The sequence below is a fragment of the Acomys russatus genome, chromosome 10 (assembly GCF_903995435.1).
Source record: "Acomys russatus chromosome 10, mAcoRus1.1, whole genome shotgun sequence".
NCBI lineage: Eukaryota > Metazoa > Chordata > Mammalia > Rodentia > Muridae > Acomys > Acomys russatus.
The window spans coordinates 43,403,019-43,979,734 of NC_067146.1; the positions used below are offsets into that span (position 1 = coordinate 43,403,019).

At 36.1% G+C, this 576,716-nt stretch overlaps 1 protein-coding gene and 2 pseudogenes across 3 annotated transcripts; all 3 read left to right on the forward strand.

Annotated features, from left to right (window-relative positions):
• Positions 1 to 5,079: 5,079 nt before the first annotated feature.
• Sema3a (semaphorin 3A) lies at positions 5,080 to 459,667 on the forward strand. 3 transcript variants are annotated; one of them, XM_051152073.1, is made up of 20 exons: positions 5,080 to 5,323; positions 99,456 to 99,537; positions 158,258 to 158,333; positions 253,995 to 254,188; positions 312,573 to 312,730; positions 318,229 to 318,291; positions 335,049 to 335,168; positions 380,854 to 380,947; positions 389,504 to 389,623; positions 419,907 to 420,049; positions 422,415 to 422,529; positions 422,623 to 422,692; positions 423,417 to 423,561; positions 426,829 to 427,048; positions 430,865 to 430,956; positions 437,083 to 437,124; positions 440,439 to 440,596; positions 444,496 to 444,563; positions 457,893 to 458,035; positions 458,978 to 459,667. In XM_051152073.1, the coding sequence occupies exons 4-20, from the start codon at positions 254,077 to 254,079 to the stop codon at positions 459,431 to 459,433; spliced, it is 2,319 nt and encodes a 772-aa protein (XP_051008030.1). In that variant the 5' UTR covers positions 5,080 to 5,323; positions 99,456 to 99,537; positions 158,258 to 158,333; positions 253,995 to 254,076; the 3' UTR covers positions 459,434 to 459,667. The 3 variants fall into 3 exon arrangements, with proteins under 3 accessions (XP_051008030.1, XP_051008032.1, XP_051008031.1); XM_051152075.1 differs by lacking the exons at positions 5,080 to 5,323; positions 99,456 to 99,537; positions 158,258 to 158,333 and adding an exon at positions 253,280 to 253,294; XM_051152074.1 differs by lacking the exons at positions 5,080 to 5,323; positions 99,456 to 99,537; positions 158,258 to 158,333 and adding an exon at positions 253,403 to 253,522.
• A 21,068-nt stretch (positions 459,668 to 480,735) lies between these two features.
• LOC127194137 (60S ribosomal protein L22-like 1) lies at positions 480,736 to 486,346 on the forward strand (annotated as a pseudogene).
• A 57,191-nt stretch (positions 486,347 to 543,537) lies between these two features.
• Positions 543,538 to 544,598, forward strand: LOC127194138 (glyceraldehyde-3-phosphate dehydrogenase-like; annotated as a pseudogene).
• Positions 544,599 to 576,716: the final 32,118 nt, after the last annotated feature.

Sequence of the window (576,716 nt, forward strand, 5' to 3'; positions counted from 1 at the left end):
GGATCTCCTAAATAGGTTGTACCACCTCATACTTCCCCATCACATAAATAAAATAGCACATGTAAAATGCCACTGTGAAATGCTGAAGCACTGAAGAATGATTATTTAAACAATGAAAACCAGCTTTCACTCCTTTGATACTTCCTTCCATAATGATGTGGAGCACTTGCTTCAGATGCCTTCAGACCTCTTTACAAAGCAATGTATAAATATGTGCAATCCAAGTGCACTGCAGTGCTTCCACTACATCATTGTGACAAGTCTTAAATCTTCTTGGTAGAAAAAAAAAAGTTTCTGTTTCATCGATGCCTATGGAAACACTCTTGAAGCATGGGAACATGGTCAGTTATCCTTTCCCAACAGATATAAAGAGAGCAGTAAAAATAAGTAGTCATCCTGAATGCCAAGGCTTGCAGGAAGATTCAGATACATGCATTTGACTGACTCTAATTATAAAAAAGTATGTCAAATCAGGAGGACAAGTGGTATACTTGTAATAACTTGCAGAATAAAAAACCCATGTGACATTTGTGATCACATAACCTCAGTTTCCTATGGAAATAGGGATCGATTGTTATAATTTTATGATCAAAACTTAATGTTTAAAAAGGTATATTTATTGTTTCTTCATGAACCTAACATAAATTAAGACAAAACACAATCATCCAAAGCAACAAGAAGTACAAACTTAAAGAATCAGTAAGTTTGGCTTCTTTTTAATCTTTAAGGTAGAATCTGTGTCACACATCCATTTTTCCTCCTTGCTAGATTTCCTAGGCAACCCTGAGGAGGCAGATGTACCAAGCAAATTATGTCTAGTCTAATAAAAGAAACTATAATTGTTGAATTCTTCATCAATTTTTCACCCACCTGGCAACTCTTCCAATATTTTTCAGATGGACATGTGTACATATTTGACACGTCTGTCTTCATTAGTAATTTCACCCAACCCTCTCCACGCAGAGAAGAAAACATACAAGTATAGTAAGATAGTAAATCCTGTGCCTTACTCAGATGGTTGAACACTGAAAAGGAAATTGTGAGTTTTAAAAGCAGATATTGAGAATATTTGAAGAAATTAATATGAAGTCAGTTTATAGATTTTTGTCAGAAATATCAACTTGTTATGTGGAATCAGCCTAAGATTCTATGATCAAACTGAACTAAGCAGTAAACAGTTGGTCACTCAATTTGTCTTAGCATTTGACCCAAGTAAAATATATATTTTACAAAGAATCAAATGTTAAACTATACAGGTAAACAATATTTTGAATTTTGTTTTCAACAACATAGTATCTTAAGTATTCACATTTAATAAAATGTTTCTATTGAATTAGGATAAATCACTTGAAATTACTTTATTAATAAAAATTTTATATCCATTACTAATATGAGTATATTTATAATAAAAAAAGAAAAATACATTCAGATAAAGTGGGAATGTAGATAATAAAAGGGCTTTAGAGATGAGGGAGTCTCATAGGTAATTTTTTGGTAGGAACATTCCGTTTTTTATTTTCCTCAAACACAAGGCAAAACCAGTCAACATTGGATCATTGGGTTCATAAATTAGAGAACATTTGTTAAGAAATATCCTCCTGAGTACAGGCTTGCATGAAGGATTATGGGTAAAATTAAAGATAAATCATATGAAATCTGTATGCTTCTCCAAATCTTATCCAAATGTAGGAATTAACGTTAGACTAACAGCTCTCTGGGATATTGTTTCTTGGGATATTTCCAGCATGTCCTATGTTCAGCCAAGATATAAAAAATATTCAATGAAAGTCTATTATGATATTTAATGTTGTGTTTGAATATGTGGAAGTCTCACCTGCTTTCCTAGTGATTTGTTTTTAAACATGAAATTCTGACTTTTGCTGAAGCTGACAAAATACTTCAGTCATAACCATTGATCTAATTTATTCAAGTCAAATTAAGACAATAGAGATTAACTGCTTTCCTATATAATATTTTTACTGGAGCCTTATTCTCTATACTCAACAATTGTGGCTTTTTTTTTTTTTTTAATTTTAACAACAACTTCCATTAGTAATGTCCTGATACATAAAAATCCACACATGCACACATGCTTAGGCATTCACAAAAAAAAAAAAAAACTCTAAGTATAACCAGCCCCTTTGACTCACATCAGAGCCATACACAAACTGTTTACGATCCATTTATGTATCTAAATTGCATTACCTCTCTGGATTTGATTGACGTCACAACCAACTTTCCTCTTGAGCTCACTCATCTCTCATCTGTCACTTTTTCTATATTTTGTTATTGTTGCTTTGTTCACATTTCACTATACTTTGCCTTTTTACTCCATCTTCTTTAATCCTTATTTTAATGGGTTTTCCCAAACGTATTCATTCTTATCTTGTTTCAGATGGAATGACAAGGGGCATCATTTCCTAGTTGTTATTAAAATGTTTATTAATACTTAAAATCAAGCACTAAATAATGTCTGCTACTATAATGCACTAAAAACAGAAGTCTGAAATTGGTAGGATCAACACATTTTTATCTGTCACATTTTTATTAAATATCAGTTCCATCACTAGAATATTTCTCATTGAAGTATTTGTGATTCTGCTAATAAGTAAAATAACATGTTATAAAAAAAATTAACACATCTCTTCACAGGTAAATTATGAGAAAGATTTGAGATCCACTGGCACTGAATCAATACTCTCGTTATTGTTGTGGTGATGGTAGTGGTGTTGGTATTTTTTATTTAATTAATTTATTCAGATTACAACTCAATTATTATTCCATCACTTGTATCCTCTCATTTCTCCCTCCATCCTGCTTTCACCCTATTCCCCTCCCCTAGGTCTATGACCGAGGGGGACCTCCTCCCCCTACTATATGGTCATAGGCTATCAAGTCTCATCTTGGTAGCTTGCTTATTCTTTCTTTGAGTGCCACCAGGCCTCCCCACCAAGGGGAAGTGGTCAAATATGGGGCACCAGAGTTCATGTCAGAGTCAGTCCCTGCTCTCCACATAACTGTCCTATCTTTTGGGTACATCAGAGTAGGGGTTTACTACTTACATTGTCCTTGGATAGTGCAATAGTTTGAGCAGATCCCCCCCCCTGGGCCCCGATTCACCCATCACGATGTTCTTCTTGTAGGTTTCTAAGACCCTATGAGTCCTTCTATTTCCCCATCTCCTATATTTCTCTTACCTAGAGCCCCAGTAGGATGTCCTCACATCTATCCCAATCTCCTGGTAAGTGAACACTTTTGTGGTACATGCCTTTTGTGCTAGCACCCAATTATAAGTGAGTATATACCATGTGAGTCTTTCTGCTTCTGGTGGTGGTGAGTTTTAAAGACATGATGTGATATTTGTAATTGTGGGTGACCTAAAAATTATATGTATACCAAGTTAGTAAAACTGTGTAATAATTCTCCTGTTTAAGTTTTATAGTGCTAGGAATATAAGCAGAAGGCACTACACCTGCTTGCATCAAACAGTCTTAATTTTTCAATCCCATTTTTGTTTTTACTAGGTTGATGAAAATCAATCAGGGCCAATAAAGAGTTATTTGTTTAAATAATGTTAAGTATAAGAAAGTATTTTAATAAGTAATTCATTGGGTATTTTCTGATAATTAAAATAATGTATTATATAATGAGAAAATTCTTAACATTTGGTGGAGTTCTATCACTAAACTGGATTGCATTTCAAAGACATGTTCAGACATTTAAAATTAAAAACCTGACTGTCCAATGATATAAAAGTTTTATTTTCAAATTTCCTCGTGAAACAATAATAATCATCTAGTTTGTACAAGATAAAAAAAAATGAGTCTACATAGACATTGTCCTGTGGATTCTAGAGACAGATTGAGTGAAATCATGCTTTCAGCCACAGAAACGTGTGACCTGGAGTAGGAGCTCTCTGACCTGCTTTCCCTGTGTGCCTTTTAAAATGAGGTTATAGTACAACTGACAGCAGGATTCTCGCAGGACTCAAAGGAGATGATGCGGAATGTCTTGCCTATCAATTATCATCAGCGTCATTACATTTAGTACTAGTTGTTACAAACCATTTGAAGAAGAAAGTGGTTCTCAACAACACAGAGCAAGAGATGAAATGGTTCTGACTTTGAAATGTAAATTGTATTCATTCTTGTTATTTAATGGACTTTATTGTCAAAAGGAATGACACAGAAAGCTCTGAAGTTTCCATAGGTTAAGTTACCTGACATAATGAGAAGGATGCAGAAACACTTACAGTGACTACATTTCCCCCAAACAGTTGGCTTCAGCCACATTAAGAAAAAAAATGCCCAATTGCACAGTGTCAATCTGCCTGACAGTGTAAATCTCCTTAAGGCAATTTAATTCAGATTAAAAAGATAACCTTGGCTTGTGTAGCCAGAATAGGGGATCTGTTTCAAATCTGTCACGTTAGCACCATCAATAACCCACTATGACCCATGATTGAGCAGTTTTAATTAAGTTTTCTTTGGATGTTTGGGAAGGGTATTAATCCTTCATTAATACTTACAATGAATATTACACATATCTCTGAAACTTCTCGAGTTTGGACATCCTTCTTTCTTTCTTTCTTTTTTTCTTTCTTTTTTTTTTTAATCAAATTTATTGTTTGCGTTGCTAAAGAGCAATTCCAGTTGGGGAACTGTGGCTCCCAGGGGCTTTAATGCTACCCCACTTCCAGCACTATAAAACAGAGGCCTGCTGTTTTAATCACGCCTCTCTCTCTCTCAATGTTGTTTGCGCCCTGGTACAGCCCATCTGCCTTGAATCTAGTGCTCCGCTGGGGCTGCACACATCTGCCAGCCAGACTACCTTCGTACACAATTACTCAATCCTCCGTAAGGCTCTTTAATAAGAAACAAGTGTGACAACGGCAAGCCTCTTTTTCCCCCTTTCTCTCTCTCTCTCTCTCTCTCTCTCTCTCTCTCTCTCTCTCTCTCTCTCTCTCTCTCTCTCTCTCTCTCTCTCTCTCTCTCTCTCTCTCTCTCTCTCTCTCCTCCTCCTCCCTCTTAAACCACAGAGTCAAATAGCTCTAATAGAGATGAAGCTTGATAGATCCGCCCAGGTGTAGGTGAAGTGGTAGAGCCTCAGGGGTAATAGACGCTGTGCTCGCATGCTGAAGTTTGTGCTCTGTCCTGACCGGCTCTCCTGCTGCACTGAGACCGGCTGCTCCTTGCACAGTTACAAAATCAACACGCTTCTTGCTGTTCACGTTTGTGCCTAGTCCAGAGGGCAACCTGGAGCTAGGTATGAGCCGCACATCAGCCCTCTGACTCCTGCTCAAGGACAAAGGACCGCAGATGCAGTAAGTGGAAATTTTACCTTTTCTTCTTTTACTTGGGAATTAATTAAGGGTGTTTACTCTCAGGGAATCCTCTAAAGACGAGAAAAAGTGAATCAGCAAGAGAATCCTGTGTTCCTAGCCCTGTGGGTTTCCCCAGGCGTTGTTTCACAGTGCCCCAGCTCATTTTGCAGTGTCCCGGAACTGTCACTGAAGCTTAAATACTGCACAAGTGGCTCCTGATTCAGAAGGTCTGTGGACTGAAATGTGGTGCTAATAACAAGGCTAATTCGATCCTGTAGCCTGGCATATTAAGTGCTATTTCTGGGTGAAATATCTTTTATTACTGTCAAAGATACTGGTGACAAGTGCACTGTCACAGTTCTCAGAAGACAGAAGAAACTACCCTACTTGAAAACGGATTTTAACTTTCATGCCTGACTATAGTATTACAGCCTTCTTGATATGTCAATATAAGGGCTTTACCTGTAAGTTTTGCTTAACAAATTCTTCCTTGATGTCTGACTCTTACTAAAGAAGTTTTCTTGAAAAAAAAAATTTTTACGTGTCATTAGGCTGTAGCTTCAATGACAATGATAACGCAATTTTAAAAGAAGCAAGCTAAAACCAAAGGTCATTTGTCTAATAGCCTAAGAGAAGATATTAAAAACAGATGTAGGAAATCTCAACTGTGACTTCTTGCTCTTTTATGCTTGGTTTAAAGCAGCCTCCACGTTGAGTTTACTTTGCATTTACAACTTTGGATTCACCACTAAACTATGTTTGAACTTCAAGTTCAGATGTGACTTGAACTTCAAGTCATGTTCCTTGAGTCCTGCTCTGAATTTTACTTGGCTACGGGGAATCTTTTTACTACTACACCGTATATCTCGGTTGTGTTAACAAGCTCACTGTGGCGGACTTTCAGGTGGGACCTCAGCCAATGTAGAAGAATGTATTTGCTGTTCAGATGTGTGACACTCTGTGAAGAAAATAAACATAGAACATATGCCCTGATAAAGATTCTAGTTATAAAATTAATCCTTCAAATATTGCCAAACATGATCAAATTATGAAAGAATGCAATAAGGACTGTCAGAACATCGTTTCTATTTGTAGGTTCTTCAATGTTTTTTAAATACAGTTTTTATGTATTTGAAGATATGGTCTGGAAACCATTGTCATCACATAATACAACACGCATATATATAGTATATAAGGAAACACAAACAAAATACGATTGCATTTTCTTACATAATTCCCATTGGCCATTATTTTGCTTTTGTTTTTGACTATTATGGATGGACCTCATTGTACATAATGATTTAAAAACCATGACGGTAGGGCCTTGATAGCTCCTTTGTGTATTTTCAGAAATGATTTAGCCTGGATAAAGTTGCTGCTATGAAAGGTTTAATTAATTACTTTTAGTTAAATATATTTCTTTAAGGATTGCATTTGACATTACTGATGGTGGAGTACATGCAGTTAAAAAGTCATTCTTCATAGAATACTTTAACCAACAATTGTTGGCATTGAAGAGCGGTCGATGGCTACCCCCTACAGGGGGAGACTCTAATTTCACTACGCCTGCCTCGGTATATGAATGCAACACAGTACAGTTCACACATATGAATGCAGTAACTGTGTCAGTGAATCCAACAAGTGCCCCTTAATGAAAAGGTCGGCTCCATGATTAATTGGAAGCCACTTTCAAAAGCTGGACCTCACTTCAGCACTGCATTTAGGTTTGTGTCTTCTTGATTTATTCATTTGCCTTTCAAAGTATAAAAAAAACTGAGTGGCCCAGATTGCATGTTTTTAACACATTGTGATTGTTATTTTAATATGATAACAAAATAGCAGTTATTGTATTTGGCTTGGGAAAGGAAAAAAAAAATGAAGCAAGAGAACTATTAAGGCAATAATAGAGAGCATGTGGGTGATAAATGAAAATTTCACTCTTTATCCAGATAGTTAGACTACACATCTTTTACTTGATTTTCAGTTAATTTAATCAACTTTTAACAGGCTGTCTAGAGTAAGGTGGTATGAGGGAGGAAAGGTTTGATGTTTAAGCTCATTATGATTAAATGCTAGAGGGTATGTGTTAGCAATACAGAGGCAACTGTGTTGCTCTGCATTGTGAGAAAAACATATTTTTTCACACAGAATTAAATTTCATTGAAGTATACTGTTGAGTGGAGTAAGCAGAATAATTCTAACTCTAATGATCCTCAAAGAAGCAGTTTAGTCAGTAAAATATACAACAGTGACTTTGTTGTAATTGTAATATGACCTTTGCTAAAAGCATCAACACTGTCTGTCTTAATATTTTTCATTATTCTTTTTGACTGACATTACATTTTGATAATACATGTTCAAATTTAATCTATATATAAACCATATGGTACTTAATATGATCTCTTAAATTTTTATTAACATATATATATATTTCAACCTTATACTTTTATCCCTACATGTTTTCAAATATAATTAGATTGCATTATAATGAATTAAATACTACAAACAATATGATAATTTATCTATAGTTCTGGAGAGAAAGGATTTTATTTTTCTTTATTTTTGAGAATCATAAATTATATCATGTTGTTTGTCTCTTCAACTTTTTGTCTTTATTCTTAAATCAACATATAACTTCATAATAACACCATGTTTACTTATGATCAAGGTATTCAGGCGATGAGTTTGTAACACCTGTGGAGCAATAAGCAATTTTAAGTACGATAGCCACCAAAGAAACTCATAATGGTCACTCCAAGGAAGGCAGTAAAATAAACACTGGGCAGTGTCCACAGAGAGTCCTAGATGTCCTGTATATTCCCAATGTGCACAGCTTGCTGACCTGAATTAGCAACTCACCACTACAGAACGTCATTGTACATCAACAACATATCGAGCACGAGGTTGACACTTTGTGTTCAGTCCTTATAGCCCGGTAACGTATGCTATGCTCCTATTCCCGTTCATAAATGTGAATGGAATAAGAAAGAAACTGTCCAGTTGTCCATAGCCTGTAAACTCTGAAATGTTGCATTCAGATTAGCCTTGTCTTATGTCAGACCCCTAACCTACTTCCACTGAGTGTTCCTCTGTCACAAGCAGCTTCCTTCTCAGAGCAAAGTTGACTTTACTTCTGCCTATCATAATGAAACTACTCAAAATTTGAAAGAGACTAATAGCGAAAGTTGCTATTCAATCATGTTTGGATGCTAGGCAGTGAGTATGTACTTAGACTTTTATATCATCACTGGACACTCAAGCTCCATGTTGCCTTTCAAGCTTTTATTGTATTCAAAGACAAAGTTAAAATTGTGTCTAAAAAATCAGAGGACGAGATAATCTTCCTATATAATCTTGTGGTTGCTAAAAACACATTCCTGTTAATCTGGGCTTTGGGAAATGTGTCTCCTCACGAGCCAGGCTAGAGGATCTGTCAGCAGAGAAAACAGTCACAATGGCAGCTTACTTATGGTCATCAAGGCACACATCCCTTTTCAAGACGGAAGCACGTGAGTTGTAGGTCACCATCAATGATTTTCGGGCCTTGGCTCTTCGTCAGGTATACCTGAATATTTATAATTTAATCCTAGACGCACAGGTAGATTTCTCATTTATCTTCTGAAACACTTTCTTCCAATGTAGAATTAAATACAATATAGATTTTTAAGAGAAGGGAAATAAAATATTTATGATGGAAATCTTTTGTGTTTCATGATATAATTTTAAAACTGTGAGCCTTTATATTCCTTTCTGAGCTCAAAACCAAATAATCATTCTCATGGGGTTCTGTTTTGTTTTAATTAGTCATATGATAAAACTTTTTAAATCAGAACCTAGTCTACTTTTCTATACATATCATATGTGAAATCTGTAAGAAATAAGCATAAGGAACAATTCAAAATTGAAGCAAATCTTACCCATTTTCTATTCAATACTTTATCACCATAAATGCTCCTTTGGCTTTCTTTCACTTATTCTTTGGTTTGATAGGGGTTATTTGGTGAATATTTTTAAATATGATTGACATATATGGAGCTATATTCTATTATCAGATCTTTAACACAGTGAAGAAAAAGTGATTTTTAAACATTAATCTCAAGGTCCTGAAAGAATGAATGCATGTCGAAGACATCTGAAAGCTCTAGATTCTTTAAGGATTGGTGAATGCCTTAACCCATTGGCCAAGATGCTCTTTATCACAATTCTTAGTCAAAGACAAAAAGCCAATGAGCTTGCTCCCTGATGTCAATGGTACCCCCATGAATCTCTTTGGATTTCCCAGTAAGTACTTCATGTCTATTTGTAGAAGGCTTTCATTCTTATTTCTTCCCTCCCCTTTTCTCTTCTGTTCCCATCACCTTGTCTTCCTCTCCCCTTTTCTTCTATTTCTTTTACCTTTCTTTCTTTTCCTCTCCCCTCCCCTTCTCTCTTACCCCTCTTCTCTCTTTGTTCTATTTCTTCCTTTATCTCTATCTTCTTCCTCCTCTCCTTCCTTCCTTCTTTCCTTCCTTCCCTCTTCCCACCCTATCTGCTCTTCTTTCTTTCCCTGTTCTTTCCTGTGCCAAGCTCTTTTCCACTCCTCTTATTCCTTCCTATCTCCTCACACCCCTTAAGTTCTCTGGTCTTTCTCCCACATTCCATCTTCTCCATTTGTCTCCTTTATTTTTCTTCCTCTCCCTTCTGCCTTCTTTCTCTCTTCTCCACCTGCTGTGTCATACCTATCTGTCTTCACTTCCTTTCTACTAATGTTTCCTCTAACATTCCAATCTTCCCACCACACTGTATATATTTTTTCTGTTGGTTACGTCTTTCTCATATTTCAGAGAAACATTGGAAACTCTGATCTGGAGAGTTTTCTTGTCTCTACTTTTTTCTACAATTTCATGCATCTCAGAGCCCCAAACAGTGAACATAGAAATCAATCCAACTTATCATTCATCCTTTGCATGGCAGATGGAAGTCCCTATTCCCTGACACAAGCCAGACTTCTGCCCATATCTATAACCAACATCTAAACGGTTTGCTTTCAACCCTGTTTCATATTAAATATTTTTTTTTCTGGGTTCATTGAAATATGCTTTCCCTCTTTACAAGCTTGTCTTTGAACTTTTAAATTGTATTTAGGAACACATTGCCATGGCTATGTGTTCATAATAGATGTTTCAGATGCATGTAAGTCAGAATTCAGAGAGACATCTAATTAGCATCCAGTATCTGTTTCATTTTTAATCTTACAAACTTTATCTTTGGAATTAAAAAATGGAGGAAGGATTAGATTCTATTATATTTCTGTCACAAGTGTGAGAAGGTAACCTTCTTTATAGTGGCATGTACTGATACACCTGAATGTCACACTAATGACTTTTCTGCAAAGTAGTCTTTCCAGTCATGCTGGGATCCTTTTTTCTTAGATAAATGAATGCTATTAATCATTATCTTACTTTTGCATCTGTAATTACACTTTGCTGAATTACTAAACTAAGATTCTGTGGAGTAGTAAGCATGAAATCAAACATTTTCCACTGTTGAGAAAATACAACCTTGCTTTCAGGATGAAAAGAATATCCACTTGGCATATGATTGTATCAAAATCATTTTTTAGAGCATTTTGGAATTTGAACTTTAAGAGAAGGGATAGATATACAAGGCTCTTGCAAGACTTATAATGGGTTTTATATGTAGTATATGATTAAATATTTTGCATAACTTACTTATATTACATAAAAAGTAACAATATTTTTCCTTTGGTTCTTTAGTCCTTTGGTTCTCTTTAGTCTTTGACTAAAGAAACACTTTTCAAAATTTCCCCAATTTAGAAGCTTGTGCATAATTCATCTATGGTAGATAGTATTTATTGATGAGTTTCTTTTTTACTCCAGTATTGACAGAATTGTCCAAACAAAACAAATTTAATACAACACACAATTTTTCACATCCTACAAGTGAGTCCCCAGAAGGAAAGAGTCAAACTGGTCCCAGTGTAACATTCACTCACTCCAGCACTGGCACGAGGTAAAGAAGAAGACATTTGTTAGTACTGCAAAATATCTCTTACATTTATGAAATACTGGCTTATATGGCTTTTCTCTCCACAGCTCCATAAAACATTTCAATAAGTTTCATTTAACTGCTTAAACTATGCTGAAAGTATATCTCACCATGACTATTAATAGTTTCTTTAAATAATATGAAAATTTTAGGGATATGACCTTATGTGCAAGCAGTCACTTTTTTAGGATGAAAGAATGTACATGGATGAATGCTGAAGACAAATGTCTAATTTTTCTCATTAAGAAGACTAATTTTTTCACTGGCAAGATTAGTTTTTTATTTTTGTTCTACACATTAAACCTCTTTTATTTCCATGACTTTTTTTTGAATAATATTAAACCTGTAAAGGCATTTCCAAACAATTAATCTAATATTAAAAGCATTAAACCTGTACAGACATATTAAGGTGTTTCCATATTAGACCCACTGTAATAATAACTTTTCACTATAGATTAAGTTCCCTATGATTAGAGAGAACAGAGGCTGAACTATTTTTTCTGTTACATCATGAAGTTCAAGGAGGAGCTGTGTTAGTTTTACATTATCATGACATAATGGCTGAGAAACTCAAAGGAGGAAGGATTCATTCCTACTTGTGATTTAGAGGCTTCCCTCCAGGGTTAGTTGTTCCATGTTGAACAGATTGTACTGTGGTTTATCCCCGTGCCAGGGAGCACATGGTGAAGCAAAGGTTCCCACCACAGGCTGAGAAATAGAGGAAGAGTGTACTGGACACACAAAAAATGTCTTTGATTGGCATATACCAGCGATTTACTTCCATCAATTAGACCCCTTTTCTACAGTACATTCAGGCCAGAAACTCCTCAGTAGATTCATCTAATGAGGAAGGCACAGCCCTCCCAATTCTGTCAACACCCGACCTCAAGACTATGTTGAGGACCAGGCAGTCAGCACATGGACCTCTGAGGTACATTTTCTGTTTGAACCATAATATGAACACATGAAATTTATGCATGTGTAGACTTGACTTGAAAGCATTAGCATTGTTGTTGTTTTGTATTTATATAATACAATCATGTCCCATTGGTAGAAGTACTCTACATTGGCATGTTTATGCAAGCTCAAAATGGCTTCATTTACCAAAATTGATATATTTCACATTAAACTTTATTGTTAAGCATGTTTTAAGATATAATTTCATTATTATGATAGTATAATGAAAAGTTTGCTTTTGGTGTACGAAAATGTGAAACAGACAATGAGGATGTATTTTTAACACATTTTTATTGAAAAATAAAATAATTCATATTACATTTTATTTTCTATCCCATCCCATGCATCCTCTCATTCCTCCCTCCCTCCCACTTTCACCCCAATCCCCCTTCCCTATGACTGTGACTGAGGGGGACTTCCTCCCCCTGAATATGGTGCTAGAGTATTAAGTCTCTTCTTGGTAGTCCGCTATCCTTTCTCCGAGTGCCATTGGGCCTCCACAATAAAGGGACATGGCCAAATATCGGGCACCAGTGATCCTGTGAAAGTCAGTTCCCAGTCTCCACTTAAATGTGGAGAATGTTATGTCCCTTGGCTAGATCTGGGTAGGGGTTTGATGATGACTGCACATTTTGTCTTTGGTTGGTGCCTTAGATCAAGCAGAACCCCTGGGCTCAGATCCACCCATCATAATGTTCCTCTTGTAGGTTTCTAGGACCCTCTGGATCCACCTACTTCCCTATCCCCTATATTTTTCTCACCTAGAGTCTCAATAGGATGTCCTCCCCTCTGTCCCACTTTCCTGGTAGGTGCAGACTTTCATGGGACCTGCCCCTTGGGCTAGTGTCCAGTTATAAGTGAGTATATACCATTTGAGTCTCTCTGCTTCTGGGTTAGCTCACTCATTATGATCATTTCTATTTCAATCCATTTGCCCACAAATTTCAGGAATTCCTTGTTTTTAATAGCTGAGTAGTATTCCATAGTGTAAATGTACCACAGTTTCTTTAGATGATGTATTTTTAAACTTCTCTGTTTGGCAATATTTCTGCCACCTATTCCAGAATAATGAATTTGCATACTAATTTTTTTTTTTACTTAGCATACTGTGGCAGATCCCTATATTGTTTGATTTTACTTCATTTCACTTCTGTGTTTTCATCTTCTGATACAAGTTCTTTTATGTAGTTTGTTTATGCCAATTTCATGATCTTTTACCTAACCTACAGAGTGATGGTGTTTTAGAGTTTCCATTGCTATGATAAGACATCATGACCACAGCAACCCTTACAAAAGAGAAATATTTAGCTGGGGCTGGCTTACATTTCAGGGCTTTAGTTCATTGTTGTGGCGGGAAGCCCAGTAGCATGAAGGCAGGCATGGTGCTGGAGAGGAAGCCAGAAGTTGTACATCAGACTGTCAGCCAGCCCAAGGAGAAAATGACACAGAGGGTGGCTTGAGCATTTGAAACCTCAAAACCCACCCCCAGTGACACACTTCCTCCAAAAAGGCCACACCTTCTAAAAGTGCCGGTCCTTATGGGCCCATGGTGACCATTTTCATTCAAATCACCACAGATATGTTTATAGTCCAGAGGACCTAACATACAACACAGGTCCTTAAATAAAATATGTCATGACACAAACTCCGGAAAGAAGAATTTATGCATCACAACATTTGTATCTTGTATTTCTTTTGTCTTTCAGCAGTTTTGAACACTTATGTTAATCACTTGAAATTCTCTGCTGCTGCTGTAGGAACACTGGGTTGTTGTGTTATTAACTGTGTGAATTAAAGGAATAGTACAGCTGTAAGGAGAGTTGCATGAAGGTCATAATTCTAGGTCAAAGAGAGGATGTTGATAATAATATTAACACTTTAAAAATATTATTTTGTAAATTTTATACATTCTTTTAGACTATTACAACAAGTCCATGATTGCATTAGTGTGCTTTGGTGGGGCCCTGAGAAGCCAAACTGACAAAACCCTAGATTAAAGGCCCCTATTGTGGAAATATGAAAATGTTTTGTAACAGTGGAGACACAATTTCTAAGTTTCCTAAAATTTGCCCGCTAATGAAATTTACCATTTCTCATTTCGACTCGATAGAGTGATAGTGCAAGGATAAAATGGAGACCGGCAGCAGGGATATGTCGAGGCTCTGCGTTTTAATTTTACCAGCTCAGGCACAAGCAAACAAAATTGTACTAAGGTAGAAATACGTACATGTTTTATAATAAAGAATCATATTCAAGAAAACCCCTTCTTAGGGATCCTACCAAACATTTACTCTTTCTTCCTAGCTTGATTCATTTGTAGCAGGCCAACAGTTTCTTCTTCTTCTTCTTTTTTTTTTTTTCTTTTACACATTTTTTATTTAAAAATAAAATAATTCATATTATATCTCATTTGCTATCCCATCCCATGCATCCTCCCATTCCTCCCTCCCTCCTGCTTTCACCCCATTCCCCTCCCCTATGACTGTGACTGAGGGGGACCCCCTCCCCTTGAATATGATGCTAGGGTATCAAGTCTCTTCTTGGTAGTCTACTATCCTTCCTCTGAGTGTCATCAGGCCTCCCCATCAAGGAGACATGGCCAAATATGGGGCACCAGAGTTCGTGTGAAAGTCAGTTCCCAGTCTCTTCTTATCATTGGTAAATTTTCCTAGAATATATGTAACCATATTGTTTGTGTAAAATTTCAAAAGGACTAAATCAAGATATTTTTAAAAATTAACAGATTATCACTATGGAAGACTTGATTAAGCAGCAACTTTTCTTGTACTTATACAGTCATGCAATAGTTAGCTTGAATTGTCAGCTTGACACACCCAGAGAGAAGGAAGCCTCAGCTGAGGGACAGTTTCCATTGAATAGCCTGTGGGATGTCTGTGAGGCATTTTATTGTTTATTGATACTGTGAGTTGTGATATCTCTAGGCAGGTGGGCCTGGGTCCTGAGCTAGACACAGGCATGGAGGGAGTAAGAAGCATTCCTCTATTTCCAGTTCAAACTCCTGTCTTGAGTTCCTGTTCTGAGTCCCTCAGAGATTAACTGTAACCTGGAAGCACAAAGTGAGTTGTTTGTGGCCATTGTGGTTTTCACAGCAAAAGAGTTGCAATACAGCAGAAGCACTACTTTTGTATTTTCACTTTTAAAATAGAAAATTTTAAGTAAGTGGTGAAATATAGCTTGTCTTTTAGTTTTAAAAATGGGTCCAAATATGATTTCAGTTATAGTGATGCCAAAGAGGAAATATAGCAATTTAGAAACAAACTTTGATATGTTACTTTCCCAGTCATGTGTGCTCATTATTCATATTTTATAGTGAATTTTAATGACAAAGTTAGGGTCATGAAAGAATTCGCAAATTATTCTTGAGGATAATTAAATATACCCCAAGTTATTTGAATGTTGAGAAATGAAGACATTTATTCTTTTAGTTACTAGTACTCACTTCTGTTAAATGTTTATTGCAAGTTAAGGAATTAAAATGCATTTCTTGTACTTTAACTGGATAATAATTTTATTTAATCTATTAAAGAAAAAATTATTCTATCAGTGTACAGTTCCTATAATAAAATGGAGACAGTGTAGCGTAATTTAAATAAAAAGAGTAAACTTATAGATCTTGATTTTTTTGTAATAAAAAATGAAACCATCTCAAACATTGTTTAACAAAGTAGGAGAATTAATTACAATTGCTTTGTATTGCTATTCTACTACTGAAGCTATAAATCTTTGGAAAATTTGTCAGAGATGTGTGAAATTTTGACTCAATCTTTTGCCTGTGGGACTCTGTTTTATTTAACGGATATTGGATTTCAACCTCAATAGTAGCTAGCTGTCTTAACTCAATGAGTATCACCCTTAAAGCATTGCGGTTTATTTCTTTCAGAAAAGCTCTTCATCCTACCCTGTTAGAGCTCTGAGGTAATGTTTATCTTTAATTGAGTTTGATCCCAATTTGAGAGGCAGAGGCCATTAATAATGGAGACACATACAAAGGAGGTGAAGATAATGAGTATTTGAAAGGCTGCTAGCACCAAGACAATATAGGTGGTTATAAGCATGTCCTCAGAGGCTGGTCCATGCTTCTGTAGGCAGTGTGGAGAGCAACGTCACATAAGAAACAGAATTTTCCTTAGAAAATATTAAGTGTCATGAAATTTGCTTAGATATTCTCTCATCTCCCTTCACTCCTGTCTCAATCCAGGAGCAATTTCTCTCACTTTTGTCATCACTCATAAGTCATTTTTCTGGCTTTTGATTTTTTTCCAACATTAAGCTTCTGCCAACAGCAGAGCCACCTCTCAAAAATGTTCCGTGCTCCTAGATGGATTTATTATTTGTCTTGTTTTGCTCTTTCCCAAAATTCCATTTTCCAAAGCCCATCCTGTTGGCATAATTGTCACCAATACCTCCTGAAAGCAAAGCCAGTTGAACAGGGCCCAGGATGTGGAAAAACACTCTTTGATGGGACATAATTTAATAAATGGATTTCTGACACTTTTGGAAATTTTACATTTAAGTAAGAAGATCCTTTTAATTCAGAACATTTTAATTTTCAATAACCATTTAACTTAGTTGCATAAAAATTTCTTAGAGATGAGATTCAAGCCCAGAATCGGATGCCGCTGGATTCACTCCATCTGTGATCTCCATCCCAGGCAGGCCCGTGTCCAGGTGAGGAACTGCTTCTCTGCCTCCCAAGAGAGCTTCACCTCCTAAAAGTCCCTGCTAGGTTTTGCTGCCATTCCAAAATAGCTTTGTTTCTTTTGTGCTCTAAATATTTGGAAGCTAAGAATGTTGGTAAGGTGATTTGTTTTTCAACTGGACACAAACTAGGATCATCTAGAAAGAGGGACCATCAAGTGAGAAAATGCTTCCAATAAGGAAGCTCTTCCCTGTGAGTGGCTATTTCTCCTGTTCCCAGCAGTTATTAGTTGCTTGTGGTCCATTATCTAGGGGAGGGACTTCTGGAAGAAGGAGAGTTGGCTTCTCCCAGAGATGAGGCCACCTTATTGGTTGTCCAGAACAGAATGGTCATCCCAGTAGTCATAATACACACACACACACACACACACACACACACACACACACACACACAGCAAAGATGAACTCAGCAAGTTGTCTGTATATATTTATGCACATATGACACACACATACACATACACACAGCTATAATAATCAAATCAACTGGAAAAGAGGCTATTAGCTAGAGAGGAGTGTGACATTTGAATGCTGGAGAGAGAGCATATCTGGGAAGAGTATAGGGAGGAAGGAGAGAAAAGACAGTGTTGTGATTTTATTTCTCTTAAACATATGTTTAAAAACAACAAAAACAAAAGGAAATACTTCTATCAGCTTGGCCTGTACCACATCTTTTTGATTGATGATTGATTAATTTCGGAGGTCACAGAACACAATGGGATGTGTTGCCATTGCACAGTTGGTCCAGGAAGGTGTAAGAAACGTAGTTAACCTTGAACCTGGAGAGAAAACTGGTAAGCACTGGTCCTCCATAGTCTGGACTTCAGTTACTCCCTTCAGGTTCCTGCCTTGAATTCCTACCTTGAGTTCCTGCCCTAACTTCTCTTCTGTGTGAACTCTAACTTAAAGGATTAAGTAAAACCTATCCTCCCTGAGATGCTTTTAGTCATTATGTTTCTCAGAGCAATAGAATGCTAACCAGGTCACTAAGCAACAAAATAACCTTAGTGAATGAAGAATTCACCCAGCACAGTTCTAACATTCACTTAGGACAGGTGTGCATCACTTGCCATTACTTCTTCATTGTAGGAACTCCTCAACAGCCCACTATCCTCAGATCCTCTAACCCATTACACTTTCCCTCTGATATTGTTCAAGAAGTTGGGGAGAGAAAAAAAATCAAGAGTGGCCAACAAAGCTCCCTAGTTAGAAATGCAACTGTTTCATGTGTGAAGCTCTTGTTCCCAATGGCTTCTGCTGAGATGAACATTTGTCTTGCTTTAGGAAATGCCATCCATATAATTAATCGTGTGGTCAAATGGGAGCTAGGGAGAGGTTTGCCTTGGATTACTGCTGGGTACCCAAATCTTCTCACTAGTGGAAACCCTGAAGCCTTGTCTAGGCTCAGAACCTTTACATTGACTTCAAAGTTACCACACTAACTGAGCTTTTCTTTGGCTGTTTGAACTGTTGTCATGACTTTCAATTCATTATGATTTTCTTCTTTGAAAAGGGACATTATGCATTCCTGCTGAGTGTCTTGTTTATTAGTTTTATTGTTCAATTACAATACAAGCATCACAGAACAATATATATATTTAAATGTACTCAATGATTCATGTTCATTTTGTTTAGGACTGTATATATTTTTAAAAGAATGAAACAGCTATTTGGAAGCATCTATTCAAAGGTTTATTTAAATATCATTTCTCACTCCATGAAACCTAGCGTGAGATTATCTTCCCATGCTCTGAATTTTATAACATGTCATACTTATGTGATTTATTTCAGAGATTCCTGTTCCTGCTGTATTTCATACCCACTTCCAATTCCAAACAGATGCTAATCTTTCTGAATACAAAAGTCACTTCTACCCCTTTGTGTGCCTTGCAGCCATGACCAAGTAGATGTTCAATAAATGTTGTTTGATTGAAAATTGGCATTTGTACCCTATAAAATCAGGTTGAAGAGTCTTTAATTTAAGCCCCTGTCTTCCATTTGCTGTTTAATTGACTATTTAGCTGCAACTGATTGATAGACATAGGCCTTTTTTTTTTTTTTTTTCTTTTTGGTGAATTGGCAGCTATGTAAATAGAGCACTTAACCTTAAGCACTCAGCCATTAACCTTAATCACTGTCCATTAACCTTAAAGCACCCCAGGTTTCTCCCCTTACAATCCCCCAAAACAGACCCCACTCAAAGTGGTTTTTTTTAGCATGAAAAAGAATCTTAGTGGAATGATTTTTATTGTTCTGAGAGTGGCTGTAAAGGGGGCATTTTAAACAGAATATTTGAGTCTATTTCTTTTTGTAGGTACTAATGAATTTTCCATGTGTCCAAAGAGAGATAAGACATAGAAAATTTATTTGAGGAGAATTTTAGAATTGTTTGATGAGAGAACAAAATAGAGAATTCTCTGCACTCCCTATTTTATACATGAGGTTTTTCATCACAGAATGTCTTACGACTCTGCATAACAGCACAGCTTCATGAAACAAAAAACATTTTCCTATAGCTAGGGCTAACAATAAGATTTAACATTAATTCTAGGCATAATAGTGCTAGTTATTTTAGGAGTAGACGATTTGAAATAATTTCTGTGGAATGTTAATTTATAAAAGAAAAAGAATAAATGAAATTTTCTTTAAGCATAGCACTTTAGATTTGTTCTTATAAGTATTCTTGACTTGTAACCAGCATTATTGAACTAATAATAGATCATTTTCATAATTCGTTTGAATCTACATTATCTAATTTTCTATATCTGTGTTATTAAAACCATAAAATAATTGTTATCAAAATAAAAAGGTGTTCTTAATTAACATGTCCAAATGTATTATACATTTATTCCATATCATAGATCCTTTTTGCTAAAGTCTATGTTTACTACCTATGATCTAGTAAAGTGGCATTGCTAACTTAGTTACAGAAAGTTTTATATGTAAGTTTGTACATAATTATATTTCATGACCTCAAGGTTTGGGGTGAAAACAGTAAGTCAATGAAGTTCCCATTGTATTCTGAATATAATAGATCTTAGGATGAGGTGGGAGGGTGGCTGCAATTGAAGAGGGAGAAAGAACACCTTGCTGTATTCAGGAAAGAAACTCAATACTAATGGATTGATTATTTTTAGATTTGCCAAAGTGCTCAGTTTGCTCCAGGCCCCATAGGGAGCTGACACTTGAAGGTGTGAGCAACTGCAGGCAGAGAAGGGTCTCTCTTGCAACTGATGTCAAGGTACATTTTAACAAATGTGAAATCTCCCTGACTAACAAACCAATGTAATATGAATACCTCAACCGGAAACATGTAACTTCAACATTGGGCTACTTAACTGTTCACTTGGAATTTTGTAGTTACTTTACTAAAAAGAAAGATAATAATTGGGGGTAGAGGTGTGGGGGAATTGACATTAGAGTTCCCAAGTTCAGTAAGTTCCTCTGGGGCAAATAGCCTTGCAGGATTGACAATGTGATTTGAGAATTGATCTGAATACTTGCAAAAATTGCTGTCCCTTTTTTTTTTTTTTTAACTCTTTGGAATTATCTCTATTTAGTCTTGTGATGTCTTTGCATATGCACAGAGGCCAAAATCATAGTAATATCCCATTTTTCTTTTTAGTTATAAATTCAATATTGGTATACCTGTGTGCATGTAGAACAATACCTTAGGCATATCAGTATATATTTGATATTTTTCCACAAAGTGATAAGAAATATGTACAAATTCAGAATGTGAGCAACTGGTGGAAGTTAATCTCTACTATGATTTTGTGCAATGATTTCTCAACTATATTTTCTTATTTATTGAAACTTCAGTGAAGAACTGGCTATGTCATTTTCATCTTTGAGTCATTCGTGTAAATACACTAAAGAGGATTCTTGGTCATATTTGCAGCTCTGTGATATACACTGTTCCATATTGATTTTTTTACTTGCATTGAGAATCAGACACATTTTTTAAAAATACAAATGTTAGCAAACATATTAATAGAGTTTAAATTCTTAAAAACTTATCATACTTTACTTATCCATTTGCTTACCATTCAGAACCCATAATAGCTGTAATTATTACCCTGTCGAGAAGTCATAAAACTATATATACTAATAGCATACTAAAAGCTAAGTAAGCTGTAAATATTCTACCAGCTAGGGTCTCGCCTTAGGCGCTCATCTGCAGTTCTTAGTCTGGATAAATACAAGTTGTATTTTTTTCTAACCCTGTATGTCTTCCTCTTTTATTTGGGCCAACTTTGTGTACTTATTAATATTTAATATTTATTAGGTCAATTGTTAAATAGCCAAACTGTATACCCAGTATTGATCATGGAATGTTTTTTATCTTTAATTTAGTTATCTGAATGTCTAGAAACTGTTAAGCATTCAAGTTATTAGTTAAATTCAAAGAAAATCTTCCAAATAAGTTTAATTTAATATGACCAATATCTTCCTCTGGAAGATTTTAGGGCCTCCCAACAGGATCATTTGCTCTAACTTTGAACAACTAAAGTGTATTAAGCATATACAGTAATTTTTTATTTATTCCCAAGTCCTAAATAAATATAAAACTTAAAAAATTCCCTTTATCTTATTATACATGGTATATAAGTATCTTTGTGATATGCTGACTTAGAGTCCTTGCAAAAATACCCAGGAGCATTGTGGGTTGGAGAAAGGAATATGGTCAACACACAATATGAATGAAAACATTAAAAAAAATTAAAAAGAAAGAAAAGCTATAGAATTTGAATAACCTATGTTTCAAGCAAATCTTGCTCTATTTGTATATCTTACCACATGTATTTTACTTAATTCATGTGGAAACTAAATATGAAGCTGACAAAAACACACGCCTCATAAAACTAACATTTAAATAATGAGGAGAACCATAGGGTTTAAGAGTATTCTGTAAGTAGAAGTGAGAAAGGTGGGACATCTCCCTTTGATCCTAAAAAGGTCAGCTACCATGCCACACAGAATCATGAATTTCTAAAGTAAACCCATATCCTGGTGCATGCCATAAATCAGTTAACAAAATATTCCTTGGAACAAGTCGCTTACAAAACAATTGTGAAAATAAACAAATATAGATACCCTTCACATTACAAAATAAACTGTGGGTGGCACATGACATGAATCTTCTTTCCCACAAATTGTCTTTGAAATTCATTCTGATCTTCCTGAGTTGTATGAGGTAGGTCACAGTATCAAGTGTCAGGTGCGAATCAATAAAGTCTATTCTGGCATCTGTATGAGTGCTTTTCTCACTTGAATTTTTCCTCAAATGCTAAGTAAGTAAAAAAAAAAAAAGAAAAAGAAAATGATATGTTTTCATATGAGTGTTTAAGCCGTTCAACAGCAAGCCCACAAGCTGCCACCACCTCAAACCCAATGACAGGAAACAGTGTGACCACTCATCAGATTCACACACACCCTCACACCAAATGAACAAACACGTATACAAGCAGACATAGAATAAAATAAAACACTGGCTACAGAACAGATTTTTAGCAAGTTATTAATGTAGATAATTTAGGTTGAGCGTATGTAGTGATGGAAAGAAAATAAGGGAGGGAGCAAATGAAAGAAGCAAAGGAAAGCTGGGAAGGAAAGAATGAGAAGAAAGGAAAGAAAGGATATGTACCCTCATAGGGTGTGAGAGAAACTGCAGCCCCACCCACCTCAGCACCTCTGAGACCCAGCACCCCTGGGGGACAGGGACAGAACTCTGGCGCCTCTAGTCCATCAGAGACCTTCAGCAAGAAAAATGATATCGCAGATGTTTCAATGTTTTTCTCCTCATCCTCGCAATTTGCTTCTCTAGTCTCATAACTGTAAAAGTTTCTTTGTATTTTAAGTTTTCAATCATTAAAAAAAAACCTAACACTTTCTAAATCTTCCTGAGTCCCTAAAAGAGAGTGACTATCCTAATTCAACATAAACATCATTTCCCATGGTTCTTTGTGTATATTCTCAATCCTTGCTATGGATGGGGTGATTTTTTTTTTTTTTTCCCCAGGGTAGAAGCGTGGTGTTGGCATCATCACCTGCACTGCAATCTCTGGGGACATACTGGTGAATAGTGGCTATTAATTAACATTTTACGATGTGCCGCTCACTCTTCAGAGGAAACACACTATATAAATGCCAAACAGTAATAACTCACTTCTGTTCTCTCCTTTGGGTTCTGAGTTTTTTCCATCTCACCCTCCTGAGGGGGGATAAAGAGGCAGAATTCTTATTACCCCTACCTAGAGGATAAAGTGTCAAGTGTAAATGCAGCTTCTAGGAAGAATGGTTGCAAATGTTTATGTGAACAAGAGAAAAGAGCAGTCTTTGGCAGAGCTGGCTGAGGAAGGAACACACCCATCAGTCTTCTTGCAGCTGGGGAATGAAGGAAAGGTTGCCCCATGACACTTTCTAGGACTGTACTGCACACTGAGAAGAGCAATTATTTCTGAGTTCCTTGTTCTCCATGGTTCTTGTCAGGAAGAGGGTCTAGTCTTCGGTTTAATTTCTTATTAATACCATTTGTAATGTACGTCTCATTTCTGTTTCCCCCTAAAGAATGTTTGTTCTTCTAAGAGAAATGGGGAATGTTATTTTATATTTTCTAATCATTTTGGTTTGTAGAAATACATTCAACCCAGAGACATCAGGAAAAATCTGTCCTGTTTCAAGACCAAGAGATAAGTAGTAAGTCGGTAAAGATTCTCCAAATACAGAGCAACACACAGAGTAGTGAAGGACCCTGACATAACTTTGGTCTCAAGCAAAATACTGACCTGAGTGTATTTTAGAAACCTGGTCATTATTTCAGTAAAGGTATGAAAGACTGTGACCATACAAATATCTACCTCTAGGCGACATTAAGGCATGCTTTTTCTACTATTATTTCCACTAAAATTTTTATTCTTAAGGCCAATCTTTTATATCATTTTTGTAATAGAAATGTCTATAATTATCCTTTGAAATATGTTTCATACTTTCTTCACATGCTGACATTTAATGTTCAACCATTCCAGATAGCAACTAATCCATTTATTATACTTGGTTCAGAATATGATATGTGGCTATTTCTCAACTCTCTTGTTCCTCTATATGATTTTGGCCATTTTGAGTTATAATTATATAAGACAGTAAATTTGTTAAAGACAAAGAATTGTGGTGAAAACTTCAGACAGAGTAGAGGGCAAGATAATTGACACTTCAAGTTTCACCTTTATTTGTAGATGTGTGTGTGTGTGTGTGTGTGTGTGTGTGTGTGTGTGTGTAAAAAGAAGCTTTACATTTTTCTTTAATATCTCTGTACATAAAACATATGTGATGGACCAAAGCAATCCAAAGCTACTTGCAATGGTACAAATGTGTTGGCAACTTGGCCAAGTCCCAAGTCCAGTGTAGCAGCACCAGTACACAATCCAATTTCTATACTGTGACTCCTAGCCCTGCCTCTCCTACTCTACACTGATAGCAGTATGGGCACTGGCTGATACTGCTCCCATCTGCTACTGTGGGCAGACAGCTGTCTTTCTTTAATACCAATATTTTATTACACTTAAGATTTAACTTCGTGAATCATGACATTCAGAACCGTTTTCCTGCTGTGCCTTTGCTTGGCTTAGACTGGTCATTCCACTGATAGAAGGTGCTGCAGTTGTTATAATAATCTCTAAGTGTGGTACCTTATGATTAAGTGTAGTGATTATATGACAATTTGCAGCATAAAAATGTTCATTTATCAGAAAACTTTTCTGTAGTTCTAAAGGTAATTTGAACTTAGGAAACCATAGATAATTGTTTCTAAGTGGAAGATCATATCTTATCTACAATGCCTAGCAAGTGTGCTGAAAAAGACAGCAAAGGAGAAAAAAATAAAACAAACAGGCTCAGGACAAAGAAAAATAGAAACAACCAGTAAGTTTTAGCTTAGTTCTTAAAGTTATTTTTTAAACGTCTACGTCTGTATCTCAACTTCTTGCCCCAAATCTACATCCTGTGAAAGTTTTTCCTTAAAGATTGTCTGTGAGAGCATGGCAAAGTGGAGCAGCAAGGTGAAGCATAATTCGGACTCCTGCTACAATCTCACCTTCCTTCAATTTACAATAGATTTTACTATTTTGCCTACTAAAATAGACATATAATCGCATGCGTACACCAACGTATGCCTTTTTTCTAATGTGGTCATCTGTGAATATTTTAATATAGATTGGGCACTCAATTTGAGGTTAGTAATCCTTCGAGGTACTTGCTACTGTCCATTGAGTTAGTCTTTTAAATTAAATTTTTTCAAAAATGATTAAATTAAATTTAGTCTTGTTATCAGTTGCAGGGCAGTTCAATTAATAGTGATCCTGAGCATTAACCTAATATATTAAGGGAGCAATTTGAGAATCAGGTGATGCAGAAGTTGGCAGATTTTAAATGTAATCTTTACAATTATAAGTGGCATTTTTTTTTTTTTTTTTTGGAGCAAGAGATCTAAAAAAAGATTTCCCAAGTCAGCCTCATGTATAAAAACATGTTTCCCTAGAAACGAGGAAGGAATACAGACACACACACATACACATGAGAGAGAGAGAGAGAGAGAGAGAGAGAGAGAGAGAGAGAGAGAGAGAAGAGAGAGAGAGAGAGAGAGAGAGAGAGAGAGAGAGAGAGAGAGGAGAGAGAGAGAGAGGAGAGAGAGAGAGAGAGAGAGAGAGAGAGAGAGAGAGAGAGATTAGACTATCTCCTTTTGGCAGGGGAATTGGGGATTTTGTTTGCACTCTAGCAATTTCAGGTCTAGATTTCATAACGCTTTTGTTTCCTTTTCTCCCTTGTGGATATAAAGCCATTGGGATGAGTTGCTAACACAATTTCTATTTATATCCTTCAAAGACAGGAATTATTGTCCTATAAATGCAAGCTTTGCTTTTTAACATTACCATAAATTTTGAGATCTTTTGACTTTTCCTGCATACTGTGTTCATTTTTGCCATGGAAAAAAATCAGATGCATGATGTTAAGCAATATTTCAAACATTTTGTTTAAAACCTTTCAATGCACCAAAAAGATATCTAAATGTCCTTCTTCAGGGAATTCTCTGTACCCTTTTAAACCTTTATGCACCTCTGTAACAAAGACGAGTAAATGTGATGAGTCAGGAAAACTTTCTGTCTTTTAAAGTGATATTGTGTCAAGCAGTCACTGATGACTAAGAGGAAATACCATTGAGGGGAAACAACAGTGAGATTTAATATCTGTTTGCCTTCAAGGCAACTCATAAATATTAATACTTTATGACCCTGGACAGAAAAGAAAATTCACAAGAGAGAGTGGGAAATGATTTAAACTTCATGGCTTTCAGGCGAGAGAAAGCTGATTTTTATTTTCTTCCCCTTTATTTTATTAATTTGTTGTGTGTATTGCTGATTATGAATTTTGAAGGATTGTGTCACATAGTTAAATCACCACAGTTTGCTCCTCTGATCTTTTTGTAGGCTTACTGAGATGTTGATTAAGTAGGTCCATGTCTTTTCTCCTCCTTCTTCTACTCAACATGACTGGTTGCAAGCCAGTTGAGAATCATAATCTATTTTTCTCTCTGACCCAAATAATTTCATATATGAAATCCAATTATAAAAAAGATGTCAAGGGTAGTCTATAAGGAGAAAGAATTAAAATCTTAGGCAACCTAATGAGTGGATAGGGACAAAGTTAGGAAGGGCCTATTTTTATTCCTGGACTGCTCGTTCTGGTGTTTATGCTAAGACATATGGCTAAAGAGGAAGTCTGGAAGTAAAGGCAATTGCAGAGGAATTGTAGTTTTTATTACATTGAATTGAGCCTCATCACGAAATATTAGTTCTTTTCTATAGATGAGTTAAGTTTTCCACACAAACTGGTATAGTTGCTTTGAAATTCAGCATCTTCAATCCTTAAATGAAGGTCCTGGGTCATAGGGAGGTAAGGCTCACTCACCCAACACAGTTCCATCTGTTTCTTCTCTCCTTCTGAGTTTTATATTTACTGTTTGGTTGGTTGGTTGGTTAAGAAAGTTTCACAGCTATTAGAATTATTCATAGGATTATATTTGTGGCCATAAAAAATTTTCACAGATAGCCTTCTGAACTAGACTAAAAATGTGTTTTGCATTATTAATGTTAACCTGGGTTAATTGCTGGTAAATTTGTTGAAAAGTACATTAAAATAAAGAAAAATGTGTGTTTTTCAGCCCTACATAAATGCATATTTTCAGTCACATTTATATGTGTATATGTGTTGAGCAGGTACTTGAGTGTGTATAAAGACAGAAGACAACTCCAGAAATTGACTCCTTCCTTCTACCATGTGGGTCCCCAGGTTATAAATCATATTCTCAGATATGTAAGCCAGGACTTCAGTGGCCTACCAAGCTGTCTTTTCAGTCCTGATGACTTCGTAAACAATTTACTATAATTTACTCAGATTACATCCCAATTGTTATCTCCTCACTGTGTCTTCCCATTCCCACCCTCCCTCTTTCACCCTATTCCCTACCTCTAGACCTCTGATAGAAGGAGACATCCTCCCCCACCATATGGCCACAGCCTATCAGGCTTCATCCAGATAGATGTGCATCTCCTTCCTCTGTGTGCCACTGGGTGTCCCCACCAAGGCGAAGTGATCAAATCGAGGGCTAGATCTGTACAGGGGGTCTAGGCTTATTGTGTGCATTGTCCTTGGTTGATGCAACAGTTTGTGCAGGCTGATAACTTGGAAAAAACGATAAATGCTATAAATTATAAATACATTAGAATATCAAATACTTGAGCAAAAACCTAGTTTTTCATTCAGTATTTATTTTTTGTCGGAATACCTAACAGCATATTTAACAACTGGTGAATATATGTTCACTATTCCAATTACATAAATAATGAGAGACTTTCTGGCTTTCATTGAGAATATTCAACATACTTTGTTTTGATCTTATTACTTGCTTCACTAGCAATTATGAAAGACAACTAGTAACACAGGGAATCATGATTTCAGTTCATTTTTACAATTACTTTTCTAAAACTTACATTCTTAAAAATATATACACATAGCTTCATTATGTTACATACATACCATGGTTGTAAAATGAAAACATTAAGGGTCTGTGTGAGAATTTATCTTCTGCAAATATCAGCAAGTTTATCACAAAGACATTTCATTTGCCATAAGTAATTGATCCTTTTAATGGATGGAATTGATTCCAAGTGAAAAAAAAATCATAGAAATTGATTCAAGCTACATTCACAGATACCAAAAGAATGCTTTTACTTTTTTCAAATGATTTTCCATATTTACCTACTTTAGCAGATGTGGACAATGATTTAGATTAGCAACACCAGCAAAAATATTCTTAACGATTGCTGGTTTCCAGGTAAGAGCACAAAAACTTTCCTTATGTTTGAGACACAGAAGAAGGAAGTAACACAACCTGTACTTTATTATTTTGTGTCAGATGCAAAGCTTTTCCTAAGCATTAAATGCAACGGAAAGCAGCTGCTGCGAAAAATATCATTACACATACCTTAAGCTACAACAACTAATTTAATGGTGACATTTTATTTTATTCAGATGGCCAGGCCTTTTCTTCTGTTCAAACCAGCAAAACTCACAGAAACTGTATCCGGATGAAGTCACTGGAAGGTGAAGTCCCATGACAAAAACATTCCTTACAGATTATACAGGCTTACACTCAAATGGCACAGCAGGGCAAGGAGAAGTTCTCCAAGAGGTGGCATTCCTTGAGGCAAATTTAGCCATACTTAACCAGACTCCTTGGAAAGTGATAGAATACTTCAAAGTGTCAGCAGAACAAAGACAGAGATTCCTTCTTAAAATGCACTGGGTTTCTCTCTTCAGCCTATTTCTATTTTTAAATTAATCTTTCATTTCTTCAGCTTTATCAAGCCAAAAAGTGTCTTAGAATATGAGCATTTTGTTTATTCTCTCGATCTGAGAAAATGACACAAGATGAGAGAAAGGAAGAGATAGATATTGAGATAGAGAGGTGATAGAAAAAGATTGATTAGATAGATGAAGATAGAAGATAGATAAATAGATGCTAGAAGAGAAAATCTCCTATGGTCTTATTATGTCAGTATGATCATGAGCTAAATTTGAAATCTAAGTAAAATTTGACACTTCTTTGAATCTGTTTCAAAAATAATATTTTATGATTTAGAAGTAAATATGAAAATATATTTGTAAACAAAGAAAATCCTTACTAATGCTATCTCTATATGAAATTCACAAACACCACCAAGAACCAGCTTTTTAAACTTGTAATCTTTACTAAACATGAAGGTAAGAAATCTGCCTGTACTTTAGCAACAATTTTATTTTGAAATCATTCTACTGAACTTAGATTTTGTTTGGTATTTCTTCTCTCATTTATTATTTACAGTTTATCTTTTGAGAGAACCTGCAGTACATATATAGATAAGAGAATGGGATCAATTTAAAGGGTTGGTAAAAATCAAAGACAGAGAGCATTACAAGTTAACATTGCCACTGTGACCAAAGTATTAGAGAAAGACCTAGGCTGCACTGCATCCAGGAACCTTGCAAAGTGCCTTTGTAATGACCTTAAATACAGCAAACTAAACACCTGCTGTGGATTGTAGCTGTGACCTTACATAAATAAGACAGTCTTCCCACTCAGGAATGACTCCCAGGTGGTCCTGGCACAGCCTGGTCACATCTGTGAGATCTTAAGGAGCTGGGATGAGGGCTCTGCATATTGGCACTGTGCCACATGACCTTGCTCAAAGCTTTGCACAAATAAGGAATTTTAAAAATCTCTCCAGATATGACAAAAGAGAGGTTGAGCTTTAAAACATGATGCTGGTTGCTTGGACAGAGTGACATTATCTCTATAGCCCTACACATGCCTGATTCCTAAAAAAGTGTATGTTGGATAAGATAATTTTCAACTTACTGTTCTTTCATCATTCTTAGTGAAAATTTGATCTCATCAGCAGTAATCTAAATACAATATGTTATTTATTAGTTCTCAATGATTTCTAGTGTAGAATATTGACTACCTGCCTTCATCTCAAAATCCTATGAGAAAAGACAAATTTAGACAGACCCTTAAAATCCTACTATTATATATGAACTATTATAAGAAATATTTCATATGGGAAGTTGACATTCAGAAAGAAGTTGTATTGAATACACATTCACTATGTCTCCTCCATAAGAAGAGAAAATGAAGACTCTATTTTGTAGAAAAACCATGTGAGGTAAGGAAAAGGGAAGGAAGGAACTGAGAAAAGTGTCAAGAAGACCAATGTTACTAGAACACAATGAAAGTGGAAGGGAGCTTCCAAAGTAATAGAGGCTGGATCATAAAAGGCCCTGCATAGAAGTCTGTGCAGTCCAGTCATGGCCATGAGGTGTGGTGCCTACAGTCTGTATCTCACACAATTTATTTAACTCTTCTCAACATTTTTCACAGCATGTGAAGACAAGTCAATATTCCTTTGATCAGGTTTCAGAAAGAGGGAAACTATGTAATATATACTAATATTGAAAATTAAGTAGATACAAAAATGCACACAAATGTGAATTTTTATTTATATGATAGCTTTACCTTATTACCTGTTCATTGCCAATTCATTTTTTCACATGATGATGACATACATTGATATTAACCTATGAATAATATTTATTAAAAAGGAAGCTACAAAGTCTGTGTTAAATTTATAGAATATATCAGAAAGGGGACCAAATCATTTAGAAGTGGGTTTCAGTATCTTGCAGCTTCCCTTCAGTGAGATAATATGACTTAATACACAAATATGAAACAATGAAAGGTAGTTGACTTAGGACAGTTTATTTCTTTACCTACAAAGACAACATTCTTTTTTACTTGGATAAACTACAAGCCCCGTAGAGCACTCTGGACTCCAAAGAACAATTTGAAAGTCATAGAATGCTTTTTATCTTTCCGTGTAATAAACAGAGAAACGATAAAAAGAAATTGTATACCATGTATATAAGTGTATATATGACTACTGAAGACAATATTGGAACGGTTGAAACAAGGGGGCTTCTTACCACTGAGCCTCCATATAGCTTAGAGGCACAAGGCAGTTGGCTTTCATTGGAAAGGCCCTCTTAGATTGAAAGGAAAGAGAGTTTTGGATGTCTATTCAGGTAGCAAATTGTCTCTGTCATTTTCTCATTTGGAAAGCTCCTAACCTGCACTCCTGGCCTACTCAGGTAATCAAGTTTAATAACTGTTCTTTCTATAGTTTAGTTCTATTCAGTGGTTTTTAGAAACCACATAAGCATGAAGGTCTTATAACTTCTCCGCTACACACCTCTCAGGGACTATTCTGGAAGTTAGGATAACGCCAAGTATTAGTGAATGTTGGGCTTTGATGGTATCCACAGGTCTCCATCTTTGGCATTATCTTACTCTGTGAGTGATGTCATTTCCTTCTCTCTTCTTGACACTGTACTGTTTAGACTCAGGCCTTTGTAGCTTCCATGTCCTACCTGTAGGCTTCCTTCTACATCTTTCCATGGCAGACTCCTCGTTAGTCAGATTCAGGACAAAGATAACTCCTTCCATCAACCTTCTATCCTTTACCTTTCAAAGTTTTAGAAGAGCACTTTCAGGAAAAGCTTGAATATGATTTTGGTTTCTGTCCCTCATGACTTCTGCCTCAGTGCATTTTTAATCTCAAAGTTCTTATAAAATTAATATTTTGATTTTTTAAAAGCCACTGTTTATGTTAATTTATAGCTTTCCTTAACTCAGAAAGATTTTTATATTACATATTTGATTTATATTTTCTCTATTAAGAAGTTTGGTTCTTCCTCCTCCTCCTTCTCCTTCTTTTTCTTCTTGTAACTAAAGTCTCAGTACGTACCTCTGGATATCCAACGGATATTCCTGTGTCTCTGCCTTAAAAGTGGTGCAATTAAGTGTGTGAGAAAATGTAGAAATATAAACATCTAAATAGAAAATTATATTTTAAAATATTAAAGTTTCTAAATCATCAAAGATGCCACTAATTAGTTAATTAACAAATACATCTTTCTTCATGTATCGATACTGAGTGCTTTCTATATATCATGGACTAACTAGCATTTGGATCAATAAAGAATAGTGGTGCCAATATTAGCTATATAAGAAAAGCATGTAATCATGCTACGATGCCTATATTATTTCATGATAAAACATGTATCATGATATGATATTTTATGAACATATGAAAAAATAATGAATGGAAAGAGAAGAAGGAATGAAAACAAGGAAGGAGAGAGGAGGAAAAAAAATAGAGGGAAACCATGTATGGATTCATTTTGGGTTGGTTTTCAGGATACTCATCCCAAACAGAAATCCATGGAAAAAAGCTCAGCAGACTCTAAGACTGAGGTGTTGCAAAGAAAATTAAAGACACTAAACTTTTAAGGAACAAGGTCAAAGACATTTAGAAACTCGAAGTTACATCATCTAAAATGTTTTAAATGGTTATAAGAAGGTCACTGGTAGTTTTCAAGAATTATTGCCAGTAGCTCATACAGATCATTTTGAGGAATATCTGCCATTAAAAAATAGGAACTAATATCCTGCAAAGAGTTTTCAAATTATAAGTAGGAGAGCTATTGAATAAGACTAAGACTATTGCAGGCAAAACTATTTTGATGAAAGAAATATCTGTTTATAAAGTATAAGAGATGGGAAGATGACTCAGTAAGTAAACTTGTTATACAGGTGTAAAGAACAGAGTTAAAAACTCGAGTCCAGAAAAATTTAAATACAACAGCATGTAATCCTAGGGCTCCTATAATAATGCAAGAGGTAGGCAAAATAGGGGCCTTTGAAACTTATAAACTAGCTCATCTATGCTGGAGGGGAAACACACACACGCACACACACACACACACACACACACACACACACACACTGTCTTGTTAGTTTCACATCATTTGGGAAGAGGGACTCTAAACTTGGCAATATGCTTCCATAAGATTTATTGTGGTCACGTCTGTCTGTTGAGTGTATTTTAATTAGTTATTGATGTGGGAAGACCCAGCCTATTGATGGTGATGCCATCCCTGGGCAGATGCTCTTAGGAAGTATCAGAAATCTGCCTGAACAAGCCATGTGGAGCAAGCCATTTAGTAGCACACCTCTGCGGCTTCCACTTGAGTTCCTTATATTACTTCTATGATGATTGGCTGCAAGCTGTAAGAAGAAATTAAACCTTTTCTTCCCCAAGTTACTTTTGGCCATGATGTTTTATCAAAATAATTTTTAAAACCTAATTAAGACAAACCCCTGCCTCAAAGATGAAACCAGAGGTTTTATAACTTTGGTACCTGTGCCACTATGGGGCAGCCGTTCATTCAAGAATGAGTGATCTACCTCTCTGTCTCTGTCTCTGTCTCCGTCTCTGTCTCTGTCTCTGTCTCATTCTCTGTCTCTGTCTCTGTCTCCGTCTCTGTCTTCTTGTCTGTCTGTCTGTCTCTCTGTCTATCTGTCTCTCTCTCTCCTGTCTCCATCTCTGTCTTTGTGTCTGTCTGTCTATCTGTCTCTGTCTCTGTCTCTCTCTCATACACATACACACACACACACACACACACACACACATACATACACACACACCACATGAGGTGGGGAGTAAAACAAACAAACAAACAAACAAACAAACAAACAAACAAAATGAAAGCTAAAACAGAGAACATCTAAGACAACCAGGCAGTTGCCAAGGTAGAGAGATCACAGATGCTCTTGTGGTCCAACCAGATCATTGTTATAAAATGAACTTTCTCATAGCAGATTTCTCATGAGCACATTTTACCTTGCTCCTTTTTAAGAATGGCTTCCAGTGTACAGACCCACCCAAAATTGAAATCCGAGGAGCATTTCTAATAAAGAATGCTAGACTGTGAGGAAGCATACATATGATTTAAAGGAAATCAGCCAGACAAAAATACAGACTGTAGACATTTTAATCCTGAAGCCTGACTCTGATGATGTTCTGGAACCAGCATCAGTATCGGTGGTCGTGGCACATTATTCTTCACATTCCTTCAGGCATAGCTATATTGGGTTCTTTACCTAAAATTACTTGGGAATATTCCAGAAATCACAGTTGCTGAATGTAAAATTTGTCATTTCGTGTTGCTTGATTAATAGGTACTACTGAAGTATAGGCTACACTCTAAAATCTTGTAGCAGTGGTATTCTAAAAATGTAATATAAGCTGAAAAGCTGGCCATATATCTTCTGTTAACTCCTCTGAAAGCTTCAGTATTAACATTCCCTTTTGTGAATAAAACATCATTCAGTATGTAATTGTCAAAACATAATGCCACATAGCAAATGCTTCATAAAGTATAAGGTGTGAGATGTATATATTTATGATCATAGAAGAGTAGAGTGGGTAAGATACACTGGCTATTACCAACAATATTTTAAAAATTGAAGGACTCAGCTTTCTTTAAGGTGCTGCCCTTGGTGTTTGACCATGTTTCAGTGAGTATATTGGCAACACAAATTGATCTTTGTAATTTTTTCATCTTTTGGGGTACAGAGGTCACAGGGATTGGGGTGAAACAAGGATGAGTGGGAAGAGAATGTGATCAGGGTGTATTATGTTAAATCCCAAAATAATAAAAAAATATTGTGTTGGGCAAAATATAAACACCACTTAAGACATAGATAAGCTTTGGAAAGTATTGCTAAAAAATAGAATCTCCTTAAAATGTTCAAACCCAAATTGCAAAATGCTGGTCTTTGCAGACAAGTTGGAAAATACGAATTGAAGAACGATTGAATGATATGGCATTCAATGAATGAATATATATATATATATATAATGTATGCACATATATATTCAATAAGGAGTGAATTCAGTATTGAGGTGTGATTTAGTTTCTTTTGTTTGAAAGAACTCCATCCTAATGTTATTTTGGTTAGTTGAATAAAGCAGATTGAGTATTTCAAGTTGGATTTATCACTTCTCAAGGGGTCATGGTTTATTTTGGTCCCAAAATGTGTATACAAATTTAAAGAAAAGACATCAAATTGTCTTATGCTTCATCTCTATGCAAGAAATAGCAACCATTTACGCATATGTGCCTTCAATTCTGCATTCAGATTTAGTCATAACTAAAGGGAATAAAGATAGCTTTAAAAAAAAGAACTTTCTAAGCATTTGTACATCAAAAAATACATATTCATCCTGAAACATTACCTACCAAGAATATGCTTTGTGCAGGGAGCAACGGTGCAATGCTGAGAAAGATAGAGCCTATATTCCTCATCCTCTGCTGTCTGCCACTCCCGGTGGAACACAGCAGGACAGTCAATGGAGGTTCTTAAATTTTTTTCTCTGTTTGAATGTTTAAACATATTGAATGTAAGAATGCAATTTGGAGATATAAATGTCTCAGACATAAGGCAGATGCAGACTGCTCACAGAGAACATTTATCAACATATTTAATCTACAATTCATTTCACATCTTGTGTATAGAGATCGTGTCTAATACATAGCATTTAGAAAAAGCTCTGCTTGAAGCACATCACACTTTCCTAAATAAGCCAAATGGCCTATATTCCTTGAATTTTAAGTTTCTATTTGAGATGCTAAAACAATTTTAAAGAAATAAAAGTGTTTTAAGAGCATTGAACTAAATAAGCCTACTTTTCAACTGAATGTCTTGGGGATTCTCCTGATTTGAAATGTAATTACAGCAATCTGTGCATGCATGGAGAAGCATTTCAATGAAGCTGTGTAACTCAATTCTGTACTTGGTGTACTTGGGTGCAAGTTACAAGAAGTCAGAAAATAACACCTGAAACCACACTGAAAAAACCCCAGCTTCCTTGCTTCCTAAAAGTATTTCCTTTCTTAGCCTTGTCTTCCTTATTCCTGAATGGGGAAATATGATCCCTGCCCATCCCCAAGGCTTTGGATGTCTTACATTATGTAGCATGCAGTTAACCATTGAGCCCATAACATGAAGGCAGTTTATAGGTCAAGTTGCTGGTTTCCAGGTTACAGCCACCATCCCTTTGCCTGGGAGTGTGACACTGCTTCCACACATTTGTGCGGCAAATTATCACTTTCCTGAGTCTGACTGAATACATCTATTATGAAAAAAGCAAAACACAATAATGCATAATAGCCTCAAAATTGCATAGAAGTCTTGAAAATCATTATTATTATTGTTCTTTCTCCTGTTTGTCCCATACTCCCAGGACTAAGAAATTATAATGCTGACATTTTAGGAAAGGCATATAAAATGCAACTTCTAACACAAAGCTGAACCCCATGTTATGAAGTCCTAAGTATGACAAAAAAAGCAAAGCATCTTTTCTAATGCTTTATTTGTCTTTCTGCTTGTTGGTTTAGGAAATTCAGTAGAAAAGATGGATTTGATATAACAACTTCTATAAATATGCTATAAAATACTGACTGGGTGATGTGTTAGTTCTTAATATTTTGAAAGTTAGAATACCATTGTTGAATGGACTTGGTAAATTGATGCTTCTGAAAAGTTGCAAGTAATGAAGGTTAAGCATTCATTAATTATCTCAAAAATAAATTTAGAAAAAAGTGTACTTTGGGATTGTAATATTGTTTTAAAAATTACAAAATGTGCAGTCTTGAGTTCAGAGTTTTTTGAATGGCATATGAACCTTCAAGCAATCAGTAACTTAATATAGATGTTACAATAGGTTCTCAGTTTATATTTTCGGCAGGTCTGGAACTCAAGCCCTCATCCTTCCGCCTCTCCAATTGAGATTATAATACCGTGTCACTATACCCAGTGAAATCCTGTATTTTTTCCTGTTACTTTATTTTATGGATTGTCCTCATACTCTTATCTTGAATTTTATCTATTTTTCTCAGTCTCTACTAAGGTTTGTACTGACAACTTGTAATCTTTTTACAATAGCTGCTGATGTGTTGTCTGAAAACAGATCTAGTGCATTATAATTTTAACTTTTTCAATCAGTCATCGCCATTTTAAAGAAACAACATACAAAAGCAGTAGTGACATTCTCGTGGACTTCCCTTTCTGTCCATAGATTTCAGTAGATTGTTTTTACACTTAGCATTTTAGTATTTACTCTTTACTGCCTTCTGTTTTAACTGGATGGTTAGAAAGATGAGGTTGTGCTTGTAACTGCCACCCATTTATCATTTTCCACAAGACTCTTTTCTTAAATACCATAACTTCCTGCATTGTGAGAATGAGTCGCACTCTAGAAAGATAACAGATACCCCAAGGATTTACGTACAGACTGAACTTCTGGAACAGTGATGGTACTAGTGCCATCAGCTCAAAATACATTTAGGGATATCTGAGATCTGCGGAGTCTAATTGTGAAGTTCTATGAGTCCAGGAAAATTCTACCACAAACCTGGAAGCCTAGAAGGGGAGGGGAAAATGCAAGAATTCTAAACTTCCAAGTAGACACAAGATAATCACTGATAATCAAATCATTTTGTTAGGCTATATTAGAACATTCATGGAAATATAAAATAAATTCCTCATTTATTTATTTCTACGGTTTTCTTAACAATGTTAGTAATTTCGAATGTAAGAGCTGTTTACAAAAGAGTTGAAACGTCCCCTTATTTAAGTAGCAAATCTTTCAGTATTGAGTATCTCACCTCACTTCAGCAAGTTCTTGGGATCTGCTCCTGTTTATCCTTGTTTGAATAGAAGAGGTGCAGAACTGATAATTGTCATTGATAGTGCTGACAAAATGTCTCAGTGGATAAAGGGCATTGATGCCAGGCAACCTGAGCTTAATTCCCAGAATTTCCATGGTGGATGAGCAAACCAGCTCTTGTAAATCACCCTTTGACCTCTAAAGGCACAGCATGCCATGTAGGATTTCACATGTGCATGCACAGACAGACAAACAGACAGACAGACAGACACCCCCACACCACTGTGAAATTAAGGAGTAAGATATATTTATCTTTGAGCCTAATATATATATAATATCTATAGATAGATAGATAGATAGATAGATAGATAGATAGATAGATAGATAAGGACAAAGTAGCACTTGATCATGGAACTTGGAGACTTGGCTGTCTGTGGGTTATGACTTTGTAAATTAAAGTGACATTAACAAGTCACAAAGAATTCAATAGCCTGATTTTAGTCTTCTTTTCCTTAAATCTCATTGTGGATTTTAAATTATTTACTTTAGAGAATGTCCCAAAGATTAAATTTGTCTTATAAATATGTTCTACAAATAGAGACTTAACTTTCTTTGCTTCTGTACCTATATAAAACACTAATGAAATTGCAGGTGCTACACAGAATACATCCAACAATCCCTTGTTGCAAATGTGGGTTGAATGGCAAAAATTAGGTCTGTAACCTTTAATGGAACAGTCTGTTGAAGGAAGCTGCTTTCTGAATGTCTGAATACATAGCTATGTAATACAAAGTTTTCCTGTTCCGGAAGTCAACATACTGATCGGACACCAGACAACTGAAAATTCTAAAGATTTTTGTTGTCATTGTTGCTGTTGCTATGCTTAGTTTTAGATGACAGAAGTGTCATCAATTGATATTTTGTACAGTCAAAGTTAAATGCAAAAAATGTACTTCTTCCCATCCAATTACTCAGAGAATGTGACATGAAAATCCTCAAAAACTTGATAATTTATATGCTAATTTAGGAACACAAAAGTACAATGAGCTAACTCCCTCCAGTCTTCAAAATATAATAAACAACTATCATATTGAAACTTCATTTATCTCAAGACTACCAAACCATTTTCATTTAAGATTACTAGATATCTAAATCTGTTACTCATTCTGTAGACATATATTTTTAAGCATGAGGGTTAGATAAAACAAGGAGAATATATTCTATATTTTTAATTGTTTCCATGAAAGAATTTAACAACCTATGTAGTGCATGAAATAATCTTACAGTATAACTTCTAACATCCAAACATTTAGGCAACTCATCTCAGTGGTCCATCTACTTTAAGGCCTGACTTTCAAGGATTATGTGCACTGGGCAGCAGCCAAGTCTCCATTTCTGTTTATATTGTATGGATAGAATCTCTCCATATGCCCTGCATAGATCAGCTGTCCAGCTGTCAAGAACTATTCTACCACTGGTCTAGTACCAACCACTTATAAGGGTCTTCACTGGCAGAGACGTTGGGAGTATTGATGGTCCTTGGCCTGGCTAAGTCTTTTCCTAACTCTTCCCTTGACATTATACAAAAAGAAACATACTCTTTCTTGGTGAAGTTCTGACTAGTACAACTCACCACTTTTCAAAATTGCACACAGAATAAATATAAGGGAATTTTGAAAATTGGTTACCAACTTCAATGAAAGCATATGATTGTTCTCCCTTTGCACAGATGCATTTAAGAGGAGCTTCAAATCGTAAGAATGACTAACAAAGAAACTTGAGAGCTTACCCTCTCTGAAGAAAACAACCTCCAGTGAAAATCTGTTTGCTTTAGGATGCTGTTACTCACCCAGGGATCAGGGAAACTAACACATTTTCAAGTTATAACATGAAAGTCATAATATTTCTTGTTAATAAATATTATATGGAACATTCATGTATACCAAATTACCATAGTCTTTTAACTTTGTTAGTTTAATAGGATAGAAAATAGAAGGTAAAGTAATTCTATAAAATGATGTCCACTCTTATTTGTGAAGGAAGAAATGGGGCAATTAAGCTTAAAATGTTTAAGGAAAGTTTTATTTAATTTCAACTCAAACTACCAATAAGAATTAAATATTTTAGAAGGATGTATCCATCAAGATCTTCACATTTATAATAATAAAGATTTTTATATTTCTGTAATCTCACTTCTAAGGTATATTTCCTATTTCAATCATTCTCAAGTATAATAGGAGTTAGAATAATAATGTTATGCATGAATATTTAATATTATGGTTAGATAAGACGACTGGGTATCAGAATTTAGCTTCTGTTGTCTAGTAGTCTAAGTGTAGATATGTTAGGCTTTGACCTCACAGAGACCCACTTATCTCTCCTCCTGCACAATAAGGTTAAAGACATGGCCACTATAGCCAGCTGAGAAGTGAAATATTCCAAATTATGCCCATGTACCTTTCAGGTTTTATATATCTTATTTCATTCTGTTTTACTGTTTGATATAGTTTAAAGTTGTATTAAACCTTGAATTGTGTAACTTATTAATATAATAAAAGAAATATTTAGGTTGTACTATGAAATGACTACACTTCCAACATCATTTATTGAGAACTCATAAAATTAACTTACTTGTTTTTTTCACAGTATAGTATATCTTAAAAAGAAAGCATTTTATAGGACTGAATTTCTGCTCGATGAATTTTAATCTTGCCAGCAGATGGCAGAAATTTTCAAAATTAAGGTAGTTTTTTGTTAAGAAGTATGAACAAGGCATTCTTTTTTATTTGGTTTGTGTATAGGTGTGTTTGTGTAGTGTGCATGTTTGTATGTTGGTCATTTTGAGTATTTTCTGTTTGTTGTTTTTGAAAAGCAAAAATCATGAGCAGCATAATTTTAGTACAGAATAAGGCCTCTATTTTCTCTTTCACCATTATAATTATATTATTAATGTTTACTATATTCATGCTAACTTTGGTCCTGTAGAGTTAAATATTATTATTGAAGCTATTTTTATTGACATTCGACTTCCTTCATGATGGAGATTATATTACTCCAACTTTACATAATTAAATAAATGGTTGCCTATTTACTTTTGATCTATGGCTTAGCTGAAAAGAGCGATGATCGACTGTATTGTGTTAGCAATAAAAACTCAATAAAGAGGTAATAGAAAATGAATGAAGAAGGAAACTGCACTGCCCCTTTCACGATCAAGAACAAGTTAAGAGTCACTTTTGGCTGGCAGGCATCCTTAGAAAAATAATCCTCTGGTTTTAGTTCAATTCTACTTGCCATCATCTGAGTATAAAATTAATTGTATTGCAAACATAATAAAAACAAAAGTATCTAATTGGGTTTCATTAATATTTTCATGTATGTTTTTGTTGTTGGCTTTTATTTTTGATTATTTGTTGTTGTTGTTGTGTTTTTTCTACACTGGTATTAAAAATCAGTTCCTCATCAAAATATAAAACTGGGAAACTATAATTGAAAATATAAGAGTCCATGTGTGGGTTTTTTGTACTTCCTTTTAAAATTTTTATTTATTAATTTAATCTTGTTTCGGCCTAATCCCAAGCCCCTTCCTCCTCTCCTCAGGTCCTACCCTCAAGCCCTCTCTACCCATTCTCCCCTTCCATTTTCTCAGAGAAGGGGAGGCCTCAACTAATTGTAATCATTGCACTTTAGGTGCACTTTTCTGCTCTGAGTTCTTCAGCCAACTTACTTCACTGTGTTGCTTTTCCATAATCTTGCTTTAAATTTTCTTGTCATATCAAGAAGTGTGAGAGGCAGCAGAGTCCCCCAGAGCCAGAGGAATACCCCAGCTATCTGCCTCCTGCCCCAGCCTGGGATCTCTACTCAAGTATACTTTGACCATGACTGTATGGTGGTCTAAATATGAAAAAAATATAGGATTGAAGTAAAGTTACAAGGCTTATTACCTGGAAATAAAGGATGATACATGCTCCATGTGTAGGTAGAAAGGTGGTAGTCCATAAACAGAATGTACTCAAGACATCAACCACCTGTAAGAAAACAAAACTGTTGGTCATTTATTATAATAATGACTATGAGTGACTCTGATCTCCATTTTTAACAGCAAAGACAACTAATGCCATTCCTGTTTTTGTAGTTGTCTTCATAATTTTCATCCTTCTCTTCTTCCTCTCCTTCATCCTTTACCCTCTTCTCCTCCTTTTTAATGTACTTGGGCTATGTGTTGGGGGCAAGGAAGGGACATGCCATGTATTTGGAACTCTGAAGTCAACTTTTGGGAGGAATTTCTTTTTCTTTTCCTTTTTTCTTTTTTTTCTTTTCTTTTCTTTTCTTTTTTCTTTTTTTTTTTCTTTTTTTTTTTTTTTTTTTGTTTGTTTGTTTGTTTTAATCTATTGTGGGCTCCAGAGATTGACCATTGTTTGTATCTGTGTATTGAATTCAGACATTCAGATTTTTACAGCAAGAGTTTCTACCTACTAACCCTTCTTGGTTACCCAATCCTTTCACAATTTAAGTTACAATATTCAAAGATACTATTTTTACAGCAAAGTTTAAGTACTAAGCAAAGATTAAGATTAGGTAAAAATAACTTGAGCTAATTTACTTATTTTCTTTTCTTGAATACTTTTATTTTGTAAATGAAATTGTATTGTGGTTTTAGGAGGTACAATATTAGGATTGAGGGATGAGAGGAGCAATAAGATGACAAAAAAAAAAAATCAACTCAATGTCAGACACATTCTTGTTCCTGAGAAGCACAGCTTATTGTATCATGTTTGAGGGTATTGTTGCTGTGCACAATTTGGGTTTATCATATCAGATGCATTGAACTTGATCTAGGCCAGCAGAAAGTACAAATGATAAGGACTTCTTTGCCATCTCATCCCCTAAAATCTTTTAACTTCTAAAATATCCTTTTTTTTCTGACTGCCTGAGCAGTCAGCTTTGATCATAGGTCAGATGTGATGCTCACATTCATACATTCTTGACATATCAACAAATAAGTTGCTTTTTATTTTTGCAAAAAGAATATGAACTTACCTTAATGAAATAATATGAACACTATAAAGTTATTCATTAGTGCATTGTGGACTTTGGATAGAAAAAGACAATATCTTTTAGGTAATATTCTCATAAGTCATTCTCTGAAGCTAAAAGGAAGATTTTAACAGTGTGAAATGGAAAGATGTCTGCCATTCACCTGAAACAAGGCACCATCGCCCATGATCCTTTGCATTAATAGTATCTGTCCTTTTTTTTCTTGCTATTTATTTTAATGTGTATAAAGATCCATTTTTCCTGTATATTATATTTGTATTTATTTAAAAGAAACACATAAAACTGGAGTGGTTTAGATAGGGCTAACAGAAAAATTGAAAATTTGGAAAAAAACTTGATGAAAACATTCATAGGATGTTACCATGCAGTGTTAACACACACAGGAAAGAACCTGACACTTTACAAAGATTTATTTCCATGGGGGAAAATATCTTGTTTGCTCACACAAATGGTCACACAGAGTGACAAGTGACCCATTGCCCCAAGTTCAGACAAGTTGCACAAGAAAAAGAAAAACGACACTCTTGGTCAGTGATGGATGAACTTCACATCCATCATGTTTCTATGTGGAAAACAACTAGGTGAATAGCTACTGCTGTCTGCGAGTCTTTCATCAGTAGCACCCCACAGAGTAAGGGTGGAGGCGAAACATAGTTTTCAATGAGTTTCCTACTACATGACTTTACTTTTCAAGCTTTTCAAATGTCAGTACAAAGGAAATATCAATATTTGGAAAGAAACAAGAGGTTGAAATGAAATTCGTCATATAAATATACCAGGACTAGGAGGAAAGTAGATACATATGATGAATTATATTACTAAGCATCATCTTGAAAAGCACTCCCAATAATAACATGAAAGCTTTTTGAATAATCTATACCTACTCAAAAGGTATAGGTTGACTATCTATTTGTTGACATGTTAAACCTACAACATAGGGATTGACTTCTTCACCTTGATGCCCATGACCTTGGCTCCCAAACAAGACTATGGCACATCACTCACCCAAAATAATCGTAACGCTTATTTGTGTCTTAACTGCTGGCTATTTTTATAAAACTTGCCTTAAGTAATTACATTGAATTTGTTTTCTATGTTATTGACTACTCTGTTTTGCCAAATTTTGAGCTTTTAAGAAGAAAGAACGAGAGAAAGAAAGAAAAACAGAGTAACCCTGAATTAAATCTTTTAAAGTTGGATTCATCTAAAGTTACCAAAATTAAGTAAAAAGATATTTGCTTTTTTATCTTGAGACAAGGTCCCACTAAATAACCCTTGTGTCTTGGAAATATCTAGTAGAGCAATCTGGCCTCAGACTCCTACTGCAGCCTGCCAAGTGCTTGGATTAAGAGAATTTGTCATCATGTTTAGCTTGTTTTGTTTTTGACAGCATTTCATTAAGTAATGTAGGTTGTCTTTGAATTCAGGATCTTTCTATTTAGTCTTCCAATTCCTATGATTAAGTGAATATACTGCCACACGTGACCTATAAAGTTACTCCACATATAGAGAAAGGTGAAAGCTATAATGTTTAGAAATAAATTTAAACTGGCATATTAAATTAATGCTACAGAGTTTACCCTTAAGAATCTTTTTGTTTCTTTACAGAAGATATTATTAGATTAAATTATGTTGTGTAGGACTCTGTTGGAAAAGGTTTCAGTATGACATCTTCAGATAGTTGTTTGTACTTAGTCTATGATAGTGGACTCCTTTCTCAGTGGGATTCTCGCTCTACCTGGGCTGGGAACCTGAGATCTTACATAGAGAGTCACATAGCCCTCAGGGAAGATCCGAGACCTGACCCTTTCCAGATAAGAAAACTGGTATAGCTATGCTAAGGAGATCCTAGACTCCAGATAATGACCTTTAATCATACTTAGCTGTTATTTCCTCACCCATAGGATAATTAAGTATTGTGTTTTCCTTCTTGTGATAGGATCCCACCCTACTGCAAGTAAATGAGGTACTGTACCACTGGACATAGATTAAGTATCCTGGCACCCCTACCCATGTGAATCACATACATTCACCCTCAAACCTCTCCCCACTACACAAGGTTTATAAATAAAGGCTGCCTGGTGTGCTCTCCTGAGGAGTGCTCACCATTCCTTCACCATGTCCATCTGAGATTCCATTTACTCTGGAGAAGAATCTGTACTTACTGCTTGTATTCTGAGAACTGGTCAATGCAATCAAGACAACAATGACAGAACAAAGGCTGTAACCCTTTTGGTATCATCATGGGCTTGTGGGGCTCTTAAGTCTCCATTGAGTTTGATACCAGCTATCTCATTCTAAAAGAGCTAAACTGTAACACTCCTCCCCTCAAGACTAGGAACCTGGCCTCATCGCAGGCCTCAGGCCTCACGATGAGTACTCTAAGCAGCTCCTGAGTGAGAAACAGAACCTTGGTACCTTTGAATTTGAACTCCATCCATGCTGAACCTGGTCCTACACACAGGACAAGGAACCTGGACCAGCCCACAGGATGCTCAGCTTCAATGTAGGCTATATGTTAAAAGTTCTCCTTCATCAACTTAACTAAGATGAAAGTCAGAGGAGAGTGAGCAGAGGAAAAATGAATCTATGTTCTTATTTTTAACAAAGTGTCAAAAGAAACATTAACTTAGCAGAGGGAATGAGGTCATTGATAGCTTTTGATAGCAATATTGTCAAGGCAATTTTAATGCAATAAATTCATTGCAATGTTTCAAACCATGTTACTTTGTAGTGGAGTGCCAGAAATGATGGCGTTTAGAAGCCTATGAGCAGGGATCTCCCCTCCTCCTGTGCCAGATATTTGACCACGTATAGGGCAACGGGTGATTTGTTGTCATGCTTTGTAAAAATGATTGCTATTATCAGAAGAATAATCTATACATCAGCTTAACCACTAAGTTCTGTTTCTTCAGTAGTATTTGAGGGCTATAAACATCTGTAATTAGTTTAGAAGTTATTTGTGATAGTTGGGCAAGAATTTGTTGAAGAATGATTCAAAATTGACAGCAGGAGCCTTTCCCCATAACCTTGATTATTTGCATAAATGACCTCAGATTTAAGAATATCACTTGCTTTGTAGACCAAGGAGAGATAGTATACAAACAGTTATTCACCCACAGATTTTATCTTTGAGATGTGTATTAAAGAAAGGTCTTTGTAACTAAGAAAAAGATGTGTGTTCCATATAGAACAATGAAATGTCATTCTTGAAGATGATAACCTACAAAGCAAAGATTACTAGCACTTCTCTGCAAAAATTATTGGAAGTCCTAGCTAGAGTAACTCCTGAAGGCTCTATATTAACTACATTTCCCATACCAAGATAATTCTCTGCCTCACAAATTTGGTAAATGTATGGCAGGGCAATTCAGGGTTAGATCATGCACGCAGCTTCAGTAGGGTGGGCAACTGAGTTGGTGTGCAAGAATGCTGGAGTTAGCTGCATTAGTTAGCTCAGAGCTCATCAGAATATAGGCATCACCATATCAGCTGTTCTTCCATGGTAGCAGTGAATTCCCAGAGCAAGTGTGCCAAGTATACTAAGAGGGAGCCACGTCAGTCACTCATAGTGTCTAACGCCATATGATGTAGCTTAAATTGTAGTCTCAACATATTTGGAATAAAGAACCTGCTACAGTGTCTTTGATCCAGGATTTTGTGCTGCTTCCTTATTCACTCTATTTATACAGTCCATGCTGAGGAGATGATAAGGTGTTATCAAGCACATTCGTACTGCAGTAATACTACAAACATTCATCTCCAGCACTCTTCAACTGCAAACTAGAACCAATTGCATTCCTTCTCTTTCCAGTTCCAACTCTCACCATGGTCTTCCCATCACATTAAGTTTTCAGGTGTATGCTTTCTTTCTCAGGATATAAGTTTATATTTTACTCCAAAAACCTTTATCTTGATGTTTTTCTTCTTCAATCTTTAAAAATTAAAACATAATCACATAATTTTCATTTTCCCTCCAACTTTTCCTATTGTCCTGCCTCATGTCTCTTAAATATATAAAGCATATTATATATAATCATGTATAAGTGTTACTTCTGTAGATATTCAAAAGCAATTGATATGTTTTCCCAAATATCATCAGAAAAATCACTAGCAAGTTAGGAGTGAAAAAGAATATATAGGCTATGTCAGTTGAATTGTACAATATTTTCATGTTTTGCTATTATCTGCTTATATGCAAGTAACTGTCCTCAAAATTCACACTTGCCTAAGGTATGTTTTTTTCTTTTATAACAGCTTAAAATATAATGAAGTCCACAGGTAATCTTATTTGATGAAAGACCAAGAGCTTTTTCTCTAAACCCAGAGCAATGAAAGGAATTATCTCCATCATTTGTTTACTGTATTCTTTGACGATCTAGTCAGAGAGATTGAGAAAAGAAAGAGTAAAAGATATTCAAAGAGAAAAGTAGAAGAAAAGACATTTCTTTATAAAGATACATTGTCTTTATGCAGAAAAGTCTAGAGTTCCATAAAAACTATTAGGCCAAACCAATTACTTCAACAAATAAGATGGGTATAAAGTTTGTTTACAAGTTACTTGAATTTTACATGCCAATGGTAAAGAATATAAAAATAAATTAAAATATTTGCAATGGCATCAATAAAATATTAAATGTTTTTAAACTCATTTACAGAAATCAGAAGTGAAATATTTTGACGTGTTTGTGTGTGCGTGTGTGTGTCTGTGTGTGTGTATGTGAGTGTGCACATTCTTCATTAATATGCTTGTATGTAGGTACCTTGACAGCATCCATGCTGTTACTGCCAAGAATACAGCTGCTACTATGTGCAGTAATTTTTTAGCTCCTTACTTCATTCATTCATTTTGATAAAGAAAGAAAGGAGTTAAAACTGATATAGACGCTCCTAAGCCGATTGACTGCATCATGTTCGTGAGTGTGCGTCAGTGTGTGTGTGTGTGTGTGTGTGTGTGTGTTTATCTAAATGTATTCACATATGTGAAGATCAGAGGAAGATTTGGTTATCAGTTTTCAGAGCCCATTTATTTTTGATAGAGGAGGCCATATTTCTCACTGACCTATTGAACCAGTGTACCACAGTCCCTCCCTCTGCTTCTCCACTTCTAGGATTACAAGAACAAGCATGGACCATCATGCAGTTTTTCAAGTGTCAATTTGGGGCTCAAACTTAGGCTTGCCTGTCTTCAAAAGAAGCAATTTGCAAACTATCTGTCTTGCTTTTTCTCGTTTATATATATATTTTTGTAGTATCATCATGCATACTGTTTTCTACTAAGACTTGCCTCTCGGTGCTGAGAGGATCCATTTCTCTGCATCCTTTCTGTATTTTCTGTTTCTTTTTGACAATTGCTATTGTTATAGGTATGACCAGTATCTTTTTATACCTATAGATTGAATTTCCCTAACTGATTAATTATATTGATAGTAGTGATAATCATATCATTGCTTATTGGACATTTATTTGTCATCATTGGAGAAGGGTCCTCTTTGATTATTTATGAATTATCTTGTTTGTTTATTCTTGTTGAGCTTTATTTCTCTTCAAACATCTCAGATCTGAATTCCCTATAGGTAATTTGGTTTGTGATTATTTACTGTCATGACAGTTTTGCGGGTGCACAATTTTACATTTTTTTCCAGTTCAAGTTACTCTATCTTTTTTTTCACTACCTGTATGTTTGATATCAGTCCAATAAATCACTGCCAAATCTAATATCACCGAAGTTTGTGCCTCATGATTTGCAGGAGTTTAACATCTCAGAGTTTTATGTTCCGTCTATGGATCCATTTCCTTTTATTTCTGTCTGAGGTTTTGACAATGATCCAACTTTAACTTTTTGCAGGTGGATGTTCAGTTTGCCCAGTACTGTTTGTTGAAAGTATTATCTTTCCTCCTATGAATGGTCTTGGCACCTTTTTGGAAAATCATTTCACCAAATAGGTGAGAGGTCACCTCTGAATGCTATTGTTTTAGTTTATATGTTTTTCATTCATATTGTTTTCATTATAGCTTTGCCATAAACTTTAAACCCAGAAAGGAAAGTCATCCATATTTTTTTTCATGATTGCTTTGGTTATTTTGTCCCTTTAAACATCATGTGGACTACAGGACAATTTTTTTCTATATTTTAAAGAAAGAAGAATGAAAATTTTTTAAAAAATGAAAAAGGACTTTGATGGGAGTATATTGAATATGCAGATAATTTGGTGTTACCCTGACATAGAAAAAATAATTTCTTTACTTCATGAATACAATTATATATTCATATTCATTTTTCTCTTTTATAATTTTTAGAAATGCATGCAGTAAAATGTATGCACTAAATCTAGACCCCCCCTTTTCTGATCTAGCCAATGGACAGCTCATTCTCCACAGATGTGGGGAGATCTAGGACTAACTCTGACATGAACTTTACTGCCCCCTATTTGACCACTTCCCCTTGGTGGGGAGGCCTGGCAACACTCAGAGGAAGGGGAAGCAGGCTAACCAGATGAGACCTGATAGGTTGTGGCCATAAAGTGTGGGAGGAGTTCCCCTTCTGATAGAGGTTTAGGAGAGGGGAATATGTTAAAGGGGGGGATGGGAAGATACAAATGAGGGTTTAACGATTGAGACGTAATTTGACAAATTATTTTTAAAAAATAGAGGAACAAAAAACCACCCTTTTATTGCATATGATTTTTGCTTCCCTGATTCTAGATAAAATATTAACCTGTTCTGTTCTTTATAATTCTATTGCCAATGAATTTTTTAAAAATTTCTTTTTATATTCTTCATTGTTAGTGTTTGTAACTACTTTTGTGTGTCTAAACAACATAATCTTTCCAAACTTGATGGCATATAAATATAAATATTTTAAAAGTTTAATGAATAAAAACTATGATTATCTCAAATAATACTATATCTTGACATATGTAAAAATATTTCATGCGAGTTATTTGTGTTTTATAATCCTGAGAGCATTTTACATCAACAAAACTTTAATGTAAAGCACCTTCTTTCTCCTGATTCCTTTGTATTTGCAAACTTAATTCCTTCTCTACTTTCTCCCAGGGAGTTCTGTAAGTACACTTTTTATAGCCTTAATCTAAATTTTCTTGATGAGTGGCTAACATTTGACAATTTACGTTTGCAAAGTCTCATCAGAAATATCTATTTTGATAACTCTGTCTTAATATCAGATACAATGAAAAAAATTGTCATAGTGTACATATTTATTTTGTCAAAATATAATATCTATTACAGCCTTGCTTATGTACAATAGAAACACTGCAAATGAAATCAATATTGCAACCCATAATCTAAAATAGCAACACAATCTCGCTTCCTGAAATACAACCAAGATTAAGGTTGGATGGAGAATGGAGTAGGAGTCTATCCCTGTAGCTGCATGTAATTTCAAGTGTCTGGATGAGCCTTCCATGCTCTCTATTATTGCTATGCTCTAACTTTGAAAATTGCTCCACGGCTTAGAGGAGAGGAGAGAGTAGGTTGAGGGTTCCAAGCTGGGCCTTGAGGAATACGTGCAGGAAGAGGAAAATCTGTTTGTCATTGGCTCACTTTCAGAGCATAAAGATAACAGCAGCATAAATGTACATGTGCATCGTGTTCATTACTACAATTCCATACTTTTCCCAGCAGAAAAGTCATCGTATATAGAAGATAAGGACTCTAGTTCTAAAGAATTACTTTCTTTCACTCTTTTTTTTTTTTTTTCTTAAGATTTTTTTCCCTTCCTTTTAGTGAAGAATTTTTTCATGGGGAAATAAATGAAGAGATGTCCCAATGAGGAGGAGGGAACTTCACAAATGGGCTCCTGCAGCCTTCCTGTTGATTGGCGTCTCAATTAGGTTCTAGGAGCCTTGTTGCATCTGCAGGGCCCTGCTCTAGTTAGTCTGCAGTAAGCATCCCTGGAAGGAAACCACCTTTCTCTCACTTCTTTTGTTATGGCCCATGGATATATTCTCAAAGGCATTTTCTTCTGTATTTAATGGAAAAGTATTTAAAAGAAAATTAGGGATGGAAGTATAGATCAATGATAGAGCACTTGCCGTCTAGTGCAAGGGCTTGGGCTCGATGGTTAGCACCAGAAAAGACTTTTTAATGCAAACTCTCATAAGCTGAATTGTCAAAAGAAAATTTAACAAAATATTATACTTCAGTATATGTATATTAGTATACCTGCATTATATTTTATTATAATTGGCTTATAAATACTCACGTAGGTTAGAAATATTAAAAAGTTGCTTAGATGGCATTCTTTGACCTCAAATTTTGAACTATATATCTTTGGTAGATATGGAATAATTAATCTTGCTCCTTTCTCAGACATTATGACAAATTGTCATGCACCTAAATTGTGCTTTGAAAAACGCAGACCTGTCCCTCTATTTCAATTCATATCTCACACTTTAAAGGATTCCTGACATCATGCTTGGAAAAAGCGACTCAGTTTATGTAGCTCAGTGGCACTTTGACTACATGCAGGTATAATTACTGCTGCAGGCAGGCTGCAATTATAGAACTGGTCATCAGTTTATTCTATCTTATCTTCACATGTCACATGTCTAAATGTCCTTGGATGTTAATTGGACTGCAGTATCACCAAACTTCTTTGTCTTTATTTTTTTGCATGCATACTCCTACACACACACACAGGCAATATCCTCTCCGGCACACTCCATATTTTTTAATTTCACTATATCTGTATACATCTCATTTTAATTCATCTTTCCAAAGTATATAAAATACAGATAGTCAATACATATTTGGTGGATTTTCAGAGAATACTCCACCCCCTTTGCCATTATCAGAATATGTTTGTTTGAGATTTTGAAAATTGTTGAACATATTTATTGTTTACCTATTTTCTCCAGCTTTTTTTCAGTGCAGTTTTATTTTTTTTATTTATAAAGGTTTCATTTTTCATCAGCCAAGCTAACAACTTCCACTTTTCTCTGAAAGTGTATGCTTGTTTTCAAGAACTCAAGTTAGTCGGCAGGGCCACACCGTTAAAGAGGTAGTGAAATGACCCCCTGGCCAGAAAACGCTCAAGCAGAGATGCTTTCTAGACACTATGGATTATGGAAAGCAGTTTGATGGGCTCACACATTACTCTTTCCTAATGTTACTTCTTCTCATCTTGTCAATCTGATTGCTGCATACTTCAAGATATTCTTATTGGTATTTCTAGACTAAAATTTTCATCTCTCTGGAATACTCTGCTCTCATGTTATATAATATATTTCAAGCTAAATAAAACATTTCATCAAGTGCTTTGTAAAATCACCCTTCTTATTAAAAACAAAGCTGAGTTAGAGATGAACATTAATGCTGTCAAAGCATTGTATTATTTTTAACATTAAATGTATAGTGCTTTAAAAATGATTTATGCTCTGCTAAATTCAAAAGGTAAATTAAACCCAATCTTTGAGTTTATTTTAGAAGACTGACTGAATAAAGGACAGTTTGCCTTCAGTGTTATCCGTAAAAAAAAAAAACCCTTTGCTAGCTCAGATCTCCCCCTTTGTGTACTTTAAGCCAGGCCGTTATTACTTTTGAACTTCCAAAAGAAATTAGCCACAATTAATTTCATTCGCTGTTATTCTTAGGTACCTCATTTGGCACCTTCCGGAATTACCCCCATCATTCATATACCCTAATGTAAAAACAAAACAAAACAACAAACAGCTTCTGATATTTTATTCTTTTACAATTATTTTGCTACATTATTATTATTATCATTAGTGTTATTTGTGTGTGTGTGTGTGTGTGTGTGTGTGTGTATGTGTGTGTGTGTTTGTATTCATGCATGCATGCAGATGCCATGTGCATGATGTGAAGTCACATACCACCTGTGACTGTTGGTTATCTTCTACTTTACCAGGGATTGAACTTAGTTCATAGGTTTGGCTGAAAGTGCCTAAACAATCTTGGTATTCCATAATCTTTAATTCTAAAGCATGATATTTAACCAGTGCACAGAGCTAAAAAGCTACTAAATAAGTTACTGAGGTGTTGTTTTTTTTTGTTTTTGTTTTTTTAATTGTTGTTCTGTTTTTTGTTTTGTTCTTTGTTTCTTTTTGCTTATTTCGTAGTGGAAGGAGGATTTCTTGAGATGAAATTGAATCACTTACTTAGTGTAGAGTAGGGTATGTGTGGAAGTCCCAGGACCATTTTTGGAGACAGCTCTCTGTTTCTATGCTAGTCCAATGGATCAAACCCAAGTCATCAGGCATGGATGCTAGCACCCTATCTGCTGAGCCCTTTTTGGCTGTCAAATGATTGTTGTAAGTTCTAAGGGAAATTATATAAAAGTAACTTTGCATAAACAAACAACTTATAGTGCAGGCTAATTAATATTTTAGATTTATTTCATATTCATTGACATTTAAAGAACATAGACTAGGTCATTTATGATTTGTAAATATGATTGTTTTGGCATAGTATCTTGAAAAATATTTTTATACTCAGATCACATACATTATGTTTTTATAGGCTAATTTCTTATGCTAAATAAAGTTCAACCAATAGTAGCAAAAATCTATATATAATTATTAACTGCTATGTAGAAAATTCAAACATATATTTGTGCAATGTGAAAAAAATTTAGATCTCAATTTTGTGAAACTTTAGAATTTTACAAAGCCTAAATTGAAGCATCTCTATACTAAAATGTTATCTTCAATATAGATAACATTTTAGTATAGCTACCAAGAAGAGACTTGATACCCTATGAGTATATAAAAGGGGAGGAAGTCCCCCTCAGGTACAGTCATAGGAGAGGGGAGTAAGGGGAAATGGGAGGGAGGGAAGAATGGGAGGATACAAGGGATGGGATGACCATTGAGATGTAACAAGAATAAATTAATAAATAAAAAAAAGAAAATACTTTTAATGATAGAAACATTAAAGGAAAGAAGAATAATATTAATTAGCAAAGCGAAAAAAGATAGAATTGACTTTTGTCCTCTCAGTGGACCTACTGGAGATGGAATGGTGACCTAACATATGTAGCTATGAGTCACACTTTCTTTTTGCAACACCTTGTGAGTCAGCTCAAAAAATATCCATGTTTCTCCTTAAAAATCAGGCTTTTTCTAAGGGCCTTCATCAAGCCATGCTCACCATCACTGTATGCTATGATAACTATGACAATTCTTTGAGTTTATCACTAATACAATATGTTGATGAAAATTTCTTTTGGTTCTGTTTTTTATTTTGTTTTTAAGATAGGGTCTTTCTATGTAGCCTTTCTTGGCCTCGAGTTTTCTGTGTAGATCACGCAGGCCTTATACTTGAACAGTTGCATTTGCCTCTGCCTCCAAAGTGCTGGAATTAAGGGCAAGTACTACCACAGTTAGCTATTGCTGACAGTTTTTGTGTCAGTAATTGATAGCCTTCTTTGTCCATGTAGAAAACTGTCATACATTACTGCAACTGTGCATAATCATCTTAATTGCACCAATCCTTCCAGAAGGGTTTGTTTCTTCTGTTCACTCTACATGTGGCTTTACCAATTATCTTATCAAAATGCATTGTGATTAATTTTCTTCACTTATTCCTCTACCACTTCTCCGTTATCCCTTTCAAGCAATCGTACTCTTGCACTTTGGAATCTTTCTAATGGGAATGCCAATGCACTCTTGTTAAATCAGTGGAATCTTACCATATTCTCTTTGGTTATTAATGACTGTAGTTGGTTTCATCTGTAATGCATCATGCTTAAATTGGATTCTTGTGATTCTTTATAGGCACTAATATATTATAAATACTGAATTTTAGTCTTTTCTAGTTTATTATATTTTTAATATTTGTCTAGGCAAATAATAATAAAATTATTACCTCATTGGATGACATTCAAAGTTAATTAATTTTTTCTTCCAAAACTTTATGGGAAAGTAAATAGATCCTAAAAGTAAACCTTGGAAAATGCTTACTCCTTAGTTCAAAGAAAAAAGGATTTTAAATGCTTGTAGATATTGAAGGCCTCTTCAACATCTAATAAAACCATAAATACCACTGGATTAATTAGATGCCAATGAATCATATTTGTGGGAAGTAAGTTTCCCTTCAAGTGCTGGTATGATGAAAAGGCTTGTATAAATTAATTTTCTTCCTGAAATACAAGTGGCACATATTTTTGAAAACAAAAATTTTTTCAGTTGGGAATACAACATTCTACATTTAGATATCTGGAATATCAGAGTTAATTACTTTTCTAAATAATTATATGCTGTCATTATTAATGCTCAGTTCCATTATACTGCCTGACACTGAGGATAATGATGTTGAAGAGACATATTTTAATGGCCCAGACTTGTGTTCATATCAGCAGCATGTACACTAATACTACAATGAGTATTTAAGGCTTTTAGCAGCTAATATTCTATAAACTTTTCGAAAATACAAATGGTCTGTATTAAGTAGTAGGGTATGTAGTAAATTTCTATACCCTCCTAATTTATCTCCTAAAACTGTGCTGAAAAGTGGTCTAAGATCCTAGTACACAAGTAAGCTGTATTTTTCCTTATATAATAACTCTGGATTTATAAGTGAATATGGAACAATATAAAGGAAAATACACTTTGTCAGTCACATTCCTGGGAATGAATCTTCTTAAGCTTAATTATTTAATAAATCATCAAATACAGTGCTACTGTGTTGCATAAGAAGTTCAAGTTATCATTCTTTGCCAGAGCAAACTGATATAATTAAAATTATTAATTTAATTTGAAAGGCACATCCCTAATTGCTCATCATTTTATTCATATATATTCCCTATTTTATGATTTAACAATCTGATCCACCTTCTTCATACATTGTAGAAATTTTTAGAATTCTCACAGAAATGTCTCCCTGTTTAGAAAGTGTGCTAGTTAGCTATTTTTTTTGATAATATGCCTGTTAAAAAATTCTTTTTAATTACTTTCACTTGTCTAAAAATCAAGTACATTTCATTCTAATTGCTCTCATAGCTAAATGATGTTAAAATATGCATATTTCCTTTTGATCATGTACTGTCATAATTAGAGCATTCTGCAAAAATATAAAATAAAATAAGCAAATGAAAGATTACAGATACAGCTTCCCTAAGTGAATTTTCATTCCCTTAGATAGAGGTAGTAATACCCTCAGGATCCTCAACATTTTCAATGAGGCTCTTTCACTTTTTGTCTGTATTCCTTATAAAAGATCATGACAGTGTATCATGGAGGTATTTTTAAGCAACTTGTCATAGCTTGATGATGAAATATTACCTACTGGCTCATGCATTATAGTTCTGGTCACCAGCTGGTGGCTCTATTTTAAGAAGTGGTGAAAACTCTAGGGGGTGTGGCCTTGATGGAAGAAGTAGGTCATGGGAGAAATTGGAGGTTAGATGTTTTCTTGGTCTCTGTCTCTGTCTCTGTGTTTCTGTCTCTGTCTGTCTCTGTCTCTGTCTCTCTTGCTCTCTGTCTCTGTCTCTCTCTCTCTCCTCTCTCTCTCTGCCTTTTCCCCTCCATTCTTCCCTCCCTCCCTCAGTCTCTTTTTCTCTCCATCCTTTTCTCCCTCCCCCGCTGCCTCTCTTTCCCCTTCCCTATGCACTTCTCTCTCCTTAGGTTCTTATGTTCAGCTCTTAGTGCTATGAAATGAACAACTCTCTTTTCATCCCATGCCCAATATTGGACAGAAAGCAATGGGATCAGTTAATAGTGTACAGAAAACCTATGAGACCCTGAAATATATATGTATATATTCATATTTACCTTAACTAGGTAGTAATAAGACTGTCATAAGAATCTTATTTTTCTGAATGGAAGCTATATCTAGCAAGCTTTTCATTCAGAGAATAGTTGAAGGGTTTGGGCAGACAAATAAACCAATCCCATTGATTGAATTAAGGTTCTAGATAGCTGCCTGTAGCAAATATGTAGAAATGACATGATATTCATTTAGTCAGCAGAATATTTTAATATATCAGAACACCACTTAGATGATTATTTTTTAAATATGGCATACATTTTATACCAGTGACATCATCCTTGATTAAGCATGTCTTCAGATTTTTCTATGGTAAGCATCATTATTTTTTACAGGGGAAAAGGTATATAAAATGTAATTATTTGTTGATTGGTAAAAATTTTACCTCATGTTTTTGAAAATATTTTGAAATGGAGGATAACATAAGCACTAGCAACGAAATCATCACAACCCAAAGAAACAAAAATTGTTAAAACGTCAATCCTAGAGTATTTTTTTGAAAAAGTAAAGATTAGTTCTAAAAATTATGAATGTTATTAGTGTCAAAATTTACTACAAGCAGAATATTACGTTTTTGATAGTAATGAAAGGAAAGTCAAGGTTCGTGAGAATTTCCCAAGATGCTTGTTTACAACTGGGTAAGATTATGCACACAGCAAGAAGAACCATGAAACAATTAGAAATTATAATGTATTACATTCATAGTGTTTTGGCTATTTGTAGTTGGCAACCTTGAAGAAAACATCTTTCCTATCTTGGTACATCTAAAATTCTGAATGTAAATGTACACGTAAAAAATTAAGTTAAATTAAAAATTTTAAAAATTCATGGTAGCTTCTGTTAGGCAAAAATGGACAACTTCTACAACACATCCAAGAAAATCTTGTTCAGCAAAAATGTCTCGACCAAGTAAGAATGCATGACATCAACACAGCCATAGCCACACAGTGAGAGAGTCCTGTGTTCAAACTCTGAATTGTCTGCTTGCTCTGGAAATCAGTAGCCTTCAATATGTTCACTGTGCAAGTGGAAGATGGGAGCAACAACACAGCTTCTATTCCAGTTATTCTGACAGTTAAGAGAAAACATCTATTTCAAGCACGTAGGAAGATCATAATGTAATCAATTTAGTAATCAGGTATTTTAACTCTTAGAGTGCTCTCCTCTCTCTCTCTCTCTCTCTCTCTCTCTCTCTCTCTCTCTCTCTCTCTCTCTCTCTCTCTCATATGTATGTGTGTGTGTTTAAGAACAAAGCCAGTTCACTATTATTAAATTAATTAATATTAATTAAAATATAAACTTGACATATTTGTTAACAAATATACTCTATTATTAAAGTATAATTAACTCAAACATCTTATTATCTATTTGTATGACTCAACTACTTTCAATTTTCTTTTACTCATTCATATTAAGGTGTTTTGGCAAAGTGTAAGCAAAAAAAAAAATCAGCTTTTCTCTTATAATATGACTTATCATTTGACTTTCAGGTGAATATTTATTATTATACTCAAGAATAAATATTTTTCAGTATGTAATATGGAAACTTAATATTAAATATTTTTAGTATATTTTATTAATTTATTCATATACATCTCAATTGTTATCCTATCCCTTGTATTCTCCCATTCTTCCCTCCCATTTTCCCCCTACTCCCCTCCCCTATGACTGTGACTGAAGGGGACCTCTTCCCCCTGTATATGCTCATAGGGTATCAAGTGTCTTCTCGGTAGCCTGCTATCCTCCCTCTGAGTGCCACCAGGCCTCTCCATCCAGGGACATGGTTAAATATGGGGCACCAGAGTTCGTGTAAAAGTCAGACCCCACTCTCCACTCAACTGTGAAGAATGTCCTGTCTATTGGGTAGATCTGGGTAGGGGTTCAAAATTTAAAGGACAGCATAAAATCATATGCAAAAAAATTTAACAAAACCATATGGTGTCTCTAGATCCCAGCGATCCCATAGATATTAATATATTTTTAAGTTTGTGAAAAAAAAAAAGATTATGTCCACAGTTACAAAAGTAGCATGGATACTAGCAAAGTAACCAACCACTTTCCTTCCTGGATTTAAGGCCCACTCCAAAAGATAGAGCCCATAGCAGACACCATTACGGGGAAAAACAATTGTGCCTAGATAGGCCAGAAGCCCTAAAAGAACCTAATACTATTTTGCTATACAGTCACAGTTTAAAACTGATTCTTGAGTTCTTTATATATTTTGGATATTATCCTTTTGTCAGATGTAGGGTTGATGAAGATCTTTTCCCAGTTTGTAGTCTGTTGTTTTGTTCTGTTGAAAGTGTTGTTTGAGTTACAGAAGCTGTTTAGTTTCATGAGCTCCTATTTATTAATTTTTGATCTTGGAGCCTGGGCTATTGATGTTCTGTTCAGGAAGTAGTCTCCCATGCCAATGAGTTCAAGGCTCTTCCTCACTTTTTCTTCTAACAGATTTGTTGTCTTTGGCTTTATGTTGAGTTCTTTTATCCACTTGGACTTTAGTTTTGTGCAGGATGATAAATATGATCCTATGTGCATTTTTCTACATGTAGAAGCTCAGTTTGGCCAGTACCATTTGTCAAATAATCCAATCAAAAAATGGTGTACAGAGTTAAACAGAGAATTCTCAAAAGAGGAGTACTGAATGGCTGAGAAATACTTAAAAGAAATATTCAGCATTCTTAGTCATCAGGGAAATGTAAACCAAAATGACTCTGAGATTAAATCACACACCTATCAAAATGACTAAGATGAAAAACTCAAGTGACAGCACATGCTGGCAAGGATGTGGAGAAAGGGGAACACCCCTCCATTGCTGGCAGGAGAACAAACTTATACAACCACTTTGGAAATCAATATGGCGCTTTCTCAGAAAATTGGAAACAGTACTACCTCAAGCCCCACCTACTCCTTAGCATGTAATTGAAAGATGCTTCATCACACAATAAGGGCATTTCTTCAACTATCTTCATAGCAGCTTCATTGTAATAGCCAGAATCTGGGAACAACCTAGATGTCCCCCAACTGAAGAATGGATAAAGAAATTGGTAAATTTATACAATGGAATACTACTTAGCTATTAAAAACAAGGAAATATTGAAATTTACAGACAAGTGGATGGAACTAGAAAAGATCATCATGAGTGAGGTAACCCAGACCAAGAAAAATAGGCATGGTATAGACTCAATTTGAAGTGGATATTAGCACAACATAGATTTCCTCTGAGAGACTCTAACCAGCAGGTGAACAGGACAGATACTGGGACTCACAGAGGGACTCTGGGTGGAGTGCTGAGAGTTGTATGGAAGAGTAGGGGTGGGAGGATGGAAGGACCCTGAGGTATCAGGAGCTTCAGAGAGAGATCATCAAGACCTGTGGATATGGACCCAGGGGTGTCTACACAAACTGAGGCACCAAGAAAGGACAGTGCATGCAGTAAAATTAGATCCCCCTTTTCAGATCTAGCTAATAGACAGCTCATTTTCCAATGTTGGGGTGAGGGAAGCAAGGACTGCCTCTGGCATGTACTCTATTGCCAGAGATTTGGTTATTTCTCATTGGTGGGGAGGCCTTATGGGCACCAAGAGGAAGGGGATGCAGGTTATCCAGATGAGATCTGAGAGGCAGTGGGGAAAGAGGAACCCTGTCAGAGGTCTAGAGGAGAGGAATAGAGTGGAAGAGGGAGAGAGGGTAGCAATGGAAAGACATTGAGATGTAATGTGAATAAATTATAATAAAAAGAAATTTTTAAAAATTTGACCCTATGCAAATAAATCCTTTAATTTCTTATAAGCTCAAAATTTGGCAAAACAGAGTAGTCAATAACATAGAAAACAAATTCAATGTAATTACTTAAGGCAAGTTTTATAAAAATAGCCTGTTTTAAGACACAAATAAGCATTATATTTATTTTAGATGAGTGATGTGCCTTAGTCTCGTTTGGGAGTCAAGGTGATGGGCATCAAGGTGAAGAAGTCAATCCCTACATTGTAGGTTTAACATGTCCACAAATAGTCAGCCTATACCTTCTAAGTAGGTATAGATTATTCAAAAACTTTCATGTTATTATTGGGAATAATTTTCAAGACGAAGCTTAGTAATATAACTCATCATACGTATCTACTTTCCTCCTGGTCCTGGTATATTTACATGATGAATTTCCTTTCAACCTCTTGTTTCTTTCCAAATATTGATATTTCCTTTGTACTGACATTTGAAAAGCTTGAAAAGTAAAGTCATGGAGTAGGAAACTCATTGAAGACTATGTGTTTCACCTCTACCCTTGCTCTGTGGGGTGCTACTGATGAAAGACTTGCAGACAGCAGTAGCCATTCACCTAGTTGTTTTCCACATAGAAACATGATGGATGGGTTCATCCATAACTGACCAAGTTGTTCATTAGTGCATTATGGTCTTTGGATAGAAAGGGACAATATCTTTCAGGTGGTATTCTCATAAGTCATTCTCTGAAATTAAAAGGAAGATTTTAAATGTGAAATGGAAAGATGTCTGCCATTCACCTGAAACTAGGCATCATCACCCGTGATCCTTTGGATTAATAATATCGGTCCTTTTTCCTTTCTTGCTATTCATTTTAATGTGTATAAAGGTCCAATTTTTCTGTATATTATATTTGTATTTGTTAAAAGAAACACATAAAACTGAAGTGGTTTAGATAGAGCTAACATAGAAAAATTGAAATTTGGGAAAAGAACTTAATGAAAACATTCATAGGATGTTCCATGCAATGTTAACACACACAGGAAAGAGCCTGACACTTTACGAAGATTTACTTCGAGGGAGGAAAATATCTTGTTTGCTCACACAAATGGTCACACAGAGTGACAAGTGACCCATTTCACCAAGTTCAGACAAGTTGCACAAGATGCCCTGTTGTTGCCCCATGGTATGGAGATGCTGCAACTTTGGATCTGTAGGACTGGTGATTTATTATGCTTGAGCAGTTCACAGATGAGCTAGGTCTTGGGGTGGGCCAACTTAAAGCCCTGTGCCTGGGCCTCGGTGGTAGCTGAGTTGGTCCATCTGCCAGCTCTTCCACATCCACACCACTAGTGTCAGCTCTCCAGCCCTGCCCCAGGTGGCTCACCCTAGTGCCACTGCCAGCAAAAAGCAAGTTCAGCTCTCCTGCCCTCATGCTCTCAGGGAGGTTCACCTATGCGCATACCACCAAGGCCAGCTCTGCTGTGCTTCCCCAGTGAGGTGCAGACCCTATTCTCCCAAGTGTAGCCTACCAGGGGCTGGTGGAGTATGTATTTCTAAACATTCTGACTACATCACAAAATCACATTTAAAGCACATCTTCTGTGACATAAACAAAAAATATATATAGATAGATCAGTGAGGATCCTATGAACAGTCACTTAAAGGAACACATTTTTATACATTGTAAAACAAAATTTCTCCTGAATGTAGAAAAACAGGGTGAATGGATGCTGAAAGTTGACTTTCATTCACAACTTTCTAATTAGTCAGGGTGAGTATCAAGTCCATTTGACTAAATTCTTAGATGAAGTATTGGTTCTGATTCATTGAAGAGATTGATTTGTTTTGGAGCAACCATGAACTTCACATTCTTGTAGATTCTAGAGATATACCAATTAGCTAACGAGATAAAATATTTGCCTTTCTAGAGCCTATATTTACTTTGCCATAAATAGCAATGTAATAAGGATGTATAAATTTGCTATCGCTAACAATGAAGAGAGCTTCCATTTAAGTATTGAAATTTAAAGTGCCAGAAGACAATTGCAAATTATTTTGGAGAGGTTGGTAGCCTTTCCAGAAATTAATATTTATGTTGTGAAATGACAAACAAATGGCACAAAGTAAAAGATTATGCATATGTTCTGTCTATCCCGAAGGAACAGAATACAAAATGCCTCAAGTGATACAAGAACAGGAGGTTTTCAAGATGCAATAAGGATATCAATAGAGCAGTTGAGCAAAGAGGGTAGAAACTGTGATCATAGAGAAACTTACCAATATAGCAACAACATCATATTCATTACTATTTCATGAAAGCTCATCCATAGATATTTTATAGGCCATTTCAATACCACCAAGACTAGTTATGTATCTGTCTCCTATGTTTGGTCAGTCAAAATAGTTCACTTAATCATTTTCTCTTTTAAGTAATGAACTAAAAATTAAAATATTAAATTAAGAAAACTAGATGGTAAATTGGATAGTATTCAGTATCCAAATGCTAGTTTCTATCAAGAGGCAATTTGCTGGATAGACAAATACATTATTGCTCAATCAATGAATGAATACTTTCACATCCTTCTATAATAAAAAGTAAAGCAATATTGCTAATTTTTTGGCTGAGATATATATCTGGAGACTAGATGATGTTCTTAATAACATTGTAAACATGTAATAATATATCTTTAACTTCTGCCAAGGAATGTTATGAAGCATACATTTTGTTTCTAGATTTCACTCTCCTTCCTTTGTCCTGCTCTAGTTAATGTTTTTTTTCTTCAAGCCAAACAACTCACAAGGTCTTATCATTTTTATGTATTTGACTTTCATTTGTATAAGAAATAAAAAGCAGAGGTAAGAATATATAAACACAACAGTGGGGTAATGACATTTATGTTCACAGTTACCTTTGCTGGAGGTCTTCTTTTCCTCACAAGTCTTCAAGTCACTGTTGACTATTGTTTTGTTCCACCCTTACAGACACCTTGAACATTTATTCTGGGCTTTAGAATGTTGCCTTGTATATGACCATTGCTTTGTATAATCTATTAACTGCTTATATTTAATGTTAATCCATCACTACAAATCCTTTGGAGAGACCACAGCCACCCATCTACTCATTCACTTTTTAAAAATTACTATTGGATTATTCTTAAAATATAAAAGAATTCCAACTAAGCTCATCCTGCCTTCACTTCTCAGTGATGCTTACATACAATTGAGTATTAAAAGTCACAACTAAAATAATAAAAAAGAAAATGATGTTATTAAAATGGCAATTAGTGATTCTAATTGAAATTCACATAAAAGTGATAAGAAATATTCACATGATATTAAGCTAAATTAAGAATTGGAACTAGCTGGGCGTGGTGAGTTCAGGGCCAGCCTGGTCTACAAAGCCACTCCAGGACAGCCAAGGCTACACAGAGAAACCCTGTCTCGAAAAACCAAAAAAAAAAAAAAAAAAAAAACAAGAATTGGAACTAAACAAGACTTTTTATGAAATAAACTTATGGTGAAGTAAAACAAAGTTTTGTAATATAAACAGACTAATTATTGATATTTGACTTTTTTTAATACATATATACATATATGAATCATTAAAACAAAACTACTGTTATGTAAAATTCCTTGTCACACAATGCTATGAATTAATTCAGAAATATGAAAGAGAGTTTTCATTATTTTGTCTATTCAGAAGGACAAATAAAAATAGTACATACATTTCTCTTTAGTAAGTTAGTGAGTACAGAATATCAGAAATAATTTTAAATGTTTATTTTAATAAGGCAGAATATTTTTATCCTATTATATGTAAAATCTCGTTGCTCATGATTGGACTACAATTTCTCTGAGGTGGAGTTAAATATGCATTTATAATACAGCCAAATTAAACATGAGTCTAGCATAGGGCTTCAGTTTTAATGGGCAATTAAAGTAATCAAGCAAATTAAAGGATTTGGGAGGATTGTATCTTTACAATTGCAAGTATCATGGGATCCTAAATAAACAAGCCATGATTTCATATTTATTTCTTCTTGCAACAATTTTCTAATATGAATAGTATATTGAGCTTTAGACTCCCTATAGAGTAAAAGAAATGAATAGAATGTCATATCCCCACTGCCTGCACAAGGATCACTATTGTCATTGCTCTTAGTTACAGTTCAGGACATGATAGTAGGACCCTTTGCTGAAGATGCCACATACTGGAATCATAGAATACGGATACATCGAACTTGTTCTGACCTAACAGCTTCATCAACATTGCCTAGCAGTCATAGTGCTGAATGGTGTTATAGCATTCAGAGGATAAAAGTGATCATCCGTTTTACCTGAAGACTTCAATAATGATGGGCCTACCAAGGTGTATTAACTAATTCAATAGTTTCACAAATGTCTTGGGCGTAACCCTTCATTCTCAGGTCACACTTACAGGCTACTCCACAAAGCAGAAACTACGGTTGTCACTGCTATGGGGGCCCATAACATCTGGGTCAGGAGGTCCCAGGTTCTAGGGGGGACTCTACTCCTATTTTGCTAAATGGATATGATTTTAAACTGACTCCTAATATATATATCACTATACCCACAGATTAGTGCATTTCTTACACCTCATTAGTAAAGGCTTTTTTTCAATAAATGGTTATTAACACAGAAACCATCAACCAATCAATGTGCAGAGAATAAGAGACTGAAGAGTGGCCAGCTCTATCTGGGACATCTATAATACATCCTCTCCTCCCAAGTCCCAGAGATCATAGTAGAAAGGAAACTAGAAGGTTTTAAAAGCCAGAGGCAGTGGATGATTTCCAAGAAAACAGTATTCTAGGCAAATAAAGAACCCATAGTAGTTACGACAGCACACACAAACCCAGTATAAGATAAAATCAATTAAAATTTCAATATGGAAGGACTGTGATTACAAAGTCCCAGCAAACAAAAACTTTAGGAATAGTCTCACTCTAATTTGAAATTTTCATATATGGATTCATCTCAATTCATTCATGACCAAATTTTCCTCTCCAACTCTCACCACAGTGTTCCCATCACATTTCAAATTTTATGTTGTTTTTTTCTTTCTCAGTATATAAGTTTATCTTTTACTCCAAAGACCTTTACTTAATATTGTTCTTCCTCAATCTTTAAAAATTAAAACATAATCACATAATTTCCATTTTACCTCCAAATTTTCCCATGCCCTGCTTCACTTCTCTCAAGTTCATAGTATATATATATATATATATCACCTCTGTAGATGTTCAAAAACCAATGGATATGCTCCCCAAACATCAGGAGAAAAACCATTAGCAAGTTAGGAGTGAAAAATAATTAATTACCTTGGAAAATGGCCAAAACATTCTCACAACCAGCTTTTTATTGACGTATAATTACCCATAGTAAAGAGCAAGATAAAGTATTTGTTTTTCCTTATATAATAGAAGTCTAGTCTAGACTCTGGAGAAGGATATGTAGAACCTTACTGGGTAAAGAAATTGGATCACATGTAGGTTTTTGAGAGTGTAAGTACTATATTACTTAGTGTTCTATCACTGTGAAGAAATCCATAAGATAAACATGTTCTGGGGAGTAAAAGATCATTTAAATAATGATTAATGGGGTGTTAATCCATGACGGATGAGATTTATGCTTTTGGACTTGGTAATTCATTTTGCTAATTAATATACATTAGCATACAAACTAATTGCTACATTATGATATTTTCATGTGTATGTGTACTTATGAAAGTCATACATAAGTCACAACTTCTGTATGAATTTCACATGACAACATTTGGGTAGTTGGATTTCCTCTTTTATTTATATGTTTTTGGATTTTGGTTTTTAAAAAAAATATTTAATACATACAAACACACACACACTATATATATGGCCTTAGAAAATATTGGATAATGTTACTAATTACATAATTAAAACATAAAACCAAACTCAAACAATACAACAAATATGTTTGCTACTCATTTATAAAATTATTCTTAATTGTTTATATAAATAAAATAATAATATTTTAATTAAATGTGTTTTTAAAAAATTGACAACTTGTTATTTTTTTCATTTCAGTACATTTATTATGGGCACTGCTATAAATCACACACACACTACTCAGTCATGTAAACAATGAACACGTTTAATCAGAACTTTCAGTTATTGGTCAATAGCAGAACGCTTAGAGAGAGCACATTAACAAAACAAAACAAAACATTATCATATACTCACAAATCACCAAGTAACATTACAACAGAAAGGCCAAGAAAAGGCAATAGACAGTGTAAATTAAAGGACACTACTGTATGCGTGATATGAGACTGGAAATTGACAACTTGTAGTTTTTTAGTTCTTTCATGTGTTCATACTTCTTTTTTCATTTTTTTCTTTTTATTGAAAATTGATTACTTTCTCATATAATATATGCTGATTATACTTTCCTCTCCCTTTACTCTTCTGAATTCCCCTCCCCTCTGTATCAACTCCCTTTCTGTGTCTAATTTTAAAATATAGACTTTTAAGAGATAACAAGCAAACATGAAAAAAATATTAAGATAAATCACAAGCTACCACATCAAAGTTAGACACAGCAACCCAACAATGGGAAAAGCATCCCAAGATCAGGCACAGCAGTCATTTATTGTCAGTCAGGAATCCCATAAAAGTACTAAGCTAAAATGTATTCAGAGAACCTTGAGCAAATCCATGTATACTCTGTGCTTGCTGCTTTAGTCTCTATGACCCTATGTCTGATTTGGCAGGCCTTAGTAATTAGGAAAATGACATCTCACCTGGCCAATTCTGGTGCCCCAGACAGGCTTCCATTGGTAGGTCAGGTTTACCTTCCTTCAGTTGAGTTGTTGGCCAAGAGTGTCACATAGAAATCCTCAAACAACCTAGGCAGTTGTTAAGACAAAGTGTTTCTCTCTGCAAACTGACAGTGGGGCCCAGTTACTAAGGACAACATAGCCACAGAACTCATTAAACATGGAGAACTCAAGCTGGTGCCTATATGGAGCCTTTACCCCTACATTCTCTCTCTGCTGAAAGAAGGTACTCTGCAGGCTACTGAAAGAGAAATAAGAACATCCACCTGGACACAAAACTTTTGATCTGTGTTCAAAATATGCTAGAGCAATGGTGGCACAGAACATGTGTATTTATGTTTTTAAGAATATACATTGGGCTGGAGAGATAGCTCAGAGGTTAAGAGCACTGGTGCTCTTCCAGAGGTCCTCAGTTCAATTCCTAACAACCACATGGTGGCTCAGAAGCATCCATAATGAGATCTACTGTCCTCTTCTGGCAGAAAGGCACACATGTTGTATACATAATAAATAAATCTTTTAAAAAGAAGAATATATATTAATTTCCTAAAATTCTGAATGTAAATCAAATTCCATCACATTTTGTCATTATCAACTTAAAGCATCTATCTAGACCTAGAAACAGCTTAACCCCTAAACTACTAAACTTCATTGTAAAACTAAGCTACCTGGTCTTAAACTCCATCAGAGACTTGAGAAGGAAAAACTTGATTAGCTGAGTATGCTGGGAGTACAGGTTAGTAGCTTCCCAAATGAGAAGATGACAGAGACAGTTTGCTACATGAGTAGTCACCCAAAGCTCTCTGTAGTGTTGGAGCATCTTCTTCAGCCTTCTGGCCCAATATATCTGGCAGACATATTTGTGAGGCAAGAACTATTGAAGACTTGCTTACCCTGTCTTTGAAGAGTTTGGCTGTCGACTCTGCAACAAAATAGAAAAGATGTTTTCTTCAAGGATGTCAAATACAAATAGTCAAAACACTAAGAATATAACATTTATATAATTCCTGACTGTGTCATGGTTCTTCTTATTACAGGCAGTTTATTGTATATATGTTTAATAATATAAATGTATATGTAAAAAATAAAAAACATTTAATTGAAAAAACTTTAAAAAGAATATATGTTAATTAAACAACAATCAATAAAAAAGAGCATGAATTTAAAAAAGAACAAGCAGCGATATGGTGGAGGGTTTGGAGGGGGAAATAGAAGGGGAAATGAGGAAATAATATTAAAGATTTTTTTTTAATTTAAGGAACTAAAACCTTGTAAAACTTGCAAATTCACTTACTGCCTCAGCCTCATTGCTATTTATAAATCTGTGACTTGTCCCTCTGTTTTTCTTTCTTTTCTTTTTAAAAATAATTTTGAAATTTTGAATTTTCCTTCTAGTATTTCTATGTCTGTTAAATATAGATGTTCAGAGAATTTCCTAGTTATCATTTAGAGTTTATTTGAATTTGTTAAAGCACCACCTTTTTTTAACTGTAATTTTATTATTTTGGTCTTTTCTTTCTCTTGGCTAGTTTGGCTAGTAGTTAGTCAATCCTGTTATCTCTTCAAAGAATCACCTTTTTGTTTTGAAACAAAGTATTGTTATATTAAATTTTATTTGTTTAGTGCTGACCAGATGTTAGTCTTTCTTATTGCATGTCTCCTTGTCTTTGCCTTGATGGTTTTTAATATCTTGAAATGCATCATTAGACTAATCATTTGAGATTTTTCTGAAAGCTTAGAACAATCAGAACTGTAATCACACCTTGTATCCTGAAGGGTCTGGACTATAATTGTATGAAATTGACTTTTTAATATATCATAATAGTTTGCAAGCTTAATCTCTTCTATTTGAGTGATAGATTCATCTATTTGAATCTCAGCCTATGGTTATCTTTGTGGGTGATTTATTCTTTGGTGAGAAGAAATCTGTTTTTATCCCTGATAACTTTTTAATTGACTCAATTATTGTTTCTTCTTTTTCTTTCTTTCTTTCAGTCCTCCCTGGGGTTATTAGAGATTTGGTGGTTTGCTGTGTTAGGCACGATGGTTGCTTTCCTATATTTTTGTTCTTCTACATTTTAGTCAACTTTATTCCTCTCAGTGCTCTGTGGCTAACACTGCTTTTTCTTCTTTCCTGTGCATATAGTTTCCTTTTTTTTATTTGAGTAATTTATTCAGATTACATTTCAATTGTTATCCCCTCACTTGTGTCTTCTACGCTCCCTCCCTCTTTCATCGTATTCTCCTCCCCTAGGTCTGTGACAGAAGAGAACCTTCTGCCTCACCATATGATCACAGCCTAACAAGTCTCATCCTGGTAGCCTGATTACCCTTCCTCTGAGTGCCACCAGGCCTCTTCACCAAGGGGAAGTAGTCAAATATGGGGCACCAGAGATCATGTCAGTTAGTCACCACTCTCCACACAGCTGTGGAAAATATGCTGTCCATTGGCTAGATATGAATAGCAGTTCTAGATTTACAGCATGTATTGTCATTGGATGGTACAGTAGTCTGAGAAGACCCCCTTGGATCCAGATATTCCAGCCTTGATAGTCTTCTTTTAGGTTTCTCGAACCCTCTGGATCCTTCTATTTCCCCATTCTTCCATATGTCTCTCACCTGGAGTCCCAATAGGAAGTCCCAGCATCAATACCAGTCTTCTGCTAAGTGAAAACTTTCATGGGATATCCCTGTTGGGCTAGTATCAAATTATAAGTGAGTATATACCATGTGTATATTTCAGGGTTTGGGTTAACTATTCGAGATGATCATAGTTTTCTTTTGAACATTTCGAGTAGTTTTTCTGGCCATAATGTACTAAAACTGTAACCTGTTCTAAAATGTTCATATTTTTCCATCTGCTTAAAGATATCTTTGCTGGATACAGCAACTTTTGTTGGCATTTGTTTTACTTTGTGAGCCTGAAATATATTATTCAATGTTTTCCTGGCTTTTAGAGTTGCTGACAAGAGATCTAATGTTATTCGAACGTGTGGCTTTTGAACATGAGTTAGGATTTTTCCATCCTAGCTTTTAACATTGTTTCTCTCCCTTATCTTTTTGCTATTGTGACTATATTTATGTCTTGAGAAAGTCCTAGATCCTGTCTTTTTGAAGTTCTAAATAAAATTTTTGCTTTGGATATCTATTCTTCTCTTTAGATTAGGGATGTTTCTTGCTTTCACTCCATTCCCCTTCCCTATGACTACAACTAATTTTTTAAAGGAAAGGCAATAGTATAAACAAAAATAACATAAAACAAAGAAGAGGAAATGGAAAATTACGTGCAATAACAAAGGAAAGACAAAAAAAGCAATAAAAAGGAAAAAGATTGCAGAGCAGTAGTAGAAATGTAAAAGCAAAGGAAGTAAATACATGAAGAGTAATAAAAATAGAATTTCTTGAAATATAATAAAATACACACACTACAAAAAGTACAGAAAGCAGGTGCAGGGTCTGCGGGGTCAGAAGATGAGGTCCTCAAAGCTTTCTGAGGAGGATGATTGTGTTCCAGAGCTACACAGAAATGTTCACCCCCAAAAGCAGCCTGATTGGGAGGAAACACTTATCTCAATTTATTAGAAATACCCAAGGTGAGATAATCCAAGATGGCATCGATCACACACTGTGTCTGATCTGCAGAACAGCAGTGACTACACAGCCACCAGAGGACCATACTGAGAGCTCCAAAACACAGTGTTGGTGTTTCCCAGAAAGAAGGAAATCCTGTCATGTGGATTCTCCATGCCCTTCCGCCACAGGACCATGGAACCACACTCTAATGAACTCCCAGGGACCACTGCCGCCCCCCCCCCGCCCCACACACACACACTCGCTGCACTGCCGCTTTTTCGGCTTGCAGCCCTGAACAGTGTGGGCCAAGAAGATGGAGTTCGAGGAGGGTTTGCTGTTCTAGTCCAGCCTGAGCGAAGACTGCACCGCCCACACCACAGGCCTTACAGACCTCTCCTCACAGAATGTGGGGCCATGCTTAGGGCCGAAAGCTAGATCGTGAAGAGGTGTATACTAGGACTAGTACCAGGGGAGGGGCCCATGGTGGATGGAGGACGCCATGGAATCAGGAGGCACGAATCAACAGACCCACAAGTTCCCCAGGGGCAAGAAGCTGAGCTGGGACAACATCAATGGTTTCTGCAAGCTACTCAAGGAAGACTTTGAGAGGCCTCCACTTGCCACCTGCTTGATGGCCCACAAGATCCAGTCCCCACAGGAGTAGGAGGCCATCCGGGCCTTGACGGCCAGCAAAAATCTGGCGAATTGAACAGGAGCAAGAGAGTTGGCTCTGAGGACACGGAAGCAGGAGAGCTGATCCTGAGGATACAAAAACAGGACAGCAGGCCCTGAGGGCGAGGGAGCAGGTGAGCCATCCTTGCCCTGATGTTATGGAAGCAGGAGAGTGGGCTCTGCCCCAAGGACACAGGAGCGGGAGAGCAGGCCCTGACATGATGACATGGGAGTAGGCCCTCATCCAGATCTCGGCGTGGACCTCACCCCAACATCTACCCCTTGTATGAACTGCTGGAACACATGAAGGGGCCGGACCTGCAGATTCATCAAAGATTAAGCATCTCCTTGACACACGGCAACAACGGGATATTCAACAGCTGTCCCAGTGAGGATCTGGTAATGATAGTGTAGGCCTCCAACCTGACCCATGACTCGTAGAAGTGAACACTTGAAAGTAAACATATGTGGACAAAAGGCTATACTGTGTCATACACTACTGCTTCTGTGACAAGATTTTTTTGTTTGTCTGTTATTTTATTTTACCAAGGGGGAGGAGAGGCATTTTGGTGCATGACATGTAAATCATAGACATTCAATAAAAGTAAAATAAAATAAAGATAAAAGAGTATAGAGGAAGGGAAAAGGAGGAAGCAGGAGACAAAAAAAAAAAAAAAAAAATGAAAGGAAGTAAATAAGAAAAAAGAAAAAGGGTAAGAGTTACAAGGACTTTGTTTTGGTCCTCCAAACTTAGGTGTTATCAGTTAAACCTATGCAACCACCCACAAGGTTAACTGGGCCTGTCAACTGTTGTCCTTGATACAGCTTCTGTGGATGTTTATCTTGTCCTGGATACATGTTCGCTGATTTGTCTGCATGAGAGGTCTTCATTTCAGTTGCTTCCTTCCTAGGGTCCTCTGCTAGCCACATTTGGCTTTTCATTACGTACCCTGAGATGGTTTTCATACTTTCTTGTGATGTTGTAGATCATATTTCCCTGGGATGATTAAAGTTCTAGCAGGGAGCATTTGCTAAAAGTGTTGGGAGCATGGGAGGCAACCCCAACACAGATCTGTACAAGCCAAAAACCTACCTTCAGCTCCTCTAATACTTAGATCAAGATATATTTTTTACAACTTTTTTTTTTTCTGAGACTGGGTTTCTCTGTGTGACAAGCCCTATCTGTCCTGAACTTGCTTTGGAGACCAGGCTGGCCTGTAATTTACAGAAATCCACCTGCGTCTCCTTTCTCAGTGCTGGGATTAAAGGTGTGCGCCACCTTGCCTGGCCTTAGACAGAGATGTAAGTATTAATTGTCCTGTCAGGAGTATACACTACAGAGTTCTGAGACAACAAACAAGGAACAGCAGGTATATGGCTCCCAAGATAAGTTATATACTTCCCGATTTGATGTTTAAAGCGATAAATTTTCATGGATGTTCACAGTTGAAATCTTTCTAGGCCACCAGAAGTGGAGTTATGCACTTTCTCTGTATAAGCTGTGTCCAGTAATCTACTTTCTTCATTTCTTAGCCTTCTGCCCTTCTATTCTCTACAGCTGTGTATCTCAGGACTCTCTCTTGCTTGATGCTGTGGCCAGGTAGATTTGAGTTATTTTCACTTGTTACCTGGTCTCAAGCTCCCAAGGTAGCTACGCTTTCAGTAGTAGGATTATTCTCAGGAGAGTACAAAACAGTTGCTTCTAAGCCACATAGTGTGACAAATGACATTCTCTCTACTACTAACCCTTTCATCAGAGGACTTAGTGTCTCACCTAGGCCTGTGACTGGGCTCAACATTTGGAAGAGCTTTGGGATACTGTGTTTTCATTGAGGATTCTTGGCTTACCCTATAAATGAGCTCTCTTCTGTCCTCCCAACTGGGGAGAATGCTGCAGCTCTACTGGGTCAAGCTTCTTTTTACTGTATTCTTCTCGTTTTCTTCTATATATTGTAGCTGCTCTTTCAGGGTCTCTGTGGATTTCCAGAGCTTTTCTTCTTTCTCCTTTTGGAACAGAGTCTATCCTTTCTTATACTGACTCTTCTCTTAAGCAGATTACACATAGACATCTTCTAGTCTACCATGTTACTAGGGAGTCCCAGTTTTGGAATCACAATGAGTAAGAAATCAATGGGAGAGGCAAGCAGTGGAATTCCTGCTCAGGTCATGACAACTGAGAAGGAAAGATACAGGGAGGATCAGGGCCCTAATACCTTCTTGAAGGGCATAATTAATGACACAACATTTCCTTTTTATAAGCTTTATAAACTCCCAGTGGCATCACTGCATGGCAACCTAGCCTTCAGCTTGGGGGAAGGGACATTTCACATCCAACGATAACAGACACAAATTATTTCTGTTTAAACAATAGTCCCAAGAGTTAGAGTTAATCACCCCAGTTTGATATCTAATCAAGCAGTACTATCATAATAGTTTTTTATTAATTAGTTCTACAAACATAACTCTTTATATAATATTCAGGCTGCCTTTAGTCACTTACTGCTTCCCTTATTAATTAAGGAGGTACATCAAAATTTTGGTAAGTTTATTCTGTATCATGATTTCAAATCAGGCAAATTAAACTTTGGCAACAGTTGTAACTAATAGAGTCTTTATTCATAAATCTCCAAGTGTTACAAGCATATCTTATCAGTTATTTGCATAATTATATATCTTTCATTATTTTAATCTCGAATCTAATTGAACACCATAAATACATCATAGCTGTTATGCTTGTTTCGTTTGTGTTCATAACATGCTTTCATTTCACCCCTTTTCTCTTCCATTGGCATCATTTTATCCCGGAACAGGGGCTAATTGTCTCATAGATTGTTATACCATCTGGATCTGCTTGAGTGTCTAGTGGTTATTAAATTAATGTTAGAAAACTTCGAAAACATTGTACATTTGTATTGTAATGCATTTACACAATTTTCATATATTTTGAAGATACAAAGTTTAATCAGTTGGTTAAGGTGATTTCAGCAACATTTCTGTATTATCACGTTTTATTGTATCTATGTTCAATATATATACCAACTACCATTTGAGTTTCTATGATGATGTGGCTTCTTCTTGTATATTATTCATTAATTTAGTATCTTATATATACCCCAATTTCGGTTATCAAACTAGACTCCTAGTTTGGTTACTTATTATGCTGCTGCTTATAAGTATGGATCAATCAGCTTAAAACATATGCATGAGCAATGTTAAGGGGCCTTGAACTTACAACCAAAAGGTGTGGCAACTAGTATATGACTTTTTAACAAAACAATAAAGGTGAATATTAGAAAATTATTGTTTTAAATATGAAATAAACAAATACCACTGCATACTAATGTTGTTTGAAGTAGATCCAAAACAGTTACCCTGCGGCTTACAAGATAATTTTAATATATTTTATGAATTACCATTGAGAAAACTATCAGAAATTTACAGAGGTGCTATGTGTTACATTGAGTTTAACTCTTTATCTGCTGAGATAGGAACCAAAATACCAAAAATTGTAGGACTTTAGGGAAGCAAATGATTCATAAATCATTTATATATTAATTGGGATACTACATGTAAATTATAAATATGTTCATTCATGCTAAAAGAAGGTTTAAATATACTTTATTTTTACAAATTTACATTTTTGAGTGATCAAGTGAGTTACTTTTTCATTATTTTTTTTAATGATCACCATAAAACAAAGGGATAGGTGAAATGAAATCTAGGATACATTTAAATCTTATCTTTCTGTATATGCAAACTGAATAAATAGATTTGTGCTACTGAATGTTCTGTTCTTTCTTTACCTTAAATATTTTATTCATTGTTCAAAGATGCCCCACAAGAAATCCCTATAAAATATTAGTTTTAATGTTAAAAGACTTCATTTAGAGTTTTGAAACTGTATCTTATTCACCACATGGTAATGGACTCTATGCTTTTATAAATACAGCAGATAGAAATGTGAGGTTCGTGTAGGAAAATTAGAGAGAAATGTTTATAGAGTAATCCTTCTGGGAAAATATGTGGAAAATACAGAATATGTAACTATTAAAATGTGTCTTGTCCTTAGAAAAGGTGGTATTTTCTTCTAAGACTAGAACAGTAATTTTTATTGAATTTGGAATATTTGTTTTAAGAAAATATTATTTGATGAAGAAGTATATGTATTCTTTATGCTCCATAAGTGTGGACTTGTTTATACATACGTGCATTCTTGTGTATATAAGACTGTGTGCATGTAATGGAGTTTGTTTGGGAAGAAATATGAAACAGTTAGTGGAAGACTCTGATTTTGAATTTAAGCAATTTGGGAAATCTGAACTATTGCTAACTATAGTACTGTAGTCTTGTAGCTAAGGGCTGTATCAATGCATTATATCTCCCGACCAAATAAATATGCAACATTTGCTTCTTTGTCAATGTTGAGATAAAATAAAATAATCAGGAAAATAGCTTAGAAACGTCAACAATTCCCCCATTGATAAATGCAAAGCCTTGCTTTTAAACCACCCCATCTAGTAAGATCTTTACAGCACTTAGACCAAGCACTACTTCAAAGCTCTCCGCTCAGGAAGGGATCATGGGGATGCAATGATGTTCCTTTGTAAAGGATCTAGCTCTTGTTTTACTTGCCTTTTGCTTTGAGCCATTCCTATATCAAAGTCATTTCTGGTAACGAAAGAGCTTTGGGGGGATTTCTGAGTGACAGGCACCATTACTAATAAATTGCCTCAGAATGTAAAAATGTGACCCTTCAGGTGGTTCAAACACATTGTTTGCAAACTGTGACCAAGTATCAAATTCCAGCTTTTCTGCTAAGCACTAGCCATGAAACAATGCAGGTCCACTCTTTAGTGCTTTAACACTGATTGTGTGGATCATAATTAGAGACTGGGTTGCAGATGAATGGGAAAGAATGTGCTATGCAATTGGCTGTAACCAATCTGACCCTGCTTGACCCTGACTCCTTCAAAAGTATGGCCTCCTGTAGCCTGATGCCTGATCTCTCTATAGTTAACACTGCCTCCCCACTGGCCTTTTCAACACCCACCTTTTCCAGCCATTACTGCTTTGTGGCCTCATCAGGACATTCGCTTTCAGCTGTCATAAATTGCATCTGGGAGTTCAAAGTTTGCATAGCACACTAAGAAAAATTACAAGAGGAATCTTAGAAAATATAAGACATTTTGTAGAACTTTGTAGAAATTACCTGGCTATTTTAAAATTAATGCACATTTGAATTAGGCATGACCAGGAAAGAATAGAACAATAAAGAAAGGAATGGAAGGCATCCACTTATAATATATTAAGCTATAAGCATTTAGTTTCACAAGCAGCATTTAATTTGTCAAAGCCTTATTCACAGGTGGTCTGTGACATTTTATTAGAAGAAATAAGAGAACAACCTGAATCTAAAATATTATCTCTCTCAACTCAACTGCTTAATGTTGACATGAGGGAAAAAATGGTCTAAAATAATATAAGGATAGACAGTATTTTCAGTGAAATCTCCAGACATGTTATTAAAATTTGGGATGTTTTCTAAATCTGTACTTACTCATCTTTGCCCCAGTTGATCTGTTTTAGTAGCAGTGTAATATCGAAACACCCAGATACCAATAACTTTAAGAAACAGATGCAGTTACATTATCAAACTAATTCTTTTTCAAGTATATTTAATATAAGAGATCAGTCTGAGAGCTGGAGAGATGTCTCAGAGGTTAAGGACACTGTCTGCTCCTCCAAAGGTCCTGAGTTCAATTCCCAGCAACCACATGGTGGTTCATAACCATCTATAATGATATCTGATACCCTTTTCTGGCCTGTTGGCTCACATGCAGGCAGAATACTGTAAAAATAATAAATAAAAATTAAAAAAAATAGATCAGCTTGTCTGACATTTGGTAAACACAGTCATGGCAACAATTTATGCAATCAAGAATGCATTGTGATTATTAACAAAAATCATTTCACATTCCAGCATCCATAAAAAAGAAATGATTTCTGACAATAAAATGCCCTGTGATATGCCATTCTTGTTTGTATCCAGTGACCAGGTTTATGTTTCTGCATCCTTCAAATACAGCTCGGTTGAAATTCACAATCACAGTCTTCATTCATAATGTCAAAAAATCTGTAGCCAGGTTTTCTCCTACTCTAGATATGAAGAATCACAATGAACGTAAAAGACTATCCCCACTCTTGGTCTCTGTCTCTGTCTCTGACTCTGCTGACTCTGTCTTCATTGTCTTCCCTCCACCTGTGGGTTCCAAAGATAGAACTCAGACTGTCAGCCTTGGCAACAACTATATTTACCCAGTGAGCCAGCATCCAATACACTACTGATGTTTTTGATATGCTGAGACTTTTCAGGTCTCATAAGCAGACAGCCGTACAGAAATACGCAAATATACACCATAGGAACACATGTGCCTTCACCTTTGCAGCCAACGAAAAACTGCCCACGCTGAAGTAAAACTGGAAGTTCTATATAGTGACTGCTACCATGTCTGTGCCCAGCAAATCTTGCAGGTGCAGGTGTCCTGAGAAATCCCTCAAACGTCTTTCAAGATTCTGAGTGTGTGGAGAAACATAAATACTCTTGAATGCTGTAAAAGCTCTTGGTTAAATGTTCCCCCAAGCAATTTGCCATTTCCGTGTTAATTCAGTTTGTAGAAACATATAATTAGAATCTCTAATACCTGCATTTTTTTCTTTATGGGAAAAACATGTGGTAGGGCACAGAGCAATGAGTATGCTGGGAAGGGAACACTTGTGGGGTGGCTTTACAGTGCCTGCTGAAAGGCCACACCACTGCACTTCCAGTGCTAAACAAAGAAAACTCACACTCTATGCCTTTATTGGAAACTAGCACCTCTCCTCAAAACTGGAAAGTGCTTTTATGTAACATAAGTAATTTTTGTCTTTCCAGGTGTTGAACAAAGTGACTCGGGGAGTGTACAATCGGGCTGGGAATTAAATCCAGGTTGCTGGCTTAATCGTATAATATAAAACCACATAGTCACAGCGCTGACAATAAAGGAATGCCTTTTATCTTGAAAATTAGAGAACAGGACTCTCTGATGAACAGCCACGAGTACTTAAATTAATATACAAAACTCTGAAGTTTCATGAGAATCTGTGTTCTCTCTTCATAGCAAACATTTGTTACGTAACACAAGAAGCTAAAATCATGGGCTTTTGTAACTCTTTATAGGAATAAGAGTTGATAGTTTTGCATTAAACACAACTGATCTGCCTCCATGAAAACAAGTCTGCTCATGAGTATGTTACACTTGTTACTCTCTTGCATTAATTTATATTCTACCAGCACCTTATCTATTCAATAAACAAGTTTCCATGAAAAAAGTTGACAGTTTTGTATTTTTACTTAGCTTTGCCTTTCTCAGTGACAAATTACTTGAAGTTAGTTATGATATAATGGTCACTAACCCAAGGATTTAGATCAACCATATTTCTAAACAGAAAAATTAGAAAAATTATAGTTAAATAATAAGTAAAATATGCATTTCCATTAGTAAAATTAAAATTGTTGCACTTTGTACCATACAAAATGAAAATCTTGAAGCTTTGTCATCCTCTGAGGAATGGCATGCACACATCATTTCAATAGTTCCTATAAAAATTATTTTTTGTCACGGGTACCTGTTTCTACACATTATTTGCCAAAACTGTTCTTTTCTCACCCAATTCATTTGGTCCAGGAATTATAATTGAGAAAACACATTTACTCTATTCTCATTTGGGAACTATTAAATCGAACAGAATTAAATTGGTCTCTTACTTTTAAAAGCAACTTAAACAGTAAGTATTTCTATCCATAGATTCTTAAATGAGTTCCAGGAAGAGATCCCATAAGTTCTGAGTTAGCATTCTGCACACAGTAATAATGTAAGTGATTTTTTTCACCCTCAAAATTTGATCTGAAAATCTCTGTGCAGTTGTAATAAGAAATGATATAATGTGAGACACATCATTGTGATTTCCAGGGGAAGGCCTGAAGTTACAAGTTCTAGAAAGACCCAGGAGCAAACTAAATGGTTTGCTACTTTATATTAATATATACATATATTAATTAAAATAAAATAAAGTCATACCATGTACTCCAGTCTGTTTCATTCCTCCTCCCTCTCCTGGTATCCTCACTCCTACTATACCCTGCTCTAACCCCCATTATTCCTTTGCCCTCCCCTACCTTCAAATTGCGATTTTTTGACTGATTTAAGGTCTTCAGAAAGTGCTGAAAAGAGGGGGAACAGGCTTGTAATTTATGATGTCTTAAAGTCAAGACCAGAAACGTCTCTAAAAGCTTAAAGGAATGTTATGTGCATAGTGGCATCATCAGGACAGAAAAGGTCAGAACAAGCTCAGATTCTTTTGTGTGAAACATAAATGTCTTGGGATATTTTTAAATGGCTGTTGCTACTTTAAATAACAGGAATTTGATTGACCTTTATTAGGATATCAAGTAATCGGTGGCATAGTTACACATGTTTAAAATCCATAGGACAAAAATATATTTTAAAAAGGAATATCAATCAAAGTATATTTTGGTTGATTATCTCTTAAAAATCTGATTTTCCTAGTCCTTAAAAACAACACCAAAAATCCAACAATCTGTGATTTAATTAAGACACTGCCTGGCACTCAGGTGCAAAAAAGAGCAGTATTTCTGTTTACCGTGCATGAGATCATGCTTTATAAGGCCTGTATTATTTATCATAAGATAGCGTGGCCTGTGTCTCTCTCTCCCAGGATGCTATGACAATGTAATAAATCAAATTTTCATGTAAGGCATCTGAAGTACATTGGGGTGAACTTGTTTAAATTACTTACCTAGTTTCCTCTCACTGCACTACCATGTTAGAAGCTACCCATAATAACAGAGACAGATAAAATGGAATTAGTTGTTTTTCCTCTTGTAAAGTAACACAAGGAAATTTGAATCGGAGCTTATAAATACTACTCCAAATATTAAGCATGCTTGATTTTCATCTGATGATTTATTCACATCAAATAGCCAATAAAAAGAAAAATCATAATTTACTCAGTTTAGGGAATAAAGTGAAGATAAAACTGGTTGCCAACCTAGGATTCTACTTACGCTGGGTTTTCTTCTCACGTTCTTTTATATAGACATCGCTCTCTAATTTACATGACTTGTACTTTTTCTGAAAAAAAAAAAAAAAAAAGCATTTGTTTCATTCACTGGGCTTCAGTAGAAGTGATGTAAAGAGTAGTGAAGGTTTAGTCATAAATATAAAACCAGCCTCCAGTATTGTATAGAGACATGGCCTCCTGTGAATTTTACCTAGGAATAACATCCAAGTTTTCTCTTAACTTTCGGAAACAAGCACCTAATGAACAGAACGCGATGACCTTTTGATTTACATGAAAATCTTCCCTAACATGACTATGCACAAACATCTGATTTTCTAAATATTTTGTTGCACTTCTCACATGGAAATGGGTTAATGACTGTTAATAGATTCAGTTGCCAATCTGATGCGCCTGAGAATAGGGAACTTGAATTGTGGAGATTTGGGTTTTGTTTTGTTTCTGTTGGCTTGGCCTGTGAGTACTCCTGTGGAGCATTTTCTTTCTTTTTTTTGTTTTTGTTTTTTTTTTTTTTCATTTCTTGATTTCTAGCTGATGTAGGTGGACTCAGCCCATTGTGGCAGTGCCATGCTAAGTCACATGGCCTTGGTCTGTATAAGAAAGATAGTTAAGCAAGCCAGGTGGAGCAAGGCTGTAAGCAGGTTCTTCATGATCTCTCCTTCAGTTCCTGCCTCTATTTCCCACTTTAATGCCGCCTTGGCTTCACTTGATGACGGAAAATGCTGTGCAAGAATAATCCAAATAAACCTTTTTCATCCTCAAGTTGATTTTTGACAGTATTATATCACAACGACAGAAAACAAATTAGGACAATGACCTACCAGTACTTAGCAGTTTAGCAAAATAAAACAAAAATTCAAAAGGAAGAGGGATTTCACTCAACTGTAGTGGTTGTAGCAGTAGTTGTAGTCTGTTCATATTCCAAAGTAATTCAATTAATGGTTATGACAAAATGTTTCACTAAATCTTCACAGAGGTCTCCCAAAGGCTTTTTTTTGGCAGAATATAGTTTTAAGTATCAATAAAAGTATACTTTGCATGCTAGATATGCATAGTGCCCTACTATAATAGCTAAGGTATTAGAAGGGATTTTTTGTATTTGTTCATTTATTTTTAATTGCTTTTTTACTTTTTACATATACATTTATATTATTACACAGATATACAATGAACTACCTATAGCAAGAAGAACCATGACACAATCAGGAATTATATAAATGTTACATTCTTGGTATTTTTGCTATTTCTATTTGGCATCCTTAAAGAAAACATCTTTCCTATTTCGGTGCATCTAAAATTCTGAGTGTAAATCAATATCTATCATATCTAGTCATTACCAATTTAAAGCATCTATCTATACCTAAAAACATCTTAACCCCTAAACAACTAAGCTTCATTGTAAAACTAAACTATCTGGTCTTCAACCCATCATAGACTTGAGAAGGAATAACTTTGATTGCCTGTGTAAACCAGGAGTTCAGGTTAGTAGCTTCTCAAGTGAGAAAATGACAGAGGCAGTTTGCTACCAAAATAGTCACCCAAAAATCTCTGTAACATTGAATCATCATCTTCAGCCTTCTGGCCACAAGTTACTATTGGTCTTAGAGAGAAAACAAGGTTGGACTCAGAGACATCTCACTTTTCCTTTAACTTGCATTCCTAAGTTTGGAAATAGGGGCTGAAAAGAAAAAAGGGAGAATGTAGAAACATATGGGGAAGATGAAACAAAAAGTAGATAAGTGAATCTATTCCTGAACTTAATGCCTCAATTGTCACTCACAAGGTTTTTTTTTGTTTTTGTTTTTTTGGTTTTGTTTTGTTTTGTTTTGTTTTGTTTTTTGGTTTTGTTTTGTTTTGTTTTGTTTTTTTTGGTTTTTCGAGACAGGGTTTCTCTGTGTAGCCTTGGCTGTCCTGGACTCACTTTGTAGACCAGGCTGGCCTCGAACTCACAGCGATCCGCCTGCCTCTGCCTCCCGAGTGCTGGGATTAAAGGCGTGTGCCACCACGCCCGGCTGATACAAGGTTATTTTTAATCCACTGGTATAGAAGGAAATTTATAAGAAGTCCCAATAGGACATCCAGTACAAGAAGACATTGCATTACTTGTGAATATAGTCTCAGAACAAAATATTCCACATAATTAGATACTTGTTTAATTTTTCCTTTATTCAGAGGCTATTCATGGGTTTTGTTTATGTTTAAAAATCATATTAAACTGAGTTTAACATGTCTAAATTTAAAAAGTTTGGAAAAGTGCTATGAAATAACCTAGATTTTCTTTTAAATCTCAGCTTACATAGTCTAACTAGAGAAAATTTTAATGCCCTTAAATGTAATAGATTTTAAATTAAAAAAATTTTAGATGGCATAATCTCTCTCTCTCTCTCTCTCTCTCTCTCTCTCTCTCTCTCTCTCTCTCACACACACACACACACACACACACACACACACACACACACACACACACTTGGATTTAAAAATAGATACCTAGATGCTTGTGTTACCATGCACTTCGTTTAATAAACATCCCTTCATCTTGATCATGTATAAATTCATTAAGATTCTCTTAAAGAAAATTGTTGCTGGTGTATGGCAGCATAAACATTTTCAACTCCATACACTTAATGTCTTTTCCTGCAATCATGATGGCTTTTAAAGTTTTGGAATATAATTGCTTACCTAAACAATGAATTATGTAGAAAAGAATGCATAACCTATGTTATACCTGGAAAAGCTTCTCCAATCAACATTCAGCATGTATGCTTAGGGTCTCTGTACAGTTTTATTGAACTTGACATATTAATGTTGCCAGGACTTTGGAAGTTTGTGAATAGTTTCCTGCCAGCCCAGGCTAAGACTACTCAGGAGGCAGGTGTGCACCATTGAGTTATACAATTACATACTTGAAAATCAAAAGGGGGAAACGAAGTCATAAAAGATACATAGACGAGAATTCCAAATGCACTCTCAGGATGCATCATTACATACTTCAGACACACAAAATAGGCTTCCTTCCTGCCAAGTGCAAAGGTGGAAGTCAGACTGTATCTCCTTGACACTTGGGAGAAGTACCACAAATTTTCACAAGAGTAGAGCAACTGCAGTGTACCCAGAAGGTCAAAACAAAGCCAACTTTGACTCTACTTACCTTCTAAGGAAAACTTTCATGGTTTCATGGTGGGTTTTTTTCCACTGAATTTATATATAGTAGACAGAGAGAGTAGTGTTCTTCATATAAAAAACCTGTTATCAATATTTTGCAACCTATAATCCAAGACATAGGAATGGGTTATTCTGTCTCTCTCTTCATGATGCCTTCTTTTTGTAATTTGTCCCCTGTGTGTTTGTCTCGTTGTAATTACAAAACATCATTATCATGAAATCCTGTTGTTTTCATGAAGGAAATGCTCAAAAGTACACATATTATGTGAGGTGTGGTAGCACATGCCTACATTCTAAGCATGCAGAAGGCTGAAGCAGAAGGATCAAATAGAAGGCCAGCCTGGACTGTGTGTAAATAAGCCATCTCATAAAATCAAAAATATTCAGACTGGGAAGGCTAAATGACATGACAGAATTTCTAAGTTTTCAGACCGAGTCTATATTTGGATAACATGTTGGGACAAGTGCTTGCTTTCTCATTGTCTCTCTGTATGATAATAATACAAAATCAAATACAAGTATCCTATCCCTTGAAATGGTTGTATGCCAGACTTCATGTCCGATTTGCATTGCGGCATGACAGGACCATGAGAGTCACTCTTGTTATACAGATATCAGCTGTGCAAAGTGTTTATACTCTCTGTTTACACAATGTCTGTGCTTCATATCGTTCATGTTTTGTTTTGAATTGCATGTTTATACTTGACTTTTTAAAATAAAGAGGAAAATATGGTAATGAGAAAGGAACAAATTTTTAAAAATGTTAACTTGTATTTATTCCTTCTGTATTTATTGTTAGATAATTATCTAAGGAATACATTTCAATATATGTTAATAAGAACACCCATTAGCAATAAAAAGCAAAGATTTCCATGACTGCATAAAGTTCACACTTTCTACTCTCTGTTGTATTTGTCTTTTTAAAAATGATGTTTGTTGAAAATTTTTAAAGATGAGTACTATCTTTATACAATTATCACCCCTCCTTCTCTTTCATCCACCTCTTCCTGTGTCACCACTTAGTTTTTTGCAAAATTATACCTTTTGTTTAATTAATATTGTTAAATACATATTTGTATTTATATAATGATATATAGTTATATATGTTAATATTTTTGTGTAATTGTATATCCTGATGAATACATTTGGTGTTGGTCACATATACATGTGTTTGGCATTAACAGTTGGGATTTGATAACACATCAAGTGGCTTGTCCCTAGACAAGGTTGTCCTTCTCGCCCCAGCTATTACTAGTCTACAGCACTTCAGCTCCTGGTGGGGACTGATGCATCCACATCGGCAAGTCCACTGGTGTTGGCATTATAACAAGCTGCTTTAGACAGCCATGTTGCTGAGACTTCATGGGAGCACTTTCCTTATCATATGTAGAAGACACTCTCACAGCATAGGTCTTGTTCTATTATCTCTTTCAATCTTATGTCTGTGTGTATGTTTTTGTGGGAATTTGCAGGTTAGTCCAGCTGTATGTAAAATTCAGAAGAAGCTATAAAATCTCTTGCAGCTAGAGGTACAAAAGATTATAAGCCACCAGACATGAGTGCTGATAACTGAACCCTGATATTTTGCAAGCAGTAAACATGCTTAGATTCTAAGTTGTCTCTCTAAACCCAAGGACAGATTTTCACTTTGATCTTTCCAGATTGATTTAGATGATATTAACTGTGGGGAAGAATTTCTATTGACTTCGATTTTTCTCATCATATTAATGAAGCTTTGCTTGAGCCTAGCCATCAAGAGCAGCTGAGGAATGCGGAAGTTTCCTGGTTTGACACACCTTCAGGAGAAACATGGTAGACCTATTATTCAAAGCAGAAACCTCCTGGAATAACACAACTCTTGTTATAACTGGGAAGTTCTTTATTTGTGTCCCAGCCATGCCTAAAGTTGCATAAGGGATTCTGCTGAAGCTAATTATATATTGGGTATTTATAAATACAGAAATTATATAACATTAACATATTGGACACCTAAAAATTCTGGAGTCATTCAATAATCACTTAGTAAGAATATTTATGAAACTTCTGACTAAAGAAAGAATTATTTTAAAAAGTATGGGTCAAAAGAAATCATTCTGTAATTATTTTCATTTTCTAAAGTGTGTAACTATTTCCACTCCCCTTTAAAGAGAAGTAAGAAAGCATTGTGGTTATGGTTGCTTAGTTACCAACCTTCCTGAAAAAAAAAAACAAAACAAAAAACTAAATCCAGGACAGCTTAAGAACCAGGTAGTTATTTTCAAAAAGCTCTCCAGATCAGATTTCTTCTGTGATTTTAGGTAGCACCAGACTACTACCAGACTTTATTCTTGAGTTATGCAGAGACTGAATTCAAAAGCATGAAGGTCTAGATAACTCTACTTGTTGTAGTTAGGAGTTTTACTGTTATTTATAATGTAGAGTGCAGTTATTGATATTTCAAAAATATTTTACTCTTAAGGCAATGCAAAATTTATACTTAACGTAGTACACTAACTAAGCTCCATTTCGTATTTACTTAGCACATAGTATATAAATATTCCCTTAAATACGATTGCTATTCTGCAGTGAGCATGGGCTCCATTTTGTGGAGTGAGCCTAAATTAAATCAAGTACAGGTGCCACAGTGTATCATGGGGCAGATCATCATTGTGAATTTGAAGGTTTGTATCTAGGTTGGTCATTACTTCCCTCTTTTGATAGTGTGCAGAGTACCTTCCAGCAGCATGAACACTAGCATAGGGGTAAAGGCTTTAGGTACAGGTTGACTTCTCTGTGCTCAGGGAGCTATATAAGTGTTGCCTTAAGAAATGATGCTTTACCATTATTGGTTGTGGAGAGCAACCAATAGCCTTGGCATTAGCCTGAGTTGTTTGAGGTGATTCCAGGAAGGCTAACAAATTAATTACATGTAACTCATTCCTGGCACCTGAAGTTTCTTTTGGTGGTAAAAGATGTCTAGTTGGCAGCATAGTCCCCCACTATTTGGTGACTTCATTTTTTATTTCATATATGTATATATTTTAGAATTTCTACAGGAATAAATTTTATATCACCCATAAATGACCTTTAGTGCCCACTGTCTCTCCCATATTTCTTTAATTATCCCATCTTCCCTTCGCCCTCCCCAGTTAATCTTTCTGTTTCAGTCTTTTCCTATCTCTCAATAACTGTGTAGTATATTTCCACTACTTTGGAAGATTCTCCACACCCCAAGGCTCTTAATCAATACCTAACCTCCATGATAATGTAGATGGTAACATGGCTATTGGATATTTATAGTTAGTTTCAGCAAATAAGATAGCGTATAATATGTGTCTTTTGGTATGTCTATGGTATCGCATTCAAGATGATTGTTTCTTTTAGCTCTATCCATTTACCTATGTAGATCATGTTCTTTTTTTAAACATCTGATTCATACAAATTTGTTGTTATATAAGGAGAAAAATGGTAAATACATTTTAAAATTGAATCTGAAGTGGGATAGATGGCTTATTGGGTGAAAGCATTTGCGGCACTTATAAAGAACTAGAGTTCAATTTCCAGCAACTGCATCAGGTGGCTCACAATTGCCTGTGAGTTCCGTTTCAGGGGATCCAACATTCTCTTCTGTCTTTTACAGTCATACACACATAAATAGTGCACATAACTTCATGTAGAAACATACATGTACTTATAAAGTAAATGTCATTTACAGCGAAGCTAATGCTAATCTAAATCTTATAGATATTTGATGCTTTCTTCTCATTATTCCTTCTAACCTTTCTGAGACAGAGGAAACCAAGGATGATGATTATTATCATAACTATTGTACTATACTACTCAGCTAATTCTTTATTTGTGATACAGTTAGTCACATTTTCTCTTTTAAACTACATCAATATACTCAATACATTACTACAAAATTTTGAGGGGGGCAGCCTATTTGCTAAATAGTAACTGTTGCCCCTATATTCCTGGTTACCTTTGCAATTATTTGAAATGACTGTGTTAGGAGATAAGATATGAGAAGTGTCATATATTTTCTCTGTGGGATAAAACAGAAAATCTCAGGCTCCTTTATGTAATCTCCCTCTTCCCCTCTTTAGTGACCTATGGAGGTTAGGGTGTGGCCCTGGAGCATCATGGATCTAGAGGAGAACAATGTCTCAAGTGGCTCAGACACATAAAGGAACTCACTCAATAGCCCCTGTTTGCATTGAATATAGAGTTGTGGATATTTTCGTTTCACTCCAGCAAATCTTGATTATTCTAAGAAATGCTATGAAAATCATCTTTTACTTTTATGAAGCTAATATGTTAACTATTGTAATTAAATACATGTAAAATATATGTAAAATAAAATGTAATTTTGTGTAAACATAAAGAGACTGGGTTTGGGCCCTTTACATATATGAGACTCATGCTATAGAAGTCCTCAGAAAAACTTGAGTAACAGATCACATACATACCAAATCTGTGGCACTGGATTAAAAGCATGATGCAATAATATGTGTAATTTGCCATATAATCTATGGCATAATATATAAGAAGTGGGATCAGAATACAACTGGCTAACTGGCTAGTTTTCAAGCAGAAATAAAATGGAAAGAATGCTTTCAACAGTGAGCCTTTCAATAGTGGGAAAACAGCTATTTTGTTTAATAAATGCTAAAAGTGAAATAACTCTTAAGAAAAATGTCTAATTATATATTCAATTGGACAAATTGCCCCAAAGTAAAACAAAACAAAACAAGAAAACAAACAAACAAAAACAAAAACAAAAAACCAAAAACCAGAATAAGGAGGTGGCTTTCAATTATTGGGTAATGAAAGTACAGACTAAAAAACATGTTATAAATATGGGTTTCCTTGGAAGTTCAAATAGATTTTATGGAAAGCTGTTATACTGAAAGAATGAGATAACAGAATAGGAACTTCAATATATAAAATCTAGAATGTGTTGGATATCTGTGTATGATCCAGACATAGGGGGATTCTGAAATTAACACAATGTTAAAAGTTATACCAGCAATAAAATTGAGTTTGTATCCCTCAAAAAGAAAGTGCTATAGTAAACATAACAATGCTCTACATCCTCAAAAATTTCTGTGATAGATGAGTAGCTATGGAAGGTTCTTAGATTTCAGAAAAAGGATTTCCCATTCCTGGGTCATTTTATGTCAATTTGATACAAGCTAGAGTCAGAAGGAAGCCTCAGTTGAGAGGACATCCTACTGAGACTCTAGGTAAGAGAAATATAGGAGATGGGGAAATAGAAGGATCCAGAGAGTCCTAAAAACCTACAAGAACATCGTGATGGGTGGATCTGGGCACAAAGGGGTCTGTTCAAACTATTGCACTAACCAAGGACAATACAAATAGTAAACATCAAACCCCTAATATGATCTACTCAATGGACAGGACATTCTCCACAGTTATGTGGAGAGTGGGAACTGACTCTGACAGGAATCTGGTGCTCCATATTTAATCACCTCCCCTTGGTGGAGAGGCCTGGTGGCAGTCAAAGAAAGGGTAAGCAGACTACCAAAATGAAACTTGATAGCTTATGACCATATAGTGGGGGAGGAGGTCCCTCTTCATCTTAGACCTAGCGGAGGGGAATAGGGTGAAAGCAGGAGGGAGGGAGGATACAAGTGATGGAATCACAATTGAGTTGGAATCTGAATAAATTAATAAAATTAAAATTAAAAAGAAAAAGAAAATGGCTCCATAAGACTAGACTGTAGGTAAACTTTCTTTTTGCATTATAATTTTTTTATTAATTCATTCATATTACATTTAAATTGTTAGCCCATCTGGTGTATCCTCCCATTCCTCCCTCTCTCTTGCTTTTACCCTATTCCCTTCTCCTATGACTGTGACTGAGGGGGACCTCCTCCCCCTGAATATGATCCTAGGGTATCAAGTCTCTCCTTGGTAGCCTGCTATCCTTCCTCTGAGTGCCACTGGGCCTTCCCATCAAGGAGACATGGTCAAATATGGGGCATCAGAGTTCGTGCGAAAGTCAGTCCCCATTCTCCACTTAACTCTGGAGAATGTCCTGTCCATTGGCTAGATCTGGGTAGAGGTTTGATGCTTACTGCATGTGTTGTCCTTGGTTGGTGCCATAGTTTGAGCACAACCTCTGGGCCCAGATCAGCCCGTCATAGTGTTCTTCTTGTAGGTTTCTAAGATCCTCTGGGTCCTTCTATTTCCCTATTCTCCCATTTTTCTCTCATCTAGAGTCCCAATAGGATGTCCTCACCTCTATTCCACTTTCCTGGTAAGTGAAAACTTTCATGGGACATGCCCCTTGGGGCTAGTGTCCAGTTATAAGTGAGTATATACTGTTTGACTCTTTCTGCTTCTGGGTGAACTCACTCATTATGATCATTTCTAGTTCAATCCATTTGTCCACAAATTTCGGAAATTCCTTGTTTTTAATAGCTGAATAGTATTCCATAGTATAAATTTACCACAGTTTCTTTATCCATTCTTCTACTGAGGGACACTTAGGCTATTTCCATGTTCTGACTATTATGAATAAGGCAGCTATGAGCATGGTAGAGCAAATGTTTTTGTTGTGTGTTGGAGCATCTTCTAGTTATAGTCCAAGGAATGGAATAGCTGGGTCTTGAGGAAGCCCTATTCCCAGTTTTCTGAGATAGCGCCAGATAGATTTCTTAAGTGGCTGTACTACTTTGCATGCCCACCGCAATAAAGGAGTATTCCTCTTTCCCCACATCCTCACCAGCATGTAGTTTCACTTGATTCTTTATTTTAGCCATTCTGATGAAGCATGCAAGTAATACAGGCCTAAGCTTCTCTAACAGAATTCAAGAGATGTAGGTAAGCCTTTAAGACATTTTCTTATGTTGGTAGGGCCACTCCAGTGCTAGTAGTCCTGATATCTATAAGAAAGCAGGTTGACGAAGTCATTAGGGGCACATCAGTAAGCAGCACCCCCCATGGCTTCTGCATCAGCTCCTGCATCCAGGTCCTGTTATTTTTGAGTTTCTGTCTTAACTTCTTTCAGTGATGGACTATTATATGAAAGTATAGGCCAAATAAACTCTTTCCCACCAAATTGCTTTTTGTCATGGTGTTTGATTCTAGCAATATTAACCTTCTCCACGCCACAAGAAAGAAAAAGAAACGGGAACAGCGTTCTTTGAATAACACTGGAAACAAAGGGAGAATTATATGGAGATAACCAGAAAGAACCCACAGTGAGGAAAGCAAAAGCTTGCATCTTATGTTAGCACCCCGAGATCACCTGCTCCCTTGGTTCTAACATGTCTAGAGACCACTGGCACTTTATGCCTCTCATTCTTTGAATGCCCTATTAAGGTTCTGTTAATATTTATAGTTTTGTGTATATGTATGCTTCTGTAGTGAAGATGAGGTTTTTATTTCACTTGCATTTATGATGTATATGGCCCAGTATAGTGGCATCTTATCCTGTTATAGAAATGCTTACTTCCTAGTTAAAGTACTGGGAGAGCCATAAGCATCTTTTGGATCAATCTTTGCTTTATTAGAGAGTAGTATTGTATTTTTGTTGTATATTAATCTGAATAAAGGCTATTTGGTGACCCAGGTCCTTCCCAAAGAAATAGCATCTAAATATATTAAGCCTCTGTATTTTCATGCTTCAAGGGTTAGGAAGGGCCTGAGATTTTTCCACGTCAAAAAAGCAGAAATGACACATATAACACAGAGCAAGAGAGCATGGCTCTTACTGGATTTTTCAAAATATCTAAGTTAGCAACAGTGTTTGCTTGTACTAGAGAGCATGGTGAGTGCCTGCAGTGCATGCCTAGCATGAAAAAGGACGTGGGTTCCCTTGCTAGCACAACTAGAATTCTGCTTGGTAGTGAAAACCTGTAATTCCAGTATCTGGGAGGTAGGGATGCAGGGAGTTCAGAACTAAGGTTATTCTCAGATGTGTAGAGAGTTCCATGTGAGCACCTGAAAGGAAGGATGCCATAGTTGAAGAAAAAGACAGCGAGGGAGAGAGAAAGTAGTCATAAGGTGAATGGAGACTGGGTCAATGACTTACTGCAGAGAAGAAACAAATGATTTTGGTGAACCCTTTGTCTCTGCAGTTCACTTTTGATGATAAGAAATAAACCTGTGTAAGATGCTAAGATTCTATTGTTGTTTTAGTAAACTTACCTTTCTTGACTCAAACACTTCTGTAAACATGCTTCTATAAATGATCTTTAAAGAGTACAACACTATTTGTGGTTAGGAAAATAATGTTTGACTATTATTTTAACAGATGATAATTTGTTCAATTTTATTTTAATAATAATAATAATATTTTTATTAATTATTATTAATGTGTTACATTGTTGGAATTGCTTTCTATCCCTGAGTGTCTGCAATATAGAGGCCTAAAATAAATTTTAACACATTTGACAAAGTCATAAGGATGTGAAAACTGAAGGTGATTATTTTTAAATTTTCCAGTGTCATAGAAAAGTGATCCCTGCTCTAACATCTTCACAAAAATAAATGGAACAAGGAACCAATGAGTTATTTAAAGGACTCATTAACTTTCATATGACCCTATTTGTAATTGAGACAGTTGTGTCCTAGATGCACCCTCCAAGAATGATTTATGAGGCTTCCCTGTACTCTGAATTGACTGACATGAAGGGAGGAAAAGTGTGCCTTAGCCAAACCTGTGAGGCCCAGGCAAAAGAGGAGTCAGCTCTTAAATAATTCATGATACAGTCTAATAATTAGCATTTCAAAACATAATTAATTTTCTTACAGGGTTTAACATTCTAGGCCAATAAAGGGATAAATTTATAAAAACATTCTAAGTTGCTACAAGTTGTAGCAAGGTTAGATGTAAAATCTTTTCACTTTATTCATGGTTGAAATGTACTTTCTACAAATGCACTGTATACTACAAAATGGTATAAGAGAGCATATTGTTTTATTCTATGCTGCATTCCTATCTACATCATGCAAGGTCAAATTATAATCTCTGCTATTTGATCACAATATGTAGCTCATTTGCATAAATTATAATTATATCACTTCTCATTTGCTGAAGGACATTATTTGCATTCGTAAGTTATCACTTTGATTAATCAGACTTCGTTTCTGTTATATCTTTGAAATAAAAATGTAAAGCTATTTTAATGCATCAGTAGGATCACAATACCTTTTATGCTTGTAGGTAATGAATAACTTAACAATTTACTCAGGTGGTCTGAACAGACTGAATGTTCCAGGCAAATCCAAACTAATGCCAAAAGGTCTTAAAAGTGCACTACCTTTATTGACAGTTGCCAGTGGGTAGTTATATCCCCTATGTCTCCTGAAATGGAAAGACTTCATGCAGATAACACAGATAACCCAGGCTGCAGGAACTAAAAAATGCCATCAGTGAGCCTCTAGCCAGGAAGTCCACCTTTCTACTGCCTTGGTTTAAACTCAGGAAATCAGATTTCTACCTCCATAGAATTGTAATTTAGTAAGTTGAAGTTTCTTCCAGTCAGTAACTTTTAGTTAATTTTTCACAGCTGTAAAAGATATCCTCACACCCGTGCTGAGGCAATGAATCTGTGGAGGATCTTTTTTAAGATGTCCTCTTTCTCCCTCTGTCTGCTTCAAAATCATCTCTGAAGTAAGAGATTGAGGGCACCTTGGGAATCTTTGAATAAGGTTCTTTCACAGTACTTAGCTCATATCATAAAACAGGACGTTCAGTGGTCACTCTTGGATATTTGTCCAATCATGCTTTCAAAAGATTTTGTGCATTGTCATAGGAGAGATCAACGGGGCTCTATGTGTTTCAGCGTACCTGGACAATGGTGTTTTTAATTACTCTCAGATCATAATCAGATCACTAATCAGTTAAATAAATACATGTGTATAAGCTTATGTGTGTGTGCACGTGTATATGTGTAATTCTGTGCACACATGTGTAATAAAAGTACATGGAACTCAGCGGTTGATCCTTACCTCCAACCTTGAATGAGACAGAATCTCTCCTGTGCAATTTCACAACACCAGGGACTTGCATGTCTCCATTTCCCACCTCTCCCTAAGAACACTGATGTTACAATACCACATGCAACTTTAAGTGGGCTCTGGGAATTAGAACTGAGGTTCTCACACAAACATAGCACCCTAGTTCGTTTCTCTGTTGGCTGAAATAAAACACTGGCCAAGGAAACTGTGGGAGCAAAGGTTTTCTTTTTTTCATCTTATACTTGCAAATCACAGTCCACCACTGAGAGAAATCAAGGCAGTAACCTGAAAAAGACACTGCAGCTGAGGCCAGGCAGTAAGGCTTATCACTGGCTTCTTCTGTTTGGCTTGCCCTTTATACTTAACTCATTGAAGTATGCTGGGTCCATGTCAAATATTAATCAAGAAGATGCTTCATAGTCAGGTCCACATGCCAGTCCAACAGAGGCCATCCTGCCATTGAAGCTGTGGCATATAGTAAATGCCTTACACACTGATCCACCTCCCAAAGTCACACTTAAAAATGTTTAAGGTATCTCCTCATTTTCCTTTAGGGTGTCAACTTGATAGTCACTAAAATGAAAACAGTTATAACATACATCAAACATTCTCATATCCTTGAGCTAAATATTTTTATTTAAAAAAAATAAATTAAAAAAAAAATTTATCTCATACATTGAGCTAAATATTTTTATTTAAAAAAAAAAAAACATGCCATGGAACTCCCTCATGTTACCATGAACTTCACTGAAATAACATTTCTACAGACTAGAGAGATAGCTGAGCAATTCAGAGGCTTGCCATTCTTACAGAGGACCGAAGTTCTAGCCTTAGCAATCACACTTGGCATCTCCAGCTCCTGGGTAACTCAATGACTCTGCCCTCTTTGTGTACCAGGAACTCGCATGCGAGGGCTCATGTGAGCACGCACACAAACACACAGACACACACACACATACACACACATACATACACACATACCACATTCATGCACACACACACAAACACCACACTCACACAAACACACTCATAAGTGCAAAATTATTAAATATTAAAAGAAAATATTAGCTATCAATTATGGTGAACTTAGTCCCAACTACCAACTAATAGCATAACTTATATGATATATATATATAGGTTTGCCTGCATGTTTGTATGTGCAAATGTGCATGCATAGAAGCCATGGAAGTCAGAAGAGGCCTTCAGATCCCATGGACCTTAAGCTCCTGTGTGGGTGTTGGAAATCAAACTAGCTCCACTGCAAGAGCAGAGAGTGATCTTAAGCACTGAGCCATCTCTACTGAGTCAAAATGTTTCAAATTTGTTGCCATACAAATATAATTTATGTTTTTAGTAACTGTGTATGAGTCATACTGCCAATGTTTTTGCTTTGCTTCTCACAAATTATCCATTTCTGGAAAATATTTTGAGCATTAACATAGGAAGAGAAAAGCCACCAATACTTTGAAGTTTAATTGTCTACAAAATTTGATGAATTTTCCCATATTCATTTTGATGAATATAGAGTTGAATTTTTCTCCACCTTATTCGTGTTACGGAATAAGATGGTGATTTGAAAATACTTTTCAAGACAAGACCACTTCCTAAAATTAACTTTGTTCTTATAAATAGGCTCTATTGTATTCATATGTTTGGGAGATGAATCCAATAGCGTGCTTGTTGAAGTGAATGAGCAGTGTACTCAATCCTTTGGAACTACATTCCAGAATTCAATGAATAGAGACAATTCATTCTGAGTATGATTTTCTTCTTAACAATACTTTTTCCTCCTAAGTATATACTTTATCTTGCATGAATGTACCGGCATGTCTTAGTCAAGTTTTGAAGATACTAACTATGGAATTGTAAATGATCTCCAAGATTTATAAATTAACTTTTTCACCATTAAAAAAAATGGCTTGAGATTCCCAAACATTACTGAGACTTTGGATAAAATTTTTAAAACATAGAAGTAATTACATGTTATCAAAACATCAGTTAAAGGAAATTAGATAAATATGCCTTCCATATAATTTTTTTCAATTTTTTTTACTTTATTTTAATTTTTTCTACATTTTATTACATGTTTTTACATATACATTTATATGATTACATATAAGTACAATAAACTATCTACAGCAAAAAGAACCACAAAGCAATCAGGAATTATACGTTTATTATATAACCTCTTACAAATTGAATTTATTTTTATTTCAACAATGTATTTTGATCATACTCATCCCCAACTCCTTTTGCCTAGTTCCTCCATGTTCCACTTTCCATTTCATCAGCCCTCCTAAATTCATATCCTCTTTTACATATATTCATTTTTATCTTTATGGTTTTGACAGCTGTATATATGAGTACAAAATTAAATAAACATATTGTAAGTAAACCTTTTGTCAGCTAAATAATTAATCTTCCTAATGGGGCAGAAATTAACACCCCTGGACATTCCCCCAAGAACCCAAAAGAACTCTGTAAATGATGGTGTTTAAGGGAATACTTCTTCTCACTGGTAGCAAAGCTCACCTCACATGAATATCTTCTCATCCATTGTAGCCAGATCTGCCACAAAGAATAAGAGGGGCCTTCAGATCAACTTAACCATATGGGGAGTCACAGCTGGAATCTGGTTAGTTCTCTATATTTGAATCAAAGGTGGAACTTCCCCTTTCTATCTTCATATCACAGAAAGTTCTGGTTTGGGAGACAAGTAACAGAGACCAGTGAATAAAAGTATGGACAATCATACATCAGCTACAAAGTTCCCATCCTGGCAATGCCATGAGCACACCCAGGCAAGGCTCTGTATTCCTTAGAGGGTATTCTCCATCACAGAACAAGAATAAGAATTCAAGATGTCTGATGGATGGGGTGAGATTAGGGAAGTCATGGCTCGGCACCCTCTAATAGCCAATACTAAGAAAATCTGGAGTGGCAGATGCTACTGCATAGGGATATCAAAAGAGTAAGAAGAAATGGCATGGGAGACTAAGGTACCAATCGAGTTTGGACTCATAATGTCCTCAATGTTGATGCTTTGTCCTTAGAAATGTTCACTTAACCAGAGCACTTCATACTTTATGCGTCCACATAGCGGCCCAGAGCTCTAGCCATACAGTGGTGTCATATATGAGTAAATATATATCCCAGTTATGTCTGTCTGAGAAGCACATCAATCTTATGGTTCCCTATATACTAAATAACCATCTATTTTTAAAACACTTAAATTCCTGACTAGAAATACTGAACACTATCAATACAGTTATTGATTCATTCGACTAATTATATTATTAGAAGCTCCCTTTTAAAAATTTTTTTTACTTAAGACTATTCTAAATATAAGGTATGTAGAGAAATATTAAATATTGTGTTTTTTCTGATTAAGTCAATTCTAGGAGATTGTTTTATTCTTATAATAAATACAACAAAATATTAAATTATAAACAGTGAAACTCGAGTAAATAAGTGAAAAAGTAAGTAGGCCACAGGTTTTTTAAACATCCTACCATGCACGTATTTATATCTGTATACACCCAGACAGGTATTCTGTCCTGTATTTAGGAAAAGTTTATAATTTTTTTCACAAAATATCATTAGGAAATGTTTATACATTGTCACTGAATAACTTCACAATAAAGAAACATGCGCATGTGCATGGCTAAAAACCATATGCATGAAACATGTGTCTAATAAATACACTCTTAAGTGTGGTATCCATATTGTATAAAATTTTTTATACATATTGTATGTTCCTTTTAAAGGGATGTGAATGTGTTCTATTTCCACATCTACACATATTTTTGAAAGTCTCTTTCTCTCAGGATTTATTGCTACTGTTTGAATTCATTTCCCTAAACAGAATTGTTGGCTAATAATGTGTGCACTAGCACATACTGTCTTTCATGAATATGTTGTGGAATTTTGTCTCCAGTAATGCAGCAGTATCTGGAAGGTATACCCTTCAGGGCCCATTTGTCTGGATTTTCTTCCCAGCTGTTTCTCTAGAAAAGTTGTGAGACACTTATACTCTTCCAATCTCACACCCAGACCTTCTTCACCATGCTTTCATAGTGGCACTTTTGTTTGGCTTTTTCTTTATAATTAAGGACTTTTACACTCCTGTAAAATCATATCATGTTAAGCGTTAATAACTACCTTTAAAAGATGCAATAGAATATATGAATATACATTAGTAGTTAACAAACTGTAGGTTAAACTTTCAAATAATACTGTTCTTTTCTATTTGCCATATACTTGGTGAATAACTAATACACATTATATAAATAGTGATAAAGCCCCAAGGCTCAGGAAAAAAAAAACAAAAAACAAAAACCTTATTTATTTTCCAAGGGCAAATAACTTTTGCAAAACGCTTCTGCAACTTGTCTGTGTTTATACCATCCCTTTTCTCCTCTTAAAAACTGTTACTTGAGGCTCACATTAGGAGACACAGAAACAAACACAGAACTTTGCTAGAAAATCAAAGCATGATTCTGGAGATTGGTTTTACTGATGAATTGCTATGGAGCAAGAAATAGAAATTTAGATCTGAGATCCAAATTTAGATCTCCATAAATAAAATCATGTTAAATTCTGTTATGCATCATGTTGAATTGAATGTGCAGTAAAAACACAGTAGAAAGAAACCAGGATAAATTTGTTGGTCTTCAAGCAATCCTGAGAACAGACAACGGGGGTCTCCTGATGTAAGCTCATTGTAGCTTCTGAAGGTTGGCCAATGTTACTGACTTAGTGGACTGGCCTGGGCCACCTTGGCCATGGCTTTTCTGATGTATGGGTTTCTCCTCATTTTCTTTCAACCACATGTTAGTCAGAGGTCTCTCTCTCTCTTCTGGCAAACATGACTGCAAGAAAACAAATAGCAACGTATTTCTTGGGTCCCTGCTTGCAACTGATCCATTGTCACTTTCACCTCATTCTGTTTCTAAAAAACAAAACCTCTTTACCAAATGAGTATACTGCCTTGTGGCAAAAAGCACCAGGAAAGCAACTGACTTTTGTCTGAAAATAAATTGCTTCCACGACTAAGATATAAACCTGTAGTCAAATCTAAATAGGGACCAAAGGGAGACATTTTAGTTTTCCAAGGGAAGGAAGGATGCCATGGAATTTCTGGTCAGGTAGTTTCGTGCAGTGAAATTATTTTGTTAATGTTTTCTAGGGGCCTCATTCTCTTGTGTGTTTCTCTGGATTCAGTCTCCAGGGCGAAAACTTCTCTGTGAGTGACTCATTAAACCAGTCACCACTCTATCCACCCCCTCACCCTCATACACAAAGACCAAAGCTGTGGCTGCTGTGTCACACGAGCATGACAGCACAAACCCAGAATTCTTATTCAACTTGTTCCAAAGAAGCATGCCATAGCATTTTCAAAAGACCATTTGTAAATAATTGTGTTCAAGAAAAATAGCATGCTTGCAAGGAAGCAGATCCTGATGGTGCCCACAGCGAGTTCAGCAGAACCCGGATGATAGATTCAGTCCCGAAGCTCTGTGAAGAAGGAAGGCCAGAAATGACTCTAGTGGCGGAAGGGTGAATGGATATTGTCTAAAAAGATAAGTCAGCTAAATGGAGAGTGAGACGACATGAGCCAAATTTAAAACAGAAATAGTAGGAAATGATCTCTAGGATCCAATTTGGGAAGGAGTGAGAGAGATAAGGCTGCACTGAGTGGCCAGTGATGAGAGAACAAAGAGGTTAGTATTACTGGGGCCAGTTCAGAAATAGTTTCTAGGTGTGAAGAGATGAGCTTTAATTTTTAAAAAGTTTACAAAGAAAGCTAGGGGTTTTTATACAGGTTCAAATTAAAGTTTTGTTCATTTGTCTTGTCTTCCAGGCTATTTTAAAGCACAACCCATGGGACAGCCTGTAAGGTGACAAAGGGAAGAACTCATCCAAGACAGCCTTCTCTTCTGCAGGTAAGGGAGAGAAACTCTTTCTACCAGGCACTGGGATCCCAGGTAGCGTTTGATTTCAAGTGAGACCCACATCTCTTTAAGAAGATTTTTAGCTTGTTTATGTCCTTATAGTTAAAGTGCTTAACATAATAATTTGAGAAGAAGAGAGAAAACCCAACCAAGTAACTCACTATTTTTATAACCCTATTACATGGAATATTGTTTCTTGACTGTGTCACATGCTTTGGACTAATAAGTGAAATGACCATTACAATTCTATGTTTTTATATTTTCTTTTCTCATTTAACTAAGTTTTGATATTTCTTTATCTTTAAAAAGAATTTCATGCTGTACATGCAATGAAATACAACCACATCTGCCCATATTCCCTCCCTCTGACTGTCTGCATATTTGCACTGACATGTACCTTCCAGGATCATATATATATCATGAAGTCCCATTACAATGATACCTATATCTGTACAGGTATGGGGCCATCCACTGGAGCATGAAAAAAATATAAGTGGTCACATCTTTAAAAAGAAAGAGTTCTTCCTTCCCGGCACCTGTCAAATGCAACAGCTCTTCACTGAGGGGCAAGGCCTGGAGATCACCCCTCCCCCATATATGCTGGGGTTTTGGCTGGCTTGATATTGCACAAGTCTTCTGCCAGTAAACACAGCTGCTGTTAGTTCATTGGCATAAGAGCATTGTCCCCATAGCATGCCTTTCCATAGTCTAGCTCTTACATTCTTTTCCTCTCCTTGCTGAACCTCAAGGACCTTGGGATATCTATAGATATCTCAGAAAAGGCTGAGCCCTCAATCTCCTCTTCGTAGCATTTAACCAGTTCTACTTCTTTCCTTTGACTGATGCTCACTGCAAAAGAAGCTTCTTTTCCCAAGGTGTCTCATAGTCTTGGTCTACGAGTATAAACGTAAATATTTAGAAAGCATGATCTTTTGGTAAAATAGCAATAGCATATTCCACCTATGATCTTCCCAGCCACAGGCTTTTGATGAAGATTACAGTATCAGGCATGAAATTCTGTCCCCTGTGGATCAGTCCCAGAATGCAATTTGAAAGGGGTGAATTACCCAATGCATTTATGCTACTACTGCCTCAGTAAGCACAGCTTGCCAGGCAGGTTGGTAGTTCAGCATTCAGAGCACAGTGCTGATTAAAAAACACTGATGGCTTTTCTCCCACTTCATCCTGTCTATCACCTTTCAGCACTGTGTAATCTAGACATTGTGGCGGAAGCTTCACACACAGTTTGAAATTGGCTTCTCCATGTCCTCCAAGCTAAGTGTGTGGTATCTTGCCATGTAGCTATGGGCAACCCAGGCCAGTGGCAATAACTTGCTTTACTTTGATTGCTTCTGAGCCTCCTGAACAATAATTCATAAGGAGGTAATCCATGCTTAGTAATGTGAGTTTTACTTACCATGTCATATGAGACGAAGTATGTATACACACAGAGTGAAACCAATAAAGTTATTTTTTTAAGTTGCTTATTTCAATTAACCTAAAACCTGTTGAATTTCCATAATACGTTTTATAGATTTTTAGTTTGGGGTAAGATACCTATTATCCCAATCTCTTGCTCAATCTTCCTCTCTCATCTCCACTTAATCCCCCATGTTTTCCCATTTCACTTGTGGTCCACTCTCTTCCCCTGACTTAGAGTTTTAAGTTGGTTGTGATAGGAGGCTACCAAATGAATTTTCATACTCATTTCTTTTTTGTTTTAATTTGTATTTCCTTGATAGTTAAGATTTTTAGCACTCTTAAAGCATTCATTACCCATCCATAGCCCATACTTAACTGTGCTGCTTTTTTTCTTGGTGTCTAATTTTCGGGGATTTTTTTTCTAGATTCTAATCCTCTTTTGCCCAAGATTTTTCCCATTCTCTACTCTATAGGCTTGCCATTAATTCACTTTGTAGTATCTGTTGTTGTACAGACTTGATTATAGTGAGATCCTATTTGTTGATTATTGGTCTTATTTCCTGTGCACTTGGAGTCTTATTCAGAAAATCCTTTCTTGCACCTATAAATTGAGCATGCTCTGTTTTTTTCTGTAGCAGTTTCTATCCGGTATGTAGAGGTCTCTGATCTACTTAGAGTTGAAAGGTAAGAATCTAGTCTTTGTTTTTAATCATTGTGAAATACAACTTTTCTCACACATTTGTTGAAGATGCTGTCTTTTCTCAGGTGTATTTTTTCCACTTTTCTAAAACTCAAATGATCATAGTAGTGCAGACTTAAACCTAGGTCCTCAATTCTATGCTATTGACCTATGTCTCTTGTGTGTCCTTGTTCCATTCTGTTTTTAATTACCATGGCCCTATATTACAAAATGAACTCAGATATGGTGATGCCTCCTGCAGTATTCTATTTGTTCAGGATGGCTTTGGGTATGTAAATTTTTAGATTGGTCTCTATATCTGTGAAGAATGACACTAGAATTGAGATTACTTTGATTTTTGATGTGTTGTTATTTTCACTATAGTAATTCTAGAAATCTATGAGAATTGGAAGACTTTGTATTTTCTTCTGTCTCACTTGATTTTTTTCCTAAATGTACTCACTTTTTCATTGTAGAGGTCTTTTATTTACTTAGACTTGTGTGTATGTGTGTGTGTGTGTGTAATGTGGCTTTTGTGAATGGATTATTTCTCTGATTTCTTTTCCAGTGCATTTCAACTGGTACATAGAAAGGCTACTGATATTTTGTATTAATTTTGTATCCTGCAACTTTCCTGAAGTTACTGATTAATACTAAGAGTATTTTTGGTGGAGTTATTATTGTCTTTTATATAACGAATCATATCATCTGCAAACAGCAATAGCTTTACCTTTTTTTTAGTGTTTATATTCCTTTTATTTCTTTCTCTTGTCTTACTGTTGGACACAATACCTCACATAGTATATTGAGTAGGAGAGGAGCGACTGGACAAACTAGATTTGTTCTTGATGTTAGTGGGAACACTTGAGCTTTTCTCCAATGCCTATTATTTGCTATAGGTTTGTCCTCTGTAGCCTTATCTTGTTCTTTCATTACTAGCCTCTCCACAACTCTTATCAGGAAGGGGTATTGGATCTTTGTCAAAGGCTTTTCTTTTTTTTTATTATTAATGTATTCTTATTACATCTCAATGGTTATCCCATCCCTTGTATCCTCCCATTCCTCCCTCCCTCCCTCCCATTTTTCTCTTACTCCCCTCCCCTTACTGTGACAGGGGGGGACTTCCTCCCCCTTTAAATGCTCATAGGGTATCAAGTATCTTCTTGGTAGCCTGCTATCCTTCCTCTGAGTGCTACCAGGTCTCCCATCCAGGGGACTTGGTCAAATGTGAGGCACCAGAGTACATGTGAAAGTTATACCCCACTCTCCACTCAACTGTGGAGAATGTGCTGTCATAATGTTCTTGTGTAGTTTTCTAGGACCCTCTGGATCCTTCTACTTTGCTATTCTCCCATGCTTCTCTCATCTAGAGTCCCAATAGAATGACCTCCCCTCTGTCCCACTTTGCTGGTAAGTGAAGACTTTCATGGAACATGCCCCTTGGGCTAGTATGCAGATATAAGTGAGTATATACCATTTGACTCTTTCTGCTTCTGGGTTAACTCACTCATTATGATCATCTCTAGTGCCATCCATTCGTCCATAAATTTTTGGAATTCCTTGTTTTTAATAGTTGAGTAGTATTCCATAGTGTATATGTACCACAGTTTCTTTATCCATTCTACTGATGGACACTTAGCCTGTTTCCATGTTCTGGCTATTATGAGTAAGGCTGCTATGAATATGGTTGAACAAATGTTCTTGTTGTGTGCTGGAGCATCTTCTGGGTATATTCCAAGGAGTGGAATAGCTGGGTCTTGAGGAAGCACTATTCCCAGTGTTCTGAGATAGCACCAGATAGATTTCCAAAGTGGTTGTACTAGTTTGCATTCCCACCAGCAATGAAGGAGTGTTCCTCTCTCTCCACATCCTCACCAGCATATGGTGTTGCTTGAATTTTTGATTTTAGCCATTCTGATGGATGTAGGATGGAATCTCAGAGTTGTGTCAAAGACTTTTCTATATCTAATGAAATGATCATGTTGTTTCTACCATAAAGTCTATTTTTGTGATAAATGATATCCATTACTTTACATGTGTTTAAAAAATATATGAAATTCAAATGACATGGTGTAAAAATGATCTTTCTGAGGTGATCTAAAAACAGTCTGTGAGTATTTTTTGTTGCTGCTGTTAAAACTCTGTAATGTTTTCATTTTTCATTTTTTTTTACAATTTTCATATGCAAGTGCAGTGTATTAATATTATTTCTACCTATCCCTATCTCAACAAAACTCCTATCATTTTGTATCCTATCATTCTCGGATTCCTGATCTCTTCTTGTACTTTTAATGCATGCGAACACACATAAACACACACACACACACACACACACACACACACACACACACACACACACACCCCTACTGAGTGGACTTACTGTTGATCATGTATTTGAGGCTTTTGTTTTGTTTATGTGTTCATCAGGGAGATCACACTATACTTTTGTTTATTTTGTTTTTATTGCTTTTTGTATTTGGGTAACACCTGCTTCATATGCAGAGTATGAACACTTTTCTTGGAATAATTTGATAACTATTGGTGACAGATTTTGAGGTTCTCATAGAATTCAGTAATACATCCGTGCAGGGAATATTTGGCTAGATTTTTTGTAACTAATTAAATTTTTTTGCTGACTATTAATCTGAGTAAGTTACTTATATTATCTTAGCTTAATTTTGTTGTGTTGTATGCATCTAGAAATTCGTCCTTTTTTGTGTGTTTTCCAACTTGGTAGAATATGGGTTTTTAAAGTATGTTCTTATGATTTCCAGAATTTCAGTAGTATGTGTAGTAAAGGTCCCCCTTTTATTTATAAATTTATTGATTGAGGTCTACCAAGTTTAGGTAAGAGTTATCAATTTATTTTTTCAATAAACCAACTTTCATTTATACTTTGCTTTATTGTTGTTTATTTCTTTATATTGAAATAATTTTAGGTGTAATTTTGGAACTCGCTTCCTTTCTACTACTTTTTCTTGTTTTTTTCATGCATAACAATACATCATTATATTAAGTTTAGGTCTCTCAAATTTTTTGATGTAAACACTGAGTGTTATAGCTCTTATGACTATCTCCAGATTTTGTAGGTTATATTTTCATTTTGACTTAGTACTCAGAAATTTTATATTATTGACCTCTCTACTCACCTACTTAAGCACTCAATATTGGGTTGCTTAATCACCAGGAGTTTATATGCATACATGCACACATACAGACACATGCATACATGTACATAGACATATACATATACACATGCACACACATACATGCATACACACATACATACATATACACAGATACATACATTATATATACCTACACACACAAAAATACATACATATATACATGCACACACTCTAGTGAGAGTGAATGAGGGAAATTATATTCTGATTTTTGAAGGAGTCTTGATTTTGGATATTCCCTAAAATGATCTTTAGCATGTCCAGGTACACTAGGTTAGATCATACCCTAAAAAATATTGTCCCAGAACATTCAAGGTCATGCCAGTATCTGGGATTACAGACAGTATCCCACCAGACAACATTGCTGCCCATAAGCAAGGAATAGAATGGTCTGGTAGGGACAATCACGATCTTCTATGAACCATTCAGTTTATAATTTTGTTTCCATTCAACTTCTGTTATTCACATTAGATAAATCATGTTTATTTTTAAAAATGGACACAAGGATATAAAATATATTTTCATGGAATTAATTAAAATACTTGTACCCATGTATTTACATGACTAGAATTTAAACTGATTAAAACTTAATTTCTTTTCCAGTGGAAGAAAGCATGCCAATATTTCATCAGTGATTGCCTCGGGATGTAGATGTCCTTTCTCAAATACCAAATAGTGAAAACACAGTCCAGTCTCACGGAGTGTGGAGGGACTTTAGTTCACTGAACTGTTTTCTTCTAAGATTCTTATTTCTCACACTTAATGAATCAATTGTGTGTGGTTTAAAATTTGGTCCAGAATAGCTGCTTCTCAAATCATTCACTTCCTTATCTTTGATGAATGGAATTTTCAATAACATGTATTTTGGGAATTTGTGTTGAGATGATGTGGCTTTGCTGAAAGAGGATTTCAACAGATGTGTTTGGACATGAGATCTTGCTACATTGTTTGGCTTCTGAGGCTGCCTTCTCATCTGTGTCAGAGCACACTATCTATTTCCTCCCGCCAGCTGGTTAGACTACCCACACTGAGGTCTACTGGGTACCATCTTCACTCTTCCAACCCACACCATCTTTACTATGGTTCCTAAAGAGTGAGCACTTCTCTGGCGACGACACATCACAAGAGTAACACTGAGCCTTTGTAGGCCTAACTTCAAGGAGACCTGGGTAGAGTTCACATGTGAGAAGAGTCATTTTACATCTGTCTACATTTCACCCTAATGTGGTATGTGTTTCCCTAACGTCAAACAGTAGACAGGGATATCCATGTGAGCTACTGGAAATAAAAGAATGGAAAATGCCTTATACCTTATGTAAATATGTACATACCAATAGCTAATTGAAGTCTACATATACAGAAGAGGATTCTCTATGCCAGGAAGGCAGCGTAACTGCAGGGGGGCATGAGAAAGTGAATGAAGGCTCATCTATAGATAGTTATCTGCCACAGGCCACCCTCAGAAACTGTAACAGAACTTTGACAAATAGGGGGCTTGTTCTTCCTGAAAGATTCAGAAGAAGGTTTTAACCTATCTTCCAATATTCATAAACTTCTCAGTCTTGAACAATAATGTGAAATCAACATTTGTTGAGTATTTATTGTGTATATGGAACTTAAAGGGTTTTTACACACACACACACACACACACACACACACACACACACACACACACACACACACTTTTCCATTCCTTCAATACTACAGAGGAGGAAAGAGTTGATATTATTTTGCTCTGGTCAGTCAGTCTTGAAAATATAAACTTCTGTTATCACAAGCATAGAACAAAAGAGCTGCTATCTCAGAAAGACGCTTTTCAGACTTGACCACCTTAACCAATAAATTCCATATCCGGAACTACATGTGAAGCATTGCAATGTGTGCTCAATCCAACTAAAAGGCAAAAAGAAACAAGTGAAGTAATTACAAGCAAGTATAAAACAGAAAGTAGGGTAAAACCAGTGGTCACAGTATTCTTCAGTTCCCTCTTGTAGCACTGTCATGAGGAAGCAGTGATGGGCGTGTAAGGGATAAGAGGAAGTGCGTCACTTCCGTTTCCTTGTGTTGATCGCACAGGCCCACACTATGAGCTTCTTTGACATGAATGTGTCATTTCAATTCACATGGGTTAATAATAGTGAGTGGTCTTGAGTGCTCTCCTTGTTATCCATGTCTTTTTCCTGAAGATTGACCTTTGCCATCCTCTTTGTTACATGGATATGATTAGAATACAGTGTTCCTGAGAAGGAATAAAATTAATTACCTGAGTATGGCAGGAGTGCATGTTAGTAGCTTTCCAAATGAGAAGAGACAGAGACAGTTTTCTACCTGAATAGTCACCCACAACTCTCTACAGTGTTGGAGCACCTTCTTCAGCCTTCTGGCCCTACATATCTGACAGACATATTTGTGAGGCAGGAACTATTGAGGACTTTCTTACCCCATCTTGACAGTTTGGCTGTCGACTTTGTCTGCATCCAAGCTTGCTCTTTTTTAGACAGAATTCTGTCTGGGGTAGATACAAGGACATTATGCCCAGTGCTTTGCTTTCCACATTTGAAGCCATCTCCATAAGGAGGTTTTTGATGCTCATCATCCTGTTTGAGGTAGGCTGGGTGTTATCAGGAGCTAACTTGTCTCACTGTCAGTAAATATTTAAAATAATAAAAACATTTTAAAATGCCATATTCTGCATGTCTCTGAGGTTTTTGAAGACTGTTTCTAACTATCCTACCTTAACTTTCTATAGAATTATATCTATCTGTTGCACCTAAGATACATATTCTTGTATAAAAGTAGACTAGTAATTGACTGACCATGATCTGGTCAACTAACAATTAACTTGTATAACTTATTTATCCTAAACAGCCTACAATAGCACTTTCAAAGTATTGAAAGTAAACCTTATATTATGATTGAGTTACATGGGTAAAATACCTCATATTAGAGTAGAAGTATATACTCAAGTCTCTGATGGAGTTGAAGACCAGGTAGCTTAGTTTTACAATGAAGCTTAGTTGTTAAGGGTTTAAGTTGTTTGTAAGTTTAGACAGATGTTTTAAGTTGGTAATGACAATATGTGATGGAGACTCATTTACGTTCAGAATTTTAGATGCACCAAGAGAGGAGAGATGTTTTCTTCAAGGCTGTCAAATACAAATAGCCAGAACACTAAGAATGTAACATTTATATAAGTCCTGATTGTGTCATGGTTCTTCTTGCTGTAGGTAATCTACTGTATATATGAGTAATAACAAAAATGTATATATAAAAATAAAATATGTTTAATTAAATAAAAAAGAGTTATTTAAATGAGTTTATTTCAATCCACAATTTTTCACTTTCATTCACTTGAACACATTACTACTTTATATTTAAAGTAATTAAATCTTGTGCTCTGTAAGAAAAAAGGTCAGGGAAAATGCCTACATACATGTGCTTGAGAATGTGATTGCTCCATCTGTATCACCTGACCAGGATAACTGCAATGAAACAATTTAATAGTATGTTTCCCTGGTTTTTAAGTATTGTAAATGGAAGCAAAAGAAGCAATCTATATGAAAATCAAGTACGTTGAAAAAAATCTTCGGAAACTGTGTTAAGAGGAAACATCATCACAATAATATTTTGCTTAGTTTCTGCTTAATTCATTGAGTCTTACAGATCCCATATTCTCTTTGTGCATGATAAATGTTGTAGATATGTGGGTATTAAGTGTTTTTCAATTTGCTCATGAAAATTTGTTTAGTGATTCAAAAAATATATAGTTTTCTGTACACATGCACAGTATTTTAACTGTTGTAGAATTTCCTAGTAAGAGATTTTGTGTTTTTTTCCCTTTTGATATGTAGTAATATTCTAGTAGTTTTTTTATGTTGTAGAATTATATCCATTGAATTTAGGTCCCACACTGTGTGGATGCCTGAGGTCCCCTGGCTGGACTCCCAGGAAGGTTACCAGAGCACGCTTCTTCTTAACTTATCTCTTTTTTCAGAACACAATCTTCAGCAAGACTCACGTACCCTGTCTTCTTTTGTGATTATTTAATAAACATAAAAATAGCTTATTTTTCCTAAAAGCAAATCATGCCAAACTTTAAAAGTTCTGCTTGGACTCTTATTTGTTGCTTTTCAACCATTCGTGAGATCTACGGGGAACCAATTAATACTAATTAGAACCAGATTTGAAAGTTAGTTAATTGAAAAATACACCCAAACAGAAAGATCTTCCAGGATTATGCAAAGTTAATTAAATTTACCTTCTGTGGAACCAAAACATCTTTGGCCTAGGCAATCCTGTGATATCCATAAGGAGAGAGCGCTCTCATGGCCTTCCTCTCTCTGTGACTTGAATGCTGGACCCAGGTCATCATTCACACTGTTTGACAGGCAGTAGCTGTGGGAGCATTATCACCCCAAGTGGTGTGACTCCACTTGAACTGTTTACATTATCACACATAGATATGTATATACTTACACATACATTGTGAATACAAAATAGTTTTACTGTGCCTTTTCAAATTATCCCTGCTGTGCTTCTTCCTCTTCCTTGCTCTAACTTAGCATCCTCCCTTCCTCCTTCTCCCCATCTTACCACTTTCCCCTCAACAGCACCATAGTAGCCTACTGTGTCCCTCGTGAGGGTTTCCTCTCTCCCACATCCATGGTCCCTCCTTAATTTCCTGATTGCTGCCATGACTCCAGGTTACACAGCCACATCTTAAATCTGCAGATAAGAGAGAACATGAAGCTTGTGTCTTTCTATGTCTCATACTTACCTCACTTAATATATTTTTTTAAGTTTCATTCCCTTACCGGAATATTAACATTTTGCTACAGCTGAATGCAAGCCACTGTGTATATAACCCACATTTTTAGTATCCATCTATCAGTTGAAGAACATTTAGAGTATTTCCATTTCCTAATTATTGTGAATAGTGTGCCAGTAAACATGGCTAAGCAATGCTGAGTGGAATATAAGTATGTGGAGTGGAGGGAACAAAAACTTTGTTGGCTATCTCTTCGAAAAGTTGGCATTTTCTTCGTGGATGATTAACATATCAATTTCCTGACTAAATTTTCATGTTTGTTGCCAAAAAGTTTTCTGTTTTACAGTCATCTCCATTTTATTTTTACCATGTCTAGTAAAAGCATTGTTAACTGATATAGTATTAGCATAAAACAACCTGATTTTTCTCTTCTTGATATTTTTATGTCCTTAGTTTTAAAGTGGGCTGTTTGTTTACTTTATATTTGAAAAGTTGTTGGTTACACTTCACAAGGAAACAGCGACAATAACCAAGTTAAATCTTTGTCTGTAGTACTTTAATGTTTTCTTATTACTGTTGAGTAATAACAACCTGTGTTTTCATATTCCTTTTTTCTTTTTCTTCTAGCTTACCATCTATTTTTTTCTTGCTTAATTTGACATTATTCACACAGGTTAATGAGCATTCTTAACAAAATTCTTATCATAATATATAATTAATAATATAGTGTTATAATACCTTACAAATACTTAAGAAAAAAGAAAAATACAGAAATAAAATATTATGTGATTATGTAATTTCTTCTATTTTTAAAAGCAATTATTTGTCATATGATTTTACAATTATAATTTGGAAAAATTACTATTGATTTGAGTAGCTGGCTAAAGTGTTTCCTTTTGTCTATCTTGGAAGTTGAGCACCTTAGCGCTATGTTTGCTAATTGAGTGGAGACAATATGCTCCATGTTATCTTGGAAATGTGAGATATACAGTGATACTTTTGTACAAATAACCTCTTTCATTATAACACCTTTGAAATCTAACTACTAAGAATTTACTATTTTTTAGCCATTTGAAAATTTATTTTCAATGTGAAATAGGAATTTACAGCAACTTCTCTATTCATTAAGGGCATAGGACAATTCCTTTGTTTTGTTTTGGTTTGTTTGGTGGGGGAGTCCTCTTTTTGATGTATAGAGAATTACCAATACCTGGAATTTCAGAACTTCACATATTGACAAAGTAATAAAGAAACGTAAAACCTAGATGTCATTGTAAAGATTTGGAAATAGATTTTTGAACATTTTTTCTTTTAATGTAGATTTTTTTTTCTATTTCTTCCATTTATAACATTCCTAAGACCAGGGAAACATGCTATTAAATTGTTTTTCATTTAAATTATAGTAGTCAGGTAATAAAGATAGAGAAATCCCATTCTGAAGCACAGCTAAATAGGCATTTTCCCTGTTCTTCTGGCATAAACCTTCTACCTTAGGCACATATACTCTCAGCATCTTTAATTTCAACACTAACTTGATTATCTGTATGCAATACACAGACATCTTTCTCAATAGGAACATCAGATGTTCACTCTAAAACAGATTCCAAATTATAATTTACTGAGAAATTACTGATAAAACAATGTAAATACTGCTCTTTAACTTGATTAATTATGAGTTTTTAATAATATTTCCAAGGGTCACTAAATGAGCACTGTGATTCAATTTATTGATTTTACATTTAGTGAATGCTATTTTTATTTAGAGATTAAATAATACATTGTTTTTTTTTTATTCAGTTGGTTTTTACAATTTACTATAACTATGTGTTGTCTCCATGAGCAATAATTTTTCTTATTAAAAGCACATTATATAGCTAAAGACTTTTGTGTATCTACAATATATTACAGGTGTGTAATGGATAACTGCATGCAGTGTTGTAGTAAAAGGACATAATCTAGTAACAACCACCTTTTCTCAGTTAGAGTCCAAGGCAAAGATAAAAAGATCATAAATTTTCTAAAAATAAAATCCACATATGTACATGAATATAAATTGTAATTTTATGTCACTTTATGAATGAAAATCTACTACTTAAACTTCAAAGCAGCATTGTTTTTCTTATTTAAAAAAACTTGTGAAACATGAATGTCTGGTTTCTGGTCAAAGCAGTTCCCGCTCTGATATTGGGAATCTACTGACAGAATTCCATTCTGTCTACTTAATTTCCCTGAGAAATTTTACTGGAAATCATCTGTATTGTTCTGGTCCATCCATGAAGGTCTGCTATGCAGATGCTGTACACTCATTCTGAAGAAGTTACAGTAGGCAAAAATGTTACTTTGCAACCATTTTGAGAGTAAAAAATATATACATTAAATAGAATAGTAACAGTATATTTGTATAGATCCTGGAGGAATTACCTGATCTGAATTTGTTTACTTGGGGTGTTTTTTTCTCTCAAATTTCATAATAAATACAAGCTATCTATCAATTTGTCCCTCTGAGGGATATTTACATATTATAAACTCAGAATACCAAACATTTGAAAGGATTTCATATAAAACGTCAAGTTTGAAATACTTCCTTCCTAGCCCACCAGGAAGAACAAAGAGAGTTGGTAGAATTTCTGCTCTCTACCTTCCTAAGCACAAGCATTCTGGCACTGTTATTTTCTCCCTGGAAATGTATGCCAAGGTAAGAACCTACTGTGCACACAATTGCATGTGACATAGGACCTTAATATATATATATTTTTTTATTTAAAATATTTCCTCCAAAAAATTCTTAATTTCTGGCAATTTAAGGGAAGGCTATAAGAAATGAATTGGAAGAATGGAAGGTTAAAAGGGAAACCAAATAGCCCAGATAATACATGTGATAATCAATAGTAAAATGTATACTAAAGCACTTATCTCTATACTACAAAAAAGAAGGAATATGAGGTGAAAAGAACACAAACACTTCTCTAAGGTATGTGAGCTGTGTAGCTAATTCAGAGAAGAAGCTGACAGTTCACACTGAGGGAGCTATGACCAGTGCTTTTTAGTATGTCCCTTGATATCCAGGAGACCTGTGCCTTTATGTAATTATTAATGTTGACATAGCTTTAAAATACTCACAATATCTTTATGATATGATTTTATTTTGTACTATAACATGGTGACATTTTTACTTCTCTTATTTTTAGTACATTAATCTCATAGTATAAAACAAGTGCAAGCATTAGTATATACAAATAACATATATTCTCAATAGATTACTAACACATAAAAGAAGAAAATAAGATTTAATGATGCAGTTTCAGTACTCACATTTCAACATATGGTTTGACAATAAGATAAAATACACAATCAAAATGGACATAAATGCTTATGTACAATACTAATTCCAGTTAGACCCCAGGTTTTATTGCATTTTTAATGCTTCAATTATCAATGATTTCTTAGCCTTTCCCCAAAATTCACTTTGGGAAAAAAAAGTGGCATTCCAAATTTTGACTTTGGATTCTGTAAATACCATGTCAGTTTCTGTTTTAATGTGACAAGGACTTGTCTCCATATTCCATTAGAGTAGGTTTAACCAACTGTTTTTATTTTGGGTCCCTTAAATCTCTTTCACCCCAATCTCACCAGGTAGGAGAGAAAGAAGATTAGTGGGGAGTGGGAGCCTACTTTTCCTTAGCTGCTTCCTGCTGTTTAAGGTTGTTGAGTACTTTGGGGCAAGTGCAATCCTTGTTTCAGGATAATTCCTTCTTCTAATCCTCAAACTGCATCCGCACTAACCAGGAGCAGCAGGGAGAAGCATCAGCAGCCCTTTCGTCACTCTCTCTTTGGGGCTAGCTTTTATCCCCACTGACAAAGACCACACCCTTGGATGAAGTAGTTCACAACTGACAAACATCATATGCCCTCTCAGGAGGCAATTATCAGCTGTGGACACACTGGAGCAGTACCCTGTATCCCACACCTGACATCAAAACAAAAACATGTTTATGTATAAACCAAAATTTACACAACAATATTCCTTGGTAATTTTACTCATCTATATTGAACTATGATTTGCCTGTGTGAAGCTTTGTATCCTCTGTGTGTACCTATAGAGTAAGAAAAGTTACAGAAATACACTGGGGATCTGGAAAAGGTACAAATGAATAATTGGCCTCACAGAGAAGTTTTCCTTAGGTTAAAATTTCTGTCAGGTTTACATTTACTTTATTTCAGTGGATTCTGAGATCTGGTACAACTGTTGACACAAAGAAAGGAGGAAGTGTCCATGTATCCAAGTATATTACACAAATTATAAATTTTTGTTCAGATTAATTTGATGTTTTCTTTACAAAACCAAACATTTTCGCTATGGCTTTGTTCAAGTGACATATCTACCCTTTTTATTTGACTTTGAGAACAATTTTTACATATAATAAATATGAGTGAACGACATGGGAGTCTACTTCAAACCAGGTTATTTTCTGATCATCTGAAGGGAGATTTTAGGCTATAACTTCATTTTACTAATGAAATATAACTACTGCCAGATAGATTGGCACACATCTTTAATCCCAGCACTCTGGAGACAGAAGCAGAAAGATCTGTGAATTTGAGGCAAACCTGTTGTACATCATGAGTTGCAGGACAGCCAGGGATATATATATATCCCCTTTACTTTTCGCAGAAGCACATCCATAGACATTCCGTGTCTCATGCTCTCTTTGGCCTTTAATATGTGAAAGAAAGTTATATTGCATTATGTTCAAAATAAAAAATTAGCTTCTAATATAGTTTTTGGGAAAATGCACCAATTTTTAGAGTTGTCTTTTATAGGTCTACCTAAGAAATGATGTGCTAGGAGGTGACCGTGCAAACCTATAAATTCATCTGTAAACAGAAAACAAAGACGGATAACGAGAAAGGTGAGGAAGTGTGTTGGCAATTGCCTAAATCATACATATTTAGCACTGTCTTTCTATAATCATCCGTTTGTGATAGAAAAGGAAAAGACCTATATACATCCTTAAAAAATAACAATAGGTTCTAAGACTGACAAGATATCAGGCTGAGAGCATTCTTTTAAGCCACAGTTGGCACATTACTAATAAAAGACAGGCAAGGCAGGCAAAGAGGATGGTATTGTATGCTGGATGACTATGTTTTTTCCTCAAGAGTATACCATGTGTATTGCACTCTACATCCAAAGACCCTTCCTTTTTAACAGGCTTTTGTTCACAAATTCAGGCAAACCCTTTCTGGTTTTATTGCCTACTTCAGTTACCATAGTAAGAGATTTAGAGAATAAATTGCCCTTCCTTGGTCTATTTTTAATTTAATTTTCCTTAATATTTGTTTCTTTCCTAGAATATAATAGCTTCAGAAGCAGGAGACCTATTTTTAGAGGACCTTTCTGTTCTTAGCACCTAATAAAATTTGTGATATTGTAAAGCTTCAAAATCAGTTTTAGAACAAAAGGGGAATAAAGAAAACATCAAGGAGGTGTGGATGGAAAATATGAAATAAGAGGACATGCATTATTAAAACGAAGCCAAAAACATAAAGAAAAACCCTTAGAGATAAGGGATCAAAAAGCTATGAAAATAAATTGTTTGGAAAAAAATGAAATAAATCCTCTGACTTTATTAAAAATAATACATTGCAACATGCATGGACTTAAATAACTCATATGACACAGACATTCACATTCTCTTAAGCTAGTGAGAAGACAGGACAGAGTATGAAAAGAAACCTCAAGGACGCCTTCTGGCCACAAGGTACCCTTCTCACTCTTCCACCGTAGATGTGTTGAAATCCCTAGAAAAGAACACACAATTCTTTGAAACAACTACATTTAATTTTTTCATAATAGTTCACTTGATTAAAGTGTTCTATAATTTAATTATCTACTTATTTTATAATATTAACTCTTGGAAACAACAAAGATACGTTTCTTGTGTATTTCTATCTTTTATTCATTCTATTCGGTTCTTATTAATTCCCTAATGTTGATATTAACCTTCAATCTATATACTTTATTTTCTAATAGATTCTGTTTTTAGAATAATTTACATTTGGCATAATAATTGGGTTTAAATTTTCCAATTTTCATTGTTTTCTGCTCTTCCATATGGATCCAGGTGCCCATGATGTCAGCACCATCATGGATCTTTCTTTAATCAGCTTTATTTATTAAGAAAGATATGAGTTCAAGGCCAGCCTAGTCTACAAAGAGAGTCCAGGACAGCCAGGGCTCCATGTAACAGAGAAACATTGTCTCGGAAAAAGAAAGAAAGAAAGAAAAAGAAAGAAAGAAAGAAAGAAAGAAAGGGAGAAAGAAAGAAAGATAATATGTATCATGATGTTTATTATTTTTCACAATTATGTAATCTGTATATGTGCACATGCAATAAAATGTGTGTGGAGAGGAGAGGACAACCTCTGGGGTTCAGTTCTGTCATTTTACCATGTTGGGTCTGATGTCTAAATTGAGCTCATCAAGCATGGAAGCAAGCGCTTTCACCTGCTGAGACATCCTGCTGGGCGTGCACAATTTGATGAACCTAGACAGGTTTATGTAATCATCTAGCCACTGGGAAAGCCCTGAGCGAAAACACCCGCACATCTCCCTCAAAATCTTCTCTACTTACTTGCTTTTCATCCTGCTTCTGGCAACTACATATCTACTTTTTGAAAAGAACGATTTATGTTTTCTAGAACTTCTTGAAATCCCAGGGGGAAAATAAAAAGGTGTGCATACTTGATGATTTTTCCACTTAGAAAAGTTTCAGAATCCATCTTGTCCCAGGCAAGCTCTTCATTTATTTATTTATTTATTTATTTTAGCAAAGGAATGTTCTATTATGTGGGAAACATGGCTGTGGTACAATTTGTTCAGGTAGTCATCAAAGCAGGTTCTGTTCTCCATTTTACTTTTTCAATTTAGATATAAGGTTGTTATACACTTTTCAATGTAAATGTTTAGTGAAAGGCTGCCTTTCTTTTGAGTAAATAGTGCTTAGATTGATAAATTGCTGTGCTAAAAATGTGTGAAATACATATGAATTATACATACTCACTGATACTTGGGATTATCAAAACTTTTAGTGTCAGTCATAAAAATAAAATTTTCTATTGGTGGCTTATTGTACTGATATTTTGTGATTTTTTTTTTTAAATGTCAAAACATGCTGGTCCTCATCTATGTGTGAACTTGACAATTGTATGTTTTGGCAAATGTCTGTGTAAATGTTTTCCACATTGTACAAACAGGGTTGCTTTCTTTATATTCTTAAATGGTAGCAACAATTTATATACTGTGAGTGCAAATTCTTCTGAAACATGTTTTGAAAACACTTTCTTCCACTCTGTCCTTTTCCTTTATTTTTTCTTTGTTTAACATTGTTTTTCCAGGTCAAAATTTGCCAGTTTTGAGTCTAAAAATTCTAGCTATCATATAATCTCCGAGGGTTTCCATCCAAAAGTGGACTTCGTTGTCCAGATTTCTAAATTATTTCTTCCTCCTCCTCTTCCTTCTTCTCCACTTCTTCCTCCTCCACCTCTTCCTCCTCCTCCTTGTCCTCTTCTCCCTCCTCCTCTTCCTCTGCCTTGCCTTCCTCCTCCTCCTGTTATTTAAGGTAGTCTACATGCATATAAGAGTGAGAGAGATATCAGCAAAGATTTTGGAGACTTCTCTGCAAGTATTGGACTTAACCTCACCTCTCTTTCTGTCTTTTCTGATAATATATGCAGAATCTAGCAGTTTTGGGGCTTTTTAAAGCTTGATATTCAGCATTATCAACTCAGTGACAATGTTACTCGAGTCTGTGGTTTGTGCATACTGTCCAGCTTGGCATCTCAGCACCAAGTTAGTGTCAGTGTGGAACTCAATGTGCATTCCCTCTCTGAGAAAACATGCCCTCCATATTATTTGCAGTGTCTTTAAGAAGTTGTGTTTTTGTTCCTTGGTACCCAATGGAGAATGCTTACAATTACACCAAATTGACCAGAAACACTAGATTTTTTTCTGTAATATTCAAATTATCATCAGAGATGAATCCTCAGTGTCTTGTCAGTCATTCATATCAGCAGTAACTTCAGTGAGTTCCATAGTTCAATACATTTTTATGAAACATTTGCATTGTTCATAATGACAGACTATTTCTTTTATGCGGAATTACTATGGGAATACTCATAATTTTCTATTCCTTTCTTGTTTACAACTCCTTTATTTATATTGCTGACTTGTCTGCAGTGTGTGTGTGTGTGTGTGTGTGTGTGTGTGTGTGTGTGTGTGTGAACAAGTGTGCTGTGTCTGATTGGGGGCATGTATGTAGGTCGGAGAGCAATCTTGAATAAGGTCTTTATTTTCTCCCTTGTTTGAGACAGGATCTCTTATTTTTTGCTACCTATGCCACACTACTTGCTTTGCCAATTTCCTGCCTTTCTCATTGCCCGACTCCATATAAGACTGTATATGCATATTACTAGTGCTCTGAATTCAGATTCTCAAGTTTCAGTGACAAGCATTTTACCCACCTTTATATCACCCATATCTCTTATATTGCTAATTCTTCCTCATGGTTCCGAATCAGCTGTCGGCTAGGTGTATCATCCACTAGTCAGTGACAGATTATCCTCATCTTACTCGTTGTATTTCTTTTTTTAGAAAACTCCAATATGAATAAGGTTGAGTCAAGGATGGATTGACAACATATTTTCTTTTTCTTGTAGTTCTAGGCATAGAACATGGGGCCTTACACATAGTAGGCTGATCATTAGATGAGCTGACGAAATTAAATTATTTTTTAATTTGCTGCCTGACTAACTCAGCTAAGGCCAATTTGTAGTGAGAGGCAGTTTAATCAATCCACCTTCAATTAACCCAGCATCTGGCCCATGGGAATCTTTCTAACAGTTACATTGTATTGTAATTATAGCTACAGACGTTCCCATATTTTTATCCTTTATAGTAAACTCTTAATTGTGGTATTCAGTTAACAATTGTGACAGTTTGTGGTTCTGTTTTAAAACCCCTCAACCTCTTAGGTTTGTAAATGTTAAAGCTAGATATTTTGATACCTTATAGGTACATTAATAGAAAATTTACCATTTTTTTAATATTTGGAACTTTTAGGAAAATAAATTTAGGTGATAATATTAGTGCCAATGTTATATGCTTATGAGGTTTAAATGGCTATATATCTCAAAGCATACTACAATTATTGCTTAAGTAATCAATCATTAAGTACTTATTACTTTTATTTTCCTTAACAATTACCTGGATTGCAAAAGCATATTAAGCACAGATAAAAGAACATTATTTGATCACTTATTTCTACTGTTGTGATGTTTGCTTAAATTCTTGTTTTTATTATAATACTTATGGATATCAAATTGCTGTCCAAAGCATACACACTGTAATGCCTTACTTGCTTCTATATGTAGGATTATTTCCTTTTGTTGCGTATTAGTAACTAAAAAAAAAACAGCATTGTTAAGTATAAAATGTACATTTATGAAATGCACATTACAATAGAAATAATTCCATTGACAATATTAAATGTAGATAAACATATATACATGCATGTATAAGGTTTACTTTATTCCTATATTTGAGCTCAGTTTTCCCCCACAAAAGTTTATTTAGCTGAAAAAAATAGAATATGAAGCGTGGTGCTCTTTCTGACTTATTTGTACTTATTTCAATTCCTTGTATTCAAATAGACAGGATTCTATTTGTAGCATTCCCTGAATAAATGTTAAATAAGGAATGCCAAATATTTCAATAACAAGCTTTGATAGTAAATAAAGCTTTGGGTGGCAATGAAGAATAATATTTCTTATCTGAGAATTTAGAAAAAGTTTCCTTTCTGTGGTGAGTTATAAGATCTCATGTGAGGAATGAGTAAAAATCAAATTCTCTGATTTACAGAAAGCAAGGGAGGTAGGGTGGACACAGATTCTAAAGTGGGTCGAGCATCAACTCCTACAAGAAGCACCAGAATCCTCGAGACCAAGGATACTACCTAGAGCTACACTGCCAGTTGCAAATTCCTAAACAAGGGACAGACTCCAAATTGTATCTGTTGTGACTAGATTTCCCCTTCTGACAGCACTTCGGCAGCAAGCAGTGTGGAGGACCCACACAAGAGCAATAGAAACTACTTCAGTTAACCTGTTGAAGATGATAGGGCCTAGAATATATGCTTTCACTGTGTGTACAGAGCAGCTAGGGTAGTAGCCCTCTTCAGAAAGTGTTATCTGCAGGAGCTGCTGATGGGATGACAACACACTGAGGAAGAGGGTAAAGAATGGCTCATTGGTCTCAGATTAGATTTTTGAACTAGTCTAACAATCATCAAAATGTTGGCAAATGTCTCATGATTTATGTGCTTAAGTTGAAAATAAATAAGCTCCAATGACTGGATTTAGTACCTTTCTTAAAACGATGGGTTAAATCTTGCCTCTCTTTGAAAACAGATAAAACAAACATATAAACTGTGTTTAACATCAATGCTGAAATCATGATATTTCATGATTAGGAAGAATTTGAGTGGGAAGGTACTGGGTTCATTTGTCAAAGCCAGATAGTGCTCATGTTAATCAGTCAGGAAGTCGGAGCACATGATTTCCATATCACAGTTACTGTGGAAAGTCCTACAGACAAGAAGTGAAATGGAAACTTGGCCACACTATCCCAATACTGCAAAGGATCTTTTTTAAAAGTGATTTTTCTCTTTATTTTATTATTTTCTTGTGTTGGGACCCAGGCAAGAGGAACAGCAAAGCATCTCTAGAACTCATGGTATATAGCCCATCGGTTAGCATACCCATGATGGGTGTGTCTCAGTGAGGCATATCCCTAAGAACTACGTTTCCTGAGAGCTTCATGCTGTTCTGGAGCATAGCTCTGCCTGTTACCTTTGTGGTCCTTATAATCCCCATAATTTAGGAATTGTGTGAGTACTATGAACGGGGCCCCCAGCCCCTCACTGGGCAGTATCTTTGGCATACTCAGCAACAATGATCGTCACCCTTAGAAAGAATTTGGAAAAATAGATTGTTCAACAAGGTTAAGTAAAGATGCTTTTGCTATTGGTCCTGATGCAGGAAATCTTAGGGGACAATTGAGTTAAGAGAAAGTACACTCTTATTAGTAAAGCTAGGGACTTTTTGATGTTGGAAAGTAAAAACAATGGCCCATAGCAGCATTGGCTGACGTGACTCTTTCAAGCTGGGCTGGTGACTGAGATGACGATTCATCTCCTTATTCTATTTTTCTGTCCTCAGCTTTCTTATAGGGTTTAATAAAACATATTAATGAGTAGATGAGCACCTTTAGGACTTAAAGTAGAAATGGTTGATTATTTTTATATAGAAGTTTAGGTTTGTAATTCTTTTAAGATTTTTATAAGATTACTTCTTAAGATATTGATTTCATCAGGCAGTGGTGGCACATGCCTTTAATTTCAGCCCTTGAGAGGCAGAGGCAGGCAGATTGCTGTGGGTTCAAGGCCAGCCTCTTTTACAAAGCTAGTCCAGGATAGTCAAGGCTACATAAAGATACCCTGTCTCGAAAAACGAAAAAAAAAATAATTTCTTCTTCATAACAGCTAATTGCAGTCTGCCAGGAAAGAAAAGCTGGCTGGGAAATTAACTTGCTTGCTTATACTCTGCTAATATGTAACAAGTTGCTTATGTACAAATGTATGTGGGTTCTCAGAAATAACTTGTTATTAATGTTTGTTCCTCACCCATAATATGTAAAACATTTGTGTGAAAGTATTGGGGAGCATGATTTTCTTATGTATATCCATTGTAAACCTTTATTTATAGAGAGATAGAATATAAACACATTGTCATTTTTGTACTGCTTGAAAGATTGTGTTGGGGTATATAAACTGTGAGAATAAGGAGAAGGATAAGAAAACGGATAAGTATAAGGATCAGGATGAAAATGAGAAGATAATAATAATAAAGAAGAAGAGGTTTGTTAAAATCTACCTGCTGGAGTCTGTCTTACTTTATCATCTAGTGTAAGTGTGTGTGTGTGTGTGTGTGTGTGTGTGTGTGTTTGTGCACATGCACGTGCACGCAAGCACATGGTTCTTTTCTCTCCTTTCCCTTTCTTTTTTAGATACTTGCCACCATCAGTGGAAACCCCCACTAGGAGCCATCAGCTCTAGCCCCCCCCCCCTTGCCACCATCAATGGAAACTATTACCGGTAACTATCAGTTCTGGCCTGGAAGTTCCCCTCAGAGAAAGTCTACATGGTCACCAGCCAGCCAGCCACAGGGTTCACACCCCACCTCAATTTTTCCCAGTTGATGTTGAAGCTGGACTTCAATATTCTTCTTTGCTATGTTAATAGGATATAAAAGATTAATAAAGATTGCTAATAGATTGTCAGAATCCAAGCTTCTCACTTATATTTCAAATTTTGTAAATTAAAAATCATAATTTCTTTTATATTTTACTCAACTGCCAGTATAAAACTCAAGCACTTACTCTCTCTCTCTCTCTCTCTCTCTCTCTCTCTCTCTCTCTCTATATATATATATATATATATATATATATATATATATACATACATATGTATATATATATATATATACACATACATACATATGTATATATGGTTCTATGGTATGGTGGCCAGGATTTCTAAGGCTATTATAAATTTATTAATAATATTTGGCTAAATAGTCTCAAAGTATTTATATCTTTGTTAATTCAACTTGGAAAACTGTTCTTCAATTTAAAATAAATTTATGCCTAACAAAATGAACTGCTCATGGAGAGTTTCTGTTGACAGAGTTGAAAAATATCCTTTAAGAACAAACGCTATTATTAAACTCCACCAATTATTAAATTGTCTTATTGTTTAAAATCTGTGTAAGCGAGTAGTACTTTCTTAAAATCCTCTTAAGACAACTAAAAATCCATAGCTTATAATTACATTTAAGTAAATATGCAATTAGTCATTTTAATGATTCATTTCATGCTCTTCCCATGTTCAACAATTATAAAGTTATAATTCTTCATAATTACATATTTAAAATTATTTAATATATTAACTAAATATTTCTTTTTAAATAGGTAAATGATATGGCCAAAGTTAGTAAAATTACAGCAACGAAAAAATTTAAATATATTTTAGGGGCCAAGGTGAAATTCCTTGAGTTATTCTCCAAAATAATTTAATCTCACATGACTTATTCCTCTTCAAAATGACCTCACAACTCCTATTTAGTTATTTGAAGGTTAGATATTTCAAAAATTATTTTTATATTCAAATGTTTATGTTTAAGTTTTCAGGGACACTAACATTATTATTTAAAGATATTGTAAGAATAAATATTTATTTTAAATGTTGGACCAGTGCTGCTGATGTAGAAAAAAATAGAACACTCTAATCACTGTCCGAAAATTATTCTCTTTACTCCACTTATTAGAGAAAAACCAGAGTAAAAAGTAATCTCAGAATATCTACCCTCATGATAATTGTATGAATGGGACCCAAATCCCAAATGAAAATAATGACCCTTATATTCTCAAACTCCATACCGCATGTGCTCAGAACCACAACTATGGAGAAGCATTTTATAAGCATTATTTAAGTCACCATACCCTTTCCACTGCTCCTGCCAAACTTCTACACAGTAGGAACTATGAAAACTAGCGCCAAACCCTCACGGTCCTGATATAGCTTCCAACAGCTGCAAACCCTTATGCTTCAAGTGCAGCTGCCTAGAGTAGAACTATTGAAAGAGCCCACAAAGGCAGATACACAGATTACATATGTTTAATAACTTTAGAGCCATAATAAGAATATGTTGTTATATTAAGGCCATTAGGCAGGATGGAAATTGTGCCAGTAGTCTCTAATTGACCTTACATGGAGAGTGTGATCTCCCCATTGTGCTTTCATTACTCTCCAAATCATTTACTTTTGTTAGAATTACATATTCTTTCAACACACAAACCCACACCAAATAGAGGCAATTACACTGGTTAGTGAGTGCCTAGTCTCTGAATGCTAATTTTTCCAAAGAAAGGCTACTGAAATACTTAATTCCTGGAAAGTCTCATGCATCAAATTATACATAGAAATCTAATATATAAATGTATATTTATAAATATGTTAAAAAGTACATTATAAACAAAGAACAAATTGGAGTGAAACTCTTCATCTAATGAAAATAACCTAAAACATTATTCTTGAAACTTTTCCAAACTAGATTTGTCTAAGTCAAAGATTAAAGCAAATTTAGTTTATACTTTAGAACTCTTCTTTCTTCTTTCTAAGAATGTGAGAAGCTTGAAATTGGCAAATTGTTGGTCTGTTATTTAAGCCTCCAACCTTTCACAGTTGAATGAATGTTATTGGGCAGCACCATGTAAGTATTCAACTGGCATTTGAACAGCTTTGTTGTCATGGAGATGACTCAACTTGAATCCACGACTTTGCCTGTTAGGACCATTACACTAGATTCCGTCCATCCAGGCTCTGTGCCCAATTCCTCATTTCATTTCCTCAAATGGTCACATTCAGTGGAAAAGAAATAATCATGGAGTTAAAAGCAAGTAATTTATGGGATCAATTGAAATGCCAAATCATAGTCTAGTGTTTGAATATTGTGAGTACTAATTTTTATAATGCAAAGTGTATCAACATTTGTATAGTATAAATGCTCACTGCTACTGCTAAGCAAGGGAGACATGATGTGAAATCAGGAGGGCAGCTAAAATTAAATGATTATTTAATTTAAGGTTTAACTCCCTCTTCTATCCAACCTTTATTGTCCTAGTGAATAGAGGATCACACAGTGTAACATCAAATATCTGTTTCTTTTCTATCTTATGTGAGCCCAGAACTCTTGCTTATATAACTTTTACCTTACCACCATTGACACATATAGGACATTTCTAATCATATATGGGCACATTTTACTGTATGTTACTTATGTGTGTGTCCAGTGCTATGATGAATGGTTGTGAATAAAGCTTCTATTAGTCTTTTGATGGGAGTCACAGTCCCTCCCCATGGAAGCCTATCATTTCATCTCTGTTTCTGATATTACGCTCCAAGGCAGGTAGATCACTGCTCACTGAAATCGACTGCCAATGAGCAACGCTTCCTAAATGACTGTGCACAATGTGTTTGTTCTTTCCTTGAGAATACATAGCACTTCATTTAGATCAAGAGCATCTGCCATCCCTTCTTTCCATACTGAATGCAGAAGAAGAATGACCTCACACCCCAGCTGCACAGTGTACTTAAGCATCTAGGGAGATTCTTTATCAAGGAGTTTCCAGTGATCAAGAATGCAGACTTGCTTTACTGTGATCTCAGAGCAATGACCCTCCCACCAAAACCCTCTCATGTTAAATTGACTTTGACATTAATCTTGTCTTAGTAATGATTCAATAATCCTTGAGTTCAGGCCTTCTATGGGATTTGAACTACACTTGGAAATACGGCCAGTGAAATACAAGAGAATCACATCCAGAGGATTCACTGCCCAATAACGTGTCAGAAGAAAGGACGAGAGCTGCATGCCATCTCCGTGTATGACTTAGGTTGTTCTTTTAGGGTGTCTGTCTCAACAAAGCGGACATATAACTATGTGGATATGTGCCTGCAGTATGTTGTGTCTGTGTATATAATGCACTTGTATCAACAAAATGTTCTGGGCCAAATAAAACCTGTTATCTTTTTAGTATTATTTACAGCTATTTTGGATTTATTGGCATATATTGTAGAATAATTTATTGGATTGAATAACAGTAGAAAAGCATAATAATGCTAAAAACTCACCCCATATTTCTATATTACATTGATCAGCATATTAGTGAGATAGGGTTTCACAGTGTAATCCCTTTCTCTCTGTGAATGAATTGAGACTTAATAAAGTGAAATTACTTGTCCAAAGTCACTGGAGGAGCCAACTTAAACCCAGGTTGTCTCCCTGGTACCCTTGCTCCTAACCATGGTGATTTCACCACCGCAGGGAAGACAGTGTGAGATCGAGGGAAGGTGTTTGTACAACACATATAACTACTCTTAGCACAAATATACTTAGATTTGAATTCCTGAAGCCTATTGTAGCAGTACATATTTTTCAAAATAACGTGGAGGGGATATTTTATACTACTGTAATCCCATATCCTTTCTAATGAAGTCCGTGTGGAAATATGTTATGGAAATAGTTATCATCTCTTCAGGAACCTGCATGGGGACTAGGTGCCAGTGTCTCTGAAGTGTACCTCTAGCATTCTGGCTCCTCCTCTTCCTTAGAGACATTCTGAGAGCCTGTCTCTCAGAACACTGTCTTACTGTATGGAGGAAAATGGAGGCTGTGAATTGCAGTTCATGCTTTCACTCTTGCTTTGACTGAACATCTGCTCACCCAAGGCCAGCTTTTTTAGTTCCTTCTACTCATTACTATGGTTACCATGGTATATGCTCTATTTTAGGTCTGTATCTATTGGCCTGTAGCCATTCTCTCTTGGGGGAAGAAAAGAAAGTTTTCCAGAGCCAAACTGGCCTTCTATTCAGTAAATATGGTAATTTTGCCTATGCTGAGTTTCCACCCATCCCCTTTCCTTTCATATTTGGTGTTCTTCTGTGTGCAAAGGGATCCTTCCATCCAACATTTTTTGTGTGGATTTAACCACACATTTTCTACTTAATTACCCTCTCTGTTTTGAAAAGTTTCCCCTTAATTGCACTCATATAGGATTTGTTTCTATAGTCATTGTGGTATTTAAATGTGACAGTTGCTTGCTTATGTTCCTCTAAATATGGTGTCTAGGGAGAAGATGCCTCAGATAGCAAAATGAAGATCATACAACTCCTCAACCTAAACTGCCCTATTGACCTGTGCTGTCCACTATGATACCTAACCAGAGACTATGTGCAGAAATTGAGTTCCAAAATTTGCTAAACTGAGACAAGGTATATAAATGTTAACTATTTAATGATAAATGTGATATAATATTTTTCTATTGCTACAAATTAAAATATTAATTTCATAAAATATCATTTAAATTATTCCTTTAAAATATAATTCTGAAGGAGAGAAAAGATATGCCATAGTCCACATTATATTTCATTATATTGGTATGTTTTAAGGTCATTTATGATATTTGACATATCAGTAAATAAATAATAGAAAATAATATATTCATTAATTCAGCTTATATATGAATTCTTATTGTCAACTATTATGATTTGATTACATGAATTACAGTTCAAACTGCTAATCATCCAAATGTATCACAGCTGTATTCCCCCCAAAATCTGTGTTTTCAAAAAGATTCATAGTACACTGTGCATATGATTAGATAATAAATACATATGATTGCGGCATATCCTTCTTTTTGTCTCCATTCTTCAAAATACACAGATGTCAATAAAATGATTTTTGCCAGAGCTAATAAATTGATATTTTAAATAACTATGATCTACATTTGCCATTCTAAAAATAGCATTTTGAGCATTCTATAAATGTTTAGAGGCAAAAGACATGCAGAATCTCAAGGATGAAGACATAAAATTCATGTTCCTTATAAAAACAGAGTGCCCAACTTAATGTCCATGCATAAATGTGAGGATGTATTTTTTATAGGCTTATTGCCTCAAGTTTCACATGCATCCATCATTCATTAAAGTTAATAGGGGCGTGAATGAATTGCAAAGAAATTCTAGTAACTGAGACTTTTAATTCATCATCTCCCTCTAGCCATAGAATTGGACTGAATTATCAATAATTTAAATTCTTTAGAACAAGTCTTTGCCAGTAAATATAAAAATATTAGTAATAGGAAATATTTATTCTAGTAAATATATAATACTGTTTAGTACTCCCTACCATTACTGTCTTCCAAGTATTAGCGATTATTAGCCTACTTTATACATTCTTTTATTTAAAAATTACTACTTTGTATTAATTTATGATTAGCTTTTCATTACATAATGATTGTTTTTATTTGATTCATTTTATATTTGTGTAGTTCGGTTATTTGTAACGTATTTTAAACAAAGGTTTCTGGAAGGGCTATCTTACCCAAAAACCATCACATCAAGTGATAATTGTATTGAGTTTCTCTATAGTCAGTTGTGATAGTGCTTGAAAACATTACATTGAACTGCATATCATATGCAGTATATTAATACCATATTAATAAAAATATAGAGAAAGTAAATGATAATTTTCATTCTGAAAACTTGCTCTCATAAAATACCAATAAATTTGGATCCTGCATAAATAAAGTGGCAGTGGTCCCAGAGCAGCCTTTGAAATAGTTGCATTTAGAATTCGGTTAATCTAATGGGAAAATGGGGGGGGGGGAGGAATGGGAGGATACAAGGGATGGGATAAACGAGATGTAACAAGAATAAATTAATAAAAAGAAAAAAAAGAAAAAGAAAGAAAAAAAAAAAGAATCTGGTTAATCATCAGAAAAGTGTTATACAAAAGTGCCATTCACACAGTAATGATGCACTGCAGTTATGTCACAACACCTGTTAAATAGAGAGAGCAGGACCCAGGGTCAGAAAATTAGTCATCTTGGTTTTTTTTTTTTTTTTTTTTTCTCCATACTCTATGTTTAAAATTCAGGCAGTAAAACACAATGTATTCTGGGAAATTTGACTTTGTTTTTTAGTAGCTTTGTGGATGCCTTAAGGCCCAGAACTCAGGTAAATTATGCTAGATATTTAGTCACTCTGTCCTTATGGTGTATGTCTTGAATGAAAGTCTCCAAACGAAAACCAAGGAGAAGAAACGTCACCGCTCATAGGCATTCTGCCTTGAGATTTTCCTATCCTGAAAATATTTAAAAGCAGCACACTTACCAGATTATCTTCGGAATCTGTGGTCTCCAGGCTGTATTTTATTCATTTTAGTTCTTCTATGGAGCTTGTATATATTGGGACATGCAGGAAGTGTTTGAATTTAGAGACTATAGTAAGGAAAACAGAACGAGGCAAGAACTTCTATCATCTCAGTGTCTGTCCCGTCTGCTTTAACTTCTCTGTGGATCTGAGATTTATGACAAATGGAAAGTAAAGACCAGGAGGATTGGAGCAGACATTGTGAGAAATTATAAACATAGTTTTCTTTTGAATTTATGCAGCTTTATTTTACATCACAGTTTGTGTTATATTTTAGAAAGGCTGTCATGTCCTACCAAGTGGGATGGGTATTCTTTGGCATTTGGATAGAATGTTCTGCAGATAGCTTCCCAGTCCATTTGATGTATAAATTCAATATTTCTAATGTTTCTTATCTTTTTGTTTTTTTACATTTTTGTTACTAATTAACCATTTTTATATTTTACATAACATTTATTTTATCACACATACATACAATAAACTACCTATAGCAAAAAGAACCATGACATAATCATGAATTATATAAATGTTACATTCTTAGTGTTTTGGCTATTTGTATTTGCAGCCTTGAAGAAAACATCATTCCTATCTTGGTGCATCTAAAATTCTGAATGTAAATCAATCTCCATCGCATCTTGTCATTATTATAGATAGATGTTTTAAGTTGAACATAGTTTTTTTTTTTAAGTTCAGACAATGTTGGAAGTGATTACTTTCTAATAGTGGCACCCACCAGGCTCACAGGTGCCATAGTTGGGGGAGTGTAAATATCAGATTGAAGAGTGTAGGGAGAGAATTCTTTTAAATCATTTATGGCTTTATGAAAAATTCAACTGAAAACTTTGAGGATCTTTTTTTTTATTATTAATTTATTCTTGTTACATCTCAATGTTTATCCCATCCCTTGTATCTTCCCATTCCTCCCCCCCCCCAATTTTCCCATTATTCCCCTCCCCTATGACTGTTCCTGAGGGGGATTACGTCCCCCTGTATATTCTCATAGGGTATCAAGTCTCTTCTTGGTTACTTGCTGTCCTTCCTCTGAGTGCCACCTGGTCTCCCCCTCCAGGGGACATGGTCAAATGTGAGGCACCAGAGTACGTGAGAAAGTCGTATCACACTCTCCACTCAACTGTGGAGAATATTCTGACCATTGGCTAGATCTGGGAAGGGGTTTAAAGTTTACCTCCTGTATTGTCCTTGGCTGGTGACACAGTTTGAGCGGGACCCCTGGGCCCAAATCTGCCTATCATATTGTTCTACTTGTAGATTTCTAGGACCATCTGTATCCTTTTATTTTGCTATTCTCCCATGCGTCTCTCATTTAGAGTCCCAATAGGATGCCTTCCCCTCTGTCCCAGTTTCCTGGTAAGTGAAGGCTTTCGTGGGACATGGCCCTTGGGCTAGTATGCAGATATAAGTGAGTATATACCATTTGATTCTTTCTGCTTCTGGTTGTATATTGAAAAAGTATATTAGAATTTACTCAGTAATAAAAAATAGTAAATATTTTCTTCTTTCTCTGGAGCACAAATGTATATACATACATGGAATATACCCTATGCTAGTATGATTCTCTTTAAGCCACTATATTGGCTTGTGACTGGAGAACAGAAATTAGGTTCTTGACACTTTTCTCATAAATGTTAGCTTTTATTTTCAGTGAAGAGTTGGAATTTGGTCTGTATGTCCAGATTTTTATGGACCACTAGAATGAGAGTGTTTTGGGATAGTATTAAGACAATTTCTTTCTAAATGGTAGTGAGTTCTATAAACAATACATGATAGGTTTATTGTCAAGAATAATAAGCCAGAGGAATTTGCATTCATATGGCTCACACTTTTGTGTGCAGCATATGTAATGTCATTCTTTCTGGAAATGAATCATTGGGGATGGACTTTTGGGTGTACTTGTAATATCCTAATAAGAACCTATGTTATGAGCTATTTGATTTTTAACATACTGTGTACTTCAATGACCTCTGCAGTCTCTAAGTCCTTTGTGTATTCTTTCAAGAAGGAAAAAGTATCTAAACAATGATGAAAATAAGGTAATGACACAAAGAACCATCTTAATTGTGACTATTTTGCGAATAATCAGAAAGGAAATAACCAAAAAGTACAAACATTCATCCTTTGAGTTTCTTATATTTACCTATATAAAATGTATTTCCCAATGTGCCAGGACATTTTTCTAATAATAGGAGAAAGCCTCATTTACAATCGAGTGTAGCAGGCTGTCAAGCACAGTTCTATTTTATTCAAGCAGGGTGAACTTCTTTCTGGCTTCAGCTCCCCCTTTTCCTACCACTCACAGGGCATGCACATGCTACAGACTTCACCTTCTATTGTTACTTGCCAGCTGTGATACTGAAATGCCAAGGTCTGAGATTTTACAAACAGCAGCAGCATCTGGACCTGTGAAACTTTAATTTTCGCTGCTTTCCTTCATTTCTTTCTTGCTTCCAAGCACCTGTGGGCAGCCCTTCCATACACAGTGACATGAACCCATCCATGGAAATCTGATTCTTCTGGTATATGAACAATGCTTATTTAGAAAAGCATAAAACCACAAACTTCTTGTAATAAAGAACATGTTCAATGAGCTGAACAGATGAAATCATGAAAACGTAACTTGAAGTTTAAGCAAATTTTAAACAAGCAGCGCAACAACAGTCACCTGAGTCTCGTTTTCAAATTTTATTACGAAATTGTTGGTTCTGGTAGGAAGCAGAAACTGAGTGTACTTTATCTAAGGGAGAGGGCTCCTGTCAGAAAATATTAAGCCTTCTTTCAAGCTAAAGGACTTTTGGAGGAAAGCCAAATTTTTTCCCAAATATCCCTTTTAAATTTCTTCACCATTTTATATATTTTGTTTTTCAATACCCTAAAGTTCTTGATACCTTACTGAGGAACATATTGAGTGAACTAAAAAAATGGAATTTGCAGATTATTCATAAAACCAAATCATAGTTTACAAAGGAAAATGATATCTAGTAGAAGTATTGACTAGTTGAAATTCTATTCCATACATTTCTGCAAAGGCCATGACATTCAAAAACGAGGGAAAAGGAAGCAAAGAATAGCCAAGGTATAGCCTTTTATCCATACACATAAGAGTGTACTCATCGGCCCTCTCTTTTCATGCTGTGTGGTCACTGGCTTACTTCGTGGATGCCGTGACTAACCACGTTCAGATGTCAATACAGGGGATATATAGCTATGGTAGGACATAACCTCCTGCAATACAATTTCATCACCAGTGACTCCACAAAAATAAAAAGTTTCTTATCTCAAATTCTAACAGAAGAATTACTACAACTTTTAACATAAGATTCCTGCAAAAAAAAAAAAAATAGATAGGAAAAAACATTGCCTCAAGAACAGTGAGATCATCTAGCCATTTAAGTATGTAAAAATATTGTCCAAATTACCACCACCATAGAGTGTAAACCACTGGAGAGAGAACAGGAGACAGATTTTCAAGCAATATTGGAAAAACAGAATATATAATAAATATCTTCTTAACACCCAAACAGAAAAAAATCATCCAGGTCTCTTCTCAATTTATTTCTCAAAACACTGTTACTGATATTTCAAATATTCAGTTATGATATTTATCTAATCCTTAATCTTCATTTGAAATTGTATGTGTTTTCATACTTAAGTGTGTATGATTTTTTATTTTAAAAACATGCCATTATAATACATTTTGAGCTGGGACTGCACCAAAAGCTCAGCTAGAGTCTCTGTGCTCAACCATGTTCATAGCAGCCTTATTCATAATAGCCAGAACATGGAAACAGCCTAAGTGTCCCTCAGTGGATAAAGAAACTGTGGTACATATATACTATGGAATACTACTCAGCTATTAAAAACAAGGAATTCCCAAAATTTGTGGACAAATGGATTGAGCTAGAAATGATCATAATGAATGAGTTAACCCAGAAGCAGAAAGACTCAAATGGTATATATTCACTTATATCTGCATACTAGCCCAAGGGGCATGTCCCATGAAAGCCTTCACTTACCAGGAAAATGGGACAGAGGGGAGGACATCCTACTGGGACTCTAGATGAGAGAAGCATGGGAGAATAGCAAAGTAGAAGGATCCAGAGGGTCCTAGAAACCTACAAGAAGAACATTATGATAGGCAGATTTGGGCCCAGCGGTCCCACTCAAACTAAGGCACCAGCCAAGGACAATACAGGTGGTAAACTTTAAACCCCTACCCATATCTAGCCAATGGACAGGACATTCTCCGCAGTTGAGTGGAGAGTGGGGTATGACTTTCACACATACTCTGGTGCCTCGTATTTGATCATGTCCCCTGGAGGGGGAGACCTGGTGGCACTCAGAGGAAGGATAGCAGGATACCAAGAAGAGACTTGATACCCTATGAGCATATAAAGGGGGAGGAAGTCCCCCTTAGGCACAGTCATAGGGGAGGGGAGTAAGGGGAAAATGGGAGGGAGGAAGGAATGGGAGGATACAAGGGATGGGATGACCATTGAGATGTAACAAGAATAAATTTTTAAAAAAGAAAAAATAATACATTTTGAAATATTTTCAATTTTTAATATTAGATTTATTACCTCTTCCATGATACACTTAAAGTATTGCAATATTCCCTCTTTCAGATAAGGGAATATTGTCATCCTTTTAAACTCTAGTATAAAATATGAAAACTATTCAAATCCTGTTAATACTATTCAGGATTCAGTTAGATTTATTTTAGGATATTTTAAAAAACTAGTACAAAATGAGCAATGAAATGCATATCCATGACATTAAATATGTCTTATATCGTCCCAGGCTCTTATGAAACAGTGATGTATTAATACATTGACCATAACTCCTGTATCTCTTATGTCACTTGAGTTCTCTCTGTGAATGTTTCTGTTCTATGGCATTAGGTAAAAGTATCAGACGTTTTCTAATGACAATTAGGATTGGCCCCAAGCTGATTCATTGAAACAATCCTATGTTAAGATCCTTAAATTTTCCTGAAATTTTAACCTTAAATTTTCCTGAAAAATAAAATCAATGCAGTATAGTGTAAATTTTTCTTCAAAACCATAAATGTTCCACTCTTCCAGACGATTAAAGAGCAAGGAAACAGTATAGCTCACTTTGAGGAATAAATTAGACTATTTTTTTACTAAAATATGTTGTGTATCAGGGATATTTAATGTGTCTTACTCATAACTTTTTTCAATAGTTTGATGAAATTTAACCTTATGTTAGATTTGCCTTGTTTGTTCCACACACTATTACCAAACTATAGATGTCTTCTAGGTTCCTAGAAGTTTCCATTTGTGCTACACCAAATCCTCAGATTACTGTTCACTTAAAATGTTTTAAAGTGCAAATCTTTCATAAAATGTAATATCTTAAAATTTTATTGATATGCTGTTTTGATATTTTAAAAATTACATGCAATTCAAGGTTCACTTTCCTTTATGTCATTATACGAAAGTAACCTGTGCCTAAATGCTCCTTAGAGCTCTTTGAGCCCCCGTTAATTCATGTCTATTTGCCAGGTAATCAGATTTAACCTGGACTGAGGAGACTGGATGATTCACAGAATTATTGACTTGGAATGATTTTTTCCACTTTTTATGCCGTCTCTGCCTGTTCCATTCAGTCTTTTGAAATATGTCCCCTGTATGGCTTCTTAACTCCAAATTACTTAGTTCTTTTTCTGTTGCTGTGATATAATACCGTGCCAAAAAGAAACATAGGGAAGAAAGAATTTGGGAGGCTTACAGTTCCTGGTGGAATAGTCTGTAATGGTAGCGAAGGCATAGCATCAGCAGTGTATGTCAGCCAGCCATTCTGGAAGCTGGATGATCATATTTCACCCTTACAGAAAACCAGAGAAAGATAAGAGGAATCTGGGACGGGCTGTAAGCCCAGATGCCACCCTCTAGTGATGCAATCCTCCAGGAAGGCTCCATGACCTAAAGATTACATAATACTCCAAAACAGCGCCACCAACTGGGAACCAAGTGTTCAAACACAGGAGCCTACTGGGAATGTTGCTCTTTGTTACAATTACTGAGTGTTTATTTTGTGTCTGAAACTTCTGGAGGATATGTTAAATGGACCATTAGTACTTATTTATGGTTAACAAACTCCCTCATTGTGGTACAAATCAAATTTTGAAAAAGTAAAAATGAGGGCAACTAGGTATTTATTCCACATATGCTGCCAATAAAAATTAACTGGCCCTTTTATTTCCATCCTATCCACTCATGTCTGATTCTATGATTAATATAGATGATTATACCTGCTCTTTTATTTTTATAGTTCAAAATACGTGTATAAGCACAAAGGTAGTTATATGCCAGCTAATAAAAACAGACTATTTAAAGATAAATGAAGCTGCTACAAAGATTTAATTCATAAACTCAAAACTGTAATAAATCAACTATCATCTGAATACATTAGAAAATGGTATAATTGTCTTTGTGCTTTATTTATTTTCTGGTAAATGCATGCATAGTGTCATTAACTCGAGTTTGCATTTTATCTCATGATAGAGTCCCAAATAAAAAGGAAGTCGGAAGGTTTGTCCATTTATCAAACAGACCATTTTCCCTAGCTGCTTTCCTATGCTAAAGATCCACCCGTCTGCATGCTTTTAGCCTTGAAATATGTGATTAAATGCCACCGTTTTGTGTATGAGCCAGCAATGGAGGAAGTTATAAAACTAAAGCTCATACACATTAATGATGCTTTGAGAAATTAAATGTGTATATCTTTATGACTATAGTAATATCATAGGTATTTTACTTAAAGGCTGTCAGATTTATCTAATATATAAGGAATGAGAATACATTCCCTTTTGCTATCTGTTATGAATTGCACATCTCACTGATGCTAATATGACTCTGTATATAGGTTGCACTTATAATTCTTGATATACATCTGAGTTTAAAATTTTCTTTCCATTACTGCTTTTTCTTCTCCATATTTATTTTCCTCTCTTTTTAAGTTTTTTTTTTTTTTCTCTTCCTAGGCCCTTCTGAATGAAGTATTTCCAGATTATTCCAATTAATTAATGCCTTCTTTACTGTTAGAAAATATGCAAAGAAGTCTGGGAAAAACTACTTTTAGATATTTTAATTTGAAATATCTTTTGGAATTTTCTCATATATAAGTTTTAGGTTGCTGAAAATATGGCAAACCTTCTTTAAGGAGATATGTGGAGTATTATATACTCCAGAATTTGGTTCCTAAAACTATTTTCACTATATGAGCAAATGTTTATGTTGCACAAAAACTTAAATACAGTGGGTCAGCTCATACCACTCCAATATACAAATATTTCTGGTTATTTTAACTGAACAAAAATTTTAGCAAAAAATATTTAAATCAAATAAATAAATGAGTAAAAGTTTTGACATTATACTATAATTTTCCCCTTTTTTAATTTTTAAATTTATTATAATTTATTAACATTTCATCCCTATTATAACCCTCTCATTCTTCCTGTTCCCACCCTCCCTCCCTCTTCACCCCTATTCCCCTCCCCTAGTCCTCTGACAAGGCACAGGTGGAACCTCCTCCCCAATATCTGACCACGGTCTATCCGGTCTCATCTGGATAACCGGCTTCCCCTTCCTCTGTGTGCCAGGAAGGCTGCCCTACCAAGGGACTGCAGTCAAATGTGGGGTGCCAGAGTTCATGTCAGAGGCGGTCCCCACTCTCCTCCCCCTCCAACATGGAGAATGAGCTGTCCATTGGCTACATCTGAACAGGGTGTCTAGGCTTTCTGCTTGCAAGGTCCATGGTAGGTGCATCAGTTTGAGCAAGCCTCCCTGATTCCAGATCTGCCAGCCTTGATGGCTTCTCCTTGTGAAGCTCCTGACCCCCTTGGGTCCTTCTGTCCCTCAACTCTTCCACACTACTCTCAGTGCTTTGTTCTGAGTCTGGCTGCAAGTCCCAGTATCTGTCCCCATCCTATGCTTGGTGGAGTCGCTCAGAGGACATCTATGTTGGGCTAATAGCAAATAAATCACTGGGGCTGGAGAGATGGCTTGATGGTTAAGACTGCAATGTTGCACTAACAAGGAGACCAGATTTTTGTATCCCAGCACCTATGTTGGGTTGCTCACAGATATGAAACTTCAGCTTCAAGAAATCTGACATACTGTTCTGGCCTTCACGTGTACAGGCAGAAATGGACACACACACACACACACACACACACACACACACACACACCACTTAGACACATGATATAGAGGAAAATTATTTTCTATATTTTTAGTAGTTATTTAAAAAAAGAAAAGTATGGTTTGCCCATGTGACTTAGGTATATCTTACAAATCTGAAGTAGTTAAAAGCAAATAGTTTCAGAAAATATCTTGTGTTTTTTGAATTATAAAATACTTAATTTTGGTTTAGGGTATATATGCTGGAATTACAGAATTTGTATTTTTATATTCTGTATAAAATTTTAAAACTAGCAAGAAGATGGTGTCTAAGCAATATGACTATGGATATCCTTGCATAGGCAAACAATGTGTTTCCTTAGATTACAGTGAAAGCTGTGTGGCTGTATCATGGTAGTTCTGCTTGACCGAAGGAAAAGTCCAACAGGATACCTTCCATCTTTGATCAACATGGCCTTTTAAAAAAGTTTTATATAATCTCAAACAACAATTAAAGAAAAAGAATCTACAAAATCAAAAGATAACAAAGGAGGTATGCATGTAAGGTCTTAGTGGATGGGAAAGGAAGAGGGAAAACTGATCACATTATAATCTCACAAAGTTTAAACAAAATTAAAATAACGTAACATAATACAATGTTATTCATCCACTTAAAATGGAGCAGCAATGAGTGTGCAAGGTATCACAATAAATAATATTAACTATGTACATCAAAGATAAGAGTGGCAAGTCTCATTGTGTCTTAAGTGTAAATAATGCCCATATATACACAGTGGGCAGAGTGTTGGTTATGAGGGATGTGGTCAGAAGGTCATATGCAGGTCTCTTCACTGCTCAGTAAAATAGGAGCAGTGTTCAGCAAAATATCATTTAGTCCTGGGGATTCACTATAAAGTATGAATAGTGATGTGTGTGTTAATATATGTGTATATTAAATCAATGTATGAGGCATTCAATATAATTAATCTGAAAATTATGTAAATATTTTAAAAATACAAGTGGAATGATTTGATCATTCGCTACTCTGGGCAAAACCCTTCCAATATTTAGCACTACAATGCATGACCTGCTTATTTTTCAATGTCTAAGTGGCTTTCATTTGACAGGTTTCCTTCTTTCTGATCTGATCACTAAATGTTGCCATGTGGTTTAGGGATTTCCAGGCATACGGAGTGCCTTGTCGTTCTTGATTTCTTCCCCAGGTTACTTAGCCTGTGGCCAGCTTCCTCCATATACTATTTACAAACAAAACCTGTAGAAAATCTCTTGCAACTCATTTATATTAAAACAGTGACAAACCACTCACTTCCTTCCTGTGATAGACTTTAGTGTGGTTTCTAAACTCACATTTTATTGTTATCTATCTCCTTATCATAATGATAATTTCCAAAAAGGCAAGTATTTTTTTGTTTGTTCAATACCTTAAATTAATATTAGAATTATTGCACTCCCACTAATCATTGATCAGATATGGTGAACATAGAGTGGTAGATGGGTAATAGTTATATATGTGTATATAGTTTACTATTGTAAATTCTTTAACATATTCTATAAATAAAAGCAAATATACATTATTGTGCACATAGCATTTGTTATAATATTTGATTCTATACTGTCTTGGTAGCATGAATCTCTTTATTCAGTTTAGATACAGTTTTTGATAGAATAAATTTCTTATGGCTCCTCAACTTTAGTCTTTCTATTTCATCACACAAGACATATACATTTTATGAATCAATAAATGTTACTTATTAAAAGAATGACAGTTTTTGATTGACAATTATTATACATCATGTAAATGGTTTATTTTCCTATACATCTTTATCTACATTTTAAAATATCTCTACTTAAGCATATTTTGATATGTATATTTTTATAAAACTGAAAAGTAATATTAATACAACGTTTAAAAGAGCTGGTGAGTTCAAGTCTCTTCCCCACTTTTTCTTCTAACATATTTAGCATGTTTGATTTTGTGTGTGGTCTTTAATCTACCTGGACTTGGGTTTTGTGCAGGGTGATAAATATGGATCTACTTTCATTTATCTACATGTAGACATCAGGTTAGATAAGCACCATTTGTTGAAGATGCTATCTTTTCTCCATTGTATGGATTTGGCTTCTTTGTCAAAAATCAAGTGTCCATAGGTGTATGGATTTATTTCCAGGTCTTCAGATTGATTCCATTGATCATGCAGCCTATTTCCATGCCAGAACCATGCCATTTTAATTGCTGTTGCCTTACAGAGCAGCTTGAGATCAGGGATGGATATTCCTCTAAAGATCTGCACAAACTGTTGAACCGACAAAGAACAATGCATGTAGTAAACCTAGACGCTCTGTTCAGATCTAGCCAAAGGGACAGCTCTTTCTCCATGGTTGGGGGAGAGCAGAGACTTATCTGACATGAACTTGGGTACCCCCAATTTGATCACTTTCTCTTGGTGGGGAGATCCCATGTCACAGAGCGGAAGAGGAAACAGGCTATCCAGATGAGCCCTGAAAGTCTCTGGTCATATAGGAGAGGAGAAGGTACCCTTCTGTCAGAGGGCCAGGAGAGGGGAGTAGGGTGATAGAGGGAGGGTGGGTGGGAAGATACAAATGAGGTGATAACAACTGGGATGTAATCTGAATAAGTTATAATTAAAAAATAAAGCGCTGGCAAGATGGCTTGGTGGGTAAAGGCCTAATGACCTGAGTTTGATCTCTGAGACCCACATAGGAGAAGACAATGAACTCCCACAATTTGTTCTCTGACCTCCACATATGTGCCACGGCAGATGGACACTGACAGACACCCAAATACATAAATAGGTCAATATCACTAATTACTTTAGTGTAACTTATTTTTAATGAAACTTTATAATAAAATTTAATTTGGAAATATAAACTGAAATTACTCTGAATTTTCTTAACAATCAAAAGAATTTTAACATTTTGATACATAGAATTTTCTTCTGATAAAAGATGATTTCTAAAACAAGGATAAATGTGTGTGTGTGTGTGTGTGTGTGTGTGTGTGTGTGTGTGTTTCAGTCATAAGTTACCTTTTTGTTCTGTAACAAGACATTTTCGTTCTCTCATTAGAGCTGGCAGATTAGTATACGTGTTTGAATTCCACAGCCAATTTGTCATTAACTTTGTACCCAGGACCAATGTTAAATGTGAGCTCAAAAAATATTGAATAATCTTATGGTAATCTTCCATCTTTACCATATTCCGTACTAATAAAAATTATTTTTTTGGAAACCCAAGTTGATATCTGTCTTCCTTGCTTTTCTGAGAAACCATAGTGTATATATACCCACCCAGCAAAGTGAGACTGCTACAATTCAACCATATTTCAAATGTCTTCATTGTCCTGCAATTAAAATAATCTTTGGCTCCTGGTACTATGAACATTAGTCAGGTTATCAGAATGGTAAACTATGTTTCTTCAGATAATTTTATTTACAATTTGTAAATGGTGTTGATTCTGCCACTTACAAAAATACTTCATGGAACAATGCATAGTAAAAAACCTTAAAGCACTATCCCTTAAACCACATTTTTAAATAAAAATGCATTACTTTCTGAAAGAGAATAAACAGATACACATGATTTTAAAATCATTTTGTGAATTTTTTGACATAACATTTGACATAAATATTTTTGATTGTGCAGATGTTCTATAACAAAGAAAAATCATGGGATATTGCTTTCTGTCTACTGTAATACCAAATAAATTAAATGTTAAATTAAAAAATAAAATCCTTAGTCTGGGATGCATAAACTGAAATAATGATAATAAACCATGATGCATGACTATAGCTCACATCTGTCTGTAAGGGTCATGAAGGAATATCACCAGTGGATAATCTCTCTATTGGTTTAGAGACTACAGTTAATTGTGTTACGGGGTAAGTGCTCAGGAATGGGTTTGGAAACAAGAAAGGGCCATTTACCTATCTTTCTATCTATCTATCTATCTATCTATCTATCTATCTATCATTTATATATTTACTTATTTATATAATTTCTGCAAGAGTCTATTCTTCCACAAAAGTAATAATTACTGATATGCTTTAATACCTTCCTGTGACTGTCTATTCAGGAAAAGGTATGTTTTTTCTCATCATCACACAAACGTTTACAGTAAAAGAATAGTACTTTTAGGCTGATTTAGCTGAAAGAGGTCTCTCTGGTTTGGTGAGATGTTTTATTGTGTAGTGGTTAGTACCATACCCTAAGAGCTTTGCTAATGTGAACATAAGCTCACTTTAGCAAACAAACTCCAGCTAATTGCACCTTTTGCAAAAGGAATTGAATACTCTTGATGATTAAATAAATGCAAGCCAGAGGGAGCAAGCCAGTAAGCAGTGTACTTCTGTGGTTCTGCATCAATTATTGTCTCCAGTATCCTTCTGGACTGTGAACAGGAAGTGCAAGCCAAATAAACACTTTACTCCCCATGCTGCATTTGGTAAAGGTGTTTTATCAGAATATATGTCTATGTAAGAGAGAGTAGGTTTTGAGATCATAAAATAAATAATCTTAGTTTGTTGCTATTATTAATGAGCATTAATAACCATTTATAATATTCAATATTTTGAAAATATTCATTATATTATGCCATAATCTTTATTAAAACTTGGCAAAAAATGTACTATGTTCTCACTTAAAATGTTAAAACCTAGAGAAATGGTCTCCATCACATTGCAGTGGTTCTATGGTGAGAGGAATGCTGGAGTAAAGCATCCCATCCAGGTAGTGAGAGCTTTGACTATACTTTCAGCTACAGGGTTAGTGTGTCCTGATGCTGCTCGTGAAAGGGCCTCTTAACAAATGCAAACTCCTTTTAAAAATTACCTGACCAGAGGACTTATTTTTCAAGAGAGACTACCATCTGTGACTTGGTGGGCAGAGGGCCACCCTTTGCTTCAGTGCATAGTTGTGCATATCTTTTGCTTTCGATTAAAGGGTGTTTACACCAGGATTCAAGAAGACAGACTCTGGTTGTTTCTGGACCTCTCTGTTTCTCTTCTCAATATGTCCACATTGAATAAATCTTTTTCCGCGTTTCACGTCTTAAAAATGCAAAAGCTCATAATGAGTGTAAATGTGACTAAATTGACATCCTCTCTTTTTAAAAGTAAAAAAAAAATCATTTTTTGTCACTTTTCAAATAGGAAATTCCCTTGAATATATTTAAAATGGGTGAAGATTGTGGTGAGGAGAAGATAACACTGAAGTAATGATCTGCTATTCACAGCAGTTTTCACAGTCATTTGTGATGCAAGTATTAAACCATTTCTTTCTAATAGGCAGGCAGTACTGTGCGGTTTATATTTCAGGTGACTAAACTAGTGTCACACAACTAGTGAGTTCAGAGTATGCCCGTAGAAGTGAAATAAGTGTCATCATCAACTGTTATCTCCTTGTAGGTTTGATATAACTCATCACTGTATGTCTTTTAACTGGATATCTTAATCCACTGTAATCTTTAAAGGATAATTTTGGATACATAAATTCTTACTGTAGTATTTTATAATTTAATTTCTAGCTTTATTATAACTCACTTCTTTTTTTCTCCTAGCCTAACTATCTTCCCTGTGATTAATAATTTATCCTTGCCATATGTTTGCATTCCTGTCTGATTACTTGGGTTTGTTGTTTCTAAATTTTTGTTTTATACTTACTATAAAGCTTAGAAACAATGTATTTGATCATAACTGGCTACCTTGAATGATTGTAAATTAGCATGACCAGAAAGAAAGTAAATCCAAATATAACACATTATTCTAAAATATGCTAATAAATGCAAAAATCTCTCACCATTCCTGCCCATGCTGTATTTTTTTTCTGTCGGGTCTTTCTACAGTGTTTATCTCTTGATATATTATAATGATTATTTTAATTGATTTTGTTTAAGTTTTCACACTAACGTAAGAAATTCTTTGCATCCTGTATTTATAACACTGCATTGCGAGTGTGTTTGCTGGACACAGCAGCGACTTCCAAAGAGGCGTCTGGGCCTCCCATAGTCTCCAAAGACAGAACTGCAGAGGATGTATTCACCTTTCATATGCTTTACCTCTGCGTTATGATGAAGGCAGAAATGTGGATTGGGGACAAAAATGGATTTGGGTCACTCTCTGGTGTTAGAGCTCTGACAGCTCATAAAAAGCGGACATAGGGTGAACCTTCAGTGGTAAACCATCCAGTGCAAAGACAGAAGTGACCATAGGTTCAAATCTAGAGTTCCTAGAATGCCAAGCACAAACACTGTTCACAAGCACTGGACTACAGCTGCTTTAATGTTTTACTCACACACATCATGAATCTTTAGACAACTTTTGGGCAAGATACGTGGTACTTACCAGCCAGGTAATAAGCAAAGCACATAATTGTCAGGTGGAGTATTTGAAGCTGTTTGTTTGCTTTTAAATAAGCATAATGAATGGACTTCTAGAAGATGGAGAAAGAGCAAAGATGCAGTACTCTCGCAGAAACACCAGGATGGAAGCAATTTAAAAATAGCAAAAGCTAATCATTAAGGTGAATAACCCACTAAATAAAATTAACACTGATGTGGAGGTGGGTGTCAATAGCCGCCTATATCACAGAGAATAGTTGATTTGTGGTCTTGTAAACCGAGTATTTAAAAAGACAGCTGGAGGAGAAGAAACATAAATAAATGAAGAGTAATAAGGAAATTCACTGATAGATTTGGGGCCGCATTGTAGATGAATATTGTGGTCAAAGGAACCTGATTATGCTAATATACTACACATCCCATCCACAGAAATAGTAAAGGAAAACTTCCCAGTGATGAGAAAGGTGCAAACACCTAGGAACAGGAAAGTCAAAGATCACCAGTCAGACTTAAGCCAAACACGTCTGGCCTAAAGTATCCTATAATCAGCCCTCAAAGATGGGAGTTAAAGAGAAGATTGGAACCACAGGAAGAAAATGACACAAAACAGAGACAGAAAAAGCAAGTCTCCTTATAGAAGACTTTGCAGAAGGGACCATGAAAGAGCAAGAGTGTTTGATGAAAACTCTTTGTGATACACAAAGAAAAATCCTCTACCAGTACTACTATAGACACCGTTGAATACAGAGACACCATTGAAATGATCATCACAGCAGCAGACACTGAACTAAGAAAAACCAAGCAAATGTGTGTCTGCATTAAACTAAAAGAAAGAGCAAGAGTCACTCTTTACACTGATAACGCACATGAGAATAACAAGCAAAGGTTGGAAGGTACAAAATCACTGACAAGAGTAACTGAATTTAGATGAAGAATGCTCTAATGTTGTAAACATCCAACACAGTTATATCTTTATTATGGAAACTTAAAGCCAAAAGAAATAAAAGTAAGTATGTGAGTGACAATAATGGACATTATGGAAAGATGAGAAGTGGAAGAACAATCCTCATGTGGTGGTAACAGTGGGGAGAATATTTTCAGAGTACTGGTTTGTTTGTTTGTTTTTTTATTTGTTTGTTTGTTTGTCTATGATGAGGTTGTGATGACATATTTTCAAAATGGCTTCTTATGATCAAGGATTTACTTCTTATGAGCCTCATGGTTGCTAACAGCAAAACTAAGCTAGCATTAATACATTAAAAGAGAAATTGCAAGAGTCTTTGTTTTGTTTTGTTTTGTTTTATATATATATTTTTTAAATTTATTCTTGTTACATCTCAATGTTTATCCCATCCCTTGTATTCTCCCATTCCTCCCCCCCCCCATTTTCCCATTATTCCCCTCCCCTATGACTGTTCCTGAGGGGGATTACCTCCCCCTGTATATTCTCATAGGGTATCAAGTCTCTTCTTGGCTACCTGCTGTCCTTCCTCTGAGTGCCACCAGGTCTCCCCCTCCAGGGGACATGGTCAAATGTGAGGCACCAGAGTATGTAAGAAAGTCATATCCCATTCTCCACTCAACTGTGGAGAATGTTCTGACCATTGGCTAGATCTGGGTAGGGGTTTAAAGTTTACCGCCTGTATTGTCCTTGGCTGGTGCCTTAGTTTGAGCGGGACCCCTGGGTCGAAATCTGCCTATCATATTGTTCTACTTGTAGATTTCTAGGACCCTCTGTATCCTTTTATTGTGCTATTCTCCCATGCGTCTCTCATTTAGAGTCCCAATAGGATGCCCTCCCCTCTGTCCCAGTTTCCTGGTAAGTGAAGGCTTTCGTGGGACATGCCCCTTGGGCTAGTATGCAGATATAAGTGAGTATATATCATTTGATTCTTTCTGCTTCTGGGTTAACTCACTCAGTATGATCATTTCTACTTCAATCAATTTATCCACAAATTTCAGGAAATCCTTGTTTTTAATAGCTGAGTAGTATTCCATAGTGTTTTGTTTTTTTCGAGACAAGTTCTCTCTGTGTAGCCTTGGCTGTCCTGGACTCGCTTTGTAGGCCAGGCTGGCCTCGAACTCACAGTGATCCGCCTGCCTCTGCCTCCTGATACATTCCCTGGATGGGGAGACCTGGGAGCCCTCAGAGGAAGGATAACAGGCTACCAAGAAGAGACTTTATACCCTATGAGCATATACAGGGGGAGGAGGTCCCCCTCAGTCACAGTCATAGGGGAGGGGAGTAAGGGGAAAATGGGAGGGAGGAAGGAATGGGAGGATACAAGGGGTGGGATAACAATTGAGATGTAATATGAATAAATTAATAAAATATATTAAAAAACAAAAAAGTAAAAGAGAAATTGCTTGTCTCTACACCTCAGCTTTGTTTTAGGCCCGTTTCATATCATTGTCTGTGCTGTAATTCATACTTTTGATACCATTTCTGATGTGTAAAGTCAGTTGTCTTGTAAATAGCTTATAAAAAGTTCAATTGTAAATAAACTATTGTGGCCATTTAAAATTTTTTTCTTTACAAAGTAAGATTACAAGTAAATACAGCATGAACACACTTAATTCTCCTTACTTGTGCTTGTGTGTTGTGACCAAAGTCCACATAAAGCATTTGACTCCTCAAAAATGGGAATTACAAGGTGATTCAATTGTTTTAATTGGATGATATTTTAGTCTTAAGTGATCTAAATATGAAAAAAAAAAATTAAAGACTTTCCATCAAGTCTCAAAAAAAATTTCTAACAGGCAAGTGAAGCCTAAACACCGTTATAAATACAGCTCGTTTTCAATGATTTCCCACTTTTAAACTGAGTTTCAAAGTTATTATCTGCTAATGTGTGGTTATCAATTTGATGTTAACAGCTGGAATCTAAGAGAATTACTGACCTAAATAAAATATATGTATTTTATCTTCAAATGCATATATTTTCATTTCATATGTTCAAAAGCCACAATTTCATGCTAAGTACTTAAGAAATGATTATTGCTTATTCATCTCAATGTACAAGAAAAAAACAGGTCTGATGCGACCTACAATGTAATTTTTAACAAGTTATTTTGAAAAATGTCACATTTATCTAATCATTTATACAGTTTCTGTTCTGGTCATTAACTTATTAATAGTTCTTGATAGTTGGAATTTAAAAAATATTTTCTTAAGTCACATTTATTTGAAAGCTTATTTAGAAATATGATGTGTTCAATACACTTTTTCTTTCCTGGGGTAGTTGCATTGTGATGAGTTCATCCTGAGAACGCTGTCCACCAGAGAACAGTTATTTCAGCTAAATAATTTATTGGCAACTCAGCAACCATAGTAACTGATGAAATCTGTTGAGACAAGGCGTAGTGAAGTGAATGCGAAATATCCTGCACATGTTAGAATAGAAAGTGCACACACCGGGACAATGAGAGTACCAATTAAACCATTACATTGGGTTTAGTTTTCAGATTTCAAACTGAACAAAAGAAATAATATTGTGAATATTTCACAAGAGGTAAAACTAAAAGGTTTTTAAAAATAAAAAGGAAGAAAGGGAACACTAGGCTTTCAGTCTCAGCATGAGGGCTAGGGGCTGTGAATAATGCAGCTAAGGTGATAAAGATCCTGCCCACTGATCTACAACTTGATGGGTAACTATATCTAATTCAGGCTTCCTTTCCTAGACGCAGTGCTTCTGTCTATAAAATGAGAAGGTAAAAGTAAGGGAATAAAAGCAGAGAAGTGAAATAACTTTCATAAGTTTAGGGGATAAGCAATCATCCCAGTGACCCAGTTTTATTTTGTCTCTTCTTTTTCTCTTCCAAGTAAACTATGTGTTACTCCAGTAAGTTTTGTATAAAAGTCCCTTAAGGCTTAATATGGCTAATGCTTCTTGGGGACAAGCGTAGCCTGAGGGATGCAGGATTTTCAGGGTCCCTACACTGAATTTCACATTAATATTGAGAAATGTCCTATTAGGATGGAGGGACCAACTAGCTGAAGAATTTCCTTATGCGTGAAAAAAATATTTCTGCTAGTATCACGAGCTGTGTGCTGGGCGCACTGTTTATTTGGAGCCCTCTAAGTGTGAAAGCTTCACCTTTTCCATTTTTAGAAAATGTGAGGCAGCAAAAAGGGTTTTGACAGAGTGCAGATCCTGCATTAATCACCTCGATTGAGGGCACCCTACTGCCACTCCCTGCACTTTTTATATTTGGACACTAGTCATTTAGGAGAACATATCTGATTCTGATTTTAAAACAAAAATATGATCCTGGAAGATTTAAAAAATCATCTTTATTAAGTCATCAGCAAGTATACGAACGAAGATTATTCACAGGAAAAACTAACGGTAACTCTCTCTCTCTCTCTCTCTCTCTCTCTCTCTCTCTCTCTCTCTCTCTCTCTCTCTCTCTCTGCCCTTCTCTTCTCTGATAATGTCTTAATATATGGACTTAGACTATCTCTATCATCTTGCTAATTACTTGGTAGGAGAGTAATGTCCTTGTAAGATTCAAAAACAAAAGGACGTTTTGTATCGCAGTGAGTTACAGGTTTCTTTTGCATGAAATCATCCTATGCATTCTGAAGTAAGTCCTCTGTTCATTTCAAAGTTTTACATGGTTTAGTTTTGCATTATTATAATTTAAAAATGTTAACTGGTTTTTCAAATATGTCCTTATATAAGTTAGAAATAAATATAAATTACAATAGTTACATTCAATTTGAACATTTTCATCTTAGTAAAAAAAAAAAGAAAAAATAAGAGCTATAAAACAGCACATAATTTTATGAATGCCAGACAAATCTTCAAAGGAGGAACAGAACTTTTAAAACTGATTAGTTTACTTAACTCAGGTATTTGCATTAAATGAATAAATTGGTGAGTAAATAACTAAAAATCTGTAGTTTCAATAGATCTTAATGTAAGATGCAAAACACAAATTTAAATGTATTCAAGTAAGTGATTATCAAAAAAATTAATGATAAAAGTCTTAATATGGCTATAAAGATAGTGCTAAATTTAGCTACTTAGAAGAAGAATTAGTAAGACTATATGATTGTTACGCTTATCCCTTTAAAACATATCAGTTGTAACAATAATTGTTATTGGAAGGATTAAATTTCATACATTGCCCTAAAAATTACTATGTACTATGGCTTTTACAAGAAATGTGAGATTTAGTCACTGAAATTTTATGTGTACCATTTAAGAATTGGTGTCTTATCTGTAAAGAAATGATCTAGGTAGTTTTCTATTCTTTTTATTATGATTTTATAACTTAATGATTCTTTCTGTTTTTATATATTTTGATATTTTAATAAAATAACAGCATATTCTCATCATTTTCCTCTCTCTAAACTCTTCCATATATATCTCCTTGTTCTCTTTCAACTTTATGGCATATTTTTATTAACTGTTGTTACATGCATATTTTTATATATGCATATGTATATACATATATATTCATGTTCCTAAATACATAGATACAATCTGTTCAGTCTATATAACTTGTGTTTTCAGGGTGAATCATTTGGTATTGAATAACCAATTGGTGTGTCCTTCTTTGGGGAAGACTATCTTTGTCGCTCTCAGCATTCCTTGGCCTCCTGTTGTTCTTTATGTAGGGTTGAGACCCCATGGGTGTTCATTGTCACACCTAACATCTATTTTTAAAAATTAGCTTAAAATCATAATGTCGTTGAATAAATCATAGATGGAGACAAAGAAAGTCTGTAAATCTGAAAGGTTGTAGTCTCTATTTCATGGGGATTGTGCCTACATTTAGATTTCATTCATAAAAACAAAGATGGCACTCTAGGTAGGGCAGTGGAGCCCATGTGGCCTCCTTGGTGTATTAGCTAGCTGAGGCAGAGGTCTGCTTCACTGTGTGCTCTGGTCTCTTTCTGCTCAATTTTTTCTTCTGTAGAAGCTGAGGCATCCAGCACAGACTTTCAAGGAGGAGTAGCTGAGCTGCCACACAAACCTGGCTGCCACTTCTAACTCACTCCTTCATCCAGGCCCAGGGATGCTTGTTGTGTCCTCATCTTTCAGTATGGCATCCTAGCCGGAAGCCTGGGCAGCTACACCCTCTTCTTACTCTAAAGCCTTTTGGGCTTCTTATTGTTTTTTATCTGTCATCGTTCTGAATGGCCAATAAAGCAGTTACTTTGTACCAAGTTTAAAAAAAAAAAAAAAAGACGTCAAAAGATAAAGGCAGCAGAGATGACTTCCTGCTCTTTCTTTTAAGTCACACACATGCTCACAAAGTCACTAGTCTAGTGACTGACAAATCCATCTTTAACATTTATACTTTTTTTCTTTCAGTGTGTTCAGCTCTTTTTTTAAATGCTGTGAAACTTGATTTGGTTAGATTACTGACTCTAAGATAATTGGCTTCCTACTCTAATACATTAGATAGAATACACAGAAGACTTTTTTAGAAGAGCTAGCAATCAATTATCATAGTGACATTCAGTTATCTTCATCTTCATTTACTCTTCATATTCTAATAAACAGTGCTATAATTACTATATTACAGGAAATGTAGCCACATTCTCCATTATTATATTTATTTTATTTCTTCCTTGTATATTAAAAACATTTTATTTTGCTTTCTAATTATGGGGATTAAAACTCAAGTCTCATGACTGCTACAAGCACTACTTAGCTGAATCTCCACCCAATTTTGCTTAGGAAAATAACTATAGGACCAATTCTTAGCTGCCAGTTCCCTGGAATTCATGGTAATGTAGACAGCACAAAATGAATCCTTTCTAAAGCAGACTTTTTTTGATTAGGCAAAATTAGCTATCATTTCTGCAATGGTGTGTGTGTGTGTGTGTGTGTGTGTGTGTGTGTGTGTGTGTGTGTTAACATCTTGCATCTTTGTGTGCTTTCTATTTCATTGAATCATATGGGAGGCTAAACTAAGTTGTACTATGATATTATAAAAAAAGAAAAAAAGCAAAGGAACAAAGAAAGGAAGGAAGAAAAAGATGACCTCAACATCTGTGTTCCTAGAAACAATAAAGTTTATATAGATTCCACATGTTTTATATACATCACAGGCAGCATAGGCTATGTGTCATAACTCTAAAATTAAAACAAAATAACCGCAGTCTGAGACACACTGGTCTCATGGGGAAGAACAGGCACAAGTGGCACACCATGAGCCAACTACTGAAGCTTCTGTTATGCTCTATCACATGCCATTGTCACATGAATGTCAAAGCACCGTATACAAAGATGTGTGGAAGAAGTTAATCCTTGTATAGTGGTATTTTCCTGTAGTTTGCATGCTCATAATGTTTCCAGGAATGGAAATCATATATTTCCTTAATCAATAGGTTATCATTTTTATATCAATCATACAACTATAAATTCACTCAATTCTGAAACATTTTGTAGGCACCAAAATATTAGTTATGAGTTTGGGGCTTGTTTTCGGGGAGGGGAGTGCTATAGAGAGACCTAAGCCTCAAGAATGTTATACAAATAAATGAGCTATTACTCAGCCTTTACAATATTTGAACTAAAACTATTTTTAATTGATACAGAAAAAAATGAAATCCTAAACATCATTGATATAGACAATAACTTAATGTTTAATTTATAGATGTATTATGTGATGCATAGATCAAGTTAAAATTTCCTATCTCCTTTAATATTTATTAGAACTATGTGGTCGAAACTTTCAAACTCTTGTCTTGTGAGGGTTCTTAGATGGACAATACAATACTGTTTCCGGTAATCACCATTTGCACAAAAGCAAACTAGACCTCTTGTTCCATCATGAATGTGAGCTATGAAGCATTGGTGAAACTTTTCCAACCCTGTTTGCCCCAGCCTTTCTTGTTCACAATTCCTCCCTTAACTTCCTTAGAGTAGCAGTTTGTTATTCAGTATATGGATGGGAATGTACATAAAATAATGGCCAATTTTCGAATGTGCTTAAGAAGCTATTGTAGAAAATGTGGGAGGAATATCTTTTTTAAAGAAAATGATTTTTTTCTGGGCCTGGTGGCACATGCCATTAATCCCAGCACTTAGGGAAGCATAGGCAGGCATGTCACTGTGCATTTGAGGCCAGCCTGGTCAACAAAGCAAGTCCAGGATAGTCATGGCTACACAGAGAAACATTGTCAAAAAAACAAAACAAACAAACAAACAAAAACAAACACAAAACAAAGCAAAACAAAAACACCCAAAAGAAATGAAAGCCTTAAGATCAAATGTGAAAAACCACAGAAGAAATCATTTGCTTAGATTATCTATAAAGACTTATAGATAAATTAATAGTTGTCTATTTTAAGAATTACTATCTGGTGCCAAAGAGTCATAGCTTACTCTTAGGATTTTGGTTGTTTTATCCTCAGAATTTATTTTCATATAGATGGTAACACAATTTTAGAGGAAATTAAGTATTTAGAAGTGTAACTGCTGGTATTTTAAAACATTGACTAATTATAAAGCATAATGGACTTAAAACCAAATTTCCTAATAAAAAAGAGATTCAATAATTTATAGATAAAGTTCCAGATCTAAAAATAGTGAATTATGTTGGAAAGCCTCCTTCAGAACAGGAAGTGTCATGAACATGAAGGATAACCAATGTTTCAATCATGTATTTGGCTTTGACTAGATAAAGCATTCACTGTGTTAAAGAGTTAAGTATTTTCAGGAGTAGAGCAGACATATTCTGGAAGATTAGGGGTTCCAGTAATGTTAGCAATGCTGAACACTCAGAAGATACAAGCTGACATTTTATTTAATTAAAATCATAAGGAAGTCTGTACAATAAATCTAAGGATTCAAAAGGGAGCATGGGTGACTTGTGCATTTCACTCAGTTATATATAATAGGGTCTATCTCTCTTTTTTGCTTTTATGGGAAATAGGTTGTTTTCTCACATCGTATAGACCAATTACAGTTCCCTCTCCTACCACTCCTTCCAATGCCTCCCACCTCCTCTCCCAGCTGCATTCATCCCCCTCCTGTCACTCATTCCAGAACAAGAAGACTTCTCTGGGCTAATAATAAAATAAATAAATATACAGTAAAACAAAACTAAGACATTGAGTGGGACAAAATGGACGGAAACAAGCCCAAGAGAAGACACAAAAAACAGAGGCCCATTCATTCCCACTCTCAGGGACACCATAAAAACACTAAACTGGAAGCCATAGCATATACACAAAGGACCTGAAGGACTGGTTAAGAGAAGAAAATTTAAAATTGAATAAATTTCAAAATAATAGGATAACTTTTCAAAGGAAGAGTGCTGATATGACATTAAGGTACAAGGTACCTCCAAAGATACCATTAGGATCTTAATCTGTAGACCATCTACAATACTCTCCTAAAGAATAGTTTGTTTTCTCAGTGATACTTCATTGGAGGAAATTTGAATTTCATTTGCAAGGAATTGTCAGCTGGAGACAGCTTCTAAGTTGTACGATGGGAACAGGTATCCACTTCTCCTTCCAGCTCTAGAACCCCAACTGGTACAGACCCATGCAGATCCTGTACATGCTGCCTCAGTCTCTCTGAGTTCATCAGAACTTTGGTCATGTTGACTTAGAGGGCCTTGTTTGTTGATACCCTCCATCCCTTCTAGTTGTTACAATGTTTCTGCAGCCTCTTCTACGAGGTTCCCTGATCCCTAAAGGGAGAGAGAATAGGATGACCGCATCCTGTTTAGTACTGGGTTTTCCAAGGTCTTTCACTGTGTAATGTTAGTCTGTTGTTTCCATCTGAGGCAGGAGGAAGCTTCTCTGGTGATGGCTGAGCAAGGCACGAATCCATAAGTATAACCTACTGTCATTAGAAGTCATAGGATAGTGTATATTTCATAAGGTTCAGTTGCATGGAAGTGATTTATAGCTATCATTATATATATATATATATAATCTGTATATATATACACACATACACATTTGGAAGATAGTATTAACAAATATATTAATTTAAAAGCCAGAGGTAGTTACTTTTATCAGTTTATATAATTTTTGTTTATTTTCTGAAAGAAAAACTGTTTCCCTCTAATTTTAAAAGAACTTTTAAAATCAATCCTTATGACCAGTAGGCTTTCTTTATTATTTGTCAGGACCCTCAATTAATTTATCCCCAATATTTGTTCAGGCCTATTTTAACATCTGCTGAAAAACAAAATAATGGAAACTCCAATTACTATTTCTTTTCCTTCCTTTCTTTTTCTTTTTTCTTTTTTTTTTGGTTTGGTTTGGTTTTTTTGGTGTTGTTGTTTTTGTTTTTTGTTTTTCGAGACGGGGTTTCTCTGTGTAACCATGGCTGTCTGGACTCCCTTGGTAGACCAGGCTGGCCTCAAACTCAAAGCAATTGGCCTGCCTCTGCCTCCTGATCACTGGGATTAAAGACCTGTGCCACCATGCCCAGCTCAGGTGCTATTTCTTTTTTTTTTTTTTTTTTTTTTTCTATTTTCTTTTTTTTTTTTAACACATTTTTATTGAAAGATAAAATAATTCATATTACTTCTCATTTTCTATCCCATTCCATACATCCTTCCATTCCTCCCTCCCTCCCACTTTCACCCCAATCCCCCTTCCCTATGACTGTGACCAAGGGGGACCTCCTCCCCCTGAATATGGTGCTAGGGTATCAAGTCTCTTCTTGGTAGTCCGCTATCCCTCCTCCGAGTGCCATTGGGCCTCCCCACCAAAGGGACATGGCCAAATATGGGGCATCAGAGATCCTGTGACAGTCAGTCCCCAGTCTCCACTTAACTGTGGAGAATGTTCTGTCCCTTGGTTAGATCTGGGTAGGGGTTTGGTGATGGTTGCATGTTTTGTCCTTGGTTGGTGCCTTTGATCAAGCAGAACCCCTGGGCTCAGATCCACCCATCATAATGTTCCTCTTGTAGGTTTCTAGGACCCTCTGGATCCACTTACTTCCCTATCCCCTATATTTTTCTCACCTAGAGTCTCAATAGGATGTTCTCACCTCTATCCCACTTTCCTGGTAGGTGCAGACTTTGATGGGACCTGCCCCTTGGGCTAGTGTCCAGTTATAAGTGAGTATATACCAGGTGCTATTTCTTATAAAGGCTTTATATTATTTTTCCTCATGTTGTCAGTATAATCTTAATGTAAAATAAAATAATGTAATATTTTTTCTGAGCTATTCTAAACTAAAGGATGATTTAACAAAGTGAAATTAAATTTTTTAAAAGACAGATTGCATAGAAATATACTAAGCAAAGTTAACCTTTTTATTTCCTCTGTTAGTATGAACATTAAGCTGGATAATGGAAGCTATCTTAAGTTCTCCAAGGACCAATGTGTCTGTGATATGCTTTCATGAGCCCCATTCCTAACATTTCAAATGCATTAGAATCTACAATTGATGCAAACACCATATTTCTAAGCTAATTTTTCTATTAAAACATTAAAACATCCTGGCTGGGCATTGTGGGACACACCTTTAATCCCAGCATGTGAGAGGCAGAGGCAGGTGGATTGCTATGAGTTTGAGGACAGCCTGTTCTACAAAGCAAGTCCAGGACAGCCAAGGCTAATACAGAGAAATACTATCTCAATCTCAAAAAAAAAAAAAAATTTCCTGAAGAGGACTGGCTGTGGTGCAGGCCTAAAACACCAGTTACTCCAAAGACATGAGAGTTGAAGGCCTGTATAATTACTATATATTTCAATAAGACCCTGACTCCAAATGCAAACTAAAACAAAGAACAAAAAGATAAGAATGCATAAAACTGCAAGCAGTCCTAAGTAACTTGATTTGTTTAATAAGTATTCTAAAAGTTATGATAAGTAATATGATTTAAAATTCTTAAAGTTGAATAGCAACACATTTGAATGTAATATAAGAATTACAATATTTGTGTTATTATAAATAGGAACAATCTACCGTCTCTAACTTAAACTTATGGAATCCTACATGCTAAGTAAAATTAAATCTCAATTGATTATTTTTTATCTATTTCAAAGTATTGCCCAAATTGTCTTATCTTCAGTTTCCTTTAATGATTGGCAGTTAGGAAAAGAAGTAAAAAGAAAGAAAAAAGAGAAAGGAAAAAAGAAAGAGGAATGAGGAGAAACTGAAGAATGTTTTAAATTTAAAATGAACTTTTCTACCAATATTAATGCCAGTTTTCAGTATTTCTAACAAATGTACTGTGGTTTTTAAATTAAACGACCAGTATCAGTTTTGGCTTTCAAAACTCTCAGTAAATCATTGCTTAATAAAAACAGGTTCAGCAGAGAGTAGAGTGCTTTATTTTTTCATAGTACATCACAGCAAGAACTAGCAGACATTCTATTTGTCAGAGTCACAATCCCTTTAGAGTTTCCAGAAGAATACCAAGATCAAAGAGAAAAAAACCAGATAAGATAAAGAATTTTAATTTACTTGCATCAGCCATTTCCCTTTTAGGTTTCACTTGTTGCTATCATTTTACGGCAATTTTTAAAGTTTGCTTTTTAAGAATCTTTACCTGACACTAATGGATCTTCTCTTGACAGATTTTTTTTTTCTTTTGTAGAAAAATTATATGGTGTGGATTGCAAAGGAAAAAAAAAAAAAAAAAAATAACTGTCATCTTTGGACAGTTACTTTGTATCTGCAGGTGTCTCATTGGTTCATCTTATCTTTCCCAAAGAGGTGGGGAATTTCATCTGTGCCAGAATATTCTCTAGGCTATCAGAGACTCTGGACAGCTTATGTTGCCAAATAAATACATTTCAATCATAGTTGTGATGAGTTGTTTGATCAATGTTCTGTTTAGTGGAGTGCTATTTTATCAAAATTGTGGTTGTAACTGTGATGCCTTTATCATGGTAGTATACCATTTACAGTGTGTGTGTGCGTGCATGCACATACATGCTTGTATGTGTGTGCCCGTGCTTTCTGTAATAATTCCATTTAACTAGTACATATTATAGGGTAGAAAGTGATGTTTATGGAATAAGTGTCAAGAGTGTTTATGGTTTATCTTGTTTTATATTTCGTTCACAGTAGTAATTGTATTATTTTACACTTCTGTCTTGATCCCATCACCCTGTTCTCTCAGTATTTATGACTTTATCTGTTTCTGTATACTCTGCAAATGGTCTAACCACAGGTCTTTTTATTCATTGCTCCTTTTGCTTCCACGTTCTTTGTCAAGATATTTTAAAAGTTCTTTAGAAAGCGAGTCTAGGACAGCCAAGGCTACACAGAGAAACCCTGTCTCAAAAAAAAAAAAAAAAGTTCTTTCTTCAGATAAAATGTCACACCTGAAGAGAGGACAACCCTATGCATGTTAGTCATCTTTGGTCCTCTTACTACCATTCAGTATGTATGCTAGAAGGAAGCCCACATATGGCAGACATCCCTCTCCTACAAACAAGCAATGAAAGAGTCATGAAAGACTGCCTTTACTAACATGGAAAGATCTCTCTTACAAGGCATCCATTTTCAGGTCAAGAGTGCAATGGAAGCTGCTAATTCCTGAACATTCCTTAGGAAGAAATCATAAGCATCCTTCGGATCCTACCGACACTCAAACTAATCACTTTTGTCTGTTTGGGGAAACTTAGGACTTACCTTATCATTCCAGCCTTCTTGCTTTATGTCAGCCACTAAAGAAAACCCAGAACTTTCATGTCATCTCCGATCACTAAAACTAATCCTGATCCTTTAGTTCTGTCTCCTGATTGTCTGCCTACGCTCTCAGGACCTCCCCAACAAAGCCTTTCTATCTTCAAACACTTTTGTGTATTCTCCCTTATCTCCTTTGCACCTGAAACCTCATGACTGCTTCTTACACCATCTTTCAAGAGGTGGCTATTTCCACCTAACACCACTTAAATCATTAAGATTGGAGATGAGATAGTGTTCTATTAGCTCCTCAGTGTCACTTCCTGTGGAGTCTCTTTTCTTCTACCAAATCCTGTAGGTAAGTTTTCCTGGCTTTGAGAGATAGCCTTGGTCTCCTGCTATCCTTCCATACCCCCTGTTTTGATTTGTTTTTTCTTGATAGGTGCTAGATAAACAAAGTGTGCTCAGCCTAATTCTTCCACCCAATTATGTCACTTTCCCTCTTCTGTTAATTTTAAGCTTTTCCGATCCTCTCTCGTTGTGTATTGCAGAAGATTCCATATCTATTCACATAAAGTTTGTTTATGTGGCTTGGTGATAATAGCCTATCATTTGTAAGATTTTGATTTTGACAGCAGCAAATAAAAGGATCCAAAGAAATGAGTATTTAGGCCATAGGGATATTTTCCTAATCCCTTCCTTGAAATGATCTCACCATCTTATCATACACGTATCCTAGAGAAATGTAATGCAACACTGACATTTGTCCTCATAATTGGGATAAAGAAATATCCTTTTGCTTAAGTCAATTCATACGTTTTTCTAATCATGTCACATAACAAGAGTAATAATAAATATCTGTTCACTCCAGTGATATAGAATAGCTTATAGTTCTGGAAAACTAGAGCAATATAGAGTACTCTTTATTTCTCAAAGATACACAGTTAAAGAAGACACAGTTGGTCGTAACTACTAAGTAGCTATTAATTCAGAAGTCATAACCAACTACTACATCTTTGAACTTTAATATCATTGAATATGTCTAATAAGATTAATCCTTAAATACTGAGTTTCCACTTTTTTTTCCCTCTCTTTTTATTTTGATTGAGTTATTTTTTTCTAAAAAAAAAATTGAATCTTAGGACATAATTGAATTACTTTTATTTGGTTCTCTAAGTTTTTTTTTTTATCATTTATTTATCTTGCCTTTTGGGTCTAATAAGGATAACAGTATAAATAATGAATCAGAACCTTTTGTTAAGGGGACATCCAGTTACTTGCTGCCAGTACCATGACATGCGGTTGGAGCCTTTTGCTGTTAGAAATGCTGAGGGCATCATAGCCTTAAGACAAAAAGAACATCTTAGGATTGCAGGCCCTTCTATAGAGTTACAGCCTCAAACCAAAATTATCTCAAAGGACTCCAATCCTACTTAGTGACTATAAATTAACTTGTTTTGTGAAACCAGAGTGAATTGTTGCTAAAGTTAGTGTCTGCCTAATATGGTTCCTTTTCTGTTTTGCCGTTTTACTTTTCTATTAAAGATATGGGGATAGTTAAGGGCATTTTAGGGGTAATATTCTGATTGGAGAAATCTATACCTAAATGTTTAATTTAGACTGAATTCTAACAATGATTATGTTTGTTTTTGTAGGAACTTAAAATGTCTGGGTCCTTAAAATAACAAGTGAACTGAAGAATGTGTCTTGGACAGTAAAAACTGGAAGGAGGTAAGATTTTTAAAAATATATGATTGTGTATATTAAAATTTTTCATAAAAATTTAGATATTCTGATACATATCTTTGCAGGTAATTTAGAACATTAATTTAAAATGTATGTTTTATATTTAAAAATATTATGAGCATTTTATTTAGTCACAATATGTCTTTCTATGGAGTATTTGGAGTTTTGAGAGAGCTGCAACACTTAAAGAAAATACTTTGCAGGAAGACTACATTTTGGTTTTAGAATAAGCATCAAAAAGTAGATTGCAATTATTTTTTTATTCCCCATGCTTAGGAATTTCTCTAGGTTGGCCACTTTTCCTAGGGGCTTCAGAACTGAGGGAGTTGGTATGTAGGCAGACTGCCATTCAGAAGAATGCTTTGGCTAACCTGCCCTTTCTGCATTTCCTGGGGCACATATGGTTACTATCAGGGAGAAGACTACAAGGCCAAACACAAGGGAGCTAGTCAGTTTCAAACCGTTATCTTAATTTTCACCACAGACATGAAACTGAACTATAACCCTTAACACAAACCACAGGTAGGAGTCCTGAATGTGGACACACTGTTTATTTTAGCCCATTTCAGTGTCTCTTCAAAATAATTTTTTATTGCATAAAGTAGGGACACAATTTAGCAGTGTTAAAGTTGTAATTCTGCCTTGCTAAATATGTTGCTAGTAAAAGAATGGAGGCAAAGGAACAAAGGGGTTAGGACATGAGTGGTTGTGTGTGAGTGATTGTGCACGGAACTGGAAGTTAGAAAACAAACCACTCACTTTCTATGTAGTTCTTTCTTACCTTAAGATTCATTGAGCGGGATAAAATTGAGTCATAATTTTTACCTTGATTTACATAAATTTCAAATTCTAATGGATTTGTGTGAATTTTATTATTGTCAATGTGACATATTAGTATGAGGAAAGCGTCTGTTTTGGAAAGCCTTCATTAAAATGACTATTTGGGAAAGCTTCTTATATCAGCAACATTTACCATATAAAGCACAGATTCACTGATCTAATATGTATGTTAAAATTGGTAAGCTTTATATTACATTGAATGGGGTTTTAATTCTTTTATTAAGAATATGATATCTAGTATTGGTAGAAAAATAAAGACTGTACACATGTATATGAGCATATATAATAATCTCATTATCAGCCTCCCACCCCACTAATTTCATGGGTGCTGTTTTTGTAGATGAGCTATATACACCAAGATTAAACATATAATTTATTTTTACCACATTGCCACCTTCTGATTCTTTGATTATATCTTCAAAGGACAGTAAATTAGGAAGGATTTTTTAATATTGTATTAATTTATTCATATTACATTTCAATTGTTATCCCATACCTTGTATCCTCCCATTCCTCCCTCCCTCATGCTTTCCCCCTACTCCCCTCCTCTATGACTGTGAATGAGGTGGACCTCTTCCTCCTGTATATGCTCATAGGGTATCAAGTCTCTTCTTGGTAGCCTACTATTCTTCCTCTGAGTGCCACCAGGTCTCCCCCTCCAGGGGATATGGTCAAACATGGGGCACCAGAGTTCATGTGAAAGTCAGTCCTCACTCTCTACTCAACTGTGGAGAATGTCCTGTCCATTGGCTAGATCTGGGTAGGGGTTCAAAGTTTATTGCCTATATTGTCCTTGGCCGGTGCCATAGTTTGAGCAGGACCCCTGGGCCCAGATCTGCCCGTCATAATGTTCTACTTGTAGGTTTCTAGGACCCTCTGGATCCTTCTATTTCCCCATTCTCCCATGCTTCTCTCACCTGAAGTCCCAATAGAATGTCCTCCCCTCTGTCCCACTTTCCTGGTAAGTGAAGACTTTCATGGGCCATGACCCTTGGACGAGTGTCCAGATATAAGTGAGTATATACCATTTGACTCTTTCTGCTTCTGGGTTAACTCACTCATTATGATCATTCTAAGGATTATCCATGGGATGCATTTTTCATATACTAGCTAAACTGCATTGTACACAAGAAAAACTTACAATTTGGTGTGTCTTCAGTACTTATCACTATTGTCTTTGAATGCTGATTCAATGATAGAGCAAGTATCTAACAATCAATGTGTAAAAATTTTAATAGCACATACTGAAAAGTTTATTACCGTATATAATTAGTAATATACATTATTGGGTTGGGATTATCCTGCCTCCCTCCTTTTAACTCAATAATGTACATAAAATTTATTAAATCAGCTCCCAAATATTATGTGTAATAAGTATTATGCAAGCATGAATTTATATATTCATATTTTGACTACTGTAAGTAAGTAAAAAAGCATTATACATTATATTATTTGTATGGACAGTACAGTGTCCTCATCTCAGGGTGGAGGTTATGAGGCTTTCATTTTATATATTTTTCTCTCAACTCCCTTTGAAAAATTTACAGAAAAAACATATGCATTTATCATGTATAAAACAGTATTTTTCTATGCATATGTGATTAATATTTTATATACATTACCATTTATGATTATTTTTATTATAGTAGCACTCATTTAATACCTATTGTTCTAGTTTTTCTGAGAAAAACAATAAATTTATAGATGTAGCTGCCATCTTTTCTCTTTTTTTCTTTTAACTTTTTATTCATTCTTTATGAGCTTCACATCATGAACCTCAATCCCCTTGCCATCCCTTTGTGTCCTCTCTATACCCTTGCAACATCTCATAACGAAAGAAAATAAAATATAAACAAATAAAAACATTAAAAAATAAATCTCATCTGGAAGCTGTCTGTGCTGCTGCAGTGGGTCCCACAGTAAACCCTTTGTTCACAGTTCTTTACTTCCAAATGTTCATTGCAATGAGTCATTGGTCTGGTTCCAGCCCTCTGATTTATGCTACACTGTAAATACTGGATCATCATTGGGATTCCTCTTGGGTATGCTGTTGTTGTCCTGTGTCATGGAGATCCTAGACCTTTGGATCTGAAGGTCTGACCTTTTAGCATGCTCCAACAGCTGATTGCTGAGGAAGATTTTGGGGTGAACCAACACAAAGCCCTGGATCTGGGTATGAGTAGTAGATGGCCCATTCTCTCACAGACACAGGATGAGGTCTCCAGTAGTGAGTTCCCCCAGCTAACTCAAACATTGCTGAAGCTAGCAAGGTGAAGGGCCAACTTCTTGCTCCCATGCGCTCAGGTGGCTCTCCTGTGCCTTCAAAATCAGGACCAGTTCTATACGTGAGAGGCACAGAGCACATGCTGCAGCAGATGGGGGCAGGTCCAGCTCTCCTGACCCCATGAACTCAGGGCCAACACTCATGCCTGCAGCAGATTACCAGGGGAAAGTGCAGAGAGGGACATCTCCCTATCCCCCACGTCACCACAGTCACCATACTTCTTAATAAAATCTTTACTATTTCTCCTATATATACAGAGCAGAATTCTGTAATAAAACATAGAAGAATTAAAAGTATGGGAGCTCTGAATTTTTAATACAAGTGAGACTAGAGGTCCTGTGTTAAGCCAAGAACTACAGCACACAAAGAAAAATGCTTCATGGTTTCATCTATATGTAAAATATAAAACTATGTGTCTCATAGAAGCAGTGTATACAATAATCATTACCAGAGGTGGTGGGGATCAGGAGATAGATTTAAGAAATTGTGCTCTGAGATTTTGAACAGAAGTAATTTGAAGGGGATTATTGCTGTGACCAATAAGTTATGAACTTTTTATTTAAAAATTTAAAGTTAGATGGATGACATACTTCTCTAGCTTAAATATTCTGTTGTTAAGAAACACATGTTTCAATAGTGTGAATATGGCAAGGTCTATAATGTGTTTTATATTACTTCCTGAATACAAGAATAGTTCCACCATTATGGAGCAGTGGATATATATTTTCTCATATGTGTTTGCTGTTAGATAATTCTACAGTTATTATATTCCAATGTCATATTTTTAAGACTTTGAGTACTTATTCAAGAAGGGTAAAGTCATCAAGAAGTCTGTATGTGAGAGAAAAGTAAAATTCTACATCGCTTCATAAGACAAATTTAAAATGTGTGAATGTGATGAGAGAAAGTGAAACTGAAATGCTGAGGTCAGCAGTATTGTATAACTGTCATTGGGTTCGAGGTTTAAGGCTTTCATTTCTACATGGCCATCAAGAAATGTTGCCTTGGATTATTAGGAGGACATTGATATCTATTATCTTTTTAAAAGATTTACTTTATTTTTTTATGATTGAGTCTTATTTTTATGTCCTAAATTGTGTTTTGAAGAATGAGGTTTTCTTTTTTTATAGATGGCTCAATTCCACTTGTAAAAGAGAGATGACATTGAATGTTTTAGAGAAGAAATTATTATGCAGAAACATTCCTAGTCAACTAAGTCAAATGGTATAAATGTGTAAGGAATTCCCCTTCTCTATCACTGTTCCTGAGGGGGACTTCCTCCCCCTTTATATGCTCATAGGGTATCAAGTCTCTTCTTGGTAGCCTGCTATCCTTCCTCTGAGTGCCAACAGGTCTCCCCCTCCAGGGGGCGTGGTCAAATATGAGGCACCAGAGTACATGTGAAAGTCATACCCCACTCTCCACTCAACTGTGGAGAATGTCCTGTCCATTGGCTAGATCTGGGTAGGAGTTTAAAATTTACTGCCCCCAAATCTGCCTATCACAATTTTCTTCTTGAAGGTTTCTAGGACCTTCTGGATCCTTCTACTTTACTATTCTCCCATGTCTCTCTCATCTAGAGTCCCAATAGGATGTCCTCCCCTCTGTCCTAGTTTCCTGGTAAGTGAAGACTTTCATGGGACATGCCCCTTGGGCTAGTTTGCAGATGTAAGTGAGTACATACCATTTGAGTCTTTCTGCTTCTGAGTTAACTCACTCATTATGATCATTTCTAGCTTACTCCATTTGTCCACAATTTCATACAATATATTCCAACCACAGTCTCTCCTCCTCCATTCCTCCCAGTTCCCTCTACATTCCCTCTCTCCCAGTTACACTCCCCTTCTATTTCCTATCAGAAAAGAGCAGGCCTCCAAGTGACTATAGCCAAACAGGACAGAACAGGATACAACAAGACAAAGCAATAAACCTTATATAGAGGCTAGACAAGGCAACCCAATAGGAGGAGGACACAGCTGTAATTTATGAGAATAGAAGATTACATTATAAATAATTTTATTAATTTTTCATTGTACTGTTGTACTTGATATTGCTAGTCATGTTTGTTTCTACCCTAGGTCTCCGGGCTATTCAGTCTCTGGTTCCTAACTATCCAGGAAGCATAGTGCATGGGTTCTCTCTCATGGCATGGGCCTCAAGTTAATCCAAACATTGGTTGGCTGCTCTCACAAGTCTAAAGCACAACTGTCCCAGTAAATCTTGCAGGCAGGACAGATTTTAGGGGGGGGTACAGTTGTGGTCAAGTTAGTGTCCTGGCATGTAGAGGACCTTCATTGCCCCAAAAAGACTAGAATGGAGAGTCGAAGTCTCCATGAAGGCACCAGGTCGGTCTATCTAGGTTAAATGAGCTGTGTGGGTATCATCCTTGGCAATTGAAACCCACTGTACATTTCTAGAGGACTATATTTTGTCCTTATATCAGCCTGGCATGTGTAGGGATCTCCATGGGAACCTCTTGGTCAACAATTCAACTGAATGTAACCCAGCCTAACACCGGAAGTCTTGCCTGGCTACAAAAGATGGCCAGGTTGGATTAAGTATCCACCATTACTAGAAGTCCTCAATGGGGTTACCCTCATAGATTTCAGGGATTTTTCACTGCTTTAGATTTCTACCCTCTCCCAAATGCTCCCCAATTCTGTCTTTCTACACAGTTTCCCCCTCAATCCCTCTTTCCTCAAACCTGATCCTTCCTGCTTCTGTTCCCACTTACCCACAATCCATCCATAAAACTTATTTCATTTCTCCTTTTCAGGGGAAATACGCATCCTCCCCCAGACTCATCCTTTTTTGTATTTTTAATATTATATACTTAGCATCAAAATTTAGAAGTGCATATATAATATATATGATTATCTAATTTTACTGCTAAATTTTATTCTTTCAAATAGTTATACTGGAATTATTTTCTCAGTATACTGTTAGTTGATAATCAGTTTTTATTTTGAATATTTGTAATTGATTTTCTTTTTTTTAAGGTTTTACTTTTATATATTTATTCTAATGAATATTTATTTATATTTACATTGTTTAGAGGGGTATTCTTTAAACTGTTGATGATATTATAAAATTGAAACAACTTAATTTCCACATATTACATATTAAATTAATTACTACATTTCAATAAATCACTAATATGCATGGTGATAAAAATGTTAAAACCTTTCAGGAGACCTCCATGGTAGGCTCCCATCCTGTTCTTTCTCTTCAGCCACCCCTGGTTTCTATTCTATTTGCCCTTCTGAATGATATTTAACCATTCACCCTGGGGTCCTCCTCTTTAGATCTATGTATTGTAGTGTCAGTATTATGTAGCTAATGTCAGCTTATAAATGTGTATATATCATGGGAGTCTTTCTGGGTCTGTGTTAACTCACTCAAGATGATCGTTTCTAGTTCCATCCATTTGCCTAAAAATTCAAGATTTCCTTGTTTTTAATAGCTGAATAGTATTCCATTGTGTAAATATACCACAGTTTCTTTATCCATTCTTCAGTTCAGGGTCTTCTAGGTTGTTTCTAGATTCTGGCTATTATGAATAATGCTACTGTGAACATAGTTGAGCAAGTGTCCTTATTGTATGGTGGAGCATCTTTTTCGTATATTTCCAGGAGTGGTATACCTGGGTCTTGATGTAGAACTATTCCCAATTTTCTGAGAAAGTGCCAGATTGATTTCCAGAGTGGTTGTACAAGTTTTCACTCCTACCAGCGATGGAGGAGTCTTCCTCTTTCTCTACATCCTCACCAGCATGTACTGTCACTTGAGTTTTTGAACTTAGACATTCTGTTAGATGTAAAATGGCATCTCGGAGTCCTTTTGATTTGCATTTTCCTGATAACCATGGACATAGAGTGTTTCTTTAAGCGTTTCTCAGCCATTTGATGTTCCTCTGTTGATAATTTTGTTTAGTTCTGTGCCCTATTTGAAAATAGGATTATTTGGTTTTGTGGTGTTTAATTTCCTGAGTTCTGTATATATTTTGGATATTAGCCCCTGTCAGATGTAGGGTTGGTGAAGATCTTTTCCCAGTCTGTACACTGTGGTTTTGTTCTGTTGACAGTGTCCTTTGCCTTACAGAAGTTTTTCAGTTTCAGAAGGTCCCATTTCTTTCTTTCTTTCTTTCTTTCTTTCTTTTTTTTTTTTTCTTTCTTTTGGTTTTTCGGGACAGGGTCTCTCTGTGTAGCCTTGGCTGTCCTGGACTCACTTTGTAGACCAGGCTGGCCTCGAACTCACAGCGATCTGCCTGCCTCTGCCTCCCTGAGTGATGGGATTAAAGGCGTGTGCCACCACACCCGGCTCAAAGGTCCCATTTCTTAATTGTTGATCTTAAAGCCTGAACTGTTGGCATTCTGTTGAGGAAGTTGTCTCCTGCATTAATGTGTTCAAGGCTCTTCCTCACTTTTTTGTCTAGCAGATATAATGTGTCTGAATTCATTTTGAGGTCTGTAAATTGATTTTCTGTGATTTATAACAGATAAATCTTTGGCAATTTGTTTCTCTTGGAGAAATAGATAAGTTTGGAATATAAGGGTTGTGTCACTGAACAAGGATTTGCGTGCATGAGAATTACTTAAAATGTTTGTTTTAGTGATTTCTCATGTTGATTTAATAAACACAATGTTGTCTCACTTAAGAAAGGAAAGGTTTATTTTGCCTCAATACACAGTCCATCATGGTGGGAAGACATGGCTGCAAGAGCTGGTGGCAATTGTTGGCTCACCAACTCTACATGATCAGCCAGCAGAGTACAGTGAATGGTCATGTCAACTAGCTTTCCTGAAGGCTGAAGAATGAGTGTTGCTGCCCACATTTAGTGTGAGTCTTCCCACATTTATTTTCTGACCAAGATGATCCCTCATAGACATGCCTAATAGTCGCCTCCTTGGTGTGTATAGATTCTGTCATGTTGATGGCCCAGTTCAGTTCAGTTCTTCTTCAGAAAAGGATAATTAGTGCTTTATAAAACAATTTGATTCACTTTATAAAACAATTCTTCGCATTCTTATTTAGAACCACTATATTTTTATTTATTTATTTGTGTGTGTGTATGTGTGTTGTCTATGACATCTGACAAACTCTCTTCCTATTATAAAATTTTAACTTTCTTTAGTAATACAAATTAGTGTTTGTTGTATTTTGTGGTTGTTTTGTAGATTCCTATACATTTGTGCTCCAGGAATCTTCTTGCTAATTTGCGTGGTATGTTAATTTGTCTTCTATTGCTGTGATAACCACAATGACCAAATCTATTAGAGTATCAGGAGTTTAATAAAGCCTACAGTTGTACTCAATCATGAGGTGAGTCAGGGCAACACCTCAAGCAGGGATGTAGAAGCAGAAACTGAGCAAATTCATGCAGGAACACTGATTACAGGCTAACTTAGCCTGGTGTTTGTTTGCTTGTTTGCTTGTACAACCCAGGAGTCCTTCAAATCTTGGTATTTAACTTCCTTAATATACCCAACAATTATAGTTTACTTCTATGGCTTCATTTTGTATTCTGTTTGTTTTTCATTGTGACATTTTCTTCACTTTGTCTTCCAACATTTCTGTTTATGGATCATCATTTCACTTTTCCTACTCTTAAGTCCCAATACTTCATCTGGTTGTTTTACTTGATTGTTTGGTTTTAATACAACAAAAATATTTTATTTCTAGAGTATGTCAATTACACTTTATCATAATTGGGATTGTCCTCATTGCCTTTGTCTCCTTCAAGTTTTTTAGTGATTTATTTCATGTGTTGTTGTTGTTTGTCATTATTACTTGTGTTGATATGTAATATTTTGTTAATTTGTAATATAATTTTGTTAATTAAAAATGCTTTTATCTATTCCATGAGTCAAGTAATAGGCTGATAGCCATTCCTCTTTATGAGTGAGATATCAAAGTGCTTTAGTAACTGCTGTTAATGCTTCAGCTAAAATTGAGGCTAGAATGGATTAGAGGATGTGTTGTAATTATTATATGTAAAATTTTCATTGTAGACCCCAAATGGTGCACATAAAATGCTTTATCTACTGACATCTATTTTCTCAGGGATCTAACATGGAAGAAGCATTTGATAACTGTTGATATTTACAGAGCAATCTAGCAATGTTGATAGTTTCATACTCTGACATCCCTTCCTCAGGGATTAAAGGAAACAGATAAGGCTTGCCTGATTTAACTGAAATTTTCATGACATTCTTAACAAATAATCAAGTACATTTTACTTAGGCCTACTTCTTTCCTGTATTATTATAAATTAGGGCAATGTATATCCATAGATCTGATGGGGATAGAAACTCCAACTATTTTTCAGAAACAGATATCTAGAGTGATGATGAGTAATATGTCTTTTCTCCTTTGTGACCAAATTTTAAATATCATTTTATATGACTATTGGCACCTATACTGCAGAAAGTGGGGGGAAAAGTCAAATCTGTCTATTTTAATATATACTCAGTTGTTTTAGTAAGAACTTGATGGAGGATGGTTTGGATGTTATTGGCTGAAATGATGCTTTGGGATGATCTGCAGATTTCATTACTCATATTGTTTCTGTTCTACTATTACCGCAGGTAATTGGCTATAGTTTAAATGGGAGTATAGACTAAAATACAGTTACAGTTCATCTGGGTTTCATCAAAACTATATCCCTGTGGGCCACAACTGGCCTTTGAAACAATTTATGTCTACAAGTCCTACCCGTATTCACTGGGGAATTGCCTGAGGTCTGAGGTAGTTGCTATGGAAACAGCCCCAGTCCTTTCTTCTTCAGTAATTACTTTACAGAATTTAACTAGAAATGAATATAACAATGAAGAAATAAGTGGAAGGAAGCAGTGGATCAATAATAGCTGTGTTTATAAGATGTTGTGTATTAATCCATGTTTTGAACATAACAATAAAATCTACACTTCAAAAGTTGGGCCTCAAGCAGTCACCTTTTAAGGACTTAGTCCACTTTATACTAAATATGTTGATTCCAGTTTCCTTGAGCTTTTTCTGTTTCTAAAACTGCAAGCTAAAAATTTCAGATGAAAGCATAAAATATTTTTTCACCAAGAAACAGGATTCAGATGAATTCTCTAAATATTCTGCATTTTAATTCTGATTTTCCAAACATGTTAGAAGTTTTTAATAAAAAATCCATGAGATGGAGTTCAGAAAACAGCCTAACTGAATAGGACAGACTTTACTATCAAACCCGAGGACGCATACCTAATAATATTAACCTAACAAGTTAGTTGATTTTTATCACACTCACAAGAAAAAGCCTTAATTATATCTTAAAGAATAATATAGAATACTTAATATACAAGAAAAAGAGAGAAATAAAAGTTGAAGTATCCAAGTATGTAATTGCTATGTTTTTATATATTAGTTATTTTTTTATCAAATCCATGAAAACCAGGGCGAGTACATTACTTAGAGAAAGTTATTCACAATCCATTTAAGTATAAAGAAGAAAAAAATATAAAAAGCAAAATGATTTGTCTCAATCACATACTCAAGAAAGCCTATATATGGAAATAAAAAATTTGAGCCTTAGTAAGTAAGATTATTTTTCCTTACGCGAAGCATGTGGTATTCATTCCCAATATTTTCCAAATTTAAAAAATGTATTCTTTTGAAAAATCTTGCCCTGGGCAAAAGATAAATTATAACATTTACATTCTATGAATGAAGTAAGTCTTTACCTTTACTTCATGGTTAACAACACAGTTAGCCAACAAAAGTAATGAACCTGATGCCATTCATCCAACAAAAAATGATTCTGTCAGCATTTTCATTAATGTGTATTTTGAATTAAAAGACCACCGAGTTACAGTAATATTCTAGATCAATTACTAGTCTAGACTTTGATGCTATTCGGAGGTGCCTTCTGAATTAAGTCCTACCATATCCCGCAGGCCAAGACTGCACACATCTGAGATGTGTTAGTTGAAATTCCATTCAACTGTTGATTGCCAAGTTTGGATGGAGTGATCACAGCAGAAATGTAAAGAAGCTAAGAAAAACGTCACATTAAAACACACAGGCTACAGACAGGGCCTACAGAGAACAGAGGAAAGAGAAATATCCCACACATGCTCCACTCACACTTAAACTTGAAGTTCAGCTATTTTTATCAAGGATATCAGGGAAGTTGGAAAAAAAGAGTTTAAGACTAAGCAACTGATACACACACACACACACACACACACACACACACACACACACATATCATGCAGAAATATTCTGCACATCTTCCTATAGAAAACACAATCTATAGCATATATTATTTATTTTTTGGAAGTTTGAACAGAGAAGAGGCAGCTTCTCTGTTGAATATATATGTGTATATGTATAGTCATCTGACATTTACTTCCTGAATATTTACAATTTTCTGCATATTATGATGAAGTATTGAAATAAAAATAGGAATAAACACAATTACTTTAACACCAAATTAACGTCGTCATAGGAACTGTGCTGTAAAATTTTCAGAACAATATATTAAGGCCAAAGACTGCGGAGTGTCCACTTCTCAGTCTTTACTTTGCTTTCATAATCAGCCTCAGAACTCTGTTATTTAAATCTATTTAATTATAAATATAAAAAATAAAACAATGTAAAACTGGCTAACACATATAAATAAGGAATAACTGTAGGCCAAGCTACCCATGAAAAGTACTAACTGTCTTTATTTGGTACGAATGCTTTCCCTGCATTTTCGTATATGTACTTCTTACATGCCTGGTACCTCAGGAAGTCAGAAATAGGGCAACAAGTTCCGGGCTATTGGAGTTACATCTCACTGTGAACTACCATGTGTGTGTTGATGTCTTAATTCATGTCCTCTGAGAGGGAAACAAAAAAACCTTGACCACAGAGGCATCTCTCCAACCCCATTCTCTAATATTCTTTAAAAAAAAAAAAAAAGATGATATTCTGTGATCAAGTTGGTGAATATTATAATGAAGGAAATTGATATCTTCTGTGGTTGCAGGAAATACGTACACTCTGGATGGAAGGAATTCACATGGCTACTAGTTCTTAAGAAATGCATAGGAGAGCAGAAAGGTGTAATTTTAATAAAATAAGTAAAACATGTCAATGAAGACAAGACTAAGGTCTCTTGCAGAACTATTACAAATCTCCATCACTGGTGAAGAGTTAGCCTATGTGACTTGCATCTATATTGTTGAACATTATATTGAATATGATGAATACTTATTTAAAGTACTTGTCAAAAAGCTATGCATTTCCTTGGAGGTTATTTTTTTATGATCTATATTTTACAACACAGGACACTTCGCAAAAAAGTGTTGTGATGTTGCTGCCTGTGAGGCTGTTCTTTTTTTTTTTTTTAAAAACTTTTTTATTAATTTATTCTTGTTACATCTCAATGGTTATCCCATCCCTTGTAGCCTCCCATTCTTCCCTCCCTCCCTTTTTCCCCTTATTCCCTTCCCCTATGACTGTTCCTGAGGGGGATTACCTCCCCCTGTATATGGTCATAGGGTATCAAGTGTCTTCTTGGCAACTTGCTAGCCTTCCTCTGAGTGCTACCAGGTCTCCCCCTCCAGGGGACATGGTCAAATACGAGGCACCAGAGGACATGAGAAAGTCATACCCCACTCTCCACTCAACTGTGGAGAATGTTCTGACCATTGGCTAGATCTGGGTAGGGGTTTAAAGTTTACCACCTGTATTGTCCTTGGCTGGTGCCTTAGTTTGAGCGGGACCTCTGGGCCCAAATCTGCCTATCATAATGTTCTACTTGTAGGTTTCTAGGACCCTCTGGATCCTTCTACTTTGCTATTCTCCCATGCTTCTCTCATCTAGAGTCCCAATAGGATGTCCTATACAGCGTCATCCATTTCATGGTCTTGTGTGTGAATATTTCAAATGATGTGTGGCTTGATCTGTTGCAAAATATGAACGCTATGACTGACTTTGGAAATCTGGGGCAGATATAATAGAATTAGTCAAAGAGTGGTGTTAAATCTTACCTATAGATGACCGGAGGCTGATTTTGTTTGAAAGCATAAATTGTTGAGCCCGGCATGGTGATGCATAGCTTTAATCCCAGCGCTTAGGAGGCAGAGGCAGGCGGATCACTCTGAGTTCGAGGCCAGCCTGGTCTACAAAGCGATTCCAGGACAGCCAAGGCTACACAGAGAAACCCTGTCTTGAAAACAAACAAACAAACAAACAAAAACCAAAAAAAGGAAAATATAAATTATTGAAAAGAAACAAAGTAATGTTTAAAAGTAAAAAAAAAAAAAAAAAAAAAAAAAAAGTAGCACTGGAAATAGTTTTCATTACTCTACAGTGTATACACTTGTAGCATTTCCTCCATCTACTCACACAGGCAATCGCTTGTGATAATGTTTTAAAGTATGAGATTTTTAACAGAAATGGAAGCATTAATTCTCTTTTGCATTTGTCATGTTCATCCTGCTTACTATCAGGTAGGAGCAGGTAGTATTTCCTTGCTTTACCCTAGACTATAAGCAGCTCAAATACCATTGATTAGCATTCAGAAGGAACCCTGGGCATGCGTGCATCATTCGAAAGCAACTGTGAGAAAGCAGCCCTGGGGCCTTTGAGAAGATGGGCTTTCAGAACGCTGAAGTGCTGCTACTGGCTATGAATAGGCAATTATACCAGTCCATTGCACAGGGCAGCGTGGATTAAATGGCCATGGTGGTGCTTCACAGCAGTGATTGGTCCAGATGTTTAAACTCTGAGTATGCTCAACTTAGAAACATTCGAAAATATGTACTTTAATTATAGACATGGAAATAATTTTTCTTCTTCCTAATTTATCACCCTGCCACGGCTGACATTTTTCTAACTAGTGTTTTGTCTGGTGCGTTTGTAAACATATATTCTATCATTTTGCTGCAACTGTGTTCCAATTACTGCTTGAGTATAATTTGCTACATGAAATATGTAAATGATATTTCGATATATTTATTAATATATTCACCAATTATAGTTCATCTCACTGACCAACATGAAACAATTTCATCAAACAGGGCAAGATATTTTCCACATTGTAAATAATTATAAGATATGTAATAAATTATTGAGCCTAACAATATATTCAAAGGGCTTTGGCACTTACATTATGTCTTTTAAAGAATGAAGTGTCAGTATCACCATAATACAGTCTTTTTGTATTCACTTTTTGTATTCTTGGAGTCACTGGCTTTGCTGAACTATACTGCCATTAGGGTCAACCTCTTTGGCAATATTTGCTAAGGGGAATTAGAAATCCACTGCGATAAGTTCTAATTTTGTGTCCTCTGTCTATGCACATTTTTGTTTAATTTGTTTTGGTTAAATAGCATACTGAGTGTTCCTTCCAGTGGTTCATAAAAAAGGTTCATATTCTAATTCTCATTTTTAGTTTGATCCACTGGAATAATTAGATGGCACCCAGACTATTGATCAAGAAATTATGACATCTTGTGATGATGGATTGTTTTACTGAATCGAAGGCTCAGCATAATTCAATTCTGATTTAATTATTTTAAATGAAATAGCAATAATGTATAGCAGCCTATTTAGGTCCAAGTGTTATTTTCCAATTGTATATTCTCCTTTCCCATTTTTCAACCTTCCAAATTATCACTTACAATTAGGCACCATTTAACATTTGTCATGCTTATCTTCACAGAGGCAGTGAGCACCTAAAGTGACTAAGAATGGCAAAAAGAATTTGTATTTGGTAAAGAACTAAAAATAATAGAAAAAGAAGGACGGATTCTGCCTTGTTGGCTGAGTGGTTAGAGTTAGATAAGCGGATTTGTTGTGAGGTCATCAGTCACAATTGGATGGTAATTTGAAAATGGATTAGCTTAGAAGTAGCAATTTCTGCTCCATGGGTTTCTGTGAAAGAGTCTGCCTAATTCTGTAAGAGACCTCATAAACTGGCAGAGATCAATGCCTACCTAATGTGCCATTATGCACTGGGCACACTTCAATGATTACAGCACAGCTGTGGCAGGGTTTTGCTTGAGACTTCTTTAGCACTTGCGCGGCAGGTGCCCCACATGACTATTTGGCCCAAAGGAATAAACTTGTTAGGGAATTAAATGGACTGGGGCAGCTTTGCCTCCTCAGAAGCTATTCACTTCTGACCTGAAATGGACAGTGAAGGATGCCAGAGCCTGAGCCCAGCAACAAACAGAGACTAAGTGATGTCCACGAAGGAAACGGCTTCTTGCTAAGAACTTTCTTAACTTGAATTGCTACGATGTTAGCTATGTTGTAGCTTTGAATGACTCGGTAAACATAAATTTCAACTTTGAAATATGTAATGTCTTAAATGTTAGAATTTCATATGAAGATTTATAAGACGGCACTACATTTTTAAGGTTATTTTTTTATTGTTTGGTACAGGCCCTGGATATTAGATGACAAAAGATGAGAAGGAATTCCATCAAAGTTCAAACAAAATTAGAGTATAAGCTATTCCTAATAGCCTTTATATTGTTTAAAAAACTCACACTGTGTGTGTGTGTGTGTGTGTGTGTTTATACATATAGGGATCAGAGGACATTTTATCTGAGTGAGTTCTCTTCTTTTACTACATGGGACCTGGAAATTGAACCTAGTTAAGCCGCAGTCACCTTTGCTCTATGAGCCATTGTGCCAGCACCACCTTCGCAGTCTTGCATTCAGAAAGTTATGTAGAGTTCTCTAACAATTACTTGAATAACTTAAGAATAAAAAGTTAACCAATAACCGTATCTTTATAATGTGAAACACAAATATTTATGGTAAAAAAATATTACCTATATCTTTAGACAAACTATAATATGCATGGTAAAATATTCATCTCACACTTCATTAAATATGATATCACATTATATATAATGGAATACTACAAAAATTTTCTGGATTAATACAGTAAAAAGAAAAGAGTATTGAGAATGGTTTATGATTAATTAATTGGAATTGGTCTGAATAATATTAAGTATACAGTATACGCATTTTGAATTCCCTTTTTGATCTATAAAGTATGATCTGTTATGTATTTAATAATAAAACTTATCAGGTTTCATTCAGCTTCATGAACAATTTTAGGTAAAAATGACATAAATATGTAATTAGACAAATAATGCTGTTGAAAGTTGGCTGCAAAAACATTTTTCTTTTTTTTTTTTTTCTTTTTTTCTTTTTTTTTAATGGGAAAAACTAACAGTTTATTTTTGTAGCATTTTCTCCAGATTTTTATATCAATATATTTGTCCTCAATTTACCTCTGATGCTGAAAACTTCTTAACATTTGGTTTTTTATGCATGGGCTGCTTTCGTTTTTGTAAAAATAAGGTTTTGGAGTTTTTTTCATAACCTTGTTTTGGCTACTTACTCCTATGTGGTATATTTTATAAATTTTAATTCAATTCAAATAAGTATTTTGAGAAAGGATAATAACTGCTGTATGTTTATTGTTCTCTTTGGTCCACACATTCCTCAAAGTGCCATCATGATTGTCTCAGTCGTTCTCCTCAACACTCCCACTTAGCGGTTGTCGAATTTGAAGCATGAGATGTGAACATTGTTCAATTTCTTTTTTTTTCTTTATTTTTTATTAATTTATTCATATTACATCTCGATTGTTAGCCCTTCCCCTGTTTCCTTCCATTCTTCCCTCCCTCCCACTTTCCCCCTTCTCCCCTCCCCTATGTCTGTGATTGAGGGAGACCTCTTCCCCCTATATATGCTCTTAGAATATCAAGTCTCTTCTTGGTAACTTGCTATCTTTCCTCTGAGTGCCACCAGGTCTCCCCATCCAGGGGACATGGTCAGAAAAGGGGCACCAGAGTTCGTGTGAGAGTCAGATCTCACTCTCCACTCAACGGTGGAGAATATCCTGTTCGTCGGCTACGTCTTGGTAGGGGTTCAAAGCTTACTGCCTATATTCTCCTTGGCTGGTGCCTTAGTTTGAGGAGGACCTCAGGATCCAGCAAAAACATTTTTGTTGTCCAAAATTAGTTTTAAATCTGTTTTTGCAAAGATATTTCAATAGGTTCGATAACTTTCTTGTTTAAAACAGTAAAAGTAGAATAAGATACTTTGAAAATATTGCTAAGAATCAGACTTCTTCATGGGAAAATGGAAGAAACCATTGGAATGCAGGCAGAAAGAGAAAAAAAGAGTTTTCAGTTTTCTGTGATTTCACTGTGTTCATTTATAAAATGATAGAGTGTTTGCTTAGCAGTCATGAATACCTGTATTTGAATACCATCACTACATGAAGTCAGGCATAGTAGTGCATGTCTGCAATTTAAACACTCAGGAGGTAGCAGTAGGAAAACAAGAAGTTCAAGGTCAACCTTGGCTGCAGAGAAGGCTTAAGGTCATCCGTACTACATGAGACGGTATATCCAAAACCATTAAAACAGTACATAAACAAATTGATTAGTCTAAATCTCTGTCTTGACTAATTTTTTTTAGTGATTGAAATTAATTCATAAACAACTGGTATTTGAGCAAAGTGGGCAGTAAAATTTTAAATGATTAAAAATTAAATTTGATTAGTAACATAACCTTGTGTTTACTTGAGAGAGAGGGAGAGAGAGAGAGAGAGGGAGGGAAGAAGAGAGAGAAACATAGAAAAATGAATCTCAATCTTCTATTTGCATGCAGAGCAGTAGTGATTATAACACAGCTACATGCTGGGCTGAAGGTGAAAACGATTTACATCTCATGTTTGTAACCCAACACTTAACTGTATTACTATTATTTTTATGTCCCATAAAAAGTTTAGTAACTATTTCTGCAGGCCACTAGAACTTGCTGGTGACGACAAACCAGAGGCACAGATGAGTTGCAGGTTGGAAGACAAATCTTTTGTGAACAAGCAGCACTTGTGGTGTGTACTTTGGTTGTTTACTTGGTTCCCTCCTATCCCCCAGCCCCCATACAGAACACTAGAGGTTCTCATTTCCCTTAATATATGCAACCATGAATCTGGAAGAGTAAAAAATGGTTTGGGTTCACTTTCTCTTTTTTCTTTCCTCTTCATTTGTTTATTTAGTTTTTAAATTTTATTTTAAGAGTCCTATGTAGCTATTGATAATCTTCAATTCACTCTATAGCTAACTGAGGATCGCCTTGAATTCCTGATCCTCCTGCCTCCATCTCATAAGTGCTGAAATTACAGTTGTATATAGCACATTGGCCAGCTTTGTGTGCTTACTTACTTTTCCAGGTAAAGACATATATAGACATGTCCTTGACAGATTTGTAAATAAAATACATTTTGTATTGTTTGAGGACTAAGAACTTCGGTTAGAAGGGTAACAGGCAATCAATAATAAGCTTGTTAACTATTACAAAATGTTTCCAATAACCTAGATCATTTTAACATTACCCACTTTATATAAGTATCAAATATCATATTGTGTCCCATTGGTATGTACAATTTACAAGCACCAACTGAAAAACACAGGAATTATGGATGAAATCTTTAGTTAGCAGGTCTTAGCATTATACTTCAATTTTTTTTAAAAAGTTGTCATAGATATTATTGTTCTCAAATGATAGAAAACTAGAAGCTAGTATTTTATATATAAAGCATGTAAAATCTACCTTAAAAGAAAAGGATCCACCTTAAGCGCAAACAAACAAAAATATCAGTAGATATGTCAAGTGATGAACTTTCAATATCAAAAAGCGTGAGGAAATGCTATGACAACAGAATTCTGCCTAAAAATGGGCAAGCTCAGATGCAGGCAAAGTCAACAGCTATACTCTGCCAAGACAGGGTAAGCAAGTCATCAGTAGTTCCTGCCTCACAGATATGTCTGTCAGATAAATTGGGCCATAGGACTGAAGATGATGTTCCAAGACTATAGAGAGTCTTGGGTGACTGTTGAGGCAGCGAACCATCTCTCTCTCTCTCTCTCTCTCTCTCTCTCTCTCTCTCCTCTCTCTCTCTCTCTCTCCTCTCTCTCTCTCTCTCGCATCTCTCTCTCTCTCTCTCTCTCTCTCTCTCTCTCTCTCTCTCTCTCTCTCTCTCTCTCTCTCTTTCATTTTTGAAGCTGCTAACCAGTACTTCCAATTCACTCAGGTAATTAAGTTTTACTCCTTCTCAAGTCTCTGATGAGGTTGAAGACCAGATAGTTTAGTCTTACAATTAAGCTTAGTTGTTTAGGGGTTAAGATATTTCTAGGTCTATATAGATGTTTTAAGTTGATAAAGATGAGATATGATAGATATTGATTTTCATTCAGAATTTTAGACTTATTAAGATAGGAAAGATGTTTTCTTCAAGGCTGACAAATACAAGTAGCCAAATCAATATGAATGTAACACTTATATATATTCCTGATTGTTTTGTGGTTCTTCTTGCTGTATGCAGTTTATTTTATTTATGTGTAATGATATAAATGAATACGTAAAAAGTAATATTACAAAAAAAGGAAAAAATAACGACAATCCATTGAAAGAGGAAACTTCAGACTGATGTATTTGATAGGGCAAACTGGAGAACACATCTTGTGGGTAGAGTTTGATAACAGGATAAGTAAAAATTGGATAGAAGTATATTGAATATGCAAACGATGTGTCAGTTGTGTTTGTGACTATGAGGATTAAACCCAGGATGATGTGTTATGACATAGCTTATTCTTCAGTCCTGTACTGATGCTTACATGGTAAGAACAATTCTTTACAAGGCAAAATCAGAGTATGAACAGCACAACCAGAAAGTAGACCAGGAGAGTATAATAATCGTCCATTAAGTCTGAGGAAGGGAAAGGTAAGAGTCCTGAGTGTGTCTTCTACCTTTGAATGCTAGATTCACTGACCTTTCTTACCCTACACGTGGTTCAGTTGCTCTAGGCCCTGTGTTTGCAAGACAGGAAGAAACAATACATGCTATTTGACAGAGCTATTCTGTGGGCAAATGAGATAAAGTGCAGGAACTGTTGGGCTATCCTCATTAAATGATTTCAGACTCCTAAGAAGCTACCTAAGGCTGTGATTTGGACAGTTATAAATACGGCTTTCTCTTTCTCTCCGAGACATTTGTATTTGCTCTGTGCTGCTTAACAGAGTCTATTCTGTTAGATAAACTGTTCTCAACAGTTCTCAGAATTGTTTTTTCTAAAGAGAGGTATTATATACCAAATTCCGATTCTAATCCCATTCCTTCCTTTATCTGTGCGCCTTGCTCTCTGCTCTGCCTCTGTTCATGCTCTGGCACTGAGGTCAGTGAAAACTAGAGGCATGAATGAAAGGGTTTGATTTGGATGGAAGTCAAACCAAAGGCACCGCTGGTGCCTGGAGCTGCATTGAGTCCTTCTCTTCTTCCTTCGCTTGGAATAAAAAATTGACTAGTAGGCATATTTTTGTCTGAAGTGGAGAGAAGAGATGAATTTATAATATTAAACAAAACTTATATGTGGAAATTGAGGGCTTATACATTTACTCTGTAAAGAGCTATTTTTATTCCTTTCCCAATGAATACTCTGCTAACATTTTTTCTATGCAACTTCTTTAATATGAGACATTAAAGACAAAATGAAACACTTAGAAATCCCAAAAGTCATACAGAAATACTGGCTAGCTTTTACATTATTTTCTTAAAGCTCTTGACATTACCTGTCTTTCTGTCTTAGTAATTAGAGGAAAAAGAAATTCTATAAATATTCTATTAAATAAATAGGAATTTGTGAACTCCTGTTGCTACTACTGAATTCTTGAAGAATCTAATTGTGGTACAAATTGCGTGAGTGTGTATGTGCATGTGTGTTTGTGTTTATACACACCCAAACACTTTTCTTTCACATATTTTTATTACACACATATTACTTTCATTTCCTAGACCGGCCTTTGGCAGGGCGTAGAATCTGACTTTGCATTTGGTTTTGTTTTTGTTGTTGTTGTTTTGTTTAACATCTTCCTACTGATTTTAGGCACCTGCTCAAATGCTTTCTGTCTTTCAACAGTAAAGAAATTATATTCATTGCTGAGAAGCATGATTTTTCTTCTTGCAAACCACTGGACACTGAAGGGAAACTATATAAGTGAGGGAAACAAATGCACTGCCACCACAACACAAATAATAAGATAAAACAAGGTGTCTACACATGGTGCAGACAAATGGACAGGAGTAGAGCACAGCAGAATGTGTCCTGTGAGCACACTTCCGACCCGCTGGTTTCCCTGTCGGGAGCCACATGGCTTTAGTTTTCATCTAATTGTAAGAAAACACAAACACTGGCAAGGGCTTTCTGAATGCTGAGTGTCCCCGCTGTGGTAAGCAGGACTAGAATTTGTGTATCTAAGGGGAACCTTTGCATGGAGGTTGTCTGGTTTTTATCCTGAGAAGCATAATAGACCTATCAGACCAAAAGCAACAGTATGTAGAAACTTGAGAAAGGGTTTTGATTATGAGATGAGAAAACTAAGAGCCTTTTCTTCCTGACCTTTACTAGCAACACATTTGGAAAACCACTGAGTTTTCAGGAAACAGTGTCCAACACGGGCCCAACATGCTATTTAAATCACTTGACACTCTTTAGAATGGGGATCTTTTAGCTCAAGGGCAAGTTTTGTTTTAGATGGTGATGAGTAAGAGGAAGTGGAACATTTACATTCCACAAATTGACAGTAGAATCTCGTGTTCTTACCTCAAAATATTGTAAGAAGAGTACAACCACATTAAATTGAGACTTCCTGTGTTTTCTTTTTGTTTGCTGGCTTGCTTGCTTGGTTTGTGTGTATGGCTCTCCTGTCATCACTCATGAATATTAACACAATGTAAATGAAAAGGTAATATAAGTCTTAAGATGTCCTAAGAGAGACAAGCCTTTGACAGTAATGAGTATTTCTTTCAGAGAGCGTTCCTTAGCTGTTCTCTCACCCTGTGACAACCTGAAGATTAACACAAACACCTGCTCACAGACATGCACACGGTGTTTACTTTAAAGGAGAAATGTAAATGTGCAAGCATCACCTGCGTGTGAAGCTGTGGAGATGGCTTAATGGGTGACGTGCTTTGCTGTTCAAGCACAACTTAGGTTGTCTGCACAGCAGCCTAAGTACAGATCCCAGAACAAAGGTAGAGGCTGAGCACCTTGGTGCACCACCTACAACCTCGGTGCTTCCCAGAGGCACTAAGTAATTTCTGGCATCTCTCTAGCCAGCCAGATTAGTAGAAAGCCTAGCTCAGGATCAGAGAGATCTGCAAAGAGCAAAGTGGACAAATGATGGTGACAAACACTCTGATATCATCCTCTGGCCTCCACATGCCCTCTCTCACACTGAGTGCACCTCCAGGAACACCTACACATGTGCACTGACACACACTAGCACAAATGTAAATTAACCACATTAGTCATCTGCTCCGCTTGAATCACAGAACCATCTAGTTTTAGAAAAAGAACTGATGTTCACTTTCTGAATTAGAGCTAGCATTTACATTTTCATTTAAATATTTTGTTTACATTTTAGCATTCCTTCCTTCCACCATCCATCATAGTTAGTGACTCTAAAGACAGTCCATTATCCAGTAAAATTTTAGGAATTTGTCATGGTTGCCTTTATTGTCAACTTAGAATCTACCACCCAGTGAGAGATTGTCTACATTGACTTGAACTGTTTGCATGTCTATGGGGGTCTGTCTTAATTGAGTTAATTAATTGGAGAACCCAAGCCACTGTAGGTGGCACTCTTTCTTAGGCAGGGGGTCTTGACTCTGTAAGACTCAAGAAATCAAGCTGAGCACAAATAAGCAAGCATGCAAGCGTCACTCTTCTATGTAGTTCACTGTGGACGCAATGTGACCAACTGTCTCAATCCCCCACTGCTATGACTTCCTGCAGTGATGGACTATTAGCGAGATTATAAAATTCTAAAAAAATTTTAATTTTAAGATAAACACTTTTCTCCCAAAGTTGATTGTTGATGAGATATTTCATCACAACAGAAATGGAGCTGTGACTGAAGAAAACCTATTTTTTAATAATAAAGAAATGCAACCAACAAAACTACATAAGATAACATTTAGAAAATGTCTCACCTTATAATTTCCTGAAACTCAAAGCTGTGCTACCACTTTCAAAATTAAATCGTCACAAAGACTAAAGAATTGCTGGGCAGTGGTGGCACACACCTTTAATACCATCCTTGGGAGGCAGAGGATCACTGTGAGTTAGAGGCCAACCTGGTCTACAGAGCAAGTTTCTCGGAAAGTCAAGTCTGTATAGTAAGAATTTTGTCCCAAAAAACAAGAACAAAACAAACAAGACAAAACAAAAACCCACAAAGACTAGAGGATCAAGAATACATAGTAATTTATTTCTAAATTAGTAAATACTTTTATTGTCATTAATTTATTTATTCATTTAAATTTCAGTACTATTCCCCTCCCTTCTCTCGCCCTTGATCCCAACCTCCCTCCCTCTTCTCCTGTTCCCCTCCTCTATTCCTCAGAAAAGGGGAGCCACCCTCCACCCACCCACCCACCCATCCCAGCTCATCAAGTCACATCAGGACTGAGCACATTTTCTTCCCCTGTGGCCTGGTGAGGCAGTTCCACCAGCGAGGGAGGGTGGGGTGACCAAAAAGCAGGCAATGCAGTCCATGTCAGAGACAGCACCCCCTCTCCACTCCCCTGCTCCCCTTACTAGGCGACCCATATGAAACCTGAGCTGCCCATCTGCTACATCTATGTAGAGGGCGGAGGTCAGGCCTATTTCTGGTCCTTGGTTGGTGCTTCAGTTTCGACAACCTCCTGTGAGCCCTGGTTAGTTGGCGCTGTTGTTTTTCTTGTGGAACTCCTGTCACCTCCAGGTCCTTCTATGAATTTCTCTACTTTTCCTCAAAACTCCCTACACTTTCCCAATGTTTAGCTATAAGTCTCCACATCTGTTTGGATCCACCGCTGGGTGTGGCCCCTCAGAGAATAGCTATGCGGAACTCCTGTTTGTAAGCATAGCAGAGTATATTTAATAGTGTCAGTGGTTGGATCTCTCCGATGGGTTGAGTCTTAGATTGGGGATGGCATTGGTTGGACATTCCCACAATCTCCGCACTATCATTATCCCTGCGCATCTTGTGGGCAGGGTTAACTTTGGGTCAGTGTTTTTGTGGGTGCGTGGGTGAGTGTTCCTCTCTTTCCACCAAGAACTGTGTCTAGTTAGAGGGTGGCCTCTTAAGTTTCCATGACCTCTGCTACTGGAAGTCTCAAGTAGAGTCACCCTTGTATCCTCCCCAGAGCCTACCTGTTGGTAAGTCTTCAGCTGTCACAGAGAAGCACCCATCCAGTGTTACTCTTCTCTCCACAAGCTCCCTGTCCTCCCTCCCCAGCTCTTGCCAGATCTGACATCAGGGCTGATTTCAACCTGAATTTCTTTCTGTGTTCCATTTCTTACCTTGTTCCCTCTCTTTACCCCCTTCCATTGACTGTTCTATTTAATTATCCTCAACTTGGGTCCTCCTTGATTTATCTCCTTTGGGTCTGTGAACTGTAGTATGTTTATTCCATACTATACAACTAAAATTCCTTTATAAGTGAGTATATACCATGTGTGTCTTTCTAGATCTGGGTTACCTCACTCAGGATGATCTTTTCTAGTTCCATCCATTTGCCTGCAAATTGTATAATTCCCTTGTTTTTCATGGCTGAGTAGTATTTTATTGTCTGAATGAACCACATTTTCTTTCTTTCTTTCTTTCCTTCTTTCTTTTTTCTTCTGTTTCTTCATGACAAGGTTTCTCTGTGCAATAACCCTGGCTGTCCTAGAACTCTCTTTCTTGACCAGGCTGGCCTCAAACTCACAGCCTCTGCCTCCCAGGTGCTACGATTAAAGGTGCATGCTGCCGCTGCCACTGCTGCCACCACCACTGCCACCCAGCTTCTTTATCCATTCTTTGGTTTAGTGGCATCTAAGTTGTTTAGTTGAGGGATATCTAGGTTATTTCCAGAGTCTGGCTATTAAATACGAAGCATCTATGACCATAGTTGAACAAGTGTCCTTGTTGTACAGTGGAACATCTTTTGGGTATATATCCAGGAGTGATATAGCTGGGGCTTGAGGTAAAGCTATTCTCAATCTTCCGAGAAAGCACCAGATTGATTTCCAAAGTGATTGTACAAGTTTGCACTCTCATCAGCAGTGGAGGAGTGTTCCCCTTTCTCCACATTCTCTCCAGTATGAGGTATCACTTGAGTTTTTGTCTTAGCCATTCTGATAGGTGTAAAATGGAATTTCAGAGTCTTTTTGATTTGCATTTCCTTATGACTAAGAAAGTAATATAGCTTGAAGTCAGGGATGGAGCCTCACTGGGTATATGAACTACACTTAAATGTAGACGTCACACACAACAGAAAATGGCCAACGCAAAATGAACTCAATAGTATATTTTTTAGCCTTTTTGTCTCATATAGCTTTGCTTGAGCTTTTTTTTTTTTTTTTTTTTTTTTTTGCTTATATTATGGTTTGTGATTTTGTGTTATAATAATAATAATAATTTTATTATTTTTTTGTATGTGTAGTTCTCTCTCTCTCTCTCTCTCTCTCTCTCTCTCTCTCTCTCTCTCTGTGTGTGTGTGTGTGTGTGTGTGTGCATGTGTGTGCGTGTGTGTGTGTGTTTAGTTTTTATCCGTTTTTTCAAATTATGAGTTGTTTGCTTTTATTTTCCTGTTTTCTAAAAAGGTAGAAAGAAGACATGGAGCTGGGTAGGCATAAAGGTGGGGAAGGATCTGTGAGGAATTGAGAGCAAGGAACCAATGATCATACTATATTGTGTGGAAAAATTTTTTTCAATTAAAAATAAAAGAAAGAGCTAGAGTAGTACATAAATAGAAAATTAAGAGAAAAATTGATCTTAGTTTCACTCAGACATGATTTGACACATTCCTTTGCAAGTACCCATGTAAGCATTAAAAGATGTATCCCACCTATAAATCTGTATTCTTGAGCAGCCTGGAAATAGCCAGTTTATATTCGGTGGTATAATGATTCTGCAGTACTTTAATTGTTATAAAAAATGTGAATGGTACAAGTACGAACTTTGTAAGCCAGTCTTTCACAATCCATGCCTGCCATATGCAAACACACACACACACACACACACACACACACACACACTCACATATTAACACACTCATGCTTTGAAGATTAAGAGCCTATAATGATATATTAAAATGTTAAGATATATTCTGTAAAATATATATGTATATTTACATAGTTTTATTAAAACTTCCAAAACATATTTATTTGAATTTTTTTTCTTGGAAGTTCAGGCAGGTGCTCCTGTTACTGTTAAGCCCATGCTTTTTTCTCAGAAGGAATACTGTTTGATGATTTTTCTAATGAGTCAGAGAAGGATGTAGCAAACAATGGGAAGATGATGTGGGGTTTGGGGAGGGAGAGGCACTTATGTTTGTTACTAATATGGGAAATCACTACGAACGTTGTGAAATTCCAAGACAATCAGAGGATGCTCCTTATAGGGACAAGCCTGACCCTCCTAAAATGAACCTATTTATAAATGCCCAGATGTTAGCTGCTCTGGAAATAATGTGATAAGTTCAAGGTGTAACTAGCTTATAGGAGTCACAGAAGAAAAAAGAAAATTACTCCTTCCAATAGGAAATTAATAAGATTTAAAAAATATATATCTATTCTGAGACTCAAACAGCAGTTAAAAATATACTGTCAGGCTGGAAATTTTGTCAGTGAGTAAAATGCTTGCCTGTCACACACAGAACCCTGGGTTCGGTCCCAGTAATATATGAGCTGAATGTGGTGCCACAGACTGTAGTCCTAGCACACACTCAGGAGTGATATGTGATGGCCTAGGGTTCAGAAGTCTAAGGTCATCTTTCTGATATATATGTAGTTTAACAGCAGCTTGGACTATATAGGGGACACACACACACACACACACACACACACACACACACACACCAAATAAATAAATAAATAAATATTTTGAAACTGATAGGGTATTGCTGAAATTATTAGGCTTATTACATGAAAAGATGGGGTGCTGACATAGAAGCAAATAAATTTCCTTGGGTGTCACTTTGTCAAAGAAAGGTGGCCAAGGGCTCAGATAAATTTATATATTATCAAGAAGATTATGATAGATGAATATCCAAGAAATTCCACTTTTATGGCTTCTGAGTAGCAAGAGGGCGATACTTTCTATCATTTTCTATATTCTAAATAGATAGAAGGAAATTATTTCAATATTATAAAATATTTTAATAATTATCAATATTTGTCATGTAGCATGCCAAATAGGCATTATAAATACATTGACTCAGCCTGTTTTTTCAAACATTTCATTACTTATTATACCGCTATTTTTTTAACCCCTTTATAGCTGATGAAATTAGGAAGAAAATGTTAAGTAAATCACTCAATATTATGTAGCCCATGAACAGTAGGACTTGGGTTTGACTCTTTCAAATTGCAGCTACAAAGTCTGTTTTTAATCATCCAGATAGAATATAATATGAAAACTTAGGATACCATGATAATGAGTTTAATATAGTATATTTAAAGATGCTTATGAGAAGCCCAGCATTTCATGAATGAGATTGGCATCACCTCCCCCTTTTGTCTTGAGAAGAAAGTGTGTCATTCTGTGAATCATCCCTGTGCACTTCCATCAACCTTTAGGTACCAAGGTTATGGCCATCGTATAGCAGTGTGACTGACTTCCTCAGCTGTGGTGGACTTGAAATTTCCCAAGACACTGTTCATAATAGCATCAGGTTCTTCCTTTTGCTCCAGTGGTCATCAGCAGCTTTCTTCTTTGGATCTCAACATTTCCTTCTCTGCTTACTGCAGCTAATATGCCAAATATGTTAAGAGAACACTCTTAACAGAAATTGGGGGACAAGAAAATAATTTTGATATCATCATTTAGTTTTCTAGGAGATAACGCTTTCCCCTCCACTTTTAGAGGAAATACATAATATTCCTCTGGCAAGCTACCTCAGCCAATAACTGAGCCTACATTCTGAGTTTGATCCTCAGAATCAACAGGGTTGAAGGAGAGGACTGACTCTTACAAGTTGTCCTTTGGCTTTCACATGTGCATTGTGGCGTGCGCGCACGCACACACACACACAGAGGGAGAGAGAGAGACAGACAGACAGAGGGAGACAGAAAGACAGACAGACACACACACACACACACACACACACAGAGAGAGAGAGAGAGAGAGAGAGAGAGAGAGAGAGAGAGAGAGAGAGAGAGAGAGAGAGAGAGAGAGAGAGAGAGAGAGAGAGATATGCCTGGGATTTTAAGCAACATTACTGTCATTTTCAAAAAATTATTTTCTAGCTTTTTTTTTTATCTGTACTGAGTAGTTGATAGCTACAGTAAAAAGAGGTTGTTATAATCTTGTTATACCATGTGTAATGATTAATCCCTATTTTATTCAATGTGTGAGAAATGTTATCATAAATGTCCCAGAGTCCTTTAGTAGGAGCTCTTTAAGCTAGGTCCTTTATTATTTTGACACATCCAAACCAACCTTTGAGGGCATTGCTGCTATCCTGCTTCAGATAATGTTTCAGGGTCATCTTGTATTTTCACACACAGCCCAAATATAACTCATCCCTTGGGGAAGTGTTGCTTTCCTTTAGTGAAAAATAGATGTAGAACCCAAACTTGAGAGGGATATTTATTTATTGGCCATATTTTTGGTCTGGAATGGAAACTGTACTCAGACAGACATAAAGGCCTACATAGTTTTAAGTGTAAGTCTGTATCTGTAACTCTACCTGTATCTTTATACTAAGCTGTGTCTTTTAGCAACAAATCTGTCATCACTCATATGCTACACAGTATAACCAGAACTGAAATTAAACAGAAAAATTAAATAGAGGGATTTGTTATTACTGATATTATTAAAGGATTTTTTCAACACCTACAATAGGTCACTGAATCAAAGAGTGATGTAAAGTATGAACTCATCTCGTTTTGTTATTTTACACATAAAGTAAGTGAGATAGAGAAGGAAAGGTGTTTACTAAACTAGCAAATTGGTAAGCTAGCAAATACTCACCAAATATAATTTTACAACTAGTTACTAAAATGGAAATAACATGTTTTATTATTTTGAAATAATATTTTCTTGGGACTGTCATGTTCTTTACATTATATCATGAGGTTATTCCCTTAATATTTTCAACAGAAACATGAAACAGAAATTTAAAATCCATTTGAGATCAATGTTCAAGAATGCTGAGTTCCTTAAAGTTCAATAAGGAACTATGATTAGGCAAATTTTGTTGAATTTGTTTTATCTCTGATGAAACTGATAATACTTTAGAACATAAAATATTTGTAATAACAGTAGGAGGCCTGGAATAGATCTTGCCAAATGTTAATCAAATTAAAATAATCTTTGGTTGAATAATTAAATTAGGCTTGAGATGCAGCCTGTTAGAGACAACTTGCCTAAAATAGACAAGGCTCTAGGTTTTATGGCCAGAGCACATAAATAAGAACACACACTGTATTCATTAATAAGTTAGATTGTGGAAGTAGCTAATAGCTTAAATATTTACTGTGTGATTTCTTAAATAATTTCATCCCAAGCAGGTTTGTGCTACATATTGTACTTTAAGGTATAGATATCAAATTAAGTCACTAAAGACTTGATTGACTAGATATTCATAACATTAAATAAAAAACAACAAACACACAAGCAAAAATGTGAATAATACAGTAGGCACAATAGAATGTGAGAAATTATATTCAAACTATTTTTCAAATTTTCATATGTTAATACAGTATTTACATCATTTCCACACCTCGATTTCTTGCCACCAATTTTTCCCATGCTCTTCATTCTCTCTCAACTTCTCTTTTATTACTTAGTGTTGTATAGACACACACATATGCACACACACATACACACACATTCACACAATTATGCGCATATACATTTCATGCCTATAGCTCTTCAATTAGGTATAGCCTGGTGAAATTTATTTCTTACAGGAATATGTACAGGACCAGAAGAGATGGCTTAGGGATAAAGGCCCTTGCTTTTGCACTGCTCATGCTCTTGCTTATATTGCTCTCGCACTGATTCAAATCTGTGTCCTAAAACTCACATTGGTGGGTGAACTGCATGAAATCTCTGCGCTAGGGGATCTCTTGCCTTCTCCTTACCTCTTTGGGCACCAATAGCATGTGCACACATAATTATATGCACATACAAAGTTAATATCAATAAGAATACACTTAAATGTAAATGTATAAACATTATAAAGCTATAAATTAAGTATCTAGTAAATGATTTCATATAGAAAGATGTGTACTAGGGATAAAAGAGGTTTTATCTTTTATGAATTATACAACATATTTATTGAAGCTAGGACGGTATGTATCTCTTCTCTGCTATATCCCAGTATGAATTAATATTATATAATTCAGTTGGGAACTTAATAAATATATGTAAATAAGCTTCCCTTTAAAAGAGAAGTTCAGTGAGTATCAAAATATATCTTATTTCAGGAAATTTTGGGCAAGATGGGGGAAAGACAACCTGGGAATATTAAATAAAGTATGCAGTAAACATCAGCATGCAATGGAAATATAATTTGAGCAGTACAAATTATTTTAAATTTTCAATGGTCACATTAAAGTTAGTAATGCATGCAGCTCCATAAATTGCTAAACTTGTGTCAGTAAGAATTCATTTCAACATATAGTCATCATTTCAATCATAACTGAAATATTTTACACTCACTTTTGTAGCAAGTCTTTGAAATCTGCCAGATTTTTTGCATTTATGTGATATGTTGCAGAATATTTTATTTCACTGTGAATCCCAAGACTATGAACTGTAAATACCAGTTTCTTGTTTGGTGTGGTTCAGCCTGAATACACACCTTTAATCCAAGAGCTTTCTGTACACAGATTTAATAAAGTTAACCCTAGGTTATGAGGCAGAGCAAGAAAGAAGCTGACAGGGATTAAGTAGATAGGAGGGGCTTTGGGAGAAGGGCATTTAAGCCAGGGTGGAAGAGAAAGAGCTCCTTAGCTTTTAGCTCTTGGTTTTTTCCTCCAGAGCAGTCAGTTGAGCTGGCCAGCTCTTTGGCTTTTGGCTTTGGCTTTTCTTTCTGGGACATAAGCTGACCAGAAAGGTCAGTTGGGTGCTTTCTCCGTCTCTCTGAGCTAGCAAGTTTCCACCCCAGCATCTGGCTCCTGAGTCTTCACTGGCAAAATTGAATGACTTGGGATTTTCTTTCAATTGTAACAACAGTAATATCCAAGTTCACTCATTAACTAATTTATGAATTAACAAACAAATCAAATAGTTATATACTCCATGCATAATGCTCCTTTTCTTTTGTCCAGCTGTCAGTTTATTTCAAAGCTGGTGTAAGAATTAAAGTTATAAGGGGAGAACAAGTACATATTACTGATAAATATATTCACTGAATTTAATATTATTATGTTAATAATAATTATATATCAATTTTAATCAGTGAGTTTATAGGGCATTAAATGAATACTAAAATTTTATATATCACTTTTCAATAATAATATAAAGTGATTTAACTAATTAGACATAAATATTTTTAATTTCATCCTCCTTTCATATATCCACATTTGATTAGGAGTTCTGATTTACATGCATTGCTTAAATGATTTTATTTACAGCCTCATGTTTTACTCTGAAAATGAGGTCTTGAGTGAGAGATAAATCACTGGATCATTTAGTTAGGACATAGTCTTCAAATTTATAATTTGTGTGCTTTGTAAGCAATATAAAAAGAAGCAGTGTATACAAACCGTTTTAAAGTGAGTGGACATCTATTCTGGTGCATGGTTGGTCTTTTTTACTGTACTATTTGCAAGGTTCCGCAGTGAGGACTTGCTTTGCTGGAAACGGGAATGTTTCCCAGGTTCACCCATAGCCCCTGCTTGATTGTTCCAAGCAACCCCTTTGAGGCTGTGAGCACATGTTCCCCCTCAAACTGATGCAAAATGACAATCTAAGCAGAGCTGTGTACTTTTCTTTCTTTTCTCTCTCTACTTCCTGAATTGTGGGAAGAGGGGGAAAATAATTGTTGAGAATTTCAGAGGCCTTTCCTGTCAATCAGATTGTTTCCTGGCCTCATGAAATGGCATAGTCATTACAGGCAGCTCCCCGCATGTCAGGAAGAGTAGCCTGGAAGATCATACAGAAGAGTCTACACAGAATGATTGTCTACTTAAGGTTGTCTCCACTATGGATATGTCAATGTGTGCTGTAAACGAAAATTCTATATTTAAGGAGAATGAATGAATAAAAGACAAAGCTGAAACGGTTGAAGATGGCCTTTATTATATATATAACAATGTTTATATTACCACTGAAAATGTTTTAGACCTCTAAACATCTATATATTAAGAAAATAGTATTTACTTAGGTATACTTTTCCTTTTTTCAAATACAGTATTATTTATTATATTGAAGAGAATTGGGTCAAGAAACCTTGAAAATGTCATTCTGAAATGTGAGTTTCCCATAAAACAAGCCAGGTTAGACCCTGAGTATTGGGCAAACTGAGTGAATGAGTATGTGCTCTGATATGGAGAAAGAACTGATCAAAGATTATCTGAAATATCGGATAAACCTTAGTGGATAAAACTTAGATCAGGGTAAATGCCTCCAGAAACTCATCAAAGGCCAAAAGAAACCATAACAAGCAAACAAACAAAAACCAGGTTATGGTATGGGCTCTTTCTAACATGGACTCTCTTGGCAGCCTTTCAATTACTTCCCCATGACAGATTTGCCTTTCCAGGCCACAGGGGAAGAGGACACACTAATCCTGATATGACTTGATGAGCTGGGATGGATGGGAAGGGGGCCTTCCCGCTTCTGAGGAATAGGAGAGGGGGATGTGGAAGAGGGAGGGAGGATGGGACTGGGAGATGAGAAGAGATTGGTCTGTATAAAGTTAATAAATAAATAAAAATTTAAAACCTAATGTGTGTAAATTAATAACTATCAATGTAATGGTAATTATTAGTAGAAGGTTTTCAAGAGGGCAAAAAATTTTAAACTGCATGCATTTGTATTCTACTGTAGATTGCTCATTCCCAGAAAACTGCTTTGTCAGCATCCCCTGATATGTCTTATGTAAATAATATTTTATTTTAGTATTATGTAAATAATAATGGCTGAGATAACATTTTAAAAATGTGTTCCTTTGGAGATCAGGTATTGCAGTACATTTTTGGAGAAACTCTGCCCCGTTGAATTAACTGTAGACAAAAGCACTCAAATACTACTCTAAAAGTGATTTTGCATATCCACCTACTTAATGGTCTTTCTTGAAGTAGTTTTACAAGTTTTTTACTTTATCTTCTCCATGATGAAATTATGTATTTTTTAAGTTATAGAACTATTAGTTTGGGTGACAACTCTCAGTACTATTGCTTCTGATCACTGAACACATTTCAGAAGCAATTATTATTGTGCTTCAGTTCCTAGCGTGTTGTGGATGTTCACATACAGGTTCACTCTAAAGGAATTCAAACGTTTATTTGGGACAAATATTTCAAAGTTCTTTACAGATGTTTAGGTTTCCAACTTGGGGATTTTGACGTGCATCTGTGTGAAGAGGCAACATTGTTTGTGTGTCAATACTAGCTTATCAACCAAAGAAGTGGAAGACAATCTTCCAATTATACTGAAACACTCTTGGGTATAAAACCCATGGTGTTATAAAAGGCTGCTACATACCAAGCTCTCTTCTTTTTCAATAAACTGCACAGCTCTGAAAGAAGACTGACAACCTCACAGAAGAGTAATGTAGGAAAGGATCACTGCTACTTAAATAATACAATATACCATTGGAAAAGAGCTGCATTTATTTTCAAGACAGGATTATTATTTATTTCAAAGGTGGAAAAAGAATTGAGCTGGAAAAATAGAATAGTCCCCAGAGGTTTGATTGTTGTTGTCCAGGGACCAAATAGTATAGTTTTCCAGATGCTCAGAGATAATGGTGTAATCTGACCTGCATGGATGAAGGGTAACTGGGTAGATGTGTGGGAAAATATCTTCAAGTACAAGGCTGTATATCTGATCTCACTTACTACCAATATAATTGATACAGTATTTTAAAAGTAAAAACATTAAAATATTTTCATGGAAAAGAACTGATATTTGAGTTGTGTCAATTGTATCATTATTTGTCACTTAGTTTTCAAGTTCTATGTTATTTTGGCTTAAGCACTTAAGATGTTAGGATAAGATATATTTAAATATGTCATCATTGTTACTATTTGGTAGATCTTGTGTTAATTACTAACAATAGTAGATGTGAGTTGTCCATTTTCAGTATCAAATGAGTAGATAATTGGGCTCATAAATTAGGAGAGCCAAGCATCTGGAAAATATATAGATGATTGTCACCGAAGCCAACACAGATTCTCAATCATATTGAATCTACAACAGGGACATGAGAAATTCCACTAGTTGTCAATATGATTTTCTTTCTTTTATAGATTCAAGGAAGTGTTTGTTTTTCGGTATTTGCCTGTAATTAATTGCAAGCTCTTATCAATGTTTTCAGTGCCATTGCTTTTAACAAGTATTGGCTTTGGCTGCATCACTTCAGTCATTCTCTGCATCACTCAGGATCTACCAGCTGAAGTGCTGGATGCTCTGAGCACATCTCTCAAGAGAGCAGAGATCCACTCAAGGAAATTGTAAAGACAGCAGACAATGAGAGGTAATAGAAGAAATAACTGCACTTAGGAACTGAGAGCAATTTACATTATTATCTCACAGGGACAGCCAAGGTTAAATTAGTCCAAATACGCTACTGCAACAATAATTTGGGGATGTTTGATGGTGTGCTTTCCTGAACTTCTTAGAATAACTTCTGGGTAGGTTTGAGCAGGCTGACAACACCCTCCTAATGGCTCCTGCATCTTCATAATCGAAGCTAAACAGAGGAACTATGATGGGAGAACTAAGAACACACATGGTTTTCATCACTTTCCTGGGGCTTGTGTGTGTTACTGTCAGCCTTAAGTGTCAGATCTACCTAGATACCTGTCTCAGAGAACTAAGGAGATAAGGTAGGAATAAAAAAATATCTCTCAGGTTATATTCTGTTTTCGTACTTATTTATTTTTATGCTTTTGGTAATAATTTAAGTCAATATGTTTCTACAAAAAAAGTAATAATGGTTTCTGAAAGGCCATTCTTACTGAAATTGAAAAGTGTTGAGCCAGTTTTGTTTGTTTGTGTGTTTCCTTTTATATTCACATTTTTGCATTCTACAATTTTAGTAGTTTTGAATTTGTATGTATGTATCTATGAAACTCATAGAGAGTAAATAGTTAAAATTTTAATGGATAAAGACATCATGAAAAAAGGAAGCTAGAATAATAATGAGAAAAGTAATACTGAGTACAATATACTGTTCCTGAATATTTCCTAGGAAATAATAATGCTTTTTAAATATGCCCCCATATTAGCAAGATGCCTGAGAAATATGGATTGACAGTGGAATGGCTTTGGGAATTTATGGGCCAACCTGTTGATAGAGCTTACAAAATATATTGTATTTCTTCATTCATCATCTTCTGAAAAATAGTTGTTCTGTTAGTGTGTTTTAAACTTTCATATTTGACACTTAATCCTATTGTATCACTGAGGTTTACTAAAACAAAACAAAACAAAAATCCAAATAAAGAAAAGATATAGAAGATAAGCGCAGAGGTATAGAAAGAGAATATTTGTGGCCAATGGCCAATAAACAGCAAACTTATAAAACAACCCCTTAAATTTTCTGAGAAAGGTGGGGAAGTCACCGTCAGTTTCCCCTGTGCATCCTGAACACTCACATCTTCATGAAGAGCAGGTCAGATCGAGGTCTGAGATATGGAATATGGCACAGATACTCTTCAAGGATTACAGATGGTTGTACTTGGCTCACAGGTGTTTCAGATTTTATTTTCCACCATGCCCAAGAGCAAATTTTGGGGGGAGGAAAGTCATACAAATTCCTCTACCTGAGGCACAGAGTTTAGCCCACCCAAGCTGAAAAAATAAAACAAGATTTGTGCCACTCCACATCTCATGGCCCAGCAGACAAGCAGGTAAATCATTTGAGAAGATTTCCAAGCTTAATCCTTTGAAAACTGATCTTCCCTCAGGGGGATACCAAATCACATTCCGCACTGAAATATCCTTGCTTCCAACCACACTGGCTCAGCAAGTTTTGCAAGGCACAAAAAATATTTTTTTGCTGTTGTTGTTTTCAGATAATATGATTTCAAGCCAAATGTATAGCTTTAGTTTTACTATTCAAAAGTTATATAATTGTCTTCAGAAATATAGTTTTTGTAAATATATTTTTATAATAAGATAATTACAATAATGTACTTATATGGCATATAATTTGATAAGGAAAACATACTGATTCTTGCATTCAACCAGTAACATATCTGAGATAAATATCAATTTAATTGGGGGAGGGGAGAATCAACCTTTTTTAAAGGAAATAACATGTTGTATAGATGAATAGTTGGTTATACAAACCTAAAAATAATAATGTTTATTTCTTTAGTATTAGTATTACAGAAGCAAGATTTGTGAAGCAGATGACATGTAGTCAAGTCTGTGCTCTGGTATCAGCTGTGTTAGGGGAATCCCTAACTTTTAAAATACAAATTCAAGTATTCTTAAAATTGCAGAGTTACTGCATTAACCTTAGCTACCTCTAAGCTCTAAGCATATGATATTATGAAACTAACCTCATATAATTCTATCTCCATAAAGTCACATGGCTCAGTTTTTATTAGGGTTCATTCAAATTAATAGCATTCGTATTGAGGACTTTAAAACTAAATAAAATTTATTATGCTGTATTGAAATATATTTTTAAATGGCCTGGTATTGTGGTACATACATTTAATCCCAATACTCCTGAGACAGAGACAGGTTGATCTATGATTTCTGGGCTGACCTGTTCTACAGAGAGTTCTAGGATAGCTAAGACTACATTGAGAAACCCTGTGTCAAACATACACACACATTTATTTATACAATCATATAAATGTTTTTATATTATTATTAATATGTCAAGTTATTTATATAATTTATATACAAATAAATATATATTTAAAGATGTATCAGTCAATTAATATTTAACTCTAATAATTAATCCAAATCAGCAAACTAGAATGTTAACTGTAGTGTTTGTTTTATGTCTGCTATCACATAACATAAAATATTTTTAGTTACCACAATCTCTCTATTTAGTAATCCAGGATGACAAATGACCAACAACAACAAAAAAAAAAAGATAAAGAGTTCCTGAATGAGGTGAGAGAAAAATCAAAGAAAGAGTAGTAGGAAAAAGGTGGAAACAAGAAAGGAAGGAAGAATGAAAGGAAGGAGCAAAGAGAGAAAGGAAGCAAGGAGAGGAAGGGAGGCAGTAGGAAGGTAACAGTCAGCAAGCATTCCTTCTAATTATATGTTAAAGTCAATTTTTCTAGCAAGAGGTTTTACTGAGGTGCTTCATTGATCAGCCACAGCTATGAACAAATTAGAACCATTTGGTTTCCTTGAGCTGTACTCGGAATTCTCAGAAGCAGTTTCAACGTACTGCTGGATAACCATTAACAGGGGGTGAATTTCAAGTAATTTGATATTTGTTAAAGGAGCAAACTTGGCAAATGATTTTCTTTAAAGTAAATCAGAACACATTTGGGTTAAGCCTATAATAATAACCCTCTTGCTTAAAAATGGGTGGAGTAATAGATGGCTGTAAATTGCATACAACCTTGAAAGCCAGTGTTTCTGTAGCTGAGAAAATCAAATTATGCAAACTCAGCTCATCTTTTCCTACAGAAAAGTAAAACACCAGTCTTGGCTTCTTACTTAAAGGAAACCTGTGAATGTATCTTTGAGCCTTCCTTCATGTCTCTGACGTGGGCCGATAAGGGCTTTCCCCTTTCCTACACAAAGGGCTGGTCTGTTGAAGAAGTCACAATTTACTATGGCCTCCCTTGGGACTTCAAGGAGAATAGAAAGAAAACACACATACATACCAATTAAAAAAAAAAACCACACACACAGTTTCTCGCCTGTCAAAAAGAGATTCTTTGTCCCATGGTTGGTGACTCACCTTGCAGACAAGTCACCTTAAGCATTGAGAAAAGACACTATATAGACTGTAAATTGTAGGTATACAACCACACTGCCAACAAACATCATGCTAAAGGGTCTGTTTTAAAAACAGTGCTTCTCTGTAGGGAAAACATAGAAATACTTCATTTACTTAATTAATTTATTACCTTCCATAAGATAACATTTAAAGACTAAAGCTTCATCAGTTTTTATTTAAATAAAGAAAATACATTATTAAAATACATATTTACATAAATAAAATAAAATACATTATTTTAATAATATACTTAGGAATGAATAAATATTTGTATGATGGCATCATCTGTGTACTTTACTAAAACTTATGGAATTGATGTAATAGGTATATTTAGCCAATATATTAAAAGTAAGATTACAAAATATAATGACTTTTACAAATTGACTGTATTTCAGTATAAGCTTTAATATTATCTTTTATAATTATAAGCTCTATTCTGTTGCTATGTTTAAAACTGCAAGGATTAAGTAATGTTTATATTTAAGTTGTAAATATTCTCAATAAGTTCTGTGTGTAAGATTCACAGTATTTTAAAACATTCTACAAGTCCTGGGCTGTTCAAGCCTCAGCTAATTCATCATTCCTATTTTCTCACTTACCAGTTAAAGCAATTTCCTTCAATGTGTGTGCCAGTTGGCACCTCAAGTTTTTCTTTAGTTATGCTTAAAATTTTTGGAGCTGCCTTTGGCTTTCCATTCTACTGAAACTTCAGGTACCCCTTTCTCAGCAGTTGACGAATAGACTCCTACCCTACCCCCATCTTTTTACATCTTTTTTAGTTCAAAATTGTAAACACCTCAAATTTGTTACATGAGAATTCAGTTACTAATTCTTTAAAAGCCTCATAATATTGAGAATCATTTTGTTGTGAATCTAGATTCTACATTGCTAAAATGGTATAATGGTTTTCTCTAATGTCACAATACCATAAGAAATAAATGTTCTGGTCCATCTTCTAGGGACTCTGCAAAAATCTGGTGCAGATCCAGCTTTCCCCCACTTCCTTCGGAGTGTCTCAGTCCTCCCTCCTAGAAACACTTTCAAACTGGGATCCCCAGTAGCCATACTGGACCCAAATTCAGATCAGTGCTTCACTCAGGCATCATCAGAAAAAAAAAAATGATGATGATCACTACTCCCTATTGTAGTAGATGGGAAACAACACAGAAACCCACAATCAAACCATTCACAGAGAGCGAAAGATTTTGAAACACTTAGTTGTACCTAAATGGGAGGTCCTTATCAAATGCCTTGCCTTGGAGCTAGGAAACAATGTGAAAGTGGAGCCAGTGGAGATGGAAGACTTCAAGGAAACAGCGTCTTCCAGAACCAACAGACTGACACACAAATGAACCCCAAGAGATTGGGGCAACATGCTCAGGGCCTACAAAGGTTCTAGTCAGATGGGGGTCCTAGTGCTCAGGGAGAAGAGGACACAGGCTCCCATCTCTAACAAAGAAGCTATCTCCAAATGACCTCCATTTCCCTAAGAAAAATTTCTCCAATGAAGTCTTCCTGGATACAAAAATCATAGTTAAGGGCAGCTCCTACACCCAGCAGTAGATGGCAACATAAAAGAACTTGATGGTATTTTTGTAGACTTTTGCCTCATTTGCTTTTTGTTGTTGTTGTTGTTGTTGTTGCTGTTTTAACTGGTCTTTGGCTTTTCTGTAGTTTCTGGGTGTGTTTTGTGGTATTTGTGGGAGAGGGCTGTGTAGTGGTGTGGGGGTATGTGGGAGTGTTGGGGGTGTGTGTGTGCCTGTGTATCTGTGTGTGTCTTTATTGTGCTTTATCCTTTGTTCTTTTTTTTTAAATTCTGTTGTGTTTGTTTTCTAAAGAGAGATAAAAAGAAGAGGAAAGAAATCAAGCTGTTGGGGACATAGGGAAGCTCTCTAAGGAGAAAAATCATGATCAGAATATATATTATGAAAAAATATAGCCAAACAAACTAAAGAATTTCTCATTTTAGTCTAATGGCAAAGATAAATCTGCTTTAAAAATGGATGAAAAAGCTGGATTGCCCATATTATGAACACATAATCAACATGGTTGGAAAGTAAATAATGCAGAGTCCCTGGAAAGGCCAATCATTCTAGCATTGGAGTAGAGGACAGGGGCACCAGCCAGGAGCAATGATACATTTGCAGCTCACTATCAGTTCTGAGTGATGAATACAATGGTTTTAAATAAAAACATTCAAAAACTGCAGTTTAACCAAGAGAAAGACTGTTTCAAGATATGAAATTGTTAGTAAAATAAAACTCTTAAATACCAAATTACATTCAATTACTTTGGCATACATACTAGGAAAATAAGTAATTCCAATAATTTGAAAATACCTCCAACAATTAATTCCAAAGGTAAGACCTTCCCCCCATACTTTAGGCATGACTTTCATTTATATTCCTTTGGTGGCAGCTACTGTGAGTTCATCTTCGCTGGCCCGTTAGCTCATAGAATGAGAAGAGGTCAGGTGTTGGGGTTGCATGAAATGAAGACTATGAGGAGATTATCCCATGATGCTTGGCCAGAACAGTAGGAAAAATTTTATTTTCAAAGAGTCTGGCATGGATGGTGACATGGTAGAGCATGAACTGTCTAGTTCCTTCATAATATCTGTTAGCAGAGTATCATAGCTCTTAAAATATTCAAAGAACAGAACCCAGTTTCAGGTTGTTGGGTTGAGAATCACGGCAAGTCTAAAGAGCTCTATCGGGCAGTTTCATGAGTTGTTGGACTACATGCTAGAATTCAATTTAGACACTTGTCTCTTTTCCACAGAGACAAAGACACCAACTAAAGACAGAGTATTAACTTAGGAAAATGCGCATGAGTTCAGGATTAAATGGATTTGATGATGCTGTGTATTAGTTCTCACTCCTGGCGATACAGAGGAGAGAGATGACTTACTTTCTCTGATCCATTAAAGTTCTCAAAACACAAAATAAACCTCAATAGAGGTTTTGATCTTCAAAGTGTTATTCTCCAGTAGAAAATAATGCATTTAGCAGTACCCCATATTCCCAGGGAACAGACTGGTTGGCTGATGATCTGATAGAAACTCAAAACAGACTATAGAAGAAAATGTGATGGAGTACATGTAGAAAAGTGTGGACAGCTTTATCTCTTCTCTCGGCCTAAGCATCATCTAAACAAAATAAAGCAAAACAAACAAACAAAACTGGATAACCAGGAAATCCTGCGACCCAGAAAAGGATGGCGAGATATCTGAACTTCCTATCTGCATTTCCACATTGGAACAGAGGAAAGATAGAAGCACAGTGGCTGTGTTCAACCTCAGTTCCTCCCTAAAGAGTCCAGATTTGTCCACCTCTACCAACCAAATTGAAAAGCTAGACTAATTTTTCTATATATGAAAATAGCTTGCGTTCTGCACGGATAATTCCTGGACACTGGAGAACAACCTGGTAGTGATGAGACTTGGGTCTCTTTATCCGAATTCATTTTTACCTCCACAATTAGCTTAGAAATTTCATAAAAATGTGTTATCTCAATATACTTAGGATCCCAGGTTACTGACAATTCAAAAGACAGTTTAAAAGAGAAAACCCTTAGAGAATTTTACCTAGTAGAACTTCAGCGCTTCTCCACTAATCCTTAGCCAGAAGCACAATGTATTAATTTAAGAACAGGGGAAATCTTATGATCTTTGTCATTTACCCTCCAAGTAGTTTGCTTCAGGTCAGTGCTTATTATTGTCAAATATTTACATTCTTTTGTAACATATTCTGGAATCATGATGTTAAATTGTGTTAGCTATTCCATCTATGTGAAGAGCAAAGAAGAATTTGTAAGCTTGGAACAGTAAGAAGGCAGACTTATGCACACTTAAAATAGTTTTTTATCTGATTTTAAAAAAAGACTAAAGATGAACCACGAAGACATAAATATCATAAACGTGAGAGAAAGGTTGGTCATCCATCTCCATGACAATAGCCGTAAAGGTGACTGAGGCAGAACTTTTTACAATTTAGAATTTAAGAGAAATTAGTAATGACAGAATAGATGCTAGTTTCTATAATTTAACTTCAGTTTTTATAGTATAAAGTTTTATAGTATAAAGAAAACATTTTCTAATTTTAGTACTGTATAGATTGGATTGCATTACCTTCCTTTTATGACCAAGAAGTATGACTATAATCATAATTTTGTTATAATACAGTTCTAACTTATATTACATTTCTAATAAGCAGCAGAGGAATACCATACAGAACTTAACTGTTAAATATGCAGCCAAAACCAACTCGGGATATAATAAACAAGAAGCAGCATTTTCCAGCATAACATTTTTAGGCTGTCTTATTTGTGTGTGTGAAGGAGGGATTTCTGGAAGGAAGGTTAACTTTCACCAGCTACATGCCATTTACTATATCACATAATTTTTATTAATGTTTTATATAAAAGTTTATTTGTTTATGCACATATAAATAAATTCAATTTCTAGAACAATACTATGTATAAGAAACTTTATTACTTCAATGAGACAGAAGGACACAAAAGATGGAACATATAGCTGGGACAGTATAAAAGCAATGCAAATACAATGCTTGATCTTGTGGTCTGCACTATCTCTAAGATTTTCCAAAAGTAGGTATTCAGACCCCAGATCACAAGTATCCCTGCTTGTCAAACATGACTTTGGTCTGTGGTCCATAGGATTAAATATAATCACAGATTTTATTATATATACATATACCTGAGAATCGGGATTTCTAAAACTAATTGCAGCAGTGGGAAAATGCCTACTGTAAGGGTTCATATAAGTGAAAGACACCCTAAGTAAATGAAATCTCTACTTGATAAGTTATATACATTCCATATTCTATTTCATAAATAATGTACATATAAGGATATTTTAAATTTTATAAGTTACAAATTTAAAAAATGATATAGAGTTAATGTTGAGTTCTTTTATCTCTTTCTGAAATAAAACATTATATTTTGCTGTTTTTATACATCATCCAGGAAACACCTACTTTCTGTAAATTTGTTCCTACCACACCAAAAGCTTGTGATAAACTCCACAAATGCTTGCCAACCAGACTATAGGGCTGATACCATAAAACCAGAAAAATGTTTAGGCATCTACTAAATCCTAAATACTATACCTCACTATTTGAGAATGGAAATTGGTTTACATTTAACCTTGAGCCATCTCTGCAGCCCCTAAATGATTCAATTGGTTACATTTATAAGATTAGTTTCTTTGTCATACTTATAGGTAAATTAATGAGATATAATTGTGGGAGTTGATTTCCTTAAGTCTCCCTCGAATGGGAAGACATTTAATGTAAAAGAGATGCTATTTTTTAAACATTGGTATGAAACTATGTCACAATAAATAAGTACATAAATACATAAATAAATAAATGTGTGTGATTATATTTTGAAATATTGAAAAGTATGATGGCCACAATGTAAAAAATATGTTTCTATGGTTTCTCCATATATCCAATACAGTAATGATTAAAATATCAATAAACTTAGAGATGATCTTCTATAGAAGTATACATCCTCCTGAAACACTAATTACTATTATATATGTTCTTATTTCAATGAGTTCTGCATATATGTTCAAATATTGTATATTAAAAGATAATGTAAATATTTGGCTTAATAAGTGCCCTAATACAGTGCCTAGTGTAGATTGTGAATAATATTGTGATATTATTGTGAAACAGTTATATTTTACTCCTTTTCCTATGAATGTATTAAAGATATTCCATGATTAAGTATTTCTGTTATTATTATTTCCATTTATTATTTCATCCATTTATTCATTTACCTGTTTCCTCAGTATTTCTTGCACACCTTCTTTGCTAAGCATGTAAGCTCTATTCTATTTGTAAATAAAATTCTACCTAAGAGAAAGCTTAAGAGAGTTCTGGCCTGCGATAAGATCATGAAGTTGAGTAGTAAGAAGCAACGCTGGGATTACGTTGCGACTGCCTCCATGCTACTTCGCTTCCCGGGTCCCGGGTCCTCTCCCGGCTTGTGCTGTTGCTGGGTGCTGATGGTGGCGTTCCTTCTCACTCGGCAGCGCTTTCATTTCTATCATCTCCTACCTTATTTCTGTCATTTACATCTTCTCTAATGAAACGGTATATTCATAGCACTAAAAATTATCTCCCACACAACAAGCATTTGTTTTTGTTTCTAAAGTAATTATCTGAGATGTGCTTTGAGACCTTTTTATTTTATGAAAAATAGAATCTTTTCCCATAAAATACATCCTTATTATAGTTTCCCCTTCCTGTGGCGCCGCAGTTCCTCCCAAACCACCTCGTCCCAACCTCCTCTCCTCCCCATATCTACTTCCTTTCTGTTTCTAGGAGTATGAATGGATCTCTGACTCTTGTTCCTGCTCTCTAAAATCAATACATGAAAATAAATACTTTCAATATTTTTATGTTCTCTTTTTGTCTTTTTAGGGGTATATTAGATTTTATTTTACCCTCAAACTTGCCCAGTTCAGCAACTACACCCCGCCCCATATCTCACATTCCTATCACAAGAGGAGCCTATTCTGCATAGGTTTAAAAAAAAAAAAAAAACGTTTCTGTTATTTTTAGAATAGATGAGATGGAAATTTGAGGGAGTAGGAAAATGTACTTTTTTCCTTGGAGGTCATTTATTTTAGGTGGGGTGTATCCCCTAGATAAGGACATAAAAAGAAATTATTTTTTAAAACGTGACTGCTAAAATGATAGTATTCTTTTTTTATGTAACCTGTATAACCAAGCCTCTAATTATAACCTAAGGAAAACATTGACAATTCTCATTAATACTCTCATTTTAAAAGTATACTGCAGATTTTGTAGATGAAAATGCCTCAGTCTTTGAATATATATGATATGAAATAATAACATGAAGGCATCTCAGTGTGGAGGTGGTTCAAATACATTGTTCTCAAATATAAAAGATAATTACAAGAATTAATTTTTCAAAAACCTGATTTTCTTGGTCATAGAAACCAGTTTTGTGAAACAAGGGAAATGCGACAGATGGCAAAGCCACAGATCAGAAGAAAAAAAAAAACCTTCTGGTTTGGAAACCCCCTAGAGCTTTGACTTTGGAATAATTCTGGTTTCTTACCCAGGAAAAAGAGTGAGATCCTGTGGCTGGAGTTTCTGGCTGGAAGTGGGATATCCTGCACTCTAATTATGGTCACGCTGTTACTGCCTGTCTTTTAGAGCAAAGAAAGGGCACTGGTTGATAAATAAATATTGACACACTGATTTCAGAGCAGTGTTAAAAGCACACTGAACAAATAACCGTTGTTGCCAGAAATATTTAAAATATTGTTATTCAAATATCAGATAGACAAAAATATTAAGCCTGAGAAATTTTTCTTTACCAGACAATAGATGTATATATAACTACCAGAATCCAAAATGGCATTTCTGATCTCCACCCCGCCCCCACACACACACCAAAGTTTAGAGAATTTAGGGAAGTTAGACTCATCTTCTCAAAGTACAGCTTATGAATCTTGCTTTGGATTACAGTGTCACTGTTCTTCTTACCTTTGAACTTTCACATAGTGGAAGGGAATTCCTTGAGAGTGCTGTAGAAACATCATGTCACTAAACATCCACCTCATATTCCTTGTACACAGGAAGTGAGGTGGATTTAATAACGGTGACATTATGCAAGTACAGCATCTGACCTTTGCATAGAGGAGCCTCAAATCAGAAGAGTAGTTCAGGGCCAAAGTTTTCTTGTAAGCACTGGCCCCATAGAGAGTCAACCTAAATAAATGAACTGTTGGATGTGGGCCCACGTGATAAAGGAGGTGAGCAAGCCATGTGCTGACCCTGTGCGTGAGAGGGTTGTCAGAAGAAAAGTAGCAATCAATTCTTTGAACACACAGATGATTGCTTCCATCTCAAAGTTTTAAATGGCTGTTTTGTCCCATGCCAAGCAAATCACAAGACTATTCACCATTGCATGTCAGTTATTGCAGAAAAGCAAGACATGAAATACCACCCCATTTAATAAGTATAAAAGATCAATTTTACTCATTTTGCATATGTTTTCCTCTAATGCATTTATTAAGTTGTATGTCACAAACAACTCATCTGAACCATTTTCTTTTGGTTTTATAAAAGACCTATATCAGCTTTGCTCAAATATATCCAACGGAAGGGGAATGAGGACTTTCATAAAAATTTGTTGTGAATTTCTTCTGCCTCCTAGATTCATTAAATGAAAATTGGTATACAAACAGATGAAAATAGATGAAAAAGCATAAGCAAGTACTATTGAATTTCTGCTGAAAGGCCCTGACCTGCCCTTGGGAGGACTGTTGCAGAAGAGCCTGTATTCTTATCCTAAAGCAAATGGCTTAAGCATCATGGATAGCATCCACATATTTATGAATCTTAGGATCTTAAAGCTATCCATGCTCTCCTATGGAAATATCTAAGTCTTAAAACTGGTAACACAGTGAAACAGCTTTATAAAATCCTTGAACTATAGGTAGACCACTTGTTGTAAGTTCAAAGAGTTCCAGTAGAGACTAAAATAATGAATAAATAAATAAAGTGCCCAGCCTGTTTTTGATGAGTGTTTGACATTTATTACTTCCTTTGTCCCCCTCCCCTGCTTAATATAGATCTTATATGATTTAAGAGGACCAGGTCTCTGGCCACTATAGACTGAGAAATTGTTAGGCAGAAAATGAAATTCCCCTGCTACCTTTTGATTTGTGGGAAATTGTGGAGACACTTGCTTTCTCTAAATGCTTTTTGACAGTTCCTTAAATCCTCTTTCAACTGTCTTAGCTAGCTAACTTTCGAATACCTAAGCCAAGGGGAAAGAGAAATAACTACAAAGGAGCAACGTAATATATGACTTTTAGAAGTTGGTTTGTTCAGTCTCCATTCCTGCTTTAACAGAGAAATGTCTTAAATAGTCTGAGTGCATGAGATGCTGCTTGGCCCAACACCACTGAGTTTCCACTCAGGGAAAAAAGTCATTATGGGATTTAGAAGACTTTTCATTTATGTGTCATAAACAAGTTTAAAAATAACACCAAAAAAGGATGCTAACCATATGCCGTCTCACAGCTTGCGACTAAAGGGGATAAAGTTACCAACGTTCCCTCAAGCCCTTTGAACTTGAGAGCCAGCATGCATTTTTCCATCCTCTTATACACTATGATACACAGTAACCCCTTCATTGCTCCATTTACATGTGTTGTGGGGCCCCTTTGTTCAGCACACAGGCTACATCATATCATTTTTATTACTGTAGCTAATGAGAATACTCTCAAACAGATGCGCAAATTCACCAGGATTTTGTCTTTGTTAGCTGCCTTTTAAAAGCAATATATTTAAGATAAAATTATGATACAAAATGATAGCTTTGAAAATACCAATGTATGTGAATCTCAAGGCAATTGTCATTTGAATGAATCGTTACCATGTTTTAAGAATGTATTCATTTCATTGTGGAAAAAAAGTCACCCTTTTTGGATAACAACTTTTAAGTGCTATAAGATACAATACCCCTGTTGGGTCCTGCTCTGTTTTACAAATTCACATACCATTTACATTGGGTTAAGTATGGTCATGCCACATACTCCTACCTACCACAGCATCATTTCATGCAAAGGAAAATCATGATCATGTTTTCTCTATGGTTTATATATACTTAAGCAAATGTGGGAGTTGCAAATGTGCATGGGTAAGCTATTCAATTCACCACATCATCTCTGCAACCCCCATCAACCACGTCACCTTAAAAAAATTCTAATTGCTAATTGCATATTACCTTTTATGCACATGCTTTGAGAAAGGATTATAAATCTCGGGATGCTCAATGAATCTTATTAAAAAGCGATACAAGCAAGATTGTTACATTTGTCATCACAATAAGGAGGACATTAAATTTTTCAAAGTCTTGCCTATTTTACCCGTTGGCATTTGTTTAAAGGGCCAGAAAATATCAATGTGGTGTTATTGAGCAATTCTGGTTTCCGTTTGAGAGGTTACTTTGGTATGGCTAATAAGCTGTGTACCATCTGTCTTTTTCTTATTAGCAGCACCAACTCTAATAACAAGATTGGTGATGAATGCAAAATTGAAGATAAAAACCATAAGAGTTTTGCAAGCAACAGATATAAACAAGGCCAAGAGAAGACAAACCTCGGATGCTTTCCAGAAAAGACCAAAGAGAAGAGAAATATAGAAAATCCACACAAAACAATGAATCTGAATGCTTTTCCAGGTTTCAGATTTACTCTGAGGGATGTCAGAGGAATCTAGAAAGATTCCTACAATCTTAACATGTAGGCCAAGCTTAGTGTACACAAAGTCTTGCTCTGAGGATGTGTTACCTTTGGGACAGACAGTCTGCACTGAGATTCTGCTTGGAGACAGTTGTCCATTTTCTACAATCCCAATACACATGTTTTAGATTAGTCAGTTATAAAACTATGGTCAAAGAGCAAATTTACAGAAACCTTTTTTGAACAGAGGAAAGATAATTTATGTAATGATCAAGATAATACCCACAATGTGATAAACATGTACAAATTAATTATTACCTTTGTGGTAATAATAAATTATATTGGGCCAAAGACTATGCATGGACCAAAGTTTATAGACATTTCCAGGTAGCTAATTTTCCAAGTGTTTTTCTTCATGTTTCATGAATGGGATCGACTTCTGCAGTTAGGCACTGGTTCCACACATTATATCTGACTACATTTTGCTTGAACTGACTTCAGAAACTGGAACTTGACAATGTGGACTTGCTTTTTTGAACAGAGAGCCTTTAATCATTTGCCTTAAAATCTGAAGGTGATAATTGCAGATAATTCTGGAATAAACCTTTATAAATTACTCTTATTACACACACACACACACACACACACACACACACACACACATATATATATATATGACAAGATATGTGCTCAAATTATATATATATATATATATATATATATATATATATATATATATGACAAGATATGTGCTCAAACTCTTCATTGAAACATAAACATTGTTTAAGTAAATCCAGTAATTAAAACTATAATCAGAGGCATCACATGTTTTGATGAGTATCTAGTGATTACAAGAAAACACAGAGCAGTAAATAAATAAATAAATAAATAGTGTCATAACAAATAAATAAATAATTGAAATACATGGCATGCCCCTTTTGTGAGGATTTGCCAATTACATATAAACTTCTTCAACTTTGTAATTAATCTTCCATAACAGAAAATTTTCAAACTGATTCAGAGAAAGCTATCTAAAGTTACGGGTTTCCATGAAAAGTGTGTTAGAAGAATCAGATTGCTGTCTTATGAGTTCTGATTTCGAAGAAGCCTCTAGGCTGCTGCACTGCCAACTCTCGATTATAAACGTCGTGCTTCTAGACTTCATCCCTTAGTGTTCCCTTTGTTACTCTTCGTTCCACACTCAAATAATTTCCTGTAATTTCTGGCAACTTTCTCAACCATGTCTATTTTCTTTTTCTTTTTTTCCTTCATAAAAATTCTGCTGCTATCTTAAGGAGATTCGTTGTCTTTGTTCCTGCACAGATGGTAGCTTGTGTCCTCAATTCTCTGGTCTCATCTCCAGTTGACTCAACCTCAAATCCCATAGTCACATCTGGGCCTTGTCATCACTAAGAGGCATTTGGAAGGAAGATGGAAATGACTAAATGTAGAGCTCCCTTCCTCCCCCAGAACCCACATTCATATTTGAAGAGAGACATCCCATTGCTTTTTCTAACAGGGAGCTTGATCTCTTTATTTTCTAGATTGTGATCATTTTTCATTTATTTACTCTGTGCCTTGGCTGGCTTCTCAATCACTCCTATGTTATTATGTTATTTCTCCCACACAGCTGAGCTTCCTTTTTATCTCTCTGCCAAACCCCAGTCTTGGATCAGGTAAAACACTCTGTCATCTCTATGCTCCCACAAGAACTACTGGAGAGAAATCAAAGATCAATGAAAGGTGGTAACTGTGCACCTTTAAGATGCCTAGCACTACCCAGTCACAGGCTGCACAGGGATTCAGGGAGTGTTCCTCCGTCCTCTGAGAAGTTGTCTACAGCACTTGTGAGAAATGTCTTTGTCATTCTTATAATGCTCTCAAGCCCTCATTCTCATAGATACTTTAGTTTCCTGCTGCAGTGGAGGAAATAATAATGACTAAAATACTTACCCAAAACACTCACAACTTATAGATGAATATAACTGAGTTTCCCCAAGATTATCTCTGTGAGTCAATAGAGCTTGTTGGGCTACTCAACATGAGCAAATTAGAAGTCAATAACTCTCTTTCCCCTAGACTATCAGTAGCCAATAGTTCCACAGGAAGGAGTGGGGTCCTGTGAGCATCTCTCATCCCAGATTTAGAGTTTGTATGCTGTTTGAAATTTTTAAATTTTTAATTTTTGGATACAAAGTAAAATATTTTTGTTGTTTTCTCCAACCTAATATTAAGAGTATCACAGGATCTAGAGCACATTCTGGATTATTTTTACCATTCTCAAGGTAATCGGAAGAGAATACCTAATACTTGAGACATGTGTATAGATTAACAAATGCAGGAAGAGAAGTTGCTCTGAGGATAAAGCAAAGCGTTGATATTGTTCAAGGGAATATCCATATATAGTAGAGAAGCTTGTGCGAGAATCAAATGGTCAGTGTAGGTTTTCTGTTCCATAGAGAGCCTTTAGCACCGTAAGGAACGGAAGCTCTCTTAAGTCAGCCTCTGGCTCAGTGACCATTTCCCTGTCCTCACTAAGCATTAATGTCTTCACTTAGGATAAATGAGAACACTGCTGATGCCAGAGCCCTTTCTTAGGCCATGTGTACTGGCTTCAAGTCCTCATCTCCACTTGGAAACAGACGTTTGGCTTCAGTTAAGCCAAGCAGCCCCCTCCCCTTGCTTCTAACCTGCTGCTTCTCAGCCAGAAGGTCCAACCCCAGCTGCTTCCCCGATCACTTCCAATGCACAGCATCTTGCATCATAATTTTTATTATCACCAAATGCTCCTGAAAAATCCAGAGAACCATGGCACTGGTAGAAATTAAGAAAGCCAGTGGCATTAGAATACAGGTATCAGTAGTGATGCTGAAGCATGTTGAAATCTAACCCACATGCCTCTTGTTGCATGAATGGCTGTGAGGCAGAGTTTATCTTTGTACTTATTTATGCTGTGAAATTCCTAAGAAAAATAAAACGCTATACCTTATAAATATTATTATTACCAGCTCATCTCTATTTATTAAGAAGTAATTACTCCCTCCAAGAAATTATATGTGTCTTGGACATGGGTCTTTATTTTCAAACTAAATTGAAAACAAGGTAGGAATTAAGATAGTTCACACTTAACAACTAAGAGTTTACTCCTAGTATAAATGATGAAATAGAAAAATGGCTCTGGAAATCTGCATTCATTGTGTATTTTTAGAAATAACTTGTTGGTAGATATTGAATGTTTCTCTGACTTTGAAAGAGTGAGCTGTCGACTTATATTGAATTGCGAAAACAGATTAAAATGATAATGGAAAGTGCCAGGCTTGTTTTAGCATTTAAAAAATCTTATTGGCCTGTGGCCAAAATACTTGCCTCCCAAATGTCATCTTTAGAACAATTTTTTAAACCCACTGTGATTGCCTCTCCCTCCTCTCAACTCCCAGCAGGCTAAAGCAGACCTCACATAGTCCCACACAGATGTAGACAGAGAAACTGCTCATTATCAATCAACGAACACAAACACACTGAAGACTGTTTGGTTCCTTCTGCTGGACATGGACAGCCTTATGGCCAAACGAGTTTATTATTCTGGGACTCAGATTGTCAAAGCCATTTGATTTTGACTTGCACAGTAGCCACCAAGGTTAAATTGAGGTTAAGTTTCTCAAACAAAATGGAAGCAATTGAACAGTTAAATAATATTGCCTTTTTGTTGGGGTAGGGGGCTTTAAATCCAGAGGATACAACAACAAAATATTAGTGGAACCAAAATGTAAATTCTTTAATATCTCTAAGTTAAGAAATATATAGGAAATTCTTTGAGGGATATTTCTATATTACTGTAGCTTATTTAAAAATAAAACCACACAAGGATATTTCATATATATCAGAGTACTAACAGCTTAGAGGAATTCTTTTCTATAAGAAGATGCTAGAGGCCTTCTGCAATCGATAATTTTTGATTAAATGGGAAATAAGCATAATTTGAATATAGTCAATGATAAACATTGGCAGTAATGGATTAAAGGAAACCAGATGTAAATCAATGTATAAGCATAAACTAATTTTTGTCTACTTATTTTTATAGTGCCTACATGTTTGTGCATATGTATATGTGGGGGGGACTGTGCGTGTACATGTGTGCACGTGCTTGTGCATGTTAAAGGCTGATGTTATGTGGGTTTCTCTGCTCTTCCCCACCTTCTTGTTCTTGAATATCCAGACTTTACTGACTAAATGCCGTCCTTCATGTCCTGCAGAGTAAGTTCTATAGGTAATTGTTACATTCGTTGTTTCATTTAGATGCTAAGAGCATTATGTAAAGGAGAAGGACCTTGGACAAATTTTAAGTCCAGAACATGAAGCTAAAGACATTATGCAATTTACCCAAGGCCAAGTATTTGATAAAAGCTGGAGCGGGATTAAAATTCCTTGGTAATTTTATATGCTGCCAATTATAAGACATGAGATTGTCTCCTTTTAGGTGTCATTAAGTTTTAGTTTTATGTGTAGTAAAATACTGTTTATATATAAACATATATATGTTAATTAGGTGGTATTCTTAAAGAATAGTGTTTTATTCCTATGGCAACAGTTTAATTCTTTAAAGCAGCAATGTGAAAGTGGGGTGTGTTCGCTTCAACTTCATATGTTGGCAAAAGATTACTTAGATGGTTTGGATGACATTCAACACAAAAAAATTCTTCCTTAGTAAATTCCTTCTCTATCTTGTTCCTCTACGCAACTCAAACAAATACTCCCTGCCCGAAGGTAATCTAAAAGAGGTTCAGTGCTGAGGGTGGGTGGGTTTGAAGAATGGCCTCCTCAGAGATGCCGTGCATTCTGTGCAGTCCACAGCTGCAAGGTCTGGGAGGAACACAGGCCTTTGAGAGGCCAGAGGATTGACATAAGACAAGGGGAGAAAATCCCTGCCTCCTCGGATGCAGGGGAGCAAACACTGAGCTGTACAGACTAGAGCCCATGAAGTTTCAAATCGGGACACATAGTTTTCCCATCTCGAATGTGTTTAGAGCTTGGGCGCCAAATGCAAGACACATATGGGCTTCTCTGACCCAGATCACCACAAGGGAACAACTGGTCACTTTGAGGAATAGCTTGTGATTTTGTCCCATGAAGCCTTAATGCCTATTACTGAACAGCTAAATATCTTAGGTAACTTTATTTGTAGTCTTCTCACATGGAGCCCATCCCAACAATTAAGGTAGATGATAGATAGATAGATAGATAGATAGATAGATAGATAGATAGATAGACAGACAGATAGGGAGAAAGAGAAAAATGGAGGGAGGAAAGAAAGAGAAGAGAGAGGAGGAGAATTTGGAGTTTTCTTTTACTAGGATGCTTAGGGAAAAACTTTTCCTTCAATAAACAGTCTTCTGACACTCACACAAAGACAAGTGAATGGTCCATCTTTGGTGAACACTCAGTTTCCTTACCACATTCCACCATATCTAAACTAAACATTTACTTCACTGTTGCATTTGGCCCGCAGCATCTGCTTTCTGAGGCCTCTAACACCTACACCTGAGGAGAAAAGCACTCTTATGCTTTCTTATTTGTGATGTAATCAAGAATCTGGGATATTTTTAATGACATTTATCTTTTAATCATGTATTTAGGTGTGTGGGTGGCAGGGGAAATGTATACATGTAAGTGCAGTTGTCCAAAGCCATTGGTCTTTGGATCCACTGGAGTCATAGTTTCAGGCTGTTGGGAACTGAGTTTAGGTACATGGAAGAAGACTGTAGCTTGTAACTGCTCAGCTATGTTCTGGACCCCCAAATTTTGGGGGACGACACACACACACACATGCACACACACACACACACACACACACACACACACACATACACACACATGAACAGAAACAGAGAGACAGAAAGACAAAGAGAGACAGAGAGATTGTTTATTTGTTGATGACATAGAAAATGCTACTTTCCATTACAGTGAAATATGGAACATAGGATATCCAGAACATCCCTTGACAGCTAGGATGAAGCTTAGGCGGCCAGTTCATATGGATATGGGCCTAAGACTAAAGTATGCGTCGAGCATTTTGAAGATGTATTTATTTTCTCAGCATTAAATCGTCACCATGTGTAGCTCTGACTTGCTTCTGATACTAGAATGCTGTGCAGCATCACTGCCTGGGCAGCTGCCCAGTGGTAAGGTGATGAGAGTGTGGCAGAAGCTGTGGTCTCCTTGCACTTGGTAGATCAAGGAATTCGTTCATGATATTTGGAAAGAGGGGCAGATATTCTCTTATTTTATCATTCATGACCGTTGTGAAGCAAGGCTTTTCCTAGGTGATAGAACTCATACTTGGAAGCCCACAACAGATCAAAGTATGATATCATCAAATTCTATCTTGATGAACCAGAGTTTTATTGGGGTTACTTATAGAATATAGGTGTGAGGTTACTTGCAGGAAACAAAATGACTCAAGGACAGCTGCATCCTAAAAACCCACCCAAACGTAGGTGACAACTCACAAAGGAAAGGGTGGTCTAGTTCACTGCAGAACTTGCAGGTAGCTCAATAGTTTGACCTCTGTCCTTTCCAGGCTAGTTGGTCTAACTTTCTTCTAGGCAGTGGGACTGGTTTCAACATCTTTTTTGCATCTTGGCTGTACTGAGAGTGATTCTCAGCACTTTTTAACTGTTTATTCCTGAGAGGGAGAGGTATAGTAAATTTAGTCAAGTTCAGGGAATTCCTGAAGCTATTTTGAGTTGTTTACTTTCGTCGTAAGAAGCTTCCCTGCAGGATGGAATGTTTTGACCTCAAAGGAAGCTGTTACACAACAGTGACTGGTCTGTTAAAATGGGTGACAAATATTATATACTTTTCATTATAACTTTCATATTAACTTTTTCATTATAACCTTGCTATTGTTCATTTTGTATAAAATCATGTCACTTTTCGAATTGCAATTGTTATTGATGCCAACTGTGTGATATATGTTAACCCTAGAGACACAGAAAGGAATAGATTGAAGAGGGTAAAGAGTGTATAGAGGGGAGGGGGCCTTTTTTATTGTTACTTTTTCTAAAACAGAAAACCTGATACCTCAGTGGCAAGTCTGACAGTAAATTATCATGGAGCTAAATTCCCAGGTCCCACTTTACGCTTACTCTGTTCTCTGTGTAGACATGATAGTCTGAATGAGAAATATCCACCATCATCACCAGCATTTCACAGTTAGTCCCCGGTTGGTAGTGCTGTTTAAGAGATTTATGAGGTATGGCCTCACGAGAGGAAGAATCTTATTAGTTAGCACCATTGAAATTTTAGGTTCTTGCTATTACCAATTTGTCTTTCTTTCTTTCTTTCTTTCTTTCCTTCTTTCTTTCTTTCTCCCTTCCTTTCTTTTCTTTCTGTCACTTAACAGGTTGCCTCTCAGCTTGCTCTTCTAGTCATTACTCTTGTCTGCTGCCAAGCTGCTCATCATGATATTGATCATCTCTAATCCCTCTGGAGCCATAAGCACAATAAATATTTCCTCTTATAAGTTGCCTTGAGCATTGCATTCAACCACAGGAGTGAAAAAGCAACAGACACAATACGGGTGCCCCATTGTGAGCAGGCCGACTCTAGTGTTTGTCCCCATGCCCTTCCCTTTCTGCTGCCTTATTCCTTCGGCCTTGATACCATGATCCTCTCCAGTTATAATAAGCAAGATGAAATGCTGCTTCTATTAAATTGTTTCTCTTTAAGTTACTTGATCACCACAACAAGAGAAGTAGCTAGGTGCAGAGTCTTTTACCAAGTGGGCTGCCCTTGCTATGATGAGCCTGACTATGAAGTTCATAGGCCTTTGGGACTTCTTCTTGGGTGGTGTGGGCAAAAGTTCAGAAGTTTGGCCTTGAAAACTCCTGAAGATTTAAGCAAACATCATGGATTCCTACCAGAGGAGCTCCACAGTCTGAGAAAATGAAGATAGCAGAGGCTTTGTTCATGGGGCCTTTAAGGCGAGGAAGTCCTAGGCTATAAATATTTTACTTATGCTATGGCAAAAAAAAAAAAAAATGCTCCACTTTTGTTAAGATCTTGCATAAGGTTGAATTTAAAAGTACTGGGCTAATTTATTTGGTAGCAGAAATTTCAAAGCAGAAAATCTTTAAATGCATATTTATTAGTGACTACTCTTATGCAGGTTCATAGGAGAAAATCCAACAGTACTGGCAGAAGAAAAAAAAATCTATGTAATTTGTCAAGCAACAAAATTTCAACAAGTTTAAGGTTGAGGAAGCATATTCTACAGAGATGCTATAATTAACAAAGAGAAAGCTAGAGATCTATATCCTGGAGTATTGGGAGAGTCACCTTGATAACATAACTGCAGCATTCCAAAGCTCCACTTTTTAAGATGCAAATCATTTAGTAGGAAAGAGCCTAAACATCTAAGGATTCCCTACTCCTGTAAAGCAACTACATTTTTTCTCATGGCCAGCATACGAAGGGTTCTACACCAGTCATCTCTGGGGTCAAAGGCAATCTGTATATAACATCAGAACTTGACAATATTATCCAAAAGTTATTGATCATACAAGCTACAAGACTGAAGGCATCATGGACTCTTCAACATCATCAGAACTCTGCAACAAAATTGCAGGGAGCCTCTGATGAAGCTGCTGCTGGGAAGGAGACACCTAAATTATAGTGGGGAATGAAGTAAGATGGAGATGCCAGAAATGTGGACACCCACCAAAGAAAGCGGCAGGCACAAAAGAGAGAAAGTTCAAATGAATACTGTGTGTGCTTTGCACAGCATTGCTGGAAGAGAGACTACCTAACCTTTTGCAGTCCAAACGATTCTATCAGAACTCCCAGATGCTTGATAAGGAAGTCAGGATTTGTGTTTGCCTACTGGGATTCAGCCTTGCATTGGTTATATTTTCTTTGTTATATCTTCATTTCTCCACTGTATTGTGGAAGTATGTGAACTGTTGCACTTATTTAATTTTATTTTACAAGTGAGTACAGTTATGAGATGGCTTTGAGTTCCAGAATAGACTTGGAACTTAGAACTTCTAAATATTGTCAGAAAGAGTAAAGCCTACAGGGACTTGTGAAATTATACTGAATGTATTTCATATAGTGAAATGTCACTGTGTTTTCTGGGCTAGAAGCTGAATACTATAGTTTGAATGTAAAATATCCCACATAGGTTTGTGTGTTTGTACACTGGGTTCCTAGCAGGTGGGGTTTTTTGGAAAAGTTTGTATGGAAGCCACTCTTCAGGAATTTGTTTACTTTCTGCTTCCTGAGTGAAGATGCAATGTGACTAGCCAACATCTCTCTTTGCAAATTTGCCTTCTTTGCCTCCTACTACACCTTCCTGGATAGCATGGATGGTTTCCTCAAATGGTAAGTCAAAATAAACTGCTCTTCTCATGTATCAGGAGCCCTTCTCCCTAATATTGTTTTTTGTTGGGTAGCACCAAGAAATGGATCTTTGTTTAAAAAAAAAAAAAAAAAAAAAAAAAAGGAGGAAAGAAAAGAGTATCTATGGAGGTACAGCAAGATTGCAGATTTGAATTGGTTTTGATGGGCAGAAGGAAAAATCAGGAGAATGAATCAACCTCAGTGATTGGCTGTATATATTCCAAGTTAATTCTAAATTCATTCTAGGTCAAAGTAATGTCATAGATGGACAACCTCTTGTATTAGGGAATGAGGTTAGTTATATCAGCCTAATAGTTGAATTCGAAGATGAAGACAATTTATATATAATAAAGGAATTCAAGAGAAGATTGAAATTAAATTTTTAAAATTTCTTTTGCAAAAAGAAGCTACAATGATTGGAATCCTAGAAACACAACACTGAGAAAGAAAACTGAAGAAAAAGAGTTTGAAAGCTCTGGTAGGATGTTATTCCAGAACTCTCCGATAGAAGTGATTGATAGCCACCTTAGGTCAGTACAACTGGGAGCAGAGAGGAAGTCGCACCTCATTCAAAACTTCACTTCGTTTGCCCACTGACAAATACGGGATAGACACATCATTAATACAGATATGGTGAACAGTAATGAGGCATAAGGGAGGGAGGAAGTTCAAGAAGTCTGACATTTTAAATCCTAGCAGATGACAGGATGGCAGTATTCTTAAAAACTTGGGACAAGGAATGTTTGGAAGAGAAACTAACAAATGCTAGATGGTACCAATAGAGTTTGAGATGGCTTCAGGCATATGTGAGCAGTAAACAACAGGCAGTCAGTCGGGTGCCTTTGATGTCCAGGTAGCATTTAGAAATCATTCAAGAAGGATAATGTCTGAAATGTGGGAGGGAAGTAGATCAGTGACGACTGCTTAGAGTGGTGAGGGATGCACTCTGAATGCAAAAGCCTTAGGACAGCCCCTGTGTAGAGGAAGGAAGAAGCAGATGAAAGGGCTCAGAGTCGATGATGCCAACTTTAGCCAAAAGTGCCCGTGTTTTTTAACAGCATATCCAGCCACATCAGACTCCTGAGAGTTTCCTAAGATAGAATAGAAACGAACAGGATAGTTGCAGTCGAGAACTGAGATTTCAGTCTGTTTAGAAACAAAATATAGATGATGAATTAAAGCACTTATATGTAAATTGCTAGTTTACTGAAAATCTATTTTGGTTTAATCATGTTATTTCCTTTTCCTTGGTCTGTTTTTCCCCTTCCTGTGCCTCCTTCTAAACTCTCCCCTATAACTTTCTTTTAAATTCATGGCATTGTTTTTCATTAATTATTATTACATGCATGAAGATATATGAATATACATATATATTCCTAAATGTAACCTAATCAGTCTGTGTACTATTACTTGTATATGTGTTTTCAGAGCTGACCACATTGTACTGGATAAGCAATTGATGTGTGAATATCTAGGGAAGACGATTTCTTCTACTTTCAGCATTCCTTAGAAGCTTGTAGTTCTTTGTGTAGGGATATTATTTCTTATTGCAATAATGTATATGTATGCAGAGGCTTTAATATTAACACAATGGAGAGACATAAATAAAAAAATAATAAAAAATGCACAATGTAATGGTAAAAATCAATAATTAGTAATAATTTAATAAAATATTTCCAGAATCTAAATACATATCATTATTTACAGAAAACACCTGCCATATTAATGCATATACTATCTGATACCTTCATATGTAGAAATTCAGTTGCATATAATGTGCAAGTCTATTACATTTCATTTTATTCAGTAATAAAGTAAAAATGGCAGGTCAATGTATAAATGTAGAAAGTGTCTATATTCCAGTACTCTTTGATAATATTTTACTTAAATTACTTATATACAACTACAAACATATATACTTGTGAACTTCTTTGATAATTGCTTTGGATAAACAGATCAAAGAATGATTTTTAAAGAATATACATTTTTATTATTTTATACAATTAAGATACTCGGGAAAACTTTATAATTACCTACATTCAAAACGTATTTTCTTAAGTCAAATTATTGCTACTCATGGAAAATCCTTCATGTTATAGAATAGAAGGATTCACAGAAATCTAGAGACAGAAGGATAAAATGGGTATGGGCAAAGGTTGTTTTAAAGGAAGATTGACCTGCTTGTCAGAATGCCTTCCATCTTATACTCTAGATAAGTTGAGTTAAATTATCCCCCTCTATACAAGTACAAGTAAAGGACAGTACAACATTAGAATGCTATCTGATACTAGTGAATATTTATCTGCCAAGTCCAAAACTGCATAGTTCCTTAACCTTTAGAATACTTTTCAATGTTATTTTTAAGGTTGAAATGACACATACACACAATTTAGAGGGTAAGAATGAGTAAGAAATAATAACAAATATAGAGCACTTGTGATGACTCTGTTGCCTACTAAGAATGATGGATTAAGGATACAATAAGGCATGAAAGCTGACTAGAAAACATAAAAATTACAATGATTGGGGATATAAGGGTGAATAAAAGCTATTAGATAATTCAACTGGAGGTCTTCGGGTATGTGAGATTCACTATGTCCTAGAAGCGACGGTTTAAAAGTTCATTAACCTGAACATTAAAGACCAGAAGAGAGAATGGTGATCAAAGAATTCTGGGATTAAAGTAGTCGTAAATCAGAGATGTAAAAGGCAAGGTCAATGAAGTGAAAAAGATAAAGGCAAACAGAAGAGTCCTTACTGAATACTGTGGCATCTGAAGGGGGGCAGTTGTTGGTAAGTGAAAACAGGCCCTGTGTAATGAGGAACTCTGCTGCTTCCTATGCACTCATGAATGTGGGCCTTGGGTAGCCTCCAGCGTCAAAGATGTCACTACAATTAGAGTTTGGTTCACACAAGGAACTAAAGTCATTATTTTAGAAAAAGTATAGATTCTGAAATTTAAAAACATCTAAAGTTCTAAACTACTGCCGGTAGCAATTTCACATTATAATTGTTCAGAGAATGAGGACAAGTGGAATTACCAACTCCTATAACAATGGGAATAATTTTCTGTCGATACTTTATCTTGCATTATGATTATGATATTATACATTGCATTATAGCTATCACAATAAGCAAATTAAACTCAACTGATCACCGTGATTCTAAAATTCTTCATTAAATGGGAATCTGCTTTGTACACAGCATCTGCTAAATTAATATAAAAGCAATAATATTTTAAAGTAATTATTAATTCACTGCAATTGAATTAATTATGAATTAATATGCAATTAATATGCATTAATATACAATTGAATAAACACTAAATATTTGTTGTCCACAAAGGTCAGGAATATCACTAATTATATTTTGCTTTTGCATAACAAGAATTTTCCAGATTTATTCTTTGTATGCATACTAAATATAACAAAGTTATTATTTCAAAGGATCCTATCTTGATAAATTGAAAGTATCATTGATAAATATTGCAAATGTGATAAAATACGAGGGAAACTTTTGTACTTTCCAAGAATCACTCAGGAAATATGATAATACTATAATACTTTTTCATAAATCAGTGAAGATTCAAAATTGTTTTCAGGGTCTTATTTTATTTTAGATGTTTTGAGTCCCCTTTATTATTATTATTATATGAAAATTTCTTAGTTATTTAAATGGTATTCATTTCCAAACCCAACTTTTAAATTTTATTTATTTATTTACTTAATAACTTATTGGTTTATGAGGTGTATCTCATGTTACCCAGACTGAACTTAAATTTTCTATGTACCTGAACTTGACTTTGAACCCTTTACCATCCAGCCTCTATCCCCAAATAGCTGGAACTACAGGCATAGAATACATTGATCTTGCCTAGCTTCACTTTTCAATGATTTATAAAATGCAAACTTGCCTATTGATAATTATGTATGAAATTTTCCTATACAGAATACCTTAGAGTGAATAATCTACATGCATTCAATCGTCATAACTCTAAAGATCTCTATAAGTAGTGTTTTCTTTTTCATTTGTTCCTATGAAATTCGAAGAAAAGAAAGTCATAAAAAGCAGTTAGATCACATATTTGATAAGGATGTATACTATTTTTAAGTCACGTCTTAAATTGTTTCTAGTTTTGGTTAGAAAGGTAACTGGGTAGGTAATATCTTGTGTGTTCCACAATGTTTAAATGTGTGTTTATATCCCCAGAACCTATGTAAATCCAGATGCAGTAAAATATATCTGTAATCCCAGCATTACTATGGTAAGGTAGAAGGCGCGGGACAGGAAAGTCCCCAGAAACTCTCAGGCTAGCTAACCTGTAGGCTCAGTGCTGAACAACAAAGAGATCCTGTCAAACAAGGTAGAACATGAACACTAACACCCTAAGTGTTCTATGGCCTTGGCTGACATTTGTGCCCACATATATGTAGATGCATATCACACACACACACACACACACACACACACAAATGTACACATATCAGACACATACACATCATACACACAACACACACTTATATCACACACAGAGACAGGAATCAGACACACTAGCATCATACACACAGGCACACACCTCAGCTTTGCTAGTAATCACAATGCAATTGTTACCAAAACAGTAAAAATATTAAAGAACGTATTTGATCTAGGATAGTTGATGTGTTCATCTTTATTAAAGAAAGACAAGCAGAGAATTTAGATTAAATGGGAGCATCACATGAGACTTTATGTCTTGGCTATTTCTTACAGTCAGCAAGTCAACTTTGGAAAAAACAAGTAAAGTTCGGGAAGTTGTGTGTGTTGGGGGGGGGGGGTGGGGAGTAAAAAAGAACTCCAAAGGCAAATGCATCTTAATCAATGCCATTTTTTGCAGGATTAAAGTGATATTATTTATTTGTTGCCTTTCTTTCCTATGAAGAAGAGACTGGTCTTGATAACATCACATATTAGTAGTTTGTACAGTAAGGAGAGCTGAGAAGTACCTTCAAAAGAGTGCAGGTGACCAACTGTTTGTAAGACAGGAGTCAGTATTTGTACAAAGCATTCTTTTACATTTGAAGAGACTTGGAAACGATTCAAAGAAACCATTAGAAGCAGAAACACAAAACAAACTGAGTTTTGTAAGAGAAAAGAAAGATCAAGCCAAACTTTACTCAGAAAACTTAGTGGGAACTGACCTATGTTTTCTTAGGTGCTATGGTCAGAGTAAAGAACTTATGAAAAGGGATGAACTCCAACATGAAAGGCTGGGACTGTTGTCTTCAGGAAAAGGAGGTGTGGCTATTAGTTAACTGTCAAGTGTGGCTTCTCCATTTTGCTGTGCAACTCTTCTGTGTCCTAACAGTTCTGTGTGTGTGTGTGTGTGTGTGTGTGTGTGTGTGTCTGTCTCTCTGTCTCTGTCTCTCTCTAATTTATGTGTGTATGTGTGTGTGTGTGTGTGTGTGTGTGTGTGTGTGTGTGTGTGTGAGAGAGAGAGAGAGAGAGAGAGAGAGGGAGAGAGACTAAATAATCTATCAGTCAGAGATGTGTTAAATTGTATTTTTAGCATGGATTTTTAGATTTCTACTAAGGAAGAGTGTTTTTTCCTTCTTATAAATCTTTAGTATATGTAAGTTTAAAATTAAATGTAGTAACTAAACATTTTGTTTAAGGAAATTTTTCTGAAGTGGCACGTTTAAGCTCAAAGAAAATGTGTCAGCTATATATGAAGTTATAATAATTATTAATCTCATTAACTGTGTGTACATATGTGTGTATCTGTGTGTGTGTATGTGTATATATACACTTATAACATTGTTTTCAAAATAGTTTTATTTCTATTATGCACCTCTGAGTTTTGTTGTCCCACTAAGAATAAGGTTTAAGAACTAAGGAACCAACAGTAATTTTTTTTTACACTTTTAGGGGAAGATACACCATTTCCTTAACCAAAAGAATCTCTTTTCAGGCTGTGGGAGTTTTCTACATCAGTGACCCAGACCTTGGCTTTGTCTCCAGTCCCCTTTCATTAATCTCATAAGAGCATGCTCTTGGTGTACAAGGATTCCTTAAGGTGATACCTTAGCACGGGATTCAGACTTTCAAGCCCTTGCTACATTAGAAGAATTCTCTTGTTCTTAGCAAGATTCTAAAATCAAGATATTTGTACTTCTGTCAATATCTGAGCACCATCTTAGTGTATTTAATGTAGTGCAATGAGGAATACAAAAGTATCATTTAATTTAAAACTTTGGGATGACATTGCATTTGGCTTATGCTTTCTACTCCCAGAAAACTATCTCCAAAGATCTTTTATTCCTTCTGATCATCTTCCACTCAATGATGATTCATACTCTCTGCTTGTCTTTTTAACCTCATGTATTTTTCTTCTGACCATATACAGTATACTGTTAAGAGACTATCATCTGGATTTTTTCTCTCCCACATTTATACACTGTGGGTGGACACATATTTATTCAACAGTTGCAATGACTCAGACACTGTTTGGTACTGAGACAACTGAGAAATTAAAAACAACTAGGGCACATTTCCTATGGTCAGGGCAGACACATATGACCTAGACCATTTATTTGCAGTGAAACAATTTGCTACAATGATAGATAGATGATAGATATGATAGATAGATAGATAGATAGATAGATAGATAGATAAGTAGATGGATGGATGGTGTGGTGGTGTGTGTGTGTGTGTGTGTGTACATGTGTATGTTCCAAGATTATTGGAATTCACTGTGAGACCTGAGAATAGTTTTGGAGAAGTACCAATATGATTATAATGTCTCAGATATAGTAGCACAGAATTCCAGACAGCACAACTCAGTTAAGCATTCTAAAAGTAACGGACGCATGAACCTAGAATACTGTAAGGATAGGAAAAAACTGAGCTTTCAAAGTTACTATGGAGAAAGGTATAAAGAATGAAAATAATGGATTTAATATGTTGTTGTTAAAGATGAACTCCATGTATCATATTTAAGTGGGAATGTTTGGAAAAGAGAGAAACATGTGGTGTTGGTAGTTAAAGGAGAGGTACTGGCCATGACTACTAAGTTGTATATATGCATAGTTCACATATGTAATAGATAAAACTGAAAATGAAATGAAATATTATTCTTAAAAGGCAGTTTGATGGAGCTAGGAATGGATGTAAATGAGTAGAAAACTTGCCTTATATGTGCATGTCCCTACCTGATCCTTACTACTGAAAAAAAAAAAGAGAGAAAAGGAAAAAGAATGAGAGAACAAGAGAAAATAACAAAGAGATTTTGAAGAAGAAGAAGAAGAGGAGGAGGAGGAAGAGGAAGAAGAAGAGGAGGAGGAAGGGCAATGTGCTCAAGAATGATGCCATGTAAAAATAATCCTGACACTTGGGAGGCTAAGTCAAGAAAACCTCAACAAACTAAAGGCCAACCTAAGCTATGTGGTTATTATCAAGCTTTCCAAGTCTACATGGTGAGACTATCCAAAAATGAATTTGTGTATGGTTGTGTGTGTGTGTGTGTGTGTGTGTGTGTGTGTGTGTGTGTAAGGGAAGAGTGTAAGGGAAGAGACAGAGACAGAGAGACAATTCATTAGAGACAGGGTATATCAATCCATAAAGTAGAAGATGGATTAGTTTTTTATGATGCCAAACATAAGAGGGGTGGTTTGTAATTCATAGAGAATTTTAATAAGTCAAACTATAAATGCTAAAATTGTATATAAGATTTAAAAAATTGGGATACTATTAGTCGTCTTCTTAAGGCATTTCATTGCTTTCAGAGAATAGAATAAGGCGCTGAGCAAGGATAACATGGTGCAACGACAACTCCTCTTCTGAGAAGATTGACTGTGAAGGGAATTAATATATATTAAGAGGTAGCTCTGTGAAGGGACTAGATATGCATACACTGTTAAAGGGAGGAGGCTTCTCTTTACTGCACTCTGTTTTCAAAACATCAAGATATTATCTTGCAAGAAAAGAACTATAAAAGATAAAAGAGAAGAGCCATCTCCCCGAACACAAAGGACTTGTGTTATTTCATTCTGCAGTCACATTTTATGAGATGGAAATGAATACTTTTACACTATAAAATTTAGGAGAAACATTATTTCTTTGTTAATATTTTATAGAAAACCTTCAGATGAAGACTAGCATTAATATACTCATGTAGGAATTGAAGGCATTGAAAATTATAGAAAACACGAGACTCCATTGTGGATGTCACAAAAAATGTTTTAAGAGAATCTATCTGGAAACTAATTTCTGTCATGATGACATTATATATAAGTAGTCCCTGAAGAATACTGTTTGAAAACCAACCAAAAGGAAAACAAAGTGCTTTATGAGCATATAACTAATTTTTTGTTAGAGAAGAAAAGTAATAGAGATAAAGTCCATACTGTGGATTTCTTCTTTTGAAATTTTAATAATTTTAAACTTTAAATAACCTTTACAACTTGTTTTTATTAATTTATTCTTGTTACATCTCAATGTTTATCCCATCCCTTGTATCCTCCCATCCCCCCCCCCATTTTCTCATTATTCCCCTCCCCTATGACTGTTCCTGAGGGGGATTACGTCCCCGTATATATTCTCATAGGGTATCAAGTCTCTTCTTGGCTACTTGCTGAGGAAGGACAGCAAGTAGCCTTTACAACTTCTTATGGCCAATCAGCATTTGAATTCTTTCCTTTTATTTTCACATGAAAATGATACTACTCAAAAAGACGGTTGAGAAAAATATATTCTTTTGGCCAAACTTAATTCAGAATTTGAACGCCGTTTTGTAACTATATCCACATTTTTGTCCACCATTTTAAAATTTGTTGACAGTTACAAAGGACACTCAAAATATTGGGGTGACATTTTCAAAGACAAGCTGAAGAACAAAAGAAACTCAGATGAAGCCCATGCAGTGTGCCTAGAAGTCAAGGTCTGGAGGGAAGCAGCTGGCTCTGCATGCTAGGTAACATGAGAAGTTTCAGACTGAGACACTCGACAAAGGTGTGGGAGATAGTAGGAAATCCCCTCAGAGCAGTGCTAGTTTCCAGGGCCATTCCCAGTCACAGCAGTGAAATGCGTCTGGGAGAAGTGTTTACAGAGCGTGGAAACGTGTTTACAGAACATGGAAGGAAAAAAAGCAGCCAGCCTATAAAAAACCTCCAGGGATAAGGTTAGGGAAGTAAACACGGACCCTTACCCTCCAACTCTTTTCATACCCAGGCATTCTCCGGTGCTAATGCCTGTCCTTAGCACACGGCTAATAGAATCCAGAGCATCTGGGTGCAGTTTGCACTATGCTGTTAGGCGTTCTGGCACAAGGAAAGAGAGAGGACATGATGGTGCAGATAGAAACTATCAATTGTTTTCGTGTGTGTGTGTGTGTGTGTGTGTGTGTGTGTGTGTGTGTGTGTGCATTAAGCTAACACCAGCCAAAGCCTGCCATTATCATAGCGCTAAAGGCAAGTGTTTAAGTTTATATTGAGATTCTTCTTACTTCTCCTGTCATCTGGGCTTCTTTCTTACTAATTCTACACAAGCTTTCAGCTACTTCCTGTACACATAGAGTTATTAGACAAATAATCATGGCTATAGAAATTTAGTTTGTAGTAGTAAACTTAAATTAAAAAATAGACTTGATTTATCATAGTTCAACTGAGTGAATTACTAGGCAAAGGTTCCATTTTGTGTTTCAGATGTTATGTAAAGCACAGTTAAAGCTAAATAGCATTTTCAGTTTTTCTGTTGTTCAAGAAATCAGAGGGCAAATGAAGTTTTGTGCCCAAGTAAGAACCAAAACTCTTGCTTGTTTTTCCATTGAAAACATATCTGATGGCTTCTTTAGTTCATGAAACTGGCTGTTCAGTGTCACCATTGCAATTTTCTGCTCTGCTGCAAAACTGTCTCTTCGTGTCCAACCACCTGCTCTTCCATGTGTATAAACCCAACTGACCAGGGATGAATGATTTATCATTTAGTAATTAGCCTGGTAGAGATAGGTGCCCTTGATTTCATTTTCCCTCTTGCTGAAAAGCATAAGCTTCAAGCACTAAACAAATAATGAGGACTGAATCAGTGAGGCATACTTAATGCGTAGGGATTTTAATGGCATCTCTGTAATTACTGACAATGATAACCACCTATAAATCTTCATTTACCAAATGCTGCAGCCATTAGGAATTAAATCATAGATAATTTGTAGTAGATGTTTTAAAGAACCTTTAGCCAAAATCATCTTGCCTTTAAATATTAGCTACTATAGATCTGATCCCTGATTTAATAAAATCATACCTACACTGATATAGCATCTACCATGATGTGGGTTGTAAATCTTTGCCCAACTACTTCAGACTGTTTTTTTTTTTTTTTTCACAAGTCACATTTATCTTGACCAACAGTATTAAAAATACTTTGCTGTTCTAGTGGGCAATGAGGCACATTGAATACATAGTTATAGATATAGGTTTTACTACCCCAACACTGTTCTTTACAACTTCGTTATTATAATTTATTGTTACAATTTGATTGTATACAATTTTGAATCCTTAAAATTTTCTGTGGAAGTTTTGGAACTCTGTGTTCTCTATACCTCTGTGTTTTTGTAAAGCTTTATGGGCACTGCTTAGGCATTTACAACCATTTTTTTCAAAGACTTTCTCATAAGGGAATCTAGCAAACGTGTGATTTTTGACACCTTTGCTTTTCCTAACAGCAACATTCTGAATTTATGTTCCCTCCTCTCAATCTTGTTCTCTAGGGACAATGACAACAGAATTTCTCATTTCAGGTTAATTTCTGATCCTTCCTTCCTTGAGTACTGAGGAAGCTCCAATATTTAGGCTTTTCTTTTGGTCTCATTTTAAGATGATTTACCACTGGTCTAAATGTTCCCATACACTTAGAATCTACCTCATAGACCATATGCATATTGCAATTGAATTAGATAGATTTCTGTGTGCTGCCCATGGTGCTCTCAGGGAAAAATTGCCACATAGCCAACTAATAAATAAGAATGTTTAAACTTGGCATCCATGACTGTTTAAGTGCTTCTCAGAAATTAGCCCATTAATCTTGGTGCAACGGCTTGTAAAGTAGACAGCATATTATCTTGTTTGTGCCACTTTCTTCTATCTATTATCCCTTTCTGGCAACTTAGGTTCCTTCTACATTGCTATGTCCACATCCTTCTGGAAATTTCTACAACTGCCACATATTCCAGAAGCTTTTGTAATTCCCAGGAGAGCCCACTATTCCTGTGTGATTCTGTGTCTCACTCCATGTGAGCTCTGAGCTAGTGAAATAGTCACTATATTTTATAAGTAGTACCTCTGTGACTGGTTAAGAGAATTCTGTTCCCTCTACTGTACTCACTCTCTCTCTCTCTCTCTCTGTCTTATGAAAAAGATAATCCACTAACAGCAATCATAAAACAACACCAAAACCTTTTGAGAACTCTTTCATAGGAACAACCTTGCTATATCCAAAAAAAAAAAAAAAAAAAAAAAAAAAAAAAAAAAAAAAAAACAAACAAAACAAAACAAAACAAAAAAAAAAAAAACAGTTGTTTGAGGTTGTTCAAATTCTTTCCAGAACTCTGGAAATATTCCCTTTGTTCCAGCAGAAAAGTACAAGTGTGTGGTAATCAAATGCTTAATGACTAAATACCATATTGTGTCACTGATTCCAGGATATGGTCACCACTGAGAGCCCCTCATCACAGCCCATCTCTTTTCAGAGTATTTACAAGGTTTTATGAAATTGTATTAATTTAGTAAATATTGCCTTAGCTGTTACTGCTCATAAATCAATGACAATCAGAAAAAAATGCAAACTTGTCTATGAAGTACAATATATTCTGCTTTAAAGTATCTCCCATAAGTCTACCATAAACTTGGTCTCATTCTGGGTTTCATGATTCATTTCTTCCAAAACTTATCCTTTTACAGATTTACAGTTCTATTACATGTACTTGAGCAGAATATAAAACAGGTTCAACTTGTGTTCATAATAGGTTTGGACTGCCGCCTTATTAGATGTGGTGTTGATGGTTCACAATCCCAAACATTAGTAGGTTCAAGGGGAAATGAATGACTCAATTAACTTCTTTGTGGGTAGCTGCCAGCTGTGGGGAAATGATGTGTGTCCTAAAGGAGACATTGTTCAACCGGAGAGTGACAAATGCATAAGCGTGAGGGTACACCCACCGCCCAGTGGCTGATGTGACAACAGATATTATTTATTTCATTAGTGGTAGTTGAAAATGTGCTCAGGGTGTCCGAGGTATACCTTAATATGCATGCTGACTGAAAGGGGCCTCGCATGGATGGACTTCGTCTTACTTAATGGATTGTATATTGTTCATAATATATATTTCCATGGGAATGTTTTAGCTCTATGGCAATGCGCATTCATCATGATGTTGGGTTTGTTTTTTTTAACCTAAATAAAACAAAAGATTATGAGATCTTTTGCCCCTTTGGTATATTTACCAGACAATTTCTTATAAATATCTAAATCTAAATAATTTGACTGGTTATGAAAAATCACCTAAAATTCCTAATACATGACCTAATACATAGATCATTTTATGATCCCCTTTATTCTTTGTTAGTCACATTTAAATAAATGTTACTAGACCATGAAGAATTAAAAGTAAATCTTAAAATGAACGATCAAGTTACAGATAAAGATATGAGAAAATGTTAATGTTTTATTTTCAATATTTGAACAATGTTTATATTTGGTAAAATATTCTTTCATATTATTTTAATATGACTATACACACTTTCAAAAGATTTTTATCCATGTATTTTTTTAAAAACACATATTAGTCATGTCTTTTGGCAAGATTTAATTCTTAATATTACCTTTGTGTATACTTGAGTATTCATTTAAATAGCTGTATGTAATACAAGTCACACTGGTTTCTCCTGGTGAGCACTGCAACTGGGTTCAGTTAAGATAAGATTTCTAATTTATTTTTAAACCATGATATCATCTGATCCTTCCTACAGTTCACAATACCTGAAATTCTCTAGATATCATGTTGTTTTTATCATATTTATTTTATATTGGAATTCAGATGTTGAAGACTATTTTTTTAAACGTACTGTCCTGTGAATCCTGGGCTGTATGATTTTTAAAAACCTCTGTAACTGTATCACTTACACATAGAAACACACTACATCTTTTAATTAATTTTATAAAATATATGCAACAAAAGTTTTAGTATAATCTTCAACCTTGTTTTTTTGTTAGTATTTTCTTTTTTATATATACATTTATATTATTACACATGTATGCAATAAACTACCTACAGTAAGAAGAACCGCAAAATGATCAGGAATTATATAAATGTTACATTCATAGTGTTTTGGCTATTTGTGTTTGGCAACTTTGGAGAAAACATCTTTCCTATCTTGGTGAGTCTGAAATTCTGAATGTAAATCAATATCTATCATATCTCACCATTATCAATTTAAAATATCTATTTAGACCTAAAAACATCTTAACCCCTAAACATCTAAGCTTAATTGTAAAACTTGAGAAGGAATAAAACTTAATTACCTGAGTAAACTGAAAGTGGAGATTAGCAGCTTCCAAAATGACAGACACAGTTTGTTGCCTGAGATGTAAGTCCTCACATCAGCCTTCACATGTTTTCTAGGTCACTAGGATAATGATGTCTGCTATATATTTGTCTTAAAATGTGTCAGGAAAGAATTCTGTAATGATAAGCCTATTCAGAAGCATTTTAATTGATTTAAATGAAAAACCTCTGAGGACCTCAATGAAAACATAAGTATTTATGCCCAATACTCTTGCACCCTCAGAAAGTTTGCACCAATTTCTTTTTACTTGTGTTTTGACCCTGCTTCCCTAGTCACACCAAAACAGGTGTTTTGGGAAGGACTGACACACCCCAGGTTTTGTACATTTGCAATAATTCATGTAATAGTCAAATAAATAGGGCTGGGTATTTTCCCTAATGACCAAGAACCATTTCTATTTGTAGTGGAATAAAATATAACATACAAAAATTGACTATTGCTTGTGTCAAATTTAGTTCAATCTGTGTTTCCTCTTATGATTTTTTCAACAATGTTAAATTCCCTACAGATGGCTTTGTAAGCAGCTGTCATTACCACACAACCCAGTGTGCCAAATTTCTAAGGTAATATATGATGGAAAATGTTGCTATTTATTTATTTTTTATTGTATTGTATTGTATTGTATTGTATTCATCTTATTGGCTCATTATTTTATAACTGACAAGTTAGGCTTCTAATCCTTCATTTTTTTTTTTTAATTTTGATGTGTACAAGCAAAGTCTTGAAAGCCTGGCATCACTTTTTGTATGATCGTTGGGGAAGCATACCATTTTGCTGTCTCTATACGAGAAGGGAGATATGGAAAGAGAATGTGATATTTATAGCTTAGAAATGACAGGGTTACAGGAATAAAATCCGAAAACATATTTCAGTGTAATTACTGCTTGGTTACATTAAAGAATATGATGGGATGGGATATAAGATCAAAATTTGTGATAACCTAAAGCTCTTTGTCTCTTGACATAAATCTTGCTATTTTAAGAAGTTTCTCAGAGGTAAAAAAGTGAATTTTGACAGAATGACTCGGTTGTGTTAGTAATGCAGTGGGAAATCATGTCTTGATGGCAGAGCGAGGTGGTCCTGAGATGTTCAATGTGTCTGTGCTCCTCAGCAAGCCCTAAACAGACTCACAAGTACTTTTGTTAGGACTGTGGCTACACTTAGAGCTTTAGCAGATCTGTGGATCCCCCAGGTTTGCAATGCACTTACCACCCTCGTGATAATATAATTCCATTAAATATAAATAATATTCCAGTGGGCCCACTTGTAGATAGATGTAGTCACTTTCCATGATGGTACCAAAAGGTACACAGGTCTGAGCTAATCACAATTGAACTTAGGTGGGCACAGGGATCATAAGATAGAGAGGATATATATAAAATATAATGCATCCTTACTACTGAGATAGATCTGGTTCCACTAAATCATGAAAAATTAGAGGGACAAAACATAGGAAGGTAAACCCAAGTTAAATGTCATAGTTATATTTCCTCGGGTTGTTGAAATCATCATACATATCAACATTGCATTATTTTTCTTGAAGAAAAAAACATGCCAAAAGGCATCTTTATTTATTGAAGGCCAACTGAACAAAATAAATCCAAAATCAATAATTAGCAACTTCACAGTTTTCAATATTCAGTCTGATGCTTCTGAAATCTTTAGAAAAATATATAGAAAGAAAAATTTTGAGCATCTTTTATTTTAAGCTACGCAATACTACATCTAGAGCAGAAATAGTTTAAAGTTTTTTTCTATAAAAAGTGACTATCAATTAGGAGTTATTCAAATTAGAGAGCTTTATTTTTATATTATAAAATAGATGCTATTTTACCCATAGCCTCGTTCTTACTGAAAAGGTTAAGAGGTAGATATTATCTTCCAGAGGAAGATATTTTACACTTGACCTTAGCAAAATGCCAAGAAACTTAAGGGGATGTTGCAAAAAAAAAAAAAAAAAAAAAAGATTTAAAAAACCTGAGGTTTCTTCTTTATTGCCTCTTTCCTTCTTGCTCTGTGATTCCCTCTGCCTCCACCCTTCCCTGCTCACTCTTTTAAAGCTTAGCCTATTGGTGCATGGTGGGACACAGCACGTTTAGCAAGCCACATGATAAACACAATATTTAAAATGGTAAATGGAAATTTTAAAAGGAGCCAAATGTATTCATTATCACACGATAAAGCTATTACCTAAGAAGAGCAACATTGTGCATTTTTTAATCACGGAGCAGACAGGACCTCTCAGTGTCTCATCAACAGATATTTGAGGGCTCCGCTTTTCTGCTAATTTCTCTTAATCTGGGACTTGTTTGATATTTCTAATTTTAGGAGAGGAAAAAAATTATATTACAAATTGAGTTAATTAGTTTCCTCTCCAAATTTTTATGAATGAACTCTGAGTTCCCATCTGAGTCTATCAAGGGGCGACTTTCCTGTTTGCATTGAACACTGGTGTTCAGAAGGATATGGAACACACACTGGCTCTACACTACAGCTGTACCAATCTCTCTGCAATTATTTTGAATGGTTGGTTATTTGCCCTATCTGACAGTTTGTGAACATGATGAATAATTTAGTATTCATGCTGCTGCTGTTTTGGCCCAATCAACATGAATTGCACATCCTCTGTTACTCCAACTGATCGTGATATGGCGGATCAATGACTTGGTTTTTTCTTTGTACTTTTTTCTTTTCTTTTTTTTTCTTCTGATATGGCTGGTAGTACAAAGTTAACTAAAAGACAATGTACATTGCTTCGTATAATGACCCTGAAGCCTCTGAGAAATCGCCTTTTCATTAAATTCCTGTCAGTAGTTTGGATGTGGTATCTAATTTGAGAATTTTCTTGGAGTGTTTGTCCACTAGACATCCATCTATTTCAAGCATGTACAAAATATTTATGAGCATCTGTGCAAATGCCAGCCTGCCATGTCATTACATATACCAGTGTGTGTTTCTTAGTCTGCCTAGCATGACTCATAGGCATGGCTGCTGCACATTTTTTTTATTTAGTTAATTTTCTGTTGTGCTGTTTTAATGTAAACCAACAATTATCATTACAACTCCAAGCTGAGAAAAGATCAGGCCTTAAAAATTACTTTTAAAATAGACTTATTATATACTTCAGTACTGTATCCAAAGTATACTATCCTCACTGATGTAATATCTATTAACCTGAAGTGTAAATTGTGTTCTTTGCATTAGATGAGTTCCTTTGAATAAAAATATTATGTAAATAATAAATATATATGCATAGATATGACTCTACAGTATTCTCTTGGCCAGTTTTTCCAGTTATATATCTAGATGTATTGCATATTTATTCATTTAATAAATATGTCCTGGTAACTCCTAAGTACCAGATACACAATTCTATTTACTGGGGATGATAAATATAAAAATCAAAATACAGAGAATATTTGACTGATGGAGACAAGTGGATTCCACCTAATAATGTCAGGTGATGCAGAGATAGTTTTAAAATGCTTGAATAATGAAAATGTAACCCCTTGCATAATTGAATAGAGACAGGAAAAGGTTAAGGCAACACGTCCTGTAGACCTCTGATGGGCAGAGCTTCTAAAATCGGGTTGCAGAAATTCCCCCCATTTTATTATTAAAGTCCAGGAACTCAGCTTAGCATTTCATGTTCTAAGACCTCTTCCAAGGTGAGAGGAGAAGATGTATTCAGCATAATTCAGTTGTATTTTGTGTGCTGAAAGTAATTGTCTAGCCATTCCAATTTTCCAAGCATAGGAAACTGTAATTTAAGAAATGCATTTGGAAGGACAGCTCTGGCAGCCTCTCAGTACTGGTTTCATTATATGATTGAATACTTACAAATATAAAATCTAGATCTTTCTAATATTGGCATCATGTTGTTTTACCATGCAGGCCAATATAAAGTCAGTTGAGTTGTGATAGTATATAAAACATACTTTAAAATATTATTAAATCATTTAATATAATCTTCATTGTTGGATTAAAAATTAATTTTAATTTTGCAACTTTACACTTGCAGAAGTGGGGATATAGAACTCTTGCATTATAGAGTACTTCGCTATAGAGTGCCTTAAATTTTCTGTAGAAAAAAGTGTCAAGTCTATCACCTGGTTTATCATGGGCTTAGACTGTTTGCTTGTAAACTACAATTCAAATTCAAAATCACAGAACCCACAATGCCTATGTCTTCATGTTAATAATATTTTGTGCTTATAAGCAGATGATTTGGAAAGTAAAACCAAACAAGTCAATAGCATTCTTGGCTAGGGCGGGCATTATCTAGGAAGCCTAGAACGTCACTTTTCAGAACTACAAGCTGAGAAGTGAATTGGTTTTGCACACTTAAGAACTGATGGTGCTTCTTTTTCCCCATTTGCCCATGCTTCTCTCACCAAGAGTCCCAACAGGGTCCTAGAAACCAAAAGAAGAACATTATGAAAGGCGGATCTGGGCCCGGGGGTCCTGCTCAAACTATGGCACCAGCCAAGTTCAATAAGTGTAGTAAACTTTGAACCCCTATTCGGATCTAGCCAATGGACAGGACATTCTCCACAGCTGAGTGGAGAGTGGGGACTGACTTTCACACAAACTCTGATGCCCCATATTTGACTATGTCCCCTGGGTGGGGAGGCCTGGTGGTACTCAGAGGAAGGATAGCAGGCTACCGAGAAGAGCCTTGATACTCTATGAGCATATACAGGGTGAGGAGGTCCCCCTTAGTCACAGTCATAGGGGAGGGGAGCAGGGGGAAATGGGAGGATACAAGGGATGGGATAACAATTGAGATGTAATATGAATAAATTAATAAAATAAAAAAAAAAAAGAACTGATGGTCAGTTCTTTCTCTTGGTGTCCCCTGGATGAACTACCTTTTTTATGCTTTGCGTATGTGTGTTTACTATGATACACATTTAGGAAATCTTTTCTTCTGGAATATATTCAAGCTTTAGAGGCAATTAACCCATCACTTCAGAGAAGTCTGCTGATTAACATTGAGTTCCCAAGAGTCACTTTTATTTAGCAATTTTTGTGTTCCTGATATTACTCTTTCTCTTACCTTTTCATGTCAACAGTAAAATGCCATTACCAATTTCGTGATTATTTTAATAACATAGCAAGGAAAATATCTGAAACTGAGGTTGAAGCTCCATTATCTCTATTGTCTTCAACTTTTACACAGGTAACTTTTTAGCTCTTTCACCGATCCATTCATACAGTTCAGAGTTTAAGAACACACATTAAATATATAGTTCTTATATTCAAAATGCAAAGAATATTACACTTGAGATTCATGATAGTCCTTAAGGACAAAGTATCAGGAGTCCATATATAGGCTTGATTTGGAGGCAAAGGCTCTAAAGGAGGTAATTTGAGATAACTCATAGAAGATGAAAAGGAGTTTATCCAAGATGGACAATTTGGGATTTCCAACATAAAGAAGCAGGTTTGTTAGTTCTCATATTGAAACTGTAAACTCTCCATTACCTTGAATATAGTGTGCAATCTTTTATTCACATCAGCCACTCTTGGCCCTGCCCTTCATAAATTCTGTTTAAGGACTATGAGGCATCAGCAGCTTCACAGACAAAAATTAAAAGGTGTTATTAAGAATGAATGTCAATAGGACCCACAGGGTCCTGGAAACCTACAAGAAGAACTTTATGACAGGCATATCTGGATCCTGGGGTCCTCCTCCAACTAAGGCACAAGCCAAGGAGAATATAGGCAGTAAGCTTCGAACCCCTACCAGGACCTAGCCGACGAACAGGATATTCTCCATCGTTGAGTGGAGAGTGAGATCTGACTCTCACACGAACTCTGGTGCCCCTTTTCTGACCATGTCCCCTGGATGGGGAGACCTGGTGGCACTCAGAGGAAGGATAGCTAGTTACCAAGAAGAGACTTGATATTCTGAGAGCATATATAGGGGGAGGAGGTCTCCCTCAGTCACAGACATAGGGGAGGGGAGAAGGGGAAAAGTGGGAGGGAGGGAAGAATGGGAGGGAACAGGGGAAGGGCTAACAATTGAGATGTAATATGAATAAATTAATAAAAAAAAGAATGAATGTCAAGTTGGGTAAGGGGGTGCATGCCTTTAATCCTAGCACTTGGGTGGCAGAGGCAGGTGGATCACTGTGAGTTTGAGGCCAACCTGGTCTACAAAGTGAGTCTAGTATGGCCAAGGCTACACAGAAAGATCCTGTCTCAAAAATACAAAACAAAACAAAACAAAAACAAAAAATAAAAAACTCAAGTGCTTCTAAACATTCTGGAAAAAATCACCACTGATATTTGTATTAATTTTTTCCAGGATTAGAATTATATATTTAAGAATTAGAATGAACATAATAGGTGAATAGACAGTATTTCAGGTGAGGGTTTTTGGCATTTTAAAGAATTCAATGTAGGGGGAAAGAAGAATATAACTAATAAAAACATTCAAATATAGAGACGTTTATATTTAATATAATTCCACAGAAATAAATATTTATTTCTCAAACTATCTTCTGAGATATACAAAGGGAACAGACGGTTTCAAAAGTGATAATGAGAAAGTGAAATCAGACTCTGATCAAATGTGTCATTGTTTCTATTTTTGTTGCTGTTAATTTTCCTGGCATTTCTAATAGAATTAATGACTACTCAGGTAAACATGTATGCACTTGGGAACACACCCAGTGAAGTATCAGAATGAAAGAACTCATAAAAGAAAGGAAAACAGAATGGACAGCTGCCAGCTAGAAAAGAGAAGGCAGTTTCTACACACAAGCATTAGATTTCATTTTAAATTTCCCTCACTGCCAAGGTTAAAAAGGAAATACGTTTCCATTAACTGATAAAATGAAGTGTATCAGCTCTTCATTAGGGAAAGCCTTTCCTGGCACTAAATTCTGGAAGAGAATTTATCATGTATACCAATATTTGAGATGCTGACTCCCATAATGAATAGTGTGGCTTTCCAGACGTTGTAAGGCTGTTCCTTACCAGATCGTTTGTTATATCAACCTACAAGGAAAGCTAATGGCATAATATTACTCTGTGATCAGAGAATCAATTTGTGTTTGGAGCCTTGGAGACACTTGGGAGGGTGGCACGGAGAAACAGATTCAATCATGTGGAAACACAAAGAATTAATTGGTTCAATGCTGCCACAATAGATGTAAACCCTTGTGTGCTGTGGTATCACTTAGGGTACGTGTTCCAAATTTCATCATGAAATTCTAGGATTAAAAAATAATTTTTTAAACTCCCACCTGCCTTTGATATTTGAGAAGACAGAAAGCCGAATACCCCAAATCAGCTAATGACAAAGTAATTGCTTATGGTGTGCTGTGTATCTCCAACCAAGTGCTCTTCGGGGCCCATTGCCAGCAGTGAGTTCATTCTTCAAACATAGATGCTTTGCAGTCTTCTGCTTCAAACCTCACATGCACCCTCAGAACCAGTACTTGCTCCCACCTTCACTGACCCCCTCAAATGCTTCTCCCTGGATTCTTCTGGTAATTCCAACTCCATTCCTTACCTGCTTGGTCTCCTTTTCTTGTTTGGGCTTCACTTCTCTGCCTGTGTTTTACTGTATTCCAGAGTTCTCTTTTTAGCCTACTTTCTCTCTCTATCTTAGCCTTAACTCCCACATATACTCCTTTTTTTTGCCTCTGGCATTTGAGCTTTAAACTAATTTGTTCAACTGCCTATGTGTACTTAAAATACTCCTTGGTATTTTGTCCTAAACCAACAAGTTCAAAATTGTACTCCCTCTGCTGTCCCAGCCACATCTGCTCCTGTTCTCCTGGAGTTAATGGCTAATGGCTCTGCCTATCTTGCCATAATTATGGGTAAAATTGTTTTTTTTTTAAAATATCACTTTTTCATCTATCCATCCTTATCTTTATCTTCATTTTCCCAAGACCAGTACATTTTGTCTCCTTAGGCTTCCACAATTTGTCTTGTCTCTTCTCTTAGTACGCCAATTCCTTGATTTGAGGCCCAGTTTCCTCTTTGCATGGATCATTAAAGCCTCCATGACTTCTTAGCTTCACGGCTGTTCCCAGTGAATGCGTGCTCCTCTGAAGGAGGACTCATTCCTCCACCAGGCAGATCTTTGATGATGGTCGCCTCCTTTGCATCCTCTGTGGCATTTCATCACCCACATCAGGATTACAAGCGTGACTGTAGAGAGGCCTTTTGATTTGGACCCTGCTGATTTCTCCTTTCTCTCTTTGCAATTTACATCCTTTTACTGACGAAATTGCTCCCATTTCCTGTACTCACACATGCTCTCTTATTTTGTGGCTTTGTGCATTGGCTGAAGTCCTGGTGTGACCCCTCATCTGTCTTCACCTGCTCTTACTCATCATTTAAGGACAACTCAAGCAACAGTTCTGTCTCCCACAGGACGCCCCTTGTAAAACCCCTTTTGAGTTAAGTGCCTGTAGGGTCTGTTACCTGAACAAAGAATGCAAAAGCTCTATTTGCATTTTTTTAATGCAGGAATACCGTCTCATTCAATTCTTTTTCTCCACAATAACTAGTTCAGTTAGTAGAAACGATTTCCATGTTTAAGTGCAATAAACAGTTAGTGAAGTAAGTTACTTTTCCCAATAATATTATCTTCTACCAATGTATATCTTTAAAAAGTCAAATGAGAGTAATGCTAACTGAATGTGCTCATAATCTGTTAACTGTCACAGGAGGAAACATTTTGTTTTTTTTTCTAAAGTATGAATGTTAAATATTATCCAAACACCTCTGAACCTTTTAAACCATACTAGTTAATGTTAGCATCTGAATCATGGAATTTATGTTTATTCTAAGTTCTTACTGCAGATTCTAGTTTAGAAGATATAATAGAAATGTTTTGTTTAATAAATTAATGTTTGACATTAAAGGTAATGAACATGCCAGGTAGTGGTGGCATGTGCTTTTTATCCTTACATTCCTAAGACAGAGGTGATCTCTGATCTAGTCTGGTCTACAAAGTGAGTTTCAGGACAACCAGGGATACACAGAGAAACCCTGTCTTGAAAAACAAACAAACAAAATGGTAATAAACATTTTATGTTTTTGAGTGAGAGTATAATATAAACCAATTTGTATATCTTATTCCCCAACTTAAACTACTTCTTTACATAGATGAGTTTGTACATTAGATTTTAGTCATAACCAAAATATTTAAAATATTACAAAAAGATAAAATTTTATATTACTGAGAGTAAGCATATGTTAGACTATAGTATTTATCAGTATTAGAAAGAAGTAAGGGCTGGGCTTATTTGCTCTAACTAATTTATCTGTAGAGCATATTGAGACCACCAGAAATTCGCTGTGTTACACCATAGCTGATCGATGTCAAAGATGGAGCAGGTGTTCTGATACATGTTCAATAATGTAGTCTGTTATGTATATTGAACATGAGCCTGGGCATACACAAATGCATAACAAGGCACACATTCCACAGCGTGGAATACTTTGTTTTTCCTGCTGTTATTTCTCATTGACAACAGGAAAAGTACATGGCTCACTTTCCAAACCAGTAAAACCACTAAGAAGTTACCATAGTGTGTTTTTTCCTATTTTTTCTATTTTAATTCAAATTACATCAAGGAATTTGTACCGAAATAAAATGATTACATCTTAATATATATGAAGTTGAATATTCAGAAAGAAAAGACAATATTAAAATGTAAGTATTATTCATTATTTATAAAGAAACAATTCTCTTGCTAGTTAAACTCGAATCAAGATATAAATAGACTACCAGCCCCTTAGATAGAAAAAATCACGTACTTGTTAGATGTTTAATGTTATATATATTCCTATGTATTATTAAAATAGATGGTATTCATTTTTGTAATAAAACTTAGTGACTGTGTTTACCTTTACCAGCATATACAATAAAGTAATCAGAAATCTATCTGAAATTTTCTCTGTTCTCATAACTTTATTTCTGAAAATGACCTTATCTCTCTTTTTTTTTTTTAAGTCTGAAATCAAAATAGTCCTTCAAATAAGGAGATGGGCCAGGGTACACTTCAGATGCCACAATTCAGACAGGGATTTATATCATTCTCAACAGGAGAGACATCTTTTATAACATACAACTAGAAAGGTATAAGTAAACACCTTTACAAGGCAAGAGATATATAATGTAAAGTTTTTGCTAGGGTGGCAGTGCTTCCGTGTGCTGCTAACAGGTACAGTTACGTGGTCTCGCCATTGGACTGAAACCCTTGATGGTAGGCAGTGTGCTCACTTAACTCAGACTTCCTACAACTTTAGCATGAGACCTCCTGTAAGAGCTAATCACCTGCTTTCAATTACACTCAGTGAACACTTGTATGTGCTCACGTAACATTTGCGTGGGTGACTCTCTAAGTATATGCATATACTTGGAAATTGTGGAGCTCTGGTGATGAATATCCCACAAAGGCTCAGACATTTGAAGATTTGGTTCCCAGTTGGTTTCTGTTAGGGGAAGCTTAGGAGAAGCACCCTTGCTGGAGGAAATATATCCCTGAATCCTGGCTCTGACACTTTAAGGCCCCGTGTCACTGTCAGCTTGCTCTCTCTTCTTCCCATTTGAGTTTAAAAATTAAATCTCCCTGCCTTCTGCTTTATCCACAGTGTCTGTCTAGTGCTATGTTTGCTTGGCAGGATGGACTTCTACTTCTATCCCTCTGGAACCGTAGCCCAAATGAACTCTCTTTTCTATCACCTGTCTCGGTCATCATATCTTATCAAAGCAACAGAAAAGCCAACTATCTCAGACATATATGTTGTAAATATCCAGGAATGTGTGTATACATTTGGTTACACACACACATTCTCTCTCTCTCTCTCTCTCTCTCTCTCTCTCTCTCTCTCTCTCTCTCTCTCTCTCTCGCACGCACGTATACATGTGTGCTTACTTACAAATACCTGCATATATAAAATACATAATACTAAATTTGAGAAGAAAAACACATAACCTCATTCTCCTCACTGTGTCATTGTTTTAATGTCCTCAACTTGTATACATGCTCACTCTTTCCTACCAACCATCCTTTATTGCACAGTCGTTGTGAGGAAATCTATCACTTACATCAACATCCCACTGACCTCTTGGGAAAAGGGAGACACATTTTTCCCACACCTACTTAAGCAGGAAGAGGACTTACCTCTTACATTGTGCAACACCTGATTTTTAGCTTGTGGTTGAGAGAACTGTGCAAAATGAAACTCATTTATGTCAGACCTTTGCCCACTGAACTTCTATTACGTAAAGACATTTCATCACCCTACTATACACTTTTCTGTACATCACAAAATAAAACACTGGAACTTCTTTATTTTAACCAATTTTTTATTTTTAGAAATTTTTTATAATTTATTTTTTGTATTTTATTTATATTTTATTTATTAGTTATTTTACTTTTGTATATATAATAGATTACCTATGACAAGAAGAACCATGACAAGAATGTAACATTTATATAATTTCTTTTTTAATATATATACTCACTTTAGATTCTGATTGTAGCCCCAACCCTCCTCTCCTCCAGGTCCCTCCCTTCCACCCTCTACCTCCTGTCCGCATTCCCCTGTTCCTCAGAAAAGAGAAGCTACCCAACATACCCCAGCACATCAAGTCACATTAGGATTGAGCTTCTCCTCATCCACTGAGGTCAGGGAAGGCAGCTGGGCTAGGGTGAAGTAAAGAAAGCAGGCAACAGAGTCCCTGTCATAGACAGCATCTGCTCAATGTACTGCTCTTTAAAAGTAAATAATCACCTGTTTTCTGAATTTTGTACCTTGTAATCCAGATCATAATTAGTTAGTTCTGTAGTTATTGAATACTTTGAACAAAGTTTTGCCAGAAAGATAGGCTTCTTAAAAACACTCAGAAGGTTGTTTTGGTTTTGGTTTGGTATTTTGGGTTTTATTTTATTTTATTTTTTTTCATTCCTGTTTGCCTGTTCATCTGAATACAAGTTTAACAGTTAGCTTTGTCTCTTGCTGCCAATCCCATACCTCCCAGGAGATAAGACAAGAAGGAGTTGGAAAGTCATTCACATATATATATATATATATATATATATATATATATATATATATATATATATGTATGTATATACACATACATACATACCCATGGTGTACAAGGAAATCAGGGAGCAGTTCATATGAGCATCACCAATGAAGCCTTGGGATCAAACTGTGGTGTTATGTAAAAACAACTCCTGAAATTTGACTTTACTGGCACGATGAGTACCTCCCTGCATGCCCCAAACACAATGTGTTTGTGTAAAAGTTTCACTTACAGTGCAGAATCAGGGTTTGGCTGCCCACAGTTAAGGCACACTGTTCTGTAAGAAAAGTAATCGCATAAAAGAGAGGGATAGCTAAATTAGTACTGGGTAACTCTAGGGGGCGACTGTCTTACTCAGTGAAGTGTATCTTACGTCTTCATTTGATTGTACCCAGTCACTTATTTTCATGTGGACAAGAAAGATATGCAGAATGTATTTCAAACTCATTTAATGAAAATAGAAAATAAAGACCCTACAGCAAGCAGAGAAAAAAACTTAGTGTAAATAAAAGGGCGTTTTAGCTTCTGTAGTATAAACTGAGCATTTTAAAACTCACCAAAGTGAAAGTTGGATTATTTTCCTTTCTTTTCTAATACTTTGACAGTGTACATTTATCATGGCAATATTAACCTTCAAATGAATGAGAGTGGGAAGAGTGCCCTAGTGCCAATCATGAAATTTTTGTGAAAGTTTTCTGAAATTGCATGGGGCAAGGGAAACATGATCTTGCTTCTGGGGTGGCAAACGGCCCACCCCTGTCAGATAGCTCCTGCGCCGTGCCCTGCATCCTGTTAAATGTAACTCAATCAGCTCCACTTCAGCAGAAGGGTTTTTATTTCCATCCTGACATGCCAGGCCTAAAGTATACTAAAGCCTTCGCTTGTTTAAAGCTTCAACCTGATTATTCCTATAAAATAATTAGTGACATTTGAGCCTCTATCCAATAGACTCAGTTTAGAGAGAGGTGAAGCCACCTTTCCCATTCACTGAATTCATGTTCCAAACACTGTATTTTTAAAAATGTACAATGGGGTGAACTTGCAAACTTCATGATCTGTTTAAACTATATTTGATCCTGTTACTAACCACCAGTATTTTTAGAAAGCCTTGCCATAGAGTGTTATTAAGAGTAAAAATAACAATTTTATTCAGAAGGCAACAAACACAACTATACTTTGTGCTATTTTGAGGGATTATGACAATTAGTAAGAAAAATTTTAAAAATCAGCACGTATTACGGAATGAATCACAATATCTCTAACACTGATCTTGTGACTTAAAGTGACACTTTGGGATGAACTGATAACATGATATTAAGCATTGTCTTATCATTCTGCCTGTGCATTAAAACAGAATGCTGAAGGGAATGTTGAAGGGCTCCTGTTGAAGCTATTATGGTACAAGTTCCACCAGGTTGGAAAATTAACTTATTCACCAGCCAATCAGGATTCCCTAGAGTTCCCAAAACAGCATGAAACAAAACATGTTGAACGGTTAAAACACTAAAGAGAGCTATTGACCTGTGAGATGTAATGGCAAAAATATAAATAGTAGCAGGAGATGCCCCCTTAATAATTGAACAGGTGTTTCACCCATTGACCCGAACTTCTCTGCTTCCTAGAGTTAAGTATGGCACTTATCTGGGAAAATAATTTCCCCTGAAGCATAAATAATACTAGCTCATGAGGCTTATAACTAAGGTTATTAAGACGCAGTCACACATTGAGGATTTAGCCAGTACTAGTAATGAGTCTTCTAGTAGTTTGAGGCTTGACTTAGCAAAAGAGATGCCATTCTCTTCTCTTCTGCACAAGCTGTGAAAGGTGGAGGATCTTATACCCACATCTGGCCAAGTGAGTCACCAGCAATTTGTTAAGTGGTGAAATATCATTCCCCTTCCAACTGCAGCTGCTTGCTCTTGCAAGGCTGATTAACAAAGGCAGCCTCATGCTTGCTTGTCCAGATCATGGTTTCTGTGTTCTCTGTACTCCCCTCTACTCTTCACATTTTAATGTATATCATCCTATCCTTTATGGTCAAATACATTGTGTATGATATGAATATTCCTTTGCATTGAAAACTTTAAAATGCAACAATCAAAGGACATGTTTTTCAGACCATAAAGTTAATAGCAGCCAAGATCTTTGCTCATTTCAATAAACTCTGTGGTATCCACTACATTAATTCTAAAGAAAAGTCCTGTAAAAGGCCATTTCAGAACCATGTTCTGTCTTCCCAGTTTCTACATGAACCCCCTGGCCCATTTTTAGTTCTGACACACAGTGTCTGGCCACGGGCTCTGACTACATTCAGACAGCACCTTGTTTGCAAGAGAAAACTACGTAGGGATGCTGGCTTCATGGTTGTCTTTATAATAGGTGATGACAAACATGTTATCTTATTTGACAACTGTGATGGAAAGGAGAGATAAATACATTCCTAACAAAACTTAAATTTATTTTATTTTGTTAGAAATGGTGATCTTGTGGTTTAAACACAAGTATATCAATTAATGTATTTTTTACAATTTGTAGTGCCTCCATTTTAAAGAGTTTTATGTGCTCAATTCCCTCTGGCTCTTATACTCTTTCTACCTCCTCTTCTATGGGGTTCCCTGAGCTCTGAGGGGAAGGATTTAATGGAGACTTCTCTTTCAGAGCTCTGTGTTTCAGTTCTCTTTGTGTAACATCTGGCTGTGGGTCACTGCATTTGTTCCTGTGTTCTGAAGAAGGAAGCTTCTCTGTTGATGCTGAATAAAGCACTGATCTATGAGTACAGCATAATATCACTAGGAATCATTTTATTGTCCTTTTTTTTTATAGATTAGTAGTGTTTTGTTTTACTCTAGGCTTTCTAGTCTCTGGTTCTTGGTCACCCAAACAATGCTGGTATGGGTTCCATCTCATGGATTGGGCCTCAAAGACACCAGGAGGACAAGGCCCTCTAAATCAACTGAGCAAAGCTCAAAGGAACTCACAGAGACTGAAGAAGCAAGCATAGGGCTTACTTGGGTCTGCACTAGGTCTTCTGAATATATATTATAGATTCCAGTTTAGTAATTTTATGGGACTCCTAGGTATGGGAACAAGTGGGTCTCTGATTCTTGGGCCTACTCTTGGGGCTCTTTTCCTTCTGTTTGTTTGCCTTGTCCAAATTCAATGTTATATTTTTTGTTTTATATTATTATATTTTATATTGTCAAAAAATAAAGTTTTGATTCCTATGTGGAAACAATATACATTAAGAAAATTTATAAAAGACTCACTTTAAGTATCATCTCTACTAGCAACATATTGTGATATTTTACAAGGCACAGTTATTCTGAAGAGAGGTCTTTCATTTAACAGATGCATAATTGAAGAAAAGTAATAAGAAAAATGATACAATGTATGCTGGGTGGTGGTGATGCACACCTTCAATCCCATCACTTGGGATGCAGAGGCAGGCCAATCTCTGTGAGTTCGAGGCCAGCCTGGTCTACAGAGTGACTCCAGGACAGCCAAGGCAACCCAGAGAAACCCTGTCTGGAAAGAAGAAAAAAAAAAAAAAAGACACAATGAAGTTTTCTATGCTTGGAAGGAGATACCATCTATATCTGAATGGACTATTAAACAATTACTTTAGTGGCATTTAAATTAATGGATTGAGCTCTAGCTAATGCTGTAGTCTACATTCCAATGAGTAAAAACATAAAAGCTAATATAATTAAACCTACAAAAGAACAATTTGTACCAAACTATTTATTAAAGTTGCGAAATGTCCGGAGCACGATATTTTCAGTGTCTAACATATATTTCCTTATCTCATTAATTAACTAGTTAATTCATTCATTATACACTCAGTATACTTTATTCAGTGTCAAATATTCTGTAGAACACATAAAAGAAAATGGTCTGTGTTATTCTTGAAATCACAGTTGGCCAAAAAAATTTATAGTCACATGAATTTATATGAATTAGAATAAATTTATGCAATCAGCATCATAGAAACCTTGGATGAAGGGGTTCTCAAAGCACCTGAAATTTTTGGTAAAAACTATGCAAGGTTTTTATCTCGGTGTGTATAAGGTCTTCTATCCCAAATAACAATACAAACTTGGACATAGGCAGTTCACTCTGGGTAACAAGATGGCCAAGAATCATGAGTAATTGACATATATGTAAAAGATCTCTTTCTAGCTACCACTGTCCATTATGATAGGGAAGATGTATCCAGGGGTAATGAGAAAGATACAGGAATAGATAAAATAATATAGTAGTAGAAAATATTAAAAATAAAATATACTGGACAAATTAGGTTTAAAATGTTTCTAAATGGCCTATCTGACTTAAAGGAGGGAAGAGAAGCTTAGCTGACCTAGGTACATTTATTACTGGGTTACATGTTACTATCCTTAAAAACCTTGCAGTTGGTTCTAGCCATCATGATTAGCACATGTTATTGAATGGGTGGGTAATTACCAAAAAGGCAATGCAAGAAAAGGGACAAATAAATTGTTCTAATAGTTTTTGGGTTTGAGGGTAAAGAAGTATAGATAAAATGGTCTTTCTTCCATCAAATTTTACATTCAGAACCATACACTGTTGCAAGAACTTACAAACTCATACTGTAAGACATGGGCTACCATATTTAGCTTGGTCCATTCACTTTTACAGGTGTCTATCTAGGTTTTTTCACTTGAGATTGAAGTAGGTTTCATGGCATCATTGAATTTATAGTGGTTCACGTAGAAGTCAATGTGACGTTATAAAAAGCAGGTTCTTTTAACTACCTCATTTTAATTATTGACAAAGTTTACTGTATGCAGTTTTAGAATTCTGCTTCAATCTGCCTACCTGTGATGTCATTGCCTACCTGCCATGGGGGCGTGGCCTTGTCCAGGGCTCTATAAAAGGACACACCTTCCTTGTGTCCTTTTATAGACTCTCTCTTCTCCTCTCTCTTAGCCCCTTACCCCCTTTCTCTCTTCCTCTGTCTCTGTCCCTGCCTCTCATCTTGGGGTATCCCTCCTCTCTTTTCTTATCCCTACATGCTCATTTAATAAATTCCTCTATAACATAATATCTGTTGCCTGGTACCTTTTTATTATCATATTACCTTATTATTATCTGTTATCATTCTCTTTATATTAAACATAAAATTCAGTATGGGCTTTGTAATATTCTGAAGTATGATACACTATGGAATGACAAGAAATATATCTAATTACTATGTACCTTACCTCAGAATTATTATTCTTATGGTGAGAACATTATATACGTATATGTATATGTATGTGTATATATTCTGAACAGTTTTCAAAGTGCATTTGTGTTATTAACTGTAGTCACTATTTTGATTGACTAGACTACAAATGTCAAATGTCTCACCTACACATATTTAAGCAATCAGAATTATGCCTACCACACCAATGTGCAGAGAGTAAGAGAAGTAGGAAAAACAGTCCTAAATAAGATGCCTTCATCAGACCACTTTCTTCATGACTCAGGGAGCTGTGTAGAAGAAGAGGAGGTGGAAATATTATAAGAGCCAGAGAGAGTGGATGACACCAAGGAAACAGTGTCTTCCATGCACGACAGGACTGACTCATATGAACTCACATACATCCTGGCAGCATGCACAGGGCTGCACAGGTTCAAGTTATACAGAGTCCCAGTGTGGAGAGGGGAGAGGCCCTACCCCTAACCCAGAAGCTAACTGCTTGCAAAGCAAAAACAGTTTTCTGTAGGAGAGTTTCACTGGGTCTATACACAACACTTTAAGGTAGGCTGATTGCCCAGCAGTATATGGTCAACACAAAATAGTATTTTGTAGATTTTTTTCTTTCTCATACTGCTTCATTTGGACATTTTTTCTTATAAGTCCTTTGCTTGTTTGTATATGATGATTTTTGATCTTGTGGGTTTCCTTTGGGTGCTTGCATTTGTATGTGTGTGTGTGTGTGTGTGTGTGTGTGTGTGTCTGTGTGTGTATTTCTCGTGCTTTTACTTTGTTGTTTGTTTGGGGTTTGTTTGTTTTCTAAAAGATAGAGAGGAAGGATGCCAAAGGTGGATGGGTGAGCCAGTAGGAAGGATCTAAGAGCATCTGGGGAAGGCTCAAACTGATCAGAATAGATTATGTGAAAAAGATGTTTAATAAAAGGAAAAAACAAATATTCATCATTTAAAGTCATAAGTACATAAATAAACTATGGCTTTCCTCATGCCAATTGCCATATATTGTTAGTTCATTCACAAAAGTTTAGTTGAAATAATACAATTAAAAACTGTTGAAGAACCAATTTTGTATTGTAGACATTATTTTTGTCTAAAAGGATAATTATAAAATTCAGTTAGAAATTGTTGTTTTTTAAGTTCCCTAAGTCTCTTAATTCATGTATAAATTGTAAGAAAAACAACCACGTGTGTATCACTGTTTTATCAAGGTCCTCAATTCAACATGTCCAACTAGGATCTGTCACTTAAGAAGATAAACAGCTATAGGTGGAATGCTGTTCCTCTGACACAGCAGGGAAAGGAAAGGAATTCAAGCCAGTTGAGTTTTTCTTCAGGTTTTAATTTTATGGATATGCACTAAAGAAAAATGGGAAATTAAATTTTCTTCACAAACCCTTGTGAATAATAAAAGCCACTGTTAACTAATAATCTAGGCATGTTCTAATCTCTCCCATAAGCGGGCAGCTGCTGCTGTAGCCTGCGTTATAGCTCTGCCCCTAGCAGGAGAAAAAAACGAGAGAGAGAGAGAGAGAGAGAGAGAGAGAGAGAGAGAGAGAGAGAGAGAGAGAGAGAGAGAGAGAGAGAGAGTCCAGCCAGGTCAGATACTGTTTTACATTGGTGGTAATATGCAACAGGAAAAGATAGGCATAGCCTTTTCCTTTTACCTATTACAATTTGGGGAACTCTGTGATCCAGGAAGTACATTTCATGATAGTTTTGGAATCACTGTCACTAATTTGGTTTCACCATCATAACAAACTCTCCCTCCTGGGCACATTTGAATCTGGGTAGGTCTTTCTGTTCCCTGTCATTATCAGTCTCAAACTACTGAAAAATGTTTTAGTTTACTTGCTCCCCTAACATAGAAGGTAGCCAACTCAATGTCTGAGGTGAGACATTCTGTTCAGGGGTTAACAGAGAAAGTCTTTGCATCTCCTTTGCATGAGTCAAATGTAAAGTAACCCTTTTTGCAATGATGCCAGCTTCTACACGTTGCATATTTAGTGTAGATTTAGTTATTTATTTATTTATTCAGTGAGCATGAGCATGTGTGTGATGTGCCTCTTGGAAGCAAATAGCGAATAACTCCATATCCTGAAACTCTCAGGGGCCAACCTGCTCTTGTCATTTAGATGCTGCAGATGTCTCCTCTTTCCACCTCACTGCTGAGCCGCTGCTAATCATTGCTAACAATGGTATTTTTGTCTTCACTTGAAAACTTTCCTGTCCTCTTTCAGTTGAGGTGGGTGCACACACTAGAAAGCACGGCCAACAGGTATTCGCAGCGTCTGGTGGCCTTTCAAATGCTCATAGTCTGGAACACAGCATTTGTTTAGATGATCTAGCAAGAGATTGGGAAAGGAAGACTAGCTCCAGGCTCAGAAAGAAATGGTTAAAAGAAATGCCATTTGTAAACATTTGTGAAATGTTAATATATGATGGATTGCTATGATAAAATAAAAGAGACTATGGAAATGAAAAAGTGTTCTAATATCATTTTCAAAAGAGACAAAAAAATCAATTTTTTTAAGACTAGGTTTAGACATTTTGGGCAGTTTGGACACAAACCATTAACTTCAGCCTTTTTTCTTGCCACCTCTTCCTTTCCGTACTCAGACATACTAACTAAACCAACTAGCCCAACCTGCTAGTTCCACTAAACAAACTCTCAAGGAGAGAGATGGTCACCAATACACATTTTCCCTGTTATTTTTGACAGCTTTAATCATCTGAGTTTGTCTTATGATCTACAGTCATAGTGTAACCCTTTAGTCAGTTTCTCATCTCCTTCTGCATTGATTTAATATTTATTACTTCAGTTCATTTGCAAAGTGAACACTTTTTCAATGTGCCGCAAGTTCAATACAGAGCAAAGACAAGCTATTTTTTACTGCATCTGTATTCCCAGGGCATTACAGGCAGGGAGGAGTTAATGCTTCTGTAGAGATTGAATTCCCGTTGCCTTTTTACCAATTCCTTCTCTCAAGTCATACTTCCGCCTATTGCTTATGCTAAAAGCATTCATAAGGGTCAGATTATGCAAAGTGTAACTTAATTTCTGAGACATTGCTTTTAACCTGCCACCCTGGGTTCCCATCCATGACTATAGTAATTCTTAAGTAATGAGCATGTTCGAGCACAACATATAAAATGTCAAATATTTAGTTTTAAAGACATCCCAATTTATAGGGTGTTTTTTGATCTTCTAAAGTATTTTTTTTTTCATCCCTACAATTGTCTTTGGAAAATAAAGTTCAAATTCCCAGTTTCAGAAAAAAAAATCATTAAAAATGAATTTCAATCTGAGAATGAATAAATAGGAATGTAGTGCTTAACTATGGAATTTGCTACAACTTTGATGATCACAAAATTCTCAATGACTAATGAAGCAGTCTCTTGAAGAGACAAATAACAGATGCTAATTAAAAATTCAGCAACTGAGCCATCTCCCAGCCTTCCATTTGGTATTATATAACAATAGGGTGTTTTTGTCATATCAAATTATTTTCTAATAACAAAATATAAGCGGGCCCTTCCAAATAGGCACATTAATTTTACCTAAGGGAAACACCTCTCCACAAAAGAAACATTTTAACAAGTAACTTCTGGAACTACCTGAGTCTTTATTGAAAAAATAAAAGTTACCAAACTTGTTGTGAGGTCGGAAGTACTGTTTCTCTGGAAAATCAAGTACAACACCCAGAAAATTGTCATCCTTCATAATCTATCTTACTATGGAATGGGGTGAGGCTAAAAGCTAGCGAGTTAGCTGTCAAAAAAAAACAAAAGCAAACAAACAAACAAACAAAAAAAAAAAAACCATGGGAACAGTGTCATAGGAAACAGCCTGTGATCAAATTTACAAGTGGCAGGACTTACAGTTTAGAACTTGAAATGTTAGAGGTGTTAGGAACTCAGTTGCAAACTGACTTAATTGTGGTACAAGACATAGGCTGTGGAGTAGAATGCAATTGAAAATAGAATGCTTTCCTGTGAAATAAAGAATATTTTGCTGTACTTTAAAATTCAGTATTAAAAAAGAGCAATATGGTACATCTGACTTTTAGCTGCAGTAGTAAATATAGAAAAAAATCAAGACTTCTGATGGCATGTTCAGCAGGTTCAATAATGTCATGCCTTAGTCATACCACAGGTGAGTGAGAGGCAACAGTTGGAGGAGGGACTCAAAATCCACATGGCTACACCTGCACCCAAGTCCTTGGGTTCTGACAGACTCTCACAAAGATCCACCCCTGCATTGCTTCTACTGCAGCTAAAAAAAAAAAAAAGAATGGGGGTGGGGGAGGACTAAAATTTTATATATATATATATATATGTTTTAGTTAATCTTGCCAAAGTCAAGTAAGATAACATCAAAAGTCTAAGATCCAAAGGCTTTTATATTGTTTCAAGTTAATTGCATCAAAGTTGTAATAATATGGGTGTTTGTAAATATAGACTTATTTGTGTTTCAAATTACAGATATTTATACTAAATATCCACTTTAGTATAAATTATTTGTTCTGCACAATTAAGTAATGTTCTATTTTGTTGTTCATATACTAGATGAAATGTTCATCCTTTAGAATGAATCTGACCTTTTTCACTGCAATTTACTTACTATTATTTTTCATGGAACGTGCAAAGACTTCCAAGGTTGTACTTTTAACAGGCAAAATGGATACACTTTAGTTTACCCTACTCTGCATTGACAAAAATAAACATACTCTCCTGCTTCGCATGAGAAACATATTAGAGATATCTTAATACATTAAAAATAAATTAAATAAAAAAGGCAAAATGCTTTAAGTAATAGCAGTGGTGTTTAGATGGATAATTCACTATTGGAGTCCTCTAGATAATCCCAAAGTGGCCTGAATTCCTCTGCAGAGTGAGTGTCTATAGAGGGAGACAGAGAAGCCTCTTGTCTTTTGCCGCCTTAATCCTTTGCCTAAAGCGTGAAAAGTGCTCAGGATAACAAGGGTGGGATCAGTAAAATCAACATGATTTTGGAGTTTATGTTCTTAACAATACTAACTGATCAATAGGCTTTCAGGAACTGACAAAAACAATAAGATCTGTTTGACAAATCAATCTAGTGTAGTGGAGTCTCTCTTCCCCTCCCCCTCCCCCGGTAAAGCCCCCTCTCCCCCTCCCCCCCCCTTAACCTACATTCACACAGAGGTCAGGGGAGGAATCTGTAGACAGGAGGAAAGTTATCATGGCCGTGCTTAGATAACTTTTATGAGCACTTTCAAAAAGTGTTTGTGTTTTTGATTTTGAAAGTAGCACTCTCTTGCCTGCCAACAAATACTCATACCATCAGTCAGGAGTTCTGGATTTCAAGTGTTTAGAGGCAGTGGAAGAAAGGGGAGGTCAGAGAAGGAAGGGTACAGGGAATATAGAGGGCGTTTTCTCCTAGCCTTTAGACAAGTCTCCCCCAACTCCCATAACACCATTAGATTCCAGGAATTTTGAAAGAAAAGTAAAAAGGAACATTTAGACGCCACAGAGAGCATGCCTATATGGCAGAGAAGTAATGAGGTTCAAGGCGGCTCTGAATACACGATTGTGCCCCTCACCAATTCCCGAAGACACAGGAACACACTTTTCTTTTCATTTTGGTCCTTGACACTCAGCGGGGACTTTTGTGAACTTTGTCATCTTCCGCTGCCCTTGAAGCCAGCAGTGGGGAAGTGGATCTAATTAATGAGAGGTGTTGCATTGCAAGAGTTGGTCACTGCTTCCCAGAAGCTGCAAAAGTTTGGGCACTTTTAAATTTGGAGTATCCTTCTGCGAATCCCCTGTTGTAATTTATAATTCTCAGTGGACCTATATTTGTCTTGAACTGATCGTTTATATGGGCTTTCCAAGGAATTTCTTCACTGCACTTGTTGTACAGCACGGGAGGGGGTGGCTGAACCCAAGGGGAGGCTGTGAGGAGGCGGGAATAATCTCTAAGGGGGCTTTAAAACCTTCCCTGGTTAAAGTTACACTGACTAGAGGGACACACACACGGACACACACACACACACACACACACACACACACACACGCTGCACAAGTTCAGCGAGGCTGTATAATCAGCATGGACTGTAAATTCTGTAGGTAGCCAAATTCATTTTTTTTTTTAAATCACAATTGGTCCCCAAAATGGCTATAAAACAACGCTTGCCTCAGGAGGTAAATTTATAGCCCCATGCCTCTTGCAGGCACGCCGGAGGGTTCTGCTCCCGGCTCTAATCTCTGCGAGATGTTTTTTGCATGTGTTGTGTGACAAGAGGGAAGGGGAGTGGGTTGAGCTCGCTCTTCTCCCATTGTCAGCGCGTCTAGTGAGTGTTGGGAAAACCTGCGGGATCCTGTGTCATCTTTCCCTGCCTGTGCACAGGAAAAGTCCGCGCTGCTCAAGGCTGCTGGCTCCCCCTCTCCTCTCTCTCTCCCCTCTCTCTCTCTCTTTCTCTGTTTCCCTTTCATTCTGCTTCCTCGGAGCCGAATGAGGCAGGGAGAGGAGGGAACAGGATTAGAGTCTGCCACCGGCTATCAGCGGAGTGGAGATAAAAGGAACTGCTTCTTAAGCGCCACTGCCGCAGCCCTTGTTAATTTTTTTTCTTCTTCTTCTTTCCACACAACAGTTGTGCCTCATTATCCGGTGCCTGCCTCAATTTTTTTTTTTTTTTTTTTTTGAGGGTTTGAAGTTTCTGTGATTCCGTGACTGTTACAGAAGAAGAGACGTTAGTGTTGCCATGAGGTCTTGATTGTCTGCCTTTATGAATGAAACTGACCTAAATCACCTGTTACCTCCAGTTTCCAGATTGTTTGAACTTCTCTGGCCGCACAATACAGGAAGGAAGGCTGCAGCAGCTCAGGGACCTCCAGCGTCTGCAGCATGGGCTGGTTCACTGGGATTGCCTGTCTTTTCTGGGGTGTATTACTTACAGCGAGAGAAAACTATGCAAACGGAAAGAACAATGTGCCAAGACTGAAATTATCGTACAAAGGTAAAGCTCCCTTTTTCTTTTCTTTGGCTAGCTTTGTAATGCCTCCTCCTTTCTTTTCTTGAACTCCCTACCCTAACCATCAAAGCTTCAGTTTAACCTGGGAGACCTGTGTCGTTTGATGAAATTTTCTGTGAAAATTTAAACACTCTCCCTTAAACAACAACAACAACAACAAAAGCATGTCTTCTGTCTGATATGTGACAACTTAAATGCAAACAAAGAACATTTAATCACAGTGAGCTGTGTGCTTGCTCCGTGCATGCTGATCTGGGTGCTTTCCGGTCATTCTTATGTGCCGTTCATTCGTCTCACTTTACTCCTATTAAAAGAAAATATTTTTAAACGAGTACTAATGCAAAAGAGTTCTTTCTTTATAGACGTTCATGCCTCACCTATAATAACCATTACAACTAGCAGTATCTTCTTAGTTGTAGGCACGAAATGGTTAATCGTCATCATGAATATTCAGTTTGCTCAAATCTGACACTCAGATGCTTAGCATAAGCAGTAGATCATGGTTTGCCAAGAGAATATAAACTGGAGAGAACCGGCTAGTTTTTCCACGCTGTGTTGTGATGGTGAAGGGACTGTATTTCCCTAATTGGTGTAAAACTAGCCTTTGAAGTATGATGTTATTTAATTCCATGTGTAGTTAAGTGAGAATTCAAGAATGTTTTATTCTTTACTGACACAGCTAGTTATATGAACTTCTTTTTAAGAAGTATAAATTTATAAAAGCAACCCCTGCGTGGTCACATGATACTTTCTGTTACAGATTCCAGTGTGTGTGTGTTTGTTTTCAGATGACAATTTTAAAGAAAATATTTGTTCTATATTTGTTTGGCTAGATTTCAAAGACTGATGTGTTAAGTCATGGTAAAACAGTTCCTAAAGTGTGTGTGTGTGTGTGTGTGTGTGTGTGTGTGTGTGTGTGTGTGTGTGTGTATAAAAGTTTTAGTGGCAGAGAGTATTTCTCTAACTCAGGTGTTATTAAATGGAGTTTAAGATTAAACCGTTTTAACTCTTGTAGTTTAGCTCCCCAAGGTGCTGATTTCCTATGATTCTCAGATTTCTTGACTTGGGGGTGGGGCACTGAGTAGCTTCCTCTGCTGTAATATATTCAGCTTACAAGGTACAAGAAGAGTATTGGCTATTTCTAGAGATGGTTTCCTGTTTACACATGACTGTTACAGAGAAAATGTATTTCTAATTTTCACATGAAAGAGGACAACCAACTTTTTTTCCTGAATGCTTTGGTGTGAGTAGAGATATCAATTAAGAAAGAGTCATAATTTTCACACTTTGCATGGGAAAATTAAACACCTACTAAGGTGTGTATTCAGATTCAACATAGGATAAAATATGGTGACTTGGAAAGTTATTTTTACTATAATATTTCATCGAGCATCTAATTGCATATAGATTTAATGTAAGATAAGCACTTACATTAGTACATAAATATTGAAAAATCATATAGCATCCATTAACTACTTCATTGAGTCTCTACATAATAACTATGTTAAAATTACCTACATAGTGTATACAATAAGCCACATTTTCATTGGGCTTTGATTTGTATCAATGAGAAGATACTATCAAACTATTTTTAGACAGAGAGCTTATTTGATTCAAGTTTATACTCCTTGTAAGTTTCACATTCAATTTTAGTTTCCAAATGTGATTCTCAGGTTTGAAGACCTAAGATATTGAACGGCTACATACTATAATTTGATATTAGCAAATTTGAGATGATGAAATATATTTTAAGAATCTAATGTCTTAGAGATAGTTTCCAATTGTTCAGTAACCTGTAAAATAAAATTAAAATTTACTATATGTTCTTATTTTGTGAAAATTTTATTTTCTTGCCAATAGTTATTCTTAATCAGAGGGGAGGCACCTGTCATGTCTATGCTTTCAAATCATGTAGATAGTGTTGAATTGAAACTGTTTTTTAATGTGTGTGTGTGTATGTGTGTGTGTGTGTGTGTTTAAGCTTGTTTGATGATTTTGAGGGTTGTATACATTAACCAGAGATATGTGATACTGTCTCCACAAATCTTACAGATTTTACCTGTGGCATCCATCAGAGTTTTTATGCTTTTCTTTAAACGTATATCTTATCTAGATTAAGAGCTTGACACTTTGGTAAAACAAATTGTGAAGTGGACAACACTAAGTAATAAGAGGCAGGGGTTCCAGCAGATTTTCTTCTGTCGTTTTATTGGTGTGTCATTACCTTTTTGTCTCTACACACACACACACACACACACACACACACACACACACACACACACTTGTTTTGCCAAAGCATATGCCTGATAATCAATTGTTAAGACTTTGCCTCTAACTGTAAGAGAGACTTTTTTTTTTAATCTGCTTCTTTTTTTCTGACTTAATTAGATGTCAAACACAGTTAAAATATCTACTGCATTGCTCTTAAAAATATTGCGGCATGACTCATGAAGAGTTAAATCCCTGCCAACCTTAATTTCCCATGGTCACTTGTCTTCAAAGATCCACCATTAACTCTCTCATTGCTCAGGTTGCCAAGATGAATTCTCAGGCAATCACTGTGCTTGCTCTCTACTTGTCATCCTGCCTGCAGGAGATGAAAGAGACTTGATATGTTAAATGGGAAAGAAAAGAAGTAAAGGCACTCAGGCTGCTTCTGAAGTGGATGTGCTTACATATCTAATAAGGTGCCTCCACTTTCTAGGAAAAGGGAGCTGAATAGATGTTTCAGAACCATCTGGAGAAGTGATAATATTAGAAAAATGGGGTATGCTGGCTTCTCCTCTGAACCAGTCTGATTTAGAATCCTTGTGGGGGAAGAAAACGTGAGAACTCTGTAAATCTCAGAGTCACATAGACATTATCCTCAAGAAACGTTCACTGAGAGATGCTTCAGCCCTCCTTGAGAGTGTGAGCTGTAACTGACTATCTGTTCAAATCCTCCTCTTTTAGTTTTGTACACAATTGTTTATTCCCTCAACAAAATTAGTCACATTTTACTCCTCTTATGAAATACTAAGAAATCGTATGACCTCTCATCTGGGTTGCGTGGCACGATGAAATCTTCAGAAAAACCTGTATGAATCAAAAGAAAGGGGGGAAGAGGGCTTGGGGGTTTTAAACAAGTAACAAATGTTCCATCACTCAATGTAACGGGTTTTTTTCCAGTACATGATGGGCCTCAGACTTAGAAGAAATCAAAGACACATGCAAGTCTCAGTATGATGGTGTCCGGTGAATCCAAAGGTTAAACCAATGATTTTAACCTTTCTTTCATAGAGAGGACTTGGTAAACAGCACTTATGTAAAGGGCAGGCATTTCAAAGGGTGTTTCCTCATTTGCTCACTTTTTTTCTTTTTCTCAGAGTCAAATTGTTTAATTATTTTGAAAAGAGATTACCAGTTAAATCAAATTTGTATATATCTTTATATTAGAAGACAAGTTTTTACTAATTAAAAACTTAAATAAAAATTTCAAAATTTACCTTATCTTTTGCTCCCTATTTTGTGATTACCTTATAATAAATTGATATGATTTCTGGCTTATACAACTTTATTTAATTTTGTGACACAATTTAAAACATTTAACAAAGAAGTGTTAATATATGTATGTGGCACTTCCAAAATATGCCATTACTACAAATAAACCTTCATATCTGATATATTTATTGTTGAATGAAGACATTTCTGCAAACAACAGTGTGAAAATTTTTAAATTTTAGTGATAAGATTTATTTTAAATGACATATTACAAATTCTACATATAAAATACATAAATATATTAGAACTATGGGTCACTGCCCCTTTGGAGTCATAGTTCAGATATTCTGCATATAACATAGTTACATTATGATTAACAACAGTAGCAAAATTACATTTATGAAGTAGTAACAAAGTAATTTTAAGGCTAGGGGTCATCACAACATAAGAAACTGTATTAAAGTATCACAGCATTAGTAAGGTTGAGAACCACTGTTTTAGAATATACATATTAATATATATACATAAATATACATACATAAATATACATACATATATATTTATTAGATCATAATAGGATGTTTCAAGAAGCTCCTAAATACTCACAAAATAACATGGCATAAATTTGACCTTACATTAACAGCCCCTCACAGGTAAAATGTGCATTCACAATGCACAAAGGCACACACACATGCACAGAATCACAAAATTAACAATTCTTCTTACAACTTTCTCAAATTGTCACTACATGTTACTGGGTCTTTGACTTGATGAGTTCCCTCTAAATAATCTTTCCTTACAGAATTTTACTTGCCTTCAAATCATATATTGATAATCTGAGACAATGGAAACTAGATTATCTATTCAAGACTATATCCTAACATAATCCTGAAAGGTGAACATACAATGAAACACAAATATATCCTGCAGTTCAACTCTGGTGACCTCAAATGGAGGTTCGAGAAGGTTGTAAATTTGTGGCCTTTCTACTAAATCGGCCAAGCAGGTTGACCTTTGAAGTGGCAGTATATGCAATGTAGAATTTTAGGAAAAGGAAAACACTGAGACTGTGAAGCCATCCTGGAAATGATCGTGAAGATACAAGTATAAATAATAAGAATATTCTAGTTATTTAATGAACTAAATAGACAAAGGTCTGTAGTGTGAATTAATCTTTGTTTTCTGATGTTCGATTATTACAATATAATAACACAATGTGATTGACAGGCACAGTTTATTTAGAGTCAGTTGTATTTAAAACCAATACTTAAGAAGTATGCAATTGAAGCATCATTTAGAGATAAATTTAAATAGAAATATGTGAAATGATTACATGTGTCCTTATTGACAAAACCAAATTTAAACTGTTGGCTGTAGACATCATTAGTGTGACTATATAGTTGTTTATACACTAAATTTTGAGTCATATTTCTGGATGCCTAATTGAAAATCTTATTATTTAACATTTTCCTGAAATTAAGGTATCTGTGAGAAAAATTGAGGTTTCATTTTTTAATCCAGATTTTCTCATTTAAACATCCATGCATCAGAGTTCCAAAGGTCTTTTAAGTTATCGTAAACAAAATTCTCCTTGTATTTGCCTAAACCTTCTAAAGTTATCATTATGAAATAAATTTTGGATTGAATACTATCTAATAATTTTTATTTACTGAGTCCTTATACCATGTCCTGGCAAGTTATATAGTAACATAATTACACTTACCAAACTTTATGAATGAACTCTATAATCACATGATCCATACTCAGCAAGTCTTACACAAACCTCTGAAACTATGTCCACTCTATACTGAGTTTATTACTTGGGTTATAGATTATTTTGAAAAGATCAATTAGCAGTTGTAAACACAAACAAAGAAAGAGTAAGTGTGAATCTAGATTGCCTTGACCTCTTCCTTACTTCTATGGTGCTACTTAAAGGAATTTCCATGATTTGCAGTTCTATGCTCCCACTAATAGGTGGCAGTAGCAATTTGTGACAGCTCTCTCATGAGTTTGAAATAGGCAAGCTGCTAGGATAAATACATAGAGTAATGGTGTACAGGCCAAGCCAGAAAAAATCAACACAAGTGTCATAGTATGTAACATGAACTGAACAAGAGCATTGGTGAAGATGGAATTTTACTAAGGATTCAGGGTAAAATTATTAGCACAATTCCCCACATAAAAGTTAGTGGCTATAAGTATGAAATAAATGAGTACATTTTAATTTAAATGAGAATAATATAAAAAATGTAACCATAAAATATGAAAGTATCCATGATAAGTAAACAAGAGTGAAATATTGATAACAGAAAATTAGATTAATTTAAAGCAGCTTTGTATGTAAAATTTACATTTGTACATATTGCATGACTTATAAAATATGTGATTATAAGGAAGAATTATTCAACTTATGGCACACTTTAGCCCATCATCTATAATTAAGGAATTGCTATCTGATACTATAAAATAATGATTTAAAACCTGTCTTTTAGTTTTAAAGTAATGACTTCCTTAAATTTTACTGTATTTTCAGCTCTTATTATAATCAAGCATATGGACAAATCAGTGAATTCTATCTAACACAAATAACTTTGAATGTCTCAAGCTACTATCTCTTTCTACTGCCAAGACATAAACATCTGTATAAGTAGGGAATTCACACACTATTTCCAAACAGTAACAAAGCTGGACTCTGTCAAGCCCAGGATAAGAAAATACACAATTTATACTTGAACTAGTAACGGAAGATAAGCAAAAATAAAATTCTGTTGATAAATATGAAGAATGATTTGCTCTTTCTGTTTTCTACAATCTCAGTATAAAACACAAAAGACCACTCACTAATCCAGTGAGCCTTGTCATCTTTTCAGTAAGTCACTAAACCTGTATCTTTATGTTTCCTCTGCTTAAATGTGGCATGGGAAAAAGTATTGACCAAACTTTATAGTGATAATGTATAGCTACAAAACCAAATTTGTTTACAGATGTATTGTTACACGACCCACTTGAGTCTTCATAGAACACATAGAAATGCTATTGGATATATCAAATGAGTATTTATTTCTGCAAAAGTGCTTACATGAATTATGTTGTGACTCACTGTGATGGTTGCATGGCTAGATGTTAGTAGTTGAAGTTTTTATATGTTGTGTGGTTAGAACAGAGTCACTCACTGTTGATTGATTTTGTGCACTCTTTGCTAGCCTTTGTCTTATCTGAAGTGTGAATTTTGATAAAATGGAGTTCTTTTAATATATACAAAGAATGAGAATTGGTAGGCAGTGAGTTGACCAGTGTGATGGTGAGGGCTAGTCTTAATTGCTGAATAGACACAACTTACAATCATCCAGAAAGAGAGACTTAAAAGGGATTGCCTATGGGCATGTCTATGGGGGATTGTCTTCAGCTAGTTGATGTTGGAAGACCCAGTTCACTCTGGTTAGCCCAATTCTCTAGGCAAGGGGTCCTGAACTACACAATATGGAGGATATTGAAGTGAGCAGAAAGCAAGTGAGCATGTGTGCATTAATTTCTTTTGATTCTTGACTCTGGATGCTATATGACTAATGGAATATCCTGTCTCATTCCTGACAACAAGGGGTAATAAGAACGAATTGAAAGGTGAAATAAATCCTTTTGTCCCCTAAACTGTCTTTTTTTCCAGTGTATTCTATTACATCAACAGAAATGAAACTAAAAAAAATGACACTATAGAGGAAGCTAATGTTGAGCTAGCTTCTAGAATAACACTAACCACTGGAAACATTTGGTTCAGGATATGTGTGAGAACAGGACATTGCCATAAACAACAACTGCTTGCAAGTCAAGCTTGTTCCACCACAACACCAGAAAGTATCTGGTCCCTTTGTTATCTACAGTTCAGAGATAGGCGATGCATAGCATGACTCTAGCACCTGAACCGAACAAGTCTCCCATGCCTTTTGTACAAATACGCTGATGGTCCTTGTTCAGTTGTGGTGCATACAGGAGGGAAAAAGAAATGGAAGAAGGGAAGTAGGGCAGGAGAAAGACAGAGAGAAAGAAGGAGAAGGGAGAAATCTCACACCAAAACTAGCTAAAGTAACAGACAACAGGAGGGTTCCTTTACCCAATAGAGTTGAGTATTTATAAAGAAATCACTCCTCCAAATGAGGTTAGGAGTAACATTACAGAGCAGTTCATGAAATTGTTTTTAATCACCCATATGGGGCAACAACCTGGCCTGGCTCTTTGTGCTCTGACAGTTCTTTAAATGTGTCGTCATCTCAGAGCATCCCTTGCTTCCTCCTCTGTGCTTATCTAGAGCAGTACCTCTATTGCTTGCTCTTCAATAATCCTTCTTCCTCTGTCTTGACATGCTACAACAGAATACCAGCTCTCCCTTCTATCAATCATCCCTAGCTCTTGAACACCTATTTTTTCAGGAGAGTGGATGCAATATGAAGGATCGACATAAATCTTCTCGGGAGTATGCAGTTACAAACGCATACTTAAATTCTCTGTTTAACTTCTGGATCACAAATAATTGAGAGGACAGAAATTCCTTAGACCACTTAAGAGTTTCATCGACCGATATTTGTAATCTCAATAAATGTATACAGTTTGATCGGAGATTCTCAAAAACTGATGACCAAAAAGAAATATCAAGAAGGGACAGTAGCATAGCTACCAACTTACATTTATGTACAAGTCATTGTTATTAAGCATTAAGTACTCAGGTAAAAATAAAATAAATTTGTAGCCACTTGAGGTTAAATCCAAGTTATATGAATGTTTTTGGCTAGTCAGAAGGTACATTTCGTGAATTTGAAAGTTTTTCTCCTCAAACCTAAACTTTCCTGAGCAGATAAACATTGCTATGGCTTTACCATCATTTTTGCGTTGGCTTAAAAGACATGCATTTCCCTCAGCTCTGCAGGCTTCTTGTTCACAAAATCAGTTGTTGAGTTTTCTAACTCTCTATTTGAGAGATCACATCCAGGGCCACAGAGCCTGGCTGTCCTGTTTCTGAATGTGTGGATTGAGTTTGGGATGAAAAGTGATGTAGAAGGCTTCTAAATAAGGTGGCATCACATCTACTGAAATTTGTATGGATCCTCTGAACCACAGCATAAGAAAAATCAGTCTTGAATGACGAGGAAAAAAAAAATAAAGAATGGCGTGATTATTACCATCCAAAGCCTCCTTTATGTTTTTGCTGTTCACTTTTTTAAAGTGTCAAGGTCTGTGTGATTTATACCATGTATTTTATACTGGGGATAACTGTAAGCGCAACATGGCATGGTAGGCACTCTATGGATTGAATATGTGGATGTCTAGGTTTGCCTGGAAATGGGAACAATATGGCCAAGTGGCATATATTATCGGGACTTTCCAGAGTGGTCAGAGTCATTTGGGTTTGTCTATGTTTTCTTTGGATACATTCCAGATACAAAAGTCTTGGACATTTGAACTTAGGTATCCACCGTGGAATCTTCCTTGAGGTTACTAACCATACTTATTTTAAATGCTGTTTTCATCTTTTATTCTAGGCAATTGTAATTTATCTTGGTTTGCTTTACTATTTTCCCAGTAGGTTGTGATGAACATTTTCTCTTTGCATTTAAGGGGAAGCCAATTACGATATCACCAGATGTGTGTCACTTCAGCTGGGTATCCCTGTGCTATCGGCTACCGATCTGTAAATATGAAATAATTCATTGTGTATTGTACTTGCTTACCATTTGAGATGTTTCTCTGGCTCACCCTCCAACATATAATAAGATTTTAAGAACAAACAGGCTTGTAAAATCTTGAAACAGTCGATATTATGACAGGTCAGGCTCTGGATTCATGTTTCTTGTAATACAACCCAAAAAGTACCACTTTCAGAACTACATATAGATCAAGAAATTCATTTTTGATATGCCTTTTTATGAAAACACACATTCACATTGTGTCTAATCAGTCTTTTTAATACTAGACTGAATACAGTTTGAAACATAGATGGCCAGTCATGTGACTACAGGAGGAGGCAATGGGCCTGGGAGATTTTATGTCATTTGTTTCCTCTCCTCAAAACCTCACAGTTAAGGTTGGCCTATAATCCTCTGAACATAGTTTCTGTTTCCCAGAGCACTTTCTATTTGCTGATACTGTTGTCAAACTTCATCTGTTCTTCTCTCTTAGACGTAGACACTCCAGGAAGTTGCCAAGGTACATATTCCAAGGTTGAGTCTCCCCATTACTCACACTTCAGAATATAGCTCTGTTGTCCAGGCTCCATAGACATGCATGAAACATTTTTATTCTCAGGACCTTCAACCTGTAATGTGCAAGATTTAACCAGAGCTGAGTTTCCCACCATGCATTTTTTTTTTTATCTTTCAAAGTGTGAATTATGGATCCCAAGACACAAAAACAAAATGATCCTGTGTCTCCTATGAAACACAAATCTACAACCTGTATCTTCCTGGACTATGCAAATAAATCTCATTCAATGGAGGCTATCCCTTGCAAATCAAAATTCTCTTAATTCTGCCTGAGGTGAATAGAAAAAATTTCCAGACCTAGAAAATAAAAGAATAATCATAATAACTATTTCTTGTTCCTTTTGTTAATTAATTAGAATTTGTTAACTTTTGCCAAATGAATATGCAGACAATTGAAAAGAGGTAACTGCATGCTAATTCTTTACTAGCTTGTCTATTTATCCCTGATGACTCCACATATGCCCACTCTGAAAGTTCTGTAAACCATTTCCTCTAGTTCGAGTTAAAACAAGCCCCTGTCATCATTTGACCCATTAGAACAATGGGTACTCTTAATTACGATCCTCCTTTGTGTCATTCCTGGCTACAGTTCTTTCTGATATTCAAAGTCTAGTCATACCTGTATTGTACTGAAATACCCACTGATTAAAGCCCCAAACACATATTGATCTGTTACAGTCACTAACTCAACAATCTAAAGACATTCTAGAGATATGAGGTCCCACAGTTGTGCATGTCTGAATAAAGATGATGATAAGAAAGAAAGGCTGAAGATGAGACACATTCAAGTACATATAGTTTTGTTTCAGTAAAGTATTAATTATAAGTAGTTGAGGACACAGGATTATCAGAGTGGTAAGGTTTCAAAATTCTGCAACTTGGGGCTGAAGAGATGTCTCAGTGCTTGAGAACAGATAGCCTCTCTCAGTGCTTCGACCTCCTCATTAACACTTAGAGAGCACTTCCATATAATGGTAATATGTGGCCAAATTATTTAAGAATAATTACTTTTGACCCTGTGAAGCCAGTAGGACTCAAAGTTAGAGTCTGTTTGGCACATTATTATTTAACCTTAACTTGATTAATACTTATCTTCTTGTCTGCTTTGTTATGCTGCCAATTTGGAGAAAAATGTCTATTGTATTTTGGCTTCTCTGTTCCAGACCATGTATATATTTTGAAATATTAGATTTGGATAATTAGTTTTGGAATAATCAATTTAGTTATTTTAAAGTGATTCCAAAATGGAAGTGAACTTAGTAATGCTAGAGTTATGCTGTTTCTTTAGGATAGATCTCAATTTATACTTTTTTTTTTTTTTTGTCTCTGACCTTTAGAGCTTCTCAGCCACACTGATGCTGGGATTGCAGTTATACACCACGATTTAGGCTATTAGTCTACAATTTGCAGCCCTACACATGTCAAAGGGATTTGGATCACAGCTACCTATCTCAATGCCTCATTAATTCCACTCCACTACATGCTTTAAGTAATTGAGTTTTAGCCTTGGGTAGAAGTAATGCATAATTTTCTCTAGTATAGCAAATTTTATCATTTATTCATATTTCCAAAATGAATATTTGTATTCATAAATGCAAAACTTTTCAAGCATTCTTAGTCTTAGTTTTCTCTCCTCTACTCCTTCCTCTACCTGGCTCTTCCATCCCTCATACCACCCAACAATCACTCTCCTTTATTTTTCTTGCTTCTCATAGCAACTGTGTTCTACTGTCCTTCTCCTCGTTCAAGATCTTTCTCCCCTCTCTCTACCAATGGTCATCCATGTTCAAAGCTGCTCTTCTTACAGTAGTCATGACACACAAATGATCTTAATGTTTATAACTGATGAATGAATAATAAAAATGTGATAACTATATACAAGGGAGTTTTAATTAGCTATAAATTTAGAGGTAAATGGATGTACCCGGAAATATTATACTGAGTGAGGTTTCCCAGATATAGGACAACCAACATTTCATGTTTTTAGTTATATGTAGATCATAGTGAGGCTTTAGATTCACATGTTTAATTTGGAGTAAATAGATAGTATATAAATAAGATAGTACTCTAAGTAACACTAGAAAAACCAGCTAAGTCTAACATTAAAGTGTGCCTCCTTCTACATTTGATAGAGAAACTGTCATCAGTGTAAGCCTCCATTAAAACATTTAAGTGAAATGTGTGTAGTATCAGGCTGTGTAGAGCTAGTGATGGGGATGGAAGGAGACCTTTACAACAGTTCTTGTAGCTATGAGTAATTCTTGCCAGGTTGAGCAAGGAAGCACCTGCCTTCTAAGGAAAGAGTTGGCAACAAGCATGGGCTACAGACTCCATGGTCCAATTCACGTTTTCAACATTAAACAGCCAGTCACCTAATATTCAAAAAAATCACCAGGAAATGACTAGTTTTATTTGTATATCCTCTTGAACAGTGCAATGATTGCTTTCAATATTATTTTGTTATGGCTTGTTCCATGAAGACACATCCTCATGCTAGCTTAAGGAACATGGAATCCTCACAGAAATAAATACACTATTTTTTTTTAGTATGCCCCAAGTCTGAATGAAGCATTGTAGATCCAGGTGCTGAGTCTTTTTGACCCATTCCGTGAACCACCTGTGACTGAAAATAACCCATTTGCAGGAAAGAGGATATTGAGTCACTCAGGAAAATAAACTTATAGTCTGAGCCCGGTAAATAGAATGAAGACCATGTTGTGGGTAAGTTAAAGGGGGCTTTTGTCTAACAGAAGACACTTGGAAAGTAGACTGGGAAATCCAGACGTCGTTAGGAAGAGAGGTGACACTAACCACTGTTGGCTTTTAAAGGATTTTTCAGGATGACAGAGCTCTTTGTGAAAACACTCTATGCACCAGCATGAATAAATTTCTGAGGTACTCTAGACAAAGATGAATTTTATTTCATTGTGGCTTTAGCTGTATTACAATGCTCATAAACTATTTTACTTTATGCCAGACATGTGGAAGTCATCAGTGTATGTAAATGTGAAGGTGAGGTTCAGCTTTAGAGTAAGAAGTTGGACTGTCTGTGGCTATAAATTTTAACCACATCACAAAGACCAACTTTCTTTTTAACAGTAACTTAGATGTAAAAATAATCAGTGATAAATTCGTAAGAACTAGTATTGTTTTCTTAGTAGATTCCTATAAATGTAAAATGTAATGCTAGTTTGTGCTGTTATAATATTTTAAAACATAGTATTTAAGAACTACTTTGTCTTTAAATAGCTGCTAAATGTCAGTAGTTGAAGTTAGGCATAATTACATCACTCTAACTCTTAAAAATTATTTTCACCAAAAGTTGTTCTTTATATTGTAAATACTTTTCATTAAAATTAGTGATTGCCTACTTTCTTCATTTATCATTATATAAAGAGGTTTTTTTGGAAGTATAATGAACTCTAAATATATTTAACAGGTTAGAAATCTGAATGTATACTCCAAAACAAATCTGCCTAAGAAGGAAATAGATACAATATAAAATAAATGTCTCCATTCCATAAGACCATAGACATGAAATATTTAGTCTCAATATGATGGCATATGTCCCTTCTAGACTATTTTATCAAATACTATACTTAGAACTGAATAGTACAATAACACAAATACAAAGCAATGTTACACACAAGCATAGTAACACAAACATACATATACACACAGATGTTATAATAGGATGCAAAAACAACAAGCAGTGGCAAATATTTACACACTATGTTACCATGTTTTTATTCTTTTTTTTTTTTTTTTTTTTTGTTGTTGCTTAAAATTACAATTAATTCCACAGGGTCTTAGACAAAATCCAGTTGAGATTTGGAGTTTATCTTCTGCAGTGATGGGAAAAGAAAGGGAAGTTAGAAAATGATCATGAAAAAATGTTGTCAAACAGAATAATGGCTAAGCATACTGCATATAAAATGTGACGACAACATTGAGCTGAGGTGTGTGTGTGTGTGTGTGTGTGTGTGTGTGTACATAAATCCAGGTGGTGGTGGTGTTCTTTTCTTAGGAGTTCTGATGCACTCCTTCTTTTCTTTGTATTTCTTTTTTGTACTCTTCTTTCTTATTAATCTTTTTTTGCATCCAGGAAGTTTTTATTTAAAATATTAAAATCTACTTCAAACAAATGAATATTTACTACGATTGGCTGCATATTACTCATGGTAATGATTAGTGGACCTAGAAAAATAACACATGGCATTGATGCCTAGTCTCAAGAACTTTGCAACATGGTGCTGAAGAAAGCACATCACTCAATAATAAAGGCAATTGACCTGCCACTCAAACACAAAGAACATGTGATTAAGTTCAGAGGTGGCGAAGAGTTCTTAATTATGCTATGGTGTGCAATTGAGCATAAAGGAAAGAGGGTTTACAGGGAGTGAAAATTAACCTGAGTGCAAGGCTATCCATTTTTCAGGGTTGAATGGAGAAGGGCTTTGCAGTAGAACCATACTGTGTGTAGTTATGAAGCAATTAATATCTACAGAGTACCTGACAAGCAGAAAATGAATTGTACTTGAAATAGAAAGGAATAGCAGCCTACAGGGTGATGTGGCGGATTTAGGGATTCTGGTTGTGGCTACTTAGAATCTTTTATTATTTCCCTAAAAAGTACTAGGATTGTATGCAGGGCTGTGCAGTTATAAGCTTGCACATATATGTTAGTATGTGAGGCATCACTTGTGCCTAGCTTAGCTTATTTTCCATGATAAACCAAGGCAGCATTGCACATCCATATTGGGAAAATATGGAAAGTGATGTTGCCTAATTTAGAATACTTAGATATCCTAGTAGGAAGAAAGGTCAAGAAGATGTTTATGAGAGAAGAATATTTGTAATGGTCAAAACTGAACATTTTGGTAGCCATGGAAGGGGAAAATGAGAATTAAAAACATTGTAGGGGAGAAAGTAGCATTAAGTAAGATGGAGAGAAAGTGACAGGGGCCTCTTGTGACACATTTAGTATTTTCCTGTACTAAGACATGTTGAAAAATACTGGGTCAGATTGGTTCTGATAATAACTGGATAAACAACCTTGGGCAAGTAATTGTTCTTCTCTGAGCCAATATGCATGTCACAAAAGATATACTCAATTACTTTTCACCTTTGTTTACATTTAGTTGCTACTGAAAATAACTATGGCAAAAAATGTTGTTATTATGATTATTTTAATCAGTATATTTTATTTGCAAAACATGAAACCTGGAACCAGCATCTCATTAAAATTAGTAGAGCACTGTAGTTACTTAGGGGGATGCTGTTAGTAACTACAGAGAGTTAAACTTAGACCTGATTATCATTTGCAGGATGCGAATAATGATAGGCTATTATTTGCTTAGTTAAATATTAGACATAAGTAGAAAATTATAAGGTTACTTTAAAATATACGCAATCAAGTCAAGTGATAAAAATGCAGATTACCTCATAAGAATAATGGAAAGGCAAAGAGAGCATTTTTTCACACCTTGTTAATTAATAGCTGAGAATGGAAAGGAATATGTAAGGAAGAGAGATTAAGTATTCAGAGTGCTATGAGCAATGTGTTAAACATAGAAAATCTTATTTGGAGGTAAGAAAGACAGTCACTTTACAGATATGCCTCACATGGTGATAGTTATTCTTCTTATAGAGGACATTTGATTGTTAGATGCTGATAGTAAATGAGTGAGTGGCACCTTTGAAAAAGGAGCACAGTATATATTTCTTAGAATTAAATACACGTTATAAATTTTTAAATTATCAACACCACCAAGTTTTAAGATATCCCATGCTTTCATTAGGTTTGATTTACAATTGAGATTGTGTACTCCTGTTTCTTTCATCCAGAGAAGAAGACTTTATCTCATGCAATATAGTATGAGATGCTGAGTCTAAGGGCCTAACACAGTCACTTCATAAAAATTTCCTAAGGGGGAAAATGCATGGCCAATTAAGGAACACCAAACACAATGATCCTATATCAACACTGGTTTATTATATTGCCTTCTGATATACGATGAATCAAAATGTACATGAAGCTGACCGGTGGCGTCTCTTTCACTCCGTCTCCTGATACAACAACCCTACAGATGCTTGCCCAGATAACCATGTGTCCCTTCAACCACTGTTTCTCACATGTCTCACATTCAAGTGAGAGTGTAATTTATGTGCATCGTGCAATCACATCCCTTTAATACTTGAAGAAACCTCTTGTTAGGGTGCTCCTAATACTAGAAGACAATGTAAGGAGAATTTTTAAGAGACTTGGTAGCTCCGCTGAAATAGCCATATTTTAAAGTCCAGGGGTAGGAGTTGTTATGAAAAAAAAAATGAAAATTTAGATTGGCAAAGTCTTTCCGGTTTTCGGTCTGTTTCCTTCATCACTTAAACCGAATGTACGCATGCCAAATTTAGGATAAGCTACTGGCATAAATGATTCCAGATCAGTTTCTCAAAAATCACTTACTACCACCAAGAACCATTGCTTCCAGTTCACAAACTAACACTGTCAAATGGCTTGGAAATCTAAGTCAAGTGAATATGTGACAAATTACTTGTTGGGCAGAGAATTCTGTAATGTGTTTAGAAATATGTTAACTTCTTAGGCAGACTCTGAGTTTTGAATTTTATGCTCTTTATTTAGGCATAAACTACTCAGTTTTTATTTTTTTTACTATCATGTCTATGACTGTAGAAGTCATTTTTCCACAGCCATTCTACCCTCTAATAGACTTTCTGGCAACTAGCAGCTTTCGTGCCATCTTTCACTAATAAATATGCTTATATATCTTAGATGATAATACATGACTTTTTCTTTTTGATAGGTATAGATCAAACCATAGCATGTTCCCTATTAAACACAGGAAGAGAGAAGCATCATGGGAAAATGCCAATAGAAAACATATTTGTGTCCTTCTGATCTTTACTCCAGTATGAATAATTGTTTTTGACTTGGCTGTTCATTTTATTTAATTTTTTACTATCCACACTAATTGGGATTTTATTTAGATTGAATCAGCAATTTACCACATACCGCAGGGTAAGCCCTTTAATGTGCATTTTGTACCAAGATTTCCATCAACTGAAATATAAGAACGGTACCCTAAATCATTTATAAAATCCAGAAAACATGATACTTACTATATTTTGTGAAAGGAGAAACTAGGCAGGGAGAATATGTTTAGAGAGCAACATTGAGAGTTTTAATACAGAATCAACTGTTTTAGCTTTTGTGTGTTCACCATTGCCTATGGTAAGTAAAGGGGGAAAGTGGTAGTAGTGCTATGCCAACGGGATGCTTGCTAGTGTTGGGAATCATGGTGACTATAAAGAAAGGCTGCGTTAACCCAGAAGCAGAAAGAATCAAATGGTGTATACTCACTTATATCTGCATACTAGCCCAAGGGGCATGTCCCACGAAAGCCTTCACTTACCAGGAAACTGGGACAGAGGGGAAGGCATCCTATTGGGACTCTAAATGAGAGACGCATGGGAGAACAGCAAAATAAAAGGATACAGAGGGTCCTAGAAATCTACAAGTAGAACAATATGATAGGCAGATTTGGGCCCAGGGGTCCCGCTCAAACTAAGGCACCAGCCAAGGACAATACAGGAGGTAAACTTTAAACCCCTTCCCAGATCTAGCCAATGGTCAGAATATTCTCCACAGTTGAGTGGAGAGTGTGATACGACTTTCTCACGTACTCTGGTGCCTCACATTTGACCATGTCCCCTGGAGGGGGAGACCTGGTGGCACTCAGAGGAAGGACAGCAAGTAGCCAAGAAGAGACTTGCTACCCTATGAGAATATATAGGGGGACGTAATCCCCCTCAGGAACAGTCATAGGGGAGGGGAATAATGGGAAAATGGGGGGGGGAGGGAATGGGAGGATACAAGGGATGGGATAAACATTGAGATGTAACAAGAATAAATTAATAAAAAAAAAAAAAAAAAGAAAGGCTGCCGTAAAACTTCAGAGCATTCATTCTCTGGGCAGGCAAAGTTCACATAGAGATTGCTTTCCAGGCGTACTTCCATACATTTAGAGTCTGCTGATGGGCTTTTAAGAGTACATGTCCAGTATTCGTCAGGTTTTTAAAATCAGACTAATGGGTAGAACCGCTTAGAGATGAGGAAGGTTTGCTATAAGCTTCCAACCGAAACATTTGTCAGCTACCATAGAGACAAACAAAATCACTCATCTGCTTGGCTCGTCACAACCTTTAAGGCACAAAATGGACATGACATACACTTAGACTTGATTGAAAGGAAATGTCAGTTTGGAATCAGAGAATTAGAGTTCCAAGTCCTTTAGACTGCTGATTACCAACCTCGATTGTGCATGCCCTATGAATGTGCATTCCCCAAACACAAAGGAAAGCTGACTCAGGCTGTCCACTCAATAGGGGATTATAATGTGGTATTAGCTGGACATTTGTCCTATGCCTCCTTTACTTGCTATGGCTGGCATTTCCTACTGCTGCTACATAGTCTGGTTTAAAGTAATTCACTAAAGCAACTTCCTTTAAGCTTAGCAGCCAAAAACATAGCACCCATGTTTCCACTGCTGTAAACGATGGTGATGACACGAAAATATCAGCAATTATTACTTCATGATACTTTTCCAGTCAGAGGCACTGCTTATATTTTCCTGAGAACCCCATGTAATAGACACAGCACATCACTGTACTAGCAATTGCTCCCATGCTGTTACAGATGCAGTAACCAGAGTCCACACTGGGAAAGGAAGTGGACAGTAAGCTAGAACTTTCTTGTCTATTGGACTGCACAGTCTATACTTTGTTGCTACTCTGCTTAAAAATTATTCCAGCTAATCAAATAATTGCTGAAAGGCTAAAACTCTGTGGTTATGCGTAGTCACTAGAGTAGAAAAATGACCTTTAAAAGTAGAGTCATTACAGTCTTAAAAATGAAATTGGACACACTAAAGGTTTCAGAAATATTTTGTTTCAAAGAAGTTATCTAAAGATTGTTTTATTTTCCTAAATTAAAATTTGTATGCTAACTAAGTATCACTATAAATGAAAATTCCTATAAAATACTGACTACAGAACTGAAGAGATGGCTAACTGGTTAAGAGCACTTGCCATGGTTCCAGAGGACTCTGGTTCGATTACAAGATACCACATAACTGCTAACAATTGCTTATAACTCCACTCCCAGGGGATCTGACACCATTTTCAAGTCACCACAGGTATCACATGTGTAGATATATACAAAACATATATACACACAAAATAAAAATAAAAAATATGAACCTCACTAAAGTATATTTAAATATATATGAATAATTCTAGAAACTTATCATTATTTCAATTTAGAAAATTGTACAGATTCTTATAAAATTATTTTAAAGTTATAATAATCTTAAAGAAATATATAATAAATTACATCCATTTACTTATTAAATGTATAAAAACAAAGGATACTGTATACAGGAATTTTTTTTAAATGTGCTAGCCTGTTTTTTAATGTTCGTTTTGTTTCTAAACTTTTACAACATTATTTTAGACTACAGCAAGCTTTATGAAAATTCAATAGAAGGATGTATATCATGGCTAGTTTAAAAATAAACCCATATTCCATCCAATCAATTTACTCAGGGCAGGTGGGTTTCTTTGCGGAATATACCTTCTCTCCAGCATTGCTGGCAACCTGGCCCAAGGTGATGGAACTGCTTTGATGCTGGGGCCTATATTTCTTTCAAATTTAGTTCATTCACTTGAAATTCTCCATTTGTTTAGTGTTGACCAGATGAGCAATTGTAGCATATAATTATAAACCTCAAAGTACTCAGTTTTCATTAATGAGCCCATAGTATTAGAAGGCTGAATCTTTTCACAGAATTTCAGGAACATGGTACTTATTTCTCCCTCCCTCCACCTCCCCCATCCCTCTCTCTCTAAATTTTAAATCTACAACTCTTTGTGTCTTGGGGTTCTCTTTCTCAGTTGGATCTAACAATGTCAGTTCTTGTGGGTTTGATTCTCCCTCAGACTCACTCCTCTTGTCTTCTCCTATTGGGCTTAAGTCTCTTAATTTTCTCATTACTGTTACAACATACTCAACAAATGAACCTAATGAAAGAAAGGTTTAATATTGGCTCATGGTGTGACAGGAAAGGCATGAGAGTAGAAATGCGATGTACCAGGTCACCATAATCCTCCCATCCAAAAGCAGAGCAAAGTGAATTCTAGTGCCTGGCTTGCCTTTTCTTTTTCATTTTATCATATTCTCGTTTCTATTGCAAAGCACGTTGATTCTCACATTCATGATTGTCTTTGCATCTCAGTCAAACATCTCTGGGATGAGCCTTGCAGACCTTTCCAGAGCTGGGCCTTTGAGAGGATTGTAAATCATGTCAAACTGACCTGAGAATTAATCGCCACAAACCAATCATCTACCAAGCATAGCATAGCACTGGCGCATATGGTTTTGCTTTTTTTTTTTTTAACATATTTTTTTTCTGTGTAGTCTTGGCTGTCTTGGAACTCACTCTGTTCTGGCCTTGAATTCACAGAGATTCTCCTACCTCTGCCTCCTGAGTAGCCTCCATGCTCAGTGCTTGTTTCTTTTTGTGTTATACTGAGATATATATTTTTACATATTTTCTACCAATAGTGCAGCAGACCTTTCTGTTTTCAGTACTTGGAATTAAAGTTCATGTCTCACATGAGCTACACAAGCTTACTATATCCCTAACGTGAGTCAGCAGTATTGTAAGAAATTTTACAAGTAATTAACAGTAGCTCCTGGAATTCGTATCCCTTCCTTTCTTGATGATTACGATTATACTTCAAGAAATGACATGGCAAAAATAGTTCAACCAGAAAGAAGCTCAAAATACACCCAAGAAAAGAAATATTAAACATCTTTCATGTCAACAGAATAAGGGCTCCTCACTGCAAATCTCTTCTTAATATATGGTCATAAACTTCTAAGAGAAGAAAATATCTTTTTCCTTATGCACAAAGTCAAAGAAGAATTTATATTTTAGTCATTGAGAAGATTAGCATCTCCACCAGACTCTTCCAGTAGATACCCCAGACAAAAACAAACAAAAATCTCAAGTTGAGACTTGTACTTCACCAGGAAAGAAAGTCATGTTTCTTTTGCTACTTTCCAAAAATAAAAACACACCAATAGATTAACTCAGAGGTTTTCAGTTCCAGTCTATGGAATAAATCCAGCCTGCTGGATGTTTGTGTACAGCTTGCATACTAAGAACGGTGTCACTCATCTGAATGATAAAAAGCAAAACCAACAAAACTGTGCTTTGCAATATAATCATAACATTGCACTGCAACATCAGTTCCATACATAAAAATGTAAATTTTAAGATAAAAGGTTCACAGAAATATGCTGTTTGCACACACACACACACACACACACACACACACACACACATGCACACACACACACACTCACACACACACACAAAGAGAGAGAGAGAGAGAGACAGAGAGAGAGAGAGACAGAGAGAGAGAGAGAGAGAGACAGAGAGACAGAGAGAGAGAGAGAGAGAGAGAGAGAGAGAGAGAGAGAGAGAGAGAGAGAGAGAGAGAGAGAGAGAGAGAGAGAGAGAGTTCACTTTTCAGGTTGTCTCTCAAATTGTCATGCCAAAATGTCTTTTGAAAGTTTACAGAGAGATCCTGAAGTAAATGATGCTTGGGCATGACTGAACTGTACACTTTTTGTTGTTGTTTGACAGATAAAAGGTCCATATGAATCCAATGACTATCTAAAGATTGTATGTAAAAGATGAGTGCTACCTAAACCACCAAGCATGAACAAAATCTGAGTTAGGGATTTTAAAAAAGAGTGGGTGTAGACATGAACGGGCATAATGGACTTTTCATGGTCAGTTGACATGTACTATTAAAATGAAATCTTTAGTGTTATTCTAGAATAAGAACGTTATGAAAATTTGAAAAAAAATTCTTAACCTAGTACTTTGTGTTTACTTAAAGATAAAACTTATATCATTTTTGTCAGCTCTAAATGTTGATTTGATGATTTTCAGGAAGCATGTGTGTGTGTGTGTGTGTGTGTGTGTGAGCGCGTGTGTAAGTGTGTGTGTAACTCTACCTATTTTTAAATATTTTAAATCCCATGGTTTTTGGTCATTGTTGTATCTAGATATTCAAATAGCACCTGGGGTGTGGAATCAGCTAGATCAGAAGTTGAAAGCCAAAAGTTTGTAGATAATAAAATTGAAGCCAGCTGGGGCTCCATGAGCTCATATGTCAATCAGTCAGTAAGTGAATAAATAAACAAATCCCTCACAGGTGAATACTAAAATTTGAATGGGAGAGTATAGACGCAGCTCCAGTCCCTTAACCCAAATAAAAAACAAATAGAATGTGTCATTTGTTTGAACTAACTGCAGGAAACAAACATTTGTTTCCAGGTGATATCACATTTTAACACTGCTTCGTCATAACTAAAACCTAATTCTACATTCATTTCTGCTGAAAACATTCTGGTGCTTCAGAAGCAAGCAGTATGTTGATTTTGTAGTCTAAATTAAATAGCTATTCAGGCACTTGGGGCTCCATTCTTTAGAATTCAGTGTGATAGTGCATCCCACCGCCAGCAGCTCAATTTCTGTCTTTCACCATCTGTTCTTTCTTTCTTTACCCTCTGCCAAAAATCGATAGAGCTCAATGAGCAAGGATGAGCTGTGCCATAACCCAACCATATTGAGATGATTTTGTTCACAATGCATTGACCTAGTTCTTACCCTGGTCCGGTTTAATTAAGTAAGCTCTCTGCTTTATAAAGATGCACATTTACCAAACTGTAAACATGAAGAGAGTGGCGTAAAGGCAGCCAAAATATTATTGTTTCAACAGTCACGATTTTAAGATGGCAACACTTGGCAGACTTACTGCTACACACTGTCTGCTTCCAGCTTGGAAATCCCAGTATGTAGCAATAGCTTTTCATGAATATCAGTAGTACACATTTGAGAAGATCCAATAATCAAAGATGAAAATGTACGGAAAGTCTAAGACCGTCTCAGATACTTTAATATATAGATAAGTAGTTATATATATAAAAAAAAAAGTTAAAAAGAATTACGGAAAACACCTAAAATATTCCATTTGTGAGCTCAATATAATTTGTATACATCTATCAAATATATCTTCTGTGGTTGTCACCAATACCACGTCAGAAAATAATGTAGAGTGGACTCTTTTACATAATCCAAAGGTCACGGTCTTTCCCACATGCAGCCTTATTATAAGACAAAAGCACCACAGTGATAGAGCTGAAGTCACTGGCATGTGGAATTAGCATCTTGAGAAACTGTATAGCTTCATGGTACATAAGCCTCATTCTGTATCTCCATGGATCACAAAAATTACATTGCTTTTTAAATGAAACATTGAGGATTCTTTAAATGGAAAGATAGATGAAGTGTAGAACAGTGTACAAGTAAAAATCTCTTACCACAAAAAGTAAATTGCTGTTCATTGTTTTCTCTTTCTATAAGTCATATGAAGGCTATGCCAAAGGGGCTATTTTTTTCCTGCATTCTAATTTATCTCTGCAGCCTGAAAACTGGAATTGCATTGTCCTTCATGAAACTTACAATTGTTGTTTTCTTTCTTTTCATTGTTCTTTCAATTTTTGGTTTTCTTGCTGGAATTTTCACTTCTTGGGGGCGCTTCAGGACAAAGGTAGCTGGAAAGGCAACTCTTGATCTCTGCTATGTATGAGTCAAGGTATTGAGATCAATCAATACTGGAAGGCTCTCACATTCTATAAAGAAATTGTTACCAGATGTTGTCATTCGCAATAAATAGTTACACATTTTTATTGACCTCATCTTTATTATGTTCATGGATTTATTTGTCATTACACTTTCTAATTGTTCGCTTCAAACCTACTTCCAAAGAAACTCATTGTTTTCTGATTAATTTTCTCTAGTTACCTACAGATCTCTCTCTCTCTCTCTCTCTCTCTCTCTCTCTCTCTCTCTCTCTCTCTCTCTCTCTCTCACACACACACACACGCACACACACACACGGGTGGGGTGTTGAGGAATAGAGAAAAAGACAAGAGACAGGGAAAAAAGGGAGGGAGAGTGGGGGGACTGTTGTTTTTCTTTGGGGGAGGTGTTTCACTGGGGTGGGCTTTGAGATTTTAAAAGTCCATTCCTTTTCCAGTTTGCCTTCCCTGCCTCCTACTTGTGGATCAACATATAATCTCTCAAATACTGTTCCAGTGTCATGCTGGCCTGCCTGCTTCTATGCTACTAGCCATGGTAGTCATGGACTCTGAAAATAAGTTCCAAATTAAGTGCTTTCTTTTTTAAAGGGTGTTTTGGTAACAGTGCTGTGTCATAGCAATAGACTAGTAACTAACACAGAGGTTTTGCTATGTATCCATGGCTTCCCTGATAATAGCAAAATACTCCAATCTGGCCTTGAACTTATTATGGTAATCTCTCCTGCATTATCATCTGAGTATTGGTATTTTAGATATGTACTACTAGACCTGGTTGATATTGTTACAGGGAAAATCTGAAGTTGGTATTCTCTTTTAGTTTCTTAGTTTTGTTAGTACAATAATTTTAAAGTGAGTTCAGGAAGAAGCTCAAGAATTTGCATTTAAATGAATTTGAGAAGAATATCAACAGGGCAATCAAGCTGTGATTCCTGCTTCTTAGAAGGGAGAAGCCGTACCTTTTGAGCTAGGTTTTAAGACAACAGCCATATTTCATAATAGACATGAGCAGGCCGGTAAGTGGCAGTCGGTAATTTGCGAGAATGAGTAGTAGAAATAGAAAGTCAAAAGAGTCATGGAAAGTATAGTTGGCCTTATAGGCTGTTGTTTTGAAATGATACAAGGAACAGGGAAAGTTGATTTTTGAGTTAGAACTCAAAAATGTAGGCCAGCGTAGCAGCGCTGAGTGGTTGAAACTGTAAGCAGCTGCACTGAGGAAGGGCTCATATGAAGTAGAAATACATTATCTCATTGGAGGAACTAATTCTTCCCAATGCCTCCGCATGGCTTCCAGTGAATCAGTTGTCCTGTGGGGTAGTCTCCTGTCCAGATGACTGGCAGACTCTGCTGGACTAACCCTTAAGGGGAAAACCAATAGTTTACGATAGTCGAATCTTCGGAGCATCACAATCTCATCTCTCTTCCCAGGGCCAGAGGCAGAATTCAGATGTCACCCTCTTGACCAAAAAGAGTCAAATGTTCCTTAATGTGCCTCAAAAAGGCCGTTATAGACCCACTTTTGCCTTCAGTATTTTAACTACTAAAGAGGGAGAGTCATCATGTTTTCCTTTCTCATGATACCAGGGTAGCACAAAGCATGATGTGGGGTGTGTGTATGTGTGTGTGTGATTCCAAAGTATACAAAGGGAAGGGACTGTGGTCCAGATTAGACCTACCCATCCATGCTGTTCATGCTATAACCAGTTTAATAGATTTCCATATACTGTTCTCATTTTTTTCCCCCTACGACCAGGCAGACCTAACTGCCATTAGAAAATTGGAGTGATCGCTGATATTTCTGTTTGCTACTAAGTGGGATCACCAGGTATGGAAGATGGAGTATTTCTCTGGTGTGTTTCCTTAAGGGACCGCAAAAAAAAGTATTGGTATTTTAACTGTATAACACCCAGGTGAGAGAAGTGAAATTAGAGCACTCAGAGCAGAGCAAATGATCCCATCTTGCTGAGAGCAAGCCTTCTGATTGGAGTTGAGGTACTGCTCCAAAAAGAAAAAAAAAATCATGTTCATGGACTTGGAAGAATTATATTGTGAAAATAACCATTTTTACCATAAGCAATTTACAGATTTACTGCGATCCCAATCAAACTCCCCATGAAATTTTTCATTTTAGAAAGTCTTAAAATTCACATGGAATCCAAAAGCACTCACAAAGCAATTCCCAGCTTAAGAAATGCTGCAGAGAACCATAGGCCTATGAGAGCTCAAGTTGTGCTTCAGAGCAATGGTAATAAAGATAGCATGGTACTGAATTTTTTCAATTAAATGTTGATGTACACACATGTACTTAATGTGCTTTGATCATTTTATTCCCCCATTACATTTTCTTTTCTCTGACATTTTCACACCAACCCTCTTCCCAACTTCCTATTTATTGCACTCTATTCTGTTTGATTTTTTTTTTTTTAATCTTCTGAATTTAATTAGGGTTACTTGTGTGAAGTTGGCTGGAGGGAGGGTTTTACTTTATCACTGAGAAAAAACAAACTGTAAAGTGCCATAGCTCTTCCAGGAGGCTGTGGGGCTTCATGAGGTCCTTCCCCATCCATGACTCAGTCCTGTGAGGGAAACTGCAGCTGCTTTGAATTCATGAGAGCAAAGCGAATATCTTGTCTAGAAAACAGCGTTTATATCAGTTCTTTCCATCTTCTGTCTCACCATGTGAAGGCAATTTACAGCCCCTTTCCTGTCTTTTTGTTCATACATTCTTTCTTCTTCCTCTTCCACAGTGTTCCCTGAACCTTGAAGGGGATGATAGGGTTGTTTCTTTTAGGGCTGAGCATGTGAAAATCACTTATTCTGAACAGTTTGGTTGGTTACAGATCTGTGCAGTAGCAGTGCTCATTGTAAAATAAAGCTTCGCTGAGGAAGGCTGAGAACAGCACTCATCTATGGACATAGCCTACATATCTAGAAATCAGTTTTGTCATTTAATCTAGATGCTTCTCCATTTGTTTTTGCTGGGGTGACTTGTCAAATGGTGAGAGTGAGTTACTTCAGTCTGATGCTATTGTTGTGTTAGAATTAATCTATGTCTTTCTATCTAGTTGTTTCTATGAAATTGAGTACACTTGTCTTTAGTGTCTATTTGTTTAGAATGCTAATGTCTTCTTGTTGAATTTATCCCTTAATCAGAATGATGTGATGTGACACTCTTTACTTAACTTCCTTGGTGTGAATCCTGTTAGGGGGCTAGCAGTCTCTGACCTCGACAGATACACATAGGCAGGCAGGTTGATAGGTTCAGTGGCCAGATTCAGTATGCAATTTCTGCCTGATAGATTATTAAAAAGTATAACAATAATACATAATATTAGCACTAACATGGAAACATTATATTACCCTGAAGTTTTCTCATGATTGTGAAGTAACACAATCATATGGTCAAGTTAAAAAAAACTCGAATAAAGTACATAAACTTAAACCATTATTGTATAATGAATATAATCTTAATAATACAAATTAAAATATGCAACCAAAATGGAAGATATATATGTATGTATATATGTATATATACATTTACACACAACACACACACACACACACACACATATATGTATCCTGTGCTGGAAGCTTTTAGTGTTATAAGTACTCCATGATTCATAAAATGCTTAAATAAAATGTCTTCTTATTAATAACTTAATATATTTATGTAGTGATATAAAATTATTAAAATTAAGTTAATATATTCATAATTTTATCTTCATTTTCCATTAACTTTTTGTTTAATAAAATGCAGCTTTCTTATATGAAGTATGTATTTACTTTCGTTGTTAAGTTTATAGATATTATCTCTTGCTTTTATGAGACTTCTATATAGATTTAAGATGTCATTGTCTCTATGTATTAAAATGAAGCTTGTTTGTTTTAACATTAAAAAACATATATATAGTTATATTTGAATTTCCTTTTGGAAAATTTCAAATATCAATGTGTTAGAGGGTTAAACTGGCAGAATAGGGCTTTCTAGTCTATATTTGGGCTTTAACCAGGAGTAGGGATTTGTAAATACATCATACTGAGTAGAAAGACACAGAACCACCACTGGCTTAGTGTGATTCTTGTAAAATCCTCAGAAATGGAGGTTACAACAACCTAGGTGAAGAATTGTTATTGTGTGGACATATTTTTATTTTTCATTGTCTTTTTTTGCGTGAAGTGCTTTCTAAGTAAGCAAACACTTAAATGTGAATTATCTCCACTTAAACTGATGGCACTTTTACATCTTTCTGAGATAAAGATTGACCTATTAAGTTATTGCAGCACATTCTGTAGGAATGCAAAAAAGTAGGTGTGGCCAAAGCAAACAATTGAGCCATGTTACAAATTTCACCTAGTCGCACTATAGTCATTCACTGCTGCTTGGCCTTGGATACTTGTCTACATTTCATTAATTCATTATCTGAACCAAGACACTTTTAAAAAAATCATCAAAATGCATTTCAAAATTAAACTACTCTAATGAAGTCTTAATATTTAGTGTTCTGTTTATATCTTCCATTTGCGTTTAAATATAGAAATCTGCGTTACTTTCATTGTGTCCTTTTGAAATGTCATTAAGTTTGATTCAGAAAGTTAGGGTGCTAAGAATATTGTTTACCCACATAACCTAGAAAATCCACATTATATAATTATGTGTATATTTTATTAATAATACCTACAGATTTTTCAGTTCTTAATTCCACCTCTTGCTTTGTGTTTGCCACATCTTTTATTGTCAGGAGTTATTCTTTCAATGGTCTCTCTATGTGTCTGCTCAGTTTCAACCTCAGCTCTGCGTGTTAAAAGTGTTCAAAGACTCCCAAAGACAGTTTACTCTTTGTAGTTTGATTATGGTACAAAATGTTTCCATAGAAAAAGTATTTGTGTTGCTGACCACATCAAAGGCATACAAAATATAGACTTGGCTCAGCCACTGATCCCATTCATTATGCTTTGTTTGCTGACACAAAACAGGACAGTGAGCTGCCATTCTTATTGTTCAGAGGGAAGCTATGTATGTCCTATGCATGCAAAGTAGTAATGACTCCGGCCATTAACTGCTAAATCACACATTAACTCCTAGTCCCATAGGCAGGTTGGGAGCCATACATGACTCTTTGGCAGCTCACTCCTGATAGAGGTACTACCCTTTCTTATTGCATAATAATGGTTTCTCTCCACTTTCTGGATAAATTCTATGTCTGTAAAAAGTACTGCAAGTTTTTTTTCCAGATTTATTTTTTTTTGTTGTTGTTAAAGACTGTGCCCTCTCATATATAGTTATGGTGATAAAATGTAGTGGATCAGAATTTCTTTTGCAGAAACATTTATTCAGTAACTGCTATACAATGAGCACTGCTCTTGTTTCTGAAAGCACAGTGTCTAAGCAGCTTAGCTTTCTTATCCTTCCATTTTTATCTTCACGTTTCATATCATCATTTATCTTCATGTTTAATTTAAGTACATGCTGAACAAAAAGCCTGAAGGATCTTACTGAAATGTGACTTGAGATAGCCGGCAATGTCAAGAGTAAACTCAAATAATGATCTCCCACACTAGAATCACTAGACTAGCAGAATGTTGTCCCATTTCAACTACACAGCAAATCTTTCTTCTGCTTCTCCTTCTTCTCCTTCTGCTCCTTCTGCTCCTCCTCCTTAGTCTTGTTTTGTTTACTTACCCATATCAGGCTCCCTGTGAAGATATGGTAACATACTACAATTAGTTTGTTTCAACTGTTTCCATACGGTACGGTTCTATTTTGCTTTCTATCTGAAAATACAGTGTTGTATCATCTTTTGAAGGGAGACAAGAAAGGTACCTATGGTTGTTATGCTGTATAATTGCACCAGAACAATGTAAAAATAAATCACTAGAGTACATTACACATTCATATTTTTCTTGGTAGTCTATCTATGAACATGTGTTATAAATGTAGTAAATTGAAGAATCATAATTACTTTGAACTATAGAATGAGGAATGTGTTAAGAATTAAAAGCCACATTCTGCTTATTGTTTTGAGCCTAACAGCTGTATGGAATAATAGAGTCTTCTAAAGACAAGTTGTTTCAATGTGGTCACAAGTTAATTTTGACATGCAAATCATATATTATATATTTTTTCTCACTCTGGTTTGGCCCTAGTAACAATAGCCACCTCAGTTGGTTATTTTCTAGGAATAATGTGCTAGTGAGGGAGACCCTGCGCTGTGTGAATTCAACACTGAGTCAAGAGAACTCTTCTGAGCCTATTTAAACATTATCCTTTCTTGACTGTAGACTGAAAGCTAACTCAGGAGGTAAATGTTTATTTGGTGTATTAGTTAGGGTTTTATTGCTGTGAAGAAACACCATGACTACAGTAATTCTTATAAAAAGGGAAAATTTAATTGGGGCTGGCTTACAGTCTTCGAGGTTTATTGTCATGCATGGAATATGGCAGCGTGCAGGCACACACAGTGCTAGAGACAGAGCTAAGAGTTCTACATCTTGATCTGAAGGCAGCAACTGCCCGGTTATGCTGCTTGCTGGGACTGGAATATGGTTCCTCATTCAACTACCTTTTCAATGGTTTCCTTTAATGTTTAAGCTTGGCTGTCCTAGAACTTGCTCTGTGACCAGGCTGACCTTGAACTCAGAAATCTACATGCCTCTGTCTACTGAGTGCTGGGATTAAATGTATGTACCAGTACCATGATTCGACCTAAGACTGTTCTTTTTCATTTTTAACATTTTTTACATATACATTTATATTATTACACATATAAAGAATAAACTACCTACAGTAAGAAAAACCATGACGCAATAAGGAATTATATAAATGTACATTGATAGTGTTTTGGCTATTTGATATTTGGCAGCCTTGAAGAAAACATCTTTCTTATCTTGATGCATCTGAAATTCTAAATGTTAATCAACACCTATTATATCTTGTCACTAACAACGTAAAACATCTCTCTAGACATAAAAACATCTTAACCCCTAAACAACTAGGCTTAATTGTAAAACTAAACTATGTGGTCTTCAACCCCATCAGAGACTTGAGAAGGAATAAAATTAATTACCTGAGTATACAGGGAGTGCAAGTTAGCAGCTTAACAAATGAGAATGTGACAGAGACAGTTTGCTGTCTGAAGAGCCACCCAAAACTCTCTGTGACATTGTAGCGTCATCTCCAGCTTTCTGGCCCAGTATATCTGACAGACATATTTGTGAGGCAGAAACTATTGAGGACTTGCTTACCCTGTCTTGGCAGAGTTTGCTCATTGACTCTGCCTGCTTCCAAGCTTGCCCAATTTTAGGCAGGATTCTGTCTGTGGTAGAAATGAGGATATTTTGTCCAGTGGTTTGTTTGACACATTTGAAGCTATCTCCATAAGGAGGTTCTTTGGTGCTTATCATCTTCTGTGAAGTAGGCTGGGTGTTGCCAGGAGGTAACCTGTCTCATTGTCACCTAAAACTGTTCTTTAATCCATTTTCACAGGATGGAAGCTTAGCTGCTGGGATACTGCACTGAAGTCACCACTCCTTTTATTCCTGCTAATATCTTTAATCTGTTTAACTCCTTAAATGAAGGATTTTGCTTCATTCCACTTTCAGATGCTCCTTTTCTCTTTAAGCCAAACATTTTGTATTTTTCCTGGTTCAGCTTGCTCCTTTTCATCAAAATGTTTTTTATAAGAGTGAATGCTAGCAACCACATGACAAAGTCTATTATAGGCTGGTTCTAAAGTTCCTTTGCCAAAGCAATTAATCTAAAACTCTTCATTTTAGTTTCAGGCAAACATTTTGGACAAGGGTAAAAAAAAAAAAAAAAAAAAAAAAAAACAGCCACTTTCTTAGTGAAAATATCACAACAAGTTTCTGGGCCACATACTAAAATTCTTCTCCTCTGAAACCTCTTGAGCCAGCCCTCTGAATCACCACTGTCTTCCATTTTCCTACTAGTATGGCCCATTAAGCCCCACTTAACGCATTCCACTGCTTTCCTATTGCAAATTTCTAAAATCTATATTCCTCCAAACAAAAGCACGGTGGGCTGATTAAGGCAGGACCCCAATCCCTAGCACCAACTTTGGTCTTATTTAGGGTTTTATTGCTCTGAAGAGACCATGGCCACAGTCATTCTTATAAAAGAAAGCATTTAATTGGGACTGCCATACAGCTTCAGAGGTTTAGTTCATTATTGTCTCATTGTGGGAAACATAGCACCATGCAGGCTGACATGGTGCTGGGGAAGAGAGTTCTACATCTTGATACAAAGGCAGCAGAATGAGAATGTACCATACTGGGTGGACGTAGCATGAGCATAGGACACCTCAAAATGGCACACTTCCTCTAACAAGGCCACACCTCCTAAAAGTGCTACTTCCTATGGGCCAAGCATTCAGACACATGAATCTACCACCACATTTGTCTATGAATACTTTAAAGCAGTTGTAATTTTTATAACTATATAGAAAAACCTAGGAGGCATTAGAAAACTTTGCCATCTAAATTATAATTCTTAACATGTAAGTACATTTATTAGTGAAATAACATATAATTATAATTAGAAGTGATTCTAATCTTCACATATTGATTAGAGAGGGGTCCCCATTTACAATCTATATTTCTTCCAAACACTTTTTCAGACTTGGAGTAAGTACTTTTAACCTGTGAGCCACCTCATTGTTGGAATCATATCTTTTAAATACTACATTTTCTAACTCAATTTCTTTTATCAAAGTTGCATAAGTGATATTATTTGAATTGTGTTGTTTTTTCCCTGTCATGTTTAGCGAAGTAATTTAGTTCAAAGTATTTCCATGCATCTTTGGTTTCAGAATATTCACATTCTTGAAGTTAACTTTAGAGTTAGGAAACTTCACACTTCTTTCTCCTGTTCCCGAAAACTATGTTGGTTTTCATATAACAGACAGCTGACGTCCTTCATTGTACTTTTGGGTATGTCTTGCGCTCAGCATGTACTTGCTATGTTCGTCATTTATGTATGTTCTGAAGGAGGTACACACACCAACGTTTGTACCTTACCTGAACACACCGACCACATGTCCCCTGAGCAGCTTGGTTGTCACATCTGACCTTGGGTATAAGTATGCAAAGATCATTTGAAATCAAACAAGTATAACCCTGGGTGGGAAATGTAGTAATGCTAAAGCTTGAAGCCAGAAACTTGTGAGAATTCTGAGAGCTACCTTAACCGCCAGCATCCTTTCCTGATAACCTACAAAGCTTCTGTGGTTCTTGTCTTACTAACACTCCACAACTCCTATTCTAACTGACTCATCAGCAATTACATCGACCTCCTGCGTTTCCTTGACTTGATTGTATAACTACTAATGTAAGACCCCAGCACCTGTGTAGCTGCTGTTTTTCTAACTGTGGAGCATACTAGTAGCTATCTGAAATGGTCAACAGCAAATCTAATCCTGGAGCATGAACTGCCGGCCACACAGTGCTGTTGCTTGGTTGTTTCTCTCCACTCTGCTTTTGCACGTAGCTGTGAATGGACAGAGAGCTGCATTAACTCAGTAGGTATTGACATCTTTCCAAAACTGATCAGGGAGTCCTCACTCTACATCTTGAGATAGCCAAGCTCTGTGGTCATTGGGAGACAATTCAAAATATTGTTTCCCTTCCAGTCTATTTTGTGTGCCTAAGAGACATTTAGCCTGAAATCTAAGTTTTGGATTGTGTTTCAAGCAAAGCATACCTCTCAATTTGTCCTTGCTTGATTATTTTTCTAAAATAAAGAAAACTCAATGTCAGAACAGAAGGTTCTGTACAAAAATTATGCACAGATAGTAATCCATCAAATTGTTCTATTGTGGCACCTTTTTTTTTTTTTTTTTTTACTAAGGAAAAAATAGAAGGGAAAATGGTACTACAAATTGATGTTCTTAACACAGTCTCTCCTTCTGAGGTTTAGGATGTTTCTCTCTCTTCTTAAGCTAAATATGAGTTCCAGCCTTGGCTCCAGCTGGCTTTTCTGTTTCTCTCCCTTCCTCCACTCCCTCCTCACATGTTCAGTTGTGTAATCTTTCTGTACTGTGCATATGGCGACAGTTTTGCTAGCCATATACAGGTAACAACTACATCTCAGTGTTTCTAGAGAGACTCTTTTGGTGAAAAATAGAAACAATCAATTTGCATTTGGAACAAATTCAGATTATTGAAGAACTGCCACATACTATTTTAAAATAATTTATTAAAGTATATATGAATAGCATTAAAGACTTAGTATAGGATGCTATGCATTCTTACTCCATACATTCAACTCAGATTGTAAATATTTGGATTTTAGTAAATCCAATAAGATTCCCTGTTGAGGACTGAGTATTAAGCGGCTAAATTCATGAGTGGGAAGGAAGGTCAGTAAGGAAGGTCAGCAGTATATTTGGCAGTAGGTCAAGTTCTTTTCTGATACATTGTTGCTGTTTTAAAGTGATATGTTTATATCATTGTGCTAGAAAATGAGAAGTTAATAAACAAATAAATTTAAATTTTACTTCTAGAATAGTTTAGAAAATAATGTATTTATATTTTCTTTCTCAATCTTTGGCTTGTCTACATTTAGATGTTTGTTTGTTTTGATCTTTAAAAAAAATCTATAGGCAAAATATTTTATGTGTGAATGAGCATGTCTACCCTGTATCAGTTTCACAATGTGATCTAACTCTTCTAATAATTTCCAAAGCCCAGTAAGTTACACACTGCATGAAAACAACATTTCACATATCACATCCAAGCACAAGTTTCATTAACTTGCAAGCTAATTTTTTGTTTGGTTGGTTGGTTTAGAAAAATAGAAACTTAATATTGGTTTTCACATGTAAAGGAGTCAGGGGTTCTGATGTCCCATGGTGTTGCTTGTGAGAATATTTTTATGTAGACTGGTTTAAGATTGCATTTGTCTATTTTAATTACTACTATGAATTTTAAAATGCTTCAATTACAAAGGACCATTGCTTATACTTGTTTCAAAGAACAACTCTTTGTCCTAATGTTTTTAAATTAATTTATTTTTTATTCGCCTTACATTCTGGTGGTAGCCTCCTCCCTCCTCTACTCCTGGTCCCACCCTCCCTCCCTCCTACCACATCCCCCTTCCCCTGTTCTTCAGAGAAGGGGAGACCTCCACACCAATCCACCTCCGCTCATCAACAGGAGGAGGTGATCAAAACACAGGCAAAAGAGCTCATGTCAGAGACAGGCCCTGCTCCCCTTACTGGAAACCCACATGAAACCTGAGATGCCCGTGGGCTACATATGTCTAGGGGGCCTAGGTACAGTCTATGATTGGTCCTTGACTGGTGCTTCTGTCTCCTCATGCTACTCTGGGCACTGCTCAATTGGCTGTGTTGCTCTTCTTATGGAGCTCCTGTCATCTCTAGGTCCTTCTGTGTATCCCCTCAAATTTCCACAAGACTCCCTGTGCCCCCTCTAAAGTTTGGCTATGAGTCTCAGCATCTGTTTGAATTCACTGCTTTGTGGACCCTCTTAGGGGACAGCTATGCTAGGCTCCCTTCTGCAAGGATAGCAGAATATCATTAATAGTGTCAGGGCTTGGCTGTCTCCTGTGGGATGTGTCTCAACTTGGGCCAGGCATTCTCTGCTCTATCTTTATGCCTTACGTACCTTCTAGCCAGGGTGAATTTTGGGTCGAAGTTCTTGTGGGTGGGTTGATGTTTCCTTCCCTCCACTAAGACACTGTATAGTTAGAGGGTGTTCTCTTGGAGACTTTGCCATAACTTTTATAACTAATTTTGTTAGAACAGCTAGAAACAAAAGTTGCAACAGGGAAAAATTGAAAGGACTTTCTGTTCAAGGAGCCTTGACATTGAATATCTGAGGTCTTGGCCACATTCTTCATATCTCTGTAAATTAACATTGTATTCAGCAAAATTGAAACAATACCATCAACTCCATTAATTATTATAAGGATAATGTAAGAAATGGGAATGAAAAAATATAGAAAATTATGTGACACTAAAGAAAATGTATTTGTTGTGAAGTGGTTATAGGCTACCATTTTTTACAAGTGATAGAAGTTTGGCATGAAAATAAAGATGAAATCCCTGCAGTCATTGAAAATATATATTCATTCTAAGTTTATGGTACCTCAGGATCAATATGGGATAATTGTGACTTCTTTCATTAAGTGTGAAAAATCACTGGTTTCTATTGTAGAGTTATCCTTCATGGTTTGAGATCATTCTCCCTGCCTATTTGACTTTCTACAGCAAAATAACCAAATTACAAAGCTCATTATAATAATCCATTAGAACACAATTGTTCTCACTCAGCTACCATAGGCACAACTACCTAAAGCTAATGGCACAATTGGGTCTTTGTAGTCTTCAAGTTGTCAGAGCACTAATGCTTAGACTGCATGAAGAACTAAAAGAGTGAACCACTTTTTGACGATTTATTCTGTGATTGAATTACAGTATCATTAGTAACACATTTCTCCACTTCAAATTGCCCTCATGCTGGAATGTGTGTCTCTAACTGGTGTGAAGACGTGGTGTTCTAATTTTATTTCCCTAACAATGACAGTGTTAGCTCCCCCTAAAATAAGTCAAGAGGAGGTTGACGTAGCTGGAGGTAGGAGCTTTGGATCTAGCGTGTTTCACTATCTAACAGGAATCATGTGCAATGCTTCTAGGAAAGACATACATTTGCAAATATCAGTGATTCAAAAACGTCATCCTAATTCTTTTAAGTTACTCTAAAATAAAAACAGTGCTGAAAAAGAATTTTTAAAAGAAAAAACTGTTCATGCAAAACGTAACTTACATCTTCTGCAGATATACAAATAATTCAATACCACAGTAATTATATTTAGCACTAAATTAAAAATTAGAAATGTATTAATGTTGCTCATTTTAGCATGTTGGAAAACATTTAAGTATGGTGGCATTTTTCTAGTGATTTTAGAATAAATCATAAGTTTTAAAAAATGTACTCTCTTAAAATTTGTAAGTTAATGGTATTGTTAAGCTGTCACCATGTCTAACAAGTGGAGACAAACAGAAGCTTTATATTTTAACAATATATCTTTTGTGATTGATAATTTTAAGACTTTGTCTGCAAGCCTAATTTAGTGGTTCTGGGACGTTATAAAAATTTGTAGACCTTGGCACTGACAAGATACAATATATATAATTTTTTGTTTTATTCTCATCTTGTTAAATTATTTATAGTCTATAGAATACATAACCTTAAAAGTCTCTTGGAAAAAAATCCAGGGTCCCAAAATCTGCAGTGACCAATGAAAGAATAAATAAGTGAGGTTTTAATTTGTTTTAATTCACTGGTCTCTTTAGCACTGTCAGTATTCTACATTATTGGTACAACAGGGACAATGTGACTCAAATATGTGACTTTAGCAAAATTAAACTCAGGCTATAGCTGGTGAAATGGACAGTGAAAAAAGTTTAAGCAAAGAAAACACATGTAAATCCAGCCCACAATATATGATTTGAAGAAAATGACCCCAGGAGAAAAATCTAAGACTTTGTCATATTTTCCACTGTAATTTTAGGGGAAGACATTACTAATGAAGTGTCAAATGACTAAAAGCATGGCGCTTGAGTTAGCCATATGGTGGAGACGAGGGAAAAGTGTTAGAAAGTTCCAAACCTATATCTAAAGACCTGAGGTAGAAAATAATTGTACCTAATTGTTCCATGGCAGAGAAACTAGTAAGATGCTGGCCTTCCTGTAGTTGGTTATAGATACCCATAGGTGTGATTGAGTTGTTGGTATCAACTTCAATACAAAATGCTTAAAAACTAGTAGAGGACTTGCCCGTTATAGTCCACATATTGAGAAAGACATCCCAGCTCTTTTACATGGAATATATGAAATATTGGAATAAAGAACCCTATAAAGACTTTTGCTGTTTTAGTCTAGGTGAGAGAAAATGTGCCTTGAACTAAGATGTAGTGGTGCGTGTAGGAGAAGGCAGCACAGTCTCCTTGGTGCCTCGTACTGTGGGGAGTAGGGGCTGTCTATGACATGGGCTCTGGTACCCCTGGTGGGGTAGCCTTGCCAGGCCACAGAGGAAGAGGGTCCGGACAATCCAGATGAGACTTGATATGCTGAGGTCAGACATTAGGGAAGGAGGGGTCCCTTTTTCTGAAGACTAAGGGGACAGGGCAAGAGGGTAAGCGATGGAGGATGGGACTGGGAGATGACGAGGGTGGGAGCTACAATTGGGATGTAAAAATGAACGAATAAAAAAGAGAGAAAAAAGAAAGATGCATATAGGTTTGGAATGTAAGAGTGGAACTTTAATTTCCAAATTTAGATAACTTCAAAAACTATTTACGTTCATCACCCATGCTACTAAAATGAATTGAATTTTTATATGTCCTAGATCTTCAACAGAGGGTTAGTTATGTTCTCATACTCATACAGAGCCAATTAATGTAGCTAAGAGTATACAGCATCTGCCTTGAATTTTTTTTGGAGATCTACACTTAAGATTTTTATCAGTCTGTGGTCATGGACAGTATCAACAAATTGCACATGAATTTTCAAATTAGTATCCCACTTGGCTTTAATGCAAGGTTATTGAAGTCTCCACAGATGGTATTCATTGTTCAACAATGGAGTGCAATAACATTTCAAATTATGTAGTCATTTTATAACATGGTAAACCATCCACAGCTAGTAGTTACATGTATATTTTTGCATCCAGATGCATGCGCTAAAGTAGCTCAAAATATTAGTGATGATCTGAGATGAAGGGAACTTTAGCAAATTTTAATATTCAACAGAATTTTAATGATCAGCATTACTTGTACTGTTATTTACAAGAGTGTATTTTTGCTTGATGTATATGTTACTGGCAATGTTGAACTTGGATAGAACATTTCTTAACTTGATCAAAATGCACCAAGCTTCAAAGCTTTGATGTTGATTGCTAATGTTTCAAGAATTCAAAGAAAAATAATAATCCCTTACATGCATTTTAAATTAATGCTGTCATGAATAGTGCACATTTCAAATCTGGCTGTATTGCTGTAGAGGAAAAAGTAATTATAAGTAAGAATTTGATAATGAAGTACTGTTGGTTCAGTTCTATGATAATGTTACACAGATATTGTTTAACAAAGAGATGATATTTCTTGAAAGGATTAATTTTATAGGTCATAATGGAGAGCTAGGACTTCCAGCCAAATAAATATATATATAAAAGCCGCCCTCCTAGAAACACAGCTGCGGAAAAGAATATTCATAGTCTCCTGACATGTACTTCATGTCTTCTTGACATGTGTATCTTCAATGTATACAGGCTTATATACATACAAATTTTCCCACTGAAGCAGTCCACCCACATACATAGAATAAAACTGTGCATTCTACAAGTAATTCCTTTCCCACAATCTAGTCAATATAAGCTATGTGATAATACTATTAGTAGTGGCTCATTCATTTGCATAATAGTAATATAAATTATTTTTCCTTATAGAGATAATTTTGAATGGGTTTTTAACCCATAAAGTGGTTAAAGTTAGCATTGTGGCTTGAACACTAACATTTCACAATGTGCCATGCTTTCAGAGATTCATGATTACCAGTTCTAGGTAGATTTTGAAAACCTTATTGATTTATAAAGCTTGTTACTGTAGTCTGTCATCATGAATAATATGGCTAGTGACCAAGTACTTCTCATAGTAGAAGCAAAAGTGCTACATATTGATAAGAAAATCAGAAAGCAGTAACCTAATCTTTTTTTTTTATTTGCTTTTTATCAGCTGTATATCTAAACATCAGTAATCTGATTTTGAAGAAAAGACAACGATAGCAAATAAAGAAACAGATTTGTATAAATTTAAAACTTCCAGTTTGAAAGTTGTTCAGAAATTTTCGAAGAACTAAAATCTTTACAGCATCTTTAAGGGGAAAGGGGGCCTAAAATGTGCAGACATTACATCATCCTTTTTTTTTCTTTTTTTTTATACTTGCCTGAGAAATATTTAGGGGCAGGTATTTTACATGAGGTCTGACAGAGGCAGAGAGATGCGGATTCTTGCCAGTAGCAGCACCATAAATCAACTGTAGAGTTAAATATAGTGCTCCAAGCACAAACAGAGCCTTGGGATCTTTCTTATTCTTCTCACTGAACTGGATAGATTTGAAACTAGAAACCATACTATGCTGATTTGAACATATGGAAAAGAATTTATCAATAGAACGATAACAAAAGCCATCTCACTGGTAGAGTGCATATACATTTATTAGAAAGTTTAGATTCAGAATAGGCTTACCACATTTAAGTGTTTACCTTTTCTAACTTCTATCACTTTAGAAGAAGGTAATGAAATAAAATGGAAACATAATGCCACCTCAAAGAATGCATTTGAGGACTGCTTAGCCTGTGATTGTCTGCAAGATTAAGATTCTACACCAATAGAAATATTCACAGTGGAAACGATAGCCTATTTATTATCCTATTGATTTTGTTATGATGTTGGAGAATAGCGAAATAACCCTGTTCAAAGTCCATCACCTTCTAACAAGGTACAAGCTCTGTGGGCTGGAGGGCAGAGAGATTGACGAAAGCTAAAATACGCTCCAATTCCAAAGAAACTATGTGGTAAATAAAAGGCATTGTTACAAAAAAAATCCTAGTGGGAGTTGAGCACATTTGAATCTAATTAAACAAGACACCGTTTTATGTAGTCCTGGATATGCTGGTCCAACCATATGAAGAATGCTGCATAATGGAGCTCTTGCATGGAGAAGAGTGTTGATAGATAGGCCTTGTGTTAGAGCTATGAGGTCACTGGTTTATATCCTGAGGAGAAAACTTGGACTGATTCCATGAAAAACAGCTGCTTTTGTAAAACGTCTCGCACACAAATGGAATTAAGCAAGCTACTGTCGTTTTAAGGATTCCACAACTCTCAAAGAGAGGTGGATGTATAAACTTACACATTTGAGACATGCACTTCAGCCTGAAAATACAAAATTCCTTGAAATGAATTCATCACAGAAAAGCTTGAACAAAAAATATTGACTAATATATTCTTTTTGAATTAATTTTTTTGAAATCTGACAATAAATATCAAGTGGCTTATCTTTCAGGGTTCAGTTATAGCCACATGAGTAAAATTCTAGGAACCTATCCAAAATTTAAATTCAGGAAATATGAATTAATCAATTTTAGCTGAATTAGATATTAAATATTTATTACACTCATTTCATCACCTCCTCAATGTTCTAATTATCTTTTTTTTTTAATTTGGAAACATGTACTTTAAAAGGCAATCCAGATTTATACTTTCTGAAAATATAGATTATTATCATTAAAATACCAATATCTATCAAAACCATAAATATTGTAGACAATGTTAAAGTACAAAGAAAACATGTTTTTTCCCAGAATTATTGGTTTAGGCACTAGTCATTGCTTTAAAATTACTTTCCTTAAAATATTTAACAGCAGAAAATAACTCATAAATACAACTGTATTTTATTATTCAAGGTTGACATTAATATTAAGTTTACCCATAACATTCATTAAAATATATATCTTATAAAAAGGGGTGTCAGCCATAAATGACTAGAAAGCTACGTTTACTGGAGTTTTATCTTTATAGCTAGATTCCCAAAATCTTAAATATGTTTATAAATTCAAATTATTCTTCTTAACTACTTTTGCTCTAGGATCCCTAATTTCTATGGAACACTAAAGAAAGAAGGGCTTATTTGGAGCATACAAGTAAATAATCATTTATTGTTTAGGATATACATTAGTTTTCATCTGGTAGAAAAAAATAAGGCCACAGTTTTTATATACAACAGCATAAGAAATAATATCTTACTTTAAGACATTTAAGGGTTTTTGTTTGTTAACCTATTTCTCTGCTCATTTTTTTTTTAATTATTGATGTCTGCTAGAAAGTAGAGGTAGGGAAAGTTCTGAATAATTAAAATTAATCAAGTTTTTGAAACTCAAATTGTATATGTGTAACAAAGAAAATGTTTGTGATAGAATTACTTAAGAAACAACAAAAATATACAGAGGGGCTAATGGACACAGAGCAGTTTAAGGGCAAATACAAGAATTTATACAGGCACTAAAGTGCATTTTAGGAAATATTATATGAGTCTTGCTTTGGGAAGAAAACAAACATTTTGTTTTAATTGTTATTTCATTGTCATCACAAGGTTCTAAAGGAAGAATTCTAAGTAGATGTTTAGCCTGCTGCAGGGTATATTCCATAAGGCATGCAGTTATCCGGCAATGTAAATCACCTGCTATGCCCCCTCTCATGGATGTCTCATGATGGCTTTGGTGTGCCTGCAGATGATGTGCCTTCTAGCATACGCCACGCTTGACTTCACGCCTGTTCATAGTTTGTACTTTTGTCACGGGAACAGCTTCAACTGGGTGAGTCAGGACAATCACAGCAATGTTGCTCACTGGCTCTTGACAGTTAATGAAGTGGCAGAACAGCGTTGATAAACTCCAGAGCTTGAGGAATCTTGGCTAAACTTTTTCTTTTTTAGTGCTGATTTACTAAATGATGTGGAAATTATTCAGCTCATCAAAAGTAAAATAGCTGTGGGCTTTTAAATTAATTTCTAGATTTTTTTTTAAATAGGAGAAATTTTTTTACATTGAGAACTTGGACATGAAAAGCACTTATAATAAGGAAAGGTTAAGCTTTTTATATGTTTGTTTTTCTTCCTCTTTTTCTCAGTTCTCTAATCCTCCTAATTTCTATGACTTTCTGGCCTTTTTCAGTCATGACATTTACCCTAATAAGAAACAAATGTCTGTTTTAAATAATTTACTTATAGGAAAACAGTAAAAATCAAAAAACAAACAACCCCCCCACACCCCTAAAAATTCTGCTTTTAATCTTAGAACTTTTATCAAAATGCACTGCCTACTAGGGATATTCTCCAAAGCACACACCCAAAGCCTTAGAAGAAAAAAGGATATAGATTGTTCTTTTCATAACCTTTGGTAGTTTGAAGAGATGGCTATAAATAATAGCTAAGACATGTGGCTCAAAAATACGTGTTTTTGTTTTGCTTGTGTAAAATACTTTCAATAACTTAATTAAAAGTTTAGTGGTATGGAAAAGATTAGCAGAGACTCTCTTGGTTGAAAAATTAATATGCATATAAAAGGAAAAGAATTAAGGTGTCAAATGTCTTAGTATTACATATTTGTTGGCTCACAGTGGACTTTGCTGGGGGTGGGGACAGGACTCAAACTTAAAGAATTCAAACATTTACTCAGCCTTCAACAGGAGGCATAACTGGCCCTCATTATCTGCTACTCTGGGACTAATGAGAGGGCCTCTTTCTCAGTGAGAGCTGTGGCCTGCAGGGACTAAGAAACTATCACATTTCCCTCTAAAACATGTTTATCGTTTATAATTCTAAGATTGCTAATGGTGTCTTGTTTTTGTAAAAGGACACAATCATATTTTTATGAAGTGTAAGAGAAAGTTCTATGAAAAGCAATCTAATGCTATTTTTTTCTCTAATCTTGAGGAAAAGGTAAATTGGGTTCTGAATTAGACCTTTGTCTTTGTGGGAATAAATGTCTGTACGTCTTTCACCAGCTTGTAGAATCTTCACTGACTATTGCCCTGACTAGCCTAAAGGTGTGCTTGATTTAATGGGTCCTGGGAGAGCAGGGATTTTTAGCAAACTAGCTGGATTTTTAGCTTTATTCTAGGGATGTATGAGATGTCCTTAGGGGTCTAAAAGCAAGCCTGGCTCACATGATATATTTTAATCCCAGGATGGTTCTAAATATCATCCAACTTACAACATTATATGTAAATCAGGAATCTTTTTAAAAACAAAATAAAACAATTGAATATGCATTATTTTCTACATGAGATAAACTATTTTGTTGCTATTGCCCTGTGTGATGCCAAAATGAATCTACAATTGATCCTGTAAGTTAATTTCCCCCTAACATTCATATTAAGAGAACTATACATAAGCTAAATTAAATGTACTCAAAGCATCTATGATACCATCATTTTTCCCTAATTTTATTTGTACATATAGAAAGTTATTCCCCCAGCATGGTCACCTGAGTGTGGTCTCCTTGACCTACATAGTTGAAGGAAAGAATAGATTCTCACAAATTGTGTCCTCTGACCTACACATGGATATTGTACATACATGTGCCTACATGCACGCACACACACACACACCCACACACACACACACACACACACAAATGCATAAGGAAATAAGTAAAATGGAATTTTAAAAATTAGTGAATTTTGTACCCAGGTTTTATTATGGCATTTGAATTACATCAATTGCTCAATACATTGTGATAATTATCCGTTCAAAAATTAAAACATGCTGTTACAGTAAAAATGTATAATGTTACAATATAACTAGTGCATTATTATCATTGGGCTCCAAGTGTCAGGCAGCACATTGTAGTTTCTTTAGATATTCGTTGCTTTTGCTCTCACTGGTTTCCAGCATGCTCCTCTCCCATGTATTTCCCATCCTGCTGCGATTCTGGGTAAACCAACACTCTTCATAATGAGAAAACTTATTCTAATTACAGGGGAGGACACGCTGGGACCTCCGTGAGTGCTCTCAGCAGCCCTCTCCCAAGCAGTGGAATGGAAAAAGCAAGCATCGATTTTGTGACTTCACTACTTCAGTAATTGATTTTCTTCTCTTTTATCTTTCTTCATTTCATCCACAGTCCTAAGGATTAAACATTATACATTTGAGGCAAACAATCTACCACAGAGCTAAATTCACAGCCCTTTGATGTTCCTTGAATACATATCTCTATGATCTTCTGAGTTTTTTTTAACTTGTCTCAAAAAAAAAAAAAAAACAATTAGATCAATAAACACTAAAGTGAATAGTTTCCAATATGATTATTTGTTTTATTTGTGTGTGTGTGTGTGTGTGTGTGTGTGTGTGTGTGTGTGTGTGTGCTGAAGTCCTCATAAGTGCAATGCTCTCATGGCAAGAAGTGACAGGTCTCACTGGAGTTGGAGTTACAAGACTTTGTGAGCTGGTCAACATGGATGCTGGGAACTGTGCATGGGTCATGTAGAGGAGTAGGGACTACTCTTAGTCACTGAGCTGTCTTTCCAGCCCGGACATGTTGGCTTTTAAGTAAAGCAATTTTTGTCGATGAATAAAAAAGGGGCTTTATAGTGCAAATATGTTAGAGTGCAAGCAATGGAACTTGCTAAATAAAACATTCAATTTTCTTTCTTCAATCAAAGTTCAGAATTAGGGCAATTCAGTTAAATGGGTTTGTTTTATAAGATAACCATTGTGTGGACTTGTGCAGCAGATAAAGCATGAGTGGATAACTTATCATTTAATTTCCCACATGTGAATTAGTTCAACAGTTTTACCACCAGAAAATATAAGATACAATTTGGAAATATCGGAAAGCATGTTTTCTTATAGCCATGTAAAATCTAGTTATTGGTAGACACACTGAAACAGATGCTGTGTTGCATGTAAATCACTGGTCAGGAGTATCTGAAAAATTAGATTTTCCACTTCATGAAGCCGGCAAACACCCTCTTTGCTGCTGATGGCACACAGTCACTGAGCACTGGAACTCAAAACACCTGTGGTACAGTAAAGGAGACTAGACACCTGACTAAAACGAGTGTCATTAAGATTGAGGACTGAGATCTAAGAATGTAAAGCAAGCTTTGACCTCTCTTTTGCAAAGTGCTCTCAACACACATGCACTCATTTGAACATGTAAGCATGCAGACAAGGACACACCGATAGATACATAAATATGAATTTTCACCATAGACTCTAACTTTAATTATCAAAGACCAACCATCTCCCACAGAACATAAGCCACCAATAGCAGTGTATAGTTGCATTAACTACATTTGTCAACATAAAAATGTTGATAGGTTGTGTAATATTCCATTTAAAATGTTTTATTCTTTAAAGCATAAATGAAAATTAATAGTACATTGCTTATTTTAAAATATTTTCAGTGTACAATTTTTGTCAGTATCTACATACCAAAAACTTACCAATAACAGAGATAAGATAGCACAAAAATATTCTTTCCTAAAATGATTCCCCAAATTTATTCACAAGAACATTGAACTTAGAGCCAGTAGATCCAAGTATATTCTTGATTTCTGAAGCTCTTTGAGGCAGAAACACTATGTTCTCTTTAAATAGTCAGACTCCATTAAAGATCCAGATTGCAAATCCCATGATTGTCTAATTAGCTACTTCTTGTACTCTTGACTTGATTGTATGGTACTGTGACTAACTTTATTTCTAATGCATGTCCCTCAATGTTCAATCAGCATACTGACTGTACACAGATCCTCCCTACTCTGTACTTTAATTTAGGCATGACTGAACCTCAGAGAAAAGAGTAATAAATACATACTAACTTACAAGCCCTTCATGGGTGAGGAAGGTGGCTTCTAATTTTCCACTGTAGCATAAGAATGGTAAAGTAAGTTAGAGGAAGGAGAGAGCAATCCAGGTTTGCGTGAGAGTGAAATGGTGATGGGAATGGTGGGAAGGCATGAGACCAGTCATAAAACATGGTAGCAAAAGAAAATTAGATACTATAACTTCTGTCAGCACTGAGGCAAAGGAGCTGGGTGTCGGTGCTGTGCTTTGTTTTGTTTTAATAAAAGTGCTTACCTTTTTAAAATTAAGCTCTGGTTAATTTATATGCTGGTGACTTGAAGAGTATATTAAAGTTATAAGAAACAATAAAGAGGCAGTCATGTTTCCACTGCTGTACATTAATGTCCAGTCCCACTGTCAAGAGGAAATTCTCAGAACTTTGGCCAAACAATTATTATATGAAAATAGTCAATGTTTGCAAATAATTAAGGCTTTTTAAATTATGAAAATAACCTTGGAAGTTAACATCTAACTAATGGGGAAACCTAGCATATAGTTTGACATAAAATTAGTCTTATTTGCTTTGTTGCAGATATTATTACAGTTATTTCTTTGAGCTCTTGTGTAATTTCAAAAGTAAAATGTGTTCCAAGCAATATTTATTGAGATGTGCTCTTCTGTTGGGGGTTAGTTCTACGCCATGAGCAGTTTCTAGAAAACCTACAAAAACAATGCAAGACAGCATATTTTGACTTTAGCTGCAGAAATAACATGGCACATTAGCTACATAAGTTTAGAGCACTGTGTTGCATAAAGGAAGTTTGATACCCTGTTGTCTGTTGACTCAGAGCTAAGGGGCTAGAATGATTCTTGAAAGGCAATATCACTCTATATGGCTAAGGATGGAAAAGACAGAACATTTAGGCAATAAAGTGTATTCTAACCACTAAATTAATTTGAAATAATCCTATATTCACAAATATTCTTGCATATTTTGAATGTCAGTGTACATATGCACTATTGATGAGTGAGGTTTTTTGTTTGTTTGTTTGTTTTGTTTTTGTTTTTGTTTTTGTTTTTTTGAAAAATGGGTGTAGAGAATTTCCAGAGCCTGAATTACACAAATCTCTGTAGACAAAGTTTTTAGCAAGTAATGTGGTTTCTGTGTTCTTGGGTTTGTGTTTATGTGAATGAAGTTGATTGTTAAAAAGTTGCCATTACCTACCAGCTGAGGTGGTACAGGCCTTTAATCCCAGCATTCAGGAGGCAGAAGTAGGCAGTTCCCTGAGTTCAAGGTCAGCCTGGTCTACAGAGTGAGTTCCAGGAGAGCCAGGGTTACACAGAGAAAGCCTATCTTGAAACAAACAAGCAAGCAAACAAACACACAACAAAGACAAAAAAAGAAATGCTATTGTTTGGCTAGTACTGTGGTTTCCAGAAGTAGGCTTTATTCTTTATTCATAAATATTTAGAAATATCTCATGTCTCTCTTATTTGAGACAAGCTAGTGGGTGCTATGTTTTTAAGTCATCAGTGCTTGGATGTGTATATTTGTACAAGTGGCCTCTTTGTTTTCTGGAAAATATTCTTGTTCTAAGTAAATCTGGTGGCGCATGCCTAGCACTTGGGAAACAGAGGCAGGTGGACCATTGTGAATTTGAGGCCAGCCTGGTCTACAAAGCAGGTCTAGGACAGCCAAGACTACACAGAAAGACCCTATCTCAAAAAAACAAAACAAAAACAACAACTAAGTAAGTCTGAGGGCCATCCTCTTTTTTCTCATCTGTTCAGAACTCACTTTTTTTTTTCTGCATAGATCTCAGATCTCTTCTTTTTATTTATCAAGGTCCACAGTTAACAGTTCATTTTGCAGAAGAGAGTTTACAGGAAGACATCTCTTATTTCTGTATATTCCGCCCTATTTTTATGTTTTATATACATACTTATGTTTCAGTCCTTGATCAAAATGTGTAAGGACTAATACTAAGCACCTGTTAATTCTCATTAGCAACCTCATGAATGTAACCAAAATTTGGTTTAAGAATTTGGCAAGCAGAGCGGGTCTTATTTTCTTCGCCAGTCGTTCTTCTTTCCTATGCCGTTGGGTCACATTTCAATGAGCACTTTCCTTCCATCTGACAAGGAGAATATGATCTGGTGAGGAGGAGGAATTTCCAGCCTGGGTGCTATTTTGACTTGGACACACACTCTACAAGCTCTAATAACTTTATAAAAAAAAAAAAAAAAGTTTTCCTAGGAAGGCCCTGAACTTCAGCATTTTTTCCTCATACTTTGGCAAGGGGGATCTTTCTCATGAAGCATATTAAATGTACTGTGAGATAGTCTTGGCTTCAGTCTATGTTCACTCTACTTATTTATTTATTAGTATAAAACTCACACAATAAATACAATGTGTGTGTGTGAGTGTCTACTTTGTGTATAACAACAATGACTTCTGAACCGTGTGCATTAATCATAATTCTGTGGCTGCCTCTGTAGCTTTAACTTCACACATTTCATCTATAGGTATTTTTTTTTTCAATAATGTTAGAGCCACATAGATTTTGTTAGAATCTTTCTAGAGTGAAAGAATTTGTGGGTGAAACACCTACAATTTTAAAAATGCGTTCACTTTACATCCTTTTTGTAGCCCCCTCCCTCATTGCCTCCTGGTCCCACCCTCTATCTCATATAACCCCTCTACACACACCCTTAGTTCTCAGAAAGCGGGAGCCCTTCACTCCTATCATCTGACCTCAGCCTATGGAGTCTCATTTGGACTGCCTGTATCCTCTCCCTCTGTGGCCTGTCAAGGCTGCCTCACCAGGAGGAAGTGATCAATGAGTGGGCACCAGAGTCCATGTCAGAAGTCGTCCCTAGTCCCACTATTATGGGATCCACAAGGAGACTGTGCTGCCTATCTGCTACATCTAAGCAGGGGGTCTAAGTCCTCACCATGCATGGTCCTTGGATGGTGCATCAGTCTCTGCAGCATCCCCTCCCTCTATCTAGATTTGTTGACTCTATTTGGTCTCCTTGTGGTGCACCTGTCTCCTTCAGGTCCTTCTACTCCCCAACTTTTCCATAAGGTTCCCTGTCCTCTACTGCGAGTTTGGCTGTGAGTCTCAGGATCTGCTTCGATCCCCTGCTGGGTGGAGTCTTTCAGAGGACCTCAATGGTAGGCTCCAATCCTGTTTCTTGTCTTCAAGTGCTTCTGGTGTCTATTCTATTTGCCCTTCTGAATGAGAATTAAACATTCTCTTTAGGGTCCTCTTGTTGTTTAGCTTGTTTTGGTCTGAATATTGTAGTGTGGTTATTCTGTATTATTGGCTAATATCGAGTATATACCGTGCGTGTCTTTTTGGGTCTGGGCTACCCAACTCAGGATAATCCTTTCTAGTTATATCAATTTGCTTGCAAATTTCAAGATTCCCTTGTTTTTGATAGCTAAATAGTATTCCATTGTATAAATGTACCACAGTTTCTTTATCCATATTTCAGTTGATGGACATCTAGGTTGATTCCAGATTCTGGCTATTAAAAATAAAGCTGTTATTAACATAGCTGAGCAAATGTCCTTGTGTGGTGGAACATCTTTCAGGTATATTCCCAGGAATGGTATAACTGAGTCTTGAGGTAGCATTATTCCAAATTTTCTGAGAAAGCGCCAGATTGATTTCCAAAATGGTTGTACAAGTTTGCACTTCCAGCAGCAATGGAAAAGTGTTCCCCTTTCTCCACATCCTTGCCAGCATGTGCTGTCACTTGAGTTTTTAAATGTCTGTAATTTGCCCTTTATTAACTAAATCTATATGATCTAGAATATTTTGAGTTATGTGCTAGTATTTAAAGATTTTATGTCAAACTATCTTTGTTTCCTTATATTTTATATTCTCTTTTAATAATTTGATGATCTGTTTCATTTTTATCTTTTATGTACATTTTCCTTGCTTCTTGTGTTGTTGTCTTTCTGTGCCTCCCAACTCCTTCCAAATGAGATGCAAGGAAGAAGACAGATTAAACATCTTTGTTACTTATTGTAATCATCCGTCACCAGCATAAATTATAAAGTATATGTGTTTTGTGGAACGTCTTTGAGGTCAGTACATTTGTTGTGTAAACCTAGAGAGCAAGTTCAGTTAGAAGAAAGCTACAATTATTCAAGGAAAATGTTATAGAGAGTTAAATTAAGACACTGGCAGTGCATTTATAAGCAAGAGCAAACACAGGACAAATTATTGTGTTAAATAAAACTGCAGTGAAAGACTACATCTGTGGATGATGAAGGGGCTCTGGCTTGTGTGGATCTCTGTGGATGAGTGATACTTGCAACTGACTTAAACTACAGGAAGCTGTTGATGTCCATAATAGAGAGAACAAAAGGGGTGAGTTCTGTTTAAATCACACAGAGTCTAAGATGTTTGCGCAACATCTAAACAGAGGTTTCTAGTAAGCCTTTGTTTGGTCTTGGGAGGTAATCTGCCTTAGCCGTATACATTTGAGTCACATCAAAATACGGCTCATGGTAAAACCCATAGTTGTAGATAAAATTGGCCACAGAGTTACTTGTCTGCAAAAAGGCCAAGCACAGGGTAGATACAGTAATATAAATATTTAAGAGGCTGTAAACTAAAGTAAATGACATGTAGAGTGAGAAAACCAGACACCCCAATCATTAGCTTTTAATACGCTCCAAATGCACTCTTCTTAAAGACAGAGTGAAGGAAAATATGAAGAGCCTGATCTCTGACGTCAGGTGGAAATAGATATCTTCATTCTCTTCCATACGTACTGTGTGATGTAGAGTGTTCCTAATCAGCTAGCTGAAATGAATTCTTTGCCTGGGAGACAAAAGAAATGAGAATTCTGCCTTATAGCACTGTAAGGTATGAATTGTTATTTCTTCCCATCATTCAGCAGTGTGGGTCTACTAGGCACTATTAACGTCTCCCACTTCTTTTATTTTATGGTCTTTATTCGTGTCGTATTCCTATAATGTTACATTAATCCTCTTCTATTATGATCCTGTTTTTGAGGTCAGATTTAATTGCCTAGCTTATTTTCCAAGGATTATCTTTGTTCCTTTGGCATTCTCTCTCTCTCTCTCTCTCTCTCTCTCTCTCTCTCTCTCTCAGATTCCTTAACACTTGGCATGCTCTTTTATTTGTCCTTTATTTAGTTATTGCTTTCCCCAGGGTTATCTTTCTGCATTTTTTAATCAAGGTTTTGCTGCTGGCATACTGTATATCTTTTTTAACTGATGTGTCATGCCTACAAGCAACTGTATATATTTTCACTGAATTATGATAATAATTATTAAAGATTCAAAAATGAATAATTAGATCATGTTGGGATAAGTAGAAATATTCAGGCACAAAGGCCAGAATCTAAGAGGCAGAGAAAGGTGGACTATGTATTTCAGCCCTGCTATAATAATAATAACAATAATAATAATAATAATTGTTGTTATTTTAAAAAATAATCTTATTACAGATGACTCCTTTTTATTTTTATTTTTTGTTTTTTTTAAAGTGTAGGTTTTATTTTTGAAGAACCTTCAGGTTTACAGAAAAATTGAATACTAAGTTCAGAATCCCTATTTTTTCTTTCTTTTTTTAAATTTTATTTTATTAATTTATTCATATTACATCTCAATGGTTATCCCCTCCCTTGTATCCTCCCATTCCTCCTTACCTCCTATTTTCCCCTTACTCCCCTCCCCTATGACTGTGACTGAGGAGGACTTCCTCCCCCTCTATATGTTCATAGGGTATCAAGTCTCTTCTTGGTAGCCTGCTATCCTTCCTCTGAGTGCCCCCAGGTCTCCCCATTCAGGGGACGTATGATCCCTTTTTTGATGCCTTAAAAGGTGTTGGACTTCGTAACATTCATCTCTTGTAATATGGTTTGAGATACCTGCTACTTGCATTATAGTATACAATCCAAAATCAGAGCTGCCATCTCAGCTTTAAAATGACTGTACTCAAGGCTCACCCGAAAGCACCTTTATTAGAGGGACAATCTAAATTGTAAAAGAGATGATTATTCATGTCATCTGCAAATATACTGGCAGAGAAGGGTTGTGATATAATTCCAGGGGATAAAAACATTAGATATTATACCATCAGCAAACATAAAAAGTAACATTTGAAAGGGGTTTGAAACAAAGTATGATAAGCAAAGAGGATGTTTCCCAGAGTCACGGACCTTACCACAGGCACATAGTTAAGGCAAATTGACTTCATATAACAATATGAAAATATACATGTTTTGATGCTTATTGCTATTTTACTTAGAGGATAGAGATTTTGAAACATATTCTAGTAATACTTATCAAATTTATTAATTGAGAATATACAGTTAATATCACCTGCTAAATAAAAGGATACAGGCAGCCAGTATATTGATTTAATTTATGCAATGGGATAATTCAGTGGCTGAAATGGTAGGAATGGAGACCAGCCTCCACAAAGTTTATATTTCAGCAGTGTTTGCCAGCAAGAGCCTGTGGAAAGGATCTGCCCATTGGGAAGTTTTAAAATCAACTACTTAATAACATAAAAACCTGAAGTGAAAATAAAATGAACTGATAATAATAGACACTAACACTTGGCTTTGTTTTTGCTAATGGCATTAAAAAAAAAAGTTGAAAGACAAAGTGAAGAGGAGAAAAAGGAGGAGACAGAGTATCTTTGTAGGATGTGAATTTATTTAACCCCACTGAACTGTACAGTATTTACAAATATCTAGAGGTGGTCATCATTTAGTCAAAATGTTTTGGCATTGTATAGAGCCAGTCTTTGATGATTTTAAAAAAGCATGTTTGGTGTAAAAAAAAAGGTTGAAGATTAAGTCATGGGAAAATTCCATGAGCCTAAAACCATCAATGAATACAAGCAATTCATTTGAGTCTAGCAACTTGTGGGGTCCTAGTAGCTTCCTGCTATTAAGTTGGAGGTGGGGGGAGTGCGAACAAAGAGAAGTGGAGGGAGGGAGGTGGAGGGAGAATGAATTGGTTAGAAATGCAGAAGGAAAAAAACCCAAAAAGTCTTTAGATGTGAAAGAGCAGCAACTTGAGCTCTGCATCCACTAAAAGAAGCTGAGTTCTTGTCAGGCTTGGGTGTTGGAATGAATATTCACTTCACCATTTTTTTTTTTTTCAGAATTTGACCTGGTAATTGATACGTAACCATATGTGTAAATCTGTGTTTATTCTAAAAATAATCAGAATACCATAGACGCTGTTATATAATTTTAATACAGAGAGGTGAATCATGATGTAAAAGTTTAAGATAAATTACCACTTTTGTATGACACATGTTAAAAAGTTGAGGAATGGTAGTTTATAAAATTATTTTTCAATATCTTAAGTAATGGCTGATAGTGATATATTTTAAGATTATTTTCTGTTCATTTTTCCCAAATGAACTACAAGGCAATTGGTGGTAGATAAGGAAGCAGGAGAGCAAACTGAAGTGCATAAAAATAGAAAGGGAATGGGAGTCACCAGCCTGGACTCTTCTTCCATGGGGATCTGAAGGGCATTCTGGTGATATTGTATATTCTCTTATTTGCCTCTGAATGAATTTAAATGAAAGCGCACAGAATCCTCTATTTTTAAAAAGTTTAAAAGAGAATATAATATATCCATAATTGATTTCAATGCTGCTTAAGGTGATACAAATTTATTTTCCCTCCAAATCACCTCCATCTTTCTTCCTGTTGTCTATATTGTCTTGAGTCCCAAGGTTGATAGCACTGCGCTATTGAATATTCACCAGTGAATTCTCCATCATAATAGTTAGCAAACCATTGAGAATGTATTGTTTGATGAAACTATGAAAAATGGAGTACTTGTTTAAACTTCTTTTTCAAATATTAGAAAAGAAATGTTTGATTATAATATTTCAATTGCTTCTCAATATGGCTGACACTTCACGAAGGTTGGGAAATGATGTCTCACAATGATACTGAGTTAGAGCCCTAATAATTCCACTACAAAAGGTTTACTTTGCTCAAATGCATTGTGGTCCACAAAAACCTTGGAACTACTTGTTGTTTTTTAATGCCATCAGTTGCTATTTGATAGAGTGTGAGCACCTGGGAGATGGGGAAAAGGAGAGAAATGTTAAACTGTATCTCACATTACAGAGAGTTTGTTTTGGCTCTAAAACCAGTGTATGTGACTGCAAAGTTTAATAGAAGAAATGAAGGCAAAATAACCTGGATTTTGTAGTAACAAAACCACAGTAGAAAACATTACCATTGATTGGACTTGAATATGCCAACATCTAAGAAAATCAAAATCATAAATTTAAACAAACAAAAAAAAAAAACCCCAGAATATTGAAAACTAAATTTTGGTGGAAGAAAGGTGTCTGATTTGACGTCAGGAAGCAGTATAGAAAGTTCATGTTGATTACTGCATGAGGGCCATGAAAGATTCTTTTCTCATTTGCAATTCTTTGCCAAAGGCTTTTTATTATAGCAAAATTAGGGATAATAGACTGATACAAAACCAAGTACATTTTAGAACAATGAAAATGAACTTCTTTGCTTCAACACAGGAAAATATTCTTTTTTAATGAACTGAACTAACAGGCCCATATTTAAATGTGTAGTTTGTTTCCAGGGTGATTTCTTATATAAGCTACCAGAGCCGTAACTGTCTATATGTAGAAATGCACAATTCTTGCCAAACTTATACTCGGCCAGTAGCATAGTTTTCAGTTGGAAGGATCCTTTCAGTGTTTAGAATTACAGTGCACAGTGTCATTCTTATTATTTAGAATTTATGATACAGAATATACTTCATTTTTCTTAAAATGAAGACTATGCCAAGGCCACATATTTAGTATCATACCTATTTGTGGAGTTAGTATACACCATTGCATGCCTCTATCACTTACATGTTACCTGGATAAAATTACCAGTGTCAATGTTAGTACCTGTCATGGTTTGAATATGGTGTCTACTCATTGAGAAATGACTAAAATATGAGGGATTGGAATAGATCAGCACATTAATTTATTTATGGATGCATAATGTGATAGCATTAGATGTGGCATGGAAAATGAGAGGCAGAGCCTGGACGTAGGAAATGCATCACTAAGGGAGTACTTCTGAAAGATATGTCTTGTCACTCCTCTTTCTGATGGTCCTTGGCTTTCTAGTTACCATAGGTGAGCAGCTTTCTCCTGTGTGCCTTCCACCCATGATACCTTTCTTGCCACAGTTCTAAAAGAACCAGGAGAACATGAGTTGTAACCTGTGAAGCTGTTAGTCCAAATATATCCTTCCTTACATTGTTTTGCTCAGGCATCTGTCACAGTGATGAAGTGTCTAATACAGAACTCTTAGCAAAACAGATGAAAGTGTATTATTTAAAGTGTATTCCATATGGTCCCTAATACCCCAGATCAGGTACACGTATATATTTACTTGTACACACAGACAATCTTTAATTGAATGTGTACTATATAAACTAACTTTCTTTTTTTAAAACTAGATTTCTATCATCCTCTTCTTAATAACTCTTGGGAGACATATATTTTACCCCATCTTCTAAAATACTGAAGTACCAGGTATACAAAATTGGTTGTAGTGTGCCTTTTTAATATTTTAATACTAGGGCTAGGGTAATATGGAATAAGCTTTAAATATTATGCTTTCATCTGTTTTATAGGACACCTTTTATAATAGGATAACCCCTAAAATTTTCCTTAATTTCTTATACTTGATACTTATAGCTCTCTCATGTATTTGTAATTAATATCCCTGTTATAGATGAACCTTCCATGGATTATTTTTCTTTTTTTCTTTTTTTTTTAATGTTTTTTTTGTTTTTTTGTTTTTTTTTTTATTATTAATTTATTCTTGTTACATCTCAATGTTTATCCCATCCCTTGTATCCTCCCATTCCTCCCCCCCCCCCACCATTTTCCCATTATTCCCCTCCCCTATGACTGTTCTTGAGGGGGATTACGTCCCCCTGTATATTCTCATAGGGTATCAAGTCTCTTCCTGGCTACTTGCTGTCCTTCCTCTGAGTGCCACCAGGTCTCCCCCTACAGACTGGGAAAAAATCTTCACCAACCCTACATCTGACAAAGGTCTAATATCCATAATATATAAAGAACTCAAGAAATTAAACACCACCAAACCGAATAACCCAATTGAGAAATGGGGCTTGGAACTAAACAGAGAATTCTCAATAGAGGAGTATCAAATGGCTGAGAAACACTTAAAGAAATGCTCAACCTCCTTAGTCATCAGGGAAATGCAAATCAAAACAACTCTGAGATTCCATCTTACACCCATCAGAATGGCTAAGATCAAAAACTCAAGCGACACCACATGCTGGCGAGGATGTGGGGAGAGAGGAACACTCCTTCATTGCTGGTGGGAATGCAAACTAGTACAGCCACTTTGGAAATCTATCTGGTGCTATCTCAGAAAAATGAGATTATTTTTCTTAAAACTGATTTAGGCTGAGCTGATTTTTTGTTTGATTGGTTTTGGTTTTTTCATAGAGGGTTACTCTGCATAGCCCTGGCTTTCCTGGAACTCACTCTATAGACTAGGCTGGCCTTTAAATCAGAGATTCACCTGCCTCTGTTAAGACTACATTTGAGCTCATATTTTAGTTTGCTTGGCTACCTATAATTTGAACTCCCTGGCAATAGTTTTTGTAATTAGAAAGTGAGGTACACCAAAAGACTGCATGCCATTTTTAAAGTTAGCATGTAGCTGTAGGTGTTAGAGCAATGGCATCAAAGGCCAAAGAGTCCATAAAGGTAGATTTTGTGTTCCTACGTTCCACGTTCCAGAGAACAAAGAGAGGTACAAGAGGCTACCATAATTGGAAATGGCTCTTGCCTGACCTAAGTATAAAGTTAGATCTATATTTTTCTGTTGAACTGATATTTATTATTTTTAAATATTTTTTATTAATTTATTCATATTACATCTCAATTGTTAGCCCATCCCTTGTATCCTCCCATTTCTCCTTCCCTCCCATTTTCCCCTTACTCCCCTCCCCTATGACTGTGACTGAGGGGGACTTCCTCCCCCTGTATATGCTCATAGGGTATCAAGTCTCTTCTTGGTAACCTGCTATCCTTCCTCTGAGTGCCACAAGGCCTCCCCATCGACGGAATGTAGTCAAATATGGGGCAAGTATTGACATAGATAAAGCAAGACAATCTGTATCGTGACTATCGTTCTTTTTTCCTTTCTGTAACTTGAGCATTAAGGAAGAGACAAGATTTGCATTCTTGTTTCTCTTCTAGGAAGAAACTATGTTTTCTAGACTCACATTAAATAGTCGCATTTAGTAGGTACTGGAAGAACATGGGACACAAATTCAGTGCATAGTTTGCAACACTTCAGTATTTTTACCCCATGGAGGTGCTGCAAGAGATAAAATGCAATGAAATGTATATATACAAATAAAATATACATAATATTTTAGTAAATTATTTAATGTCTCACTATATTTTAGCTCCTAAATATTACAAAGTGTTATGTAGTATAGAATTTTAAATGGTGAAAATACATTGAAATGTCCCAGCAAAACAATCTAAGCAAGCAAGGAGGTTAAGTGATATTGGCTCTACAGTTTTCTAACTTCTTGACCCCATAACTTCCTTGGCTCTAATAGCTTGAAACAAATACAAACATTTGAGTCATCATACCATTAAAGAAGCAATATACAATACTGACCATTGTACCCTATTGAGGGCCAGACTGATCCAGGGTTTTCCATGAGGCTCTGACATGGAAAAGGAATTTAGATCCTTACCTAAAACCAGACACCTGCTTAGCAAGGCAAGTGAGGGCCTAGAGCCAAGGGTTCAGAGAAGCTATGGTTTTCTAGATTCTGAGAACGTGACTGTGATTTCTTTATGGTATCAGTCCCAAGGTTTTCAGCACTCAACCTATGACTCATTTGAGATATACTATGTTCCCTTTGTACAATATTGCTTGGTTAGCTTCCTGATGACTTTGCTTCATCGTATGACATTTTCTTTTTACTATGTCTCATTTTCCTGAAAATTACATGTACATTGTACATGATAAGGTTGCTTGGAATAAGACATAGCTTGTGCATGATTGCCTGATCACAGAGTTATCTACCTTCTTTATTTTCTGGTCACCTATTCCTTCCGTTAAAAAACCTGTCACTGAGGAACACCCTCCTTGTCCAGATTTCTAGTCCATGAACACATTAAGATACTTCCACTTTCCACTCCAACTTTTTTCTATCCTTTTGTTCTTTAGACATGTGACATCTTAGGAATGAATTTTTAAAAACTACTACTGTTACTCTAATGTTGAGGAATCCTAAAGAAGTTGATTCCTGTGTGTTTCTTAACACTGTGAAGAATAAAAACTGCCATTGACAGTAGAACATCAGCTTGTCGTGTGCCAATAGTGTCTGTTTGTGAAGGACCGCACATTAATAGCCACTGTCTTTCTTTGTTACCCTCAGAAATGTTGGAATCCAACAATGTCATCACCTTCAATGGCTTGGCCAACAGCTCCAGTTATCACACTTTCCTTCTGGATGAGGAACGGAGTAGGCTGTATGTTGGAGCAAAGGATCATATATTTTCATTCAACTTGGTGAATATTAAAGATTTTCAAAAGGTAATCCTATTCTAATATACGTGCTCTAATTATTTTTAAATGACGAAGTTTTATGAGATTCTCCAGCTTCTTAACATCAGGACAACATACAGAAATAATATTTCAAAAGGAGTTTTCCCAGATATATATAAAATTAATGACAACAATATGCCAACAGAAATAATAAGCCATAATACCAACAAGGAAAAATCGTAGTAATTTGATGGTGATTGTTTTTAATTAGCTTATTCTTTCATAAGTATTTATTTTTCTGCATAAGAGTGCCGTATAACTTGAAATGTTAAAGACATACATTATAATTGAGTTCTTGAACAGTTTATTCATGTGTGTAAATTTACCCAACTCTCCATATTGTCAGCTATTTAAAGGCTCAGCAAACAATGGCCATGTGAACCATTTGATTACTTTCTTGTGTTTGAGCATAGTTTTATTTGAATATAGGCACTCTCATATATTTCTGTTACATGGTACAACAGAGATGAGTAATTGTGATAAATTGTATGTATAAAATGCCTACAATATTTACAATAATTCTTTTTAAATTAGAAGTTGCAAATCCTCATCTAAAAATCTGATTTCAGGGCATCAGGTTACTGCAAATTTGATTATTTAGATATCAGGAGGATGCTTTTTAAATTAATGTTCTTTATATTTCTACTTTACTTTAATTCACTATATGGATTTTAATTTCACTATATAAAATTCACTTTATGAATCTTAAATTCATTATATGAAATTGACTATATGAATTTAAAAACTGAGATTTGCAAAGTAGACAGAATTGTTTTGCTATATCTATGTGCTATAACCAGAAGTCAAACAAATGTCCTTAGTATTCTAGCCTCAATTCCCTGAGGAAGAAAGTCATTCTATAGCAGCTTACATGAGAACCCGAGTGTGCTTCAGCAATCGTGTGGATTTTGCTTTGCTCCTTATCACTGAAGGCATTAATGCAGTGTGTTGTACTATTCATGGAGAACACATTAGATGAAGACTTCTTAAAAGTGAATGGTTTATAGTAAGGTTTTGTTCTGCTTGGAGACATGATGTTAAATTTGTCTTTTTATCATTATTATTGCCACAACAACATTTTAATTACTTATATACAATAAGCTTGAGTAATATGAATATTTATATTATATTGTAGTTCAAATATTATATCTTTTATATTAAAAATGAGATATTAAAACATAACAAGGGTATTTTTATTTTTGTTTTTTGAGTGATTTTTAAATGTCTCCAAGTAATAACAAATAATGAAATATGTCTTTCAAGGACTTTTACAATGGTCACGAAATTAGGAGAAATTTTGTGCGGATGCTTTATACAAAGGAGTCATTCTTTATGAAGTGAACTAGAAGCTTAGAACATTTGCTATTTTACCTTTAGGATATTATATTTGTTAAAATAATCATAATAAACTGTGTGTGTAGGTAGATGATAGATATTGATAAATAGGTAGATAGCTAGAGATATAGATGATAGATAGATAGATAGATAGATAGATAGATAGATAGATAGATGATAGATGATAGATAGGTGAGAGATAGATGAGAGATAGATGATAGATAGATGATAGATAGATAGATAGATAGATAGATAGATAGATAGAATATGACCACATATTGCGACCAATTATGTGGAGAATGTATTTAACATTTTCCTTTATATTCATGTTATGTATTTTGCTAATGAAATAAATAATATCTAACATTAAAAGAAGCAAATCATCACACTGAAATCTGGGAATTTTCTGAGACAAATCCAAGAGCCATATCTCAATATAGAATGAGTACACGTTATCACAGGCCATAAACTACAAAACATACAGATAACAGTGTCTTGTATTAACTAGACTTAATAAATATAATTGAGTTAATAAATTAAATAGAAATAAAGTGTCTTAACTATTGTCATATTATTGTTACAGGTCTTGTCCTTGAGTTTAAAATTTATATTCTAATAATAGAAGGTCTACTTCAAAGACTAATACATCTCATAAATAAAAGAATAATTAATTTTAATTGTATCACATTATTTCATATTACAAAACAACGAACTACATTTATATGTGTCTTATAGAAAGATGAAGTATTCTTTCTATATTAATAAATACAGAAAATTCTTAAGGCAGTAGGTTTGCTCCATCAGTCTGTCCTTTCTGCCATGTGCTCACCATCATCTTGTCTTATGAGGATGCATCTCTCTCTGGCTTCCTCCCCTCCTGCTGCTCTGTTGCTTTATCTCCCTCTCTTCCTCTCAGCTCTCAAACCCAAGCACAGAAACCTAAACCTCCACCTACCTCACCTTTACCCACTCATAGGCTTAAGCTTCTTTATTTAGCCAACCTGGGATAATTTGGGGAACATTCCTTATAGGAGATATTTTAGCATTCATAACAATGCTCATGGCAGGGTTATAACCAGATCTCAAGGCACTGAAATCAGCATTTGAAAACACAGTTGGACCTTTCTCCAACATATGTGCCTCATTTATTTTGGTTATATCTTAATGTCCATGGCTTAAAGGAACATGAAAACATACCTATATTGTGATGAATTTCTATAGGACATACTATAGTATATCATAAATAGATTTTTTTATTTCACAAAACAGTAGAGATAAATGTGTTAATTCAAAGGTGACCAATAAGCCAGCCATTCTTTTAGGCAAAACTACATTTCCAAGTTTGTACAAAACAAAGAAAGATTATTTTGCTGATAATAATAAGTATAATGTCTTTAATCTAAATAATTAAAAAGAATATGCATAAGAAGGGTAGAAGGGTAAATTAATGATATAGAGTTCTTTTCTAATACACTCAGGTATGTGCATTTAATTTCCATATCTACAAAACAAAAAGAAGTGAGGCATGGAGGAAGAGAGGGAGGCATGGAGGGAGAGAGGAAGAAGTAGGACAGTGTACAATCATAAAAAATAAAAATGTATGCCTGGTAAAATATCTCATCCCCAAAAGTGCTTGATGGGTAAGCATGGTGTCCTGTGTTCTGTTTATATCTCCCATCCAGTGGCAGAATCACAGAGTACTCCTGTAATCCTAGCTCTTGGGAGACTGAATTAAGTGGAACAAGCAACTTGTTGGTAGACCTTACATTAAAAATGAAATAGAGAACAATTAAGAAAGATAATCACCATTAACTTCTGGTGTCCATACACTGCATACACACCATTTTATAAACACACACATAAGTAAGGAAGACCATATAAAATGTTAAGTAGAGGAGAAAGAAACTAAGACATTGGTAGTTAACTGGATTTTGAGTAAAGAAAAAAATGTATTATGCTTATAAATTATTTTATTACCATTTAGCAGAAGGAGAAACACAAAATAATGCCAATTACTGCTTAGGAAGAATAATCAAGAACTAGAAAACTGTAAGAAAATATTGTAATATGCATGCATATGAATAAAATTATATAATTTTTCCACAACCCAGCTACAAGTTTGCTATGATATTTAAAAAATCAAAGTTTACTGTTGGATGAAGAAACCTGATACCTTATCCTCAACCATTGTGAACTCCAAATTTGAAAAAAAAATTTCCCAACCTCATTGCCAACATGAAGATAGTTGGTCATCGGATTGTCCTGCCACTCCTCTAGAAAGTCAAAGTTCAGAGTGATGTTCATTCAAAAAGATGATAAATGAACTTTTTTGAATACTTCATGACTACATTATATAGAACAGGCTCAATTTCAGGCTTAATTTAGACACATAGACACATATGGAAAGAAAATCACCTAGAAGAGAAAGCACAAATTACAAACTTAGTGATTTAAAAAAAATGATGTGAACCAATTGCCTTCTTAAACATCATGTTTGTAACATGAACTTGGAATTCATGTCTCAAAGCATCATATGTTATTTCAATGACTCCTAAACTCTTGTTTATAAGTATGCTGCACTTGAGGTCCAATTCCCTGGGATGAAATCTCAATCCTTGCCTGGGCTTGTGACCATTCACAGTAAATTATCTTGAGGCTTTAAATGAATGATGATCAATCATCCTGAAGCTAAAAGCTTTCTAGGACACATAAATAATAAACTGCCACTGACTCTGGATTTTTATTTAATGTATGGCATTTCCCCTTGAAATTAACAAATATTACACTAGAAGAGAAAATGATGGAACAAGAGTAAATTGTTCTGCCTAGTGGACATAGAACTGATTAAAATTAAAACACATGGAATTTAGAAAATTTTTTACTAAAATTTGGATAAAAGTAATTTTATTACTACGATAAAGAAAACATATTCAACTGTCTAAGCCACCACAAGGAGCATCTTGGCTCTTCTACTGTCACCAGATCCGTAATGAACAAAATCACTTGGAAGAATGAAGACTAAATATTAGGAATGAAAACACACACAAAATCACTTAACTGGGATAGGTTTTGAGTGATTTTTGTTGTTTTATTTTTGCAAGACTCTGCCTTGCTAGGTAGCCCTGGTTGTTCTGATTCACTGTAAATATGTATCTCAGACTGACCTGACTCACTATGTGTATGTATACGTATATGTATATGTACATGTACATGTATATGTGTATGTATATGTGTATGTATATGTATATGTAGCCTACACATGTAGCCTAGCCCAGCCTTGAAATAACTTTTTATATGTAGGCTTTTTATATGTACTGAGTCTCTCTATTTCTATAACTATCTACATAGATTGATAGGTTGATATAGATAGATAGATAGATGGATGGATAGATAGATAGATGGATATGTATGTTGTTCACTATATACTAGTAGCCCTAGCTAGCCTTCCTAACTATGTATATGAAGCTCTGGCTGCATCGTTTACTACGTATATGTAACTCTGGTTTGTCTGACTTACCTTGAATATGTACACTTGCCTGGCTATATATTTTTGTCTTTGTTTATACTTTCATATTATCAAAACATATGTTGTTATTCTTAAGTATTCCTTACTTTTCTGATAGAGAGAGAAAGAATGACTGCAAAAGAGAAAGAAATTCCTCTGTGACCTGTATTTTCCAAACATTTCAGGTCTCACTCTAGTATGCAATTCTGGAATTCTGTTCAGAGAGATATATTCAGAGTACCCTACTAGAGTTAAGTTTTCAAAATCGCTATTTCATGATAACTACTGAGTAAACTGAGAAGAAAATGAGCCATGTTCTCTGCCAATGTTCACCTTGAACCTCATATTGTCCCAGAGTGATCTTCCTTTTCCACCCATGCAGCAGATCTTTCCATGCTGCACTGCTCAGATTTATGGATCAGATTAATTGCTTTTCAATTCTAATTTCATACGGGGGAAATAACAGTGGCTAGATGGACAATCCATGACTTACCTACACAGAAGTATGGTAGCTACTAGGAAAAGAAAGTCATTTTGAAAGAGTCCTCCATATAATACTTCTTTACCTTAGTTGTGCCAAACAAATACAAATGCTAGGTCTCTTGGAAAATTTAATTGTCATAAAATGATTTTTTTCTGTCCTTAGATTGTGTGGCCAGTGTCTTATACCAGAAGAGATGAGTGCAAATGGGCAGGAAAAGATATCCAGGTGAGCATTAATTTGTTATATTGTTTTAGCTATTTCTTAAATAATTTATGATTATTTGATCTCTTTTCCTCTAGTATTTTTGAATGTCAATCTTTATTTGTGGTTATTCAGTTTTACAAATAGGCAACTTTATATAAAGCAAGTAGGTAAAAATAGTAATACTCATAAAATATAATTTCTTTGATGATTTATGTGTAAATTGAAAAATTAGCAAAGTGCAGTATTGTAGCATACATGCTTATATTAAGAGGCAAATGATTTGTCCAGGTTGAGTTATGTATGTTAATTCATATTTTTTCCTCCTCAATGATTTTCTCCTGTTTTATCATTAAAAAATTGCCTTTTTCTCTTTTTGCACATTATTTTCCATTTTTCCCTGTTACAATTTACTTGTCTTCCTCTCCTTCCTGTTATTTTATCAAATAAATATTAGGTGACAACTAAAAAAAAGAGAGAGAGACAACTATGTGGCGTACATTTCCTAGATACTATGGAGCTAACTATTTTGCAATGCTATAAGGGTTTACCATTTACTGTTGGGTAAATAACCTTTACTTAAAGTCTCTTCTTCCTTAGATAAAGTTTGTTAATAAAAATAAGTTGGTAATGGTTTGGTAGTATAGCTTGCAATCTGGATAAACCCTAAAAATAGTTTAAAATGCATTAATAAATAGATTGCCATAAGCTCATTATAAAATATGTACTATATTTTATGCTTTATCATGTCTCAGAATATCTCAAACAAAATGAAATATCTAAAGGTCTTAGCTATTTTCAATAGTAGCATTTAGAAGAAATTCATCCTGTGTGCTTCTGAAGGTATCCACATCCATCTGTAAGCCAGTATTGTTACAAGCCAGTCTGATTGTCAGCCCCTGAGAAAATGTAGGTGACAGATTTGAATTCACTGGTAAAGAATGGCCCCATCACTTAGTTATACTGATCACTGGTGAAGGAAAATGGATCAAGAAACAAAATGCACAGAAGTCCCAATCGGTTATGTATATGTTAATCAACAGAAACTTAAAGTCTGTCATTGCAAATTACCTGCTAAGTACAGGCAGTATATTAGAAATTAATCATGAGACTATTAAAGATACCATGTCTGACTTAATTGGATATATATATATATATATATCAGATTCCAATCAAAACACAGGGACAAGTAGAGATTTGCAGTCAAGAAGAGGTAAGGGGAGGCTGAGGTGAATTAGCATTATATAACTCCTAGGAAACACAGAATTCTGATAATGAATTGGCAGGGCTATTTCTGAGGACAGCCAGGATGAGAAGCTGAGAGGATGAAGGGTAGTGAAGTTGATGAGATATGTTTTGCTAAAGTTGCCCACAGCATTTCTTATAGAACTGAACAGTACATAGATGCATATAGAAACCTTGAGTGACTGTTCAAAGACACTGAGCTAGAGTTATCTCAGAAATCAGAATATTTCAATTACAAGCTACAGTATCCCCTCTTAGTAGATGAGTAAATAAAGTAATACAGAATAACCCATTAAAAACCAATTTATCCAAACATTTTCTAACATTAGTTTTTATGTAAGGAGTTAAGATTTTAAAAAAAAAATGTTTTTGTGGCTGGAGAAGATGAAACAGTTGCTAAGCTGCCTACTATGTGAGAAGGGTGGAGCCGAGTTTGGATCCCTAAGACCCAAAGCAATAGCCTGGTGTCCTGGAATCTTGACCTGTGAATGCAATGTTTAAAGACAGGCAGATCCTTGAAGCTCATTGGACAGCTCGCCTAACAAACTCCATGAGCTTCATGTTCAGTGAGAGGCCCTATATCAAACAACAGGAGTAGAGAACACTGGAGGAAAGACAGGGACGTCGATGCCAGTTTCCATTCTTCCTTTATACAAGTGCCCACATGCGAACATATCTGAACACACACATGCACACGTTCACACTAATAAGGACCCTCATACATACCAACACCACAAACTATAACAAAAGGATGATGAGATCAATGGGAACAATTGGATTTGAATTATTTCCCTAAACAGAAATGAGTGACAGTAGTGCTGCACCAGTGTCATAGTTTTTTGGCATCGTGGAGACATTAATTTCAAAAATAAACATCTTGCACAATTCCTGTAAAGGTAAAAGAAGCACAGGTGGACTTACTGTGATACTGATACATTAGTTTTCTTTTTAAAAATCAATGCTGAATGCTGACCAAATTGATATCTTGCTATTGCTGTTTTATGTAATGAATTTGTATATGGTAAATAAAATCTTTAGTTTAGGCTTCGATTATAATATGGACCACAGACGTATTATACTGTTATCAATTTGATTTTGTCAGAACAGTGAAGATAATAATACTTGTCTGTCAAGTTACCTAAAGTTTATACTAAATGCAATCACCAAGTACTGAGTGCGTTTGGTTACCTGAATGAATCCGTATACTCATGCCATGATGTTCTAGTGTCAATATGTGGTTTCCAAATTATTCATCTCAATATTTCCCCATCTTTTATGGGTCTGACTTTGTCTCTGTCTCTGTCTCTGTCTCTGTCTCTGTCTCTCTGTCTCTCTCTCTGTCTATGTCTCTGTCTCTGTCTCTCTCTCTCTCTGTCTCTCTCTCTCTCTCTCTCTCTCTCTCTCTCTCTCTCTCTCTCTCTCTCTCTCTCTCACTTGCCCCTCTCCCTGGCCCCCCTCCTGTTTTCTCCTGACATCTGAGATTTGGTTTGTAGCTCATATGTCATTATTTCAGCTACTACAAAAATCTCATGTCTTCACTGCACCCTGACATGCAATATAATCTTAAATTCAGAAGAGCATCTCTAGGAGAGCATCTTCACATTTTCCAAATTCATTAGAAATGTTTATGGATCTTATAGAACTAGATGAAGGAATTAATGCCTGGAGCTTGCTGTGTTCAATATTCTATATTGGTGGTCCTGGTTGTGTGATAGAGATAGGCGCATTGAATCCTACACATTCTCTAAAGTTAATGGTATGACATGGTGGCCCAATACTAGAAACGTAGATAGCACAGTGAGTATGTACTTTCATACTGCCTTATGTTATAATAAGTCAATTTTCTTGTGAATTCCTTACTCTCTCCACTAATTTTTCTTTAAGAAAATAAAAACACAGTGATTTTATTTGATAAAAGTGTTTTTCATTTTAGTTCCATTTAACATTAATTTATGTTCCACATCATTCTCCTGTTTAACTCATTTGTCTTTTTAATACTGACTTTCCTCACCTATACAGTACAAGCACATTTGATCCATTAAGAATATATTTAAACACTCCTTCATTGCTGGTGGGAATGCAAACTAGTACAGCTACTTTGGAAATGTATCTGGTGCTATCTCAGAAAAATGGGAATAGGGCTTCCTCAAGACCCAGCTATTCCACTCCTTGGAATATACCCAGTAGATGCTCCAGCACACAACAAGAAAATTTGTTCAACCATGTTCATAGGAGCCTTATTCATAATAGCCAGAACATGGAAACAGCCTAAGTGTCCATCAGTAGAGGAATGGATAAAGAAACTGTGGTACATATACACTATGGAATACTACTCAGTTATTAAAAACAAGGAATTCTCGAAATTTGTAGAGAAATGGATTGAGCTAGAAATGATCATAATGAGTGAGTTAACCCAGAAGCAGAAAGACTCAAATGTTATGTACTCACTTATATCTGCATACTAGCCCAAGGGGCATGTCCCACGAAAGCCTTCACTTACCAGGAAACTGGGACAGAGGGGAGGACATCCTATTGGGACTCTAGATGAGAGAAGCATGGGAGAATAGCAAAGTAGAAGGATCCAGAGGGTCCTAGAAACCTACAAGTAGAACATTATGATAGGCAGATTTGGGCCCAGGGGTCCCGCTCAGACTAAGGCACCAGCCAAGGACAATACAGGCGGTAAACTTTAAACCCCTACCCAGATCTAGCCAATGGACAGAACATTCTCCACAGTTGAGTGGAGAGAAGGATATTGTCGCGTCTCACTCGGCCAGCAAGGTAGACGCAACCACCAAGTTCTTCTCCAAGCAGTTTATTCAAGCTCTTCATGTAAGCAACTCCCCCGAACTGCACCCGACACACACTTATATAGCATACTAGCATCCAATCAGCTCACACCACGTCTTGCATCCTCATAGGCTCAAAAAGTGGAAGCTACTGCAGGCAGTGGGCTATGTCCAAATAAGGACTTGTTTGTGTTCTACAGAGGTGGCTCTGGCAGCGTGCCAGGTGCCATCTTAGGGTGAGGTCCTCAGGGGCTCTCCACAGGATATGACTTCCTCACGTACTCTGGTGCCTCACATTTGACCATGTCCCCTGGAGGGGGAGACCTAGTGGCACTCAGAGGAAGGACAGCAGGTTACTCAGAAGAGACTTGATACCCATGAGCATATACAGGGGGAGGTAATCCCCCTCAGGGACAGTCATATGGGAGGAGAATAAGGGGAAAATGGGAGGGAGGGAAGAATGAGAGGATACAAGGGATGGGATAACCACTGAGATGTAACAAGAATAAATTAATAAAAAAAAATTACAGCATGAATGGGAGAAGGTCCTTGAAGCCTCACTTTTACCTGAAGATCTATTGGCAGTTGATCTATATTGAAGGATAGATAGTCACGCTTCTTTGGGGATATGGCCACTGTCAGGTTGTTCATGTCCCAGTGTATGGCCACATAGTCTTGTACATACAGGTAGTATTAACTGGACTCAAAAAAGGGGCATTATTAAAAGAAATAAGGAAGATATGAAGCTGAGAGGGTGGCAGTGTGAGACGCTATAAGAACTCAGGAGGTAGGTGTGAATATACATTGTATAAATATGAAGCTTTCAAAGAATAAAAATGCTATTACATATTTTTAAAAAAAGAATACATTTAAAATTATTTTATTTATAGTTTACCCTCATTTAGGTACTATCTCAATGTATCCACAGCCTTTTTTTTTTTTTTTCTTATTGGATGCTTAGTTTTTTTGTTTTTCAAAGCTTTAATTTACATATTCACTTCTCCATCTTTTTCTTTACATATAATTTTGAGATAAATATGAGATGACATGTTAATATTTGCAACATTTTCTTTTGATACACAAAAGCAAAGGCCACTATTATTTTAAGACATCATATAAATGACTAATCGGAAAGAAAGATTGAGATGAAAGAGTATATTTCATTCAACACCTGATTTCGATAGTAATACTTGGGCAGTTTCATGGAAATTCTGTGCTGTATCTTGAGTAAATCGTGGTCAGTGGGGACTGGTGGACAGTAATTCTTTTCAAAGTGCTCTGGTTATGTTGGAAACCACAAGAATGAAACATGGGGGTGGGCAGACATCAGGACTTCAATATAGACTTGTAATCATAATAAAAATCAACCTTCACATTTACAAAAATAGTAAACTGTAATTTCCTGTGTGTGCTCTCTGATTTCTAAAATGCGGGTCACCCTTTCCTGTCTGGTTGCTTACTCCCTTGGAAATAAAGTATCTTGCAACAAATTATCTTGGGACAGTACTGTTTTCTTAGTATGCAATTCAATGTAGGACTGGAGGAAGAAAAGTGAGACAAGTACAACAGGTATTATTATAAGCCTTGAGCATCTAACATCCTTAAAGTGGGCAAGAATCTGCTTCCTTTCTATCTGAAAATGTATCCTCACCCAGGCTTACCCACATGTTGTTACATTGAACTTGCCCAATTTCTGCCTTTGGATGTAGCCTCATATAGAAAAGTGACCACCTCCCTATTCTCCCATGAATTTGGAAAGATACAACCCATCATTACTCTGTTCCAATTCACAACAAACATATATTAACAACAGCTATTGCAAAATGAAGGCTATGATTAAGAGGGGATCTGTCTTCTTCCTTTCCCAATCCTTCTTCTTCTCCCTCTCCCCCTCCTCTCCCCCACACCCTCCATCCTCTCTCACACACACACACACACACACACACACACACACACACACACATTCAGTAGGATATGGTGTCATTCATCTGTTAGTAAAGGACGTTTCTGACAACGTTAATCAGAACTTGATAATTTTCTTTTGCAAAAGTGAATACAGTCTATAAAAAACATTGCCCATTACTGTGTACTTAGTATCATTGCAGTATTTTTATAGAGGTATGAAGTGGTCAGGCCTTTTCTTATAACTATTACTGGAGAGATGCTCAAAAATATGTAATATATTTGGTATTGGTAGGTAATTTAATGAGAAAAATAAAATATGATCTGCGTATTTGACTGCTGCCCTCTATTCTCATTTTCTGATATTTCCTAGGCTTTAAATGCCCTGTGTTATTCACAGTACATTTTTCTTTGTGGTTTAACTTCCTTGACCATGCTTTGCAAATGCAAAATGAATTTGTGCTAAACTGGTAAAAGAATCTGTTTTGAATCAATAGCTCTCTGAATCTTTTTTGTTTATCCTGCTAACCCATCTCTCTTTGCACTGTTTCAATAAAACCAAATGGCATCCGTATGACTGCTAGAAATATTTTGAACATCATTGGAAATCAAAATTTCAACCATCTGAGAGGAACCAAAAGAAGCAGATTCTCCGAATTCTTTCCCAGATACATTTCAGGGGGTAGCTTCGTGCACCTGGACCGAGGGACTTGCACTTTTTGAGGAGTTTGCTTTCCTATTCTAGATTGTTCTGAACATTCAGTGCTATAGTGTACAATAACATCTCTATCAATGCCACTCATATGCAGGACTTTAACAGAATTAGTTTTTGACAAGTTACACAATTGAAGTCACGCTTGTATTAGACATGTCAAAAATTCTATGCCAAAACATCACATTTTGCTGAATACTTCAAAGTTCAAAGTTGTCCCAAACCTTCAGCGTTTTTGTTTCTTTGTTTTATTTTAGACACTTCAAAGCTTGATAAAAATCTGTGAGTGAGATACAATTGGGTTTTCTGATTTTTTTTTTTTTTTTGGAGACTACAAAAATCATAACAGGGTATTAAATATCAAATTGTGTATGTATATCTGTCTCACGTTTTCATCTGAGCAGTGGCATTAACTACCTATGTCACAGATAGTTTTCAATGATTTTGGAGTTAAGAGTCTTGGAAAATTAATTATTCATTGGAAACCAGCCTTGTGAAGGTAAGCAGTCTCCTTTTCTGGAGGCTAGGCATGTGGGCTGGGTACTAGATAGGGACTGTACCATCTCATTCAAATCAAAGCCAACCAAATATGACCATTTTAAATATTAAGATTTATTTTACTATAACTCCTGTTCTATAAAGCCCTATACCCTAGACCATGGCTAACTGGTACTCTTCTCACTGCCAGTGTGGCATTTTAAAACAAATGCTGATGTTGTGTCTATTGCATTCTGTGAGTAATAGGGCCATTATCCCTGACTCAGGAGCCATTATCTTTTATAAGCATGCATAAAACCATACCAGGACAACTTGCTCTAAATAGATTAAAATCTGATACTATATAACTGTTGATAATATTGATTATAGTTTTTTATTGACAATGAAGATGATCTTGCCATTGGCTATGATAGTTTTTTCTTAACGAAGATTCCTGGTGAAAGTTGATATAATACTGCAGTTATACAGCTAACAAATTTCAGATGAAGACAGCTAACGAAACAGATGAAGACAAGCAAAACTCTTGTCTCATTAACTATGGCAGAACTGAGTTCAGATTGTCATATTCCTCTTTGTGGGGTGTACATTTTTATTTGATAGAAATATTTCATGAGCTGAATTTATAGATTAAAGTTGAAATTCAACATTTGTGGCTGCAAACACTGAGAACTTACTGAACAACGTTGATATTGACCACAGCACACTTTGATATGAATAATCAGTGACTGGTGACGAAGACAGGATTTCTTCTTTGTGTGTATTTGTACACCTGTTTGTTTGTGGGTATGCATGTATGTGGAGGCCACAGGTGATTTTCTATTTCGTGATCAGTCGCAATCCAGCATATTTTTTTCTGTGACATAATGTGAATTTCATCCATTTGTTTAGACTGGCAGGTCAGTGAGATTCAGAGTTCCTCTTGTTTTATTCACCAGAAAGCATGGTTGTATCCAGAGTCCAGAGGAAGGTTAGAGATCCAAACTCAGGTCCTTTCACCTTAACAGCCCAAGCCTCACAAACACATGCTTGTTTTAGAAATCATTAAGAATATCACTTTTATATATTAGATAGGATACCCACAAGTGAAATTTTGCTCTTAAATTTATTTTAGAAAGTAGATTTTATACAAGTTTTGAATTAACATTTTATTATTTAAGCAAAATAAGATGATGAATATTCCAGACCAGGGCCTCCAATATAAGAATTTATATTTGCAATTATTTTGAGTTACATGTTAAAAGTTTAAGTTACTTTAATTTTTTTACTTGCAAAGTAGTACTAGCATATGAAACAGAAAATATTTCTAGTGCAAATAGGGTTTTAAATAGTAGTCATTTTGGGAAAATTTAAGTACATTTTTAAGCGGCCTGAACGAAAGTCATTCATTTGGCACTACCAAAGAAATTATGATTATTCAGATCGGGCAGGAAGTTATAATTCAGAATTGTGGCCAGTTAATTTCCTTTAACATACAGTAACATTGTCATTCTGGAAGATTCGTTAGCATAATCTCAGGAAGCTTCAGGAAGAGGGTTTCCTACCTCACTGTGAGAAGTCCCATGAGTTCCATGCACTTGTAACTTCTGATAGTCCTCACTGATGCTCTGTTTCTCCCATGCCATATGATGTATACAAATGGGCTTCTACTTACCTTTGTGGATACACTGACAATACTATAGATTTAACCTTGATTTCAGGAATATTTTCTTACAGATGTTAAGCCTTTTATGACGATAAATATGCTGTGGTCAACTTTTGACTGGTTTTTAACCTTAATTGATTCAAAATGGAACAATAAGATAAATCACCATAAATAAAGTTTCCTGAATTTCCTTAGCATCATGTTAGTGTTGACATACTGCTCTTCATGAGAAATTGGTGGGACATAGGATGCAAACATTTTTCTGTTTCAAAAATGTAGATACTAGTGCAACAAGACTTTATTTTTTTAATGTATTAGGAGAAAACTACTGAAACATCTCAGTAATATTCAACTAGCTACTAAATATAGTAAATATGCTTTTACTGTATATGCTACATACCATTAAATATAGATTATATTTTAAATATATGTTCATTTGTGTATACTATTGATAATTTGCTAGAATATTTCTTTTCTGTAGCATGTTGAAGTAATTTCAGAATTAATATATTTTCATTCCATACTTATGAAATGATAATCATATTCATAAGTAAAACCATTATAAATTAATGATTATATGTGGGGGTAAATAGGTTAAATCTATTAAGCACTCAGTCAGAAATTTTGAAATAAATTATTGTGTTGTAGTAAGATATCAGTCAGTGAGAATTTCTTCAGAGGCCAGACTCACATAAATGGTATAATGGAAAAAATTCTCCTAAAGATATCAAACTTGGTATAATGGTGGGATGTGGTTAAAAAAATCTATAGAAGGCTGACTACTGCTTCTGTCACATAAACAGGCTGCAGATGCTGTGGAAAGCTAGGATTTGTGTTAGAGATGGAAGCGAAGTGGACAGAGCAAGTGTTAAGAAAGATCAGGAGATACTTTTCATCACATTGCAACATCAAATTCCTATTAGTCAATTGCTAATGTTTTTTTTTTTTTTTTTAACGTATGCATTGCTATGCTTAAGAAGATGGTCCTCATTGCCACAGAGCCAGACAAGGCTAAAGACAAGATCTCACGCCTGAAGTGAATCATGGGACCTGGGGGTGGGAACGAACTTCCAGCCCACTTGTGAGAACGTGCCATTGAGGGGCCAGCAGCGGAGAGGCTAGACAGGGTTGTGGCTAAAAGTGGAAGCATGCCTCCACGCCTAAGGAAAATCTCTTATGTGAGCAACGTTTTCAAGCCACTGATGAGGAGCTCCAGCTTCCTAACTAGACCAGCACAATTCCAAATGATAACCAAAGGCCACTATTACCACAACAGGGCCTGTCATTGAGAGTCCTCTCCTGTGGGAGTACTGGAATTTCATGACAATTCTAGTGAACAAAATCTAATTTTTATTTATAGCAGAAGATGTGCATATGTCAACATTCTGAACCAATTTTACTAATGTTGCTTCTGTTTAGCTTCAAGTGTGATCTTCATTTCTAGGAAGTAGGTCTTCAGCAGGAATGAAGAACTCATGCTTTAGTGTCCAGCATAATGTATGGAGTGGGATAGGATGTGGAGTAGTATGTGAGTTAGGCAGTCTGGAAACATTAAAAACAATGAAGACACACTTATTTTATGAGCCGGGTGAGGTGGCACAAGCCTACAATCCCAGTACTTGGGAGGCAGAGGCAGGTGGATCGCTGTGAGTTTGAGGCCAGCCTGGTTCACAAAGCGAAGCCCAGGCAGCCAAGATAACACAGAGAAACCTTGTCTCAAAAAAAAAAAAAAAAAAAAAAAAGAAAGAAAGAAAAGAAAAGAAAGAAAGAGAAAAAGAATAACCACAAATCATGACGGTGCAGACATTTTCAAAGCAATTTTAAAATTATATTTCATTTTTACATATACGATTATATTACTACACATAAGTAAAATAAGCTACATACAGCAAGAAGAGCCATTAAACAATCAGGAATTATATAATTGTTACATTGACTATTTGTATTTGGCAACCTTGAAGTAAACATCTTTCCTATTTTGGTGCATCTAAAATTCTGAATGAAAATTGATATCTATCATGTCTCATATCTATCAACTTAAAATATCTATCTAGAACTAAAAACATTTAACACCTAAACAACTAAGCTTAATTGTAAGACTAAACTATCTGGTCTTCGACACGATCAGAGACTTGCAAAGGAATAAAACTTATTTTCCTGAGTACACAGGGAGTGCAGGTTAGCAGCTTCCCAAATGAGATGAGACAGTGTACTGCCTGACCAGTTACCCAAAATTCTTTATAATGGTGGAACTTCATCTCCAGCCTTCTTGCCCAATACATCTGACAGACATATTTGTGAGGCAGGAGCTATTGGTGGTACAGACTTTTAATCCAGGACTGAGGAGGCTGAGGCAGGGATATCTGTGAGTTTGAGGCCAGTCTGGTCCACATAGTGAGTCCAGAAAAGCCAGGGTTAGGTAGATAGACTTTTTCTCAAAGCAACAACAATAGCAACAAAGGATAACCAGCTAATAAATGCATATAACTGCTTTGTTGGGATGTATCGTCAATCCCAGTTTTAGTTGTGGACACTAAAGCTCAGAATCCTGACCAATTTTCAGTAGTCACATGGAAAAGGGAAGCAGCTTTGGCTAGTCTGAGTTCACCACTCGCTGATTGGTAAAATAGCTATCTCAGTGCTGTTCCTATTTTTATCTTTGTAACTTCATTTGAATTAGCCTGTAAGATTTTCTGAATTATCTAGAGAATATATTTCATACGTTCTTTTTTTTTTTTTTTTTTTTTGAGAAAGGGTCCTCCTGGCTTCCAGGCTGGCCTTGAGCTCACAGAGAGCCACCTACCTAAGTCTCCTGAGTGCTGGGATTAAAGTTGTGTGCCACTACCACCCAGACATATTCCTTACTTTAGAGGAAAGCAAAATTATATGTGAACATGAATAAATGTCAACAAATTTTATTTTCCTTAAATATGATTTCAACTGAAATAATTTCTGCAACTTAATGTATGTATATATGTACTAATACACATGAACATACACACATAAGTACACATATGTATGTGAATTTTTTCGTCTATTATCCTAAATTATTTTAAACAATATTTTGTTTTAAAAGGCTGGACACATGAAATTTCTCTTTAATATCTAATTCCGTATAAAGTAGGAGACCATAATTGAGATAAGTAACCGCAAAACTGTCCCACCGTGTTTTTTTTATTTGGTTAAGGAATTAAAACACTAATTGTAAATGTCTTTTTTTTCACCAAGCATCTTAGATCTATCTTTACATGATCAACGTCTCTGCAATCTCTTTTTGCTTTGCATTTGTTCCCTAGGACGCTATAGCACAGAACCACAGAGTGCTTTAAAACAATGGATATTTACTGTTTCGCAGTCATAGCAGCTTGAAGCGAGAGAGCAAAACATCAGAAGGGACGGCTTCGAGGCCCTCTTCTTGGCCTGTTCCTAAGCACTTCTCCTGCCGCATCTCTGCATCTTCAGTTCTCTGTGCTCTCTCACTCTGATGTCTCCCTGTGGGTTTCAATTTCCTCTCTGAAGAAAATGGAGAAGATTGGAGTAGAGTCACCCTAAAAGCCTCCTTTAACATAGTTCTTCAAGGCCCTGTTTCCAAATATCACTACATCCACGTTTACTGGATGAGGGCTTCTAGATGTGAATTTACAGTAATGCAGTTGACGCCAACACAGGACTGTGCAGCTGCACTCATGTCATGCATTGACTCTATGGCAACTCGTTGATTTTCAACACATTTACATTATTAAAAAAGTCTTTCTTGCTGTGCACAGTGGTGAAAGCTTTTAATTAGTGCAGTCTGGAAGTAGAGTCAGTTGCTTCTCTGTGAAAATGAGGCCAGTCTGTTCTACATAACTAGCTCTAAGCTAACCTCTTCTGAACAGTGAGTGCCAGGGCTACTTAATGAGACCATAACTTTAAAAAAATCTTTCCAATATTTTATGTTTTAGGATAACTACAAAGGAAATAAACTTTAGGCTCTTAAAACAGAAGTGTGGAGGTATTAGACATCCCTATAGATTATCTACTTGTACCAGAAGACTGATACATCCTATCTTTGTTGTGGTTTGAAAACTCTTTATAGACACTACATTACGAAGAGAGATGTATGAACATTTTACATTGCTAACTATATAATGTCTTTGAATATTTTGAACTTGAATGGCTCTTAACGAAAACAAAATCTAACTTGATGTGAAACAATGCAGATGGAAAAGGGAAAGTTTGTAACAATGACACCAAACAGTCCTCTAAAAGCTGGCCTTCTATGTACCTCCTCTTCCTCTTGCACTGTAAAGACAGTTGGTATCTCACCTTTGTATGATGACTTCTACTTCGATAAAAGTGTACAGGTTCACAAATTCAATATTAGATGGGCAATACGAAAATGAGAGCATAGCAGTGTATCAGTTTTGTGAGATACATCTCTTTGAAGATGGTATTTCCAACATCCTCTAGTGATATGAAGTATTAAGAAGACGTGATTGAGTATGCCCAGATCACAGCTGTAAGGGCACAGTTCAAGAGAGGAAAAAGAAAAATCATTGCTGCCAGATAAGTATGGGGCAACTTAAATAGGAGGAAAGATAAAGTGAGTGACAGGAACAATCTCACGGATTACTGCTTTGGCATGAACCTTGGAGTATCCAGCCAGCTTGCCAAATAAATGGACCAGTGAAAACAGAGTCAATGGATTAACTTCAGGAATTAAGCTTATTAATGGATTTTCCTGCAGAGTGTGTCCACCCATCCTGATAGACAAGGATTCCTTTGCTTTCCCAGCTGCTAGGTTATACAGTAAAATAATTCCACATAAAAGGCTGATGACACAGGGACTATTGATTGATCCTCTAAAATGAATTGTCATTGACCTAAGGCAGTGCTGCTCTATCCCCATTCATTTGGGGGCTGATTTATATTTGAACCAGCACATGTTTGCTTGATTTAATCATGAACTGAATATATTTGAATAGTGATTGTTCATGTTCACAGTCTACCCCCCCCCTTTTTTTTTTAGCTGCTTCCTCATTTAGATTAAGTGTTCACTATTTCATCCATAATTTAAGAACAGGGAAGGAGGTAATTGGAACTGTAGGTAAATTATATTCTTTTGTAGAAAACTTAATGAACGGAAGTTAGTTAAAAACACCTCGATTCTGTTCTAATTTTCATGCATGGAGCAGTTGTTTTGACAGATGGACGGGCTTTATTTTTGTAACGGTCCAGGAGAAGTCTGCAGCAGTCTACTCAGTGCTACGTATCTGTATCTGTTATGTTTGTTTTTGATTCATTCTGCTTTCAGCTCCTATGTCTTTTTAAAGGATAGATATTTGCTTTACATTTATTCTTTGGGGTAATATTTGTATGCATAATTCTCCTAGTCACGTGATCCTAAAAAGTTAGGGACCCCTAAAACTCAAATTCAGCTTGTCATAAAGAATGATTTATCGAGGTTCCTCAGGTGTGGGCTTGGGTTCTGATTAGATTATAACTACTCTTGATTCTAAGCTAATGATTGTGAGGTGCTGTTGATCCAAAGGACCCTGTGATTGAATAACTCTCAGGACATCAACTTGTTACCAAATTCATCTGGTATATCAACTTGAGTTTCAAAAAGGATCAAGGTTTGAAAAATGAATTCATTTTGAGCTGACTGCACAGTCTTTATTGCGCTGTAAATCCGCCAGTGTGGAGCAAAGCAATGAAGTAGTTTAATGCCAAAAAGTACATTACATTCTGAGTTTTAAGAAACGTCATGGTTCAAGGAAAGGTCAGAAACACTCCTCCTCTGTCTCCCCAGAGCAGCAATGTGTGAAGTGTGTTTCCTTTTGCTGCCACGCTTCCTTCTAGCTTAGTGGAACATCCAGGCATCCTCAGAACGAAATGAATATCCTGTTTGGAACCCTCTCCTAAGCTTGGCAGCCACAAACGAGAAAAGGGCGGTGAATGAATGACTGGGTTGATACACTTTTATGTAGATAGTCTCTTAAGAATAGATCCTTTCTAACATGTCTTTTAAGTTTGGATTTTCCTCTATTCAGTTCTTTCTATTTTCCTCCCCCATTTCTGGTGAGGGTTCTTCCTTTGGCTATTTTCAAACCAATTTTGAAAGTATTTCCTTCCATTCCTTTGTTTTCCAACAAGCATCTTTTTACCCTCTAATCCCAAGAAATTGCTCCTCATTCTATTTGCATCAACCTTTACTTTGAAAATAATACTAAGGTAGCCCCAGGGCATGGCAAACAGTGCAACGTGCTGCCAACTGAAAGAGTTCAGTGGGGAAATTAAGGAGATCATTCTAGGCCTTGGGCCAATAGGGTGGGACTTCGTTTTCTGTAACTCAGATAGACTCACTTGTTATCAGCACACTCAGCCAGACCCTTTGCCAGGTTTCTCAGCTAAAGTCCCATGATTGATTTTGTTCCAGCAGCTTTGTAGAAGAATGGTTGTCATAGTGCAGTGGTTTCCCATTTGACAGTTAATAGAGAACAAATTGAGAATTTGATATTCAATGTAGTCCAATTTTGTGGGTTTCAAGAGCTTAGGGAGTTTTTCTTGTGTTAATTATAACCTGCTAGTTCCTTTAGAAAGACAGACTTAGTTGCTGGTAAATTGAAAATTGGTTATCTAATCTTTAAGAAACAAGGAACTCAAAAAAAAAAAAAGAGTAACATTGGGTTTCACCCTAATACTACCAGATAGAATGAACAGCAGGCACTTTCTTCATTTTAAATGTCAATTACTCTGCTGAAGTTGCCTGGTCCTTATTTTATGGGCCAATGGAGTTCAGACCAAGTCATCAGCTGCAAGTACTAGATGCAAACGTCATGTGGAAATGTACTCAGTATATTATAACACTCTAGTTATAAACTCCAACTGACTACATGAGTCCAGATGCATTTGGAGTTCACACCTGAGAAGCCATAGGTCACATAGAAGGCTTTGAGGCCATAACACACTTAGAAACATATGAATCAACTTGGTTCTCCATTTTTTGAGCCAACCTCAATTATATCGTAGTCTGCTTTGTAAGCTTATATACATTTATTGTTCCAGTTCTAGATCTTACTTTCAAATATTCAACTGAAAAATAACCGAGAAACTATGAGCAAGCTAGAAAAACTCAATATATTTTTATTAGGTAGAATATAAATGCTTCCTCATTAGGAGAAGTCAGTATAGTAGTAATGGTGATGACTTTCATGGTCTCTTTTGTGTTTCCATTTTCTAAATGTAAACTCAAAAGTCACCCTTATAAGAAGAATGTCCCTATTATCTTCTCATTTACATATTTGGAGAGTTGGTTGTTGTCTGCACTGTGGGAAAAGGCACCATGACTAGTAGAACCCAGAACATTTCTGCCATTAGGTGAGAATGTTTTAGAAATAGTCGCAGGGAAAGATTTTGGAAGGGTATACATCTTAGCCAGTGTTACTATTGTGGAGATGACACACAATGGCCAAAGCAACTTGGAAAAGAAAAAGGTTATTTGGTTTTCACTTCCACTCCACTGTTCATTGTTGAAGGAAGTCAAGGCAGGAACCTGGAGGAAGGAGCTAATGCAAAGGTCATAGAGGGGTGCTGCTTACCATGGCTTGCTCAGCCTGCTTTCTATAGAACCCAGGACCATGTTCCCAGGGATGGCACCACCCAAAATGGGCTGGGCCCTCCCCCATGAATCACTAATTAGAAAAATGCCCTATAGACTAGCTTACATGCCAATCTTATGGAAATATGTTCTTAATTAAGCTTCCCTCTTCTCAGATAACTATAGCTTGTGCCAAATTGATACAAAACTAGCATGGTATATGGTATTTATTTCCTCAAACTTTGAGGATATTTTAGTATATGTAATGCTGTGAACAAAATAACAAAATCATAAAGGAGCCCTAAAAATGGGAAAGGGGAGCATACATGATCTGTCTCAGCATGCCCCAAACCCAGGATCCTTCTGTCAGGCTGACTGCTAGAGCTAACTGGTTTGCCTTTTGTTTTACAGAAAGAATGTGCTAATTTCATCAAGGTCCTTAAGGCTTATAATCAGACTCACTTATACGCCTGTGGAACTGGGGCTTTTCACCCAATTTGCACCTATATTGAAGTTGGGCATCATCCTGAGGTAAAGCTGACATAAAAATGCTTTTTGTTCCTGCTTCCTTCCTGTGCACGTTTCATTGCTCATCTCGTCAGCTCGTTTTGCTTCTTGTTCACTTTTCATGGGGACCTATATTATATTATTAAGTTTACTCTGTGAATAGAAAAATGAGGAGACCAGCACTGCACAAGAACTGTGGCACAAGATCATTTGTTCCCACACTGGATTTTAGAGTCATCCTCTTGGTATGTGAGACACATATAGGAAAGGTGTATGTGTACTCCTTCCTCCTTCATCATTTGTTGAAAGCTTTTCCCTCCATAGTTTCCTTGGCCTCCTCCTTTTTTGTTGTTATTGTTGTTGTTTTTGTTTTGCTTTTTGTTGTCCTTGTTTCCTGACTCAAGATTAAGAAGGATATTCGGTTCAAAGATGGGCTCTCACATTTGAGTTCTTGCTTTGTTAGGTTTCGCTTTTATATTTTTGACTAATGCATTGGCATAGAAGAGAAAAAAATCCATTTTCTTCTAATGAAAGATGTGTAATGAAAAATCTGTGGGAGAATTATAGTTAAGTATATTTAAATCAAAATTAAAATAAGGAGACCTTGCTAATATCAAAAGTAGTGTGTTGACTTGGGTTTCTTAGCTGCCTCGACTATAAATACTGTTGTCATTTCTGGCACTATCTCTTCAGAACAACAGTGTTTGTGCAGTGAGAAAGTGATCTGTGACAGGATTTTCTTCCAAATTGGAATTTAGAAATGCTCAACAAGTAAAGAATTTGTTCACAGATTATTTCTGGAATCCTAAAGATAAGACCGAATTTACATGTCAGCCCCTTATATCTTAAGCTGTAGACTCCTGCTACATTTTCTTAAGGTGTCCTGTGAGATTGGAATGTGTTGTATTAATTACAAAGACAAGAAAGCAAACATTTCAGTTTTTTTTTTCCTCCTTTATGTAAGACGACGCATTGCAGGCTGTGTGTTTCCAATACTTAAACCAGCTCTACTTTGTAGTTTCTGCTGTGGCTTCCCTGGTGACCCTGGAGGCCTCACCCATATAGGTAAACTGTAGCCCTGTGCCCACCCACCCTTCTGTTCCTTCTCCTCTTCCTCACGAGTACATATGAGTACTTGTCGATATAGACAGGATGTTTCATCATAATGTGATTTCCCATTTTCCTCTTTAACTTTGCAGTTTCATGTTGAGGAAATTAAGAATTAGTTGATACACATGGTCCTGGAGAAAATATACGTACTATGCTTAGTCACTTCTGATTAAATAACTGTCCCCATGCTACCATCCCAATGTTAAACTGCTTATGTCAATAAGGGACCCTAAAAGTTTGTCCCATTGTGTTGCACATTTTTTACCTATGTTCCTGATGGGCAGCAGCACTTTAAGGAACCTCCTACCACAGAGAAGAAGGAAAAAAAAAAAAAACATGGCTTGTGGTACCACAATAGGCTTCACATCTCACTCCACCAATCACCAGCTGTGACACCCTGAAAAAGTTACTTAGCATCTTATAGTCTCTGTTCATAGTATGTAAAACAATAGAAAACCATCCTTTGATGGGCATCCACATATGTTAAATGAGAGTAACGCTAACTCATTACCTGAAATTACCTTCCACCTTCCTAACATTTAGTGCTTGACACACTCAAAACTTCTAGACGCCCTGTTCAGATCCAGCCAGAGGACAGCTCATCTTACATGGGTATGGTGAGAGCACACCATATGAACTGACATGAGCCTCTGACATACACTCTGGTGCCCCTGATTTGATCATTTCTGCTTTGTAGGGAGGTCCATCTGAGCACAGAGGAAGAGGAAAGAGGCTATCCAGATGAGACCTGATAGACTGTCGTCATAGGTAGGGGAGGAGGTCCTCTTCTGTCAGAGGCCCAGGGGAGGAGAATAGGCCAAAAGATGAAGGGAGGTTGGAAACAGGAAGATACAAGTGAGAGGATAGCAATCTGGATGTAAACTGAATAAATTATACTTTAAAAAATGAGATGGCAATAAAAAAAACCCCACCTAATCTCATGGTTAAAACATATCTTTCTTATAAACTCAGAGTTCAGGGTTTTCAACACCCTTTATTCAGCATTAACTGCTCCATGAATAACTAGTTGCTTCTTTTACTGCATATATGTTTCTAATGTAGATAATTGGAATGAAGATTTTTGAGATCTGATAGGTTGTCTTTGCTGCAAATGAACAGCTAATGTACAAAAAAGAGAAATGTGTCTCAGATTGAAAGCCTTGGCTGTTTCTTGTCATTGCCACCTTACCTTTTCTTTACTTTTCACCTGCAAAATGTTTACTTATCATCTGCAATAATAAATAATGTCACTAGCCTTCCCCTACTGGCAGTTTCTGTACTTATCTTAAATCCCCTACCATCAAAATCTGAGAATTTCAATACTTTGGTGTCTATGTTAAAATTCTATACATCACTTCTGCATTTTTATCATTTTTTCCTATAAAAACGTCCCCACCCTTTCTATAATTGCTGGGGTTTTTTTTGTTTTGTTTTTTGTTAATAAAGTATTATCTTTCAAGTTAACTATGCATCGCTGCTCTTTGGGTGGGCTGTTAGGGGAGTTGAGGGCTACAGGCCATTTGCTTAGGCTCCCCTCCGCTGAAATAATAAATAATTCTTGCTTCCCACGTGAGCTCCTTTGAGAGGACATGTTGAGGCACAAGTTTTTTTCTCCCAAGAAATTCAGAATTTTGAGACAGGTCCACCTTAAGAAGCCCAGTGATTTTTGATTTGCATGAAAACTATAAATTATGAAATACCATTCCAGAGTAGGAGGTCAGAGAGAAGATGATTATGCAATTACCTGGGGAACTCAGAGCAGTCTAGACAGGCAATCTAGGAAATTCTGGAAAAGATATTATCAGGAGAGCTTGTCTAGACTACATCAAATTTAATTTTCGATGCTTAAGCTGCCTTCTGAGACAATCTGCTTTAAATTGATCTATACTATTACTTAAAATGCTACCCTTGGCTTTAACCAATTTTGCTGTTTATGAAGTTGAGAAAAAGAGACAATGTGCACTTTATACTGTTGGAAAAGAGTGACACTAATGGAAAGCCTGGAAGAGGAAAATGGAAGAGGCACCAGGAGGGAGGCTGGAGATGCTGGGTTAAGATTCACACAATCACAGGGTTTGAAAATTCCAACTTTAAAAAGTCATCTTAAAAACTGCATTTATGTTTTATAAGATTAGAATATAATTACCCTTTCTGTCCCTTTCCCTTCCTGTCTCCAAGCCCATGTCCCGCATCCAAACCCCCTGCTCTCTTTCAAATTCATAGCCTCTTTTTCTTAGTTGTAGAGCTTTTTACTCATAGATTTTAGCCTAGAAATTACACATGTATTTTCCTAGTAGCTTTCCTATACTACCAAAAACAATAAAACATAATTTTATTATAATTTTTTCAGTCTTTTAGACAACTATTACATTTATGAAATATCTTTGCTTTTAGCATCTATTAAGACTGTCAGCAATGCTGTCACATTCAACTTCTGCTTTACAATCTACCTCCTTTAAAGCAACGGTTGCCTTATACTTAGTTTCCAAGGTTAAAGACATTTCAACATTAGAAAACTGCATACAGGCAGAAAATCTTTAAGACAGAATGACACACAAGTTAAAGCACTACTTTTGAAAAAAAAAAAAAGTAAGGCCCACTCATCATGCAATAGTTTTGATTCTTATATGAGAAAATTATCACTTGTTATTCCTAGTGATGAAACAATTTCCAAAATACCATCAAGTTTAGCCTTGTAATTATACAAAATAGATTTTTCTCTTTCTAGTATTTTGATACATATACATACATACATACACACACACACACACACACACACACACACACATATATGTATTGTCTTCCAAAATCTAGTTTTTCTATCTAGTGGATGCCTTTTGACCACACACAGTACACCATTGATTGCTGTATTAAACAGATTTTCTGTTTCCTGTGGTACATTTGGGAATTGGTAGACATATTCATTAACTCCAGTTCTGTAAGATATGTGCCAATCAATTCTTGAGCATCTGCCAATAGCCTTTGACATAGCAGATAACTGCCAAAAAGGTCACATGCCTCCTACACATGTGTACGTCTGTCATAAAACTCCTGCAGAGTTCGTGGAGGGAGTGATTTAGATTAGGGCACAGATGAGCTTGGAGTTGTAGTTCCTGCATCTCCGCCATTCAAGTGAAAATTGTGAGTCATCGTTTAGAGTCTAGCTAGTCCCAAATGGCTTATAGTATATGGTATTTCTTCTTTAAATTTACATCTGTTAATAAATACATATATACATAAATTTAGAAAGAGTATAGGTTTCCGAAGAAGTCTCTGGATATAGTCTCGAATTCCAAATGGGTCTCTTTTACGTACTGGCAGCATTCCTAAAGAAAGATGGACCCAGATGTGTGCTGGATAGTATTAACTCTATAAATACTTTCATAATGTCATGGTCTCAATTTATGGTAGAAGCAAGTAGTCATTAAGAAAAGCAATGAGGCTTAATAGCTATCTCTCAGGTCACTTTTGCAATGACAGCCAGTGTATCTCTGCAGGAAATAAAATTGTTTGTCTGTCTTTTCCCTTTTCCTATGAAGGGGAATTTGTTTTATGTGATGTCTGCAGCATGGATGTTATTTAAATTGCAGGCAGTGCTCTGAGAATAACTTGATTGCTAGTCCTTTCTGGTTCAGTTATCTTTCTTGTTTATTGTTATGTTTGCTCTAGAGGAGCACTGATTTATTCCTAACAAACATATGAATAAACTAGGGGTGAGTTTTTGCATCACCTTCCCATATCTCTTAGACTACACATTGGAGTCTGCATCAAGCTTTGAATAAGCAAACCCTGGTGAGAATGTCAAAATTGTTTTTCAGTTTCTTTCCAGCTGTTCATTGTCTTTAGTAGAGGTGACTTGTCCTCCCTTCTCACTGCTGACCTGAGCTATATTGTATTAGTGTTATGGTGTTTACTTTTCTTCTTCAGCATTTAAATAATTGGATCATGTTAAGAAATTGACTTTTATGTAGTACTATTTAATAATCAATATTTCTGTTTTATCTAAAATCAAAAATTAAAATCATCTGTTATTTGTACTTGAAAAAGTTTACAGTTCTCATATTCTGCAAGAACTTAATACAACCATGTGTTTCTCCAAAAACTATTTAAATACTACCAATAAGACAATTTCTCAAAATTGATAGGATCATGGACCAGGGAGCTAGGAAATAGAATAACATGAATTCTAATGACACAAAACTAGAAAACATTCAAAGCTGGTAAAAATAAAAAAATATAAGTTAACACTGTACATGTAATAATTGTAAATGCTTCAAATCACATGATTTGACCTGAATACTTGTTTTAAAAAGTCATAGTTTTAGAATAATAACCGCTTTAAATGCCATATTCTGTAGGTCTCAAAGGTTTTTGAAAACCTTATCTATCTACTTTTACCTTATATAACTATAGAAACATATCTATCTGTTAAATCTAGGATATATACTCTTTTAAAAATTTTTGATGATTTATTTCTTTATTATGTACACATTACTCTGCCTGCTCATACCCCTGAAGACCAGAAGAGGGCATCAAATCACATTATAGATAATTGTTTGCCACCATATGGTTGCTGGGAATTGAACTCAGGACCTCTGAAAGAGCAGTCAGTGCTCTTAACTGCTGAGCCATCTCTCCCACCCCATGATATATATTCTTGTGATAAAAATAGACTAGTAATTGACATAAGCATGATTTGACCAACTAACAATTAACTTATATTATTTAGTTATTCTAAAGTAAATCTTGTATTATAATGTAACACATATAATTCCTGATTGTTTCATCATTCTCCATGCTGTATGCTGTTTATTGTACATATATGTAATAATATAAATGTATATGCATAAACAACGTGATTAATTTAAAAAAGAAAAAAGTTCATAGCTTTGATGTAAACATTCTTTTGTTTACTGTCATTTATTCATCAAATTAAAATGTTCATTTTCACAGTATTTCACAAGGTCTATTCTAAAAAAATAGTGGCTGATATATTAGCATTCATTTTATAACTTGCAGAGTATTTACATGATGTTTTAGTTCAAGTGATTCATCTGTTACCAGAAAAAAGATGTGGGTAAAATTAAAGTTTTCTTAAGTCAAAATTGACACAATGATGCTATGTCTAACCACTTACTAAGGAAAATACTACCTCATAATCATAAAAAGTTTAAATCTCGGTGTCTTCATCTCGGTGAAGTCTTTGATATTTTAAGTGCCAAGAATACTCTCAATTTTCTTAGGCTAATGAAAAGCAAAGGCTGACTTGTCTTAGACAGTGTTTTATTGCTTTAAAGAGACACTATGACCACACCTAGTCTTATAAAATAAATCATCTACTTGTAGCTTGCTTATAGTTTTAGATGTTTGGTCTCTTATCACCATGGTAGGGAGCAAGTCAGCACACAGACAGACATGGAACTGTAGTAGTAGCTGAGAGTTCTGTACCCAGGTCTGCAGGCAGCTGAAATAAGGAATACCTGGACCTTGCTTGCACTTTAGAAACCTCACAGTCCACCCCAGTGACACACTCCATCCAACAAGTCCAAGCCTGCTTCCTGATCCTTCCCAAGTAGAACCATTCATGGTGATCCAACATTCAAATTGACGAGCCAATAGGGGCCATTCATACCCAAACCACCAAACTTACACAGTATGCCGTTATGCCACGTTAGCAGCTGGACACAGGAGGATCAGGGAGAATGGAACAGCAGAGACTTGGGAGGCGAGCTGCATGTGATGATGAGAAGAGTTCAGAGTTGACCATGATCAGCGTGATAAGCAGAGCAGAACCCTGGCATGGAGTCTTTATTTCTCAGAATTGAGAAACTATTAGAAAGGAATTGAGGTTAGATCTCTCTTTATCAGAAACTGCCCTCATTGGTTGAATAAGAAAGGATACAATTTGTATCTAGGCAAATGGTTCGATAGCATTAAGACAACTTCAAGAAAAACATGGAGAATGTCTTCTAGCTGAGAGACTAGGGTTGATGGTGAAGATGACAAATATACATGACTTACATACACATAAAAATCTAACTGCAATATGTCTGAAAACATCAAACATAACTACATTCCTCCAAACTAAGATTTATTAAGCAATTGATGCATTCTGGCACTGTCTGTCTCAATCATGCCCAGTCATCACAAATTTGATGAAGTTGACACTCTTTTAATTTTATTTTAACAATTAGAAAGCTAAAATACTGGGCTATTTTGTAATGTTTCTGAAATCAAGCATGCTAGGCAATGGTTTACATCCGTCTTCAAAACCTGCATCATGAAAAGACGGCTTGCAGGGTACAAGAGGACAAAGAACTGAAAAATATGAGTTCGTTTTATGATACGGGGTCAAATTTAATTTTCTCATATTTATATTTCAAAAATACTCCATGTATATTTAGTTTGGATCAGGTGACAAGTGTGGATAAAGAGGCAATTGAAGCAAGCAAGGCCTAGCACCTTCAAACTGAATGTCATGTGAATAGGGAGGTCATGTATGCAGACTGAGCAATGGCTCGAAGAACAGCGGCAGACAAAGTCTGCAGGGAGAGGAAGACCAGCACAGGATGCATGGTACATTTCAAGTACAGAAGCTGGAAATTACATTAAAGGTTGAGTTGAGGAAAACTAATTGAGAATTTTCTGGGATCTTACCTAGAGAGTGATGTTACTGCCATCATTCACACAGAAATATAGGTCTGGGACATAAATTAGGGAAGAAAGTGAATAAGTCACACACCCATTTTGAAATGATGGCAAAGGTCTGTTACCAACTGAAGAAGACCTAAACCAAGATCAGGTAAAAGACACTGGGCAAACTTTGAGATTCTCAAAGGAAAACAAGAAATCCAAACGTTCTTCAGATTTCATAAACTAGTGAAATATAACTGAGATGACAACAGGTTATTCTTTCTAGTTGGAGAATGAGATTTATATTTTCTTGTGATAACTAGGCAAACCTTCTTTGTAGTTCCTATATACTCGATTTTTACTCTAGTATATATAAGCAAAGACCATGCACATTATTCTATAACATGTATTACCTGCCAATGTATTGGGAATTCCTAACCTTGACAATTACAAAACATGAACAAGGTGCATTTGGAAATCCAGAGAGAGGTGTGTTATGTAGTGCATATTGTGAACACAATGCAAAAGCATTCATTCTATTTAAAAAGTTCCCTAAACCAACAAAAACTTATCAGGCAAGTATATTTAATACATATCACTATAAATTAGTGATTTTTCAATGAAAATTATGGTTATGATACCTATAACCTTTGTTTTATATTTGTGCATTTGAAACATCTTTTTTTACTTATTTATTTATTTTTTATTAATTTATTCTTGTTACATCTCAATGGTTATCCCATCCCTTGTATCCTCCCATTCTTCCCTCCCTCCCATTTTCCCCTTACTCCCTTCCCCTATGACTGTGCCTGAGGGGGACCTTCTCCCCCTTTATAAGGGATGTTGTTCATAAGAACCTAGGTGATCTAATCTAGTCAGTTTCTCTCTGGTAAGAGTGACTAAGACAATTGTTTTGCTTATTTAGTATCAGATTCTACTAGACCCAACATAGTAAATGACTTTTTATTAACATTAAAATGTTTGATTTTCACAACCCTCACATGTAAACATTTCTTCATTTTCCCTTTGAGGAAATGGAGGCTCAGAAATGACTCAAAATTGAGATGTAATATGAATAAATCAATAAAATACATTTTAAAAAACCTAGAATAGGACCAGTTATGCATAAATACTTAATAAATATGTGCTAAAGAAACAAACAAACAAAAACCAAAAACGCTACCCATCATCACACAGTAAAGAATTTTTCCCCTCACTATCGCAACATATGGCCTTTCTGATGGCATCAGCCCTCTATGCCATTGGTAGAATGCTATGCCATGTGTTTATTAATATTCAAGTTTGAGTGATTTCAAAACATTGCATTTTAAGTTTGTAAGCCATCAAATACATTATCAGAACATTCTTGAAAACACCATTAGGTGCTTAGTGCTGCAAGGTTGACAGTTCTTGTCAACTTGGTAAAATTCCATGGCAGTTACAACTTCACAGAGTCTCTTAATAGATTATAAAGGTGTAATCAGTAGGGAGTGTTGTTTTTATAAAACAAGTATAATGGTACCAACAGAAACAGCTTCATCGGGTGGAACTCATTATCTTTATTGGCAACCTAGAGTATTAGGCAGATAAACAAATGCTACTCTTATTTCCCCACAGACACACTCCACTGTGACTGTGATTGTGACCCAGTGAATGACATCAGTTCCTACCAGAGAGAGAAACATCAGATCTTTAACACCAATGAAAGTCTATTTCAAACTGAGTACTTAAGACACAAACGTTGATGAGGTTTCCAACAGTTTCAATAAATTCACCATAAAGAGTTGCTTTCTAATATTTTGACAATGGAAATCTACAGATTTCAAAGAAAAATCTTATTACCAGTTTATATTTGAAAAGACACCATAATATATTTTTAAATGTAGGAGTCTAAGAAACAGATAATACTGAATTCTATATAGCATTCAAATACATTCAAATACTAAATCACAGCAGATAGCCAGACTCATCATTCTGTCGTCAAGCTCCAAATTGGCCTTATCTAGTTTCTGATGTCAATAAATATGATAAAATATTATAATGCTTAAAAAGGATCTACATTGTATTATAATTCAATTTTCTAGGTAGGAATCCTTAAAATTTTCCAACTAGTATTAATGTACTTAGAGAAAAATCTGTTTATATGAAAGATAATTCTTTAATCATTGCCTCATAAAATGAATGGCATGGGCCTTCAACTTTAACCCAAGTAGTCTTATATTTGCATAATTTGCTATGATACTTTTATAAGTTAGGATACCTTGCAATACAAGAGTCCTACTACTTAAACCCACATTGATAATTGGACATTATAGGCAGAAACTAATATCATTCCAAATAATCAGAAATCAAGTCACATAGACCAGCTACTTTCCATCTTAATTTTATTTTTATTTTTCAATCTGCCCTTTCTAATTCAATTGTGCATCCTTGGTCACTGAAAGCAATCTCAGGAATTGCTGAGCTACTTGAAAAGGAGTCTAATGGGATCTGAAAATCAATTCACAGGTCTGCCACTGATTCATTGTGGGACTTTTGCTTCCACTAAAATGACATGAAATTGGTCTCTTCACCATTTTAGGCCTTTTGTCTCTTGTTACAAAAATACTTGTCTACTGGGCACCAGGCATACACGCCTAAGAAAGTCCACTACTGGGTATGAGTCACGAGACTAGCTTCTCTCACAACTAGCTGCTGCCTTGAGATTATCTGCCAGCTTTGCAGAGGCTGGGAGTCTGTTCTTTCTAGTACTGCAAATGCAGTTTTGTATGTGTGCCAGGGTTCAAGCTCCTTTTAAGTGCTTTTATCCCAGTAATTTTTTTCCTTTTGATTTACATTTTGTTGGCATTGAGTAGCTGTCTTACCTCATATTTAAATTGATTAACCTGGAAAGGATGGATATTTAGTGGCCCACATTTATTTGCCCTTGGCTGGCCTAAATCTGGGTGACAAATGTCAGCTCTGAAGTAAAGAATCCCTATTTCCTGGACAATGTCAGGCTGATAGAAGTCCTAGGTACCTCCTTGTCACCACATCACATTTTCACCAACAGTCATATGGAAACTTATCTCTGATTCCATGCTGAACTTGTGCAGTATCATTCATATATATATATATATATATATATATATATATATATATATATATATATATATATACACACACACATATGTATATAAAGATAATGTTTTCACTTACATATAATACTATCTGACAGTAGACTGTGTACAGATTTTGTGAGTGATAAGCAACATGCTGCCGTTTATAACATTTGGCAAACTAAGCCTGAAGAGCCTTGTCCATGAAGTACATCAGAAACGAACATCCTACTGTTGTAAGGTACATTTTTGGAGAAATAAAATTCTTTTATGCCACATACACAGCCAGATTTCATCCTCCTGATCTTTTCTCTTTCTATTTATCTTGTCAGATTTACCAGTCTCTTAAAGCAAATATTAAAAGTATTTGCAACTATATTGCCAAAAGATTAGTTTGATCTAGACAACATTACACTATCAAGTGAGAGGGAAAATATTATAAACTCCCAATTTCTGTAAAATCTAAATAGGCCTGCTCTTTCCCTACTTAAAGGATGCATTCGCTGATAAGTCATGGCAACTTCCAGACCTGCTCAAAATACATTTGTAAAATAGTTATTACACAGCCCCTTTAATCTTTATTTTTTACTTTTAAATATTTTTTTTTTAAAAGCCTTAATGACTGGTGATGTTAGAACGTTTGCCTAGCATGCACCACGCCCTGAGTTCAATCCACAACAGTGTTAAAATTGTTAAATTAAATTTAAAGATCTATAATGGCTGAGAGATGACTCAGGGTTAAATCATGTACTGCTCTTCCCGGGTATCAGGATTCACAGCCCAATGTCATTTTGAGCAGCTAACATGGCGTGATGCCTCGGGCTTCCATGGGTAACCACATTCATGTCCACACGCATGCACACAGACACGCATGCAAAATTGAAAATAGTAAAAAAAAAAAAAAAAAAAAAAAAAAAAAAAAAAAAAAAAAGAGTCTTAAAACGGACATTTTAAACTTATGTTGTTTGAATAGCTCACTCCAATCTGTGGCACCTTCACACTAAAGCTGAGTATGAAGCTCGGCTCTCTCCATAGCTAACTCACTATCCTTTCTTTATAGTGCATTTATTGTTCTGCCTTCAAGGCTACTATGTCAAAGAAATGAAAGTCGCAAATTTTGATTAGAATCAGATTGTACATACGATGTTATTTTTCAAAATAAAAATAAATTCAATTTCTGCCTGTGACATCAATAATTATTATTAAAATAAATTTGTATTTTACCTTCATTTCTTTGAGCAGCTACTGTGTGATTATGAACCATGTTGGGTGATTTCAGGAAAAATGTATAATTATTTATTGAACAAGAAGAATACTTGCTAATAAAAATGAATTATCTTCTCTCTAGAAAAGCTACAATTTAGATAGTTCAACATTGTTCGATTTTATTCTAATGAAAGTCAGTGGATTTTAGTTGATTTCTGTTACTGGAAGCCGTCAACACATCAAACATTATCAAAGAAAGTTACTGAGCACATTCGAGAAACAGCAGGGATGCAGGCACCCTGCAGGATAGCACCCACACACCTCAGCATACAATGAAGAGGAATGACTGCGTGCTTTGATCTTCCCTGGGTAACATAAAAGAGAGGGGGAAAAGCCGCATCTGTTCGAATCAAGGTTTAATGAACAGGTGGAGACTGGCTGAGTGTTGACACAGAGCATGAGAAAAGCAAAGAAAGATAAAATGCAGAATCACTGTTGTCACAGCCCGCCAAGGTCCAAGGAGATACATTCTGATTCAAGACAATGACACTAAAATAAATGCAGCTTGATTTACCTCTAAGCACTCACAAGCCTGTACTAGTTTTCCACAAATACCTTTAATGGGACCATATCATGGCACTGTGAATCTTTACAACATTTCAAATATGTGGAAATTCATAGAAACCTTTCATGTACTTATATCAATAATAGATAAAGTATCTTGGGAAAATATAATAGAGGAAAATGAATGTTTATGTGGAAAAGAGTAATAGGAACTCAGTGTCTTCCTTAGATTTCTCTCAACAGCTATACATACATAGTTCCTGTACTATTAAAACTTAGAGAAACTTTCTGGTTTGTGGGCTTTTTTTTCACTGTGAAGTATTATTGTAAATTGTGATTTTCGAAATTTATAAGAAGTGTCGATCCCACTTCCATGTACCTAGGTACTTCCTAGGATTATGTACATAATGTAGCAGTCATATCTTATGGCATGTGGCACTCAAGACCGTTATTACATTCATGACTGCTCTATTAAAACAGTGAAAAGTACCGACATTACAGCTTCAAAATGGAAATGGCCCTTTATTATTTTAAATATTAAGAAAGCAGAAAAACAACTAAAACTATATTAATATATAGTTTAAATTTACAAATACAGAAAGAAAAACATAGATGTAGTGTGGCAGTATTTGAGAAATGTCAGAAGAAATACACTAGCCAGTAAGATTGTGCCTGCATGTAACAGACTCTCTGGACTTGCCTGCCGTACATCAGAGCAGAGGTTGAAAGGTCACCAAGGCATATGGTTTCGCTTGATGAAATAATTGTCTTTAATCCCATCTTGCCTCTTCAACTCTTTCAACTCCACCAATTTTTCTATCCAGTTGTTTCTGTGGCAAAGCCAGGTCAGTGTTTTACAAAGAGCAGAAGGGCACCTGTCATCTTGTTACAGAATAGTCTTCTTTCTTTGAACTTAAAACTAAGGTAAAGTGTGCTTGTTGGTTCAGGTCCTGCCTACTTCAACATTCTTTTTGGCAAACTCTGTTACCTCTTGTGTCTTAGTGTTCCTCTTCTTTCAATTCATTGTCTTTCCCAGCCGGGCTCCTTTTAGGCTGTTTGAATTTATTTCTCTTACCTGAATAGATCTTTCATGTATCTGTTCTTATGGGTCAAACCCATCCATGTGATCTTGGTTCATCTATTACTTTAAACACCATCTAATAGCTAAATGAAGGCAGAGGCAAGCAGCAGATACAGATGAGGTCTGTAACAACAGATAGAGAATAGGTATGAAGTGGGGTATATTTTTGTAGCTTGGATTCATTCCCCCATAATTCATCTGATCACTTGAGTATCATTTCTTCATTTATCAAGGTGAGTATTCTTGTGGTTATTTTGTGAAAAAAAGGCAGGTACTCCAAATCATGTTAAAGTCAGAGACAAACAACAAGGTAGCCTTCATCAGAAAAAAAGTTAGGCTCTTTATATTGAAGATAAATCTGTGTATATTTGATATAAATCACTACTTGTAGGCTAAAATAACTTCACTGATTGATAAATAATGATCCTAAAATTTTATATAAAATTTTCTTGTTGCTTAATATGGTTGTGATATAACTCATATGCAAACAGTCCCGATACACAGTATACACTGATATTCAAATGTATTTTTCCATAGCATTTACACAGATGTACATTTATTCTGTTGTTAGAGTCTTCAGACAGAAAGTCAGGAAGAAATACTAGGGTAGATGGAAAACATATCAATCCCCAACTAAAGAAAAGAACAGAGAGATGGGAGAAAGGAAGAAAAGGAGGGAAGGAGGAAGGGAGAAGGGAGAAGTGTACCTCAAAATGGAGTCCTGTAAAAATTGAGTAGGCTACAACAGCTAGTCCTACTGCAACTTGATATGCTGAGGCAGGTTGATATCAATGAGAGGCCTCCCAATTGTGATGAGAAAGGAGAGTGGGAGGATGAGAGGAAGAGACTGGGAGGAGGGGCCGCAAACTGCAATCAGGACGTAAAGTTAATTAATTAAAGTTCCATCAATTAATTAATTGATTAAAATTTATTTTACTATAAATAGACTTTATCACATACAAAATATGTATTAGGTTTATTTTGAGTTCTAGGTTCAAGTTGATTAGACCTATGTAGGGATCAATACTTGAAAATAGACATGACACAAAGATTACTGTATCTTCTCACTCAGTCACTACACCAAAGAAAATGCACCATGTTCAAATTAAAGTCTGCATCTTATTCCTACCATTGTCTTCACTGCATTGTTGCCCCTACTTGTCCTCACATGGGATTTCAATACAGAGTTAAGAAAAATAGAATATTCTACATCTATGTCAACATGGACAGCAAATTACCTTTTTTAGAGTTAACAGCATATCAACTTAAAGTCACTAATAGTAAACTTTATTTTCCACTATTTTTTACTTGACATTTCTTTCCTGGGTATTAGTTTCACAACTGAAGGGAAAATGCCTAAAATAAACTAGCTTTTTTTTCTTTCTAAAAATAAATTAAATACTAACACATAGGAGAACTAAGCTAAAGTGAGCTAGAGCATCTTTTGTTGTTGTTATTGTTGTTGTTGTTGTTGTTAAGCAAAGGGAGGTGGAGTCTTATGGTCATAGGACAAAGCAGAAAGGCAAAGGGAGGGAGTAAAGTATACACACCGACATTCAGAAGATCATAACTGGAGGTACCATTAAAAGGAAAGTGGGCTCTGCTGTTTGAGTTTGGAATTAAAGCCTTCTGAGAAAGAAGACAAATTTTATTTTGGTAGAAGTTGCCTTTCATCTTCCCCCATTAGAATTTCAATTGGCACAAGATGACACAGACTGCCCAACAATCAGGCATTTCAATCCGGAGGAAGCAACTTTCCCTCAACTCCCTTTAAGTGCCTTTTATTTTTGCCTGTGTATGAACAGTGTGTATTTGACATATGTAAGACATTAATCCACTGCCACGAGGAAGGGGAAGACTGTTAGCCAACTGTATTCTAAAAATCTAGCAGTTCATACAAGTTTATATTCAAATGGAACCTGCATCTCTATTTATTGAGAAGCATGGCCATTTAATATAATGAGATTTTATTTGTTCATCGCTTCTTTAGGTTTTCAACAGAGCCTCTGAAAATTCTAATATGATTAGCTGATTGAAGAAATAACAATATTAATAAAATGGCTTCTGGGTTTATGTCTTTCACTCAGTAGTTGCTAATGACTGTTTCATTCCTGGGTACTCACATAGAAAAATCTGAAGACATTGCCAAAAACTGAAAAGTTAAAAAAAAGAAAAGAAAGAAAGAAAGAGAGAGAGAGAGAAAGTCTTTGTTCAAGATGAAGGACTTTCTGTAAGCCTGACTGGCTCTTTAGAACTCACTGTGACTCAACAACAACATTGGTTTGTAGGCTACATCATTTTACCTCCAGGGAGCCTTGGCACCAGTGTGCATGCCCAGTCTAACACTGCTCAGTGCTCTCACAGGTGTCATCCTGTGAGTTTGTTCATTTCCAATGCTTACACCCTCAGCCTGGTACTTCCAGTGCTGTGGTATATGTGAGTTTTGCTTGTTTGTTTGACATATTACAATTTTAGCCAGATATGAAATAAAAAAAATCATCTCTGAAGAAGTATATTCTTTTTTATATGTACATACATATTATTGGGCATATTTTAAACTCTTAATAATATTTGTTAACCCAAAGAGATAAATGCAATTACCAGTATAGGTGTGGTTACTGTGATTTATAAGAAAATAATTATTTAGTTTAGAAAAATCATTTAGTCTTACCTGGATTTTTTTCATTGCTTCCATGTTAAATTTTCATTATTCTTGAGCTTTTTATCCAGCACTGTGTCCTAAGCTTTCTTCTCTTTGTATTTTAGCTAAATTATTTTCCTTGAAAAGAGAACATAGGATTGTCATGAATTTGCACAAGTCATCTGAAAACCTTGTCTTTTCTTTCCATCATTTAAAGAACAAATAATGAAGAAAAGTAACAGAGTAGCTCATAGTCCAAGAGCCATTAAGTTTTGTTGTGTTTTTGTTTGTTTGGGTTTTTTATAATTAAACTTTTAACATTTTATTTAATGTACATCTTGATTTTTCCATTTAAATAATAAAAATGATGTGTATAGTTCTGGATTCCATTACTTTTCTGAAAGGACTTTTATTAAGAGAATCAGAGCTCAAACTTCAAATGCAGAATTTACAAATTGTCTTACTTTCATCTCTCCATATATGCTTAAAGCTTCTGGTCCAAAATTCAATTTTGTACCTCCAGTACATTTTGTGAGAATTAAAAGTTAGCATCCTTACAACAAACCTAGGTCTATAAAGAAACGAATAGTTAACAAGCTATGAGTTTTTCCTCTTTGTACATATAAATGTATATATGTGTGTGTATATATGCAATATATGTATATATGCAATATATAAATGCACATACACACAAATCTTACTGCATAACTATAAAAAGAGCACTCAACTTGTAAAATGGCACTCAAAATGCATTTACCATAAGAGAGGCTGATAAGCGCTTTGACAGAAGAGCTCTGGTTTTTATTAGGTGTTTAGGGAATTTGGAATTAGTGTGTATGTATATGTACTTTACATCTATAATATCTCAAGCAAGAAACTGAAGGCCATATACTGCTCAATAGCTATATCCCAACTTGTAACTGAACTAAAATCAATAACTTTTAAGTTTTTTTAAATCTACACAATAATATTTGCCAGGTGGTATTTGTCAATGTACAAATAATTAATAAGTATTATAGATAAGTTTACTGAGACTGAAAACTACTTATTTGCAACAGTTGAATTTAGTAAGTACTTTATTCATTTTCAAAATGGTGAATTTTGTTGTACCATTAACGTCAATAGCCATATGTATGCTACTCATGAGAACACATTTTCTCCTTCAGTTGGAATACTAAGCAGTGTTGAGCTGATATGACATCTAGAGACTTCTATCGCTAGTTTAAAAGGCGTATTTTACATTGGTGCTTGAAAAATACTGTGTGTAGCAGTATGTTGCTTGAGGTGAATGTTTGCATGTATCTTTTTTTAGTAAATGCATTCTTTTTCCTAACAACTCAAAACTGACTAATTGTTGTGTTTGGGGATTATTATTTTAGCCCTCAAGCATACACACCACCTGCTTTTCTTCTGCCATGAGGTGGACAGCCTTAGCTGCCACCTGTAATGGTCACCATGAGACTCACCTTGAGCCCAAATAATAGAAACACCAAACCATAGACTAAGAGATCTGAAATTGTGAGGCAAAAGATATGTTTCTCTAGAGTTGTTTGTATGGGGGATAGAAAGATGATAATTCAGAACCAGGCATAGTGGGTACACATTTAATCCCAGCACCTGGGAAGAAAAGGCAGGCAGATCTCTGGGAGTTGGAGGCCAGCCTGGCCTACATAGTGAGTTACAGGACAACCAGAGCTATGTATTGAGATCCTGTCTTGGGGAATGAAGCAAAAAAAAAAAAAAAAAACAGGAAAGATGATAATGCAATACATCTTTATGACATTGCTGTTTAAGAAATATAATCTAAATTAAGCAACTGCTTTAAAAAGATTTGCTTCCTGACTCTCCATAGCACTTCGAGACAGATGACTGACACTTTGTTATTGTGATCCAGTTTTTCAAACCCAAGCATTGGAAGAAGGCAGAAACTTACATAGCAATATAGAAATCATTGACTGTATATCTAAACATTGTGTCCACTGAATTATATTATTTAAACCCTACACCACTGGGTGTGGTGGCGCATGCCTTTAATCCCAGAGAAACCCTGTCTTTGAAAAATAATGCTCTACACCATTCTTAAAAAGGCAGCTCTTCTTTCTTTCTTTTTTCCTCATTAGAAAAAAGTAAATTTGTCATAACAGGTTAATCTATCTACAAGACATAACTAGGAAAACATAACTTTTTGTTAGAACTTGGTTTGTTATAATTATTAATATTTTAATAACTATTTAAATTACTTAAATTAATCTTGTAACTTCACAGAAAGATTTGCATAAAAAGTATTTATGTAAGTAATTTTTTACTTAATAAAACAACAGAATTACAAAGATATGAAATTCTTTTGCAAAGAAATTTTTCTGAGCAAGCTACTTCGTCAACTATAAATAAGGGGAAAATAAGTTAAATGGTTAGAATTGAGCCAAATTAAGAACAGTCTTTAAAATATTAGTCTGAATAAAAACAGCTACTGAGATTGTTAAGTAGATAATTATCACAAAGAACATTTTGAAAAAACATCAGTCATAGCATGGGGTAGGTCACTGGCCAAATACTTCTTAGCATGCAGTAGATCTACATTTAAACCCCATAAAAGCAAGCAAATAAAATAAGTAATAGTGGTTTCTGGATGAAGTCATTGGGTAAAAGAAGATAAAGCATCAGGAAATTGCCTAGGAAGATAAACACAAAAAAAGTCTAGGTTTATCACAAGCAATCCCTTAAGAAGAAAAGTGAATGAAGAAACACTAGTACTTATTTGTTTAAAAGTTTATAGTTGAGATTTGTGGGGTGGGGGAGGATGAATCAATGTAAATTAAATAATATGAATATCCTATTTAGAGCCCTACTAATTTGTAAGTTAATTTATTACATGAAATAATATTTAAAAAGAAGTAGATGAACTATAATAGACAAGTATATCCTACACTTTCGATGTGAGTACCAAAAAATGATGACTGCATTGATAAAATGTGGAGGATACTGGAAAAATATAAAGGAAAAACATAAAGTAATACTTTGCAGTGAATACTCAGAATTTCTGTAGTCAATGAAAATACCATGCCCTGGAAGGAACGGGAACTCCACAGGAAGACCAACAGAGCCAACTAACTAGGACTCAGAGAGACTAACTGAGTCAGCAGCATGAACCAAGGACCATGCGTGGGCTGGACCTAGGCTCCCTACAAAGATGTAGCCAATGGGAGCTCAAGCTTCATTTGGATCCTCTGTGGACTCCATTTTTGCCTTGGCATGGGAAAAGGAAGTGCACAGTCCCGGTGTGACTTGATGAGCTGGGGTGGGTGTGTGGCTGGGCCTCCCCTTTTCTGAGGAATATTGGAGAGAGATTAAGTGGAAGAGGGAGGGAGGGTGGGGCAGGCAGGAGAGGAAGGAGGGCGATAGCATTGGGATGTAAAGTGAATAATTTAATTAATTAATTAAAAAAAAAAGAAAATACCAAGCAACAGGAACCATCCAACAAACAAACAAAACAAACAACAACAACAAAAACACCAGAGCTATTGCAAGAAAATCTGTTGTGCTTTTCCTTGAAGTTCCCTGTATGGAATAGTGGAAAAATGGAATAGTAGAGAAAACTGACATTAAAGACATAATTGAGAATAAACGGTGGCATAAGACACCTAACTCAGATGCTCATCTATACAAAAACTGTTACACCAACCAAGGACATGCATGCAGTAAACCTAGACCCTTTGTTCAGATCTAACCAATTGACAGCTCATTCTCCATGGTTGTTGTAGGAGAGGAACTGCCTATGACATGAATTCTAGCACACCAGATTTGATCACTTCTCCTTGATGGGGAGGCCTGGTGGCACACAGAGGAAGGGGAAGCAGGCTATCCAAATGAGACCTGATAGGCTGTTGTCATAATCTCGGCACTTAGGCAGCCAGAGGCAGGCAGATCTCTTTGAGTTGGAGGCCAGCCTGGTCTACTAATTGAGTCCAGGATATTCAAGACTACACAGAGAAACCTTGTCTCAAAATAAATAAATAAATAAATAAAAAAAAAAAAGAAAAAAAAAAGATTCAAGGATGTATGTAGTTCAGCAAAAAACAAAAAACAAACAAACAAAAACTCAAATTATACAACTTGCTAACTTTATCTTTATCAGTCTAAGTATCTTTCCAAATTAACTTTCAAAACTTCCAGGACTTACCTCTGGTTTCCGTCTATCATTTGTTCAACAGGCCTGTGGTTTATCATTTTCATCATGTGAAGGAAGAAGTTAAGACAACTGTAGCAAAGCAAGATTAGAAAGAATAGTTCCTTGTGCCTGTAATATTTTTCTCAGCTCACCAACACATCATTTTTACTAAAAGTTCTAAAAATTATTTGTTTCATTTAGCAAAAACTGTTTCATGTAGCATTCTTGGGGGCTGGAGAGACGTCTCAGAGGTTAAGCGATCTGGCTACTCTTCCAGAGGACCAGGCTCAATTCCCAGCACTCACATGGCAGTTCAGATCTGTGTGTACCTGCAGTTCCAAGAGATTTAATAACGTCACACAGACATACATGCCGCAAAATATCAATGCACATGAAATAAAGATAAATAAATTATTTAAAAGCCTAGAGCTTTCTTATGAGCCTACCCTCTAATATTACAATCGTTGGTCATTCATCCAATAACTCCAGTTCTGTTACTGGTTTCCTACCATATACCAAAGTGTTTTCTTAGTTATAAAAATGAAAAAAAAAAACACTAATTTCATAAATTACCTGTGAAAGTTGGAAAAATGGGAAAATAACAATAAAACAGAGACCAATAATTTTCTTGCTATTATCACAGGGAATAAAACAGTTTTGGGGGTGTTAATGTAAAGCTCAACCACCCACAAAGCAGCAAATTTTCCAGTCAGGGTGTAGTCAGCACACTGCAGTGATGCTCAGTTCACAGTTTGCACCGCTGTGATTTGATACACATGCTGGGGAGAGAGCTGGCAAATGTGGACAGCAGTGCTAGTGACTGGTAGTCACAGCAGTTAGGAATCATGTGTTTGCTCTCCTGGTGTCGGTTCTGCAGAGTATGCCTCACACTAGCAGTTTGTAGCCACAGAGGCATAGAAGAAGAAAAAACAACACTACATTACTCTGGGGCCTCGTATGCCTTTGGTGGTTGGTGAAATGATTTTGACATGTCTAAAAATAACAAAAAACACATATATGTGAATGTGTGACATCAGCATTGACCAGTGAACTGATGCAAAGCTAATGCATACATTATTACGGAAACATAGAAAATTGACGCAGCTTTGCAGCTGATTACTAAATGTTACAGTTACATCCAATTGTTTTAAATATCCTAAGGCTTGAACCAAAATTTCTGACCTTGTGAAATACAAGGTACAGAAACCATCATAAAAATAACTGCATTTTTTTTCTATATAGATCAGGTTATAAAAAAAGATTCCTCCCAAATACAAGCCAATATTTTAAAAAATTTATATGTAAGTTACTATTCATTGCCGCTATACAGTGCCAAAGCTAGGAGCATTGGAAAAACTATGGTTACAGAGTGTGGAAACATGAAAGCACTGATGCAATGTGATACTGTACCTACTAATGAAAGTTTCCCAAGGGAAGATAGGAATAGAGAATAAGGATGTGCCAGTATTAGGAAGGGAGGATGCTACTTTTGGAATGAGATAATTTTGGCTAGCTGCATCAATGGCTTATATTGAAGTTTAGGAGGAGCAAAGGGAGGATGAGAGGGGGTGTCCTAGGAAATGAGAACATAGCTGTGGGAGGGTATCACATTACACAGAGCTTTGAAATAGACCATAAAATCCTAGACACTACCCTGGGAGAAAAAAGTAACTGGTGGGCTGAGTTGAGGGCAGTGAGTAAACACAGATGGAAATGAACGTGTTGTGCAAGTCCAGGGAAGAAGAAAATGTGACAGAGGTGGAGGGGATGCAAATGCGCAACTCTTAAATATGAAATTCTCAGATTTGTTGGAACTAACATTTGCCAGAGAATAAAACATTTATAAGACATTGACTATAGTTATTGAGCTGCTTGTGTCATGAAAGTATTTGCTATGAAAAAATTCTTAATTGTATGGTATTTTTTTTGCATTTTATTTAGTCTCATAATAAATAAGATTATCATTTTCTTCTAATAATTTTTCCCACATGATGCAATGTGGTGGGGTTGTTTTAATAAAAGCCTTATGCTTGGAGCAGGAGAGAAGCTTGGAGATTAAGAGCCATCCGTGGCTGCTCTTCCAGAGAGGCACTGTACAAGTCTCAGCACCCACATGGTAGCTCATGACTGTTTGTATCTTTAGTTCCAAGAGATCCAACACCCTATTCTGGCCTCGGTGGGTACCAGAACACATGTGGTACATAGACATACATTCAATAACAAACCTATACACATACATGAAAGAAAATAATAATTTTTTTTTAAAAAAATAGCTTATGTTTGAAGCTGTGATAAGCTTGCTTGTTTTAAAGGCGAATGCTAACAGAGTCATGTGGTCTTCAGAGAGGCGACACAGCCTCTACTGTATCCACGACTGGGAAGTTAAGGTTAAATGATACTAAGCTTGAACTCCGAAATACTCTTCTTAACTTTTGAAAACCGCAAACCGAGCACAAAGTTTGGCCTTTGGTAAGAGGATTGGGAATGAGCCTCGCCTCATTGCAACTTGTTATTCCACGTTCGGTTGATATCCATGGGAGGCCTGCTATTTTCTGAAGGAAAAGAGGAGGCGTGGACCTGAGAAAGAAGAGAGGTAGTGGGGAGGGACTTGGAGGAGAGGATGGAGGGGAAACTGAAGTTAGGGTGTAATATATGAAAGGATAATCATTTTTTTAAAAGAACAGGGGAAAAATAAAAGAGAATTCAGGAGTGAATTTTAAAAAATACTACGCAGAGCAAGATCTGTATGTTACTAGCTGCAGAGTATATGAATGGATTTTCTTCTAATTATTTGCTATTCTATATGAGATATGCGGGATTCTAAACAAGATAGGCTTAGAGAATTATATTATAACTTATAAAATTTTTGAGTAAACAGACAACTTTGTAAGCCATTTGCCTTGGTTTTAAGAAGTTCAGTCTTAATCCCTGTTTCAAGTCAATCATTAACAGGCACATTAGACTTCTTCAGACATTCAAATCTTTGTGAATGAAATTTGTAAAGCAAATTATACAGAATTATAATTTTTTAATTAGAGATGATTTTATTGTGTTTCATTATCAATTTGTAGAATGATAAATTTCATTTAAATAAAGGGTAAAATTATTTATCAAGTTATACTGGACTACTCACTCACAACATATACAGTAATTTCAGAATATTAGTGCTAGCCAAAAATCCCATTCTAGCTATTTATGAAGAGGAGAAAATCTACTTCTTGTAATGATCTAATTACTACCATTGGAAATAAGAGCCAATTAGTTTTCATTTGATCTTATTGATCTTTTCTAAAGCCATTTATGGGAATAAGTAATCTAAAGAATTTTGAAAGGAAATGGATATTTAGAATTATGCTAAAATTATAAATGATTCTAAAAATTTAAATCAGTAGGTCAGTTGAAAAGACCTGGAAGCCATTGGTGCTGTGTACTCAGAACCTACCTGTTTGATCACTGATGCTCAACCAAGCAGAAACTAGGACTTGCTACAGGTCAGCAAGAAGTAACAAAGAGTAATTAGCAGTGGCAATTGGGGTACAGCACTCCTCTTTGAGAACAACACATTTTGTATTAAATGCAGCATAGTTCCCAAAATTTAGCATAATAAAAATCAGGATAAATGGTGAGAAAAATTGTTTTCATGAGATATTGACTAATCTGAATCTCATCAACAGTATCATTTTGATGGATTATATATTAAATTAAAATTAAAAACCACCTATAAGTCATGGTTATTATTTCATTCAGTACTTACTTCAGACTTAAATAGCTTTTATAGCATTGTATTACACCTAATTGGAGAAATATATTTTAGGATAATATTTGATATAGTTAGTATTCATTCATAGTCATATAAAGATATGAATTTAATTTAGTGTCATTTAAGATACAGTTAAGGTAGACTATTCTTAATCAACTTGGAAATTAATTGTTTCATTTTGATTATATATTTCTGTGAAGAAACTTATCACATGAAAATTTAAGAGCAAAGACACTTATATTATACAACAGTGATGTAGGTATAAGTAGTATTAGCAGTTGACATTGTCTTTTTCAAATGATTCCATGAAAAACAGACAAGATTCCTGCCACTGGCCAGGTCACATGCTCTGATAGGAGTTCCAAACCCACAGACATGTAGAAAGTTATGCACAAGACCACTGAGTCTCAAAACAAAGCAAAAAAAAAAAAAAACCCACATATGAATATAGAAAAGGAACTGATAGAAAGAAGAGAGGCTTGGTAGAGGTCAAAGACGCAATGGAGGAAATGGCAGGAGTAACCAGAAATCATAATGTACACGCATAAAAATATCAAAGAACATATGTCTATTTTAAGAAAATAACTTTATTACATTTTTGAGAATTCCACACAACATATTTGATCATAGTCACTCCTTCTCCCCCTTCCATCACTGTGATCTTCCTATGGACCCAGTTTTGAGCCCTAGGCTCACCTTCACTGAATTTGTGTTGTCCAACTACTTCTGGGAGAGGGGCTTGTCTAGGGTGTGATCAACCTACCAAGGTTCATGTCTCCTCTCATCTGCTAAGAAGTGCCAATAGCATATCAACTACTGGTGGAGTTTTTTGCACACCTCCCTGATCCATGCTGAGATTTTGTCTGGTTGAACTATTGGAGTATTGTGGATGCTATCACAATCTCTGTGAACTCATATGTTCAATGGCCTTCTTCTCTCTAGAAAACACTATTTTCTTAAAGTCATCCACCATTTAAGCCTTTGATGACTAATTAGTTGACCCATAGATCAGTGCATCCCTCAACTATGATCAGAGAATCTAATTCTTACAGTGTATGATAACTAATACACATAACATGTTTCATTAAAACACTTGTATGTATTTTTATGTGTAGATAGTACCTGGCTTCAGCAATGTTTTAATATTATGATAGCATCAAAATTTAGTCTACTGGCAAGAAACAACTTTAAGTGGGTTGGATTTCCTTTGATTAATAGAAATAATTCATAGAATTTCTTGACACCAAAAGATAATAACAACATTAACTTTGCCTATAAATTTTATATGGTCAAGTGACTCTAAATTTTTCTAAGTCATCTCTTTGATGATGAACTTTTGAATAAATGTTTACGAATTCAATATAGAATACCTTTTCTGTTACATTAAGGCTCACTCCTTAAAAGTAAGATCATATATAAATATGACCTAAGTAAAACATTCTTACTTTTTGAATAGTTTTTCTTTTATATTGTAATACAAAATCTATGCAGTGATGCCAATATTAGAAGTTACTTAAATTCCTTACTATTGGTTAATGTACAATGAATAAACTATATGTCTCCTTTTTCCTATGGAGGCTTAATAATGGCAACTTTAACATGTTCCCTTCTCCAACTTCCACTGTTCATCCTGTTATTGAGCTTTTTAGCTAGAATATAGCTTAAACAAATCAATCACAATCTGAAAATGAAAGGGAAATAGAGTGCTGTTCGCATTCTGGGTTCTACACTCTGTTCCTCTCTCTGTTTAGGCACAAAGAAGGCAGAGAGACCAGCTTATATATGACTCAGCACTAACAGAGGCACACTAAAGCAGAGCTGGAGGCAGCCCCAGAGCTCAACACATAGGTTTATTTTTAATCTTCTCTTCCTGCCACCATGATGCAAGCCACCCTCAACTTTGTTCCAAGGCTGCTGTAAAAGAAAATCAAAATGAGAAAGGACTGAAATTAAAGCAGCTAGCTGGTAGTCAATCTGTTGACTTAATTCTAAGTTTCTGTTTTCTTAACTTTGAGGATTATCTGCTAAATCTGTGCATCCACATAGTTAGACAACTGGAAATAGCATGATTAGGGAATTTGATATGTTAAATAGTACACATTTATAAATATAGTATACACGGAGCCAATGAACAGAATGCATTAATATCTATATCTATAGATAACTAGAAGACATCATTAAATAAATTTAAAATTATTCCTAGATAAATCTATTATTTAAATTAGACTTTTCTCCTAAACTTTTCTCTAAATCATGCCCCTTACAAAATTGTAATGTTTTAAAAATTAGTATACTTTTTTATTGCAAATTGACACAAATAGATTAATATATTAACCACTAAAATTAACAAAAATAACTTTTAGTAAACATTTATTATATTTTCTCTTATTGAAAATGTAATTTAACTATATGTATGTCAAGTTTATATACATATATGTCGTATCTTTGTGACAAGTTAGATGAATGATAATTTTAAGCATATGGCATATTTCTCAGTATCAAATATCTTATTTAATAAGTAAAGTTAAATGCATGATTTATTTGAGATTATGTAATTATATTTGATTAATTGAGACCAAAAAAAGTCTTGTTCCTTAGGCAGAAACTGACATTTCAGAGTGAGGAGTGAGATACTCACATAAATAATTCAAGTGTTCATTATAATAGACTTTGAATTATTACCAAATGCTAACTCAACAGATGACACAGAATATCTCTGTGGTAATTAATGTGCTGACAAGAGAAACCACTCAATTTCATGCGAATATTTGTTTAAAGACTATCCTGGGAGCTGATGAGATGGCTCAGTGGTTAAAAGCACTTGGTAATTATACAGAGGATCTGAGTTCAATTCCCAGAATACACATTGGTCTTATATGAAACTCCAATTCCAGGGCCTCTGAAACCCTCTTCTAGTCTCTGCAGGCACCAGGCATGCAAGTGGTGCATATCCACAGGCAAAGGTGAAACAACTTGTGCATCAAAAAAGAAAAGACTATTCTTCATGTACATATCAGTCAATCATGCTTAAGAAGCATTCTATATTAGTTTAAAATTCTAGATAATTGATGAAGACATAAATCCAAACTCGTTTAATCAGTCAAAGCATCCAATAGTTTGTTGTTGGATGAACATCATTTGGGATGTTCATATGCGATGAAGACATATGAAATATCATTGTCATTAAAAATCAGTTTAATTACAGAATACAAATAGTAGGTGCTAGTATGACTTATGATATCATGGTAACTAAGACTTTGAAATAATGAAGGTTTTATTGAATTAAATGTTCAGTTGTGATTAACTGATAAACCATAAAATAGCTTCACATCAAGATACGAGAATATGAACCAATATTCTATAGATTTTATTATTTGAACAAAATCTGTAGAATGACAAGTATTTAGATTTTTAAAAAGGCTTACAACTTGCCATTCAGATATGAGCAAAAGATAAAAGAGGAACTACAAATAAGTATCAACTGGAACATCAATTTACCCAACAGAAAGTCACAAGTCTCAAGGGGTAACATTCAAATCTAAACTTTCTTTTATTATTTAGTTCAGTTTTGTTTTATTTCTTTCATGTCAGGACTTCTCTAAGTAGCCCTGGCTGTCCTGTAACTCACTCTGTAGACCAGGATGGCCTCAATCTCAGAGATCCTCCTGCCTCTGCCTCCCAAGTACTGGGATTCAAGGTGTCACCATGACCTCCCAGCTAAATCTAAACCTTTAAAAAGGGCATTTAGTAAATATATTATGTTTCTGTACTAGATTAAGTCTCTACAGTGCTCTCTTTAATATATATTTAGATGATAAATTATAGAAACCTGTATTTTAAAATATATATATATATATATGCTTTTTTAATTGTAAAACAGAAAATAAGTTATAAATAAAAACGATACCCAAAACATAAATTACAGGCTAAATATTTCATACATCACCTTTGAGGTTTTATTTCCATATGTTTAATATAATTTACATTACTGAACAATAATAAGAAACAGAAGTATTAGTTGTATTTTTGTATGTGCTTAGTTTAAACCTCCTCTTTATCTCCAGCTTACTAAACAGCTGTGCAGACATTCCATCCCATACAGCTATCCTTCCTGGCAGTCAAGTGGTCAGCGTTCTAAATACCACTGTGATGAGCCAGCTCTTTTTCTTTCATTAAAATATATTTCAAGAAGTGAAATAATCAAGTTAAGCTGGGTGGATATTTCCAATCCCCAAAGTATCTTCTACGTTTACATTTTACCATTCTACCCTGTAGAATTGTTTCCTGCAATATTTCTGCCAAAATAATAATAATCATGGTTGAAGTCTTTGCTAACCTGTTAAGAGAATATCAAAGTTTTTTCCTATAGATGTGACACTCTTGAACGACAAGCTTTTGCTAAAATCAAGTTTGGTATAAATAAAATGTTCATCCTTTTTGCCTCATCACTTTCCAGATGGCATCTCTCTGGGAAAAAAAACTTGAAATGTAAAGAAGCCATATGAGTAAGTTCAGAATCTTCTTCAGTACATATGTTCCTTTCTGTTGACATATTTACATTTAAGTTGGTAAGATTTCTCAGTGGTATCCGAACACAGATGTGAGAAGAAGGCTTATAAAAAGAAGTAGAATAAACTAATAACTTGTATTCCCACAATTTGTAATAGGCACAGATACTTTATGGAATGCTAAGACCATGCATGAAGAGTAATATGTAAAATATCTCTATGAAAAGATAAGCAGGTTGTCCCTGTCCTCACTTTTTGCCTCCTTGCTTGTTTTTGTCTGAGCTTGCTTTACAAGGTCTCATTGTGGTAAAACTATGCAGAGTAAATTGGTCATATTCTGGAATTTCTCATTCTAGCCATGATTGAAATTTTTCTTTCATTGTTTTACACTTTGGGAATTAATGGGCATTCATAGTTGAATAATTATACCATGACAGGCATGTGATATCTGCATAAACTCAAATTAAGCTCCTATTAAAAAGCATAATCTGCATGAAGTATGAACACATGTGCTTTCTGTTTTCTTTGGTTTATACCGTTAATTTTAATGATGACAAAAAGCAGATGAATTATGGTCCTGAGGTTGTGTGGGGAGCCCAGATAAATTCAGATCCCTTAAGTTTGAGAGGGCAAATCCCCCTTAATCCAGCTATAAAGCATGCTGTGTTGTTGTTAGGAAAAGAATGAATAAAGTGATACTACTTTTCTACAAACGTTGAAACAAAGTGACTTCATGCATTTTCAACAAATAAAGTAAGAAATATGTTAATTCCTTGTCATTGTTTCAATGTATAAACAGGAAAATATGAGAACTATATTAAGTACCTTGTTATGTTTCAGAGGCAATACAATTAAGATTAATGCAGAACCTGGCATTTGAATATCTACAGGAACTAGATTATATATGTGTATGCATAATATAAAAATATATGTGTGCTCTATGCATGCTGTATATTTATGGACAGTAAACCAAATGAAACACAACAGTTTTTTGTTGTTTTACTACTGAGACTACAACCAGTTTACCTGGTTTTACTATGCACTAGTCCAATGAAATAAACAAATCACTTTTTTGCCACTTATTTTTTTTACAAATACATATAGGGATAAGGAAAAATGTATGTTTCAATATGACATAGGAATACATGCAAATACCTTGAAAATGCGTGCTGAGGTGTCTGATTAGCAGATACTAGCTATTGTTTACCACAAAATGAGCATCCTTACACTATCAGATCAAGAAGCATATTTATTTATTTAATCTTAGAAGTGGACAAGAGAGGCAACCTCCTGCCTCAGTCAATAAGTGATGAGAGCTCTAAGATTACCTGGCATGAGCCACCATGCTCAGCTAATAATGTATTTAAGATAAATAATAATACTAATAACCAAATTGTTGTGTGACTTACATATGCCAGTGCCATTATACCTGTAACTCACTTGACATTTGAAAAAAAATTATGTGTCTCCATTATATTGGCTTTTAAAAATATTTATTGATTTATTCACTGTATATCTTTATCATAGCCCCAAGCCTCCTTGTCCTCCAGTCCCACCCTCCCTCTCTCCCATCCCCCCAACTCTATTCCTCAGAAAAGGGGAACCTCCTTTCTGTCTACTCCAGCACATCAAGTCTCATCGGGAGTGAGCATGTCTTCTTCTCCTGTGGCCTGGCAAAGCAGTTCCATCAGGGGGACATGATAAAAAAGCTGACAGGTTCATGTCAGGGACACTCCTGCTCCCCTTACTAGAGGACCCACATGAAGCCGGAGCTGCCCATCTGCTACATCTTTGTTGGGATCCTAGATCCAGTCCATGCATGGTCCTTAGTTGATACTTCAGTCTCATGCATAGGAAGTCTTGTGGAACGTGGGATGAAGGAGAAAAGGAACTGAAGGTGCCTGGGGTACCACAAGAAAACCAACGAAGCTAACTGACCAGGTTCTAGAAGGCCTTGCTGAAACAGAAGCATCAGCCAGTATACTGGCATTTTAATTGGAACTTTAAAACGTGTTCTAAACCATATAATTAATAATAGGTGCAATATTGCACATAGACTTTATCTCTCAGAATACAGAAACGTCTGTGTTTTTATTATGTCTAACTTAAGAATCAAATAACAAAGAAAATCAAAATTTTGAGAAGAAACAAAAATATCTCATAATATATGAAGATTAAATTGAGAAGTAAAACTTGTGTAATTTTGGTACAATAAGTGAACAGGCAGTGGAGATTTAAGTCAGAGAAAACAGAGCAAGCAGCCCTCTTAGAGTCAAAATGTAGATGACCTTTCTAGGAATGGTGTCATTTTTCTAGGAATGTTGACAAAATTATTTATCCCTTCATTACAGATCCAAGTAAAAATTCTCTAGAAGCAAATCTTGTATTAACAAAAGAAGACCCCATCAGAGATTTGAGAAGGAATAAAACTTAATTACATGTGTAAACTGGAAGTGCAAGTTAGCAGCTTCCAAAATGAAAAAAATGACAGAGACAATTTGCTGCCTGAACACTCATCCAAAATTCTACAACACTGAAGCATCATCTTCAGCCTTCTGGCCCAATACATCTGACAGACATATTTGTGAGGCAGGAACTATTGAGGACTTGCTTACCCTGTCTTGGCAGAGTCGACTCTACCTGCAGATAGTTTAGCCTAAAATTTAAGCTTGGTTGTTTAGGGGCTAAGATGTTTTTAGGTCTAGATAGATGTGTTAAGTTGACAGAGATGAGATATGATAGATATTGATTTACGTTCAGAATTTTAGACACACTGAGATAGGAAAGATGTTTTCTTCAAGGCTGCCAAATACAAATAGCCAAAATACTATGAATGAAACATTTATATAATTCCTGATTGTTTCATGTTTTTCTTGATGTATGTAGTTTATTTTATTTATGTGTAATGATATAAATGCATATGTAAGAAATAATATAATAAAAAAGAGAGAAAAAGAAGACCCTATAGTATAATGAGAATTAGAGATTATTCACATGTACTTAGGACACTTACAGGTAAACACTTTCCTTATCATTTACCAACTTTCCCTTTGCTTGCTTTTTGTAGGAATTATAAAATTCTAATGTAATATGGATGTAAATAGGTTAAATACAAGGCAAGGCTAGCATATTGTAATCAGTGGGAAAATTATACCTGTTTATTCACACAGCATTACCTTTAAATTTTATCAGTACTTGGTGACAGAGACCAAAGTTACAATTCTTTTGTGTCTTTCTGCAATGTATATTGTTAAATAACTCTTTCTGACAGAGTAATTTTCTGAAGCTCATTATAGTGATTGCTCTTATATTCTTTTGAAGAGCCAAGGACTCTTAATAGCTCTCAGTTTTAAAATAACAGTACAAAATAAAGAGATTTTGAACAAGGCAGGAAACTAAGTTTGAACTACTTGATTAGCAGAGAGCAGGGGCTAAAGTTCAATAGCTGAATTTATAAAAAAAAAAAGAAAGAAAGAAAAAGAAAATCAAATTAAAAGCAACAGAAGTTGAGACTGAATGAAGAAAGACATTTGTCAGATGTACAGAAAACCAAGCAAATAAGTGCAGAGAATAACTGTGCTGGCGTCAAGGAAGAAGGACAAACACAAACAAGGCAAACAATTGGAAAGCTCAGAGAGACACAACCACAGACTCAAACCTTCTGAAGAAATAGGGGATTCTTTGCCCACAAAATACTTGGAATGTTCCCCCAATAACTTGGTAAAGTAAATAAACCCTAACGATTTCTTATAACACAGATGCGTACTTTACATCTGGGACTGCAGAGAAAATTTTGATGCGACAAAGATTCAGAAGCACAAGCAAAGAAGAAACTAAGTGACTTAATCAAGTCACAACATACACACAGGACTCCTTTAAGTTGCTATTACATTTAATAAGACCCAGCTCCTCCCTGCCCAGGCTGCGTCAGTTATTCTGTACCTGTTGGCAAGGTCTTGTTTCTCTAAGCCATCCCACACTACTGTCAGATTCATCATAACGGCCGAGCCTCTTTGATGCCATTGTTATCCTACTGAAACTATCACTCACACCTTTAAAAGCCAGAATAAACAGCTTATGTTGGCACAGAAAACTTTCCAGTTGGGACCCAAATTTATTGTTCTCTTTTATCTCAATATATGTATACGTGCTTCCTTGTGCAAACTCAACTTTGTGTTATTACTTAAGTGTGGATTGCATTTATTTACTTTGGGGATTTCCCCCATTCTGTTTCCCTCAGATAGAATAATCTGACTCCCAGTTGTCTTCATCCATTTCCGTGGACCCTTCTGAAGGCATCAGCCATTCCCAGCATGCAAAAACACGTGATAATACCCATTCATTCATCTCGTGTCCAAAACCATCTCTCAGGGGCCGGGCCAAATGAAGTCATATGTCAGCTTCTGCAGCAGAGTGTTTTCTTGAATTCTTGTCACACCCAGTGTTCCTGTCTACTACAGCAGGCAGGTTTCATAGTAGCAAGTCTGTTGTGAATCCATATGAGGTGGTCTTTATTAGTGGTTACAGTACAGTGAACTAAGAGTTTATGGTCAATGTTGATAAACAGCCTCCAAATACTTTTAAGCTTTATAATTGTGGCTATAATGCATTTCCGTTACATAGCCCTGCTGCAATTTCCAATTTTAACAAATAGACCTCTCATCTTATTTCAGAAAATATCTTACATGATAACAATTCAATAAGCATTTCTTATATCAATACTTATTTATATTAGTGCTTTAAAATACATACATTAGCAAATTATTTAAAATAGACACAAATATGAAAATACCATAAGAGATGATGACCTGGCTGAGTGTGGTGTCACACATCTTTAATCTCAACACTACAGTAGCAGAGGCTAGCAGATTGCTATGGGCTCAAAGTTAGTCTGGGCTACAGAGAGAGAGCTGGGTTTAACTGGTCTACCTAGTAGGAGCTTATCTCAAAACTATTAACAAAAAATCATGCCAACTTCTTCAGTTTTCTGTAGCACATGTCTATACCCTGAACCCACCTGCAATAATTCCTACTGAGTAAATACAGTCAGGTAGAATGGCTTTACTGAGATGGTAGAACACACACACACACACACACACACACACACACACACACACACACACACACACACACAATGTTGCAAGAAATAGGAAGTCTTTGGTTGTTACAAATAAAGCTGCTACAAACAAAGTTGAGCAAATGTCCTTGTAGGATAGAGCATCTTTCAGGTATATGCACAAGAGTGGTAGTGCTGGGTCTATAAACCAGATTTCCAAAGTGGTTGTACAAGTTTGCACTACCACCAGCAATAAAGGAGTGTTTTCTTTCTTCACATGCTCACCAGCATGTGCTGTCACTTGAGTTTTTTATCTTAGCCATTCATATAGGTGTAAGATGGAATCTCAGAGTTGTTTTGATTTGTATTTCCCTGATGACCAAGGATGTTGAGCATATCTTTAGGTGTTTCTAGGCCATTCAATATTTCTCTGTTGAGTTCTGTACCCATATTTAAAAGTTGTATTATTTGGTTTGTTTGTGTTTAATTTCTTGAGTTCCTTAAATATTTTGGATATTAGCCCTTTGTTGGATATAGGGTTGGTGAATCTTTTCCTACTCTGTGAGCTGTCGTTTTGTTCTGTTGACAGTGTCCTTTGCTTTACAGAAGCATTTTTGTTTCATGAGGTCTCATTTATTACTTGCTAATCTTAGAGACTGTGGATAAAAAAAAAATTGTGGTACGTTTACATGATGGGATACTACTCGGCTATTAAAAGCAAAGAAATCATGATATTTGCAGGCAAATGGATTGAACTAGAAAAGATCATCCTGATTGAGGTAACCCAGATCCAGAAATACACATATGGTATATACTTAATTATACACAGATATTAACCATATATAATACAGGATGACCACACAGTAATCCACAGACCTAAAGAAGCTATAATAAGGAAGACCTCCTGAGGATGCTTAAGGCTCATTCAGAAGAGCAAATAGAATAGACAAGGGAAGTACTTGAAGAGAGAGAACAGAATGAGAGCCTAACATAGAGGTCCTCTGGAATTCTTTGCCCAGCAGGGGACATAAGGAGATGCAGAGACTTGCAGCCAAACTTTGGGGCAGAGCTCAGAGTGACTTAGGAAAAAGTCAGGGAATAGAAGGGCCTGAAGTAGACAGGAGCTCCACAAGGAGAAAACAGAGCCTAGGAAGACCTACAGAGACCGATGCACCAACCAAGGACCATGCATGGACAGGACCTAGACCTCCTGCTCAGATGTAGTCTATAGGCAGCACAGTCTCCATGTGAGCCTCATAATGCGGAGAGTAGGGGCTGCTTCTGACATGGACCCCGTTCCCAACTCATTGATCACCTCCCCCTGGCTGACTGGCCTTCCATCCCATAAAGGAAGTGTGTCCAGGCAGTTCTGACTTGATATTCTGGGGTCAGATGGTGTTGGAGGAGGACTCCCTTTTTCTGAGGATGAGGGGAAAGAGAAGAAGGGAGAATGAGGAATGGAGGGTAAGGCTGGGAGATGAGGGAGGGGATGTAAAGTGAATAATTTAAAAATGAAAAAATTTAATTTAAAAAAGAAGAAGGAAATAGGAAGAATTGTAAATCCTACAATCTGATGACTTGAACCCTTTGTGAAGGTGGCTATATTGAGAGGCATTGTATTTACTAATAAAAATGATACAAGTAAGTGATGAACAAGTCCCAAATGAAAAAAGCAAGGATCCCAAGATGGGGCTGTTTAGAGTTAAACTGTCATAGGTTTTACCTTTTATATTTTGGAACAAAAGAATTATAATATTTAAAGTATAGAATACCAATAATAAACTAACATCAATGAACATCACCTTAAGAAAATTCATAAAATTCACATTTTCACCTGGCTTATTACTTAAGTTTAGCCTAGTGTCTGTTACACAATTGTGTTCTCATTGTGTCATCACCATAAAGTGATGATGTTATTACCTCTAGTGATATTTTGAGGTAGAATTGTAGAATTCTTATTTTTCTGTAGTCAATTCTATTCAATCACTGTTGGTCAATCATTCATTCATTTACTGGGCTTCAACACTGAGCTTACTATTATTATGTGGATATTATATAACAAGATTGGTACATTATCTAAGAGAATTTAATATAAAAAAAGAATGAATTATCATTGAAGACGAAGGCAAAAAGAAGAACCAGTGAAAGGAAGGTATGAGAAGATTGTTAGGCAACTTCCAGAGAGAATCTGTTCTTCTTTGTGCAAAAATCAGTGAAATGTAATGAACTATGTATCAAAATTTAACCTTTAAGTAATATGTTTGTTACTTAACTATTAGCAATCTACAAACCCAAATCTCACTTCATGGACTCTAATTGGTTTAACATACAACACACACACACACACACACACACACGCACACGCACACGCACACACACACACACACACACACACACACACACACACACCATGTAAGTTTTTGTGCCATATTGTATAGCACAGTTCCATCAGGTTTTAACAACAATATTTGGCATTTGATGTTGTGTCTAGCCATGTTGCTGCTGATTAGGAGACTGAAAATCTACATAGAAGAAGAATGACAAATCCAAAGAGCAATGGCTGTGAGTTTATTTGTTAATATTGGCTTAACTATTACGTAGTATAATGCTTTCCTGTAAGAAAATAAAATTTAACTAAAGTTTTCAGAATGATCTTCCCTTGCAGATGTTGTGATTTGGGGTTGATGTCAACTTTTATGTTCATAAAAACTGAGGATTGTCCAACTCTCTGCTCTGCTACTGAAAGGAAGGATTCATTCTGGAAATAAAGTGAGGTCGTTAAACACAGATTTTGCAGTTCTCTAACCATAAGCCATGTGCAACTGTAGACCATTTGAAATGTGACTAATTCCAGTGAGAGACGCAAGTTTTTCTGTTTTAAATTAATATAAATTAAAGAAGGAGACATGAGTCATGGCTGTACATGGTTGCACTGTTAGTCTGGAGTCACCCTGTTAGGGAAAGTAAGTTCCGGGTGAATATGATACGAAAAGGAATTTCTTTGTCAAAGTGCAGTATGCCATAATATTTCCTGTGATAGCTTATTGTATTCTTTCTTTCCTGAAGTCCACAGGTTTGGCCTGTCTAATCAGGGCCTGTTGGTGAATGTTAATTTGAGGAATGCACAAAGAAAAGCTAATAAAACATATTTGCAAACACCAATAAAGAACTCTCTCTTAGGAAGTGACTTCTAAAATTAATCTTTAAGAAAAGGTCATGATGAGGTTGGAGACAGAGTTCTGAGGGAGGAGGAAGGGGTTTGCAGAGAGATCACAGAATTGTGGCCAAGTAAGGGAAGCTTAAGAAATCAAATTATCTTTCAAGTAAGATATTTTCTGTGAGAAGCTGGAAGAGGGAAAGAGAAATTCAAGAAGTGCAGAAATATACATTCTTTAAATTTTTTTCTGAAGAATTTTTTTTTACAAAATATTATATAATTCCTACAACCCCATGTGCATTCTTCCTTATGTCAGCAGGATTTTATTTGTCTTGCACTTTTAATGCATCATTCATGTTTTAATCATTAAATAAAATAACTTAAATTGCAGCATTATTGCCAAAATTTATTACTTGGACAAGATTGAGATTTAAGAAATTTATTGCCATGATGTCACCAATGGCTTCCAATTTATAAGACTTTGGAGTAGACATTAGCACAGTTATTATTTCCTCTAATGCCTTACCTCACCAGTCTAGTAACATTCAGGAAATCCAAAAGACAAAGGAGAAAGAGTAGTCTTGAAAGCTAAAAATAGTCGTTGAAAACTGATGCAATCGTGTAATAAAATATGGCACAATAACTTACATGATGAGTGTGTAGTGCCTGCTAAAGCAATCAGAGTCTATGCAATGAGTTCATGTGTTGCTAAAAAAATGAATAAGTGTTTCAGCGTAAGTAAATTGAAGAAGCTATGCACTTTAATTATGTTCACAGGCTTTGGGATCTCCACCCTTAATATTTGCATACCTAATCTATATAACAGTCTTATAAAGCACAAAATCATTGAGTAGCAACCAGACTTCCAAAGACCCTTTGAGTAGAGCCAACTATGAACTACATAGTATGTTACATCTAGATAGGAAATTAACAAACAATTACATTGTGACAGAGTTTTACACAGTGATTAAACTTCATATGTTTTAAGGTCTTTCTCATTAAAAAACGGAAACAGCAACGTTAAATGTGTCCCACATGTTAGAGGGGGATACTTACATAGTAAACGACTTATTATATTTTTTAAATTAATTATGTGTATGGGGCAGTTTTGAGAAAGTGGGTAAATGTAAGTGTGTTGGTACCCAGAGAAATCAGATTCCCTGTGTGGCACTCTGCTGGATAAGGCTGAAGTCTGACTTCTCTGGATAGCCGTTTTGTGCTCGGTCTATGAAGGCAGACTCCCTTTCCTTAGGGTCCTCACTCCACCTGATCTGGTAACACCAGATACTGTAAGCAGCAGCACATAGCCCTCATGGAAGGTCACAGACTGGAACTTTTCCCAAGGAACTTCAACATGCACAGGGAATTCCTTGAAGTACCCCACCCCAAGCTGAGATCCTAGCCTCCAGCAAATGACCTTTAATTGTACCTCACAAATAGGATAATTAAGTACTGCTTTCTCCTTCTTGTGATGGGACCACCATCCACCCAGTTACTGCATGCAAATGAGCTACTGTACCACTGTATGTAGATTAAGTATTCAAACACTCTTGACCCTAGGGAATCACAGACACATTCACTCTCAAAACCCCTCCCCACTGCCCAACATTTATAAATGAAGACTGGCTGGGGGGAGGGGCAGTGAGAGTACTACAGAAGTGTTCCTGCTGGCTTGTGTTATCTTTCCTGCCATTCCTCCACCATGACCATCTGAGATTCTATTTGTTCATTCCAGGGGGAACCTCCACTGGAGGTTCAGTGGCCGGGTAGCAAAGGCAATTGCCTTTGCAGTCCCTGGGTCCTAATCAACCGCTGTCCATAGCTCAGGGCTGACACCAGGTGAAGCACCCCGGTTGGCTTCTCACCTCACACACTAGACCTGCTTGCCATCAGGTGTCAGACATCTGCCTACTTCTGCTGTGCTTTGCACAGCAGCTCAAACAAGGAGCTGTGTGACACTTGGTATCATCATGAGCTTGTGGAGCTCCTGAGTCTCCACTGCCATTCGAGACTTGGAGTTAACTGTAACACCTCAGTGTGGAAGCTCATTTTCCACATCCCCTGGAGAGGCTGGGAACCTCTCTAGTGCCCAGACCAGAGCCTCACCCCTAAATGCTGTACTACCCCTGAGGGAGAAATGGGAGCTTGGGACCTTTGATCCTGAGAACTGTCCTGAGGCAAGCAGCACCTGAACTGACCTGCCAGAAGTGGGGCCCAGGCCCCCTGCCAGACATAGAAAAAAAAAAACAAAACAAAACACTGGACATGGAGTTGTAGGTGGGCTGTTTGATATTGGTGCTGGGAACTGAGTTTGGGTCCTTTCCCAGAGTAGTATGTGTTCCTAACCACCGAGCTTTCTCTCCAGCCCTTGGGGGGGGGGGGTGTATTTGTAATGAACATTTAAGCAACATATTTTGACTGAAGTCGTCCCTCTCTTCCGATCCTTTCCCTACTCTTTACACACTTACCTTCATGGCTTTTTTCTTTCACAATGGATCACTTTCTTTTAGCTGGGCTGCCTTTTCTGGCCACAGTGGAAGAGGATGTTCTTAGTCCTGTTGAGATCTGATGTGCCTGGGTGGGTTTGTACAGGATTAGGGTGGGAGTTGGACTCCCCTTTCCTGAGGAGAAGGGGAGGGGGGAAAATGGAGAGGATGGCTCCACATGATGTAGAAGGAGAAGAGGGAGGGGGCTACAATCTAGATGTAAAATGAATAAATAAATAATTAAAAAACAAAGGAAACAAAAGCCAGAAACAAAGCTCAAGCATGCACGTATGCACACGCACACGCGCACATACAACACACACACACAATCTGTGTTGGACAGCTACTCTTGTGCAAGAGGCATGCCCTCAGTATTGTTGGTATGCCTGATATCACTCCACTGAAGAAAACTGGCTTTCCCTCCCCCAGAAGCTACCAATTACAAATAGCTTCTTGGTTAGGGTTGGAACGTTGTGTCCACTTCTGGGGCTCCATGCTGGGATTTTGTCTGACTTGGACTTGTGCAGATCTTGTGCCCGGTGTCACAATCTCTGTCCTATTGTATCTGGAAAGCACTCTTTACTGAACTCTATTTAAATTCCGTGTGTGTGTGTGTGTGTGTGTGTGTGTGTGTGTGTGTGTAAGGAAGCTTCAACAGCAGTAGATTTCCATATGGCTTTATAAAAGAACTTTATTGTTAGCTATCCCTTCCCATATTCTCTCCTCTACCCTGCCGTTCCACCCTCGTCTTTTTGTAAACCTCCTACTGTAATTTCCCCTTTAGCCCATAGAAACACCGTATTCTATTCCTCAGAAGAACCCAGCCCCGAGCCCAATCTCTGACTAGCTACCTAACCTCTGTGATTATTCTGAAGGAAGCACATGTCTAAAGTTTAAAAGCATACATATAAATCCCACCAGAAGGCCACCAAGGCTGGCAGATATAGACCAGGCAGTCCTTCACAGACTGCTGTAACCAACCAAGAATAATGCATGCAGGAAACCTAGACCGCTTCACCCCCCCCCCCATTCAAATCAAGCCAATGGACAGCTCATTCTCCATGGTTGTGGGGAGAGCAGGGACTGCCTCTGACATGAACTCTGGTGTCTCCCATCTAGCCACTTCCCCTTGGTGGGGCGGCCTGGGTGGCACTCAGTGGAAGGGGAATTCTACGCATATAGGCTATGATCATATGGTGGGAGAGGAGGTCCCCTTCTGTCACAGGTCTAGGGGAGGGAAATACGGGGAAAGAGGGAGAGGGGTGGGAAGATAGAAGTGAGGGAATAACAATTGGGATGTAATCTGAGTAAATTATTTAAAAAAAGAATTCGTAGGACATAGCCATGTCAAGTTCCCTGAACTGTGTTATTTCCCTATGAAAGTGAAGCTGTATTTTCATTGGTAAGAAAACAAAAAATCATATATATATATATATATATATATATATATATATATATGAAAACATGCAGTGTTTGCTATTCTGTGTCTGGATTACATCATTCAGGATGATTGCTTCTTGCTCCATCTGTTTACATGAAAATTTCATATTTTTATTTATTAACAGCCAATTAATATCCCATTATATAAATGTGACCCATTTTCATTATCCATTCATCAATTGATGGGCATCTAAGATGCTTCAATTTCTGGATATTATGAATAGAATGAAAATGGTCTGCAGTAAGGTAAAGTATCCATTGGGGATATCCTCAAAAGTTTGTATAACAGTTTTTTGAGGAGCCTCCACATGAACATCCATAGTGACTTTACACATTTGCAATCTCACCAAGAGTAGATTAGTGTCCTGCTTTTCTCACATCATTACCAACATGTGCTATTATTTGTTTTATTAATCTTGGCAATTATTAATTTGGCAATTATTTTTTATTAATTTATTCTTGTTAAAACTCAATGGTTATTCCATCCCTTGTATCCTCCCATTCTTCCCTCTCTCCCATTTTCCCATTATTCCCCTCCCCTATGACTGTTCCTGAGGGGGATTTCCTCCCACTGTATATGCTCATAGGGTAGCAAGTCTCTCCATTTGTCTTTTAGTATTTGCTAAACTGGTTATTTCTATACCCCATTTTTAAATTAGAATATTTGCTTTATTTGTGTTTACTGTTTTTAATTATGTGTATGTTGTAAGTGCTAACTCCTTGTCAGGTGTATAATTGCAAAGATTAATTGGTAAAGAAATTACATTTGCTGCTGGAATAATTGTGTCTGTTACTGATTAATGAGCTATTTTTACCAGTATTCTATTTGATAATGTAGTGATTTCTAGAAATTCTCCATTTTTTTTTCTTTTATTGTTGTTTTGAAATACAATCTGGGGTAGCCCAGGCCAGCCTCAAACTTGCCATGTATCCAAGGGTTATTAACTTGGTACTTCTGACCTTCCTACTTCTACCTCACAACTGTTGGAATTACGGGTGTAAAATATCTTATCAGTAAGATGTTTTAATACTCTACCTTTACCTTCATTGGGAGAAAATCATTCATATGCTAAGAAAACAAGATTTTTTCTACCTTGAAGTATTTTTCCCAGTAAAGCTTCTCAAGTATATTTTCATCCACCAAGAAGAAAGAACCACAAATTTCAGGAAATGGATTGAGCTAGAAATGATCATAATGAGTGAATTAACCCAGAAGCAGAAAGATTCAAATGGTATATACTCACTTATATCTGCATACTAGCCCAAGGGGCATGTCCCACGAAAGCCTTCACTTACCAGGAAACTGGGACAGAGGGAGGGCATCCTATTGGGACTCTAAATGAGAGACGCATGGGAGAATAGCAAAATAAAAGGATACAGAGGGTCCTAGAAACCTACAAGTAGAACAATATGATAGGCAGATTTGGGCCCAGGGGTCCCGCTCAAACTAAGACACCAGCCAAGGACAATACAGAAGGTAAACTTTAAACCCCTTCCCAGATCTAGCCAATGGTCAGAATAATCTCCACAGTTGAGTGGAGAGTGTGCTATAACTTTCTCACGTACTCTGGTGCCTCACATTTGACCATGTCCCCTGAAGGGGGAGACCTGGTGGCACTCAGAGGAAGGACAGCAGGTTGCCAAGAAGAGACTTGATATCCTATGAGCATATACAGGGGGAGGTAATCCCCCTCAGGAACAGTCATAGGGGAGGGGAATAATGGGAAAATGGAGGGGGGGAGGGAGGAATGGAAGGATACAAGGATACAAGGATCCATTGAGATGTAACAAGAATAAATTAATAATATAAAAAAAAGAGGAAAGAACCATTTGAATGCTCTATGGGTGATCAAATGTTTACATCCATTAAAAAAAATCCATACTAAGCCTTAATTGCGAACATATAAAATCACTTGCCCTGTGATATGAGAAATTCTGATAAGCATGAGGTAGTATGATTTTACTGTAGTTAAAAAAAAATACAGATTTTAGGATAAATTATATTTTTTATACTCTCACAAATGGTTTTACATTGAAAATGAGATTTCTCTTATTCTGTTTGTGTTAGTGGATGAGGAATCCACTGCCTGAGGTCCAAAACAAGCAAAAGACAGAGCCAGGAATAATCCCAGTTTTGCCCAGTTTCTGTATCCTTGGCCCCTTTTCCAGTGTAATGGGTATAAGCTTCACACTACAAGTATGTGCACGCAAATAACTTTACATACTGCTCCCTACAGAAAAAGATATCTATTCCATGACCCTATCTCACTGGACCTGAAAGCAAACTGCAAGAACTTGCAGTGCTGTAGAATGCTATAGCAGAGAACATTTGCATAGGAGATGCTCAGAAATTCAGTAGCAGCTATGCTTAGAAGGAAGGTATTTTATCAGAAGAACAAGTGATTAGCTGAGTATTTATGTATGGAGTTTACTAAAAAGAAACAAGTTTTGAGCTTATTATCTGATAGCATTACATAGGGCCAGGTTTCCTCTCCCCTAAACCCATAACTGATGTTGGAAGGCCACTTCATCTACCTTGACATTGTCTAATGAACTTGGACACATGATGCTAGACATTATGTCCTTCATACTTTGAAGGGATGGCTTCTCCATTTTACCTGTATGAATATATACAGGTAAAAGAAACAATAGCTTCTGTACATTTTTTCAACCACTTCCCTCGGTGGTTCTTCCAATTTTCAATAAATATCTATACTTAGTGATTGTAATAGTATTTGATTTGATTCATACACTTTAGGCTCAAACATGAATATACACTTTCAAATAGACATTTCAGTCTTCTAGTTCCTAATTGTAATAAAAACACATTAAATCAAACTATTACATATAAGACAATTTTGCCACTAGTGTACATTAATAATTTTCATTTTGGGCTGGAGAGATGGCTTAGAGATTAAGAGCACTGTCTGCTCTTTCAGAGGTCCTGAGTTCAATTCCCAGCAGCCACATGAGGTTCCTAACCATCTATAATGAGTTCTGGCACACATGCAGGCAGAACATTGTAAAAACAAACAAACAAACAAACAAATAAATAAATAAATATTAAAAATTAATTTTCTCAATGTATTTTAGGTATTGAAGTGTCTATGGTAAGGTTAGATATACAGTGATTTGTCCAACCATAATTAAGTAGAACATAGTATTTCTTTCATACCACACTAAAAATTTTTACAATATGAGTAATAACTTATTTTACACATGGGTATTCTTTGAGTGATCATGGGAACAATATTAAAGGCAAAACCTGTTATTTATTTTTGTGTATTGATTCATTACCTAAATTTTATAGTAATTTTCTTGATAAATCTGTAAGCTTAAATATTCATATTAAGATTGACTTCTGAGCCCAGAAGTTCAGAGTTATGATACGAGCACAGAAAACATGAGTTTGATTATTTCCCAAGCTGAGCTTGGTGCCGGCATCACCAACATTCCTGCTATAACTGCATGATTCTGAGAAAACCCATAAATTATTGCATAGTATGAACTTCAGAACAAAGCTAAAGAGCCATCATTGTTAGAGGACAGCTGATACAAAATATTGAATCAATGACAAGAAAGAGTAAGACAGGTAATTCATGTAACAAACCTGAAGAATGCCTCAGTTCCCGTCGTTTTCCTCTGAAATTCAAAATGGATTCTAAGAGTTATAATTTGAAACCCTGCCATTAGTTCCATCAGAAATGTTAAATGTTAAAGTGATCCTTATTGACCATAAAATGAATTGCTTGCCATTATAAGTTTGAAAATACTTTTAGGTGATTAGTGGAAATATTGCCAACACCACTATTTTATTTCATTCTGTAGACAAGTTAATGCGCTACTGGAAAAAGCATGCATATTCTATCCTAATTAATCCCCAGGTCACCCATGTATGTAGAATGCCAAAAATGCTCCTGAGTTTACTTAACTGCCACATGTACCTAGGAATATACATTTGGACAGATAGTTCTTCATCATGAATCTAAGACCTACTTACTTATTGGGGTCTGTTGTTATGCATGACTGTTATACATAAGCTACTTTGTGACACAAAGAAACTTCTGTATGTAGCTAATAGTTTATTTCCACATCTGGATATTGGAGACACACACCCCAAGAGATGACCTGGCTGTTTTTTTAAAAAATGTGCTTAGTGTTTTCTTGATTCCACCCCACAGGGAAACTCAACCTAAAGCACAACGGTTCCCTTGTGGAGCGATTAGGGTGATTTCGTGTCCCTTACTAGCTAATGAAGTATCTTAAAACTACAGGACAAGCATGTAAGTTGCACAGATCACAGAGTGGGGGAATTGACTGCTGTGGCTAAGTACTCTTTAATGGATTGTGTATACAGAAAACAAGATAGAAGTTATCTGACATGTAATCTAAAGGTCACTTCCTTCTCTATAAAGAAAATGAGTCACTTCATGTACACCTAAATTGTACTTCTCCAAGAGCCATTTTCTTGGCATACATGAAAAATTAAAAGATCGGCCTATTCCCACCATAACAAAGTGCATTCTTTGGCCTTCCTTTGTGTCTTTTCACTTTCAGCATGCTTACAGATACAAAAAAAAAAAAAAAAAAAAAAAAAAATCATCAAACTAAGTAGCTATTTGGCTAATATGCTAGTATTAGCTCTTTCAATCCACTTAATTTATTTTGACATCTCTAAAGTTTAAACAGATGAAAGCACTCCGTGCTGGGCATGACTCCTCACTTCTCTTTGATTTACTGACATGTTGAAAAATGCTTCTCTTATGAATCAATGAAACCTTTCTTTTGTTTTAATCTTCAGGACAACATTTTTAAACTGCAGGACTCACATTTTGAAAATGGTCGTGGGAAGAGTCCTTATGACCCCAAACTACTGACAGCCTCTCTTCTAATAGGTATGTAGCAAGCTATTGATTAAATAGTGAATCTGTTGTAACCAATATCAAGATGGCCTGTTCCTTTAACCTGCCAAGATGTTCAATTTTTATTCGTTAATAATGTCAGAAGGAGAATGTCACTTGTGATAGTCACAAATAAATTTTTTAAATGGAAGAAAAATCACTTATTGTTGATTCTTGTTGGAGAAAATAGTTTAATTGTCCCTTTAGATTGTTGGCAGAATCCATGTGCATCCTTGTTTGAACTTTAAATTTTAATTTTTTAAGAATGCTTTCTTTTCGTTTGATGAAAAACTCAAATAAAAATTTTGAGATGTGTCTAAGAAAGAATGGCGTTCAGTGTATCGTGAGAGTTGCAGTGCAAGATGCTACTGTTTCAACATTTGGACAACTTCACCAGCACAGCCATGCCAAGTGGTGGTATAGTTGGCAGAAGACCTGCTTATGGTATTTTCTTTGACTCATTGGAGTATCCTGTCATATATACCAGCCTAAGTATAGGCTATTTTCTGTCATGTTTTCTGGCTTTAGCATCCACTTTGCTTAAGCAACTAGCATAATGGTTTAGGCTACTTACTTTCCTCTTTACTTTCCCCATCTCTTTTATGCCTTTTCTTTTTTTCATGTTTGTCTCTGCTGCAGAGGGCCAGCGAACACTTGGCAGCACAAAAGGTCAAAGTAGAGGACTAGAAGTAGGAGCATCAGTGTATATTGAGAGGTGAAGAATTTTTTAGACAGTCTCTTAACATCTGAAAACTTGGCTTATCTAAATACAAACCAAAAGTAAAGATGCAGTGTGTTCTTCCTCACCCCAGCCTCCATCCATTTCTTCCTTATTTTCTTTTAATATTTTCACACTTTTTGCATTTCTACATTTTGAATATATCAATGACCCTATACACATTATATTTGGGTACTTTTTTCTTTTTCGTAAAATGTAGAATTTAAAAATGATAAAAGTTTTGCATCACCAAAGTTAAGTTGAATTTTAAAAGTAAATTAGCACTTAGCTTATTTCTGACAATTTTATAAGGCTTTGTACTCCTTATTTATAAAAATACTTTTTATATTCAAGAAAATAAAGCTCTAGTCATATAGACAACTTCATTAACCATAGCAATACATTATCCACTAGTGTCTAGTGTTTACTTTATCACTAATCTTTCCTCCATTTTGAATAAAAATTGCAATATAAATCACCTTTTACAGCTTTTCAATCTAGATGATTTTAACCCATTTGATCCTTTATGAAGCATTTATAAAAATGCTGCATACCTAGAAATTTTCCCTATTCATGGAAAACCTAATGTTTATACGTGGATGGCTTCCTCGTGCATCCATGATGAAATTTGAAAGCTGTCTTAAACAATGAGGAGAAATCATACCTTGTTTATACTTGTAACCTTTATTTATTTAAATTGAACACTGAAAATGAGAAATATTATTCAAAAAGCAGTCTGTAAAAATGTGCCTAAAGCTGTATTAGCTTGTGGCATGTTCCTCAGAAGGAATTTGCTTATTTATTTTATTATTCCACTGAGAAAGAATGATGACAGTTGGTATTACATACCTCATATGGTATGCAACCACACGAAGTCCACAAAGTAAAAGAAACTCCAAAGTTTGGTTTTCTATTAGGGTTTCATTGAAAAAGACGTATAGGTTGATGAAAAGGAAAAGAGAAAGAATGAAGTTCAGCAAAAGAATATGTGGCTGAGAAAGAACAACAGACCTTTGAAAAATGCACACTCCCCATGAGCATCCAGACCTAACATATCCCCTACAGCAAGCGTGGCCATCACTTCAGAGCAATGAAGTACTTGTTAATAAAGCAAAATAAATTAATTTCTGAATCAGTTAAAAACAAGATGCAGAAGTAAAAACAGCTCCTTCCCGATTTGGTGAAATGGCTTAAAATAACCCCAACGACATATTTTACATGTTAAAATATTTATTTATCTCTTTAGTGTGTTGGAGGATGCCAGTGAGGTAGCAGGTGAAGGTTTGCATGTGGAGGTCAGAGGGCAAATTGTGTTAGTTGCTTCTCTCTTTCCACGATGTGACTTGTGAGGCTTTAACTCCAGTGGGCAGACTGGTTGTGGTAAGTGGCTCTACCCACTGCTCGATCATTCTATCCTGTGTAACACCTTTAAATTCAAGAGCTATAACTTTTTCCCCCTGTGGCTGTTTGCTTTGGATGTATGTTAAACTTCTTTTTCTCAAATTACATAAAATTCTCCCTACCACCTTTTAAGGCATTTTCTCTTATACTGCTTAAATATGCATTTTAGTTTTAATATGAATCATTAGATTTATGGGTCTTTTAAATATAAATATCTCTACATTAACCAAACTTGGAACATAGAGTACTAACCAGTCTAAATGTACAGAAGGTACACTGCATATCAGAAGATAGCCATGTAGAAGTTCTATCTTCTCACATAATCTGAGTATTCTTTCTCACTTCAGCACATAGGAGAGAAAGTGTAAACCTACTTCTTTCTCCAAATGTAGGTTTTACTCTAGACATCTGTGAAATTATCTTAGTAGAATCTACTATACTTATCAGAGGGTATTTACACTTGCAAGGCCAGTATGAAGATGTTCCAGCCAAGTAAAAATTTAGTTTACACAAACTATCAAAGTTTAGTATCGCATCTTTGCAAAACGTCAATACTATTAAATGTTGACTATAGACAACTAGATCTTTTCCCTTGAGGAATGCATAACAAAGTGCCCAATCCCAATGACAGGCTCTAAACATTTCAAGTCCCCTTAATAAAGTTAATTTTTCAATTTTTAAAAAATAGTGGAAGTACTGGAGGATTTATTTTAAAATGTCTCTCAGTTCTTCCACCTGCAAGTATTTTTTTTACTTTGTTTAAAATATCCTTATTAGATAGAGATAGCATTTGCTCTCCTGCTCAGTATAAATACCAGGTGTGAACAGAGGATAAGAATAAAACCTAGTACTTTCCACACTAATTAAATGTTAGCTCATATTTTCGTGATATGACAGAGTAACCAACTTGAGAGCAGTGCTATTTTCTGACTGAAATCTCTCCTAGGCAATGGAGCACTAATAATTGAGAAATATTCCATCAAGACGGGGGGTATTACTGAGATCTATTTCAAAGGTCTAGGGCTTTCACTCAGGCTTACGTCTTCAAGCTGGAACTCTGCCTTGCCTCGGGAAAGAATAATTTGGCATTAAAACATGTCCTCAGTGGATATTAGAACATGTGCAGTACTCCCTAAAATGATTAGATAGAACTGAAGACATTGTTTTGAGCCTCTCTAAGCCTTACTTCCCTGACAAATAAAATAGTATGCTATGCTAATTCCACCAGCTTCTTGTGGGAGTCAGTAATGCAGTGTAATAGAGTGTTGCTGTCTGAGGCTGTGTGCATTTCCTGTATCACCTGTATTACGGTGAAATAGGAACAATCAAAAACTACTGATAGCTACTGATGAAGAGTTTGGAAGCACGGTTGGTGCCTTACGCATTTCATCTTTTAAATTTTGTGCCGTGTGAACACATCATTGCAGAAAAGTATCACCTATCAAAGAACAACCTATAGAACAAAGCCTGCAAACATGTTTTGCTATCTAGAAAGAGGTCTGTAAGGATGTGGGAGTGAATCCTACCACTACACCCTGGGTCTCAATCTCTCAGAGCTGGTCCAAAATGGAAAATGAGAGAGAGAAACTTCTTTTCTTTTTCTGTTTCTTATTATCTACTTCTCTGTGAGTAGGATTTACTTAAGGTGTTAACAACATAATAGCCTGGTCTTTAGGTTTGTTTGATATTTGCTCACATTCATGTCATACTCCTCACCTGTGCCAGAAATGCTGCAGTTTCATCAGGACATTTATTTTTCCTTCTTCAGTTTCCCCTCACCACACCCTTCTGAGGAATTGTAATCCAAGACGTTAGCTGATCTAAGCCACATTGTTACTTCATTTTTGAGCTGCGAACAGAAATTCTAGAGTACATGTGAACTTTTGTTCTTAATACACGCTTCTCAGGGAACTGAGCTGTGGTGGATGTGGAGGTCACAAAGCTGTTTTCATTCATCCCAGTAAATTATGCCTTCCTTAGACACTATTTCAAAAGGTTACAGTTAAGACAGAATGGACATGTAGTCAAATAGTCATCTTGGACTTTGGCAAATTCTAGATAGTTTAGTTATATCTGTCAGCACTGTGTATCATCGTCTAATGTATTATTTTTGAGCCGTCAACCTTCCCATGTGCTATTTCATTGTACAGATGCTTTAAGTTCCTGCCAGTTAGACAGTGTCCATATCCTTGAGTATATTATTCTACCGTCAACTTAACAAAATAGGACACATTCCATCTTTTCTTTCACTAGTGGTTTATTGAACATAGAGAGTTCAAAGGTATGTATCAACAGTAGTGCACTCAAAACAGAAATGCATGTTATATATGTAACATATATATAAATATATGACTTTATATTTTCAATAATGTATCAAAGAGTGCATATTAACACTTCAAAACTCATCATATAACATGATTATTTCATAAATTGCCTAAAGATGACAAAACTGTAGTTGGAAAAATTTTGAAATCATTGTTATACTTACCTGGTCCCCAAAATAAGCCCATCAAGGTATTGTATGTTATGTAAAGTAAAAAAAACAAAACAAAAACAAAAACAAAAAAACAAAAACAAAAAAAACTAGATAATTTTAGAAAGCCAAAAACTGTGATGTGACTATCATGTATGCTGGAAATATTCAAATGTATTATCTCACACAAACATAGGGTTGATATTATATTTCTGCCTAGCAACAAAAACTAAAAATATAAAGGTAGGGCATTTTGCCACTTAGACGATCAGCGAAAATAACAAAGATGTTATATCTTCTATGTAACCATCACTCATAAGAATCATCACAGAAATCTTGGCAGGGAATTGTATCTAAGGCTGAAAGCAAAAAACAAACAAACAACAACAAACCCAGTTACTGATAATGAGTATGGACAAGAAGAAACTATGCCCTGAAAGCCTCATAATTACCTGATATCATCTGGCTCAAAACTAACTCTGGCTTGTGCAAAAAGCAATATCTGGGTGAAAGGTGATTCCCACGGCTGTGAGGAACTGATACCTCTAAACCTCAACCTCTCGTTTGTTCAAAAGCCAATTTTTAAATTTAATTATTTTCTCAGAAAAAAAGATTGAGTTCTACTTTGTCCAAATAATCTTCCTATCTGTTGTAAAAATAGGAAGAAATCACTCTCTCCTCCTCACTCTTTTCTGATGCTGAGGTTTTCATTCCTGTATGACAGTGAACATAAAAAGCAACTACTATGTAAGAGAACCTAACACTCTCTGTAGTCAAAGAAGTTTGTTGTGATTTTTTTCTCATTTCTCTTCTGAGTAGTTTATACATAACACAAGCAGTAATTCTGTATTTTACTTACTTTTAAGAGTTATCTGGCAAAAAGATGGATCATAGTATTATATTCATTCCCATGTCTGAAGCAGGCTCCTATGTGTGTGATTGACTGACGTTAATTGACATTGTTCAATTGATCTGCTTGCAGTTTTATTTTCACCTGTCTTTCTTTCTTTCTTTCTTTTTTTTTTTTTTTTTTTTTTTTTTTTTTCATCACACAACCTGCATTTTTGACAGTAAAGTTCAAAATATAATCTTATGCTTTGGAAGTTTCAAGACCATGAGAACACAAGTCATCCCTTCACAGGGGCTGTAGCAGGGTCATTTCAGGAAGCTGTCCCACAAAGCTTTGATGCTTTGGTTGTGAGCCTAGTCTTTCAGTGCTGAGCCACCTCTCCAACTTCTCAAACACAATTTTAACCACCCTCCTCTTGGTCTTACTAATGACAAAAAAATATATGATATATATTTACAAATACCTTGTTAAAGTTTAATGGTTTAATTTTCATGAAAATATTGAAATGCTTACATGTAAATAAAGAAGCAATAAACATTTAAATATTCCAAAAAAACTTTGAATGAGTAGCTTCTTCATAGTGCTGGGTTTCTGAATTGGAAAATATTACTGTATCATAGGTTATGATAATAAGTCATATTTGTACTTAGTATTTAAGGAAGTAAAAAAGTGCAAGGAACTTTGGAATTTCAAACATATGCCATGTAGGATGAGTTGGGAGTACCGTTAATAGGACTATTCATTCAAGTCCTTACGTGTAATAAGTACTCTCCAATCAATAATTTGTTCATCTTGAGTCACAGCTATCTAAAACAAGCAATCAATTTTTTTTTTAAAGTTCATTTGCCAAACAACATAGGCCGCTTTAAAGTGCATATTTTTCCCTCTGCCTATTCTCCAACTGTTCTGGAGACTTTTCAAAATCCATGAAACACTTTATAAAGCTAGACATAGTGGCACACACCTATAATCACAGCAACAGAGGCAGGTGGATCTCTGTGAATTTCAACCCAACCTGATTTGCAAAAGGAGTTCAAGGTTAGCCAGGCTTTCATAGTAGGGCCCTGTTTAAAATAACAAAACCAAAGCCAAGTGTGGTGGCACACATCTTTAGTAACAGCACTTGGGAGACAGGCAGGTGGATTGATGTGAGTTCAAGGCCAGCCTTGCCTACAAAGTAAGTCTAGATCAGCCAGGGCTACACAGAGAAACCCTGTCTTGAAAAACCAAAACCCAAAACAAAAACAAACAAAAAAAAAAAAAAAAAAAAAAAAAATAACATAAAACTGAAGTAAGGTTCAGCTGAAGTAGTTAATTTGCATTAAACTACCAAGAATATCGAGCTTGTTACAAAGTTTTTGTAAATGAAAGTTGAATATATAACTAAAGAATAACATATTAGCAACAATATTAATTAAATATCACAAAAGAATTTTTATACCTGAAGAATAACACATAGTTTTACATTCATCTAATATAGAGGTATATGAAAAATGAACTTGCTTTTCTATGATCTCTTTACCTTGTGTTTATTTTCAAGTTGATAATTATGAGAACATTAGCACACCCTAATAATCAAAGAATATTGTTAATATTTTTCAGAGAAAGATTTTATCACATTAGTTGTTTTGCTTTATACATAGAGCAATTTACTTTATGCGTATGGCAACTATATGTTATCTAGGAAAAAAAGAATATAAGGTGCTTTCTGTCTCATTGACAGAAAACAAACATTTTGCAAACTTTAATTGAAGGGTGATATGTTTTAGCATGGTAGCCTTATAATTATGCAGGCTTGGGTTTGCACCTTCCCCTTGGATCCCTAACCATTAATCTGAACAACCTTGGCGTTCTAACCTGTAAAGCGAGGGCAACGTTATTTTTCTCTCAGATATATTGACGAAACTGAACAGGGTCATCTGAAAACATCAAGGCAGAGGCTGGCAGCCTGAAAGCACACAATGGTACTCAGTTAATGTAGCTTCTTTTTCTTGTCCTCCTATTCCTGTCTGTGCTTTTTCCTCTTTATCTTCTGGTAATGATTCTTCTGTTATTAACAGAGACTGAGAATCTATGTAATTTCAGTAGCAGATCATCAAAAGTTATGGAATCCTGAACTGAGTGAGTTCATTCTTGGGTTTCCAGAATTGCTTAGTCTTCAACAATTTTGTTAAACCAGAAGGTCCATTGTAGATTTAGGTTTGGACTTTAAAATGCCTTATACAGTTTGAAACATGTTCTATACTGGAAACATTAAAAGTTAAAAAGGAAACTTGGGAGATGCCCGGGTGGATAGAATAACAGCAGGGCAAGTGTAAAGCCTGATTTTGGTTTCCCCAGAACCCACATCAAATTGTGCCAGGGCTGCAAAGCCTGCCTCTAGTCCCAGCACACAGTGAGTGGAGGCAGGAGAACTCAGGGAACTGCCTCCCTAACTCTCGGGAACTGGTAAATTCTAGGTCTAGTAGACCCTTCCTTAGTAAGGGGAACGTGAGGAGCAAGGGAGAATCTGAAGTCAACTTTGGGCCCTCACACACTTATACAAATGTGTACCTATACAAAGGCAAACACACACACACACACACACACACACACACTGCACATGTAAACATTACATTAAAAAAAGTAAGAAAATTATTAAATTTTACAATAAATTCTTGTCATCAGACGGTATTGGAAAATAGTAAACAAACATTTAATGACCATTAAAATAAGTTAAAAATATAACTTTATTGGATATCTCACATGAAAAATAATGGCATTTGAGCCATAAGAGGCTTGCCCGTGTAAAAATCGAACTATGTGATGAACATGGATTTTTAAAACTTGCATTTTGTAAGGAAATAATTCAATGTCATGTTTAGCTATGTTCACTGATTTCAGACTTTATTCTTATTTCCTGAGTTGTGACTGAGTGAGTCACACATGAATGATCATTTGACATGATAGACCCCTTGTTTCCGGACAAAAGGATGAAACACAAACCGCTTTGCATAATAATGGCAGTACCGTTTGTTGTAACATGAAAATTATATTATTGCTGCTTTGTTTCTCTCGCCTCCCTTCAATTAAATAATACGTGCTTGGCTTCCTTTTGTCACAACACAGATGGCGAGTTGTACTCTGGAACTGCCGCGGATTTCATGGGACGAGACTTTGCTATCTTCAGAACACTCGGGCACCATCATCCCATCCGGACGGAGCAGCACGACTCCCGGTGGCTCAACGGTAGGTCGTACGTGCAAGAACACAGGGACAGAACTTATCACCGATTGTCTCTGGGAAATTTTCCTTTTATGGGACACACAGTGCTTTAGATTTAGTCAGCTGGTAAGATAGTGGTGGTGACCTCACAACCATGGGTGTGAGAAAATTGGGGAAAAAGAAAAGAAGATTAAAACCTCAGGAAATATTTGTTTTGTGCCAAATTTGAAGTTTCTCAGTAGTCTACTGTGGAAAGAAAGGATCTGGCTTGAAGCTGCAGAAGGGGAGCAATGGAAAAAGGGCCCGTCTTTTAGGGACACCACAAAAAGTCTCAGGGATCATATTTATTTTCTTCCATATCTATGGTTATTGTTTTGAGTGCATCATTTCAAGCCTTGACATAAAAAAAAGTTTTCCCTGCTGAGTACATTATATTTTAGTGCTCTCAAAATTTAAAGTGAATCTTACATCTCAAAAGCAAGCAAGAAAACAAACAAAAACTTTCTTATTTTATACATAAGGAAATGAAAGCCTCCGTATACACAGCCCTGTGTAATGAGATTTCAGTTTCCCCCATGTCAAGCGCTAGTTTAACCTGTTGAAGAATAGATGCTTTTTGAAAAGTGCTCTCACTTTTTCTTAGTATTTAAAACATTAAGCATTGTGTAAAATGTTCAAAATGTGCACCTTAAAAAATAGATTGTAAGTCATCCGTATATATTAATAATTAAAGTTAATGGCATGAGTGTGTGTGTGTGTGTGTGTGTGTGTGTGTGTGTGTGTGTGTGTGTACTTCTTGGCCAGCCTGGTCTACAAAGTGAGTCCAGGACAGCCAAGTCTGCATAGAGAAACCCTGTCTCAAAATATTTTTAAAAATCACTTTTATCTTTATATACATATATATGTATGTATATATGTATGTGTGTCTATATGCATATAGGTATGTATATATATATATATATATATTATCTCTATATACATATATGTATATAGGTGTGGATATATATGTGTGTGTATATATATATATATACACACATATATAAAATCACATCTATCTCTAGATCTCAGTAAAATATAAAACTTCAGTTGAGGGCGAAATGATTTTTTTAATGAGTCCTTTACTTCAAAGTGACCACTCAGATCTTCCAGGCATGGTGGCACATGCCTGTAATCCCGGCACTTGGAAGGCAGAGGCGGGTGGATCCATGTGAGTTCGAGGCCAGCCTGGTCTACAAAGCAAGTCCAGGAAGCCAAAGTTACACAGAGAAAGCCAAACAAAACAAAACAAAACAAAACAAAAACAAAACAAAAAAATCAGAGTAACCCCTCAGATCATAAACTACCCTCCAGTCACCTGACTCTGCATCTCTTTCCACCTGCGGCAACGCTTCTCTTTGTACTATTACTACACATGTGTGAGGAACAAAGACACAAACTCTATCTCAGTCATGTGACTGTTCTGCCTTTTTAAAAATTACATTGCTACTTTTCCTAAATTCCCTTAATTTATGTTTGTTTTGCTGTTGTTGTCTTTTTCATTGTTTACATATGTGTGTACATGTGTGTATGTATGCATATATGTGAGTGTGCATGTGCCACATCATGAGTGCTTTGTAAAGTCAGGAAAATCGAAGTGGTTGGAATTTTCCTTCCACCATGTAGGGGTTGATAATCAAACGCAGGCCATCACACTTAGCAGAAACCACAGAAACCACTTTTACCCCTGAGTCAATCTATCCAGCTGCTTATATTTCTTTTTGACAAAGTGTCTTCCCCTGACCTGAAATTTTAACCCATTGGACCACGCAAAATGTGTCTTTTATGTACACTTAAGTTCATTGTCTGCCTGGGACTTTTTATCCTCAAGACTGTCCCCACTGTGAACTGACGTCAACCTAACTTTATTCCAAGAGTCTACCTCATGACTCTCTTCTTCAAAGTCCACCTCTGATTTTCTATAGTTTCTCATCCTGCTGTATTTAGGATTTGCTCTGCAGTATTTTCAACTAGGCATGGCCACATTTTCAAGGCACTCACATCTTGCTCTTCCAAATTTCTTCCCCTTTTGGCTTTGGCTGCTGATTGTTGTTTTATTACAGATAAGCATGAAGATATTTGTGACTGAGTACAAAGCTCATAGGGCTAAAGGAGCATTGGACGTACAGTCACATTTCCACCCTACTAGCAGTGCCAGAGCTAGAGAGATCCTGCATCCTCTTACAAGTTGAAAGTCCCAGTAAAGAACAGAGGGATTGATGACTTCATGAAAAGGGCATGCTTAAAGCTTAAAGAGAAAGCAAGAGAGAACTGTACAATACCCACCATCAATTATTAAGGCAAGCATGATGTGGGGGCAAAGTTAGTAGAGAAACCCCCTGTTTAAAAGCTCTATCTGGTCTGTTCTCAAATGGAAATATTTGTGTGGGAGTGAAAATGTTTGTTTTTTATTCAGGAACAAAGCGTCTTTGATCTACTAAGAACTTTAGGACTCGTACAGGCTTTCACTGTCCATGAGAAACAAAATCTGATTAGAAGATGGAATAACACAAAAGAGAGTGGAGTATCCATTTCATTTTTATGGCCTTAAGGAAAAAAAGTCACCCAGCTAAAGCTGCTTTCATGCTGCACACAAACACACACACACACACACACACACACACACACACACACACACACACACACGTTGACAGCTGATTCCAGAGAATTTACGCTGTGGGAAAACACATTCATTGTCCACAGTTCTGTATTTCATCTCTGTAAGTGTGTGGTTCATTTGAGAATTCAGTTATCAGTCTCTCAGCACTAAATGTGAGAACTGATTTTTTCCAAATTAGCAGGAAGGTTCCATCTGACGGGGTGCAGAAACCAGATTGCTGTGAGTGTGCGGATGCCGGCATGCTCATGACAGGACCAGGGGACTGTGAAACACAGGTTTTGAGAAATCAGATACATGACAGAAAAAAAAGAATGGAAACATAAAGTGTATACATTTGTGCATAAGATGAATGACTTTTGAGGCCTCACCATAGACTAGAGAATTATCATTATTGCCAGATATAACACATTGCCTCATAAGACATTTTTCAGGGATCTTCAGGGCTATAAGAAATTTGGCTGCACATCTACTCTGCATTTCGCCAACCAACTTACTTCTCTGGGTGAACTAGTGAATTAATTTTAGGTTACTTAATTTTTGCTGGTGCTAAAGAAAAACAAAAATACAATTATCTAGAATTTGATCTTGAAATATCTTGAGTTTTTAAGTATAGCCTCAATACACTATTACTTCTTTTAAAAATCACATTTTTATAATACTACTAATAAAATGTCTAATCCTGTCTGAATAAGAAAGAACTGGAAGAAATCATACTTTGACATACAAAAATTAAAATATTTGACATCTATGTAGGTTTGTACAAATTAGCATATAATAGCTGTGCTCATGTTTTAGACCAAGGCCTAATTTAAGTTTCCGAGTGATTAAAATAATTTCTGAATTCAGATACACAAAGCATGAGTTTGACATGTGCTAAAAGTCATGTTTTCCCCATGTGCTTCATAAAGCCTCTCAATATATCACAATTTTCAACTTCAATTCCAATTTCAGCTTCTAATATTTTAGAAATTAAGTCAACTTTTTCTGTGTATATTTGTGGTTAGAAAACAAATTTCCGCTGTTCTTAAGGTAATCATTAGCATTCAGTGGGCTATCTAGTTACTTTACTCTTTTAGCCATTCATTAGACTAGATGAATGACTAGCCCACATTTTTTTTTTTTTAATTTGATGAAGACTGTTTTCCACATTGCTCATGTCCTTGACTAATACTGGACTGCTGTATAATTTCAATGAAACTCCATCCGCTTTAAAATGATGGTTCTCCTTGACTTTGACCCTTATGTGTGAGGAAAAGATAACACCGACTACTTTCTATAATTACTACGAAATGAGAAAGTATGCATAGCAATGAATAAAATGCACAAAGACTTCAGGCCTCAGCAACCTTTTACATGCTAGCTAGCTTTGTCCGTTTTAACACATTCCTCTGGCCAGGGAATGCTGGGGAAATGTGTAGGGCTCCCTCTGTCCAGGGTTATACTGGAGTGAGGGTGAAAGGGCACCCTGATCTGGCTTCAGTACAATGAAACCACACGGATCCTTGAGAGAGCCAAGGCCTGGTGAACACAAACAGACCTAATTACATGCCCAGAGTGTGGGGCTTCCTCATTCATCGCAGGAAGACCTGTTTTCTTTTAGTGGAATTTCCTAAAAGGATCGTGCCTGTGGATAAACCAGCCCATTTGTTTTCTTTTCTTTCCTTTTTTTTTTTCTTCTTCTTCTTCTTTTTCTTTTTTATTCCTGTAATTGAAATGGTATGCAAGTCATCACCGACTTCCTTCCCCAGCCATAGCAGGATGGTCTGCCCTCACTGAAATCAGCATAACTTCCCCTGTGGTCATGTACTAGGATATTGCACATTCTCTAAAGATTCAAATTTCTCCACAGGATGCATTTTTAGAAAAATAAAACCAAGAAACATGACTTCAAATAAACTACAAGAGCACAGATTAATATTGGAACCAGAGACCCAGTCCTGAATTGCCTGTAAAACACTTTTAATAAACAATTTTAATTCTAACATCGTTGAAGACATAAACCATGTCAGAGGTCCAATTGCATTTTTTAATAAGTAAAATGAATTACCTATTTTATATAATCTCGGAATTCTCCACGATTGCATTTTTTTTTTCATTGTTTCTGTGGTTTTAGTGAATGAGTATACCTTTTTTTTTTTTTTTTTTTTTTTTTTTTTTTTTTGCCCTTTAGAGGAAAGCATCTACATTAAAATTCTTCTATGGTTATATGAAAGATGCCGCATGCAGAAGCTCAGAATTCATTTAGTTATAAAAGCAACCAAACCAAATCAAACCAAAAACAAAAGAACAGCAACAACAACAAAGACAGAGGGCTTTCCTGGGGGTGTGTTAGTTCTCTCTAGGGTTGGTCCATCAAAGATTGTTCTTCCACACTTATGTAAACGTGGGTGTGTAGTCTGTTCGGGTCTTGTCTAGGCATTTGTGTTGTCCAGACTTTATGGGTGGAGCTTCCCTGATAAGTTTAGGAAATGCACTCTCACAAAGACATCCTGTTCCTCTGACACTTACAATCTTTCCATGCCCTCTTCCATGTTCTCCCTTAGTCTTACCTGTGGGGGCAGTAAAACTACAAGTAGACCAGCTGGGGCTGAGTTAGCCCTGAAGCCATATGCATATGGCAACGCTGTCGTCAAACTGACTGAGCATATTGTTTTCTTTATATTTAGTAACACACACACATACTTATAAACCACATTTTAAAAAAGAGGCCAGGCGTCTTGATTTTGGGTGCAATCAAACGGGATCTGGGTACATGGAAAAGGTTTGAGAGAGAGAAAAAGATAAAATCTATGTAATTATAATTTAATTTCAAACTTATTGTTAAAATTTTAAAAAGGAACATAAAATCCCCTCTAAACATCTGACGCCTACATGAGTACAGTAGCAAAGACTCAGCCCTCCTTAACTTTTGAGTTGTCTCCTCAGAGAGTGTCCTTATATTTTTAGCTGGCAAGGCTAGCATGACAGTGTTAGTGTCAGGAATAAAAACTATGTGTTTTTTTCCTACATTTATTGTTAAACTTGAATATTTAAGCCTGCATATGTCTTCATAGTCACATATTATTTTTTCTCATGACTTGCTTGCAAGAAAAAATGTATCTGACAAATGCACCAATCTCCAATGGTATAATTTGCTTAGTAAGTAGATATACACGATGAAATTTTTCAGGCCTTTAAAGGAGGATAAGTTCAACAAACCCACTAAGCATGGTTTGCTTTTAAAGAACCAGAAGTTACCAAGTAGCAACATCACCAAAACCCCATCATTCCTACTACACTGGTATAAAACTTATACACTATCATAAATATGGTAGCAAATGATTTGTTTCAACTCTTTATAAAATATACCCAAATAAAACTTTGAAGATATACTATTTCAATATTTTAAGTGATATTCTAAAAGAGAGTGTTCTCAGATTTGATGTATTGTCCAATTTCAAATCACTTATTGACAAGCTAATGAAATGATAAGATTATAAAATTACGTAAGCAGTGTTATACTTACTGAAAATACTGTTTTTAAATTATAATTGCATGAAACAGGGTGAGATGATAGCTTAGAAAATTCTTTAAAGCCCATTTCCATCTTTTTCTCATTTTTTTCTACACTTTTCTCCATCTTGATCTAAGGTCAGTTGGATAAATACTGCGCCTGTCTGTCCCAATTTCCTCTGCTGGTGTCACTGCTTTCTGATCCTGGTTGGCTTCAATAGGGATTTACTGTTGACTGGGTAATCTTGGTCCTCTCTGCAGGGGCATCAAGTAAGAGATTTACCCAGAGAAGTAGATGCCATGACAATGCCTGTAACCATGGTGTGACTGGCCTCCCTGACATGGCTCTCAAAAGCTTTCCCTCTGAGAAGACTGAAGCCCGTTTGCAAATTAATTAGTTTCTGGCGGCAGCTTGATTGTTGACCCAGAGTTTGTAGAGTGGAAAAACAATCAGATTAGTGTGCTCAGGGTAAAAGACCAGTGCATACTTGCGTGTGGCTTGCTCGGCTTTTGAAGCTATGAATGGAGGGGAACAAATTCCGTTCTGAGAAGGCTCAGCAGAGGTTAAGTATGATGAGCCTGGAGATCCCCAACTGCAAGGGCAGTGGAATTAAAGGATTTTAGCCAGATAAAGTGGGACTAGGGAAATCGATGCCATTAAAATTCAATGGCAGTTTCGTAAAAAAAAAAAAAAAAAAAAAAAAAAAAAGGCCACTTGTTACATTTTAATCATCATGACTATGAGGAATATTTTAACAATAATATTGAATATTGTGTGTAGGTTTGACATAAATTATTTAAGAACACAGTTCAAGAGTTTTCAAGGTGGAAGGTAATTTATTAGATTCAAGCTGTTGTGATGGTATCTAAATTTTAAAAGTTATAAAATAGCCTATTTTTTCAACGTTAGGAAAACACACACTTAGCCTACTTTAACTATTACTTGAGTATAATCTTTAGAAGCCTTATAAAAATTAATGAAAGACATGAGTCAAAAATGCTGATTAAGGAGGTATATATTCTGCTATTTATTTATAAACATTTTAGTCCTAAAATATTATAGGCATAAAAATATTATCGGTAAACATTCTAAATAAAATGATTGATAATTAAATTTTACTTCAACCAAAATGTATTATACCTATCTTTATAATTTGCCTAACATTTCAAGACATATATAATTCCCTCTTCCTGATAGAAATTGTAGATAACTCCCTAAAGACTATGTTATATATAAAACTTATTACATATATATATATATGTATATATATATATATATATATATATAAAACTCATTTATATCACAACTTAAAACAATGCTAAATCCAGGTGTCATGGGCTACCCAGTGCATTACTGCATAACTCCAGAGCATCTCCCATATTAGATATTACTATAACCAGCTCAAATTAAGCTGGTGGGACTCAATTTTGCTATTTCTTCTTTAACTTATACTTTTACCACTCTGTGGGTGGATTTTTACATATCCCCACTTTGAGCTCCAGGAATGCTCAAAAGCATGTTTATATTTATCACAGGCCCTATCGTCTGGGTTCATGAAGAAAAGAAACTCTTTAATGAATCTGCCTCATAACTCTGGGGGTAAACTGTATCAGTATATATCACAGTCCTCTTAATTCCATATATGAATATGGGAAGAATTCACTCTACGTCTTCAATGTACATATGACTTATTTAAGAGGGGGCAAGCACTATTTCCTGTTGTTTACCTGTGGCTGGGTGAGATAGCCCCTGTGGGTACCTAAAGAAGAAAGTAGTAACGTGGAAATATTGCAGGTGACACACTAATGCTGACAGACGGCACATCCTCACACAGTACCAAAGACAGGCTTAGCTATCATTGATTTTCTTAACCACTCACATTCTTTTGTTTTATTTGATAACTACTTTTGTTATATGAAGCAGTTAGTAAGCTAAAGAGCAGTAAATATTTTGCCTTAAAAATAAAATCATATTGTACTTTACAACATTACCAGGCTTTTTTAATGAAGAATAACCATGGAAAAACTTAAGACAATGTGATTTTAATGTTAATTGAGTTCAAATGTGTACAATATTTATTGCTTTCCTACACCATTGAGATCATTGTCTTTTTTTTTTTTAAGTCTTTTAACATATTCTAGTATGAAAAGATGGTAGCTGCCTATGTACCTCAAGGAAATCCATCTTTTCTGCTTCCTCATACTTTACCTTTTAAATTTATTCCCAAGGACACATTCCTAAGCTTTGGAGTGGCGTTAAGATCCTGGGCTGCTCTGAATATGCTGTCTCATTTGTGCCTTAACCCAGCTAGGCAGGCAGCTGGCACAAACTATGCTCAAGTGCCCCTTCCTCTTAAAACAAACAAACAAATGAAAAAAATGTACCTTTCTCAATTTTATATTTATGAAGATTATTAATTAATGTATATAATCTATTTGGAAAAAGGAAAGATGGTCATCAAACAAAACAAAAAAAAAACCCAATAAAATCCATTTAATGTTAATTGGTTTCAGAACACTTTGGAAAATTTCAGATTTCGCACTAAAAAAAAATTCCTTAATATATCATGTCACTTTGGATGTAAGCTTCTCCCATGAGCTAAGATCTATCTCAGGGAAATGAATATATACTTTTCCTTAGCCTGAGTCTACAAGATTTTTTAATGATGCCCATGCATTCTATGAAAATATATTTACCACCCCTTACCTTCCAAGGAAATGACCTTGAAATTGTTTACATGGTAATATTACTAAGAAGCATCTGTGTATATTAGGGGCTCTTTCAAAGAACATTTCAAGGCACAATGTTTGAGACACCATTTGATTGAAAAAATTAGCAAGTCTCTTTTCTCCCAAGTTCTAAGCAATGTACTGTTTATAGCATGGAACTTTTGTGTTATCCATATGTGTTGCATTTGAAATTGCATACATTTGGTATTATGATTATTTAAAACTTGTTCAAAAACAGTGGTATCCCATGAATATTAATTATAAATTATTATAGTAATTTAATAAATTAAATTGCACAATGTCTTGCATTAGAAGCACAGTCTTCATTATTTTGCATGATGATTTGTTAAAGAATTACTATGTTTGGATTCAATGTAGGCTGATAGCATAAGGGATCCATCAAAACTATGCCTCTTCAATATGTTAATAAATTTGTCTATGTTCATGTAAAGCCAAATACTCTTTTTTGTTCACTTAATGACTAATTAAAAAGGATTCTAGGGTTTCCACATCAAAAAGAGCTGCCCTTTTTATATATCCATAAAATTCTAAGAAGAATATGCACAGAAAATTGGTGATAGAAGATTAATTTTTGTTTCTTTTGAGATCCACACAGCCTGTTTTGCTCACTATATAATATTAAAATTACACAGTTTTGTTTTCAGCTTATATGCTGTTCTAGGATCCGTTCAGAAATTGGTGAATCTTTGTTGCATTGTCCAGAAAAGTTAAGCAGAAAGAAAGCTAACATGAAATTGATGTCAAACTTCCACAGAATTAGTACAACCATATTAAGAAAAATAAATGAACAGTTAGACCTACCTACTAAAAGACAGACCCATTCTGTAATTCAATTTTAAAAAATAGTAGATGCAATGCTTGTTGGCCAACGTCTTTAACCCCAGCACCCAAGAGGCAGAAGCATATATACCACTTTGACTTTTTTCAGTAAGAGGACAGTTTGGTCAACATAACTAGTTCTCAACAGTGTGAATCTCTCTGTCTCTCTGTCTCTCTCTCTGTCTCTCTCTCTCTCTCTCTCTCTCTCTCTCTCTCTCTCTCTCTCTCTCTCTCTCTCTCTCTGAGTGTGTGTGTGTGTGTATGTGTGTATTACTAAGGTAGAAGCAAAATGCACTGATTATGACAAAAACCTTACTTACTTTTGTATTAATTAAAGGAAAATCTTATTATACTACCAAATTGCTTTATTGAATATTATACAAGGTTAGGATGGGTCAACTAGACAATTGACCAATAACATTAAGATTCTGATCAAGAGCCCAGCGTTGGTGGCACAGGCCTTTGATCCCAGCACTCTCGCGGGAGGCAGAGGCAGGCAGATTGTTGTGAGTTCAGTCTCTGCAGCAGCCCCCTCCTCTGCCGGGATTCTTTGCTCCATTGGTCTCCTCCTGGAGCTCCTGACCCCTGGGATCATTCTTTAACAATGTGGTAGAAACTGTTAAGTCATTACTCTTTCGATTAATTGGAATGTTTAAATGTTCGGCAAGATGTGAAGGCACTAGAGAAAACTAAAGTTTTTAAACGACATCCCTTTGTGACTTTGTTAAAAAGAGAAAACAAAAAGAGGAAAGAGAGAATGCAAGGCAAGACAGGTTAAGAAACAATAATGACTATTTCCTAATCAGACTTTTGTGTTTGTCAGACAACTATAATAAACACATCATCAAAATGTAATGTCTATCTTCAAAAGTTGAAATAAATACCAATGAGCTATGACATAGTTCTCTACCTGAAGATTTAGCCTCTAGCTTTGTAACCTAACTTAGGTTATACACACTTGACTGGTTTCTTTCAGGATTAGAGAATAGTGAAACTTTATTGGAACATGTCTTAATTCCCAAAGCTACTCAGATCTTCATTTTGTAACTGACCATATGGTTGTCAGTAAAAACCAATTAAGATACTATGTAATACGATATTATAGAGGTATAAGAACTGCATTCATTAATAATAGGAAGAAAAAAACAGATAATTTGACAGAGATTAAGCTATCAATTTCAATCTACTGTTTATCAATTTTTAATGAGTATCTTCCATTTCTTGAAACTTAGTTTCATCATTTTAAACAGTATTTCCACTTATCTTTATGTAATTAGGTTTATTAGCCACCTTCATTTAGCATTAGCTATTTTTCTCAATTCCTGTTTTTTTTTTTGTTTTGTTTTGAGCTCTTTGTTTGTTTGTTTTTCTGTATCCTTCTACAAAGCCTGGTAGTAATAAATGATCAATCTGTGTTAAGCACCAGTGTGTTACTCTGGGTAATTTCTATTTCCTGCATGCACTATGTACTAACAACATACTAAGACAATCAGAAGAAACAGAGTTGAGTAGGTGAAATCTCAGCCTTCCGGGATAACATCAGAAATTGAACCCTAGAAGTACTAAGCACTTCTATGAGATCATAAGCATGTATTTCTAAAATGTCCTTATACCTAAAAATACAAATAGAAAGTAATAATAGCCAATTCTATATAATAATTTCATATAGAAAGTATCCATTAGTATAGAACAGTTCTAAAAACAATAATTATGCCTAGTCTTTTATGATGCTACAAGTATAAGAAATGTAGCCAGAACATGTTGTTTTAATTTTCCTTCACCCCTTAATAAACACTCAGTATATTATATCAATTAAAACTGTACAGCTAATGAAACACATACATACTAAGAAAAATTTTTTGACAACTAAAATGTTGGCTATGATTATCTCATTATTGTTTTATGTGTTGATTTTAAAGCTTAGACTTACTGTAACAGTGCATGGAACAAATTATTGAACCTCTGATAAGCAATCCTGATAAAAAAAATCTCTCTAAGGAAAGTTATAGGAAAAATTGGAGGATTTCATGATAGTCAACACCTTCTCCCAATGTGCCTTTAGATTAATATGAATTAACCATCTTCCATCAGAATCTGTTCAGAAATAATATTTTCTTTTAAATAATAATAAGGATGAGAAATAGTAATAGTATTTTTAAAATCAAGTATATATATATATATATATATGAAATATAAACATAAGGTCACAAGTATAAACATTATGTTACAACTTAAAATGTTTGTATTTTGATATTCCAATTCAAATTATATTTGCTAGTATGTTGTTAAATATGTTCACTTAAAAGTGACATGTCCTATGAGTGAGCTAACCCAGAAGCAGAGAGACTCAAATAGTATATACTCACTTATATCTGGACACTAGGTCAAGGGGCATGTCTCATGAAAGTTTTCATTTACCAGGAAAGTGGGATAGAAGTGAGGACATGCTAAGGTGAGAGAAATATAGGAGATAAAGTAATAGATGGATCCAGAGGGTTCTAGACACCAACAAGAAGAACACTATGATGGGCAGATCTGGGCCCAGGGGTTCTGCTCCATCTATGGCACCAACCAAGGACAATATGTGCAGTCATCATCAAACCCCTACCCAGACCTAGCCAAGGGACAGGATTTTCTCCACAGTTAAGTGTAGACGGGGGACTGACTTCCCCACGAACTCTGGTGCCCCGTATTTGGCCATGTCCCCTTGATGGGGAGGCCCGATGGCACTCGGAAGAAAGAAAGCAGACTACCAAGAAGAAACTTGATACCCTAGCATCATATTCAGGGGGAGGAGGTCCCCATCAGTCACTGTCATAGGGAAGGGGAATGGAGTAAAAGCGGGAGGAAGGGAGTAATGGGAGGATGCATGGGATGGGATAGCAATTGAGACGTAATATGAATGATTTTATTTTTCAATAAAAAATAGACTCAAAAAATGTGACATGACCAATAGAAGAAACCAAACATTTATTTTTTGATACATTTTATTAATTTATTCATATTACATCTCAATTGTTATCCCATCCCTTGTATCCTCCCATTCCTCCCTCCCTCCCATTTTCCCCTTACTCCCCTCCCCTATGAGTGTGACTGAGCAGGACCTCTTCCCCCTGTATATGCAAAATTCTATTTATTGTAATTCATAGGATACAAAAGTATAAAAAATAATAATGTATTTTAAATAATAAAGAAAAGTACAAAAAGAGACTAGAAAGTACAAAAAATACTTAGTGTGTAACATGAATTATTGTTTCTGAAGAAAAAATAAAATCTTTCAGATTAAACAGGGCATGAAATAATTGCTTTCTGCAATATCAAATTACTTCAAAAATTGTGCTTGGCATGTTTGCCTTCAATTTCCTTTGCCACCTAATTAGACAATTTTTTAAAAAATCAAAACTATTATTGCCTCTTAAGAACAAAAGCCATAGAAACTGCTAATTATATTGCAGTTAAGTGTGATTTTCTGCTGAGATCCTGACTTTCTGGTATTTTTGAGAACATTTTTCTGATCAGAAAATGATAGAAGGGCTGAACCATCTCTGGTGCTGTAATCAGAATAATTAAGCTCTAGCTATAACAACACTCAAGCTATTACGAAGTTGCCAAAGCACTTGTCAACTGAAGGTGACCTAAATCTTTCCTGGTCCCTGAATCATTACTTCTTATTATAAAGCAAGCCACATTCTCTCATGGATATCTTTCTTATAGTCAAGGCGGCCTGGGCTCCCGCATCTAGGAAGGCAATGTCCCTTGCCAGTGTTGAACTATATAATGAATCCGTAGACTCTGGCTGCCCTGGGAAAAGGGTACACAGGGCAAGCATAACTTCTACAGCTGTCACAAACAGTCTTCACATTCTCACAGAAAAAAAAAAATGAGATTACGTATGCAGAAAGGTTTTAGCCAGTATTTATTAGGATGATGTGGAAAGTAGTATTTATTTATGAATGTGTGACTCAAAAAACCAGTTTTGCTATGTGAATTACTTTCACGGAAATGTTGTGTTTAGAAATTAAATGTATGCCTATATTTTAAGTGGCTTATGTTGGCCCTTCATGCTGTGTTGCTTATTTACTTTGCTTGTTAATTTGGGACACAATTACTCTTCATCAACCAGTTTGTCATTGGATCACGTACAAGATATATGATCAAGAAAATTGAATGGCACTGTTATGGAAGAAGTAAGCATAGACAAAGATGGAAGAGATTTCTAAGCCATTCGTGTTTAATACTAAGGATGTCAGTGCTTGACCAAAAAATGCTAAGAATGAATATATTAATAAGCACATGACGAACTAAGTACAAGTAAGATATTAATTCTTACATTATAAGGATACTTCTATAATAGGCCATATCTTCACTTAAATATTGAAAAAAGAAAGTATATGGATGCTATCTTTTGTTCAAAGTTTAAAAATAAGATGAATTATTTTTAAGTTGCTGATTTAAACACATTGACTAAGATTGCAGATTTGGGCCCAGGGGTCCTGCTCAAACTAAGGCACCAGCCAAGGACAATACAGGAGGTAAACTTTAAACCCCTTCCCAGATCTAGCCAATGGTCAGAATAATCTCCACAGTTGAGTGGAGAGTGTGATACGACTTTCTCACGTACTCTGGTGCCTCACATTTGACCATGTCCCCTGGAGGGGGAGACCTGGTGGCACTCAGAGGAAGGACAGCAAGTAGCCAAGAAGAGACTTGATACCCTATGAGAATATACAGGGGGACGTAATCCCCCTCAGGAACAGTCATAGGGGAGGGGAATAATGGGAAAATGGGGGGGGGGGAGGAATGGCAGGATACAAGGGATGGAATAAACATTGAGATGTAACAAGAATAAATTAATAAAAATAAATAAATAAAATAAAAAAAATGTTTTAACATGATATGAGGGAATAATGAACACAAATTGAAGTTCTTAATTCACAGAGGAGCACTGTTAATCCAAGCGAATTATTACAATTACTTTTAAAGCTACATATGCTTATCTGAGCAGTATCTCAACCTTTGGGGGTCTCTGTTTTCAGTCTTAGAAGTGAATTAAATATGGCAAACAAAGATGAAAGGAAGTGCTTAACTGTTGTTTTTCCTTTTCAAAGGATTTAAACCATAGTTGTACTCTGTCTTCTTGGTGTGCTAGGTGTGTGTGTGTGTGTGTGTGTGTGTGTGTGTGTGTGTGTGTGTGTGTGAGTGCATGTGCCCAGGCACACATTATTTGCTTAATTAATCATGGAAACATAGAAAAAAATGAATCACACACTTATTTAATAAATCAGAGTAAGCAGACTGTCTAAAACTGTGATGGATATTCTGGCAAAGGAAATAAAAACGTGCTTTAATTTTAAATGAGGTGAGTTAGGAAGTGTCATGTTTCTTGAAACTCTACCAAGTTTTCTCTAAGGGATGGTTTTAGTACTGTCATTGATTAAGTACAATTATATGAATTCCCTCTTATCATGGAGCTTTCTAAACAGGGAGTACTATTTTCATAGGAATAAAGGTTTGCCAACATGCTTCTCCTCAAGTTCAAAGTTATTTTTAATTGTATTTTTATTAAAAAATTACTTTGTGATCTTGCACTCCATTTGCTGCACAATATTGCCTTTAAAGCAGAATATATTGTATTAATCTCACATATAAGAACATGATTATCTTTTCCTCCAAACATTAGTGATTCTATTGAAACTTGGGGGGGGAGTATAAAGTATGACTTTAGTCTTTGAAATTCTTAAATAAAATAAAAATCAATGCCCAAAAGTAACTTGAGTGTGCCTTCAAACATTGTAAAATAATTTAATTTTTTCTTTCTAGAAATTACTTACTGCATGAAATTCTATTTTATTTGATCAAATCACTAAACCATTTCATCTAATCGCATACTACTTTATACTCAATATAACTCAAAAGCACAGCGTGACCAGTGAAAGAATACTTGAGGACAAACGTGCACATTCATGGCATGAAGTTAGTTACTGAAGGTCTAATAGATTTATATATAGCATAATGCAGCTTCCTGCAGGTAAGAAGGCATAAATATGTAGAATTATAAGGCAAGTAAACATTATAGTTGAGGTAACATGATTATGTACAAAGTTATCAAAATAATTCTCCTCTGTTGTAAACCATGGTGTCTGAATGATTGTACACAATGTTCTTTAAAATGTCAGCCATCACATGTCACTCAGATAATCTGCTGAAAAAAAATCATTCCAAAATACAAGGAGTAAAAGCATAATTATGTCATGCCTAGAAAAGCTGTTGAGGAGTTTCTTGGCTTATTGATAGTTAGTACCCAAAAGAAACAAAACCAAAAATTCCATACAAGATGAGAAAAGAGAGCCTAGACCAAAGCTTAGAAGACAGTAACTGCAAGGTATCAAACCATAAACAGTTACATCAAAATTTTTATCTGGACTTTGATATTTCCTTTTTAGTACCATAAGAATGCTTAAAATCCATCTTGTACTAAGCCCTGTGATCCTGCAGTTTACTGTGTTCACCATAATGGAAAACTAATCCTAGAACAACATGATAAGAATAAGTAAATTAACAGATTTAAAATTAAAAATAAACATTACAAATCTTAATTGTTAAAAAAAAAAAGAAAACTCCACAACTGTTACATATCACTAATTTCTTTTTGAGAACTGATTTGAGCACCTGGCAAGATATATTATGCAAACATGCTTTTTGGAGGCCCATGGTATAGTTCAGTGCTAAAACAAATGTGTAGTATATATAAGGCCATAAGTTCATAACTCATCATAAAAAATCTGTTTATATAAATAGTGTTAAGACAATATTTAAGCAAATATGAAGTGATGTTTTTGTTAATTTATATTATTTGAATTTGAATTATATTATTTGAATCTGTTAACTATGGTCTAGTTAAAATTGAACCAAAACAATAAATATAGATTATATTATACTGTTCAATAACCATGATGATTAAATTGATAATTAATTTCAATCTTCTTAGTTTTATCTTAACTCTTATAAGTTCTAAGTAAACTTTTGCTGATAGTAGAAAATAAAATGTTATTTTTGTCTCTGGAGTCATATAACCCTTTATCTAATATTTCAATGTGAGGATTCCAAGTAGAAAAAAATTAAAAACAGCTTAGACCTCTCCCTATATTTTTACTGATTTTGAGATTATTCTGTATCCTCTCTATATTCATGCACCAGTCTCCATTCATCAGTAATCTTTCTTTTTTAAAAAATGAAGCTAATGTAGTTTCAGTACTTCTACATATTATGAGATAAAATTTACATCTAGTTAAATATCCCAACATATGTATGCTGTTCAGAATGCTGACAAGTGCTATGCTTTGTGGTCTTTACATGCTTGATTTTTTTTTAAGTGGCAGAAATTCCAAAAATTCCATACAAGATGAGAAAAGAGAGCCTAGGCCAAAGCTTAGAAGACAGTAACTGCAAGGTATCAAACCATAAACAATAACATCAAAATTTTTATCTGGACTTTGATATTTCCTTTTTAGTACCATAAGAATGCTTAAAATCCATCTACTACTACCAAAAAATGTAGTAAGGAGAGTGGTAAACATAAAGTGGACATAAATATATTAAATAATGGTGAAGTATTATCAATGCTAGAGATAGTTTTTATTTTGATATGAATAAAAGCATTACCAAAAAACATTGCTAGAGTGAAAAACTTATGAAACAAAATCAAGACACAAAACATAGATATAAAATGTCTTTAAGACGTTGTTCCAAAGTAAAGTTGATAATAAGATGGCAGTTGTGAAAGAGAAGTTGGCAGGCTTCTGTGGTTCACAGTGGGGCACTGGTAATAAGAGCTGTCTGTAAGGAGGAGTAGGCTGGGGAAGGTGAACATGGTGAGTTATTTTTAAACAAATAACCACATGCGTATGATCAAATATAGTTGACAGTCATTCCGTGCCATGGATGAACAGGGCAGGGAATTGGGGATTAAGTTAGAATACCCAAAATAATCTGTGGAGAAGGAAAGCAACACTTCCCCCTGTACACAGGCAAGTTTCAATGGTTTCCTTCCTATGTAATTTTTAATCCTTCACAGATTTATGCATGCATACGTAACTTTGATTACACCAAATGCAATTTAAAAATGAACAGGAGACGACTAAGTACACTCACTGTATAAAGCAGTTTTTGACAAGTTGATCCTGTGGCCCACATAGATCTTATGTGGCTAAGAATCTGTTTATTTAAGGTCTAGCGCTACAGGTGAAGTTTTGTCTCTCTTAAGCCATTTTTCTTGTCATGTACATATGGAGAATAATGCCCACACAGTCTTGCCTAGCTTCTGATTTATTTTAATAGCTCCCTTCTTTGTGTCTACCTCACTCTTCATTTGTGACAGAGTCTTGGTGTGCTTCTGTGTCTTCAATTTTCCATAACCATCTTAAAGAATCCATTTGCCAATTTCTGTAATACTCTTCTAAATTCAGTTCTGTTGAGGGGAAAATGTAGCTTAATAATAAAACAGAAGCAAATTAAGGTAACAATCAAAATAGTCCTTATTTCAATAGCATTTACTAAGTGGAATTTTCCTAGCTCTGGTCATCTGTTTAATCATTGTAACATCCCCATGTTTTCACTTTATGGATGAGATTTCAAGACAGGCACTGAGCTAAGCTACTGGGCTAGCATGCAGTTCTACCACCAGCTACTAAGTGAAGGCAGACCACTGGCTTTAAGGCAATTATATAATAGTGCTCAGTAGAGTTCAAATGGTATCTTAAAATAAAACCTTGAAACAACTAGGGGAGATCCTAAGGTAAATGGTGAACCTTGCCTGGCTGAGGTCTGTGAAGAGGCAGAGTATACACCACTGCTGAAGGTAGGATAGGAGGACAGCAAACGCACTTGTAAAATTTTCAGGAAATGTTTTTGGAAGGTAGAAAATGGACGTTCTAAACATTGCCACAGGTGACAGTAGGAGGGAATTAAAGAAAGAAAAATTTTGGTCTCTGGCATGCTAGGGTAGTAGGGCACAAGGGAAGTAAACTGGAATTCTATTTGGATGGTGGATAATTGTATGATTTTTTGAAATATATTTTGTTAATTTATTCATATTACATCTCCATTGTTATCCTAACCTTGTATCTTCCCATTCCGCCCTCCCTCCCATTCCTCTTACTCCCCTCCCCTATGACTGTTACTCCCCTGTATATGCAGTGTATATTCCCCTATATATCCCCCCTGTAAATCCACCTCCCCCTGTATATGCTCATAGGGTATCAAGTCTCTTCTTAGTAACCTGTTGTCCTTCCTCTGAGTGCCACCAGGCCTCCCCATCCAGGGGACATGGTCAAATATGGGGCACCAGAGTTCATGTGAAAGTCAGTCCCCACTCTCCACTCAACTGTGAATAAGGAATTCCCAAAATTTGTGGACAAATGGATTGAACTAGAAATGATCATAATTAGTGAGTTAACCCAGAAGCAGAAAGACTCAAATGGTATATACTCACTTATATCGACACTAGCTCAAGGAGCATGTCCCATGAAAGTCTTCACTACCAAGAAAGTGGAACAGAGAGGAAGACTTCCTATTGGGACTCTAAGTGAGAAAAGCATGGGAGAATGGAGAAATAGAAGGCTCCAGAGGGTCCTAGAAACCTACAAATAGAGCATTATGATGGGCAGATCTGGGTCCAGGGGTCCTGTTCAAACTATGACACCAGCCAAGGATAATACATGCAGTAAACTTCGAACCCCTACCCAGATCTAGCCAATTGAATATCTTTTGATGACGTCTGTATTTTCCAGTCCACGGAAAAGCATCATAATCTGTGCAAGTTCACAAATGCACCACGTTAACATAGTCTTATGACAACTGGAAAGCAGAGAGACTGGAAGAGTGCAAGCTCTGAAAAGGGTAGACCAGTATGTTTCAGAAAGGCGGTGGCTAACAGCAAGGGTCTGAATTAATAGAAAAGATACTTCCCATTTCCAAGGAGGCATCAAGTGAGAAAAGGTTCAAAGTGGAGATTAATGTGAGTTGACATGTATGGCTGAAGGCATGACACTCCTTGGTGATGGTTTTGATAACTTCACATGTTTATGCTAATAAGTCCAATATCCCAAAGGCTTTCACTTCCTCTGCTGTTAATTTCCCTTTGGATGAGGTATGCTGCAGACATCTGCACTGGGTGTGGCCATTTAGCTCAAATAATCCTAATGGGTTACAGTAGAAACTGGTGAGCTTTTCCACCAGCTTTTCAGTAATATCTAAATCAAGTACCTTAATTCATACAGTACAACAATTAGCTTTAATGTACAACTTAGAGCACACAGTAGAATAATAGGTCTGGACAGTTGATGAGGCTTGAGGTTCGAGAAAGGGCTTGGCCCTGTTCACATTCTGTCAGCTACTAGCTTGTACTTTGACATCTCAGATATCTTAATCTCTGCGGCTGAGTGAGTATTGGAATGATGTGCATTCCACACAGGAAGCCATACAACCAGCGCTACCTGTCGCTTTCGTTTACATCCTCTCTCATTTTTCTTTTGGAATCCTTCCTTCCCTCTCCATGATGTGACTGACCTTAAACCTCTCCTGGCCTTAAACTATTCCATGGGCTGCTCAGAGCTACCCAGCCAGCTAAGCTTCAAAACCTTTTCCAGGCCTGTTCCTTGGCAGCCAGATGATTCTCTATTCCAGAGCCAAATATGATATATCTACTCTGCTCATGCTGTTAGCAAGGAATGTGGGGATGACCTTAAGATACATACCATACATTCTCAGTGTTCTGTGCCCTGGCCCTGGTCTGTTGGTTCTTGGGGACTTTTGTTTGTCCTTCAGGATGAATCTAAAATAAGAAAGCAGTCACTATTGCTTGCAATTCTGGCTGCTGCCTGTCCTTTCTGATGGCTTTTCTCTCTCCCCAACTTCCCAGCTAGTTACTTGGTAAATGTTTTAATTCTGGAGGCTTCAATGCTGCAAACAATAGAGTTCTGCCCATTAAAGGATTTATGATGAATCTGCTTCTCTCAGTTGTTCCTAACAGCTTTATAGCTTCCTTATCAGCCAGTGTGTAATTCAACTTGCTTTGCCAGCTGTAAAAGTTTATGTTACCATTAACTTTTAAACATTTATTCTTTATAGGATATTACAGAGTTTTATAAACACCCTATAAATTAATAGCCACTAACAGTTTTGAAAGCCCATGGAATGCCTCAGACAGACATAGGCAGAATTATGTTATCCCCTTTTAAATTCTCCAAACATTTCTAATTTCTGAGTAAACTGAGGCTAGTTGACATTAACTCACACTTTGGACTTAGAGGGAGAGCAGGGTCTTCATATGTAAGTCAGGCTAAACTGTGATATCTTATGTAGCCTAGGTTAGCCTTGATTTCATGATCTTTCTGCTTCAGCCTCTGAAATATTGGTGTTTTAAGTCTACACCACCATATATGGCCCTAATTGATATGTTTTAACAGTAAAAACTTAGTGATTTAAAAAAAAAAAAAACATAGTGTCTATTTTTATTGAACTTTTCACACAGAAGACACTGCATCTGAATGTCCGTGGTATCACATTTAAGATATTTAACTCCCAGCGTACCTCAAAGATGATGAGCATCAAAGAACCTCCTTATGGAAATGGCTTCAAATGTGGCAAACAAACCACTGGGGAAAATGTCCTCATTTCTACCACAGACAGAATTCTGCCTAAAACAGGGCAAGCTTGGATGCAGGAAGAGTTGACGGCCAAACTCTGCCAAGACAGGATAAGCAAGTCCTCAATAGTTCCTGCCTCAAAAATATGTATGTCAGATATATTAGGGCCAAAAGGCTGAAAATATTGCTCCAATGTTATAGAGAGTTTTGTGTGACTGTTCAGGCAGCAAACTGTCTCTGTCATCTTCTCATTTGGGAAGCTGCTAACAGGTTCTCCTGGTATACTCAAATAATCTCTTTTATTCCTTCTCATGTCTCTGATAGGTTTGAAAACCAGGTAGCTTAGTTTTACAATTAAGCTTAGTTGTTTAAGGGTTAAGATGTTTTTAGGTCTAGACAAATGTTTTAAATTGATAAAGATGAAATATGATAGATATTGATTTACATTCAGAATGTTAGACACACCAAGATGGGAAGGATGTTTTCTTCAAGGCTGTCAAATACAAATACTAAGAATGTAACATTTATATAATTCCTGATTGTGTTATGGTTCCTCTTGCTATAGGTAGTTTATTGTATATACATGTAATAATATAAATATATATGTAAAAATAAAAATGTTTAACTAAAAAGAAAATAGGAGCGGGAGTTTCTGTTATGTGAGTCGGCAACATTGTAAGTCCTTGCTTTCTTACTTTTCCTTTCTTATATGGACCACAATTGAGAGAACTGTGTGACTTGGGTTGGTTTTGCTGTTGTTGTTTTTGTTTTTTACAGGCATGTTTTATTCCTGTTTCTCTGCTCAAGAACCATTGACATATTTTCCGTATAAGTGTCTGAGTGTTTCTTGATAGAACACTCCTTGGACCTTGTAGTACTTGTGCAAGAGAGATTAAAATCACTAATTCCATCCATTTTTTATATAAAAATATATATACAATTTATATTCTAGAAAATGACCAATAACTCTCTTTAAAATGCACAGATACTCTGAAACTCTAATTAACATTTATATTAACTCATTTTTAGAAAATAATTGCCCCAGTTGATGGGCTGGTTGAAGTTAAAAGTCAGTCAAAATTCTGGCCAAAAGGTGGACAAACTTCATATTCAAATTTATTCCAATGCTGAGAGCATCAAAACTGTTCATCATTTAAATAGGCTAAAGCTTTCACGTGAATCATAAAGGTAACAACACAGCACGTGGCCTGTGCCAAGTTGTCATTTTCATTAAGTGTGAGATCGCACCTGAAGGACAGCTTAATTTGCAGCTGCTAAAAATATTTCAACAGAGTGGTACTGTTACAAATGACAGGTGGTGCCAAATGTGGATTTCGCAAGAACTGCCATCTGTGGGATGAGACATGGAAGAATGTCAAGGGGGTAGTGAAGGAGATAAAGATGAAGAGAAAACAGTGTTGTATTTACACAGTATTTATTGCCATTAACGAGACTAAAGATTCCATGCTTCACATAACAGCATTGGCCCAAGATTAATAAATACGATTATTTATTCAGCTTCTACCATGTGCCCAAGGCATTGCAAAAAGTACCACAGTATCTGTAAAGACAAAGTCCCTTTGCCAGAGGCACGCCATTTAAGCTACCCAAATGAGAGAATGTTTTCCAATTCTATTTACCTTTCATGGTGTTTATATTGAAGTTTTACTCTTGTGAGATTCATGCACTTTGATCTTGTTTGAATGGATCTTTCCATCTTCTTTTGATGTTTAGGTTTCAATATACATTCACATCATCTTCCTGCTTCACATCCCAAGAAATTAGTCCAAAGTGTGTGAGGTTGCCAATTTCCTTGAACCTTATCACCTGGGCTTTTGTAAACTTCACAGAGTAAAGAACATTTCAATGTGAAAGTGGCTAGTGAAGCTATAGCTTTATGTTACTAAGAGATCTGTATACTTATGTTTGTTAGTTTTAATGTACTTGGCCACAGTGAAATCAAGAATTCCTATCTGAGGAATGGAAAACGACATTTTCTTTCTGGCTCTTGTGGTTTACAGGATACAGGCTTAAAAAGAAAACCAGCCAATTGGATAATTACCTTTCATTTTTGGGTCCCCATGATGTGAGTAGCTGGACAGAGTAGTGGCTTTTCCGTGAAGACCACAAAAACGTTTTAGATTCCTAAGGAGAGTTCGCAGAATAGTGAAACCGCATATTGGAAGCGACCTGCTAAACTTTTGCCATGGAGGATTTGGTGGCAAAGTAGGCTTGCTGATCCTCAGGACGATGACAATCTTCAGCCTGTAACATTTGTGCTGTTTTTAGCTCATAAAACAGAGGGGCATGTTTTGGATTATTTTAGTCTTATTGATGAAATCTAATTTTGAAAAAAATGACAAACAGATCATTAATTTTACTTCATTAATTATTTAATGCAGAAGAACCAGATCAAAGAATAAAAGCTTTTCCTAGCTTCAAAGAGCATTCACAAGCTTTCAGAAGAGCATTTTGAAAATTCATTATTGTATAATAGCTTTTCAAAGTAGTTTCAGTTAAGGAAGCATGTCTAATCACTTTTATACCCAGAAACCTGAACCTTCTTGAATACATAATAAGTAAGAAAATCATGTCAAAAAGAAAGGAAGCTGTTTGTAGTGGCACATGTTCTTAGGGTATGTTAAAGAAACAGAGCTTATAGTATCATGAGTTCAAGGTCAGCCTTAGTTATACCCATTGGGTCATCAAGATGACTTTGCAAGTAAAGGTGTTTGCTCTCAAGCCTGACACTCTGAGCAAGGTCCATGGGACCCTGTCATGGTTGAACATGAGCACTGGCTCCCACAAGTTGTCCTCTGACCTCCCCTAGGACAGCATAGATGCTTGCAGCTACAGACATGTAGACAGACACACAAAGTACACAGACACAATGTAATTTCATACAGGAAGGAAATGTAATTCTTTCTTCTAATCATTTTATTTCTAAATTAACCAAATCATTTATTTGGTTTTTAATTGCATGTTGTTTTCCACACAATACTCAGCCACAAACAAACAAAAAAATGGGAGCAGCTAAAAGAGAGAAAGAAAACAAGTGATGAAAATAGAGTTTTATATATTCTAATTGTGGTATTTTCACCAGGTGCCAGAGAATGGGTTTACAAACTGTCTTGGTCACTGTTCTACTGCTGTGAAGAGACACCAAAAACATGACAACTATTATTTTAAAGCATATGATTGGAGCTGACTTATAGGTTCAGAGGTTTAGTCCACTCTCATCATGGCAAGAAGTATGGCAGCATTCAAGCAGATGCTGAGGCAGTAGCTGAGAAACTTCATCCTGATCCCTAGGCAGAAAAAGAAACTCTGAGATTCCCCCTCCCCCCTCCCAGTGACACACTTCTTCCAACAAAGGCATACCTCTTAATCCTTTTAATCCTTTCAAATAGTGCCACTCCCTGCTAACTAAGAATTCAAATATATGAGCCACCAGGGACCATTCTTTTTCAAACCACCACACATAGTGACAGCACAATTTCAAGTGAAGGTGAGGACAAAGTGAGAGTAATACACTAAATTTGTGTCCCAGGAGAGAAGAGACAAGAACTCAAAGAAAGATGTAGAAGAAGCTGAGGGGAACCTTCTTGCATATAGAAACTAACAAGAGGGAGTTGAAAATACAAGATAAATACTTGTGATAACTATAAAACTAAGAATCCTGTACAAGAACTCAATGCTAAGAAATGGGCTGGAACAAATATTTTATGTGGACAACACAGCTGAGAAGTGTCAATGTTTTTATTTCCTCAGAGGAAGGGATGAGATAAAAGCCATACACAAGCTGTATGAATACTCAGCTTGGCTAAGCCCAGAGCATTTCTTTCTCTGTTCTAGCAAAGAGAATCTAATATTTGTAAACCCTGACTTTGAAGACTTCAGCTTCCAGCCCCTACACCCAGCAACCTACACCTAGAATGTTTTCAGCCTCTAAGACTTACTGCAGAATAAATTCATTCTTTCTAGTTCTTTCTGAACTCTGGCTGGTTGGTTCAACTCATCAGTTCTGTCTCAAATCTCCTCTCCAAGAGGACAGATTCAAATTGGCTTCTCTCTGCTTCTCATTGAATTGCTCTGCTTGGAATAATTGCCTCTCAACTCCACAAGTTGAACTGCTCTGATTACGTTGACTGTACAAACTGAACAGAACTGAAAGGAGCTGTACATAACTTAACTACACCAAACTTACCTCTCTTTCTTGTCCTGTTCTAAGAATTGGGTATATCCTATCTCTGACTCGCTCGCACTGTCAAATCCTTCTCTGGTGTGGAGGATAATTTCAGGGCAACATTCATTGTTGTAGTTTCTTTTCTATATTGCGTACATTGTGACTAAGGTAATTGGCAGTTCTTTTTGCCACTTCTGTATTGTGGTAGAACACTTACAGTCAAAATTTTTACCTAGTTCAAGCATATATTCTGATCACCTTCGGCTGTAATTGTCATTTTCTCAGTGTGGCATCTGTCCTTGTGTCATCTGTGCTTACTATGACTCAGTTTCCACAGCTCTGTCATATCTATGGCACCAGAAGTTTATTCTGTGGAATGCATTTTGTCAATGGATTTGCACTTATTCCTGTAGCACTGCATAGATGGCTAGAGGAAACAGTTGAGTAGAACAGCTAGACTTGTACAGACAATACCTCTATATAGTAATGACAGCATGGACTGTGTCAGCTAGGGTATGGCTACTCTTCAGCAAAACAGTGGAGAAAAAGTCTTAAAAATCTAAGAAGAAGTAAGCAGTTCTGGTGTTGGGGATGACTATTTAGGGAAAATATTTACATAAAGGCACCCATGATAGTACCACCCAAAATGACAAATGCAGCAGGGAGGCAGCATTTAAAGGCAAGGCCAGGTAAAGCAAATCTGCGATGAAGTATCTGGGGTTAGCACTTTATATTCAAGCCACAACAAAGTCTATACTCGTATCCTCTTTTAGCCAATATCGTTCTAGTCATTTCATCATCTTCATTTCAAATAAATTCAGGTATGGCCACATTTCTTTCATGAGTAATTATTTGTATGTGTGTGTGATATGGGGGAAAAGGCACAAGTCTTTCAGTCTTCAGTGCACTATGCTGAGGTCATGTTCCTTCTCCACTCCATTGGGTCCTTCTTCACACAGTCTCTCTTTATGTAAAGTGACTCTTTTATAACCACTGGTTTATATCAGAAGTTTAAATCAGTCTTAATCATTACTCCATTCACTCAACTTTCTACTAGTGAATATAAACAATCCATCAAGTCTAATTAAAAATAATTGATGCATGTATTTTTTACTTCATCTTCACTGTCCCTTACTCACCCATGTCACTATTCTTCTGTGTTATATGTGGCTGCTTCAGCTTGGTCTACCAGCCTTCCTTCATGCCTTACTGTGCCTTTTCTCTGCCCACTTACACACACACACACACACACACACACACACAAACTTTATTCTTTGAAGAAATCAAAGCAGCAATCTTTCTACATAGTAACATAGTAAGGTTATTGTGTGTCTAATGCTTTGCTGTTTCCTCCCACTGCCGTGAAGAGATATACATCTCTCAGTAGAACTTCATATCCTATATCTTAGCTTTCTATCAACATCTCTGACCACATTTCCTCCATTTTGCCTTCTCCGAGGACACAGTGTTCTCTGTTGTTTCTATCATCTTGTATATATTTTCCTTCTTTGTGAGAAATTCCTTCTTCCTCACAGCTCAACTTCTGAGAAAAAAGTAAAAGCCATCTCTTTATTGTACTTGTAAAAGCCATCTCTTTATTGTACTTTTAAACTTGTAGTTTGACTCCTTCTAGAGCAGCTTAAGAATTAGAATATTTTTCTGGTTGACTTTGGTTGATTGTAGTCATCAGGGGACAAAAAATACTATCACAGTACCCTGTGATCTTCAACAATCAAAAGAAAGAGGAGATACTTAGGAACAAATCTACTTGAATCTCAAATTGAAAATACAATGTGTGTATTCATTGTCATAAAGCTACATGATAAAAAAGTATTTTCAAAGTATAAAAGTGGTGAAATAAGTATAAAAAAATTGCATCGTAACTATAGATGCTGGTTTTCTTAAGTTGAAGTTTAGTCAGGAGAGTATATATTCTATATTACTTTACTTTCCCTCTAAAATGTATTAATTTAATTATATTCTTACAAACATAGATTTAGCCTAAGCCTTAGAATCAAAATAGATTATTTTCTACATGAAGGAATCTAACTAAAGGTAGTTAAATTTAATGACTTTAAATCCTTTGTTAGTCCAGTATTTATGGAAACAACTGCAGCAGTTTGGAAGGTGACATTTGACCAACTTTTTCATCGATTTCTCTAGCATTAAAGCAGAACAATGGGCAGGTTTTCATTGTTTTCTTATACCTGCCTTAAATGCTGATTCCCAGGCTCAGTGTAAGGCTTTGTTTATCAACATGGCAATGCTAATTACATATTTTGTAACATCACATGTAAATACTTAAAGTTAAAAATACTTGCTTTTTGTATAAACTATTTATGATAAACAGGATGATAAAACCCCATTTTAAATACCTCAATTTAAAGTAAAACCACTTTGAAAATTAAGCATCTGAACTCTGAAAGGAAAACAACTTGCCAAAGATAACATAAAAATTACAAGTGACTGATTCAGAATATTTTATAGTTTTTTCACATGTGATTTACACACACATATACACACACACACACACACACACACACGTTTTTCAGAGTTGAACCTCATCAATAAAGCAGTGACTGTTGGTCTGTTACAGGAAGTCTTACTATGTCAAACTAATTTGCTTGCCATTCCTCATGAGGCATGTGTATATAAATATATAAGGCATATGACTGAGTAGAATTTTATACACTAAAGCAAGTTTACCAATAATTATTAATTTTAAAATGATTTGTTATTGTAAGTCTTTATGGCTTCTAGCACTAGCTGATTCTATTTTTCAATGAATACTATATTATTCTTGGTCACTGGAAATATTTCACATGTTCTACATTGCTTAAAAAGTCTGTATAATTAGCCTGGAATGACGAGGTATGCTTCTTTGTGCAGCACACTGAGGAGCGTATTGTACCAGAGCAAACCTTAGAAGATCTCACAAGTGACAAACCCATGGTAATGGTGATTATTTAAGATGTTAGATCAAGACTGCAGCACATGGATTTCACATAGATAAAGTTAATTTCATGGTTTTCTCATTTTCCTGGTCTCTTAAATATGGTGCTAGACTACACACACACACACACACACACACACACACACACACACACACACACACACACACATAAAACCATTTTTACAATGATAACATAATTGACCACCAGTGTAAAGTTAGATTACTTCACTAAATTAAATGTATGTACTATCCGAACCATGATTTCTATACGTTGAACACAACTTCTTAGCATACTGCATGATCACAGCTTGAAACTATTACCCAATTTTAGTTTATGGGAGACACAGCCATATCAACTCATAATTTACAAAAGTGTTTTGAAGGAGGGTCTCAGGAGATTGCTGACATAGTTTCTGCTATTATTAGTAGATTCTGCATATCATTTCCCCTTTATTTTCCTTCTTCACAAATAACTCTTGATTTTTATCAGTTTTAGGCTGTAGTTTAAACTTAGAATTTTTAAATGAACAAAATGTGATGAATTTTGTACTTATGGGTGGAGGGGAAAGACAGGTTAAAACAAGTTTACATAAGAGAGACTGTGAAACAGACACATACACATTCACATGTGTGCTTGTGCACACACACAAACACAGAGAGAGACAGAGACAGAGAGACAGACACAAAGACAGGCAGAGACAAAGAGAGAGAGACAGAGACAGAGACATAATGAGAATCAGTCATATAATACACTCAACAGTGTTGCGGGAAGTATATAAAATAGAATAAATAGAGACTTACCAGGAGCAGGGTGTCAGTACTTCACATAATAAGATGATATTTGAGGAAAGACCTAAATAAAGCAGGATCTGTAGAATTTGAGCCTGAGATTGGCTGAAGGCAGAGTTTCCCTGGGGAATAAGCTCCAGAGCAGAACAGAGTGAATAAAACATGTTTGAGAAGCAGGACTAGCACTGGCATTTGCTGTCCATGGGAAAGAACAGTATGCCACAGAAAACATGTGTCAGTTATCACAGCACAGGAACAGGCCCTGGTTATGTTAAGGATTCTGTATTTTATCATAAATGAGTGATGAAGAACATGGGGTGGCTGGAGACAAGCATTTTGGAGCAGAGGCTTGCTCTGGTTGATACATGAAGAAACATGGAAGGTAATAAACTTGGAACAGACAACTTGAGAAACTGTTTAATGATCGGGTTTGGCAACGGTGGCCTTGGAGGTGTGATGTGAAGTGATGATGTACAGAGATAAGGAGCCAAAGGAGCCTCAGAGGCCACCCTATTTGTGTGAGTAGTCTAATGATGTTGCCATCTTCTGAGTTGGGAATGGGAACAAGAAGTTCTATTGCTTTATACAGATTTAACCCTTGGCCCCACCCACCAGGCTTTGATGGTAACAGGAAGCAACTAACCAGTCATTTTCTATGTGTTTATACAAGAAAGAGGAAATAACAGCATACAGCAGCAAGAAATACATCATAATGATCAAAATTGCCAAGGATCTTGATAATCAATAATTCACTTGTTCTACATGGTTTTTGTAACCCATGCCTAAGACTCTGAAAAAAATAGTTAATCTTTTGCTGAGATCATATATGTATTATATACATATAATATAATTCATAATGGACAGACATCATATGCAGTGGGCCAAAAAATTGAGATAATCAAGGAAATATTAGTTTCTTAACATATCACAAAGTAGTCAGAAGGAAGTAAAAACAAACTCTGTACACCATTATTGTTCATTAAATTGCAGATTAATAAATATGATGTTTTTCTCAGATCCTAGATTCATCAGTGCTCATCTCATCCCAGAGAGTGACAACCCTGAAGATGACAAAGTATATTTTTTCTTCCGAGAAAACGCAATAGATGGAGAGCATTCTGGAAAAGCAACACATGCTAGGATAGGTCAGATATGCAAGGTGAGGTAAAGCAAAAAGCATACAGGATTTCACTTTTTATTTTCCACTTAAATGTATCTGATGGTGATAATCAAGTGTTAAAATGATTGAAAATTATATTACGATTAATTGCTTTCAATAAAGTCAGAAGGTTAAGCACACAAATAGGGATATGATTAGAGACTTGGACGTAACATTACAATTACGTTCATTATTTTGTTGGGACTCATGGAGTATAAAGTATTTTCTCATATGCATAAGTATAAAAGAATATAACCTCTATATTTTCAGATCTATCCATTTCTCACACTGCTAAGTTTTAAATGGATATTTGGTATCAAAATACAGATAACGCTCTGAATATTGAAAGAATATTAGGGAAGCTTATTTTTTAAATTGATAATTATATCATACACAGAGGTTCTTTGTTCAAACGCATTCAAATGACTGAATGAGGTGCTCTGATACTTATTTTTCTGGAGGACTAAGTGTGCAATATCATATAATATTACACGGAAGTGTTATAAAAGGAAAAATACGATGGTGTCTTTCTGATCTCTTCCTTATTACATTATGATCTAATTATATAATACAACTGATTTCTAGAAAATCTTCTTTGATTATTTGGAAATATAGAACAATATTTAAATGAATCAGACATTTTATAAAAATAAATGATTTTAAACTATTAGCTATAGTATTTGAAAAAAAGCTTTATAATATAAACACCATATAAAAAGAATATAAATTGATGTTTTAACTTAAGGAAACTCTGTTCCTGCAATGGATATACATAAAAATTATTTTTAAATATGTTTGTTTGGTTTGTTTTGTTTTTTTGAGACAGGGTTTCTCTGTGTAGCCTTGGCTGTTCTAAACTCACTTTGTAGAACAATCTGGCCTCAAACTGACAGTGATCCACCTTCCTCTGCCTCCTGAGTGCTGGGATTAAAGGCGTACACCACCATGCTCAGGTATTTTTAAAGATATTATTTCCTAGTAAATATAAACCTTTGCAATATGATTCACTGTTACATTTACATTATATTAAAATTACATTTTTAGCATTAGTAAGTCATTTTCAAAATATTTCCTATGGAATATTTTCTCAACCTACTTGTAGAATTGTAAAACAATTTTAGAATGTATAAGTTGGTTCAATACAGCAAGCTGTTACAGTGTTTAGTTTTAGTGGCATGACGTGGTTATAGACTTACTGTCAGTGAAGATAAAAAGGAACGTGTTCTTCATCCATACATTAGAGGCCCACGAGCAGCCCAGAGTCAGGCTATGGAGGCCAGTAAAATTCAAAGAAAAAGCAGGCTCAGTAAGAAGAGGGCAGGATAGCCTAACCCAGAACAATCAGTTAAGAACTGTCCGTGAGTATATCAAGCCTCTTCTTGGTAGTCTGCCATCATATTCAGGGGGAAGCGGTCCCCCTCAGTCACAGTCATAGGGAAGAGGAATGGGTGGAAACGAGAGGGAGGGAAGAATGGGAGGATGCATGAATGGGATAGCAAATGAGATGTAATATGAATTATTTTATTTTTCAATAAAAATGTGTTAGAAAAAGAATTTCTGTGAAATGATAGTAGCAGAGTAGAAGACAAATCTTTTAAAAGTAATTTAATTGCAAAATGATTTACAATTTACAGCATAACATTTTAACATCTAAAAATGGATAAATCGAGCAAATTGGTACATGTTTTAAATCATACATTTTTCTATATGGTGACAATGCTTAAAACTCTTTCTTAACAATTTTTTAAGACTCACATTAAAACTACCTGTAGAGGTCATGCTGTAGATCTCTTAACACTTTTCTTCCCATCTCTCCAAAATTTTCTAACCTTTGGCCAATGGTCCTCAAATCCTACCTATCTCCTGGTCTCTGTAGATCACCATTCCAGAGACTGCTTTTGTCAGTTCAAAATTTTAAGTTCAATTTTCATGAGGTCATGGGATATTCATATTAATGTAACCAGACTAAATTCATCTAGCTTGTCCTCTGGTTTAATCATGTCAAATAGCTAAAGAGCATTTCATTGCATGTGTATTCAAAATTAGTACACTCTCATTAATTGGCAAAATGTGACATTTTTGAAACAGGAAATTTCTTTTTCTGAACTTTGAATCAAAGATTTGAGCAAATATACAATAAATAGGATAATAGGTCATATAAGTCATTCAGAATGGCTATGGAAATTTTAAGAAATGAAGATTGGGAAACTTCTTGGTTGCAAGGAAAGATGCCTTCTAAAAATCAAAAACGGGAGAAAAATGAGGAATTACATTCATGTGTCTGAAGTTAATAAATGGGAAATAAAGACATATTTGATACTACTTTGCATGCTTGTGCTATAACGTTACTTTTATTGCCTTTCAGAATGACTTTGGAGGACACAGAAGTCTAGTAAATAAATGGACAACATTTCTGAAAGCACGCCTGATTTGTTCTGTGCCAGGTCCAAACGGCATTGACACCCATTTCGATGAACTGCGTAAGTGGCTGATGTTTGATGCATAGGATTTGCGCTTAGCATTTGTAAGAACTATAAACAAATAGAACCTTTTCTAATTTTGTTTTCAAACAGAGGATGTATTCCTAATGAACTCTAAAGATCCTAAAAATCCGATTGTCTATGGAGTGTTTACAACATCAAGGTAAATGGCTTTTTATTATCGTTCTACATAAAATAAAGGGGAAATAGTGTCATCTGCAAGGCAGACTTAGTTCTGTCAATTACCTGGTTTTGATAAATAGAATGATAGGAATAACTGGCCCAGTTCCTCACTTTGGCTGCTGTGTAATGGTTACCCTCTTAGAAATACAACATATTTAATCCCTTGAAGAGTTCAGATAGCCAAGACTGTTACTTAAGATTATACCTTGTTTGTTTGGGAGTTTAAAAATAGTGTAATGTGGCATTCCATACGCCATTATATGTTCCTTTAGAGTACCAGTTTTGGCTTTTAAAGTGATTTCTTAAACATTCTTGATGTTCTGATTATGTTCTTTCTTTAGTAACAATTCTTGTGGGTTAAACAGAGTTTTTAGTTTTTATTTCTTTATGATGTCAAAACCAAATATTCATTCAGAGGTGATCATTCATATCTGTTTTTCTTGTTCAGCTTTAATAGTTTATATTTGATATGAGTGTATATATTTAATAAATATCAAATATGATTTCACACACTTTGGCCAAATTATCATTTATTCCTCTATACATTGATGAAATACATCAATGAGCTCAAACAAATACCAAATAATATTTGTGATTTCAAAGAATTTATGTTTGATTTGATCATTAACATCTGAAGCATACTAAGTGCAAGCCAGTCCGTTGCCAAGCGATAAAAAAACAATTTATGCTCTCTTTCCTTCTAGCAACATCTTCAAGGGGTCTGCTGTGTGTATGTACAGCATGAGTGATGTAAGAAGGGTGTTCCTTGGTCCATATGCTCACAGAGATGGTCCCAACTATCAGTGGGTCCCTTATCAAGGAAGAGTCCCTTACCCACGACCAGGAACTGTAAGTAGCTTTGTTAATTAACACATAAAATGAATATGTTTTGACAAAGGAAACAAAAAATTGCAGCTATAAACATTAGTGCAACTTAGAACAAAGAGTCTGGGAAGTCTGTGATTTTAATGGAAGCAAGACTAGTGTTCTGTGTGGCTGTTTGTAATTTCACGTGTAAAGCCATCTTCATTACATGTGCCAGTGTAAACTCTTTCCTTAGCATTCAATATCCCTCATTTTTAAAATAAAAGCTGAAAGAACAGTCTATGCACTTTCTTTTCTGAGCAGAAGATTAAGGAGATGGCCTTCATGGAACATTGAAACTAACAGGAGGTGTCTGGTCTGGTTTTGTTTTTTTGTTTTTGTTGTTGTTGTTTTTTTTGTTTGTTTGTTTTGTTTTGTTTTTTTCTGATTATATAGTAGGTTGGACTCAGAGAAATGGTATTGAAACCAACATTATCATCCATGGGTTTTGAAGAAACCTGAAATATCTTCATCCCAAAAACCTGTGTCAAATGAATGGTCATGTACCAAATGCTATCTTAAAAAATATATGAAAAGAAATACATTGATATGATACAAACCCAGGGAGTCGCCTAAGGACCAAGTCAGAAATAACATTTTTTTTTTTCATGGGGTTGGGATCAAAGATAAGATCTATTTCAGATGGCAGGTTATGTTCCATCATTTATGGGAGCCAGACATGAAGCTCCCATTGAAGAAAGCTGTTCAACCAACGGCTAGCACTCAAACTTCTGCTAAAGTAGCTGACTTATACCACCCAGGAACTCTTGCCCATAATGCACCACCCACAGCAAGCTGGGACCTCAGACATCAGTTACCAATCAAGAAAATGTCTCACGGACATGTCCTTCAGTCAGTCTGATTGAGCCAAACCCTGACTGACAGGCTCTCAGATAACTCTGGACTAAGTCTAGTTGTAAGATGAAGCTGAGTCAAAGACTTGCCCAGAACTCTTGTGTCTTTTTGAGACTGAATGGCTCCTCTGCTCCATTACTTTATTGAACTGTGCAATTTAGTGTGTCCTTTTGGCCGTCACAACCCTGTTATTCACTAAGAATTCTTTTACTTGGTTCTTGTAAGTATAATTAAGGGCTTATCAGTTAACTTTTTCTCCAGTTCTCAGGTTTTATCCCCAGGCACCATAGGGCTTGGCAAGTGTTCTACTGAGCTACATTGCTAGTGGCCCCACCTCCCCTATAGTTTCACTAAATTACTAAGGCACACCCTCCTGCCTCATCATTCTGAATGACTAACTACAATAGCTTGTGCCACAGCTTGGCAGCCTTCAAGGTTTTAGTGAGCTGATCACTACTGAGCCTGTGTGCCAGAGATTATGTTCATGCAGCCCTTGGCCCAAGTCATTTCTTGTCAATCTCAACTACAAGTAATATTTTGAATCTAGAGAAACTCTATGGAGAATAATTATACACAATGGGAAAGGATTACATTAGAAATGTAGCTATTACTTTAATTTCATGTCAGTGTTTTAACAGTCTAATGAATTCAAATAAAGTACATTTTATGACTTTATTAGAAAAAAGTCATTTACTATTCTCATTTTTCTACATTTCTAAAATTATTTATGAAAAAATTAAAACTCTTATGTTCTATAAAAATTCCTACAAGCTGTTAATACAGTAAGAAAAACTTCAATAGGACTTGAAAATAATAAATGACTAGATGGAATATTTTCAGTTATGAGAAAACAAATGAGATTTATAAAAATACAAGGTATTTACTCTAGCTTTTAATAACAAATTGTCCTCTTTTTCTTAGTAGACAGTTTTATATCCTTGTGGGTTATAGAACTGCATTTCTTAAATACCCTGCTGAAAAGATCTTTTAATCTGAATATAAATTATATACGTGAAATCAATAACAGCAATTAAAATATGGAAATTACTATATTCTGGGCTTTGTTCCATGGGATATATTGTACTGGAATAGGATGTGCACACACACACAGACACACACACACACACGGTAGAGACATCAATAGCCAATTATTTTTTCCATTTCAATGATGAGAACCATTTTAAGCAATATTGCCAATATTCAGTCCTACAGCTTAGTCAGCTAGCTTACTGTTCACAGTAAGTTATGAGAAACTACATCAGCAAGCACCATGCTCAAAGTGTTAGAGACACCATGGCCTGATGCAGGAAAGGAAGAAGGTGTGCTACATTTATTAAAAGTCAGACTCTCTCATTTCAGCAGCACTAATGAGGAGCAGTCATATAAGCAATATGTAAACAGCATGCTGTTGTTGAAATTTGATGAAAATCTATAGGCAAATTGTATTTTACATTGAAAATCAGACTGTAGAATAAGAAGTAAAAACAAGTTGTAGGAAAATTAAAATAATCCTTCTCCGTTTTTTTTATTCACATATTTCTAAATTTGGGTCTGATGTCTTACATGATGTAAAGGAGCACACAGATATTCTTTTTTAAAAAGCTTTCTTTATTTTTCTGTTTGTGGTTGTTTTGCCTGTATATGTCTGTATAAAACATATGTACAGTTCTTGAGGAGTCCAGAAAGGACATTGGGTACCATTGGACTGGAGTTACAGATGGACTTGAACCATCTTGTGGGCCTCTCTAGCCCCATAAATAATTGTAAAAAATTCTTTAAAGTTTTGCATTGTTTCTTATGCTTTTTAATGTGGATATTTGAATGCATATATCATTTTTTAAATAAATTTCTAATTTAATAAAAGCTTTAAGTATTTTATTATGTTTTCAGGCTTACATCATGAGCCAGATAATAACGACTGGTTTATACTGTTATTTCAGTTGGGCACTTATATTTGAGTATGATTCCAAATTAAAAGAATTTATATATACCACAAGAAAGTATTGTTTCTCTAAACATAGTTAACTGCATTTAATTGTAACATATTTCATCCATTATGGTAAACATTTATTATAGAAATGAAGCACAGGCTGGTGCAGTTAAAGGAGACATCAGACTTCTCTTGAGCACTGAATATCTAGGATACACTTGACAATATTTGTGAGAAATGATGATGAAACTAAACATTAATCACTGAGAATTAATATTTCTTAAGAAATATATACTGATCATTTCGTTTACCAATTTAAGTATATAAGAGCTTATAGTAGCTAATATTTACTTATTCAGTAAGTTTCAAATATAAATAACAGGACAGAGATTCTTGAAATGTTATTTTTTGACTTATAATCTTATTTATTAAATTAAATTTAAAATGTATTCTCCTTTTTCTGTTAGTGTCCCAGTAAAACCTTTGGTGGATTTGACTCTACAAAGGACCTTCCTGATGATGTCATAACGTTTGCACGAAGTCACCCAGCCATGTACAACCCAGTGTTCCCTATTAATAACCGCCCAATAATGATCAAAACAGATGTGAATTATCAGTTCACACAAATTGTTGTAGACCGAGTGGATGCAGAAGATGGCCAGTATGATGTCATGTTCATTGGAACAGGTACACTTTTTTATTTCTACAATATATTTTCTTCCAGAACACTGTATTTAGCTGATTAAGAGAACTGAGAAAGAAGGGCAAGTTCTCCATTCATTTTCAAGGTACCAGAATGGTCCACCATTATAAATATGTTGTCTTTTTATAGATGTATTTGTTAAATAAATGTCTTTTTATCATAGTTGTCATTAGAGAGGCTTTATCCAGCAATAGATAGGAGCAGATGAGGAGACCCACAGCCACAACATGAGCCGTAGCTTGGAGAATCCTGCAGAAAATGGGAGGCATGGCATGGCAGGAACCAGAGGGGTTGAGACCACCACAAGAACATGGGCCACAGAACCAACTAAGCAGGGCTCATAGGGCCTCACAGGGACTGAAGTGACAATCAGGAAGCCTATAAACATCTAAGCTAGGTCAGCTGCATGTAAGTTATGGTTGTGTGGGCTTGCTGTTCTTGTGGGATTCCTAATAGTGGTATGGTTATTGTCTGTATTGGGGTTGCCTCATTCAGCCTTGATATGAAGGTATGTGCCTAGTTTTATTGTAACTTGCTGTTTTGTGTTTGTTTTGCTCTCTTGGGAAGGCCTGCCTCTTTTCTGAAGGAAAATAGAGGAGGAATGGATCTGTGGAAGAGAGTAGGTGGGGTGGGGAGTGACTGGGAGGAGTGGAGGGAGGGTAAACTGGTATTGGGATGCCATATATGACAGAAGAATAAATTTTAAAAATATATATGATACAATTATAAAACTATAATCATTCTACAAAAATACTGATTTACAATTTTCAAAAGTGTTAATTCTGTGAATAAAATGATAGATAGTTCCAGATTAAAGATAACCTAGGAAAATGATAGTCTAAAATAGTACTAATAATAAAATAAAATTTTATTTTAGGGAAACTTGATAGATATAATCAAGTAATTTTAATAGCTAAAAATTAATTATCATAATTGAATCACAATTCTTCTGGTGAGGTTTACAAACACACGTGCAAACATACACACACACACACACACACACACACACACACACACACACACACACACAAAATTTCTCAAATCATGACTGTCCTAGGACAGTCAATAAATGTCTAGGAATATGTTACTGCAAACTTATCTGAATATAAACATTTCCACTGATAAAAACCTTCAATCAAATAAAGGTTACCCTAATGCTTTTGTTTCATTGTTTTTGTCATACAAATAAAGGAAAAACCCTTTATCAGAAAACTAACAACATGTATCAGATACCTTTCCTTAAAAATGTGATGGTATCTTTTCCCTAATTTTATTTTTAGAAATAAATTTCTGCAGTTATATTTTCACAATCGACCTTATTATTACTCTGCCATGTTATTTTATTTCCGCCTACTCTCTAAATGGTGTTACTATTTATGAAGGTAAGTACCAGTTACCTTGAACTTGCTGCCCAGCATCAGATTCCAAGTAATAAATCCCTAGTCTTCATTAACTTCATTAACTGACATAAATCAACAAGAAACACAACACGTGCTCCATCAAAACATTGTATGAATGCATTTTTCCCTTGGTGATAAACAGAAAGAAAATTACATACACTATAGCTGAGTAGCAAACAGTAAATTTACTTTAAAGAATCAAAGTTTTATAACTTAGTTGTAAAATACTGATGTTATCAGGTTCACCAGTGTTGGGAGGTTCTTAGCAGTACATTAAAATCTAGTTTTACCGATAAGAACTTTTTCCTACCAAATAAAGCATCTTAATGAGAATCGGTGTTCCATAAATGTCAGCAACTTTGAGTACTACCTACAGGTTACAAATATAGTCAAGAAATGTAAGACAATATTTCTTTTCAGTAAATATTAGCTTATCTTTTAATGTCCAATTATTAAATCTCTGAAGAGTAATTGGATTTGTTCAACAATGTCACACTGACCTTGTTCTCTATCTCAAGCTTAAAAACCTGTTCAGAAGTCCGTTATTCTATTCACTCTCAAAGAAACAAAGCCTTCTGGCAGGTATTTGGCCAAAGAAAACCAATCATGAGCATCTAATTCCTCTAAGACATAAACTGCCTTTAAGGACTCTGTTTTCAGGAGGATGTTGAATGTTGTATGATGTGGATGGTTGTAGGTCAGTACAGACCAGGGTCGTCTGTCAGCAAGAAAAGTGATTACAGTAATTTTATCTTCTAACTAAGTTTCTCTTCATAGCACATTGATCCTACTTGAGTAATCTGATTCAATTTGTGTGAAACTGTTTGAAATACTATTCGGTAAAACTTGATCTGGAACACAGATAACGTTGCGTTTGGGTCCAGGAGACCCAGAGGAGACACTAAGTAGATTAACCTAATTTCCCTTTAATCTTTGGTGTTATGAGTAGGCTAAGGTCCTGTAAACACAGAAGGATCCTCTTAAAAGTAGACATTTTTAAACTTTAAAAGGGATATCCTTGATCACACAGAGTACATTGTGACAACCCACTGAGGACAGTTGCCAATGGAATGAGTGTATTAACCTATCTTTCTGGTACAGTGCTTTTACTGGTAAGAATTTGTTTGGGAAAAGATAAAGTTTGTTAAAAGGAACTACCTGAAACTGCAAAGAATTGATCAAGCTCACTAAAATTTAAATGTGTAAAAGTATAGACCCTGTTTACCTTCTTACAAGGAAGGAATCACATCGATTATACAGGAAAATTAACAATACACAAATGAAGCTCTGAGTAAAAATGATAAATCTTTTCATTAATCATTTTCTGTTGATAATGAAAATTAGATAGTAATTTAAATCTCTATAAAATGTATTCAATTTTTAAATAATTTTAAATTTCCTTAAGATTCTAAAATTGATTGCCCAGTGTGTGTATGGCAGATGATCTTTTGTTGTAAGTAATCCAAACTGTTTATTTTGAGAAACCACATTGTCTTTCATCACTTCGGGATCAGTGAGCCTGCCTTAAGGGCTTCTAATGCTGCAACTTTTCTAGGAGTGGGGTGGGCTGCTGGACACTGAGGCTCTTGTTGTAGACACGGATGAGCAGCATTCCTTACATTTCATGACTATAGAGTCTCCATGGGCATATGCTAATTTCAACACAAAAGTGGAAAAGTCCAACATTTTAAATTGGTATTTTTTTTTCTCTACTCTGGAATGCATGACACTTAAGGAAAACTTGAAAATTAAAAGTTATTGCACTTAGCCAGGTTTTTTGTTCTGCTTATTATATTTTGAAAATTTATTCATTTTTAGGTTAAAATCTTTGAGAAGTTTGATATAGTTACAAAAATTTATTTTTTTATTTTTCAAGGGTATCTGTACAGTTTATAGACTAACTGCATTACATGCATTATATATAGACATTTACAAGGGTATGCACATAGGAAAGAAGTATAGGAAGCCGGGTTGGTCTATTATGCTTCTGATGGGACTGGGGAGATGGCTCGGGTATGAAAATTCTTGCCAGGCTTGAGTTGAGAACCTGAGTTCAGGCTTCCAGAAGACACAGGAAAGTGTAGTATAATCTCAGTATTTCTATGTGGAGATGAAAGGTACAGACCCAGCAGCTTTCAAGCCAGTTCCCCTGCAGTAGAAAGTAAAGCATCACAATGAGAAAGACCCACCTCTAACAAAGTAGACAGCAAGAACTGACTTCTTAGAGTTTTCCTCTGAATTTTATGTGTGTGCCCTGGCAAGCACACACATTCTCATTCCATTAAAAACAAACAAAAACAAAAACCCAACATTTTTTCAAAACCCTATATTGTCCCATTAGAGGTAAACTCAGTTCCAATGTACTTAAGTTTTAACCTTCTCCTCTGCTTTGTTTTAAAGATGTTGGAACTGTTCTTAAGGTGGTTTCAGTCCCCAAGGAGACTTGGCATGATTTAGAAGAGGTTCTTCTGGAAGAAATGACAGTTTTCCGGGTGAGTACTGCTTAATTTCAAACACCCACGTATCCATCTCCCAGGATAACTGCACCCTGAAGTCACTGTGGACAGTGCTCTCGGGGACCCTTCTGATTAGCTTGTCATGTAGAAAGCCAGACACTAGTCAAAACCAACTGTGAAAGTGTCATTGCAGTTAAATGTAAGGATGTACAAATCCTTGGCTCGTATATTGGTTTTTAAAAGATAAAATAAAATATATGATTTACATTTTGCATTATTTGTATGTTTCCTTGAAGATCAAATCCTTCCCCATTCAAAATCTCTTCTGTCATAATTTATAGTATATCAGGCATGATATGTAAGTCCTGAGTAGATTCAGGGCAATACACTCAGCATGCCAATGGAAGAAAGATATCTCAGCTAACTCATACATTATTTTATAATACTTTCTAAGAGAATCAGTGGCAACATTAGTAGCAGATAATTTGCTATAGATACCTACTCAGCAGCTTCAAAAGTGAACAAATTGTTTCTTTTTCCTCAGTCACCAACAGTCTCATAGGCTCTTAAAGTATTGGATATGTTGAGGTTGAACCCACATAGGCATAGGAAATAGATCAACATAGGTATTATATGTGCTGTTCAGCTGAGAGCCATTGTTAACTAAAAGAATTTGAAGAGGAATCACATTTTGACATGAATTATGTATGAAACAAAATCATATTCCTATACTCATTTGAAGTGTTTCGTAAAATAACACATTGGCTACTTATTGATGAAATAAACTTGAATGCCAAGAAATAAGAGAAGGGGAAATGATGTTTATAGTCTCACCACCTCAAGCAATATTATTTGTGCCCTCAGATGTCTTACCTAAGTCTCGCTTGCTTAATTTTGTGTTTGGTTTTGTTTTTGGTAAAATGAAGGAGGTTGATTATAACTTTCAGTTATACTTTCACTCATACAATCCACCTAAATCTGATATTTGCAAAACAGTGAGCATAATTTAAGAATCATGCTTAAAGCACTAGAAGAATGACAGCATTATGGCTCAAATGCCACCAGGCTTTCTGGTGGAATTATTCTTGGTTTGTGTTGTTTTGTTTTGTGGATAGGGTCTCCTTATGCCAGACTGGCCTTGAGCTCACTATGCAGATGAGGATGGTGTTGAACTTCTGACACTACCTCTAGTAACTGAGAACTGGGATACAGGCATGTGCAGCAGTGCTAGCTGTAATGTCATTATTATTTATTATATTATCATTTTTAGTTATCTACACTGAAAGTGAGATGACTTCGTGTATAGGTTAGGCAAAACCTTAATTTAAATATTCAAAATAGTGAAATCACAATTCTGATTTTAAAATGTGATTTCCTTGGCCATTTTTAGGCGTTGAGAATAATGTGTAGGCTGAGTCTTGCCATTCATTATGCCAAGTGAGTTACATTAGAAGGCAAGCACATTGGAACCTTAACCTATAAATTGAAAACAATAATTATCCAAATGGGCTGTGATCCACTATAGAGACCATTTAGATTAGCAAACAAATTATGGGCATTGAGGACTAAATTTATAAATGGCTGCCTGGCATTCATTGTTATATCTGTAAGCCTGAAGTATAAATTTAGCCAACATTTATTAAATGAATGAAACAGTAATGATATAAAAGTGAAATATGATAAAGTTTATAAGAACCTTCTTCAAAGAATCCAGTCTTCAAGTAAGATTGAAGAATGTAAGGAAAGTGAGTCAGAACCAGCACCATATAATCCTGGTAATCCAGGTCCATGTTCTTCCTTATTAGAAAGGAAAATACCCTTCATTTTAAAATAATCATTAACCAGACTTTTGCAAATAAAGTCATGGAGGACACTAACACAACATGCTTCAAAGCACCTAACAAACAACTGTGTGACTTATAATTCTTTTCTTGTTTTCCTACACCTTTCATACATTCAGGCTTTTATAGAAGTTAGTGTGTGTGTGTGTGTGTGTGTGTGTGTGTGTGTGTGTGTGTGTGTGTGTGTGTTAGAGAAAGGGAGAAGGGAGAGAGAAAGAGAGAGATAAATATAGAGATAGACAGACAGAAAGGAAGGGACTGAGGGAGAGATGGAGGAAGGGAGGAAGAAAGAGAGAGAGAGAGAGAGGTGGGGAAAGGGAGTCAGAGACAGAGAGGACTGTTTAGCTATCTAAAAGCACAGTCTCTGACCTCATGAAGCTGAAAAAGTTCTCTGTGTTATACGTCTTAGTTTTAAACACTGACTTTTTGTTATCAGTCAGTGGAATTAAATTTTATTGTATAGAATTATTTCAGTCATGTTATGTAATTTGTAGATAATCAATATTTTTGGTCTTTTCATTATCTTCTGTTGTAATAATTAAATAAATCATGCATATTTTGGTAGTAATTTTATATTGTAGCTAAATTTTTCTTTTTAATATTTCTGGAATCTGAGGTTTACATTTCACATCTTACCTGTATTGCTTGGTGCATTAATAAAAATTTCAACTTACAGGGAGCTTAATTTAAAGAGAAAAAAAAAATGACTTTTAGCAAACACATGATGTGAACCAAAAGACTTGCCAATATAGGTATTTAATTTCAAAATTGCACTTTGTTCTGACTTGGTGGCTTTCAAAAAAATACATTTCAAACTTGTGCCTACCACGACTGCTAGGGCATATTTCTTTGGCCCTTACACTACATTGAGAAAAATTCTTTAGCAGTCTTTAACAATTATGAATAATTAACAGGAAAAAAATTATTTAGATATCAAAATCGTGTTAGGAGATGGCTGCATTTAGAAACGCATATCCTTCCATGGATGCAGCCCACATTTTCTTCCCAGTTCCTGCTGTGCATATTGTCACGATTATTTCTTTGGCACTCAAGCAGACAAAACATCTTTGGGCAAAGTTTACAGAAATATTTACTTTCAGCATTCTATTCTATCAGCCAAAGTTCATACATATATTGTGGGCTAGCAATTGGAATATTTCACTGTCAAGCTTTGTTTAATTTTGCAGTGGAGAACAGAAAAAGAAAAACCACAACACATTAAAGCAATAGCCACATACAATGAAAAGCAGGAAAATGTTTCAGTTTCTATGCTTCTATTTGACACTTTGTGTCATTCCATTTAAAACAAAATGCAGTTTAAAAAGATCAACTGAGCTATACAATAGCTTGATAGGGTAAATACACAGGATAAAGATTTAAGGTCATGATCCTAGCATGTACCTTTTTATAATTTTTAAACACATTTAATGTTAGGTTAATTTACCTGTATTGCTACCTCCATGAGACCATGTTCTTATGAGTTTCTTTTAAACTGAATAACTCATAAATCCTTGGATTAAAACCAATACATACACTTTGCCATCTTGAGATCGGTTTTAAGAAAACACCCACCTAATCACAGAACATTCCAGTGGTTTTCGTTACAAGATACTTTTATTCTGGATGAAATCATGTAATAAGCACTGTATAGAAAGAAAAATATTCTTTAGCAATAAAATTGCCATTTCAGAGTAAAATTTTAATAGACAATAAGAGGTAAAGCAAAATTGGCATTGGTGTCAGATGAAGAAATTAAGTGGCGTGCTGGTAAATGTTCAAAATAGCATTGTAGCACTAATATACAGCCTGGATCTAAATGAGATTTGCTCCCAATTGTCTGAGTTTGAGGGGAATAGGTGGAAAAAGAGAGGAGGTGGGAACAGGAAGATACAAGAGAGGGAATAACAATTTAGATGTAATCTGAGTAAATTACTTAAATAAAAATAAATAAATAAGAAAGAGAAAAAAGAAAGTCTTTACTATATGCTTCTGAGTGAGCAGGTTAGTTAATGGAGCATCAATTTCTTGCATTGAAGATTGTAAACATGAACTCTGAAAAATTCTCTTTTTATGGTAAAATCATTGTAAAAATCAGTTCTAGATGCTGGGCTTCCATATTATTGTCTTTTTAAGGTAAGAAGATGTTTTTAAAAAAACCCAATACATGGTAGTTTTTCACCTTAACTGTACAGTATGGATTTTCCTTTCCTGTTTTTCCAATGGACTTTCCTTTTGAGTCAGTGAACTGTCACATCCGGTCAAGGCACCTTGGGGACAAAGGTTTTATTTATAAGTATATTGACTACAAAGAATTTTGAGGTTGTTACATCAATAATACTTGCATTTTAAACCCAACTTATGCAGTATTCCATGAACACCTGAACAAACAAATGAAAGAGTTTACTTTTCATTCAAATGTAAAATATAATTGGTGCTTTCCAAAGCCCAGTCTATTAACTTCTGAAGAAGAGTCCCTTCCAGTGCTGAGTGTAGACTGAGCTGTATCAGGATCTCCTGGGATCTGCAGCTAGAAAACCTTTGCTAGTACACAGGGTTAGTAACAACTAAATGAAACTATCTGGGAGAAGTATAGTAAATTGGAGTCATAAAAAATCCTGAGAAGATGCTGTTTTTAATTTTTTTTAACTTCAACACCAATTATACTTGCAATAGCAAACAATTTCATAGAAAAATGCTTATGTTTTAAATAGAATTCATATTTGTCACCAATTATTTGTCACTAATTATTTCTTAGAAAGCATATAGCTTACTTACAGTTGCAGGCAGTACATATTCTAAATTGTTATTAATTTCCTGATATAAATAATAAATAAATTTATATTAAGTAGGTGATATGGTAATCTTAATCTTGAATGTTGACATCACAATATGACCCTCTTTAGTCTGGTGTGAGAGTTTGTTTCATGTTTTACAATTTACATATGAGATAACACGTTTCTATATGCTTTATGGATGGTGTTGCTTTTGTATTATTAATGAATATGAAATAAAATTTTAAGCACCTATACTTTCAAATAACGTAGATCTCATATTTTATTGAATGTGGTGTTAATCTTTTATATTCCTTGAACCTTGACTGTATAATTTCTTTGATACAAACTCCCATGAAGTTATTTCTTTAGTCACATAAGAAGTTCTTATGTGAAATGGTTAGAGGGGGAAAGTTGCCATGGAAATTTCTAACACATTGAGTTTCTGTTTTAGTTCATGTGTTTCAATATTGTAGAAGCCAAAAACAACACTTTAAAGTGGAATGGTTATTTTGAAATATAAATTTTATATTTGTGGCTTGATACTATTAAATAGTAAATATATCGTTTCTATGTAGATACAGTGGGCTGACAGTATTTTCGTCACAGCTGTCTTTGTGATTGATAATTCCTTGAGAAATCATTATTATATTTAGTAATTACTATCACTCACTTAAGCTATAAAGTAGAAAAGTATTGGGAATCTCTAAATTACCCCATTAAGTTAACACACGTCCTTCATCATTTGTTTCATTTGTGCACCAGGCAGGTGGTACAGAAATTACTAAGAAAATTGTGTGCTCAGTTTTGCCATCAGGTTTGATGTTCAGCACTTTAGTTCTGTGTGTGTATATGTGGTGAGCAGGCCCAGAGTGGCCCACCTCAGGAAGGAAGGCAGAGTGGGAAGAATAGGCCGATGAGGGAAGGCAGAACTGTCAGGATTGTCAGGGAGGTACAAAGAAGACTGTAGGAAGGCTAAAAGGAAGTAATCAACAACAAAAAAAAAAAATTCTGAGGCATAATGGAATTGTGCTGTTGAATTCCGCTTCTGAAGATGAAAGAGGATATAGAGGAAGGGCTGGGTGGAAAGGGCAGAACTGTGGGCAGAACTGATGTCACGTTAGAATGTTCAGATTCCATCTAAAGCACCAAGGAAAAACATGGTGATGCCCATCTTTGTCTTACGTATGAATAGAAAGAAAAATAGAGTATAATAAGTTAAAGAAATAGGTTAGGAAGGGGAGAAATGTAGAGAATTTACCTTTTCTTGACTTAGTATAGACCACGAGTTCTCTCTAGGCTTGTTCAGCAGGTAACAAACATGACTTGTCCAACCACAGGCAGGATCCCTGAGGACTTGTAATCAGGAAGATGCTCTGTGCTCTTATTGTTTGCCTCACTATTTAGCACCTCTCTCTTCAGCTTCTTTCACAGATCTTATTTCTAGTTTATACTATTTGTTGTGGGCAGTGATGTTTCTCTGAGAACTTGCTAAATGTGTTAACCAGTGAGTTCTCATTTATCGAACGCTGCTTTTGCTTCTTTTTTAGGAACCGACAACTATTTCAGCAATGGAGCTCTCTACTAAACAGGTACAAGCCTAACACATCACACTGAACCCTGTGGTTTTGTTAATTTTGCATTCGACCCTGATAGATTCACTTGCTACCCATCATATTTTATAGATTGCTTAGCAAGTGGGCAGTACAGAAGCAAAGAGCAAAGAAGTATTATTATTATAACTATTATAACAAGCGAACAAGCAAATGAAATGAACATTGCATCATCTTTGCCTCCTAATGTGTTACCGAGATCAGGATAACAGTGAATTTTAAATTTTGACTCATACACATATTTTAAATTTAATATTGTTGGATTACTTTAGAATAAAAGGTTTAAATTTTATTTAATTTATACATAAGTCTGCAATGTACAACTTATAGGTTGATTAAAGTAAGCAGTTGATGAGTGTGTTTTGAAGGTCTTAACAAGCATGCCCTACCTTCAGTAGTATTGTAATCATGAGAGAAGAAAGAGTGGCTTTCACTTTTGGTTAAACATACAATCAAACACTACCAAGTAGCATATTCTAGAACTCTAAGAATTCAGAGTTTTAGGGTAGCCAATGATTAGTCTTTTCATTTATAACACATGGATATTTTGGCAAGATATAAAAGAAAAACAACCAAATTCTCAATACTGAGCTACAGACAAAGTTTGACTTCTAAGAATTATATTTTCTCCATCTTCAATCCAGTATATGAATGATAATTTTAGAAGTAACTTGGTGTACTGAACTGAAGTCTATTTGTAACAAACATAGTATAAAAATTAAAGTGACCTCGGATGTCCCTAACTGCTGTAAAAACTTGTATGTACAACTGTGAATATAAGAGTCAGTTAGCTATAGTCATTTCTTATCAGTTTGCCTGTCTTGCCTTTGACAGTGTGTTACCATTTGAACAGAACACTAAGTTATGGTGCCAACAAAATGGAAAGCGTGGCCTTTCCACATAGACGTATCAAAATAGACTGATAATCTCCAAGATATTTAAACTCAGAGTGCAGATGCCATTGACTCGATACTGCTATCTGACACCTCATTAACATGTATTCACCTGTTCTTCAAATCTAAAAATTGTCACATGTTGTCAAGGAAATCCGGGGCCTTACAGGATAGAAGCTAGACAGAGATAATATTTCCTGTAATGATTTTAAAGGTATTTATTTATATTTATTCTCTGCTATCCTTGCTGAATTACCTCTAAATCCAATTTAGCAAAACATCCTGTTTGAAAAAAAGTACTAGTTTTAAATATTTTAAATCATTGCCTATTAATACAACATTCAATTTTTTTAAAGTCAGTTTAAATTACCACAATAAAAGAGTCTCTGGCTTACATTTGCCATTGAGGAGGAAAGATGAATTTCATTCAATGTGACTCAATTTCACCCACTCTTAGGCACATTTTTAAAGTGAGACAGCATTTCAAGAGGGACATGTGGTATGGTAATATAACAAGCCTTCTAGATAATGAAATCACGTCCTGCTCATGCCCCAAGATGCCGTGAGGAGGCTAGTGAAATCTCCTGCGGTGATGTTAAATTGGGCAGAAAAAGCACATCAGGTTCATAGCTAGTCACTGAATTGCACTCAGTGATGCCTGCAAGCCCCTATGTTTCATGTGGATAGCATGATTATTTTATATATCATTAGTAATCCTGAAGAATTAGGATAAAATCAAAATGACATTGAATTGCATTTAATTTGGGGCAATTTATTGGACTTTAGGTTTTCATGACTGTAAATCAATTGGATGGCTATACTCTGCTTCTTCTCTTCTTCTCTGTACATTTTTTTTCTGTTTTTCTCCTAAAGGCATGTGTCAGATGTAGACACTTTGTTTGGGTTATTCTTTTCCTACTTAAATGTCATATGCTTATAAATCTATAATTATGAATTTGTCATATGCTTCTTAAATATTAGTAGCCAAGCTTGAGATCTTCAGATAGAATGGCCAATTTGGTCAGTAAACTTTTCAAGCAGGATCACAAAGCCAGGGCTAATAGCCACACCCATCTCTAATCACTTAGGAGGGGAAGGCAGCAGAGTCTGGAGCTTACGGCTAGCCTAGGCTGTAGGAGACTACCTCAACAATATCAAAAGAAAAGAGGATGTAGTGTCAGGGTACACATGTCCTTTGTCTTTGTTGCCAACCATGTTTCTGGTTATCGCTGCAATGCTGTAAGCGATCCCACACTTGCTTGAATATTTTGTACCTGCTTCATTTTTTTTTTTTTTATCACATTGAGACTGCCTTTATTCAACAGATTTCTAAGCTCATTCTTTTAAAAGGATAAAATATGTTCTCTTACTAAAGAATCAACAACATTTCTTAAACTACGTTGGTTTATAACCTCATTCAGTATAATTCTCAAGTTGAATTAGCAAAACAAATTATGCATAGATTAATATACATAATGATTTTATTTCTCTATTTCATTGCACGGAATAGTAATATTTAACAAGAAAAATGTACGTACGAGGATTTGGATTTGTTTTCCTTAACTCTTATTTTTATTTTATTAAAATATAATTAGCTTTAAGAACTGGATTATCTCTGAAAACATTTCTTAATAATTTCTTAAATTTCAGTATGCACTTCAGCCTACATTCATCTTACCTATATACACAAAACACAAAACACACAAATGCATGCATATATATACATGTGTACATGTATATATATATATATGTATATATATATATATATATATATATATATTCTGTAAGTGAAATCACAATACTGACTATGTCTGTTTCTGATGATTAGACTATAATGGCAAAGAGCATTCTGTTGTTTACAATGAAGTTGTTCTAAAACTCAATTTTCATTTATACCTTAGAAAGTTAAAATATAATTTTGAAGTCTTTTGCCTCTGGATTATCATTTCCATGTCTCAGAATTTATATAAGCTTTTAAAATTTGTTTCATTTTTGTTCATTCTATATGTCTGGGGATTGTCACAATGCGACTCATGGGAGTGAGAGTCAGAGGTCAGGTCTTATCTCCAATCATGTGGTCCCTGGGATCAACATCAGAAATCAGGCTTAGCAGCAGCCACCTTTATCCAATGAACTGTCTTCTGGCAAAGAATCTGTATAACTTTTACTTAAGGCTTACTATATCATTAGTCAATGCTCTGGTGAAAGAAAAATGTGTTTTTCTCTTTCCTATTGCAATCAGATGCTGAGAATGTGTTTCTACCTCACTTAAAACTGTATTAACTGCTAGACCTTAGAAGAAACTATGCAAAACAACTTCTATTCATACATATGCTTCATTGTTAAAGAGCCTAAATAAATTAGTTTTTTAGAAGAGTGTTCTTCTTATTGCATTCACAGCAACAACTGTACATTGGTTCAGCTGCTGGGGTCACACAGCTTCCGCTGCATCGCTGTGACATTTATGGGAAAGCCTGTGCAGAATGCTGCCTTGCCCGGGACCCTTACTGTGCCTGGGATGGGTCATCATGCTCACGCTACTTTCCTACTGCCAAGAGGTGAGGTGGACATTAAAGGGAGATGTGTAATGTGTCATAGCCTCCTTGTCTATTTGCTTCATAGACCAGTCCTTTGTGATTGCTTCATAGACCAGCCCTTTGTAATTGAACACACTGCCTTTCTGTGCAAAGAGAGAGAGAGAAGAGGTAGAAAGATGGTAATTATTATTTTGGTTGCTACTTTGTTGTTTCTTTCATTTTCCCCTTTTCCTAAAAAAACACAAAACAAGCAAAAAATGTATAATAGGAAAGTTGAATACTAAATGAAATAGAACAAATAACCAAAAGACTTTTAAGATAGCAACATAATATATGTCTCTCAGTTCTTACAGCTAGAAAATAGATTTACAGCTTTATTTTAGAAGGGGGAAATATGGTAAAAGATGCAGAAAATATTATGAGTAAAAAACAGAACAAAGTCTAGGCCTTGTACTTTTTGACCCCAATGTGCTATTATCCATAAATCTACTTTTTCTATCTAAAGTTATTATGTCCTGCTTTTTATTTTAATAAGCCCATTTATGTTGCCAAATGAAAAGAAATATCTTGCAGACAGGAATTCATTTGCCTATAGAATCTAAGGAATATATAAGAACCTTATCCTAAAATATCAAAATGGAGGCTTAGGCAATGTCTTGGTTGGAAAAGTCCTGGTCATCAGAGGGAGAGGACCTGAGAATGAATGCTCATAAAACTCTTGTGCTGGAGATGGTGTGCACATCTGTAATCCCAGTGATTCTATAGCAAGTGAGATGGGAAAAAGAGACAGATAAATCCCTGAAATCTCACAAGACAGCTAGCCTGGTGTGCATATGGCAGCAGCACACAGCAAAATGTTCTGCCTCAAGCAAGGTAGGAAGAGTGCACTATCACACACGTTTGTGATCTCAGATTCACACAGACAATATGGCACACGTCCCAATACCCCAACACATAAACATAGACATAAGAAAAAAATCAGGAATTTCTTCCTACATGTAAAAACGTTGCATTGATGTCATCAATGTATTAATATTAATTAACTAACATTACTAAATATATCTCCTTATTTAACTCAAAAAATTTTAATTGTCCCTGTTATTACTGCACCATCTTGTCTTTACAGGGTTTTCACTTGAAACATAAAACTGCATAATAAAATATTATCTGCTTATACATGTATGTGTATATTTCTCATGCATTCTTGACAGCTTGTATTATGCTACTTCCTTATATTACTATTTCTATAGTAGTAATAATATTACGACTATATTACAACAATTTGCTTACTACCATGAACAGTGACTTTTCAAACATAGAAAAGTCACTACCATCCCTAAGCCGCACTGCACCTTTGGAACAATATATCTTTGCTTTAGCATGGACAGTATATCCAAAGAAAGTCTGTGTTTCAGCCTTTCACAGTAGTGAAGCATAGTCTAACAACTACTTAACTGTTTCCATTGATGTTTTAGATAATATTGTTTGAATACTAAGTCATCTACAACTGGGGCTGTAGAGATGGCTCAGTGGTTAAGAGCACTTATTGCTCTTTCAGAGGATCCCAGTTCAGTTCCCAGCCCCTCATAGATGGCTTACAGACATCGGTAATTCCAACATCAGAACCTCCAACTCCCTCTTATGGTCTCATGGTATGTCCATAAATTCACACAGATGCACAACATACACATAACATTAAGAAATACATAATGTCTTTTTACACAATTACATAGAACTTACATTATTATACAGTTAGAACACAGAGTCACATTAATACTAAAGGTAAAACTTCTAGTGTACACTACATACAAAACAGTGTTTTCAAAATTCAATATTTAGGTGCTATAGTACTTCTGTAGTTAGTTGGGATTTTACATTAGAAAAAAAATTTAGTTTGAAAATAATATATATTGATTAAAGAAGCCATGTATAATTTGATATATTGCAATATACCATTATCACAGTGATAATTCTAAATTATTAAATTTGTATCCTTCTTAAAACTATTTAGATCTAGAGTACTTTTGGGCTATTCAAACATACATATGGAATTCATATTTGAACTAAAAGTGAGGACTATCTCCTTTATAAGAAATAATAATGAAGAACATTGCATGATTTGGTAATGAAAGGTTTGAAGTTTAAGCTTTTCTTATCAAAGAGATAAAAATACTTATAATTGAAAACTTGTATTTATTTATTTATTTGAAAGTGTTTCTCACACACCCACAAACTAAGAACAAAAGAATTTTCATAAGTGCTTTTGTTTCTCTTGTGAATTAAGAATTTGACTTAACCTAATTTCATGTGTCTCACACTAGGTATATCTCTGAAAAGGATGTGTAGAGGCCTTGCAACTTATATACTGTCTCTAGTGACATTTTTGAAGCTTAAACGATTGAGAAAGACTTTCCCAAAGGCTTTGTGGTTCAAGTTTCACAAGTTCTCTTGCTGGCTCAATTTTCAAATGTACACATCTGCTTGATAGTTTCACTACTTCTACGAATAGAAATCTATAAATACTTTAGACTTCTAAATTTATGAATAGAGTAATGAGTTCCATATTTACAATTCTCAATGGCTATTAAAAGTGCTCTTTTCAAGGATGGCAACTAATTTTGTAGCAAGATAATGCATTTAAAATAGATAGAAAAAAAAACAAAAAACAAAAATAATCAGTCAAACACACCCAAACTTTCCCCATGGGTGATACACAGACCTTACCTCTTATCCCTCAGTCTACACATCTATTTTACATCTACTAGCAAAAGCTCATCTCCCTCTCCAAGTGGGTCTAGCTGCAAAGAGCCCCACGTACAGTTTAAGAAGCCTGCAAGGAGCCCTAACTGTAGTTTGATGCATATATTCCTCTTTTCTGTAAAAGAGTATGTCATTTTGGTTCACCTGCTCTCCTAGCAAAAGGAGATTTTTCCCTTAAGTTAAAAATTTGTAGATGTTTTTCTTTCTTTTCTTCAGTGCACAAACTGATTTGCAACCATAGGATAGTGCTGTCGTGGTGGTATTCACCTGAAACACCTGCAGGCTAGCCAGGACTGTAGGATGAGACCCTATCTAAACCAAGGAAAGAATAAAATGCTGGAGATGTAGTTCAATGGTTCAGCACTTAACAATAGTCTCTGAGTTCAATCATCAAATAAGACATCAAATAAAATGCAATACACATGCTGTTCTATAAAATACTGATATAACAAAGTTTCAATTCAATAAAGGAAAGAATTCTTAATTTATACATTCTAAAGGTAGACAAAAATATATTTTAAATATATGCATGAGCAATGAGAAAAATCGTCACTCATGTAATTTCTAATTTCCAAGCTTACACCCACATTAAGGATCAGAACAATAGTTCAGTTATGTTTATTGAAGAAATGGGTTGGTGTTGCAAAATAATTGTACTTTATTTCCTCTAAAATTAAGTTCTGACCTTCTCAGGGTTGGCTGTTTATTGACTGATACCTGGTAGAGAACAAGCCTGTTCAAAGGGTCCATTTAAAAGACCTCAGTACATTGTTTCCCAGTTTGGTTTTTTAAAATTCTTTTGCTTTTTGGGGTTTGTTTTTGTTTTTGTTTTTGAAACAAGGTCTCTCTGTGTAGCCTCAACTGTCCTGGACTCACTTTTCTGTGTCGCCTCAGCTGTCCTGGACTTGCTTCATAGACCAGGCTGGCCTCGAACTCATAGCAATCCGTCTGCCTCTGCCTCCCGAGTGCAGTGCCACCATGCCCTGCTCCCCAGCTCGATCACCATGCAGACTCCTCATACAGCCACGCTAGGTGCAAATGAATGTCTTCCTCGATTGTCTGTAGTATTCACTATATATTTGATTCTTCACTTGCATCAGAAATTTCTAACTGAAAAAAAATAGAGATCGAATAACGTCTCTTGAATGCAATTTTTTTAGACGCACACGACGACAAGATATAAGAAATGGAGACCCACTGACTCACTGTTCAGACTTACAACACCATGGTAAGTTGTCACATTTTAAAATTATTATTATTATTACTATTATAATAAATTTATCCACATTACATCCTGACTGTAATCCCCTACCTCTTATATTCCCATTCCTGCCCTTCCTCCTTTTTCAGCTCTATTTCCATCCGCTATACCTCTGACAGGTGGCATCCTCCTCCCCCACCTTCTGACCACAGCCTATCAGGCCTCATTTGGAAAGACTGCATCCCCTTCATCTGTGTTCCCACAGGGCCTATCCGCTGAGGGGCAGTAATCAGAGTTCTTGTCAGAGGCAGTCCCCCGGCCCCCTATTCCCCATGTGGAGAATGAGCTATCTATTGGCTAAATCTGAACAGGGGTCATGGTCCTCTGCTTCCAATGTCCTTGGTTGGTGCATCAGTTTGAGCAGGCCAGCCTGCGTTCAGATCTGCCAGCCTCCATTGTCTCCTTGTGGAGCTCCTTACAACCTTCTCTCCTTTCGTGTCCCAACTCTTCCATGCAACTCACACTTTACCTATGTACCTCTGATGCTAAAGTGATGGGAGTCCACACACCTTTCCAAAAATACACAAAACAGGAAATTTTTTTTCTAGAAAACACTTAGCACCTTTATTAAAAACAATAACAACAACACTTGTATAAACTAAGCATGGTGGCACATGCCAGGAATATATTTTTTGTCCATTGGTATAATAAATTCAAGATTTTAGATCTTAATAAGATATAGAATTCAAATGTTGTACATGAACAAAAAAAGAGAAGTCTATGAACATACTTTTACAGATATAGGCAAGAGAAATTTTCATTAAAATATATCAAATAAATGTAAAATAATTAGTATTAAAATGGACCAAGCAAGCCACATATATATGTTCACACACATATATATACACACATGTATATATGTATATACATACATATATGTGTATGTGTGTGTACATGTATGAATACATATGTATATATAAGTACATATGTGTATGTACATATATATATATGTGAGTGTGTGTGTGTGTATTCTGATGGTAACCCAGTATGCTTTTCCTGAGCACTTAAGTAAGGCAGACAACAAAGCAATTACATCAAAATGCTAGTTGTATATTTCTTTGAAGTGGGCATCTTAGAATCAATATACTACTACAAGGTATTGAGACATTTTATAGGTCAGAGTTGCTTATTTAATCTGAAACATCATACAACCTCCATTTAAAATGTATGAATTACAGTACAATCTCATTCTTCTATAGTTCAATTTATAAAATTAATAATGAATCTGTGCTTCCCTCTGCTGGGGAAATGTTTCAATGACAATGACACTAATGAACAGTTAAAAACTAATAGTTAGCATGCAAAGCATGAACATTGTAACTCAACACAATAATCCAGCTTTCTCTTCAAGTGCCTTTTACAGTAATCACAAAACACTCTTTGTATATTTTAATTAATCTTGATTTGATTTACTAGGTGTGTAGAATATTCTTTTTTATATATGCTATAGAGGAACCACCACCACACGTAGCAGTTGAGCATGAAACTGCAAAGTCTGTTACCTTCTTGAAATGCACAGCCCCCTGTGTGTAATTTCAATGTGTTAGAGTCAGATTCATAAATCCTCAGTGGTACTGTGGGAGAAACAGGAGATATTGGAGCAAATGGCTTCAAATCCCACACTTTTAAACATCTGTGGCCAATGGCTTGCCTGTGGGTTACTCTCCTGACTCTGAAGAGGAAGACCACTGAGTAGGAGCAAAGGAAAGTGCACGTACTCAGACACTCTTTCTGGTTTTCAAGTAGCACACTCCGCTTAAACAATCTAATATGTGCTCATTTTCCATGAGCTTATTTCAAGTGAAAAATATTATACTATGATTCCACCATTTCCTAAATGAGAGAATATTAATTATTAATTCATTATATTGAAGAATGTATGTGCTTATATCTTGAGGGTTAAATATACAGATGAGAACTGAAAGGAAAGTAAAAAGAAGGAGAAGTTATCAGTTGGACTATAGTCTATATATCTGTACAGGCTTTGTTATATTGCTGTAATAAATACAACATTGTAAATATGAGAAACAGTGATTTTGATTGAACGTGAATAAATTGCCTAATTTTTCAAGGAATAATGGGAATACTTAACATTTTCATTTTTTAGGAGAGACATAAACAAAATGCTATCTATTATTCATCCTGAAAAGAAAGTTATTCCTTATTTTCATCATCAACATCATATTCAGAGATTAAATGTGACTTTTAAAATATAATTTTAAAGAAATATTATTATGAATGTTAAAGTATGTCTCAGTCAGTATAGTGACTCATGTGTAAGAAGCCAGGATCGGAGGAGTACCCTTGTAATCTCAACACTTCTGAGGCAGGCACAGGTAGATCCCTGAAGTTCTTTGGCCAGTTATAGTATTCTAATTAGCTAGTCGTAGGTCCCACTGTAAGACCCTGACTCCAAAAACACGAAAGACTACTCCTGAAAAAGAAAAATATTGAAGATCATCCTCTGGTCTCCATTTGCACATGTATACCACACTAGTACATATGTACACACACAAACATATGAATATGCACTTATGCCTGAAAATACACAGAGAGAGAAATAATATTATGATATATCATTCTTGTTATGTATCTACCACAAAACTGTTCTAATAATCATTAAGTGATACCTCCATTTGTTTAGCAATCTAGACCCTTTGTAGAAAAGATCTTATACTATTTGAAAATAATATCTACTTGGAATAGAAATGTCTTATATACAAATGGGAAAATTGACCAGTGGCTTTTAAAAAGTGAGACTATGCTTAGATAAATATTGTTGACTATTGAATGGTTTTTACTTGAGGTAATTTTGCCTGTTTTGAAGATGTGTGTTGGCGGCATTATGTCAATTCAAGCCTATGAAAATTAGCTACATAGAATTGTTTAGCTATACGCAGTAAAGTGTTTGTGAATGAATGATTCTCCAGATAACTCAATTAGAACACATATGTGGGCTGTGATGAAAAGGAATTGTGATAGTTTGGTGTTGCAGAAACCCTTTTTAGCTTTTCTTTTGATTGGTAAGCACTTCTATTTTATGTTTCAGATAGATAGAAGGAAAGGTCCCAACAGCCCACAAAATTCTACAGCAATAAAACACTTTTTTTTTTTCTCAAAGGTGCCTCTGCCTGTTGGCTGCTTTTGTTGCTAATTGACCAAACATAAAGCATGCACACCTAAGGTTAGAGTGAAGTTCACATGTGTGGAAAATAAGTCAGGAATCCTCATTTGGCTCAGTCTCACCATGAGGGACCCATGAATTATCTCAGAATAGTAGATGTCAATATTTGAACATAAATGGGCCCCAATCCAGAGTCCAGCCCTGTTTAAATCATGTGTGTTGTCTTGCTAATGTCACTTCTCACGTTCAATAAAATATATGTGCTCATATGGAAACAAGTAAAGATATGAGATGTTTCTTAACAGAAAGCTCCTAAGCAACATGAAGCCAAATTATACACTTCAGAATGATCACTTCCAGCTGTAAGGGTAAACATATTCTGTAGCACTCTATATTTTACATATCCTGAGATTTTAATAAAATGACTATATATAAAATAGCCCAAAATTAAGGTAAAAGAAATTGCACTTATGATGAAACCTTCCACACACCCTCACTGGATTTTCCCCATGGTGCAAAGCAGCAGTGCGCTGAACTGTTCTGGGCAAAACAAGAAAACCCACTTCACTTTCCTTGATCCCAAAACAGTCTTCTCTATCATCATGGCCATTCACTCAAAACCTTAGCTTCAAATCCTAATAGCACATGTATGTTAGGAAATCTTTCCTTCTAGTTGCATACCAGGCAGGATGCTAGCATAGAATTCAGGTTGCTTCCAATCCATTCCTTTCCCTCAAAAGAGAGCGTATGCCTGAAACTAGAGCTCTTCTAAGTTCACGCTTTTAAAAAATGACTGGCCAAGTAAATTACCTCTCATCTGTCTCCCTTTCCTCCCTACTTATAAACCAAAATGATCCATAACATGACTTATGATGTATGTGGCTAGAAAGAAAAAAGCTACATTTTAAAAATCATAACACCATCTTATATTTCTGGTTGATGGAGATGCTTTGTGCCTTATCTTCTAATTTAGTGGCATCGTTTAACTTTACTTTCTGATGATTTTCTTGGCTGGCCTGCATACATGCCGTTCCTTTATAATGTCCCACAATAAAATATCCACAGAAGCCAATCTTCTAAATTATCCCCACAGCTATCTCATCTCAGTTTATGTCTTGATTGGCATCAAATCATACCCAAATTTCATAAACTCTCTTTATCGTCTAGGGAAACATAAATTTAGTATTCTGTAGCAAAGATTTTATGGTCTGTACTTTACCATCTTCCAAATATGAATATGAGCATTTAACCCAAAGAGGAGCCCTGAGATTTGATCTGGGCACTGATGTCATCCTTTTAAAACCCAAGTTCCATAAATTATGAAAAACCACTTGTGAGGTAACACCAAAGATTAAATGTACTAATGCATTGTGTGCTGCTAAGAAATAAAATGGCACACTAATGGCAATATAGTGCCAGGTTCCAGATTCAATCTCACAGACAAAATCTTCAACACAAGTCCAAAGAAGAAATAAACTCCCATGTAGCTATGGGAAGTAATAAAAAATACCTATGTCAGTCAAAATCATAGGTGGAAGAAAAAAAGGCAGAAAAATTTTGATATTCATGCAAACCAGGTAGGTAGACTCATAACTACAGACAGAGATTTTAATTCCAATATATGTCAGGTTGGAGTTTGACAAGAGGAAGAAAGATAAGAAAGAATTCCTTTTGAAATGAAGCTACTTACCCATACTTAAGAGCAAAGGTGAGACACAAGCTCACACCAGAACAGTTCAAACATGATCAGTGTGCCTTACAGGAACAACTTTTATGTTATTGCCCATTACAGCTTTCATAAGGGCCTTAAAAGTCCTCTCACTGGAGTAATCAATTAACAACAGTTGTCTTCTGATGTTGCATTGGGCAAACAATCAAGTATATGGAATAAATGTGTGTGAACTTTGCAATATTTTAATTTATTATTTTCTTCACAAAAATCATTTTTTCCAAGATAGTCTATTTGTACACTGAAGCGTAATTATTTTAAAGAGGGAGTCTAAGATGTCTGCATTTTCTCTTCCAAATGTTATAAAAATCAAATATCATTGTACTACAAGATGGTATTTTCATTATTGTTTATGGGAGGTTTCTGCCTTTGCAAATTATTGTTTCCTATCTCCCATCAAATCGCTTGGGGAAAGTAAATGAAAGATTAAATTCTGTTTCCTGTTTTTTTTTTTTTTTTTTTTTAAGCAATTGTTCCTATGGCAATTTTGCTCTGGCATATAGATTATTTTGCTTCCTTTGGTAACGCATTCACTGTAAAATCGTGAAAATAAAATATACCAGATGTTGCACAAGACTCATAATATTACAGTAGACATATGCATATTGGTACCCCTCTGTAAGCTTTTGTGTTTCATCTGGCTCTACACTGAGAATCACTGTAGTTGTATCACATGCTACCAAGTAAATATAGCTGTGGAAAGTAAATGTATTATAAGTCTCATACAACATTTCATAACACACTGATTTCATCATTATTTCAAAATAATTTTTCTAATAAAAAGATATGAAAGTGTATTAATGACTAGAAAGTCACTTTGTCAAATAAAATAATTATTATAAAAAGAAACAGCTAAAATTCCCTGGCCTATCAGTCTGCCTATCCCTCTGACTGTCCATATGCAGACAAGCACATTCTAAGAATCAATTCAAATAAATACATAGATACAAGAAATATTGGAAACTACCTGAATTTTAAAATTCAGGTGCTATATGCTAAGTACTGCTCAGAAATAAAACACATCGTGATCTGAAGCCTAAAATGTAGTTTATAATTTAAAGTGACTTAATCAAGTAGATATTTTATATACTTACATTTTCTATAAGATCCCATTGAGTCTTTTTGTTCTTGTCAACTCATACCCACTGTTCTTAATTTCTGTTGGTCACAGTTTTAGTAGATGGATTAAAGAGAAATATATGTGTTTTCATGCAAGAGCCCAAACAAGAGACTGTCTACTAATATTTACAGAGACCAATGGCTGTAAGCAACACCATGAGCATTGAAAAAATGTCACAGACATTCTATCAATAAGCAATTGTGATTCCTTTCACATGTTATACTATAATTTATATTATAGATTTTTTACTGCTCCAATATATAGACAATTAATGAATTCCTTGTAAGCCATCTAAATGTGTGGATGCAAAGTGCATGTAAAGGCTTTTTGCTTCAGTGTAGTTTTTAATTTTATATTATCTCATGACATATTATCATGATATGGCTTGAAATGGACTGTAACTAAGCTTTTTTTCAAATATTTGAAACCTTTGTGCTGAAGAAATGTATTTCTGGACATTGATCTAGATACACTAAGAAAGCTCTAGTGGTCATTTGTGCTTAAGAATGCCTTGCTACTGTTTTCTATTTGACCAGATTTGTGTGCTGTGTTTCCTTATTTTATTGCTTGACCATCACAGGGAATATAAATGAAAATTATTACAAATGCAATGTGGTTATAACAACGAGAATTGATTTGTCTGATACAGCCTATTAACTATATTTCCTAAGTAACTTAAATGGCTAGCTAAGTTATTTTGTTTCTGTCTGCCTCTCCTTTGGCTTGTGTTTTGATTTTTATATTCATTGCCTACATGACACAGTTTTTAATAAGGGATAAAACCATGAAATTATAATGGCAGAAATCACCAAGAAGGAACGAATATGTGGCTCCCGACCTCATCCATCTGTCTCCTATCTGACATTACATTTTCCAAGACTGTTACATTGTTCACATTTCAATCTTGGGAGATGCTTATGGGGTTAAAATGGAGAATGAAATAAATGGGAAGCTGAAATGTGATTCCTTCTGTTTCTGTACTATTGGAAGAGACTCAAATGCTAAATACGGCCTTAAGCAACATGATATTTCTGGCCAAATGATGGATATCATGACTTTCTGTTGTTACAAAAGGAAGCAATTTATTTAACTTCTTTCTTTCCTCCCATTCTCTCTGCTTTATTAGTCTCATTTCATTTCCATAAATTATTCCACTAAAAGAGGAAATGATTAATTGAAGATTGCTTCCTCAAAAACATTATTTCTTGTCATTAGCAGCTGCAACATATTGAAACACTGCATTATCCAAACACACGGGTGCTTTTTACATAATTTTAATATTTAGTTACTTTCAATTATTTTGCTCTAACTATTCAAATTGTTGATCCCAGGAGAATTTATTATTCAGTTTAATAACTATATCCTTATTGTCTATGGTAGTTCTTATGACAAAAGGTTATAGTGTAAAATACATTTAAAAATGTTTGTAACTACATAGCTTTCTTTTTGGATGTATACATTTTCCATGAGCCACTGCTAGCATAGGCTTCCATGAAGAAGGTAAAACTATTCCTATGGTTTCTTAAGCCCCTTTGTCCTCTTATTATTTTGTAATACAATATTTTGATGTGGAATATACCTGATTATACCTATTTGCTTCTACAACAACTCAAATAAATTATTTTAGGATTATTAAAGCTAAAATATTACATATAAACATTACTTTAATGAAATATTCTATCACAGTAAGACTATAATTTTTCCCTTCTATATTGGTTAAACTTACAGTTTGCATATGTGGGAATCAAAGTTATATGAGATTTCAGCTTTTAAATTCAGTGTGCTTATTTAAGTTAGTCACTCAGCAAGTATATGGCAAGATTTAATGATTACCTTTCTTCTAAAATTATGGTAAAAACAGTAAAGTGGAAGCTATGACCAATTTAACAATAATTGCAAAAAATATAGCTATACTGTCATAAAGAGGGGGACAGTTCTAGGATGCATTGAAGCTGAGATGTTTCATTTAATTCTTTAATGCTAACAAGGCAGTAGGACTGATAATAAAAGCATCTCATAATTGTCTTTGTGTGGACATTTAACACAAGGTTTTACATTTGAACAATTTAAATTATTGCAACAGTGCAACAGCCATTACACTAGTACCACTGGCAATGTTGGGGATTTAGCTCAGTGGTAGAGCACTTGCCTAGCAAGCGCAAGGCCCTGGGTTGGTCCTCGACTCTGGAAAGAAAACAAAATAACACTAGTATCACTGGCATTTGTGTCTAACTATTACTTTGCACAAACATTCTGCTAATATCTTCTATTACTTTTTTTACATGAGAGTTATCTTTTCTTTGTCTCTATTATGTGTTCTCTTAAAATAAGTCACAAAAGTGTAAGAAAAGAGACAACGGTCAAATTCCATGTCATTTGAAACCAACTGTCTAAAGTTCTCCCTCCTTCAACCCAGAAAGAGGTTGAAAAGTGTTATATGGTGGCATAAATATCTTTAAAATATATACATATATATGTAATACAAAACACAATAAAGTCAATAGGAGTACATTAAGAAGACTGAATATCCTTTCAAATAGATATCTCACCTTTTTAAAATTAAGATAAAATTGATTATAAAACAGTGGTGATAGAATTTTAATCCTGTTCATTGACAAACAATTGAAATTTTTATTTTACTTTGGAAAGAATTCTTTATTTCTATATGTGTATGGGATTTAGCCTTTGCACACACACAAATATCAGAAGAAACCCTGCGGGACACCATGTCATAGTGTCAGATTTTAACTCTGAATCCTTGTGTCCTGATTGCTGTCCTGATTGCTAAATCCTTTCTCTGATCTCTAATGGACAATTTATTACTGATTTAATTTGGCTTTTTTTGGTAATTTAATAGTCTCAGAAATTTTAATTTTAAAATTGTTGCTTAATTTCTTTATAAGCAGTTTCTGTATAGAGTTCTATTAGGAAAATATTTCCAGTTCTGTTAGATGACAACTAATTGTATGGTTGTAAAATAACACCTTTTTAAAAAAGATGATAAGAATGGATATATTTAAACATTTTTAGTTAACCTAGAAATCATTGATGTTATGATAAGTACATGCCTAAAACCCCAACACTTGGGAACCCTGAATCAGAAAGACTGTGAGTTTTGTGCTAGTCTGAGCTACATAGCAAAGCAGGCTTGTGGCTGGCCCCAAAGCAGTCCATCACTGCATCATGAATGAAGGACAATCTCATCTGTCACAAGCTGCATCATGACGTCACCAAGATATACTTAAAAGTTATAACTTCACATATTCTGTAAGTGCAATGAATCTTTATAACACATTCAAGATAGTTTGTAATTACTTTTCTTTTACTAAAGCCAAAGTAAGGTAAAGAAAAAATGCCACTAAGGAGAAACAGGCATACTTACAGAACAAAAAGCCATCATGTAATGAGAGCGCATTTACAAAGATGTCATGGACATGGATATTTTCCGGATGGTGTTCCCTAAGATAGTGGAGGTGAGAGTAGGATCACAAAGATCTTTTTTACCAGCCAGTTGTTATAAAGAACCTCAGTAATTCCTAAAACAGGAAATAGCATTTCCCAAAGGTAAACATACATAAAATACTGCAACACAGCAGGCTCCACACTTGGAATGTTGTGACATAAATACAGCAAGCAGCACCATAAAGTATTGCTATTGCCCCCATCATTATCCACCGTGTTCCCCATCCAATACAGCTTTCATAGAATATATTATCCATTAACACTGTGTGTTGTGGGACAGCTGCTCTCCGGTCAGCTGCTTGATCTAGAGGGAAATCTCCAATTGTTCTTGTCCCCAAATATGCAAGATTTTATACCCTTCAGGAGACTCTTAATGAACAGCATGGCTTCAGTAAAGCATTGGACTCAAATAGAGTGACTCAGTTCTACAAGTGCTCTCAGTGTGTCATATGGAAGTGAAGAGTGCTCCGGTTACAAATTAATAGTATGTTTGAAAAGACATCATGATCAAAATATCTAGTATGACATGAAGATTCAATGGTAATTATATTTCTTCTGCTTACACATTTTGAGAGGAAAAAAAGGACCGAAATAATGAAAAGAAGGGTGAGAGTGTTCAGCAGTCTGTTGTATCATCAGTGTTTTTGTGCATTCCAACATGCTTGCAAGTGGCTAAGGAAGAAACGTCAAGACAGATAGATAATGGATATTTCATTGCCTTCTAATCATCCTGTTCAGAATGTCTATTCTGTACCTATAATGCATAAACAGAAATATATATGTACATAACAACATCATTGCATCTGCGTACCAATGTTAGCCTGAGGCCACATTCATGAAAGTTCTGGTCCCAAATTAGGAGTTGTCCTACTACAGAGAGTTTAACAAAACATCTGAACCCAATGGAAATGTATTCTTTATTTCTGGCTGATGCAGCAGAATCAAGCTAACAACATAAAATAGGAGAATCTATAACCAAAGAAATACAGCAGGACATCTGTTTGCTGATTGTGATTGATGGTTATTAGGGCAGGAAATTTGGTTACACTGCTCACTAGCTAGAAGATGTTTCTCTTTCTTATTGTTTGGAGAAGGGGGAGAAAGATGGGGTCAACTCAACAGACAAAGAGTCCTTAAGGTATTGGCAAGAGTAGTTATCAAAGCAAGCTAACTAAAGGCAGCAAGCCCAAAAACCAAGGTAATCAGCTGCTGTTTTCTCACTTTGGTACAAAGAACCTGACTATTATTATACTTTTCACAGAGAATCATTATATATTACTGTGTTGAACTAAAAGCAACATGCTATAAATTCTCTGTTAAATGCAACATAGTTTTGTGAGACTTAACTGTAAAAGAACCACATGAGCTGCTTTTATAAATATAAGGAAACATTTGTTAATTAGGTTGATTTTTTTCTTTATATCTGTGAAATTTATGTTCCTACTGGAAAAGATTAATTGTTTTGGTTTCCCAGCACCATCAGAAGTATTTGGTTTAATTAGCAAGGAGACAAGTCAGACTGTGATCTTCAAAACTATTTTTGATTAGTTCTTTGAGAATTTTGTAGGTTAGGTTTTGATCCTGTTAGATCTATTTTGTTTTACATCATGTGTGCATATTTTTTCTCCATGTATATATGTGCATCATATATGTGTAGTACCCAAAGAGGCTAGAAGGCAGCCTCAAATCCCCCAGCCCAGACAGATGTTAGTTCTTATGCTAGTGCCAAACCTGGGATCCTCTGCAAGAGTAGCATTGTTCTTAACCACTGAGCCATCTCTCCAATAGACAGATTATCCACTTACAACAAAGAACTCTTCTATTATTCAAGTCACATTTGTCTTCTTAGATATGTGTCAGCAAAAACACATATTCTGTAGTTCTATCAATGAGTCCTTCCTCATTATAGCTTCCAACATGAGAGGATTTGATCTAGAGGACATGGATGTAAAGAGAAGTTCAGTTAGATTTTCTGTTACCATGGTGTCACATATGTTGTAATTCAAGCACTGAGGAAGAATGCATGATATCTTCCCAAGTGCTCAAGCATTTCTTTCTTTCTTTTCTTTTATTCTCCTAGAGACAGGGTTTCTCTGTGTAGCCTTAGGTCTCCTAGACTCACTTTGTAGACCAGGCTGGCCTCAAACTCACAGCAATTTGCCTGCCTCTGCCTCCCGAGTACTGGGACTAAAGGTGTGCACCACCATGCCTGGCTCAAGGATTTTTTGATCAAGCAAGGTTACACTGTAGATTAGTTAACATAAAATATATTCAAAATAAACACTACTGACTTTCATGGCAAAACATTCTCATTCATGGCAGCTTGTAAACCACAAATTCTGCAGGCCCTGCTGCACGCAGTAATTCATTTTTCCTTTGTCCAGGGGCCAGATATCTTACAGAGTAGCCCAGTGACTTGTAGAGGGAGAAAAAAGTTTGTAATATTCGTTGTTGAGGGTAATGTCCGCATGTACATATGCATGCAGATGAGTTAAACAATGTGACATAGAATCAGTTCGTTGTTGTTGTTTATTTTCACTGTGAAGTGCACTCCTCAGTGTTTTCGGGATACTGATATCTAACAAGGACAGATAGGTCCCCATGTCATAAGAGTTCTTTCCTGATCGATGAGCAGGCAATGAGGAGGCTGAGGCATTTAGACTGGTGATGTGGTACAAGTCTCCACAGCATAGGGAGAGGTGGGCAGTGGGAAGCATAGGCTGCACCAGAGACTGGAATAGAAGTCGTTTTCAAAAGCTGTAAACCAAGCATAAGCAAATCCTATTGCTTATGACAGAGAAAAGTACTAAGTTGATTAAGACAAGAGTAAAACTGTCAAAGTGATGGCAAAGAGGAGGGAAAACATTTTTAAAATTAAACTCTGAGCTGAATTTGAAGGAGAGAGAGCAGAAAACTTTCGTCTGTCTACACTGTCAGCTCTCTGTGCATGTGAAAATATATTTATTATTTTCTAAATTAATTTAATGAATTCCAGATTGTTCAGGATGTCATAATGGAAACAGGATTACACAAGATAACATGGACTTTTGTTCTCTCGCTGAGTTTTACCTAGCCTCTCTGTGTCATACTTTTGATCTGAGCTGTGTTTCAGTTACCACATCGAAGGAGGTTACATAAAGGGTAAAATAATAGAAACTTAATCAGGAAACAGATTTTTGTATTGCTGCATTTTATTATGTGCTCTTGCCATGGTCCATAGCCTAACTCTGGAAAATAACAAAGGGTATGTCATTTTTAAATAAGGACAATTGAAACCATATTGCATTGTAATTATATGAGTTTCTCCTGAGCCATCCCAAACATTTCACACCAGTTGGTCTTCAGGACAAACTTGTGAATTATTTAGGGGCTGTTGGCGAACAGTTTAAAACATCCTGAACGTTACCTCCTGTAAAATGTTAGGTAAATATTGATAAGTGAATTTAATTTTACAGATGAAAAGCAAACCCCAAGCGGCAATCTAATTTCTCAGAAATAGCTCCTTTCCCCAGAAGTCCAGTCTGGGAAACTTTCCACTAGAGAAGTAGGTAACAAACTGGCTCTGTGCATCAGTGTGGCACAGTACAAAAATAATCCAAGGCTTTGGTGGGCATGTATAGATCTGTTCCTGTGATGTTACTTGCCTGTAGACAAATCTCTTCACATAAAACCCAAAACAAAATGATTAATCTACTGAGGAAAGTATTTGCAGTCTGAAAACTTTGACATGTTTTCTATCTTTAATCAATTTGAAAATGACTTCTAAGTTGGCAACAATTTACCTTCTGAATTTCCAAATGAATATTTCAGAAAACTGAAATTACTAACTAAAGTTTTCTCACTCTTCTTATCATTGGTTAGATAATCACCATGGGCACAGCCTTGAAGAGAGAATCATCTACGGAGTAGAAAATAGTAGCACTTTCTTGGAATGCAGTCCAAAGTCTCAGAGAGCATTGGTGTATTGGCAGTTTCAGAGGCGAAATGAAGATCGAAAAGAGGAGGTAAGGTATATTCAGCTGACTGACTGACATATGTATCTGTCTGATACATATGCTGTCACCCCAGTACTGTGGACTTGGAGGAAAGAAAAGTACTGATTACTCCAACACACTGCTGAGCCAAGCCATAGCACCTTAGACACGTATTCAGTGTAATCAGGCTGTATAGCAGGACATACCTTGGTAAGCAATCCTGTATAGGTAGCACTTTGGGCACTTATTTTACAGTCCTTATTTCTCTCCACAATTAGTTATAAAACACTTCTGTTACCTACAGTGTACATTTTTAAAAAGAATCAAGTTTCCCTAGTATTTGTAGGATTTGCTCACTGAATTTTGCTATACCTTTCTTCTTCCACAAATGGGAAGACGTTGGGATAGAATTGAGAACTTAATTCAGGTGAAAAAGTTGAGTCCCGCCATCATTTTCAGTATTAACTATTAAAACAGCCCCAGGACGATCTTTCTCCAGGACCTTGTGAACTGATAAATAATTCACTAAATCTAAATATACATGATTTGTTTTCTTCTGTTTGCTCAAATGCTGACATTTTATTTTGCTCTTTACAAATAATACAAAGAATTCTTTTTCTAACTTTATGTCATGTAGTACCCATTTTCATCATCTAATATTGACTTTGCATGATATTTATACACTTGCTTTTAGATTCAAGTGAATCTTTATTATTCCTCCGCTTACCCTGAGTATTTTAAATGATTTTAAGATACTCTATAAAAAACAGTGATATTGTAGAATTTTTCAAACGGATCTGAAAACCACTTGACAGACTCTATAGCTTTTTCCTCAACAGACTTTTTCATTGTAACATAAAAATGTTAATTTTTGAAACCTTCCTCAACAAATATCTAGTTTCTTCTAAGCAGAGTGGTAGGCCTTGCACTTCTGTTAAATCTGCATGCCTTACTCTGCCTTTTCCTTGCTAGATCAGAGTGGGTGATCATATCATCAGGACAGAACAAGGGCTCCTGCTTCGAAGTCTGCAGAAGAAGGATTCAGGCAATTACCTGTGTCATGCTGTAGAGCACGGATTCATGCAAACTCTTCTTAAGGTGACCCTGGAAGTCATCGACACAGACCATTTGGAAGAACTCCTTCATAAAGATGACGATGGAGATGGCTCTAAGACCAAAGAAACGTCGAGCAGCATGACGCCTAGCCAGAAGGTCTGGTATAGAGACTTCATGCAGCTCATCAACCACCCCAACCTCAATACAATGGATGAATTCTGTGAGCAAGTGTGGAAAAGGGACCGAAAGCAACGCCGACAGAGGCCGGGCCACTCTCAAGGGAACAGCAACAAATGGAAGCATATGCAGGAGAGCAAGAAAGGTAGAAACAGGAGGACCCACGAATTTGAGAGGGCACCCAGAAGTGTTTGACCTGCGCCACCTCCCAAAACCCCAGACAAGAACAAACTTGCTTAGATAATAACTGGAAAAAAATGCAATACACATGAACATTTTCATGGCATTATGTGGATGTTTACAATGGTGGGAAATTCAACCAGGTTCCACCACTCTAAATGAAGTCCATGAGGACCCTTCCCAGAAGGCTTTCTTCAGTTTCAACACCTGACAGAGATCACAGGTGAGCGCAGATGTTCACAACAGCTGACTTAATGTTTCTTCTGAGAGTTCTTTTTGCTTTCTTCTTTGCCTGAGAAATAAAAATGTCACTTGCCATATCGCCATTGAAAGGAGAAAAACTGCATCAGCAAAGCCATTTTATTGAAGCGAGAGTTGAAAATAAACTGCATGGATTTAGTAAGCAGATGAATATTCCAAAACGTGATTGGATTCAAGGATGTTTTGTCTACCAGCGCTCATGTTTGTGTGGACTGGAGAAGTAAAATAAGGAAAGTGAAACTGAGTGAAATAGTCTGTGGAAAGGTGGAAACACACATCATCCATCATCCAGAAGAGTAATGGAATACCCTGATCTACTACTGATGTCTTCTTTCAGCTTTGATCTAAAGATGTATTTTATTAAAACTATAATTTAAATGTACTATGAGAAATATGCAGTAAAAATTAGCTGTTTTCTAAGCTAGAGTAGATTTTGTCATGTAGTTACCATGCTATATAATTTGTTTAAAAATTCCAACTGTGTGCTGCTTTTTTTTTTCACATTTTGTTTTCAGTTCTGTAGGAGTTAGTATATTACTTTAGTTACATACTCATCATTAACTGTTATTGACACCAAGATATGAATTATGTTTTCCCCCTGTGAGGAAATCAAATAGAAGGTATCATCTTCTACTTTTAAAGGCATTATCTAAGTTAACTCTGACTTACATGTTTTTAGCCAACCAAAAAATTAAGACAGCACAAAAGAGGGGGGGGGAAGCATTTATTAGATGCATTCTGAAGGATCGAGAGGAAGAAAAATAAAAGAACTGTGTATGTCATGAAAATAGCATTGTCTTAAAATAGTGTTAATAAAATGTCTCTTCATTCTGTGCTTGAATATTTGCATGATGTGTGAGATATAGGGCTCACACTTCCACATTCCACTAAAGATTCTATCAGTCTTTCAATGATTTCTGAAAGAGAGAGCTGTCAATGACATTTGGAACACTGCTTGCCACGAAAATGACACATTTCTCAACCATTTCTTTCGGAATCAGCTAAATTTGTCTCTACCATATATCATACAATTATACGTATGAAGAACTTGTGTGTTCTCATCTTAATGAGAGGGATTTATTAACTATTTTCAGATCACACACTTAGAAAGTGCAGAGCACTTTGTTTATGAATAACGTGCAAGATAGCACACAATCATTCATAATATACGCCCTTTGTTGGTGGAAGATGATTTTCTGAGTATCATCGAGTTAAAAGCGCTTAAGACCTTCTGCATTATAAAACAGTTCAACAGCCCAACACTCATCACTTCAGGAATGTGCCTCTTTAGGTCCTTCAGCATGCACAAATATGCAAAGTAGACATATCCCTAATTAATAACCTGGCATTGATATTTTAACTCTAGTTGTCTCGGCATTCTAATTAACTCAGCATTAATTTCTCACCATAACTACACTAAATTGTTATATCCTCTCCACTGAAATATTTCACAGATGGAAGCTCATGTTTCAGTTTTAATGGTTATTTAAATAAACAATTTGTGGACACGTCTTTCAAATAAAAGCCTAAAATTATTCTACATCTGGGTTTAGGCTCTTCCACGAACATGGTGTTTTTTCCTCAAAGGCAAGCTGAACTGATGAATTGGTTTGAAGATCACACTTCTGAAGAGATAATAGTGTCAGAAATATCAAGTCAAAGAAAGAGGGGTGCTCTAAATAAGCCATTCTCTCATTTTTCATAGAGTCTTAACTGTGCAAACAGTTGGTATTATGTTTTATTCTAAATTTGCAGCTGAAGCAAGTTCATTTGCAATTGCATAATTCTCCCAATTTTTCTAGCTCTTCACAGTAAAGGACCTAATGGAATGAAGACTGTATTATAACTATATAAATGCCTTCCAAAATCTGAATACATTTTGTTTAGGAGTATGAAATAGCAATAGAAAAATATAAAAGTGTTAACAAACAAACAAAATATACTAACATGTCTTGATCAATCACAATGTCTAGGTTTTCAAAGAAAGTTATTGATGTAACTTTCAAATAAAAAAATCTTATGACAGTCATAGCCTGCCAGTGTATGTTGAGAGAGGGCAGTTTGCACGAAGAAGAATGAATGTCCCATTTACTAATTAATTTAGATGGACTTTGGCATGTGCATGTATCATCACAGGTGAGACTTGCCTAAGAGATGCATGTGACCTTATGCAAATTACCACAGCAGTTTTAAAATAGTCTTAAAATGAAAAAGACACATCACAGTGGAAAGACCAGGCCCCGCGGATCGCAAATGTAAAGTGTAAATGCATGCAGATGCACACTTATTGCTTCTTTTATGTATAATTTAGTGATTTATAATGGTATGTGTTTAATATTTTGGCTACCTACACATTAGGCAAAGAGGTGTAAATAATTTTGAAAAGATGAGGAAGAACATTGTAAAATACAAGTTTCTATGGATGCTCCATTGCAGTATGTTCAGCATCATCCTCAAGTGCAAGATTTGCCATACACATGACATGGTGGCCTATGTACTGCTTAAGGGCAGAGAGTGTGTGCCCCTCCATAAGCATGCTTTTTGCCAGGTCATAAATTGTTCCAGATCTGTATTTATCATTGCATTTCAGATGGGAACTAGAAAACTGGAGAGAAAATGTAATGATATTGCTGCTGTAAATTATTCCTTTTTAGCATGTATTCAGTTGCTAAATACACATTTCTTCAAAATATTTGAATTCAGATGTCTTTACTGTTCTCTGTAACATATGGTATTGAGGAACATAAGCTTCAAAACTTTCAAGATCCAGAGTCAGGGAGCTGCATAATTACCTAACAGATTTCTTCATTGTAGCGCTCTGTAAACTGTATAGTATATTTATAGTGATGATATGAATTTTTATGCTCTTTAAATTAAATCCTGTTCTCTTTATGTCATACCTGGACAGAAAACATGGGAATGAGATTCATAATTCAAGGTCAATACAGATGTCAGACAGCTCGAATAGGGAAGCCTGCCCTTAAGCTCATGAGCAACCATTGTATTAATATCGATGGATTAGTGTGATATTTTCAAGTCTTTCTTTTATGGATTGCTTTTTAAAGAAACAATTTTGATTTACTCAAAGTCAGCATTTTGGCTTCAAAGATACATTTGACAAACAGGACTTAACACTAACACTAACTTAAGACTTTAATATGATAGTTATAAACTGGCCAGATGCCAAAGAATCTATGCTTTTAATTTTAACTTGGTAATAATTATTTGAGGTCGATGTTAATGTTTGCAATATCTCTTTCTTTAAAGAAGAAAACATTATTTTCAAAAGTATGCAAATCTTTTTGCTTTGTTTTATTTCTAAAACTGCCCTATACTAGTTAATTCAAGGATGACAACATTTGTACATTACCAGATAAAGACAAACCCAAAAAGGGGTGGGGGGGAAGGATGCTGCAGAAATGGGTTTTCTTTTAACTGGTCAATTTTCCTGATCAACCTCACCAAAGAAAAATCTTATTTGTTCATTTCATATGCTCAAGTGCACAGACACAGGCAATGGTACAAATAAAAGTGGGATGATTTGAAGCTAAGATACTGATTGGGGGCCAGATGTGACAGCACTGGCCTGGAATCCCCAAAAGAGGAGAAGGCAAGAGGACGGAGACTTGGGAGTCCACCTGGGCTAACTAATGGGACCCTACCTCAAATAAATAACCAAAAGATAAAAACAACAAGAAAACTGTATTCTAGACACTTTGTCCCTTCACAGTAGACTTCCACCTGTTCATGTCTTGTGGACAGATCATGACTGTGAACTTGTAAGCTGATGTGATGTAAAGAAGAGAGAAGCATGGCTCTGCTTTCACAAAGCTCAAAATGAAATCAACCGTGACATGAGTTATCATCACCACGTGTGACAAATCTTTCCTCTTACAACTAGCCTTAGACCACAGCAACAAATCTGCCTTAAAACTGTGCCCTGCTTATGTTTTGCCTGTTGCACGTATCACAGTGGTGGTGTGATTTACCTGCTATGTACATATTTCCCTTCCTAAACCGAGGTTTTTCTTTAAGTCAGGCATTTTGCTCTGTTTATGACATGGTCTCATGTAGTTCAGGCTGATCTTGAACTCAATATATAGCCAGGAGAATGATTTTGAATCTGATCATCCTGACGCCGCCTCCTGAGTGCTCTAACTACAGACATGCATCACCATGCCTAGGAGGGTTTGTGTCCAGTTGGTTTTCCCTCTGGTGCCTTGTATGATGCTAAGTAAAGATAGAACTCAGCAAATTAGTGCTGAAAAGAAGAACCACATTGCCATGTGCTAAGTGCCAAATTGAAGGTCCCAGCATAAATGGTGTCATTCAGAAGGAAGGGAGGGATTGATGTTTAAAGAGGGATCAGGAGGGTTTCAGAGAATTCGTGACATGTAAACTGTGAACTGAACTATCAGTTGGATTTCCCTAGAAGAAGAAAGAGAAACACCTCTGGATAGAAGAAGTACAACTAAGAAGCAATGAAAACTGCTATCTTTTCCCCAGAGAACAAGGATCCCAAATGAATGGAGCACAGTGTTCATTACAAACAACAACAGGAACAACAACCAAAAACTGCCCCCAAAACAACAACAAACAAAAATACCAACCAACCAACCAAATAAATAAACCTCATTGCTTTAAGTCTAAATAGTGTAATTTCTGGATTTGAATTACTGTTCTATGCCAGCCTCACCATCCTTGATGTATAAAGTTTTATGTCAGATATTCTTCGATAATTTCTCTGTGCCCTCCTTAGCTTCCTCTTTCTCTTTTTCCTTTTATGGAAAATGGAAAATAGATTCTTTTCCCTCATGTAATATATCCTGATTACAGTTTCCCCTTCCTCTACTTTTGCCAGTTTCTACCCTAACCCTTCCCCCATAGGAATCCACTGTTTCTCTCATTAGAAAAACAGGCTTCTAAGGGATAATAACAAACTATAATATAATCAGATAAAAACAAAGTCTAATGTATGGGTATCTGTTTTTTGTGCTTTCTCTTTGATCCTTTCCTCCTGTTTGTTTGTTTGTTTGTTTGTTTTATCCAGTTCCTATGTCTGAGCTTCTTTAATCCTGAAGCTCTTCTCAGTGGGAGCCACGCCAATAGATAATGTCCCTATAACCACTCAAAATACTCTTTATGCCAGACTCTTCTCTGTAGTTTAATCACCGTGTTTCAACTAGAATCTGGAGTTCCAGAGAAGAGCAGCAGAAAGATGCCCGCTGTATTCTTTAAGCCCTCTGTGCACTAACTCAGTTTAAATTCCAGTTTCCGCTCTGTTCATCTACCTACAGTGTTGGAACATGTGGCCTTGATGACCTCCTTAGTCTTGCTAGTTAACAGTGCGGCTACTATAAAAACACATTTCAAACAGGAAATCTATATTTGTTCAAGGTCTCTTTGGTGGAGTAACTCATAGCCAAGCAATGCTGCATGTCAGGCAAGCACATGTGGTTAAGGGCAAGGATGCATATTTTTTAAAAATACAAAGGTGGAAATAAAAGTAAGAATCTTACGTTCCTCTTGCATTTGTTAACCACACACCATTATGTTAAATTGTTACTTTTATTCTCATAGAACAAAACTGTATTTTATGTCTCTTAATATTAACATGACATGTGTAGATACAATGTTTATTTATACAGAACCTAAGCAAAAATCCTCATAAATATGTTCAAGCCATCACAACACACAGTTTTAGCTTTCCCTGACTTTTCATTGTAAGCATCATTGAAGCATTGGACACCAGTAAAAACCTTTTAAATCCACGTCGCTTGTGTAGCCTATTTCTTAATGTTCTGTTTATTTTGTTGATAGCTAAATCCAGAAAAGTTTAAACTTTAAAGACAAACTTGTGTCAAATCTAAACAGCTTTTCTGCTTTAGTTGATATTTTTAAGAGATTTTTATTTCCATGGTAGGTGCTTCTCAACATTTCAAGAAAGAGTGACACTGCTATCATCAAATTCATGCAATATATTCATGCAATGGTTCAAATTATTGCTACATAAGAGCACATATGTTTAGCCACTGGTCTCTGTATACCTTTCTACACATTCTTATCAAACTAGGACCATGGTGAATAGATGTATTTCATTTAGATATTTATCATCTATAAGGTATAATCTCATTGGCCATTTTTTTCTTTAAAGTGATTTTACTATAATAGAGATTTAGCTAAAGTTATTTAATTGTATTTGGTTTGAGTTAAGTGAACTAAATTACCATCCAATAAATACTACATAGAACAAGAAAAAAGATACCTGGTATCTACATGAAGTGTATTATTAATGAGTGTTTAGAACATTTCCATTTACTAAAGGTTTTCATTCAAAATCATAAGTATATACAGAGACCAAAAATATTATATTTCCATTAAATAGTTGTTTACTCATTTGGCATAGTTAAGGTTTCTCCTTTAGTTCAATAACTCAAAATTTCTAAAGCAAACAAAAAATACCACAGATTATATTATCCATTACCAGTATATGTACTTTGAATCTTCAAAGGCTGAGATAAGGATGGTGACTTTTTTCTTAATTATTATCCTAGGCCCTTCTTTGTCATTAAGCACTACTTCCTTTGCAAAAACAGTGTATCACATCAGATAGGTCTTCATTTATTATCCAGATGTATTCATAAACTTTAAAGGAAATATCTGTGCATGTTATAAAACTATCTGTGTGATCAATAGTACAGCCCAAAGCCTAAAGCAACACCCTTCATAGAACACTACACACATTTGTAATTTAAGGGTACAGTGTTGAGTGATCTCAATTGAACTATATATTCAGAAGCAACTGGCACACACTCCACTAAGGCGATTTGGTGAGATTATATATCTTGACGTCATTTTACTACATTAAGGTGTTCTCAGAATATTTTTTGAATTTTCCTCTACAAGGTAGAAAATATTTATCAATCCATCTTTCAAGGCAACAAAGTAATGTGTGGATTTCCTTACATTTAAAACCGACCAAGTTTGATTGTAACTTGATCAAATTAAAAGAGAACATTCTGATGACCTTGATCCCTGTTGCCCAAGGGGATCAGGCTGATGTCTATGATCCATACTGCCTCCGAATGCTGTGGGCTAGGAGATTTTTTTTTTTTTTTTTTTTTTTTCAGTGGTACGGATGACTGCAGATTCATAGCTAGGAATGTAAGGCATTGAAGGCTTCTATGACAACCCTCCAACCCCTCCCCACCCCCAAAAATCATTCCATATGATAAGCTATTGAAGAGGGCCTTTAAAAAATTGTGCTAAAGGGGCTGTAGAGATGGTTCAGTGGTTAAGAGCACTGGCTGCTCTTCCAGAGGACCCAGGTTCAATTCCCAGCATCCACATGGCAGCTCACAACTGTCTGTAATCCCAGTTCCAGGAGACCAACACCCTCACACAGACATACATGCAGGCAAAACACCAATGCATATTAACTAAAAAAAAAAGTGTGATAAAGATCCTAGAGTGTAGCTTTTCACAGTTACTGCCTTCTTGTGAGTGGGGTACACAAGGGGCTGGCCACCAGGAGTTTGACCATGTTCCAGTGAGTATGTGGGCAACACAAATTGGACTTGATGATTTTAGAGGTGGTAGCACAAGAGTGGGTACACGGACCTGAGAGGAATTGGAAACAAATATGATTGGTGTATATTGTATGAAATTTCCAAATAATTAATAAAAATACTGTGTTTGGCAGGAAAGTGAACATAGTAAAATGCAAAGCTTGTAGTAAACTACCTGGACAATATGAAATATTGAAGTCCAGATCACTTTAGAATAATGTGCATGGAAATAAATGATTCATTGTCTTGGACTTTTGGGTACCATCATATGAAAGATGAATGAACCAATGAATAGCTGGGCAACTGTTCAGTTATTATACTTTAACTGTCTCTTATGTATTTTCTCTAAACAAATAAAATGGTCTTATGAATCTTTCTTAAATACTTTAAATATTCCAAGCAAAGGTTGGATTCATACAAAATAGAAGATATTTGACTGTGGAGAAGGCTAGGGAAGTACATCATCATATTCCCTTCATCTAGTTTTGTAAAGGAAAGTAATTTTTAAAACATAGCACTGTTTTACTATGTTTAATTATACTTTTTTTCTCTTTTTTAAATTGTAATTTTAAAAAGAAGTTGTGTGCACATATTCTTGCACAGAAATTCAACCGATAAGGGATGTCTCCAAGCAAAATCTTAATTATTAGTATTTGAACAGTTTTAAAAGTCAGGCTGTAAGAAAACAGGCAAATGTCTGGGCTAGAGTGGGGACATGTTGCCTTAGGAGCTTTATGTCTTTAGGCCACTCTTTTCCTGTCTTGTTCTCCTCCCTCCTTGCTATGGCACTCTGTGTGTCTGGGCCCCTCAGATGCAGTCTTGGCACCTAGGAATGTTCTGTTGCCTAGAAATAAACAAGAACAACAAAGGCCAATGCAGACAGCGAGGACTAGGTAAGAAGTGAGCAAAGGCTCAAAGCTCTTTTGTTTGATGTGAGAGTGCCTCAAGCCCCAGCACAGCAGTAAACACTGTGTAAAAATTATCTCCAGAGAATCAACTTTCTATAAAGTGAGAAACCAAATGTTTAACATGTTTTGTCAAAGAGAAGACTTAGCATCTCTGTAGTCATTGTGGTAAGAATAGTAACAGCAATTTAAAACACATAACATACTGTTTTCATTATCAAGTATATTAGTTTTATTACTCCAGCCAATCATTAAAACTGAGCTAGAGCTCCAATTTTTATCAGTAAACAAAATGAATTCAATAGTGGTTAAATACCACATTATTCACATAACAACAACAACAATAAAAACCAATAGATATAAATTCCTGTCCAGGTATGGTTTATGATCATCTGTTTTCCTTGAAAGATAACAGGGTGGTTTTGGTTGGTTGGTTGGTTGGTTGGTTGGTGGTTGGTTGGTTGGTTGGTTGGTGGTTGGTTGGTTGGTTTTTCAAGAGACAGAGTTTCTTTGTGTAGCCTTGACTGTCCTGGACTCGATTTGTAGAACAGACTGGCCTTGAATTCACAGAGATCTACCTGCCTCTGCCACTCTGAGTACTGGGAGTACAGCCATGCACCACCACGGCCAGCAACAGTGTGTTTTTAATATAATTTTAGGAAACATATCATGTGGGGAGAGAAAAGTAATGCCAAATAGTCTTAGAAGATGAACAATGGGCTACTTTAGCAACATGGGAAGACCTCCTTTCCTATTGCAAGGGAAGAGAGCAAACAGAGAGAAGCCCACAGGTAGCCGTGGGTTTTGGAGGCTAGCAACCTATTTTCAGTGCCAGCTCACCACTTTACTTGGTGATTTCTTTGGGTAATTTTCAATATACTTACCAGCTCTTTGATCTACAAACTGGATTTCTAATTTCCATCTGTAAAGGAGAAAACTGATGGAAAGTTCCTTCATGAAATGAAGATGGGTGAACACTGGAATAAAAACACTCACTTCTGACAATAGTCTCTATTCACTTTTCCTCAACCATCCACACCGTTGAGAACTGGTGTGAGAAATACACTAATGGCAATGATCTCCATTTGCTGCTCTGCTTTTCTGTTCTGGAAAAAGATGTTCTTCCTTGTTTCCAAGAAAACTGTTCTGGAATATGGACAGCAGACACTTTACATGCCCAGCTTATCTCACTCAGTCTCTTGAATCTGTGATATTCTTTGCTTGCTTTCCAAGGTAAGAGTCATAGAGCAATAATTTCCTCCCTTATTCAGTAGTGTTCATCCTCTTGTCTTAGTCATACCAGGACCCTGTCTTTACTGTCTTTATCTTTAAAGTAAATTAGTTTCATGATTTGATGTTGAATATCTATTTATTTGTGTCTTATGATAAGTTCATATTTTCAAAATAAAAAGAAACATTTATATCACTTTACTGAAATTATATATATTGACAAATTGTATAAATTAAAATAATTTCTGTATGGGTGAAAAATATATACTACACTAAGTTAAACAAATGTTATATTTAAAATATGGTAAATATACGAATAACTTGGAAAAGCAGGATTAAAATGGAAAAAATTATGTAGCATAGAAGAAATTGTATACTTTTTAACAAGATATATAATATCTTCCTGGAGAAATAAGCTAGAAGAACAGGCATTTCCTCATAATTTCTAAAACAAATATCAAAGGCAAAGCATCATAATTCACACCCACAAAGATAATAATTTATGCAAAACCATTCTCTTTAAAGATGAAAAGAGGCTTGACACATCCAAACCCTACCACGCCAGGGATAAATACCAGAAACAAACCATATGTGTTGTGGGAGGCAAAAAATCAGACACAACTCTGACACAGTCCAGATGCTCCATACTATGAACTTTTCAGAGAAAGCTGATGGACTTCAAGTATGTAAGAAAAGAACACAAGGTCCAAAAGTGTGAACATTAATTGGCTTCAATTATTTGGTAATGCTTTTGAAATAATTGTCTTTTGTTTGAAGCATCATTATGTTCAGATTTAATTATCTTGGAAATTGATTTTTAAAAAAATAGCTTAAAGAGATGAAATAGCAATGCAGACTTTGAAGTACAATCATTCCTTCCCAAGAACTGTAAGAGAGCATTTGGGCAGGTCCACAGGAAAGGCTACGGTATAACTTAGAAAATCTCCAAGGATCAGGCAAAATAAGTGCTAAACACAAGTATTTCACACTATCCATAGCTAAGCAGAACACATTAAAGTAAAGTTTTAATAGGGAGCATACACATTCATGGTAGGCAGCAGGGAAAAATATGGGTTAGCTGTTTTAAGACTAGGATCTGCTTTCTCACTATGTAGCATGAGACTGTGTTTCCTAGTATATCCTGGTAAAGTCTTCTAATAAAACAATATGCAAAGAATGTACAGCACAGCCCACTGTGCACTCACCTTTCTGTCATTAGCCACATGATGACCTAATGTATTTAGCATGGCATTTAGAAATTGAATATTATAACGTTCAAACTGAAAAATTAATAGAGTAACCAACAGAATATACTAAAGGTTGTGAAGCTCTGAAAAGAGAACAATGTCCTGGGAAGCAAGAGAAGACTACGCATTGACCTTCAAGGAAGAAAAATCATAAAATATACAGAGATGCCAGGGTTTAACAGTGCTGATCCTTGACTTGCTGTGTCATTGATAATGATACCCTTCTGTAAGTTCCAGTTTTTTGTGCTAAAACTCTTGTAAAGTGTATAAGGATTCCCTTTTGTTTGTATGGAAGCATCATCTGTTAATAAAAAGCTAATACCTATAGCTAAGGCAGGAAATAGGAGGTGGGACATCCAGGAAAAGAAACGATTCTGAGATAGTGCCAGGTACAGGAGATTCACCCTGGCAAAATGTGAGGAGGACAGACACATGGTACCAGAACAGAGGTAACCAGCTGCATAGCTGAATATAGATTAGTATGCATAGGGTTTTTTTTTTTTAAGTTATGAGCACATCATAGAAGAACCTAGCTATATGGTCTAGGGATCTATAAATATATTTTAAGTCTCATGAGCCGTTATTCTGAGATCTTGGGGCCGGGCGGGAAAATCACTACAACAGTCAAGGGTCCACTAAGTCCAGGAAACTAAAACCGTTGACACTGGCATCATCTAAAGGTTCACACTTGTAATACCCATCCTAACTGACTGAACCAGAATGAATAGCTCAGTACCTGTGTGATTTTTGTGCAAATAAATAGCTGAACAGTGGTGCTTTCTTCTCTCACTTATGTAATCTTCGATCTAATACGATGTGAGAGCTATAGATACAGATGGTTACATTGTTTGTGATGATCCATTGTCACCACACAGGCATTTGACTGCCTGCGACCTAAGAAGGTTGGCAGGCACCTTTGGTATTCTCAGAACAGTAATCCGCCAATGAGATGGCAATATGTAACTTGCTAACTTCTTTAATGGTAAGGAAGAATTCATACACATTTATGACAATTGTGACAAAGATCAATAGAAAATTGTCTGTATTTCAACCATATTTATCCAAAACTGATATAGGTTAGATTCAAGAGAGAATTTCAGTTAGATGATATTTCCTTTTTTCAGCTGTTAAAAGTAATGTTTCTTGATATTTTTCTGAATTTGTATAAAAAGAAGATTAACAACCCCACTATAAAGATACTTTTACATGGCTTGTAAGCTCCATTCTTAGAAAAGGCAATTGTAGAACAAACATTCCAGAGAGTCCTCCATTCCCAATTTCTGTTTTTTTTCCCTTGGGTAATTGAAGTATATCTTCCCTATCATTCCAATATTAAATTTCCGGAAGTTTGGCAAAGTGTAAGAACGGATGTTAAAATTTCTCAACAATATTTCCTACAATTCTAGATAATTCTATAAAAGACACAGAGATTTAAATGTTTCCTATAACTAAACATACAAAATTAACCAATAGAAAAATAATTTCAAGATAAATAAGTAACATTAGCCTTAAAAATAATCAAGAATAATTTTCTTAGATTATCTGGTTAGACCCCAATAATGTGCATACAACACTTAAAAGCATAATTTACATTAGACTCATATGCACATATATGTACCATATATTTGCATTATTTGATTTATTTTCAACTCATGCTGGGTGGTCTACTACTGGTTTTTGCACTACCACCAGCTGATACCAAGTTCAGGGTTATTAGAAACCATCATAAATAAAATCCATGTGTGTATTGTTTAGGTACCAGACACTATTTACAAAGCTTTCAACAACTATGCTAGTTTTCTGCCAACAAAAAGCAACAATGTCTACTATTGCTAGTCTAACCACAAATGCTTTCCTAATGTTGAATTCACCCCAATAAAGTTCTGGAAAATTCCGGTAAGGTTGCAAAGGCATGAAATTATTTATTTATGTTGTGCTTACTGTTGCATGTCAGAGCAGCAGGCACTATCTGTTTAACGTAGTCTGTACACTTTTTGTTAGGCTATCAATTGTCTCACATCCATGCATTCTCATCATATGAGTTCTCTTTCCTTAAGAAAAGGAAAAAGAAATTTATTCACTGCTATTTGTTTAAAAAGAGGTTTTTTTTTGTTTTTTTTGTTTTTTTTGTTTTTTTTAAGAAAAAAATACAGGCAGCCTTGCATGCCTATTAAAAATTCCCTCGAAAAGAAGCCCATTTAAACTGAAGTTCTGGATGTTTTATGTCAATGAGATTTCAGGAAACAGAGACCTTAAATTAAGCTCGAGGGAGTTTCCAGCCCTGACATTTGAAAAATGCAGTTTTATCTTAAGCCTTCTGTAAATCATGCTGAAGCACTGCTGATTTGGCAATGCTCACCACAGACTCCTAAAATTTGGATAGGGAGAAAAGGATACATTGGAAGCAATAGGAAAGGGAGTCTGAAAGCAAACTGAGGCACAAGAATATTTCCAAAGCAAGGAACAGGCACTAGAAAAGCAGCTGCTACAAGACAGACTGGAGACACCAGTAAGAGGTGCTAGGTTATTATTAGATTGCCATCATTAAACAAGAGCATCCAGTTTATTAACTCAATGAACAATTTCAAGTTTTACTTTTGACAAAAAATAACATTTTGATAAAAATCATATGACCTCAGCAGGCATGAAGCCACTGCTACAAATGTTAGTGTGTATGTTTCCACTCACAGCACATGGTCCACTTACAGGTCTGTTCCATTAAATGTGGTGTCCCATTGAATATGGTGGGTGTCCCATGATACCCACAGAGCCTCTCAGAACCATTTTCTTGGCCAGGTGCTTGGAAACTCCACATTCCTTTATTGTTCACATCATTTGCTGACTATTTATAATAATGTCCAATAGCTTATGAATTGCAAATGTTATTTAAAGTAGGCTAGACTTTAATCAATGAGAAATGCTGGGAAATTGCTCAGAATGGAGAACTACATTTTCGAGGAGATGCCTCATCTTTCCAAATTAGGACTGAAGAGGGAACCACATAACACACATAAAAGGAAAGGAGAAAGGGATGTACTTGTCTCACAACATCCAGAGATGAGAAAGCATCTGAAGGCCAGTTTACACCTGCTCTACATGGCTTAAAGACCAGGGAGAAAACCAGAAAGAGGAAGTATAAAGGACAACAAGAAAGAAGACAAAAGGGTACCTTCATCTACTTCTTTAGAAATTGAAATATTCAAAATAACTTTTGCTAGAGCAAAATTAAGGCTGCTTTATCTAAAGAGGAAAATGACAAAGCATTTCATTTGAGAGTTGTTTATTGAACTATGAGTTTAGCTTCTCATACTTTGATTTGTTGTGCCTACACTTTAAATAGGTGTGTGTGTGTGTGTGTGTGTGTGTGTGTGTGTGTGTGTGTTGCAACTAACCATTTTCCCCCTCATGATTTCCTATATTGTTAACTTATAGAATAGACCTTAACTCCTCTTTAAATAAGAATGTATAGTCCAATATACTCCAATCTTAACTTCTCACCAGATGAAAAAAAAATGCAGGAAAATAAATGTCCTATTACACTTTACACTTATCTGGTCCTCCCTGGAGATTTGACCTTCACAATCCATTCGTTTCCCCTTTATAGCCTATGCTGATTGCAGAATTCCACATTCATCCGTATCCAGATTCGTGCTACTAAGAGTCTCCATTGATCCCAATGACTGTATCAGTAAGGGAAAAATTAATGCCATATTCTATACATAATGTATGTTCTGCAATTAATGATGTTCTGTATGAGAACTTGTCCCCTAGGTGACCCTTCTCCCTGCGTTCTGAGAATGACATCTGCCAGCAGTCCCCAGAAACTCCACCGGAGCGATTACATACAATTAGATCTCAATGTTCCTCTGAGATAAAAAGACTTCCCCTCCAGACTCAGCTTCCATCCAACCTGTCTAAAGACCAACATTCCTGGGACCTACAACTTCCCTGAAGATCCAGCCTCCACCCAACCTGCCTAAAGATCAACATTTCTGGGACCCACCACCCCTTCTTCCTTTTATAAGCACACTGCCCTTGAAGCTCAGGGTCACTCTCCTATCCTGCTGCACCGGAAGGATTGTAATCCAAAGCTCTGAGTCTGCAATACAGGACCCTGTGTTTGTTGCATCTGTATTGAGTCAAGTCCTGGTGGTCTTTTTAGGGAGCTTGAAATCTGGGTGATCTCAATATTACACTGAGCAATCTCAGTATAACATGTCTATTGTATAAACAACTCAGAGCTGTCTCAGTGAATACTCATGATCACTTCTTCAGAAAGCTCCAGCAGTCATTTAAGCATCCTCATTTTAATCTCACCACAAAGATTCTTCCAACAAAAAAAAGACATCTGCCAAAGTCTTCCTCATCTAGACTGATGTTGCACAGCAGTGTCCTCCAAGTTCAATTGTTCTATTCTGGAGTAAGGTTCTTAAGATTGAGAAAGTAAACTGAAGCTGGATGTCCCTGAAATGTAGAAGGCTCTCCAGCTCACTCTCTACAAGGTAACGTAGGCAGAAAGGACCGGTAGAGAGCAAAAATTATGATCTGTCCACCTTTCTGCATGTCTTTCAGCTTTCATGATATGTCAACCAAAGCGGTGAGGGATGGGGCATTCTGTTGATGCAGCAACTTTTTAAAAGTATTTTATTAATTTATTCATATTACATCTCAATTGTTAGCCCATCCCTTGTATCCTCCCATTCCTCCTTCCCTTCCACTTTCCTCCTACTCCCCTCCCCTATGTCTGTGACTGAGGGGGACATCCTCCCCCTGTACATGTTCATAGGGTATCAAGTCTCTTCTTGGTAACCTGCTATCCTTCTTCTGAGTGCCACCAGGCCTCCCCAACAAAGGGACATGGTCAAAAATGGGGCACCAGTGTTTGCATGAAAGTCAGACACCAATCTCCACTCAACGGTGGAGAATGTCCTGTCCATCGGCTAGATCTGAGTGGGGGTTTAAAGTTTACTGCCTATATTGTCCTTGGCTGGTGCCATAGTTTGAGCAGGAGCCCTGGACCCAGATCCACACATCATAATGTTGTAGGTTTCTAGGACCCTCTGGATCCTTCTATTTCCCATTCTCCCATGCTTCTCTCACCTAAAGTCCCAATAGGATGTCCTCCCCTTTAACCCACTTTCCTGGTAGGTGAAGACTTTCATGGGACATGCTCCCTTGGGCTAGTGTCTCTATGTAAGTGAGTATATACCATTTGACTCTTTTTGCTTCTGGGTGAACTCACTCATTATGATCATTTCTAGTCCAATCCATTTGTCCACAAATTTCAGGAATTCCTTGTTTTTAATAGCTGAGTAGTATTCCATAGTGTAAATGTACCACAGTTTCTTTATCCATTCTTCTACTGAGGGACAATTAGGCTGTTTCCATGTTCTGGATATTATGAATAAGGCATCTTTGAACATGGTTGAGCATATGTCCCTGTTGTGTGGTGGAGCATTTTCTGGGTATATTCCAAGGAGTGGAATAGCTGGGTCTTGAGGAAGCCCTATTCCCAGTATACTGAGAAAGCACCAGATAGATTTCCAAAGTTTTTATACTAGTTTGCATTCCCACCAGCAATGAAGGAGTGTTCCTCTTTCCACATCCTCACCAGCATGTGGTGTAACTTGAATTTTTTATCTTAGCCATTCTGATTGGGGTAAGATGGAATCTCAGTGTCGTTTTGATTTGCATTTCTCTGATGACTAAGGAGGTTGAACATTTCTTTAAGTGTTTCTCGGCCATTTGATATTCCTCTGTTGAGAATTCTCTGTTTAGTTCTGAGCCCCATTTCTCAACTGGGTTATTTGGTTTGGTAGTGTTTAATTTCTTGAATTCTTTATAAAGTTTGGATATTAGACCTTTGTCAGATGAAGAGTTGGTGAAGATCATTTCCCAGTCTGTAGGCTGTCGCTTTGTTCTGTTGACAGTGTCTCCTGCCTTACAGAAGCTTCTCAGCCTCATGATATCCCATTTATTAATTGTTGACCTTAAGGTTAAATCTCTGAAGAAAGAGATTGAAGATGACATCAAATGATGGAGGGATCTACCTTGTTTGTGGATCAGGAGAATTAACATAGTAAAAATGGCCATCTTACCAAAAGCAATTTACAGATTCAATGCAATTCCTATCAAAATACTTACAAAATATTTTGAAGACATTGAAAGATCAATTCTCAACTTCATATGAAGAAACAAAAAGCCCAGAATAGCAAAAACAATCCTATACAATAAAAGATCCTCCTGAGGAGTCTCCATACCCGATCTCAAGCTGTAGTATAGAGCAACAGCAATTAAAACAGCATGGTACTAGCATAGCAACAGGCTGGTGGATCAATGGAATCAAATTGAAGACCCAGAGATGAAACTGCACACATTTGGTCACTTGATTTTTGTCAAATCTATTCAATGGAAAAACGATAGCATCTTCAACAAATGGTGCTGGTCTAACTGGATGTCTACATGTAGAAAAATGCAATTAGACCCATATTTGTCACCATGTACAAAACTCAAGTCCAACTGGATTAAAGACCTCAGCATAAAACCAGAGACATTAAATCGGTTAGAGGAAAAAGTGGGGAAGAGCCTGGAACACATTGGCACTGCAGACAACTTCCTGAACAGAGCACCTGCAGCAACTTTTAAGCCACACATGCCCCTCCTACTAACCTCTCACCTCCTTTATAAGCAACAACAATAAACTCATGGGTTCACCAGTTTGGAAATTTGTGGGATCTTTCTTTTTTTTTTTTTTTTTTTCCACCATTAGTTTTTATTTTTATTATTATTATTATTATTATTATTATTATTATTATTATTATTATTATTATTATTAATTTATTCTTGTTACATCTCAATGTTTATCCCATCCCTTGTATCCTCCCATTCCTCCCCCCCCCAATTTCCCATTATTCCCCTCCCCTATGACTGTTCCTGAGGGGGATTACGTCCCCCTATATATTCTCATAGGGTATCAAGTCTCTTCTTGGCTACCAGCTGTCCTTCCTCTGAGTGCCACCAGGTCTCCCCCTCCAGGGGACATGGTCAAATGTGAGGCACCAGAGTACGTGAGAAAATCGTATCACACTCTCCACTCAACTGTGGAGAATATTCTGACCATTGGCTAGATCTGGGAAGGGGTTTAAAGTTTACCTCCTGTATTGTCCTTGGCTGGTGCCTTAGTTTGAGCGGGACCCCTGGGCCCAAATCTGCCTATCATATTAGCACACAACAAGAAAATTTGCTCAACCATGTTCATAGCAGCCTTATTCATAATAGCCAGAACATGGAAACAGTCTAAGTGTCCCTCAGTAGAAGAGTGGATAAAGAAACTGTGGTACATATACACTATGGAATACTACTCAGCTATTAAAAACAAGGAATTCCCGAAATTTGTGGATAAATGGATTGAGCTAGAAATGATCATAATGAGTGAGTTAACCCAGAAGCAGAAAGAATCAAATGGTATATACTCACTTATATCTGCATACTAGCCCAAGGGGCATGTCCCACAAAAGCCTTCACTTACCAGGAAACTGGGACAGAGGGGAAAGCACCCTATTGGGACTCTAAATGAGAGACGCATGGGAGAACAGCAAAATAAAAGGATCCAGAGGGTCCTAGAAATCTACAAGTGGGATCTTTCTTATCTGTCATTGTTGCTCTGTCTGCTATGAGTAGTTGGGTGGTTGTTCTCATAAAAGAAGAAAGTGCCCACACACTGTGATTCTCACTCTCTTTGCAGAGTGCATTTTAAAACAAACCGAAAAGACATCTCCCAGTCTTCTAATTGATCTATAAGCTTCAGGTGAATGAAGATAAAGCAAGCAAATCTGTGAGATTATCTGCAGATACCACCACATTCCAAGATGATTACATGTAGCATTCTCTACCTCCCAGGCTGTCTGTTCATATACCCTGAATTCATGCTGTGAATCTAGAAATCTCCAAAATATATTAATGGCCATATGAAACTTTTAGGTTGAAATATTTGGAGGTTATGAAAGATCTTTACTGAATCACACCATCCAGATTATAGCTTCTTCTAATTATATGCAAAATTACTACACCTTTATCCTGTCTTTCCCATGAGAGATCTGGCCTTGCTCAGAATTATGGACATTCAGGCACTGATATCAGTACAGAGATAAGAATCTCCACTTCAAAAACAAGTGTCATCCTATCCCTTGTGGTATCCTCATAGTGTCTTCATGCCCTGGCTAGTACCTTCAATTCTATTGACCAAACCCTTAGAGATGTGGCATATTATTAGTTATCATATGCTTAGAAGATATAAAAATATTAAACTATCAATGGAAAGGAACTGCCAATGAGCCCAGCTGGCCAACAACATTGATAGATCTCATTAATTCACTTACCTAACTTGTCTATAAGAAAATAAAGATGGCAGCAGGCCAATGACACCTCCCGTAGAACTCCAAGGAGTCTGAGAGAACCATGGACATGGTGTCAGAAAAGGTGTCTTCAAAACCCAAAATAGCTCTGGAACAACTAAGTGGGGAAAAGGCAAGCTTTATGGAAAGATGCTTTTAAAAAGTGGACTAATGAAGTTGGAAAGAAAGGTGACAGAACAGATCCACACATGGCAAATGTATATACACTTTAATGTTGCATCTCAGCCAGTAAGCTACAAGCACAACCAATGAGCCATAAGGTACTAGCACCAGGAAGATGGGTAGCACCCTGGACATCCCACAGAAACAGCTCAATATCAAGTAGTGTTGGCCCTAGGCCGGCCAGCCAGCTCCTAGCATGGGAACATCTTTGTCCCTCTTTCTCAACTATGAGTCTGCAGTCATCAATACCATGGCCCCTCAGCTGAAACTCCTGCTGCTTACCCTGCTGGGAGATGGAAATTGTGGAAACAGCATCACTGCTTGCCTCAGTGTTCTGGAGCTCCCTCAGAAACATGTAATTGTTCAATAGGGCTGGTCTGTGGATGGAAAATTATTCATTTCTTTATTGACCTCTTCCAATGACCTCCATGATCTGTGTTTCCATCTGGGGCCAGTGTTGATATCCTTGGCCTGTGCTGCCTTCTGGCTATGATCATGCCTGTGGCATGTGCTGCAGCATAGGGCCAAGTTGATGTCTGTGGTCTATATTTCTACCAGAAACCATGCTGAGGTCCTTAGATTATGCTGTCGCTGGAAACCATGTGGAAGCCCATAGTCTTACTGACTCCAAAGGGCAAGGAAGCTACTTTTGCCATGGCATTGATGACTGCATACTCATAGTTGAGACAGAGGGACATAAAAGACCTATATGACAATGACTACCCGTAGCCCACTTCCCTCAAGAAAAAACTAACAGCCTAAACAGAAAGCCATGGAAGAGAACTCTTAAGTCTTGTGATAACGATGCTTTCCACAATTAATGGCTTCCAGTGTGGCGCAGGTGGAGAAGGATTCAATTTCTTTAAAAGGCTGGCCGCAGGGAGTGTGAACATGCCCTAGTCACTAGGGCAACAAATTGGACCTCCTCCTCCTCCTCCTCCTCCTCCTCCTCCTCCTCCTCCTCCTCCTCCTCCTCATCCTCTTGCTCCTCCTCCTTTCTTCTTATATTTCTGCTTCTTTTGTTTCTGCTTCTCCTCCTCTTCTTTCTCTTCCCCCTCATTCTTTTTCTTCCTTTTAGGTAGGTCACAAAGGTGGGAGTGGACCTGGTTTAAAACTTCGGCCCACTTCCTCTGCCATACTTAGCAACGCAGCTCAGCAAAGGACTCTAACACATTTGGTATCGTCACTGGCTTTTGGCATTCAAGAGTTTCCACTGCTGTCTGATCGCAGCAATCTTATTTTTAAAAAGCTAACTGTAACACCCAGTGCAAAGTACATTTCCACTGTGTGTTACAGTGAGACTGGGAGCCTTGCCCTGAGTCCTCTAAGCAGCTCCTGAGAGAGAGAAACAGGGACCTCTAATCTAGAGGTCCTTCTGGAAACAAACAGCTCCTGGAATGGCCCGCTGGACACAGATGCATGCTACCACCAGATGCAGAACACCACGTGTGGGAGGGGGAAGAGTTTGATGAAAACATACTTAAATTTAAAGATTGGTCTAAATAGCTCTTCCCGTGGCTGCTGCTCAACATGTTACTGCAGAAAGACAGGAAGCCTGAGAAGTCACCCTGGATGGAGGTTTCATTTGGACCTTACTCATCCAGTAGAAGATGCAATTTACGATTCTGGAAATTTTGAACAGTTTCTCTGGGAGAAGGTTCAAGTCAATGGAAACACTGGAAATCATGGAAATAGTGTTCACATTGAATGCTCGAAGAATAAAATCACAGTTGTTTCTGAGAAACAGTTCTCTAAAAGGTGTTTGAATTATCTTACCAAAAAATGCCCTTAAAAAAACAATCTTCATGATTGGCTTCTTGTAGTTGCAGATGACAAGGAGAGTTAAGGAGCTTCGATATTTCCAGATTAGGAGAGATGAAGATGGGCCAATCTGAGGACTAGTTGGTCTTTGCTTTTAATAAAACGGAAGTAGGCTAACGAAACCTAAAATAGGACTTTACCAGCAAATAAAAATTATTTTACTCTAAAAAGATTGCTCTAAATAATAATTAAAAAAAAAAAAAACCTTATCCACCTCTTAATGCACACTCTGCACAGGAAAACATAAAGCTTAATTTCTAGGAAATCACAACCTATTGGTTATTCCTATAATAATACTGAATTCTGAAATATATAATGGAAAGTGATTCGCATTTTAAGAGAAGAGGGTCATATAATTTTATACATGCCTCTAGAGCAATTTCACAAAACACTCCCTCTGCCAAGTTGGTACAGCCTTCATCCAGCTGCCCAGAGAAATTGTCATGTAGTAGAACCTTTGCAGTAGTATTTGTGTCTTCTTCCACAGTGCTTACCATACTGAGCATCAGTCTGTATAACATAAGGGACCATAATGTTCTTCAATGGCAATGAAATATTTATATAAATTCTTGCATGCACGCTTTCCTGTCAGTACTTTTGAATATTCAGAATAAGAATTACAGCCACGTAGTTTTCAACTTTACTCATGCATAGTGATAATTTCTTATCTAGAAGCCCCTTTTACTTGAACTTTTGTTTTTATGTAAAATTTTTCTGGAAATGGGGGAAAATTTACAAGTCATATATATCTGAAGTGATGCTTGACTTGAATTTGATGTGTAGAAGTCTTTCACATATACAGTCTAAAGAATGGGTTTGCCCTGGAGAACCCATCAGCAAACTGTCAACGTCTCAAGTAAGGCCTCTTAGGATATGAGCATCTGGGGATTTCACAAAGGCTGTTTTCACATCATAAAATGCCAGTCTGAATTATTTGGTGCTATTTGTTTTTGCCATTTTATTTTTAGACTCAGAAACATCTTAACCTGTCATTATCCTGATGAATTTCTTTATTACAGGAGTCCATCTGAGTGAAAAAGCACCATGATTTCAGCCAATATTACCTGCTCTCTTCCCTGGAGAATTATTCCTCTGCAACTTCCTCGCATGAAATAAAAGATTTTGACAAGTTTTGGGATAATTTAAAAAGAGTGTTAAATAAATCTTTTTTTATTTAGCAATTGGTCAAGCTATATAACAAGCATAAAAGAGATTGAAGTTATTAGCCCTTGCTTTTTAGACTGGACTTGTAATTCAGGGCAAGGCAGATGAAATTGCCTTCTAGACTTCTGAGCTCATCAGTCCAAAGGACATGTATTTGTTCAATCTTCCAGTCACTCATTCAGGAAACATTTTATTTTCTTCTTAAGATTTTTATTTAATAATTTGTTAATTATTTTTATTTCAGGATGCTTGGTATTAACGTAGAGTTAATTACCATGCTAAGCATGGGGTCTTCAGCATGCTAGTAAGCAATGTAGTGCTGAGGTCCATCTTCAGCTTCATTCAGTACGTATTTCATAAGCATTACTTTCTACACTAAGAGAGACTCTAAATAACAACAAAATAGTAATAAGAGAAAAAGACAAAAATTCTGGTAAATATTTAAGTAAGCAAGTAGATATCAAGTATAGTTATTTCACCAGCAATTTTCTTTTGTTTTGTGGGTTTTGTAAATAGTAAGAGCTCAATAAATATCTACTGAAAGATACCCTAGCTTTTCCATTAGCTAAAAGCTACATGTTGTCTTTGATAAATAGGATAACAATTGGTTATTTCTAAGGAGCATTTCAAAAATAGAAAATGATAGCATTTTAAACATGATTCACCTAGCCTGGCCTGTACTAAACGATGGGACATAGTAGTTCATTTCTGTACTGAGTTAATCTCTACACCTTAAATGCATTCTGGAGTTGAACAAGGAGATGGCGATGCTCTGGTTGGACATGTACAGTGGATAGGTTGGCCATGCTTGAATTCGTGATGAAGGATGCGATTAGTAATTATTTTTCCCTAAGCTTCAGGAATGGTTTCTAACAACCTACCATTGGAATCAGATGATTGCCAAAGAGCAAGAGAGGTTGCAGTTGACGACTTGAACGAGTCTGACAAGTGGTATTGATAACTCTGCAGAATGAGTAATTGGTCAGCATGGTGTGAAGGCTAAACTCGTTAGCCAGGCAGTTCTGCAGCTGTGGCTGAGTATCAGCCTTTCCCCGGTGGCTTCCATCCATAAACTGAAGTGGTGAGAGAGAACGCAATGGTGGATGTGCCACGCAGAAAGGGAAAATGTATTGCCTGTACCTAAGTTCATCATTACGACATTTAATCTTTTAACAATTTGTGCTATATTCCTTCCCTTGGTTCACTACTTTGTCTAATATGTGATTAGAGTACACGGCTGAATTTATTCACTCCAAAATTGGGAAAACGTCTAACATTCCAGAAAATGCAACTAGGCTTACAAACGCCATGTCGCATCAAACTCAAATCCTTGAATTTGAAATAAACACCTCCGTTTGTGACTTTATTATGAACAACCCTTTCAATATTTTTCATTTTAATTGATTATTACTATCAGACCATCTATGAGTTTTCACTTGCAAAGTCTATCTATGAACATAGAGTCAAGTGGAAAGTATTTACTGAAGAACTAGTCCAATTAAGGTGGAATGCCAATATCTGCCCTTCACCTAATGAAAAGCCTCTAGGAAAATATAATGACATATTGTCCGTCTAGAATAGTTTCCATCAGTGCCATTTGTCAGAGTGTAACTAATGCTATATGAGGTGGTCATTGCATGAATAGAGTCAAAGTGTTTGGCATGTGTAGATTCCACACACAAATTTAGTTCATTTGCTATTTTTAATAAAAAAGTAAGTAGGTGTTATAAGTCATGAAATTATAAAACTGTTGGAAAACTAAAATAGGTGAATGAATAAGTGGTTGTAAATACGGAATAAGTTCTTGAACCTAAATGTTATTTCCTCTGTCTTAAATATTTTATTCATTAGAAGCAATAGAATAAGAAAATAATCATCACTTTTTCAATTTTCTCCTGGGCCAGGGAGAAAAGCCTAATTAGATAACATAAGAGAAATTATATAAAATAAAATGTAGCAGTGGGGTGAATTATCACAAGGGATTGTAATGATTTATTCACAACATTTTTGAACCTCAGCTTTTCTCCACCATTTTCTGTTAAACTTTGAAATGACAGTGGGGTAGAATCTTATATTTTCTTATTTGGATTGATATCCCCAAGTTCTTTGTTAATTGAGGAAACTTACATCATGTGCATTTTCCAAATGGCGGTGCTTTCAAATGAGGTATATTTTTGAAGACACTTAGTTCTCCTCTTCAAAAATAAGGTTATTAATCTTAGTTACATATTGCCTAATAACTAATATTTTGTGGGGAATAATCTTAAAATTATTAGAATTAAAATTTACAAAGAAAGTTATTCTTATTTGTATATAATAAATTTATGTTTTAATAATAATATTTCCCAAAAAAACTTTAAACCTTGTTATAGTTAAAACAATTGTTCTTCTCACTCACTACAAAATCAGCTACAAATATTAGTTATTTATTTGGCTGCTAGCACTTGAAGCAACAACTCTCACCTTTCAGTTAACATCACTATGCAAACTTTGCGATTAAAAATTTTTCAGGCATCTTTTACTTTTATCAATATCATTAACTATTCACTTGTTTTACGTTGATCATAGCAATAATTAAACAAAAGAAAAAAGAAATATTGAGATATTTCTATGCAAAAATATACAGAAAATAATCAAACAAGGACTACAGTTTAATGACTAATTATTTGCAAAGATATGCAAATGTTATAAAACCACATTATTCCACAATGACAAGATGTATCACATTTCAATAGTTCTTAGCTACCTGCTTACGGAATACTGCAAATTAAACGATATATCAAAAGAGAAACTACATTCTGGTCCTTTGTTACAATTACATTGTAACAAAGTTTTAGAAAGCACTTTTTTCTCCAAAAGAATAGAAGCATGACAAAACACAAACAAGAGTCTCCAATAAGTTTTTGCTAAAGAAACACCATTTAAATCTTACCAATTTAAGATAATTCAGTCATGCTATTTTGAACCAGGTCTAGGTGTATATGAAGAATAGTAGAAACGGGATAATTTCTGAAATCAAATATAGTCACCCCGGGCAGGAAAGAACACAGTAACACCACTGACAAAATTCACTTGCCAAATGGATTAGTCTCCAGCACCACAATGACACCAGCAGGTCAGTCTGACACTGAGCTAAGACAGAGTGACGTGTTCTAAGCAGAGATTTCACACAGTTCACAAGACAAAGAGGGACTGTCAAAGCAGATAAAGAACAGAAAACCAACAGAAGGCCCCGTACGCCCAAATAACCATGACCATAGAAGTCAAGAGATTCAAATCAGGAAGTCTTTAACAAAACACCATGAACTTTCTGAGGGGAGTTTCTTGGATTCAGGTGACAGGGGCAAATGACACTGACAGTGAACACCAACCAAAAGTAAGTGCAGATATCAAATCCTGAGTCTACGTTATCACTGTTCACTTTTACCTTCAACAAACAAACAAATCATATGATGGTAGCTTACACATCTACACATGAAATGTTGTTTGTATTTTAATTTAAATGGCATCACAATCAGAAGTTGTTTGGGCATAAAACCATCATATTTGGAACTAGAGAGATGAACTGTGGTTAAGAGTTGTTTTTCTGAGGGTCTGAGTTTGGTTCCCAGCATCAAAATTGTGAATTTTAAACATTCTTAAACTCCAGCTTCAGGGGACCTGACACTTCTAATGGCCAAAGCCACTGCACTCATGTCTATGAGTGTGCATACAGACACACGTCTGTGCGCATAGTTAAAAAAATAAAAATAAAATCTTTAAAATTTGCATTTATTATGAAAGCTGTAGCTGCCTCATGGCTCTACACGCATAATAGTGAGTCTAAACCAGATGTGAAAGTGACTGAATTATTGTCAAAATATGCTGGAAACATGTTCAGCTTTTACTCATTTGCAACTCACAGTCAATTGTGCCATCATTGAACTGTATATCAAACGGATGTGGTGCACATGGAGAGAAAATCAAGAGCATAGAAGCTGACATTGTCAGACAGCATTGCACATGAAGGCAGACGGAACACACACAGTAGTTTTCTTCCTTCGCTTCCAGAAAATCAAAATTGAGTTAGTTCTGAAAGACAGACAGAAGTCAAACAGATCAATGGGTGGAGAAAGCTTAAAGAGCAAAATCTGAGAACAGTATGGTGGTTATTTAATGTTTGTAGGCGCAAAGCCACAATAGTGTAGCAGTGGGGCCTAGAATTGGAGATACTTGGCACAACCACAGAATTGTCACTGACACAACAGCATATTTATGTCGTTCTGCCATTCACATCACACATCCCCCTACATTAGAGCATTAATGTCTGCCCAGTAGTCCCCTGGATGGCAACAGAAGACAGTGCTCTTCTGGACCCTGGGCAACATGGAATGAAAGCAAAACAAGACCCCAGAAACAAAGACCTGCTGCTTCACCTCTGGACCAGACAGACATCGTTATCCTCCTCTCAGAATCATGAAAAGAGTAAAGGGCCAGCTGTAGTTTGTAGTCAATGCCAGACAGACTTCATCAAGTAAATAACCAAACTCTGAAGTACAAATAAAAACACGTGGGTGGAAAAGACACCCTAGAGGCATTAGCTCTAAGGAGGAGTGGGGGAAGAGGAGATAAGAAAGCTGGGACCATCCCCCCGCTGCAGCACAGGAACCTGTGAGGAAGCAGCTGTGCGTGCCTGGTGATGGACATGCGACTGGATTTGGCAGTGCTGAGCAGCACACAACAGGTACAGGTAGCAAATCAGCATTCTGAATAATTGTGGTGCATGGAAGTTCTGGTTGTCCAACATTTTCAGTGCAGAAAAGTTGTAGGGCCTCTGACCACTTCACATTATGGTGTCTTGGGCCAGGGCACCGGCTGGGGTTCAGAATGTTTCCAGCTCCCTCAATGATGCTCAAGCGCAGCCAAGGCTAAATAAAATCTTTCCCGACAGTGTCACAGACAGGAACCTTGTGCTCATGTGTGCCTGCACAGAATTAAGGCAGCGACTGAGCCTGCGAGGCCTTCCTGATATTTAGAGTCCTCTAGGATTTATGTTGTTACCTTTGTCCTTCCCTGGTTTCCTTTGTCACCACCTCCTATTACTAGGAATAAAAGATTTTTTAATAAAGAGCTGAGTGGGCGAGTCTAAAAAGTAACCAAACACAGGGCACAAAAGTAAAATTATCTTGCCTACATTCAGCAAGCCTAATGTTAAAACGTGGCCTTCCTGATTTCCAGAGCAGATGTATTCATGAATGTAGACCCCACACTACAGAAACCGACATAAAACACAGAGCAGTGATTTGTAAATTTAGGATGAGGACTCTTCCATGAGATCAAAGAGAACAAGCACAGAGAGGGAGCTGCGTCTTCTGTTCAGATTGAGGTAAGAACAAAGGGACCTGAACAAATAGGCCGGAAACGTCAAGCTCCATGGACTATAGTTACTTGAAGCACCAATGTGTCTTTTAATAAAGAAGTATTGAATGTCTGCATTGTGTTTTGGTAAATTATAAAGATGTACACAGTGTTTCTTGGCCCAGGAGGCTGATGTCCCACAGTGGGTACAGTGAGGAAAATAATAAATAAATCAGTTCACAAATTAAGAAAAATATTAAGCCATGAACACAGTGAACTGAATAATGTCTGTCTAAACTCTATGCCTTATCTGGAAACAAATTTGGGAACCTGGTCCTTGGTATCAGGATAGCAGAGGACATAGAGCAGCACAGAGAGTAAGAAGGAAGCCACATGGGATAGAAAGATGTAAAAATTAGAGTTTTGCTTCCAAAGTGTAAAAAATGACAGCCACCAATAGAGCATGGGAGAAGCAGAAAAGGCTTGTTCCCATGAGCTTTAGTTTTGAACACCATCTTCTCAGCACCTTAGTTCCAGACTTCTGGTCTCCACATTGGGGGAGCATGTGTTTTCATTGTAACTCCTATCATTTGCTGGGATTATTTGCTGGAAGCAAACACAATAGCCATCATTACAACAAAGAACCAAGAAGACGATGTTCCGATAGGAAGCAAATGCTCTTCATTAACTTATTTGAATAAAAGCAAGACACCACACACACACAAACACACACACACACAAACACACACAGAGAGAGAGAGACAGAGACAGAGAGAGAGGAGAGAGATGTGCATGATAAATGTGGTGAATGTTCAAGACAAAAGTGATGGCAGAAATACTTGAGGATAGAAACAAGGTCCATTTTAGGAGCCAACTTTCCCCATTACGCTAAAGCTCAGCGGGTTGTATGTGGGCAGAAGTTGACAAGGTAGAAAAGCATTCAGGATTCATACAGCATAGGAATTTATATAGACTCAAATCTTGAGTGCAATTAGAAAAATGCTAGAAATTTCCTCTGGGTTAGGGTTTTGAAAGTTCTCTTTGGCTTCTAGGGGACGAGAGTACTCTGTATGCTGCGCTCCTGAGTAAGTAACGTGACCTCACTGAGCCCGTAAACTTGAAGAAGATACAGAACACGACTTTCAGGTCTAACTCTATTTGCTGTACATTTTTTTTATCTATTAAAAAGCAGAAAGCAAATGAGAGAGCATTAAAGGAGGAAGATGTCAATTCTACGTGATTTCCACTGGTAGCAGACCACTTCTGGTTTAGAATTCATCATCTCTCATTAACAGTGTCTGGTTTTCTGTGCAGAAACATAGCAGTAGGGCTATAAGTCAATCAACCGCTATTGTTGCAATTGTTTTGGACAAGGATTATTTTAGAGAATTTTTGTTTCTTTATTATTAACTGTTTTTCACAGAAAGACAAAATTAACTAGCCTAATTTTCTGAGATAACAAAATCTGAACGCTTAAGATGTCCTAAGAAATGCTAAAAAGGGAAAAGATACGTGACAATAACTGCTATCATATGTATCACGTGTCGTTTTCCATGGGTGAGATACTTTCTGTTACGTAGTTAACCTTGTGTAAACCTTGTGTCTCTCCAATCTTGACTATAAGCCAGGAAATTTCCAAGGCATATCTTCAGTATTGCTGAAAGGTAACGGATAGCAGGTGACATCCTTGTTCTACTAATAACAAGTAGTAATACAAACACTAAAGGCACTGTATCTTAACGGGGTGTGATGGTGCATGCCTTTAATCCCAGGACTTGGGAGACAGAGGTAGGTAGATCACTGTGAGTTTGAGGCCAGCCTGGTCTACAAACCGAGTTCAGGACAGCCAAGGCTACACAGAGAAACCTTGTCTCAAAAAAAAAAAAAAAAAAAAAAAAAGAAAGAAAGAAAAGAAAAGAAAGAAAGAAAGAAAGAAAGAAAGAAAGAAAGAAAGGAAAAAGAAAAAGATACTACTGTATCTTGCTCAATGAATTTCCTCCCACATAGGTGGCATTTTCCTCTAACATAGATCGTCTAAAGACATGCCCTGTCCTCCCCGGAGTTACAGAGAAAGAAAGTCCTCTGCAGAAGTTACGCTCACCTGGGGAGCTTGTTCTCATCGGCTAATTTTGAGAACAGGAAAAAGGAAATTGCATCTCAGCCAACTTGACACAGACAAGAACAGGGCAACCCCCTTATTGCTTAACCATACAGCATGGTGTGTTCAGGTACACTGTGTTTTCTTTCTCACAAAGAGCAAAATCAGCCTGAGTTACCGGGGAAGACACTGCAGGAGGAGAATTTATTGAAATGCTTTACATCTTGAAAGGATTACTTGCACCTGCACATAAAGAATTTCAACCGCTTTAGACACACAGGCTAAAGACGCCTTCTTTATTATACTTCTTTCAAGTGCAGATACTACAAGGATAATCTGGACAGGTTTCAAGTGCTCAAATTCAGTGCAGAGGAGCAAGCGCGCCATCTACTGGTCAATACGATAAGGAATCAACAGAAAGCCTTAGTATGATGCAGAAAGGAAAATGGCCTACCCGAAGGGTGTGTGCTCATTTCTTTAAAGCTGAGTTACAAAAATTGTTGAAAGTAACATTTCCCCCTAAGGCTTTTATCCCACATTCAATTTCATGAAATTAAATAAAACTTCACTCTAAAAGTAAATTTGGAAGAAGTGGGAAAAGAGAAAAAGGATGTCTTTTGACAGAGCATTTACAGAGAAATTCTCATTTACAGTTAAGAGGGTTTTTCCCCATTCTTCAAACTATTTATATTTCCTTATAATTTACTTTAACTAAATTAGCTGTTAAGCAGAGTGGAAAATCTGGAGAGTTAAAACATCATGTTTCTGCTCAAGCACATTAATTTAAAATAAAGCAAGCATATATTAAAATATGGCAAAAGTTAATAGATATACTAGTGTTCAATTATTTTGATTAATTTTATTCTTCTCAGAACATACTTAAGTAAGAGAGTTTTAAACTTCTAATTCTTGAGCTGGAGTCTTTAGTAATATGTTTTAGGGATCTGCATATTTGAAAAGTTGCTTTTTAATAATTATCTTGAAACATTTCTACCTAACTCACATATACTTTACTCACAGTGCTCACATTTAAGAAGTACTTATTTTTTCATGACTAAACTGGGATGGAGGAGTCAGGCCCGTCCCAGACCCCCCTTCAAGGACTTGTGGCTCCACATTTGAACTGCTAGCCTTCTCAACACCCCTCAGGTGCAGCTTACTGGGCATCCCCACACTTTTCCAGAATGACTTTAATCAAGGAGGAAGAATTACCTCAGACCGAACTGTGAAGGCCAAAGTTTTCTCCTAATGTATAGTTCAATAAGCCATTTTAGCTTTTGAAGTTCATGTCGGTCCTCTCACAAGAATTTGTTCCCTGTCTAGGCCTGCTCATCTTCTCTCTTGGTTTCTCTCCTGTTCACAATAAGGTCAGTGTCCCCAGGGAGCTCCTGCAGGTAAATGCCACCTTATCGAGAAGACAGCAATAGCTAGTGATTACAAGATCATTTCACTTTATTCTACCCTCTTCTATGAAAAGATATCATTCCTTAATTTCATCTAAATATTTTAATCTCTTAGCAAATATAACCAAATGCATCATAGAATTTAAAAAAGAAAAAGAAAAAAAAAAAGCTACAAAATACATGTTTGTTCCTCAAGGGTAATTTATATCATTTGAATATTTTACAAAGTCCTATATGTGTGTGCCTATGTGTATATTGATGCATTTATATTTTTTCTATTTTATGAAATCGATGTTTTCACTTCTATTTAGTACAACTATAGAATGCGGATATCTAAAATAAATATGTGCTGTGAAAGTATTATATGTTACAAAGGAAAACATGCTCTGAATAATTTTAAATTATTTACTGACCTTTGTAAATTATATAGTGACTCAATACTGCTTGAAAGAAAGAAAGAAAGAAAGAAAGAAAGAAAGAAAGAAAGAGGAATCAGGATTTCAAAATGGGAGTAAACTGCCCTCTAGTGGTAAAGATTTTAATGAAGTAAGTTTCACTTTTAAATATAAAACTCTTTTACCAACTTTAAAAGATGAAACATCTGGAAGCCTCTGGAAGATCTGGCTGGCCAATACTCAGCGGCGGGCAGCATAAACATGTAAGGACTCTTCTACGGGACTTTGTAGTTCAAATTAGATAGATCCAATAAAGGAAACAATGAAATAATTCCATACTTGTTGGATGAAATGAGGACACTGGTGATTTTTAGAGAAGAATGATGAATAATACTTATTTATTTATATGAATGCTATTAATTCCTTCACTTCTCGTATCTGCATTTTGATCTGCATTTTTTGTAGACTAACAGTGGTTTTCCTTTTTTGCTCTTAATTTGTTTTAAACCTTCAAAGAGTAAAAGCACATGGAAACTCAAATCCAGAAGAGAGCTCTGAGAACTCCACTGGCTTTTGAGAGGTGTCTTAGCTTGCTGGCTGATAAACACAATGGGGACTTTCACATTCAAATTCGCCAGTTTTGTGAAGCATCAAAGAAGATATTCATTGTGTTAAAGTAAGAAAGACCTAAAAACACATGGTAGTTCTGAACTTTCCTCTCTCTCTAAGAGCACAGACCAGTTACTACAAGGAAACAGTGACGTCAAGGAAGTCTCACCATCCAATCAGATGAGCATCCAACCAAAGGAAAAAAATGTACCTCAAGAACTGAGATACTCTGAGGTCCCACCGCCCCATCATTGGTGAACCTTGGCCTCTAAATTCAATTAGATTAGATCCTGCCTATTGCTTGTCTTTTTTTAGCAACTTCATACTCTCCAAAAACATATACAGTTAAAGAATCTCAAGGTAAATTAAAGATAGATGCTGTGAGAGATGTTTCCTGCTATTCCAGTGCTGTAAATAATGCCTGTGTGTCTGCTCACTGTCCATAAAAAATGAACAACCAGAGATTGTCCTTAGGCAGAGGAGGAACAGGGAAGCAGTCTATTCCCAGGAAAGCACTACATGGCCTTGGGTCATGGAGGCTGTGACACCCTAAACGTGTGATTTGCCAGGAGAATCTGGACATCAAACTGCAGTGTTCACACATGGTTATTCCTCTGACCAGAAGCCATTTACACTCCACACCCTACAAAAGACATATGAGAAATGTGCCACACATTCTCCTCAGTCAGTAAGAAAAACAGCACCAGTGAACACTGCTTCATCATCCTAAAAGTTCAGGACTATTTTCTGTTTTTAGGTTGGCACTTCAGAAGCAGGAGAAGAAAGAACATCTTATCTTCATTTTTCTAAGACAGAAAATGAACCTAACAAAACTTTTCTTCCAAATGTGTTCACAATTAATAGAAGCAATGTGTGTGAAAATAACTGTCATCTCGACTTTTTTAATAAAACATTCCATTAGAAGTTTGAAATGTTGCTGTCTAGCCAAAAACAATGATACTAACCAGCAGTGCCCTCCAGAATAGCTGATATAAATAGATGACAGTGCCAGTGACTAACCCCAGGGTCCCGTGCATGCTCCCACACACTGTAGCCTAAGCTGTATGCCTAGCCTTGGCTACTTGAGTAAATTGATGAAATAATCTACACTGGGATCTTTATCTACTAAGATCAATGTGCTGTGCCTCCTTGTGTCACATTGCTATGTGTTTAGTAGGAATCAACGCATGTGTGTGTATGCCTGTGCATGCATGTCTTTGTGTGACTTGGATACCAGTTGCCTTCAGATTTTCTTCCTCAATGTTTTCTCTCCCTTACTTTTGAGACAGGGTCTATCACTGACCTTGGATCCAAAAGATTTGGCTAGACTGGCTAGCTCACAAGCCACAGAACTTGCACCCTCACAGCTCTATTAGTACAGGTGTGCGATTGATGTGGGGTTTGGGTATCATAACACAGGTCCTCATGTTTGTGTGTCAAGCATCTTACCAACTCAGCCATCCTCCATGCTTTCTAGACGCATCTATTTCAAGTTCTTACTTTTATTTGTTGTTGTTAGTAGTAGTAGCACGTGTGTGTGTGTGTGTGTGTGTGTGTGTGTGTATGTGTGTGTCTGTGCAGGAGTGCATTGTGCTCTGACAACTTTTCGGAGTTGGTTCTCTCTTTCCAGAGTGAGATCCTCAGTTTACTCAAGCAAGAGCTTCAAAACTCTTTGTCATCTCCAATCATAACACAGATAACCTTAATACAAAATACAGTCTCTCAATTTAGGGATTCAATTGAGATAAGATTATATAGATCATAGTGTCTATGTACGCTTTTTGTTCAAGCAGAAACAGGTGCTTGGAGAAATGCTCAGATGTGCTCTAGTATTAAAATGGAACTCACTGACCTGCTTCACGTTCACTGACTCATAATAAAGGAGTTGGAGCGGGTACTTGACTCTGTAGATAAATCCATCTTATAAACTAACTCAAGTGCTCGTTCCTATATGTCTTTTAGGGAGAGAGGAAAGTATTCGTGTGTGTGTGTGTGTGTGTGTGTGTGTGTGTGTGTGTGTGTGTGTTTGTGTGTGTTTATCCTCGTGTTTTATGTGTGTCTGTCTATCTGTCTGCCTGTGTCTGAGCATGCATGTGTGTGGTATGTGTCTCTTAAGAATATTCTTGTATGTGTGTCTGTTTGTCTGTCTGTCTGTCTGTCTTCCTGTGTCTGATCATGCATGTGTGTGGGTCTGAGTAAGTATGAAAGTCAGAGAAAAATATCAGATATTCCTCAGAAACCACCTACTTTGTTTTATGAAACAATGCCTCTCCCTGATCTGGGACTGGCCAAGTAGTCTAAGCCAACTCACCAGTGAGCTCCAGGGAACCACCCGTCTCTGTTTTCCAAGTGCTACAGTTACAAGTACACACTGCTGAGTCCTCCCCCTCCCCCCCCCCGCCCATCCTCCCCTATCCCCCATCCACCACCACCCCGTCTCAGCCTTTTTTAAAATGTGTATTCTGGGGAGCAAACACAAATCCTGTGCTTTCAAGGCGAGTGCTTTACAGACTGAAGAGTCTCCCCAGCCTTGAAATTAGAAGAAGTTTGGTTTTTAAAATCATTTTAGAGTCTGATCCAAGCCCCTTCCCCCCTCCCCTTCCCCCAGACATCCTCCTCCTCCTTCGAGAAGAGGAGGTCCCCAAGGGGTACTAACCCTCCTTGGCACCTCAAGTCACAAGAGGACTAAGCACATTCTCTCCCACTGAGGCCTGCCAAGGCAGTCCAGCTAAAGGAAAGGCAACAGAGCCAGATACAGCCCCTAATCCCATTGTTAGAGGACCCATATGTTGACCAAGCTGCACATTTTCTACATATGTACAGGGGTTCTAGGTCCAGCCCACACATGCACTTCGGTTGATGATTCAGTCTCTGTGAGCCCCATGGGCCCAGGTTAGTTGACTCTGTAGGTCTTCTTGTGGTGTCCTCGACCCCTCCAGCTCCCTCTATCCTTCCTCTCACTCTTCCTCCGAACTCCCCAAGCTCAGCCTATTGCTTAGCGGTGGGTCCCTGCATGTTTCCATCAGCTGCAGGATAAAGCCTCTCAGAAGACAGTTAAGCTAAACTGTCTGCAAGCTTAGCAGACTATCATTAATAGAGATAGGAGTTAACTCTTTCCGATGAGGTGGATATCATGTTGGGCCAGCCATTAATTTGCCATTCCCTCAGTCTCTGTTCCATGTTAATCCCTACACTTCTTGTAGACAAGACAAATTTCGGGTCAATAGATTTATGAGTGGCTTGGTGCCCGCTCTCTCCACTGGAAGTCCTATCTGGCTACAGGAGGGGCAACTTCAGGCTCTTTAATTCCCTCTGCTAGGAGTCCCAGTTAGGGTCACATGCAGAGATTCTAAGGAGCCTCCCCTGTCAAGGGATGCCCCTGCATTCCCCACCGATTTCTATTCTTTTATTAGAAGAGGTTTTAATGTGACAACAGTATTCAGGTTTGGATTTCTACATCGCACACTATTAATCATGGCATTGCTTCTTCTATGTATTTTAATTAAGGCTGAAATATGAAAACCTGTGTTTATAATTTTTCCTGTTACCCTCTTTGTCCTTTGGTTTATATTGATATGATTGCAAGCTCTGTCTCCCTTACTTCCTGTCTAGCTACACCATTTGCTCCCTTTTGGGAAAATGACTGGTTTTCTACTAAATACACTGAAAAACCCTTCATGATTGCTCAGTGAATATTTTTATACTAATCTTTACTCTTTCCTGCCTCTGAGAAAACGCTTTATAACTTTCTGCCACCCAAGGACCATTCTTCTAGATAAATGCTTCCACAAAATACATACTTACCATGGTTCTCCACTTTTGCTCACCTTTCCCAGTTCAAAGGAAATGTTTCAAGAAAACTGCTTTTGTGCTGTGCCTGCATTACCAAGTAGCACGTTGTTTGGTTTAGGAATGAGATACACCTGGGCTGGATCAGTAATACACTTTAAATGTTTATAAGCATCTACAGGGAAGCAGTCTAGTGTTTCTCAAATTGAACGCACATGCAAATCACTTGTGGGGCTTGTTAGAACTTGTGCTGTGACTCGGAAGATCTGGAATGAGGTCTGAGAGCCTGCATCTGTAACAAGCTTCCAACTAGTGCCAGTATGGCTAGTCAGGGCATCACACTTAGTATGGAGAGAGAAGACACGCCCACGTACAGATATGTCATCACATAAAAGAAAGCATGTTGTTTTGATATGCCTTTAGATTGGATAGAAGTTGCATGATGTAGGCTGGGAATGCCTTTGATCAAGGAAGATTTAAGACCTTAGTACCCAGAATCTAAAATCAAGGACTGTTAATAAGTGAATTAATGATGAACTAATGAAAATGCAATGGGAAAGAATTTGCTATCATATCAAAAACCTTATTTTCTGTATCTTTGGAGCATTTTCATCCAGTATCAAGTGCTGTATCTATTAGTATTTACTAAGAGTTACTGTTGCCATCTGCTCTGAATAAAGACATCAGAGTTTTAATGACTCACCAAGGATATTAAGCAGCTTCTGATTGTCTAGCTTAGAAACCAACTAATGAAGTAGATAAGTTTTATTTTAAGTCAGGGTAATTAATAATCCTATGCCTCTTACTATAGGCCAAGGCAAAATAAAATTTGAAGCAAAAAGCAGTAACATAAGGGAGATGTGGGGATGCAGTGTGTGCCGCTATCACATTCTTCTAGCTAGCTTCTGCTTGTCTGCTTTCAGAGAGCCATACTCAAGAGCTAAGAAGCTGAGCTCTACTAGGACTCTGACATAGCAAAGAGGAGAAAGCAGCTGTTTTGTAATGTGAATTTGTTATTTTAAATGCAAACCCATTGGGGATCTTATTTAGACACCCACAATTAGTAGATAAATGCCTTTTGTTTTTGTAAAGGAAAAATGAATGGCCACATGCTAAGACACCTCTCAAAGTACTTATTGATAGCCCAATATAAATAGAAAGCAAATAACAGAATAACAGCTTAACCCATAACTAGAAAACCAATGAGTTTTTAGTGACGAGCAATTGGTTTGCAAAAGGGTTTTGAAAACAAAAACCATTAGGAACAATTCACACACACACATACATGAGCGCGCGTGCGCAGCATGCACACAGAATGGGAGAAAAACTGCTTAATTCTAATGCATTTTTTTAATACAGTGACTTACTCTGAAACCCATTCTGTATTGCATCAAAGTAGATACTGACATTTATTCTCTTTGCCCTCGTGCACCTGGTTAGGATGGGCTACTTCATTCAGCTAACAACGCCATCATAGCACAGTAGTAGACAGGTTGTTATAAGTGGATGAGTTTGCTTGTTACTCCATCCTATACTCCAATTTATTCTTCAATTTTTACAATGGTTCTCATGCTATTTCCTCTGGATCCATCAAGGATCCTGACCCTTGTCAGGCGTTCCCTGTGATCAGTCACATGTTGATAAGAATACTTGTGTGTAACATGACCTTTCATATTAATTCGCTTCTAAAGGTTAATGGAACTTTCAGAAACCCCCAACTTGTTCAGCATCACTAAATAAGCTGTTCAGAGAATGCACATCGGGAAGCTGTTCAGTGTCACGCATCATAATAATTTATAAAAAGTAAAATGTGGCTCTCGGAACTCAGTTCTGCCAATACTACAGAAAGTTTAGAAATGAGTGAAACCTTTATGGAGAACAGTGTGGCTGACGCCTCTAAAGTACTGTGAGAATCGAGGGAAAGAAGCAATGATAGTATGTGCTAATGACAAAAAATAAACTGAATGCTCTTTAAGGAATCAAAATGTGGTAACTTGTTGTAATTATCAAAAGAAACAAATAGAAGAGGGAAACAGCCATACAATTTTGATCTACAAATATTTGCTAAAAAAAAAAAAAAATAGTGTTTCGTGATTTGAAGTACGCATTTTCTAGTACTCTAGATTAAAAAACGGTACACTCTTGGATGCAGATTTTACAGCTATAGAGACTGGTATTTTGCAAATTAACTCTCTGCTCTATGGAAGAATAAAATAGGTCTTAATCTACTCGTGTGAAAGCAGACACTGAGGTATGTATACATTAATATCACTCCAGTAAGCAGTAACATAGCTAAGCATATTATTTAAATCTGACTTGAAAAATATTTCAGAGTTTTTGGTTAAAATCATTTCTCTCATATTTTCACATCACCAGTACCTGTAATACTTATTTTTATTTTCTCAGATGAAAGGATATGATGAGAGCTGTACCCAAGCTTTATCAATATATGGCATGGACTGAGGCTAGAGACTTTCATCTCTGTTCTAGCTATCCCTAAGCCGGGACCTGGTAGGTTCTATTCTCCGTACAGTCTTCTGGCAACCCAAACCTTGAAGGTGTTAGCTTCCAGCTTCTGTCTGCTAACCTAGTCCTAGAATGTTTTCAACCACCATGACTTACTGCCAAATGAATTCTCTCTTGTTAGCTCTTTCTGAACTCTGCTGGTTGAACTTACCTGTTATGGCTGCAACTTCTCTCCAAGTTGACTGAGTCAAACTGTATTCTCCTCCCTTGGCTTTTGACTGCATTGCTCTGCTTGGCCTTAGACCCACACTGGCACTGTGCTCTAATCTTCTGGCTCCTCATTCTTTTTGAAACCTGTCTCTGTAAAACTGTTCCAGTAAAACTGTCATACACACTACTTCTCCTCCTCCTACCACTACTTTGTTTCCCTTTTTCTCTCCGTGAACTGATCATAAGTGCCTCACTTTTCTGTCCTGGTCTCATGAAAGTTGGACATATCCTATCACTGACTCATTCTGTCAAATCTTTCTCTGACTCATCACTTTGTCTGCCCCTCAATTAGGTGTCACTTTCAAACATGGTTGCTTCTTTTTATAAAACAACCTTGCCTTCATTGTTTGGGATTAAAATGTATACTAAAGGCGTGTCTGTATTCCAGCCAGATCATACTCTATCCAGGGAGCATCTATATTCAAACCAGGTCTCACAGACCTCGAAAGTCTTTGGATATGATTCTTTGCCAGAGCAGCCATGTTGCTGGATTAAAATTCCTCTACAGGTAACAATACTATGAAAGATAGAGAAGGGTCCAACCTTAGATTCCTAACAAAATGTATCAATCAAAGCAAATCATATTTGAGAAGACATAAATATCAAACTCAGAGATGAAGGATAAAAAATAGACTGCATATACATGTTCAAAAGATTATTTTGTATTTTATTTTTAGTTTTATTTTTTGTTCTTTGGGTTTTTGAGACAGGGTTTCTCTGTGTAGCCTTGGCTTTCCTGGACTCACTTTGTAGAGCAGGCTGGCCTTGAACTCACAGTGATCTGCCTGCCTTTGCCTCCTGAGTGCTAGGATTAAAGGCATGCACCACCATGCCCAGCTTATTTTTTATTTTAATGAAAATAAAAAATAATGTAAAATGTATTTTATTCTTAAACAAATATAAAAGAAAATAATAATATAGAATATAATAATATAGAATAACAGAGTCTAATTAACTCACACTACCTCTCTACATCTATAATACACACATTGGTACACAGTTATATAAACCTAAAGCTTAAGTAATTTGTTGATACACTTTTTTAGACAACACAAAATTATAAACACTAGCTTAAATTTAAAAATAAATATATTATTAACATAATAAATGACATCATAAAAAGTGAACAATTTTGTGTTACAAAGAACACCACGATTGAAAACAAATAATGCTTCCCCAGTTATTTGACCTTTTCTATATGATTTATTTCTGATTGCTTTGTAACTTTTTGATGTTAGTAGGAACGATAGAAAAGTACATTCAGTTTATTAGATTAGAAAACATTTTCCCTTCAATCAGTGGATTTTATGAAAACTTGTGTTATCAAATTAAATGAACCAGCAACACAATTTCTTCTCTACACAAGTCATGCTATTTCAAAGATGGCTTTCTTAAATTTCACATCTTTTAATCTGTATATTATGTACTTCCTATTTTAAATTACCAATTTGTTTATATTATTAATTTTCTCTCAATTGTTTGATCATGGACTCAAAGCCTCTACACATAGCTGAAATTTGAGGTTTGTATCTTCATTAGTGTTGCTTTAAGGATTAATCCAGTGTTTTGTCTTTTATCCTTCTAAATATCAGAACTCCCAGATGTTTTACATTTTACATATTGCATCATTGATTTGGATCTTGTCATTCTTGTTAATAAATTTTAAAATGCCGAAAGAAATTATTATTCAAACAATGCTTGTCTAGGCTTGTGCTGCTGTGAAACAAAAGCCACTGAAGGGAAAAGGGCCTGTTTTAGTTCACACTTCTCACTTACAGATACTCAGTCCAGGGAAATTACAGTAAAGGAGCTTGAAAAACATGTCACATCATATCTATAGCCAAGAAGCATAAAAGAACAAATCAATATATGCATGTTAGGGCACAGCCAGTTATCTCTATTTTATGCCATTCAGGACTCTAAGCCTAAGAAATCATGGTACCAAAAGTGAGTGGGTCTTCTCACTTCACAATTTCTAAAATCAATGTAATTAAAATAATCCTTCACAAATTTTCTCAGCAGGGCTTCTAAGATGAATCTAGATTGTGTCAAACTGAAATGTAAAAACCATCATAATACTCACGTCTATAGTTTCTGTTTTATTAAGAAAATCGTCTTCAGTAAATGAAATTAAAATAGTATGAATAGGTTTTTTTTTTCAACTTCTAAAGGCATTTTACACTTTGCTTACGTTCTGAGTTCACTCTCAAATCTTCCCAAACATTTTACCATTTATGACAGAGAGGAGACTTTTTCTTTTAGACTACCCAGCCTGCCAGTTGTGTTTAAGAAAAAGCAAAGAGAGGAGCATTAACTGTGGCAGGATATCAAAACATTCTTGATGCCATGGCAGCAACTTTCACTTTAATGGCATAGTTAGGAGCTGCTAGTGGAACATGTCCTGCGCACTCACTGATATTTGTCTCGAACACTTCCATCTATAAACGTAATATGTCACACTATGAGAAGGTGGTACATAAACAGCTGGCAATGATACTGTGTTAGACATATCTTTATACATGTCATTGGCTTACTGTTCAAACCATGTTAAAAACATGACGTAAAAGATTCTCTTTTGTCATGGAACAAATGCTAAATGAGTGCCATTTGCTGCAGAATATAAAATATACAGTTATGAATAATTATTGTTTTTAAAATTTGGTTTTAAACTTATTTTCTTTGTATTTCTCATTATTCTAATTAATCTTAAAATACTGTCCGGTGTCACAGAAATATTTTCATTTTTAACATTTTCTCTAAGTGCATGTAAAAAACATGCCACGATTTGCAATATCTTGATAATGCCCATGAAATTGAAGAACATTAATTTCATTTTATTCACTAATGTTAAATACATTTCACCTAAAATTGTATCTGTGAAATGGTTTTCATTATTTCAAAATAAAATAGATTGTTCTTTCTTGTTTATCCTTCAAGCTGGCCTGGCACATCTTTATTTCAAAATAACATTCTTTATGATGATTTTTGGTTTTCTATTTTGTCTTACTGAGATTTTCATCTTCAAAATTTTATATTTTTCTTTATAATCACTCCTCCTCCTTTCTTTAGCTCACCTATCTTGCTTGTTTACATGAAGTCTATGTTATTGTCAAATTCTTATATTTAGAAGAATAATGTATCAGTTTTCTTGTGTTGACGTTTTCATTGGTGGTTCTGAGTCATATGCTAGAAGTATGGATCTTTTGTATGCTTCTGTTGAAGTATTCACCAAGACCCAGGGACCACTAGAGTGTAGCTAGATTGAGGTAATTTCCAACAACTCACTCTGGGAGGAGTTAGACAGCTAACCACCTATCCAGTGTGTCCAAGGCACCTGGGTGACCCACAGCACCAAAGGGAAGAAAGGCTGCAGCAGCAACAACATAAAAACTAACCATAAAGATATATAAGGTAAAATAGTTAGATAAGGTCTTCAAAAGCCTCAGAGATATACAGAAAATAGCATTTAAAGATGTTTTTATTATTCTAAAGATCTTTGACAACAAGACAAGTTAACTCCTGGCAACACCCAGCCTACCTCAGAGATGATGATCATCAAAGAACCTCCTTATGGAGAGGGCTTCAAATGTAGCAAACAAGCCACTGGACAAAATGTTCTCATTTCTGCCACTGACAGAATTCTGCCTAAAAATGGGCAAGCTTGGAAGCAGGCAGAGTCGAAGGCTGAACTCGGCCAAGACAGGATAAGGATGTCCTCAATAGTCTCTGCCTTGCAAATACATCTGTCAGATATAATGGGCTAGAAAGCTGAAGATGATGCTCCAAAGTTATAAGTGTTAGGTGACTGTTCAGGCAGTAAAGTGTCTTAGCTATTTTTCATTTTGAAAGCTGCTAACCTGCACTTCTGGTTCACTCAGGTATTTAAGTTTTATTCCTTCTCAAGTCTCTGATGGCATTGAAGACCAGATAGTTCAGTCTTAATATTAAGCTTAGTTAGTTAGGTGATAAGATCTTTTTAGATCAAGATAGATGTTTTAAGTTAATAGAGATGACATATTGTAGATATTGATTTTCATTCAGAAATTTAGACCCAACAAGATAGGAAAGATGTTTACTTCAAATTTGCCAAGTACAAATAGCCAAATCACTATGAATGTAACATTTCTATAATTCCTGATTGTCTTGTGATTCTTCCTGCTGTATGTAGTTTATTTTATTCATGTGTAACAATATAAATGTATATGCTTAAAAAGAAACATAATAAAAAATGGGGGAAAAGTAACCAACTTTGAGATACATATGTCATATTTGGGGGTGAGCTCATAGTTTCTTATTCTCCAAGGCTCCAATATCTTTACAGAGGAAGGAGCAGAAACATCATAAGATCCCAGAGGTCAATTATAACATCAAGAAAACTGTCTAGCAGACAACAGGGCAGTTGCAAATAAGAAATCAGAGTGGATTAGAGAGTATGCTAATGTAATTTGCAAGCTCCTGTCACTAAAAATCCCTGTAAAGAAAGAGAAAAATGGATAAAAAGCAGCACCACAGAGGAGCTGTCAGCATTTGATAGACAGTGGGAGAAGGGGAGTTAGTTTTCTCTAATGATGTGACCCTTGATAGGTGGACCACATTCTACAGCAGGCCCAAATTCCAAAATTGCCTGGGCTGCACAACCTGGACTCTACAGGGAAAGAGAAGAAATAAAAGAAGATGAAGGAAGAGGAAGAAGAGGTGAAGGAGAAAAAATTGGGTTGGAAGGAAGGGGAGGGTGATTATGAAAGTAGTTGGGGAGCAGTAAATGAGTGTGTTCCCAATACAGTATATGGACTGCTCAAAGAATTAATGAAGTTACTGTTAGGGAAAAAAATAGCTTTTCCCGGCATGGTGGTACCCGCCTTTCATTCCTGCCCTAGGAAGGCAAAGACAGACTGATTTCTGTGAGTTCCAGGACAGTCTGGTCCACATAGCAATTTCCAGGATAGCGAACACTATGTAGAGAGAATCTATCTCAAAAATACAAATTATATTAATCATCATCATAATAATCATTGTAATTATATAAATAACCAGCTCTGAACATACAGTACTAATCAATTAAAATAAGTTCCACGTTAGTAACATTAACATAGAAAACAGTAAAAACAACACTGTGTGAACTATAAACACATTAGCTAGTAGGAATAAAATGTAAATATAGGAATAAAATGAAAATACATGAAGCTAGAGAATAATGCTATAAAAGAATTAAACAGAAGGAAAATATTCAAGGAAAAATAAGAGTAAAAACAAAAAAGAAAACTAAAAACAGTTAGATATTGATCATAAAAAAAGAGAGAAAGAAAAGAATCCATCTACCCAAAGAAAGAAAAAAAATATCAAAAAGGGATAGGGAGAAGAACAGACTAAAAGTTAAATATTATAGCCCTGGAGAGGCTGAGGCAGACAGACGCCAGCCTGAACACTATAGTAAAAGGCTGACTCTGAGGAAGAAAACCAGACATTTAGCACATTTTAAAAGTGAAAGACAATACATAATGGAGATTATTTTTAAAGTAGAATAAATATCTATATGCAAATATTTCAAGGATCAGTCTAGAGAAGGAGGAGGGGAGGAGGAGGAGAAGGAGAGAAGAAGAAGAAGAAGAAGAAGAAGAAGAAGAAGAAGAAGAAGAAGAAGAAGAAGAAGAAGAAGAAGAAGTAGAAGTAGAAGGAGAAGAGGTCTATAGGAACACCAACACACACACACACACACACACACACACACACACACACACACACACACACACATGCAGGTACCCATGCACACAAATAATAAATATAAATTTTAAAATGAACTTACACACTTGGTATCAGGTGCACTTGGCAGTAAGTGTCCTTTACGTTATCCCTATCAAAACTATCTAGAACATGCTATTTCTTAAAAGTGTATATAGTATAAATAAAAATGTATGGAAAACAAAGTATAACAGTGCCCCTCCTAGAACTTGATCAAGTCTTTTTATTTTAATTTTCTGAGATAATGACTGTCTTAGTTAGGGTTTTATTGCTATGAAGAGACACCATGACCAAGGCAACATTTTATTGGGGCTGGCTTACAGTTTCAGGGGTCATTATCGTGAGAAGCATGGCAGCCAGCATGCAGGCAGACATGATGCTGGAGGAGCCAAGAGTTCTACATCTTGATCTGAAGATAGCCAGGAGGAGATGGTCTTTAGTAGACAGCCAAGAAAAGGGTCTCATTCCACACCAAGCAGAGTATGATCATAGCCTGCCCCCACAGTGACCTGCTTCCTCTAACAAGGCCATGCCTCTCAATACTGTCACTCCCTGTAGACCATGCGTGAAACTCATGAGTCTGTGGAGGCCAAAACTATTCAAACCACGACAATGATCAAACTTGAATCACTGAGAAATGACACTTGAAAATGTATATGGAAAATGCATTTCTCAATTACAAGTATTGGAACTGCTAATATGAAGGAATTAAAATGTTTCTTAAAAGATGTGGAAAGAACTAGTGTTGTTTAGCTACAACAGAGATAAGTAGCATTTGGAAGTACTTTTATTATATTATATTTTCATCCATCACTGAAGAACCTGGTGGGATCATCTTTTCGACACATAAATGCAATATAGACCAAATTTTACTTTCTGTCTAAAAAACCCAGCTAGTTTTCACAGGAGCACATGTCCTTTATGTCCTGTGAGTCAGTTATTTCAACTGTTTGTGGAATTCCAGATCGTCAGTTGCCCTCTGGTTTGCCTCTCTTACTCGGGTACTAAACAGCCCACTTAAAGTCCTGCAGGCAAGGTGCTGCCAATTCATTAAGAGCAGTCTCATCAGCATTAACTAATTATGTCCTGCAACCATGCTCTTGGGCTTCTAGTGCCCACCCCCTGGCTTCCAGCCATCACTACTGCGATTTGATTTTCAAATGACATAACTAGCTCCTTTTAAATGTTTACTTCTAAATAGCAGAGACAAAATGTCATCAACAGAGAGGAGAAAGTGCGCAGTCTGATCAAAAGCTTGGACTCCTGTTAGCCAGCATGGCTTTGCCAATGTCTAGAGCCCCGGGCTCCAGTTTCTCTGCACTCCTATTTTCTCGCTGGTGATGCAGTATCTGGCTCATTATGATTCAGTCTGAGATAATGAAGGCATTATGTGCCTTGCTTTTTATTTCAATAAAGACTGGTAAGCATATTTTTAGGGAAAATTTTATACCAATCTCCCAAGTTTCTGGCAAAGAAATTATGCTTACATCTGGAAGAGAAATGGCCTTACTTAGCCCTATCTGAAATATATTTTTATTTTATATCTGCACACCTATTTCCCAATAGATAATACACAAGTTTCTCTTAGACTTGAGCCTCTCCAAGCAAAAAAATGCTTGTGCGGTCCATGGGTTACCTTCTCTGCCTTAGAGAGATCAGTTAGTCTTTCAATCCCATCCCTATATTTCATAAGCCTGCACTTCAGGGTAGAGCTGACTCACATATTAAATCAATAGTATTTACCATCGGCTTGAAAATACAATCTCCCTGGACCTAGTGAGCAGAAACATACGCATAGCAGCACAAGGAAGTTAGTCAGTAAAGCTTGGTTATTCTACATCTGCTGCCATGGAGTTTGGCTACAGTTTTTCTTTTGGTGCTTTGTATTTTCTGCCTTCTGATTCCTTCTCTCTGGGAGATGCTTTATGGGCTGGGACTCCTCAGATGATAAGAGACTCTCTCCACACTCATCGAGTAGCTGCACTGATTGATCTTAATAGATCTTTCAAGAATGGTGGTGGAAATTTTTTCCTCGTTTAAGTTTTCAGAGATTGGCTATATAACTAAAGAAGGAGAGCCATATTTCAAAGTAGTGTGTCTGGAAGAGTGCCCAGAGTAAAGAAAGCATTAATAGGCACAAAAAGCTAGCATATGGATGCTATAAGATGCATAATGGAAAATGTCCAAAAAAAGTAGTGGAACCTTCCAGAACAACAATCTGAGGGGCAGTAAGGAAAATATGTTCTCTCTTATGTTCCTGCCAAAATCTGAGGACAATACCACCTATAGAGTAAGCACAGCAGATGCTGGAAATTGAAAAGATGACTAGTTATAGCCAGCTTACTAATGAGATACTATTTGTGTCTTAATTTGATTGCTATTATAGTCTCTGTTATTTGATCTCAGGTCCTATTAAACCTAGCCTCAGTTCATGTAATTAGATTGTATTATATCATTCACACACAATGAAAGAAACATTGAAAAGTGTTTCCTTGGAAAAGTTAACCTAAAAAGGAAAGTATATAACATATCTTGCACTCTACCTATCTGTAATATTTGATTTCTGGCTATGTACATAGATTTGTGCTGGGAGTGTATGTGAAATAATATACAACTACTCCTTTAATGAGTTTTTCAAAATTTAATCAAGTGGTAGACACCTTTATTTTCTTGATTTAGCCCAGGGGATTATTTCAAGGTTTCAGATTTTGAAGATAATTATTTTTTCAAATTCTAAAAAATGGTACCCTGTGTATAGTTACATTCATAGGATTTTCTCAGTTTCTCTTTTTCATTAAAATTTTACTTTTATTTTTACATATACATTTATATATATATATATATATATATATATATATATATATATATATAATAAATTCCCTACAGCAAGAAGAACTATGTATGACACACTCATGAATTATATAAGTCTTACATTCTTGCTGTTTTGGATATTTGTATTTGACAGCCTTGAAGAAAACATTTTTTCTATCTTGGTGCATCTAAAATTCTGAATGTAAATCAATCTCCATCACATCTTGTCCCTATCAACTTAAAACATCTATCTAGACCTAAAAACATTCTTAACACCTAAACATCTAAGCTTAATTGTAAAGCTAAACTATCTGGTTTTCAACCCCATCAAGTTTTTCTTGCACATTGCTGTGTGATTTTATACAAAGGTTAATAGTTTTGGATGACTATACACAGGAAAGTAAGGATCTGACAGAAAAGTGTCAGAACGTTTTCTAACGTGCTGCAGTTAAAGGAGAAGGCTGTGGAAGGGTTGTGCCTGGAACATGGCAGCTGTGAGCTGAGCTATTAAGGGCAGATTTCAAAGTTCACTAGGCTTTAATAAATGCCTCCAGCTCCCTCCACATTGACTAAGTTGAATGACTTTGTGTTCTCTGGGGCATGGGAGATACCTCTTGTATGTTATGGCAAGAATATGGTGGCACAAAAGGATGGCACAAAAAGAAATGGCATAGGATGTGGATCTACTCAATTGCACAGGGACGGAAACTTTGCTGATCCCTAGATAGTGCCTCTACCCTCAGCACAACTGAAGAATAAAACATGAAATGTGAGTATAGATATAATCTGTAAACATTTTTCAATGTTTGTTCATTCATACTTCAAACACATATTTATGGTACACAAAATATATACTGCATCCATGATAGATATTGATAAAATTAAGATAAATAAGAGAAAGGGGCTTTCAGTGCAATGGGAAATAAAACAAATGATAGTATTTTTACTTAAAGTCTAATGGTATTGGTGATGTGTAGTACACAGTGTGGCACTTTAGTAGTAGACACAAATCAGCGAGAGACAGAATGTATCATGAGCAGAAGTGCAGGAAGGATCAGATGTTGGGTTTCAGCTTAGAAAGATACACTGAATGAGGGCTGGGAACAACTAAATTGGTAATGAATGTCAGTGATTGCTATTTCTGTACTATGTGTTGATTGTTGCATTGTCATTTTGAGCTTTCTTTACAAAGTTAATAAAATATATGAGTGAGCTGTTATTGACATAGATCGTATTGTTTCGGTTAACAATGACACTTCAGATATCTAAGACTATAGGAGGCATGAGAAAAGATTTTTGCAGAGAATTTTGACTTGGATATCTGATAAAAAGAAAGTAAGAAGATTTTACACTGTTCTCCAGTGTGATCTATGGCAGATTGAGGGGATATTAAGGATTCTATTGCCTCAAAACAGAGGAAAGTGATAGAGACAGAGGGCAAGCTTTCTAAATCTGTTTGTAATAGAATAGAATTTAATTGTAGACTATTGATGCCTTAGTACTTACTAGTACTTTGCCTGATTAACAAGGAATGTAGTATACTACATTTTAAAAGCACAATCAATTTCTAGACTTACTTATATTCATTTTCATTTTATATTATCCCTGTGGGCCTCCACATGAACAAACACATGTGCACACATGTGAAGATCAGAAGAATATGTGTGAGAGTTGGATCTCTCGTTCCATCATGTAGAATCTGGGCATGGAATTCAGGTATCAGTGTTGGTAGCAAGTGCCTTTACCTGCTGATCCATCTCACTAGCAGAAATTTTAATATTCTCTTCAACAAAAGTCTACCACAGGTAGTTTTCTATAAGTTAATTCCATTAAATTTTAAAGAGTATACTTAGAAAATAGATTCAGTAACTATGATTAACTAAAGAAGCAACAAAATTCAAGCCCTCTTGAAATATACGAGTTAAGTGTGTTTGTGTATGCTATAACTTGTTTATGTATACTTAGAACTTGTTACTTTTAGATTAAACTCTCTTGGAGTTTTGTTACATTTGATCAACTGTGACCCTTTGGTTGAAAACAAGGTTACAGCATCTTCAGGCATTCCCTTTGACCTTGGACCCAACAGCAGATTTCAGAGGTAATCATACTGCAACATCAGACATTTACACTAACACTTTCTCCATTGGAGGTTCAAACCCAGAAAGACAAATATGGTAAGCTGTAAAGTAAAAAGATAATCATGCTACAGTTCACAGACCCAGTGAGGCTAAATAACAAGGAGGGCTTCGGGGACACGCAAGCATCTCCTGGGGAAGGGGAAGTGGAGTAGATTTCACCTGGGGGGTGGGGATGTGGACTTGGGAAAAGGAGGGATTAGGTAGGGGGACGGAGAAAATCTTGGAATTGCGGCGGCGGCGGGGGGGGGGGGTGTTATTTCAGGACGAGGTGTAACCAGTTAGGGTCTCAATTGGCGGGATTGGGACAGCAACTCAGGCATAAAACCTTTGACCTACAGTTTATTCTGCCTACAGGATGTGCTGGTTCCGGAGACTAGCAAAATTGTCATCAGAGAGAGCAGAGATAATTCGTCCAGCAGCTGACGGGAGCAGATGCAGAATCCCACCACCAAACATTAGGTGGAGCTCGCTCAGGCAGTATTGCTGAAGAGAGGGAGCAAGAATCTGAGGAACCAGTGGGCTCAGAGACACACCACTAGAATATGGCCCACAGAAATTGGTACTCATGGGGGCTCACAGAGATCAGGGATCTTGTAGGGGTCTGACCTAGGTCCTCTGCATATGTTATTGTGTAACTTGTTGTTCTAGTGGAATTCCTAACAGTGGGAGGCAGGACTGTTCCTGGCTCTTTTGCCTACCCGTGGGACCGTTTTCCTCCAACTAGGTTGCCTTGTCCAGCCTTGATGTGATGGTATGTTCCTGGTCTTGTTGTAGCTTGTTATGACATGTTTGGTTGATGTCCCTAGGAGGCCTGATCTTCTCTAAGGGGTGATAGAAGGAGAGTGGATCTCAGAGAGAGGAGAGGTGGAGAGGAGAGACTGTAGGAGGAAACGTAAGAGAACCTGCAGTCTGGATGTAGTATATGAGAGAAGAATAAAACAAATGAAATAAAAACAGAGCTTAAATTTTAATGTTTATTCTTTTTCAATAAGGATCCAATGATTTATTTTTTGAAATATTAATTAATGTATAAAAGTGTAATTAGCTGTTATAGTAGGTTCTATTTAACTTTACTTCTGCAAAGAATAGTATATAGCTAAACTTTTTCTCAAATATTATACTACTAACAGGAAAATATTTTATAATGAACAGAAACAAAAATGGACTTAATTAACTTCTAACTCAAAAAATATTTTTATTGTGAAAATAGAAATGGCAATAAAACACAATATTGTTTGTTCTTTTCTTAATTTGTCTTTAATTTTTTTCTTTTATATTTCAGTTGATATAATGAGTTCAGCAAAAGAGCCATATTCTGTCAGCATATTACTTGTTTTAGAATACAAGGTCTTATTTCTGGAAAAAGCTTTTTAAAAAAAAAAAGTGTAGAGAGAGACAGAAAGGGAAGAGGAGAAAGAAGAAGAAAAAGAAAAAGAGGGGAAAAAAGAAGTGAAGAGAGGGAGAGATGAAAAGAATGAGGGGAGAGAGAGAGAGAGAGAGAGAGAGAGAGAGAGAGAGAGAGAGAGAAAGTGTAATATAATTTAGTTGAGGTTAAGTTTACTTGGCTTTTACATATTTATAGCTAATTTTGTTTTATTTGTTTGGAGCAGTATAGACTCATTTCAGTGAAGTTCCTGAGCTTTTATAAAATTGAAAGACGGTTCTGCTCTCTAACATCCCCACATGAATTACTATCACCAACACAAATATAAGGTTTCCTGTGTATTTGTTTAATAATCCTCTGTCCAAGGATGAGCAGCCTGCCAAAGAATTTCAATGTCATGCCAGCTTTCACCCAGCTGCCTACCCAAGCAACCCTGTCTGGAAAGAGTTCAGAAGCAGACCCGAAGACTGCCATTCTTGGAAATAAGATTGTAGTCAGCAGAGAATGTTCTTTTTTCCAGATTTCGAGCTGCCATGTATTCTCAGTTTTAACACTAATCTAAAAAAGACCTCCCTCTTAAATTGCACTTATAATATAAATATTTGTATAGCACCGAGATTTGATGCAAGTCAAGAGTTACCACAATATGAAGGGTCTCCACAGAAAGGATGTTCTGGCTTTAGTATTTATGTGCACGCCCGACTCATAGTTTACTCATATATACTCTTCTTGTTAAATAGCCAATGAAGGTTTTGTAAAAATTTAATGTCTACCTTCTTTTTAAATGTACTCAATGCATTCCCATGAGTTTTAGCTTTTTCCTCAAGAATATAACAGACACACTTGAAAATGTAGAGCCTATGTCCAGTATCAACCTATGAGACGATAACTCAAATTAGAAGCCCATTTTTTAAAAAGTACATTTCCATGTCAACAGTCAAATATTTGACCCATAAAGACATACTTGAACATGGTTACTATAATTTTTAAATTTTTCTTCTCTAAGACAGTTCAATTTAATTTAAATTATCCATAAAAGTAAGAAACAGATAAATTAATTCTTTCCTCCTAAAATAAACTTGAAATATCCTATATTATTCATCAAGATTATGATATTGCTTAAGATACTAGATTGTGAGTGATTTTGACTTGTTTCTGAAGGTACCAGATTTTGTATGATGAAAAGTTCTAATTTTCAGATTGATCCCAATGTAAAGTAGGATTTTCCCAAAGTATAAATGATTAACACACTTTAGAAAGGAATTTAATAAAGTTTGACTTAAATTTAAGCTTTACTTTTAAAAAAGCCAAAAGTATATGACTAAAAATGTTTGATTGATATATCAAACTATGGAACAAATAATAAAAGATAGTCAGTGCATTTGGTAGTTAAGTGTGATTATAGTGGGTAACCCTACCAATAATAGTTAAATAGCAATAATAATTGTTCATGCTTAATAATCAATATTATGTGTGCAAGGGGAAAACTCATAGAACTGTTGGTCACTAACTTCATATACATAATTTTTATAAATATAGCTCCTTTATGTTTATAGTTACCAAGACTCTTGTGATGACCATAGATAAAATATGAGCTACATCCTAGAAAAGTCACACTTTAAAATACGTGTTACAATATTATGTTCACATTATATAAGTTGTAAGGGTATGAAAGTAGACACCACCATAAAGAATTGATCTACATTTTGGCTTTTTTTTTCTTCCTTTGCTGGAGGGAAGTGATGGCTAATGTCATATCATCTATAAGAAGCAGGTAATTTGATATGAACACAGCATTTTATATTTGGCATATGGAAGTGGTTTGTGCATGATCCTGTTTTTAAAAAAAAAAACACCTGAATTCAATAAATAAAGTACAAATATGCTTCCCCTCTATCCCATGCCATTTTAAATTAGAAAGGCATGGATGTTTCCAAAGGAAAATCAAGCATACTTATGGTGGGTATCTTTTTATATCAAGCAAATTGAGGAAATTTTTGAAAGGGGAAATCCTTAATCTTTAGGCCGAGATGAGCAAACCTGGGAACATAATTACAACCAAATGCACAATACCTACTCATGTTTCTGAAGCAGAGAGGGTGTTTATATGTGTCAGGAGAGCAGAGAAAGCAAGTCGAGAGAGGATGTTAGCACAGGTGAATGTAGCTCTCACACTTAGGTATATCGGGAGTATCCGTATTCACATGTCACTCTTCCGTATTTGCTATCATTGGCCACTTGAACTTCAGCATGCATCATATGTTTTCTACATATCCTGACAGATTCTCACTTTTACCTGGCTTCCACCTGTCAGTAGGGTACACTGATGTCCTGACCACAGATAACCTGGAAGAGAAACTACAAAAGTTACAATCTAGGAAATAAGTAAAGGATATTAGGAGATTAGTTTGCATTCTCTGCACAAATAAACATCCAGGTCTATACTTTTACTGATAAACTTCTATAAATATTTCAGTAATAGACTATATAATTTTTATACAAACTAATATAGCAAACTCGAAAAGAGGAAATAGTCCCTGGTTCATTCTTGCAATACACAAATATTACATGAATGGAAAATTACAATATTTCTCATATATCTCTAAAAAGTTAAGATTTCTTATTACTATATCTCCATGTCCTAATGAGATTTATTATGAAAGGTAATGAAAATTATTATTACTGCAAAATAAACCATTATAATATGTCACATTATTAGTGAAGATTAAAAATGTGTCTATTGTGGTTTGAATTTTTGAAAAAGCTCCCACCCCCATAGGCTTCTATGTCTTATCACTTGGCTTGCACCTGTTTGGGAAGGTTGTAGAAACTTTAGGATATAAAGTATCAGTAGAGGAAGTTAGTCATGGGGGATGGCCTTGAGGACTTACATTTTGTTCTTCTTCTGTTTCCTGAGTTCAAATGTCATGCAAACAGTGAGCATCCTGCTGCCATACCTTCCCTAACTACTGCTTTGACTTCCTAACATGACATACTCTACTCTTGAACTGCGATCAGAGTGAGACCTTTCCCTCTTAAGTTGCATTTTTATTTTATTACAGCAACAAGAAAGCAATGGAGACAATGGCCCTCTCCGATAGATGATAAAGAATTTGATAACACTTAAAGACTACTTATAATATGTATTCTCCAAGATTAGAAGAGATCTTCCTTAGTCTTTTTAAAGACAATTATCAAAACTCTAGACGTTAGGGGTAGGAAAGAAGGCTGAGAATTTACGATCACTAGCTGCTCTTCCAGAGGATCCCAGTTTGATTCCCAGCACCAGAGAACAGCTCACACCATCTGTTACTCAGGCCAATTTGGGCACTGCATACATGTGGCACTCAGACATACATGCAGGCAAAACACCCATACCATACACATAAAAATAAATGAAAATGTTGTTAGTTAATCTAGAGACAGCAATATAATCAAAAGTAAAATTCTTAATAATTTACCTGTAAGGTTAAAAAAGGCCACGATAAATAGACTTATCACTTCTTTTCAACTTTTTGCTGAATAGCCTTGGCCAGTGCAGTGCAAGAGAAGGTAATTAAGCCAATACCGACTACAAAAATAAAGAGAAAATTCTATCCTATATGACACAAATACATCTAGTTGATACAACATACTTTCTAAAGTGTTGTAATAATAATTTTCAGAAATCTAAATTACAAATAAATATGTTGAAACAATATAACGCATTACTTACAGTACCACAATTATATTTAGATTTTGTCTCTTTGAAGGTGTTGTGTTTGTTGTAGAGAGAGTTTTTCAAATATTAGCAAACATAGGACGTGTCCTGTGTATGCAAGGACACACACATGGGTAGGAAAACAGAATGCTTTTCTCACAAGCTTACCCACAGCTTCAATACCAAATCCAAATGAACATATATGTGCACGTGGGAAGGAGGACAGGGAACAAAGTGACGTAATCAAGTGGAAACATTAAGAACCTGGATCAGGTAATACAAACACTAACAAGCAATATATCTTGTAGTACTTCGCTGTATTTCAGCATACATAGTAACGTTTCAACAGCTAACTCAGCCAGAAATCCTTTATTGTGAGGATATGCACTTGCCATAAAAATACCATAGTGGTTTGTAGGGAAAATATTATTGTTTCAATAAATTGTACTCAAAAAGTATACTTAAATTTTTAAAGTACACTTTAGAACATATTGTGCCTATTCAACAATGTGTAAAATAACGCAAACACTATGATTTCTACTAATCAAATTACTTTACAAACTGATACTTTTCCTAGAAGTTATAATTTAAAGTAGTTCCCTGATTTGGAGTTTTTCAGAAGCCCTGCCTCTGGTTATGCCCAGCTCTGTAGATTATCAAGCTCTAGTGCCTGCAATCCCAATCCATCACTGCCATGCTTAGTCACCTGTATCTTCTAGTAGAAAGTCTCCACCCTACATTGTAAGTCACTTCAAGAAGAGACTTGATACCCTATGAGCATATAAAGGGGGAAGAGGTCCCCCTCAGTCACAGTCATGGAGGAGTAAGGGGAAAATGGGAGGGAGAAAAGAATGGGAAGATACAAGGGATGGGATAACAATTGAGATGTAATATGAATAAATCAATAAAATATATATTTTTTAAAAAAAGAATGTACCTTAAGTTGTCCCTGTCTGCTAACTTTAACAACCACCCATTTGACAGTTTACTCCGACATGACGTTAAAAGGCATGCATACTTTCTGAGAACAAAACGAAAGAACAACAACAACAGAAAGTTGCAACATAAAACAAATTGACCCTGCTTGAAGCCTTGGGTGACCTTTTTCCTCTTTCATACTGGTAAATGGACAACTAGCTCATTAGTTGATATGTATGATATTATGTTTCACTGCTCCTGTGCTAAAATGCTTGTACAAAGGCTCCTACTCACTGCAGAGGGGAAAGAGGACTTTTCCTCATACATTCCAGGAGCCTCTTTAACATGACCTCTGGCTATAGGCCTTTTGAGATTATGCTGAGCTCTCAGTAGTGCCTGGCTCAAAAATCCTGGATGCAGCTTATTTATTGAGATTGTAGCTGTTCATCCAACAGAGAGTGGATGTTTAATTTTCTAGTACTCAGTTATCTTAGCTTTCTGATTTTTCAATGATAGTCAACAAGAGGAGAAATTACGAAGCTAATGGTTAACATGTGAAATGGTGCAGGCTCATGAAGAAGGTGTCAACCAATAATTAGGAGAGATGCTAGATCAGAAAGTACATCTTGGTGGTGTTTGAAAGTAAATTAAGGGGATTTACATAAAATTCAAATTTCTACATTTTTTAAGTGTTCAAGGTTCACTGAACCTGCAAGTGTGTGTGTGTGTGTGGTGTGTGTGTGTGTGTGTGTGTGTGTGTGTGTGTGTGTGTGTGTGTGTGTGTGTGTCTGGCTCTTGTTCAATGCTTCCTGTTCAGTCCTTATGCTCTGTCAGGAAACCAATCATCAAAGCCCTATCTCGAAGTGTAATTATATGTAGAGGTGAAGCCTTTAGGTTGCAAGTAGGCTTCAGTAGAGTTGTGAGGGTTGGGCTTACATGAAGGGCAAAGTACCCTCATAAGAAGAAAGAGATACTCCACATTTTTTGTCTCTCTCCCTTATGTACCCATTGAGGAAGACCATGTGGTGATACAGCAATAAATCTGTTATCCATAAGCCAGGAAGTGGACACTCTCCAGGCCCTGAATGTACCAGCACTTTGATCTTTGATCTGGTACTTCCCAGATGTTATTTCTATTATTTACAGAGTCTGTGGATTTTTTTTTTTTTTTTTTTAGCACCATGAGTACACTAAGATATCTAATGAAAACAAGGAGGTGTTTTTCCATTTTTTTTTCTGCTACTAACACTGAATATGTAGATACTATAACCACTGCATCTTGATTCTCTTTTGCAGCCAGCCACACCTTGGGAACATCTAGGCTGGCATTGCCTGTTTTATGGGTAACGCAAGTTCTTCATGGAAAGGCCCACTAGAGATATAATTCCATAGGCCTCATTTCTCATCCTCTATCCTTCTTCTTATCTCTTTTTCTAAGCTTTTCACTTAGAGTTGTTGATCTTGTTTCATGCCTATCCCTTCATGAGTGCCACATTTCTTGTGTCCTGAGACATCCTTTTAATACTCAGGTGTGTGTGATCCTCCAGAAACAATCAACAGCACAGATTATAGGTCAATAGGTAGGTGGGTAGGAAGGAAGATATATACATAGCGATAGATAGGTAGGTAGGTAGGTAGATAGATAGATAGATGGAGGGAGGAAGGGAGGGAGAGGAAGAGAGCAATAGGACAGATAAACTTAACACAAGGTAGTAAAATATGTATATAGCATTTGAAAACTACAATGTCAACGTCTCAAGTGTGGTTACTGTTAGTCTCTTCATAAAGTCTAATGACGGACCAGGCCTCACACAGCAGTTTCATGTAAAGACATCTCTTCGATGCTGGTGGAGTCACATTTGACTATTATGCTAACTGTCAAAGGAGTAGTTTCCAGACAAAACATAAACATCTATACCTATGGCTTCCAGAAGAAGAGAAAGTAGTTGCTATGGGCTGTTTAATTTTCATACACATAGAAAGGAAACAGAATAGATTTCTTACTTTTTCATAATTTATAAGTTGCCTCTTACAAAATAAAATTAGTTATCTGTCTTTCAAAGTTGAATTTAGTGTTATCTCTTGGGTATCATGACAAAACAGGTCCCAGGCTAAAGAAATGGAAGCTTTGAGATGATCCATTTAATTAAAAATAAAATAAATTATTTGCCAAAAGTCTTGTTTTCTCAATTTCTGTGTTAAAGGGAATAATTTTATTCTCTTTCTTTGCTGAACGTACAAGAATGAATAAAAGTATATTCAAACATGTTTAACTGACAGAGTAACTGAAAGCTTGTTAGCTGCCATGTGTTGTTTTACCATATCCAACAGCAATAAAAAAAAACAAGCAAACAAAAAAGTGCTGCTGATACAACTTGGATTAAAAAAGGTTCAGTAAATTATAACTATCATGTTTTCATTCATAAATCAGGCTATCTCAATGTTTATCCCATCCCTTGTATCCTCCCATTCCTCCCCCACCCATTTTCCCATTATTCCCCTCCCCTATGACTGTTCCTGAGGGGGATTACGTCCCCCTATATATTCTCATAGGGTATCAAGTCTCTTCTTGGCTACTTGCTGTCCTTCCTCTGAGTGCCACCAGGTCTCCCCCTCCAGGGGACATGGTCAAATGTGAGGCACCAGAGTATGTGAGAAAGTCGTATCACACTCTCCACTCAACTGTGGAGAATATTCTGACCATTGGCTAGATCTGGGAAGGGGTTTAAAGTTTACCTCCTGTATTGTCCTTGGCTGGTGCCTTAGTTTGAGCGGGACCCCTGGGCCCAAATCTGCCTATCATATTGTTCTACTTGTAGATTTCTAGGACCCTCTGGATCCTTTTATTTTGCTGTTCTCCCATGCGTCTCTCATTTAGAGTCCCAATAGGATGCCTTCCCCTCTGGGGCTTGGAACTAAACAGAGAATTCTCAACAGAGGAGTATCAAATGGCTGAGAAACACTTAAAGAAATGCTCAACCTCCTTAGTCATCAGGGAAATGCAAATCAAAACAACTCTGAGATTCCATCTTACACCCATCAGAATGGCTAAGATCAAAAATTCAAGCGACACCACATGCTGGCGAGGATGTGGGGAGAGAGGAACACTCCTTCATTGCTGGTGGGAATGCAAACTAGTACAGCCACTTTGGAAATCTATCTGGTGCTATCTCAGAAAAATGGGAATAGGGCTTCCTCAAGACCCAGCTATCCCACTCCTTGGAATATACCCAGAAGATGCTCCAGCACACAACAAGAAAATTTGCTCAACCATGTTCATAGCAGCCTTATTCATAATAGCCAGAACATGGAAACAGCCTAAGTGTCCCTCAGTAGAAGAGTGGATAAAGAAACTGTGGTACATATACACTATGGAATACTACTCAGCTATTAAAAACAAGGAATTCCCGAAATTTGTGGATAAATGGATTGAGAATTATATTTCTTTATAAGGTTTTTCTTTGCAATACGTACTTTACTATTAATTATTTATAAAATAAATATATCTGGTGATGTTGACCCAAATGCAAATAGGTAATATTTTAGCTAATTTTTTCAAATGAAAGCTACAGATGTCTATGCACTTGAATCTTTAAACTACAAACTATAATATGCACTAGTGCCTCTTGACCTAACATAGGTCACTTGGAAGGAACTTGCAAGCTGTGATTGTGACTGGGCTTGTATGAATCATTTGCATTTCTAAGGACCCTGCAGGCATGCTGAGTCACCTCATATGTTATGCCCACACACTGATTCATGAGAACATATGCCTGTGCCTCAAGGTGTCCATATGGGAGTGGATAATTCTAAAATGTGAAGAATGATTCAAAGAGCAGTTGTGATGAAACCAAGAGGTGGAGGTTGGCTCTGCAGTTTACGATAAAAATACACCAAAGAAAAGTGACCAGTTTCTCTCTATGGGATCCTGGCCTTGCTGCAAGCCAGAAATGCCGGAAGTATTTAAGCCAGAGATGGGAGATGCAAGAAAAGAGGTCTGTTTTTTTTCTTATCTCTTTCCCCTCAAGCAGTTTACACCTTTCCTGGAAGCCATACTAAGGACGTGACTGAACCGCTAAAGCAGATGGACACCTGGAATTGAAACTGAGGTTCCTGGCTCATCCTCCACTCCGTCCATCCAGTAATACCTCGTTAACTCAATGGCAAGGCGCCTCAGTTGGTGTTACACTCCGAGAAATCCTTCCTGCTGTATAGGAATGGTGCTGTCTTTGTTTCTCTTAAGCTCTCTATAATAGTGTACTTCTTTCTAAAATCCTCTAATGTCTGGTACATGAATTTTGTTCTTTGAATTTGCAAGACAAGAACCTAAAAGAAAATGGCCTGAACAGCCTTATGCTTCCTTCCCCAAGCCAAACACAAGAGTCAAGAAGAACTTCGTCACTCTCCAAGATTTCCCAGTATTCCTGATCATGAGTTTGCAAACACAAACAGGGAGAAAGGTACTGGCTGACAGCTTCCTGGTAAAGGTACCAGATGGTCCAGCCATCCTTTGTGCATGCACACCTTCACTATAGCTCTTCCTGTCACTCACTAAGCACTTATTCTGTGTTGTCTTTTCCTTTGCTCCCATATTGACCAAAGAGCTCAATTATTTTTTTAGACTTTAAAACATTCTCTAAATGAGAATATTTACGGAGAAAAACACACGTGTTCCAACTAAAGAAACAGCAAAGTAAAGTGGCCATTTTTATAGAATGCTGCTTGATAAATTTATAGAGTGCAGAAAAATTTATGGATTTCTTTTTGTACTTGGTAAGAGAACTTGTTGACTCTCTCTGTGTGTTAAGGCTGGATTTATGACTCAGGAAATGAGTCACTCCCTGTTCTCTTCTAGAGAGTAAGGCAGGTTATGCTTGTTAATTTGGGTGAAAATTGGGTAAATGTGGAATAAGCAATTGTGAGTGTTGATCTAGTAATGCTTCCTTTCAATAATGATCTCAAATATAAAACATTGTATGAGATTGTATTTCATTATTATTTACAAAGAATCCATATACAGTCTATTACCTTTAATGAAAATGTTAATAAATAACTGATTCTGTTCAAATTCAAACTTAAAGAACAACACATTCATATCAAGATTGATAGTTGCCTATTTTGATGGACATTTTTTTCCTTTTTGTAAAAAACCATCGGTTGCACTTCACAGCCCATTTTAAGCTTATAGCACTATGAGATCAAGTTCTGGGCAATGAATTACATGCTACAGATGGTAAGAGATTGAGTCAGAGACTCTGGCTAGAGCAATCCTTCCGGGCTAGTATTATCCATCCAATTTCTGTAGGCACAATGTACACAATATTGGTAGATTGTCACATGCTATTTGAGCTCAAAGAAAAGCTGGTCCTAGTTCTCCCTTCCTTACTTCAAAACATGCATTCTTGTATCAATGTATCCCCCCAAATTCCTTTGCCAGGGATAACCTGCCTTCCTAATTCTGTGGCATTGAGGAAAGCAGACAGAAAAACATCCCTAGAGCAAAACTATTCTGTTGTATTTAGACCACCTAGAATATAAATCATTTCCAATCAAGGTTAACTTGACTATTTAATGAAATAGAAAGGCCTTCATTAGGAATGGGAAGCTGGGAGTTGAGCCATGGGAAAGTTGTCCATGGAGAGAAAAAAAAATAAAAATAAAAATAAAAAAATAAAATAAATAAAAAGTCAGAGGCAAGCCTCACAACAAAACACAAGAGGTTGAAGAGACAGACTTGGGAATTAGGCAGAGATCCACAACCAAACATTAGGCAATGTTCCGGGAACCCCACAGAAAATGGGGAGAAAGAATTCTACGAGCCAGAGGGACTGAGGACAGCAAGGAAACTGAGTCCAAAGAATCACCTAAGGAGGGGTTATAGGGGCTTACAGAGACAGAAGTGAAGCCTGTGTGGGTCTGTGCTAGGTCCTTTTCATACATGCTGTGATGGTTTAGCTTGAGGTTTTGGTGGGGCTCCTAACAGTGATAGTGGTGTTACTGAGTCTAGCGACCCTTCTTCTCCTACTGGGTTCTCTTGTCCAGCCTTGATGAAGAGGTTTGTACTTAGTCTTATTGCATTTTGTTGAGCCTTATTCAGTTGCTATCGCTAGGAAGTCTGTTCTTTTCTGAAGGGAAATGGAGAAGCATGGATATGGGGGAGAGGAAAAGTAGATAGGAGACTGGGCAGAGGGCATGACAGAAAGGCTTTGGTCAGGATGTGGTGTATGAGAGAAGAATGAATAAAAAATGAATTGAAAATAAAAAAGAGTCTCAGGCTTTAAGGACAAGAAGGAAGAAGTTGATTCCTTGGCCAAAGAACACATTAAATCTAAAAAACAAACAAATCCAGACACAAAGCATGTGGGACATCTGGAAAACTATGAAAAGATAAAATAAATCTAATAATGAAAAAAAATAGAGGAAGGAAAAGAAACCTTAGTCTAAGACAGAAAACATATCTTCAACAAAATCATCATAGAATATTTTCCCAACCTAAAGAACGGGGTGCTTATTAAGACACAAGAAGTATACAGAACAAAAAATAGAAAATCATACTGGCAAGAATTTAGAGTAAAGGGAACACTCATCCATTGCTAGTAGGAATGCAAACTTGTACAGCCACTATGAAAATCAGTGTGGAGATTCCTTGGAAGATCTGAATTTATCTACCTCTAGATCCAGGTCTACCACCCTTAGGCAAATACCCAAAAGCCTCTACATCCTACCAGAGAGACACTTCCTCAAACATGCTCATTGATGCTCTAGTCATAATAGCCAAGACTGGAAAAGGCATAGACGTCCATCAACAGATGAATAGATAAGGAAAATGTGGTACATTTACACAACGAAATATTATTTTAAAAATGAAGTCATGAAATTCACAGGTGTTTGGATAGAACTAAAAAACATCACACTGAGTAAAGTAGCCAAGATTCAGAAAGACAAATTTGCTTATATGTGATGTCAGGTATTAAGACATTGATAAGCAAGGTACAATCCATAGAACTATGGGAGCTAGGTGTAGAGTGAGGAACAAGAGAAGACGCATAGATCTTCCTACGAAGGGGAAATAGAATAGGGAGTTTTGAGTGGCGGGCGTGGGTGGATAAACCAAATGGTAAGGGCGAGCATGGGGTGAGAGACTGAACACAAGGAGAGACAGATAAAGCTATTTGAGGGTTTGTCATGGAAAACTAATACAATAGAGACTTCCTAAAATATGTACATATAGGAAGGTGATCTAAATAAAATTGCCAAATAATGGAAGAGACAGAGCCTCACTGGAAAATCTCTTGTCAGTAAATGAAACATTCAGTACTGGGGGATAGGTTACGTCTAATCAAGGTTTGGGCCAAAAAGATCTCCTGGGAAGGCTGTTGTTCAAGCTTTCCACAAACTGACAGTAAGGCCCTTTTATTGAAGACAACACCTACACAACTTTGAATGTGGAAATGTCAAAGGCAAACACTAATGTTACAGCTATAAACTGCTTGCTAGATATGATCATGGAATAGTAGCAAACAAAGCAGCCTTAGAGTTAAACCCTTGTGTTGTATTTAAACATCTAGAAGGACTCTCTCTCTCTCTCTCTCTCTCTCTCTCTCTCTCTCTCTCTCTCTCTCTCTCTCTCTGAAAAAAGAACCATTCCGTGCTCTGGACTTGCTCGATATTCTGGAATCTGATTCTGTTTCTCTTTTCTCCAGTGGGAAAAATGGCATCTGTTGCGTAGTGACCAGAGTGGCCAAGTAGAATTTGGTGAGCTCTATATATGACCTCATGTCCTCTGCTTATGTCAGTACAAAGGATCAGTATCTGTATTTGAAATCTGTGTGTTAACAATGCCAAGCAGAAAAGCCAGGAGGCCATTTCTCAACACAGTGCCAGCCAAAACATTCAGGGTCCTCAGGATAAGTTCTATATCTTGTGGGTGTAGTGTCATCGTCTATGATGACACTGATAAGTCCCACTGTGCTGAGCACACTAAGTTACGCACTCTGGCTATCACCCAGCAACCTGACTCAGCAGCTCCAGATGGGTTGCCATGTTCTCCTGTCGAATGTGCAAGGGTTACCACAGAGCATTCAAGATCAGGCCAAACACTTGGGAGTCATGAAGGTTGGAGCATGTTTCAAGTAACATTTAACTATAATAAAGTGCTGTGTTTTCTATAATAAAGAAAGGCATCAAAGTTTCAGGATCTCTTGCCTGTGAACTGGTGGGGAATGAATATACATAATAAAGAAAAGGAAAAGAGGAGAGTGGGAGAAACGAGAGGAGGGAAAGAGGAAGAAAGAATCTTGTTATCGGCATAATTCTTGAATAACTTGTTTATTTCTTACTAGTCAGTACAGCACAAAATATATTATCAAAAATGGCATGTAAAAATCACATAATTTATATTAGGGCTTGGAGTTGTCCTTGCACACAGGAACTCATGAACTCTATCCCCAGCACCTAAATGAAAAATAAATAAACAAGTTAAAAAACAAACAAACAAGCGTACATGTGGTGGCACAGGCTCGGAATCCCAGTGCTGGGAAGGCTTTAAGAAGCAGACACCTTAGCATTGAAAACTTCTTATAATTTCAGCTCCAGGGACTCAAATTCCCTCTTCTGTCCTTAGCATGAATTTGCGTTTGTATGCATATACATCGTTAAAGACCTACCCACACACATATTTTTCAAAAATTATTTAAAAACAGAATAAATATTAAGAGTTAGGTAGCATGAAGTGCCACATAATACAGCCATAACATAAAGTGATTCATAGCACCATCTTAAGATACAATATATGGTAAAATACAGAGTTGAGGTAAATTTAAATGCTCTTCAATAAGATATTACATTGCTTCTTTAAACTACAATTGATGTATCTACTTCACCATGAATTTTATGCAGCATTCTTCTTTCTAAACCTGGTTTTAAATAATCAGGTGGTAAAGGGTTGTCAGGAAATCCTAGCCAAACTGGACCTTGGATTTTAGAAGATATCTTATAAGTTATGATTTAATTTCTGTACAAATTAGAAGCAAATTTTATCATTAAAGATAAAACTTAATATATAGAACAGATAGAATAAAGTAGAATAAATCCAAATTCATGTTTGTCTTTCTACTCAGAATTGCAAAGTGCTACTTAACATTGTTAGTTTTTTATTCAAACATTTACAAAAATGAAGCTAAGATGCCTAAAAGAAATATAAAGCAATTTTAAAAACAGAATCGTAGTTACTATGTCATAGTTACTTTTTTATTTCCTGTCAAGAGATACTATGACCATGACAACTAATAAAAAAAAGTATTTAACTGGGAGATTGCTTAGAGTTTCAGAGGGTGAGTCCTTGGACATCATGGTGGCTTGCATGGCAGCAGGCAGGCATGTTGATAGGGCACGAGCTGAGAGCTTACATCTGATCCACAGCATGAGGAAGAGAGCAAGACTAGGCCTGGGTGGGCTTTTAAAACCTCAAAGCTAGGCCTAGTGATGTATCTTTTCCAAGAAGCTCGTATCTCCTCAATGTTCCCAAGCCAGTTCCACAAAGCTAGGGACCAAGCGTTCAAACATATGGGCTTATGGGAGCCATTTTCATTCAAGCCACCACAGGTAGTATATTTTTCTTTCATTTCTTAACATTCCTTTTAATGTACATTCATCTTGTACACTACAAAATTGTTCCCATCAATTCCCCTAAGAAGTACAATAACACAAAACTAAAGAGTAGGGTTGTTGATAATAAGGAGGTGACCCAATTAAATCTAATTATCAGATTTTTAAAATTTTTAAATCTCGTTCTTCTTGTCATTCCTACTGCTATTCCCCATAGATTTCTGTCTGGATCCTCTAGGATTTAACAACATCTTACCTCTTATTCTCACCAAGATCTTGATTTATAGAGCAGTCAAGAAAATATTTTAAAATACCAGTTCTACAAATGTGCTTCTTTATAAAAGGCTGATAATGACATTGGCTTTGTGGGACGCCACAGACACAAAATATTTAATATTAAATGAACTTAATAACAGTGTACAATAAGCTTAGACTCATCATTATTATTAAAGTACTTTAATATAAGCAAATTAATTCAAATGTGTTTAGTTGTTTCACAAAGAATGAATGAAATTAGTATATTAGATAAGTGTGTCAACACAATGAAAGTATTCTGTCAATACAGATATTCCTGACTTACACGATTGCTAGTTTTTTGAATATACTTTAGCTTAAACTAATGTAAAAGGAAGTGTAGGATTATATAATGTTTAAATTCACACTAGCTCTAAGACCATGGTGATAAAGACTTTAATGTGAAACATGTTTTTATACAAATTTTGTGTAGAAGGAATCTGTTGTGTATTGTATGTGAATGCAACACCTGTGAATTAAGAAGCCCAAGGCCTATGGATGAGATAAGAAACAGGCAGGACATCCGGCAGGCCGAATGGACTCTAGGATACAGCCAGGCACTTGAGATTTTAGCCATCAAAGTTATGAAGAGAATGGATGCATGGTGCCTGAGATCAGGTAACCAGCCACATGGCAGAATGTAAATTAATATAAATTAGTTATTATCAGTCATGAGCTAGTCAAAGAAGGGCCTAGCTATATGGTCTAGATGTTTGTAAATATTTTGAGTCTCACGAGTTGTTATTCTTGGGGCTAAAGAATCAGAAGGAAAACCTGATACAACAATTTTGAGAGCTTTATACAATTATATTTATCGCCACTAACTCAATTTCTAGATCTTCCTCACCTTTCACCCACTTTCACGTTCTCTCTGTGTGTCTGTCTCTCTATATGCTTATCTGTATGTCTGTCTGCCTTGTCTCTTTTCTCTCTGTCTCCATATCTCGGTCTTTGTCTGTCTCTCTTTCTGTCTCTCTCTTTTTCTGGTGTGTGTGTGTGTGTGTGTGTGTGTGTGTGTGTGTGTGTATGTATGTGTGTGTGTGTGTGTGTATTTTCTTTAAACCCATAGCATCCAGTTTGTGTGTTAGCTAACTACTTCTGTGTGATGAATATACTAAGCATAACACCATTGAAGAAAACAAATTCTTCCTCTCTACAAGCCACAATTAATGCCAATAGCTCTTCAGGAAGGGGTTGGACACCATGACCCTCTCCCCTTCTCCAAGCTAGGACTTTGCCTGCCTTGAGTTTGGGCATGCTTTGTATATGCTGTCACAGTCTCTATAATTCATATATGAATTTGCTTTGTTCTGTATGGAAAACATGGTTTTCTTGAAGTCATCCAGCATCACTTTCTCTTATAGTCTTTTCACTATCTCTCTCTGAACATATTCTTAAATTTTATGAGGATGAGTGTGTCATTATCATCCCATTTAAAACTTGGTACTCTGAAATCTGGTATTCTCTGCATATTGACCAGTTGTAGGTAAACCAATGTGTTGTCAGCTACTGTGCAAAGAACCTTTCTCATGAGTGTTGAATGGTGTACTCATCAATTGCTATGGTAGTAAATTATTCAGTGTTTTTATTGATATATCCATTTAGCAGAATCACAGTAGTAGATTGGCCCACCAGACACATAACTTATCCCAGCTTAAAGTTCTTGAGATCACTGATAGTACAAGATTTGGGCTCTATCTTGTGTAGTAGACCCTATGCTTTATCAGAAAATGAGTTGGTTGCTTTCATTACAGTCATGTCATCATTATACAAGTAGGTACAGTTTGCCAAAAAAAAGAAAGCCATTGTTGTAGGTCTGGATTCACAGTTGGTGAATCTGATCACTGCATTTCTCCTCTGATAATATCCATAGCTCTAGCCAATAGGGTTGAAGCATCTAGTTGAGTACCAGCAAGACTTCTCCACATTCTGTAACTCAAGCATATGGCTTCTTTGGCAATACAACCTTATTATTAATTTCTGAGTTTTAAAAACAAGCATTGGAAATAGCCTACAGTAGCTGGATATGGCAATGCATGTCTGTCTTAGATAGGGTTTCTATTGCATGAAAGCCTTCCTTCAGTGACATGCTTTCTCCAACAAGGCCACACCTACTCCAACTAGATTACACCATCTAATAGTACTACTTCCTGTGAGCCTATAAGGTCCACTTTCATTCAAACCACCACATTCCGTTGCTGGCCCTCTTAGGCTGGTAGCTATATCATAAAGCAAAATTGCATTCAGTTCAACTTCAAAATTCCCGATAGTCTATCAATGAACTCTAAAGTTCAAAGTCTCTTCTGAGGTTCATGTAATCTTTTAATGTAATACCCTATAAAAATAAAAATGAAAATTAGATCACATACTTCTAAGATAATACATAATTCATAAAAGGAGGAAAGGATGCATAGGTGAGGAGATATTGGACCAAAGCAACACTGAATACCAGTTGGGCATACTCCAAACTCTGCAACTCCATGTCTGATGTCAAAGTGCTCTTTAGATTTTCATTCAGCTTTGTTGACTGTAACACACTTCCTTTTCAGGGTTGGTTCTACTCCCTGTTAGCAGCTTTCCTTGGCTGGTATCCCATGACTCTGGCATTTCCAACAGCTTGGAGTCTCCAAGGCAATCCAGGCTTCATATTCACAGCTTCACACAATGGTCTCTTTAGGCTTCTATGAAGGAACCCTGACATAGGCCTAGCCAGAGAGGCTTTCCTTAATTGTGGGCAAAGATTCCTTAACCCCTTTCTTGTATTCTTGACTCTAAAACTTCTGCTAATTATCAGCAGATTCCCATGATTCCCTGATCCCCTCCACCATCTGTAGACTGTTTCATCTCATATTTGTACAAGCATAGCTGATGTGAATTCATATGTACCATAGCCATGCCTGTGACAGAAGATGGTATTTCACAGCCCTCTTCTGTATCTTTTATATCTTACATATTTTTCTACCTTCTCTTCTGCAATGTTCATTGAGCTTTGGAGGTGATACAGGTATCTAGTTTATTGCATCTTGACAAAACCTGAGGCTATGCATTTGCCCTCAGTCCATGCAAAGAAGGTTCTCTGATAAAGGCTAAGGACAGCATTAATCTATGGGTACAAACATCAACATTTAAGAGGCAGCTTGACAATATGTCCCTGTAGCAAAAGTTCATCTTTGTGCCCATGATCTCCCCAGCCATGGGCCTTGTGGTGTGTTGGCTTCACCTTTTCCAAACCTAATTTTTGGGCTTCTTTAAATGCTCATACCTCCCTTCCAACCCACCTACCACAGATAGGAAATAAAGGAGGTTTATGGGAACAGGAGAAGAAGACCTTTTTGAATTCAGTTCCTGGGAGTGATTTCCCCTGGCATACTCAGCAGGATTTCAGCAGAGCAGCAATTCCACCAAAGTTGTTGTTGGAAACTGGAACAGCAGCTGGAACCTGGCACCTCGAAGCCTTTGCTGGGGCAGCTCTCTCTAGGAGCGTCTCAAGGTGGAGTGATGAACAGCCACACAATACCAAGACCCAAAAAGCCCTAGCCTCTTATTTGCAGCATATATATATGAATGTGTGTGTGTGTGTGTGTGTGTGTGTGTGTGTGTGTGTGTGTATGTGTGTCCTCTCAGAGTCTGTACTAGGATATGTTTCAGCTGGCAAAAACCAAACCCCACCAAGAGGTGGGGAATAAACATCACCTGTTCTCTCACAAGTCTGTTCCCCATCCCATACTTGGGATCAAAACAAAAACATGTTTACATCTGCTACAGTGGTGGCTTGACTTGAAACCCATAGGTTCATATACTTAAATGCTTAGTTACCAGAGAGTGGCACTATTTGAGTAGATGTAGCCTTTTTGGAAGAAGTGTATCACTGGAGGTCAGTTTTGAGATCTCAAAAGCCTATACCAGACCAGTCTCTCTCTCTCTCTCTCTCTCTCTCTCTCTCTCTCTCTCTCTCTCTCTCTCTCTCTCTCTCTCTCTCTCTCTCTCTCTCTCTCTGTCTCTCTCTCTCCCCGCTCCCCCCCTCCCAATGTGTCTCTCTCTCTCTCTAGATCAGGATTTAGTTCTAAGCTAATGCTCCGGTGCCACGCATGCCACCATACTCCCTGTCATGATAATGGACTAAGCCTCTGAAACTGCATGTAAACCCCTACTTAAATGCTTTCTTTCTTTAAGGTTATCTTAGTCATAGTGTCTATTCACATCAATAGAACTAAGGCAAGGCTATATAATGAGGTCCATGGTACTAATCAAAACGCCTTCCTATGACTGTTCCTCGGGTAGAACACTGATGCTTTTTAAGTTCATTTGTCATGATTCTCTGACATTCATCCTTTTATTCTATATGTCTTAGGTCTTTCCCAGGTATTTCCTACAATCAGTCTTAGTTTCCATGTTACATGTTAAAAATGGCTTCGAAGAAATCCAAAAAGACACCCGTAATTTTGAACTAAGGAGAGATTACAGTATTGGACACTATAGCAGAGATCTCTTCTGTTTAAAACATGGTTCAAATAATTCCTTACTCACTGCTACTTTCTTCCTACCACTGTCTCAGTGGGGACAGCAAAATATCTTTGACAAGTTCTGAATGTGAGTAAACAATATTCAAATGCTTGATTCAGATTTTCTAACACATAAAGTGCTATGCTTTTTGTAACATCTAAATATCTTAAATGTGGTCCTTATGTTACATTTAGAGCAGTCTTCCAAAGCTACAATCTTCCTTTGAACTTTTATGATCAATAAATGAATTTTTGTAAAAAGAAGAAACTTTCTGAATTATAACAATAGTACTTGCTTGCTTTTCCAAAGCTTCAGGTTTCAAGTGAGTCTCTAGAAATATGTTTTCTTATTTGTTGGCCTCTCAACAATGTCTTCCCAAGGAGTTAAATAGTTATGTTTATCCTATGCTGGTCAGAAATGTAGAATAATCTGGAAAAGATTCAAGAAAATGAAAGCTGAACTTTTTTCCTGAAACTAGAAAGGACCAACAAATTAAACTCATTAATTACCAAGTCCCCATCTTTTTATAAAGCAATTAGATCCTGCATAAGAACATGGCCAGTAAGTTTTCATGGATCTGCTGTGAGCCAGATTTTTCCTGGAGAGATGCAACACATATATATACACACATACACAGACATGCACACACATCTTCACACACACACTTCTACTCACCCTGAATAGAGAACTACCAACAGCCCAGAGTACAGAAACGACCAAAGTCTGACTTGCTATGCCACTGATTTTATTGGGGTTACAGGATTATGAGTGATGGACATTTATATGGTAACACTAAAGCCCACTTCTACATATGTGAAAGGCCATAATGTGAAAACTTGGGGCACAATGCACAGCCTTCAGCCTGCTCCACACATTAGAGAATGTTCTTCTTGGGCCGCTCAGTTTCTCTGAACCTCTTTTGGGCAGCTTGGCTGGCCTCTGCTTCATCTTTGTGCTTGGGTTTGTCTGAGAATCTTCTTTGGAGCTTGGCTTGTGTCAGAGTGACTCTCACCAGTTCTTATTGTTTATATAATTTTGAGGAGTGAGGAGCCTAGTGAATCTGATCAATTTCAGGGACTTCCTGGAGCTATTTTGATTTGTTTAGTTCCTGTCTTAAGCAGTTTAGCTACAAATGGGATGTTTCAATCTGGAAAGAAACTTCTCTGCAATAGGATGTGAATCTATGCAAAGATTGAAATAGCTTCAACAGATCATCAACCTAAAGGAATTTTAGGTTATGCTAAACATAGAAAGCACTTAGAACTTTCATTTTATTATGTGAAGGTTTATTTTCGAAAATAATTGAAACAAATATACTTGAGTTTTGCTTTATTATTACAAATTATATTGCTTTAAAAAAAAATTTTTGGAGGCGTGTATGTGTACATAATCTGTCAGAAGACAGCAGATAATAAGGCTATAAATGAAGGCTAAAGAAATAAGAATCACAAAAAATGGGGAGTTTTATTAGTAGAGTAAATCTACTATAACAATGGTGCTTTATTTTGCATATATGAGAGAATAAAATATTTGACGGAATGCATGGTCACCTGATAGTGTCTCTCTGTCACATGGTTCTCATCCCCATTTTATTTAGAGTATTCTATTGTTATTTAATTTTCTCTGTTCAAGTTTTACTCCTTTTCACTCCCACTTGTTTATTATTTCTTATTTTCTGTCATGTAAAATTCTACTTAGGTAAGAATTGTGTGAGAAAACTCTAAAAGAAAGAAAAAAATTAATCCTGTGGAGTGTGTTATACATAGTTATTAGTTGAAGAGAACTGAGCAGAGACCACTTTTTCTGACCATTCCATTTCTGCTCATTCATATTTCAATGAAAAATGTTATATTAATTTTGCTCTGGATGGTTATCCTTTACATTTCACTAATTCATAATGTAAGTAAAATAACTTCATTGTCTCAACTTTGGCTATGTTCTATATGTACTTGTGTTGAACATGTGTGAACTTGAATTGGAGTGTATGGGGTTAGCAACAGAACATGCTTGGATCAGAAAAGATGAAAGAGATGTAACTTAAAAGTAAGTTATGACATGTGAAAGCAATGTTTGTAGAAATGACACAATGAATCAACTGGTGAGGATACATAATAAAGCGATTCCTAAAGCGCTTCCTTATTAATGTAGGTACTGGGGATTTCAGTGATGTCAATAGTGGAACATGCTTGACTAACAAATTGCAGAGTCTTAGAACACCAAAGGTCAGGTTGAGAGTCTTCCTGACAGTACTGGTCCCAGCTCCCTATGATTTACCTTCTTCTCCTGTTTGATCAGGAATTGTCCAGACCCATTCACTATTGTGAGTTTCAAAAGAGCTGTTTGTTCTCTTTACTCTAGCATGTCATCACCTTTCTGGGTTCATTAGAAAGACAAACATGTTTTATTCCTCTGAATTATAGTTAATTGAGCAGGTATTTAAAGCATTAAAGGAATTTGTTCCTCCTAAAAGGAAAAAACTGTATAAGTAAAAATTATATCTACAGTATGTGAAATTTATTATTGTAGTTTGTGGTAGGCAGTTAGTCAGAGCTTTGCATATGCTACTGTCTGGTTCAGAGAGTTTAATTCTGATTCATTGTTCTATTTCACTTCAGCATAACTAATCAAATATTAATTGGTTAAATTGGCTTTTGCTCAGGTAATTCAAGAAAGTTTGTGTTTCAAGGTTAGCATAGACATCAGTGCATATTTTGGGGGGCATTTTTTATTTACTGGAAGGTTTTTATCAGAATTTCAGTTCTCCTTCATTTATTTACTTTACAATAAGATCTTCATATTTTAATTTGTTTTGTAGTGTCTTTGCATTAATGTGTATTATTTACGGTAACAGATTTTTTACATTGAACATTTGTCTCAAATTATTCATGAATTCAGTGTTTTGTTTTGTTTGTGTGTGTACACATATGTATGTATGTGTGCATACACATGGGTATGCAAAGGTCAGCTGTTGAATTTGGATGTCTCTTCTATGGCTCTCAGCCTAGAGTTTGAGACTGGATCTCTCACTGAACCGGGTGCTTACTGGTTGACTAGCTAGACTGGCATTTCGTAATCTAGGGTTTTACTTATGCACCACGCACTGTGTCTTAGTTAGGGTTTCTATTGCTGCAATGAAACACCGTGTCCAAAAAACAAATTGGGAAGGAAAGTGTTTATTTGGCTTAGACTTCCACATCACTGTTCATCACTAAAAGAAGTCAGGACAGGAGCTCAAGCAGAGCAGGAACCTGGAAGTAGGAGTTGATGCAGAGGCCATGAAAGGTGCGGCTCACTGGCTTGCTCCACGTGAGTTGTTCAAACGGGTTGCTTTTTAGAACCCAAGACCACCAACCCAAGCATAGCCCCACCCACAACAGGCTGGGCCCTTCCACATTGATCACTAATTGAGAGAATGCCTTTGAGCTGCATCTCATGGAGGCATTTCCTCAATTGAGGTTCCTTCCTCTCTCATCACTATCTTGTGTCAAGATACAAACACAAAACCAGCCATTCTCAAGGTTTTTGTTTTGTTTGTTTTGTTTTTATTTTGGATGTTGGGAATCTGAACTAAGGTGCTTGTGCATGTACAAGCTTTTTACCGACTGAGCTAACTCGCTAATCATCTCTGACTTGATACAGGTAGACAACGTAAAGTTTCTCAATGTGTAACATGATTTTTTTTCCTATTTAAGTACCTTGCTCTGTATTTGTACTTGAGATACAACCTGATGATGAAAATGAGGTACTAATATTTACCCACAAAATAGCACAGATCTAGATAATAGGGCAGCAAACATTATTGATAATTAGATAAAAGCTCACCTGGCAATGAAAATGGAATACAGATATTCAGTTTACTGTCTGTACAATTTCGTTTATCTCACTCTCAAGTCCTTTGGCTGTAAAATAAAAGATTCAAGTAACATTGATAACAAACGCTCCCAAATATTACTAACAGTTCATATATGGTTATCTTCTAGTGATAAATTGCTTGGCAATCTATTCACAACGTGCTATAAATTGTAAGTGCATGAAATTTCTTGATGAAACAAAAGTCCATAAGTCGACATTTATATTGCAACTTCCAAGCTGATGGCAGCCTGAGCTTGCCATATCTGAGCGGCAGAAGATCAGAGACTGAGGTTAAAGTGAGTCACCTGGCTGTTGACTCCAAAACAGACTTCAGTGATTCCTGCATGAGAAGGGACATCCTGGGAGCTGGGCACACACAGTTCCATGGCCACCCCCTCCACCCAGCAGCCATCTTCTGGGTGCAGGAGTTGTGAAAGATATTGGACTTGTTGCACCAGGCACTTTCTGCCTATAAGAGCACTGGTTCTCAGTTCCAGGGGTGCTCAGCTCCAGCAACCAGACTTTGGATTCCTCTCACTTCCCAGAGAGCAGTGCCTAGATACCAGGGTCAGCATCCTACCCACAATGCACAGTTCTACTGGTCCCTCTGTGGAGACCGACTGGACAGTAGGAACATACAGGGTCCTGGATCCAAGGCAGTAGAGGCCAGTCAAATCTGAGTACCAGGAATCCAGCGCCTGCTGGGCTAGCAAGCAGCTGCATGGCTGAAACCAAATCCATACCACTAAGACCTGCTTCTAATCTACCTGATCTGCCCAACCAACCTGAGACACAGCCAACAGAGGCAAGCTATATGCATATGCAGGACCCAACCTCATTATCTGCCATCCCAAGGAAGCCTGTTGGGGTGGCCTGAGCAACATTCAGCTTAGAGACATCTCTGCCATTGACTCCTGATCAGTCTGACCCTCCTGAAACAAGACCAGCAGAGTTGAGCTGTATTTGGACTCCAACCCACATTGTCTGTTCATCTATCATCCAAGGACGCCTGTGGGGAGCCTGAGCAGCATTCATCTTAGAGCTACTCTCAGCCTACTCCTGAACTTCCTGATCATCAGGGACCACCAGACCTGCTAACACTAGAGACAACCAGATGGCCTGAGGTCAGCATAAGAATAAAAACAAGAAAACCCAGGGCCATATGACAGCACCAGAAACCAGCTGTCCTACCACAGCAAGCCTTAGAGATACTATCATATCTGAAGCACAGGAAAATTATCTTAAAGCAGAGATTATGAAAATGAGAGGCCTTAAATGAAGAAAAGAAATCCCCCAAAGAAATATAGGAAAATACAAGTCAAGCAAATAAAAAAAAATTGATAAAACTGTTCAAGACCTAAAAATGGAAATAGAAGCAAAAAAGAAAACACAATCTGAGGTAATCCTGGAGATGGAAAACCTACGGAATAGTACAGGAACTACAGGGGAAAGATCACCAACAAAATACAAGAGATGGGAGAAAGAGTCTCAGATGCAGAAGACACGATTGAAGATAGTGATACATCAGTTAAAGAAAATGTTAAATCTAAAAAGTTCCTAACACAAAACATGTAAAAAAACTGAGACACTATGAAATGACAAAACCTAAGAATAATAGGAATATAAGAAGGAGAAGACTCCTAGCTCCATAGCCCAGAAAACATTTTAAACAAAATCTTATAAAACTTCCCCAACCTAAAGAAAAAGGTCCTATAAACATATAAGAAGCTTAAAGAATACTAAATAGATTGGACCTGAGAAGAAAATCTTCCCACCACATAATAATCAAAACACTAAATGAACAGAACAAAGAAAGAATATTAAAAGCTACAAATGAAAAGAGTCAAGTCACATATAAAGGCAAACCTATCAGAATTATACCTGGCTTCTCACCAAGTACGCAATAAGCAAGAAGGGCCTGGTTATATATCCTACAGACACTAAGAGAGCACAGATGTTAGCCCCAATTATTACAATGCACAGACTCAAATAAGATAAGTAATAAGGAAGATTCAAGGGACAATGTTTAAATCTCACTCAGAGGGGATGTAGGATAGACAGAGGTAGTGGTTAAAGAGGGAAAAAGGTAGGAGACGAAAGCTCAGAGAAATATGGGAGTGGATTCAGACCTGGGGAGAGCAGGGGTGGGAGGACAGAAGGCCTATAGAGAAAAGAGAAAATGTGGGTGGGGGCATCTCTGTGCCAAGATGGAGAACTAAGTCAGGGTAGGCTTCTGGGAATATATGACAGGGATTCTAGCAGACACTTGTAGTAGCAGGGGCCATAGAGACTAACTAGACAAGTCTCCTAGTAGACCAAGGGGAACACCAAGCTACCCACAAAAACTTCAACCCAAAATTTACCTTACCTACAAGGTGTGCAGGAGTGAAAATAGAGCAGACAGTGCAAAGATTGAGGAAATGTTCAACCAATACCTGGCCCATCCCAAAACCCACACCATAGGAAAGAGCCAGTCCTTGACGATACTTTGTTTTGCTTGCAGACAGGAGCCTAGCAGAGTTGTCATCTGACAGGCTTCACCTAGTAGTGCTTCAAAGCAGATGCTGAGACTCATAGCCAAACATGTGGCAATGAGTGGGGAAACTTGTGGACCAGTAGGGGGGTGGAGGGAGAAAAAGACCTGGAGGTGACAGGAGCTCCACAAGAAGACCAACAGAGCCAGCTAAGGAGGCCTCAGAGGGGTGTGCTGAGACTTAAGGACCAATCAAGGACTATGCATGGACTGGACCTAGGACCCCTACAAAGATGTAGCCAATAAGCAGCTCAGAGTTCATGTGGGTCCTCCAGTAAGGGGAGCTGAGGCTGTCTTTGACATGGATTCTGTTGCCAGTGTTTTGATCACTTCCACCTGGCAAGACTGCTTTACCAGGCCACAGGGGAAGAGGTAATATTCAATCCTGATGTGACTTGATGAGGTGGGATGGATAGGAATGGGGACTCCTCTTTTCTGAGGAATAGGGGAGAGTAAGGTAGGATGGGACCTGGAGGAGAGGAGGGATGGGACTATGACCAGGATGTAAAGTCAATAAAAAATTATATTACATATGTGTAAACTGGACCACAAAATGCTATTCTTAGCTTGTTTAATCATTTTCCCCAATTTTATTTGGGCCTCTAAAAAGGTATTATTCATCCGAAATCAGCTGGAAGAAACCTTAAGAGAACAGCTCTCCATTTCCCTTAAGTGGCATTGGGTAGGTTTTGGGTTGCTTTCTTGAGTGATAGATATTTATTTTCATTTAGAGGTGGTTATAAGTTATTATTGGTTTTATTTAGAGAGAAAACAAGGTTGGACTCAGGGAAGTCTCTCTTTTATCTTTCATTCTTAGTTTTGGAGATAGGAGTTGAAAAGAAAAAAGGGGGATATAGAAATATATATGGATTATAGGAAAAAAGTAGATTAATGACTCTACTCCATAACTTAATGCCTTAATTGTTACTCACAATGTTATTTTTAATTCTCTGGTATAGAATTTTGTATATAGTGGCAAAATAAGTTTAATTTTAGATACATTGGTATAGAACTCAAATTTAAGATTATTCTTCACACACATTATTTATTTATATTTCTACTCTAATAGGTAGTATTGTACCCACATAACTCAATTACACTACAAAGTTTACTTCCAATACTTGAAAGTGCTATTGCAGGCTATTTAGGATAAGTAAGTTATACAAGTTAATTGTCAGTTCATTGAATCTTGCTCATATCTGTTACTAGTCTGTTTTTATCACAAGAACATACATCCTAGGTATAATAGATAGATATGATTATATAGAAAGATAATATAAAATAGTTAGAGGTCTTCAAAAACTTCAGAGACATATAGAATATGGCCTTGAGAGATGTTTTTATTATCTCAAAGATAGGCAACACCCAGCCTATCTCAAAGAAGATAATGAATATCAAAGAACCTCCTTATGGAGATGGCTTCAAATGTGGCAAACAAGCCACTGGGCAAAATGTCCTTATTTCTGCCACAACAGAATTCTGCCTAAAAATGGGCAAGCTTGCATGCAGGCATAGTTGACAGTCAAACTCTGCCAAGGCAGGGGTAAGCAAATCCTTAATAGTTCCTGCCTCACAAATATGTCTGTCAGATATATTGGGCCAGAAGGCTATAGATGATTCCCCACCATTATAGAGAATTTTAGGTGATTGTTCAGGCAGCAAACTGTCTCTATCATCTTCTCATTTGGGAATGCAATCTCTTTATTCTCCGGTAATCAATTTTATTCCTTCTCAAGTCTCTGATGGTGTTGAAGACCAGATAGGTTAGTTTTGCAATTAAGTTTAGTTGTTTAGGGGTTAATATTTTTAGGCCTAGATAAATATTTTAAGTTGATAATGATAAGATATGATAGATATTGATTTACATTCAGAATTTTAGACTTACCAAGATAGGAAAAATGTTTTCTTAAAGGCTGCCAAATACAAATAGCCAAAACATTATGAGGAAAAAAAATTATATATATATATATATATATATATATATATATATATATATATATATATATATATATAGATATATAATTCCTGATTGTTTCATGGTTCTTCTTGCTATAGGTAGTTTATTGTATATATGTGTAATAATATAAATGCATATGTAAAATATTTAATAAAAACTAAAACAAATGTATATTTCTTATTTGTGAAGTGAGTGTGTGTGTGTGTGTGTGTGTGTGTGTGTGTGTGTGTGTGTGATATGTGTGTATCCGTCAGGGTAAGAGTCAACAAATATGTAAGATTTCAAGTTGTTGAAAGTATTGCCAGGGTAGAGAGAAATTATGAGAGGTAGTGATAGAGATTTTTAGAAAAAGACACTACAGTGAATACTATATTTGAGAAGTGACTTGAAATAAATAAGTCACTTGTCTAGTAATTAAGTTTTAGCAAGGACTACCAGAAAGACCAAAGGCCCACAAAATACTGTTTGTTATGATGACATAATATACACATTCTGAGATGAGGGCTACAGCTGGAGCATGGCAAATCAGAAAGTCAGCAAGGCCTCGAAGACTTTGTACAACATATTGGAATTTCAGACTTTATTAAAAGTCCATTGTCTCTTGAAAAGTTGGAGACTGTTGAGGAATTATCTAACCTGTGACATTAGTAGAATGGCTGAAATAGGATGGCATAAGCACTGAGAAAAGCGGCTTTCATAATTACCCAACTCAGGTGTCATTTAAAATGCAACATAGGCTCTTTTTTTTTTTCCCAAAGTTTTATGTAATTAAGCCACATCTTGGTCTTTGCGTTGTAGCTACTAATCCAAAAAGAGAAAGATAATTTACTTTATTACCTTTGCTTTCTTTTCCATTATGAAAACATAAGAACTCCAAAAGTTTTAGAGAGCCAGAGCCCAAGGAGGTAGAAGCTGCAAGGACTCTATGAAGAAATACTCTTCAGTCAGCAGTTCAGAAAAGGCAGTGGAAACCCTTGCACAGGGAACTTCAGCTGCAATGTCACTGGCCAGTGTCTTCGTCTGTTTGCTTACAACCAACAACTAGGCAAAGAACAGATATGCTTCGGCTGAAAGCACCACTGAGATCATTATTAGCTTGACAGCTACTCATTCTTCCCTATCTGCATTTGAATAGCACGCGGAGTATGTTTTTAAAACTCTAAAGCATGTAACTGTATCCCTTAATACTAAAATCAACTGCTGTGAGGTGAAAGAGACCGAATGAATATTTTTCAAAGCCCTCCAGCAGATCAAGGTGGGCATCAGAGACGCTAAACCTTTCCAGGCTCTGTAAACTTTTGTTCCTCTAGGTATTTTCCTAGTCCAAGTAGCTACATAGGAATATATGTATTCATACATATGTGTTTAAGTATGTATATGATGGGATTCTTTATTAAAGGATATAATGATTATACTACTGGAAATACACTTCGTGATTTTTTTCTTACCAAACATGGTTTCTACAGTACTTACTTCTTAATGCTTTATTCCTGATAATTATTAAATATTTAAATGCAGATGTCCATATGCCAGTGGTAATAACAACATCACAAAACCAATGCTGTTTCTCTTTTCTTCTTCATAGATGTGAAGGGATCTCTAAAAGAAAGAAGAATTCCTTTTCTCCTTTCTGTATTTCTTTAAATTTTCTGGTAAAACTAACTTGCTATGTCTCTCTCAATTCCTGCAATGGTAGATACAAACCCTGCCAAACAGTAAGCAAATCCTTTAGAAGCCTAAAATAATAAGAGTTTATGCCACCTAACTCAGAGATTCCTTTATGGGAGAAAGATCAAATCCAACTTAAATTACCTCTGTGTAAATAAGTGTGCCACAACAGTGATTAAGAACATTGAATACAAGAACATGGCTGGACATGCAAAAAGATTATGAAATAGTTGCCTCTACTTTCAGCTACATGCCTTTTCAAGCTTTTCCATGGTGCAAGTAAAACTTTCAAGCAATTTTATTTTCAGCTTTTTACTCTTGTCTTCCCAGTGGAATTCCAGCTGGGATTTGTCAGACTTTATGATGTTTTTATTGGGTCTGAATTGATTGTGCTAATTGTTCTCCTGAGAAATTCCAGCCTTTGATCCTGGAATAGCAAAGTTTACTTCTGTATAAATGGTCTTAAAAATTGATTCCATCCCACTCTTCCCACTTCTTATTAGTTTTCAATAGAAAATTGACCTAGTCATAATTTGAGGATACGTGATAAATGTTTCTTTTAACAGTATGTAAACATGAATAGACTGTACTGAAACTTATTGTGGAAGACTCAAGTTCTGTTTCTCTTGGCTCGCTGTTGTTTCACGTTTGGTTTTATTGCTACTGCTGCTTCCAAATACAACAAAGATAAAATTTATTGCTTACAGGAGTTTTATCATTGCAATGTTGATAAGTGTTGTGATTTATATTAGGGCCTCCACTTATATCAGCCTTGTCCATTCTATTAATATCTTCCTATTTTCCAATGGCCTAGTTTTAAACTTTTCCACCATCAAGTTTACAAGCCTGGGTGTTTCTTAGTCTGGATAAGCCAATGTTGTTCATTTTAATGTCTTGGGAAGATATATGAGGATCTAACAAAATGTAGATTATGATCCAGGTGGCAAAGCCATAATCTATGTTCTCCTTCTTTCCAGTAGAGCCCAGTAGTGTCAATCTTCCATGTATGTGACCAAGATAACCAAAGGAAGGAGCTAGAGAAACGGCTTATAACCCAGCTTCTGTGTTCTGTATTGTTAACTAAGCCAGAATCTCTACCCAATTATAATTTTCTCTTAATTCCTCAGTGAATTCTGATGAGTTGCTGTTATGAACCATAATTCGTGAAGTATATACAACAGCCTTGCTACATTCAGTAACAAACAATGTCCAATTGCCAATCAATTGTCCTACAATCTAATTTACTTCTAAAGCGTCTTGGAAAAACATAAAATTAAGAACTTTTCAGAACTGATGCTTATGATGGAAGCCACTTGAAAATGCAGTGTTAAATCATTAAATATGACTTCTCTCAGTGTTCATTTAATGTGAGCCACAATTTACATGAGTTTGCTTCATAGACATTGTCAAGAAAGAAGAGTTGAGGAAAGCTTCCCAATCCCTTATCAGTGCTGCCTTTTCATAGCATCGAGAACAGCCTTAGACTTGAGACATTGTCCTGAAGATAAATAACACCACAATTCCTTTTTATGAATATAATTAATTTTTGATTATTTAAAATTATTTATTTATATAAGTTGTCATTAAATGTTTTCATAAGATACATAAGAAAAAACACATTTAAATGAATAATATATATAATGGCAGGAGATAGAATTTAATACTTATAAATGAAGCCACCCAAAACTGTAATGATAAGAGAAATTCTAACTGTACTTAAGAACTGAAACCATGCATTTCATTATTTCTACATTATAAGAAGGTATTGGACTTTTAATGGTAATACATGGCTTATTGATATTTTTAGTGATCTCAAAACAGTTATCAAGAAACTTCCATACACGAATATAAAGGAAAAAATAAAGACTAGATCTTTGGCAACCAAAATATGAATCCATAGCATCTTAGTAAAAGATCTAGCCAAGGGACAGGACATTCTCCACAGACGAGTGGAGAGTGGGGACTGACTTTAACATGAACTCTGGTGACCCATATTTGACCACATCCCCTGGATGGAGAGGCCCAGTGGCACTCAGGGCAAGAACAGCAGGCTACCAAGAAGAGACTTGATGCCCTATGATCATATACAGGAGGAGGAGGTCCCCCTCAGTCACAGTCATAGGGGAGGGGAATAGGGTGAAAGTGGGACAGAGGGAGGAATGGGAGGATAAAAGGGATGGGATAACAATTGAAATGTAATATGAATGAATTGATAAATTAAAAAATGTTTTTAAAAAGTTTAAATCTTTTTATATTAATGATATTCCATTTATATTTGTTCTCATTATGATAACAAAAATTAATATGTTAACATATGAGAAGTCTTTAAGCTATATAAAAAAACTATTTAATAAAGGCCTAACACTATGAAAATGTACACTACACTGCATACACTGAAACAGGATGAAACTGAATTACAATGGAGACTGTAAACAGAGTATCATATACAGAGCTTCAAAACTGAATAACAATACTCAAATGAAGAGAACTTATTTCCAACACTTCTCTAAACACCTAATTCCATTTTTCATTAAAATATATTCTAGCAGGGGGTTTTCAATACATAGACATTAAGCTTATTTTAGAGTTATAGAAAGGCTACATCAATTTATCTTTCTGGTGGGTACTATAAAATATCTTTTTTAGTATCACTAATGGTAACTCAGAGTGGCCATTTTAAGCTGACCCATGAAGCTTTGAACTTTGCTAATGAGGTAAAAGAACAAAAGACTTTTGTATTACAAATGTCATTTTTTATACAATCACCAATACTCAATATTTTAATAAATATGTAAAATTTGACTTTAAATCTATTTTAACATTTATTTGCTAATTCTATTTTGACATATTTTCGTTAATTCCTTTTATTATAAAAACTAAAAAGATATGGCTAGGAATATGTCAAGGCTTTTACACTTTCCATTTTGATTTCACCCTAACAATGATATTATGAAATTTTAATTTAGCTCTGACTCAGAGACAAAAATCCCATGCATATAAATACATCATTGTAGTTGGTCTAGACTATGATTGGATGAAAGGCTGAGAGAGCAAAGAAGAAGAGATGTTGTGACCACAAAAGAGTAGATCACATGTGACAAGAAAGGAGCAAGCATATCCCCAACCTGAGTAACATGGGAGATCTGGCCCTGGTGGTATGAAGGGGGGAGAGCCAGTCCTGCCTCTGGCCATAGTTGCATGCGGGAGACCTGGCAGGCTGACCTACTCAGCTACCTCCCAGGCCCAGATCCAGCCTTGAATTTGCCCACCTCAACATCTATCCTATCTATGAACTGCTTGAGCATTTAAAGGGGCTGGCCCTACATATCCAAAGCTACAGGGTCTCCATGACACAGGGCAACCAACATGTGTCCCAGTGAGGATCCAGTATTGATGGTGAAGCAGAAGCCAGAGGCCTTGAACCAAACCAATGACTCATTTCAATGAACATTGCAAGCAAAGTTATTTGTGCTAAAGTTATACTGTGTGGCACACCATGACACACCACAGCTTCCATGGCAAGATGTTTTTTCTTTTATTTCTATCTTTTATCTTCTTTTAGTGTGGAGGCTTCTAGAGCAGAGGGTAGATATGGAGGAATGAGGAAATCAGTGAGATGGGGGTGTGTGATGTTCAATTCACAAAGAATCAATAAAAAAAAATTTTTTTTTAAAGGAAAGGAAGGAAAAAAGAGAAAAGTTTGTGGGAACACTGGAACAAGTTGACAAGTTCGGGGTAGCAAAAGGCAGGGGAGAGAAAAACCAGTTTTGTTTTTAAAATGTCATAATCAGCTCTCTGCTCCTCCCTGTCCCAGAGACAGCTGCATCTTTTCTTGCAGTGCTAGCCTCTTCCCTTAGACAGAATGAGGAAGGTCACAATGGTGAAAGTCAGAGTGCATGAATTTGGCTGTGTTGGGCACCTGATTATCAGGGTTTCCTACTCATCTGGCAAAGTGGAGGTTCTTTCCATCAATGATTCTTTCATTAACCTCAACCACATGGTCTACATGTTCCACTCTGACTCTAGCGATAGTGAGTTCAATGGCACAGTCAAGGCTGAGAATAGGATACTTGTCATCCACTCAAAGGACATCGCCATCTTCCAGGAGTGAGATCCTGCTAACAGCAAATGGGGTGATGCCGTTGTGGAGTTTGTCATGGAGGCTCGTGGTGTCCTCACCACCATGGAGAAGGCTGGGGCCCACTTAAAGAGTAGGGCCAAAGGGGTGATCATCTCTGCCCCCTCTGCCAATACCCCTATGTCTGTGATGGATGTGAACTACTTAGGATTGTTAGTAATGCTTCCTGTACCACCAACTGCTTAACCCCCCTGGTCAATGTCATCCATGACAACTCTGACATCACGGAAGGACTCATAACCATAGCCCATGTCATCACTTCTACCCAAAAAGCTTGTGGATGGTCCCTCTGGAAAGCTGTGGCATGATGGCTGTGGGCCTGCCCAGAGCATCATACCTGCATCCACTGGTGCTGCCATGGCTGTGGGCAAGGCCATCCCAGAGCTGAACAGAAGCTCACTGGCATGGCATTCCTGTGTTCCTATCCCCAGTATGTTTGTCATGGTTATCACATGCCAACTGGAGAAAGCTACTAAATATGATGCCATCAAGAAGGTGGTTAATCAGGCATCCTGGGGACCATTAAAGAGAATCCTGGGCTACACTGACAACCAGATTTTCTCCTGTGACTTTAACAGTGTCTCCCACTCTTCCACCTTCGATGCTGTGACTGGAATTGCTCTCAATGACAATTTGTAAAGCTCATTTCCTACTATAACAATGAATATAGCTACAGCAGCAGGGTGTGGACCCCATGGCCTCCATGGCCTCCAACGTGTAAGAAACGCCAGACTACCTACCCCAGCAAGGACACAAGAGCAAGAGAGAGGTCCTCATCTGCTGAAGAGTCCACGCTTTAACTCAGCCCCTGACACGAAGGATCTCATTCAGTTTCTATCCCAGACTCAGGGTGGGTTTCTTATTTAATGTGGAGCTAACCAGGAGTTCAGGACTTTCTTTTTTTATTTTATTTTATTAATTTGTTCATATTACATCTCAATGGTTATCCCATCCCTTGTATCCTCCCATTCCTCCCTCCCTCCCATTTTCCCCTTACTCCCTCCCCTATGACTGTGACTGAGGGGGACTTCCTCCCCCTGTATATGCTCATAGGGTATCAAGTCTCTTCTTGGTAGCCTGCTATACACAAGAATCCTCTTGTTTCTACTCCTCACCGATATGGGGTGACATACACTCACAGTATTTTGGTGAAGATTGAAACTCTTAGGTTCCACCATGAGAATGAAAAAATATTTTGGATCTTAAGGCAGTAACCAATGAATCAGATAACATCCATTCAAACCTATTTGTTTTTTATGTTCAACCCCTTTTGTAATTACTTAAGATTCTTGTTTATCTCATATATGTAATAACACTTAAAAGAATGAACACGTTTACTGCCCAATCCTCCAATCTTAGCTTCTGCAGGCTTAGAACAGTCAAAGTATCTCCTGCCCCACACTGACCACCCAGGTCATCTGGAAAGTCAAAACAGATGACAGGCTGTGTTGATGGAACCCATATGAAAACTCATCATCTCCTTCCTTTAGACTACCTATGCCTACAGAAAGAATCTCTTCTGTGTTGTGGTTTGCCTCAAGAACTAACACCAACTTGAGCCCCAAGTCATTCTGACCCATTATGTTGTAGCTGCTATAATCTTCCATTTATCAATCAGTTTGTTTAAGAGAGAAGCAACCATTCTGCTCTGGATCACCTAAATATCAGAGGCAAACCTTTACATCCTATGGCATAACAGCAACCCTATTTCCTCCTGTTGATCAGGGTCGATTATATCCTCAGTAATGATTCTTTTGGTTGCATGTGTGACTAATGGGCTCCGGATCCTGAAGAGATGGAATAGAAGCTATAAATCAAATTCCAATTGAGCTCTTATCCTGTACGCTGATGGGAGCATAGCATCCCTCAGGGTATCAGAACAGGTTTTCTTTACAACTGTTGACATGCATCCTGGTAATTGTTCTAAAGGGTGGAAGTTCATGCACAGAAGATGGTCTAGCATCGTCTATGGCCTTTAGCCTTGCATTACTGATAGCAATGTCGACTTTTGATAAACAACATGTTTGTAGACATTTCCAGGCTATGTTATTGGAGAGAGGATCATGTCCAATCTCTCAAGGCCTGTCAAGCCTGAAATTCAAAAAATGAGGAGCACAAATGCATCTGCTGACTTGTCGTTGGGAAGGAGAATCCATCTGCTTCTGTGTTCCAGGGGCAATGCATTTTATTATATAATAAACCATATGAAGCAGTATTCATTGATAGTGTGCACTATGTTCCTGTGAAGAATGGTGCCCCATCTTTATGGGTACCCTTCTTTGGAGGTCATATAGCCATATACGTTTAAAAAGACCATCCTTCTCTTGTCAGGCGATTTGCCCCAAACTAAGAGGAAATGCAGAAACCATGGGGAAAGAAAAAAATCATTATGGTACTGAAGTGAAAGTGGAAATATCATAAAAAGAAATCTTTTGGAAAGAAATTCATGTATTACCAAGTTATTGCATGTGACTACATTAATAAGAATGTCACAATGGCACTGGAGTTTGGGATATCTATGTCAGCTTAGCTCCGTGCCCTGCTATGTGAATGGTGACAAAATTTCTTAGACATATTCTGGGAGCACCATTAGTAAACACACTTGCAGTAAAATTATTGGTCTGTGCTCATGACAACTTGGCTTGTCTTTCATCCAGTTGATTCTAGTGATGACCCTCCTTTCTATTTGGAAAACATGTATAAGGAGGTGACATTTTACATGGTAGGATGCACTCAGCTCCCTCCTCACCCATTTTTAGTTTTTTTTCTTTATTGAATTAACAATAGCCATATTGGCTTCTCTTCGGCTGGTACGTTGGAACACTCTGTTCTGTTTTTCTCTATAACTCTTTATGAGTCAAAATCTGCCACTCAGACTTTGCTACTCATTATGGTAATTGCTCCCACCTGAATTCTGATGGCTAAGTGGTGCCAGCTGGCCTGCATCGTATCAGGGTCCCTATTACTTTCATGGAGTTTGTTGTGAATTGCGATTTTCTATCATGAGGCTGGCCTACCTAGAGAAACAACTGTGGACTTCTTAGTGGTATCCATTTCCCCCACTAACAATTTTCTTTAATAAACAGGGTCCCCATTGGTATCTCTCACGAATCATAGCTGGTTGGTATATTTCCCAGCTGTACCTAAGGCAGGTGCACTAGAAAGCACACCTCCTTGAGCTCTTCACTGTAGGCTATCCCTCTTTTCACATTCTCAAGGCTGAGAAGCTAGCAAATTTTATCTCATATCTGCCAGGCTATTAAAATTTGTATTGAACCCTTCATTAGGCAAATAAACATTCTGATATTTATATATCACTTGAAATTGAAAGTCTTTCACTTTCTCTGTACAGTTTTCTTTTTTTGATGCTTCAGTAATGTCCAGCAACAACTATCTAATTTACTAGCCCTTAAAATTACTCTTCTCAACTTCATATGGAGAAACAAAAAGCCCAGAATAGCAAAAACAGATCCTGTGGAGGAATCTCCATACCCAATCTCAAGCTGTACTATAGAGCAAAAGTAATTAAAACAGTGTGGTACTGATACAGCAATAGGCTGGTGGATCAATGGAATCGAATTGAAGACCCAGAGATGAATCCACACACATTTGGTCACTTGATTTTTTACAAAGAAGCCAAATCTATTCAATGGAAAACCGATAGCATCTTCAACAAATGGTGCTGGTCTAACTGGATGTCTACATGTAGAAAAATGCAACTAGACCCCCCATTTGTCACCATGCACAAAACTCAAGTCCAAGTGGATTAAAGACCTCAACATAAAACCAGAGACATTGAATCAGTTAGAGGAAAAAGTGGGGAAGAGCCTGGAACATATTGGCACAAGACACAACTTCCTGAACAGAACACCAACAGCCCAGGCCTTAAGGTCAACAATTAATATATGGAACCTCATGAGACTGAGAAGCTTCTGTAAGGCAGGAGACACTGTCAACAGAACAAAGCGACAGCATACAGACTGGGAAATGATCTTCACCAACTCTTCATCTGACAAAGGTCTAATATCCAAAATATATAAAGAACTCAAGAAATTAAACACTACCAACCCAAATAACCCAATTGAGAAATGGGGCTCAGAGCTAAAAAGAGAATTCTCAACAGAGGAATATCAAATGGCTGAGAAACACTTAAAGAAAATGCTCGACCTTGTTAGTCATCAGAGAAATGCAAATCAAAACAACACTGAGATTCCATCTTACACCCATCAGAATGGCTAAGATCAAAAATTCAAGTGACCCCCTCCCTATGTTGGCGAGGATATAAAGAAAAAGGAACACTCCTTCATTGCTGGTGGGAATGCAAACTAGTACAACCACTTTGGAAATCTGTCTGGGTCAGAGGGGAGGACATCCTATTGGGACTTTAGGTGAGAGAAGCATGGGAAAATGGGGAAATAGAAGGATCCAAAGGGTCCTGGAAACCTACAAGAAGAACATTATGACAGGTGGATCTGTGTCCTGGGGTCCTTCCTGCTTAAACTATGGCACCAGCCAAGGACAATATAGGCAGTAAACTTCGAACCCCTACCCAGACCTACCCCATGGACAGAACATTCTCCACCGTTGAATGATGAGTGAGGTCTGACTTTCATACAAACTCTAGGGCCCCATTTCTGACCACATCCCCTTGAGGGGAGGCCTGGTGACACTCAGAGGAAGGATAACAGATCACCAAGAAGAGACTCTATACCCTATGAGCAGATACAGGGGGAAGAGGCCCCCCTCAGTCACAGACAGTGGAGGGGAGTAGGGGGGAAGCAGGAGGGAGGGAGGAATGGGAGGATACAAGGGATGGGATAACAATTGAGGTGTAATGTGAATAAATTAATAAAAATATTTACATAGGAAAAAAATTACTCTTCTCTAATCTCTCTGAAAGGCTTGAAAATTTTTATCAGGGTACATATACCTTCGACCCTTATCTCTCTTTCATTTATTATCTGTGAGAGTTTTCCCAGTTGCATCACTATTGACTATTATGAGGTACATAACTGATCATCAGATGCTTGAGTATTTGTTATCATCTGGCTAGTAGGCAATCCACCCTTCAACTCTCACTTTACACTCCGCTTCTTTGAAGTACTCATAGAACCAGCTCTATTCATTCAGGTTTTCTAGAAATAGGACTGAAGGTGGAAACTGATACATAAAAGGATGTTGGTGGAAACATTCTATTGATATACTATAATGCGAAATGATTTGGCAGAGATAACAGTAGTTGGAAGAGAAAAATTAGTTGGGCTGTAATGTCATAATAATATTTCAGACGACTCTGTATAGAAATGATAGCTACCCTGGACCTTAAGAATCACTCAAATTTAAGCCAAAATAGAACAGCTCTTTATTTTTTCAACTTCACCTCCTTCTGCTATGTGTACTCTCCCAACTTCATGCCACTGGAGTGGATTGTAACCGAAAATTGTGCATAGGATTAAATTGGGTATTCACACTTCATCAAGGGCAATTTTCAGATTATAATGAAAGACTAGTAACTGCAGTTAATGGAAAAAATGTTAGCCCTAGTTCTGAAGGAAAAACTTGATGGTAGACATAGTAATCAATACAGAACCCTTCTGATTCTCTGGGCTTTTAAAGAAAAACAGATAAAATTCATCCCTTATATAACAATTTATCAAAGGCTAGTCTAGATTAAGAATTAAAATAAATTTGTTATCCATTTGAAGTTGCTTACTTTTAATTTGCTTTAATTCAAAACAAGCAAAGAAAATTGATAAAATTAAGGATGCGTGTTAATTGACTAGGCTTCCTATTGCTACTGACTATCAGGAATATTTCAGGAGTTAAGTTTCTACCTTAAAAAGGAAGATAAATTCACAAGAAATAAGGAAAGAAAGAGATAATAAAAGAAAAGGTAGAAAGCAATGAAATAGAAAAACAAGGTATAGAAAAATATATGTCTGGAAAAGCCAGAGCAAAATAAAGATAACAAACAGATTATCTTATCATTTAATGGTACAATGTTATGCTATGAAATCCAATAAAGTCAAACCATACTGACAGGAAATAGAATTGTGATGAGCTGGGAGCAAGATTAGAGGAACTAACAGGGGAAGAAAATTGGCACAAAGAAGAATGAGAAAAACACATTTTTGATGCCTTGAAGTTGCTATGGTTATATAACTATGGGAGATACCAACATTCATCCAAATGTTACCTTTTGTTTGATAAAGGTGTGGAAACCACATTCCTAATCAAATAAATTAGTTACACTCTTGAGCGAATAAAATTTAAAAATAACGGTATTTAAAAAGATTAAAAAACCTTTCTGAATATTTAATGGAAATGAAATTTCAGAGCAGTTAAAATAACATTTTAAAACACTATTTTGACCAAATATCCCATTTTTCGTGACAGTTGTTATGTCTTTTCTTTCCCTTTCCCTTTCTATAAGTAGAACCCTCCAGGGAGTTTTCCCAGTACCATTATGGGCTGTGTTCTCCCTCATAACCTTCATGCATATTTTCTCCAAAAATTATTTTCTTATTAGAGTAAATTCAGTTGAGTACCTGTGGTCTGTAGTGCATTGTTTTGTCTACCGGCTACTCAGGGATCCTTTCAGAACTCTTCCACTGTCCACTGCTGGGGAATAAAGGTTGGAGATTGTCAATCCTTTACACTCAGTATCCCTCCTACATTTGCCTATGCTAATTATACCTATCAAATCTTATCACTATTAAAGTGAAACACTTTTTTCATTTTATTTTATTAATTTATTCTTATTACATCTCAATGGTTATCCTGTCCCTTGTATCCTCGCATTCATGCCTCCCTCCTGTTTCCCCTTACTCCCCTCCCCTATGACTGTGACTGAGGGGGACCTCTTCCCCCTTTATATGCTCATAGGGTATCAAGTCTCTTCTTGGTAGCCTGAAACACTTCAATGTATAACTTCAGAATAAAACACAATGGTTTTTGTGATAAAGAATATAAGTCAAAACGCATCAGCATACTGCTATCCAAAGATTCATTTTTATAATTAGATTTAGTTGAAAATTAAAAAAAAACCTATTCCTCAAAAAAAGTAAAATAAGCTTAAAACTGAATGTTTTGAACAGATGTATAGTAAGAATTAATAAGACTTTTATCAAAATATACTCACAAAATTGACAATTTGATTATCACTGTGCTCTTATATGTGTGTGTCTATTTTAATTGTGTGTGTGTATTTTCAAATGTGCATGTATGTGTCAATACTTTCCAGCATGCATGTTTTAATTAGCTAGCATATAATGCAGCAAGTCATACAAAAACTCCACTTTAAAAGACAGTGATAAAACCAGGCCTAGTAGTGCATGCCTGTAATCCCAGCACTCAGGGAGGCAGAGGCAGGCAGATGTCTGTGAGCCTGAGGTCAGCATGGTCTACAAAGTGAGTCCAGGACAGCCAAGGCTATACAGAGAAACCTTGTTTTGAAAAACCAAAAAACCAAACAAATAAAAACATACAGGGGTACATTTACACTATTACACTACTATTATACCATAGAGTACCACTCAGCTAGTAAAAACAAGGAAATCCCAAAATTTGTTGACAAATGGATGGAACTAGAAATGATCATCCTAAATGAGTTAACCCAGAAGCAGAAAGCCTCACGTGGTATATACTCACTTATAATTGGACACTAGCCCAAGAGGCATGTCCCAAGAAAGTCTTCATGGAGATTGGGATAGATATGAGGACATCCTAATGGGACTCTAGGTGAGCAGATCTGGGCCCAGGGATTCTGCAAAAACTAGTGTACCAGCCAACGACAATACATGCAGTAAACATCAAACCCCTACTTAGATCTAGCCAATGGATAGGACATTACTAAATAATACATTTTTCAAAATTTTTGAAGGCTCTATTCAGTTAATTTATGAAAGATAGTTACAGAAGTTAATTATTTTTTATAAAGTTTTTCTTTATGTTAAACCTGAGATAATTAGGAAGATCAGCCCCCTTTCTTCTCAGAGGATGTCAGGGTAATGCAAAAACACATAGGGACAGTAGCCATATAGGAGTCTCCTTTAATTGTTTTAGATATAAATATATACTACCAACACACAAATATACAAATATATATAGACATAAATACACACATGTCTTCATACATTAATGAGCTCTGTGCATCAGTAAAGAATGCTTTATTCTTTGTACTTGGTAAAGTACTATTTAATTGAAAAAGCCAATACAACAAGTTTCAGCTGATTTTATAGTTTAACTTTTAAAACCAGTATTTATACACTGTCAATCACAACAGGATCAAAACAGCATTATAAGTGCTTTCTTAGTGTTAATTGGTTTAATACTTTATAGAAATACTAAAAGTCCCATAGCTGAGCTCTTTAAGTTCACATCTTTCTCTGTTACCTACAAATCACCCAACTGTGTACAAGTTAAGTATTTCTTCTTCACCTCCATACAGGCTCCAGGGAGAACTGCATGAAGACACCTTGTAAGCACTCAGAAGGAATGTCATGAAGTCCATAGACTACTGTCTGGGATCATCCACAGACCTGGCACATGTAAAGGCAGGAAATGGCACCTGTTGCCCCTATAGTTCAGGCTGTTTCTCTTTTCCCAGAATACAGGTCATTTGGTTCGTTTCAAAGAGTCTGTGTATGTGTGTGTGTATGTATATGTGTGTGTGTATGAGATATACACATGTGCATATATGTATATATATTTTAGACTCAGGGTTTGAATTACTTTATATCAAATTAAAATTTGAGTAATAACACTCCATATCCTGTGAACTGGGCGACATGTTCCCCTTTCTTGCCTCATACTCCTGCTCTATTTTAGTACACAGTGACCCTGTCAAGGCACGAGAGTGATTTATCCAAACACTCTTGATGTCTCTGTGGAGCTTCTGCTTGAACATCCTGGTGAGTTACAATTCTTACCATGGGTCCCACTCAGGAGCCGCAGAGACGGCTCAGCAGGGAACAGCACGTGGTATTCTTGAAGAGGACCTGGAGGGTTCAGTTCCTACCTGACAGTTCAGAACTGTCTGTACCTCCAGGTCCAGGGGCTCATGTGCATTTTTCTGGTATCACACATAACATTCGGGCAAAATAATCAAACACACAAAATAAAGTAAAGAAACCCAAAGCCATGTAAAGAAGACCATTTGGTTCTCTCAAATAAATATTATGGTTTTATCTGAATCTGGACACTACTATTCACAATACAGCAAAGGATATAATTATCTCCTCTCTGTCTCTTTTATACTAGTGTGCCACTGTGTAGGAAAGAAATGCCACATACCACACACACACCATACTAAGAACAGCTCCTGTAATGTAATAACGTTTTAGTAAATATGTATCAAATGCAAAAAAATATGCATTGAAAGTATAATGGCTCCTTAAGGACAGCTTGAGTGAAAGGTAGCCATATCTGAAATACGGAAGGAAAAACAAAAACTAAAATTTACATTGGAAAGTTGGTTGACATTCAAGTTTGCAGAAACAAATTTGGAAAAAAAAAATAATATAAAGCAGATACTCAGTTGATGGGAGCAAGCTGGAAAATGCTGTTGCCAAACCATGCTTCAGAATAATCAAGTTCTCTAAATTGAGTAGCAGTCTGAAGCATGATCCGGTGAACAGAAAAGAAAAGACCAGTGTTATTTTGACTGAATTGAAAACAGAGTGGGAAAATTTGTATTTTTTTTATCAGAAACAGAGTGGCTTTCTTCTCTCCATTTTGTGCCTAACTCTTCAGAGCTTCAGATCTCTACCAATTCCTTCTGTTCTCACTGGACTTATTTATAACTTGATTCATTTTCCAGCCTCACGTTGCTGTCAACTGAGTTTTTCCCCAACTGAAATTTAGTGTGAGCAGCTATCAGAATAGCAGCTTCCCTTGTACTCGATCCATGTTCTACAAGGCTTTCTGAATTTAGTGATGATTACCAACACAACCAAAGGGAGAACGCCTGTTAATTAGGTGATGGGCTCATTACACTCCTACGTGCCAGCTGTCATGGACATAGCAGTCCCATGTGAAAGTTCTAATCACTGTCTATATGAAACTGGCAAGCAGAGTCTGAAAACACAACTCAGTATTCGCTGGGTAGCCAGAGCAGGTAAGGTAGAGAAGATAGGGACCTGCCACTAAAAATGGCATGTATGGGGATTTAGATGACAAAATAGTGAGGGACTGTAGGAGCAAGAATAGGGCATGTCAGGCAGGAGATAATGACAAGATACGATAATGTATTCTCTTTGACTCCAGGAGTTTGGTTTTGATCCTAGGAACTATACTTTTCTCTCTCCTAAAGATGCATATTAATTGTACTTATGCCAGGCCATTTATGTGACTGGACACAGTGTCCTAGCTCCTCCAGCAGACTATAATTTTGGTTCCTCAGTCACAAACTCTGTGACCCAAGTCATCCTTTTATTTCTCCTGGACCATTCCTGCATAAAACATAAATATTTTAATTTGTACATATTAACTACATAAAAGAATACCATTAAAAGTTACAAGGATGATAGTTTCAAAATTAAAAAAAACATTCATGACAAAGTCATATCTTTGTTCTTTTCTTTGCACGTCTTAAAAAAATCTCTTCTAGAAATGTTTATTCTCACTGTCTAAACACTCAGCAATCCTACTCGCGTCACTCTAATTATATCAAGATTTTTTGACAGTCCTCTGAAACAACTGTGACAGAGATATCTGTATGGGTGATCTTCCGACTGGCCCAGTGGCATGTAATGAAGTGTTGTGTATTTAAATTAAAATATCTTTGCTGGATACCAGGTATAAGTGCCCATTGTCTCGCTATTGTAAGTGATTTATTGTAAGTACTTTAATATTTTGTTTCTCATGAACATTGAAATGGACTACATATTTTCCATCTGTAGCAGAGAGTAAGCCTACTTTGAATCCATTTAAAGTGTCTTAAGGATCCTTCTGGTTTCATCGAACTGTTAGGTTTAAGTAGTTGGTAAAGGTATATGTTATACCGGTGTTCACAGTGGGGTTGTTTCTTTTTCTTTGATTATTGGGAAGTTACAAACATAGGCACTGTCAGAGAGCACCATCATTGTCCCCAGAAGCTTCTTCATCAAGAAACACATGGACAAGAAAATATGGGAAAATTGTATGTTTGTTTGCTTGCTTGCTTGCTTGTTTTTTTTTTTTTTTCTTCAGTGAAGAACATGTGAATGGTTTACCCAAACATGGTATGTTAATCAGTGATCTCTAAAAAAACATATAGTAGATGGGTATTCACTAGGTTAGATACAGAACAAAACCTGCATAGTTCAACACTGACTGTGTAGCTGAGAACTCAGTGGCTCCTCATTTCAAAAGGCTAGATGCCTCCACAGCATCATTCTGATGCTGATGATCTGGCGAGTGTCTGGAGAATTGCTGGCCTTCAGTCTGCATTGTAAGGTCTAGCCAACACGAGCAAAGGTAAACATGCAAAAGGCAAGTCTCTTCCATCTTTTTGGGTTTTTTAGGTCTATAATTTTTCATTCTGATGAGGTTTTTTTTTTTACTATATTTCTCTTTTAACATATACATTTATATTATTACACATGAATAAAATAAACTACATGCAGCAGGAGGAACCATGAGACATTCAGGAGTTGTATAAATGTCGCATACTGATTTGGCTCTATATATTTGTCAAACTTGAAGAATGTGTCTTTCCTGTCTTGTCGGGTCTGACTTTCTGAATGAAAATCAATATCTATCCTATCTCATCTCTATTAACTTAAAATATCTATCTTGGTCTAAAAACATCTTAACCCCTAACCAACTAAGCTTAACTGTAAGACTAAACTATCTGGTTTTCAATCCCATCAGAGACTTGAGAAGGGATAAAACTTAAATACCTGAGTGAACTAGAAGTACAGGTTAGCAGCTTCCAAAATGAAAAAAAAAAAAAAATGACTGAGACAATTTGCTGTCTGAACAGTCACCCACACTCTCTATAGTGTTGGAGCATCATCTTCTGCTTTCTAGCCCAACATCTCTGACAGACATATTTGTGAGGCAGGAACTATTGAGGGCTTGTTTACCCTGTTTTGGCAGAGTTTGGCCATCAACTCTGCCCAGATCTAAGCTTGTTACTCACAAATAAGGCTATTTTTAATTCATTGGTATATAATTTTGTATATTGATGCAAATCATGGTCGTGTCGAAAACTAGTCTAATTTCATCACAAGAATACATATCCTAGGTCTAACAGATCAATTTAATTCTATAGATATATAAGGTGAAATACTTAAATAAGGTCTTTAAAAGCCTCAGAGACCTACAGAATATGCCATTAAAAGATGTTTTTAATATTCTAAAGATTCTTTGACAACAAGACAAGTTAACTCCTGGTAACACCCAGCCTAGCTCAAAGAAGATGATCAACATCAAAGAACCTCCTTATGGAGTTGGCTTCAAATGTGGCAAACAAGTCACTTGGCAAAATGTCCTTGTTTCTGCCACAGACAGAATTCTGCCTAAAAACGGGTTTCCTCCATCTTTTATCTGGGTTGCACCTGCATTGGCAGGTACTGTCCACATTTAGGTACTGTGTCTTCTTATTTCAAATAATCTGATCAATAAGATTCATCGTAGGAGTGCATAGCAGCTTGTTTAACTTTTAATTGATTCCAGTCAATGAGATAACTAATGTGAACCTTCACAGATTACTATGTTCAACTTCATGTTTCCTAATAGCAAATATTAATATCCATTATAGTGTAATCTTCCATTTCCCTGGCAATAAAAACATATATATATATATACTAGATTGTGCAGTAAAATACACATGCCCATATGTTATATGTGAAAGATTACCTATATGCTATAAGTTCTGCACTTTATACACAACACCTAATTTTAGCTGGTATTGTATAAGACATATCTTGTATGCAAAATTCTACGACAAGTAGACTATCCAACTATCAATGAACAGAGGTATGGGTGCCCATCACCATACTCCATGGGTCATTTTGTGGTTGGAGCTGCAGAAGAGGGGTTTCCATTTGAATATGATGTTTAGGAAGTACACTGGAAATATGAGTACTTTGACATCTCAGCTGAACTCTAACCTTTAGGTGTTTCTCCTTGTTTATTCTTGGCAAAATTTAAAGCTAGTTTAAAGATAAAAAGGCTTAAATATGCAGTTAAAATAGCCTTGAACTTCAAAGAGCTCTTAAAGTGAACATTTTCACATTTTAAATAGAAATGAATGAGACCATGTGGATCAAATCTCCTTAAGTTGTACACACACTTAAGAATTAAGAAAATATACATTGAAAGTGAATTTCAGTTTTTATTTAACTCTCCATTAGTTGTCAACAACACCATAGCATGTATTTATTTACTGAGTTTAAAGCTTAATTGTGTCTGAAGGGGAAAAAAAAGGAAAAGATGAGGAATTGCAATTGCAAACTCACTTTATTCTAACACAAAACCCCCAATTACTGGGGCAGGAGAAATGGATCAGATGTTAAGCTCTTTGGCTGCTCTTCCAGAAGACTAAAGTTTGACTTCTAGCATGCATGTGGCAACTCACAATCTTCTGTAACACCCCTTCTACCATCCTCAGGCAGGCACCAGGCATGTGTGTGGTGCACAGAAATACTTGCAGACAAAGCAATATACACATAATATAAAAAATAAAGTCTCAAATTCTTAATAATGTCACAAACTATTTGTTCGTTTTCTGTTTATGAAATTATACTAAAAATGATGCTAAATTAAATTCAGCCTTTACTATGTGGAAATTGACAGTAATTCACCAAAATGGCTACATGGGATTAATCAAAAAGCCTTAAAAAGTAATGAAATAGTAAAGACACTATAATATTTACAGGCTTTACAAAATACCAAAGAATGCATTAATTATTTCAAGCCTACATGCATAGCTGAGAAAGACCCACTTCACTATGAGTGATGAGAAGAAAAAAATGGAAGGAAGATTATGAGCTAGTTTTGGTCACATCTGGAAGTAAAATAAAAAACATCTGAGATTTAATTTTTGAATGATGAAAAGATAGTGGTTTGGCAAGTTAGAGCTCTTCGGAGCATTCCACATACCTGGTACTGTCAATCAAATCAATTTAGTGCATAGTTTTGAGTCTCAGCTATTATAGTGTACCACTAGGAAGATTCCTTGGGATACTAGACACTAAAAATTCCATTTATACTACAATGCCTTTTATAAAGAAAGTTTGGGATCCCCGAAAAAAGGCAAGAAACTATTTTCATGACAGTTTATTTTAGGCTCCTCAAATTAGAAGAAAACACAAAAAATATCAAGAAGTACAATATGTCCACTACAAGTTCACACATAAGAGATATTCATGGATAAGTGAGGTCATGTTATTTTTAAATGTAATGATATAACATATATACATGTGTTAAACTTGTACTCGTATGTCTATGCTTGTATGTTTGAATAGTAAATAACATTATTATATTTAAAACACATTGACTTCTCCAGATGCTCCTGTACTTTGAACAATAACCTTGAATATTTTTGTATGCTCAGTGACTTCAGTATGCATGATCCAAATCAAAATCAGAGAGTGAGAAAGATGGTAGCTTAGAGGTACCTGATGAACACCCTCTTCTCTTTTTTAATATTAATTAATTTATTTTTTCGCTTTACATTCTGGTCCTAGCCCCCTCCCTCATCTTCTCCCAGCCCCGCTCTCCCTCTTCCTTCCCCCATCCCCTCCGCTATTCCTCAGAAAAGGGTAGCACCTGCTACTCCTCCACCCCAGCTGATCAAGTCCCATTAGGACAGAGCAAGTCCTCTTACCCTGTGGCCTGGCAAGACAGTCCCTCCAGGGGGAAATGATTAAAAAGCAAGCAACAGAGTCCATGTCAGGGACATCCCCGCTCCCCTTACTAGAGGACACACATGAAGCATGAGGTTCCCATTGGCTACATCTGTATAGGGGTCCTAGGTCCAGCCCATGCTTGGTTGGTGCTTCAATCTCCACAAGCCCCTCTGAGGCCAGATTTGTCGACTCTGTTGGTCTTCTTGTGTCACCCTATGGTCCTTTTCTCCTTCCCCCCACTTTTCCACAAGACTTCCCATGCTTTGGCCAATGTTAGGCTGTGAGTTTCAGCATCTGTTTTGAACCTCTGCTGGATGGATCCTTTCAGAGGACAGCTATGCTAGGATCCTGTCAATAAACACAGTTGAGTATCATTAACAGTGTCATGCCCCACAGCATTGCAGTTGGTTTGAATGACAATGTCCAAAATATGAATATATTTGAATACCTGGTCCCCTTGGTGGGAGTGTTTGGGAAGGGTTAAGTGGCCTTCCCTTGTTAGAGGAGGTAAGTTACTGGTGGCTGGGCTTGAGGTTTTAAATGGTTCCCTGTAGGGTTTGAACTTTTTCAAATCTACTTTATTTGGGGTTCTTTAATGCTTACACCTCCCTTCCAACCCACCTGCCCTAGACAGGAGAAAAAAGAGGTTAATGGGGACAGGAAAAGTAGACCTTTTAAGATTCAACTCCTTGAAGCAATTCCACTGTTGTAGTCATGATTTCATCAGATCCATTAAACAGTAAACCATCAATTCTGCAAAAGTGACTGCAACCACAACGGCTGGGATCTAGAACAGCAGCTAGAGCCTTGAAACCTTCCCTGAAACAGTTCTCTCTAGTAGCATCTTGTAAGGGAGCAATAAACAGTCAAACAATAGGAAATGATGTCAAAAGTCAAGCCTCTTGTTTTGGGCGCGCGCGCGCGTGTGTATGTGTGTGTGTGTGTGTGTGTGTGTGTGTGTGTGTGTGTGTGTGTGTGTGTGTGTGTGTTCTCAGTCTATACTATGATGTTTATCAGTTGGCGAAGACCGTGACCCCAAAAGAGGCGGTTCCTCTTCTAGTGGACAAACACCACCTGTTCTTTCACACGTTTGTTTCCAGTGGAAAACCACTGCACACCTTCACATAAGCCTGGTTCACATTCTACACAGGGGATCAAAACAAAAACATATTTACACCCACTATAGTTTCCACACCATTCTAAGTTAATTTTCACTCAGCAGAGCTGTTGGGCCTCAAGATATGAACGTTCATCTTCTGCTCTAACAGCTTGCCTGCTGTCATGTATCCTGCCATGATCACCATAAACTCTAACCCTCTCTGTACCTGTAAACAGGCCTCCAGTAAACTCTCTCTTAGATCATGATGTCTTATAAAAATTAAAAAATAACTAAGAAAATATCCGAGTTTTGGTTTTATTTTTATTTTTCATTGTTTGCTGGCACACACAATGTGTTTATGGTTTTCCTCCGTTGTTTGGTAGCACCCTGGTTGTTACTGTTTCACGTGCTTTTAAATTTGTTTTTCCTTTTTACTTGCTGTTATGTGTTTGAATTCCTCTTTGCAGTGCAGCAGTGTGTGTGGAAGGCAACACTGCCGGTTGGTTAAGTGGATACTGGGCCACTGAACTAATTTCCTTGTCCAGCTCAGCTGAGAAAAATAATACCTCACTCCACTCATAAATCAACAATCCTCAGATCCTTAGGAGATCTTCTAACTAAAAATTTAGAGAAAGTAACATGCCCCAGCTGACAACTTAGCTCCAAGTAAGCATGGCTGAGCAAGCAGGGAGCTCATGATGCAACCTTATGTCCCCTCTGGAAAGTCAGCATAGGTAAAACTCAACATCATGTTCTTTTTCTTTGTACATATGTAAAATAATTAATAAGCCACAAACATCACAACAAATAGCATTTTATAATCATCTTGAGCTACTATAGCAAATGCTGTGGACTAACTGGTTTAAGCAATGGGCACTCATTTCTTAAGTTTCTGAATGTTGTGGTTTTAAGGTAAGGACACTGGCATTTGAGGTTCTGATAATCAGGGTAAGAACCTCGGCTGTTTAGGGGTTCAGATAAGGATCCTTTTGCTAATTTGAAGACCTCCAAGTTGTATACTTACATGGCCAAAATAATGTCATTTTTCTTGTTATGAGTACACTGATGTTGTCTGCATGCAATGTGTCTGCATGATCCAATTACCTTCAGTCTCCAAAACACATCACAATTGGCATTGGATTTCAGTTTGGAGGAACATGAAACTTGAGTCCATACCAGGAAAGAAGGAGAAACATTAGCTATAAAGATACCCATTTGTTTTGTGTGCAAATTTTATGTGTATTCATTTTGTTAAAGTCATATGATGTTAACTTTTGACTGTGAAACCTTTGATATTCTATAATTACCTAAATTTCACAATGGAAAAAATTTAAAATTATGACTAAGGGGAGAGAAACTCTGAGGAAAAAAATAGCCTAGTCAATATGAAAATGTGAGAACTAAACAATCAAAACAGAAGTAGAAAAAGAAATGGAAAGTGGTTGAAATGTAAGACATAAGAGTGAAGTGTTTTGCAGCCCGAGCCGCCCATCAGCTATAACTGTGTACGGGGGCTTGGTTGCAGCCCGTGCAAGGCCCTTAGCCGGTCCTTCAGTATCAGCAGGCCTCTCAGGACTCTGGTTGGTTTACTCTGTTGGTCTTTTTCTGTCACGGGCTCTGGTGGCAGCTTTTTTATCACTTCTCCCTGGCAGGACTTCCTCGCCAGGCCACTGGAAGAGGACATTCTCAGTCCTGATACAACTGATGAGCTGGGGTGGATGGGAAGGAGGCTCCCCTTTTCTCTAAAATAGGTGAGGGGTGAGGGAGAGGGAGAGAGTGCGGGTTTGGGAAGTGAGGGGGATGGAGTTACAACTAGAAAGTAATGTGACTAAATAAATGAATATATAAATAAGCAATCTTTTAAAATGTTAAAAAAAAAGAGAAGGAAATGTTTATAGATGAACAATATGATATAATGTTTGGATCTTGACTATTTCTTATTGGGAAGCAAAAGAGTTATTCATAAAAATATGAACCCAGATCCATAGTGCCATTCTTGATTGATACACACACGTACCACAAATCGACACTTGCACAAATGAAACTATTTTCAGCAATCCCTGATTATGTTGATGTACATGCCTCCCATGCTCCTGTGGGCTGTGAGTCCATTCTATGGTTGCTTTTCTACCATTAGTCCTAATGATATTTTAAATGTCTTTTTCCAACTCAAGGGAATGAGAATGACTTAGCAATGAATGTTCCATGACTAGTAATGAGATTTTTTTTTTCCTCCTTTGCATTGAAACAATGTTATTTGGGATAGGAAACCAACTTTCTCTAAGTAATCTTGCTATAAGATGATACCCATTTGCTCTGTTTTCCCCACCAAGATGAATATAGCATTTAAAAGCATTAGTGCTAATGATGTAAAAGAGCTAAAAATAATTACAATCAACAGCCACATTGCCAATTTTAATACAAACACCATAATTAGATGTGTCTCCACACACATCACTTAAAAATTCTCCATCAACTACTTTTACTGAACTGTAGATAAAAGCCTTCCTTTCCGGTTATTGCATGAGCTACCGGAAACTTATGGGCTCGCTTAGAAAGATGCTCAGAGCACCAAAATGGGATATGATACATTTTTTCTAATGTTTCTAATTGGAGGAGATGAGTGATAATGAGGGTGGAGGCTGCGGAGATTGAAGAAACCTAGTGTTCTTGTTAGTGCAACAGAGCTTCATTCTGTTCAGGTGCTCTGCTTGTCATGGGCACACCAAGGCTTTGTATGTGAAACTGAATAACTATCTGTGAAGGTACACCCTTTAAAGGTGTCTGAGGGGAAGTAACGTTTCATAATGAGAAAATGCTAGGTACGACATCTGTGGATAGGAGTAGCTGTTTTAAGTTAGGTAAATTTGGAAAATTTTGTGATAATAAGATCTAAAATATAGTTAGCCATACCTTAGCTGAAATACGCTCTTAAAAAGTTGAGTAATTTCAGACGAAATCACACAGTGTAGGAAATTAATATACCATTTTCTTAGTTGAAAGAATGTGAGTAAAATATGAGCAAGCATTCTTTATTTTAGCAAGGAAAAGATTTTTAGAAGTCAGCAAGAAGAACATAAATGTGAAAATGAATCTTAACGACTATAGTCACCATGGTTTATCATGGATTTTAATAATTTATGTCTACTCTTTAGTTGAAAGCTCAAATCCCTTGTCAAATATCTCCCCAATGACACATTATGCATGAATGCCTTGACCACCGCCACTTTACTATTTTGCTTTCTGCTTTTGAGTTCAGCTTTTTCAAATGTCCCATGTCAGTGCCATCCTGCAGCACTGTCTTTCACTTACTATCTTATTTAGTTTATAATAAAACTCTAAGTGGTCACCTAGTGTCATTATTAGAGAATGTTTTTCTGCCATAAAAGCATGAGCATGAAAATTAAATTTCTCTAATCATTTCACAGATATATTCAAATTTTGGAATATCATATTTCACATGATAAATATAATAAAATATATATTTGGCACCTCCATGGAGATGGTGAAAGTAGTACATATTGTCCTTTGCAGAAAGATATACTGAGTGGGGAACTGCCAGAAGATGGAAAGTTGGCCCAATCATGGGACAGCCACTCCCACAAGTTCTGTGCCATCATTTACCCACCACATCTTTCAGCAGGACATGTTGTAGGTTAAAGGTTTTCTAGCTGGCTTGATGTCCTAGTCCCACTGTTAGGAGCCTTACCTAGTTACGGAAAGTGGCCATTTGGGCTCTATATCCCTCATTAATATGAAACTTTGCTAGGGTCACTCTAATAGATTCCAGAATGATTCCACTGTACTAGGTTTCTATATTAGTCCCCAAAAGCCCCACAATTCTAATTGAAATTGGACTGGAGTGTCTCTCCCAGTACTCTCTCCCTCTGTCTTCCATCCTCTTCCTGCAGCTGCCAGATCTCTCTTGTTCCCAGCCAGCCCCTGTTGACTTACAAAATCTATTCTATTTCATCTTCCCAGGTAGTTCCAGGCATCCACCTAGAGTGTTCCTTGTTACTTAGCCCCTCTGGGGCTATGAATTGTAGCACGATTGCCCTTTACTTAAAAGCTACTGTTCAATTATAAGTGTATTCATACCGTGTTTGTCTTTCTGGGTCTGGGTTACATCACACAGGATGATCTTTTCAAGTTTCATCTTTTTGCCTGAAAAGCCCAGAGACCCCCCAAATAGAACCAAATGGCATTGGGGGGAAAAAAAGTCAATGACATGATTTCTAATGATATTATGCTATACTTACAGATTGATGCCTAACCCAATTGTTATCAGAAAGATGTCCTCGGGCAACAGATTGGAGAAGATGCAGGAACCTACAGCCAAGCACTGGGCAAAGCCAGGGTAACCCAACAGAAGAATGGGAGGAAGGATTGTAGGAGCCAGAGGGGGTCAAAGACACTATGAGGACCTGGCCCACAGAACCAACTAACTAGAGACTATAGAGACTCACAGAAACCGAAGTAACAAACAAGGATCCTATATAGGTCTGAGCTAGGTCCTGTGCATAGCTCTATTGTTGTGTAGCTTGTTGTTCCTATGAAACTCCCAACAGTGGGAGGGCAGTGTCTTTGACCCTTTGCTTGCATTTGGGATCCTTTTCCTACTACTGGGTTGCCATAATATGAGCAGTTTGTGCTGTTTTATTTTAACTTTCTGAGCTATGTTCAGTGACTATCTCTGAGGGGGTCTTCTTCTTCTTCTTCTTCTTCTTCTTCTTCTTCTTCTTCTTCTTCTTCTTCTTCTTTTTAAGAAAACAGAGGAGCAGCTGATCTAGAGGAAAGGGGAGAACTTTTTTAACAGGGAAACAGAGGAGGAGCTGATCTACAGGAAAGAGGGGGTTGAAGGAGGGACTGGGAGGAATGAAGAGATGAGAGACTTGATAGGGAACTAACACAGGAGAGTGTAAGGCTCTCTCTCTCTCTCAGCCTAAGCCTGGGAACATGACCCAGACAAGCTTGGGAAAGTGACCCAGAAAGAATTGAAGGCCAGTTTCAGTTTCTGAGATCAAGGTGGCCAACTGAGATAAACAATTTCAACTAAGGTAAACAATTCTCAGAAAAGTACCATCTGGAAATTCTCTGGAAACTCCCCCACACTCTTCCCGGCCAAGAATAGCCCCCAAGACCAAGGACCCCTGCAATAGTCAATAACATTTAGACAAGCACCCTTAGCGACCACCAGAGCCAATCCTAACATAGGGCACGCAGCCCCTCCTAACCTTTGCGGTTTTAGCCTTTAAGAGCAGTCTGTAACAGTGACTCGGTGTGCCTCCCTCCTGAGTGAGTGCTGAGGCCCCCTGACATGTGTCAGCAATAAACCTTGTGCTTTTGCATCAACACTGTGGTCCTTGAATGGTCTTTCGCAACGACTCCCTACCCGAGTGGACTCTAGGGTCCAACAAGAGAACAATATTTTTTTAAAAGACAAGATTAAACATATCTAGCTGGGTGGTGGTAATTCATGTCTTTTAAAAATGTATTATAATTTATTTAGATTGCATCCCAGTTGTTATACCCTCCCTCCTATCTTCCCGTTCCCTCCCTCCCTCCCTCTTGTGCTCTATTCCCCTCCCTTAGACCTCTGATAGAAGGGGAATCTCCCTCCGCAACCATCTGATCACAGCCTATCAGATCTCATCTGGATAGCCTACTTCCTCTTCTTCTGTGTGCCCTTAGGGCCTCCCTACCAAGAGGAAATGATGAAATCTGAGACACCAGAGTTCATGTCAGAGGCAGCCCCTGCTTCCCCAACAACCTTGGAGAATAAGCTGTCCATTGGCTACTTCTGAAAAAGGGGTCTAGTTTCACTGCATGCCTTGTCGTTGGTTGCTGCAACAGTTTATGTAGGCCCACCTCGGTCCAGATCGGCCGGCCTGGATGGTCTCTCTGTGGGGCTCCTGAACCCTCTATGTCCTTCCATCCCCTGACTCTCCCATACCACTCTCAACACTCCACCCAGAGTCTGGCTGCAAGTCCCAACATCTGTCTCATTCTCCCACTGGTAATTCATGCTTTTAATGCTGGAACTAGGGAGACAGAGGCAGATAGATCTCTATGAGTTTGAAGTCAGCCTGGTCTACAGAACAAGTTCCAGGATAGCCAGTGCTACAAAGACAAACTCTGATGGAAAAAAAAAAAAAAAAAAAAGACAACAAACACGAGGAAGCACATCCTTTCTTCAGTGTTATCTATCTGTTTTTATACAGCACCTAAAGGCTTTTCTAGACATGACCATAATAATGTCCAAAGGTCAGAGCAAAGGAAAGCCCTGAAAAATTAAGAAATAATGGTGTATTTGAAGGTGTGGTCAGGCAGAATACAAACAAATTTATTTCTAAAGTTTATCAACATAGTCATCTAAAGGAAGTGAAGCACATAGCCAACTTACAAAATGTATCCTTTAAAAGACCTAGAAATTGAATTGGGCACTGATGATATGCTAACGTTTGCATGAACCTATTTCTCCAAATCTCTATTGCTAACCCAGAGGTACCACAGATATATACAAAAGCATATATAAGATACCATAGCTAATGTATCTTTTAATACAAAGGCATAAGGTACTGTGTACAAAAAAGTGTTGAATTTTCTTTCCCAACCACAAACATACACTCTTCCAGGACCACTGTGACAGGAAAACATTGGTTTTCTGGCAGAGCCATGTTTTGTTTTAAAGGATAGAAAAAGTAGAAATGAGAAAATCAGGGAGAAAAAAAAAAGAATAATTTGGTAGAAGGGGACATTAGATTAACATTGAAGAGATGGAAGAAAATAGAACAGGGCAGGTACCACTTGCTCTTGGCTACAGAAGTGGTCGTGAATGAGATCTGTTCAAGCGAGGTATTTGATGTCATGGAAGAGCTACCATCAATTAATCCTAAGAAACATTCAGAAAAATCTACAATATACTCAAGGTCACTTTTTGTTGTTGTTGTTGTTTTGTTTGATTCTTTTGCTCTTTGTTTTCCTCCATCATATATAGTCTGGGATTGATCATAGAATCCCATAAATACTGCTTTTTCTCACCTCCCCTCAAATACTTAATCCATAACTGTCCCCTTGATCCATTGTTATTCCCTTAAGAACACAGGCACTGGGAAGCTTCCTAAGAGAAAATCAACCATGTTTGCAGCACACTATATACTTCTGTTTCTCCTGAGGATACAATACATATTTTACATTAATTAAAAATTATAATTATAGAGAAAAATCCTTACAAATAGTAGGTTAACCCCCGACTCCCAAGTCTTTGGAAGTGCAAGGCAAATCCTCTAAATGGCTTATATGCCAGGACACAGAGGAAAACATTCTGCATGGACAAAATAGATTTTAAAGTTCACAGCAAATTCATTTAATTATTAAATTTTATGTTAAGAAGTCATGAAATTCTAAGAAAGGAAATCTTAAAGAAAGGTTAAGTTTTATAATTTCTTGGGTGTTGTCTCTGTGAATGGCATGATTGAGATTCAGCCTACATTTTATAAGGTTTAGAAAACCTAACTTCAAAGTGCGTTACATTGTATTCAGCATAAAAAAATTTCTACAAAAAGTAACTTTATCATCATGGTAAATAAAAAAATTGATAAGCCTTTATTTCTCCCTGGAATTTTCTACATAGGGTTTGGATTATGGTTAGTAAAATTTCTTAGTTTTAAGAGCATAGTTCTATTTTCATTGAAAATGAGTAGTTTTAATACAGAAATGTAGTGAGTATTTTATTACCTGCTAGACTGATAATTCATCCAACAATATACTATTGGTTTTTCGTAGTACAAGAATTGCCACACAAACCACTTGCACTTCAATCTCAGTGAGATATTGATGGTTTATTACAATGGCACACCCTAGGACTGGCCACAGCCAGGGATACAGTAGACATGGGAGCCAAACTGTGACATTGGTCAGCTTCTCAGGCAGGTTTTTGTAAGAAAAACCATAGCCAGGTAACAACCAGGTAACCAGGTGGGAAGCAAGGAGGAGAGCAACATTACATCATTTTGATTAGCTAAACACAATAAAAGATTTTGTTCCAAGCACAATGTATCCAGGTAGCTAGACAAAGAAGTTTAAGGTGATTGGCAAGGATATAGGTTTGAGGACTTTCCAGTTAGTTTCCCACTGTTTTGGGAGAAGGGAAAATAGTAGGAGGTTGTGGTTTTGTTTAAGTAGAACATATACCGTTAATTCAAGCAGAATGTTAAACAAGTATTGAATTGTAAGTAAAAGATTATTCAAGCTCTCAGGCAGGTAGGGCTGGAGAAAATGAACTTAATTTTACCCTATGATCAAAATGGAGACTTAAAAACCAAGAGTGGCTTCTTTACGTTAAGCAGGTTACAACAGATTCAGTCACTGCCATAGAAATGTGTCTATTTACCTTTTAGAGTCTATCAGTGTGTGTAGCACATACCAATAACCTCATGATCTGTCAGTTGTCCATGTGACCTGCTTCAGAAAAAACAATTGTTGCAATTCATCTGGAATGTTGGCTTGAGAACCTGGAGAAAAGATTGGCATGAGAGGTAAATTTCTGAGTCTTATAAGAAATCAGTAATTCTGCTGAGGTCATGTGCAATCACAGATGGATAGGTGAGTTTTATGAGCCAATTGCTAGCCATCACAGAACTTGGGAGACCCGTAACATTAAACTGTTTCTGAATGTTTGCTGTTTTGTGGGAAACAAATCACAAAGCAGTGCTGACAGGTGAGAGCGATAAAAGTCTGCCAAGATATAATAAGACTGCCATCAGTATTATCACTGTTCACTGAGAAGCTACTTTCTGCAGTTGCACATGAATCCAGTGAATTATATTCACACTGATTATGCATGAAAATTAAGTCTGATGGTGAGATTAAAACCATATGTGCCTACATCATACAAGGAAGCCCACTGGTGCCTAAGCAAATCAAATATGCACCTAATAAGGAAATAGAAATGTTTACTCCTTTAGTTCTTTCTAGACATTCCATTCCTCTACATTCTACTTTATGCAAGCTTTTCACTTGCTTGCTCAGAGTTACACCTAGGTACTTTGCATTATTTGTGGTTATCATGAAGGGTGTAATTTCCCTACTTTCTTTCTCAGCATGATTGTCATTTGTATAAAGGAGGGCTACTGACTTTTTTTGTTGTTGTTAGTTTTGTATCCAGCCACTTTCCTGAAGGAGTTTATCAGCTGTAGGAGTTTATCAGCTGGTGGAATTTTGGGGATCATTTATATACACTGTAATATCATCAGCAAATAGAGATAATTTGACTTCCTCCTTTCCCATAAAGATCCCTTTGATCTCCTTTTGTTGCCTAATTGCTCTAGCTAGGACTTCAAGTACTATATTGAAGAGAGAGACAGAGAGAGACAGAGACAGACAGAGAGACAGAGAGACAGAGAGAGACAGAGACAGAGAGAGAGTGGGTAGCCTTGTCTAGTCCCTGATTTTAGTGGAATTTCCTTGAGTTTCTCTCCATTTAATTTGATGTTGGCTTTTGGCTTGCTGCATATAGCCTTTATTATGTTTAGGTATGTGCCTTGTATCCCTGATCTCTCCAAGACTTTAAATATGTTGGATTTTGTCAAATGCTTCTTTGGTATCTAAGGAAATGATCACGTGGGCTTTTTATTTCAGTTTGTTTATATAGTGGATTGCATTGATTATTTCCATATATTGAGCCATCCCTGCATGCCTGGGATGAAGCCTACATGGTCACGGTGGATGATACCTTTGATGTGTTTTTGGATTCAGTTTGCAAGTATTTTATTGAGTATTTTTGTATAAATGCTCATAAGAGAAATTGATCTGAAATTCTCTTTCTTTGTTGGGTCTTTGCGAAGTTTAGGTATGAAGGTGACTGCAGTCTCATAAAATGAGTTTGATAATGTTCCACCCATTTCTATTTTGTGGAATAGTTTGAAGAGTATATATATTAGCTCTTTGAAGGTTGGTAGAGTTCTGTGCTGAAACTACCTGGCAATGGGCTTCTTTTGGTTGGGAAACTTTTGATGACTACTTCTATTTCTGTATGAGAAATAGGACTATTTAATTTTTTAATCTGATCTTGAGTCAACTTTGTCAAGTGGAACCTATCAAGAAAATTGTTCAGTTTCTTTAGCTTTTCAAATATTATAGTACATAGTCTTTTGAAGCAAAATTCTTTGTATTTCTTCAGTGTCTGTTGTTCTCTCTCTCTTTTCATTTCTGATTTTGTTGATTTGGATAGTGTCTCTCTGCCTCTCTGCCTTTTAGTTACTTTGGCTAACGGTTTGTCTATCTTGTTGACTTTCTGGAAGAACTAGCTCTTGATTTTGTTGAGTCTTTGAATTGTGTTTTTTGTTTCTAATTTATTGATTTCTGCCCTGAGTTTGATTATTTCCAGCCATCTACACTTCTTGAGTGGTTTTCCTTCTGTTTTTTTCCCTAGGGCTTCCAGGTGTGTCATTAAGTTGCCTATATGAGATTTTTCTAATCTCTTTATTAAGATACTTAATGCTATGAACTTTCCTCTTAGCACTGCTTTCAATGTGTTCCATAAATGTGGGTATGTTGTGCCTTCATTTTCATTTAGGAAGTCTCTAATTTCTTTCTTTATTTCTTCCCTTACCCAGGTGTCATTGAGTAGAGAGTTATAGGATTTTTTTTTAATTTCTGTTGCTGTTGAGTTCCAGCTTTAGTCCATGGTGGTCAGGTAGGATACAAGGTATTATTTCAACATTCTTATATCTGTTGAGGCTTCCTTTGTGATGTATTATATGGTTAATTTTAGAGAAAGTTTCATGAGGTGCTGAGAAGAAAGTATAATCTTTTATTTTTGGGTGAAATTTTCTGTAGATATCCGTTAGATCCATTTGATTCATGACATCAGTTAGTCTTCTGTTTTGTTGACCTAGCCTTTGGTGAAAGTGGGGAATTGAAGTCTACCACTGTTAAAGTGTGGGGAACAATGTGTGTTTTAAGCTTTATTAGTGTTTCTTTTATAAATGTGGGTGCCCTTATATTGGGGTGTAGATGTTCAGAATTGTGATGTCATCCTGGTTGAATTTTCTTTTGATGAGTATGAAGTGTCCTTCTTCATCTCTCTTGATTAATATTGGTTGAAAGTCTATTTTATTAGATATTGGAATGGCTACACCAGCTTACTTCTTGCATCCATGTGCATTTTTTCAGCCTTTTACCCTGAGATAATGTCTATCATGGGGCTGAGATGTGTTTCTTGAATGCAGCTAAATGCTGGGTCTTGTTTCTGCACCTATTCTGTTAGTCTGTGTCTTTTTATTGGAGAATTGAGACCATTTCTCCAACTTCTAATAATTAACTTAAAATTAGAGACTGGGATAGAAGAAAATGTTAAAATTTTGCAGGGATCCTTGTTTACTGACTTACCATCAGAATGGCTAAGATCAAAAATTCAAGCGACACCACATGCTGGCGAGGATGTGGGGAGAGAGGAACACTCCTTCATTGCTGGTGGGAATGCAAACTAGTACAGCCACTTTGGAAATCTATCTGGTGCTATCTCAGAAAATGGGAATAGGGCTTCCAAGACCCAGCTATTCCACTCCTTGGAATATACCCAGAAGATGCTCCAGCACACAACAAGAAAATTTGCTCAACCATGTTCATAGCAGCCTTATTCATAATAGCCAGAACATGGAAACAGCCTAAGTGTCCCTCAGTAGAAGAGTGGATAAAGAACTGTGGTACATATACACTATGGAATACTACTCAGCTATTAAAACAAGGAATTCCCGAAATTTGTGGATAATGGATTGAGCTAGAAATGATCATAATGAGTGAGTTAACCCAGAAGCAGAAAGAATCAAGTGGTATATACTCACTTATATCTGCATACTAGCCCAAGGGGCATGTCCCACGAAAGCCTTCACTTACCAGGAAACTGGGACAGAGGGGAAGGCATCCTATTGGGACTCTAAATGAGAGATGCATGGGAGAACAGCAAAATAAAAGGATCCAGAGGGTCCTAGAAATCTACAAGTAGAACAATATGATAGGCAGATTTGGGCCCAGGGGTCCCGCTCAAACTAAGGCACCAGCCAGGACAATATAGGAGGGTAATCTTTAAACCCCTTCCCAGATCGAGCCAATGGTCAGAATATTCTCCACAGTTGAGTGGAGAGTGTGATACGACTTTCTCACGTACTCTGGTGCCTCCATTTTGACCAATGTCCCCCTGGAGGGGGAGACCTGGTGGCACTCAGAGGAAGGACAGCAAGTAGCCAAGAAGAGACTTGATACCCTATGAGAATAATAGGGGGAACGTAATCCCCCTCAAGAACAGTCATAGGGGAGGGGAATAATGGGAAAATGGGGGGGGGGGGAATGGGAGGATACAAGGGATGGGATAAACATTGAGATGTAACAAGAATAAATTAATAAAAAAAATAATAATTCAGTGTTCTTATTTTTTAATGATTCTTACTTTATTCCTTTAAAAATTGTGTTTGTCTTTGCTGTGTGTGTTGTACGAATGTGTATGTGTGCACAAGCATGCACATGTGGGCCAGAGACTGATTATAATTGCTTTTCTCTATTGCTGTCCACCTTAGATAAAGTCTTTCACTGGGCCTTCAGTTGGGCCTGACTTGCTGGCTGGTAAGAGCCCGGGAGCCCCTGTCTGCTCACTACTGCTGCCTCTAACATACTGCTCTTGATGTTTATGTGGGTGTGAAGAGAGATTGAACCTAAAGTATTCCTGCTTGTCCAGCCACTGAGCAACTTTCATGGTCTCATTTACTTGTTGTGTGTGAGTGCTGTTTATTTTATTTTTCTTTTATGTGTGTGTGTGTGTGTGTGTGTGTGTGTGTGTGTGTGTGTGTGTGTGCTGCTTCTTAGCTAACATACCATAGATGGAATATTAATAAAAGCATTTGAAATGATAGTGATCAATAAGTAATAATTTATTGAAACTATGCCCAGAACAATAATATAAGTGTCATTATAATTCCAACATTTAGAAATACATTTTGGAAACAAGATGGTGGCACCAAACACACACTGTGTCTGATTGGCAAGATGGAGCTTAAGGGCCAGGCTAGGAGCTACAGACCACAAGACCTGGAGAGCCCTTGGTGAGAGGGATGTACATGGTGTAGAGCACAGGTGGGTCTGTCCTCAGGTCTTCCAATTAGTCCACAGATGAGTGGTACCCAGTCCCCAGAGTCTGGACCCATATCAGCCTGTGAGCTGCATCTACACTATATATCTCAGACTTTGTATCAGGAACTGAGAGGTGGGTGGTGAAGTGCTAGTTTCTGGATCTACTGGTCCAGGGGGAGAACCCAGCAGAATGGGTGGATCTGACCTCAGACTTCCCTGTCAGTCACAGAAAGCCCCAAGGTCTGAGAGGGCACAGGGAAGCTCATCAAAGCCCAGACAAATGTAGGCTATCAGTCTGTATCTGCACTGTCTCTCTGACTGAATTGTGGGCTACAGAGCAGCAGTGCCAGTGTCTGCTGGCCCAGGGGGTGGGAGAAACCAGAGTGTGGAGCTTTGATAGATCTGATTTCCCATCACCCTGCAGGTCCACAGAGGGACTCAGAGCCCAAGTGGGCAAGGGCACTTTCTCCAAAGCCAAGCCAAATGCCAGGTAACACACTTTACTGGCATTCTCTCGAGGACTGAAACAAGGCCCCAGAGCCTAGGAGGGCACTGGCACATGCACCAAAACCTAGCCAAACACGGGCTTTAGTGTTGTACCTACACTCTCTCTCAGACTGAACCAAGGCCCAAGTGCCAAGGTGGGTGTGGTAGGGTCTCGAAAGCCAGTCAAATCCAGGCTAGTGGGCTGTACTTGCACTCACTTTTTGACTGTACCTTGGCCTGCAGAGTACTAGTATCAGTCTGCTGTCCCAGGTTACCTGCCTGGTCCAGGGAAGAGTTCTCTGATCCCCACAAGTGAGGGGTCTTGACCTATAGCCACCCACCTATGAACTCCTCTCAATGGCCAGTGATGTTCACCAGAAACTCCCACCCAATGTCAGAAACAGCAAGATATTTCTGGCCAGTGTAAAAACACAAACAACAAAAGCCAAAATAATATGACATCCCTAGAACCCCTGCTATCTGAAAGCAATCAATCCAGGAAACCCAAACACAACTGAAGCACAAGAAAATGACCTCAAATCTTTCATAATGAAGATGATAATAGAGTAAATGAATAAAATCCATAAACAAATGCAGGAGGCTACAGCCAAACAGATTGAGGACCTTAAAAAGGCCATGACAGAAGCCTATAAAGAGGAAATGAAGAAATTACTGAAAGAAATCAAGAAAAATGAAAACAATCATGTGAAGGAAATCAATAAAACAGTTGAAGATATGAAGACAAAAATGGAAACAATGATAAAAGCACAAATAGTACCTATCCACAAATCCAGCCCTACAGAAGTTACTAGAATGAAAACTTTAATCCACAGTGGCTAACTGCAACCAGGAAAATACAGGAAATAGATAACTTCACTTTAGAAAAACAAAAAACACAGACACTACCACAACCAACATAAAAATCAAAGGACATAACAGTCACTGGTCATTAATCTCTCTCAACATCAATGGTCTCAATTCTCCAATAAAAAGACACAGACTAACAAAATGGATGCAGAAACAAGACCCAGCATTCGCCTACATTCAAGAAACACATCTCAGCCCCAATGATAGACATTATCTCAGGGTAAAAGGCTGGAAAAATGCAAATGGATGCAAGAAGTAAGCTGGTGTAGCCATTCCAATATCTAATAAAATAGACTTTCAACCAATATTAATCAACTTCTAATCCAGACTGTGGAATCTGTGTAGATCTACCTGTGATTGTCAGCATTCTGATATCAATTGGAAAGTGTATCTTTTTGTGTCATTATTCTTTGTAAGCCCAATTTATTTAATACATAGATATCTTCTAAACGGTCCAGGTCCATGGTTTCCTAGGTCTGCACCCACAAGAAAGTAAGGGTTCCTCCTTTAAAATTTTACTACTCTGTTCTAAATGAATATCAGTGATATCTTATATCTATATATCAATGAACCCAATTCTATCAGCTTTCTTTCTTGTAGCTCTGAAGAATAATTACAGAATATGTGGGATATATGGCATGCAACATCCTGATATAGAAACAGAATGGAATATTCCAGGTTGTGTTCTTTCCTTTGGAACTGAATTTCTTTCCTATCTTTAGCATGACATTTTCCGTTATCCTTCCACATGCTGTAGTGGGCAGCTTCTGAGTTCCTTGAGCTTCACTGCAAACAAAGAATAGAAAGGTAAGAATCTATCCACTCCCGACAACTTTTCAGAGACTAGAGGACTGGGTGATAATAAATCATTTGCTTCCCTCATCCCCTGCTGCTTATGTTTAAGTAATGCATTTGCTTTAACATTATTAGACAGAGAGCAGCTTCATTGAGATCAGAAAAATTGCCAGCTAGCACATGCTGAGCCATTACATTTAAGGTTTGTTTGCATTCGCCTATCCTGTTAGTTAACTTGTTTGCCATTTTGTTCCTATTCCCTTCCTTTCCTACACAGGCCCTTCTTCTCTATTGCCCTCTCCACCACACATATATATGCTTCATTGTTTGAATGATACTTGCCCCCACTGGCTCATATGTTTGAATACTTAGTCCTCGTTTGGTAGGACTGTTTGAGAAGGATTAGAATGATGGCCTTGATGGAGAAGGTATGTCACTAAGACATGGCTTAAAGGTTCAAAAACCTCCTACCACTCCCAATGTGCTCTCAGCTTCCTTTTTGTGGAAGGAAATTGGAGTTCTCAGTTACTGCTTTAGCACCATGTCTGCCTGCCTTCTACTGTGCCCCATGTCATGATGGGGATGGATTTATTCCCCCCTGGAACTGTAAGCCCCAAACAAACCTTCCATCTATGGGTGGCCTTGTTCATGGTGCTTTATCACAATTATAGGAAAAAAACTAAGACAGAGTTGATACCAACTGAGAACTCACAGGCATGGCCATGCTGGGTTTTTGGAGAAATGCAGAAGATTCTGGGACATTGGACTGGAAAAGCATTTGAACACTCTAAGTGGGGATTAATGGGACATCCTACTAATAGCTTTGAAGACAATAGTGTCAAAAGCAATGTGGAGTAACTATGTAGGCCCAGATCAAGAGGTTTCAGAGAGGATCAATATTAGCAACAGGAATAGAGATTATTCCTGTGATATTCTGGCAGAGAATGTGGTTGGTTTTTTTCCTTGTTCTAAAATTCTGCCTGAGACTAAAGTGAAAGTGATGAATAATTTCTTTAGTAGAGAAGATTTTCAAGACAGCCTGATATTGACTCTGTCACATGGTTATTAATAATCACTCATGCATATCTACATGAAAGCAAACAAGTAGAGCAAAAAGAAACATACCAAGTGTAGTTCAAATAGAAAGAGAATGCCACAGCCATGGCTTGTGTTGAAAGAGATTAGAAGGATCAAGGTAACTCCAGATGTGCATTGGGATAATGGGAAGAGAAAGAACCCATCCAACTAAGCTTCCAGGTTATGACAGGAAAATGCCCAAGTAATTCCCTGTCCCTAGAAAGACACAACAAACAAGAGTCTCTGCAAGCAAATGTGATTCAAGGAAGTCATGGTTCCTCTCAAGCGAGCAGCTGCACTTTGCATGTTTTACACATGGTTCTATCTTTAGAGTCACAAGGGACATGTAAGTACAGGAGTTTGGGGATCTTTTTCCATAGTTGAAGAGAGCCACTCATAACAGGCAATGTGTGGCCAGGGAATCCTTTGTATGAAAGCCCCCAAGAGGGCTGGAGGTCATTGCTCGAAGCTATGAAAGTAAAACCTGGGTTTCATTGGAGCCCTCAAGATGGTAAATGTTTCAGAACCAAGGAATATCTGTCAAGCAGAGCTGCATGCAGGAGATGGAACAAGACCACGAATGAAGGCGTTGATGCTGGACAGTGCCAGCTAAGCCCTTTGGCATTAGATAT

Bases quoted from the DNA above. Each gene is read 5' to 3' on its own strand.
- Sema3a (XM_051152073.1), top strand. From the start codon at position 254,077: ATGGGCTGGTTCACTGGGATTGCCTGTCTTTTCTGGGGTGTATTACTT. The intron at 335,169-380,853 runs GTAAAGCTGACA...TTTAATCTTCAG, and splicing joins AAGTTGGGCATCATCCTGAG to GACAACATTTTTAAACTGCA. The intron at 430,957-437,082 runs GTGAGTACTGCT...CTTCTTTTTTAG, and splicing joins AAGAAATGACAGTTTTCCGG to GAACCGACAACTATTTCAGC.